Genomic DNA, 576,716 nt, shown 5'->3' with positions numbered 1-576,716 from the left:
CAATCATTTGGAACCTTCCGTTCCTCTAGAGACTTGCGGTAGGCGGCTGTTAGAAGGGGGGCAAGTTCTTTTCCGTACTCTGTGTAGAATCGAATTGGTATCCCGTCAGGTCCAGTGGACTTTCCTCTGTTGAGTGATTCCAGTTGCTTTTCTATTCCTTGGACACTTATTTCTATGTCAGCCATTTTTTCGTTTGTGCGAGGATTTAAAAAAGGAACTGCAGTGCGGTCTTCCTCTGTGAAACAGCTTTGGAGAAAGGTGTTTAGTACTTCAGCTTTACGCGTGTCATCCTCTGTTTCAATACCATCGTCAACCCGGAGTGTCTGGATATGCTGTTTCGAGCCACTTACTGATTTAACGTAAGACCAGAACTTCCTAGGGTTTTCTGTCAAGTCGGTACATAGAACTTTACTTTCTAATTCACTGAACGCTTCACACATAGCCCTTCTTACGCTAACTTTGACATCGCTTAGCTTCTGTTTGTCTGAGAGGTTTTGGCTGCGTTTAAACTAGCAGTGAAGCTCTCTTTGCTTGCGCAGTAGTTTCCTAACTTTGTTGTTGTACCACGGTGGGTTTTTCCCGTCTCTCACAGTTTTACTCGGCACGTACCTGTCTAAAACACATTTTACGATTGCCTTGAACTTTTTCCATAAGCCGGCCAGACTAGCCGTGCGGTTCTAGTCGCTACAGTCTGGAGCCGAACGATCGCTACGGTCGCAGGTTCGAATCCTGCCTCGGGCATGGATGTGTGTGATGTCCTTAGGTTAGTTAGCTTTAATTAGTTCTAAGTTCTAGGCGACTGATGACCTCAGAAGTTAAGTCGCATAGTGCTCAGAGCCATTTGAACAGTTTTTTTCCATAAACACTCAACATTGTCAGTGTCGGAACAGAAATTTTCGTTTTGATCTGTTAGGTAGTCTGAAATCTGCCTTCTATTACTCTTGCTAAACAGATAAACCTTCCTCCCCTTTTTTATATTCCTACTAACTTCCATATTCAGGGATGCTGCAACGGCCTTATGATCACTGATTCCCTGTTCTGTACATACAGAGTCGAAAAGTTCGGGTCTGTTTGTTATCAGTAGGTCCCAGATGTTATCTCCACGAGTCGGTTCTCTGTTTAATTGTTCGAGGTAATTTTCGGATAGTGCACTGAGTATAATGTCACTCGATTCTCTGTCCCTACCACCCGTCCTAAACATCTGAGTGCCCCAGTCTATGTCTGGTAAATTGAAATCTCCACCTAAGACTATAAAAATCTGAGAAAATGTATGTGAAATGTATTCCAGATTTTCTCTCAGTTGTTCTGCAACTAATGCTGCTGAGTCGGGAGGTCGGTAAAAGTAGCCAATTATTAACCTAGCTCAGTTGTTGAGTGTAACCTCCACCCATAGTAATTCACAGGAACTATCCAGTTCTACTTCACTACAGGATAAACTACCACTAACAGCGACGAACACTCCACGACCGGTTGCATGCAATCTATCCTTTCTAAACACCGTCTGTGCCTTTGTAAAAATTTCCGCAGAATTTATCTCTGGCTTCAGCCAGCTTTCCGTACCTATAACGATATCAGCTTCGGTGCTTTCTATCAGCGCTTGAAGTTCTGGTACTTTACGAATGCAGCTTCGAGAGTTTACAATTACAATACCGATTGCTGCTTGGTCCCCGCATGTCCTGACTTTGCCCTGCACCCGTTGAGGCTGTTGCCCTTTCTGTACTAACCTAAAAAACCGCCCAGTTCACGCCACACAACCCCTGCTACCCGTGTAGCCGCCTGCTGCGTGTAGTGGACTCCTGACCTATCCAGCGGAAACCGAAACCCCACCACCCTATGGCGCAAGTCGAGGAGTCATGCAGTATATTGCTCCCTCCTACGTATATCTCGTGAAGAGACCATGAGGATAAAATCAGAGAGATCAGAACCCACACAGAGGCATACCGACAATCTTTCTTTCCACGAGACCGGAATAGAGGGGAGAACCGATAGAGGTACTCAAGGTACCCTCCGCCACACACCGTCAGGTGGCTTACGGAGTATGGATGTAGATGTAGATGAGCATAGGTAACATCCGCTATGCTCTTGTATGTTGAACACAAATACATGTAAAATTTTCGTGTGTGCCAATTCGAGGATCAACTACATAATGCCTCCCCCTTCATACACACTCTGTTCAGGTGAGGTGTTACTGCCGGGCACTCCGCCAGTCTCACACAGTTCAGAGAAAACTGGATTGAACCACCTTCAATCTGGCAGTCTAGGGTTAGGAAATCCTCTAGCATGTTACCTACAAGCAGCGTTTGCATTACAAGACCCATACACAAACACCATATCGGCTTACTCAGCATTTGTGAATATGGGCCTCTTCATTCCACCAGCGATGTAAGATGCCTTAAACATAATGTGCGATATACCGTGCCTTTATTGCATCATACCAAGAAACCTGTAGTGGCCTACATTGTGAGGGAAGTTATTGTTCCCAGCACGAGAAAAGTCATATCCAGGGAGCTCCAGACGCTATGCCCTCTGGCTGCCCCACGGCTTGCTGGAAGTCGACTGGATTCCAGCTGTGACGTCGCGTGTCCACAGTGGACACCGCCTTGTCATCATCTCCTGCAGGACTTGATGCAGCCGTGGTCTGCACTTCTGGATGCACTGTACGTACAGCGCACACTGCACGTTTCTCCAAACGTACTGAAACAGTGAAATGCATTTGATTCCGAAAGATAACAAAAAAGCAATGGCTTATATCAGTCTGCTTCTAATCACTGTGCATATTCTTGGTTTAAAATTGTAGAAATAAAATTAATAGTGGGTTCAAAGGTTGTTTTCGCCGTGTTTTTTGTTTATTTTGTTGGAATATCCCCGTAAATCTTTAGACATGTAGGAGAGTTGTACGTCACGGCCTTCTTTAATGAACACCTAGTGTCCGTTGATAGTATGTCCTCCATAATAACTTTATTACACAAACACGAAAGAGGAATACTTGTAGTGCATTATTAACTGAGAGGAAAGTTATTATGTCACTGTTAACATAATATTAAACAGATAATAGGATTCCATGTACGACGAGGCAAACCGATATGGAATAAAATGTACGCTATTCTCTAGGTTTGATTTTGTTTGATAGCATGGAAGTTCACACTATGTACTTGTGAGCAATTGTCAACCATAAGACATTAGCTTCATTGTCGCAAATTTCATTACTGTAATGTATCAGGGCTACGGTGGAGTTAGGGGCCTACATGTGCAGCCTGTATCCTACACAGGCCACACAATACCAGTGTCTTGCATTACTAACATCGCTCAAACAGGGAGCAGCGTCACAATGGTCGTAGACACTGTTGTTCTCCGACCTTTGCTAGAGGGTGTTTCCCTTTATCCGATGTGAGGTTCTAAATAGCAACACGGCGTTTCGTACATCGTGTCTTGCTTACTGAGATACGATGCCGCCCATATTTGCCGTGTCCAGCGTTGTCCTATCTCCCTATGATCGTACTATGGAGGGGGGGGGGGGTGGAGGAGGGAGAAAGGAAAGGAAAGTGAGCAGCTGTGTTTACCCCAGCGCCACGCGGTCACGGTGCTCTTCTCGAGTACACAGTCTCCCTAGGCAGGTTCCCAGGGCAACCCACATCCCCATGCAGCGCCATCTATCCTCAGAGCCCTTGCTCGCTAATTTAAGATTCCCGCTGGAGGTCGAACGTATACGTGCATCCACACTGAAGGTCGTGCATTCACCGCCCTTCGAGGCGAATCAGTTATATGAAAGCACAGTCTCTGTTGTTTCCAACATGTCCAACAGAACTCCTGTTCCATTTCACCAAAACTTCAGTAAGAAGTGTCATAGCATATACAGGGTGTCCAAGCTATCTTGTCCACCCAAAACAACTCTGAAATAATAACAGCTATTGGCAAACGACTTTCACCGGTATCAATGTAGGGTTGGGGCCCATGAATGTACATATTTGGAAACATTCTAAAACGAAAGCATATGTGTTTTTTAACACAATCTTATGTTTCTTTAAATGGACCTCCTACTTTTTTCTTAAATGACAAATTGTTGCAAACAAATGTTTCTTAACATCACTGGGTAAAATGGCCCTTTGTAGAAACTTCCACTGTGATACCAGCACTAGATACTTAACATAGCGTTCACATCTCATGCTCAAAGTGATGCCCATTGGCTTGCATACATAGGGTCACTCTGCGGATGAAGGATGCCCTACTTCGTGCTACTGTTTCCTCTTTGATGGCTGTACAAGCATCAATAATGCGTTGCTTCATGTCCTCTGGTGTTGTTGGTTCATGTTGGTAAACAGCATCCTTCACTGCTCCCCAAAGAAAATAATCCAGCGGCGTAAGATCCGGAGATCGGGCAGGCCACCTAACTGGGCCACCTCGTCCAATCCATCTACCAGGGAACGTACGGTTCAGAAGCCGTCGTGTTCGTAAGGCGTTATGTGCAGGGCATCCGTTATGCTGATACCGCATGACCATTCTCCGGTTCGGAGGTACGGTGTCCAAGAGAACAGGAAGATTGTGTCGTATAAATCTGGAGTACTGTCTGCCATTTTGGATGCCATTTATAAAGAAAAGTCCGATAATGGTATCTCCAATAATCCCACACCAAACATTATCTTTCCACGGACGTTGATGCTCTACCTGACGGAGCCATTTTGGATCGTCTGCAGACCAATAATGCATATTCCACATATTGACAATTCCTTCGTCGGTAAAGAGAACATCTGCAAAAAAATTTGGATTAGTCAGAAGTTTATGCTGAGCCCACCGACAAAATGTTACCCTATTGCGGAAGTCATTTCCATGAAGATCCTGGTGTAAATGAACATGGTAAGGATAAAATTTATGACGTTTAAGAATACGCTGTGCACTTGATTTCGACACACCAACTTCACGTTCAATTTGACGTGTGCTGATTTCAGGATTCACAGCTATGGTAGCGAGCACAGCAACTTCAGCACGTTCATCTGTGCGTGTTCTAGGACGATGTCGAGGTCTTGGATTTAAGCTTTCCGTTTCACGTAGACGAGATGTGAGACGACCAAACATCCAGCGCGAAGGCGATAGCTTGTCAGGGAATCGTCGTCTGTACAGTCGTTCTGCCTGAACAGCATTTCGTCCACCTACAACAGGGTACAGTACAGGTATGTGGAGTAGGATAGAAAACAGACATATTAACTTCATAATCATAATGTTCGCTAACAGTAATATCAACAAACAAGCAATCTCATAACGTATTTCCCGTCAACGTACATTCTCCATAGTCCAGCAGCATTTCTACCATATCTTCATGTGTGCACATTATACTGTACAGTATAAGTTCCACAACACAACGTTTATTCACAATGTGTACTACCTCCGTGCCGTCACCAGATTATTCTGATGCACGACTACACTGGCAAGCGGTGTACTGCACGCCAAAGCAACAACAAATGGGATGCTCGGTGGGTGGTGGAGTACAGGAGTTTGCATGGGTCGCAAGTCATAAACAAGGCGAAGTGGTAACTGTGGCAGTAGTGGGAACTACGTTGGACACTTGACTAGGTAGAGCCAGGCCCTGCGTGACAGGCACAATGGGTCTTATAATGCATTAGATAAACCTTATTTTTGGTATGCAGGATAAATAAGACAACCTGATGGGTGTACACCGATCGGTACTGGTTCATATTGTGTACGTAGATACGTAAAACGTGCAAGAGGGAAACCATTATGTGCTTATGAGAGTTGATGGCAGCAGACCGTATTATTCGTTTCGGACCTCTTGATAAGTATGGAAGTGTGATTACGCATGTCAATCACATCGCGATTACGGTCAGCATGGGGTTCACGCCTGAGCCTCAGGACGTGCGCTAGCAGCGCATGTCGGGTGTTTCAAGCGTCAACTTCGCGTCTCAATATCTCGGGATGTAATGGGAATACTGCGATGCAATCAACGCCATTGTGTATGTGCTTTGTCATGCTATGGATTGCTGAAGAAAAAATATAGGAGGTCTATTTAAAAAAACATAAGTTTGTGTTAAAAAACACATATGCTTTCGTTTTAGAATGTTTCCAAATATGTACATTCATGGGCCCCAGCCCTACATTGATACCGGTGAAAGTCGTTTTCCAATAGCTGTTATTATTCCAGAGATGTTTTGGGTGGAGAAGATAGCTGGGACACACTGTATATGAAAATTTAAGCATTTATGGTGATTGTTAAGTAAACGTAAGATGAAAATGTTGTCCTCCTTGTCGTCAATACGTTTTATTAGCCTAAACAGAAAATTTTGACAGTTACTTCCAAAAAGGCGATACAGTTTATATCGAATGAATATTTTGACATTGCAACACTTGAAGGTGACTTAAAATCGACAGTAAAAAATGTAGCCGTTCTGAAGAGCATACTGTACACTGCAACAAGGGGCGTCTCCTTACTGCTTTGAGGAGAATCATTTTGTTTGGCATCCTCCACAGTCAATGAAGCGGCTAAATCACTTCGACAGCAACACCACGAAAAACAAGATAGTGTCAATGCAGTGAGCGACTGATCATTTCGATTTTTTTTGTTTCTTTACTTGTAGACGCAATCACATTCTAATGACACAGTCATAACCGGTTTCGGCCATACAACGACTATCTTCAGATTCTATGACAATACAAAAGAAAATTTATATTAAAACCTAAAAATAAGTGCAATATTTAACCAGGCTTATTAGTAATGAACTGAATTTATGCGAAATAGATGTAGTTGATACCTAAAGGCGGCATACACTGAACACAGGTTCGTGCGTTTTCGAACTAGCTACAAAATGTAAAACACCAGTGTTACATAGGCATAAAAATGTTGTAGATTTTATTCATCGTCTTTGTTCTAGATGCGCGCGTCCTCTATAAGACGGTCTTTATTTTTCAGAAGTCTAAAATATGACAAATTTACTATTAATATTTAGGTCAAATGTATATAAAATTCAAAAATTACAGAACAGATCGTTAAATCAGTGAAGTGACATTTCAGAACAACACCGGTCTTATATAGGTATAAAAATTTGTTGGTTTTGTTCACCCTCTTTGCGCTAGATGCGCGCGTTTTCTATAAGACGGTCTCAATTTTTCAGAAGTCTAAAATACGACAAATTTACTATTAATATTTAGGTCAAATGTATATAAAATTCAAAAATTACACAACAGATCGTTAAATCAGTGAAGTGACATTTCAGAACAAGGAGAAAACATTGCTGTAGACGCAAATAGCGCTAGCCCTTGTAGGGTGTACTTGTGGCGCCCGTCTGAGCCGTTGTCCACCGGTAGGGCAGGGACGGCGCGGGCAGCTGGCTGCGGCGCTGCTCCGCCTCAGAGGTTGTTCTCGTCTCCTGCAGGCCGCACTGGCCAGGGCAACACCCGACCGCCGGAAGGCTCCATCCTCAGCTGAAGCACGTATGCGGTAAAAACGAGTCTCTCAGGCCAACAGATCGTCGTAAACGTTGAAGTATGCGTCTGTTGCGAGTACATTCTCTACACTGAGGAGTTTGTCAGGTTCTCTGCGTCTCGTAACATAAATCTCCAGTTGTTCTAAAATGTCTAATCGTTTACTTTTTCTAACTTCACCTAAATTTGAAGCTGTTCGTCAGTGTCACCAATATCATGACCCTCCTCTCGCATATGTAAGCCTAGCGCTGTCTTATCACTGGAATACGTGCGTTCTTTAAACTTTACATCAAAGGACCTGCCTGTCTGTCCAATATAGGTTTCTTTCGCATTCGTGACATGATACTTTGTACACCCCCGATTTACTATATTTATTACTTTTCCATGGCAAGTTACGAAGTACTAGTCTTTCAAAATTATCGCATGTCCTAAATGCAATTTAACCCCGTTTCTTTGGAATATGTTTTCGATTTTATCTGATGTTTTGCCTATATATTTCACAGTGGTGTACTTACCCTATTCGGATCTCGCTTTTACGTGCCGTTTCTCGCTCCTTCTTATCTTCTTTTTAATTTTGCTACGTATATCTCGGTCGTAATCATTTGCAAGGGCAACCTGTCTTATTACGTCAAGTTTCTTTTCCACTTCAATTTCATATAATGGAAGTCTTACTATTCTGTATAATACTGAATAAAAATGTGCATGTTTCTGACTTACCGGGCGTTGATAATCTCGCCCCTACATGTTGGTTTCCTAAATATTTGGAACGTATGTCTACCATTTTTGTTATGAATCGTCAGATCTAGGAAGTTTATCTTTTTGGCTACTTCAGTTTCTGTCGTGAATTTTATCTTGGAGCGCATACTGCTTATCTTCTATGCCACATCTTCTATTTGTGTTTTACTACCTCTACAAAGAATAATTGAGTCATCGACATATTTTCTGTAACATAGTACATTCGTCAGAATCTCGGGATTCGTCTCGAAGAAATTCTTTTCTAGCTGATTAATAAAAATTTCTGCTGTTGTTCCTGGTAAGCAGTTTCTCATAGCGAATCCATCGCCTTGTCTGTAACATTTATAGTTAAATAGAAAGCAGTTACACAATAGAACAAACTGAAATATTTCAATCAGTTCTACAACTTCAGGTTGGCCTAGACGCCCGATACGTGATGCATTAGTTTCTATTACCTCTAACGCTTCGTCGATGGGATTATTTGTATATAAGTCCTCGATATCCATTCGTGTGAATGTGGCATCCTCCGGTATCTCGATATCTTTTGCTTCCTGCGCAAAGGCCGCACTGCTTTTAACACATGTGTTTCTTCCTAAACAAAATTAGTTTTTAAAATTTTGTTGAGTTCCATATTAATCTTATATGTAGGACAATCTGTATTATTAATCACTGGCCAATGGGTGTTTCTTGTTTATGAAACTTTATTTGCGCTCTTAGGTTTGGTGTACATGCGTTCATTACCTTTAGGCACCTTGTTTTCTTTATGTTAAAATGAGAAATTCAAATTATATATCCTTTTGTTTAATTCTTTCTGGAAACTCTTTGTCGGGTCGCTTCTAACTTCGACAATGTTATTTTTCTTAAAGAAATCTTCTGTCTTTTTTATGTAATCAGTGTCATGAACAAAACGGCTGTGTTGCCTTTATATGCTCTGGTGACGAGAACTTTTCGATCTTTAAGTTTATTATTGAGCTTTGTAATAACTTTGTCCTCGGTGATATGCTTTCGTGAAAGATTTTTCGATCTTTTTAATAGCTTTTCACTTTTGGTTGCAACAATAAACTGTTCACCTCTGGTTAGTTTTCCTATCTCACATGCCATTTTAATCTCAGCCGTGTCTTGCTTCTTTCCTATATTATATTGTAATCACCTGTTTAAAAGGTGTTCTTCGTCAGTGTTTAAAATCAGAGTAGAAAAATTTTCAACACGGTTAAAATTTTTTTCGACTTGTTGTACTTTACTTTTTTGCTGTCCCAAACGGCTGGAATTTAAAATTAAAAATTTTCTTCTCGTGTCTCGTCTTAAAGCTCTTTATGTACGTGATCTTCAGTCATATCCCACACGTCAGAAAACTGTACTGGTAAAAGCATATTACTGAGCGATAGATGTCCTTTAATTATTTTATAATTTAAAGGCTGTTCTATCTTGTAATCCTCCTTCAGTTCGAACTGTATCAATCTTAACTCTCTTTCGCGTTTACCTTTTCTGGCAATTTGGGAGGAATTATTTATCTTAACTCTCACATGTTTAGGAACTATTCCCAATTCCAAACATCTCTTATTCAAGTGAATTTTTGCTCATATTCTAAGTTCGAGTGTTGCCCTGGCCAGTGCGGCCTGCAGGAGACGAGAACAACCTCTGAGGCGGAGCAGCGCCGCAGCCAGCTGCCCGCGCCGTCCCTGCCCTACCGGTGGACAACGGCTCAGACGGGCGCCACAAGTACACCCTACAAGGGCTAGCGCTATTTGCGTCTACAGCAGTGTTTTCTCCTTGTTCTGAAATGTCACTTCACTGATTTAACGATCTGTTCTGTAATTTTTGAATTTTATATACATTTGACCTAAATATTAATAGTAAATTTGTCAAATTTTAGACTTCTGAAAAACAGAGACCATCTTATAGAGGACGCGCGCATTTGGCGCAAAGAGGGTGAATAAAATCTACAAAATTTTTATGCCTATGTAACACTGGTGTTTTACATTTTGTAGCTAGTTTGACAACGCACGAACCTGTGTTCAGTGTATGCCGCCTTTAGGTATCAACTACATCTATTTCGCATAAATTCAGTTGCATTACTAATAAGCCTAGTTAAATATTGCACTTATTTTTAGGTCTTAATATAAATTTTCTTTTGTATTGTTCTAGAATCTGAAGATAGTCGCTGTATGGCCGAAACCTGTTATGATTGTGTCATTAGAATGTGATTGCGTCTACAAGTAAACAAAAAAAATTCTTTACAAAAAAACCACCTTTGAGAGTGCGGCATCCGTGAAGAGTACGGAGGCCACCCTTGACGTCAGACTGCTGCCCCGTGACGTGGACACACTGCCTCCTCCCTGCCCATACCTTCGTGTTTCTGTTAACGCCGTCTTCTGAGAACTGCAGAAACCAAACTACACTACTGGCCATTAAAATTGCTACACCACGAAGATGACGTGCTACAGACGCGAAATTTAACCGACAGGAAAAAGATGCTGTGACAGGCAAATGATTAGCTTTTCAAAGCATTTACACAAGGTTGGCGCCGGTGGCGACACCTACAACGTGCTGACATGAGGAAAGTTTCCAACCGATTTCTCACACACAGACAGCAGTTGACCGGCGTTGCCTGGTGAAACGTTGTTGTGATGCCTCGTGTAAGGAGGAGAAATGCGAACCATCACGTTTCCGACTTTGATAAAGGTCGGACTGTAGCCTATCGCGATTGCGGTTTATCGTGTCGCGACATTGCTGCTCGCGTTGGTCGAGATCCAATGACTGTTAGCAGAATATGGAATCGGTGGGTTCAGGAGAGTAATACAGAACGACTTGTTGGATTCCAACGGCCTCGTATCACTAGCAGTCGAGATGACAGGCATCTTATCCGCACGGCTGTAACGGATCGTGCAGCCACGTCTCGATCCCTGAGTCAACAGATGGGGACGTTTGCAAGACAACCATCTGTACGAACAGTTCGACGACGTTTGCAGCAGCTCGGAGACCGTGGCTGCGGTTACCGTTGACGCTGCATCACAGACAGGAGCGCCTGCGATGGTGTACTCTACGACGAACCTGAGTGCACGAATGGCAAAACGTTATGTTTTCGGGTGAATCCAGGTTCTGTTTACAGCATCACGATGGTGGCATCCGTGTTTGACGACATCGCGGTGAACGCACATTGGAAGCGTGTATTCGTCACCGCCATACTGGCGTATCACCCGGCGTGATGGTATGGGGTGCCATTGGCTACACGTCTCGGTCACATCTTGTTCGCATTGACAGCATTTTGAACAGTGGACGTTACATATCAGATGTGTTACGACCCGTCGCTCGACCCTTCATTCGATCCCTGCGAAACCCTACATTTCAGCAGGATAATGCACGACCTCGTGTTTCAGGTCCTGTACGGGCGTTTCTGGATACAGAAAATGTCCGACTGCTGCTCTGGCTAGCACATTCTCCAGATCTCTCACCAATTGAAAACGTCTGGTCAATGGTGGCCGAGCAACTGGCTCGTCACAATACGGCAGTCACTACTCTTGATGAACTGTGGTATCATGTTGAAGCTGCATGGACAGCTGTACCTGTACACGCCATCCGAACTCTGTTTGACTCAATGCCCAGGCGTATAGAGGTCGTTATTACCGCCAGAGGTGGTTGTTCTGGGTACTGATTTCTCAGCATCTATGCACCAAAATTGCGTGAAAATGTAATCACATATCGGTTCTAGTATAATATCATCTGCATTTCTTCTTGGTGTAGCAATTTTAATGCCAGTAGTGTATTCCGTCTAGGCGCTTACTGGGTTCACCGTGCCAGTGGCTTGGGTGTTCCATGTTTTACGGAAATGAAGATGTTTTCGATTTCTTTGAGACTTAAATAATTTCCTGTGTCAACACCTCAATTTGAAACTAAGAAGAACACAATTAGTCGCCCACATTTTAGATTTTCCGGTGTGATGCTAGTAGCAGAATTTTAATAGTCAGGTTTCTTGGGCAAAACTAGAAGAAACGCTTGTTGTTGCAGGTGAGGACAATTTGTCTGGTATTATATACAGACATGTGTTCTGAATATTCGTGTGAGCATTCCTCTAACTGCGGCTGTCGCCCTAGAAGCTCACAAACAAAGTGGCACCAGTGGAGGGACGCCGCTGTGTGGGCGCTGCCCCCGCTGCAGTGGCGCTCCCCCACAGGCCGCGACCCGTCTACCCGGTGACGTCAGCGTGGCTCAGCTTAACCTCGCGTCTCAAGTACTGAATGATGACGTGTCAGGGCGGAGATCAAAAAGCTAAGAACCGTCAGGCATCGCACTGATCGATTTTATATCTTGTTTACTCTGTTTAATCGTCACAGGTACTCCAGAAATGTGACACATATTTCATCACACAGCGCAATGCGAGGCGTTGACCTGGACCCAAGGTGCGGCTGCTTGCAGAGCGATGTTGTGGGGGGATACTTCTGGCGGCAAGAAAGTACTGAGTAGGAAACATGAGCGAACCTGAGAGCGAGTAGTACGGTAGAGACAGTCCGCGGTCGAGTAATAAACTAGTGGGTGCTGTAAGCTGCAAATGTCGTGTCGGTAATCACTTTCACCATCAGTAGCCATGGATATTGCGCAAAAGTGTTGCTACAAGAGCCTCTCCTACACTGCACATGCGCCGCAGTGAATTCCTCTGGAACGTTACAGGAGGATATTAAAAAATAAAAAATGAAATATTTTTTAAATGCCAGTCACTAGGCGACCTACACGTTACAATTTCCCATAACTTGCCACCCAGTAGAGTCCTGGAGGTCACCTGTAACGAACTTTGGGAATATATGGGGAAATCCAGTTTGTAAGGACATTAGTTACTAAAGAGGAGTTGTCCTGCAGGAAGACAACGTCCCATTCATGTTCTGGGAACATCAGCTAACCCTACACACTACTGCATTCTTTCAAGATAATGCAGCAGTTATTTTGGGTTATGGTACACCAGAAGATAAGAGCAGCATTGCTGTACTGTGTTTTGCTGAGTTCAGGTAAGTAACACCTTGGAGACCAACACTATATAATGGTGTAACTGAATCATAGGTGTTGTCATGTTGAAAGTTTCACTGGTAATGTGTATGCTAAATAACTGGGTGTTCATTAAAGTACAATGAAATTTATTTTTGGTAAACATTCCTTGATACATATCACTTGTTATGGACCACAATGTCGATGGTGGAGACACTTAAGGTCCTTTTGAGGTTGTAAGGTGAATAGTTGGTCATAGCTCATGGTCCCATTGGACGTTAGTGTTCCATTCGTGTTGTGGGAGCAGCACTGCAACAATCTATGTCAATGGTACACATTGGTGTCTTCTCTGAAGTATTTCAGCAAAATTTTAGGTGATGGTACACCGCAACAAGCTAACATAATTTCGTCCTTTGTAGAATTGTCGGGTGAGCTATGGAATGCCTTGGTGAACATTGCTGCGCAACGAAGTAACTGAGGGGTGTGGTCGTGTTGAAAGTCCATGTCTCACTGGAGGTGGGTGATTTGCAGCCAAGCAGAATAAGATGTTTCAGATAATTACAAAAACTGGTAGTTATTTTACAATAAAATTCCTTGTAATATATTAACTATTATGGGGCCCATATGCCACTGATAACGAAAATTAGGATATTTTATAAGAGTGGAGCCTTGTTTTGTTGGAAGACTACATCTGACTCATGTCCTGGTAAAAGCAGCATCGCAGGCTGGTTGCGTCCCACAGACTTTTGTATTCCTTCAAGACTAGTGGTTGTACACCTGACTGGTTTTAACCACTGATTGGCTAATCAATTGTTTACTCATTTATTCAGTTTTCCACCTCCTCACACTGGTGTGGGGTCAGGCCACCTCCTCACATTGGCTGCGCTCCTGGCAGCAGAAGAGTCGTGTGAAGTTAGCACCCCTTTTTCGAGAAATATACATTTTTTTCACAGTTATTGTTAGATGTGCGATAGTTCTAGAGTTCTTTCCACAAAATTTCAAGAGTTCTGCAAAATGTAACGAAGAAAACAACAATACTCGAAAAAATTTTCGTATCGAAAATATTCTCTGACAATTTCCGCAAAATGTAAATAAGTAGAAGAGTTCTGAGCACAGTTCTGAACAGAGCTTCAAGAGTTCTTTCGAAAATCCAAGTAACATTTTTTTGTGCAGCTAATAGTTTACGAGATAATTGCAATTTAAGACAAAATCTTTTCACTTACTGTGAAGTTGGCACCCTTTTTTTCAGAAATGTATACTTTTTTCAGATTTCTTGATAGATATGGCATAGTTCTAGAGTTCTTTGTACAAAATTTCAATAGTTCTGCAGAACTTAGCGACGAAAACAATGTTCGAAAAAATTTTCGTATCGAAAACATTCTTCGACAATTTTCGCAAATTGTAAATAAGTACAACAGTTCTGACCACAGTTCTGAACAGAACTCCAAGAGTTCTATCGAAAACCCAAGTAACATTTTTTTGTGCAGCTAATAGCTTACTAGATAATTACAATTTAAGGAGAAAATCTTTTCACTTACTGTGAAGTTGGCACCCTTTTTTCACAAATGTATACTTTTTTCAGATTTCTTGATAGATATGGCATAGTTCTAGAGTTCTTTGTACAAAATTTCAATAGTTCTGCAGAATTTAGCGACGAAAACAATGTTCGAAAAAATTTTCGTATTGAAAACATTCTTCGTCAATTTTCGGAAATTGTAAATAAGTACAACAGTTCTGAGCACAGTTCTGAACAGAACTCCAAGAGTTCTATCGAAAATCCAAGTAACATTTTTTGTGCAGCTAATAGCTTACTAGATAATTACAATTTAAGGAGAAAATCTTTTCACTTACTGTGAAGTTGGCACCCTTTTTTCACAAATGTATACTTTTTTCAGATTTCTTGATAGGTATGGCATAGTTCTACAGTTCTTTGTACAAAATTTCAATAGTTCTGCAGAATTTAGCGACGAAAACAATGTTCGAAAAAATTTTCGTATCGAAAACATTCTACGTCAATTTTCGCAAATTGTAAATAAGTACAACAGTTCTGAGCACAGTTCTGAACAGAACTCCAAGAGTTCTATCGAAAACCCAAGTAACATTTTTTGTGCAGCTAATAGCTTACTAGATAATTACAATTTAAGGATAAAATCTTTTCACTTACTGTGAAGTTGGCACCCTTTTTTTCACAAATGTATACTTTTTTCAGATTTCTTGATAGATATGGCATAGTTCTAGAGTTCTTTGTACAAAATTTCAATAGTTCTGCAGAATTTAGCGACGAAAACAATGTTCGAAAAAATTTTCGTATCGAAAACATTCTTCGTCAATTTTCGCAAATTGTAAATAAGTACAACAGTTCTGAGCACAGTTCTGAACAGAACTCCAAGAGTTCTATCGAAAACCCAAGTAACATTTTTTGTACAGCTAATAGCTTACGAGATAATTGCAATTTAAAGAGAAAATCTTTTCACTTACTGTGAAGTTGGCACCCTTTTTTTCACAAATGTATACTTTTTTCAGATTTCTTGATAGATATGCCATAGTTCTAGAGTTCCTTGTACAAAATTTCAATAGTTCTGCAGAATTTAGCGACGAAAACAATATTCGGAAAAATTTTCGTATCGAAAACATTCTTCGTCAATCTTCGCAAATTGTGAATAAGTACAACACTTCTGAGCACAGTTCTGAACAGAACTCCAAGAGTTCTATCGAAAACTCAAGTAACATTTTTTTGTGCAGCTAATAGTTTACGAGATAATTGCAATTTAAGGAGAAAATCTTTTCACTTACTGTGAAGTTGGCACCCTTTTTTTCAGAAATGTATACTTTATTCAGATTTCTTGATAGATATGGCATAGTTCTAGAGTTCTTTGTACAAAATTTCAGTAGTTCTGCAGAATTTAGCGAAGAAAACAACAATACTCGAAAAAATTTTTCTATCGAATCATTTTTTGTCAATTTTCGCAAAAATTAAACTTGTACAACAGTTCTGAGGACAGTTCCGAACAGAACCCCAAGAGCTCTATCGAAAATCCTAATAACATTTTTCTATGGCGATAATAGTTTGTGATAAATTGATTTAATGTGGGACACACTTTCTCTGCAGAAAATATAAATATATTCGTACAACAGTTCTGATGACAGTTCCGGACACCACGTGAAGAGTTCTATCGAAATTTCTAGTAGAATTTTTTAGTGCAGGTAATAGTTTAAGAGGTAATTGCAACTTAATTAAGAACCCCATAAGAGCTCCTACTGTGAAGCTGGCACCCTTTTTTTCGGAAATATGTATATTTTTCAGAGTTCTTGATAGATAAGTCATGGTTATAGAGTTCTCTGCACAAAATTTCAATAGTTATGCAGAATTTAGCGAAGAAAACAACATTGTATAACAAAGCTGATTCAGGAACCCTTTCCTTCTGATACAGTTCTTACTGTTGCCACAATAAATCACTCGTGCATAGATTCCAACTGTACTGATCATTACAAAAATACAATCATTGACCAGCGGCGCACATTTCTTGCAGCGTTGTACAAAGTATTCGGCTTATCCGCTGTGAAAACACCACACTTAACACTATTTTAAAATTTACGGTGGATGGCTTCCGTTTATCTACAATTTCAGCATCTATCGAATTATCTTCATGCAAACGTGATGCATGGATCACTCACTTCCCCGTTTTAGGTACGGAGGAAACTAGAGTTCAGTCTTGTGGAAGCCAAAAAAGGAAATGTGGGCAGCCCTTCTTTTACTGATAGCAAACTCTAGACAAATCTCCACGCTTGTCTTTCTTCATCATGCCAAAAAAAGAAAAATTCTACCTTAATAGCTCTATTATCATTCCAGTACTAGTAAACCAGTTGTCCGCTTTCACATTTCGACCTGACTGATATATAGGTTTACACAGTCACAGAACAACATCAAAATGTTTATTGCTCAGTTGGTAAATCCTTCTGGTTGCAACACGGCGTATATTTCCAAATTGTACACGTAAAATACTTAAGAACGCACACTTAAGAATCCATACTCGTTTGTTTTGATTGATACATATTGGCAAAAACTGTACCTTCCACAGAATCCTTCCAGCTTCTTGTCTACTGTAACATTTTCTCCAAGGATGTAAGATTTGTGGTAGTTGCGTACAAACACAGTAAATATTTCCCGAATAGCTGTTAGCTTGTCTAATTGTCTCCTTTCATCACGAATAGCGCGACTGTAAAATCTAAGGCTCTCCAGAATAAATTTGAAACGTTTTATGTTCATTTGGAAGGTGAAATTTTTCAATTCCATCACCATCAGTTCCACACAGATATTCCAGGCTTTATCTGTTACTTTTGTTAACAACAATTAAAAACAAGAGACTGATGAAGGCTTTCAATTCAATATCATCTATTGATTTTACCCCTCTCTCACGCTGCTCTCAAAATTCTGATTGGAATACAAAACTACAATAGACAAATATCGTTATCTATGAGGTAATTACAGCATCACAAATGCTGCTTTGGCTGCACCTATTGGTACAGGTAAATTTCGAATAATATTATGCTCTTCGAACAATATGCTTTGGATTTCTTCAACATTATCTAGTACTTCCCACTTACAATAATAAAATTCCTATAAAATAACGCAACCAGGCGCAGTGTATTAATCTGAAATTTGACGTTCAGACAGCGGACACTGACTATTAAACAGTTAAAACAGAATTCAAGTGCAGTTTACATTTTGGATTAGCTTTGTACTACTTACTACGTTGATAAACAAATAAATTAATCGCTGAAATGAAATTCGAAAGGGCACAGTGGATAAAAACGAGCAATCGGCTCATATCTCATCAAGAGAGCATTAGCGTCGATACTGAATCATACAACATTGAAAGGCACACATGAAGTGTATATTTTTAGAATCAGGAAGAACCAGATGAATTTTATTACGTAAAACAGTAATTGTTTTGAGCTCTCATGACATCCACGACCCACTAACAGCTAAAAATATGCCCAGGACCCTCATGGATGAAAGTTATGTGGCAACATCACCAGCCGCTAGGATACATAAAAACATGTGCTGTGTGTAACGAAAAAATTTGAAATTGCTGTCGTTAATATTGTTGCAAACATTTGTTCTAGTTAGAAAGGAAGTGTGGAAGTTTGATGAGTTACACTACAGCGAGAGTTAAAAGTTTTTACAATGTATAGAAATGTAAGTATATTTACTGAATATATCGTACAAACGAACTAAGTAGTATGTTTAAATCCTAATTCAATACATGACTGATAGAGGTGTTATAATGTTGAGGGGATACAGTATTAAAGTTAATAACAAGTTCGAAATTTGTAAATAAGAACCTCGTTCATTTGGTCCTCAGTAATCCGGATTTCCGGTTTATCCGGATTCATATTTTGTATCCCTTGGTATTTTTCTCTTTTTTTCTTATAACACGAAGATGTTTAGTCGGTGAGGTACATAGGCTGCTTATCACTAGGCCGGTAATTTAGTCTAGTACTGAGTGATAAGGAACTCGGAGTGTGTGAATGACATTGTTTCTCAAGTATTGTACATTAATATAACGGTGTATTGATGCCCATCAAGTAAGTTGCATAGTAACCACGCCAACAGCACTCCACCACAGCTCATTGTACCTCTGGTGCGATTTTCGACAGGTGTGACACCATCTGGTTAGTGGCGCGTGTGAATGTATCTGCTCTCTCAGCCATCTGTTTATTTTGCACTGACGAGCCTTCTCTCCTTGAATCATCTAAGCGTGCACATCCCACGCTTCCACCTACAGTTACTACAGTCAGTCTTAAGAAGGTGTACTGGCATTTGTATAGTGCTGAACATTTAGCCTTTTTGTATTTAGTAGAATATACATCCGGGTTTTCGATTTTCGGTTTTCCAAACTAAAAGTGAGAATTTACGATCGTCCTCATAGCTGTACTTCCAGCAATACCTCATCTCCTGCGTTCCCAATTTCGTAGAAGTTGTCCTACGAAAATTGCAGAAGCACTCTTGGACGAAAGAATATTGTGACGATATTCTTTCGTCACAGCCTGGGGTTAGAGACCCGGTCCGGCACACAGTTTTTATCTGCCAGTAAGTTTCACATCGGCGCACACCCACTGCAGAGTGAGCACACAATCTATTTCATAATCTACTGGCACCATAAAAATGTTATGAGGGTTTTTAAAAGAACTCTTTAGGTGCTATCCAGAACTGTCAGCAAAAGGGTTGTGCCAATTTATTATAATGTAGACCAAGTGGGTCTCTCGAAAATGCTATTATCTCATTAACTGTTATCCCCACAAAAAATGTTATTACAGTTGTCGGTAGAACTCTTAGGGTCGTATTAAGAAATGCCATCAGATCTTTTGTACGAATTTATTACTTTTACATGACAAAAGTGAGTCCCACATTAATTATCTCATATAATGTCATCGTCACAAATAATGTTATTATAGTTTTTGGTAGAACTCTGTGGGTGATATTCAGAACTGTCATCAGAACTATTCTACGAATTTTGCTGTATTAGATAAAGTGAGTATCAGATTAAAACTAATATTGTATAAGCTATTATCGCCACAAAAATGTTCTTATCATTTTCAATGCAACTCTTCCGGTGCTATCCAGAACTGCCAACAGAACTGTTACACAAATTTATTTTTTCCAAACTGACAAATAATTTTTTACCATACCAAAATTTTGCCGAGTTATTGTTTTCTTCCCGAAATTCTGTAGAACATTCGTGTTTTGAGCAGGGAAATTTTGAAGTATTGCATATATATCAAGAACTGTGAAAAAAATTTATATTTATCGTAAAAGGGGTTCAAACTTCACGGGAAATGCTCATAAGCATTCCTTAATAAAGGCAGTTACTACATAAACAATTACCTGCACAGAATATGTTACTAGTATTTTCGATAGAACTCTTACAGTGCTATCCAGAGCTGGCATCAGAGCATACGAACAGACATAATTTTTTTTTTAGTAAGAGTGCCCCACAATTAATCAATTACCATACAAACTATTATAACCACAAAAAATGTTATTATGATTATCGATAGAAGTCTTGAGGTGTTAGCCTGAACTGTTCATCAAAACTGTTGAACGAATTTACTTTTTCTGTGGAGAAAGTGGGTCTAACATCAAAGCAGTTACCGTATAAACTATCATCGCCACAAAAAGATATTATTAGGATTTTCGATAGAGCTCTTGGTGTTCTGTTCAGAACTGTTGTACGAATTTACTTTTTGCGAAAATTGACAAAGAATGTATTCGATAAGAAAAATTTTTCGAGTATTGTTGTTTTTCTCGCTAAATTCTGCAGGACTATTCAAATTTTGTACAAAGAACTCTAGAACTATGACATTTCTATCAAGAACTCTGAAAAAATATATATTTCTGAAGAAAAGGATTCCAACTTCACAGTAAGTGAAGAGGTTCCCTCCTTAAATTGCAATTATCTCGTAACGTGTTAGCTGCACGAAAAATTGTAATTAGGATATTCGATAGAACTATTGGGGTTCTGTTCAGAACTGCCCTCAGAACTGTTGTCCGAATTTACTTTTTGCGAAAATTTATAACGAATGTTTGCTATTCGAATTTTTTTGAGTATTGTTGTTTTCTTCGTTAAATTCTGCAGAACTATTCAAATTTTGTACAAAGAGCTCTAGAACTATGGCATACCTGTCAAGAACTGTGAAAGAAATATACATTTACGAAAAAAGGGTGCCAACTTCACAGTAAGTGAAAAGATTTTCTTCTTAAATTGCAATTATCTCGTAAGCTGTTAGCTGCACAAAAAAATTTTACTTGGGTTTTCGATAGAACTCTTGGAGTTCTGTTCAGAACTGTGCTCAGAACTGTTGTACTTATTTACAATTTGAGAAAATTGACGAAGAATGTTTTCGATACGAAAATTTTTTCGAATATTGTTTTCGTCGCTAAATTCTGCAGAACTATTGAAATTTTGTACAAAGAACTCTAGAACTATGGCACATCTATCAAGAAATCTGAAAAAAGTATACACTTGTGAAAAAAAGGGTGCCAACTTCACATTAAGTGAAAAGATTTTCTCCTTAAATTGCAATTATCTAGTAAGCTATTAGCTGCACAAAAAAATGTTACTTGGGTTTTCGATAGAACTCTTAGAGTTCTGTTCAGAACTGTGCTCAGAACTGTTGTACTTATTTACAATTTGCGAAAATTGACGAAGAATGTTTTCGATCCGAAAATTTTTTCGAATATTGTTTTCGTCGCTAAATTCTGCAGAACTATTGAAATTTTGTACAAAGAACTCTAGAACTATGCCACATCTATCAAGAACTCTGAAAAAAATATATATTTCTGAAAAAAAGGGTGCCAACTTCACAGTAAGCGAAAGGATTTTCTCATTAACATGCAATTATCTCGTAAACTATTAGCTGCACAAAAAAATGTTACTTGGATTTTCGATGGAACTCTTGGAGCTCTGTTCAGAACTGTGCTCAGAACTCTTGTATTTATTTACATTTTGCGGAAACTGCCAAAGAACATTTTCGATACGAAAATTTTTTCGAGTATTGTTGTTTTGGTCGCTAAATTCTGCAGAACTATTGAAATTTTGTACAAAGAACTCTAGAACTATGCTACATCTATCAAGAACTGTGAAAAAAATGTATATTTCTCGTAAAAGGGGTGCTAACTTCACACGACTCAGCAGAAGCGGGCTGGCGTGGGGGGCGCAGTCTGAGGGGACCAGCTCTAAGTAGGACCCAGTAATACAGAAAGCAAACAGTCACTAAAGTTTGGAGCCTCGACATAGGCGATAACCTGATAGTCGAATTGGCTCCCTTGGAATGCCTCACCCGTTAAATCAGCCCAGAGATTTTCCATTCTGCATGCTTTGTGAGGCACGAAGAATTACTGTGAGTGTGGGTCACTTTTGGAGGAGACACAAAATACCCCATTACAACACATTTAGGAAGTTGTAGAACCAACCTCATACCATGAAGCTAGGGATACGTTACAACCCATTATGTATTGCTCTCAAAGAGATGACGCAGACAAGTTTAGACTAACTGTTGTACGCATACAGGCACTTATCCAACCATTCTTCACGCACTCCCACATGTGAATGGAATTGGAGAAAGTCCTAGCAACTGGTACGGTGTATGTACCCACTCTTGCCCTTCACAGTCGTTTGCATAGATGTAAGTTTATATGAGTCAGAGTCAGTTTGGGAAGAGTAAGAATTGCACTGACAATAGTGGGGGTCTTTTTGAGAGGGTCACTGAGGCAGGAGTGGTGTCAGCTATAGAAGTTGTGAGGGTCACTTTTGGACGGTTGAGGGTCACTTTTGGAGGAGTTAGGATCACTTTGGGAGGACTAAGGGTCACTTTGCAGGAGTGACAGTCACTGTGAGATGGGTGAGGGTAACTTGGGAAGACTGAGGGTGCCCCTTGAGACTGTCGAGGTACATAAAGGGCTGAGGTGAATAACAGTCCAACTAAGAAACGGGGCATTGTCCAGATGGAAGGTCATGTGTAACTATTGACGTAGAAGTGGAAGTAGAATGTTCTTGGTTAATACTGCTCACTCTAATGCTTCCTCTACTAACACCAAGGAATTGTTCTCACAACACTGTATTCAGATGTCATTTTGTGTGGCACCGTTACGAAGCTGAGGAACATGACGTACTGAATTGAATTTTAGCATAAATAAGGAATAGGACACTGCTATCTGGAAGTTCACATCTAGCTAATGATGTAAAACAGCTCACTTCGATGTTTCCTGAACAAACACTGTATTTATTTTCTACCATCTTTCCCTTTAAGACGATACCCAAATTAGGTATGGTATGTCTCAGATAGCAAACTGAGGAACATAAGAAGCTACTCATCTGTATTACAACGTAGGTAAGGAATGTGGCATTTTCCAACTGAACATGTAACTCGTTGATGTGGAAACAGAATGGGCTTGGTTCATCATGCTGACTCATTGTTCTCTGAACACAGAGAATATTTTATGTCATTGTTTTTCACAACACTATAGCAAATATGGTATTGCATATCACTATAAGGAAGCAGAACTTGTGAGGTAGGATTAGGCTCAATGGCAGCGTAATTAATAATTGGGATTATGTCCAGCTAGAATACCATATCTAACTGACAATGTAGAATCGGAAGCACAATGGGATTACCATATTCTTCTGATTTTAATCTTGCTGCAACAAACACAGAGATTCTGGGGGCCATAAGGAAGGACTGAGCTGGCCAAGCGGTTCTAGGCGCTTCAGCCCGGAACCGCGCGGCCGGTACGGTCGCAGTTTCGAATCCTGCTTCGGGCATGGATGCTTGTGATGTCCTTAGGTTAGTTAGGTTTAAGTAGTTCTAAGTTCTAGGGGACTGATGACCTCAGACGTTAAGTCCCATAGTGCTCAGAGCCATTTGAGCCATTTCGAAGGACTGAGCTAAATTAGAGTGAAAGTGAGGGTTGTGGGATTTTTCCTCTATAAGGTCATGTCCAACAAATGTTCTGTGAACCCAAACCGAAAAGGCTTGATTTATTTCCTTCACTTCAACGTTTCCTCAACAAACACTTTGAGCATTCTATGCCACTTCTCACCGCAACATGGTACACAAATGCGTTATCGATTGACACTGTAATGGAACTGAGGATGATGACAAAGGTGCTAACCTGATTCTTGGGGTAAGTAAGGACTGGGACACTGTAAGCTCCGAGAATATATCACAAGTTGTAAGAACGGCATCAGAATTAGGTTGTTTTATACGCCCACATCTTCAACAGACGTAAACGTATTTTTATGCCACTGTCACCCACAACATTAAACAAAAGTGGGGCACTGAATCTCACCATAAGGAAGCTGAGGGACACAGAGAAATATGGAGCTCGGTTAACAGAGGATGTAAAGGAAGTGGCATTTTCGAACTAGAAGATCATGTCTCACGTCACAGAATCAGAAATCGGGATGCACTTCGTTTCTGCTACTCGCTACAATATTTTTTCAACTACCATGTAGTTATTTCGTTCAAATGTTACCAGCAACAGGATACCCAAATGTGATACAACGTGTTACATTAAGGAAGCAGAAGAACCAAAGGGACGAGTTGAATTACTCCATCAGTACGATTTGAAGCGTTATCCAACTGGCCGATCGTGTCCGACTAATATTCTGCAAACTGTGCTGTCTCGATTTCGAAAATTATTTTCGTTTTTTGTAATTAAATGCTGGTATTTTTTAATAAATCCAGGCATTGTTTGGAAATCAGTTCGCAAAATATTGCATGGGTTCCGAGCCTATCGCTTTCGATTGCGGCGTAAATGACAGACAGTTCTGAGGCACATTTACTTTAATAATACTGAACTGAGCCTTGCACCAAATTATTGTGGTTGCGTGGCGTGAATGCTGTTATAAGCAATGACCAAGGGGAAATAAAAAATCTGTTGACGATAAAACGTCCGGAAATACGTCTATTTTCGCATCACAGAATCAACTAGGCCACTGCAAATGACTTTCACTGTAAAAGCTTCTCACTTTAATGCTTTACCGGCAACGGCGTTGCCGCAGTGGATACACGGGTTCCAGTGAGATCGCCGAAGTTAAGCGCTGTCGGGCTTGGCAGACACTCGGGTGGGTGGCCATCCGGCCGCCATGCGCTGTTACCATTTTTCTGGATGCACTCAGCCTCGTGATACCAATTGAGGAGCTACTCGACCGAACAGTAGCGCCTCCGGTCAAAGGAAACCATCATAAAAGAGGGGAGAGCGGTGTGCTGACCACACGCCCCTCCTGTCCTCAGCTGAGGATGACACGGCGGCCGGATGGTACCGATGGGCCCCTTGGGGCCTATAGACGGCGTGACTTTTAATTATAATGGTTTACCAGTCCACAGACCCACACCTTTCCTTTATAACATTAAATTATGTCTTTGTTGGTTCGTACCCAGGCCACGTGAAAAATCAATCACTTATTCTACTCCTAGCTGTTTCGATGTAAATAAAATCCCCTCCAGGTACACAGGCTCCTGTGAAATAGAAATGTTACACTAATTATGCGAGCAGTTGTGCAGCTGTAAATAAAAGCATTACAGTTCTAATTTGCCGCGTAATGGCGGCTGTCTGGCAGCTCCTGCGATGCTACGGTGTGTCGACTGCCAGAGTGCTGGCAGTGGTGCAAAAGCTTCGTTATTTCACACAGGGCGATTACAACCACGAAATGAAGGCGTTACATAACGGTTTAAGTCGAAAATGTATTTCACAGTTAATAACGAACTGTACAGTCGTACAGACCTGGAAGACGCGGAGCCATCTTATAACGACGACAGAGACAGAGAAAGAGCGCCAGAGAGAGAACGTCGTGGAGAGAGACGCTGTCACAGTGTCTCTTTTATGTATACACCAAACTGTAAGACTTACAGATGTAAACACACTGAGTCGTAGCACGTTGTATCAAGTCTGCATTGTCACTGGCTTTCTCCAGAGTAACATTTCGTAGAATTAACAGTCTTATATTCCATACCACTGATTTTCTGTTTCACTAGCTATCACATTAGACAGAGTCACACTGTTCCTCAATTCGCAACAAATATTAAAATGTTCCTGACAAATACATATGCTGACGCTATAAACAGGAAGCAGATTGTGTTTGGTTCACAATATTCACTTCAACGTTCTCGCAACAACCATATTTAAGTTACTATTCCAGTCAACATGACATCGAAAGCAGATCGACTGTCTTACTGTAATGATACTGTGGAATGTAAGGACGGACTGTTGTGAATAACTGCAGTAGCAAGCAATGGGGCATTGTCCAGTTGGAATGTTCTCTCTCAGTAATTTCGAAAACCTTGAAACACTGTGGTCTTCCTCACGCTGCTCACGTCATCATTCTCTCAACGAACTCCACAGACTGTTCTAGGCCACTGTTCCTTACAACACGGTACTGTAGTTTGGACCTGCGTGTCACTATAATGAAACTGGGTAACGAGGCATACAACTGAGCTGAATATTGTCGTAAGTAACCAACAGTGCATTGTTCAGTTGGAAACACTTGTTACCCATGGTATAGTAACTAAAATTAGAAGAGTATAGTAGTGAGTAAGTAATGCAGCAGTGTTAAGCTTAAACGTTATGCTTCGCCATTATTGAATATTCTCGTAGAAAACAAGAGTTCTTCTAAGTTATTTTTAACTACAGCCTGGTACCTCATGATGATTCTGTACAGAACAGCACAGGCGCTGAGGGACTTTGGCGGGATTTTGAAGAGTAACTTTACAAATGGTGGATTGTACAGCTAGAGTCAAGTTCGCTGAAGTTTCAGGTACTATAGCACAATATGCTTCATACTCACTTTGCCCTTCAAGGATTCCTTAGCTAACTACACCAGGTTACAGTAGGTCATTGATCCCTTTATAATGGTACCCAAAAAGATTCGGCACCTGTCAGAAATGGTTGTGGAAAACGTGTTGAACAGTGAGGAGAGTAACAATTTGACAAAAGAATCGTTGACTGTACGGCTGGGGGATGTGGTGATGAAAATTAATTGTGTTTTATTAGTCTACATCTACATCTACATTCATACTCCGCAAGCCACCCAACGGTGTGTGGCGGAGGGCACTTTACGTGCCACTGTCATTACCTCCCTTTCCTGTTCCAGTCGCGTATGGTTCGCGGGAAGAACGACTGTCTGAAAGCCTCCGTGCGCGCTCGAATCTCTCTAATTTTACATTCGGGAGGTATAAGTAGGGGGAAGCAATATATTCGATACCTCATCCAGAAACGCACCCTCTCGAAACCTGGTGAGCAAGCTACACCGCGATGCAGAGCGCCTCTCTTGCAGAGTCTGCCACTTGAGTTTATTAAACATCTCCGTAACGCTATCACGCTTACCAAATAACCCTGTGACGAAACGCGCCACTCTTCTTTGGATCTTCTCTATCTCCTCCGTCAACCCGATCTGGTACGGATCCCACACTGATGCGCAATACTCAAGTATAGGTCGAACGAGTGTTTTGTAAGCAACCTCCTTTGTTGATGGACTACATTTTCTAAGGACTCTCCCAATGAATCTCAACCTGGTACCCGCCTTACCAACAATTAATTTTATATGATCATTCCACTTCAAATCGTTCGGCACGCATTCTCCCAGATATTTTACAGAAGTAACTACTACCAGTGTTTGTTCTGCTATCATATAATCATACAATAAAGGATCCTTCTTACTATGTATTCGCAATACATTACATTTGTCTATGTTAAGGGTCAGTTGCCACTCCCTGCACCAAGTGCCTATCCGCTGCAGATCTTCCTGTATTTCGCTACAATTTTCTAATGCAGCAACTTCTCTGTATACTACAGCATCATCCGCGAAAAGCCGCATGGAACTTCCGACACTATCTACTAGGTCATTTATATATATTGTGAAACAATAGTGTACAATTCATTGTACGATTAGCAACGAACTGAATTTTTTTAAAGTTTACCCCTCCATATATCGTGATTCCCCCAAGGTGGTACTATTTTAATAGTCAGGTAGCTCAGGAAAATACATGGACGTTGAGAAGTGAAACACTGTAATTACTGAATGGTGCATTGTCCACCTGGAAAGTCACGTGTCACTGACAATATAGGAACTGAAGCGAAACGTGGTTTGTTCGCACTACACAACTCAAAGTTTACTCAAAAAACAGACTGTTTTAGGCTACTGTACCTCGCAGCATGGTAGCTCATGGTTCTACTATAAATCAAAGTAAGCGAGCTGAATAATAATAATGTTGATGGACAAGAGAAACATTTTCATTAATAATGAGGCATGCTGTATCTTGAAAATTATTTATCGCAGTTGTGTTAAGAAAATGAGAATGGGCTTTCTTTTTATTGCTCACCTCAATGATCACAGAGCAAACTGAAGAGGTTATTTTGTAAAAGTGTTCCTTACAATACTGGGCCGAAATTATTCATGAGTTCTGCAGTACAACATCCGAGGTTGGCGAGGCTTGATACGTGTAATATTGTAAGTAAAGAATGGGACTTTGCAGACGTGAAAGGTATCGTACCTACAGCGTGGTAACCAAATGCGTTGTTTTATATCACATGAAAGGTGCTGAAGGACACATGTGAGGGTTCAGAAGAGTACCTCCGTAAATAGTGCATGGTGAATTGTTTAGCTGGAAAATCGTGAGTCTTTTACGTTGCGAGAACTGAAACACAATGCTTTACAGTTCAACGTTCGCCCTGCAGCCGTGTATTTGCTTACTTGTATTTATATAATTATTTATCCTGCGGCAGCATGTGTGCCGCTGATACTTGGTCACGAAACTAGGCAGTGCATAGCTTACAGAAAACTGAAAGCGGGATTAAGGAGTCAATAAAACACGAAAAACAAGAGATATACAAGAAGAATTCTCAGCCACAGTTAGGAAATCCCATATGGAATAGCCACAATGTGCCACGAGGAAACCATTTCTCTTCTATTTGAATAGCTGGATTTATCACTTAATATTTCGCGTTCTGGTGGGAGCCTACTGTAAATGAAACCTGCTGAATACTGTACGCCTTTGTGCACAAAGCTGGAGGTAGTGTTATTCAAGTCTATGTCGCATTCTGTATAATGTTCAATGATTGGTTGTTGCAGTTTCTTCTGAACGAGTCAGCATCTTCTAGAACTACTTCCATGATGGCATATGAACATGGGGGCGGCCGAACTTTGATTCTGAAACGCCTAAAAATGGCCTACACGAAGTCTGCAAACGGACAGCGCAATTGACTCAATGTTTGAAATGTCGTCAGTTGGAAATGTCCTGGTAGTTTAGAACTGCGTGCCGGACACAGTCTCGAACGTGGGAGGTGCGGTACTGGGGGGAAGTAGAGGTGAGGCGAGGGGTCGTGAGTCGCACTTGCGTGGCTAAGTCGGTAGGGCGCTTGCCCACGAAAGTCAACGAAGAGTCCCAGATTCGGGCCCCAGTCTAGCTCACCGATTTAGACAGCCAGGACGCTTCACGTCGGCGAACATTTCGTTCCAGTGCAAGACTTCATTCTGGGTATCTGTGGTTGATGAGACTAGCATTGTAAGTGGCGCACGACGCAGTTTTCGGTCGAAACATGGCGCGTCGATGCAGCATAGTACACAAAGTTATTCGTAAACTTCACAGCGACGGAGCTGCGAAATATATGTCGTGTGCGAGGAGAAATCGTCGGTTGTCACGGATATGATAGGAACACGGTCATCCAAAGAACAGGTCTAGCAAACAACGTTTCTAAAATGCATATCTAAGAGTTACGAGCACTTCTACATGCTCGACAGTGCGAAACAAATCTCTTGTACTATGAACTCTTTGCTTTCCTTATTTTGGGAGGAGGTATAATTTAGCAGGCAACGGCCTTGCCGCAGTGGATACACCGGTTCCCGTGAGATCACCGAAGTTCAGCGCTGTAGGGCGTGGCCGGCACTTGGATGGGTGAGCATCCTGCCGCCATGAACCGTTGCCATCCAGCGTCGTGATGCCAACTGAGGAGCTACTCGACCGAATAGTAGCGGCTCCGGTCATAGAAAACCATCATAACGACGGGGAGAGCGGTGTGCTGACCACACGCCCCTCCTATCCGCATCCTCCACTGAATGTGAAACGGCGGTCGGATGGTCCTGGTGGGCCACTTGTGGCCTGAAGACGGGGTGCTTTTTTTTTATTATTGAGCAGATAAAAGTCCAGTAAACATGTGCTCTGAAATGGATAGTTCAAATTATGTGTACTTCTTCATTAGAAGTGGTGCGTTTTACAGTAGCTCAGATGAACGAGTGGTTATACCTTAGTATGCACGTTAGATCCAATGATTGCTGGAGAATTTTTCTTAATGTGGTCGATACTACCACCGATCAAAATACCGAAAGCTAAGAGATCGCACTACAAGAGATTTGATTCATAGTATCTAGGGTGAAGATTTGCTAATATCTGTTAAGGAAAGCATTTTATAGCCCATGTTGACTAGATTTGTTTGCTTCAAGTGATCGTTCCCGTCACGTTCTCGAATACTGACCACCGCTCCTGTGACACCTTGTACGTGATGCCTGAGGAGAGGCATGATGTAAGTAGATAATACTGGGCTGCACTGCTGCAAGATTACGTGTTGCAAAATACACTACATTGATGATGCACATGTAAACGATCCGTTAACAGACACAGAAGGTGTTTTAGGTTTAGGTTACTTACTCAGTGGCACTAGTTTTACGTCCTGTGTGTCACACGGAGGGAGCTGGGACACATACGTGGTAGTTGGACAGTAACAGTGGTTACCCTGTAGGTCCTATTCTTGCAGGATCTTTTTCCGGAGAACAGTGCAGCGTAGGAGCCATGACACACAGCATCTTCGAGATAGCGATGAAGTGGGGATTTTCCCTTATGACCATTCCACGAGTGTACCGTGAATATGAGGAATCCTCTAAAAACTCAATTCTCTGACGTCACTGCGGCCAGAAAATATACTGCAAGAATGGGACGAACGACTGAAGGGAATCGTTCAGTGTGACAAAAGTGCAACCCTTCCGCAGATTGGTGCAGATTTAAATGCTGGGCCATCAACAAGTGTCAGCGTGTGAACCATTCGACGAAACATCATCGATATGGGCTTTCGAAGCCGAGGGCCCACTCGTGTACCCTGCATGACAGCGTGACACAAAGCTTTACACCATGCCTCGGCCCTTCAACACCGACATTGGACTGTTGATGACTATGAACCTGTTGCCTGGTCGGACATTTCAAATTGTATCGAGCGGATGGACATGTACATGTATGGTGACAGTCATATGAAACCATGGAGCCTGCATGTCAGCAGGGGACTGGTCAAGCTGGTGGAGGCTCTGTAATTATGTGGGGCGTGTGCAGTTGGAGCGATATGGGACACCTGATATGTCTGCTAGATAAGACTGTGACAGGTGCCACGTAAGTAAACATTATTTCTGGTCACCTGCATCCATTCGAATCCATTGTGCAAGTTGATGGACTTGGGCAATTCCAGCAGGTCAATGCAAAACCCTAAACGTCCAGAACTGCTACAGAGTGGCTCCAGGAACACTCTTCTGACTTTTAAAAACTTCCGCTGGCCACCAAACTCCCCAGAAGTGTACATTATTGAGCCTATCTTGGAAGCCTTGCATCGTGCCGTTCGGAAGAGAGCACCACTCCTCGTACTCTCACGGATTTATGGACAGCTCTGCGGGATTCATGGTGTCTGTTCCCTCCAGCACTACTTCAGACATTAGTCGAGTCCATGCCACGTCGTGTTGCGGCACTTCTAACATCCTCGAGGGGGCCCTATACAATATTACGCAGGTGTCCAAGTTTCTTTTGTTCTTCAGTGTAGAACAGAAAGGATTAACGTAGTTTCCTGTGAACCATGTTGCTTATCAATGGTCAGGTGACTTGTGCAATTAGCAAATAAACAAGCCAACAGTCAAGAGATATCCATTACCTTTATCACAGCACGCTGCAGATATCTGAAGTACGGGCAAGGTGCAATGTTTCTAGAATGTCACGCATGTGAGAGATAAACAGATTTCCTGTGTAAAAAATGAAGTATACCTTTTGTGCAATTACGGCCTCTTCTTACGTCAAAGAGTATTTGGTCATAAGTTTTTATCTGTAGCAAAATTGAAAAAGTTAGACTGACCGCAATATTAAAACAAATAAAAATTAAATGTAATAGAATAATCGTTAATCTCAGGGGATAAGAAACTTAATTCTGTGTTTGAGGAGCAAGCGTCAGTTACTTGATTGTAATGTTTACACGGAGTTTGTTTTAACTTGATTCAACTACATATCTCAAAAACGACGTTTTGTACAGGAAAATGTTCTAGATATAATGAACTGCTACGTTGTAAAAAATAAATTAATTAATTAGCTAACTTGACGACTTTAATACAGATAAGAAAGGTACTGCATTTAAACTCTTTTTGATCTTTTTTTTTTGCCTAGAGGCATACATTCTAAAACTTTTTATCTCTCTAAGATTAAAATCTGTGCAAGAAACTGATTTTAGATGATTATGTTTTCTTCGTGGCTGCTGTAAGGAGATAACGGGTTAGGTACAGGACGAGTTGGCGGTCGGAGGTTTTCCTTTCTCCGATTCTCAGAGGACGCCGGGCAAAGTCGGAGGAAACTGCTACAACTCGCGATGAAGACTCCGTCTCCCTTGGCAGCTAAAGTACTCACAGCCGCTGTTAAGATTTTCTGGAAACATTTTCAGAATGAGAAGGTTGGACAACAGTGGCAGCGTGTTACCTTCTGACTAACAAACTGGTCGCTTAGAAGACGTCTTGAACACACAACCTGACGGCGAAATATTGCCCGTCGTTCCTACCATGATAGTAGCAGATTCGCCCAGTATTGTTAATTTGCGAAGAAATCACTTTGCACTGTACTGTTAAACACACTAACAGTTTTATGAAGGTCCGGGGCTCCAACACCGAATGATGGTATTTACCTTCTTTTTCATAATTAAATTTGCGATTACAAGTTGACCTCTGCATTTCAAGTTACGTCTATACGCATACTTATCTGCCCTAAAAAAAAAGAAAAAAAAGCACAGTGTCCAATCGGCATCTCTTATCTCTAGACATTGCAAAAAAACCACATGGTTTTTATTCACAGCAAATAGCTTTATCGTCTCAATTATGGTTGCACGTCATCACTGGTACTCGCAGCCGGAATATTACAGTCATATTGCATTACGTATGGACATCACGTGATCCTTCTTGCGGTCATGAAAACGTTTCTTCTAAAATATTAACATGAGCACAAGACATAAATTATTGAATCGTACGTGATGTCACAGACAACTCTCATTACCAACTGGTATAAATAATCATACTAACCCTTTCGGGAATGGATTTTGCAATGGAAATGAGACCCACCCATCCGGGTGCTGTTGGCGGAGGAAACTGGAGATCAGAACTCCGCAGTGGGCCTCACCAGATCGGTAGTTATTATCATATTTAGCAAAAAACACCAGAACGTTGAATCAAACATATAGGTTTTCAGCATGAATATTGGGGAAAAAATGTTACTCAGTATGTATGGAACAAAAAAAATAGAAAATCGTTTAAATGTTCCCAGAAGTCTTTAGAGTTTTTGAAAACGGAGTTAACAGACAATCATGTTCTGGATATTGTTTCGACGTTGCGGTGATAATGGTACGATGTCGACGGGGCGATGCCGATGGTACAGAAGAATGGTGAGAATGTGCAAGACAACGGGAGGGACTGGTGGTCGGTGGTGATGGCTGGTCAGGTGGTTGGTTGCGAAGGACTGGAGGCTGGGATGGAACCACTAAGGCCTCATAGCGCCAAGATAGAAGTTCCCACTACATACCAGGCACAAAAGAATGAGCAAGGACAAAATGGCTAACTACAGCACATATCTGAAGGAAAACGGGTTAGCGTTCAACTCTACCCAATTTGCTCCTGTGTATAAACAGTCCTTCGGTTCGTATTTGTACTTGCACTCCAGAGTGTGTACCGAAAAAAAAAAAAAAAAGTCACAGCACGGTGGAAACAATGTGCACTGAGGTACCATGGCAACACCAGAGGATACGTTATCCACACCACAGCTACATTCAAAAATGACACTAGAACTCCTCAGACAGATTGGTGCAAACAGTCACTTGTGTGCTAGCGACTGAGCAGGATAGATAACTGCCTTTGCATAATAACACTAGTCTGTCTAACACCAGAAAAACAACATCATTGTCAATCGACAACACTTCCATTGAAGCTTCACTGTCAGACAAGACACAGGCCTAAAACAACTCACAGGAGCAAAGTGCACTGTCTTTATATCGCTGAAGGTGATTTCACACAATTCCGAGGATTACTGCCCAGAACAGTGAATAGTTGGCATGAGACACAGTAATCGCGATAATGCGAAACACATAATGTCACAGAACAAGTACATGTACCTAATAATATTTTCAAGTTTTACCTGTCCTCACAGATGGGAGCATTGTTGCTGCTTGACTGCAAAGGTAAAACTTGAAAATATTATTATTATTATATACATGTAATTGTTCTGTAATATTATGTATTGTGTTTTATATATTTCTCGCAAGCTTCTGGCCGGCCGCTTTGGTCGAGCGGTTCTAGGCGCTTCAGCCTGGAACCGCGCGACCGCTACGGTCGCAGGTTCGAATCCTGCCTCGAGCATGGATGTGTGTGATGTCCTTAGGTTAGTTAGGTTTAAGTAGTTCTAAGTTTTAGGGGCTGATGACCTCAGAATTTAAGCCCCATAGTGCTCAGAGCCATTTTGCAAGCTTCTGATTTCGTGTCTTAGCGTTAAGTGAGTTTCTTCGACTCTCTCGTCTGAATAGGGTATCCCATCTCATTTCGGGATATATATATATATATATATATATATATATATATATATATATATATGTACACTAAACCTCCAGCATTATAATATTGTCTTCCCTTTAATCCATCGTCGTGTTTCTTCTTCCTCATAACAACTTTCTCTTTCTTCTGGTGAGATCGTGTTTCGGGGTATCTTTGGTAATGCGTGCAACTACAAATATTTTTTCGGTATTTACGAGCAATTCTTCCGGGGTATAACCGATAGTTGTATGCTGTAGGTAATTTACGGTTGAAGTCTTGCAACAGATCAATCCACTTGGATTGCTTCGTTGAGCAGTAGGTTCTCATAAAACGATTGAACACTCTAAATACACGTTCGATGGGACTTGCGCCGGGGTTGTAAATGACGTTTTGACATGTATAATATCTGCTTCCTGTAAAGCCTTCTTCCAAGTAAAACACGTGCAAATCGTTGCTTTGTCCCTTTACAATCGTTCTTGGATTCCCAACAGACAGAATAAAATCAGAACACAATTCCTTGATAACGGATTTGGTGGTGTGTGATCGAATTGGGTACAACATTACGTACTTAGAAAAGTATCCAAAAATCCCACTATGTATTTATTACCTCCTGTTGCCCGCGGAACTGGCCCAGAGATGTCCTCAGAGATTAGATCTCAGGGCTTATGTGGAATGATGGAGTGCATTTCATCTTGTGTACCGTTGTTATAAGGCTTAGTCACCTGACAAACTTCACATTCCTTCCAAACCTGCTGAACTCTTCTCGTAATATTAGGAAAGTAATAACAGCTACCTATCTTGCTTGAACATTTAAGTACACCAAAATGACCGCAAACATAGTGAGTGTGCAGTATGAGCTTTTCCACGTAATCTTCTGGTATACATACCCACCATTTATCTGAAGTATCAGACCTCCTGTAGAACAAAACAGTATCGACTACAGAGCTGCCCTTGGTCTGGCTGGCTCAGTTTATTGAAAATTATAGACCAATGACCATCTCGTTGCTGGAGGACAGATAGGTTACTACACATGTATAAATAATACCTCCTGGATCCCACATCTTGCATCAGCAAGTTCCTATGTTGCTTCTCCTCTTCTTCCTCTGTGCTAATGCTCTCCAAATCTTCAGGTGGTCTAGATAAAGCGTCTACGACCTGGTTACGTTGCCCCTTTATGTATATACCTCTGACATTATATTCTTGTAAAGTCCAGCGTGATAGACGAGCTTGATGTATTTTGGCTTGTTGCAAGAATGTGAGAGCTTGATGATCGCAGTACACGGTAGTGAGTGCTCCAAACAAGTAACAGTGGAATTTTCGAAACACCCACACCGCCGCCAAAGCTTCCAATTCTGTGGTTGTGTAGGAGCGGTCGCAACATGACAACACGCGACTTGCGTAAGCTATGGGACAGAACGTTGGTTGGTTATTGATGTCCTTGATTTGAAACAAACAGCAACCTAAACCTACGCTCTATGAGTCAGTCATCAAACCAAACTCCAAAGTCATATCCTGGTGGTGTAACAATATTGCATCCGCAAGAGCGTCTTTGATAAGCTGGAACTTCAGAGCCATTTTTCCATCCCACGGTATGTTTTTTTCGTAGAAGCTGATGTAAGGGCTCTGCATTCATCACATGTTTATTTAAAAATCGCCTATAGAAGGTCGCCATTCCTATGCAAGGTTTTAACTGATTCTTGTTTTATGGTGTGGGAAAATCCTTGATGGCGCTCACCTTCTGAATCCGGCATTGTTTCCTTATTGTCTGTTATATGCCCGAGGAAACAGATCCGTTCGAGTGCAAAATGAGATATTCGCAGGTTAGCTGTCACGCCTGCTTTACTAAATGCATTTATGACTCTGGCCAAGACGTTAATGTGTTCTTCCCAAGTTGACTTTGCAGTTCAGGTCCTAAAGCGGCATCCAATGCCTGGATAAACACATCAGAGCTAACATTCAGGCGAAATGGAAGAACCTTAAAATGATAGCTTCTCTCTGTATAACCAAATGCTGTGTACTTCCTCGATTCAGGACTTCTCATTATCTGCCAGTAAGAACTTCTAAGATCACCAGTCGAAAATAATTTTTTGCCATGAAACTTCTGTATAAGCCCATCATTATTATCTGGATGAGTGAGGACAGGAACTATAATCTTCCAGAATGAGATTTTCACTCTGGAGCGGGTCGTGAGTCTGCTTGGGTAGGTGAGGCGGTAGAGCACTTGCCCATGAAAGACAACAGGTCCCGAGTTCTAGTCTCGGTCCGTCAAACATTTTTAATCTGCCAGGAAGTTTCAACTATAATCTTATCTATCAGTCTTGCGTCCAAAACTAGTCGAACTTTGAATCCTTTGCCCTCTGGTTTAGGGACAACGAGTAAATGACTACAGTATGGGCTTGTTGATGGCTCAGTCAACTTCCAATCCAACATTCGTTGCAATTCTTTATCGACGGATGGTCCAAGTCGCCAAGGTATAGGATAAAAACTTTGGCAATATGTACTGTGTGGGTACACTTCTAAATTACACGTTGCCTTTCACTATACCCCGTTTATCACTAAAGACAACGATATTCTTCTGCAATAAGTCTGCCATTTGTCTTCACTGCCGATCGTCAAAATAGATTCAGACTATAACATCCCCCCTGCTTCCCGGCATTTGCGAAATTACGAGTTAACAATGACCGTGAATTGTGAATTTTGACCAGCCTCGGGATAAGGCATCCGAATCCGAAGTAAATAATGATTATTCCGCGGGAAACAGGACACGTTATAACTTGAGCGCTATTGAATGGGTAATTTCATTCAACAACTATCGATAATGAAATAATGGAAATAATTTGGAAATAAATTTAGAAATTTTGCCGGTGGAAATTTTGCCGAAAGAAATGATTAAGTTGTAAAAGCAATTAAAAAATCGGTCGCCAGCTGAACCGATGAGCGACAGTACTGTTTATTACGTGAATAATTGTGTCAAAAATAAAGTTTACCTGTTTGTAGAGCAGCAGGTGGAACGGGAACATTTACGTAAGTGCTGTGTCAGGCTCAGCAGTCATATAAAATAATGTCATAACAATCTAACTACACTTAAACATTAATGGTTAACTTGTAATAGGTATTTTGATAGCTATTTTGTTGATAATTTGTCAGCTAAGTGTAATGCTGACAAGTCAGATAATTATCTATCGAGATTTTGAATAATGGACTGTCATTCTGTCTTTCAAATTAGGTACTTTGCACAGTTTAATCTACTGATAATGGAATATATTGCCAATAAATTATTAACTATGTTTTGAATGATAATAATTCATTAATTGGAGAACTGTCAGGTGGAATAAGCTTTATAGTTTCATGAAATATCCTTGAACAAACTTCAGCTGAATATGCATTGGTATAAATCTTAATAATGAAATTTATTACTTCAGTCTATTATTACTACGGTTGGCGTAAGCTTATTAAGTGCAACAATTAGCTACGATAACCAATCGTTCAAAACAATCTGAAATTTACTCTTCACCGTCTATGCAAATAATTTGATAATTAACATATTTTCTATTGATAATGGCGTAACACACTCGGTTCAATAAGGTAAGGATCGGATGGAAACTACTTGGTGTTATTGTCGGGTGGAATGTAACTGCAACACTTCGATTGTAAAGTGCTTATTATTAATTGTTCAACTTCAGAGAAAAGCTCAGTCACTGGCAAGCCTTCTACAATTTTATCCCACGAAAATTACGTAGATCTTACTTCCCTCGTTGTCGGTGGATCGACAGAAGTCCACGGCGGCGACACAATGTGGCAGCGGGCTTTTCCTGTTGCGACTCGGGCCCACAGTGCGCTTCACATTTAAGCCCTCGTTTCTTCAGCACTGTGCCCATTAATCCATAATAACTTGCCCGGCCGTGCTTCCAGATATGCCGACCATTACTTTCCCGTCGTACTTAGACCCACACACCAGCCGTTAGATGTAACACAGCTAGGACCAGCAGCCCTCGGCTGTACTTGTTACTCCGAGCACAGCGTCACTGCTACTACTGCCCGCTGGCGCGCTCCCGCACCCAGCGGCACGACAAAACAATCTCTCTGACTTCAACGTTAACTAAATACGCCCTGACTTGCCTATGTTGAATATTACATTATTTAAACATAGTATTTACAATACATCTTTACACTAGACTATACATCGTATACAAACAGTTTCATGTGTTAAGTAAGCGAAAAAATTCGTAGCAAGGACTGCGTTGTACCGTCAGAGTTGCACTTGTGTCACGTTGAACAATTCTCTTCAGTCGCCGTTGGTCCCTCTCTTGCAGGATCTTGCTCCAGCCGCAACGATGTTTTACCGGATTCCTCATATTCACAGTACACTCTTGATATGCTCGTGCGGGAAAGTCGCCACTGCATGGTTACCTCGTAGATGCTGCGTCCCATCGCTCGCGCGCCGACTATAACACCACGATCAAACCCACTTAAATCTTGATAAGCTGCCATTGCAGCAATAGCCACCGATCTAACAACTGTTCCATACAGTTTTCTCTTATATAGCCGTTGCCGACCGCAGCGTCGTATTCTCCCTGTTTACATTTCTCTGTATTTGAATACGCATACCTATACCTGTTTCTTTGGCGCTTCAGTGTACATAACTACAGTTGCTGAAGATGGATAAAATACTTTGCAAATTTGGTCGTAAAATATTGCAAGGATTCTGAGCCTAGCACTTTCACTTGAGTCGTAAATTACAGAACAATTTTTCGTCACATTTACTTCAATAATCGTGAACTGAGCCTTCCATTTAATTATTATGACTGCGTGACGTAAATACTATAAAAACCAATGATGAAGTTAGAACAATCTCGTTACGATAAGCGTCCGTATTGCAACATGTCATCCATTAAGAGACACAGAAGGTGTTTCAGGTTCCGGTTATTTCCTCAGTGGCGACAGTTTTAGGTCTTGTGTGTCAGACCGAGGCAACAGGAACACGTACGTGGAAGCTGGACGGAGCACCACTGGAGCGTGCAGCGTGTCAGCTGTTCTCCAGGAGGAGCGCCCAGCATACGCCCCTCCACTGCAGGGCCTCAGTGAAGGGCCTCTGAGGGTGAGCCCTTCTGGGCTGAGCCCGGAGCCCTGCAGGACTTTGTCTCCTGGGCGCGGCCTCGCCGCCTGCCTGTCTCTCACCTGACCCAACCGAGTCTATGAAAATCACGCCCAGTGAGATTCGCGTCCAACCGGAAATGTGTGAGATTCGCTCCCTTTGTGTCAGGCTTACCTATGCCTGGGCCGTCCTAATCACCCTGAACTACCTGCTCCTCGGACACAGGGCCAGCCGAAGTGGCCTAGCGGTTCTAGGCGCTACAGTCTGGAACCGCGCGACCACTACGGTCGCAGGTACGAATCCTGCATCGGGCATGGACGTGTGTGATGTCGTTAGGTTAGTTAGGTTTAAGTATTTCTAAGTTCTAGGGGACTGATGACCTCAGAAGTTAAATCCCATAGTGCTCAGAGCCATTTTTTGAACCTCGGACACAGGGACCTGCCCCCCTCCCCCGGTACTAGGCACAGCCGCCGACTGTCTGATACACAAACGCAGCCTTAGTGCCACGCTGGCTGTCGAAGAGTTCACATCGCGCGATTCGTGTATTTTCGACACAGGAGTTCAGATATGGAATTTTCAACCACTAATCACAGTAAGCAATGTTGCCACTACGAATGTTATTCTTACATAGTAAAGAGAACTAAAGAAGATGGAACAGTAATGTGGCGCTGTTGAAGACAGAGAGCAAACCGCTGCCGCGGAGTGGTGAAAACGGAGGATTCGACAGCGCTTTTTTCATTCGAGCATCAATGTGGACCTCCTGATATCGCTCAGTTGCAAGTAAGGAAGACTTTGAACCACGGAAAGAAGAGGGCAAGAGACGAAGAGATGTCTATTTAAAAAATGTATTCAGAGGAGCTGGGTTGCCTGCATAATCGAGGCTATGATTTTGTCACTGAAATGCCAGAGCAGCAAACAACGAAGAGAGCTTTGTACTACCAGCGGGCAAAATCACAGGGAAATGAGAGAGATCCACCGACAAGAGAAGAAATTGACCTAAAGGCAGATTTACTAGTTGTGAACGATGGCAGCAGTTTTCTGTTAAGCGACGACAAACTAGGAGAGAGGATTGATTGGTTGGTTGTTTCGGGGAAGGAGACCAGACAGCGAGGTCATCGGTCTCATCGGATTAGGGAAGGACGGGGAAGGAAGTCGGCCGTGCTGTTTGAAAGAAACCATCCCGGCATTTGCCTGGAGCGATTTAGGGAAATCACGGAAAAACCTAAATCAGGATGGCCGGACACGGGATTGAACCGTCGTCCTCCCGAATGCGAGTCCAGTGTCTAACCACTGCGCCACCTCGCTCGGTCTAGGAGAGAGGATAATAGTTTTTAGCGGAAGGGCAGGAAGAGAGGCTCTAAGGAGTAAACAAGACATTTTTAAGGATGGTACGTTCAAGTGCTGCGGCAAACAGTTTTCGCAAATATACACCATTCACGCCCACTTTGGGAGTAAAGATAATGAGACAAACGTCTATCCAGTTGCCTTTGCACTACTGCCAAACAAAAGAAAAGAGACGTACGTCCGTCTTTTCCGAAATTTGATGGAAAAAATTCCAGAATGGAAACCTGCAAACGTGACCGTAGACTTCGAATCAGCTGCGATTTCCGCAATTAAAGTTGTATTTCCGATAGCTGAAGTGCATCGATGTTATTTCCATATGAAAATGTGTCTCTGGAGAAAAGTTCAAGAGCTAGGACTTGTTCGTGAATACAAAGAAAGTGAAGAAGTGAGACAAAATCTTCGCATGTGTGCTGCGCTGGCGTTTCTACGGCCTGAAGATGTATGTGATGGTTGGTTGGAGATACATTCACATGCACCGGATATCCCCAAACTTTCTGAATTTTTTGACTACTTCGTAGATAGATGGTTGGAAAATGATGAAACCGTTATCACCTTTGGAGTTGCTAAAAACGGCGCCACCGAAAAACCAACGCTGTCGAAGGTTGGCTCCACAAAGTTAATAACATGCTTGCTAAACCAAATTCGAAAATTAATGACGTTTTAGGTGTTTGAAAACAGAAGCAGAAAATTCAGCGAGCGTCTTAATGAGGGCAGAACTGAGTATGGAAGGTGAACGGACAAAAACAGTCTACATGAAACGTGATGAAAGGTTGGGAAAAATACGAAGAGGATGGTGAGATCAAGGATTGCTTGAAAGCCATATCCTACCTACAGAAACTTGACTGAATTTATCAGAAGACGTATATAGATACAATAGTGTTCAAATGTAAATAGCAACTTATATAAAAAATAATAAAATTAAAAAAATATTGACGATGCTTATAAGCTGATTTTAAACACCCCTAAATGACTTTCGATCTTTTAGCCAGTCCAAAGCCTGGATAAAGTGTGATGGAAATCAGATTATTTTTAAAATATAGTATATGTGTTTTACAATACACCGAAACAAAGGCGAACCCTTTTCAAAGTCAACCCTTTACAATTGTACTTTTCATTCAAGAGTCACCACCCCAATTCGTTGCTAGTTTTTATAAATTAAGAGTTAAAATTAAGTGACATTACTAATCGCTAAGTATAGAGTCACATGATATTTCTGAGTATTCAAGAAGTGTAGTTGTTATAATGAAAATGATATTGGTAATGACTGCTGAATGGTACTGCAAGTGAAGCAAAAGAATGTAATCTCTTGTATTTACTGCAGTTTAAAGTGGTGTGTGGTTGAAATTTAATTCTCTCTCTCTGTCTGTCTCTCTCTCTCTCTCTCTCTGTCTGACGGCTGAAAACTCCAGCTCGGAAACCTCCAGGCAGCGTCCCTCGGCTCTTTTGTCTGCGGGGCAAGGGGATTAGCGGACCCGTCCTGGACGCTTTCTGGGCACGAATCTCACTGGGCGCGTTTTTCGCTGGGCGCGTTTTCCAGTACACCGACCCAGCCAGCCAGCTGCAGCGGGCGTTCACAGCCCAGCACGAGCTGCCAGCCATGTCCTAGAATACTGTTCCCTCTAAGAGAGTTACTCGGGAGCACTGGCTGTGGCTCTTGGTTGAAACCACCCAAGGGAGAGAGAAGGAAATAACATTACTTCTGTCATGGTCCAGAGCATTCGAAATCACATACACTGAAGTGCTAAACAAACAGCTACAGGCATGCGTATCCAAATACAGAGATATGTAAACATGCAGAATACGGCGTTGCGTCAGCAACGCCTATATAAAATGACAAGTCTCCGGCGCAGTCGTTAGATCGGTTCCTGCTGCTACAGTGGCACGTCATCACGATTTAAGTGAGTCTGAACGTTGTGTTATAGTCGGCGAACGAGCGATGAGACACAGCATTTACGAGGTAGCGATGAAGTGGGGATTTTCCCATACGAGCATTCCACGAGTGTACCGTGAATATCACGAATCCCGCAAAAAGTCGAATCTCTGACATCACTGCGGCCGGAAAAAGATTCTGCAAGAACGGGACCAACGATGACTGAACAGAATCGTTCAAAGCGACAGAAGTACAACCCTTCCGCAAACTGCTGCAGATTTGAATGCTGGGCCATCAAAAAGTGTCAGCGTGTGAACCATTCGACGAAACATCATCGGTATGGGCTTTGGGAGTCTAGCGCCCACTCGTGTACTCTCGAAGACTGCATGACACTATGCTTTACACCTTGCCACGACCTGTCAACATTGACATTGGACTGTTGATGACTGGGAACATGTTTCCTGGTCGGACCGAGGCTCGTTTCAAATTGTATCGAGCAGATGGAAATGTACAGGTATGGAGACAACCTCATGAATCCGTGGGCCCTGCATGTCAGCAAGGGGCTGTTCAAGCTCGTGGCGGCTCTGTAATGGTGTGGGGCGTGTGCAGTTGGAACGATGTGGGACCCACGACACGTCTAGATACGACTCTGACACCTGACATGTACGGTAGAATGCCATCTGGTCACCTACATCCATTCGTGTCCGCTGAGCATTCCGACGCATTTGGGCAAATACAGCAGGACAATGTGACACCCCACACGCCGAGGATTGCTGCAGAGTACTCCAGGGACACTCTTCTGAGTTTAAACACTTCCGCTGGCCACCAAACACCGGAGACATGAACATTGTTCAACATATCAGGGACGCCTCGCAACGTGCTGTTCAGAGGAGATCTCCACCCCCTCTTACTCTTCCGGATTTATGGACAGCCGAGTAGGATTCACCGTGTCAGTTCCCTCCAGCACTACTTTAGATGTTCGTCGAGTCCATGCCACGTCGTGTTGCGGCACTTCTGCATCCTCGTGGGGGCCCTACACGATATTAGGCAGGTGTGCCAATTTCCTTTGTTCTTCAGTGTAGAACAGAAGGGATTTCGTGGTTGCCTGTGAATCATGTTCCCTATCAATCGTCAGGTGACTTGTGCGATTAGCAAACAAACAAGCCAGCAGTCAAGAGACGTCCATAACCTTTATCACACCACGCTGCAGATATCTGAAGTACGGACAAGGCGCAATCTTTCTAGAATGTTACGCATGTGATGGATAAACAAATTTCCCGTGGAAAAACTCAAGTGCAGCTGTTGTGCAATTACGGCCTCTTCTTATGTCAAAGAGTATTTGCTCGTAAGTTTTTGTATATAGCAACTGTGGCTGCGAAAGGCACACGAACCGCAATATTAAAGCAAATAAAAATTAAATGTAATAGAAGAATCGTTAATCTCAGGAAATAAGAAACTTAATACTGTGTTTGAAGAGCAAGCGTCAGATATTTGATTGTAATATATACACGGAGTTTGTTTTAACTAGACCCAACTACACATCTCAAAAACTACGTTTTGTAGAGGAAAATGTTCTAGGTATAATTATCTGCTACGTTGTAAAAATAAATTAATTAATTAGGCAACTTGATCTTTGACTTTGACACAGATAAGAAAGGTACTGCTATTAAACTCTTTTTGATCTTTTTTTTTTTGCCTAGATGCATTCATTCTAAAATTTTATCTGTCTAAGATTAAAATCTGTGCTAAAAATTCATTTTAGATGATTATGTTTTCTTTATGGCTGCTATAATGAGAAAACGGGTTAGGTACAGGACGAGTTGGCGGTCGGAGGTTTCCGTTTCTCCGGTTCTCAGAGGACGCCGGGCAAAGTCGGCGAAAACTGCTACAACTCGCGATGAAGACTCCGTCTCCCTTGGCAGCTAAAGTACTCACATCCGCCATGAGATTTTCTGGAAACACTCTCAGAATGAGAAGGTTGAACAACAGTGGCAGAGTGGTATCTTCTGACTAACAAACTGTCCCCCCTTAGGGAACGCCTTGAACACGCAAGCTGACGACGAAATACTGCGCGTCGTTCGGACCGTGATGGTAGCAGATTCGCCCAGTATTGTTAAGGGTAATTGGTCAAAAAGTGACATTTTCGGATTATTATCTCTTATTAATATTTGATCTCTCCTGAACAATTTGATGCATTATTTGTCGAAAAATTCCAATTGGAAGTGTAGTTTTTGTCATTTCAAATTTATTAGTGCATGTATAAAATTATCCGGTCATTCTGCACTGACTTGTATCTCTATCTCTTGTACTATTCAATCTAGAAGGCTGTGGTTTTCAGATATTTATTACTTGAAATCATGTTAATGTTCGTGTTAAGAGGTTGGATGCACTGTGTAAAGAGAAATGGCGGTACAGCACATGCATTTTGTTTATTTACTTTTTGGTTGTTGTGTTTCATAAGTTTTGAACTGAAAACATAGTGGTTTGGTGTGTTATTATACCTCTTTTCAACATGACGAAACGAAAAGGTTGTTTTAAGAAGCGACGTTTTCATGGAAATCAGCATATCACAAAATCTGAATCCAGTGTTGATCCTGAAATAGATTTTTCACAGACCCATGATAAGGACACTCTTACTAGTGCTTCGAAGAGGAAACTTGGAGACCATGAGGATTTATTTATTGGCAAAGATCAAAATAGTTTAGGTTATGTTCTTTTAGATTTGAATGTGTTAGGACAAGTTTTGCAAGATGCTGTGTCATGTAAGGTTTGTGGTGGGCAAATTAGCATCTCTGAGGACTCGCCTGCAAGAACTGGACTGGCTAACAAACTTGATATTCAGTGCAAAGTTTGCAGGCTCTCGACATCATTTTGGCTTTCTGAAAAGTGCAAGAATGACTTGTTTGAGGGCAATGTTAGATTCCTGTATGGAATGAGGTGCATTGGGAACGGATTGACTGCAGCTGAAGTATTATGTGCTACGCTGAACTTGCCAAACCCACCAACCAGATCAAGTAAGTACGCAGAAGTAATTGGTGAGTGTGTCAAATCTGTTGCTGTTGCTTCTATGAAAGCTGCTGCTAAAGAAGCAGTAGAATTAAATAGCCCAACAGACTTATCTGTGGCAGCTGATGGCACATGGCAGAAGAGAGGTCAGACATCAAAAAACGCAGTTGCAACTGTCACTAGTGTTGACACAGGTAAAGTTTTGGACATTGAAGTGCTAACTAAATACTGTCGTCAGTGTAGATCAGTTGATGAAACAAGTGAAGACATAAAAGAAATTGTGCTAAGAATTATGAGGAAACTAGCGGGGGTATGGAGGCTGCTGCAGTTGTTCCTGTGTTCAGACATTCACAACAGGAGAGAGGTGTGTGCTACACTGAGTACTTGGGCGGTGGTGATTCAAAAGCTTACAAATCAGTAGTGGAAAGCCAACCTTATGGTGATAAGCAGATTGTTAAGATTGAATGTGTGGGCCACGTTCAAAAACGGATGGGAACACGTCTCCGAAAACTGAAGCAGACAAAAGGAAAAGAGAAGTTATCAGATGGAAAGACTCTAAATGGTAAAGGAAGACTTACAGACAAAAACATTGATGGACTCCAGCATTGTTATGGAATGGAAATAAGAAACGATACACATGACCTACAAGGGATGCAACGAGCAGTGTGGGCTACATTCTCCCACAGATGACACACCCAGCTACACATGGTCTTTGTCCGCCTGGTGCTGATTCATGGTGCAAGTACCGCAAAGCTCAGGCAGCGGGTAGCGAGGAACAGTTTAGGCACAAAAGTACCACACCATCTGCAGTGACGCAAGCCACTAAATCAATATATAGAGAATTAGCTCATCCTGACCTTCTTTCCAAATGTCTCCATGGTCGAACATAAAACCCGAGTGAGTCTTTCAATAATGTAATTTGGACCCGCATACCAAAAAATGTAGGAAGGAGAACTCTATGCTTGGGTGTTTGTGATGCTGTGATAGCGTTTAATGATGGTATAAAGCGGAGAATTGGGGCACTAGAGGAACTTGGTATCACTGCAGGTGCCAACACTGCAAGTCTTTCAGCGAATGGATCGACTTAGGATCATGAAACCCCATCGTGCTGCAGAAGAAATGACTAAAGAAGCAAGAGGCAGGAAAAGAAGGAAGCTTCCAGGTTTGCAGGAAAGTCTAGAACAGGATCCAGATAATGCTGATTATGGGCCTGGCTGTTTCTAGAAGCTGGCATGCCTTCATGTATAAGTTAATATCAAATAAAATGTTTGAACTTGATTTGCCAGAAATGATATTTTTAACCCATTATATCAGGAACTATTACAGATACATATCTCTACTTTTGCGCTATGTTACCACTTAGTACACTGCACCTACTGAACCTCCCGAAACATCTCTACCTCTAACGGTTTTTTACTTACGGAAGAAAAAGTGGACTTTTAAAAGAAAATATGGAAGAACATTTTTTAAAAATCATAACTATCTAATTATTTCTCTGTACATTTTGATTCTGGTATAGTAATCAGAAAAGGAGTGATACTATATATCCCAAAAATTTCAGATCTCTATCTGTTACAGGTTCTGAGATAATGGGTCATCAATACTGCAAATTTAACACTGTGCGTATAGGACGTACGTACTCCCCATAATCCGCGAAGAAATCACTATGCACCGTATTGTCAAACACACTAATAGTTTTTATGAAGGTCCGGCGATCCAACACCGAATAGAAGTTCGTGTACGATATTTACCTTATTTTTCATAATACAAATTTTTTATTCTTGATAATTGCAATTACAAGTTGACTTCTGCGCTCCAAAATACGAATATATGCAAATTTATCTGACATAAAAAAACGCAATGTGCAATCGCCATTCCTTATCTCCAACAATTGCAAAAAAAACTACATACTTTTTTCACAGCAAAGAACGTTGTTGCAACAGCAAAGTGCGTTATCGTCTCAGTTACGGTAACGCATCATCGTAATATTACATTCCGTGGAGACATTACATAGGTACACTCTTATTGTCAGTAAGCAGGCCACCTGCCTGTGCTGCAACTAGCCACCTCAAAAACACCCAATCCTGAAGGGGCAGTGTTAACTTTGCATTCCCTAATGTGACCACTTCCCCTAACCCTTCCACCAAATTTTCCCCTCTGCCTAACCCTTCCACCAATTTTTATTGTATATACGGATTCTGCGTCAGAAATACGTAAAGTTTACGTCGTAGATGGCACTCTAATTAACAGATATCTACTGAGTCTGTTTTCGCAAATAACGACAGACGCATTTGCTTCTACAGGGTTTTCATAATTTTTTAACGATTGAAAATACACTACGGCCGCTCCAGGATACATTGCTAACTATGTCCCGTCACGTGGTGTGCGGAAGAAAGTAGAACCCTAGATATCGCGACCTCTTGTGGGGACCTTCTGCATACTCCTTCCACATTTCGGCTTTCCCTTCTTTACTTAGGACAGGTTTTCCATCGGAGCTCTTGATATTCATACAGCTGCTTCTTTTTTCTCTCCATAGGCCTCTTTAATTTTCCTGCAGGCGGTATCTGTCTTTCTCTAGTGATGTATGGTCCTAAACCCTTACAAGTAGCTTAATTGTCTGAAATATCGATGGATACCCATATTATTTACATTGTATAATCCTATTTGCATCATTAAAGCAAATTTCGAAGATAGATGACAAACGTCAGACCACAAAGGTCTTTATTTACCACGTAAATACACTGAAACGAAAAAGAAACTACTTTAGGGATGCGTATTCAAATACAGCGACATGTAAACGGGCAGAAAGCGGCCATGCGGTCGGCAACGCCTGTATAAGACAACAAGTGTCTGGCGCAGTTGCTACATCGGTTACTGCAGTCACAATGGCAGGTTATCAAGATTTAAGTCAGTTTGAACGTGGTGTTATAGACGGCCCACAAGCGATGGGATACAGAATCTCCGAGGTAGCGATAAAGTAGGGATTTTCCCGTACGACCATTTCACGAGAGTACCGTGAGTATCAGGAGTCCGGTAAAACATCAAATCTCCGACATCGCTGCGGCCGGAAAAAGATCATGCATGAACGAGACCAACGACACTGAAGAGAATTGTTCAGCGTCACAAAAGTGCAACTCTTCCACAAATTGCTGCAATGCTGGGCCATCAACAAGTGTCAGCATGTGAACCATTCAACAAAACATCATCGATATGGGCTTTCGGAGCCGAAGGCCCACTCCTGTACCATTCATGACACCACGACACAAAGCCTTACGCCTCGCCTGCGACCGTCAACACCGACAATGCATTGTTGTGACTGGAAACATGTTGGCTGGTTGCACGAGTCTGGTTTCAAATTGTATCGAGCGGAAGGACGCGTGTGGGTATGGACACAACCTCATGAATTCGTGGACCCTGCATGTCAGCCGGTGACTGTTCAAGCTGGTGGACGCTGTGTAATGGTGTGGGGCGACGGCAGTTGTATGGTTCCCCTCATAAGTCTAGATTCGACTCGACAGGTGACATGTACGTAAACATCCTCTATGAGCACCTACATCCATTCGTGCCCGCTGGTCATTCCGACGGACTTGGGCAATGCCAGCGGGACAATGTGACACCACACACGTCCAGAATTTCTGCAGAGTGACTCCAGGAACACTGTTCAATTTAAACACTTCCGCTGGCCACCATAGTCCCGATGTATGAACATTATTCAGGATATTTGGGATTCCCTGCAACGTGTCGTTCAGAAAAGATTTCCAGCCACTCGAACTATTACAGATTTATGGACAGCTCTGCAGGTTTCACAGTGTGAATTCCCTCCAGCACTACTTCAGATGATATTCGAATCCATAACACATCGCGCTGCAGCACTTCTGTGTGCCTGCGGGGGCCCTACACGATATTAGGCAGGTGTACCAGTTCCTCTGGCTCTTCAGTGTAGAACAGAAAGGAATTACGTAGTTGCCTGTGAACCATGTTCCTTACCAGTCGCCAGGTAACTTGCGTGATTAGCAGAAAAACAAGCCAACATTCAAGAGATGTCCATAACCTTTATCACACCACGTTGCAGATATCTGAAGTACGGGCAAGGTGCAATCGTAGTAGAATGCTGCGCATGCGTGTAATAAACAGATTTCCTGTCGAAAAACAAAAGTGCACCATTCGTGCAATTACGGCCCCTTTTATTCTCAAAGATTATTTGTTCGTAAGTTTTTATCTATAGTAAATGTGGTTGAAAGAGGTAGACTGTCCGGAATATTAAAGTAAATAATGATTAAATGTAACACAACAATGGTTAATCTCAGGAAATAAAAAGAACTTTATTGTGTGTTGGAAGAGCAAGTGTCAATCTTTGATTTTAATACATGCATGGAATTTGTTTTAGCTTGAGACAACTACGTAACTCAGAAATGACGTGTTGTATGAGAAAAATGTTCCATGTGAAAAGTTAGTATTAGTAAAGGGGCCATCTGTCTGTGACACAAACTAGCCACCTCCCAACCACCCCTCCTGCATGGGCAGTGTCAACTTTGCACTTCCAAATGTGACACCTCGCCCTATCACTTCCTCCAATTTTTATCTCACATGCGAATTGAATGTTAAAAAATACGAACAGTTTACTCGAACCATTGTTTTCCGTTCGTCGTAGAGGGCGCTCTAATCAACAAATATCAACAGAGCCTGTTCGCTTCTACAGAGTGTTTCACAATGTTTTGACGATTTAAAACATACCACGGCCGCCCCAGGATACACTGCTGACTACGTTCCGTCACGTACTGCGCGGAAGAAAGTAGAACCGTGGATACCGCGATCTCTTGCGGAGACCTTCTGCTAGTCCTTCCACAGCTTCACCTTCTTTCCTTAGGACAGATTTTCCATCAGAGCTCTTGCTATGCATACAGCTGCTTATTTTTTCTCCAAAGGCCTCTTTAATTTTCCTGTAGGTGGTATCTGTCTTTCCCTAGTCATGTATGCTTCTAAATTCTTAGAAGTAACTCATGTGTCAGAAATATCAATGGCTAGCCATATTATTTATACTGTACAACCATATTTGCAACATTAAAACAAATTTCGAACATAGGTATCAGCAGTCAGAACACGAAGGTTTCTATTTACCGCGTAAATAAATCGTAGGATGAAATGCGTCGGTTCTTTATTGCAGGAACAGACACACTTGATATTTTTCGACTGTAGATCCATCGACGACGAATGAGAAACAGTGATTTGAGTAAACAGTACGTATATTCGGAAGTAGAATCCGAACACGCAGTTGAGGTTCTCGTAGTGGGCGCGGATTGGAGTTTGCGTAGACCGGGGAGCGGCAAAGCTAACCCCCACTCTGTCTGCGGCCCGCTTTACAGGTCCGTTCTGCGGGTAGCCGAAGATGCAGGCGCTCGCCTTGGACACATCAAGTAATGAGGTCGTAGTGGTCGAAGGAAGTGCGATCACCACACGGTGTGCAGACGTGTTGCAGACGTTCCTGATCCACACGTTTCGCAGTCGTAGACTTTGATTCCAACAAGACATCGCGACATGCCACACATCTAACGATATCTTGCGAGTTCCCCGTGAAGCGTTTGGTAACCACATTACTCCCAAACGCTCTTGCCTCTAAAAGCCGCCTCTTTCGCCTGATTTGACTGTGCCAGACTGTTGCCTTCTCTGAAGGCGAGAGCGTACTCCGACGGGCCGAGAAGCTCGCAACAGTTAATTGTTCGAATTCACGACGAGAATTCCGGAATTCCTTCAGCAATCTCGTATGAAATATGTGTTAAAAAGCTGAGTGAAATGGGTCGAGTATTGTGTAGCTGCGATTGTAGCTTGTCATAAGGAAAGTTGCATCATGTGTAGAACGTTAATCTATGTTTCGTCATTACTTTGGGTGTTATTGAAATTTGAAATCGTCAAAACATTGTGATTCACCCTGTACATTTCATTTACGATGTAAATGTAAACCCTTGCCCTCTAACGGCTGATATTTAGGTTAGACATTTTCGTTAGTGTTGCAAATCTGTTTGTACAGTACAATATACTTAGTCGTTTCAATGTTTGATTAGAAACACGTTTGGCGTAATCCATAAAAATGACGTGGATGTGGTAGTTCTCTGTTCCCATGTGGATGCTTGATTTCGGTGAGTCGCCTTCCCTGTCCCCAATGCGGCGCCTGCCTTCTGTGAGCATCCGTGCCAGATGCGCCAGCCGCCGTCGCTCCACCCACGTTTCGCCACAACACAGCGGCTGTGGTTTGTATTCCACCAGTAGCCGCGTGGCGGTCAGCGTGCGGGTGACGCCGGTTGGATGGAAACTCGCACCGGAGTCAGTGACTCTGATGGCGGGGTTCGAGGGTGGCCACCGAAGTGGAGCATTCTGATGGTCTCACTACAGTCAGCCCCGTAGCAACAGAAAGCTGCGTCACCACACAAGTAGCTTGTTGCTGTTGTGGTCCTCGGGTTGAAGACTGGTTTGATACAGCTCCACATGCTACTCTATACTCTGCAAGACTCTGAATAATTACTGCAGCTTACATCCAACTGCCTCTGCTTACTGTATTCACCTCTTGTTTTCCCTCTGCGATGTTTAACCCCAACCTCAAAGCATTTAATTCTTCTCTCTCGACTTTAATTCCCACCCTAAATTTATGTTTCGTATCAATTACTCCTTTCTCAGCGTAGAAATTGAATAACATCGGGGATACGCTACAACCCCGTCTCAAGCCATTCACAACTACAGCTTCCCTTTTCATGCACCTCGATTCGTAAACTACCCTCTGATTTCTGTACAAGTTGTAAACAGCCTTTCAATCGCTATATTTTACCACTGATGCCTTCATAATATCAAAGAAAATATCCCAGTCGACACTGCAATAAACTTTCTCTAAGTCTACAAATACCACAAAGGTAAGCGTGCCTTTTCTTAACTTATCTTCTAAGAGAAGTTGTAGGGTCCGTATTGCCGCCAGTGTTCCCATATTTCTCCGGAATCCAGACTGATCTTCCCCAAGATCTGCTTCAGCCAGTTTTTCCATTCTTCTCTAAAGAATAAGGTGTTAGTATTTGGCAGGTATGACTTTTTGTTATATTGCCTTCAATACACCTTATTTGGTAGATATGACTTTTTGTTATATTGCCTTCAATACACCTCACTTGTAGAGGCCCTCTATATACTCCTTCAGCTTTCCGTTCGTTCCTTAGGACTGGTTCTCCATCTGAGCTCTTGATATTCATACAGCTGCTTCTTTTCGCTTCAAAGTCGTCGTTAATTTTCCTGTAGGCGGTATCGATCTTTCCGTTGGTGATGTATGCTTCTAAATCCTTACAAGTAGATTATTTGCCCGAAATATAAATGGCTAGACATATTATTTACACTGTACAATCATATTTGAATCATCAAAGCAAATTTCGAACATAAATGTCAACCTTCACAACAGAAAGCTTTTTATTTACTACATAAATAAAATGTATGATCAAATGCGTCAGTTGTTAACTGCAAGAACATGGACACTTCATATTTTGTGACTTTATCACCATCTACGACGAACGAGGAACAGTACATATATTCAGGTGTAGAATCCAAATACGCATTTGAGAAGCAGAGTTCTCATTTGAAAATACATGCAGGAGGGATGGCTAGCATAGACAGATGTCGCCTTTACTAATATTAACCTTTCAACTACAACATTGGTTTAGTACGATACTCAACTCAGGAGGTAAAGGTGTAGTGCCGGAAAAGTAAATGCATAGTAATAAAGGCTTACATGTACTCATAGGCAGTACCGTGAATCGAGGTACAGTCACGGTCATATTTGAACTGCTTCTGTCGTACAGTAAAGTACTTTTTGAATTTGCCACCTGGGAGGGAGGTATGGTACTTTTTGAATTTGCCACCGCCGCTATCTTGGAATTGGGGTGGGAACCCTATCAGTGTGTCTGTGATGTCACAGGCCTAACAGTGCTTGCGTCATCAGCTGACATCATTTCCTACATCTTGGATTACATCACGGGATGGACGACAGAGCCCTCTCGTGGTGGTACTGTGTACTAAGTCAGTTGGGCTCTGGACCTCATGGCAAACACCCACACTGGATGGCGTTAGTGGCTCAAATTGTTTAAATAAAGACTGGTGCACGATTTCAACAGCTGATGATTAACATGCATTTCTGCAGAGTCTGTTAGTGGTTTGCATGTCTGTAGGCCGTGTGGCGCGACCCCAAGCGTGTATAATCGTCCAAGCATGTCAAATCGTGTGCTCTGTATCACTGTGTTAAATATACTCCATACCTAAATAAATTGTTCCAAAATAAATAAAGTACACTCCTTCCTTATTCTCTCCAACAGCCCAGTGCAGGCTGAGTCCTTTTCTCACCAATCTCTAGGAAGAGGTGGCGGTTGGGTGACTTAGGTTAGTGGAGGTAGCCCAAATGACCTTTCTTTCCTGGCATTTTCTTAGGTGTGATGCATTAGCCTGCTGGAATTTGAACTTCCCGCCATTTTTCTGGGGGAGGGGAGGGGGTTAGCTTAGAGGAGGTAGCCCAATTGACCTTCTTCCAGGCAAAATTCAAATTTCCCACTCAGGAAAATTCGCCATCTTGGACGATGTCACAGCCGCCATCTTGGATGACGTCATGCGCTGTTGAGAAGTATACATGACGCCATCTTGGATGACGTTATCACCGCCATCTTGGGTATGCCTGGCAACAATGCGAAGTCGGACTGTACAGGTTTTGCCCCAATACTCACGTCACCCACCTGTATTAACGTTAGTTCTTTGCACCAGTTCGCTACATTACGTAATTACTGCAAACAATTTGCTAGCAGCCTCTATGGTGCTGTGTTCAACCAGTGCAGAGTGCACCATACTCAAATTACTGCCACATGAGCTGTTTGTTTAGAATGTACCTTCACTTGCGACCTCAGACTGAATTCACTTCTGTGCCTGCACTGCACAAGTACTTTTCGTGCTTAATTGCAATGTCACATTGGTAGCAGTGCAAACACCACACCATGCTCACACCATCTGCAGCTGTCTTGCCAGCTCACCTTAAAATAAAGAGAATTGGAGAACCACCTAAAATCATTCCTTTCCCACACACCTGCATGCTCCTCTTACAAAACAAACTACCATCTCTCAGAGAGATATACTCAATCACGTGAGACATGGAGCTAATAGTGGATATATACAGCAATTTTCCAAAGTGCACTTTTGCGTCTCTGTAGGCGTTTTGGAAGCAGACCACATGGAACACTCATTCCCCTGTCTGCTGTGATACAATTAGACTTGGCGTCCCCGTGCGTGCATGTGTGACCAAAGTGGCAGACTGTATTCTGAACAAGAGCTTCTGTGGCCCTCATGTGGCGGCGTTACACACGGAAGCTCCTCAACATTCTCTGTGAGGAAGCAGCGGCGCCAGGAGACAGTACCGATTTGCTGAGTGACCTGCAGAGCGTTGGTGAATGCAGCAGGCTCAGTCTGTTGACGGTGAAAGTACATAAATATGATATACTGTACATACACAGGAAAAGAAATCCACTACTGCACAACTACACTGGTGACGACAAATTACTGGAAACTGTAAGTTAGGAGTAACTATCCAGAGCGACCCTATGCCCGATGACCAAATAAACCAATTACTACGAGACTGGGGGACATTTTTTCTCAGCAGTTCTATAATTATGTGTTTTGGGCCACTAAATCCAGATTTCGTGCTCGATGCCTTGTAGGAGGTCGGCTTCATAACGAAAAATCCAGAAAGCCTCAAAATTTTCAGACTATTTCTCAGATTTTCGTTTATTTCACAAAGACTATGCGTTTCTCAAAGTTGAAAACCCTACACAAAATTAAAGTGGACAAACTCTTCTACAAAATGCAGGAATCAGGCGTGATTTTCTGACGACGAGCGGCGACGGCGCTACAGCCTGCTGAGAAACGGCGACTCCCCAAAATTCGGATCGCGCCTAACGCCTTTCATCTGTTGCACACAGCTGTTACGGCACTTTGCAACGGTATGGCAGTCTTCAGCAGAGGGAAAACAGCCCAGAACCCCATCTGCGTTCTTCGCATCATCAAACACTACGGCACTCACGGCAGACATCTGCTGTCGAAACGGACGCCATACATTTTGAAACTTACTGTATTTATTTAAACTCGTGCTTTTAAGTGTGTGGTTGGTATCTGAGAAATTGTTAAAATTTATTTCGATATCGAAGTACGTGAATCCCAGTCCAGTGTGACAGAACTGTGTAACAAATTTTGAACGCGAGTATGCGAAGCACACGCTACACGATGCGAAATCCAGGGTAGCCAGTTCATCAACCAATTCGCCTGCGAGAGAGCAGGTCGTTTTCAATGTAATTTATACATGCGATGTGTCTGCAAAACAGATACCTCTGTTTAAAATATTGGTCCTGAATATTGTTAATCTTTATCTTTAGACTTGTAAACAATAACTGCACCAGAACTGCTATCGTAATTATCTATGCATGAACATAAAATCGAACGCATCTCACTTTGTGTCAAAACTGCTTGAAAATTCACAAGGTAACGCCTTTCTGAAATAATTTACTGATTTGAAAAAATTGAAATTATATGATAATTTCACAGACGCATTTTTGTGTGTGTGGCAGAGGATACGTTCAGTACGACAGCTGTTTCGGGCTTTTACTGTTGCAGACGCGGAGTGAGTCACTGCCTGTAAGCCACCGTGTGACCTCCGTTCTCCATAATTATCTCTGTAGCAGAACTGACCTCCGTTCTCCTTAATTTTCACTTTCACGCTTCTTCTCGCGAGACGTGCGTAGCAGGTAGCGATATACTGGTTGAGTCAGGTGTAGAGAAACTGAAATAGAGCTGAATCTTCTTCATGTCACTGTTGTACTCTCATCAAAATGTTTGAACTCGAGTGAAAAATTTCACGTCCACAAGAATAAACACTTTTGATGTGTCTTTGCTTAATGTACCGGTTCCCGTTAAGATTAGCAGAAGGGCTTAATACGTCTTTCAAACACTGATTGTGAAATTGCATTGTCCTCCTTTTCCTAAAAGCTGCATCACAGCAGTAGCAGACAAGGTCCTTTCGGACACTAGACTTTCTGTAACTCAGCCACCAATCAAGAACCGAGGTGAAATTTTGCCATTTGTATTGACACGCTTCCCAGATATCAGTGATTTCGGATTAAAGCATTGTAGAATATTTGGTAAGTAAAAGCCCATCTCGGGTTAGTCCTCAGTGACGATGCGAGAAATATCTTTGGACTACTCGTCTATTAAGATCTCTGTCTGGTTTTTCATCCTATCGCAACAGACTGCCGTGGGACCGCCATTGGTCCCAGAATCCACGAACTCGTGACGCGTCTGTTACCACCGATCCAGCGCCATCACGCATGCGCCACGCTAGAGAACTTGGCCTTCAGTTGTTCCCACTGTGTCCACGTGGTGTTAGTTAAGTGCAGGAGCGTCTACGGAAAGGTGTCAGAAGTAACCTCCACCATATTATTATCCACTTCCGTTTCCACAGCCAGTTCCCTCGTGTTGTAAAACAGTCAGGACGTGACAGGCACTCAACAACTTGTAGTTTGTGTTTGAGCGTAAACAACAGGTTTACACATGAAATGCACAAGTTACTTTAGGCATAGGGAACAATGAGTAGGTATACAGTTAATGAAAATCCTCGTAGTCATAAAAGAACACAAAAACTAAGAATACAGACAAATAGACAGAAATAGTTCAGTTGAATAGGCAGTTTTAAAATGCAGCCAGAGGCACAAGTTGAGTTGCTTTTCCTTATACACGAAGATAAACCTGCTTGGAGTGTAAGTGGAATCTACAGTAAAAGTCGAGCAGGATAAAAAAGTCAAAACAAGATGCAAGTAAACTACAGGATGGTTGCAATTAAGGTTTCTGCTGCTTGGGAGGGCCGCGACGAGAAAGGAAAGCAGCGACCGCAGGACAACGACACTCTGCGAAAACATTTGTCAGGACAGACGGAAGAGAAATATGAGAAAGTCCAAAGGGATTCTGGCCGCACGTGGAGTACACCAGCTGCAGGACACAGTCCGTACTTCCTCTGTGCAGAGTCAACCGTGGTGTTACCAACGGCGGTGACACTAAAGCGGAGACATTAGAGACAGTTTCCCGAAACCCCTTCAGCAAAGAAGAGCAAGTAAATATTCCTGAATTCGAGTCAACAACACTTGACACCCTGACTAATTCGGAAGTAGATATCCTCGGTGTGGCGAAGCAGCTTAAATCCGTCAATAAAGGCAGGTCTTCCGATCCAGACAGCTCGTCAGCAGGTTCCTTTGGAGAGTGTGCTGGTACAACAGCTCCTCACGTAACAGTCACATACAAGCGCTCGCTCGACGGATGATACGCAGCAAAAAGTACTTAAATACAAACACTCCGTGCCTCTACACGAGCAGAAATTCTTGTGTGGAGTGGAGGATAGTGTCAAGCAAATGTGATCTGAGTTGGTGTGTGGAGTTCATTTCAGTGTCTACATTTGTTTTTCTTCACTCAAGGTATATCGGTCTGAGTAACTCACCCCTTGCAGTATCATTGGTAAGTGTAAGTCATTCCACATTCTACTGTTACATTCATGAAGGTTTTGTTGCTTGCAGACGGTTGTTAATCGCCGATAACAAACTCCCTAAGGGATAAGTCCACTGTGAATGCGTTGAGAGAATCCTGAATACTACTGAATAGTACTAAATTGGTAATATTTACTAAATATACTCTTCCAAGATGAATAACCATTAAGCGAGGTCGTTCTTACAGACGATGTGAGACTCCTGTCTGACGCACCCTTACAAACGTTCTGCTTGACTTTTAATGCTTGCAGAATAGACGCAGAATGCACGCTCCCCTCTCCTTCAAACCCACCCAGAAGAGAGTACACAACGATATACTCCTCCGATTTAAATGAGGCATAACTTGTTACATTCGTCTCTGTACCGTGACGTATGCTATTCTGTAGCCGCGTGAGCTTCCGTTTACATTGCTGTCACGGCGTTAATATGTGTAGTACTTTACCGGAGCACTATGCCATATCAAGGCATTTTATTCATTAACTAGCGGACCCGACAGATGTTGTCCTGCATGATATTTCGAGCGATTAGGATGTTAAACAAAATATAAAATGCAAGACAAATAATATAATAATTTCCTTATTCTTTATTTTGAAATAACATCAATTTTTCTAAAAACAATTCGTTATAATCAATAATGTTTATTTAATTTTATCTTAATGCGAGTTGATTAACAATATTTTTAGTCAATTCCTGAGCAGTACAAATGAATAAACTTGACGGTTTTCCAACGCGAGAACACGCTACATATAATTGGCCACGTGAAAAGACCGGATTTTCTAGATCCAACCCACAAATCGATGTTCTTTGACCTTGTGACTTATTAATAGTCATGGCAAATGCCAAGCGAACTGGAAATGGCAGACGTCTGAATGGAATGGTGCATGGGGGCTTAATTAAATATTAATTGAAAATATTTTTTAGTTTTAGTATGTCCGATTACGTAAGTCTCGTAATCGGTTGGCCCTGACTAGTATTATTACGCTATCTGACTGCAAAGAACAATGTAAGAAAATTTTCGTAAACACAGTTAATTAATTAAGTCCCCAGCAACTATAAAACCTACAAAATCCAAGCACAAATGTAACTGTTCTGTATGTGGGAGTGTGACTCAACGTCCACATCTGGCACGGTTCTTTTCCAACAAGACAAGAATTTTTTTAAATATCAACTATGCTGACGTGACAAAAGAAAATTAGAAAAACTATAATTACGCAAGAAAACCAGAATTCACTCTAATACAAGAACACAAGCCAGATGCTTTGTTGACTGAACCTGTAGTGACGCATTATTTCAGACACACAATTAATAAAAGAACATTGTAGTTTTTACCTTCATATATATTGACGAAATGCACTCATTACAATAACATCTGCTATCTCTCCCATCAAATAACTGCATAAAACATGGAACAACACTCTTTACTACCACATCTCACTCCGACTTCACGACAAGCAGTGCCCACTAGCACATCTCGGTACGAACTCTTAACACATACTGTCCTCTACGAGCTCTCTACTAGCACTGACTTCTACGATCTCTTAACACGCACTCTGTCCTCTACGATCTCCTAACAAGCACTCCTGCCATGAACTCCCAACAAGCACTGACTGCCACGATCTCTTCACAAGCACTGACTGCTATGAACTCTCTACTAGCACTGTGGAGGCGGCTTAATAGTACTCTTTGGCGCAATCTCTGGCGCAGTGGCACAGTGTAGCCACCTTTCATATGCCCCTCCTCCACAGGCCAGAATTTGATGGTATTTTTGCCAGCATTGGTGGTGAAAATACCACCAAATTCGTCCAGAAAAATACAGACAAAAATAAAAGATAATATTAATACCTAAATATCACATAATTAGTTAAAAATTTTGGCTTTGCACTGACCTTTTACTAACCTAACATATGAAATACAGTAAGCAATACAACTTCTTTTCATACATGTGACTTTACATAATAGTTTACACAATATACAAAAAATCAGTTTATACAAATGTTCACATAAAATGCTTTCAATGATTAGTTTATACACAAAAAGGGGCACTAACAGGTGACATCTTTTCAGTAGAAGCAGTTCATCAGTTGCACCCAGTAAAGTTTAGCAGGTACACCCAGCAACAAGTCACATTAGTTCAGTAGAGGCAATCCATCAGAGGTACCCAGCAATGTTGAGTAGGTGCAGACAGCAACAAGTGACTTCATTTCAGTAGAAACAGTTCATTAGATGCACCCAGCAATGTTAAGCAGGTGCAGACACCAACAAGTGACCATCATTTCAGTAGAAGCAGTCCACCAGTGGCACCCAGCAATGTTGAGTTGGTGCAGACAGCAACCAGTGACTTCATTTCAGTAAAAACAGTTCATCAGTTGCACCCAGCAATGTTGAGTAGGTGCAGACAGCAACAAGTGACACCATTTCAGTAGAAGCAGTCCATCAGTTGCACCCAGCAATGTTGAGCAGGTGCAGACAGCAACAAGTGACATTATTTCAGTAGAATCAGTCCATCAGAGGCACCCAGCAATGTTGAGCAGGTGCAGACACCAACAAGTGACCATCATTTCAGTAGAAGCAGTCCATCAGTTGCACCCAGCAAAGTTGAGAGCGGGTGCAGACACCAACAAGTGACACCATTTCAGTAGAAGCAGTCCATCAGTTGCACCCAGCAATGTTGAGCAGGTGCAGACAGCAACAAGTGACTTCATTTCAGTAGAAACAGTTCATCAGTGGCACCCAGCAATATTGAGCAGGTGCAGACAGCAACAAGTGACATTATTTCAGTAGAAGCAGTTCCATCTGTGGCACCCAGTAAAGTTCAAGAGGTACACACAGCAACAAGTCACATTAGTTCAGTAGAAGCAGTCCATCAGAGGCACCCAGCAATGTTGAGTAGGTGCAAACAGCAAAAAGTCACATCTCTCAGCAGAAACAGTTCCATCAAACTCACTAGCACTGATCACACTGTTCATCAGAGTTTATGAGCAGAAATTAAACATGTCCTAGTGGCACCAATCATGTAGAAAAGGTACAAATAACAGTCCATAATTTTTTAGAATCACTGATCACACAGTTCTTCAGCAGAAATTAAACATGACTAAATGTCACACATCATGTTGAAAAAGTGCAGGTAACAGTTCAGAATATTTATCTTCACTAATCAGACAGTTCAGGCATGAACAATAGTTTGAATGCACATACAAATGCTTTTACAGTAAGATACAAATCATAACAAACACACAAATGATGTCAGATAATTGTCCTATTAACTATTACAATACACAAATACCAGTAAACCTATAATATTCATGGGTGTCAGTGCAAGCCACTACAAACAAATAAAATAATACTTAGGAGATAGGTGGGTAGGATTAGGAAAGGAAAACACACAAAACACACTCATTCATCTTTCATTCACATTAAGTACTACTGTGTAACTGAATAGTGTTAATTGTGTAAATGTAATTCTGTCAAAATTTAATGTTCATCATGTGTATCAAGTAGTAGTGGCAGCAATGTATAACAGTCAATAATAGTTAGTCAACGTCATAGTCATCAAGTCAAGACGAATGTTTGCCAAGCCAGATCAAATGTACTGTTGTTGAACAACTGTCAGTGAGCCAAGATATGCAATTACTTCCTCTCTCCAAAAAAAAAGTATATACTGCTTAGTTATTTAACAAAGTGTGTGTATAGACTATCTTCCTTCTATTTTAGTGTTCTAGTCTGCTCTCTTCATCCTCCTTGTTCCATAAGACCAACAAAAAAATATGCTCCTCACTTACTTTACCTCTTATACACCAAAACTCCAATAATCATCAGCTTCACACAATCTCAATACGTCACTAATACTTCTTCAATACGTCGATACATATAACTCTTATCATCAATATCATTTACCTTATCTCTTGTCCACAAAAACTCCAATAATCATCAACTTCATATACTCTCAATACCTCAATAATACGTCGCTACATATAAACCTCAGCACCAATATCATTTCACTTCCATAACAACTCTTTCCTCTAGTCAGTCTCCTCGAACAAGTACAGATAAAATCCTAATGCAACTTCAATTCAGCATCCCATACAATCCGAAGACACAGTGTCCACACACAACCTCTGTGTAATCCATCTGACCCAAATTTTCTACTCATTATAAATTATAAGATACATTTTGGTTCCTTGTCCATCATTAAATAAAAGAAATGCATACCTGACCTCTAACAGACTTAGTTCGAATAACTCTCAGTAATTAAGTACGATTACGGAGTGTGAATGATCATAATATTTCACAGTGTGTACACCACTTCAAGAATTATGGCAGACAGAAGCAAACATGTGGAGTATTTCTTGTGTCAAGTGTCACTTCCTATTTCAATTGCTCACGAAAAATGCAGTGTAATAATTGTCAATGGTCTAAACCTAGTATTGGTATGTCATGTCGTTAGCTTCCTTCCTATTAGCATAAATTTATACAGCTTCCATAAAACCTCAGCTCATGTGACTTCTATGACTTTCTTGTACTAATGTCGTTCGTCGAATGATAGCAGTTAATTTTTTTATCTTAAAAATATGGCACTGAGCGTAAGCAAAACATGCAATAGCGAGTAAATATACCAGTAGAGAACAGAATGTCAACAAGTGTATGCAGCACAATTCTTACAACGAGGCTCTGCCAAGCGAACAATCTATAATTAATACCATAGTGTGACCTAAACTCTATGTTTGTACACCTTATATCAGCATTTCTATATACCAAATTAAAGAGCAGTTATGGCAACAAAACAGAAATGTGTAAATATGTAATCCATACAAAAAGCAGCAAACATATATCTTACGTAATAAACAAGTCATTAGCATCATATCAGCCTAAGCAAATAAATGTTCATATGTCATCTTAATAAGTAAACATGAAGGCGCAAGCAGATAAATCACAAAGTATAACTTACATACCTAACCACATCAGCACAATAAATCAGGTTACAATTATAATTTAAATAAATAAGCACAGCAGGCACATAATTAAAAAATATGACATCAGTGGAAAAGCAGTGCAGCCAAGCGATGCATAATATATACAAGTCACAACCCAGTTCATTAATAATCATTGTCAAAATCAGTTAACGTACGCAAGCACGTCGCTTCACACGTAAATTCATAGAACATGAAATTTAGCACAAAGTATGAATCACGTAATCGCGAGCAGCAAATTACGTCTAAAGTACGTACCTAAGTGGATTTATGTTACCTGAAAAATAAACTCAATTAATAGTTACCTTTTTTAGTTAATTAGTTTCTTCTTGGAAATTATATTCTTCCTGAAAATTTCTCGATAGCAGGTCGTCTTAACGTCGGACACGCACAGAATTTACCTGAAGTTCTCAAATACTTTATACAACCGTATCCTGCAAAATACTGAATATTAATAACACAATTCATCAAGTCACTATAGCTTTATACTTAATTTAATCGGAGAAACTAGACTGTGTATTTGTTTACGGCTGTCAGTGCATTCGCACTGAGCGCTCGATCAGCTGTAGCCGCGTGACGTAGGAAGCAATTGTTCGCGGTCAACGACTGCCTTGTGCGGCGCGCAGACTTCACTGTTGCTTTGAGTATGTGCCGCCGCCAAAACACAGCGCGGTATCCTTGTACTCTCCGCATGTTTACATCTAGCTGTTGGTTTCTCAAAAGTATGTCATTCCACAAAAATTTTTACGTTAGATATGTGATGTATTCCCTTAGAGCGTCGAGATTTAAGAGTTTCTACTTCAACAGTGTTATCATGAATAATTTTGCGAATTCTATATGGACCGTTATAAAGCAGAAAAAATTTGCGACACAAGCCTTTTCCTTTGTGAGACAAACGGTGGGACTTAATTAACACCTTCTGACCAACTGACAAGAATTTTGAACGACCAGGACACTTAGCTGATTTCTCTCTTCTAGCAGCCGCAGATGCAATATTTCGTAGAGCCAGGTTGACAACTTCAGAATGCCGCAGTTTCCGTGAAGGCGGAAAAGGAACGATTTCAGATATGCGATTTGTCGGTGCTTTATTTTTTAATATCAATAGAGGCGGTAAAGAAGTCGAGTCATTAGGAAGTTCATTCAGAATGTTTTGAAAAATATGAAGATACTGATCCCAAGTTCTGTGATTCTGATGACAATAAAGACGGCACAATTTATTGATTTCCTTCATCCATCTCTCTGAAGCGTTAGATTGAGGGTGAAAAAGTGAAATGAAAATTGGTTTAATTTTACGACGCTGTAGAGTACGAAGCCAAATTTTAGAACGAAACTGTGATCCATTATCTGATATAACCTTATCAACATGACCAACTTCTTTAAGAAAATGTTTGATGAAAGCATTAGATACTGAACGAGCTGTTGCTTTGCGTAAAGGTGTAAAACACACATATTTTGATGTCAGTTCCACTGCTACGAAAATGTACGCAAAACCATTAGCAGAACGAACCACTGGACCAAACAAATCGACTGCAGCCATCTCCTTTAATTTCGCTGGAATGACGGGAAACAACGGTGCTCTGTGAGAAATCGTTGGAGGCTTAGCCTTTTGACATAATTTGCATTTGGCCAGAACAGATCGAATACGTTTTTCCATATTACTGAAGTAGCAATTTCCTCGTAATTTATGAAAGCATTTTCTGGGACCAAAGTGCGCATAACTGAAATGCGTATACCAAATCAATTTATTGACCCACTCATCAGGAATACAAACTAACCAAACGGAGTTGTCGACCGATTTTCGTTTAAAAAGAATGTCATTGCGAACTAAATAATGCTGTCTAATCGCCACGCTTTCCTTTCTCCTCCACTTCTCCTTAATGTCCTTCCAGATTGGATCCTTATTTTGCTCCTTAGCGATGTCCTGGGGCGAAGACGAAATAAAGTTCTCAAACGCAACACCTTGAATATACATCAAACAATAATTGTTTTCCTTGTAGTCCTCTTCAGCACTTTGTTTCAAACCCATAGGTGCACGTGATAAAGCATCGGCAACAATATTTGAAGAACCCTGTATGTAAACAATACTAAAGTCAAATTCCTGTAGGTACAACGCCCATCGTGACAATCTGCCGTGAGTTAATTTTGTTGACATAAGAAATTCCAGAGCTCGATGATCGGTGTAAACCTTAGTATGTCTGCCAAACAAAAATGTGCGAAATTTTGTAAAAGCCCAAACAACAGCCAAAGCTTCAAGTTCCGTAATCGAATAATTCTTTTCGGATTTAGAGAGAACGCGACTTCCAAATGCAATAGTCTTCTGTACTACAACGCCGTTTTCTTCTATCTCTTGAAATAAATGAGCACCTAGGCCCTTGTATGATGAGTCCGTCGCCAAACAAAATTCTTTAGATAAATCCGGATGTGAAAGAAGTGGAGCAGCAACTAAAGCATCACGAAGCTGTTCAAATTCTGACTGAGCTTCCTCATCCCAACACCAATTAGATTTCTTTCCAGATAGTTCACATAAACGAGGTGTGGCCAAATCGTCCAATTTAACAAAGCGTCGCAGAAAATTACAGACACCAAGGAAACTACGAACATCACGTTTTGTAGTAGGAACAGCATAATTACGAATAGCATCTAATTTTTCTGGATCAGGAAGAATACCTTCTGTAGAAATAATGTGGCCGAGAAATTTCACCTGTGAACGACCAAATTCAGATTTTTCTAAGTTCACTGTAATGCCAACTTTTGCAAAATACGTAATAATGAATCCAAAATTTTGTTGTGTTCACTCCAAGAACGTTTAGCAATAAGAATATCGTCAACATATGAAGTAATATTGTCACGAAGATAAACAGGTAAAATTTCATTTAAGCTACGAATGAATGCTGCTGAAGGTACAATAAGTCCAAATGGTAATTTACGAAATCACTTCTAGGTACAATTAGTCAAATCCGGTTATTGTTTAATTACTCACTAGATAGATTGATAGTCGAAGTGTTGGTTTGACAGATGCAAAGAATAGTAAAAGAGTAGGCAGCGGTACAGAAAACTAAAAGGGAAATAGCACCACTACAGCTCGGGGCCCTATGCTCGCTACTGCACATATTCACTTAGAGTAGTGAATCCCCTGAGGACTTTAATAGGTTAGAACAGTAATTTTCGAAATCTCATTTAAGTAAATAGTCAAATCCGGTTATTGTTTACTTACTCACTAGATAGATTGATAGTCGAAGAGTTGTTTTGACAGATGCAAAGAATAGTAAAAGAGTAGGCAGTGGTACAGAAAACTAAAAGGGAAATAGCACCACTACAGCTCGGGGCCCTATGCTCGCTACGGCACATATTCACTTAGAGTAGTGAATCCCCTGAGGACTTTAATAGGTTAGAACAGTAATTTTCGAAATCTCATTTAAGTAAATAGTCAAATCCGGTTATTGTTTACTTACTCACTAGATAGATTGATAGTCGAAGAGTTGTTTTGACAGATGCAAAGAATAGTAAAAGAGTAGGCAGTGGTACAGAAAACTAAAAGGGAAATAGCACCACTACAGCTCGGGGCCCTATGCTCGCTACGGCACATATTCACTTAGAGTAGTGAATCCCCTGAGGACATTAATAGCCGCACATAATTCCTAGTTTGTGACTTAGTGGCACATCTGGCGGAAGTGCGTACGTAAATTGATCCAGCCATGTACATGGATGTATGTCATTCTTAGAGTTGCGGAAGATCTTAAATTTCCGAACAGTCAAAAAGTGTTTATAGTCAAAGTTTTCGCCTCGTGGCGACAAAGACCTACCGCGTCTGTCCCAGTCCGAATGTCGATTATTGTTAAGTTCACGCGCCTGGCGCTCTCTTATTGCATCCCTTAAATGAAACAAACTATTTTCTTCAAACCCTTCTGTTAAACTAACGCTTGTCAATTTATCTGAGATCTCCTCAACTCTTTCCGATGAGTCACTTAATTGTTCTTTCTGTTTATTTACGTCTTCTGTAAATGTCGCGACTCGGGTTTCGGTGTTGTCACATTTAGTAGTTAACTGTTCACACTGTTGTGTTAGGTTATTTAATCTGTCATTTGGTACGGATCCTTCGATTCTCTCAAATATTTCTTTCTTATCGTTTGCACGTTGTAAATTCAATTCTGAAAAGTTTTGTACTATCACGCGATCTTTTTCTTCCTGTTCTCTGTCCTGTTCTTCTTGTCTGATTTCTGTTGAAATTAAACTATTATTGTCAGCATTCAAAATCGGCTGTACTTCTTCTCTAATTTCTTTCTTTGATTCGTCATTCGTATTTTTGAAACATGTCCCTATTCGTGAGCATAACCGAGTTGTCATTGCTTCCATCTCAGTTCTAATTTCAGATCGTAAAGTTCCTATCTCTGTTTTAATTGTTCCTATTTGTGTTTCCATAACTGTTTTTAATTCAGATCGTAACTGTGATCCCACATTTAATATAGCACTCATCAACTGCTCCATAGTAACTGTTTCAAAATTCTTTTCACCCCTCACATTTCCCACAAAACTAACTTCCTTCGTCACAGCTGTAAGGCTATCTGTGTTCGATACTATTTCAGAATCTTCTGTCGTTAATCTCAGATTCTGTGAATTTTCCGATTGAGAAAAATTTTGAACTGTTACCGGACTATTTTCCTTGCTTATTAAATTGTTTTCAACAGCATTATTCATGACACTGTTTTCCTCTGTTGGCGAGTTCGCCATGACAACAATTTCGTCATTCTCACTATTCATCATTTTTGCCTTTTTCATTGATCGCGTAATCATTTACAAAATATACGAAAGATTCGTCACTGTATGAAAATTACACACAATGACTCTTTATCTCCAACAATACTATTCACATGAAATGTCTCCCTCAGACACGATCAATCGAACAATTGAAATAATTGCACTAATTTGTCAACGCGTATACAAGGCAATAATTTAAATTCTGAGAAAAAAATATCATTAGAAGAATGCCAATTACCAAATCTACACATGCAATATAACCTACAATTACTAAACTACAAATTACTACAACAATACTACAGTCTACAATTTTCACAATCAGAAGAATCCAAGGGACGATCCGAAGCAGCGGTCGCCACGTGCATGGGGGCTTAATTAAATATTAATTGAAAATATTTTTTAGTTTTAGTATGTCCGATTACGTAAGTCTCGTAATCGGTTGGCCCTGACTAGTATTATTACGCTATCTGACTGCAAAGAACAATGTAAGAAAATTTTCGTAAACACAGTTAATTAATTAAGTCCCCAGCAACTATAAAACCTACAAAATCCAAGCACAAATGTAACTGTTCTGTATGTGGGAGTGTGACTCAACGTCCACATCTGGCACGGTTCTTTTCCAACAAGACAAGAATTTTTTTAAATATCAACTATGCTGACGTGACAAAAGAAAATTAGAAAAACTATAATTACGCAAGAAAACCAGAATTCACTCTAATACAAGAACACAAGCCAGATGCTTTGTTGACTGAACCTGTAGTGACGCATTATTTCAGACACACAATTAATAAAAGAACATTGTAGTTTTTACCTTCATATATATTGACGAAATGCACTCATTACAATAACATCTGCTATCTCTCCCATCAAATAACTGCATAAAACATGGAACAACACTCTTTACTACCACATCTCACTCCGACTTCACGACAAGCAGTGCCCACTAGCACATCTCGGTACGAACTCTTAACACATACTGTCCTCTACGAGCTCTCTACTAGCACTGACTTCTACGATCTCTTAACACGCACTCTGTCCTCTACGATCTCCTAACAAGCACTCCTGCCATGAACTCCCAACAAGCACTGACTGCCACGATCTCTTCACAAGCACTGACTGCTATGAACTCTCTACTAGCACTGTGGAGGCGGCTTAATAGTACTCTTTGGCGCAATCTCTGGCGCAGTGGCACAGTGTAGCCACCTTTCAATGGGTGAGTCTGACGGGATGATTGGGATTCGTGGCAGGAGAACAACTTCACCTTCAAATTTGCCGTTCAAAATTGTAGCTTCAAGAACAATGCCCACAAATTTTTTATGACTAATCTTGTACTGTGGCATAGCTTAGGTGCATGTAAATTCCGAAGCAAAATGATAGTTGAGCCAATTTTTAATCGCAGGTTATGTGGTGGCATTCCTGGTAAATCCAGCGAATTCAAAAATTCAACAGAATAGTTGACTGCTTCGTCAGGATCGGTAACAGTGTCGATCGACTTGAACAATATCTGTTGTATTTTCAAGTTAATAGCGTCAACATCGATATTTTTTGCGGCTAAAATAGCTCGTTCACGAAGCCACGCATGATTAACATAATTACCTTGTAAATCTGGAAATATGCTTTCAATCAAATCATCTTTCGTATTTACCATGTTCCAGAAATCGTCTGGCAATTTGATGCATTGTGTGTCTCCATGCAGCAGTATTGTTCAATTTCCAATGTTGAGCAATTGCTCGGAGAATGATAGTGCCAATGGATCGTTTTGCAGTTGAACACGTATCTTTGTGTTAAGACGTAATGTACTGACATTTCGCCATAGGTAAGATTGTTTTATACATCCGTTAATTTCAGGCGCATATGTAGCGCGTGGAATGACCGGCAATGTCTGTCTAAAATCACCGGACAGCAGCCGCAAGGCACCACCGAAAAGCCTGGTGTTATTTTTCAGATCTTTCATCATTCTATTGAGAGCTTCAAGTGAATGCTTGTGGGCCATAGTGCATTCATCCCAGATAGTAATTTTGCATTTTTGCAAAACTTTAGCCATACTGGAATGCTTTTTTAGGTTGCACACTGCGTCTGGGTTTGTGTGAATGTTCAACGGCAACTTGAGCGCTGAATGTGCAGTCCTCCGCCATCAAGCAAAGTGGCTGCAATAGCTGATGAAGCAACTGCTAACGCAATATGATTTTGTGATCGAATGCGCGCAAGTATTAGTGAGATGAGAAACGTTTTTCCAGTGCCACATGGTGCGTCCAAGAAAAAGAATCCACCTTGCTCTGCTGCAATTGACAAATTAATTCGATCGTATACATTCTTTTGTTCATCAGTGAGTAGTTGCTCATTATTTTCAACGAAAGTAGTTCAAGAGACCGTATCGAACTGTTGTTCGCGCTGAATCTCGCTGTTAATGATGTCTGTTGCTGGGCGGTTAGGTGAGGGCATACCAAACTGAATGACTGGCATATTCGAAATCAGAATCCAAATATCTTCAATCTCTATTTGCGCTTCGTTATATATTTCCGGAGAAAAATCGATAACGGATCTCGATTAGCGATCCGAATGCGATGCAGAATGTCGTCGCTCATGGAATCTTTATATTTGTCCCAGAGGACAGGAGCCTGAGATGTAAAACATGGCGTCAACAATACGGCGAATAATTGGCGAATTGGATGAGGAGAGGAACTCAGTGCCGCATCTACAAGTGTAATATCCCAGTGGTTGTCATCTTCCAGCAAACGTAATTCGCCACAAGCATCACGATATGTGCCATACTAAATGCCATTGACTGTTCGCAAGTATTGGAAGGATGTCGGACCAGGAACATTAACCAACAACAAACGCAAGAACAAATATTCGCGTTGCTTTGGATGGACTGTGTTAATCGTCCGATGTATTTCCCATAAATATGCCGTTGTATCCTTCAACTGGAACACCTCGCTTCCCTGGTTGACTGTTTGTTCCGTGTGAAATATCGTGGCACATCAGTATACATTAATGCCTCTACGAATTGACCGGGAATACCTGGTCGGTTGCATAGTTCGAAAAACTCAGTTAATGTGGTTTTTGGGGCGACTGCTGCACGCTGTAGACCAGTCTCTTTTGTGAAATAAACACGCTGTCCATTTTCGAGGTGCGCGGCCAAATGTATAACAGCGGGGTCTCTTTCGTGTATCGGAAAACCCAAAATACGCCATACTGCTTCATTGCTGCTGATGTATCGGCCCATTTGATACCGCGTTATTTCATCGTTTTCGTTAACATTGTGAACAGCAAACACAGCCGTATCACTGCCCTTATGGACATATTTGCATATATATTTTATGGACTTGACCGAACTGCAGAGATCAATGTTTATGTGTGCTTTGTAGATTTTACACAGCAATGGTGAATAAGGAACCACCCAGTGGTTGTCAGTGTCAACTGTTGTACCGTTTGACATGCGTAATTGACGTCATTGACCCCCATGGTCAGTGTCTCTACGACAATACAATGGATAACCATCGATATTAGTGACTGTATCATTAATACAATTTTTTGGAAAACGTTTCGTACATTTTCCACAGTCCATGCACGGCGCCGCCATGTTTATAGCACCGCATGGACCATGGATCATGTCAGCGGTAACAATCTCATACAATTCTTGATCGATATTCCGGTCCTGAATTTCTGCTGAGATAATTTTATCAATTTCTTCAGACTGTATTTTGTCGACCAACCAAATGAAAATACGCGCGTGTGGCAAACCTCGTTTTTGCCGTTCAACAGAATACAGCCAGCAATGTGTTTTGCCAAATACAGAGGAATGTATAATCAAGATTTCAACTTTTGTCTGAAGACATGTGCAGTGATATCGTGCCGATCTATTGCAGTTTGACCTGGCAATAACGCAATTTTAATTTCATCCCATTTTGGATTACCGGTACACGCAAATGTAATGAACAAATCTGGTCGTCCGTACGCGCGCACAAAAGTCATGGCGTCTTGAATATATTCTTGCATATGCCGTGGGCTACCAATATATGATGATGGAAGAATATATGAAGTACCGATGTCGTTGATATTAGTTATTCCATCTACGTTACCAACAACAGCATCACGCAAATAAATGTATTCCTCAGCTCGAAGTTTCGCTTGATTATACCTAATGTATCGTAATCGCTCGCTTTCAATTTTCGCATACATATCAGCGATATATTGTTGAAACAGCTGGCGGCATCGGAGAATATTATTGTCTTCATTGGCACGAACCATCAACCGATATGCGTAGAAGTTCTTAGCGCTCACTTTCTTGCTGGTTTCTGCACCTCGAAAGTAAAATATAATTAAGACAAAAAGAAATTAATCGTGCATAAAAATAAAATATTAGGTAATGGCGTGTGCAGATTGTAACTGTTACTGGATTTCTTTGTTTGACATTTAAATGATATCCATCTTCTCCTTCCCAAAATATCTATGGATATTGCAAAGCGTCGTGAGAGCAATGGCAGTCTTCAGTCGTATGCACTGTGTTATCTCTGCGTTGGATTCGTATATCTCGACGTTCAAATGCGTCGCCAACCGTGACAACTGCAACTTCATTAATGGTCGGTGCATTATATCGGCCCGCGTGCTGCCCAGATGGTACTTTGTCTGATTTGATGACGGTCGTATAGTTGTCGTTTTGCAGCCTGTTCGAAACGGTATTGAACAACTGGACCAACTGGTTGTGATCCTGTAAAAACGGTTCTAAAATACCCACAGTTTCTCGCTCCTCCATCTGCTCGATATGGTTGCACTGGCAGCGTGCGGCCCGTCTTTGTCTCAATGCATTAGCTCGAAGGCGTTCGTTGCGTTGCTCTAGACTTTCATTAGCACGTCAGATTGCAGCCTGGTTTCTTAATTTTCATTCTCCGCCAATTGATCTTCTGCCGATCTATTTATATGTCGGTTCTGGACTAATTGTGAATTCCGAGTCCGTCGACCAATATTTCCTCCTCGTCCACGAAGACGTGGCATTGTTTTATGTACGTAACTTATATGTGAATATATTACACTTAATATTCACTGAAATGCGACTCCTGGAATAGCCAAAGACACCGTACAAAGAAATTAAAATGTCAAAACAGCGAAACACACATAATATAATACACTCAAATTAAAACGTCGAAATATAAACGAAATCCTAGGCATGTAACTTATATCTGAATATAATACGCGCAATATTGCACGCAAAAATGCAACGCCACCTACTGTGCTGATTTAAGAATGTAAATTTTCCAGGCCCCCCACTTGAATGCATTCACAAAAATTCATTCAAATCGATCCAGCCGTTTAGTTGCAGTATAGATAAATAACCTAGATACCGACTGCAGCGCCATCTGCCGGGCTGATTTGTGAATCTAAACCATCCAGGGCGCCACCCAAACGCATACAGAAAAATTCATTCAGATAGGTCCAGCCGTTTAGGAGGTGACATACGCACGTACAGTAGAATTATACTATATATACTTAACAGCCAGAACATTATGAGCACCAGCCTATCGATATAAACCAGCGTCACCTGGCGAGGAATGACTGCTAGTCAGACACATGCACAGCTTATGTAGTAATCAGGGAGCGTGCTGTCTGTGTGAAGAATGGGGAAGACGTGCGGTCTGTCCGAGTTTTACTGGGGGCAGACTGTGGTGGACCAGATGCTCGGCACGAGCATTTCGGAAACTTCACCAACTGTTGGGTGTTTGAGGAGTGTTGTGGTGTCTTCAAGATGGGGCGAAACCGAGGTGAAACTACGTCCAGACATTGCGGAGTTGGGTGGCCACCGCTCATTACAGGTATCGGATGTTGTAGACTAGGCAGACTGGTCAAACAGGACGTACGGCGAACTGCGGTGCAACTAACATCCAGACTTTAACGCTGGACAGAGCGCAAGTGTGTCGGAACACACAGTGCAACACTCCTAATGGCGGGCCTGTGCAGCTGGCAACCCGTGCACGTGCCAGTGTCAACACCACAACATCAGCAACTACGACTGAAATGTGCGCGTGGTCATCGGCGCTGGACATGGCGCAGTGGCAGAGTGTTGCATGGACTGACGAATCCTGATAACTTCCTTATCGTGGCGACTGAAGGACGTGAATCCGCCATCTTCCAGGGGAGCAGCCCTCTGACACCTGTACTGGAGGAGACAAGCTGGCAGCAGCTCCACCGTGCTCGGGGGAACATTCACCCAAGGGTCCAGTGCGCTCGTGGAAGACACCATGACGGCCAAGGAGTCTCGTATACCGGTTGTGGACCACGTACATCCCTATATGACGGTCACATTTCCTGACAGCAGTGGCGTTTTTCAGCAAGATAATGCGCCGTCTCACAAGGACTGTGATTGAGTAGTCTGAGGAACACAATGGCGAGTTCCAGTTGATGTGCTGGCCCCCAGCACGCCAGGTAAGCACCCGCTGGAACACATCTGGAGTGTGACTGAACGTGCCATCAGAGCTCATGGCCCTCCTCCCTGGAATTCACGGGAAGCAGGTGACTTGTCTGTGGAGATGTGGCGCCACTCCAGCGACCTACGACGGCCTCACTGCTTCCATGCCAGGACGCGTCGCCGCTTTTATCCGTGCCAAAGGTGGACATAGCGACTACTAGGCGGGTGGCCACAATGTTTAGGGTGATGAGCGTATAAACGACTTCCACGGGTATTACTGTAAGCTAGCGGGTCGTAAAAGTAAATTTTTTGAGACATTCCAAAACCTAAGCAAAGCTAGGTTTCAACATGAATTTACGTTCTCTTAAGTGGAGACTCCATATTATTTCTTAAGCAGTCAATAACATGAAAAATCACAAAAAGAATGGGGTTGGTTGCATCGTAACACATCAATTACGTCCCGAGAGATTGCAAAACGAAGTTGATGCTTGAAATAAACGAGACGTGCCGCTATTGCACATCGTGAGATGCAAGCGCGATCTCTAGATATCAGTGTTTACGGCAGGAAAACTTTTTATTACTTTCAGCCCTCGTGATAACAGCAAACGTAAGATTACGTACGTCAATCACATCGCCATAATGAACAGCGTGGGCATCACGCTTGAGTCTCGGAAAGTGCAGCAGCATTAACGTCGTTTGCAGTTTTTTTCGGATGTGTTTCACATATTGTGATGCAACCAACGCCATTATTTTAGTGATTTTTCATGTGATTGATTATGTAAAAAATTATACAGTACGTCCATTTGAAAGAAAAAATTGTCTTGAAACTAATATTTGGTTACGTTGTAGACTGTCTACTGGTATTTACTTTCATTCACACCAGTGAAAGGCGTTTTTCAATATCTATTTTTGTTCTCGAGATATCTCCATTGAAAATTTTAGTAGGCCACGCTGATATTCGGAGAGTAAGGTCCGATCGGTTTCGAAATGAAAAACACAGTGAAATACACGAAACACGCCACTACTGCACATCGCGAGAGGCAAGCGAGAACCCCACGTTGCTTGCCCGTAATCGCGATGTAATTGCCGTACTGCGATCCAACAGCCGCCGCACTTACTGCTGTTTGCACAGTCATTAAGTGGATTGAAAACAATACATGTGTCCAGTCGCACGCAGTGAAAATTAAAGGGTGTACTAGTTCGCGCGTTTTTGACCTTCACTGCGGTACTAGAATGAACAGTATGTAAAAACCGAGTATCGCCGGCCAAGGAAACATAATTTATGGCTGACCAAGAATCTAACAGAGGGGTAGATGGCAGTCGTACGTAGTTGTGTGACTCATTACCAGCATTATTTGCAGTCCACTTAATAACTTTTTAAACAGCAATAAGTACAGCGACTGTTGCATCATCGTATGTCGAACCTATCACAATTACGAGCAACGTCGGGTTCACACTTGCGTCTGCGACGCGTTTCCTTTATTTCAAGCGTCAACTTTGCACTTTCTCTGGATGTAATTGACCTATTGTTATGCAACCAACGCTATTCTATGTGATTTTTCATGTTATTGATTGCGTAAGAAATAATACGGTGTGTCCATTCGAAAACAACATAAGTTTGTATTGAAAAAATATTTGCTTATGTTTTAGAATGTCTCATGGTATTTATTCTCATGTGTCCCAGGCTTACATTCATACCCCTGAAAGTCATTTTTCAATATCTATTTTTGTTGCAGGGATACTTGCACTGAAACGTTTAAGTGGACCACCCTGTATAATACAGGGTGAGTCACTAACTATTGCCACCTAGAATAACTCCGAAAGTATGATAGTAGCTGAACAGTTTGTGGGACAAATGTTGCATGGGACAACGGGGGTCGTAATATGACGTGGGGCTTTTGTTGCTAGGTGGTCTCGCGTCAGAGATATGAAGGTCAACTTTGTTTCTTTTTTTTTAATCGGGATGCTATAATTTGGCACTTATTTTCCGAAAACGGCTATCGAGACGAATCCAATTATGTGTAACAGAAAGATCTTTGAAGGTCAACTGAGGTCAAAAAGGTGGCATTAACGTCCATTTACAGAAGGTGTTCGAAGTGATGACCATTGGTATCAATGCAGCGCTGCCATCTTCTTATCATGGACTGAGTCGTATTCCTTATCACTTCGGCACTTTTCGAAGCAAATGCTCTGACAATTCTCTCTCGCATATATCGTGTAAATAGTAAATATTCACCGAATACGGCGTATCCATCTAACGTGCCACTGGCAAGCAAACACCATTCGACGGTTTCGCAATACAACACAAATCGTCGAATCAAGCGAATGCGAATGATGTTTTCCTTCGAAGATCAAGTCGATATGCTTCTCATTTACGGAGAATGCCAACGGAATTCAGTGAGAGGTAGAGACTTATACGCTGAAACATATCCTCAACGTACTCACCCCACACGTCGTACATTTAAATGTGTGTGTGTGATAAACTGAGAACAACTGGTACTTTAGCGCATTGGAAACATATCCGGCAAAGGAAAGTTACTAACGAGGAAACGGAAACTGGTATTCTTGCCACTGTGGTTCGACATCCTTGTCCTAGTCCCCGTCAGATCGCAAGGGAATCTGGCATGAGCCAGAGTAATATTGTTTGTGTTCTGTATCGCCAGAAATGTCATCCTTACCATATCTGTCGCCACCAAGAATTAACTGGTACGCATTCTATGCGTCGCAATGAATTCTGCCGATGGGCAGAACTTCAGATTCAGAGGGATGACACATTTATTAATTTCATTTTATTTACTGACGAGGCCACATTCGCGAACTTTGGAAATGTTAATTCGCATAACATGCATTAGTCGGTGAATGTATGGTGTGGGATTCTGGAGGACAGAATTATAGGCCCCTATTTCATGGAATGAAATCTTAATGGTAGGAACTACACTACATTCCTGTTAGAAACATTAGGTCTGTTATTGGACGAAATACCTTTGGGAGGAAGGAGCGCAATGTGATATCAACACGATGGGTGTCCGGCACATTTTTCGCTGATGGCTTGAAATTAGTTGCAGAGACAAATCACAGACCGTTGTATTGAATGAGGAGGAAATTTGTCGTGGCCAACTCGTTCGCCAGACTTGACGCCTCTAGATTTTTCCTTGTGTGGATTTGTAAAAGACATCGTTTATGAAGACGTTCCAACTATTCCTGAAGATATGCGAGAGAGAATTGTCAGAGGGTGTGCCTCATAAGCGCCGATGTGATAAGGAATACGGCTCAATCCATGATAAGAAGATTGCAGCACTGCATTGATTCCAATGGTCATCACATAGAAAACCTTCTGTAAAGGGACGTTCATGCCACGTTTTTGACCTCCATTTACCTTCAAAGACTGTTACACATCATTGGATTTGTCTCGATAGCCGCTATCAGAAAATAAGTACCAAACTACAGTATCGCATTAAAAAAAAGTAAGTTGACCTTCATATCTCTGAAGCGACCCAACCCAGCAACAAAAAACGAACGTCATATTATGGCCCCCGTTGTCCGATGCAACTTTTGTCCCGCAAACTTTTCAGCTCCTGCCATACTTTCGGAGTTATTACTGGTGGCTTTATTTAGTGACTCACCCTACATATGGGGTGTTTCCGTAAGAACGTGCAGAAATGTAACAGAACGTAAAGAATGCTCCACTGAACAAATTGAGTTAGGTAACCTGAAGTCAGAGAAAAGAGCTTAAGGATGGAAAACAACCCTGTCTACCGCTTTATCTAGCATTACTGTTTCCCAGCGTATTTACAGCTACACGTACAAGTCTACACGTACTATGCTGTGTATTTCTCTTGCGGGAAGTAGAAAAGGTTCTCTATTTCCTGCAAGAGAACAACGAGGCCGAGCCTGGTTACTGGGATGAAGGTTTTGTTTACGTTACTTCTCCATAAGGTGGCTCTGTTGTATTATATTTAGATTGTCCCGTGACAGAACGCGCTATGAGTCAATGACAGTCCCATCCATTACTCAATGCTACTCAGAGACGTACAGTACAGTACTGCTGGTCGCTGGTTGGATAGGAAGGAGGTCACCTGACCTGAATCCCCTTGGTTATTTCCTGTGGGGATATTTAAGTCACTCGCATATGCGACGCCAGTGGATGGAATTAGTTGCCACAATTGTAGCTGCCTGTGATGTGATTCGAAACACACCAGGGATGTTTGTCAGGGTGAGTCATAATCTGGTTCGTCGATGTCATGCTTGCATTGAGGCTGATGGCCGTCAGTTCCAGCACATTTTGTAAGATACGGTATGTTCTTTGTGTTAGTGATGGTATTTGCACCGAACTGTAACTAAAGTGAACAAAAAAGTACACGGTAATGAGATTTCACTCCTATTATCTCCTTTAAGCTGGCTTCTCCAACCCCAGACTCCCTGCCTCAAAATGTTCAGTGGAGTATCCTCGATGTCCTATTAAACTTTTTCAAGCTCTTACGGAAACACCCTGTGTGTGACGTGTGACATATTGTATGATGTGTTGTTTTGATTTTGTAATGATCTGTGTGAAAACCCCTCGAACTCTGTGGTAATGTAATACAAATGTGACACGATAACTAACTGTGTTTTAAAATGTATTACTTTAATACGAAGATTTGATGATTATTGTGGAATGTTGAATCATCACAGCTACGAAAGTAGATTCCAAGTCATGGCATAATTTAGCTAAGTATTGAAAAACACATGTAGGTAGTAGGCCATTTAGTGTTGTTTCTGTTAATTTCTTTATGTTGTAAATACCAGCTTAGAATTTAGATTTATCTTAGTAGTCAACAGTGAAAATATATGTTCAGCAGAAGCTTGAATATGAGAGAAAATTTGAAACTCATATGCTATCACATACGATGATCTATGTGTTACACAGAGACCTAAAGCTAAGCACTTCTTAGAATTGAAAATCTTCCGTCAGCAACAGAGTACTGTGTGTACACTGAAATGGTGGTGGGATAATGACATGCTCTGCCAGTTCTTAGTTTATGTAGCAAGCGAAAGGAAATGGTTATTTGGATTGTGGATCATTATATTGTGTTGTCCGTTTTAAATTTAAGCAATGACACGACATCTTCTTGTAATATTGTTTTATTTATTTCATTTGTTTTCTTTGTACTTGTGTTATTATCAAAAGGAAAGGTGAGCCATGGTTTGTTTCTGTAAAGACGTGAGAAGGCGAAGTGATTAGGGAATTTCTTGTATAGCTAGACCATTTCTATCACTCGAGTGCTTAGTGATTTACTGTTTTATACCTCATTCTGAAAAGTTAGGTACCTGAAATTACGTTAAGCACAGGCCTAGGAAGCCTGGTGTCCTAACCCTCTCCACTTAGTTCTCTTTTGTTTAGAGTAATGGGCCAAGGATTATGAAACACAACCAAAATGTAACATTACCCACAGTTAAAAATCAGTGTGCATACTACCACTATATATCGTAAAAGAAAGGATGTATAATGTGAAAGAACTTTGTAAAGGATGATTATCATGATCTGAAGACTGGAACAATGAAATACTTGTTTCTGTGAAGAAAACGACGAGTGCACAGATACACGAACAATATGCTTCAGAATAACGCTTTTGGTGAACGAAATGGACATGTGTGCATGAAATAGTCTTACCGACCTAAAACGAAAATGCTGGTGAAAAATGTGAATGTGCAAAGTGGAAAGGTACTTACCTCTGCCCAGTTTCAAGTAGGTTGAAGACGAGTAATGAATTTGGCAAACACACAAAATCCTGCGAGTCTGTTCAAATGTATGTGAATTCCTAAGGGACCAAACTGCTGAGGTCATCGGTCCCTAGACTTACACACTACTTAAACTAACTTTAACTTATGCTAAGAACAACACACACTCCCATGCCCGAGGGAGGACTCGAACCTCCGGCGGGAGGGGCCGCGCAGTCCGTGACATGGCGCCTCAAACCGTGCGGCCACTCCGCGCGGCCATTATTGTTGTCGCTAAGCAAGAGTTATACGCAACCACTATGAAAGAATGTTGTTGTTGTGCATGTGGCGAAGTATTTAGAGTAAATAAAAGAACACTTAGTTACGGACTTCAGTAAGAGCAAAGTAAGCTGCTTTACTCTTGGTATTAGTAATGCGTAAGGTCAACAGAACAGCTTCTAGTACCAACACGAAATCAGTGAATAACACAAGCCCCTATGGTTGCGGATCGTGGTCATGTTAAAGTAGCTGCACTTGTTGTTTGAGGTTACTTGCTAGTGAATCAGCTTCAAAAATTCGAATTTTTTTCCGTCTTAAATCAATATTTAGAGTACAACTTTGAACATGGCTGAAGTTTGCAGCAAGCGTATACAAAAATTTGGAAAATATGTAAAACTCTGCCAACCGGTTGCGTACGTTTTCTTTATACCTTGACCAGGTTTCGTCACCTCTAAGGGTGACTTCATCAGAAGGTAAGGTAATTACATGAAGAACATATCGTCAAAGATGTACAGTGATTTAAGAGCTGAGTTGCTCAAGCCATACATAAAATATAAGACATAATGTTCTTCAAAAAGTCAAACATTAAAACATAAGTAACACCGGTATGGTGTGAGGAGACTGATGAAGTCACCCTTAGAGGTGATGAAATCTGGTCAAGGTATATAGAAAACCTATGCAACCGGTTGGCTGACTTTTACATATTTTTCAAAAATATTTAGAGTTTTGTGAACAAAATGAATCGATTCAGACATCGGGAACATCTTTAAAAACAAATTTAAATATATGTCGGTATGCGGCAACGACTGTGTTTCCGCTGCGGTCGGATGTCAAATGGCGTCATTATTATTTTGCCACTTCGAAAACATACACTGCATAATCGTTTTTTGAGTTGGCAGTCCTGTTAGTACACACGCTTTCCGATGCTTCTTTTTTTCCTTTGTATATCTATGGTATTCGAGAGTTGTTTGTGTTCAAACTTCTGTACGTTTTTGAAATGTTGATGCTGTGTCATTCTCAGAAGTAGTTATAGCTCCAAAAATGTTTTGGAACGGGAAAACGTAAGTTTTATGGTAATCGGTTTACTTCATTGGAAAGTAGAGACTGTGTAATTACACCCACAAACCAACTGTATGTTATGTCGACTCCGTCAAGTGCGCCACAAGATAGAAGCTAAAATATTTGAGTACCCAGACTGACATTTCTATAAAATATGATCAAAAAACTGTAACGGAATGTGTTTCCATACTTGCTGAATTGAGTGATTTATGATCGCTGCTGTGTGTGTGCTTTGTGGAAAAGGTGGTATTTTTATTGTCGTAGATTTTGAAGACAGGAAAGGTGTGGCTAGTAAGTTACAAGTGTTCTGTGATTTGTGTGGGGTAACTTAAACTGGGTACTTCTCTGGAGTATACGAAGGAAGATTTTATAACACAAATATCAGACTTGCATATGGAATCAGGTGTACTGGGAAGTGTAGAAAGGGAGCTCAAACATTTTGTGCTATCATGAATTTGCCCCCACCTACAAGATTTGAGAAGTAAACACAATTACTTCTTGAAAGTCTTGGTGATGTGAGTGTTGTGTCAGTGAAGAAAGCAGTATAAGAAACTATGTTATGCAATGAAGGTGACACTGATATAGCTGCAGCTCTTGATGGGACATGGCAGAAGAGTGGTGTTGTCACCGCAACATCCCTAGAAAATGGTAAGGTGATTGACATAGAATGTGTGTCAAAGTACTTCCGTGGTTGCAAAGGAAATATCGAGGATCATGTTTGTGTTCAGAATTTTTCTGGGTACAGTGGTGGAATGGAATGAGAGGGAGATCTCAGAATATTTCGAAGGTCAGAAGAGAATTATGGTGTACAGTATGTGAAGTACCTTGGAGACGGTGACTCCAAAAGGTTTGAAAGTGTGTTGGAAAATATGCCTTATGGAAGAACTGTAAAAATTGAAAAGTTAGAGTGCGTTGGTCATGTCCAAAAGAGGATGGGCACACGTTTACATAAGCTAATAAAAGATATGAAGGGGGAAAATCTCAATGATGGCAAACCAATCGGTGGTCAGGGTCGTTTTACTAAGAAAGAGGTGGACAAACTACAAATCTATTGTCGTTTAGCCATAAGAAGGAATGGAGACAATATTGAGGTCATTAAGAAAGCAGTATGGGCTACCTTTTTCTTCTACGGATGACTATCCACAGCATTCTCTCTGTGATAGTGGTGTAGATACATGGTGTGGATACAAAAAAGCAATAGCAAATGATGAGACTTATGGACACCATCACTCACTGCCATTTGGGGTATTGGAAGCAATTAAGCCCACATGCAGGGACCTGGGCGACACTAAACTATTGTCACGGTGCGTACATGGAGAGACACCAAATGTTAATGAATGTTTCAACTACGTGATATGGGAACGCCCCCCTAAAACTGTGTTTGTTGGTTTCAATACCATGAGATTAGGTGTATTAGGTGCAGTCACTTGCTTTAATGATAAGGCAGTTAGCAGATGGGATGTTTTAGAGTTGTTGGGACGAACTCCTCGTTTCAATATGAGACAAGCACTGATGGCAACTGACTCCTTGAGAGTGGCCGAAGGCGAAAAATGGGTTCTTGAGGCATCTAAAGAGGCCAGAATAGCAAAGAGGAGCAATAGAAGGAAGAGAGAAGATGAGGAACACACAAACCAAGAATATTATGCAACTCGAGGATTTTAAGAACAACGGAGGTGAGTAACAGATGAAATGTACCTTTAAACTGAATTTCCCAAGAATCAAATTTTCTGACATTATTATTTTATGCAAAAAAAAAAAAAAATAAAAAAAATTGTTTGCGCTACAGGTCTGAAATTTTTTGTGATATTTCAGGCTACCATTTGGAGAAACGTAGACTACAGACACCAGCTTACTATCAAAAGGAGTAAAAATTATTAATTATAAAAAGTTACCTTAATTTTGATTGTCTAATTTATGTATTTATAGTATAAAAACTATTTACTGAAATCATTTGGTTGCTGTCTGCTTTCTAGGTAACAATGCCGTAAGTGTGTGCACGACGTTTTAAGCATCTAAGAAAGCTAGTTGATAAGTTTATAGACTTCAATCATAGACTGGCAGGAAAAATTTTAAATTACGGACCGACATACCTGTTTATGTAGCCTAATGAAGTTTATATCAAAGCTAAATGGTTCAAATGGCTCTGAGCACTATGGGACTTAATTTCTAAGGTCATTAGTCCCCTAGAACTTAGAACTACTTAAACCTAACTAACCGACGGACATCACACACATCCATGCCCGAGGCAGGATTCGAACCTGCGACTGTAGCGGTCGCGCGGTTCCAGACTGAAGCGCCTAGAACCGCACGGCCACTTCGGCCAGCTATATCAAAGCTGTTCTGATTATTCTTATACCTAAATCTTCATCGTTAAATCACTTTCATTGTCATAAAAGTTCTTTGTATTTAGAGTTCACGCTATGTAGTTGGACCCTCATAAAAATTATGAAAATTGTTACTGTTTTTCCAGTCATTCACTAGCAAGTTACCTTAACGACGATTTGATAAGGATCTGGACATTGACACCTTCGCGCCCTCCAGCCTCTGTCGTGCAGTTATACTGCCTTTCTCACTTTGCTTCATAATAACCGTCGCATTAATATTTATTGTGTGATTCTTGAGTTTCTCCCGGCGTATTTGATAATCAAAATATCCACCGGTGTACTGCAAGTCTACAGTGTCCAACGGGCACAATATTTCGGCAATCAAACATGTCGCCATCATCAGGTGAACTGACGGACTGAGCTCCTGTGAGCGTGCCGGCACGGAGATCCGTACGCTATGGCTGCTCAGGGGGAACTGTGTGCGGTCGCGGCGGCGGCCGATTTAAATACCCTCCGCCGGCGGCGCACTCCCTCCGCCGTCCGCGCCCCGCGCCACGGTCGCGCGGTGGAACAGATTGCGACGGCGTCTGAGATGACGCCGGTGTGATAGCTCAGAGTGGCAGATTCAACGTGCTCTCCGCCCAACCACTACAGCACAACCTGTTGAGATGGATGAAATCACGAGGGAGGAGGTAGGCACTGCGTTTATTCCATGTACAGGCGCGCTCTCGGGGAAAATCGCCCACATTTTGAAGAAACACCGGGTCGGAACTGTGTTTTGTCCTCCGAATGAAACTCGTGCACTGGTGGGGAGCGCCAAAGATGGCCTCGGTTCGAGGAAGGCCGGCGTGTACCAGATTCCGTGTCAATGTGGCAAGTCGTATATTGGTCAGACGATGCGTACCGTCGAGGATCGATGCCGTGAACACCAGAGGCACACTCGACTGATGTATCCGAGCAAGTCGGCGGTCGCTGAACATTGTTTGTCCGAAAATCAAGCTATGGAGTATGAACGCACGAGGATTCTGGTACAGACGTCGAGATACTGGGACAGCGTTGTTAGAGAGGCCATCAAAATTCGCACCGATGACGGCCTCATAAACCGTGACTGTGGCTATAATCTTAGCAAGGCTTGGGAACCAGCAATTGGACTAATCGAGAGTAAATCGAGCAAACGTATAGTTGTGACGACCACGGCGAACAGAGCCATCACACCGACGTCATCTCAGACGCCGTCGCAATCTGTTCCACCGTGCAACCGTGACGCGGGGCGCCGACGGCGGAGGAAGTGCGCCGCGGGCGGAGGGTATTTAAATCGACCGCCGACGCGACCGAACCCAGTTCCCCCTGAGCAGCCGTAGCGTACGGATCTCCGTGCCGGCACGTTCACAGGAGCTCAGTCCGTCAGTTCACCTGATGATGGCGACATGTACGATCGCCGAGTATTGTGCCCATTGGACACTGTACACCGGCAGTACACCCGTGGATATTTTGATTAATATTTATTGTGCTTTGGTAGGGCATTTCTGCTAAAAGTACCTTTTTTTCATCCAGTTTCACAGTAATGCGGAATCCAATTACCGTTCTCAATTTAGCAATGATGGGACATGGAGAATGTGGTCTCTAGCCGAAATCACCTACTTCTCCTGAGGATGATATCGACAGTTCGTTTGAATTGTGGATGCGTTAGAAGAAATAGGAAATAATTGTAACGATTCCATGAATTGTGGTTCGGACGACTTCAGTTTTGACAGTAACAGTTCTGAAGAACAAAACCTTCTTAAAAAAAAAATAAAAAAAAAAGAGAGAGGGAGGGAGAACACGTACGGCAACAGCTATCAGCGACAAAGAAAAGGCGGTGAAATATTGGTTAAACGAAGGAGGGGAAAAAAACCATTGAAGTTACGCAGTGTGCAGAGGAGTTTTCGTTTCGTAGAGTCGGAGCGTGAACTGTGCAAATGGAAGAATGAATTACATGAAGTAAGAAATATGAGCCAAATGGAAATAGGAAACTATCTGAATAAAAACTCATCGAAAGATTAAGAACTGCTCGTGGGAGGCTGTGCGCCGTCGCCGATGGGGACCTACGAGACTGGAGCCTCCGAATTACTTCTGACATCAACGTTGCCAATTATCAGGCTTCGTCGACCTGGCTACGCAGGCTCAAGGAATCGTCCAGAACAGGAAGTCGCAAAATTACCGAGTTTACGTCACGTGAACGTGTAGAGCAGCTGCCGGTGACAGACAGAGCTGCAGAGAGACTCATGGCTGACGTAGAGGCGGAACTTGCTGTCGGCCCGCAACTGCTGTCTGAAGCGCTCATCAGTCGGGTTTCGTGAAACAACGGCGTGCACACCGCAGTTTATCGTTTCGGGGTGAAAAAAAGACGGAGTCGGCTGCCCAGTCAGTGAATGCAGCGACGCATTCGTGTACGATAATGCCATTGACAAGTATGATCGGTTTTACTGTTTCCACAGCTGTGTACCTGTCTTCAAGAATCGGAAGGCAAATTAGGACCAAAAATGAAAAGTTGGCTGTTTAGTTGCAAAATCCTGTAATCGACCTATCAAACACTGGAAAAATGGGAAAGAATAATTTCCAGCATTTCGTTCGAAACGTATTCCTACCAGCTGCAGAAACTAATTCACTGCTGTTGTTGGATTCCTGGTCTGGACACAACGACGCCTCCGTTTTTGTGGAGGACCACGAGAAATCTACTGGTGCGACTCAACCTCTCGATAAAGAATTTTTTTCACTGTTGAAAGCATTTTTCAGGAGGTTGTCAGACAACATAATTTCCGATGCCTCTCTCTTATTTCAGATTTATCAGCGTAAGACTATTCTTAAGCTCCAGTCATTTGTGCATTACCAGTTTTCTTCGCCATGCTTTAGGAATTTGATCAAGTACGCCTCGTATGCAGCGCAATATGCAGAAGTCTAAATAAAACTCGTGGTTACTGCGGAGTGCCTGACTGCATCAAGTTTTCCTTTGTCCGGTGTGCCTGGTGCAAGAAAAATATTTCTTTTCGTCATTCAATAGACAATTCGCATTTTTGTGACGGCTACAGGGAATAAGCGAAGAACTGTTTCACTGACAGTCAAATATACAACATTCAAACATCATCATAAGGAATGGTCTACAGAAATTGTAATAAAATGTAGTACCGTAACACACATTTCATTCCAACAAATTGATGGAAGTCGTCTGTGACATCAAATACTGCCATGATTTTACCTCCTCTGCTGGCCACTTTTATCAGAATTACATGGGCAAGAACTGAAGTGTCAACACGAAGTTACTCAAAAAAATGTCTGTATAGTTTAATCCAAGTTTTGAAAGGAGCAGACAGGCTAACAAGCACGAGCAAAAGAGAACTGTGTCCGGTGCAGCCGGCAGGCCTCTTCCATGTCTTTCAACTGGACGCCACTGCATCTGCTTACGTGTCCCCAACCTTCCCCAGTTACCTAATCGAAAAATGGAGACCTGCAGTTTAATGTGTCTTTAACATGTGTCTTTAACATGTCTTTCGTGGCCACTCCAACATCTGTGAGAAGTGAATGCTCCGTTAAAAATCATAGTGGAAACGTTCTGGTCTGAACGGGATTCGATCCAGCGCTCCCTGGATCACGAAGCGCGCACTTTGCTACAAAACCATTTTTGTTTCAGGAAAAAAAAAAGGATTAGCCCATTAGACCTTACACGGGTAGTGGAAACGTCAGTTGTGTCACTTATTCAGATGACGCTCGACGTCAGAAATTTGGGTTCTGTATATAAATTTCCCCTCAATAGTAATGAGAAGGCAGGGAAAATGGCAGCTGACATACAACGAAAATTTTGGACCAGTGGTGATGGAGATGCAATTCCGTGTAAAGTACACGATCTCCACGCATGTCAGCCTCCCATACAGACTGAGACACTTGAATCTTCCTTCCCTGCGCCATTTCGCATACTCCGTCAACAGCAGTGCGCTCGCCATGCAAAATACTCCTCACTGAAAAGCAAAGTTTCGTACTGTGGCTCTAAGAAGATAGAGTTGTATCCTGAATGGCGAATATTAGCTCCAAAACTAAAAACTAATAACAGTGTTAACAGACAATGTTTGCTACCTCCTGTTCTCTCTTCTGTTCCCTCTACTATAAACGATTCTACCCACACACAAGAGAATGGTAGCGAATTTCCTGCAAATGCTCATTCGCACGTGTTCGCTTCCATTCACTCCGTAGTGCACCAGGCTTTAGGTGCTTAAAATTGCTGTCTGTGAACTCCGGACAATTCCGCTACGCGGCGCTGCGCGAGTGTTTGGCCGAGTCGGACTATAGGAGAGCAGGGCTGTACAAACCTCTGTTACAAGCTGTTCCTCGCGCGACAAAAATGTGTAACTTCAATATTTTTTACAAAATACTTGCAGTGCCCCTTAGCAGCTAAAATTGTGAAAGTGCATTTCTTTCGTCGTCTTCTTCCTGCATAAAAAATTTCAGCGTAGGTTTCGAAATGTTTTATTGGACCTTTCCTTCGTGAGACGTAAACCTCGCTATACATTTGACATCCTTCATACTTGCCGTGAACACTTCAAACATTACTAAGTTCCACTCATTCGCACTGCGTTTAGAACGAATCGTCTGATCGGATCGCTATTCAAATGGGAACTGCCTGATTCATCTTCTTTATTCTTCTTCTTTATTGAGTTTCGGTTCCCCCCCTAGGGGGAAGACTGGCGGCAGCTCAATACGCCGCTCTTCAGCCTACAGAATTTGCTTTAAAAAGATGAAGGTAATAGATAATGAAAGCTGGCGATAAAATCGGTGACTTAAATAGTAAAATGGCGGAAAATTGTGGAACTTAAAACATACAACAAACGGTTGATGATGCTAATAAAATACACAGGAAGCAGAAAAATAATAGACAGACAATTAAAAAACATGGCGACATTCTGGTTTCTGTTCGCAAGAGATATAAAATTCACACCCAGCGACAGCATGATTTCTGTTTGCAACACTTTGGAACAACACTGAACACTCACTTGACCACTGCACTAAAAAGTTGGCACAAATATGACATATTACAGCAGAGGGCAGACAGGGGAACCTGGACAGATGATCGGAAAGAAAAGGGGGGGCGAGGAGAGGAGAAAACGAAGTGTGGAGGAGGGGAGAAGGAGCCGATGGAGGACGAAAACCCATAAGAGAAAGGGGGGGGGGAGGGGCTGGGCACACGTGGCAGGGATTGGGGAAAGGCAGAGGAGGGGAATGGAAAAGGGCTCGGGGTGGGGGGCTGATTCATCTGCGTGGTGCTGCTTATAAATAGTTGCGGCGCCGTACTAGTAGAGATGATTTTGAACATGCGGAATTCTTGTAGGCTGGTAGACAATTATGGAAAAAATTCAAGTTCATGAACAAAAATATTCCAAAAAATCGACACATGCAGAGAATATACGCCTCAGCTCAGAACCGTAGCAACAATAGTACCCCAACCGTGGCACAAATACAAAGTACGCAAATCAATAGTTCCAGGATAATTATGAGTAAAATAATTGAAAAAGACAATTAATTTCACTACCAAGACTATCAGCCAGGATAAAAAGCTTCAAGAAATCAAGCGCCAAAACTCCTTTGGAAAATAAAATATGATAAAACTAAAATTTGGACTCCAACAATAAAGGACAAAATTACAGAAGAGCAAAGGACCCAAAGTGAGAGCCCAGTTCCTTCTGAATGTTTATTAAATAAAGTTGTGAAAAACTTACCCTTTCCTAACTACACAAAAACAAGTAGAGACCGCCAAATGCGGGTACAGTTGGGACAACACACGACACAAAAAAACAAAAACTAGCAGGAAGTCTGGTATTTTCTCGAACAATGGCGCTAGGCCTACAATGTGCTGGCATCGTCCATACAGGACATTCAACATACAACACCATCTGTGTGTGAGACGTCCTTGTCAACACAAACTTGTTGACATAAATAAAACTAACTGAGGCTGAGTTTGCATGTTGTACAAACAGATGGCGTTATTTCAGTACTTGAGCCAAGCTCGTAACGGTATTTTGCAAAATTGGGCAAAACTGGGTCATGTCGGGATGTCAGAACAACAAGGTCCGTAACAGTGACAGTCCCGATGTATCGAAATGGACAGCAACCCTACCCTCGCTGATGACAATGAGTCTGCTCTTCGCAGTTATACAGTAACAGATTTCTAAATCCATCTGCCGTCGCTTGTACATCTGGAGACAACCTGTCTACTTTTATTAACTTCTCATGGTTGGTTTTTTTTTTCTTTATTGTTATTTTAAACCTGTTTACAGGCAGGCCAGCAGCAGCATGCTACGCCGCTCTTTGGCCTCAGAGAAACACAAAAGATACAAATGAAGACAATTAGAGAAAAAATACGGTGGACATATAAACAGAGACAGACACTTTTTAAAATAGATGGAGCCGTTAACGGGCGTAGAGTCCAAGATAAAATTTGTTCAGACACTTGGACACACACATAGACGAAAAGTGTCACACGCGAACATAGGTGCACAAAACGAATAACACTGAACCACTTAAGCACAAACGACGGCACGCACAGAAACACGAGGCGTCGATCTCCGGCGCGCGAATGTTCACTAAGCATGTACGAGTCCGGGGACCTGCCAAGAGAGGAGGAGGGGGGGGAGAGAGAGAGAGGGGAGGGCAGAGATGCCACAGGCAGGGGAGATAGGGGGAGGGAGGAAGGGGGAGGGGAAGCCACGGGGAAGAGGGGTGGAGAAAGGGGTGGAAAGGAGAGAGAAGGGAGGGAGGGTGCCAAAAGGAAAAGACACAGAAAGTGGGGGGGGGGGAGGATCAAAGTTGATAGGAGGGGTAGATGGAGGAGGTCATCATCAGGGAGGGGGAGCTGGCAGAAGCCACCTTGGGAGAGGGTAAGGAGGGTGGAGAGATGGAGACCGGGCGGGACGTGGGAATACAGGCGTGGCAGTGGGCAGGGGTGGGAGAGGATGGGCGAGACAAGTGGGTGAGGAGGATCGAGTTTGCGGGAGGTGTACAGGATCCGTATCCTTTCAAGGAAAAGGAGGAGGTGGGGGAATGGAATGAGATCTTACAGAATCCGCTCATGGTTGGGATTCACAGTCATATAATATTTCTTAAAAGACATCATAGTCGCCGTTGACTGTACGAAATATTTATTACTACGACTGCAATTTCGGCCTTAGGGCCATTTTCAAGTAACACTGCAAAAGTTATATTCTGTCAGAATATAAGACTATCTGACTTAAGTACATGTTGTCGTAAAAATGGAGCCTTTTGACTGTGAGAGTCCCACAAGACCGATGAGTACGACACTTATTACATCGTAAAATGTTGTTGAATATGTGCTGTTTTGTCAATCTTTTTTTTTTTTTTTCGCGCCAACAGACTTAGCTCCACATACTGTCAGTGCACCAGAGCTTTTATTTGTGATAGATTATTAGAACGATGGTAACACTGGCAGTTCAGTACATATTTAACAACATTTTACGATGTAATAAGTGTCGTACTCATCAGGTCTTGTGGGACTCTCGCAGTCAAAAGGGTACATTTTTACGACGACACGTACTCATGTCATACAGTCTCGTATTCTGACGGGATGTAACCTTTGCACTGTGACTTGAAAATAGCCCTAAGGCCGAAATTGCAATCGTAATAATAAATGTTTCATACAGTCAACGGCGACTATGATGTTTTTTTTAACAAATTTCTGCTTTTCTTTGTACTCTGTACAATTTTCTAAATTCATTTGCCGTTGCCCCACTACCTGAAAACATCGAGTCTGTTTTCCATTATATTCAGTCAAATTTTTCTCAATTCAACCACCATTCCGTACATGTCTGAGGGCATCATGGCTGCTCGGTATTATATAAGTTCGTCCGCAGCACGTGATCGTGCGGTAGCATTCTCGCATCCTCAATCCCCTGGTTCCCGGGTTCGATTCCCGGCGGGGTCAGGGATTTTCTCTGCCTCGTGATGACTGGCGGTTGTGTGATGTCCTTAGGTTAGTTAGGTTTAAGTAGTTGTAAGTTCTAGGGGACTGATGACCATAGATGTTAAGACCCATAGTGCTCAGAGCTATTTGAACCATTTTTTTATTATATAAGATCAAAATTTAAACTTAGCGAAAAAAAATTTGAAGCTGCTTAATCCATATAAGAAACTCAAAATAAAAAATGAAAAAAGAACTGTAAGCTAAATCACTAGCCTCATATTTCAAAAAATCACTATCGCTAATGAAAAATACTTTAATACTAACGATTTCTCATTTGTCAGATGCAGTTTAAATCAATAAATAGCTATCTTAAAGGTATGTTGAGATCATAAGCCAGGAAAGGAACCCCTTCATCATTAGTTATTAAACAGTACAATTTACCTATTTGGCATTTCCTAAAAAAGGAAACATATGATGTTTTTATTTGGCTACACATAATCTAGGAAACAAACTAAGTACCTGTGTAAAGAGCATTACCCATGCATTTTCTACTGAGATTTATAGCCATCAAATTATATTCCAACAAAAACTGATGAAGCCCCCCGAGCCGGCCGTTGTGACCGAGCGGTTCTAGGCGTTTCAGTCAGGAACCGCGCTGCTGCTGCGGTCGCAGGTTCGAATACTACCTCGGGCATTGATGTGTGTGTGTGATGTCTTTAGGTTAGTTAGGTTTAAGTAGTTCTAAGTTCTAGGGGACCGATGACCTCAGATGTTAAGTCCGAGAGTGCTCAGAGCCATTTGAAGCTCCCCTACTTGTTGTGGTCAAAGCCTTGAAACCTATACTTCTTGTAGAATAGCCTCAGGCCTTCGAAGGAGCGATGAAGTATTACTTCATGCTAAAGCCTCATTTTTCTTGTAACATTCAGTAGGAACCTGTGTCTGGCGCGTATGTGGGCTTCATTTTCTTGGAAGACATAAGTTTTTCGAAATCTCTGTAACTCAAGAACTAAATAATCCAAAAAAATCGCTAAAGAAAGTCAGCGGTATAAAATCAGCCTCTGTCTGAAACAAAACATGTATTTAAAATGGTTTTCACTTGTCCTTTTCTAACAATGTACCTATGTCTTCTTCCTCAGCAGACGCATATTGTAAGCGAACAAATGTTTGCTTCTTTTGTTCGCAGAATTAAACAAGCCCGTGCTATAATTCTTATCATAAGTTTTCGTAGTGTACGTATTTACGTCCTTGTGTACTAATAAATTCAGTTTCAAATCGCTTTGGCTGACATAGCTAAGTCGGCAGATGGTTGTGAAGAGACGTAACGCCGGAGAGTGCATTGCGTTCACTCACTGATTTGTTACTCCTCTCCGCTAATCCTGGCCCTGAGACTAGATGTCGGTCACTTTAACGTGTCTTGCGCTTATTACCGGCAACAAATAATTGTGAATGACCGGGCCATTCGTCTCTGGTCAGTGATTCTGTCCGGCTTCATCTCGTCAGGTACAGATCCTAAGTAATATTGACGGATGGTGGTTGATGAAAAAGTATTTCAGGTATTTGTTACTAACATACCTACACCTTTTACGTAACACAGTGGTTGGTGCGTTACTAAGTCCACTTCCCCACCATGTAAATGATGTGTTGCTCACTCTTTCTCTGTCTCTCTCTCTCTCTCTCTCTCTCTCTCTCTAGTGATTATAAATTAAACTGATCGCTACGGTTAGGAACTATACTCATATTATTCACTAATGCACTGAAGAACAAAAGAAACTAGCACGCCTCTCTAATATCGTGAAGGTCCCCCACGAGCACGCAGAAGAGCCACTACATGACGTGGCGTGGACTCGACTATCGTCTGAAGTAGTGCTGGAGGGACCTGACACCATGAATCCTGCACGGCTGTCCATAAATCCGTAAGAGTAGGACGGGGTGGAGATCTCTTCTGAACAGCACGTTGCACGGTATCCCAGTTATGCTCAATAATGTTCATGTCTGGGGAGTTTGGTTGCCAGCGGAAGTGTTTAAACTCGGAAGAGTGTTCCTGGAGCCGCTCAGTGGCAATTCTGGACGTGCGGTGTGTCGCATTGTCCTGCTGGAACTGCCTAACTCCGCTGGGCGCCACAACGTACATGAATGAATGCAGGTGATCAGACAGAATGCTTACGTACGTGTGACCTGTCAGAATCGTGTCTAGACGTATCAGGGGTCCCATATCACTCCAACTACACACGCCCCACGCCATTACAGAACTTCCACCAGCTTGAAGAGTTGCCTGCTGACATCTAGATTTACACTCCGCAAGCCACCCAACGGTGTGTGGCGGAGGGCACTTTACGTGCAACCGTCATTACCTCCTTTTCCTGTTCCAGTCGCGTACGGTTCGCGGGAAGAACGACTGCCGGAAAGCCTCCGTGCGCGCTCGAATCTCTCTAATTTTACATTCGTGATCTCCTCGGGAGGTATAAGTAAGGCGAAGCAATATATTAGATACCTCATCCAGAAACGCACCCTCTCGAAACCTGGACACCGCGATGCAGAGCGCCTCTCTTGCAGAGTCTGCCATTCGAGTTTGTTAAACATCTCCGTAACGCTATCACGGTTACCAAATAACCCTGTGACGAAACGCCCCGCTCTTCTTTGGATCTTCTCTATCTCCTCTGTCAACCCGACCTGGTACGGATCCCACACTGATGAGCAATACTCAAGTATAGGTGGAACGAGTGTTTTGTAAGCCACCTCCTATGTTGAAGGACTACATTTTCTAAGGACTCTCCCAATGAACCTCAACTTGACACTCGCCTTTCCAACAATTAATTTTATATGATCATTCCACTTAAAATCGTTCCGCACGCATACTCCCAGATATTTTACAGAAGTAACTGCTAGCAGTGTTTGTTCCGCTATCATATAATCATACAATAAAGGATCCATGGATTCATGAGGTTGTCTCCACACCCGTCCACGTCCATCCGCTCCATACAATTTGAAACGAGACTCGTCCGACCAGGCAACACGTTTCCAGTCGTCAACAGTCCAACGCCGGTGTTGACGGGCCCAGGTGAGGTGTAATGCTTTGTGTCGTGCAGTCATCGAGGTGTACATGAGTGGGCCATCGGTTCCGAAAGGCCATATCTTTGATGTTTCGTTGAATGATTCGCACGTTGACATTTGTTGATGGCCCAGCATTGAAATCTGCAGCAAGTTGCCGAAGGGTTGCACTTCTGTCGCTCTGAATGATTCTGTTCAGTCACCGTTGATCGTGTTCTTGCACGATGTTTTTCCGGCCGCAGCGATGTCGGAGATTTGATGTTTGACTGGGTTCTTGATACTCACGGTACACTGATGGAATGATCGTACAGGCAAGTCCCCACTTCATCGCTACCTCGGAGATGCTGTGTCCCACCGACCTATCATAGTAGCAGCAGTAACAGATCTGACAACTGTGCCACAACTTGTTGCCTTATATAGGCTTTCCCGACCGCAGCGCCGTATTCTGCCTGTTTGCATACATCTGTTCTTGAATATGCATGCCTATGCCAGTTTCTGTGGCGCTTCAGTGTATAGAGAGAAACTCGAGATCATCTTTGCACCGTTTGATGACTGGTTAGGGACGTCACGTCGCCTCGTTCTAGATCAACTGTCTCGCGAAGAAACACGCGGAGTCCAAAACCTTGTGCTTCTCGGTTAATCATGCAAGGAATAAGACGCAGCATAGGATGCAGTTTCATTTCGTATACACACAGAAATTTTCACAGCAGCGCAGCAAATGATTCAGCTTTAGGCTTCTTGCTCTCCTTGAGTGAAACGTGGATGTGACCGGTATTCACTGCGTGATGAAGCGAGAAATGTTATTTGTTTGGACACTTTCAAATTATATGGAAGACTGGTAAGGGATTCTCCACTGACGAGAAAGAGATTTTGGATTTTTAAAGATCTTCTTGACTGGAATTCATAAATTTATTCTGAGAGGATACACAAGGTTTCGAAATACTTTCGTAGACAGTTGAGTGACGCATTTTGAAATATGACCACAATTGTGGACAGCCAGTTGCTGCTTCCCTGAGATTTCCATTCGCAATTCGCGCTCTTAATTCACCGAAAATTCTTCAAACAGTGGACAGCGAGTTTCTCAACCTTTTAAGTGTGGTAATAGATGCGACCACTAACGAAAAGCTAACGACTTCATCGTGAGGTTGCCACTTGAGACTTACACTTTGAAACAATCGAATATTTTTAACCAATAATTTCCCTGCAGCCGTTTGAAAAAAAATTCCCTAGCATAAAAAACATTGGTATTCGAAATACGTGGTGTTTTAATCTTTTATGCTTCACTAAAACCTTTTCCAAAAAAGGACTGTGTCAATTTCGCTTTGTTTACAGACAGTACGTTCTTCCAGCAACGCACCATATAACTTCCAGCTTTCTGCTTCTTTGAATGAGACCGAGATGTCGGCACGATTCTAAAGCGTGGCACGGCGAAGAAGTCTGCCGTAAAGAGTCCGCGACAAGGAATTGCGCCAATGAGTCTCAGCAACGCATCGAAGTGCGTACTGAGCCCCACAAACACCAGCTAAGCATTTACATCGTGCGTGTGTTTCCTCACTTACCGCTCACAGACACATTCACCCATCTTTCGCATACAGTATTCACACTGGCTGTAAACATATTACTTACATCAGAACTGGCTCCCACCACTGTCGTGACGCGCCAGTACAGTACGCAACACACAACATTCGTGTCTCCAGACAGCTTTCCTGGCGTGCGCTGCTTACATCGCGTAAGTTACATGAACGTGGTCGTATTCACTTAACCAAAGTTGTTCTCTGAACTTTGTTCGTGGCCCCAGACAAAACACACTACGCCAGTTACGCTGCCTGGCCGCGGGCACTTAACACCACCCGTGCGCGGCCTCGCCGGATCGCTAGTGCGATATAACGTGCCTTTTCAACGCATACTGTTTTGTGTCAGATGATGAGCATCCGATTTTTCCCAAAATTCTCATAAACTGTACTTGAATCTTGTTTAGGGCCGGTTTAATTCTAAGGCCACACGGGAGTTTTTAACGCATCGCAAATAACGCGAGAAATATGGGCCCTGTATTGTGGTATATGTACGGTTACGATATCTGGGCATCGCTGGAACACTCTGAGATGGAGGTGTAGAAATGAAGTAAAAATTTACTAAATATAATTACTTTCCATTTAGACCACAATTACACGGAACTTGTTGCGACAGAAGTAGATGGTACACCACATTTTTAGGAAGATTTCACCTTTGTCAACAAGTCTTTTTACGTGCTCATAAAACGTGTTTATGAAATAAGTCAGCTTGCAGTTAAGTTGGCACTGTCAGATTGATTCCACAGTCTCTGGCAGCACTCGATTTCTTTCGTCAGCCCACAGGGCCGCCATCAGCGAAAACGCTCTTCCCGCGTGGCGTTGTGTGCGGGAACAGAAAACAAATACTCGCATGACTTTAGCAGTTGGTATTTGCGTTCAGGATTTTTGGTTTCCTTAAGGAAGTAAATCCACCTTTCTTCCAGGGAGTGTTTAGATTTCTATTCTTCCGAGGCGCGCTTACGAGGGGGGATCGAAAAGTCCCTAGCCTAACAACTAAAGAATGGCAGAAATTTCATAATGCCAATTTATTTTTCAATATACTACCCGTGTACACAAATACACTTGCGGGCATGCTCAAATTGCATCTGCAAATCATTTAAATAAAATGTCTTCGATTTCGAGTCCAACCAAGCGGTCACAGCATCAGTCACTGCACCACCATTGTCAAATCGTCCTCCTTTGAGGTCTTTCTTTAGGTTTGGGAGAAGACAAAAAAACTGACGGAGCCAAATCTGGAGAATATGGCGGATGACGTAACAATTGGGACCCGCAGTCACGCAGAGTTTCCAGTGTTGTGTGGGCTTAAGCGCCGGTGGGTTGTCCTGATGCAAAAGAACTCGGCCCGTCAATTTTCCGCGCTTTTTTTTCTTTACCTTTTCTCTCAATCGGAAAAAGAGGGTGCAATAGTAGGATGCATTGATAGTTACGCCCTTTTTCAAGTAATCTACCATAATTATCCCTTCTGCATCCCAGAAGACCGATGCGGTCACCTTACCGGCAGATTTTTGCACCCGGGGTAGGCGATGAAGGATGTTTCCATTGTTGTGATTGTTGTTTTGTCTCAGGATCAAAGTGGTGAACCCCGTTTGGTCCATTGTCACATACCTTGCAAGGCAGCCGTGTTCATCCGCTTCAAACTGGCGGGCGCTTCCTTCACAACACTGCACACGCTCCCGTCTCTGACCTGCATTCCAGTCTTTGGGGACCCACGGACATGAAACTTCCTGCACTCCCAAACTATCCACAACACTGCCATGAGCACGCCAGTGGGAGACACCAAATGCGGTTTCAACGTGCTCCAATGTTGTTCGACGATCCTGCAGAGTCGTATCGTGAACTGCAGGCGCTGTTTCGTCAGTGGCGGCGGTGGCCGGCCTTCCGCTCCTTGGCGCATCTTCCACACTCGTTCTTCCACGTTTGATGTCGGACGCGCAGTTTTTCACTGTTGCATAAGACGGAGCACTGTCCTTAAATGTATTCCGCGTGTCCTTCGCAATTTCCTTGGTGGTCATTCCCCTCAAATGAAGATATTAAATCACAGCACGGTACTTGATTCTCTCGAAATTCGCCATTTTCCTTACACTACGGTATACAACTCATCCCAGCGGCAAAACTAAGGAAACTGGAGACGCGAAGTTTGACTTGCATACCCACAAAGGAGGTGGTGGTGTTTGTGCGAGACATTACGGTATCTATCTCGGGCTAGAAAGTTTTCGATCGTCCTCGTAGCTCCCAAAATGATCTTCAGATACATGTATTCTCAAAACAACTGTCACCTAAAACCATCACATAATTTTTAGTCAGGTATATAATAATGTTTTCAATCGACACCCAATCTGCGGTTTCAGACAACTTCATGCAATGAGATACGTCATTCATATTTATTAAAAGAAATAGCCCCCCTCTCTAAATAATCAAATGCTATGGTATAGGAACCTATTGTGTCTTGTCCGCAGCTCGTGGTCGTGCGGTAGCGTTCTTGCTTCCCACGCCCGGGTTCGATTCCCGGCGGGGTCAGGGATTTTCTCTGCCTCGTGATGACTGGGTGTTGTGTGATGACCTTAGGTTAGTTAGGTTTAAGTAGTTCTAAGTTCTAGGGCACTGATGACCATAGAAGTTAAGTCCCATAGTGCTCAGAGCCATATGAACCCATTGTGTCTTCATCAAATTTCTTTCATTCAGACATCTTTCAGTGTCGATTAATACGCTTCTCATTATAGTTATCGAGACTATTGTCCATTTTTTTTTTTCAAACAGAGCCAAATTTGATTGCAGGAACAGGAAGTAAATTTCGCTGATCAGTCTGCGGAAAAAATCTGAAATTATTTTAGGTGGCCAGTCCTCGGCGTCAAAAAATGTTTTAATGGAATCCAAAGCTTAAGAATTCTCCCAGCTGCGGATATTAACGGCATCCATCTTGTTTCTGAACGACAGAGTCTGATGATTGACATCGACGTATAAGTCTTTCAGCTTCCCTGTTCTTACCGTGTATACTGAAAAATAATTAAATATTTTCATGACGAACGTTTCAATGTCGACAGTTACGACTCCAGCAGCGCTGGATGTAGTGCTGTGCGGGATACGGGCGGGTCATCCAGTTTCTTCAACATTTTTCCCAGTTCTTCTTTAATTTGGCGAAACATATTCCGCTGGCAGCGTCGATGGAGCCCTACGAATTTGCTATTGGTATTGTCTCCACAAAAAGAGATAAGCTTATCTAAGAGTAGTTACAGTTGTCTTAAAGTGTCTGGACAAAGCTTTGCAATTGTCTGCAATGTTTCATTATTCAGCGTGTCACACTTCAACAGTTGTACTAAAGTGCCTGCACAGGCTGTAAACGGTATAATGACAACTAGTCCTTGTGTAACGCTCGCCAGGGTCAAGCGGCCATCATTCAGTGTTGCAGCTACACGACTTGTACTGATGCTAGGGTCGTCGTCAACTGAGTGAAGAACAGCCGCCTCGCGTTGCGGTGTCCTCGTCCTCCTAGGACGCCTCCCAGTGCCGTGAGTATCAGGCTTAAATGCCCCATGGTCCCTAAGACGAGGATCAGTGTGGCTTCAAACGTTTATCCGTCGGGGAACCTTCGTCCTGGAAGTCTCTCCTGGTGTATACCTTGGGAACGAGCGCCATTCCTGTCAGCTAACCCATACATCAAACGGGTATCTGCCATCTCTTACTCTGTGTACACTGTCATTGCACAAGCCAAGTCTGGTTAACTCAACGTAGTAACCCATCTGCTTACAATGGTCGTACTGATCCCTCGAACAGTTGATGTTACCTGTAAACAAGCAATGACGTACGTCGCATGGCAACATGGGACACGCCGGTCGGGGTGGCCGAGCGGTTCTAGGCGCTACAGTCTGGAACCGCGCGACCGCTACCGTCGCAGGTTCGAGTCCTGCCTCGGGCATGGATGTGTGTGATGTCCTTAGGGTAGTTAGGTTTAGTTCTAAGTTCTAGGGGACTGATGACCTCAGATGTTAAGTCCCATAGTGGTCAGAGCCATTTGGACCACTCATTGCGGAATTCTGGAAACTACAAGACTCGGACCTCACAGAACACATACTCAAAAACACAAAACAAATATGGGAAACAGAAGAGATACCGAAAGCAAGGCGCACAGCACTGATACAACCTCTACACGAGAAAGGGGATAAGTCTAACCCACTGTTACCTGTCACATATATGATACTTTGAAAAACACTGCTAAATAGATTACAGAAGCAAACGGCCCACCTGATTGGCGAATACCAGGCTGGGTTTCGTAAGCACAGGTCGGCAATGAACAGATATGGAACCTTAAGATGATACTGTAACAGAAACAGAACATAACGATCACCTTCGCCGAATTCAAGAAGGCGTATGACTCAATACACAGAGAAACCCTCTTTAAAATCCTGAAAGAATACAGAGTAGATAGGAAGACACTAACCATAATTAGGCAAACGGTAATAAACCCGACATCTAAAGTGAAGTTCTGTGGAGAGCTCTCAGAATAATTCGAAATCAGGTGTCAGGCAGGGCGAGGGCCTCCCGCCATTGCTGTTCAGCGTAGTACTGAACAAAATAGTGAAGGAATGGGAAAAGACACAGAATGGAGTCGTGTTGGGAAAAGTAAGAGTCGAGTGCCTAGCATTCGCAGACCATTTAGCCATCGTAACAGTACGACGGACAGTAACAATAAGAGCCATATAGGAACTACATGACATCGCAGCCAAGACCGAACTACAGATATCATACGAGAAAACACAGTTCGTGAGCACCCAAAAACACACATCACTACACAGAAAATATGGGACAATACACAGAACAGAACATTTCAAGTACCTAGGAGAAACAATACAGATTACAGGAAGAAATAAAGTATCTAATGAAGGGAGAAGAGCGAAACTAGAGAAATCCTATAAACTGACTTGGAATCACTACAATAAGAAAGGAATCTCAAGTAAGGCCAAGCTACGACACTACGTGAAGGTGGTGCTACCAGAAGCTTTAGACGTAACCGAGACGACAGTGGTACAAGGACAAACACGAATCAAACAGATAGAGAAGATGGAATAAAAGATACTCAGGAAAATATTCACGGCGATGCAAGAAGATGGAGTATGGATAAAGAGGCCAGCTGATGATCTATACGAACAGACCATATCAAGAAACGAATACTATAGTTTTATGGACACCTCATCAGAATGGCACCACACAGGATAACGAGGCAGATCTTGGACTGGGTTAGCACAAGGGAAACAAAAAATGGATGAATGGAATAAGAAATGACTTACAAGAGACATCAGACAACAAACAAATGCATTGGACTGATCAGAGGCGACAAGAACACAGCCAGAGGATGGAGGAACACTGGGCGAACATGGAAAAAGAGAAGCTGAAGAGAACACAGGACCTAAAGTGGAACGAAGAAAGCAAGCAGAAACACAGCTCACGAATGCGGGATGTTTGGTCAGAACGTAAAGAGAAAACAATAAGGAAATGGACATGAAGTTTAGTCTAAATGCCCTCTTCAAGGGCATAACACAATAACCCATTTCCCTATTGTTTTCTCTTTACGTTCTGACCAAACATCCCGCATTCGTGAGCTGTGTTTCTGCTTGCTTTATATATATATATATATATATATATATATATATATATATATATATATATATAATATGTGGCAGATAACGTGAGCAGTTGAATGAGGCTTTTCTCGGACGATGCTGTGGTACACAGAGAAATCCCGACGTTGGAAAATTCTAATGCAGTGCAGTGTGAGAGTGTATGCTTGGTGCAGGGAGCGGCATGCTGTGAAGGAGCTCGCCCAGACTTACTCTCCTTTCTGGGGGTTCGCTCAGGGGTCCAGACTTCTTGGCAGATTCTGAGATGGACTTGTAGAAAGCATTCACCATGCTGATGAATTAGTGATTCTGATTCGCTCAGCTTGGTTTTTCATGCTCACGTTTGACTCCATAATAGTCCTCTGTCACAGAAGGTAAATGGTGTTATCTCACAGTGTCAAGCAACACGACACTTTGAGTATGAATTTTCATACTGAAACATAGTTCAGATGAAACACAATTCGTGACACTTATTTAAGCAAAAGCAAGCAAATTTACCCAAATATTTTATGTGTAGCCATTGATGTGAATTACCTGTTCACATGGAGACTTTCACTTTTAGTATTATTCGGAAACTTTCGTGAAGCAGGAACCTAACAAAGGCAGTGATGTAGGCAAATGATGTATGGTTAACACACATTATTTAAGTTCTACTGATTCGTACACTGGTAGTGTTCCAACAAGTCATCACTTTGCCTGGAGGCGTTGCAGAGACGGACTGGTTTGGTGACGGCACTGGAAAATGTTACAGAACCCTGGCTGTTCTTGCCATTACTCCATAAATTCTCTTTGTGGCGACTTGAAGCATTTTAGTGCATTCCATAAGATGAGACATTGCAGCATATGTACATGATTTCAATCCGATACTGACTTGATATAAGTAGCAAGTAATTTAACTTCTCTGCCCACTGCAGGCTGTATGCAGATACTCCAGTGCTCGGACGCAGACGAGTCACTGTCCTGCTGTTCACGTGTTCTCTCCATGCACCGTTCCCATTCCCCCCCCTCCCCTTTTCCGGTGCTTTTCACGCGTTTTCACCACCCATGCGGTGGGGCACTTGCCTCCACATTCCCTCCCTACTACAATCCTAAGATCCCCTATGCTTGAACCACTGAGGTAATATAAAATATTTGTGATGTTTAAGATACAAAAGGAAATAATTCCAGTACCAGCATTCAGTAAAAAGTTAAGGTTGACCCATAAGCCACGGTATTTTCTTAAAGTGGAAACTGGTGCAGTAGGAGTGGTGAAGGAGTGGTGAGGTGCTGGGATAACATGAATTTAGATATCCTTTAAAACAAATATATTAACAACAATTCTTACTCACAGTCATTAAAAATCTCTGTCTTTGAGCCCAGGGCAATTACAGCGCCACTTAAAAGTTTCAACTCAAGCTCGATAACTATTTCTGATAACAACTTTAAAATGTCCAAGGCTATTTCTAAATGCATGTAGTATCCTTTAAACAAATTTACAATAACAAACTGACAGCAATTCAAACCTAAAACCACTGTTCAGATAACTCCAATTTAACCAAAGCACTTGAAATAGACAACAAATTATAGCGGGACCTCCTGATAACAAATTTTATACACGACTCTACAGTTTGTTCATTTACTGTACAGAAGTACCACACAATTTCAAACAAGTTTAGGTGCAAACTTCTTCACACGACTGCCCATTTAAGATGCATCAATTATTCGCTTACAAAGGTAATTAACTCAAGAACAAAACTGCATCATTAGAATTCATCTGCTGCTACGTCATTGGGCTTACAGAGCCGCAATCTTGCCATCTTATTTTATTTTACAAGCCAGTCTTGCGCACACTTCCAGCCGATATATTACACACGACGTTAAATTGGCGTGATAAGAATTGAAAGATAAATCGGTTGCCACTGGTGCCACACATGCATACGAATAATGAGCCACTCCAGGGCAAACTCGGTGACAACCTTGCAACACGAACAGTTAAAACAAACAAAAGACAAGTCACTAAATAGTCGAACTAATGGCGCCCCACGCGAGCAGACTCAACTACAGTTTTGCAAGACGAACAACTGAAACACACAGGTGGGCAGGTTCTAAAACACGACGTCACTCAGCTTCACGTGGAGCCTTCCAGCACTCGTGTGTCAGAGCAACCAGGCTGCAGCGACAGTACAGTGGCGGCTGTGTGGACTTAACACCGCTGCTTCAAACACAGATCTCCTTTGAGCATCGCCACTATTGTGCACGCACAAGGGAAGCTCCTTTCCAAATTACAGTTTCCCCGACAACGGCTCTCAGCTACACCAGGCCGCGCTACCACGCGGCCAAGCCATTTCCAGACACTTACTCGGACCCCTCCCGGCACAGCTGGCTACACGCCCCGTGCCGCTGCTACCTCGAGACTCCTCCGCTGCTCCAGCCACGCCACCTCGCCGACCACATTCACACCACGAAGCCCTCCTGTGAAGATATTCTACACAACCTGTGATTCCACGAGAGAGGCACAAAGTCGAAAAATACCAAACTGTGCGGCCTCACTGACTGCATTCGCACCGCAAACCTCTCTGGCAAAGAGATTCAACAGAATCAACGATTCCTCCAGAGAGGTACAAATTCGAAAAATACCAGAGTTTGCAGCCTCGTGGACTGCATTCACAGCACAAAGCCCTCCTGTGAAGATATTCTACACGACTAGTGATTCCACCAGAGAGGCAAGAAGTCAAAAAATACCAAACTTAGCAGAAGGTTTCGACGCATGGCACAAAAATTTTGCATGGAATTATTCGAAAGAGAATTATGTGTTCTGCAAAAGTGTGTTCAGTTCTTTTATGCTGGTACACTTTTTGTTCTTTTGAGGTCATCTAAACGGAGTGACAAACGTACAAAAAAGAGGATTTTCGACACCATGTGCTTCTTATGTTTAATGGAGGTGCCAAGTCCATGCAAGCAACATTTATGAAGAGAGAGAGACAGGGAGAGAGACAGAGTGTGTGTGTGTGTGTGTGTGTGTGTGTGTGTGTGTGTGTGGTGAGGAAGCGATACGTGTTAAGTCAGCTCGTAATTGGTCTAAACGTTTCAGAGAAGGCAATTTCGATCTCAATGACACGAATCGCGGTGGACATCCCATTCTATTCAACGAGAAGCAACTGAACTCGTTCACGAAGATGCACGTGAAACGACGACAGAACTGGCAGAGATAATGGCGTGCTCTTACAGTAGCGCAAAGCGCCACCTTCAGTTGAGGAGAAACATTCAAAATTTGGGTTCTGTATGCTTTGACTGACAACTACAAAAATCGACAGTTTGTAACACAGTCGCAGTCACTTCGGGCAAATGCCGGGCGCGGTCAATTTTTCTTCCTAACCCTCCCTAATCCGAGCTTGCGCTCCGTCTGCAATGACCTCGTTGTCGACGGGACGCCCACCTGTAATCTCCCCCTCCTCAACGACACTTTCCATGCCCCTCATTCGTCAACTCGTGGATGCAAGCAGCGATTCATCTACCTAATTGTTACCGGCGACGAAAAATGGTGCCTTTACATCAGTATGACAGAGCACAAAGAATGGTTCAGCCCTGGCAAATGGGCGAAACCGTAAGCAAACAAGGTCCTCACCTATGTAAAATGATTTTATGCATGTGGTGACGGTGGGAAGGCACGACCCACTACAAATCTCTTGATCTGAACCAAACAGTGAATGCGGAACTTTATGTCCACGAAATGGAACATCCAGCGAAAACCATTTGATCGGTGACGTGTGGTTCATCTCCAATACGACAACGCTCGCCCTCAAATCGCCGACATGACCAGGGATGCATTTCGGACGCTCGGCTGGGAAGCGCAGCTACATATTCCATATTCTCCGGACTTGACGCCTTCGTATTCCGTATGTTCCGATCCCTCTCGAATACAATGCGTGGTATTTCGTTCAATAATGTCGTGGAAGTAAAGTTTTGGCTGGACAATTCCTTCAAGTGGAGCCCCAATGATTTCTGCCGTCAAAGGACTGAACAGCTTGTTGAAAGTATGACAACAAAGGAGAATATATATCTCATTGATGTGTAGTCATCATATTGTTATTGTAGTTACGATATTGTTTATTTTTGTGGAAACCATTACTTAAAAAAAGCCGCCAGTACTTATGGGGCAACAAAATTAATACACAAATTTGCAAGAATATAAAATTCGTAATATAATAACGAAAAAGTGCAACACCAAAAATAATTAATGCAGAGTAATGAAATTTCGGGAACAGATTTCTCTAGGGAACATATTTTAGTGATTAACGTTCCAACATCACAATTTAGTATAAGTCCAAGATAAGCCATTCGAAATGTGCAATGCTGGTACCTTAATAACCGGTGTAGCTGCCAAAATGTTGAATGCAAGCATGCAGATGTACATGCATTGTCTTGTGCAGGTGCCGGATGTCAATTCGTGGAATGTAGTTCCATGCCTGTTGCATTTGGTCAGTCAGTGTAGGAAAGGTTAATGGTGGTTGTGGATGACGCTGGAGTCGTGGTCCCATGGTGTCACATATGTGCTCGGCTGGAGACGCATCTGGTGGTCGAGAAGGCCAAGGCGTCACCACACTGTAGAGCATGTTGGGACACGACAGCGGTATGTGGGCGAGCGTTATTCTGCTGGAAAACACCACCTGGGACGCTGTCCGTCCACGGCAGCACAACAGAACAGATCACCAGACTCAAGTACGAATTTGCAGCCAGGGTGCGTGGGATGACCACGAGAGTGCTCCAGCTGTCACACCAAGTCTCACCCCGGACCGCATCTCCAGGTGTAGCTCCAGTGTGTCCAGCACGCAGACAGGTTGGTTGCAGGTCCTCAACTGGCCTCCCTCTAGTCACACACGGAGCTGTCGTCTCAAAACAAGACAGACCTCCACCCTTCACTCCAATGAGCTCTCGCTTGACACCAGTGAAGTCGCAAACGGCGGTGGTTTGTTGTCAGTGGGATGCACGTCAGAGGGTGTCTGGCTCGGAGCTGTCCTTGAAGCAACCGCTTTGTAACAGTTGGTTGTGTCACAGTGGTGCCAACTGCTGCTCAGACTGCTGCTGCAGATGCAGTACAGTGCGCCTCAGCCACACGCTGAACTCCTCGGCCTTCCCTCTCAGCAGTGACACGTGGCCATCTGGAGCCCTGCCTTCTGCCAGCCGTACATTCTCGTGAGCACCGCTGCCAGCAGTCATGTACAGAGCCTAAAGTGCTGCCGAGTCTTCGTGCCACATTGCCGAAGGAACATCCAGGTTCTCATAGTCCTGTTACAGGTTCACATGGCTCTGAGCACTATGGGACTTAACTGCTAATGTCATCAGTCCCCTAGAACTTAGAACTACTTAAACGTAACTAACCTAAGGGCATCACACACACCCACGCCCGAGGCAGGATTCGAAACTGCGACCGTAGCGGTCGCGCGGTTCCAGACTGTAGCGCCTAGAACCGCCCGGCCACCCCGGCCGGCCCTATTACAGTACCTCATTCAAATTCAGTGATCTGTCGATAATGCCTCGGCGATGTCTTAAAGACATTCTTCACTGACATCAACTCACCGCTTCCAGTTCCAAAGGTCATTATTGCTCATGACCGTTATAGCGCGTATTTATAAAGTCTACACTATTTGCATCCTCATAGTGGCGCCATTAGCGGGGCCAAATTTCAACAGACGTCGTCTTTCGGATGTAGAAACATGCCTACCACCTTCGGTGTATCATGCACAAGTCCTTGTTGCTGCAATTTTTTTTTCTGTCAGTGTACATTGATATTTACGTGAATAGTTTATAATGTTACTCTGGTCACAGCTGTGTTCTGACGTATTGGTGATACAGGGGGAGGAGTATATCGTCTTGTCGCTATGGTTGGCACCACAGCTCGCGTTACTGAGTGATTAATTTATAATCTTGTCCGATGGTTCTGTCTTTCATCTGGGTCTTGCCGCAGGTTGCCGTAATGCGTGAAACAGGGGAAACGTAGAGATGTCAGCTGCAAGGCTGTCTTTGGGCTATCTTCCTGCGCTTTACAGTATGTCACGGAATCTAAATTCTTAGGTAAATAAAATTCATTTTAGGCGACCACATCAATTCAGCAGGCTAGACATTATCTACAGCAGGGAAGCCAGAGAATTATTATGTAGCCGCTGTCCTATGAAATAAATTATCGTCATGAAAATGTCTTCTGTCGTCACTCCATAAGACACTACAGATGAGTGCTGGGTGTGCGTAGTAGAGATGGGAAAACTCGTTCATCCCTGGCAAGTAGTTCACTGGTGAGCGTTCTTGTTTGGGAACCGTTCATTTTCACTCGTTCACTGTTCATTTGTGCATGGTCTATGGTTCTTATGAAAAGCGGAAAATTAGTAGCATAAGTGACTGAAGGATGGATGGCGCCAGGAGCGGAGGGCGGGGGGGGGACACTTGCCTTCCCCTTGGGGTGCAGACTTGTAGAAGCAGCATCTCTCCTTTAGCAAACTGTTGCGTTATGTGCCTGATCGCAGTGAAATGATGTAAGGAGGAGCACGAAAAACCGGCTGCGAATGTAGACTGCTCGTTAATTATCCACGATTTGTTGACCGCCACGAACAGAACAGATAAACATATAATAATTAGGCAGTAAAGAAAAACGAAATAAGCTAATGCAAACAACAACTTCGAAGCAATAGATGACGGTTGGTGAACGACAATGAGCAGCCTAGTACTCGGGACCGATGTTTCGTGCACCACGCTGTACCACTGAAATGACATTGTAGGAGTTACCGTATTCTCTTTACAAAATGTGAGACCAGACACTCGATTATGGAGTTCGGGCTTCATTCGGTTTGTAAGTCGAGCTGCCTCCCATAACAATGAAAATGCGGTTTTATCTTGGATCCAAAGGGACGGAAAGTGGCCACTCGTGTGTACCGGTATTCTGTTGTTTATCGCAAGAATGAAGTAAGCTGGTATGCGCTTTTGTCACCTGAATAGATGTGTGTGTTACATACTACGTAATTTTTATGTAATTTACGTAATTATAAAATACATTTTAATTACTGTTGGTGCATGCTGAATAGAATACGAAAATAACCAGGCGTCCAGATTTCAATGAAGCTTTGAAACAGATCTAGAATGGTCGTGCACAGCGAACTATATGAACAACTCGACACTAAACTAAGTAGGAGCAGTCGGTAGTGTAAATGCGACGAGCGGCCATCCGAAGCAGGACGAGTCCAGCCGAGCGAGAACGAGACCGAACGGGACCGAGGCTGGAACGACACCGGCCGACGTGCCGTTGGGGGAACGAGATCGACCGTGTCCCGTTCCCGGGAACTATAAGTAGGAAGCCGCGACCGAAGTCAACTATGAAAGACCGTTCCTTAGAATTCCTTCCTCGCTCCTTCCGTTTATGTTGGTTCCTTTCTGCCCGTTAGTTCGTCAACGACCCAGCTCCAGTGCATAGCGTGGAGCGAAAGGATCACCTGTGCTCCCCTTTACGGATAGACAGTGGGGGTGTAATCGCCACCTCCATCAGTATTCGATACACCTACTTGTCCACATTGCGACGTTCAGCATCCTTGGACATTGAGATACGTGTATTCGTGAGACTGTCAACGAAAATTTCCCACACGTGTTTTTACGAATGGACAACTCGATTTACATATTTCTCTTATTTTTGCGATTCTAAACATGGTTTAACCCCGCTAGTACCAATGCGATCAATATGACCCTATTATATATATATATATATATATATATATATATATATATATATATATATATATATATATATATATATATCAACTTTTCCTTCCAAAATGTATGACTTTTTCCCTCGGACTCAATTTTATCCAGTGATGTTTCGTTCTCTTCATATTCACAACACATTATAATTTATTCATGCTTTTGCGTTGGGTACCGCTAGCGTCAGTATTACCCCAAACTGAATTCTCTGTTTATGTGTTCAACGTAACACTTATCAAATTGGAATGATAAATGTTATGTTGAACAGCTGTTATAGGAAACTCGAGCTGGTCGATGAGGCCGAGCGGTTCTAGGCGCTTCGCTTCAGTCTGGAACCGCGCGACCGCTACGGTCACAGGTTCGAATCCTGCCTCGGGCATGGGTGTGTGTGATGTCCTTAGGTTACTTACGTTTAAATAGTTCTATGGGACTGATGACCTCAGATGTTAAGCCCCATAGTGCTCAGAGCCATTTGAACCATTTGAACGAAACTCTTGCAACAATGAAAACATTATTTCGCATTCGTTTGTGTACCCATTGTTAGGGTTTATTCCATCAAGTGCGCTTCCTAGTAGCGCTGGGGTCAAAATGATACCATAAGAATATTGGAAAATCATTTGTCCCTATCTTACAAAGCTACTTTTTGCACAAAATAAGTGACGTTCTCTCTCCAAGTCAATTACATTTTGTGATGTTTTGTTGAATATAACATTCTCAATACATTAAAATTTATTCATGGCGTTTTTCGCTGAGTACCACTGGGATCAATGTGACCCAAATAAAATTTCTGCTACTTTCTTGAACTTAATGTTTATGAAAATAGAACCATTTCCGCTATCCTGGAGAAGTATAGTGTATGGGTTTATATTAGTTCATTAAAATACTGACAATATATCAGGTAAAAAAGTTAAATGATAGAATGGCATTATTGGCCAGGATGTCCCATGCGGGTTGCTGCCGATGATGAGGATGAAATGATGTTGAGAGAAACAGAACACAACAGCCAGCCCCCATGCGGAGAAAATCTCCGACCCAGCCGGGAATCGAACCCGGGCCTAGTGCATGGGAGGCAAGCACGTTACTACCCAGCTACCCAGAAAATTACTTGATGTCTGTATGACTGCAGTGGGACTGAGTGAGACAAAAATATCGTTTTAGTAGTAGCGTTAAGAGAAAATATGCTGATGGAAAACAATTCGCAACACTAAACAATAATTATTGAAGTGTAATGAAATTTCGAAAAGATATTTATCTAGGTAACATAGTTAAGTGATTAACATAGCAAGATCACAGATTAATGTAGAAGCGAGATAAGCTACTGTAAATGTGAGAGACTGGTACATTAATAACTGGTGCAACCGTCAAAATGTTGACGGCAAGTATGCAGACGTGCATGCGTTGTATTGTACAGGTGGCAGATGTCTGTTTGTGGGATGGAGTTCCATATCCGTTGCACTTGGTTGGTCAACTGAGGGACGGGTAATGCTGTTTGTAGATGACGCTAGAGTTGTCGTCCAATAATGTCCCTCCTGTGCTCGATCAGAGACACATCTGGTAATCAGGAGGCCAAAGTAACATGTCGACACTCTGTAGACCAGGTTAGGTTACAACAGTGGTATGTAGGTGGGTGTTATCATGTTGGAAAATGTAATGATCTTCATGAACGGCAGCGCAACAGATCGATTCACCAGACTGACTTACAGTTTTGCAGTCATGGTGCGTGGGATAACCACTGGAGTGCTCCTGCTGTTGTACAAAATCGGACTCCAGGCTATAGTTCCAGGTGTAGGTCCAGCCTGTCTAGCACACAGACAGGTTTGTTGCTGGCCCTCAACTGGGCTTCAACTACCCAACGCATGGCTATTACTCGCACCGAGGCAGAACCAGATTCCATCAGAAATTGCGACAGATCTCGACCCTGGCCTTGACTGAGCTCTCGCTTGACACCACTGAAGTCGCAAATGGCGTCGGTTTGGGGTCGCTGTAATGAACGCCTCGGGACGTCTGGATCGGAGCTGTCCTGGAAGTAACCGCTTTGTACCAGTTCGCTGTGACGCTGTGGTGGCGGCTGCTGCTGCGGATGCAGCGCGACGCACCAGAGCCGTACGCCGGCCACAGTGGTCTCCCCTCTGGGTAGATCCACGTGGCAGCCCGTATCCCGGTCTTCCTGTGCTGTAGGGTCTCGTGACCACCGCAGACAGCAGCCGTGCGCAGTGGCCACATCCCTGCAAAGTCTTTCTGCAGTATCATACGAGGGACATTCAGCTTCTCGTAGCACTGTTAAACGATTCGTTCAAAATCAGTGAGATGCTGATAATGGTCTCTTTGTCTCCTTATAGTTGCTGATTTGACTCGAGCGCTCTGCTAGCTTTCTGTGACATCCGAGAGTAAGCGATCACGTCGTAAATGAGGTTTTCCTTTGTTTAGTCATTGTTTCGCAGTGTTGCAGAAAGTGCGCTGCTCTGTCAGAACCAGCCCGACCGTTTCCGTTACTAATTTCTGGCAGTGCGATCCCATTTTCATTATGGTGTAGGCCTAACATTGAGTTACTTTGCCAGCTATTTGTGATGTCCTAAAACCGAATTATTATTTTCAGTAGTTTACAATAAAAATGGTGAGAGCAAATCTTTTGTGTAGTGAAATTTACAGAATTTTATATGATGATGATAGTGAAGTAGGCGATTTTGATGGGGACCCAGACTTCGGAATAAACATCATGACAGTAATAGTGAAATGAGTGGTGTGAAGAGGAATATGTTCAGGTATCTGCCAAAACCGATGCACCTATTGTTGTTGACCCGTCGGACCTGACTCGGGTACCTCACCTATGCGCTGTTATAAAGTAAGGAACGGAGCAACTAAATGGAGAAAAACTTGTTTCCCACAAAGCTTTCGAACAAGAAGTCACAACATAGTCACGATGAGTTTGTCTAGAAGTATTCGGGCTGCGATGGATGTACACACACCGTTAAAATCGTGGCAGTTATTGTTTAACACCCACTGACTGATTAAGTTCTTAAATCAATCAATATCTATATTCGTTCAATTCGAAACAAACATGCAAGTCAACCAAATATTACTAGGCCTACATGTTTAAATCAACTAAAGGCGTATTTTGGGCTACTTTACTTAGCTGGGATAATCCATGGCGGTAATAAGAATACTGAAAACTTTTGGAGTACATACGGGACCGAAATAGAAATCTTTCGAGCAAGTCTGTCATTGAAAAGGTTCAGATTTTTGACTCGTTGTATCAGGTGTGACAACATCCAGAAGAGGGAAGAAAGAAAAGCGCGATATAATCTTGCTGCCATAAGATCCACTCTAGATAAGTTTGTCTCCCACTGAATATTTTGCTCCGTCAGAAAACGTTACTTTGGACGAAACGCTCGTTCCATACATAGGTAGGTGCATTTTCAGGATGCATATACCAAACAAAGCTGCCAAGTGTGGGATCAAGGTTTTCGTTGCGGGTTGTTTTAAAACGTACTATGCAAGACATGCAGGTGCGCAACCACAAGGACCGTAAAAAGTCAGTAATAAGGCAGACGATGTTGTTTTGCTGCTTGTAGACTCGATAAAAGCGCGTGAGAGAAATCTGACAATAGTTAATTGCTTTATTCCTTACTCAGTCTTCAAAAAAGTGCTACAAGAAGTTACTGTTCTACGTCAAATAAAAAAGCCTGAAATTCCAGTTGAGTTTTTACCCAAAGAATTTAAAAAAGTCAAGCATGTTTCGATGTGAGAAAGACGTCACACTATATTTATAAGTACCAAAACGAAACACGTCAGTACTGCTTATTTCGGCAATGCATGTGATGGCAGTGACAGCGACGAAAAGAAAAAAAATCTAAGCATAGTAACGACTGCAACAAAACAAAGGGCGGTGTAGATGTCGTTGATGCTATGTGTGGTGAATATACTGTTGCTAGGAGGACAAGACGGTGACCTCTCTGTCTTGTTTTTTTCATTTGTTGAACACTGCAACGCTCAACGGCTACAAACAAAAGCGTTTCAGTTAAAAGAGAACACCTCAGAACATTAGGAAAATCTCTCATAATAGCATATTTGACAGTGCGTGCAACCCAGCCACGAGAAATTTGCATGCTTGCGTCCAACCACTCAGGCACACAGGCATAGTCCAAGATCAAAATGGTTCAAATGGCTCTGAGCACTATGCGACTTAACTTCTCAGGTCATCAGTCGCGTAGAACTTAGAACTAATTAAACCTAACTAACCTAAGGACATCACACACAGCCATGCCCGAGGCAGGATTCGAACCTGCGACCGTAACGGTCGCTCCGCTCCAGACTGCAGCGCCTAGAACCGCATGGCCACTCCGGTCGGCTCCAAGATCCACAACGAGGAAAAGAGAAAGATGCTTCAAATGCAAGGACGGCAGTACTAAATACTTTTGCAAGGTGTTTCTATGCATGACGCATACTGAAGTGGTTTGCGGCGACTGTTTTGAAAACTGATGATTGTAGAGAACGATATCTCACAAACTATTCATTATATTTACAATTTCTGTTTATACAATATGACAATTGTTGAACAATATGAAAAAAATAAATAAATTAGTTACAAAGTGTGGCGTGCATACACTTACTTTATTCAACGTCTAAACGTCACTACAGATATTCGGATTTAGGTTATGACATGTTCGACATGCCTGCCACAATTAGCGATGATGTGGCGCAGACGAATAGCGAAATTCTGCATGGCTCGCCGAAGTGTCGGAATATCGATGACGTCGATGACCTTCTGAATGGCTGTTTTCAGCTCAGCAGTGATTTTGGGGTTGTTGCTGTACGCCATGTCTTTAATATAGCCCCACAAAAAGGAGTCTCATGTGTTCATATGCGGAGAATATGGAGGGCAATCTAGACCCATGCCAGTGGCCTCTGGGTACCCCAGAGCCAGAATGCGGTCCCCAAAGTGCTCCCCCCCGGACATCAAACACTCTCCAGCTTCGATGGGGTCGAGCTACAACTTGCACAAACCACATCTTGTCGAGATCAGGGTCACTTTGGATAACAGGGATGAAATCGTCTTCCAAAACCTTCACGCGCCGCTCGCTAGTCACCGTGCCATCAAGGAATATCGCACCGACCATTCTGTGACTGGACACTCCACACCACACAGTCACCCGTTGAGGGTGTGATGTCTCTTGCAGCGTTCTCTCCGCGATATTTTCAGAAATTTTATAAATTATATAACTCAGTACATATCTCGAAATATCTCTTCTTATCTTACCGATTCCTAAACTTTAATATACGATGATTATCAATGCAAAGTAGTTTCAAGCCCTATTATTCCTTGGAGCGTCCATTTACTCCATGGAATAGCTTCTCTGCTATCTATGTTTTGTCTTATGAAAAGAGTGAAGGGGTGCTTGCCGATTAGCCGTGAAAGAACGAAGGTGTATATGTAGGTATTGTTGAGCTAGTCGCCATTGTAACCTCCCCGTGAAAATATGAAAGTGAAAAGAATTGAATTGAATTGCAAATAGTGCCAAATGTTAACTTCCCACAGTAATAAAACTCAATGATAATAAAAATGTGCAAAAATGTTAAGTCCCCACAAAATTAACGTTAAGGTGAACCTGATAAATTTTATAAGGGCAGCTGCGCTGACTTTAGGCCCTGTGCAATAATTAATCTGTTAAATTGATTCTGGGAGGAAAAGCATAGGAAATATTGTTTCAATTGGAATGATTCTTTTCTTAAAAACGATTGCTTTGAAAACAAAATTATTATTGGGGCATTTCTTGAACAAATTAATTACAATTAACATACATTACATTATCAAATGTGCGCAATGCTGCTTCATTACCTTATTTAACAATATACCTCGTCCCGAACCTTGACCAGAGACCCATGTCGACGCCCGCCGACTCCTCACACACAACTCCGACCGAGTCCAACTCGCAACTGAACAGCTCCTGCCGACTCGCTACACGCAACTGAACTCTCGCGCAGTGAAGCGCAGACTAGCAACGATAAACAACTCTCTGGTCAGAGATTCTGTCATGCCTCTCCATCGCTGGCAATGAATATATACGTGTTTCACCATCTTGATGAGATTCTGTATAAGAAGGAATTTAATACATGAACTAAACTAAAGTAAGTGTGTTCACGTATTATTTAACTGATTGTTATTGACAGTGTCTGCTTACTACGCTGTGTTGGACGGGATCAGCGGGGAACTTCTGATTTACACTGGACGAACCTGCCGTTTTGTACGTTCAAGATATCCAGTTTATTACTTCCAATAAATAGGCTAACACTGTCTTACCAGCAGATCTCCGGTCTTCCCCATGTGATCACCGAAAGTTAATAATTATTACAAATGTTTTCAGGAGATCGACTGACAATTTTCGTCGCACCGAGACTTCGAAATTGCTTCACAGACTTATGGAATTTAAGTTAAGCTTAATTTAATCAGGATAGAGCAATATTGAACTGTGTGAATGTGATAAGCCTGCTTTGTGAATGAAAATTCCCTTAGTATACGCATGTTTTTTACTATCCTGGTCAGTGAAGCTAAATCAGGCCGGTGTGAGAGGTTTTCAAATTTTAGATGCCACAAAAATATTAAAAGGGTGAAGAGACTTCTCGATGGCGAAATGCGGCTTCTCAGTGCCCCATATGCGACAGTTTCACCTGCTGACGAAGCCATCCAAATGAGAGTAGGCTTCATAACCAAACGAAACCATACAGCATGCCCCGCGGCCATCGGTGCAGTTTGACTGTCCTGACGCAAAACCGTTCAGAAGTTATGACGATTTCATTTCACGTCGTTCAATAATTGTGACCCTGTATAATGAAAATTCAACATTTTTACCCCTCAGTTCTACAACTTATATTCGTACTTCAATCAAATTTTATTATTTATATTTCCACTTTACTCACATTTAGTACTGCTAAGGAGTATGTTTTTCAGGCTTTTTACAATTATTGTATGATTAAAAAGTTAAAATAATATCACTATAGCATTTAGTATTACCTGAACAAAACAAAAATTCGTCATTTGATGTAAATATACTCTTTGTCAGTTGCTATAAGCGTTTCATTTATTACGTCAAACAGATCCAGCCTGACCGTTCTTGAAGTTATTTTTCGCCCGACCGTTCTAGGGTTAAAGGCAGTCTTGAGTAACGTCAACTCACCACTTGCTATCTCAAACGTGGCTGCCGCTCACGACCGTTGCAGCGTGTATTTGAACCTGCATCCTCAGACTAGCGCCACTCTCGTGCGACTGGCGCGAAATTCGAATAGACGATATCTTCTAGATGTAGAAACACGCCTACTGTGTTTCGTTTGTGTCGCACAACTCCTTGTTAGTGGTGTGATTTTTTTTCCATCAGTGAACGAACAGCGAACCACGAAAGTAAGCGTGAAGACGTAGTTACTTGCTGACTGATGGAAGAGTAGGACTGGAGAACCTTCAGCAGAGGGTGCTACTTCCGAGACGGAAGACGTAATTCGCTTCAGATGTAGTGCGGGTGGAGGCAAAATGTAGCAGCAGTGATGCAATTGGCTGTTTCTGACACGACTCTGATGATTTCACTGAGCTTTTCGACAGGCACGGAGGAGCCACCGCATACGCGGTGACGCGGCCGACACAGCTCGTGTGCTCTGGAGCGCTGCAGGCACATTGTTGGCTACTGGTTTAGCGAAGCAATTAAAGCCACGCCTGTGTAGATAACGCTACCGGCTTATTGTGCACCGCGCAAGGACGCCTACCGGAGTGAATTAACACGCGAACGCTATGTACGTCGCCTCAGGATGTGTTTTCGTTTCCAGGAATGCGTCCTGCAGAATGTGAATGTGTTATGTGGCATGTAATGTAGATTACTTGCTCCTCATTAGCCTAAACGACAAAAGCACGTACGTAGGTAGGGCTGCCGGCCTATTTAGCCCTACGGAAGGTCGTCGGTGGCGCCAAATTGAGGCGCGAATGCGACTCTTGTGAGGTCGAGGCGTGGGGTCAGCGACCTCTCTCTATCGCCCTCGGAATGACCGCTTCCCACCCGAGTGGTTCCTCAGCTGGCATCACGGGGCTGAATGAGTCCCATCCCAGTTCTCCGACCGAGGAAAAAAAATGTAGAACTGAGCGCGAGGCCTCCGCATAGCAGTTAGACAAGCCGACCACCTGGCTACGAAGGCAGACTTACTTCCGACATTGGCACCTGAGGACTGCAAGCGCTTCAATGCGCCATTTGTGTACCTGTGCGTAATAGCGCTGTCTGCTTGGAACACACCTTCAGTTAAAGCTGTCCCCACATGGAACACGTTTCTCATCTCGAAGTTTCCCCCTTCGGCTTACTGGTGTGAAGTTACTTTAGGTGTTCCACAGGGTTCGATCATGGGTCCCCTTCTGTTCTTGATATATGTAAATGACCTTCCCTCTTATCTGAAAAAGAAGCTAAACTGACACTTTCAATCGCTGCAGTTGTATTTTGGTCTTTTATTACTATACCTCTACCAGTGTCGCGTCGTTAAAGCCACATCTTCAGGTGACATGATTAAAACATTAGAGCGGAAAAGCTCGGAATCTTTTTCTTCACAGCATTCATTATTCCCTCTAGTACCATGGAAGTCATTCCCTCATGTCTTAGCAGATGTCCTATCTACCTGTCCCTTCTCCTTATCAGTGTTTTCCACATATTCCCTTCCTCTCCGATTCTGGGCAGAACCTCCTCATTCCTTACTTTGTCAGCACACCAAATTTTCAAAATTCGGCTACAGCGCCACATCTCAAATGCTTCGATTCTCTTCTGTTCCAGTTTTCCCACAGTTCATGTTTCACGACCATACAATGCTGTACTCCAGACGTACATCCTCAGAAATTTCTTCCTCAAATGAAGGCCGGTATTTGATATTAGTAGGCTTCTCTTGGCCAGATATGCCTTTTTTGCCATAGCTAGGCTGCTTTTGATCTCCTCCTTGCTCCGTCCGTCATTGGTTAGTTTACTGTCTTGGTAGCAGAAGTCCTTAACTTCATCCATTTCGTGACCATCAATCCCGATGTTAAGTTTCTCGCTGTTCTCATTTCTACTACTTCTCATTGCCTTCGTCTTCCTTCGATTTACTCTCAGTCCATACTCTGTATTCATTAGACTGTTCATTCCGTTCAGCAGATCATTTAATTCTTCTTCACATTCACTCAACGAATCGTATCATTGATATCCCTTCAGCTTGAATTTTAATTCCACTCCTGAAGCTTTCTTTTATTTCCATAATTGCTTCCTCTATGTACAGATTGAACAGTATACTACATCCTTGTCTTACACCCTCTTTAATTCGAGCACTACGTTCTTGGTCGTCCATTCTTATAATTCCTTCTTGGCTGTTGTACACATTGTGTATGACCCGTCTCTCTCAATAGCCTGCCCCTACTTTTTTCAGAATTTCCAACACCTTACACCGTTTTACATTGTCAAACGCTTTTCCCAGGTCGACAAATCCTATGAAAGTGTCTTGATTTTTCTTTAGCCTGCTTCCATTATTAACCACAGCGTCAGAATTGCTTCTCCCGTGCCTTTAACTTTCCTAAAGCCAAACTGATCGTCATCTAGCGCATCCTCAATTTTCTTTTCCATTCTTCTGTTTATTATTCTTGGATGCATGCGCTGTTAAGCTGATTGTGCGATAATTCTCGCAGTTGTCAGCTCTTGCCGTCTTCGGAATTGTGTAGATGATGCTTTTCCGAAAGTCAGATAGTATGTGGCCAGACTCATACATTCTACACACCAACGTCAATAGTTGTTTTGTTGCCACTTCCCCAATGATTTTACAAATTCTGATGGAATGTTATCTTTCCCTTTTGCCTTATTTGATCTTAAGTCCTCCAAAGCTCTTTTAAATTCTGATTCTAAACTGGATCCCCTATCTCTTCTAAATGGACTCCTGTTTCTTCTTCTATCACATCAGACAAATCTTCCTCCTCGTAGAGGCTTTCAATGTCTTCTTTCCACCTATTCACTCTCTCGTCTGCATTTAACGGTGAAATTCCCGTTCCACTCCTAATGTTATCGCCCTTGCCTTTAATGTCACCGAAGGCTGTTTTGACTTTCCTGTAAGCTGAGTCTGTCCCTCTGACAATCATTTCTATTTCGATGTCTTCACATTTTTCCTGCAGCCATTCCGTCTTAGCTTCCCAGCGCTTCCTATTCATTTCATTCCTCAGCGACTTGTATTTCTATATTCCTGAGTTTCTCGGAACATTTTTGCACTTCCTCGTTTCATCGATCAGTTGAAGTATTTCTTCTGTTACCCATGGTTTCTTCGCAGTTACCTTCTTCGTACCTATGTTTTCCTTCCCAGCTTCCGTGATGGCCCTTTTAGAGATGTCCATTGCTCTTCACTGTGCTGACTACTGAGCTGTTCGCAAATTGTGATCTGAGTCTATGTCTGCTCCTGAGTACGCCTTACAATCCAGTATCTGATTTCGGAATCTCTGTCTGACAATGAACTAATCTAACTGAAATCTTCCAGTATCAGCCGGCCTTTTCCAAGTATACTTCTTCCTCTTGCGATTCTTGAACAGAGTATTCGCCATTCCTTGCCCCAAGCCCATATTTCCTGTAACCTTTCCTTCTATTCCTTCCCCTACAGCTGCATTCCAGTCCACCATGACTATTAGATGTTCATCCCCATTTACATACTGTATTATCCTTTCAATATCTTCATACACTTTCTCTATCTCTTCATCTTCAGCCTGCGACGTCGGCATGTACACCTGGACTATCGTTGTCGGTGTTTGTTTGCAGTCGATTCCGATAAGAACAACACTGTCACTGAACTGTTCACAGTAATAGTCTCCCTGCTCTGCCTTCCTATTCATGACGAATTCTACTCCCGTTATACCATTTTCTGCTGCTGTTGATATTATCCTATATTCATCTGACCAGAAATCCTAGTGTTCTTTTCACTTCACTGGCGCCTACTACAGCTAGATTGAGCCTTTGCATTTCCCTTTTCAGATGTTATAGTTTCCCTACAACGTTCAAGCTTCTGACATTCCACGCCCCGACTCGTAGAACGTTACCCTTTCGATGATTATTCAATATTTTTCTCACGGTAACCTCCCTATTCGCAGTCTGCTGGAAATGCGACTGGGGGAATATTCCGGAATCTTTTGCTGAAGGAGAGATCACCACGACACTTTTTCAATTACAGGTCACATGTCCTGTGGATACACGTTCCGTTTCTTTAATGCAGTGTTTTCCATTGCCTTCTGCATCCTTATGCCGTTGATCTTTGTTGACTCTTCCGCCTTTAGGGACAGTTTCCCACTCCTAGGACGACAGAGAGCCCTGAACCTTTGTCCCCTCCTCCGCCCTCTTGGTCGCTGGCGGAATGAGGGTGGTGACTTATACCGGAAGTCTTCGGCCGCTAATGCTGATTATTAATCCAAGTTTAAGCAGCGGCGGGATTCGAACCCGGAACCGAAGGCGTTTTAACCATCAATCAAAGACGCTAACCCTAGACCACAGCTCCTGTATCTCTTTCTCATACGCAGTGGTTAAAATTTTCATTTGGGTTTTGGGAATAGCCATGAAGACATTTCGTCAAAGAAAGTATCAATATCAATAATCATTTGTTTCACGTATAGCAGTCTCTGGCACGAATATAAACATTCGAAGTTTACAGAGCGAAATACACTTACGTATGAAGGACGAATGCTGGCGCTGCATCTTGGTACACTTAAGACCAAATAATGTGCCTTATAATGTCTCAAATATATATGTTTCATACATCAAACTATTTAGGAAGATGTTCGCTACAAAAGAAGCATATCTGTGAAAAATCGAATTTTATTTAAATTTTTGACGTCCTACCCCCCTTAAAGCGCCTATGCCTGGGTTTCAAGCAGAAATTCCATTTTGTCCAGTACTGAGGTGCTACGCCAATTCAGTTGGAGAGCCCCTACAATGCTGCTGGTAGATGTGAGCCGCTGAGAACCAAACTGGTCTAAGCCAAAAAAAATTTAGTCTCTGAGCTATAACACTCAGTTTACTCACAATGCACGGAAATTTGTTGTGGGGAAAACCGCAACGATAACTCCCAACGGAGCCACTTGAGAGCTCTAAATACACTATGTGATCTAAAGTGTCCGGACACCCCCAAAAACATACGTCTTTCGTATTAGGTGCATTGTGCTGCCACCTACTGCCACGTACTCCATATAGCGACCTCAGTAGTCATCAGACATCGCGAGAGAGCAGGATCGAGTGCTCCGCGGAACTCACGGGCTTTGAACGTCGTCAGGTGATCGGGTGTCACTTGTGTCATACGTCTGTACGCGAGATTTCCACACTCCTAAACATCCCTAGGTCCACTGTTTCCGATATGATAGTGAAGTGGGAACGTGAAGGGACACGTACAGCACAAAAGCGTACAGGCCGCCCTCGTCTGTTGACTGACAGAGACCGCCGACAGTTGAAGAGGGTCGTAATATGTAATAGGCAGACATCTGTCCAGACCATCACACTGGAATTCCAAACTGCATCAGGATCCACTGCAAGTACTAAGACAGTTAGGCGGGAGGTGAGAAAACTTGGATTTCATGGTCGACCAGCTGCTCATAAGCCACACATGACGCCGGTATATGCCAAATGACTCCTCGCTTGGTCTAAGGAGCGTAAACATCGGACGATTGAACACTGGAGAAACGCTGTTTAGAGTGACGAATCACGGTACACAATGTGGCGGTCCGATGGCCGGATGTTGGTATAACGAGTGCCCAGTGAACATCATCTGCCGGGGTGTGTAGTGCCAACAGTAACATTCGGAGGCAGTGGTTTTATGGTGAGGTAGTGTTTTTAATGGAGGGGCTTGCACCCCTTGTTGTTTTGCGTGGCACTATCACAGCACAGGCCTACGCCCTTAATTCCCACTGTTGAAGGGCAATTCGGTGATGGCGAGTCGATCTTTCAACACGATCGAGCACCTGTTTTTAATGTACGGCCTGTGGGGGAGTGGTTACATGGCAATAACATCCCTGTAATGGACTGGTCTGTACAGAGTCCTGACCTGAATCCGACAGAACACTTTTGGGAAGTTGTGGAACGCCGACTTCGTCCAGGCCTCACCGACTGACATCGATAGCTCTCCTCAGCGCAGCACTCCGTGAAGAATGGGCTGCCATTCCCCAAGAAACCTTCCGGCACCTGATTGAACGTATGCCTGCGTGAGTGGAAGCTGCCATCGAGGCTAAGGGTGGGCCAACACCATGTTGAATTCCAGCATTACCGATGGAGGCCGCCACGAACTTAGAAGTCGTTGTCAGCCAGGTGTCCGGATACTTTTGATCACTTATTGTACATTCTTCCCCTCACGCCGAATGAAGTGCGTTCGCGGGAATAGTGGTATAAGTCAAGTGGGAAGCCCACATGGTCCTCTTGTTCTGTGTTGTTTTGCGTGTTTATTTCCGCTCTAAAGTAAGGCAGAAATTGTCTTTATAAGGTAAGTTGGCACTCCGTGTCGAAGGAAAGATGTGACGACACTTCTCCCGTACAACGCGTCGGTGCACCAAGCTTTCGTCAACCAAGTGACAAGTGCTAGTTCGGCTCAGGAATCTGCACCTGAACACGCCGAGCCTTTGCCAGAGGAAGTTGATGCGGACGGTGAAACTGAGTAAACAGACAAGCTGCACTGTGAAGTCTCCTCAAGTATCTGCATGAGAAGAATTACATTTTTAGAAATTTCGACATTTCGAAACAACAATTTGTTTATAACCCATAGATCAACGCACTAATGAACTATTAGACACACTCTGTAGGTAGCATTCTAGTAATTAACAACAATAATGCAATCATTTTAAATCAATTTGTGAGAGAAAAGTGCATAATGTGAGCAACGAGTGCAGACTCGCATTAACTGTATCACTTTGTATTTACGTTTAATAAATAAATTGAAATTATGGAGATTAAAAGACAGCGTATTCCTTGTCAGGTATTCACCTTCACCAAAACTTTGAAACAAGGGTGCTAAAATTCTTGTCTTATACCGCTTTACCTTGCGCTATGAGTGAATTTCTGGCAGGGAAAGTGGTTCTCCAACTCTTAGGGACTACAAAATTTAAGGACAATAAATAAGTAAAACGTCTGTTGCGAACGTAATTATAACACTTCATTTATACATATCATCAGATGTATTACTATAAAGAGTGAATTTACATTAAACGAAACGCTAAACCTTTCATTTCTCAGAAGTGCGAAAATTGAGTTGTACAACTTTGACTCCCAGCGCCTCGTATACACTGAAGTGCCAAAAGAACCGGTATAGGCATGGGCATTCAAGCATACAAGAGTGCAGCGCTTCGGTCGGCAACGCCTATATAAACGACAAGTGCCTGGCACAGATGTTAAATCGGTTACTGCTGCTACAATGGTAGGTTATCAAGATTTGGATCAAATGGCTCTGAGCACTATGGGACTTAACTTCTGAGACCATTAGTCTCCTAGAACTTAAAACTACTTAAACCGAACTAAGCTAAGGACATCACACACAACCATGCCCGAGGCAGGATTCGAACCTGCGACCGTAGCGGTAGTGCGGTTCCAGATTGTAGCGCCTAGAGCCGCTCGGCCACACCGGCCGGCCTATCAAGATTTCAGTGAGTCTGAAGGTGGTGTTATAGTCGGCTCACGACCGATTTGACACAGCACTTCCGAGGTAGCGATGAAGTGGGGATTTTCCCATACGACCATTTCACGAATATTAGGAATCGGGTAAAACATCAAATCTCCGACATCGCTGCTGCCGGAAAAAGATCGTGCAAGAACGAGACCAACGACAACTGAAGAGAATCGTTCAGCGTGACAGAAGTGCAGCCCTACCACAATCTGCTGCAGATTTCAGTGCTGGGTCATCAACAAGCGTCAGCGCGGGAATCATTCAACGAAACATCATCGATATGGGCTTTCGCAGCCGAAGACCAACTCGTGAACCCTTGATGACTGCACGACACAAAGCTTTACGCCTCAGCACCGACATTGGACCGTTGATGACTTGAAACATGTTGCTGGTCGGACGAGTCTTGTTTCAGATTGTATTGAGCAGATGGACGCGACTGGGTATGGAGACAACCTCATGAATCCATGGACCCAGTGGACTGCACGAGCTGGGGGTAGCTCTCTAATGGTGTGGGTAGTGTGCAGTTTGAGTGATACGGGACCCCTCGGAACGTCTAGATACGACTCTGACAGGTGACACGTAGGTAAGCATCTTGTCTGATCACGTGCATCCATTCATGTTCATTGTGCATTCCGACGGTCTTGGGTAATTCCAACAGGATAATGCGGCACCCTACATCTCCAGAATTGCGACACAGTGGCTCCAGGAGCACTCTTCTGAATTTAAACACTTCTGCTGGCCACCACACTCCCCAGACGTGAACATTATTGAGCATATCTGGGATGCCTTGCAACGTGCTGTTCAGAAGAGACCTCCATCCCCTCGTACTCTTACGGATTTATGGACAGCCATGCAGGCTACATGGAGTCAATTCCCAACACAACTCGAGACATTAGTCGAGTCCCTGCCTCGTCGTGTTGTGGCACTTCTGCGTGCTCGCGGGGGCCCTACAAGATATTTGGCAGGTGTACCAGTCTCTTTGGCGCTTCAGTGTATTACTCGCTGTTTCACAGAAGTATGTCAGAGAAACGCCGAACTAAACGTAGATGCTATGATGGTGACGCGTCTTTCTCGGCGCTGTGAGATCCGGATCTAAAATCGGAATAGTAGTCTGTACGTGCAAGTTGTTGGTGGAGGTGTTTCGTACTCGGCACTGGATCGGCCACTGGAGATCGCACGATTGCCTTTCGCCGCTGACGCAAACCTCCCACTGCGGGCTTCGTCGAGAGCGCCCTGCACTTGACCGCAGACTCTCGGTATTCTGAGAAGAAGGCTCCGAGCGACGCGCAATGTTTACCGAGCAACCTGCCGGCGGTCTCGGCCTAACCAAACAAACCCGAGACGATTCGCAAACTTCTTCTTTGAACGGTTTCTACTTGTTCCGCTAGCCGACTCGGCAAGCGCCGCAGTGGGAAGAGCAGTTTACAGTAACGGATCCAACGAGTCTTCTGTATAAGCAACCTGCTTCGTGGGAGAATGGCACTACCTTAAATCTCTATCGGCAAATCTCGGCTCGAAATTTTCATTCCAACAGTCGTATTTACGTAAGATGGAGCTTAACAGCATCGCCTGTGATCAGCGGCAGCTTAGGCACCCCGTACAGTTTTCAGTTTCACTGTATACAGTGCAAGCGTTATCCTTTCATAGTTCGTACAGGGTTTAAAATTACAAACAATTGGCGCAGACTGGCTTTGACCGCTGTTTCTGTGAAGTTTCCCTTGTCGAAAGGCAAATGGTGCTCCTGGAGCTTTCCTGCCGACGCTGTCCCCGCTGGGGTCCCCCCTCGGCGCCATCACCTCAGCTCGCCTGGTGTTCGGCTGAGAGCTCCCTCAACTACGAGTCATTTATTGATTTGTTTGTTTACCGCAATCCGCTTTCGTAATAACAACGACGGACCGTTACATACAAACCTAAATTTATGTGGATTTCCGTGATAATTAATTTATTTTACTTTCTTTCTTCTATCTATTCTGAGTACTGAAATAAGTTTACAATGTCTCTCACAGGTTTTTTTGTTATCTTTAGTTCTCTCCGCTATTGACACTAACGCGTAAGTGACTACCTATATGAACCCCTACACTTAGTTTACCCATTGCATCTTTTTAGAGCGTGCGGCGCTTAAATCCGGACAAATGTCTATTTGGATTTCCCGCCGTATCGCAGTTCCGCCGGAGGTCAGGATTGGCATTCGTGAAAGCCGTGGCTATCTAATAAACGGTCAGGACCTCAAAATGGCAGAGACGTTACGCACAGGTACAGAGTACGCCCTGGGAACTTCATTTAAAAAAATCAGAAAGTAATAGAGACACCAATTTAATTCTTTTTTCTTTACAAAGAGTAACATCTAAAGTTTGGTTCCATTAAGTTTTGAAAATGGTTTCTTGGAGGTGGCCTCCGTTCTGCCCAATGCATTTGGAGAGTAAAACTCGGAGGTTGCGGTCCACTTTTTCCAACATGTCTCTGTCGATGTCGGTGACAGCAACACGAATAATGTTCCGTAGCTCATCCAGCATTTGCGGACGATTGGATTTGAGACAACCCCATAAGAAAGAGTCGCAATGGCGATAAATCTGGCGAACGTGCTGGCCCCCGAAAGAGATGAGGAGAAGGGGCAGTGTTCCCTCAACACGGCCATCTAGGTTCGCGCCGTGTCAGCTGTGGCGCCACCTTGTTGGAACCAGACATCACCCACATCCGTTTCTTCAAGTTCTGTAAGAATAAAGTGTTCCAGTATCTGAACACATAGCTCAGAAGTGACCTTCATTGGCTTATCGTTCTCTTCGAAAAACCGTGGGCCAGTAATGCCAGCTTTAGATAGTGCACACCAAACAGTCACACGTTCTGTACGCAGGGGCCGCTCGTGAAGTTCTCGAGGCTCGTGCCTCACCAATACCGCATATTTTGTTTATTCACGCAGCCAGACAAATTAAAATGTGCCTCGTCGCTGAAGAATACTAAGGCGTCATGAGGCAGCTCGTCGATCGAGACTTCAGACTCATCACGTGGATGAAGTGTGTGCACCACTGACAGTTTATACGGGTGAAATTTCAACTCTTCGTGAAGAATTCGTCTGTGCGTTCAGAAATTGCGAGGGCGGCAGCGTCTCTGCGTGCAGATCGCTTGGTGGAATTCAAAATCGATATCCTCGCCCTCTCGATGTTTTCAGGCGTTCTGGTGGTTCTTGAGGTCCTGGGTTCTTTATCTGCACACTTCCAGTATCCGTGAAGGTGTCTACCAACATAACAACTGATTTACCATGGAACTGATGTGGAACTGTTTCCCGCATGCACGCTGAGTCCTGATGACCGAACGTCCATTCGACAAGTAGGCCGCAACGGCCTGCATGATCGCCGCTGCGTTGCCCACTGCGTGATCGCTTCTAAACTAACCTCTAAACAACACAAAGTCCCGCACTTTTGGCTGCACAGAGTCCCACGCAACAGTGAGTGACAGGCGCTGCGTGCCGCGCCTTTCAAACAAGGGAGTTCCCGCGCCGCAACCGCACCCTGTACAACCAAACAGCCGCCATTATGGAAACTCTTCGCACTGGACGTTCGCCCACCGAAATAGTTCGATTCTTCGGCTACGCGAGACCAACTGCCGTGGCCGAGAATAATGCTTCGGAGAAGTCTGGGGCAGGTTCCGTTAAACCGGCGAGGAAACCCCTTCCGAGCAAACGCGTGTCACGAATAGCGGCAGTCATCGAAAAGGCTGAGGCGCCGATTTCGGAGGAAAGTGGCTGTCGCTGGGGAAACTGGCGTCAGTACTGATTGTAAACGAGCGAACAGAGCGTCGGATGGCAGAGGAGAACGTCATACGAGCCATTTAGTACAGAAGCGGCTCTCGGATACTGTTGACGTGTTCCGGTCAAAGGAGTTCTGGCGCCTGAGTAGTTCGAATTGGAACCCCCTCGGCTAACACGTCTGGAGCGTATTCGAAAGAGTTGCCAGTAAGAAGAGGCATCCGAATGTCGCACCTTTTCGCACCACTATCCAAGCAGCATTCGCTCGTAAGTCGCTGTTTCAAGATTGCGTGCGATCACTTCAGGACAAGATTGGAGGCTGTCACTGCGGCTGAAGGGGTAACGTCGAGCAACGTTACTCTTGAAACATACCACTACTTATACGTAAATGACCTTCGTTTTCATTTGTAATTTGTTTTCATCAATTTGCTTTTTTAAAAAAAAAGTTTGATTTGTTCGGATCTAAGCGCCTAACCTCCGCACTCTCAGTCGGGTCTTCCTTGACTGTGACAGTATTAGAGCAACAGGTTTTCGCTTTTCAACTTACATTCACTAATTTGACTGGTGACTGTGTATATGCTGCTATCAGTACTGTTACCACAGCAAACTACAGTTACAATGAGCACAAGTATCACAAATATAAAAATTCCCTCTTACGTCTACCACTACCCTTATTTTCCTAGAGCAACATTTCTTCTTCATACTCCTCCTTTCACACAGTGGACCTGTCGGCCTGTTCTGTCCTCTTTTCCATCTTTTAACTGGCCTTCCTACGTCCGCCTTTCCTCTGGCTTTGCACTGTAAGGCCATATTTTCATCCCTTGTTTCTCTCATTCGTTCAGTTATTCCTTCCAGTTTTGAGCGTACTTTTATATTTTGTTTTTTATTATAAAATATTTGGCCAACGGCCTCGCCGCAGTGGATACACCGGTTGCAGTGAGATCACCGAAGTTAAGCACTGTTGGGCGTGGACGGCATTTGGATGGGTGACCGTCCATCCGCCATGTGCTGTTGCCATTTTTCGGGGTGCAGTCAGCCTCGTGATGCCAACTGAGGAGCTACTCGACCGAATAGTAGCGGCTTCGGTCAAGAATACCATCGCAACGACTGGGAGAGCAGTCTGCTGACCCCATGCCCCTCCTATCTGCATCCTCTGAGGATGACACGGCGGTCGGATGGTCCCGGTAGGCCACTCGTGGTCTGAAGACGGAGTGCTTTTTTTATTATAAAATATTTAGGAACCATGGCCAACTTAATGCATTCTTTGACTGCTCGTAAGAAATTCACTTCGGCCGCTTGAACGTGGTTAGAATCTTTTCTCAGCAGAGCCCAGGATCCGCTGCCATACCGTGGAAGAGATGCCCCTGTCCCATTATAGAATTTCATTTTCGAGCTTCCACGCGTGGTTTCCAATTTTCTGCTTACAGTGCCACTTACAACCTGATACCTCAGAAGTTTGCTGCATACATCCTTATCTTTGTTGCAGGTATAGATCCCTAGAAAACTAAACTGCTGCACTTCCTAAGATTTTCTTGGTATTTACCATTCAATGGGATTTTTGTTATATGTATATATATTGCTATGTTAAAATTATAATTCATTAAAACTAAGTTTAAGAGATAGATTGCTTCTTCTACGCATTTTATTAAGGTTAGAAGCTCCTCTTGAAAGTGAGCAGCGGCAATAACATAATACCTCTCATTAAGAATGGAGTCAGAAATTTCTGCTCAGAACACATTTCGCCAATTTTTCTGTAAGTGCAGGTGGAGTGAACCAGTGAACGAAAATTGTTTGAAAAACAGTGCACTGAGTAGCTGCCGATCGAGGCACCAACCAGACACGCAACAGGACGAAAATATGTAGGTACAGAAACGCACATTACCTCTACCCACGAAATACGCATTAAATTTCCTTCGTGCCTAGATTGCAGATGACATGCTGTCCAAAAATGATGGAAAAGATCACGAAAACCGGTGTATAACAACGCAGTTGATTTACCGATGTAATTTTAAGGTGAGCGTGTCAACAAAACAAAGCAAATTGCACATACCCAATTCTTAGGTCTACAACAGTTAAATTATTATAAATTTCACATTGTACTTTACAGAAATAAAAAAAATGACCCACAGAAGATGACACATAGGTGTCGAAACATGTCTGGTTAAATACGAAAATAAACTAATTGTGTTTGCATAAGGCTGATTTTCAAAACAACCCAATTTGCTTGTCGCAGTTTGTCTTCAGAATTTAACATTAGTGCCCTGCCGACAGCACGTGCACTGATAACGCAAAACATTATGACCACCGACCACCGTGACGTTGCATCCAGCCAGATTCGGACGGGGGATCACCCTAGCGAAGATGCGGGCTTCGAATGGGGAAATACATAACAGATTACGAGTATCTTGAAAATGGCGAAGCTGGTCGAATGTTCACGTGCTACTGCCGTGAGCACGTACAGAAAGAGGCGGAACGACAGTCAAACTGCTACTAGGCGCTAAGTGGTTGGACGTCCACGACTCTTCACAGAATGTGAGGTTCGGAGGCGTGTCTGCTGTGTGAAGTGGGACAAGTGATGATCAGTGGCACCTCTGCCGAAACAACACAATGCTGGTGTTTCGGAGCACACCGTTCATCGGCCACTGTGGAACATGGAGGTCTGCAGCAGACCACCGCTACGTGCGCGCGTGTCGAGACAACGACATCGTCATTTACGACTGCAGTGGGCACCAGACCACCGCTATTCGACCGTCGATCAATGGGAAAGTGCCGGCTCCTGGGGTGGGTGAGATTTCTGCTACACTAGGTCGACGGCCGTCTCCACAAACGCCGCCAGAGAGGCGAACGGCGCCTCGAGACGTGCAGCGCCCCACAGACGCAGGCTGGTGGCAGCAGTGTTATGCTGTGGCAGGCATTGTCCTGCGCTCGCATGGGACCTGTGGTAGCAATGGAAGACACGCTGGCAGCTGCTAACCACCTGCATCCCTCCAAGCTCGGCGTCTCCCCTGACGGCGATGTCATCTTTCAGCAGTACAACTGTCAATGCCTCGGAGTCAGACCCGTCCTACAGTGGTTTGATGAGCATTTCAGTGAACTCACGTTGACGCCTCGGCGTCCAGATTGGCCTGACGTAAAAGCTGTGGAACCCATGTGGATAGCTGTCGGGCACCATCACCGCGTACTCAATTCAGCGACCCCTTATTTACGCGAATTACGCAGCCTGTGCGTAGACATCTAATGCCGTACCTCCAAAAACTTACCGACAAACTACCTGATACGCAGAATCAGTGCTGTATCTCGATCCAAAGACGGACAAACAAGCTATTAAGCAGGTAGTCACAATGTTTTAGCTCATCAGTGTACAATACGACAACATTAAATCCTATTTCTTTGGATACCTTTCGGTGCTCTTTCTTTCCATTTTCGAATGGCATCGTCTGTATAAACATTAAAAAGAGTAGGCGACGAAATGAATTCTTGTCTTGACCCTTGTTTTATTAAAATCTTTTACCCTCTTTAATTCGCGGCGTCAAGAACAATGTAAGTTCCACTACGCAGACACTTGATGCAGTTTATTAAATGATTTGGGTATCCACGTTCTGCAATAATTTTCCACTTACTCTACATATCAATCTGTCAACTGATTTTTCAAAATCTATGAAATCTGGGTAAGTTGGTAAATTAAATTGCCTTCTTTGTATTATTTCTTGCACTGTAAATAAATTATTGCTACATTACCTTACACTTATGAAGGCTCTATAAACAACAGCGCTCTCATATTCTTTAAGCAGTTATTTAATACAGCTAAATATATTTTGTAGGCAGTGTTTAACAATATGAAACTTTCGTAATTTCAAGTTTTCCTGAGATCCCCCTTTTTTTTTTAACACTGGAGACATTTTTTTCTGTATAACTATGTCCTGGAATTCTACCTTTCAGTTAGCGGGTACTGATAGGATGTATAAATAAAATAAAATCAGTAATCAAACACGTATGATCTGTTCTATATTTATCCCATCAAGTCCTGGACATTTTTTGCATTTTTGTCTTCTTCTTCTTCTTCTTGTGGATTATCTTTGGCTGGCGTCGCATCTTCGCCCTTCTATCTTGAGTTTCCTCAACGTTCGTATTCCGTGTTTCCATTGCCTCCTCCACATCATTTTGCCATTTGCGTTGTGAGCGACCTCTTTCCTTCCACTGGGATTATTTCCACCGTGGTATGCTATTCGGTATAACTACCAAGTTCCACCAAGTTCATCCTATCCTCACTGCCAAACAACATAAGCTGTTTCTGTTCGACTTCGTCACAGATATCCCCATCCATTTTCACCATTTGTCGGATAGCGTCATTTCTTATTCTACACGTCCTAGTACAGCTTGAGCTTCGCCTTAAGCACTCCATCTCAAGGCTGCTACATTCTGCACTGCAGGTTTATACATTCTCTTCTGATCTTTTTCTTTCTCAGAACAGAGTTATTTGCTCTTCTTACAGCTCCTTCTTTATTAAAGCTGCTTGTGATTTCATCATTACTTGCGCTCTGTTCATTAAATAATACCACATTTTGCCTTTTCCATACCGCCAATCGCTTTTTCATCTACCTCCAAATTATTTACTTTTCCGTTCCAATGGGCTAACTACTCACACTTCTTCATGTTCGCCTTCAGGCACTGAGCGAGGTGGTGCAGTGTTTAGCATACTGGACTCGCATTCGGGAGGATGACGGTTCAATCCCGTGTCCAGCCATCCCGATTTAGGTTTTCCTTGATCTCCCTAAATCACTTCAGGTAAATGCTGGGATGGTTCCTCTGAAAGGGCACGGCCGACTTCCTTCTCCATCCTTCGCTAATCTGATGGGACCGATGACTTTGCTGTATGGTCCCCTCCCCTGAATCAACCAACTAACCGTAATCTTCAGGCCAGCCTTATTCTATTCCTCTTCAAGCTTGCATATCATATACCTCATACCATATTCTGCTAGTACAATGCTACTCTATTTCTTTTAGTTTTTCCACAATTTTCTTTTTCAGTAAAATATTCTGTATCTTCTAGGGTTATTAAATCAGTGTTAACATAATCAGTTATATTTTCATAATGATTACTTGCCCATGGATTATACTACAGATTCTTGTAATTTTCTATCCATTATTCCTGACATATTATATTTATTTGTTCTACATCGCATCTGTTTTAGTCTCTTAACATTGTTAAAGCAAAGTGCTATCTGTCATAAACATCACATTGTGTCTGTGCTTCGAATGTAACAACCATAATGAGCCTTTCTTGTTAGTGATTCTGCTTTCTTCTCATCGGTCTATATCTTTCGCTTGCTTGATCACTGCAGCAAACACTCATACAGTCTTTGTTTCTCTTAAACTATTTCTTTAATTTTTTCATTCGAAATTACAATTCTTTTCTCCTTTCGCCATTTAGTTTGCTTACTTACTGCTTCAACTGCTGTCTTATTTATGCAGTATTTGATGTTCCCGATTCCATCATTTTGTGTAGGTGAATTTACTAAATAATAATGCAATCTTTGGTGGTAGAGATCTGAAGCTGAAGGATCTTTCAAAAACTGTAATGTAAAATTGATTGATTTTTCTTTATCTGTAGGGGATGAGCCCACGAGTCTCCTTCACTATATTAGAAATGCTCTTTTGGCCATAACAAAAAATGGTCTCTGAAAGTATCACACTGCATGAAAATTTTAATGTGTTACACTAAGGAACGAAACAACTCACTTACTAAAATATATAACTCATTTAGCTCATGTGTTGGGCCAAGTGTTTTTATGGATAGTTTTCTTTCGGAAGAACGTTTTAGTTACTATGAAGTTAGCGTATGTAAAAATACTTCTTCTCTCATTACCATTTGAATCTCCCCACCACGCCTTTAATCCTGTTATTACCCACTCAGACATTCCAACCCTCACATACATAAATCTAGTATGGTTCGTTTATTTCCGCGCACACAAGCAGGAGCCTTTCGTAAATATTTTAGTCCTATACTCATCTCCTTTTAGACCAATAATCTCCAGTCACTGGTAGCTGACCTCGCTCTGTTTTCGACCTTAAAAGCATTAATCACTCATTATGAAAAGTGCAGGGTGTAATTCTCTCCTTCCACTCTGAATCTGTTACCATGGCTGCCGTCTGCCCATGAATTTGTTTCTCAACGCCTCTGTATAAAAACGTATAATGATGTAAATCTGTTGTTTATCTTAATTTACTGGTTATAAACTGCAGATTGAAACTAAAGAAATTGAAAAAGGTAGGAAAATAAGGAGATGGGACTTTGATAAGTTGAAAGAACTAGAAGTTATTGAGAATTTTAGTGAGAGCAATAGGCATCGATTGACTGAAACAAGGGAAAGGAGTACAGTAGACGACGATTGGGTAGCTGTGAGAGATGAAATAGTGAAAGCAGCAGAGGATCATATAGATAAACAGAAAAGGATTAGGAGAAATCCTTAGATATTATGGGATATAATGAATTTAATTGACGAAAGGAGAAAATATAACAATGGAGCAAATGAGGTATGTGAAAAAGAGTACAAACATCTAAAAAATGAGACTGACTGTAAGTGCAAAATGGCTAACCATGGATGGCTAAAGGACAAATGTAAGTATATAGACCCATATATAACTAGGGGAGAGATAGACACCTGCTACAGGAAAACTGGAGAGATATTTGGAGAAAAGAAGAGGGGCGGTATTGATATCAAAAGCTCAGATGGAAAACCAGTAATAAGCAAAGAAGAGAAAGCTGAAATTTGGAAGGAGTATAGAGGGTCTTTGCAGGGAAATTAGCTTGAAAGATGTAAATGAAGGTCAGATAGAAGATACGATACCGCGAGAAGAATTTGACAATGATCCGTACGGAATTTCCTCAGAGCTACTGATACTTCTGGGAAAGCCAGCCATGACAAAAGCAAAACTCTTCCATCTGGTGTGCAAGATGCATGAGATAGGCGAAAGACCCACAGACTTCAAGAAGACCACAAACAACATTAATGGCTGCAAATTTTCAAGTCAGTGATCGGTTCAGCTGGACTAAAAGGCCCAGTCTGCTCTATGTAAACACAGACCGCACCATTGTGGAGCCGCCGCCAGCTAGCACAGTGTCTTGTTGGTCTATTGCTTTATGGGATCTGCGCCACACTCAGGACTTACCATCAGCTCTTACCAATTGAAATCCGTACTCATGTGGCCAGGATGTGGTTTCCCAGTCGTCTAGGCTTCAGCCGGTCTGGTCAGGAACCCAGGAGAGGCGCTGCAGGCGACTTCGGGCTGTTGGCAAAAGCAGTGTGACCGGCCGTCTGCTGCCACAGCCCATTAAGGGGCTCCGGGACGCCCTATACTTGCAATGTTAAAATAACGCTTATAAATTAGATCTTTCCTCACAAAGTATTTGAGATAGAAAGTTGAACTTTTTACAGATTATTTATTGGAATATGTGCTACAACTTAACACAGGGATTTTACAAAATTTTAGTTCGGTTATTAAAGATGATTTTTTTTCAATTGTAATGAAAATTCACAACATTTTTTTGCAATTTTTTATTTATATATTCAAAAATATTCAGTTTTTTGGAAAAAGGCTGTGTTAAATTATGCAGAAGGTGCTGTGTAACATTTACTGAAAGTTTGAAACAAATATGTTTGGAAGATCCTTAGAAAACATGTAATTAGTATGAGAAAATAAAAGTTTTGGGAATCGAGCGACAAAGATTGGATTAACTTTTTAGTGCATTCCAGGTCCATAGGATGGATTATCTTCATCCTCTGCAAACTCCTCCTCCAGCTTCCTCTTGTTCCTCCTCCTGTTTACTCTTGCTTGTGTTTCTAGACTCTTTACAGCCCTGTCTGCAGCCCGAAGGCGTTCCTTGTCTAAAGCAAGCATCGCTCGTACCATGTTAGAACCTATCTTCATTCCCACATTTCTAAATACCTTGCACCTTACAATGTTGCCATCACTGAAAGTCGCAACAGCATCATACACACCAAAGTGAAGTGTTTCTATTCCAACAAATACAGTCTTGGGGATTCTCGACCATATAACACTATTTACACTATCATTGGGGTTTTGAGTTTTTCCGTGAATACACTTTTTCAACAGTTCAGGTGCTGCTAAGTCTCTGAGAATAGGTTTTATCACCTCCATTATTGCATGAGGCAGACTATGCTTATGAGTGTACACTTCACCAGTTAGCAATCCTTTGTTATATTTACACCAACTGTCTTCTTCTTTGGGACACAAGCTATGTTGGGGATTTTCATCGGTTGAAGAAGTATGAAAAAAAGAGCCCAAACAGCCTTCTTCATTTCGTCGACACTTTGTGTATTTCTAATAACTTTACTTTTACTCATTATTATACTTCAACAAAGCAGAGACTGAAGAAACAGAATTAATTACGAATATTTTCGAGATAACGACAGAGTAAATAAACATGAAACAATCGACAATCACACCAGCGATATATATTGAACCATCACAGGTTAGCCACAACACATACTTTATCTCACATCACTAAAATGTACCTGATGAACACGGACGTTAATAATAACACCATTTGACAGCAGTTTAACAGCGCCACAGTGGGTCACGCCCATGTAGAACACATTTCAAAAAAAATTAAAAATAGTTGTAGTCTTCGGAATTGAATAAATTATATACCTATTAAAAGGTAATAGTCTGCAGATTCAGAAAACGCAAAAAAGTAAAAATTGAACTTTTCATGATTCTGAGCCTTTTCGGAGCCCCTTAACACCAAATTTCGCCTCGCCGTCCTAACAGATGCGTTCGCCGTACGTGACACACTGATTTCTGTGGTTATTTCATGCACTGTAGCTTGTCTGTCAGCACCGACAACTGTACACAAACGCGGCTGCTCTCGGTCGTTAAGTGAAGGCCTTCGGCCACTGCGTCCTCCGTGCTGAGAGGTAGTGCCCAAAATTAGATATTCTCGGGATACTTTTGACGCTGTGGGTGTTGGAATATTGAATTCCTTAATGATTTCGGTACGTGGATTGTCACATGCGTCTAGCTGCAACTACCATCTGTGGTCAGGGTCCGTTAATTTCCCGCGTGCGGTTATAATCACGTCGGAATCCTTTTCACACGAATGAGTACAAATGACAGCTACGGCAGCTGTACCTCGTGTATGCGATCCTATCGACATCTGTTTATGTGCATGCCGCTATACCATCACTTCTGTCACCTCTTAATCAGTAGATTATGACAAAATTTTTAATTTTTATATACGGCGAATAATTGTGCGAAATATTGAAAATGAAATTTTTGTTGCCACTGGAGTCCGGTATGTAGAGAACCTGGAAGTGGTACAGTGTTCTGGGATAGCGGTATAATAATGTATGCAATTGTAATCGTAATGAGAAAAATAAAATTTTTTCCTTAAGTAAATGTCTGATACCACAGTACCAGTTTTACAGTAATGCTTATGGAGTCAAAGCATTCATCTGACCTGACAAGGAAGAGTAGTAGACAATTCAAACTTCCGAAATTAGAAAAAAAAAGAGAGAAGCTCGTTGGGAAATGAAATGAGGAATTCCATTTCGCTAGCAAACCACGCTAACGTGGCAGCGGTGAATTATACTCCAACAGCTGACACAAACTGCAAAACAGGAAGAGCAGAAGGACAGGGTCGCACAGATACGATGGACGAGTAGTGGGGGAGAGATGGTATCGGCGGTGGACAGGCGCGCAGTTCACAGGGACCGCTTTGTGGCATCTGGCGGCGCAATTACAAAAGATTCTTGAGGTTGTCTCCATACCTGTGCACGTCCATCCACTCGATACAATTTGAAACGAGACACTTCCAACCTCTCAGCATGTTTCCACTCATCAACAGTCCAGTCTCGGTGATGATGGGCCCAGACAAGGCGTAAAGCTTTGTGTCGAGCAGCCATCGAGGGTACCTGTTTCGTTCAATGGTTCGCACGATGACGTTGACGGCCCAGCACTGAAATCTGCAGCATTTTGCGGATGGGTTATACTTCTGTCACGTTGAACGATTCTCTTCAGTCATCTTTGGTCCCATTCCTGCAGCATCTTTTCCTGGCCACAACAATGGCGGAGTTTAGATGTTTTACTGCAATTCCGATATTCACTGTACACTCGTGAAATGGTCATACGGGAATATCCCGACTTCATCGTTGTCTCTGAGGCGCTGTGTCCCATCGCTCATGCGCCGACTACAACGTCACGTTCAAACTCACTTAAATCTTCATAGCCTGCCACTGTAGCAGCAGTAACCCATCTAACAACCGTGCCAGACACCTGTTTTCGCAGCGACCGCAGCACCGTATTCTGCCTGTTTACAAATCTCTGTATTCGAATACGCATGCCTACACCAGTTTCTTTGGTGCTCCAGTGTACTTTCTTAATATTATTCAATCTTGATTATGACTGAAAGTGAAAAGAGTTTCAGGGGTAAAGAAGTTGATGAACAACAGCAGATTCACCAACCTATATGAGGCTAAAACTCTTGTGAAGCAGAGTAGATGGTGGACAGTTTCATCACTAAATCTGTATTCACGCAAGGTTTTCCGTGTAGTTGGAAATAAATAAATCATCTGAGGATACGTTTCAGGTAACTATCTTCCTGTCTCAAGTCTCAGTGCCATACTTAGACATACAAGGCTGCATCTGGGCCATTTCCGAGCAGGAAATAATAGACCCAAGGTCTTTCGAACCTTTGTTCGAAAACTTGTATAAATTAAATAGATGTCTTTCGTGTAGAACACAAAATAGTGACTGAATTCAGCAGGAACTGTCAGGTGGAGTGTACCTATACAAGCGAGCATGATCTCAAAGCCCCTGTCCAATCATGTCAAAGTAAGCATCTCCAACCACATAAAAAGTTAAGACATTCTCTCGGAGTCACTTAACTAGCTTTTATTCATCGACCAACTCGTAAGACAACTTTCGATCCAATTTGTTTGTTATAGTGCGGGTGTGTTATCAGTGAAGAAGGAAGTGCGGTAAACCAGCGCTTCACTATCTTGTATCCTTACTTCAACTGTACTGCAGATACAAAGAAGGTCACCATAGCATCTCCAATCACTGGAATTAATGCGAGTGATGCGAATCATTTAGTTCGTAATTTCAATTTTTAAAAGCGGAAATGTCATTAAGCATCTCATCCACGCCATAATAATTTCTAAGCAAGACAAATTTATTTAACCAGTTTTAAAGATGCCTCTCTTCCATAGCCGGCAAAAAAGTCGTTTTCAAGTAAATATATCTGAAATTCTAAGTCACAGCGATCGGCGTTTGATCACTCGTTATTCCTAAGCACAACATCGGACAGAATTCGTGTCCATCAATTCGATATAAAAACAAATAAACAAGACTACCCCCCCCCCCCCCCCCTCATGATCCTATTTCGTGTTTCTGCTGTCTAGATAGGCTACATCAAATAATTAAATGACAGTCTTACTAGGGAAAGGTAAGACCTAAATAAGGGATAAGGTTAGATAAATTAATAATAAACGTCGAAGGTGCCGACTCATGTAAGTGGTAACGCGCACTAACCAGCCAGTCCCGGAAAAATTGTATAAAAAGGCACAGCGAAGAGAGTACTATGTGAGATTGATACTTCAGTAACACTGCTGTAAATTAAATATTCATCTAATTTGTGCTATTAACACGTTCATGGATCATTTAATGCGAATGAAAACAGAGAGTCGATTCTTGTCGACCTGACCGATCTATTGAAAGATTTAATCGAGACTGTATTTATATTATAACGTAGAAAGTCACCGTAGGTAAAATTAGCTTTCCAATTTGGGCCCCTCCCCGGAAAAATAGTTTTGCATGGAGACCTCCCTGTGGCCTGCAAAAATGGCGCTAAGCACTATGGGACTTAACATCTGAGGTTATCAGTCCCCTAGACTTAGAACTACGTACACCTAACCAACCTAAGGACATCACACACATCGATGTCCGAGTCAGGATTCGAACCTGTGACCGTAGCAGCCGCGTGGTTCTGTGTTTTGCACTTCAAAAAATGATTGAGGTGTGATACAGCTCATGGAATCACTTGTTCACGCGTGTAGGCTGGTCAAAAACAGGTAACCCATAATTGCTGGAATCGGAAGTGTGACCTGTACCCGACACGGCATTAAATAAGAAAGGAGGGGTGGGATCGATTGATAACTGTACTATGGACGCGAGTCGGCGTCGGTCTGAGGGTGTCCCACATCGTGTCTGGCTCCTTAGGGAAGCACCTCTTCTCGTTATAAAGATTTTCATCAGCATTTCGTAACTCCCGAATGTTCCACTGCCATAATGCACGCAACATTTCCAAATCCGAAAGGGAGTCGTTTCGTCAGTGCCTCTCATCGTAACAGCAACGGAATTCCGTAGTAAAGCTAGAATGAGTTATCCGTAAAGACGGCAAATGGTATTCAAGTGTAATCGAACTGAGCACAGCCATTTCGATTGCACGTGAGCAAATGTTAAGCTGACTGCTACAGAAACGTGGACGGAGTATAATGGGTCGTATGTTTCCGTTCGTTCCTCAGATAGGTTCGTTTACTAAAAATTAAGGAGACCGAACCATATTAGTTGAAGCTGAACATTTGTCTTTCTTTCAGTTGCTCGAACCTATGTCAAAGAGTCACACAGTAAACAATTACTAAGAAAACTAAACTCCGTCCAAACAGGCCGTGGAACGCCCAACGATACCGACCGGCCGCCGTGTCATCCTCAGCCCACAGGCGTCACTGGATGCGGATATGGAGGGGCATGTGGTCAGCACACCGCTCTCCCGGCCGTTCGTCAGTTTACGAGACCAGAGCCGCTACTTCTCAATCAAGTAGCTCCTCAGTTTGCCGCACAAGGGCTGAATGCACTGCGCTTGCCAATAACGTGAGGCAGATCGGATGGTCACCCATCCTAGTGCTATCCTAGCTCGACAGTGCTTAAATTCGATGATCTGACGGGAACCGGTGTTACCACTGCGGCAATGCGGTTGGCTACAAAATTTCTAGGGCGTAATGAAAAGTATTTCTTCCGAATTTTGTGTTCTGTTCTGAATACCGGTTGTGGTATTACACGTCACGCATTTTACTTGGTCGACTTCGCCTATTCGCTGGCGTAAGTTGCAATCCTCTCTCTGGTGCGAGAGGGCTCCAGACTGCAGCGTACAAGATGGCGGTGCGTAACATAACTATGTCAGTGCGTGAGGAACAGCATTGTCCAGATTGTTCTTCACGTGAATCGCAAATAACTGTTGCCTGGTGACATGGGGTATTGCCATCCATAAAAGTCCCCTTATTGTCAGAGAATAGGAAGTCAAGGAATGCCTGAAAATGGTCTCCAAGTAGCAGAACGCAGCCATTCCCAGTTAATGATCGATTCACTTGGATCATAGGACCAAGTCCATTCCATGTAAAGCCATCCCACACCATTATGGAGCCACTATCAGCCCTGTATGTGTTCCAACAGGTGCAGATCACGCACATTTACTGGCAAAGACGTCAATATGAGTTCACTGTAATGCCCTTCAAACTACTGTACCACAACTCTGACTCTTGAAACACGGACAGTTGTCCTGCTGAAAGATGGCATCGCCGTAGGGGGAGACTTCAAGCATGAAGCGATGCAGGTGGTCCGCAACAGTGTTCACGTAGTTGGCTGCCACCATGACGCCTTCGGTTACCACCACGGAGCCGGCCGGAGCGGCCATGCCGTTCTAGGCGCTGCAGTCTGGAACCGAGCGACCGCTACGGTCGCAGGTTCGAATCCTGCCTTGGGCATGGATGTGTGTGATGTCCTTAGGTTAGTTGGGTTTAAGTAGTTCTAAGTTCTAGGCGACTGATGACCACAGATGTTAAGTCCCATAGTGCTCAGAGCCATTTGAACCATTTGACAACTGTTCATCTACCAGGAACTATTGGTATAACAGTTGTAAACAGTAGTGGATGTGTTGAGAAAGTATCAGAGCTCGAGGTGTTAACAGAAAGCACTGATGCTCAAACGGTAATAGGCACTGAAGTCGGAGATAAGTTCAGCCGAAATCATTGAGCAGGACCTAATCCTGTTCCGAAAGGGTAAATATATTTGGCGACAGCGTATTTTTTGCTGTTAAGAGAGCACTGAAGAGCCAAATAAATTGGTTTACTTGCCGAATGTCGTGTAGGGCCCCCGCAAGCACGCAGAAGTGCTGCAGCAGCTCGATACAATTTGAAACGAGACTCGTCCAACCAGGCAACATGTTTCCTGTCATCAACAGTCCAATGTCGGTGTTAATGGGCCGAGGCAAGTCGTAAAGCTTGGTGTTGTGCAGTAATCAAGGGTACACAAGGGGGGACTTCTGCTCCGAAAGCCCATATCGATGATGTTTCGTTGAATGGTTCACACGCAGACACTTTTAGATTGCCCAGCATTGAAATCTGCAGCAATCTGCGAAAGAGCTACACATCTGGCACGTTCAACACCTCTTCAGTAGTGTTCGGTCCCGTTCTTGCAGGATCTTTTTCCGGCCGCATCCATGTCGGAGATTTGATATTGTACCGGATTCCTGATATTCACGGTACACTCGTGAAATGGTCGTACGGGGAAATTCCCACTTCGTCGCTACCTCGAGATGCTGTGTCCCATCGCTCGCGCGACGACTAACACCACGTTCAGACTCACTTAAACCCTGATAACCTACCGCGGAAACCGACCTAACAACTGCGCCAGACACTTGTCCAACATAGGAGTTGCCGACCGCAGTGCATATTCTGCTTGTTTACATATCTCTACATTCGAATACACATATCTATACCAGTTTCTTTGACGCGTAAGTGTAGTATGCGTATCAATAAATGTTTCATGCAGAATAACTGCGTCTTGCTGATACCTGGATATCTACCAGGAACCATCGCCATAACAGTTGTAACTTGACGTGGATGTGTTGGGAAAGTACCAGAGATGAAGGCGCTAATAGAAAACACTGATGCTCAAATCGTTATAGGCACTGACAGTTGACTAAAGTCGGAGACAAGTTCATCCGAAATTTTTGAGCAGGACCTAACGGTGTTCAGAAACGATGGGATAAATACCTTTGGTGACGGCGTGTTCGTTACTGTTAGAAGTAGTTTATCTTGTGTAGAAACTGAAATAGATACTTCATGTGAGTTAGTATGGGTAGAGGTCAATTCTGACAAGCGCAATAAAATAACAGTTGGATCCTTTTACCGACCTCCCAGTTCAGATGATTCGATTGCTGAAAGGTTCAAAGAAAACTTGAGTTTAATTCCTAACACGTACCCGGCTCGTACAATTATAGTTGGTGGTGGCTGCAATTTACCCTCGATATGTCAGCGAAAATACATATTTAAATACGGAGGTATGCATAAAACATCATCCGAAATTGTGCTAAACGCATTCTCTGAAAATTATTTCGTGTAATTAGTTCACGTGCCCACTCGAATAGTAAGCTGTTGTAAAGACGCACTCGACCTCTTGGCAACAAATAATCCTGAGTTAATGACGAGCAGCAGAACGGATACAGGGATCAGCGAACGCAGGGTGGTCGTAGTGAAACTGAATACTGTAACGCTCGAATCCTCCAAAAATAAAGGAAATATATATTTATTCAAAAAAGCAGATAAAAATTCACTTACGCTTTGCTGAGAGACAATCTCCTCTCCTTCCAAATTAACAACGTAAGTGTAGACCAGATGTGGCTTGCACTCAAAGAAATAATATCGAATGCAATTGAGAGATTTATACCAAATTAATTAACAAACGACTTTATACGCAAGACAGTGCACAATATTGTGGCAGAAACAACGAGAAAAGCGTGTCAAATTTAAAAGAAAGCAAAATCCACAAGGTTGACAATCTATTACAGACACTCGAAATTTAGCGCGCACTTCAATGCGAGATGCGTACAGTAGTTTCCACAATAAAACTTTGTCTCGAAACAAGGCAGAAAATCCAAAGAGATTCTGTTAGTACGTAAAGTATGCAAGCGGAAAAACGCAATAAATGCCTTCTCTGCGCGATACCAACAGAAATACTTCCGATGACAGTGCTGCTAAAGTAGAGTTACTACACACAGCGAGGTAAATATGTCATAATTAGAAACAACAACAGCTGCCAACATGAGCAACTTAGAAGTAGATATCCTCGGAGGTAGTGCAGCAACGTAAATTACTTAATGAAAGCAAGTCCCCCGGTCCAGACTCAACACAAACTACATTCGTTTCAGAGTATGCTGATGCAATAGCTCCATACTGTACAGTCATACACAAGCGCTCACTCGACGAAAGATCCCTACTCAAAGACTGGAAAGTTGCACAGATAACACCAACATTCAAGAAAGAAAATAGGAATAATCCATTAAGTTACTGACCCGTATCACTTACATCGATATGCAGTAGGATTTTCGAACATATTTGTATTCGAACATTATGAATTACTTCGCAGAAAACTGTCCATTGACACACAATGAACATGGATTTAGAAAACATCGCTTTTGTGAAACACAACTAGCTGTTTACTCACTTGAAGTGTTGAGTGCTGTTGACAAGGGATTTGGAATTCATTCCGTATTTCTAAGATTTCCATAAGACTTTGACACCGTACCTCACAGGCGGCTTGTAATCATATTGCATGCTTATGGAATACCAGGCTATGTGATTTTTTTTTTTAACTCGACACTTGCAACTTCTCCTTTCCTTTTATTGTCTTTGACGAGTGACTGACTGCAGGCCTGCGACCCATTTGGTGTACATAGGTCGAGAATTTTCTCGAATTCTCGGCAAGATCTTTCGCTAACGTACGACAGCGGAAGAATTTTACGCTTCACGCTTCGATCTTTTTCAAGATCCATAAATTTCTTTCTAACTTTTGCCGGTCGACATTTGCACCTCCTTTTCTGAACCGAGAGTTCAACAATCTCTGCTTCTTCAGTATTTTCCGAATTTTCTCATAAAACCAGGATTGAGCTGTGTTTCCCGCCCGTGATACATTTACTAGGCACATAATACTCCAGAGTGTTATCTACAGTGAGTTTAAAACTTGCAATAATTCGTATGCTTCAATAATATTTGAACTAAATTTGTCTATTCACTATTTAAGTATGGAGCTAATAGCCGCTTACCTGCTCTTTCCAGCATAATTTGTACCCCAGTCTTTCTGTTGAGTTTACGAACTTCGATAACAATCAAAGCTATGTTGACATCATTATCACTAATCTCTGTTTCTAAACTTATACTGTCGTTAAGCTCAGGCCTGTCTGTAACGGCAAGGTCTAAAATAATTTCATTGCGTGTGGGTTGTAGATATGTGTGAATTCCTAAGGGACCAAACTGCTGAGGTCATAGGTCCCTAGACTTACACACTACTTAAACTAACTTATTCTACGAACTAAGAACAAGGGAGAGGACTCGAACCTCCGGCAGGAGGGGCTGCGCAATCCGTGACATGGCGCCTCAAACCGCGCGGCCACTCCACGCGGCTGGATTGTAAAACTAGCTGTTGAAGACCGTCTTCACAAAACGTTCGAAATGGTTCAAATGGCTCTGAGCACTATGGGACTTAACATCTGAGGTCATCAGTCCCCTAGAACTTAGAACTACTTAAACGTAACTAGCCTAAGGACGACACACACATCCACGCCCGAGGCAGGATTCGAACCTGCGACCGTAGCGGTCGCACTGTTCCGGACTGTAGAGGCTAGAACCGTTCGGCCACTCCAGCCGCCTCACAAAACGTATTCAGTCACTACACTGCGCAACAGAATTGAAGGACCGCTTTTACGGAACCCCGTAAAGTCTCCGACTGCAACGCAGAAGTTTCAAATGTGGCCCAGAGGTGCCTACAGCCTTCCTGAGTAATGGTGGAGAAGCGTCGACCCTGCGATATTGCCCTCGACCTCCGCGACGCTTTCAACAGCAGGCTGTCAACACATGCGAAGAAAAAGTCAGACCTCATCTACGTCTACAACTACACGGATACTCTGCAAATAACATTTAAGTGCATGGCAGAGGGTTCATCGAACCACCTTCACAATTCTCTATTTTTCCAATCTCGTATAGCGCGCGGAAACAGTGAACACCTTGTAAGTAGGCTGTTTATGTTTTCTTTATGTAAGTAGGCTGTTTGTGTTTTCTTATTGGCAACGTTACGTAGCGCTCTATATGAAAATCACTGGCTGTGCTGTGTGCAGTCTGTGGATAGTTTGAATTGTTGTCTGCCATTGTAGTGTTGGGCAGCGGCAGCTGGATGTGAACAGCACGTAGCTTTGCGCAGTTGGAGGTGAGCCGCCAGCAGTGGTGGATGTGAAAAGAGAGATGGCGGAGTTTTGTAATTTGTCATGAACTGCTATATATATATTATGACTATTAAGGTAAATACATTGTTTGTTCTCTATTAATATCTTTCATTTGCTAACTATCCCTATCAGTGCCTTCCGTGGTTTGAATCTTTTATTTAGCTGGCAGTAGTGGCGCTCGCTGTATTGCAGTAGTTTGAGTAATGAAGATTGTTGTGAGGAAAGTGATTTGTGAAAGGTATAGTTAAATGTTTGTGTGGGCCATTCCTTTGTAGGGATTTTTGATAGATTGCGTTGTGCTAAAAATATTGTGTGTCAGTTTAAACACAGTCTTGTACAATTGTTCAAAGGGGACGTTTCATATGTCGACCGTTAGCCAAGGATACCTCACTGGAATCTTATGATTTTTTCTTGTAGTTTGTGTAATTAGTGCAGCCTTTGTTTATTGCTAGCGCTTAATTGTAGAGAGAATTTCCTTTGTAGTTTTTCATTGTTGTACAGTAAAACAGTTGTGGCATGCACGTAGATTTGCACCAAGTATTTCGCAGCTGCGCTTGCAATTAACTAGATATTATTTTCAGTTCTATGTTAATGTGTTCTCTTATTTTTGCTCTTCAAATTGTGCTTTTCTGTGTTATCGTGTGAAATATTGTCACAATAATGGCGTGTGAAAAACGTAACACTAGGCTCCAAAGTTAACTGAGAAATAATAGTGACAACGAGAGTAGCTTATCAGCACCACTGTGTAATGAATTAACAGACATTCCAAGTAGTAATTTGGTAATTGTGCGTAGGGAAATGGAGCGGGCGGCAAATAATGGTGCAGACAGTGAAACAGGTTGTGAACAGGGAAGCATTATCGATCGATCGGTCGGCAACAGCTCGCCTCAGGAATCCGAAATGACAGGACACAATTTTACAAATACTGTAGATTCAGGTTTTGCGTCCTCACCGTTTTCTCAAATAAGTCAAGACACAATTTCAGCTTGTCATAATGTGAATGTTGCCGGTGCAAATGCACTGCCGAAAAGCGCAGAGGAACAGATTCCAGACACTAATGCATTGTTATTACAACTAATGCAACAAATGGAACAAACTCAGAGACAAACACAGCAAAAGCTTCAAAATTTAGACACAATGGAACAAAATCTTCAAAAGTTAGACACAATGGAACAACACCAGAGACAAACACAGCAACAGTTAGACACAGTGGAACAAAATCTTAAAAAGTTAGACACAGTGGGACAAAATCTTAAAAAGTTAGACACAATGGAACAAAATCTTCAAAAGTTAGACACCACACTTGAACAAACACGTGAAAATTTAACTACTGAATTACATAACATTGAATCGAAATGTCAAAAAGTCTGTAATGACGTAAAACACAAATTTGTGAGCATTTCCAACCTATTTTTTCGCGTCATGAAAATGCATTACAGAATCACGAAGCAGCCATAAAAGAACTGCAAACTATTGTTCATGAAAATCATGAGACCTTGCAAGCTAAAATGGACTCAGTTGCATCTACCGATTCGGTTACGCAACTTCCAAAAACTCAGGAAAACTTAAAGGACACAGTAGATACTCTGAAAATTGGTTCAGAAAGACACATGGAGGAAATTAGTCCATTATCAGAGAAAGTAGTTGAACTTTCGGATCAGCTAAATAATTTATCTGCGAAGGTAGATGATAATCTGAATGACACAAAACCGGTAGTCTTTAATGACACAGAAGAGTATGAACAAATAAGAAAATTCAAACAAAATCAAAATCAAATCAATACACAGTACAAAAGAGAAATCCGGGAAGTACAAGATCAGCTGACACAGGTAATACAAGAATTACGTATTTCAGAGGACACTCGCGCTCCATTACGGGAAGAGGGACATAGAAATACGGAACAGCCACAAAATAATAACACAGGGCATTTCGGAAGTTATGAAAGAAATTGGCAATGTGCACCGAATTTTGAGATCGAACCGCCGACACGACGTAACAGTGACCGACATGCTACTAGCCAACACGATGATTTTGACTATAAGCTGTTCATTACTACACGTAAATTCAAAACATTTAAGAATTCTGGCAACGACATTCATCCACAAGCGTGGCTCCATCAATTCTCTCATTGTTTTCCTCCCAACTGGCCATTGGAGCACTGGTTAGAATTTATGTGTGGCTACTTAGAGAATGAACCAGCTGTAAGAATGTGATCGGTCATTCACGATTGCCACAGTGAAGGAGAATTTTACCATGCGTTCCTCTCAGCATATTGGTCACAAGCTACACAAAACTGAGTAAAACATAGTATCATGATGATGAAACACTTTGAACAATCTGAATTTTCCAGTCTTGTCAAATATTTTGAAGACATGTTGCACAAGAATCAGTACCTGTCAAACCCATACAGCCCCTCAGAACTCATCCGCATTTGCTTAATCAAACTGCCTGAACATTTACGACATATTATTTTGGCAGGACGTTGCAAAGACGACATTGAAGCTTTTCAGGGACTCTTACAAGAATTAGAAATTGACACAGACAGTCGCGGGATGCGAAAACAGGAAAAACAATCACTACAGGTCACATCCGTCACAATTCCGTGACGACAGAAACAATAAATGGCCACGACAAACCTGTTCTTACAACGTAAATCGTGACCAAAACAGACACCACCCATATGACAACCACTGGCAGAGTAATAGTTACAGGGAAAGATCACCTTTCCGCGTTAATGACTATCACAGAGATAATCAGAGAAACAGAGAATATGGGAACCAAAACAATTATTATCAAGGGAGACAGAATAACTTTAGACGCAACGGTCCAGCGCGCAGTTACGGTTCAGGGAGAAATTCTCCACCACGTGACCGACAAGGAAGAAACTATGGAATCTACCGACATGACGACAGACGATATGATCGTAACGACAGACCTGAACTGCATCAGAACTGGCGGGATTCTCGTCACGGTGAATTTGTAGAAGTTAGGTCTCCTAATCCCAATAACGACGCGCGCCAACAAAGAAACAGACAATGACTCGCACCGCAGGCAGCCACTTGCGCCCGCTGGCTCAGGGAAAAATAACATTGACGCTAACCTTGAGCAAAATTCCAGGATTCTAAACGGACGATACCGCATGATAATTTCATTCAAGTTGAAACTCTGTGTACTGAGAAGAGCAAAGGGTTACACCACATCTCACATGTAAAACCATTTATTGACAGATAATCTCTTTTTAACTTTGTCTTTGCCATAAAACGTTTCACCACGTTACTAGTATGCTTAAGAAACTGTTAACATGCAACACTGTTTGAAGTTAAATATCCAGTCAAGAACCAAGAGAACTTATTTAAACAGAAATTACGAATGCATTGTTATTGTGAACAGACGACACAGTGTTATTGTGTGTGTGCATTCTTGCTTGTTAGTTGCACGATTATGTAACGACTATAAGGCTCACATACTTGGAACATATACCGGCACTGCTAATGAAATTTTCATGCAACATTTTGGTTTGCTTGAGAGTGGATTCTGGATTTAAGGTACTTTCAGTGAGATACCAGATGAGACAGTGGTTAGTTTATGTGACAGCTACACGATTTTATCACGACGCTACTAATGAGCATCAATTTACAATGTTGCTTTTGTGGTGTTTCTGTTTTATATTTGCACAGTTTTTCTGTATTATTCTGGAAAGTAAAACATGTTTTAGTAGTAACTTTTGTGGTATAGCTACAAGGAGACAGCCTTTTCTGTAGCACAACAATGCGTTACAGCACAGTACTTTCTTCATCACGGCAATAAGCGTAATAAGTATGATATCTATACGCAAAGCATTTCACTTTTGTTTATCATGAGGTAAGCACATTGACTTCTGCAGAACTTAGCTTTTGGAGGACGATAACTACGACACTTCCACAGAGATTTTCTTACAGCAAGACGCACATTTAGCGCTATGGGACATGTATTTGAGTGATTGATTTTGTACTTAAAACATTTATTTTTAAAGATTTTTGAATTACAAAGAAAGTTTTCCGTGATACATTTCATTCCATTCTCGTAATCTGTAACACCTGAGGGTATAATTACATTAATCCTCAGGGGTGGTACACGCTTACTTTGTGTACCATGTGTGTGGCAACCACAAGGAACCCTAGCTAATATGGTATTTGCTTATGCAACTTTACACATCGGTACCATATTTCTCTAATACATAAATTACACAGCTATCTGATCATTTAACTGAGAGAGATAAACTTTTTTTTACATCAGTGACACATGTTTACGCAATTACACCGTTGGATAACTTCACACTTAAGAATTTGTATTTTGTCTGTACTTTGTGAACTTTTCATATTTTTTCGGACCCATTGTGATACTATGAGAGCTTTGAATGATGTATTTGGTATGAGATCATGATTTTTAAAGTATGTTTGAGGTAGATGACACTATTTAAATGAGAAGAGAATTCTTCTTAGGTTTTGAAATTATTGGAGGAAGCTACGACGATTTTGAGATTTGACTGAGGTGTTATGATGTTATTATTACGATGACTATATGTATTATGCTGCTGAGGTAAGTTTATGATCCATAAGCTGATGCTATATGAGTTATTTGATTATGCTATATATCTGTTATGATGAAATATTGAAGAAGTGTCGACGAATAAGGTAAGGAGTAATGAATAGTGGGTAGGGACTCTTGACTTGTGAAAAAGGATGTTGGAAACCAAGAAACATTCTTTAAGAGTTATGAAATGTATGTAAATGCGTGAATGTAGCACAATGCCGACGAAAATTTTTTGGACACTGTTATATCAATAGCATTTGGTTTCTACAGATTTGTAACGCAAATTCTTGACCTGTGAAATATTTTTATATGAGACTGTCACTGTAGCGGAAACTGCTGTCGTAAATATTTCCGTAAGAAAGTTAAGTGACCACCTGCACGTAATGCGTCGTGGGCACGCAGCTGTGTCAGACGCCTGGAGAACAAGCCTTTTCAGATGCTCAGGTAGAAAAGAAAAAAAAAGGGAGGCCATTATCCTCACCATTGACATTCCTTTAGAGAAAACATTGCAAATTCGACACCCTCATTACTTGGAAGGATACTTACATCTGCCCACCTGATTATGACAAGCGTCTTTCTACGAGAGTTGAGAGAATTTCTACTAACTTATGAAATGTCACATGACTACCGAATGATATTTTTATGCTTTGGTTTGCGTAATTGCTTATTTCATTTGATACCTGTTTTCCAGCTGTGTTGCAGCATTAGTTTTATAAAATAAACTTAGATGCATTTGCTAATGTGAACACTTTCTGTCAACAGATCTATTAAATAATTATTCTATGATCCACATTCTTCGAAAAACGAGCTTTTGGAATGGAAAGAACAATAAGAAGGGACTAATAACAGTAACTGCATCTATAATTTTCTTTTCAAGTACTTGGTAATTATTTGTAGAATAATTTGTGGTGCACCACTTTAATTACATAGACATTAAGATGTGAATATACATTTCCCTTATCTGCATTGTTGTTTTTACTGTAATATTTTTTCTGCTTGAGCTATGTCATGTTTAGGTATAAGTTGCTGCTGCTTGCCAGGTATAGTGTTACTGAATTTGACTTTGTATTATTCTGTTAAGCCAGTTTTACTACTTATTTATTTTTATTGTTTGCTGCACATTGCCTTATATTAGTTGTAATATTACAATTACTTTGCTAATTTCTTAATGCTGCTTGCTTCGCAAATCTGCGTTTTTTTTCATTGCTGTTTATATTAATTGTTTTATGTGATGCTGCATTGCCTCGTCCCTTGGTATATATATCTGAGCTCAGCAGATTTAAGTTAGCTTAATAGGGGGTAGACTATATAAGAAACTAACTATGATGACTTGGAAGAAATGTATTGAGAAGCTATATGAAAATGGTTTGGGCAAAAAAAAAAAAAAAGGATACTGTACAGTGGAGAAAAACTATTTTTGACAGAGGATGTGAACAGAATACAGAAAGCAGGCTTACATAGGGCTTTTGGGAATAATGATGAACGAAGGGAGATCTCCATGCAAAATACTGCAGTAAAACAAACCCTGTCCTTTCCTTTTGTGTTATCCCACTATGTTTTTGTGTACACTTGTGTATTTGTTTTCTTCCTGTCTCTGTGTAGTTTCATAGAATTTTTTTCTTTTAATATTAAGCTACATTCACTATGATGAGGAATACTGTTCTCCTCAAATATAATTGACATTAATAATATGTTATTTACCTTGTAAAGATGCTTAGACATTATTTATTCTGTTTTGTTTTAACGCTCATGTGTAAAGTTGATGTTTCAAAAGTTATTCTGATCGTTTATGTATTTACTTATGTCATAATTCCTGTAACACTGATGTATTTGTTTATTTCTATTCTGTTGTAAAGCCTGTACTACAAATGTTATCTGTATTGTTATGTTCTTTAATGATGTATTTAGTACCTTTGTAATTGTATTCTCATGTTATAACATTGTAATTGACACCAGTTCATCAAATTAAGTAACTTGTAAGCATTCATTTCACTGCACACATTTCTGTTGGTCATAGTATATGGACAATATGTGAGAAGTAGGGAGTGATAGTGTTCGCACGTGTGTTAATAATTCATCAAGGGACTGGATAACAGCATTGCTGGTTCTAAGAACAATTCCAAAAACTTTGTGCGTGCACAAGTGGTGGTTTATGGACTTGCTATATTCTCCGCAAGACTCTTCGATGGTGATTGTGCACCTGCACAGTCGCAGCAGATGGCTGCTGGCCATCTCTACAAGGACTACAGTGGGTCTGCATCTCTGATGACCCACCAATACCATACTCTCTACCAGGACTACAGTGGGTCTGCTCTGTGATGACCTACCTACCAATCTTCGTCAAAACGTCGAATGACTCTGCTGTGGGTTTGCTCTGTTGTAGCCCATTACCTGTCAGCATGTCAAGAGTCAGCACTGTCTTTCCGTTGGAAGGACAACACTACTTCTTCAAGACTGCATGAAAATCCACTACTTCCGTGTGCATTGTCTTTTACTGCTCAGACTTTGAGAAAAGAAACGGCAGTTTCACTGTGATGAATGATCAGGACTGTCTTTATGGACTGTGAGAAAATTTTAGCTTTTGACCAACATTGTATCAATAAGTGTGTGCATTTGATTTCTTTGTTATTGTAATTACGATGGTGAAAAATTTTAACAAATATGTATTGGCCACTGCCCAAAAATATTTTGTAAAATTTTTTGTGGGGAGCATGGGGGCTATGTAAGTAGGCTGTTTATGTTTTCTTTATGTAAGTAGGCTGTTTATGTTTTCTTTATGTAAGTAGGCTGTTTATGTTTTCTTATTGGCAACGTTACATAGCACTCTATATGAAAATCACTGGCTGTGCTGTGTGCAGTCTGTGGCTAGTTTGCATTGTTGCCTGCCATTGTAGTGTTGGGCAGCGGCAGCTGGATGTGAACAGCGCGTAGCGTTGCGCAGTTGGAGGTGAGCCGCCAGCAGTGGTGGATGTGGGGAGAGAGATGGCGGAGTTTTGTAATTTGTCATGAACTGCTATATATATATATTATGACTATTAAGGTAAATACATTGTTTGTTCTCTATTAATATCTTTCATTTGCTAACTATCCCTATCAGTAGTTAGTGCCTTCGATAGTTTGAATCTTTTATTTAGCTGGTATTAGTGGCGCTCGCTGTATTGCAGTAGTTGGAGTAACGAAGATTGTTGTGAGGTAAGTGATTTGTGAAAGGTATAGTTAAATGTTTGTCTGGGCCATTCCTTCGTAGGGATTTTTGATAGTCAGATTGCGTTGCGCTAAAAATATTGTGTGTCAGTTTAAGCACAGTCGTGTACAAATTGCTCAAAGGGGACGTTTCAACCTATATGCTTGCGTACGAGCTCATTTTCCATGGGGATCGTTCCTCTTTATGTAGGTCGGCGTCAACAAAATATTTTCGCATTCAGAGGAGAAAGTTTGAGATTTAAATTTCGTGACAAGATAGCGCCACAACGTAAAACGCCTGTGCTTTAATTATGTCCAGCCTAAATCCAGTATCATTTCAGTGACACTCTCATATTTCGCGATACTACAGAATTTGCTGCCCTTCTCTGAACTTTTTCAATGTACTCTGTCAAACCTATTTGATAAGGATCCCACACTGCGCAGCAGTATTTTAAAAGAAGACGGACAAGCGTAGTGTAGCCAGTCTCCTTAGTAGATCTGTTACATTTCGTAAGTGTCCTGCCAATAAAACGCAGTCTTTGGTCAGCCTTCCCAACAACATATTCTATGTGTACCTTTCAATTTAAGCTGTACGTAGTTGCAATACCTAGGTATTTACTTGAATTTATGGCCTTTAGATTAGACTGATTTATTGTGTAACCGAAGTTCAAAGGATTTCTTTTAGCTCTCATGTGGATGACCTCACACTTTTCGTCATTTAGGGCAACTGCCAATTCTCGCACCATACATATTTCTTTTCCGAACCGTTTCGCAATTTGTATTGATCTTCTGATGCGTTTACTAGTCGATAAACGACAGCGTCATCTGCAAACAACCTAAGACGGCTGCTGATATTAGCTCCCAAGTGGTTTATATAGATAAGGAACAGCAAATGGCCTGTAACACTACCTTGGGGAACGCAAGAAATCACTTCCGTTTTTCTCGATGACTTTCCGTGAGTCACTACGAACTAGGACATCTCTGACAGGAAATCACGAATCCAGTCACATAACTGAGACAATATTCCATAAGCACGCAATTTCACAACAAACCGCGTGTGCGGTACAGTGTCAAAAGCAGGTTCGAAACCTGCCTCGGGTATGGATGTGTGTGATGTCCTTAGGTTAGTTAGGTTTAATTAGTTCTACGTTCTAGGGGACTGATGACCTCAGCAGTTAAGTCCCATAGTGCTCAGAGCCATTTGAACCATTTTTTTTTAAATCCAGAAGTACGGAATCAGTTTGAAATCCCTTGTCAAAAGCACTCAACACTTCGTGCGACGAAAGAGCTAGTTGTGTTTCAAAAGAACGATGTTTTCTAAATCCGTGTCGACTGTGTGTCAATACACTGTTTACTTCGCGGTAATTCATTGTTCGAACACAATATACATTTCAAAATCCTGCTGCATATCGACGTTAATGATACGGGCCTGTAATTAACTGCATTACTCCTACCACCTTTCTTGAATACTCGTGTGACCTGTGACGCGTAAAGTGGGCTAATGACGACACACTGGGACAAAATTTCGCCACAATTCTGTCCAACGCCACCGCCGAAGCGTCACGCGATAGGAAGGTCGTAACGGCTGGTCTTACCCCGAATTAACCCCTTCTTTTGGTGCGCCTGAGATGGAGGTCAGAGCCGCGGCGTCCAATGTTGAAATCACGCGATTTTCTAAAGAGTGGCCGAGCAAAACGATTCAGACACACCGCCGTTCAGAATCGAAAAGAAAAGACCTCAAGGAGTGGCACAAAGGAGATCAATGAACCCACCCTTTTCCTCGGGACGTTAATTCCCACACATTTTTCGGTCGAAAACTACAGCTAGATATTCTCGACAAACTTCGACGCTACTGACACACTAGGACGTTTCAGTCCTTCTGTATGGACATTGTGGAGCTGCATCCCCTAAGGCGTGATCGCACCCCTTCGGACTGCAGTAGCACCGTCATTTTCGCTCTTGTGTCCAGGATGGAGCCAATAGGGACTGTTGGAAACGATTCAACCAAACTCGAACGTCATACGAAGAAGCAAAGGGTTGTTATACTTTTTCAACTCTACCCTTTTTTCAGTTCACGCCTTCCTGTGGCGTGATGACGAGGGGTATGAAATTGACACATGTGAGAATAAAATGACGGAGGGTCCCTCCAAGAGCCACCATTTCGGTAAAACACTCAAAGCTGCCCGCCTACATATATTGAATAATCAGAAATAAGCCTTTGGAGAGAAACTCTGTCCAAACAGACCTTGGAGGGCCCAACGGAACCGACCGGCTGCCGTGTCATTCTCAGCCCACAGGCCTCACTGAATGCAGATGCGGAGGGGCATGTGGTCAGCACACCGCTCTCCCGGCCGCATGTCAGTTTACCAGACCGGAGCCGCTACTTGTCATTCAAACAGCTCCTCAGTTTGCCTCAGAAGGGCTGAGTGCACTCTGCTTGCCAAAAGTGCTCGGCAGACCGGATGGTCACCCATCCAAGTGCTAGCCCAGCCCGACAGCGCTTAACTTCGGGGATCGGTGTTACCGCTGAACTCAGAGATGTGTCAAACGGTTGCCTACCTGTAGGCGCCTCACGCTGCTTCACAAGTTTCCTCGATGAAGATGCATTTTTAAAATTTTCGCTACATGTGCGCAGGTGCCACAACGGTTTTGGAAAACTGCGGGGTCTTGGAGGGATGCTTTACCGTTTTATCTTCAGCTGTATGAATGTCACACCTCTGTGTGAGCACACCAGAGGAGCATGTCAAACATTAGCATAAAAAGCCCTTGGCTGCTTCGGATCACGTTCGCATATCGTCGAATGTGGGTCCACCCTGTACACAAGAGAGAAAATAGCGGTAGCACTGCACTAAAAAGGGGGTGCGATTGCGTTTAATGGAGCTGCAGCGTTACAGAGTCCATGCAGAAGGCTTGAAACGTCCGAGTGCGTCAGCACTGGTAGTCAAGAATATCTAGCTGTCGTTTTCGACTGCGAAATGTGTAGAAAATAACGGCCCAGGGAAAGAGGTGGATTCATTGACGCCCTTTGTGCTACCCCCTGAGGCTTTCCCCTTTCCACTCTAAGTGGTAGCGTGTCTGAAATGTTTCCCTGGGTCGGTCGTAAGAAAACCGCGTGATTTCAATGCCGGCCATCGCGTTTCTGACCTACATCGCAGGGGCCTAAAAAGAGGGAGCGAAATGTTTTGCTTTGTGGTTTTATTTTGCTTTAGGGAGTAAAAAACAACTGGAGTCATACGCGCTCAGGTCAGAACTTTAGAATACGAAGAGGAGTTAAAAAACGACTATATGTCAGTCACAATTGACATAAGAGAAGACAGCTAGAAACATCGACGTGGAGAAAGGGCTAAAAAAGGCACCATACAGAAACGGACGTCGAAAAACTAAAAATTAAGTGGCCTTCGCCATATTGCTTTGGCAGACAAAAAGTAAAAGGCGGTCGCCAGCCAGCGCGTCATTGGCTAAAACGGCCGATCACTCAGACGGCAAACCCAAGCGGGAACGTAAACGCTTAATAAATGGGGATTCCGTCAGGAAATAGAGTTCAAAACTTGGGCACAATCTGTACAAAGTGGAGGGGTAGCGCCACTTATCAAATGACGATGGCTAAAAAGTCAGTGCTCGATACGCAGCCTAGTTAAAATGACCTCCTCCCGGCGGGAGGACCGAGAGAAGGCCGTCGAAGCTGCTGGGAGAGGCTTAATAAGCCGGAGCTTATTCCTGTGAAGGGAGGACCAGTGGAGATGTCAAGGGGACACCACCTGCTGACAGAGGGCAACACAGCCATCATCGGAGGGAATACAGGAGCTAGCTGGCTGAGGTACAGTACGAGGACTGCAGCTTTGGCAGCAGCGTCAGCAGCCTTGTTTGCTGGCAGACCGACGTGACCAGGGACCCACATAGACATCACACTGGTTCCACTAAGAGTGAGCGAGTGACATTATTCCTGGACCTGCTGCGCTAAGGCATGGCCAGTGTACAGTGCACGTAGACTTTGAAGGGCGCTGAGAGAGTCTGAGCAGAGGACACAACTGAAATGTCTGTGTCGCCGGATGTACTCCGTGGCCCGATACAGGCCGAAGAGCTCTGCTGTAAATACCGAGCAGAGTGCCGGAAGCCGATATCGAAAGGCACGCGTGTCGATGACGAAGGTACACCCGACCCCAGCGTCAGTCCGAGAGCCGTAAGTGTTTAAGGGCTGTGACTTCTCATCTTGTGACACGCCCATAGCTGCGTTGGAAAGCGTTGTGGTGGAGTTTGGCGCCGGTGTGACACCTTTAAACGACTTTACAAGTCACGTGAACTTCTGCTGAGATCTGGCCCTTCTTTCGCCCGTGTCGATACCTCGCTGTTGGAAGCGTCGTCGAGCCAGAAGGAGACTTCGAAGGGCGGCCCACTTCTGCACCACTAAAGAGGATGATTGTAGGCACCTTTGAGCAACATTTCAAGCATATACATTGCAGTCAGAGACCTTTACGGGGTTCCGAAAAAGTTATCTTTTAATCGTGTTGCGCAGTGTACTTCCTAGGACTCTCTGCCCATACCACCTACAATGAATGTGTACATTGTAGAGTAAATACGGTTCCGAATAATATTCTGCGCTACCGTGCATACACTTTGTTTGATGATTCTACTGCAGTTACGGCGGAATCGGATGGCTGGTAAAAAACATCCAATGACTAACTAGAGTGCATTTCAGCAAATTAATTCCGTCCAAATGACTTCGCAGAAAGACTCATCTTCGACCACTATTGAAAAAAAGTTTTTATGCATTGGATCGTACAGGGTGTAACAAAAATGCATAGCACCAATCACAGGACACATTCTGTGTTGTCCTGCCCACTCGTCTCTTATAGGGTGCCGAAAGGATGCTGCTTTCTCGGACTGCTACACAACAATTCGGCAACGGCCTTGCTGCAGTGGATACGCCGGTTCCCGTCAGGTCACCGAAGTTAAGCGCTCTCGGCCGGGCCGCCGTGCGCTGTTGCCATTTTTTTGAGGTGCACTCAGCCTCGTGATGCCAACTGAGGAGCTACTCGACCGAATAGCAGCGGCTCCGGTCTCAGAAAGCCATCGTAACGGCCGGGAGAGCGGTGTGCTGACCACACGCCCTTCCTGTATGCATCCTCAGCTGAGGATGACACGGCGGTCGGATGGTCCCGACGGGCCACTTGTGGCCTGGAGACGGGGTGCTGCTGTGGTTTGTACAACAATTCAAGCAAATCACATTAATAGTTTTTATTACAATAAAGAAGACTGACAATACTTAACTCTGTATTACAATTGCGTGTCGCAGGCGATGGGCTACATGCTTTATACAATGTGCGTGTAAGCTATTGATACGAGGCACTTGTCTCAGTACAACAGTTGGGATGGCGACTCTGCTGCTGTGCTGGTACTGCGTGGCCAAGGCTGGCAGGAGCGGCGTTTGTATTCTCCTCTTGTAGAGGCCGCTCCTGTCGTGGTGCGGTCCTAGTCAGCGAGCTCGACGTCCTCTCACTGGCTTCTCTGCTCCTGCGTTCTTCATCCTGATGCCGGCGCTTGTGGTTATGCCAGAACACATTCCTCACATGTAGGTGATGAAAATGTTTTTGTCTGAACATGAGTCTGGAAACACTTTGTTTCCATATTACTACTCATTAAGACGGGAAACACAAATGGACAGAACGAACGACCATACTACATGCAATTCACAGGAGGTGTTCAATATGCCCCTGATGCATTGTCATAGTGAATCTCGGACCCGCTGATATACCGATGGAATATTACATACGGTCCTTCTGCCTTCCATAACATGGGCACGGAGGCTCTTGAACGTCTTCTACTGCGGTTCCATATACAAGAGCTTTCAAATGCGGAATATAAATGTAGATGTAGATGTTCCTCGTGTAAGACTCGCCTGGCCATCGTACAGTGCTAGATCTACACGTCCTGTTCTGACGCTAGGGTCGCCGCCGACAGCCGCCTCCCGCTGCGGTGCCCTCGTCTTCCCAGGCCTCCCACGGTCGCGAGTACCAGGCCCGAACGCCCCACGCCCCCTGAGTCGACGATCAGGGGCTTAAAACGTTTACCTGTCGGGGCACCTTCGTCCTGGAAATCTCTTCCCGTACAAAAACTGTACGTAGGCTGTTGGTTTTCTTATTGGCAACGTTACGTAGCGCTCTGTATGAAAATCACTGGCTGTGCTGCGTGCAGTCTGTGGCTAGTTTGCATTGTTGTCTGCCATTGTAGTGTTGGGCAGCGGCAGCTGGATGTGAACAGCACATAGCGTTGCGCAGTTGGAGGTGAGCCGCCAGCAGTGGTGGATGTGGGGAGAGAGATGGCGGAGTTCTGAAATTTGTAACACTGGATGTCATGAACTGCTATATATGTTATGACTATTAAGGTAAATACATTGTTTGTTCTCTATTTAAATCTTTCATTTGCTAACTATGCCTATCAGTAGTTATTGCCTTCCGTAGTTTGAATCTTTTATTTAGCTGGCAGTAGTGGCGCTCGCTGTATTGCAGTAGTTCGAGTAACGAAGATTTTTGTGAGGTAAGTGATTTGTGAAAGGTATAGGTTAATGTTAGTCAGGACCATTCTTTTGTAGGGATTACTGAAAGTCAGATTGCGTTGCGCTAAAAAATATTGTGTGTCAGTTTAGGCACAGTCATGTATAATTGTTCATAGGGGACGTTTCATTTGTCGACCCTGCCAGGATACCTCACTGGAATCTTCTGATTTTTTCTTGTAGTTTGTGTAATTAGTGTAGCTTTAGTTTATTGCTAGTGCGTAATTGTAGAGAGAATCTCCTTTGTAGTTGCAGCCTTTCATTGTTGTACAGTAAAACAGTTGTGGCATGCATGTAAATTTGCACCAACTATTTCGCAGCTGCGCTTGCAATTAACGAGATATCATTTTCAATGCTATGTTAATGTGTTTTCTTACTGTGCTCTTCAAATTGTGCTTTTCTGTGTTGTCGTGTGAAATTTTGTGACAATCATGGGGTGTGAAAAACCTAATACTAGGCTCCAAAGTGAACTGAGAAATGACAGTGAAGTCGAAAGCAGTGTGTTAGCGCCACTGTGTAATGAATTAACTAATGTTCAAAGTAGTAATTTGGTATGTATGCATATGGAAATGGAGCGGGCGGCAAACAATGGTGCAGAGAGTGAAACAATTAGTGAACAGGGAAGTATTATCGATCGATCAGTCGGCAACAGCTCACCTCAGGAATCGGGAATGACAGGACACAATTTTGCAACTACTGCAGATTTAGGTTTTGGGTCCTCACCGTTTTCTCAAATAAGTCAAGACACATCTTCTGCTTGTCAAAATGTGAATGTTGCCGGTGCAACTTCACTGCCGAAAAGCACTGAGGAACATGTTTCAGACACCAGTGCATTGTTATTACAGTTAATGCAACAAATGGGACAAAGTTACAAAAGTTAGACACAATGGAACAAAATCTTCAAAAGTTAGACACAATGGAACAAAATCTTCAAAAGTTAGACTCAACGCTTGAACAAAATCAGAAACAAATGGGACAAAATCTTCAAAAGTTAGACACAATGGAACAAAATCTTCAAAAGTTAGACTCAACGCTTGAACAAATCTTCATTACTCAAACTACTGCAATACAGCGAGCGCCACTACTGCCAGCTAAATAAAAGATTCAAACTACGGAAGGCACTAACTACTGATAGGGATAGTTAGCAAATGAAAGATATTAATAGAGAACAAACAATGTATTTACCTTAATAGTCATAATATATATATAGCAGTTCATGACAAATTACAAAACTCCGCCATCTCTCTTTTCACATCCACCACTGCCGGCGACTCACCTCCAACTGCGCAAAGCTACGTGCTGTTCACATCCAGCTGCCGCTGCCCAACACTACAATGGCAGACAACAATGCAAACTAACCAAAGACTGCACACAGCACAGGCAGTGATTTTCATACAGAGCGCTACGTAACGTTGCCAATAAGAAAACAAACAGCCTACTTACAAAACTGAGCACGGTCGCCATTGCCGTCAGCTGATCCATACATCAAACGGGCATCTGCCATCTCTCAACTTGTGTACACTGCCATTGCACCAGCCATGTCTGTCCTTAACTTTAAAAAATGGTTGAAATGGCTCTAATCACTATGGGACTTAACATCTAACATCATCAGTCCCCTAAACTTAGAACTACTTAAATCTAACTAACCTAAGGACATCCATGCCCGAGGCAGGATTCGAACCTCCGACTGTAGCGGCAGCGCGGTTCCAGACTGAAGCGCCTAGAGCCACTCGTCCACAGCGGCCGACTGTGATTACGTTGTAACCTGTGTGCCGGCAACGGTCGTACTGAACGCAGGAAAAGTTGATGTTAACTGAAAACAAGCAATGACGTACGTCGCGTGGCAACAGGGACGTGTAAACCAAAACACTGGCGGTGCACTACGTAATCAGACGCCGCCAAGAGTGCACGTCCCCCATGATTCTAATGTTCTGCTCTTGTGTGTTTCCCGTGATTAACGAGTTGGTGAAAATCAGATGTAACTAGCAAAGAAAGCGATCCAAGACCCATTTTCATGTAACATGATTTCTTCGTCTACATATGAGGAATGTGTGCTGCAATTTTTACTGTAGATTTTTGTTACTGCCCGAATAACTCGTTAAATATTTCGATGTTCTACTTAATTTCCTATCTCAGAATTTTTTCGTTGAATTTTGGTACATCCTCTATTAGGGAAACATTTTGGTGAAATACTGTTACATTAATGACTAGCTAACTCGGCAGTGCTTCGCAGTCGCTAAATATACGTTGGAACTGGATATGCATCCTACTCCGGAAATTTTGTCCAGAGCCAAATTTGCTACTTCGATCTCTGTGGAGGTATGGCGCTCTAAAGTGTAATAACTCATAATACGAAAGTAAGAGACTCATTTGTTTTCTGTTTTGGATTTTGTTTTCAAGTTTGTTGTAAATTCTTCTAAGGAAAACAATTACAAAACTGCAGAATACACTAAATTTTTCGTTTGTTTGCACACTGTGTGGTAAGATAACAGTATGAAGTAGTTCTCTTAACTACTAATTCATGAAAGGGCAATATACAACTGATCATGTTAAATACTTGTCTGATTATTTAAAAATGCCTTGCTCTCTTACCCTAAAACCGACCACAATGAGGAGATCAAAAGAGACCATTAATGCAGCACATCTATTCTATTATACAGGGCGAACTGAAATTCGTGCACCTGGGTTTCGCAGCGTGACTCCTCACATACCAGGGATAAAAAGAGTCTCTCACAAAATTTCGTCCGGCGAGTACATCCGGCGGAAAAAGGTCGTCAAAGAGTGGCAATCTGGCAACACTATAGCCACATGTCTAGTAACTACCTCTGACAGCACATGTTACTTGTGCTGAGCACTTTGTGCGCCGGCACAGTAGTTCAGCGTGTTCGGTCAGAGAGCTGGTTTGCCTCTGTAATGAAAAAAACTGAATGAAGGGCCCAACAACGAATTTGAACAACAACGAACAAAATGAAAAAAAGAAAAAAGGTGCAGTGCGTAGAGTGTTGGGTTAGCGTGCAGGAGGTTGGGGATTCAACCATGGGTTGGGGCGCATTTTTTTTATTTGATAATTTCATTCTGACATTTCGTACTGTAATATATACCGTTTCTTATGTCGCATGTATCTTAAATTTACAACATTTTCTACTGCTGAACTCAACATATACGTGGTTAGACAAATAAGAAATAAACAGTTGAAACAATTAATGAGACCATGGTTATAACACATAGAAACAGTAACCGAGTTTGGACATTATCAGCAAAGCATGTTGCTAGTCCTACCGGTAACGTAAGGCCCTAACGAAATTATATAGGTTTTCGTTTGTATATATGTTTCGTTTTTCGTGTTTCTCTTATTGTTGTTCCTTGAACCATTTTACATGGCCATTTGTCGTCTTTTTTGTTCGGGTAAAACATTGCAGGACAGGCATAATAATTTATACGTAGCATCGACACATTGATTTTGAGTTCAAATTTCTGTATGTCATGCACTTGTGATGCCACATTCAGACTGTGTATTCTGGTGTGATCTCTTCCGCTAGTTTGCACTGATATGTGGGACAGTATGAAGGAAAACATCAGCATGATAGATGGAGCAGAAGTAGAAGGAAATTTTTTTACATGTGCTACAGACTATATATAAATTGAAAAAGAAAGAAAAAAATTATGTCATATTATATAAGAGAAGCAGAGAGGAAAGTGTGAGTAAACAATATAAATTTTATAGGGCACATAGTACAGGAAATCATTCAAAAAAATTATGAGTAGTTGGCACTTTCCACTAAGTAATGCTTGTATCCTAGACAGTATAGTGCAAATAATGAGGAAAAAAATCACTGTTAGTAGTACTGAGCATACTTTTGACACTGATTTGACTGCGAGTATGACAGACGTTTGGTGAGAAGCAGTTTGTATCACTGATTTCACTAAGAAGAAACACTTTATACTACTATACTTCACTATTTGAGGCGAGAGCAGAAAGCACTTTATCTTTTCTGTAGCACTCAATCACTGTCAGTGCACGCGTTCTTCTCGTGGTGAGTGTGGTGGGGTGAGGTGGCTGGTGGCGGTGCTGAGGGCCACAGGCCGGGGAGGACTCTGGCGGTCGCTGTCTGCAGTCGAATCTGCAGCAAGTTTGTGAAGTTCTCGCGGTAGCGCCTGTGCTGCCGGGCCGTCTCGTTCTCCTCCCAGAGGTCCACCAGGGAGGCCAGCTGCGACGGCGTGTGCTGTCATGGCGAGGATCCAGAGAGTCGCCAGTCGTTTGGGTCGTGGAAGTGGGCTGTAGTCTGGGGCGGTGATTGCCTCCACTGTGGTGCTTCCCGGCGCCGTTTGAAACGTCCCCTTAGAACAATTAATGAATGATTGTGCTGATAAACCTCTTACGTTAATTGATTTTCAAACAGCTGAGCAAAACTGAACGTACTCAGACATTTCTCTCTTTACTTATTCTGATCATCACTAAACCGACACACAATATTTTTAGCGCAACGCAATCTGACTTAACAATCCCTACAAAAGAATGGCGCCGGTTGACAATAACCTATACCTTTCATGAATCACTTACCTCACAAAAATCTTCATTACTCGAACTACTGTAATACAGCGAGCGCAAATTCTGCCAGCTAAATAAAAGATTCTAACTACTGAAGTCACTGTCGATGTGGGCCACCATCTGCTGGCACGCTTCCCATATGTTGGCGGCATTCCCGCAGGTGAATCGGTGCTCGAGGCTGTCGGTCGTGGCGCATACGTCCCACTTGTCACTTGCGACGAGTTTTATCTCCGCGAGTCTTTGGCTGGTTGGAACCGTTCTGTTGACTATTTTGTACCATGTCTCCTTCGCATGTTTAGGCGACACGTTTTCCGAGACGTTTGCCCATATTTGTTCCCAATTGTATTGCGGGAGTTTTGTTTTTTGCCGGCTTCCCCCTGAGGGCCTTGCGTATTCTCTTGGCTGTTCTGTGGCTGGGGTTCGCCACGGTGTCCAGAACGTAACTTTTGTTGGCGTAGTGCAGCCTGACGTGTCGCATTCTGCCTCGTGTCGACCGGCGCTTCTCCTGATGCGGGCTTGTATCCTGCAATGATGTTGGCTGTGACGCTGTCAGGGTTATTGTCCTGGATGGCGAGCGTTCGTTTTAGTAGAATGGCTGCACATTTGGTCTTTTATATCAACTAGACCTAGCCCCGTTCTTTCGTTGGCAGCGAGCACGTTGCTTGCGCCACTTTGAATATATTTCGACGCCACATCAGGCAGTACACTGCGCCCCTAAGTGCTCGCGCAGTTTCGGCCGGGATGCTTAAGATTTGCGCCAGGTACCATGCTTTCTACAGGATCGTCGTGTTTATCAGCTCTATTTTCTGGTGGATTGTTAGTTTCCGGTTCGCGCGCTGCCTGGAGAGATCTCTTATGGTGTGTAGCACGTCTCTCCAGTTGTATGTGGACAAGACTGTATAAATATTCCAAGAACGTTGTGGCTTTCTGCTATTTTGTACCACTGGCTGTCTGGTTTGAGTCGACGATTCCTATCGGCAGTAGCACTGTTTGTTGGTTTGGGCGCCTGACGCTTTTTGGAATGTGTTCATGATGGTTTCTACTCTGCCAATATCTTCCTGATCTTCAATAAAGATGCCTAGGTCATCAGCGTAGGCTATACATGCTATTGCTTTGTCTTCTACGGAGAATCCTCTGATGTCATTTGTGAGTTTCCGCAGCAGCGGGTCCAGTGCTGTAGCGAATAGAACCATTGACAGTGGACAGTCTTGCCTCACGGATCTTTCCAGTTTTATCTGTTTTGTTTTCCAACTATTGATTATTACTGTCGATCTCCCAGTACTTAGTATCTTCTGGGTGATTATGATGAATTTTTGCCCAAACCCGAGTCTCTTTAGTGTCTCTACGAGGTATTTTTGATCGATCGTGTCGAAGGCCTTGTTGAAGCCCACCGAAATTATGGCACCTGCGCCTCTGGTGGTGGCTGCCTGTGCTATTATGTCCCTGTAGGTGCATGTGGCGTCAAATATATTTTTCCCTGGTACCGCACATGTTTGCCACGGACTCATGACTTTCCTCATCGCCGATTTCAGGTTGTTTGCGATGCATTTCGCTATTATTTTATAGTGGGCGTTGAGGAGCGCAATCGGGCGAAACTCTTCAATGCGGCGGGCGGCTCTCCTCTTCGGGATGGGGGTTACGGTCCCTTCGGCCAGCCCAGGTGGAATTTGCGCCCCATCGAGTATCTCGTTCACCATCTCCGTGAACTGCACTCCCCGTACGTCCCAGTACGAGGGGCAGAACTGGAGCGGGATGCCGTCGGCGGCCGGTGCTGTTGCTCTGGCGCTGGTCTCCATCGTCTCTGTGACGTCGTCCTCGTCGACATTCTCTGTCAGCAGCGCCCTGTCCGCGCCTGTCAGCACGCTCCTCGTCTGCTGCAGAATTCCAGCAGTCGCCGCGTCGTCTGTCGCTTCTCGACGGAACATCTCGGAAATAGCCTTCGATCTGTTTTGTTAATTCCGTTTCCGTCGTGAGCGTCTGCCTCTGCTTGTCCTACAGCTCACTTGCGCACTTTCCTGCGGCTCTCTTCCTTTCCCTATTTACAGGGTGTCCAGAAAAGGACTCCCTGATTTCAAAATTAAATATCTCGAAAAGAAAGATCGATAGAAAATGGTTTAAATGGCTCTGAGCACTATGGGACTCAACTGCTGAGGTCATTAGTCCCCTAGAACTCAGAACTAGTTAAACCTAACTAACCTACGGACATCACACACATCCATGCCCGAGGCAGGAGTCGAACCTGCGACCGTAGCGGTCTCGCGGTTCCAGCCTGCAGCGCCAGAACCGCGCGGCCACTTCGGCCGGCAGAAAGATCGATAGAGGAATGCAGTAAACGGTATGTTTATTGTGAAAGCTGTAAGAAAGTTTATACAGCAGTTTGATATATTAGTTACAAAAGCTGCTAGCAGATGGCGCTATAATTCGCCATACGTAATACTTAGTATAAATAGTGATCCGAAGCCCAGAGCGATGTTCCACTATTGAAACGTGAAAGGAGGTTAGCGTACCGAAGGAAGAGATTAAAACCATCTACTCCATTGAACAACGCGTTTTTGTGGTGCTAGAGTACCACAGGTTAGAAGAGAGTCCTACGGCAACAAGGCGAAGTTCTCAAGCACGATTTAATGTTCCAAAAGGATCCGATGCGAAAACCATTCGTACACTCTTCGCAAAATTTCAACGAACAGGCAGCGTGACTGATGATCTAGTGGGGCATGTTGGCCGCAAGCAAACCGCAGTTACGCCTGAAAATATCGCCAAAGTTTCTGGAATTATTCAGCGAAATCCAATGTCATCTGTCCGTAGAATTGCATCTGAGACTGGTTTGAAGCGTTCCAGCACACAGAAAATACTGAGAAAGAGCCTACACATGTTTCCATTCAAAATTCAAACGCACCAGGCCATACCCGTACGAGCTGTGCAACAAAGGGTTGCCTTTGCTAATCAGATGATCACAATGATTTTTGGGAACAATGTTAAAGAATGTTTCTCCTTTATATAGGGTGATTTTTACCACCATGTGCAAACTCTAGCGATTGATCGATGAGAGGATACGGAACAAAAATAGTCTAACGGACTTGTGTATGGAAAGGCATGGTTTCGATGCTAGAGGCCACTTACTGAATCGTTACAGAGAATGCATGGTTTCCTCCTAGAGGGTGGTACTGTTCCTCGTATGTCATGCCCTAGCGCCCTCTCAAGCCACAGTAATTGGTAACGTTGTGTCCGATTCACTTCTCTTGCTGATTCACCCTGTAGTGGACGTGATGGAGCGTCATTCACAATGCTCCTACATTCGAATCGAGAGCTTGCCGACATGGTGTCTACTTACGGAAAGGCAAATAGCAACGGGCTGCTGGAAGTAACGTTGTATCAGATCTGTTCCCGCCAACAACCACAGCTCTCAATGAAACTGGCAGAAGTAAAGCTGTGAGGACGGGGCGTGAGTCGTGCTTGGGTAGCTCCGTTGGTAGAGCACTTGCCCGCGAAAGGCAAAGGTCCCGAGTTCGAGTCTCGGTCCGGCACACAGTTTTAATCTGCCAGGAAGTTTCATATCAGCGCACACTCCGCTGCAGAGTTAAAATCTCATTCTTGCACAGTTCTCAATGTTTGCAACAGTGTTTCGCCGTTTGTCTGAGACGGGGTCGTTTCAGGAAGCTAGAAATCATGAAGGACGTACCCCAAATGTTTGGACACCAGACTTGGAGGAAAATGTGACTAACACTGTGGAAGGCGACTGCCGTGTCAGTACCATAAAGTTGCCCCCCCCCCACCCCCACCCCCCCCCCCCACCCCCAGTACAGGGTGCGTCAGACGACCGTGTGGGACATTCTCGATGACAACTGTTGCTACCCTATGACAGCGTGTGCAGGGCTTACTAGCGGCAGCCTTTCCACATCGGGATCAGCTTTTGTCACTGGTTTCTCCGACTGGCAACCACGATTCCGGGATCTGTGTCATCCATCCTATCCACAGATGAGGCCACCGTTACGCGGAGTGGCATCATCAGCTTTCGGGACAGTCATCTGTGCCATATTATGCAGAACCCGCAGCGTATGGTGACAGCGAATGACCAGCGTCGGTGCAGCCGGAATGTGTGGGCCGGAATAACTGGCGACCGTATTTTGGGATCGATCTTCCTTCCAAGACACATAACAGGCCGGAACTTCCTGTGGCTGACTTTATCCCCCCTGCTGGAAGAAGTGCCGTCGATGATTCGGAGAATTGTACGGCTACTACATGCAGATGCTCCAGCTCACATCGCCGCCAACGCCCGGACGCGTCTGAGTCTTGTCCTCCCTTATTGGTGGGTCACATCGAGGCGGGGTGGTTCCAGTCGCATGGCCTGCTCGTTCACCGGACCTCAACCCGTGCGGTTTCTGGTTAGGGGGTCATCTCAGTAGCATCACGCAGGCAGAGCCCACTCCAGATGTGGAGACGCTGGAGCAGTGTATCCGTGCTGCCTGTGACACTGTCCGGGTGCAGCCTGGCCAGTGCGGACGTGTCACACAGAGCACGCTGCAGCGCGTACACGGATGAGATGAGGCACACGGGAAACGTTTCCAACACATATTGTAACTGCGGCTACATGCGACAGCGCGTATTATACCGCAGTCTCTGCAACTATGTACGAGTGTAGTTCAGTAACTAACGTCCCACATTTTTTTAAAATTTTTAAAATACACAGACAAACGTCCTAGTGGGTGCTTCGCATTTGATGTTTGTTCCCTGGGCCGGGAGGTTTAGAACCGTTGTGGCAAGTGGCAGAGCCGTAGTACAGCGTCAAAATGGCTTCTACATACAACCCACGTTACAAGCAGCGTGCGTTATTGAATTCTTGTGTGCAGAAACAGAAACCGTGGTGAACATCCATAAACATTTGTTTGCAGTGTTTGGCGATGCTGCAGTTCATAGGAGTACAGTTGGGTGATGAGTTAGAGCCTCAGGAAATGCTGAAACACAGCTCCACGATCAGCCCCGCTCAGGACGTCCTGTAGCAGCCACTGTTCAAGACATGCTGAATCGTGTGGATGCCATTATTCGTGCCGACCGACGCATCACAACTCGACAACTGGCTCTACTGTTGTCGGTCAGCATTGGAAGAGCGTCTGCAATGATGGAGACTCTCAGATAGTCAAAGAGGTGCTCACGAAGGGTTCCACGAATGCTCACAGCGGGCCACAAGATTCAAATAAAGACCATTTCATCTGAATTGTAGGAGCGTTTAGAAGACGACGGAGACACACTTCTGTCATGGATCGTTACAGGGGACGAAAGCTGGATGCACCACTTTGCGCCGGAAACAAAAAGGCAGTCCATGGAGTGCCATCATCCTCATTCGCCACAAAAGAGAAAAATCAAGACAACCATCATTGCTGGAAGAGTCATGGTGACAGTCTTCTTAGATTTTGATGATGTTATTCTCGTGGATGTGATTCCAAGACGGTTAACCATCAATTCAGAGGCGTACGTGAAGACTTCGAATAAATTCCAGAACCGTTTCGGATGTGTTCGATCGGACAAGAATCCAGTATAAAACTTGCTCCAACACGATAATGCACGCCCACACACAAGTGTGAGAACCCGGGAAGACATCGCCCCATTGGGTTGGAAATCATTGCGTCATCCACCCTACAGTACAGACCTTGCATCCTCGGACTTGCATCTCTTTGGGCCGCCTAAAGACTCTGTGTGGGGAACAGACTTGGAAGATGAAGAGAGTGTCAGTCATGCAGTGAAAACATGGCTTCGCCTACAGGACAAGGGCTTTTAATAGCAGGGAATAGATGCTCTTCCACAACGATGGCGTGCAGCCATAGAACGTGATGGAGACTATGTAGAAAAGTAGGACTTGGACAAGACAAGTTCATGTACAGGGTTGTTGTTGTTGTGGTCTTCAGTCCTGAGACTGGTTTGATGCAGCTCTCCATGCTACTCTATCCTGTGCAAGCTTTTTCATCTCCCAGTACCTACTGCAACCTACATCCTTCTGAATCTGCTTAGTGTATTCATCTCTTGGTCTCCCTCTACGATTTTTACCCTCCACGCTGCCCTCCAATACTAAATTGGTGATCCCTTGATGCCTCAGAACATGTCCTACCAACCGATCCCTTCTTCTGGTCAAGTTGTGCCACAAACTTCTCTTCTCCCCAATCCTATTCAATACTTCCTCATTAGTTATGTGATCTACCCATCTAATCTTCAGCATTCTTCTGTAGCACCACATTTCAAAAGCTTCTATTCTCTTCTTGTCCAAACTATTTATTGTCCATGTTTCACTTCCATACATGGCGACACTCCATACAAATACTTTCAGAAATGACTTCCTGACAGTTAAATCAATACTGGATGTTAACAAATTTCTCTTCTTCAGAAACGCTTTCCTTGCCATTGCCAGCCTACATTTTATATCCTCTCTACTTCGACCATCATCAGTTATTTTGCTTCCCAAATAGCAAAACTCCTTTACTACTTTAAGTGCCTCATTTCCTAATCTAATTCCCTCAGCATCACCCGACTTAATTCGACTACATTCCATTACCCTTGTTTTGCTTTTGTTGATGTTCATCTTATATCCTCCTTTCAAGACACTGTCCATTCCATTCAACTGCTCTTCCAAGTCCTTTGCTGTCTCTGACAGAATTACAATGTCATCAGCGAACCTCAAAGTTTTTATTTCTTCTCCATGAATTTTAATACCTACTCCGAATTTTTCTTTTGTTTCCTTTACTGCTTGCTCAATATACAGATTGAACAACATCGGGGAGAGGCTACAACCCTGTCTTACTCCCTTCCCAACCACTGCTTCCCTTTCATGTCCCTCGACTCTTATAACTGCCATCTGGTTTCTGTACAAATTGTAAATAGCCTTTCGCTCCCTGTATTTTACCCCTGCCACCTTTAGAATTTGAAAGAGAGTATTCCAGTCAACATTGTCAAAAGCTTTCTCTAAGTCTACAAATGCTAGAAACGTAGGTTTGCCTTTCCTTAATCTTTCTTCTAATATAAGTCGTAAGGTCAGTATTGCCTCACGTGTTCCAGTGTTTCTACGGAATCCAAACTGATCTTCCCCGAGGTTGGCTTCTACTAGTTTTTCCATTCGTCTGTAAAGAATTCGTGTTAGTATTTTGCAGCTGTGACTTATTAAGCTGATAGTTCGGTAATTTTCACATCTGTCAACACCTGCTTTCTTTGGGATTGGAATTATTATATTATTCTTGAGGGTGACTATAATTAAAGTTAAACTTTCAAACCGCTGCAGAAATAACGCCACTGGTCAGAATAAAATCAAATTGCAACGGAATATTAGCGGAGAAGGGGGAAAATGTATTGTAGAAGAAAAATAAATAGTTACAGAACGTAGCAATAGATGGCGCTGTAAGCGTCCTAGTTTAATAGAGGTCGACTACAAATGAATCATACAACAAAGCCTAAGGTGTACGTTTGACGTCAAACAATGTGTACTGCTCAATGTGCATTGGTGTATAGGTGTCATACTGTTAATTACGTAAGCCCATCCACCATGACAAGGTCATATCACATGGATTGAGAAAAATCAGTTTTCAATCGTCCTGAGGACAATAACCGCATAATCAGCATCAATAATAATGAAATCGGATTATTAATTTCCTTGTGACTGGAGGAAAACGTGTTCAATATGCTGTCCACCGTTTCAGTTGAAATGGAGAAACAGCATGTTCCACAACTGTTCAAAGTGTTTCCGGGGTCACGTTCAAAACGTGTTGCGCAATGCGTGCCTTCAGTGCAGCTAAGTTCGCAGTCGGAGCACTGAACACAACATCTTTCAGACAGCCGCACAGCCAGAAGTCACACGGATCAAGATCAGGTGATAGAGACGGCCACGCTGTAAAGAAATGGCGGCTGATGATTCTAGCATTTCCGAAATGGCGCTTCAGCAGCTGCTTAATTGGATTTTCACTGTGCGGAGGTGCGCCATCTTGCATAAAAATGATTTCATCCACACATCCACGCTGTTGGAGAGCTGGAATTTAAAGACACTGATAGCGCTTAGCAGTGACGGTACAACAGGAGCAGAAGCAGCTGTCTCTTACAAAAATTATGGCCATATGAAAAACGATACCGTAAACCCGCAACACACAGATACCTTTTCAGCATGAAGTGGTACTGGTTGATTTGCCTGTGGATTTTCCGTTGCCGTTATTCGACAATTCTGTGTACTGACATATCCTGTCTGATGAAAGTGGGCTTCGTCTGTCCACAAAATCTTCCACGGTCAATCATTGACCACTTCCGTGCGAGCAAGAAATTCTAAAGCAAAGGTCTCTCTTGCTGGCAGGTCAATAGGAAGCAACTCGTCCGCATCCGAAATTCTGAATGGACAGCAAGGAAGAATGTATCGTAGGATTTTACGCGCCGTGCTCTCGGGTGTGCCCAACGTTCTGGCAGTTCTCCGTGCACCACACGTTTGCACTCCACCACTCGTCTCCTCCTGCACTGCTGTGGCTTCTGCAGAGCGACGTGTGCACGGCCATCGTTCTTGTAATGCAGCTTTACAAGCAGAGCGCGATCCTGCATTGAGACAGTCACGGCGAACGTTGCAGACGCGAAAGGAGGAAAAGCCGTGTACCCGGCGTGTTTATACCAACTTCACTGGGTCGTGCGCATGGCAGGTGTTTCCATTTACGTATTCTGACACATACAGCGCCATCTACTGGTCAATCTTCACACAATTTTTCTTCTTCTGCCGTACGTTTTCCTCCTTTTCCGATAATATTCCGTTGCAAATTGACGTAATTGTGACCAGAGGTGTTATTTCTACAGCGTTTTGAAAGTTTAATTATAATCACTCTGTTAGTGTCAACAAATTCTGACTCTTAACAACAAATATGTCGTGAGAAAAGAAATGTACGGCATTACTTACTGAACGACCCTCGTACGGTTGAATAAATGGCCTCTAGCATAGAAACCGTACACTTCCGGGCATAATTAGACCTTTTCTGGTCTGTATCCTCTCTTCGGTCAACCCCTAGAGCTTGTACATGGTGCAGAAATCATCCTATATATTAGTGTAGATGAAGCACCAACGTATTGTTTTGTCAGCTCTTGGTTTCAGAACAACATTCGTTGTGTCGACACGAGTGCTTGAAGACCACTTGCAATGTATTGTTTGTGCCCGGCAGGGGCCGTACGCTCTGAAGGCCGTGGACTTTGGCGCCTGCGACGACGGGGAATACCCGGGGATGCTGGTGAACGTGCCGCTGATCTTGGACGAGGCTGCCAACGAGACGGCCTACACGGGGGGAGTTCACCGCCAGCTACGACTACCTGGCGGACGACTGCGAGGTGAGCGCTCGCCGGCAGCGTCGCTCAGCTCTGGAGCACACGCGTGTTGTCCGATGTAAGGGGCGATTAGGCTAAGCTCTGCACCTCACCTGCTTCCGAAGCCGTTCATGTCGTAATATCGTTTCCACTGGGTGAATTGTGAGGAAGCACTCACTAAGCGGCGCTTAGCGTATTTTCATTGCTAATTACTTACAGAGAAGGCAGTGGCAGCACCGCTTCCCCTCACATCATCGAAGTTAAGCGCTGTCGAGCTGGGCTAGCACTTGGATGGGTGACCATCCGGTCTACCGAACGCTGTTGGCAAGCGGAGTCCACACAGCCCTTTCGAGGCCAATTGAAGGGATACTTGAATGAGAAGTAGCGGTTCGGGTCTCTTTAATCTGGAGAGCTGCGTGCTGACCACATGGTCCTACATATCCGCATACAGTGAGTCCTGTTGGCCGAGGATGACACGGCGACCGGTCTGTACCGTTGGGGCTTTATGACCAGTTCGGGCAGAGTTTAGTTTAATTACAGAGAAATAGATATCGACATTTTTTTTCCTTTTCTTTTTAATGCAACTGTAGCAATTTATCGAGGTAGAATCACAGTTGCACGAGGGCGTTGCACTATTTTCGGAGTAGTTACAACACCTGTCTGGTTTGATCTTGAAGTGGTTTGCCGTCGTAACGCGGAACTCGTAATTTCTTAGCCAAATAAGAAATACGTCACGTCTGATAAAGAGGAAACAAAGTTTATAGAAAGACGTACACCATGAGCTGCATTAGAACTATTTTATTTGCCAAAATCGGTTTTTCGGGTTAATAACACATCACCAGTGGCATTTGATACACAGGAACAAACGATTGTATGTACATCTATTTCTACAAAATGACAACTGTACATATATAGCAGTAATATAAGTCTACTTACATTATGCTCTTACATAGCAATGACACATTTGTCATTTAATATGACAGGATCTGAAATATTTCCCATAACATACACTGAAGCGCCAAAGAAACTGATATAGGCTTCCGTATTCAAATGCAGAGATATGTAAAAAGGCAGAATAGGCGCTGCGGTCGGCAACGCCTGTATAAGACAACAAGTGTCTGGCGCAGTTACCAGGTCGGTTACTGTTGCTTTGGCAGGATATCAAGATTTAAGTGAGTTTGAAGGTCGCGTTATGGTTGGGGCATGAGCGATGGTACACAGCATCTCCGAGGTAGCGATGAAGTGGGGATTTTCCCGGATGACCATTTCACGAGTGTACCGTGAATATCAGGAATCCGGTAAAACATCAAATCTCCGACATCGGTGCGGCCGGAAAAAGATCCTGCAAGAACGGTACCAACGCCGACTGAAGAGAATCGTTCAACGTGACAGAAGTGCTACCCTTCCGTATCTTGCTGCAGATTTTAATACTGGCCCATCAACAAGTGTCAGCATGCGAACCATTCAACGAAACGTCATCGATATGGGCTTACGGAGCCGAAGACCCACTCGTGTACCCTTGATCACCACACGACACAAACCTTTACGCCTCGCCTGGCCCGTCAACACCGACAGTGGATCTTCCCTGGCAGCACGATGACAATGATACGGTCACCAAAAGAAGAGCCATGGAACTTTATAAGATAATCCCGAACCGCTACTCAAGTTTAACTCGGCGAGAACACGGACAGCGTCTGACGCAAGAATGCCGTCGCGAGCAACTCCGTTCCCAGCTGTAACGGAATTTTCGGCCCACAGCAGGTTTCGTGGCAATTTATAAACAACGCGTCATTTTAGTTGACCGTTTATCTCATAGCGAAGAGCTATAGAGCGGTGAACGAGAAAGAAATGCGATTACGATGATGAAGTTTAATCGGAAGACCGTAATATTTCTTATCATGTTTTCTATGGGTTAAGGGAGACAACACTATGGTCTTTCAGTGAATTACCCTAGGCAATGAAAGTAAAAAGATTTACCCAGAGTTGGGAAATCGCTTCATCGCCTCACTAGTAAAGGCGACCTCATTTCATGGCAGATGTGGTTTGGAAACTGAGTTTCAGCTGTGGGCAGCCCGCATCTCGTGGTCGTGCGATAGCGTTCTCGCTTCCCACGCCCGGGTTCCCGGGTTCGATTCCCGGCGGAGTCAGGCATTTTCTCTGCCTCATGATGGCTGGGTGTTGTGTGCTGTCCTTAGGTTAGTTAGGTTTAAGTAGTTCTAAGTTCTAGGGGACTGATGACCATAGATGTTAAGTCCCATAGTGCTCAGAGCCATTTGAACCATTTCTCAGCTGTGGGCAAAAGTTTGCTACCGAAACCAACTAGAGACGCTCCTTACTTCCCAAATAAAGCATCGCATACGGCGAGAACTGAATAACAGGCACAGAAGTGAAAGAGAGGAACTCATATATAATGATTTCATCCTTCTTTCCTTTCTGGTCTCAATATACACCTGCGGCACAACCTGAGCAAAACGCGTGTGACGTTGTGGTCCACGTGTAGGAACGGTCAAGCATAGTCTGTCGGAACAAAGAGGTGCTATCAGTTTCTGAACACCAGAAGACAAAACAGCTTCATTTGTCACCAGTCCTGATTAGACTGAAAGCTGCTACATGTAGCCTCTGGAACCGTACGTGGGTAAACTCCAAAGCAGTTTCGATATTTACGTCGAAGCGTCGGTCGGAACGAAAGAAAAGTAGTATGCGTCATTCACAGAAATATTCAGAGTACGTTACAGTGCTACAACGATGAAAAATAATATTACGACAATGTCAAACCTTATTTTCATAAAATAAAGAATAACTGACTATATTAAAAATGTAATTATAATTTTATTATTTTAATTTTTGTGCTCAGTGAATCAAAGAGTTTCTAATGCACGGAATAAACTAGCATTGTTTGTACTACGAAACTATATATGATTCTTAAGTGAGAACTGATTCCATGTAAGACATTTTGTCTGGGCGGAGTTTGTTCTCGTACTCGTCGGTAGAGAAAGAAAAGTTTCTTAATCGAAGTATGTAATGTGAATGTATAAAGGCTATAAAAAGGAGAGAGAGAGAGAGAGAGATAATCCTTACGGACAGTGGCCGTATTGTATAAGAAAAGGTAAATACAAGTTATTCAAAACAAATATCTCTAAAGCGTATCGTAGTGTGATTTAAAAAGACTGAAAATTGCGGTGTTTAATCTAAACCTGTCCTGAATAACAGCGAAGAACATTTATGTCATCATATATTTTCTTCGTTTGACCACGGTTGTCATTCGCATGTTACTTTTTGTTACGCGACGTGTTAGGAATATTTTCATTATACGCGCAAAAGTGCACACAGCTTTGATCGAACCTGCATCTTTCGGAAACGATAACTCTTAATCAGTACAATTACGCGAATACCGTCTGAATCGCAACCGTGATCACAAAAGTGTTTCCTGGACCTGATTTTTATAAATGTGTAGACTTGAAAGCGAACAATATTGCACCATCGCTGGCTCGCAACTATTGACAGAAAACAAAACAGGGACTGAACAACTTTAAAGTCCGTCAGCGTTACGAAATTTGAACGACGTAATTTAATTAATTAAATATTAACAGGAAGAGAATTATTAAATTTTAAAGATTAAATGGTAGCAAGAATTTAAAGCATTTTATCATCAGTACGTTTCTTTGCATTAGTAGTTGAGTATCAGATACCATCATATCTATGTAAAAGATAGTGCGTAAATAACATTGCCACCTCTTATAATTATTGTTCTAGCAATTCAACGTGAGACGCTTTCCTATGTAAAGTCAGTGTATTGGAGACATATTAAACATTTTATTAGTACACACTAGTTTTAGCTTAGCAACTGTGCTTGCCGTAATTGGGACACGGTTTTTAAAGATTATCAACATACACAATGCGTGCCATTTTGTAGTGCGGTTTCCTGGTATGGACTTTCCGGACACGTCGGAGAGCGGACACCACACTTCGTACGAGCACCTAGTAATGTTAAATTTCTTCTCTATTCTCATTAGGGCAACTTTCATGCTGATTTGATACGTGGATGGAATGTGTAAGAAATCACAGCACTACTTCGCAGAGGAGGAAGCAAACCACAGCGAAAACTCTTTGGCAACAAAGGCTGTGCGATTCGATTGTCGACGCAGAAAATAAAGCGATGGAAATTTGTGCGTTTGGAACATGTAATCCCCGTTTTCCTAAAGATCGATTGGATGTACGCCATTTATATGTTTAGATAACATATTAAAGCAGTAGCAGAACAAACAGTACACCATTTAAACGCTAAAACTTAATAATAGGACAAATCTTTCGCAATACTAAACGCATCGTCTTAGTGAGAAGACTGTAAGGCCGAGCTCTGTCGAAGGCAGGGGCTGCACGTGTGACGCTGCAGAGTCGGCCGAGATAAACAGGGCTAGTGTGTCCGTGTTGTGACGTCACGGTTGTGTACCACGTAACGAGGCCTGCCGCGATGGGTACAGAATGTGCGTACACTTTCCAAAGTAGGTGTCTACATCTGCGTATTGTGCGTTTCCCGGGCTGCGTGGGCGGCAGTGAATTACCAGCACTGCTTACTATGCAAGTGTTTGCAGACCGGCACAAACGCACGTGAAACAAAAGTCGTTACAGTCTGCCCAGTGACGGCGCACTGAGTAATGGTTGGACACTCTTCTTTCAAAAGGGCGAATTTTAACCCAACTGGCTCCACAAGCTACGCACCAAACCTGCTTCAGAATCCTTCCATGGGTTGAAAGCAGGGACGCATGTCGGTCGTCAGGTGTAAAACTCTACGAATGGCGAAGATTTTGAGACGACGGGATGTTGATCTCTAACTCACAAGGGGAGGCCGCCAATTGTGAAATTCAGATTCGATTCATACTGCGCATAATAAAAGCTCATGGCCAGAGGTGTAATGTGGCAAAGCACCAAGATGCACTTCTCAGCCGTTGTTGAGAAAATCGACAGTTAAAAGAAACCGTTGCTGTGAAATACTCTCTACGATTAATAGTTTTCTGCAGCGTCGTGGCGCAGCGGTAGGCGCTCGGGTTCGTAATCCGAAGATCGCCGGTTCGAATCTCGCGCCATGCAATTTTTTTTATTATTAGTTTTTTGTAATTGGCTCCGAGCACTATGGGACTCAACTGCTGAGGTCATTAGTCCCCTAGAACTTAGAACTAGTTAAACCTAACTAACCTAAGGACATCACAAACATCCATGCCCGAGGCAGGATTCGAACCTGCGACCGTAGCGGTCTTGCGGTTCCAGACTGCAGCGCCTTTAACCGCACGGCCACTTCGGCCGGCTAGTTTTTTGTAATTCAAATATATATATATATATATATATATATATATATATATATACTCACTTATCTCGAATGGACCCAGAAAGGTTTCTGACGTCGTTTCTTCCATACTTCTTTCATTCGTTCTCCATGTTTTCTTTTTCTTTCTTCTGTCCATTTTGTTCCTGGTCTCTTTAGTGCTTCCTTCTCCGACAATACAATCCACTTTTCCACCTTATTTCTAAAAGTTTTTCTATCTTTGACATCTTTAAGTTCAATATTTGCTTTTTGTAAATCTAATTTTACTTGGCTAATCCATGGTGTTGTTGATTTGACTTTTTCTATGTAAGTGAGAATTCTGTTGGTGAGTCGTGTGGGGGGAAGTCTAGTGACATGTCCATAAGATTTTAATCTTCGCCTTCTTATGTCTGCTGCCAGGTTTGATATAGTTTCTGTGGTTCTTCTTGATTGTATCCGGTATCCTTCTTCTGTTAATTTTGGACCTAAAATCTTTCTCATAATTTTGCGTTCTTCTTTTAGTATTTTTTCTAAATCACATTTTGTGTGGAGTGTGAGCGTTTCACTAGCATATAGTGCTGCTAGCTTAATTACTGCGCAGTAGTGTCAGATTTTTGTGTTCGAGGAGATGCATTTTTTATTGTATATTTCATGTGTCATACCATATGCTCTCTTCATTTTCTGTTGTCTGATCTTCTGTGCAACTTTCTCTCCTCCGGTTGGCTCCAAAATTTCACCTAGGTATTTAAAATGTTTTACTCTATTTATTTTTCCATATTTTGTGTTCAAACTGTGTATATGGAATTTCGTACAGAAAAATTCTGTCTTTTGAAACGAAATTTGTAAACCTACTTTATCCGCGCATTCCTTAAGGAGCTCTATTTGTTTGGTGGCGATTTCTTCATCATCTGCAAGTATGGCCAAGTCGTCCGCGAATGCTAAACAAGATATCTCCACGTTGTCTTTGGTTCTACCAAGATGGATTGGTTTCCAGTAGGATTGATTTTTTAATTCTTTTTCCCATTCCTTAATGACTTTATCCAGGACTATATTAAACAGAAGTGGAGATAGCCCGTCACCTTGACGTACTCCAGTTTTAATGAGAAAAGGTTCAGAGATTTCTCCCCTGAATTTAACTTTAGATACAGTGTCTGTCAGTGATTCTTTGATAAGCCTTAGTGTTTTGGAGTCAAGTCCAAGTTCCTCTAAAATGTTAAACAAAGATTGCCGGTCAATTGAGTCATAGGCTTTCTTAAAATCTACAAATGTACAAATTATGGGGGCATTTCCAATTGCTTTGTGTTTTAATATTGTCTTTAAATTAAATATTTGTTCTATGCATGAGCGACCGGGGCGGAAGCCTGCTTGATAATCACCATTTGGCGTTCCAGCTGCTCTTGTGTTCTTTTCAGCAGGCATGTTGAGAGAATTTTGTAGGTGACTTGTAAAAGTGAGATTCCCCTGTAGTTATTGACATTTGTTCTGTCTCCTTTTTTATGTAACGGGTGAATAAGAGCACATTTCCAATCCTCTGGCAATTTTTCTGTTTCCCATATTTTTGTTATTATTTTTGTGAGCTCTTGCAACGTCTTTGGTCCTAGGTTTTTTAATAGCTCCGCAACAATGCCATCTTCGCCAGATGTTCTATTATTTTTTAAGTTTTTAATATGACATTTGATTTCTTCCTGTGTTGGTGGTAATGAATCCGGTTGAGCGTTGGCACTGATTTCTTTGGGAAACCTTAAACTAGGTTCTGGGCAATTTAGTAGGTTAGAAAAATATTGAGCCAATACTTGACAGTTTTCCTGGTTTGTTAGGGCTAATTTACCATCTGGTTTTCTGAAACATAAATTTTGAGGGATATATCCTCGTATTTTATCTGCGAAAGTTCTGTAGAAGTCTCTTGTATTATAGTTTTGGAAATTTTCTTCTATGGCATCCAGTTGTGCCTTTGTGTACTTGCCTAATAGATTTTGAAACCTGTTTTCTAACCTCGTTAAATAAATGTAGACTTTCTTGTGATTTTTTACTGTTATATTCTTGAAATGCCTTTTTTCTCCTTTCCAATGCATTTTCACAGTCTGAATCCCACCAAGGGTGTTTGAATATCTTTTTCAAGGGAATAGTTTCCTTAGCTATTCGCGTGATTTTAGAATGAAATTCTTCCCATGTGTTTGCCTTTTCCTTCTCCCATTCTTCTTTTACTTTAGATTCTTTAATCTTCTTGGTGTCATATTTCTGTATTTCTGTTTTCTTCTGATGACTTCTTCGTGCTGTAAACTTTATTTTAATTCTAGTTAGGTAATGGTCTGAATCAATGTTTGCTCCTCTGCGTACTTGGACGTCGTAAATTTCTTTTTGTACTGGGTATGAAATCGCCACATGATCTATTTGAAACTCGCCAATTTGTTGTATAGGAGATCTCCATGTCTTTTGTTTTCTTGGACATTTTCTTAGAGATGTTGACATTATCTTCAGGTTATTCTGCTTACATAGTTCGACGAGCCTTGTACCATTTTTATTGGTAAATTTATGTGCAGGATATTTGCCTACGGTTTTTTGGTGGATTTTCTCTCTACCAATTTGGGCATTAAAATCGCCGAGTAGAACTTTTGTGTCATCTTTTGGAATCTTGGCCATTATATTCTCCAAATTTTCCCAGAACTTTTCTGTTTCTATGGGGTTTTTCTTGTTGTCTCCGTTTGTGGGAGCATGAACATTAACCATTGTGTATGTTTTGTTGGCACATTGTAAGCGCATCGTCATTATCCTATTATTTAAGGGAGTAACTTCCTTGATGGAGCTAAGCACGCTCTTGTGTATGATAAACGCCGTCCCGAGATGGGGGGCTCCTCTTCCGATTCGTTTATCCGTCTTGCTCTTAAAGATGCGATAGTTGCCATAATCTGATGTTTCTTCATCTGTAAAACGTGTCTCCTGTAAAGCTAGTATTACTATCTTTTGCTTTTCAAGTTCTGTTGCAAGGTTTAGAAGTTTTCCTGGTTGGATTAATGTATTTATGTTAAAGGTTCCAATGTATGTAGGTGTTTTAAGTGGAAGTTTGCCAGAGAGCTCCGACTTTCTCTGATGTAATCGTGTAAGTCCAGGTTCCCCAGAATCCGAATTCCTGGTTGCCATCTGTTGATGGGTGGATTGGTTACCACCTGGGGTAATGTTGTTATTACTTGCGCGAGTCATACTTGCTTGTAATCAAGTTGGTCCAGTGTTTCCACTGGGTGTTTAGAACCAGGGATTGTTAGTTCCTGGCGCATTATGACCAGCCGCACATTGTGTGAACAGACGCTGACCAGGATGCCGATGGTTCCCACTTCAGACGCGTCCTGGATTTGGGTGTTGACAGTGCTTATTGTAATGGCGGCACTTACTCGCCATGACACAGCAACGTCTTCGGGTTCTGTGGTTTTTGAATGAGTGTGACCCTTGCCAAAAGTCACCCTCCCACACCCTCGTGATGCTATTAATGAATTGCTTATGCATGTTGGTGAAGGCGGATCGCTCTCCAATTGTACCGCCTCCATTTTTCCGCTTTTTTAACAGGGTGTACCAAAGCTCCCCCGTCCGCACTGATTTTCGACGATGTTATAAGTTGCGCTAGGGACCGCATCTACCTTCTTTCGAAGTTAGCAGGCAACTACGCTGTTATGCGGCGGCTCGTTTCGGCCCAATCAACATCTGTCCCTCAAGTGTAACGAGCGAGTAACGGAGTTTATATTTCATACCTGCCACAGTGAATTTGTGTTCGTGGGGTCTCTATTCTAATTCGAACGTTTGACTTACGCTATACGTATTCGTTTCGGAATATCGTATCTACGACTTCCGTTATCTATACGTGGTTAACATTATGAAGACAGTGAATAAAATTTTTGAAATACAACTTTGTTTGCGGAAAACATAATGATGTTCGAAGTCGCCAGTTTTTCCACGACAAACGACTTTCAATGTTTAAATATATATAGATATATATATTTGAATTAAAAAAACCAAATACTAAAAAAAAAAAAAAAAAAGTGCATGGTGTGAGATTCAATCCGGCGACTTTCGGATTACAAATCCGAGCGATTACCGCTGCGCCACGACGCTGTAGAAAACTAGTAATCGTAGAGAGTACTTCAAGGTAACGGTTTCTATTAACTGTCGATTTTCTCGACAACGGCTGAGAAGTGCATCTTGGTGCTTTGCCACATTACACCTCTGGCCATGAGCTTTTATTATGCGCAGTATGAATCGAATCTGAATTTCACAATTGGCGGCCTCCCCTTGTCAGTATACGGGCGTCCTCCATCAGTAACTTATTCGGTTCTTCACGCTTCATCTCTCGATACTGTGTCGGTATCTGTACTGGAGGATGCAGGGACCATAGCCTCGTATTCTGTGTAAATTCGGACACCACGGATGTTAGTTCTTAAAGCATAATGACACACATCACACGTACTCCTGAGGAAACGGCCAGAAAACTGTTTGCTTCCCGCCAGGCCGATATTTGCTCTTCTGTAGAAGCGGCAGCTAAATGAGCCACAGTCCAACAAGAACAGGAATTCTGTCGTTCGTGAAAATAAAGACATGTCAGGACAGTGTGTGAAACGTTTGCTGTCGTCCCACCTGACGAAAGGCAACAAGAATAGATACCGGATTAGCACTGCGAGTCTTGGGGAAATTAGCTTAACGGAATTGCTAGACGCGTGACGCTAATACGACACGGAGATCCGTCGTTGAAATGAGTGCTTAATACTGCAACTGTCTTATCCACCTGGTTTCGAACCTCGACACGGCAAGGATAGATGCATTTGCCGTCTACATGTGTGTGTCTATGGTCTAAGGTATGAAACGCTGTGTGTGTCCAAAGTTTCACGTGCGCCGTTCAACGCAAACAGGCGCCGTAAAATAAAATAAAGCTTTGGTGGCGTTCGTTCTCGCGTTAGGCGCTGCCCAGACACGACAGAATAATAGCGCTGACGCAAGATTTTATTTTTTATTTTTATCAACTTTCCAGTAAATTACTTTCTCCTCTTCACATGTGCAGTGTGTTAGTGCCGATGATAGATCTTTTTCCTTATCCGTTACCAGATACGAATGCAGTCTGTAGAAACAGCTGCACACATTGCCACGAAGTAAGACAGGTTCTCACACTGCGATTATATTCCGCCTCGATGCGAAACAGACGACGCTGTCAACTTGTTTATTAAACCTTCACAATCGATGGGTGGTGACAACAAATCTGCTAATCCTATGTGCTTGTTTAAGGTTTCGCCTCGGGTCGAGAGGAATTTTTCTAGCCATCATACGTCTTCAAAGCCGTGGGGTGTAAATAAGTTCCATCCCTTACCGCTACGCATATTCTGCACCACGTGTGTCATTAAAGTGAGCATAATATAAGTAGCACAAGCGTTAACTGGCTTGGATGGAAAGGTTCTGAAGGTATTTTTTGACAACTTCTATAGGTGTTTTCAAGAAGATTTTCTCACAGAATGGTCTCCCTCTTAGGATACCATCAGCTGGACGCAGCTGAGACACAAGTCCGTCCATGTAGGTGCGGTGTGCGAAAGAGCACACTTCGAATGCATTACAATGTTACAACTGCCAGCGACTAGGGATGCGATTCACGTGTCGGAATGGACACGCATCTCGCAACTGGACGGCTACGCCAGGCTCTGCTGCTCGTAAATATTAAAAATTAAGCCGCTGTGCCAATTAGGGATTCACTCTCGATCAGATGATGCATATACATTTTTCTCCCGTTTTCGTTTGTTTCAGAAAACCGCCATTACTCAATTTTGAAATCGTTCCGCATGGTAGCAGCAACAATCAGTCGCTGAGGCAGCGACAAAGCTTTGTCGGTTGCAGGACGCGGAAGACTAACGGAAAAAGAAATTCATCTTACACATTACTGCTCTCTACATTTGTGATTAACGTTTAAATATGCACATAATCGGTACAGTGTAATTACGCGGATCTGATACTGGTTTCGTGATTTTATGTGTCGCGTGCTAGCGTTCCAGTGACGTGGCAGAATATGGGTGGCAGTCACCCAGCGTTCGTAAAAATAGAAAAATTGAAGCTGTTCTGATTCAGCGAAGTTTGCCATCCGGCGTCGTCATACGGGGTGCATAGAAACAATCAGACCAAAAGTGTATCGTGGAAACGCAGCATGAAACACAAAAATTTGAGTATAGCAACTAGGCTTCGCGACTGAATATTTTCGGCGGCACCGGAACGTAATTAAAATCCCACACACGAGCGTCTTGGTTCTAAATGATTGGTAGTTTACAGAAAATGTATACGTAAACACAGGCTGTGTGAACTAACCAACCGCCACCATGAGAACAAGATAAATTTAAAGCGCCACTTACACGTGTATCGCACTTAGCTGACTTAGGACACTGCACGTTTTTAGAGATGAAGAGAATCAGATGTGCGTGTCTCATGTTTCAGAATGTCTTAAAAAGGTGAAAATGAGTATGAAGGGAGCCGCCACTTATTGCTATAAGTATGTCATAGCAAATGTTCAAAGTGGCCACAGTTGCCATGTTGGCATAGCGCCCGAAATATTCAACTGACACTTGCAATACCGAAATTCCTTCATTTGATGCTGCCTTCCTGCTCTGAACTTTCGGTCAAATTGTTTTTCCCCACCCTGTTACTTCTAGACGTGACGCGACAGTAATGGTCGAATTCTCAGCCATCCAATACACTTCGTCTATGGTAGAAAGTGCTAAATACGGCAAAATGACGGAATGTGTTACGAGCGATTTATAACTTTGATGTTCAGTACACAGTAACTACGTAAAAGCACATGTGATACATTTAACCAAATCGTTACGAAGCAAGATTTAAATACGTTTCCTGATTAGAATGGGCAATGATTTCTGAGGAGTATGTAGATACACAAATCGTGCCAATCTGTGGTACAACTGTGCAATGTCGGTCATTTAAACGCGACGAATAGCACACTTCACAAGAAGAAATACAAATGATAATCTCGTTTTTCGTAGTAAAAAAAAATTGCGGTATTTTTTTTTAACGTATAGCAGAAATGTGAAACAGACTACTGTAGAATTTCGAGGTGGAAGACGTGACGGGAACAATGTCAGCATGTTGTCAACAGAGAACAGGTGATTCGTTGGTCGAGGCGAAGACAATGCCGTAAAAAAGTATTTTTGCGCTTATCGCCCAGAGAGTAAAACACAGTCGAACAGATATCCGCCATTTCCACGTTTTCAAACTGTTTTACACTTACAGTGGAACAAAATTGAGACGCTTTGAAATAGCGAAGAATTTACTTTTTTCCAAAAACCATAATGTGTCAGAGCACTTACTGTATTATTTTAGTGAGGAGAATGTGAGGCCAGTCCCACTCCATTACAGAGCTAGCATATGTGGCAGTGCAGAGCCATTCGCAATGAATGAGTCGCAAGTGTGGATGTTATGACGTCACCATAGTGCATCAGCAAGAGACGCCTGCCCTGATCTTTAGATAATAAAGTACTGTCGCAAAGAAACTGCATAGACACTCACTAAGCTCTTGATAGTACGAGACACAATAAGAACAACTTTCTCTTTTCCATCATCATTGTCATCAGGACAAACTTAACACTCTCTTAATATGTGGCCGGAATACGTATAGGGCCACAGCCCCACTTTTCAATGGAAGATGCTGCAATAAGGAAAACATGTCACCAGTCAGCTAGTAGAAACACGGGTAAGGCGAGAAAAATAATATGTGAGGTGTAGAGATGCAAACGGTTACATATACACGACTAAATGTTTTTATGGCGTTCTAAAACTAGAGCCAAACAAAAAGTGCGCCCTTGACATTCCCTAACTTCCTAAACAGAGGGAATTTTTCGAGTGCTAATTTCATTTTCTTAGTGTGGCCAATAACAGAGTAAGCTGTGTAGGTTCCAGAATACATGTAAACTCTCGTAAGTAGCTACCTTTCTAGGTACGCAAATTCGTCTCCGATGCCGGTTTGACGACGATGAGTTTTCTGCGCTGGTAATGACGCATTTGCTTGCCGACGACCACAAGCACATGCGAAAACAGTTAAGGTATTACGAAACCTGAATACATTTAAGATGAGTAATGCGAAAAAGCAGTTACTAGTAACTGTAAATAATGGCTGTGGTGTTGTACGCAAAAATAGTTACGTTACTTATATTCACGTAAAACCGAGCCCCATCACTTGTGTGAAAAGACAGGCCGCAGAGAGGAGAATGTACAGCAGCAACTTGTAGCCGCACGGCGGCTGTTGCCGTAGCATCGACAGATGACAGAGGAGTCTCAAGACTCGTTTACGTTTTAAGCACGGGGGAAGCAGCGTCGCCGACGTCGACACCTCGTTTGGCAGCACGGCTGGTGTCAGCTGGTCCAGGAAGAGGCGTTGGAGACATTCATCCGAACCTCGATTTGTTACTCACGTCGAAGCCGGCCAAGAACGCCGGAAGTGTGTGTCAGAAGAATGTCGTTGCGACACACTCCGTCCACAGTCGTAACGGAATTTTCGGCGCAGTGCTGTTTTAGTGGCATTTCATAAATATCTCGTCTTTGAAACTGTAGCTTTATGTATTACTGAAGAACTGAAAACCCTTGAACTAAGAAGAATGCAGTTAACAGTTGACGAAACATTTAGCTATGGAAAGAGAACGGTTACGGAAATTACTGTCGCTTTTATCAATAAGTACAGTTTTCTAGAGACGAATACGATAGTTAACTCATTTTCGGATGAACGACGGTTTTGGTGATTCGGTTTCCACATGTGCTGTTTGATGACAATAAATCATCATCTCTCTGTGTGAGAATGTTTGCACTTGATCCCATTTAATCTCCTCTAAAATTGTCTGCAAGTGATCTGGACTGAGAAAGTTTTCGTGAACAGTTCTCTGATGATTTTCTGTGGTGTCGTTGCAGATGGAGATCACCGTTTACAAGTGGGGCAGTACTGGTGGATGGCTTAAATTTTACGACCTGACCTTCACCAAGCCATTCGACTACTTGCTGACTAACTTCCCGGCCGTCTTTGAGTACATCTGGTACCCCATGGGCATCAACAAGAAGCCTGTGCCTCCGGCAAGTATCCAATCACGACTCTGGACGGAGCGTATCTTCAGAAGCGTGGATGACAAACTGCATGCAAAATATCCATTAAAGTGATACTTAGAAGGCTGCTATTCACACTGGAACATCTAGAACAGCTCCGTATAGTTTTATTTAATGTCATGCTTTGTGAAACTCGTTTACGATGACTTTGAGGAACGGCAATAAGAAAAGGAATATGTTCGAAATTAATCAGTTTGACGCCTTTCTGGTGTTAAGCGCCTCTCCTGCAAATTATCAGATCCTAAAACTGAAACTGGAGGCAGACGCTAATGTGTAAGGAAAACGTTGTCAGTTTCAACTAGAGAAGAGATATGAACAGAGAAAAACACATTACTCGCACCAGCTGAAGTTTACGGATACTTTCTTGCATGGAATGTAACATAACTCCTTTCGTGAGAGTTTAGTTTAATTACTTTCATGGTCTGTGCACTGTAATTTCGACCTCTCGCTACGATGTGGAGAGAGTCACTTTTGCAGCTGTAATGCATGTTCTCGCCGAGAAACAAGACAACTTGCTGACCTTTTGTGCGGTTGTCTTCTTAACTGTCTCAATACACTTTTTTTGTATTGTCCATCTCCCACCCATCTCTCTAAAACAACACACACGTGCCCACGCACACACACACACACACACACACACACACACACACACACACACACAAACACACTCACACACTTAAGGATTATTAACAACTCAAGCAGATACGATTTCAGACAGCGTTTGATGTTAATTTTATTTAGTATAAAATTCTTTACATTACTGGCTATGACGTCAAAGACCTCATTCCTTTCTGTAGTACAGTATGGATTAGTGGTGGGTGGTGTAAGTCATTTCTCCTTCTATAACTGAATTTATGAAGGGTGCTGTTGTTTCTGAACGTGATTTATTACGGAAAAAACTTGATAAAGTAATAAATGTGCTCTGAGTCTTGTGCTGGTGTGCCGAAATCAACCGTAGAAAGACCTGCCTCCGAGATGGCCGCTTTTCCTGAGAATACGTATCACGTATGTCTGGGAAACGCCTTTCTACAATACCGCTGGTCGTCTTTTTCTTGACAATTGTGCAAAATCTTGTTCAGCGAGTCTGAAGACTTCTTTTCTTTATCCATACGAATATTTTAGGGACATTTTTTTACTAGAATGTCAACAGTTTGTTACCTGAAGACAGCACTGTAATGTCATGAAACCAGTCGCGATTTTGACGCATCTGCTGCCGTTTTCATCGTTCGAAATGCATCGTTACAGCTGTTGCTACCCCTCGTACCAAGTGATTTGTAACGTGTTACACTACCTACAGAAAACTGCCCTCCTTAATTTGTCCACTTACAACCAAAAAAGATTTAATTTAGCGTTACCTGACGTCATGTCAAAAAGACGCTAATACAGGTCAGACTTACCTTCAGCCCCGGATCTACGATATTTTGGGACCAGAGCCAAGACGTGATAGTGGCGGCTTCCCGCCCCCCACCCTCCCCCTCGAGAGTTTGAGATAGACCGCCAGAAATTTAAAAAAAATCGAATTTTCAAAAATAGCGCACATATTTCTGAAGAGCATGATATACAAGACATATATATTCGGCGCAATGTAAAACACCTTATTTGGTCTAAGGTGTGCCGCAGTGCAGTGCCAAAACTTCGTCGCAATAAAGACAAGAGAGAAGCAAGACACCGCACATTTCATCAATCCTTAGGTCCAAGCATTTTTCTCTCTTATCATGCTACAGCTTTCACGGCGTGCTTTCCTTTCTGCGAAAGAATCTACACATATGTATAAAAAAAATTGCATCACCTCGGTTAGCAGATTTCCGGAACCTGTACAGAAAATTGGAATACAGATCAACGTAAACATCATTCCCGTCGTTTTTATTGCTCATGAAAACCATACATTGCATCACCATACAGCGAGACCTCCAGAGGCCGTGGTCCCGACTGCTGTACACACCGGTACCTCTAATACCCAGTAGCACGTCCTCTTGCATTGATGCATGCCTGTATTCGTCGTGGCATGCTATCCACAAGTTTATGAAGGCAATCTTGGTCCAGATTGTCCCACTCCTCAACGGTGATTCGGCGTAAATCCCTCAGAGTGGTTGGTGTGTGACGTCGTTCATAAACAGCACTTTTCAATCTATCCCAGGCATGTTCGATGGGGTTCATGTCGTTATCCTGAAGGAAGTCATTCACAAGATGTGCACGATAGGGGCGCGAATTGACGTTCATGAAGACGAATGCCTCGCCAATATGCTACGGATTTGGTTGCGCTATCGGTCGGAGAAGGGCATTCAAGTATTGTACAGCCGTTAGGGCGCATTCCATGACCACCAGCGGCGTACGCCGGCCCCACATAATGCCACGCCAAAACAGCAGGGAACCTCCACTTTGCTGCACTCACTGGACAATGTGTCTAAAGCATTCAGCCTTACCGGGTTGATTCCAAACACGTCTCCGGCGGTTGTCTGGTTGAAGGCATATGCGATACTCATCGGTGAAGAGAACGTGACGCCAGTACTGAGCTGTCCATTTGGCATGTTGTTGGGCCCATCTGTGCCGCATTGCATGGTGTTGTGGTTGCAAAGATGGACCTCGCCATGGACGTCAGGAGTGAAGTTGCGCATCATGCAGCCTGTTGCGCACAGTTTGAGTCGTAACACGACGTCCTGTGGCTGCAGGAAAAGCATTATTCAACATGGTGGCGTTGCCTTCCTCCGAGCCATAATCCGTAGGTAGAAGTCATCCACTGCAGTAGTAGCCCTTGGGCGTCCTGAGCGAGGCGTGTCATCGACAGGTCGTCTGTACATCCTCCATGTCCGAACAGGATCGCTTTAGTTCACTCCGAGACGCCTGGACACTTGCCTTCCTGGCACAAAGTAACAATGTGGACGCGATCTAACCGCGGTATTGGCCGTCTAGGTATGGTTGAACTACAGACAACACGAGCCGTTTACCTCCTTCCTGGTGGAATGGCTGTAACTTATCGGCTATCGGACCGCTTCCTTCTAATAGGCGTTGCTCATGCATGGTTGTTTACATCTTTGGGAGGGCTTAGTGACATCTGCGAACAGTCAGAGGGACTGTGTCTGTGATACAATAGCCACAGTCAACGTCTATCTTCAGGAGTTCTGGGACCCGGGCTGATGCAGAACTTTTTTTGATATGTGTATTACGTCATCAAAGTTCGTGAAACGTTTTGCTACATGAAAAATTAAAATGGTGTTGCCTAACACTGAAAAAGCTGTTAGTACGAGTAGTACCCAAGACTGGCGGGGTTTCTCGATTTGATTACGTCTATTTTGTCAGTGTCTGCTAGATAAAACGAAACGCGTCTTTTTAATATTGCAGCAGTTGTAACACTCGCCAAATAGTCGAGACTGTTTTGTCACAAATGGTTATGTTTATCTACCTTATTTATATAAATAACACGACAGAATATAACTCACAAAGTGCGCATATCAAATGCCTATTAGGCTTACTACAAGCAAAAATTTTATGTTAGGAGTTTCACTTTTCGTTCATAAGCTCCAATTTCTCAAGCATGAGATCGAGAAGTAGTAGTAGTACGAAATTTTTGTATAAATTTGAGATCGTCATATTCTTCCATATAATTTGTGTGATGTTCTCGTTTTTTCTCCTTACTCGTTCTAACAAGCAATCTTATCATCACTACTTCTGTAACTATTCCTGCCATTTTAAAAAATTGTTCTCCAGTTGACTTCACTAACCCAGCCAGTATCCTGTTTAGTTATCCCGCGTCCATTCTCCGGTTAGGCGTTTTTTACATGTTCGTAAAAAGCATTTTCCGCGCTATTCCGGGAATAGAATTAAGCTGCTGCTAGCCGGAGACTGTACCACTGGCCGTTAGTAGTGTATCAATCTAACAAAAATTTCCTCTCAGAATTTCATTTTCTGGGATACATTGGGGAAATAATATGTAATTTTCATTACCTGATGTTGCTGTTAGTCGCTTATTTCCACTCTGGTTGTCTGAATCTATGGACTTCGCTAAAAGTTAAAATAAGGCTTATCATTCGCACACCTAATCAACCACATAAAAAAACAGCGATTGGTATTCACCCGTTGTCATTTATTGGGATCGCCTCATACAGCCCCATCCCCCTTTGTCTGCGGGAAAGTTATTAACTTCTGGGTGCGACGGGGATTCCCCTAGCAGAGACATCACGTACTGTATGCACGCGTTGAGTCAACTTATGACACGTTCGGAAATGAACTTAGAATGTTCGGAAATCAATAGGGATATGTTTCAGAATCATATGAATAATCGATACGTGGGCTGTCGCTTTGTAAAACAAGGTTTTTTCTTCAATAATATGAATTTGGCGCCCCTTGAAATTGCCGTCCTGGACAAATAACCCAGTCCCTCCCCCCCCCCCCCTCCTCCCCCATAGATACGGCCCTTCTTACGTTGGCTTCTGGCTTCAGTACTTCTCCACGCTAAGATTGAGAATGTTGAATAATAGAATAACAGTGAATGGAAACTCAGTGACGATAACCTGCTGCGAATATCCTGATGTAAACTTACCTCCTACAACCTGAAAAATTCGTACAAAATCTCTGCTAGTAATCTTGTGCTCAATAAATGAGTGTCGATCGCGCAGGCAACTCTCAGTGAATCAACACGTTTGCTGAAGGCAAAATGATCCTGGGAGAGTACGCACTAGTGTGTAGCTCGTGCAGTACATGGCCACCTGGCTTGATAAATAGATTCGTTTAATGAACGCTATCAGTTTAATGATGGCAAGGAGCGTAAATAAATTCAAAAAGATCGTATGAGAGTCACTGATTACTTCAACTGGAAAGACAGCTTATACGAGGGGCATTCAGTAAGTAATGGATTCTATTTTTTACGGTCAGTTTCGATTGAAAAAATGCAGAATTTGTCAGGGAATATTCCCTCTTCAGTCCCTACGGTTTCATGAAGTTTCGGTGGGTGGTAGCAGTATATGTAACATTCAAAACGGCGTGTGCAAGAGCAGAGCTGTAATTGAGTTTCTTTTGGTGGGAAACCAGAGCACCGCAAATATTCGTAGGCACTTGCCGAATGTCTACGGAGAACTGGCGTTGAACAAAAGCAAGATGAGTCGTTGGGCGAGGCGCCAGTCATCACTGCAAAAAGGTCACGCAGACCTGTCCGATATCCCACATGGCAGCCGGCCGCACACGTTTGTGACTCCTGCAGAGTGTCATCGCAACAAAAATTCAAACGAAATCCTTTATCTCCATGACAAGCAAAGTGTCACTCTAGTCAGCGTACCAGAGAGGAGGTTCCAAAATTTCATTGGACTGTTCTTGCTCGTCCACCCTACAGTCTGGATCTCGCCATCTTCCACCTGTTTGGTCCAATAATGGATACACTCCATGAGAAGCAGTACGTGGAGGATAGCGAGGTTAGTGATGAAGCAAGATGTTGGCTCTGACGTCGACCATTAGAGTGGTGCTATGTGGACCTACAGACCGTCCCACTAAGGTGACGTAACGGCGTCAGACTGAAAAGAGATTATGTTGAAAAGTTTTTGTAGCGAAAAGAATTGCGCATAATTGGTGTACTGGAATATTGACAAAAGCAGTGTGCTTTCAGAAAAAAAAGTCTTGCTTTACGTACTGAATGACCCTCGTAGTACTGGATGTGGCGCAGGTACTTCCCTACAATAAAAAAAATCACGAAGCAGAAAGTATTGAAGATGTCAGTTTAATTCTCTTTTCCTTACATTTCTTTTTTAATCCTGAAGGTGGCCTCCGCCCTCCTCAGTGCATCTGGAGAGTCGAATTCGAAGTTTCGTTTCAGCATCCAGCAATTCTATATGTTGGCATTAGCAGCACGAATATGGTTCTGCAGTTTACACAGGGTCTGTGACCGATTGGTGCACACCAAGGGTTTCAGGTAGCCCCATAAGACAGCGCCAAGTCGCAGCGGGCTAAACGTGGCCAGCGTTCTGGCGACTGCAGATCGCCCTTCAAAGACGTGAAATGGTCGGGGAAATGTTCGCGAATGATTGTCACTGACGTCCGTTCTGTGTGACCTGTGGCGCCTTCTTGTTGGAATCAGACATCCCCAACACACATTTCTTTAAGCCCTGCAAGAGTAGCTGTCTGAATCATCTGGTCATAACGCTCAAAAGAGACCGTAACTGCCCTACCATTCTCTTCGAAAAACCATGGGTCAATAATGTCAGTTTTTGATAATGCCCACCAGACAGTCACACGTTCCGTAGGTATGGGCTCCTCATGAAGTTCTTGGGTTTTCGTGCCACTCCAGTATCGCATGTGTTGTTTATTCACGCATCCAGGGAAATGAAAATGTGTCTCGACGCTGGAGAAGACGAGGCTGAGGCAGGTTTTAGATCAAGGCTTCACAAGTGGTTTTCTGTGAAGCGAGAATGTGTGTTGTAAGTGTGTGCACTAGTCTCAGTGTGTATGCAAGAGTTTTTAAGCCCTCATGGAGATTTCGTCTCGCTGTGCGATCAGGAACAGCAGCAGCAGCTGCACGTTTCTGTGCGCGTAGCCTGGGGGGGTTGAAAATCGCCAGTTCTTGAAGATCCTGGTTTCTTTCCCTGTATCCACAAACACGTACACCCACACAACAATAGATTTTCGATCAGGAACGCAACCTGCAGGCGAGATATTAAACCATTCCCTGAACCCTCACTAGACAGAACGGCCATTGGAAAAGAATGATATTGCAGTGCCCGTATAGTTCAGAAGTAGGACGCGATCTTCTTAGGGACGAGCACTCTTTGCGTGACTAAGGAACGTTGCATCGTACTTCTGAACGACACAGGCTTTTCCTTTTTTTCCCTTTATTGTTATTTTGACACCTTATACAAAGGTAGGCCGGCAGCGGCAATACTACGCCGCTCTTCGGCCATAGATAATACATTTATTACAAGTGGAGACATCGAAAAACGAAGCAACACGTCGCATAGACACCAATAGACACACAAATTTAAAAATACATGAAGTCGGTCACAAGTGTAGCACTCTGGCACTAACAGAGACGACAGAAACGGCGCACGTGAATCAAGGAGCACAAATGACGAAAGACTGAATCACTAACACGATGGCACACACAAAACACTGGCGACGATCTCCAGCGCGCGAATGTTCACTTTACGTGTACGAGTCCAGGGATCTGCCAGAAGGGGAAAACGTGGGAGAGGAGGGAGAGGGGAGGGTGGAGATACCAGTGGCAGAGGAGATGGGAGGGGGAGGAAACAAGGTAGGGGGTAGGGGAAGCCCGGGGAGAGGAGGGGGCAGGAAGGGAGGAAGGAGAGAAGGGAGATAGGGTGCCCTCAGGAAAAAAACACAGGGTGTGGAAGGGTAGGATCAAAGTTGGTAGGAGGGTTAGATGCAGGGGATGAGGGCATCACCAGGGAGGGGGAGTTGGTGAAAGACACCCTGGGTGAAGGTATGGAGAGTGGAGAGACAGAGAGCAGGTGGGATGTGGGAATACAGGCACAGCAGTGGACAGGGGTGGGGAAGGATGGCAGAGACGAGCAGGTGAGGGGGATCAAGTTTACGGGAGGTGTAGAGGATCCGTGTCGGTTAGAGGAAAAGGAGGAAGTGCGGGAACGGAATAAGGTCATACAAGATCCGCATGGGGGAGGGGAGATGGATGCAATGGGCGAGGCAGAGCGCATGGCGTTCTAGGATTTGAAGCGATTTCTAAAAGGTTGAAGGGGCGTAACAAAGGATAGGGCAGATGAGGGATTTCTAGGTGTGGAAGATGGTGCAGGGGGCCAGACCCCATGTGCGGCCAGAAAGGAGCTCGAGGAGACGGAGGCGGTAGCATGCCTCGGCTTGGATTGTCCAGAGATGGGGGTCCATGAGAGCGACGATCAAGGGTGACGACAAGGTACTTGAGGGTGGGGGTGAGGGTGATAGGACAGCCAGAAATGGTGATATAGAAGTCGAGGAGACGGAAGGAAGGGGTGGCTTTGCCTACAATGGTCGCCTGCTTCTTGGAAGGATTGACCTTGAGCAACCACTGGTTGCACCAAATGGTGAACCGGTCAAGATGGGATTGGAGGAGGTGCTGGGAGCGGTGCAGGGTGGGGGCGAGGGCAAGGAAGGCGGTGTCATTGGCGTACTTGAGAAGGTGGACAAGGGGTGGAGGCAGTGGCATGTCTGCCATATACAGATGGTAGAGAAGAGGGGAGAGGTTGGAACCGTGGGGCACACCGGCAGAAGGGTGGAAGGTGCAGGAATCTGTGTTATGGATGCTGACATAGGAAGGACGTTGGGAAAGAAAGGCCCCTATCAGGCGGACATATTTGTCAGGAAGAGTGAATGTTTGGAACTTGAAGAGGAGACCAGAATGCCATACACAGTCGTAAGCACGCTCAAGGTCGAGGGAGAGGAAGATGGTGGACTGGCGGGAGTTGAGCTGTTCGGAGAGGAGATGAGTGAGGTGAAGGAGAAGGTCATCGGCAGAGAAGGACGGTCGAAAGCCACAATAGGTAGTGGGAAGGAGGCGGTGCTGGCGGAGACGCTGGTGGATGTGTCGGGTAAGGATGGATTCCAGGACCTTGCTGAAGACCGAGGTAAGGCTGACGGGACGGTAGGAGGAGACAGCAGATGGCAGTTTGTTGGGTTTCAGGAACATGCTGCTGATATGGTTGCACTAACGGTCGGAGGATGGCATTCACATATCGTACAGCCGTTACGGCGCCTTCCATGATCACCAACGGCGTACGTTGGCCCCACATAATGCCGCCTAAAAACACCAGGGAACCTCCACCTTGCTGCACTCGCTGGTGTGTCTAAGGCATTCAGCCTGACTGGGCTGCCTCCAAACACGTCTCTGGCGATTGTCTGGTTGAACGCATATGCGACACTCATCAGTGAAGAGAACGTGACGCCAGTACTGAGCTGTCCCTTCGGCATGTTGTTGGGCCCATCTGTGCCGCACTGCATCTACATCTACACCTACATGGATACTCTGTAAATCACATTTAAGTGCATGGCAGATGGTTCATGGAACCACCTTCCCAATTCTCTAATATTACAAGTTGGTGATTGGAATTTCGTCGCAACGAAAAACGCCTTTCTTTCAATGTGTGCAGCCCAAATCCTGCATTATTTCTGTGACACCCTCTCATAATTCGTGATAATACAAATCGTGCTACCCTACTTTGAGCTTTTTCGATGTACTGCGTCAGTCCTATCTGGTAAGAGTCCCACACCGCGCAGCAGTATTTTATGAGAGGACGGACAAGCGTAGTGTATTGCAGTCTCCTTAGTAGGTCTGTTACATTTTCTAAGTGTCCTGCCAATAAAACGCAGTCTTTGGTTAGCCTTCCCCACAACATTTTCTCTGCGTTCCTTCCAATTTAAGTTGTTCGTAATTGTAATTCCTAGGTACTTAGTTGAATTTACAAATATTAGATTAGACTGATTTATCGTGTACCGAAGTTTAACTTTACGGTAATCTGGTGTGTTGCAGAATTGCACCAGTGTAGACTTTCAGAGGCTGTTGTGAGTGGGGCCGGCCGGAGTGGCCGAGCGGTTAAAGGCGCTACAGTCTGGAACCGCACGACCGCTATGGTCGCAGGTTCGAATCCTGCCTCGGGCATGGATGTGTGTGATGTCCTTAAGTTGGTTAGGTTTAAGTAGTTCTAAGTTCTAGGGGACTTATGACCACAGCAGTTGAGTCCCATAGTGCTCAGAGCCATTTTTTGTTGTGAGTGGTATCTCTTCTAAATCGTTTTGCAGTTTGTTTTGATCTTCTGATGACTTTATTATTCGATAAACGACAGCGTCATGTGCGAACAACCTAAGATGGCTTCTTCGATTGTCTCCCAAATCGTTTACATAGATAAGGAATAGCAAAGGGCCTATAACACTACCTTGGGGAACGCCAGAAACCACTTCTGTTTTACTCGATGACTTTCCGTCAGTTACTACGAACTGTGACCTCTCTGACAGGAAATCACAAATCCAATCACTTAAGTGAGACGATATTCCATAAGCACGCAATTTCACTACAAGCCGCTTGTGTGGTACAGGGTCAAAAGCCTTCCGGAAATCCAGAAATACGGAATCGATCTGAAATCCCTTGTCAATAGCACTCAACACTTCACGTGAATAAAGAGCTAGTTGTGTTTGACAGGAACGATGATTTCTAAGCCGGCCGCCCCAGCCGAGCGGTTCTAGGCGCTTCAGTCCTGAACCACGCTCCTGCTGGGGTCGCAGGCTCGAATTCTGCCTCAGGCAAGGATGCGTGTGACGTCCTTACGTTGGTCAAGTTTAAGCAGTTCTAAGTATAGGGGACTGATGACCTCAGATGTTAAGTCCCACAGTGCTTAGAGCCATTTTTTATGTTTTCTAAACCCATGTTGACTGTGTGTCAATAGATAGTTTTCTTCGAGGTAATTCATAATGTTCTAACACAATATATGTTCCAGAAATCCTGCTGCGTATAGACGTTAACAATATGGACCTGTAGTTTAGTGGATTACTCCTACTACCTTCCTTGAATACTGGTGTGACTTGTGCAAGTTTCCAGTCTTTTAATACGGATCTTTTGTCGAGTGGACGGTTGTATGTGATTGTTAAGTATGGAGCTAATCCATCAGCATACTCAGAAACGAACCTAATTGGTTTCCAGTCTGGTGCAGAAGACTTGCTTTTATTAAGTGATTTCAGTTGCTTCACTACTCTGAGGATATTTACTTCTACATTACACATGTTGATAGTTGTTCTTGATTCGAATTCTGCAATATTTACTTCGTCTTCTTTTGTGAAGGGGTTTCGGAAGGCTGTGCTTTGGCAGCACTGTCTTCGGTAGTATCTCCATTGTTAACGCTCAGAGAAGGCATTGATTGTTTCTTGCCACTAACATACTTCACATACGACCAGAATCCCTTTGGGTTTCCTCCCAGTTTTCGAGACAAAGTTTCGTTGTGGAAACTGTGAACTGTGGATTTAATTTCAAAGAATATTCTTAAAAATTTACTTTATTTACTAGCGATTCATTAAGAACATTAACACATTTAGTCACACTATGTGAGCGTGGAAGTAGTTGCCAGGGAGTAACTTATGAAATCAAAATAAAATTGCTTTCAACAAATGGGAATTTTATTCCTAACAGATTTTTTTTTAGAAACAGATTTAAAATTATAAGCAGAAAGCACCCTCCAAACATCAAGTTACAATTTATCCAGAGGCGGAAAGAAACAAATTTTTGAGTGTATGAGCTTTCGGGCTGAGAACCTTGCCGCCCCCTTTTGACGCGGCTGTAGTTACGACCGCTCACAACAGCCTCTGAAAGACTACACTGGTGCAAATCTGCAACACACCAGATTACCGTAAAGTAAAAGTTTTAACAATTCACACAAGCACACAAACTATGCACCCCATAGGAGGGATGGAAATGGTACAAAAGACTAAAATTAAAAGATAAACGTGCCACTGAAGGCGCAACTTAATTTTAACTTCTAAGAATGTCTTATGGTGGAAGAGTGGCAATTTTATATACTAAAACGACCATTTAAATAAAAGCCCATGAAATGCAATCTAACATAAAATTATGCAAGGTTGGCCAAACATGCTCTACAGTACACATATACCGCCTCTCCAGATGATAGGCAAGATAAAAACATATTTAAGGAATTCGGCCGTTACATTTCAAGCAATAAATTCGTTCACACACCGAATCCGAGAAACATGACAGAGGCAGCTCCGAACGACAGACAGACACTAACTGCCTAACAAATGCGGACGAGAGACAGAGGAGCAAGCAGGGGACGAGAGACTGACCCAGACTGACCCACTGGCGAGCTCATAGCGCCCCTTAAATGCACGTGAACAGGCAACCTTTCCCCTTTCCCACCAGAGGGAGACACCAAAGCTGCGACTGCCACAGCGGCGACACGGCCAGAAACGGAGGGCGACTGCTTCACACTACGCGCTGCGGCGCGCTCTGCAAAACAGCAACTTTTACCACGCCTCAAACTGTTATAAGCATCTCGCATTGAAGTCCACACTAAATTTCGAGCTTCTGTAAAAGATCGCCAATCCTGGGAATTTTGCGTCTGTTTAAGTTTGGCACGTTTGTTTCGTTGTTTCTGCAAAAGTGTTCTAACTCGTTTTGTGTACCAAGGAGGATCAGCTGCGTCGTTTGTTAATTTATTTGGAATAAATCTCTCAACTGCTGCCAATACTATTTCTTTGATTTGAAGCCACATCTGATCTACTCTTATTTTATTAATTAGGAATGAGTGGAGATTGTCTATCAGGAAAACGTCAAGTGAATTTTTATCTGCCTTTTTGAATAGGTATATTTTTCGTTTATTTTTTGAGGATTTGGGGATTACAATATTCAGTCTCGGTACGACAACCCTGTGTTCACTAATCCTTGTATCGGTTTTGATGCTCGTTGTTAACTCAGGATTATTTGTTGCTGAGAGGTCAAGCGTGTCTTCACAACCGTTTACTATTCGCATGGGCTCATGAACTAATTGGTCTAAATAATTTTCAGAGAATGCGTTTAGAACGATTTAGGATGATATTTTATGCGTACCTCCGAAATTAAACATGTATTTTCGCCAACATATCGAGTGTAAATTAAAGTCTCCACCAACTATAATCGTGTCGTGGTTGCAAAGATGGACCTCTCCATGGACGTCGGGAGTGAAGTTGCGCACAGTTTGAGTTGTAACACGGCGTCCTGTGGCTGCACGAAAAGCATTACTCAACATGGTGGCGTCGCCGTCAGGGTTCCTCAGAGCTATAATCCGTAGGTAGCGGTCATCCACTGCACTAGTTCAGTTCATAACTAAAAGTGCCATTGTGATTTCTCAAAATTTTTGCAAAATAAATAATAATTTTCGTTAGTTTCATGTTTTTCTTACACTAACTAGCACTACTCCAGTACCCAAATATCCGACTAGATACGTAAGAAATTTTGTAAATTTTTGTGTCATTTCCTTACAGTGGAGGGCTCCAGAAGATATTTATTGCTGAAAGTTTTTCAGGCATTTCTCTTTAGGAGCGTCTGTCTGACTTCTGTGGTAGTGTGGGGGTGTAAATTGCATCTTGCAGTAGCCACAGGGTAAAGGGCACATCTCAGATTAATCCGTTGCGCAGAATAACAGAATAGCAACCCAACGCACACAAGAGCCACAGTGACAAAAAGTCAGATGCACCTTCCACACGCATCTCGTGGTCGTGCGGTAGCGTTCTCGCTTCCCACGCCCGGGTTCCCGGGTTCGATTCCCGGCGGGGTCAGGGATTTTCTCTGCCTCGTGATGGCTGGGTGTTGTGTGATGTCCTTAGGTTAGTTAGGTCTAAGTAGCTCTAAGTTCTAGGGGACTGATGACCATAGATGTTAAGTCCCATAGTGTTCAGAGCCATTTGAACCATTTTGCCCCTTCCACAACAGATACGACACTGCTACGGCGTCACAAGGCACGCAGTCTTGATGTTGTCCTTGATTTGCAGAGAATGAGAGTCCATATTTTATTGGAAATTACGTCCAAGTTCTCATTCAAATGATCAAAAAATATGCAAAGTTTCGAAATTTTTTTGAGACAATAAAAAGACATACGTTCAACTATATTTTAGATTTTCGATACAAAAAAGAAGAAAATGGAGCCATAATCGAGGTCTGATCGAGAACCTACGAGTTTGAAGTACACCTGCTTCGTAGAGCGTAGCCTCTAGAAGTTATCTCAAATCGAAAATGGATAACATCAGTAGATACTACACTAAATTTATGGGAGCTTGTACCAAACTACAATGAAACAACGTTAAATTTAACGATATGATGCTAAATAGATCTCTGTGTTGGATTTTTTTTACTCTTTATGGCTTTACAAAAAGTAGTTATTGCTTTTCGGGAGTCAAAGTTAGAAGCTAATAAGATGAACCGTTTTTATTTTATGCTGCGTGCAGTTTTGAAAAATCGTTTCTCGAGGAAAACCATGACTAAAGTTTAGGGCGAACTTTTATATTAATTATTAGCTGAATTTGCGTAAAAACTATATGTCATCATACACTTTTGATGTCGCTGAACACAAATCTGAAGTTAGATTTTCAAAATTCAAAATGGATAATCCATTATGGCTGACCGAATATTATCTTTTGGCCAATTTTAATCAAAATTCGATAAAAATAGTGTTTTCGTTACCTATGTTTAGTCTGCAATTCCAAGACCGTATATTAACATTCCTGACGCAAATATCTTTCAAAAATGCAACAAAAAATCGATTTTTCGACCATTTTGAATGAGAACCTGACCTTAAGAGTGAGTGATTTAACGGACGACGTGCAGTAGGGTTTGTAAGCCTTCGTCACACCAGGAACGAATGCATGCAGTCCTGTGGACACGGATACGTCTTCACGGAAGACTGAAGTATAGCCAGGACCTCCTCGAGAAACAGCCACCTGCTCTTTCTGATAGAACTGTTTTAAGGTATCGAGTACCCGATATATCGATATTTAAATGGCATCAACATATAGATATTCGACAAACAGACTGATAAAATATCAACCTATCGGCTCAGAAAAGTATCTGCTTCACATTGTAAATATACTGCCGGTTTTAGAGCTCCATATTTAAGTATCCATTTACACACACCAAAAAAAGTTTTGCATCACACCGGTTCCCAGAACTCCTGAAGACAGTCACTGATTATGGATATTGTACCACAGACACAGTCCCTTTGACTGTTCAGAGATGTCTCAAAACCTGCCCAAAAGTGTAAACAATCATGCACGAGCAGCACCTATTAGACGGATGGGGTCCGACAGCCGATCAGTTCCGGTCATTCCACCAGGAAGGAGGTACATGGCTCGTGTTGTCTGTAGTTCAACCGTGCCTACATACCGCGGTTCGATCGCATCCACATTGTCTCTTTGTGCCAGGAAGGGCTCTCAACAAGGGAAGTGTCCAGGAGTATCTGAGTGAACCAAAGAGATGTTGTTCGGACATGGAGGAGATACTCAACTTGAATAATTATCCCTTAGAATGTTGCTAGGTACGGTCAGGGATGTCGCGTGTGAAATGCCGTGTAGTGTACTGTTGTGGAGGAAATATGGGACTCGCAAGAACTGTAGCGCACAATACTGTAAGCTGCGATGACTGCTGTCTGCGGTGCTCGCTGCTAACAAATAAGATAACTCTCGTTCTATCTGGATTGACCTTCGCCAATCAAACTCTCCCTACGCCTTGATGAAGGACTTCTATTCGCCCCTAGTCTAACTATTGGCGTGGTACACCGATCAAATAACCAGTCCACCGCGATGCCACTCAAAATTCGCTCGCAGGCGTTTAACTATAACTCTGTCCATTCACACCGCACAATAAGGGTGTCGGCCAATACAGTGGACAACGCTTAATTGCAAGGACTCAATATAGAGTCACAATTCGATTCGCTCTCAACAGAGGTGCTCTCCCAGTGAAGTACTGAGGAGAGACTTGTTCCTCGCTCTTTGATTACACGTACGAGCGCGCACGCTCTCGTTACGTGTTCTCGCTCCACGAGAGACAACGGAACGGCGCCTCTCCACGCCAGACGTGAAGGGGTATATCTTTCGGTCTCTTCCATTACTCCTTCAGCTCAAGGCGTCAGAAATATCGTCTACCAATCAGCATTGCTCTTCTAAAACGGGAGAATGACGTTTCGTTTAAGGCGACCAATCCGGAAATCTGTAGTATCGGCGTTTCGCATTTGCTGTCTCTCTGTGAAAATCTCTGAAACTGCGTGCTATGTGTAAAGAATGCGTAGGCTGGCCGCTCCCACACAATGTAGCGGAATTTGCTTTTAAGCCGAACACGGGGTCGTCCTTTCACTCGGGCCCACGCTATCCGCTCCCGGGGCGGCCACCGGCCGACGTAGATGGGTTGGGACTGGCCTCCTGGCGTGCGGTTTTGCCTCTCTCGAGCTAAAAGCTCCTGTGGCGTCGTGTCTGGAATGTAAGTGTGTACGCCAGCCTCGAGTATTTCAACCACGGTGCGCACTTGCGACTTATTAGTTATCTGCATATAATTTAAATGAATCCATACAAGATTGACTTTATCTTATCGAGTTTGGGTTCGAATGAAGCGTCTTGATGTGCAGAATGTGATTGTGAGGGCGGAATATGTAAGCAATGAAGGTCAGGAGACCACGACGTCTTACACTCTGTTTCTTAATTTCACTCGTGTTAGGCGAATGCCTTGAGATTTAGACTTTCCTGTTCCCGTCTTTGTCATTCGCCACTGATTGCTGAGAAGTATCAGGATGTTCACTCATTGCTATGTTAACTATTAGAGTGTGAATTTCAACATCCTTTGTTATTTCCTTAACTTACATGTGCCAATATATGACGGCCAAAATGCTATAAGCGTGTCTAAGTTATGAAAGGAGCAGAAAAAAAAACAGGAAGAGACTGCTACATCTGATACTCAGTGTAGACCTCGACAAAGAATAATCCTACAAGTTGAAGTTTTGATTTAGTCACAAAACCTGTATTGTGTAATTACATCGCTACCTCTGTTGGCAGGGCACCTACTACATGCATCGGTACTGGACACGACCGATCACCCTAAAAAAGTTCGTCGCCTTACCTTACGGTAAGTATAAATTGTACATGAAGGGTCTGAAGGATGGAAAAAGACAAGTTTGTGTGCAGATGGTCATCGATATCTACGAAGTCGGATTTTTCCAAGGTAAGGATTTGATCTTTGAGTAACACATGATCACGAGTAATTGTTTCAGTAGAGTTATGAAATTCCAAAACCGAGGGCTTCGCGGTCATTGAAGAGGTGGACGTAGCAGGTAAAAGTCCTGTGAGTAGAAAAAGTTTCAGTCGTAATCATTTAGCCGAGAAGCGAAAAAGAGCTGGCTGCACACAGTGCCCTCCCGTCACTGCCACTGGCTAAAGCCAAGCCTGCCTCGGCGTTGTCTCCTGGGGAGAGAGAGTTTCCTCCTTGAAGTTCGATGTAATACACAGCAGTCAGCTGCACTTATGTGACTGGTATACCTGATGATGTAAACAAATTTATGTTCGTACATTCCAAGCACATACAACATAGCAAAAAACTTCACGTAATGGCAATGGGAAACAAGTACAATTCTTCTGGATTGTTACAGAAAAAAGCGTAAAGAGCACGTGCAAATACACTAATTTGTTCTGAAGCGATATTGCAATTTTCTGTTGGTTAAACCATAGTTTCCAATGAAACTGTGAGCCGGACCGAGACTCGAACTCGGACCTTTGCCTCTGGTGGGCAAGTGCTCTACCAACTGAGCTACCCGAGCACAACTCATGCACCGTCCTCACAGCTTCAATTGTGCCAACATCTCGTCTCCTACCATCCAAATTTCATACACGTTCTCCTGCGAGCCGGCCGCTGTGGTCGAGCGGTTCTAGGCCCTTCAGTCCGGAACCACGCGGCTGCTACGGTCGCAGGTTCGAATCCTACCTCGGGCATGGATGTCTATGACGTCCTTAAGTTAGTTAGGTTTACGTAGTTCTAAGTCTAGAGGACTGATGACCTCAGATGTTAAGTCCCATAGTGATTAAAGCCATTTGAACCATTTTTGTCCTGCGAACCTCGCAAAACTAGCACTCCTTAAGAAATTATATTGCGGAGACATGGCTTAGTCACAGCCTGGGGGATGTTTTCAGAAGGAAATTTTCACCCTGCAGAGGAGTCTTCTCTGATTAGAAACTTCCTGGCAGGTTATAACTGTGTATCAGGCCGAGACTCGAACTCTGGACTTTAGCCTTTCGTGCGCAAGTGCTCTACTGGCTAAGCTACCCAAGCACAGCTCACACCCCGTCGTCACAGCTTCAGTTTGGCCAGTATCTCGTCTCATACCTTCGAAAGTTCTATTGGAAACCATGCAGGAATAGCACTCCTGGAAGGAAGGTTAGCTGGCAGAGCACTTGCCCACTAAAGGCAAAGATCCCGAGTCTCGGTCTGGCATACAGTTTTAGTCTGCCAGGAAGATTCAGAGGAGCGCATATTCCACTGTAGAGTCAATACTTCATTCTGGAACCATCCACCTGTCTGTCACTAAGCCATGTCTCTGCAATATCCTTTCTCCCAGGAGTGCTAACTCTGCAAGATTTGCAGGAGAGCTCCTGTGAAGTTTGGAACCTAGGAGACGAGGTACTGGCAGAATTGAAGCTGTGAGGGCTGGTCGTAAATCGTGCTTGCTAGCTCGGATGGTAGAGCAATTGCCCGCGATAGGCAAAGGTCCCGAGCTCTAATCTCAGTCTGGCAACATAGTTTTAATCTGCCAGAAAGTTTCATACCAAGTGCAGAGCACTTGATCGCATAAGGCAAAGGTCCTTTGTTCGAATCTCCGTCTGGTACACTGTTTTAATCTGTCAGGAAATTTCCTATCAGCGCACACTCCGCTGAGGAGCGAAAATTTCGTTCATAGTTTCCGATGTTTCCCATGAACCACGTACTTGCCGTCGGTTCGGGTGGCTTGTCTGCCTTAGCGATACATAGCTGTACTGTGTGTACAACAACAATGGAGTGATGCCTGTCGAGAAGCCAGACAAACATATGGCTCCTGAAAAGGGGCGGCACCCTTTTCAGTCGTTGCAGGGGCATCAGTCTGGATGATTGACTCATCTGGCTAACCAAGACGGCATTGCTGTCCTGGTACTGCGAACAGCCTAAAGCAAGTGGAAACTGCAGCTGTAATTTGCCAGTTGGCATGTAGCTCTACTCTATGGTTAAATGGTGATAGCTTCTTGTTGGGTAAAAATTTCTGGGGATGAAAGAATCTCCCATTCGGATCTCCATGCAGGAACTACTCAGAAGGACGTCATCACCAAGGAAAACAAATCTGGCGTTCTACGGATAGGATTCTGGAATGTTAAATGCCTTAATTGGGCAGGTCGGTTAGTGGTTTTAAAAACGGATAGGTTGAAGTTCGATATATCGGGACTTAGCGAAGCTCGGCGTCAAGAGAAACAGGACTTCTGTCAGATGAATACAGGGTTATAAATACAAAGTCACAAAGGGATAATGCAGGAGTGGGTGTAATAATGAATAAGAAAATAGGAATGCAGATAACCCACGTGAAACAGCATAGTGAACGCATTAACGTAGCCAAGATATGCTCTAAATTCACACCTACAATAGTTGTACAAGTTTATATGCTAACTAGCTCTGTAGCTAATGGAGAGACGGAAGAAATGTATGATGAGATAAAAGAAATTATTCAGATAGTTAAAGGAAACGATAATTTAACTGTGATGGGAGACTGCAGTTTGATAGTAGGAAAAGGAAGAAAAGCAAAAATTGAGTATCGACTCACGGAAATAAATGAAAGAGCAAGCCGTCTGGTGGAATTTTGCACAGAGGATATCATTGCTAACAATGGAAATTTGTAGTAAGGTCTTATGGGACCATACTGCTGAGGTCATCGGTCCCTAGGCCTACACACTTCTTACTCTAACTACAACTAACTTACGCTAAGGACAACACACACCCATGCCCGAGGGAGGACTCGAACCTCCGACGGGGGGAGCCGCGCGGACCGTGACAGGGCGCCCCAGACCGCTCGGCTACCCCGCGCGGCCATCGCTAACACCTTGTTTGAGAATCATAAAAGTTGCGCGTATACATGGAAGACTCCTGGAGACACTGGAAGGTTTCAGATTCATTCCATAATGACAAGAAAGGGATTTCAGAACCAGATTTTGAACTTTAAGACATTTACACGGTTAGATTGGACTCTGACCACAATTTATTGGTAGCGAATTGTAAATTAAACCTGAAGAAACTGCAAAAAGGTAGGAATTTAAGGAGACGGAACATGGATAAGTTGAAAAAACTAGAGGTTGCTGATAGTTTTAGAGGAAGCATTACGCAGCGATTGAGTAGAGCAAGGAAAAGGAATATAGGAGGTGCATTCAAGTTCTGAGGCCTTCGATTTTTTTTCTAATTAACTACTCACCTGAAATCGATGAAACTGGCGTTACTTCTCGACGTAATCGCCCTGCAGACGTACACATTTTTCACAACGCTGACGCCATGATTCCATGGCAGCGACGAAGGCTTCTTTAGGAGTCTGTTTTGACCACTGGAAAATCGCTGAGGCAATAGCAGCACGGCTGGTGAATGTGCGGCCACGGAGAGTGTCTTTCATTGTTGGAAAAAGCCAAAAGTCACTAGGAGCCAGGTCAGGTGAGTAGGGAGCATGAGGAATCACTTCAAAGTTGTTATCACGAAGAAACTGTTGCGTAACGTTAGCTCGATGTGCGGGTGCGTTGTCTTGGTGAAATAGCACACGTGCAGCCTTCCCGGACGTTTTTGTTGCAGTGCAGGAAGGAATTTGTTCTTCAAAACATTTTCGTAGGATGCACCTGTTACCATAGTGCCCTTTGGAACGCAATGGGTAAGGATTACGCCCTCGCTGTCCCAGAACATGGACACCATCATTTTTTCAGCACTGGCGGTTACGCGAAATTTTTTTGCTGGCGGTGAATCTGTGTGCTTCCATTGAGCTGACTGGCGCTTTGTTTCTGGATTGAAAAATGGCATCCACGTCTCATCCATTGTCACAACCGACGAAAAGAAAGTCCCATTCGTGCTGTCGTTGCGCGTCAACATTGCTCGGCAACATGCCACACGGGCAGCCGTGTGGTCGTCCGTCAGCATTCGTGGCACCCACCTGGATGACACTTTTCGCATTTTGAGGTCGTCATGCAGGATTGTGTGCACAGAACCCACAGAAATGCCAACTCTGGGGGCGATCTGTTCAACAGTAATTCGGCGATCCCCCAAAACAATTCTCTCCACTTTCTCGATCATGTCGTCAGACCGGCTTGTGCGAGCCCGAGGTTGTTTCGGTTTGTTGTCGCACGATGTTCTGCCTTCATTAAACTGTCGCACCCACGAACGCACTTTCGACACATCCATAACTCCATCACCACATGTCTCCTTCAGCTGTCGATGAATTTCAGTTGGTTTCACACCATGCAAATTCAGAAAACGAATGATTGCACGCTGTTCAAGTAAGGAAAACGTCGCCATTTTAAGTATTTAAAACAGTTCTCATTCTCGCCGCTGGCGGTAAAATTCCATCTGCCGTACGGTGCTGCCATCTCTGGGACATATTGACAATGAACACGGCCTCATTTTAAAACAATGCGCATGTTTCTATCTCTTTCCAGTCCGGAGAAAAAAAATCGTAGGTCTTAAGCTATAAGAGATGAAATAGCGAAGGCAGCAGAGTATCAAATAGGTCGAAGGACAAGGCATAGTAGAGATATTGAATTCAATTGATGAAAGAAGAAAATATAAAAATGCAGTAAATAAAGCAAGCGAAGGGGAATACAAACGTCTCTCAAAATGAGTTTGACAGGAATGGCTAGAGGACAAATGTAGGATTGTTTCACTAGGGGAAAAATTGATTCCGCCTACAGTAAATTTAAAAATACTTCTTGAGAAAAGGGAAGCAACTGTATGAATATGAAGAGCTCAGATTTAAAACCGGTCCTAAGCAAGGAAGGGAAAGCTGAAAGGTAAATGAAGTATATAGAGGGTCTGTAAAGGGAGATGAACGGAGATATTATAGCTATGAAATTCACAACCCAGGATATAGCAAGGAAAATCGTCGTGTCAGTGTTTTGGGACAGGAATAGAGTTCTGTGCATTGATTTTTTGCTAATAGGTGGGACAATAAATGCTGGAAGATGTTGTGGGATCTTGAAGAAACTTCGCAGAGCCATACAAAACAGACGTGCTGAGAACGAGAGTTGGTCCCCTCCATGAGAACGCGCGTCCGCACACCGCTCAAAAATGGCTCTGAGCACTATGGGACTTAACATCTGAGGTCATCAGTCCCCTACAACTTAGAACTACTTAAACCTAACTAACCTAAGGACATCACACACATCCATGCCCGAGGCAGGATTCGAACCTGCGACAGTAGCAGCCGCGCGGTTCCGGACTGAAGTGCCTAGAACCGCTCGGCCACAGTGGCCGGCCAGTAAATTGAAGAAACACCTTATTGGAAAACACTTTTCCGACAACGACGATGTGAAAATCGAAGTGAAGAACTGACTGAAAAAGGCGTTGGGAGACGTCTATGACAAAGGAATCAAAAAACCCGTCCTACGAATGACAAAATGTATAGAGATAAATGGTGATCGCGTGAAAAAACAATGCAACACCTGTACTACAATGCATCTAAATTTTGTTATGACAAATTAAATTTTATGCACCTCAAAAAATTTTTGTAACATTAGTTTGCGAATTAGCCTCGTACAGATGCTTCACTAACGTAATACTGCCCAAAAACTTCTTTCAGTAGGAAATAAAATGATGGAATCATTTCATGACACGCTGTAACACGCCCATGTACGCAAGATAGTACAATTTGTTTCATCTTATGGCAAGTCGCGTAAGGGATTCATTTGCCTCCAGGGTCTGTAGTAGGAACACTCACATTCTTCTGTGATGTGGGCTTTCCACACAGCGTGTGGATTTCGACAACGATCGCCCGTTAGCGAGCGACGGAGGTGGTTTGTTGCTGAGGTGGCAGACTGCTTCGGCAGTGCAGAGAGTACCGGGAAGGCACTGATTGTACATGTGGTGACGTCACACAATACCAAAGAAATAATTTATTAATGTTTATGAGGACAGTTTCCAGTGAAAGACCTGTCAGGCAATTATTAGGAGTTTTTCGTGCCAAAGTGGCTTCAGGTCACAGTTATGATGGTGGTAAAAGGAGGATTCTACATTGACGAGGGGTCCTCACAGATTCCGATTTTGTGTACACTTGTAGCAGATGGAGTTCAATGCACGCACATAAGTTTTCTAAGACAGTACGACAAAGAACCCTGAAATATGACCTTTCACAGTTAGCAGATCTCCAAGTGCAGTTAAAAACAATTTTCATTATTTCGACGAATTCGTCGGTTTCTCAGCACGTTAGTACGTTCGATGGTTCGAATCTCGCTAGTAAGATAAATACAGGGTGACACAGAATAGCGGGAAAGTTTGAAATGTGTAGTGGCAGCCATGCGCACGTGGCAGCACTGCGGGTTCGTGACAGACAGCAAGTAAACAGTTCGCCATTTCCCTAATCATGCGTCAGTGGAACGGACAATAGCGTGCGTTAGCCATAAAAATGTTTTATAAAAGCAATGATTGTTTGCTAGCGGCACAGAGGGAGTTTCGAGGTTTTTGTAATTTAGGATGTCATGATGCCGTTCCGTCGAAAGACGCGATAAAATGTTGGATTAATAACTTTGAAGACACTGGATCTGCCCTCAAAAAGAAACCAACAGGACGACCAAGAAGTGTGCGTTCTCCAGCGAACACTGATGTTGAACGCGAGTCTGTCTTACGGAGACCACGGCGTCAATTCGTAAGCAAGAAGCAGCGATTGGAGTGTCCCGGGAGAGTGTTCGCAGAATCCTTCATCTTGATTTAAAATTTCATCCGTGCAAACTACAGATGGTGCAACAATTTAAGGACCATGATTTCCGATTACAACAAATGATAACAAATGATAACAAGAATAAACAATGACGATGAAGACGTCAGATGAGGCACAAGTAATGTGAACAAACGGAACTACCGTTACTGGGAAAACGCAAATCCTAATGCCGTTCATGAGCGCCCTTGACACGCTACTAAAGTGACAGTATGGCGTGCTGTTTCATCACGTGGGATTATCGGACCGTATTGTCTCGCAAATGAGCAACGAAACACAATAACTGCCAACGCCGATCGGTTCGCGGAGATGTTACGAACTTTCATTACACCTGCATTGAACAACTTTGCAAACGTTCAAGAAGCCTGGTTTCAACGTGACGGAGCGACATCACACACTACACGGCAATCAGTGGCATACGTGCGAGAATTGTTTGACTACCGTGTGATCTCACGATTCGTTAACATACCCGGGCCTCCTAGATCGCCATGTCTATCCGTTTGTGACTTTTCTCGTGCAGCAAAGTCTACACGACTCGACCAAGAACCCTGGACGAGATAAAACAGAGAATTTGGGATGCAATCCACAATATGCCAGCTGAGATGTTGCAGGTTTCACGAATGTATTCGAACAGGAGGACGCCATCTAAAGGTCGTAATTTTAGAAAAATGATAAATGCCATCAATGTTTCCTAAATGGCAAAGTTGGGAGGTTTCAGTTACGATGAATGCAATTTATTTCCTTCTCCACTTCTAGTTTTATTGGATTGTGGAAATGTTCCTGTTTTTCTGCGTCACCCTGTATCTTTCAATTTTTTAAAAAAACTTATATATTTATTAACAAAGTGTAATCTCAGTTGACAGATATGGAACTATAGTGTTTAGTAAGAATAACATCTTGGTTATTCGTTGCTGCTGACAGTAAATTGAAATATGGCATACGAAGCCGATACATCAGATAGATAATGAGAAAGTATCATTTTCACAGACTCACTAGTGTTATTGAAATACGTAATTTTTTCATTGAATAAAATACGTTTTGGCATATTCCTAAGAAGTTTAAATTGATTTTCAGACATCTAGTAACCGTCAATAAAAGGATGCTACTTTTATTTTAAAAATATTATTCAAAACTTCTTGCTTAACGTTCGCATTTGTTGATCAATATTACATTTAAAAAAGTATGATACTAGCTAGATTCCACTCTCGTGTTCATGATTGAAAATCCGACTATGCTACAAGCTGAGTTAGTCAAATGCTGTTTGGGTAACAACACTCGGAAGTCTTGTCACCTTCAAAGCCAATTTTGTCTTGTTTGTTGGAGAACTGCGCGGTGGCACCTCAGCAAATTTACGTCCAGACACTGAACTTGGAGCCCTGTGAGTACGAAAGGAGTCGCAGAGGGCAGGGCGCTCTGTAGTGTCGCGTTGTGAGCGTCTCCATGCAGAGTGAGTGAGTGCTGCAGGCAGCTCGAGGGCTTCAGTGGGCAGAGAGGTGGGCACATGTCGTGCAAACTGCTTATGTCTCTGCGTCAAGAATTTGTAACGTGAACATCCAAACGAATAAACCATATTGCCCTTAATTGTATTTTTTTCCCGTGTGGCTACATGGAGTATTCAGTGTACAAAACTCAAGCAGAGTCGGGGAAGCAACTTTCATGCCTCATAAGGCGTGCACTGAGAAGAGTGGCTGTCATTTTGCACTGTCAATATTAGCCTGGACTGCTAAAGTAAACAAAACAAAACCAAGTATTCATTGCTGAGCGTTAGTTCTAGATCGGACAGTGCTAATTTTGGCACTCTCTACCATCTGATGTTTTTGACCATAAAGGCCTTCAAAAACATCTACAACCTATATGAGTGGTGTCTTTTCTTCCCGACATGTCCGAAAGAACAGGCACCACTTACACAGATACACAGCGATAAGCCGAAACATTACGACGACTGTCCACCGCGTCGCTGGACGCCGCCTGGTGGCGCTGCGGGCCCCTCACGCAGTGATGAAAGTGCGTGAGTGGAGCAGCCACGGATGGCGGAGATACGCGCCGCACATGGCGAAATCCACCGAGGTAAGCGACTTCGACAAATGGCAGATTATTATTACGCAGAACCTGTGAACGAGTATCTCTAAAACGGCGGAGACGGTCGAATGTTCACGTGCTACTGTCGTGAGCATCTGCGGGAAGGGGTTCGACTGTGAAACTACTATTAGGCGCTGAATAGCTAGACGTCCACTATTCTTCACAGGACGTTGGGGTCGGAGGCTTCTCTGCTATGTGAAGCAGCACGGATGGTGATCTGTGGCACCTCTGCCGAAACAGCACAGTGCTGGTGCAGCACAAGTGTTCCGGAGCACACCTCTCATCGTGCATTGCCCAACACGGAGCTCCGCAGCTCACCACCCCCACGTGTTGAGGCAACGACATCGTTAGCTACGATTGCAGCGGGCACAGGACTGTCGGGGTACGACCGTCGATCAATGGAAAAGTGTCGGCTCTTCGGGTGAACCACATTTTTGCTGCACTAGGTCGATGGTCGACATCGAGGTGAACGGCGGTTTCAAACGTGCAGCGACCCACTGACACTGGCTGGTGGGAGCAGTGTTATGGTGTGGGAGACATTCTCCTGCACTTGCGTGGCACCTGTGGTAGTAATCGGAGACACATTGACACTTCCTGGCAGATTAAAACTGTGTGCCCGACCGAGACTCGAACTCGGGACCTTTGCCTTTCGCGGGCAAGTGCTCTACCATCTGAGCTACCGAAGCACGACTCACGCCCGGTCCTCACAGCTTTACTTCTGCCAGTACCTCGTCTCCTACCTTCCAAACTCTACAGAAGCTCTCCTGCGAACCTTGCAGAACTAGCACTCCTGAAAGAAAGGATACTGTGGAGACATGGCTTAGCCACAGCCTGGGGGATGTTTCCAGAATGAGATTTTCACTCTGCAGCGGAGTGTGCGCTGATATGAGTAAAACTGTGAGCACCGGGCGTGAGTCGTGCTTCGGTAGCTCAAATGGTAGAGCACTTGCCCGCGAAAGGCAAAGGTCCCGAGTTCGAGTCTCGGTTGGGCACACAGTTTTAATCTGCCAGGAAGTTTCATATCAGCGCACACTCCGCTGCAGAGTGAAAATCTCATTCTTGAAACATCCCCCAGGCTGTGGCTAAGCCATGTCTCCGCAGTATCACCGAGCGAGGTGCCGCAGTGGTTAGACACTGGACTCGCATTCGGGAGGACGACGGTTCAATCCCGCGTCCGGCCATCCTGATTTAGGTTTTCCGTGATTTCCCTAAATCGCTCCAGGCAAATGCCGGGATGGTTCCTTTCAAAGGGCACGGCCGACTTCCTTCCCCATCCTTCCCTAATCCGATGCGACCGATGACCTCGCTGTCTGGCCTCCTTCCCCCAAAAACCACCACCATCTCCGCAGTATCCTTCTTTCAGGAGTGCTAGTTCTGCAAGGTTCGCAGGAGAGCTTCTGTAGAGTTTGGAAGGTAGGAGACGAAGTACTGGCAGAAGTAAAGCTGTGAGGACCGGGCGTGAGTCGTGCTTCGGTAGCTCAGATGGTAGAGCATTTGCCCGCGAAAGGCAAAGGTCCCGAGTTCGAGTCTCGGTCAGGCACACAGTTTTAATCTGCCAGGAAGTTTCATATCAGCGCACACTCCGCTGCAGAGTGAAAATCTCATTCTGGACACATTGGCAGTTGCATACTGCCTGCATCCCATCATGGCTCAAATGGCTCTGAGCACTATGGGACTTCTGAGGTCATCAGTCCCCTAGAACTTAGAACTACTTAAACCTAACTAACCTAAGGACATCACACACATCCCTGCCTGAGGCAGGATTCGAACCTGCGACCGTAGCGGTAGCGCGGTTCCAGACTGCAGCGCCTAGCACTGCTCGGCCACTCCGGCCGGCCATCCCTTCATGCTCGGCGTCTTCTCCGACGGCGATGTCATCTTTCAGCAGTATAATGGTCCGTGTATCGGAGCGAGAACCGTGCTACAGTGGTTTGAGGAGCAATAAAGTGAACTCACGGTGATGTCTCGGCGACCAAATGCGTCTGATGTAAATCCTACGGTAGCCATCTGAGTCGCTATCCGGTGCCATCACTGCGCAAGCAAATCAGCGTCCCGTTATTTACGCGAATTACATGAGCTGTGCCGACAAACTTTCGGGGCCACGCGGGGTAGCCGTGCGGTCTTAGACGCCTTCCCACGGTTCGCATGGCTTCCGGCGTCGGAGGTTCGACTCCTCCCTTGGGCATGGGTGTGTGCGTGTTGTCCTTAGCATAAATTAGTTTTAGATAGATTAAGTAGTGTGTAAGCCTACGGACCGATGACCTCAGCAGTTTGCTCCCATAGGAACTTACCACAAATTTCCAAATTTTCAAAACGTCGGAACCCTGTTACTCGAAATCAGTGATGTATTTCGTTCAAAAGACGGACAAAGAGGCTATGAAGCAGGAGGTCATAACCTTTTGGCTCAGCAGTGTATATGCGCCGTCAGGGCTAACATCATCATTCAGTGCAGAGCACTCCTCACCCGCCCTTGCAAGGGACTGTGTGCGATGCGGTGAGCGAAAAGGGGGAAGAGGGCCAGGGGACGCAACTTTGGTTGTGTGCGGCGAATGATGGTTCAGATGGTTCTGAGCACCATGGGACTTAACATCTGAGGTCGTCAGTTCCCTAGACTTAGAACTACTTAAACCTAACTAACCTAAGGACATCACACACATCCATGCCCGAGGCAGGATTCGAAGCTGCGACCGTAGCGGTCGCGCGGTTTACGACTGTAGCGCCTAGAACTGCTCGGCCAACATGGCCGGCTCTGCAGCGAACAGGAATATGGATGTAGCACGGGTAGCACACTTGTGTAGTCTGCGCAGTTGAATCTAACTGCTATGTCAAGGTAGCGTAGTTAGTTTATGCATCTTCCAAGACCCGGTTTAGAACCCCAGCGTTGATAGAAATTTTCATTTGTCACCTATGAATTTTTTCGTTGCTCGAATGCGGCAGAGGTCAGGATTTCTTCTTCTTCAACATTTCCTCTGTAACGAGTATATAATATGTGTATTGAGTGCCACTGTTTGTATGGGTGCTCAGAAAGTAACTGTGTGGTTACTATGTACACTATGTTGGGAATGACATCCACGAGTGACTATACAAGGCTGAACCCGCCTAATTTTGTTGGGAATCCCTTTCCGTCCATCTGGTTATGATATGCTTGTCATGTATGAAGTTATTTCAATATTTAAATCTCGAATCAAGCATGGGTGATTGCGGTACACTACATGCTATTCCCCGAAGAAAAAGGTCTGTTGGCATAAACTCCGAGGAGCGAGGCTGCCATAGGTTCTTTGAGATGAAAATTTCGCCAAAAACCTCTTCCATAAGACGCATAGTGTGTTGTAAGCTGTGTTAGCAGTAGCGTCATCTTGTTGAAACACTGAGTAGTTGGTTTCGTCTTCCCTCAGATGGGCGATACAATCCTGGATCATTAAACAAAAACGTTTACTGTTCACGGTTTCGTGAAACAATAAACATCAGACGATGAGCCGTATGATATCGCTCACCAGGTCCCATTGTAAAACTGCATCTTCCACAAGAGTAGCGAAACCTTACTTAGCTTCCGAGAGCTAGTATTCGGTATGACATCAGCACTCTATTATCTAATGGCAACTGGCAGTAGAAAGGATTCTAAGTGTCGTAGGTTTTGATATTCAACACCTGTAGCAGGTGCCTACGAATATCTGCCCCTAAATTTCAACATAAGTTATTGCTGGACTCCTTTGGATCCAGTGGATACTTCTCTCTGCTTCAGTTTTTTCCCCAACCCGCCACAATCCTCTATCTTTTTAAAAGTTATTCTTTTTGCTCCTTCTCACAATGGAATTTACAGAATGCAGATTTCTCCCGGATGGCCATGCAGTGACCACGCAAGGCGTCCCACATCTGTCCCGCGCTGCAGCTGCTTCCCAGTGTGTACCTGGCTGCATTCTGTCCCTTTTAGCGAAAAAAAGTTTTCCGAACCACTTGCTATTCTCGCCGTGCAGTTCTCGACTTCCCACAGCCAGCCAGCAGATCCACCTTGCACAGAAACGTTACACATATCAGCATAGACTTGCAGTAATGATGAACTTATTAGATTCACAATCGCTGGCATTTGTTTCAGTTACATGTACAATTTCATTTATCGCTCGAAAATTGAATTGAATTTGTAGTCTAGTTTGATGACTGGGTTATTAATTAGATTAAAGAGCAGTTATGGGAGACACTGTTCCATAACACTGCCCCTAAATGTATTGGCAATATACATGCCATTTGGGTATACTGAGCGCATCCAAAATAGGGCAGCACACGCAAGTCTGGGCTTTTTGAATTTCTCGCTGTCATAAGTAGGCTTCTTAAATTTCCCATCATTTTAAAATTTGGAGAAGTGAGGTAGTTCCATCATCTTGGATATTTCAGTAGTTGCCCTGTCTTGGATTTTTTAATTTCCTGCCTTGCCATCTGCGATTCCACTATCTTGGAATGCTATGTCATATACAAATAAGGGCAGCAAACACTGTAACGGGTTTCGTCCCAGAGTGCTCGTTGCATCTCTGCTCAAGAATCTATCTCATTCTGAATGCAAGGCTTTACTTTATTCGCAGTTAGTGTAAAGTGTACCTTATTTATCTTTAGTAATTAGCCTTGGCATAATTTCATTTTTTTAATTGTATCTAGGGAAAATTTTCCTAACTTTCTTCAAAATATTATTTGTTAAATAAGTAACAACCTTTTGCCTTCCTAAGCCACTGACAGATGACAACTATGCCTCACAAACACAGATAAAATTATTTGTGACTTATGGCTAAATATCATTATAAATGAAACATAAACTTGTTTCTGTGTGTGTTGCTGCAGTCAGAACAGACGAAAATAGAACAGAATTTACAATTTTAGCCTATTATATAAATGAAACTTAATTTAAGAGAGGGGTAAAAGGAAATTAAGTTTGACCGTTTAAAACTAAGGTATCATCTTGTCTCACATATTTTTCTAAATCTCACAGACTTTTTAAATGATATCTTCCAATATTTAGGGTTACTTTGGATGAGTCTGAAGATCTTATATGAATGAAATTCAAGATATGCCTTGTGACAGCTGAACTCAAAAGAAATAAAACTAAGACAGATTTCACTGTAATGTCCTATAAACTTCAAAGGCATTGAAAGTGAATAACTAGTTCCGATTGGGCAAAACAGGGAAAGGAACACGCCAGAGTGCTATAGAAAGCTGTTTTGATTGTTCACATAGGCACTGTGCTGAGTGTGTTTTATTGATATAATTTTTTTTCATCTTATTAGTTGCCATGCAGATTACTAGGACTGATAAAAATTACGCAATAAGAACATCGTTAATTGAAATTTGTCTGAAATTAAGTTTTTAAACCATCAGTAGAAAGTTTTCTTTTTTGCTTCATGATTTAGATATGTGTCTATTGTATAAAAGCGACTGCCATTGCTGAAGAAACTTAGAACTATACTATTCTCCTGCACTTATCTCATTTACTTTTGTACATTTATATTTATTAAAAACAGACTCTGTTGACTTTATATATTTACACTACTTTTCTTTCTGCAGCTCTGGGATTCAAGCCACCTGTAGGAGGTATGTATCGTCCATATAACCAAATTTTTGTTATTGTTGCGGATATGTTCTCAGTTGTGCAACAGTGTCTTTACAGCATTATTTATTATGTGAGATGTTATATCAAAATCCAGTTTCAATGAGCATGCCATGTAATCAACTGGCATCAAATGGTTCAAATGGCTCTGAGCACTATGGGACTTAACGTCTGAGGTCATGAGTCCCCTAGGACTTAGAACTACTTAAACCTGACTGATGTAAGGATATCACACACATCCATGCTTGAGGCAGGATTCGAATCTGCGGCCGTAGCAGTCGCTCGGTTCCGGACTGAAGCGCCTAGAACTGCTCAGCCACCACGGCCGGCTCAACTGACTTCAAAAGTTTTTATGTATGTCTACTGAATCATTACTACAGAATGTCTTGGTCCATCGTTTTGGCCTTCTACCTGAGGTCTCATTCCAGAACAGTACTCACCCAGTACGCTGGACATGATGATTGTACAAGAATTATGCTGTAATAAATAATACAAAAGAACTGTTAACATCATGACAATTGCTATTCTTATAAAATTCTCGTTACAAAATGGACAGAATTACCACAGACTCTGAAAAGAAGCAAGAGGTTGGCAATTATTAAATTAAATCTTTAGTGCTTGTTCTAGTGTTTTATTAGAAAATAGTCACAGATGCGACTGTTGGGCTGAATGTTAGTTTGACACTCTTTGAAAGGAGATGAAAAGAGACATTTCTCCCTTCTGTGGAAGAGTTGTTGGATTACTTGATAGAGTAATCCCCCACCCCACTGTGTCCCAGCATTGCCAGCAATTGAACCCAGCAAGGTGGCGCTGTGGTTAGCACACTGGACTCGCATTCGGGAGGACGACGGTTCAATCCCGCACCCGGTCCTCCTGATTTAGGTTTGCCGTGATTTCCCTAAATCACTCCAGGCAAATCCCTGCATGGTTTCTTTGAAAGGGTACAGCCGACATCCTTCCCTAATCCGATGAGACCGATGACCTCGCTGTCTGGTCTCATCCACCAAACAATCCAAACCAGCTATTGATATTACTTTCTACATAAGACGCAGTTGGGAATTCGCAGGCAACATTTTACGTAAGGCTTTTCTGTGACAGTTGCTAGTCTCTAGTGAAACTTCAAGTTTCCAGTACACAGTCACAATATGTTTTACGTTATTTCCACTCTGTGTGGGCCGCCCACTTAGAGGTGCCATGTTCCGAATTATGCAGCCCCTCCCACTGGAATTTCGAGTCCTCCCTCAGCCATGGGTATGTGTGTTGTTATTAACATAGTTTAAGTAGTGTGTAAGTCTAGGGACCTCACCAGTTTGGTCCCATAGGAATTCACACACACACACACACACACACACACACACACACACACACACATAGCGAGAGAGAGAGAGAGAGAGAGAGAGGGAGAGAGAGAGAGAGAGAGAGAGAGAGGAGAGAGAGAGCGAGAGAGAAGGAGAAAGAGACACTATGATGTATTAAATCATGATTTGTAAAGCAGTCAACTAAAAGAGGAACGATACAATGAAAGATTTTAAATGGAGCAGCAGGAACTGCAGCTGACTAAAGGTTGGACTGGTAAGGGATGAGACACCGCTCTGAAACCCCTTCAACCTAACAGCTTAGAGTGTAATCTGGTCAGTTCAACGAATTTCAGAAATGGCTGGAACTTTCTACGGAGAAAACGCCACCCACAAAGAGCAACGTCCAGTACGGTGACAAGTGACAAGCCACTCACCTTCCCATTCACGCCTGACCTTCTGGCTCAACGGTGAGTTCACAGGTTCCAAGGGAATGATGCTTTCTTCAACTGCCACTCCCTACAGGCCTCCTTCACCTCTATATCTACCTGCTGGTTTCCAGCCCAGGTACCTGGCAGAACACCACCACCTATCCACAATGTGGCCGCAAGAGAAATGCAGTTCGTATATTTTACGAAACCTTTTCACCTACCTGCTTACTTTGAAGAGCCTGTATAGCACTAAGGGTATTGGATCAGTTTAGAAACATGTTTCCTTTGTATCATCTCATATGATACAGGGCCTTCCAAATATCCTACAGCTCAGCATGACGGATTATGAAAGCATCTGGTAGGCAGACTCTGAGGACACAATCAGAGAAAACCATTGAGCACCCAAGGGATCCTCTCTGTCTAGATACATTTCAATAAACAATCTTAAAATTCATGTGTCCATGTAAGACGTTAGTAAATATACCTAAAAAATTACGATCTTTAAAATCAGTCAAATTTAAAATAAGTAATGGCTTCTAAACGTAATATAGTGGGGAATTACTCCACCTGTGTTGTAAGGCTTAGTATTCGCCACAACCACTCTTAAAATACAGCTCTTTGTTCGGTTCCCAAATGGTCCCACTGCTCACAGACGATTATCGAAAAGCCACTCTGTGAGTGGGAGAGAATCAGTATGGTATGCTGGCAATTAGATTTTACAAGACGTTTTGTAAGCTTGTTGCACAGTGAGTAGCTTCTTTTTTTCTTTTTATTTACAACGTGATCCATTACAATATTTGTAATATTCCATGTATGTATTGTGTGTGGGTGTGTGTGTGTGTAGTGTGATCTTTGTTTTGTATGATGATGACAGGGGAAAGGAGAGGGTGAAAGCCAGTGCTGGCGCATGGCCTGCTCCTCATGATTGACACAAAGGGGGCCACCAGGCTGAACACCCCCATCCAGCAGACAAACCACCATCAACAGTGTTGCATGCCCCCGCTTGATGAGGCACTGCAGAGAGCTTTGGTATTCAAACGAGAACACTGGCGTAAAGCGTGGTGACCAGGAGCTTTACGCCACCACCTCTCCTCCCCTCGCCGCCCAAATACTGGCAGTAAAAACTTTTTCCGCCACCAGAATGCAAACTGCCTTACCACCAGGTCAAGCGCCACTGCACAGGATTGCATTAGCGACCTCAGCCGTGGAGATTTGTTACGGCGAGCAGCTGCCGTCAGATCAGAAGTGGTGGCTGGCAAGCTTCGGTGAAGAGGCTCTAAATGCACCTTTTGCCAGTCTAATGCCCACCCAGTGGACCTCCAAATATGACGGTCTAGAAGGTCTGATCATCGGAGATCCATCATGAAGCTGGGACTAGACAAACTCTCTTTAAAACTGGGGCAGGTCTGCTCGATCTTCTTCCCAAACTCTGTGTGCTGCACGCTTTAAAATTTCAAGGGCTTTGATGGATCGAGAGCAAAAGTTCCTCAGATGTGGCAGGCACTTGAACGCTTGATGAAAATGGATGCCCATATACCTCACCGACGCCTTCATATTTAAAAAGATGTCCCTCAGTTTCAGTTCTGGAAGACGGAAAGGATGACGGGAACTGTTAACAAGCAACACATGCAGTTTATTTTTTGACAATTACTTGAATCCAGGTCTGTGTGCCCATCTCTCTAGTCTCTTAGCAATCATCTGCAGTTGGTGCGTACTTGCTTCAATTGTGAAAGATGTATTGAAAACTGAAAAACTCTCCGCAACTAAAGCGCCCGAACAGTCCATTGAGGTATTGTTAGTTATAGCCATCAGAAACCACGTCACAGTTGAAACATCTCCTTGAGGGATATAGTTTTCTTCCATAAAAGTATTCGGTAAAACTTTACTAACTAGATACCTAAACTAATGTGGGGAGAAGAAACACGTAAGAACATGAAGACGTTCCTGTACGTCTTTTCTGTATAAACATGGGACAACCTGTAGCACTGTCTGGTAGCAGAAGGCAACGAAACACAGCTTCAGTACAGGTTTTATGATGAACTTTGATTGCAAATGTTAATGGAAATTCAAATATATTCAGTAGTCAACGCTCTCTTTCCTGTCATTTGAATATCAGACACACTTTCTATTGGCAGAAGTAAGCAAGAATGCCAGTTAAAAAGGCCAACTATCTTCTAAATCGCCATTTTTTTTTTCGTTGATCAATGTCCTTACAGGTTTTCCAGTGGCCGCAACGGTTCCCCCTCCTGTGCCAACTTTTCGCCCCAGAGCAGCAGTTGCGCCCTCCGTCCTCAATTGTTCTTTCCGTATAGTCCAGTCTCTGTCTTGCCCTACGATTTTCATACTCTGTAATTCCTTCAAGCATCATAAAAGTTATTCCTTGATTCTTAACACATGCGCCATCATCACGTCTCTTCTTTTTGTAAATGTTTTCCATATAATCTTCTCCGCTCCCCATTCCGTATCTTATCAGTCCTCCTAATTTTCAACATCCTTCCATAGCACCACGTCCAAAACGCTTTGACTCTCTTCTTTCTGGGATTTTCTCGTCCGACATTCGGTTCCACACAAAGCTGCAGTCCATACACACATTTTCAGAAATATCTTCCTCAAAACAAGGAAATTTTTTTTGACAACAACAGACTTTCTCACAAACCACGTTTCTTCCTCACCTCACTATTTTCGCCTTTCTTCGATTCACTCTCAGTCCATTTTCTGTGCTCTGTAGACTGTTCATTCTATTCAGTATGTTCTGCAAATATTCCTTGCTTTCACTGATATGAACAATGTCATCTGCGAATCTTATCCCTGGTGATCTTTCACTCTGTGGTTCAACCCCACTCCTGGACCGACCTGTCACTGCTTCTGCGATGTACACATCGAACAAAATGTTCAGATATTTATTAATTCCCAAGGGACCAAACTGCTGAGGTCTGGGGTCCCTAGACTTACACATTACTTAAACTAACTTATGCTAAGAACAACACACACACCCCATGCCCGAGGGAGGACTCGAACCTCCGGCGGGAGGAGCCGCGCAATCCGTGACACAGCGCCTCAAACCACGCGGCCACTCCGCGCGGCTACATTGAACAGTGAGAATGAAAGAGTTAATACGAGCATTTCGTCATTTGCCTTCAGCACTAATTGTTACTTTTTGATACTTTTACATATGTATATTTCACGTCTTTCCGTAATGCTCACTGTTATTTTCTCAGAATTTCGATAGTCCTTCACCATTCGCCATTCCGTAACGTTTTTCCTAGGTCTGCAAATCCCATAAAAGAGCCTCAATTTTTCTTAAGTGTTGCTTCTTCAGAACTGCCTTCACCTTTTCTAAAGCAAAACCATCGGTCACGTCCACAACTATTTTTGCATCCTACGCTATTTGTTTCTGAAACTTGCATTCTTGAGCTACTGTACTGATTGTGCAATAAGTCTCACATTTATTTCCCTTTACTACCTTTGGAATTGTACCGATGATATTTTAGAAAGTCTCCACCACAACATGAAAAGTCGTTTTGTTGCGTTTAATCCCAGCGCATTTAGGAATTGCAAAACTTGAGTATCTATGTCTTTTACCTTATTCAAGCGCAAGTCCTCCATATCTCTTTCAGACTCTAATAATGAACGTTTGTTTCTTCTTCCTGCTCGTCGCTGACAGCTCTTTTCCCTCCTAAAGCCATTAAACACCGTCTTTCCACATATCCTGTATCTCTTCTGCGTTTAACATCGTAACTCTTTCTACACTATTAATGTTGACACTTCTGCATTTAATTTCAACGGAAGTTGTTTTGATTTTTCTGTATGCTGAATTTATCTTTCCGACGATCATTTCTTTTTCGATTTATTCGCAATTTTCGTGCAGCTTTCTTGACATGCTATCGCTGTGCTTAGTTCCTAAGTACATATTGCTTTATTCCTGTCTTTTCCCGAGTATTTTCCTACTTCTTTCATCCGAATATCAGTTTAAATATTTCTTCAGATGGTTCAAATGGCTCTGAGCACTATGGGACAACTTCTGAGCTCATCAGCCCCCTAGAACTTAGAACTACTTTAACCTAACTAACCTAAGGACATCACACACATCCATGCTCGTGGCAGGATTCGATCCTACGACCGTAGCGGTCGCGCGGTTCCAGACTGTAGCGCCTAGAACCGCTCGGCCACTCCGGCCGACAATATTTGTTCCATTACAGAAAGTTTTTTCTCAGTTATTCTACCCGTACCTACACTGATCAGCCAGAACATAATGGCCTACTATCGATATAAATCCATCCAGGCGATAGCGGCGTCAGCCGGCGAGATATGCCTGCTGAACGGACACACGTACGGTGCATGTGGTATCAATGAGTGTGCTGTCTGTGTGTTGAATTGTAAAGGCTCGCGTTCTGTCTGACCGAAGGCAGACTGCAATGGCCTGGAGGTTAGGCACGAGCATTTCAAAAACTGCAAGGAGAGCTGTGGTGAATGTCTTCAACGCCAAGCACAAACCACGTCCTGACGTCGTAGGGTTGGGCGGCCACCTCCCATTACAGATGTCGGATGTAGTAGGCTGGGCGGATTGGTAAAACAGGACAGGCTGCCAACTGTGGCGGAACTAGCACGAGACTTTAATGCTGGGCAGGGCACAAGTGTGTCTGAACTCACAGTGCACCGGACACTCCCAACGATGGGCCTCCGCAGCCGACGGCCCATGCTTGTGCTAATATGAACAGCACGACACTGACGACTTCGTCTGGAATGTTCAGCACTGGGCAGTGCAACAGTGGCAGAGCCTTGCATGGCTGTATGAATCCCGATACCTTCTCCGTCATCCCGATAGCAGGGCGCGAATCTGTCGCCTTCCAGCGGAACAGCCCCTTGACACCTGTACGGCCGTACGGAGACAAGTTGGCGGCGGCTCCATTATGCTCTGGAAACCACTGACACGGGCATTCGTGGGTTGAATGGAGCTCGTGCAAGGCACCGTTACGGCCAAGGTGTATCGTACACTGGATGGCACAACACATACACCCCTTTAGAACGAACATGTTTCCCGACGGCAGTGGCATTTTTCAACAAGGTAATGCCCCATCTCACAAGGCCAGGACTGTGACGGAGTGGTTCGAGGAACACACTTCCAGCTTCTTTGATGACCCCTTCCCCTTTAACTGAACTATCTACTGTAATATTCATTACAGCACATCTACCCATTCTCAGATTCTCCTCGTTATTGCCACATTTAATTTTCTTGATAGTTCTCTTTATATTCAGCCTATTGTTTATCCTTATTTCATTGTGGTCTTAGTCTATATCTGCCCCTGATTAAATTTTACAATCCATTATCTCATTTCGGAATCTCAGCCTATCAATAACGTCATCAAGCTGATATCTAGCATCCACTCCAGGCCACGTCTTCCTGCTTTTATGATTTTTGAGCGGTGTATTCGCTACCACTATCCGATGTTTATCACAAAACTCTAGTCTCTCCTCTCCCCTTCATACCACCGAGCCCAAATTTTGCGATAACACCATCTTATATTCTTTCCCCTACCGCAACATTCAATCTTCCCCTGATTACTAGTTTAACATCTCCCTTAGATACTGAGTTGCCTATCCGGTGCCGTCATACATTTTCTCTACCTCTTCATCTTTTGCTTGTTAAGTCCACAGGTGTAAATGAAATACTGTTGACGGCACTGGTTTGATATTCTTTCATCATCTTCTTTAACTCAGGCAGTAACATTATAGCTTGTTCTACCTTCGCAGATGCGAGCTTTTCCTTGGTATTCCTGTATCTCTGTCCTACAGCATAAAGTATATTACATGTCCAACTATTCTTTCTGCCTTATTCTTTCAATGTGCTTTTTCATTTTATCGTCGCATTTTCCATTCTTTCATTGGTGCAAAATGTATTTAATTCTGTCCCCGTTTGAGAACTGTTTATTTGTTCTCTCAGAGTACATCTGCATCTACGTGATTACTGTGCTATTCACAATTAAGTGCCTGGCAGAGGGTTCAATGAGTACATCCTTTCACTATCTGAAAAATTTCGTTTCAGCTGACTGTATCCTCCTTTGGCGTTTCTTAGTTACTTTCCAAGTCTCACGTCCACGTGTGAGGATGGATGTTGCCATTACTTCGTAGAATTTGGTTTTATATCTTTCTTGCTATCATTGGGTAATGTTTCCTGTATAGTGCCACGTATCATTTGAAACTTACATAGCTTAGTGGATATAACGTTACGATAATTGCATCATATCCTAACAGCATAAAGTGAGATTCCCTTTGCAAATGATTTTCCATTTAGCACTATTTTAGTACACTTTGGATATTTTCCTTAAAAAGTCATAACTTACGTTGTATTTTGTGATATGTTGAAGCTGTGGAGTCCGAGAGATGTAGAGTAAATTGTAAATAATCGTCCATTTTTTGTAAATTACTTGGTTCAAATTGCTCTAAGCACTATGGGACTTAACAAATGGCTGTGAGCACTATGGGACTTAACATCTGAGGTCATCAGTCCCCTAGACTTAGAACTACTTAAACCTAACTAACCTAAGGACATCACACACATCCATGCCTGAAACAGGATTCGAACCTGCGACCGTAGCAGAAGCGCGGTTCCGGACTGAAGGGCCTAGAACCGCTCGGCCACAGCGCCCGGCAAATTATTTGGCCATCAGCAAAGAGTACAGTATGTAAATTTGTAGTTCTAGAAACTAATTTTATTCGTGGACTAATTTATCATTCGACTGCCTAACAATATTGTCAGTACGACATATATATTAAATAAAGTGGGTGAGAGACGGCACTCTTGTCGTACATCTCTGTTAATTCCTATCGGTGCTGTTCTCTCTCTGGATGCATAAATTAAAATTCTGTTATTCAGATAATAAACTTTTAGGCACGTGTAATATTGTCCCCTTGGTATATTTACTGTCTCCGTAAGTGGTCCACTGTCCTGGAATCCTAGTGCTGAACCCCTATTACTTCTGTTATATGGGGCAGATGCTATTGACGATATTGTCACATACACAAATGACATCCTAGTACCAGTCCTTGCAGACTCCAGGGCGAGACTTGAGGAAAAAGTGAATTATGTGCTTGTCCAGATGCAGCATTGGTGCAAGAGCAAGAAACTAACTATAGCCGTTCATAAAACCACATACATACTTCCTTAGAGAAGACTTTCTCTTGCCAGAAATCCTTCCCTGGTGCTTGACGTAATATCTGTCATAGATATTTAGCCACTCTTCTAGACGAGAAAAGAAACTTCCCACAACACGTAAGATCTGTTCCTCAGAAAGCAGTCAAAATCATGCATAAGGTTGCCCATGCTGGTACTGCTGACCAAAAATTACCGTTGCACGTAGTGTGGCCATATTACGAAGCTACTGTGGGCTTTGCTGCCAGCGTCTGGGCGCATCGCCTTAGACTAGGCAGCTACAAAACAATACTGTGGCGAATTCAGCGGAGCGTACTTCTGAGGCTCGCCGCTGCCTTTTGCACTACACCTGTAGAGGGTTTAGTTGTGATCTTCGGGCTACATGACGTGTATGTCGTGGTACGTTACAGGGCACCGCTGTATTGGTCGGGACGCGAGCAATGTGATCGTGTGTACGAGATCACAAGGACTTATCTTCCTGATAAAAGACATTTAGGACCCTGGAATTGAATGGCAGTCTGACTGGGACCCTAGGAGCACTACGAGACGTGTTTACAGCGTATTCCCAAGCACCTGGAACAGGCTCAAACTGCGCGACGTTACCCCTACTTGAGGTGTGGTGCACCTATTAACAGGTCACGGTCCATATCCCACACATCATTGTCGAATAGGATGTGGTAACGCACCAATGTGAGGTGAAGGTTCGGCTAAGCATGTCGTTCTGAGATGCCCCTTTTTCAGGTAGAGAGAGAGACAGCAAACAATTAGACTGCGATCTGCAAACAATCGTAGGTGACCAACACTTGTGGACTAAAGTCAGTATGATGGCACATCAGATATCTAAAAGGCAACTGCTTAATTTTCGGTCTATAAGATCAAGTGGACCCTCTGAGTATCAAAATAATGTCAACAGGTCAAAGAAGCGATTCCTTAATTATAGGTAATGATAGGCACATATACATTTCATTAACAGAGACGTATATATATATGAACAAATAAGAAAAAATAAAAATAAAATAAAAACGAAACGAAAGAATTCTACGGTCAACCACATCGGTATGCGCAGATTCGAGGATTGCCGAGTGTGGGTGATGTAGAATAGTGTAGCAACAATATGTTGGGAAGTACGTGTAGTAGTTAGTCGGTAAACCTCGAGTTGTTCTGAGTCTGCCAGTAACACATCTAGTAATGTAAGGTGAAAGTTATTCACTTGGAACTTCAGTTAAGTCCCTTTATTTTATGTTATTTTTTAAATTGATTCTTATTTTTCAACTGTTCGGTTTTATTTCTACATTAATACTACCAATCGTTGCAGTTAACATACATAAAACATTGTACGTCACCATGATTAATGAATATGTACGACCTGTTTAGAGTTTCCAGATAACAGGTCTGAAATTCGTAGTAAAATATTGAACCAAATAGAACTGAATTTTTCCAGTCTTCTATTAGTCCATCTTGTTCTTGTTCCTCTTTCTCCATCTCCTCTACCCCCGCCCTCTCTCTCCCTCTCTTTCTATCTCCTCTGTCTGCTCCTGTTACTCTTGTCCCAGTTTATGTGCCCTTCCCCCTCTCTGTTCATTTGCTAGTCCTTCCTTTCCATCCGCTCCTTCACTCTGTGTTCATGTCCACCTCCGTCCATTTATTTCCTCCTTCACTTCTCTTTGTCCATCTCCTCCTGCCCTGTTTCTCCGTCAACCACTTCCATCCCTCGCTCTGTCCATCTTGTCCTCCCTTCTTCATGTCCATCTCCTCCAACTCTTCTTTCACTGTTCATCTCCTCCTCCCTCTACTCTCTCTCCATTTCCTCCTCTTTCCTTATCCTGTCCATCTCCTCATCCCCCCTCTCGCTGTTCATTTGCTCCTCCATTCACTCTTTCTCCTCCTCTTTCCTTTCTCTGCCTTTTTCCTCGCCTCCCTCTATCCATCTTCTCTTCCTCCATTCCCCTGACCATTGTCTCCTCCCACTCTCTCTGTCTGTCTCTTCCTCTCCCCTGTCAAGGTACATCTCTTCCTCTTTCCTTTCTCCATCTTCTCATCCCCATCCCTCTTTGTCCATTCCCTCCTCTTGTCATTCTACGTCGTTTCCCTTTTATTTCTCTATCTCCTCACACACTCTCTGTCTGCCAGTCTTCTCCTGGCCCACTATCACACCCACCCCAGCAGGTTGCTCTGGCTCACACTGCCACAGTATTTATTATGCAGAGAGTAACTAACAAGTGTATCACATTTGACAGCAATAGTTGCAGCGTTTTAGGATAAACTTTCCACCTATGGCTTTGCTTGCGTACATGCAAGTCAAATATGTTTCACGTATATTTAAAATTTTGCACGTGTATTTGCAGACATATTTCACTTATATCTCTAGTGAAATTCGCCCTGCACTTTCATTTTCCCACGGCTCAATGTTTGTGACGTCGTGTCTTCTGAACTGACGGGAAGAAAGTCGCAGCAGCATAAAATAATTAATGTAGAGATATGAAATCTCGGGAATAAATTTCTTTAGATGAAATATTTAAATCATTAACTTTGCAGTATCACAGTTTGATATAGGTGCGAGGAAAGCAATTAGAAATGTGAAATGCTAAAACGCTGGCATACAAATTAACTGGTGTAAGCCCCTAGGATGTCGAATGTAAGCATGCAGACGTGCATGTATTGTATTGCACAGGTTCTGGATGTCAGTTTGTGGGAAGGAATTCCATGTCTGTTGCACTTGGTCAGTCAATGCAGGGAAGGTTAATGCTGTTTGTGGATGACGCTGGAGTGCTTGTCCAATGATGTCCCATATGTGTTCGATTGGAGACAGATCTGGCGATCAAGAAGGCCAAGGAAATATGCTGACATTCTATAGAACATGTACGTGGGCGAGCGTTATCCTGTTGGAAAACACCGCCTGGAGAGCTGTTTATGAATGGCCACACAACAGTTCGAATCACGAGACTGACATGCAGTTTTGCAGTCAAGGTACTCGGGATAGCCACGAGAGTGCTCCTGCAGTCATAAGAAATCGCACCACAGGCTGTAGCTCCAGGTGTAGATCCAGAATGTCTAGCACACACACAAGTTAGGGTGTTGGTCCTCAACTGGCCATTTTGTCAAAGGCATTCTTGACTAACAACTACTCACCAGGTCCAATATCAAAGGTAACTAACACTCACGACCGTCACGGCGTGTATTTAAAGGAAACTTGATTTGAAGCCTCATAGTAACGCTATTAGTGCCACTCTAATGCGACTGGCTCAAGATCCGGGACGGGACGAAACAGCGAGGTCATCGGTCCCATAGGATTAAGGAAGGATGGGAAGGAAGTTGGCCATGCTCTTTCAAAGGAACCATCTCAGCATCTGCCTGACGCGATTTAGGGAAATTATGGGAAACCTGAATCAGGATGGCTGGACGCGGGTTTGAACCGTCGTCCTCCCGAATGCGAGTCCAGTGTGCTAACCAATATACCATCTCGTTCGGTCCGAAATCCGAATAGACGTCATTGTTCAGATGTCTAAGCACGGCTACCAACTTTCGTTTAGCCGGCCGTGGTGGCCGAGCGGTTATAGGCGCTACAGCCTGGAACCGCGTGACCGCTACGGTCGCAGGTTCGAATCCTGCCTCGGGCATGGCTGTGTGTGATGTCCTTAGGTTAGTTATCTTTAAGTAGTTCTAAGTCTAGGGGACTGATGACCTGAGATGTTAGGTCCCATAGTGCTCAGAGCCATTTGACCCAACTTTCGTTTATGTCGCACAAGTGTTTCTTGGTGGAGCGATTTCTTTTTTTCTTTCGGCGGTGTATTTCTGTACTTATATTCGGTAACATATGTACATACTGTCTGCGAAATGTGTTGCGAGTAGAGCTAATAGGATAAAAATAATAAATTAAAATGTCGTGTATGATGCGACAGTTTGTCACTCATCTTTGTATTTGACGTCATATCGCCTCAACGGCGTGTCCTAAATTATATATTTTTGTAGATAATTTCAACAGCATGCGTGTTTATTAGTTTGGACGTGTGTTGCGAATAGCGGTAGTAGTAAACAATTACTTAGGTTGAAACGTCATGATTCAGGTGGCACTTTTTCGGCGTGAATAGGGAAAATGTAGTAAGCTACCAACTTTTTACTTTCATCATTACAGCGAGAAAAGGTTTGAGAAAGGTTTGAGAAAGGTTTGAGAAAGGCATGAGAAAGTTTTGAAATTATGTGTCATGTTTCTTCGAAGTCGTTAACTGTTCCCATTCTGAAATACTGGTGAATAAAGAATGGATATTCGCGCATAACGAGCTACACTTCTTTTTCACGCGTATCTCTTTGACAGGTAGGCGTTTCTTAGCCCTGCAGAGATTATCTCAAGGCAATACGTTGTATGTGTGCAAAGTTTGGTTGACATCGGTTCACTATTTTTGGTGGGTATGTGGAACATACACTTATATGTACGTCCATTTTTAAAGTATGTACGGATTCCTGTCTTTCCATGAACAGCTTTGTACTTCCTCCTTTCGTTTGTCAATCGAATTATTTCTTCTGTTACCCAAGGTTTCATCGTAGTTACCTTCCTTGTGCCTTTCTCTGACTGTAAACATGTGAGATTGCCGTTTTTAAAGATGTCCACTCCTCTTCAACTGAACTGCGTGCTGTAATGTTCCTTATCGCAATACCCGCCTCCTTAGCGAACTTCAGACGAGTGTCTTCACTCGTGAGTGTATCATACCCCACTTCCTTCCGCTCAGACTCTTCTGTACGAGTCTCCTAAGCCTCTGTCGACTCTTCACTGTTACTAAATTATGATACAAGTCCATATCTGCTCCTGGGTATGATTCACAATTCAGTTTGATTTTGGAATCTCTGTCCGACCACGATGTAATACAGCTGGAATCTTTTCATGTATCTGGATCTTTTCCAGGTGCACCTCCTCCTCTTGTGAACGTTGAAAAGAGTCACTGTCTAAAATTTATTGCAGATCTCAATTAGTCTTTGCACTCTCTCATTCTTACTGTCTATCCTATATCCTCTAGTAAACCTTTCTTGTACTCCTTCCCCTACAAACATATTCCAATCCCCTATGTTTCTTATATTTTCATCTCCCTTTACATACTGAATTACTCCTTCAATATCCTTATAATTATACAGCCTCTGTATACTCATTTTTCGATTGCGACGTCGGTATTTATACATAAACTATCGCTGTCGATATTGATTTGCTGTCAAAACGGATGAGAACAACCCTATCACCGAACAGTTCACAGTAGCTCACTTCCTGCCCTACTTTCTTATTTACGCATAATCCTTCTCCCTTTACACAATATTCTGCTGTTGTTCTATTATCATGTATTCACCTGACCAGAAATCCTTACCTTCATTCCGTTTCACCCCTGTGACCCATTCAGAGTTCTTACATTACTCTCCTCGACTCGAACAATGTTACTCGTTCGTTGATTTTATCTTTTTTTTTCGTTATGGTGACCTACCCCTTTGCAGTCCCCTCCTAGAGGTTCGATCGGTGGACTAGTTCAGAATCATGGCGCCAATGTAGAGGTCATTATGAGACTTTTACAGTTAAAAGTCACATGTCCTGCAGATATACATCAGGCGTCTTTTGCCCAGTGGTTTCCATTCCTTTCTGATTCCTCATGCTGTTGATCATCGCCAATGGTTCCGCCTTTTTGGGGGCATTTTCCCACCCAATGCGCAAGCGAGTGCCCTGAATCTCTGTCCACTACTCCGTCAGTTTTGACAAGGCCATTGGCTGAGTCAGGGTGACTTGTTATGCCAGAAGTCTTCGGTCAACTTTGCTGATGATTTCTAAGCGAAATTTATATAGCGGCTGGATTTGAACAAGTAATCGAAGACGTTTTGACTACTAGTCAAAGTTGCTACCCCTAGACGACAGGTTCTAGAGAAGATGGGTTCACATGTTCCACATCGACTTCCATTTTTTCTATCACATCATGAGACATGTCCACTTCTGCACAGGAGCCTTTACGTAGTATTTCCACCTGTCCGCTAACTCCTCGGCATTTCACCGTGGAATTCTTCCTGCCGTCTTAGTGTTGACGCCTTTCCTTTTAATTCCATCTGCGTTTGTATTTGTCTTTCAAAATGATGAATCAGTCTTTTCGACGACAAGTTCTTTTTCGACTTCTTTCCATTTCTCATGCATCCACTTCGTCTTGGTATCCATGCATTTCCTGCTTATTTCATTACCAAGTGACTTTCACTGCTGTATTCCTGTCATTTCCTGAGTGTTTATATTCTTTCTTTCATTCCTCGATCTGATGAAGTATTTCTTCTGTCACTCGAGATTTCTTAGTATTACCTTCCTTGTACCTTTATCAGTCTCTAGAAGAACCAATCACTTCTGGGATTGCCCCTTCTAGAGAGGCCAGTTCCTCTTCAACTGAGTGGCTTATTCTGGTATTCATTATCGAAATATTTGCAACCTTAGAGTCCTTCAGTCGTATCTAATCATTAGTCATTGGTTCAGTATTCCACCTTTTTCCTCGTTGGATCTTCTGGACGATTCTCGTAAAGTCAGACTACTCTTCATCCTTACGTATTTGTGTTCTAAGTCTACATCTGCTCCTGGGTACATCTTGCAATCCAGTATCTGATTTCGAAATGCTGTCTCATCTGTGCGTCTGGGTATTTTCCAAGAATATCCGCTCGTTATTTTTGAACAGTGTTCCAGGTATTATTATCTGAAATCTATTGCAGAATTCAATTAGTCTTTCTGGTCTCTCATTCCTACTACTGAACCAACATTTTCCCGTCAATCTCTCTTATATTTCTACGGTTTTTCTTGCTTCTCAGTCGCCCTTAATTATTATATTTTGAGCGCGTTTATACACTGCATTACCTATTCAATATTTTCATTTACTCTTTCTATATCTTCATCTTCTGCATGTGATGTTAGCATGTATACCCTAATATCTGTTGCTGATGTTCTATTAGTATCGAGCCTGTTGTGAAACTCCTACCACTGATAAAGACAGAAGCTGAAGTAATGAATTAAAATTTTTGCTAAAGCCGGGACTTGAATCCAGATCTCCAGCTTACTATGCAGATGTGTTACCCACGTCGATGGTGGCTACTCCAGGTGCACAGTTAACCATAGTTCAATGCCCTCCCTAACACAAACTTCAGTCCATTTTAATTTTCCCTTCCTTAAGTCGTCGGTATTGCTGAGGCTCTCCGATATTGAAGTAGCACCCCAGCTTTGTATATAACGGAGAAATACTGCCCGTACCTCATGTGGGAAACCGCGGTTCAAGTCCCAGCCGTGGCATAAATTTTAATTCATTGTCTCGGCTTCTATCCTCGAGACTCAATGTATCTCCACGAAAACGTAATTCCGACAGATCCCAGCATTCAACTGCGTGCAGTAGCTCACTTTCTGCCTACACAATTTTATGCTAGTGTTAATATTAGCCTTCATTCGTCTGACCAGGAGACATCTTCTCTCCATCTCGCTTCATTGACCTCCACTACGTCTAGACTGAGCCTTTGCATTTGTAGTTTTAGACTTTCCAACATCCCTACCACATTCAGACTTCTGACATTCTATACTCAAACTCCTACACTGTTAACATTTCGTCGGTTATTTAATCACATTCTCAAGCTCAACTGCCCCTCCCCAGTTTGGAAAAATATCACTCACACAATTCCGTAAAATGCAAGAGCTAGCAAATATGAGAATTGTAGCACAATCATTTTGACAGCTCATGCATCCTATGTTGCTGACAAGAATAACATGCAGGAGAATGGAAAAGAAAATTGAGAATGTGTTAGATGACAATCAGTTTGGCTTTCGGAAAGGTAAAGGCACCAGAGAGCCAATTTTGACGTTGCAGTTGATAATGGAAGCAAGACTAAAGAAAAATCAAGATATTGTCGTAGGATTTGTCGATACGGATGTAAGATGTTCGAAATTCTGAGGAAAATGAGAGAAGGTTCAAACTGCTCTAAGCATTATGGGACTTAACATCGGATGTCATCAGTCCCCTAGACTTAGAACCACTTAAACCTAACTAACCTAAGGACATCACACACATCTATGCCCGAGGCAGGATTCTAACCTGCGACCGTAGCAGCAGCGCGGTTCCGGACTAAAGGACCTAGAACCGGCGGGAGAGAAGGGTAATATACAACAGCGCCAAGTGCCAAGAGGGAATAATAAGAGCCGACGACCAAGAACGAAGTGCTTGGATTAAAAAGGGTGTAAGACATGGATGTAGTCTTTCATCCCAACTGTATATCAAAGAAGACATGATGGAAATAAAAGAAAGGTTCAGGATTAGGATTACGGTGAATGGGTATCAATGATGCGATTCGCTGATGACGTTGCTATCCTGAGTGAAAGTGAAGAAAAATTACAGGATCTGTTGAATGGAATGAGCAGTCTAACGAGTACAGAATATGGATTGAAAGTAAGTCGAAGAAAGACAAATGTAGCGAGAAGTAGCAGAAATCAGAACAGCGAGAAACTTAACACCAGGATTGATGGTCACAAAATAAATGAAATTAAGGAATTCTGCTACCTAGGCAGCAAATCAACCAATGACGTACAGAGCAAGGAGGACATCAAAAGCAGATTAACACTGGCAGAAAGGGCATTCCTGACCAAGAGAAGTCTACTAGAACCAAATATAGGCCTTAATTCGAGGAAGAAATTTCTGAGAATTTACGTTAGGAGCACAGCGTTGTATGGTAGTGAAATATGGGCTGTGGGGAAACCGGAACAGAACAGAATCGAAGCATTTGGGACGTGGTGCTACAGGCGAGTGTTGAAAATTAGGTGCAGTGATAAGATAAGGAACGAGAAGGTTGTGCACAGAATCGGAGAGGAAAGGAATATGTGGAAAACACTGAGAAGAAAAAGGGACAGGACGAGAGGGCATCTGTTAAGAAATAAGGGAATGACTTCCACGGTCCTAGAGGACAAAAACTGTAGAGGAGAACTGAAATTGAAATACATCCAGGAAATTATTGAGGATGTAGGTTGCAAGCGCTACTCTGAGATGAGGAGGTTAGCACAGGAGAGCAATTCGTGGCGGGCCGCATTAAACCAGTAAGAAGACTGATGAATAAAAAAATGAAAAAAAGTAGTAAATCGGCTCTGTCCTGTTTCAGGGAAACATGCCCACAGTATGAAATGAAATGATGTTGGTTGGTGGCCCTCAACTACGCGCCCTCCGACTCAGAGTTGAAACATTAGAAGTTTTGGCCGGTTTCGTTGTCTGGGGGCTGGGATACGTAGTTGCCACATTGCTTGACACGTACTGCTGAGTCTACAGTACACTACAAGAATACACACATGAATCGAATGGTCGAAGGTTTCTATCACTCGGCAATTGCGAATTATGAAAGTAACATATAAATTTATAAATGAAAGATTGCAATTAAATAAAAACTGCAGGTACTATCTTAACGACTTTAAATGAGGAGTGCGATAGTAGAAGTACTTTTGAGAATGCGGTATATTTCTGCAAAAGACTTATTGGTGTCGTTGGTGCAGCAATTAAATAAAATATAAGTTGAATAACAGGGAAACAATAGATTCCTGCTGCACGTAAATAGTTACGAACAACGGCATAGTGACACGTCCCCTTTGAACAATTATACAGGACTGTGCTTAAACTGACACACAATATTTTTAGCGCAACGCAATCTGACTTTCAAAATTCCCTACTAAAGAATGGCCCTGACAAACATTAAACTATACCTTTCACAAATCACTTACCTCACAAAAATCTTCGCTGCTCAAGCTACTGCAATACAGCGAGCGCCACTACTGCCAGCTAAATAAAAGATTCAAACTACTGAAGGCACTAACTACTGATAGGGGTAGTTAGCAAATGAAAGATATTAATAGAGAGCAAACAATGTATTTACCTTAATATCATCACAAGTCATAATATATATATCAGTTCATGACAAATTACAAACCTCCGCCATCTCTCTCCCCACATCCACCACTGCTGGCGGCTCACCTCCAACTGCGCAACGCTACACGCTGTTCACAGCCAGCTGCCTAACACTACAATGGCGAGTATTACAACAATGCAAAGCAGCCACAGACTGCACACATCACAGCCAGTGATTTTCATATTGAGCGCTACGTAACGTTGCCAATAAGAAAACATAAACAGCCTACTTACATAGCCCCCATGCTCCCCACAAAAAATTTTACAAAATTTTTTTTTGGGCAGTGGCCAATAATGATTTGATAAAATTTTTCATAATTACAATAACAAAGAAATCAAATGCACACACTTATTGATATTATGTTGGTCAAAAGCTAAAATTTTCTCACAGTCCATAAAGATAGTCCTAATCATTCATCATAATAGTAATTACAGTTTTTTTTACAAAGTCTCATTAGTAAAAGAAATTGCACACGGAAGTAGTGGATTTCCATGCAGTCTTGAAGAAGTAGTGTTGTCGTTCCAATGGAAAGACAGTGCTGACTCTTGATATGCATATAGGTAATGGGCCACAACAGAGCAAACCCACAGCAGAGTCAGTCGAAATTTTGAAGAGTATTGGTAGGTAGGTCATCACAGAGCAGACCCACTGTAGTCCTGGTAGAGATTACGGTATTGGTGGGCCACCAGAGGTGCAGACCCACTGCAGTCCTTGTAGAAATAATGGTATTGGTGGGTCATCAAAGATGCAGACCCACTGTAGTCCTTGTAGAGATAGCCAGCAGCCATCTGTTGTGACTGTGCAGGTGCACAATCACCATTGAAGAGTCTTTCGGATAATATAGCAAGTCCATAAACCACCACTTGTGCACTCACAAAGTTTTTTGGAATTGTCCTTAGAACGAGCAATGCTGTTATCCAGTTCCTTGCTGAATTATAAACACACGTGCAAACACTAACAGTCCCAACTTCTCACATATTGTCCATATACTATGACCAACAGAAACGTCTGCAGTGAAATGTAACTTACAAGTTAATAATAAGATGATCTGGTGTCAATTACAATTTTTACAACATGAAAATACAATTACAAAGGTACAAAATACATCATTAAAAACATAATAATACAGATAACATTTGTAGTACAGGCTTTACAAAAGAATAGAAATAGACATATACGTCAGTGTTACAAAAATAGTGACATACGTACATACATAAAATAATGAGAATAGTTTTCGAAACATTAATTTCACACATGAACATTGAAACAGAACAGAATTGTAAACAACTTTACAAAGAAAATAACATATTATTAATGCAACTTATATTTGAGGATAACAGTATTCCTCCTCATAGTGAATATAGCTTAGTATTAGAAGAGAAAAAAAATTCTATGAAACAGTACACAGAGACAGGAAGAAAACAAATACTCAAGGGTACACAAACACATAGTGGGATAACACCAATAGGAAAGGACAGGGTTCGTTTTCAGTGTAACATTTGGTACTGCAGTCCAACCCAAAACTTCATATATCTTTCCTCTTATTTCATCCTTTGTTTCCACCAAAAAAAATTCTATCTAAGCATGCTTTCTGTATTTATATGTTCACACATTTCTTACCTCAACATTTATTTCCAAGAAAATCCTACCTAAACCTGTTTTCTCAATGCATTTGTTCCAATTCATCGCAACTCATTCTCTTAGAGGCTACCCCCTCTTAAGCTAACTTAAATCTACTGAGCTCAGATGCTAAACTAAGGGACGAGGCAATGCAGCATCACATAACAAATCAACACAAACAGCAATGCAAAAAATTCAAATTGGCAAAGCTAGCAGCATAAATGAGCAAAAGTCAAATTCAATAACACTATGCCTGGCAAACAGCAGCAACTTATACCTAAACATGACATAGCGCAAGCAGAAAAAATATTACACTAAACAACAATGCAGATAAGGGAAATGTATATTCACATCTTAATGTCTATGTAATTAAAGTGGTGCACCACAAGAAGTTATTCTACCAAAAAGTTACCAATTACTTGAAAAGAAAATTATGAATGCAGTTACTAGTTCCTTCTTATTGTTCTTTCCTTTCCAAGTGCTCCTTTTTTAAGGAATGTGGATCATAAAATAATTATTTAATAGATCTGTTGACAGAAAGTGTTCACATTAGCAAATGCATTTTATTTTATAAAAGCAATGCTGCAACACAGCTGGAAAACAGATGTCAAATGAAATAAGCAACTATGAAAAGCAAAGCATAAAAATATCATTCAATAGTCATGTGGCATTTCGTAAGTTAGTAGAAATTCTCTCAACTCTCATAGAAAGACGCTTGTCATAATCAGGTGTGCAGATGTAAAAATATTTCTTGTCATTTTATTAGGCATTTCAGTAAATATCGTAAATTAAGAGCTAGTGTAATCATATGTTTTCAAGTTCGACCGTGTCGTTTTTGCGATGCTTTCTCTAAAGGAATGACAATGGCCAGGATAATGGCCTTCCCTTTCTTTTTTTTTCTTTCTTCCTGTGCTCTGAAAGGCACGCGCTAATGACTTTTTCTCCAGGCGTCTGACACAGCTGGGTGCCCGCGACGCATTACATGCAGGTGGTCACTTAACTTTCGTACGGAAATATTTACGACAGCAATTTTCGCTGAAGTGACAGTCTCACATAAAAATACTTCACAGGTCAAGAATTAGCGTTGCAAATCTGTAGAAACAAAATCCTATGAATATAACAGTGTCCAAAAAATGTTCAGTGGCATTGTGATACATTCACACATGATTCACACATGTCATAACTCTTAAAGTACGATTCTTGGTTTCCAACATCCTTTTTCACAAGTCAAGAGTCCCTACCCACTATTCATTACTCCTTACCTTATTACACATATACGTATCCATCGACACTCGTCAATATTTCGTCATTATAAATATGAAGCATAATCAAATAACTCATATAGTAGCCTCAGCCTATTAATCATAAACATACCTCAGCAGCATAATACACATCGTCGTCGTAAAAATAACATCATAACACCTCAGTCAAATCTCAAAATCGTCGTAGCTTCCTCCAATAATTAAAAAAATTCTCTTCTCATGTCAAAAGTGTCATCTGCCTCAAACGTACTTTAAAAATCATGATCTCATACCAAATACATCATTCAAAGCTCTCATAGTATCACAATGATTCCGAAAAAATATGAACAGTTTACAATGCACAGACAAAATACAGTTTCATAAGTGTGAAGTTACCCAACTGTGTATTGCGTAAACATGTGTCACTGATGTAGTAAAAAAATGTTTATCTCTCAGTTAAATGATCAGATAGCTGTGTAAATTGTGTGTTAGAGAAATATGGTACCGATGTGTAAAGTTGTATAAGCAAATACCTTATTCGCTAGGGTTCCTTGTGGTTGCCACACACATGGTACACAAAGTAAGCGTGTACCCCCCTGAGGATAAATGTAATTATTCCCTCAGGTGTTACAGATTACAGCAATGGAATGAAAAGTATCACGGAAAACTTTCTTTGTAATTCAAAAATCTTTAAAAATAAATGTTTTAAGTATAAAATTGATCACTCAAATACGTGTACTGTAGCGCTAAACTGTGCGTCTTGTAACATAATCTCTGTGGAAGTGTCGTAGTTATCGTCCTCCGAAAGCTAAGTTCTGCAGAAGTCAATGTACTTACCTCATGATAAACAAAAGTGAAATGCTTTGCGTATAGATATCGTAGTTATTATGCTTATTGGCGTGATGAAGAAAGTACTGTACAGTAACGTAATGTTGTGCCACGAAAAAGGGTGTCTCATTGTTGCTATACCACAAAAGTTACTACTAAAACATGTTTTTCTTTCCAGAAGAATTCAGAAAACTGTGCAGATATAAAACAGAAGCACTGCAAAAGCAACATTGTAAATTGTCACTCATTAGTAGCGTCGTGATAACATCGTGTAGCTGTCACATAAACTAACCACTGTGTCATCTGGTATCTCTCAGAAAGCACTTTAAATTCAGAATGTATTTTCAAATAAACCAAAATGTTGCATTAAAATCTCATTAGCAGTACTGGTAAATGTTCTAATCGTGCAACTAACAAGCAAGAATGTACACACACAATTACACTGTGTCGTCTGTTCGCAATAACAATGCATTCGTAATTTCTGTTTAAATAATTTCTCTTGGTTCTTGGCTGGATATTTAACTTCAAACATTGTTGCATGGTAACAGTTTCTAAAGCATACTAGTAACGTGAAGTGAAACGTTTTATGGCAAAGACAAAGTTAAAAGACAGATTATCTGTCAATAAATGGTTTTACATGTGAAAGATGGTGTAAACCTTTACTCTTCCTAGTACGCAGAATTTCAACTTGAATGCAATTATCATGCGGTATTCGTCCGTAAAGAATACTGGAATCTTGCTCAAGGTTAGCGTCAATGTTATTTTTCTCTGAGCCAGCCGGCGCACGCGGCTGCCTGCGGTGTGAGTCATTGTCTGTTTCTTTGTTGGCGCGCGTCGTTATTGGGATTAGGAGACCTAACTTCTACAAATTCACGTTGTCGAAAGTGCCCTGCTCTGTTTGAATCCCGCCAGTTCTGCTGCAATTCAGGTCTGTCGTTACGATCACATCGTCTGTCGTCATGTCGATAGCTCCTGTAGTTTCTTTCTTGTCGGTTAAGTGGTGGAGAATTTCTCCCTGAATCGTAACTGCGCGCTGGACCGTAGCGTCTAAAGTTATTCTGTCTCCCTTGATAATAATTGTTTTGGTTCCCATATTGTCTGTTTCTCTGATTGTCTCTGTGATAGTCATTACCACGGAGAGGTGATCTTTCCCTGTAATTATTACTACTCTGCCAACGGTTGTCATACGGGTGGTGTCTGTTTTGGTCACGATATGTGTTGTGAGAATAGCCTTGTCGTGTCCAGTTATTATTTCTTTCATCATGGAATTGTGACAGATGTGACCTGTAATTGTTGTGCTCCTGTTTCCGCGTTCCCCGATTGTCAGTGTCAATTTCCAATTCTTGTAACAGACCCTGAAATGCTTCAATGTCATCTTTGCAACGTCCTGCTAAAATAATATGTCGTAAATGTTCAGGCAATTTGAGTAAGCAAATGCGGATGAGTTCTGAGGGGCTGTATGGGTTTGAAAGATATTGATTCTTATGCAACATGTCTTCAAAATATTTGACAAGACTGGAAAATTCAGATTGTTCAAAGTGTTTCATCATCATGATGCTATGTTTTACACGGTCTTGTGTAGCTTGAGACCAATATGCTGAGAGGAAGGCATGGTAAAACTCTCCTTCACTGTGGCAATCGTCAATTACCGATCGCATTCTTACAGCTGGTTCATTCTCTAAGTAGCCACACATAAATTCTAATCTGTGTTCCAACGACCAGTTGGGAGGAAAACAATGAGAGAATTGATGGAGCCATGCTTGTGGATGAATGTCGTTGCCAGAATTCTTAAATGTTTTGAATTTACGTGTAGTAATGAACAGCTTATAGTCAAAATCATCATGTCGGCGAGTCGCATATCGGTCATTGTTAGGTCGTGTCGGCCGTTCCATCTCAAAATTCGGTGCACATTCCCAATTTCTTTCATTACTTCCGAAATGCCCTGTGTTATTATTTTGCAGCTTTTCCGTGTTTCTAAGTCCCTCTTCCCGTGTTGGAGCGCGAGTGTCCTCTGAAATACGTAATTCTTGTATTACCTGTGTCAGCTGATCTTGTACTTCCCGGATTTCTCTTTGGTGTTGTGTATTAATTCGATTCTGATTTTGTTTGAATTTCCTAATTTGTTCATACTCTTCTGTGTCAGTGAAGGCTACAGGTGTTGTGTCATTCAGATCATCATCTACCTTTGTAGATAAGTTAGTGAACTGATCTGAAAGTTCGGCTACTTTATCCGATAGTGTACTTATTTCCTCAGTGTGTTTTTCTGAACCAAGTTTCAGAGTGTCCATTTGTGTTGAAATCGTATCTACTGTGTCTTTTAAGTTTTCTTGACTTTTTGCAAGTTGCGTAACCGAATCGGTAGATGCAACTGCGTCAATTTTAGCTTGCAAGGTGTTGTGATTTTCATGAACAATAGTTTGCAGTTCTTTTATGGCTGCTTCGTGATTCTGTAGTGCATTTTCATGACGCGAAAAAATAGGTTGGAAATGCTCACAAATTTGAGTTTTTACGTCATTACAGACTTTTTGACATTTCGATTCAATGTTATGTAACTCAGCAGTTAAATCCTCACGTGTTTGTTCGAGAGTTTGTTCCAATGAGTCTAACTTTTTGAGATTTTGTTCCACTGTGTCTAACTGTTGCTGTGATTGTCTCTGGTGTTGTTCCATTGTGTCTAACTTTTTAAGATTTTGTTCCACTGTGTCTAACTTTTGAAGCTTTTGCTGTGTCTGTCCCATTTGTTGTATTAATTGTAATAACAATGCATTGGTGTCTGAAACATGTTCCTCAGTGCTTTTCGGCAGTGAATTTACACCGGAAACATTCACATTTTGACAAGCAGAAAATGTGTCTTGACTTATTCGAGAAAACGGTGAGGATCCAAAACCTGAATCTACAGTATTTGCGAGATCGTGTCGTGTCATTTCGGCTTCCTGAGGCGAGCTATTGCCGACCGGTCGATCGATAATGCTTCCCTCTTCACTAATTGTTTCACTGTCCACGCCATTGTTTGACGCCCGCTCCATTTCCCTGTGCACAGTTACCAAATTACTACTTTGAACATTAGTAAATTCATTACTCGGCGGCGCTGATAAGCTACGCTCGTCATCACTATTATTTCTCAGTTTAGTTTGGAGCCTAGTGTTACGTTTTTCACACGCCATTATTGTCACAGTATTTCACACGACAACACAGAAAAACACAATTTGAAGATCAAAAATAAGAGAACACATTAACATAGCACTGAAAATAATATCTAGTTAATTGCAAGCGCAGCTGCGAAATACTTGGTGCAAATCTACATGCATGCCACAACTGTTTTACTATACAACAATGAAAGACTGCAACTACAAAGGAAATTCTCTCTACAATTACGCGCTAGCAATAAACAAAAGCTACACTAAATACACAAACTACAAGAAAAAATCAGAAGATTCCAGTGAGGTATCCTAGGCTAAGGGTCGACATATGAAACGTCCCCTTTGAACAATTATACAGGACTGTGCTTAAACTGACACACAATATTTTTAGCGCAACGCAATCTGACTTTCAAAATTCCCTACTAAAGAATGGCCCTGACAAACATTAAACTATACCTTTCACAAATCACTTACCTCACAAAAATCTTCGCTGCTCAAGCTACTGCAATACAGCGAGCGCCACTACTGCCAGCTAAATAAAAGATTCAAACTACTGAAGGCACTAACTACTGATAGGGGTAGTTAGCAAATAAAAGATATTAATAGAGAGCAAACAATGTATTTACCTTAATATCATCACAAGTCATAATATATATATCAGTTCATGACAAATTACAAACCTCCGCCATCTCTCTCCCCACATCCACCACTGCTGGCGGCTCACCTCCAACTGCGCAACGCTACGCGCTGTTCACAGCCAGCTGCCTAACACTACAATGGCGAGTATTACAACAATGCAAAGCAGCCACAGACTGCACACATCACAGCCAGTGATTTTCATATTGAGCGCTACGTAACGTTGCCAATAAGAAAACATAAACAGCCTACTTACAATAGCTCGCGAGATATTCACTTCTTAACGCACACTACGTCTCCACTGTAGAAGCCACGGAAATCTCACAAGTGCACAAGTGGGCACTACGGAGTATTTCCACCCGCCGCGACCACGCGCAGACCGCTCCACGCTCTCCCAGTCTTTGCCACGACTACGCGCCCGTCGCCGTCCTGTTCCGAACTGCCGTGTCCCGTGCGACCGTCCCTCGCGCCGCACCCTTCACCAGCTGCCCCGTGTCCTCTCCGGAGACGACGCCCCCATCCAGTCTCCCCATCCACGAGCAAACCAACGCACACACACACATATTTAAGCACATGCGAAATACTGGATTTACATTTAAGAACTTGAAATTAAATAAATATTCCTACGGCTGGACCATAAACACGCTTTAACACACATTATTAGATACATAAACAAATTAAATAAACATATATCAAAGTAATAGCAACAAAAGGTAGGCCAGTAGCCTAATGTCTCTGTGCTTTCTAAACCACAGTAAATATTTAAGCAATTTCTTCATGAATAGTACATATCGGATATAAACAAAGACATAGGTGAATAAATATATTTATAAACATGCTGATACCGTTTATTTGTGTAACTGTGGTGTACTTATGGCCTGACGCGATCGATAGTAATCGGCCACTTTGACCTCCAATAACTCATGTACTATTCAAGTTACATGCCTGTAAATCATACGAATTTAGGTTTACACTCATACGATTCTAAAGACACGGCGATCGACAAATTCGGAAGAAGCATTTGTATTTTGGAAATTCGTTGCTGGGTGTTACGTGTATAATTTACGGTCAGTACTAAACTTTAAAGTAATAAAGATATTGAAAATCCGATCAAACCATCAGAATCGACGTGCAAATAATAGTAATGTACATGTATCTTTTTGACGTATCATGATTCATCTGGCTACTATTAATTTCTATACGAACTGTGGGATGTCTGCCATTAAGGTTTCACGAAGTGCGCCATCTTTGGCCCTCCCGGCGCAGAGCGTCACCAAGAAATTCCCAGCCACGCGGCTGGACCGGCCGCTGTGAACCATACGCGGTAGCTAAGCTAACGTTTGCGACCACGTGGCTGCTGCCGGGCCGCGGCTTTGACGAGCATCCTGTGCGGCCGCCCCAACTCCGACCATAGAATATTTCCAGGGCGCCGCAACTCGCCCGTTACTTCACAAGTTGAGTCTGGATGCCATGGCGGAGACTCAAATGGATGTGATCGTGGATGCGACCTCAATGTCGCTTAATTCTCTGGTACAGAATTTTTTGTTAGTAACAACACATGTGCCCGAACTTTACAGTTTTGACTTTTAAAATCCATACCAATATCCGTTGTTTTATTAAGGGAAAAGTTGCTACATATTCGTCATTGTAAATGCTGATGCTTACGTTGTTTACAGGTTCTGCATGGGGCCGAGGGTGATCAGCAGGTACTTCAGCAAAGGTTGTACACGGATAGTGGCCTAGCGTAGCATCTTATGTACAGCTGAAGTAAGGAACTACAGTGTATTCGCTTTATAATAAATAAAAGTTGATAGTCTCGATTGTTTTCAGTGCTGCTCCAATCCCACAAGCCACGATGTTTAAATTCACAGTCCATAAAATGTCCTACGGATTCCAAACACCAGAAAGATTTGTAAAATTTAATATAATTTATATCCCCATCATGCAGTTTACAGTGTGTTTATGAAGGTGTATATACACATTGAAAGAGATTCTGACAGGTTTATAAGATCTCTTTCTTTCCAAACATTGGACGATATACTATGTCATCAAAAGGATCCGGACACCCACAAAAACATACATTTTCCATATTGCATTGTTTTTCACATCTGCATTGTGCTGCCACCTACTGCCAGGTACTCCATATCAGCGATCTCAGTAGTCATTAGACATCTTGAGAGAGCAGAATGGGGCGCTCTGCGGAACTCATGGACTTTGAATGTGGTCTGGTGATTGGGTGTCACTTGTGTCATACGTCTGTACGCGAGATTTCCACACTCCTAAACATCCCTAGGTCCACTGTTTCCGGTGTGATAGTGAAGTGGAAACGTGAAGGGACACGTACAGCACAAAAGCGTACAGGCCGACCTCGTCTGCTGACTGACAGAGGATCGTGCTGTGTAATAGGCAGACGTCCATCCAGACCACCACACAGGACTTCCAAACTGCATCAGGCTGCACTGCAAGTACTATGACAGGCGGGAACTGAGTAAACTTGGATTTCATGGTGGAGCGCCTGCTCATAAGCCACACATTACGCCGGTAAATGCCAAACGACGCCTCACTTAGTGTAAGGAGCGTAAACATTGCACGATTGAACAGTGGAAAAACGTTGTGTGGAGTGACGAATCACGGTGCACGATGTGGCGATCCGATGGCAGGGTGTGAGCATGGCGAATACCCGCTGAACGTCATCTGCCAGCGTGAGTAGTGCCAACAGTAAAATTCAGAGGCTGTGGCGTTATGGTGTGGTCGTGTTTTCCATGGAGGCGGCCGGCATCCCTTGTTGTTTCCTGTGGTACTATCACAGCACAGGCCTACACTGATGTTTTAAGCACCTTCTTGCTTCCCGCTGTTGAAGATAAATTCGGGAATGGTGATTGCATCTTTCGACACGATCGAGCACCTGTTCATAATGTACTGCCTGTGGCGCAGTGGTTCCACGACAATAACATCCCTGTAATGGACTGGCCTGCACAGAGCTCTGACCTGAATCCTACAGAACACCGTTGGTATGTTTTGGAACGCCGACTTCGTGCCAGGCCTCACCTACCTTCATCGATACCTCTCCTCAGTGCAGCACTCCGCGAAGAATGGGCTGCCATTCCCCAAGAAACATTCCAGCACCTGATTGAACGTAGGCCTGCGAGAGTGGAAGCTGTCATCAAGGCTAAGGGTGGGCCAACATCATACTGAATTCCAGCATAACCTATGGAGGGCGCCATGAATTTGTAAGTCATTTTCAGCCAGGTGTCCGGACACTTTTGATAACATAGTATACATTTCGTGTACCGGTATTTTGAACTCACATCGCGGCGGATATCCACTTCTGAGCTTAATTACTGTTTATTAGTTTTTCGTTCTGTCTCAACTGATGGTCTCTGGAGTTCTTTCCCTATTTCCTCCAGACTTGCTTACATTTTTAGCTCTACCCATGTTTCGATGATTACTTTACTCTCCTGTCTTGTAAAAATTCTTGTAAAATTAAATTCATTTCAGATGGAATTAAAATGGAATTTCTTAACAAGAATACGGAAATAATTCTCATGCATAGAAAATATTGCCGTCACATTTCATATCCGTCAAGGCAGGATCGCACAATTAATTCAACTCGAACTACGTTCTACTGGAGAGACGTACAAAGCGACAGGAGACTGGTAAGCTTTCGAGAGTACAATAACCTAGAGTCCGGTTGAATGTCGTACACGAAGGATGCCGACATAGTCTGTGAATGAGCTATACACATTATCAAGATATACCAGCATAATTCCTGAAATGGGCCTCCAACACATAATCTCCAGACATTTAAAATACGATGGCATATCAGGCATGTAACTAGAAAAGATTTGGAACTGAAGACAAACATTCCGCCAAAACGATATGTTTATCGGCTCTTGTAATTGAGACATTATCTACAACTTGTGTTAGTTCATTGAAGAAAGGGTCCACACTAACACTGGGTGATTAAGCCATACGTAAAATAACTGATTTCTTGTCGATGTCAAGTGTTGTTAATTCAGTATCAGATTTTTGAAAGTGTTTCTGTTCACTTACGGTATCAAGTTCGTTTCTTGATATAACTGTGTTCCTTTTCTGATAGAAAAGAACCGTCCTCCAGCTCTTGAAGCAGATCTACAGGAAGACTGTCATTTCATACAGTGATAATGTTATACAGGGCAGTACACCAACACTAACACATTCTTCACTTGCAGCGTTATAGGACAAAGTAAAATATGAATGAAACAAAACCGTCTGGCAGGCAGGGAAATGCTTCTAACAGCAAACTGATGCTTCCCTTCAGCAACTGCTATACGATAGATGATCCATAACAACAATAAATGTCTGGAAGTAAAATAACTACACACAATTCATTCAATAAGTACTTCGTAACAGCTCAGGAAATAAGTTTTTATCTTATTCATTTCTTTGTGAATGAGGTCAATGGAACATATGAATAACTGACTGGCTGTCCGTAATACACTGAGCCATAGAAACTGGTATAGGCATGCGTATTCAAATACAGGGATATGTAAACAGGCGCTGCGGTCGGCATAGCCTGTATAAGACAACAAGTGTCTGGCGCTGTCGTTAAATCGGTTATTGCTGCTACAGTGACAGGTTATCAAGATGTGAGTTTGAACGCATCTCCGAGGTAGCGATGAAGTGGGGATTTACCCATACGACCATTTCACGAGTGTACCGTGAATATCAGGAATCTGGTGAAACATCAAATCTCAGACATCGCTGCGGCCAGAGAAAGATCCTGCAAGTAAGGGACCAACGACGACTGAAGAAAATTGTTCAACGTGTCAGAAGTGCAACACTACCGCCGATTGCTGCATATTTTAAAGCTGGGCCATCAACAAGTGTCAGCGTAGCGTAATCAACATGGCCTTTCGGAGCCAAAGGCTCACTGTGATCCCTTTATGACTGTACGACACAAAGCTTTACGCCTCGCCTGGGCCCGTCAACATCGACATTGGTCGGTTGATGACTGGAAACGTGCTGGCTGGTCGGACGAGTCTCGTTTCAAATTGTATCGAGCTGATGGACGTGTAGTGGAATGGAGACAACCTCACGAATCCATGGACTCTGCATGTCAGCAGGGGACCAGGTTGGTGGAGATTCTGCAGTGGTGTGGGGCGTGTGCATTTGAGGTGATACGGGACCGCTGACACGTGCAGATACGACTCTGACATGTGACACGTATGTAAGCATCCTCTCTGATCACCTGCACCCACTCATGTCCGTGGTGCATTTCGACGGACTTGGGCAACTCCAGCAGGACAATGCGACACCCTATACGTCCAGAATTGGTTCCAGGAACACTGTTCTGAGTTTAAACACTTCCGCTGGCTACCACACTCCCCACACATGAACATTACTGAGCATATCTGGAAAGTCTTGCAACGTGCTGTTTAGAAGAGATCTCCACCTCCTCGTACTCTTACGGATTTATGGACAGCCTTGCGGGACTCGTGGTGTCGGTTCCCTTCAGACATTAGTCGAGTCCATGCCACGTCGTTGCGGCACTTGGGCTTGCTCGAGGGGTCCCTACACCATATTAGGCAGGTGTACTATGGCGATCTTCCAGAGACGTTCGTTCACTCTAATAACGCAAGTAATGACTGCTCAGTAAAAAAAATGTTGAAGCTGGTAGGCTTTCAAGGGCACTGGACAAAATGTTAGTGACCCCCATAGACTCATAGCCAATACTGTGTGGCACCACCTCATTTCGTCAAGGGAGAGATTCCAAGAGTTTCTTCGGGTGTACTAGACCAAGCTAGAGACATTCACTGATGTTTGGGAGCCAAAAGCTGTGAGACTGCGAGAATGATGATTGCACAAACAGCTACAGACGTGTGTTATGGGACAGTTATCGTGTAACGTAGCGGACAATTCGAGGTACGACATACTGCCGAACTTCAAGTAACCAGAAAACCATGTCACCTGCCCTGGGAAAACAGGTGTTGCCGTATTGGAATATGCAAAGGTGCACCATGTGCTCATCATAAGGTGTAGGAGAAAGTGCAAAACTTGGTATCGATAATGTTGAAATAAAGATCAGCGTTCGTGTTCGAGGTAATGTGACTGAATGGCCGCAAAAACATTGGCTCTGAGCACTATGGGACTCAACATCTGTGGTCATAAGTCCCCTAGAACTTAGAACTACTTAAAGCTAACCAGCCTAAGGACATCACACACATCCATGCCCGAGGCAGGATTCGAACCCGCGACCGTAGCGGTCGCGCGGTTCCTGACTGAGCGCCTAGAACCGCTAGACCACAATGGCCGCAATCTATGGTTCGAGAAACACCCATAAAACATCACAAAACCACCTCCGGCCTCAACTATGCTATCCACACGCTGCAGGCTACACGCCTCATAGAGCCGTCGGTCCAATCAACGGCCTGCATTGTTTGAAAAGGGCAAAGTCGAAACTCGTCGGAACGTGCTACTCCCTACAGTCATGTAACGTCCAGTTGCGCCGTTGTGTGGCAAATCGAAGACGTGCAGCTTTATATGCCGTTGCGAGGGATGGACTTTATGGACTTTAGCGAGGTTTCCTACTCCAGTTTGCCACTGCGTGGAGTTCCCTTCACAATCATGGCTGAGAAACTGATTGGGAAGGACAAGCATTGACTAACAGCTGACATTTCTGTCGGATTTGTAGCAATTTTGTGCCGTATTACATGTTTGCGAGATGGAAATCATTCGTTGCAGACATGTTGTAAAATACGCCTTGATACGCCAACAAATCAGGCAACTTCATTTACCGTGTAGCTATTGGCAGCTCCAAACACGTCAGCAGCTTTCTGTCACATCTCCACGCAGACAGATCTTTCGGTGTTCATTCAACACAATCGAGTGGCACATATCATCGACAGTCGCGTCTGCACGCTTTGTATCGCTTCTGTTGTGCGCGCAAATCGGTAGGAGTTGTCGCTATGATACAACGTGACGTCACAGCACTGAAGAGTCTCTGACCAGAAGATGTCTCCGAGAGTGGGCTCGAATTTTTGAAACCGTTATACGGTGATGGTCCAAGGTGTCACACCCTGCAGTCGTTCACACTAGTGGGCCCTCGTCTGTGAGTGATCGATGAAAACAATTTCTGAATTTCGTGAGTAGCTCTACTAGAGCTTTGAGTAGGTTCGTATCTCGTTACAGAAAATAAATGAATTCTTTTATTTTTTAATCTTTATTGAAATCACTTTGATCGTTATTTTTATTCAAATAACAGTTTTAAATGTAACATTTTTTATTCCTTTGTAACGTCAATTTATTTACACTGTTCATTCTTTCAATTGCTCTCATTTTTTCTTCCTAAAATTTTCTGCCGCTTGGGATACTTGTGCATGTGAATTTAATTATTGTGATTTATTGGTTACGATTTAATTTCTTTCCTTTTATCAACTTATATTCTCGTCCATGTTATCGCCTTCATTATTTTTATTCCTGACTTTGCTACATACGGTTTTACTTATAACCCTTCTTTCGTCATCTGCGTTGTTTTGTGCATAGTGCAATAAGAATTTTTTTGTAAATGTCAATGTGGCACTTGCCATCCAAAAAAGCTATGCACCTTGTAACAAAAAATATGTTTTTGACACCATACCACAGTCAATAGGAGTAGGTTTTTTTCGTCTTTTGTTTTTTTGAATGATAAAATGGCATTTTAAAGCGTTTAAATATTATGATAGATAAATTGAAAATAATGAAATTCACATGCACAAAGATTCGAAGTGGAAAAATAATGATGAGAACAAGTAATTACAACTTAAACAATTAATACACTGACTAAAGTAACGTGATAGTGGAATAAAAATTTAAAAAATCACTTTCCTTCCAGTTAATTGAATAAAAATAACACTTAAATCAATACTCGATGTTAACAAATTTCTCTTCTTCAGAAATGCTTTCCTTGCCATTGCCAGTCTACATTTTATATCCTCTCTACTTCGACCATCATCAGTTATTTTGTTCCCCAAATAGCAAAACTCATTTACTACTTTAAGTGTCTCATTTCCTAATCTTATTCCCTCAGCGTCACCCGACATAATTCGACTACATTCCATTATCCTCGTTTTGCTTTTGTTGATGTTCATCTTATATCGTCCCTTCAAGACACTGTCCCTTCCGTTCAACTGCTCTTCCAAGTCCTTTGCTGTCTCTGACAGAATTACAATGTCATCGGCGAACCTTAAAGTTGTTAATTCTTCTCCATGGATTTTAATACCTACTCCGAATTTTCCTTGTTTCCTTTAATGCTTGCTCAATATACAGATTGAATAACATCGGGGAGGGGCTACAACCCTGTCTCACTCCCTTCCCAACCACTGCTTCCCTTTCATGTCCCTCGACTCTTATAACTGGCTTCTGGTTTCTGTACAAATTGTAAATAGCCTTTCGCTCCCTGTATTTTACCCCTGCCACGTTCAGAACTTGAAAGAGAGTATTCCAGTCAACATTGTCAAAAGCTTTCTCCAAGTCTACAAATGCTAGAAACGTAGGTTTACCTTTTCTTAATCTACCTTCTAAGATAAGTCGTAGGGTCAGTATTGCCTCAGGTGTTCCCATATTTCTACGGAATCCAAACTGATCTTCCGCGAGCTCGGCATCTACCAGCTTTTCCATTCGTCTGCAAAGAATTCGCGTTAGTATTTTGCAGATGTGACTTATTAAGCTGATAGTTCGGTAATTTTCGCATCTGTCAACGCCTGCTTTCTTTTGGATTGGAATTATTATATTCTCCTTGAAGTTTGAGGGTATTTCGCCTGTCTCATACATTTTGCTCATCATATGGCAAAGTTTTGTGAGGACTGGCTCTCCCAAGGCCGTGAGTAGTTCTAATGGAATGTTGTCTACTCCCGGGGCTTTGTTTCGACTTAGGTCTTTCAGTGCTCTATCAAACTCTTCCTGCAGTATCATATCTCCCATTTCATCTTCATCTACATCGTCTTCCCTTTCTATAAGATTGCCCTCAAGTACATCGCCCTTGTATAGTCCCTCTATATACGCCTTCCACCTTTCTGTTTTCCCTTCTTTGCTTAGAACTGGGTTTCCATCTGAGCTCTTTTCTCCAAAGGTCTCTTTAATTTTCCTGTAGGCAGTATCTATCTTATCCCTAGTGAGATAAGCCTCTAAATCCTTACATTTGTCCTCTAGCCATCCCTGCTTAGCCATTTTGCACTTCCTGTTTATCCAGGTCCCATCTCCTTAAATTCCCACCTTTTTGCAGTTTCTTCAGTTTTAATCTACAGTTCATAACCAATAGATTTTGGTCAGAGTCCACATCTCCCCTGCAAATGTGTTACAATTTAAAACTTGGTTCCTAAATATCTGTCTTACCATTATATAATCTATCTGAAACCTGTCAGTATCTCCAGGCTTCTTCCATGTATACAACCCTCTTTTATGATTCTTGAACCAAGTGTTAGCTATAATTAAGTTGTGCTCTGTGCAAAATTCTACCAGGCAGGTTCCTCTTTCATTTCTTACCCCCAATCCATATTCACCTACTATGTTTCCTTCTCTTCCTTTTCCTACTATCGAATTCCAGTCCCCCATCGGTAAGCGGATCTAAATCCCCTATTCAGTCACTCGTTGACCACGATGGCACCGAAACAGAGGACGACCGAAGAAAGGCAGAAATACTGAATTCAGTGTTCCGAAACTGTTTCACTGAGGAAAATTGTAACACGGTCCCTGACTTCAGCCGTCGCACGGACGCCAAAATGGAAAATATTGAAATAAACGATATCGGAATTGAAAAACCACTGCTATCACTTAGTAGCGGAAAAGCATCCGGACCAGACGAGATACCCTTAAGATTCTACAGTGATTATGCTAAAGAACTTGCCCCCTTTCTATCAGCAATTTATCGTAGATCGCTGGAAGAACGTAAAGTACCTAGCGACTGGAAGAAAGCGCAGGTCGTTCCCATTTTCAAGAAGGGTCATAAATCAGATGCGAATAATTATAGGCCTATTTCGCTTACGTCAATCTGTTGTAGAATAATGGAACATGTTTTGTGTTCTCGTATTATGACGTTCTTAGATAATACAAATCTCCTTCATCATAACCAACATGGATTCCGCAAACAGAGATCATGTGAAACTCAGCTCGCCCTATTTGCCCAGGAAATTCACAGTGCCGTAGACACTGGCGAGCAGATTGATGCCGTATTCCTGGACTTCAGGAAGGCATTTGATACGGTTCCGCACTTACGTTTAGTGAAAAAAATACGAGCTTACGGAATATCGGACCAGGTTTGTGATTGGATTCAGGATTTCCTAGAAGAAAGAACACAACATGTCATTCTTAACGGTTCAAAATCTGCAGATGTAGAGGTAATTTCGGGAGTACCGCAGGGAAGCGTAATAGGACCTTTATTGTTTACAATATACATAAATGACTTAGTTGACAACATCGGTAGCTCCGTGAGGCTATTTGCAGATGACACGGTTGTCTACAAGAAAGTAGCAACATCAGAAGACTCGTACGTACTCCAGGAGGACCTGCAGAGGATTAATGCATGGTGCGACAGCTGGCAGCTTTCCCTAAACGTAGATAAATGTAATATAATGCGCATACATAGGGGCAGAAATCCATTCCAGTACGATTATGCCATAGGTGGTAAATCATTGGAAGCGGTAACGACCGTAAAATACTTAGGAGTTACTATCCGGAGCGATCTGAAGTGGAATGATCACATAAAACAAATAGTGGGAAAAGCAGGCGCCAGGTTGAGATTCATAGGAAGAATTCTAAGAAAATGTGACTCATCGACGAAAGAAGTAGCTTACAAAACGCTTGTTCGTCCGATTCTTGAGTATTGCTCATCAGTATGGGACCCTTACCAGGTTGGATTAATAGAAGAGATAGACATGATCCAGCGAAAAGCAGCGCGATTCGTCATGGGGACATTTAGTCAGCGCGAGAGCGTTACGGAGATGCTGAACAAGCTCCAGCGGCGGACACTTCAAGAAAGGCGTTACGCAATACGGAGAGGTTTATTATCGAAATTACGAGAGAGCACATTCCGGGAAGAGATGGGCAACATATTACTACCGCCCACATATATCTCGCGTAATGATCACAACGAAAAGATCCGAGAAATTAGAGCAAATACGGAGACTTACAAGCAGTCGTTCTTCCCACGCACAATTCGTGAATGGAACAGGGAAGGGGGGATCAGATAGTGGTACAATAAGTACCCTCCGCCACACACCGTAAGGTGGCTCGCGGAGTATAGATGTAGATGTAGATTAAATTTTCGTCTCCTTTCACTATCTGAATAATTTCTTTTATCTCATCATACATTTCTTCAATTTCTTCGTCATCTGCAGAGCTAGTTGGCATATAGACTTGTACTACTGTCATAGGCATGGGCTTCGTGTCTATCTTGGACACAATAATGCGTTCACTATGTTGTTTGTTGTAGCTTCAAATGGTTCAAATGGCTCTGAGCACTATGGGACTTAACTACTGTGGTCATCAGTCCCCTAGAACTTAGAACTACTTAAACCTAACTAACCTAAGGACATCACACACATCCATGCCCGAGGCAGGATTCGAACCGGCGACCGTAGCAGTCGCGCGGTTCCGGACTGGGCGCCTAGAACCGCTAGACCACCGCGGCCGGCTATGTAGTAGCTTACCCGAACTCCTATTTTTTATTCATTATTAAACCTACTCCTGCATTACCCCTATTTGATTTTGTATTTATTCCTCATAGCACTCATGTAAATAATGAAACATGGCAGTTCACCATTGGCAAGTGACAACTTCACTACAGTGTCCCAACAAGACAATATGTTCATTCTGATACTGTTCCGAAAACTCTGTGTTACATCTACATCTATGTACATAAGTCAGCAAGCCACTGTATGTTGTATTGTGGAGGATACCATGTACCACTACCAACGATTTCCTTTTCTATTCCACTCTAAGCGAGGGAAAAAAATATTGCTTACATGCCTCCGCAAGAGCTCTAATTTATCTGGTGTTTGTGATAGTTATGCAAAATATATGTTGGTCGCTGTAGATTTTTCTACAGGCGGCTGTAGCTATTTCATGGGAAGTGTGTCGTCTTCCCTTTAGGGATTCCCATTTGAGTTTATGTAGCGTCTCAGTAGCAGTCTCACGATGGTCAAATCTACTGGTAACAGATCTAGCAGAGTGCTTCTGTATTGCTTCAATGTCTTTCTTTAATATTACTTTCTGAGGATGCCAAATACTCTAAGGGTACTCAAGAATAGGGTTGCCTTAGTGTTGTGTATGTGGTCTCCTTTTGTAGGTGAGCTACACATTCCTAAAACTTTTCCAGTAAACTGTAGCTGAAAATCCACCTTCCTTACTGCTGTTTTAATGTGCTCATTAGATTTCATATCACTTTGCAATGTTATGAGTAGATATTTAACCGATGTGAATTTGTCAAGTAGCACAGCACTGTCACTGTGCTCAAACATTACAGGATTTTTCTTCCTACTTATCTGCATTAATTTACATTTTCCTACGTTTAGATTGGCCGGCCGAAGTGGCCGTGCGGTTAAAGGCGCTGCAGTCTGGAACCACAGGACCGCTACGGTCGCAGGTTCGAATCCTGCCTCGGGCATGGATGTTTGTGATGTCCTTATGTTAGTTAGGTTTAACTAGTTCTAAGTTCTAGGGGACTAATGACCTCAGCAGTTGAGTCCCATAGTGCTCAGTGCCATTTGAACCATTTTGAACCTACGTTTAGAGAAACGGCCATTCATCCAGACAAAACAGAAACTCTGTCTAAGTCACACTGTATAACTCTACAGTCACACAAGGAGAACATTTCCGCATATACTACGGCTTCATCATACGGTGAGGAGTAAACATTCTGCAAATTCTTTACTAAACAAAGGGAATTAATAACAAACTCCTTTTCTTATTATGGAAAGAAAGATGTTCCAGCTAATAAACCCAATATCCACCAGCCAAACAGTTTCTTTTTCTCTAAATATTATATGCACCTGCAGATATTAATGGCACTGTATCACTTGGAAGCGAGTCTGTACAGCCAAACTAACTTACCGTGTTTCCATCCAGCTCGCATACTCAAAGTGTAACTATGTTCTGACAATTACGTCAAATGCATTTTCATCTTTAGTATGGAATGGAGATGTAGACGAAGAGAATTTTTAACGACTGTGCAGTGGCCAATAGCCAAGTAATGCTTTCCGCAACCACACTTCTTTCGTAGGTGTGGCCCTGGTGGAGTCGGTGCAGCTTTGCCCTCACCTGTAGTGTGCACAGGATCACACGGACCCACTGTCCCACCCGGACTTCTAACACTGGTCTTCTTTTCTTTTAGTGTTCAACCCTGAGGTTGGTTTGCAGCAGAGCGCCATTCCTCTCTTCTGTCTGACTTTGTCTTCGTTTCCACGTATGTGTTACATCCAACGTCATTCATGATGTGTTGCATGTGTGATATCCTTGGTCACCCCCGCCGATTGCTTCCCTCAGTTGCTCCTTCTGCTATTGTTCCAATCATTTTGTTGTGTCGTAGGACGTGCCCTAAAAGTTTGTCTCTTCTTGTTTAGATGTGCCTCCACAGACATCTGGTTTCCTGTACTCTTCTAAGCACCTCTTCATTCGTTACTTTTTGTCTCTCCAGCTGATCTTCATCGTCTTTCTATAGCACCACATCTCCAGGGCCTCTAGCCTTCTTCTCTCTTCTCTTCCAATTGTCTAAGTTTCACACCCTTATAGGGCCACACTCCAAACGAAAGCTTTCATGATACGTTTCCTCATTTTCAGGCTGATGTTGTTGCTGGTGAGTAAGTTCCTCCGCCAGTTAAATGGAATTTTGGCCTTTTGTATTCTGGTCGCAATTTCTTTCCAGCTTCTACCATCCCTTGTGATTTTGCTTCCCAGGTAAGTAAATTCCTCTATGACTTCCAGTTCCTCTCTTCCAATTCTCATTCTCAGACGTTCATATTCTGCCCCTTACTGCATGCCATCACTTTAGTCTTTTTCTTGTTTATTCTCATTCCACACTGATTGCATAGAATTTTTTCCATTGTTCTGAGGACTTCCCATAGATCTTCTTTTGTCTCGGTGACTATAGCAATATCATTTGCATAACGTACCATGTCTATCTTCAGCCCACTAATTTTCATACCCAACTTAGTAGTTTCTCGAACTTGGTCTATAGTTTCCTAGGCGCAAGCATTGAATATAAGAGGAGAGAGAGCACACCCTTGTCTTACCCCTTTTCTAATATTTGCTTCTTGTTCCTGGTGACAGTCCCTAATCTCTGCCGCCTCATTCTTATAGAAACTGAGTATCACACGGATGTCTTTGTACTTTATTCCACTTTTCCTCAGTACTCTGAACATCTCTTGCCAGATAACGTTAACAAATGCCTTTTCCAGGTCTACAGAGGCAATACAAGTTGGTGTATTTTTCTGTCATTGCCTTTCGATAACGAGTCTTAGTGCCAGAATCACCTCTCTTGTTCCCAATCCCCTTCTGGACCAAACTGATCTTCACTCAGCATATCCTGCACCTTCTCTTCAATTCTCTTCAGAACTAATTTTATGAGAATTTTTTATGCATGTGATATTAGACTTACAGTTCGGTACTGCTCACATTTTGTAGCTACTGTCTGCTTTGGTATAGTGCAACGTAACCATCCAGTACTGGTGGTGGTAAAAGTCTACCTAAGTAGGTGGGTTACCGTCGCTATGACCTGTCCAACCGCTCCTGCAAGCTACCGTCTGCAGTAAATGGTTTCTTAAATTCGTGTGGACCACGAAATTACTGGCCCCTGCGAGTTATTGCTGGGTATTAATAATTTCTAGCGGAAGGTTTTAATGAACCGGTAAAAATTGGAACGCAACGGATAACGCATTTTTTTAAACCACTACAGAAGGCACCTATACAGGGCTTAATAGGCAGTATACAGCTTTTATTTGCTTTCATGACCCAGAATTCGACTGGGGTGCTCACTGCCACCTATTTTTTATGATGGACGGAGTAAAATCAGTGGGCATTAAAATCCGATACTTTTCCTAGTGGCACGACTATTTTACTTAACGCACAACATCGCCAACAAATCAGATCGCTATGGGGGTGCACAAGAAACATCACTGCAATGCTGTTCAACCCACATGGCCAAGTTTCAGTAGGCAACAGAGCCCAGAAAAATATGGACACACACGATTATCCCTTCCCTATTTCACACTCGCTCACTATCGTATGATTATTCATCGTGTACAATATATTTTCACACCGAAACTACAATTTATCAATGCGGCGGTTGCTCCAACCGACCACGTGGCGCGAAAGCAAATTCACAAAGAAAACATATGGAAAATAAATAAAAATCCCCAAAACATTACTGTAAATGGAAGAGCAGATTAAAATACATTGAATGAGTGAATTTCCGTTAAGCACAGAGCAGTAACGTGACCGTGAGCTTAAGGCACAATGTGCGTTGCCTGAACAAGGCACTGACGCAAGGTCTACTGAAATTCGAGTAAATTAAGAAAATCAATTCCCTTTGGTGTTCAGTGGTAATCTCGCACCTGATTTCAACATCTGGACTTCATTACAGAGCAGATTTGAGACAATCTAATACCTATGTTAACATTACCAAAACGGGAGCTGCGTCTCTATGTCTGTCCCGCACCACGACCCAGGAACAAGTGCTCTTCCAACCGAATTCGCCTAACCGTTCCGCTTACAATCGTGCGGGGGGGGGGGGGGGGGGGGGGGGCACGCCAACCTGACAGAGCCAATTCGCGCGGCTACGTGTCATCTTTGCCCTGACCTCCAAACTTGGTCTCTGCTAAACTTGTTCGCACTTGGGGGGTTGGTATTATCCTACACCAGAACGACCATTCATGCAGTGTTACAATCTGTGCCTAAAGCTTTCTGCTAGTTCACACATTCACTCATTTATACCGTCCAGGCTGCACAAATGAAAGGAAAATGGGAGACGTGGGACACAACATAAAAAAATTCAATAAATAACACTGTTTAGTCCATTCTCTCCTTTTGGACACCAGCTGAGGTATTACCTGCAAGAGAAGAAACTCTTGCTAATAATTTCTGCGTGCTAGCAATTGAATAAAACATTGGAACGGTACAACAAGTTCCGTTTCATCACACTCTGGTATCTTCGAAGAAAATGGACTTCGGGCTGGCTTTCCGATGGAACGACAGTCAAGAACATTTTTCAATTGGTGCCACGGGGAGAAGACCCTAACCTCCACGCTGCACCAATCTGTTTTATATACATATATTTTTAACATGCTATGCTAGGCACTGTTCAAAGTACAACACTGGACAGTTAGTCTGCCAAGACCGCACAAAATAATATCATTGACGCAGTGACAATTGCAACAAATAATCTCAGCATTGTGAATGTTCTATAAGTGACATCATCTCAGGTAATTAATCTCAATTATAAAATACAGATGGGTACACATTATGCAAACACAATGAATTATTGCAACAAATATTCAGAGCATCCTTGAAGGTTCTAGAAACGATATCACCTTAAGTAATTAATCACAATTGTACAATACAGATGGGTACACATTGTGGAAACACACTTAATTGTTTTAACACACTGTGAATTGGAACACTCATAACAAGGGGGGCAGTTAGTGGTTCTCAATAGGCATCACAGAAGTACTGTTCAAAATATTAAAATGAGAAATATTCACGTAATTTCAAAGACAAATAAATACACATAATGGAAACACTCTTAGTTATGTCAAGACACTGTGAGATGAAACAATTATAGCAAGGGTGGCAGTTACTGTTTAACAACACATCAAAAATGAATAAACAATCGCTTAATAAAAATATATCGCCTTCAGGGGCTACAAACCTTTTTCTATTATTCATCTTATCAGAAACTCTAGTAAAAACTCTAATTTAAGTTTCATTAGTTATTGAGTCTGCTAGCCTATCACTAAACCCTTAATAAAGCATTCTCATTATTGATTGCAATAAAGCTACGTGGGCCATGAAAGCAATGTTATGAACAATTATATAGGCACAAATAGCTCACAAAACAATTTCCCTTGACACATGTCTTAGGTCCAGTTAAAATCAAGTATCTTATCTCTGCTACACTGAGGCTTATGGCCGCCTTGTCATGACACACACTTAATTCTGGCCAGACAGGATTGAGAGAAACATTGTCGGCCTAGGTTCTGATTAACTCATTGGGTGTACATCTTGCTTTGGGTCAGAAAATTTACCCCATCTTACATCCCCAGTTTCAGGCTGGTAGATGACAGACTAACGACATGCACCTTACTATACTTCTAACCTTAGAGATAATACTTTATGTTAAAGCCAATGGTCCTCTCCTTTTCCTCTCTGCTCAGAATCTGCTATGAAGTCATCAAAGAAGGATAAACCGACTAATGTAGGACAAGTAATACTTTATACATCTTACTCAACATATTCACATGAATAAGATACAAGATTCTCTCTTGAGTGGCATGATACAGAAACACTTGAAAGAAGGGGCTAGCTCTCTGGTTAGGTCGGTTATCACTGGCACTTCCTACACTTCAGTAGTCAACGCGGCACTGTTAAGTCACACGCACACAATCTAGGGTTGTTGTCGGGGAGGGCTTTCTTCCAAAGTAACTTTTGGGGGGTAGCCTATTACACTCTGCCGTCTCTCATGCCTCACATGCTGTCTCCTTAAGTTTTATTGCGCCCAGATCAATTGTCTTCTGCGAAATTCTGATGGCAAGCTAGAGGTCCGTTGGCAGTGAACACACTGTTAAAGCGGTTGCCTTTGTTGTCCTGCAAGCACTATGACTAGTGGAATGGGCTGGACTAAAGGTACAGCAGTTACCGTAAGCCCACTTAAATCAATTGTCATACAATCGTTCTGAACGTTTGTGTTCCTTTATGGCTTGAAGTTTTCCTACTGTCCTCATTCAACCGCTAAATTATTGCGTGGCAGGTTTACTAGTCTTATTGCCTTAACTTTCGGTGGCGAACAGTTCGTAGCTCTCTCAGCAGGCACTGCTGGCGGTGTCTACACCTCAACGTCATGGATCACTGAAAATGCAAGTGAAGTTCATCACGACACACTTTTCTTCATTAAATAACGGAGGTTCCAAGTCCTCTTTACGTCAAAACCTATCATGGATCACGAAAAGTGCTAGTGAAGTTCATCGTGATATCATCTACTTAGTCAAATATCGGCGAGGTTATGTCCTCTTTGAGGCCGAAACCTATCATGGATCAGTAAAACTGCTAGTGTAGTTCATCAGGATCTAATTAAATATCGGCGAGTTTATGCCCTAAGTCCGAAATCCGCTGTCTTTATATTGCCAGTCTTTCAAGGGTTGTCCCTAATTTCCGTGTCCATAGGAGCCTTCAGTCTGTACCCCATCATCTCTTGGCTCTGGAAACAAACCAAACAGCAACCTACTTCACCTGACAAGTTCGGTCACGCTAATGGCTTGTGCTAAAGTCATTACGACCGCCGCCTCTTGCATCCAGTCGTAACGGCATGCGAGTCGCCCCCTGACAAGATGCGCCGGAGCGATAACATCAGGGCCTCTTTAGTGGTTAAAAGGCTGAGCCGCTCCGCATGGCCGTGAATACCCGCAGGTAGCCGCCCGAGGCCGTCGGCGCGTGCCAGCAGCTGAGAGTGGTGCGTCAGCACAGGGCCGCCGTGGACGGCTAGCCACGCCCCGGCTCTGCCACGTGGGGTGGGGGAGGGCTGCAAGGCTCCGTTCATACCGCCTGGCCCGTGCGTGCGCGCCCTTCCGCGCTCGGCTGCAGCACCGGGGCAGGTTCTCCCGTGTCCTTGCCACCGGGACTCGGTAAGCCGCCCTTTCCTCGCCATCGCCTTGCAACATTCAGACAGAACAATCGTCATTCTGTTAATTGTTAGTGGTCATCATCTCCTCATTTGAGTACACCAAGTACATTTCTCAATTAACCTACAGTACAAAATTATTTACAGGTTTCAAAAAATGGTTCAAATGGCTCTGAGCACTATGGGACTTAACATCTATGGTCATCAGTCCCCTAGAACTTAGTACTACTTAAACCTAACTAACCTAAGGACAGCACACAACACCCAGCCATCACGAGGCAGAGAAAATCCCTGACCCCGCCGGGAATCGAACCCGGGAACCCGTGCGTGGGAAGCGAGAACGCTACCGCACGACCACGGGATGTGGGCTTACAGGTTTCACCAGGGCTTTACAATGGATGGCAAATAGTTACCAATACAAAATAATTCTTAACCTGTACATATTACATTTTGTTTGTACACAGGCCTCTCTGAAATCTTACGCTAATCTGTTTGGCAATTTACAGTAACTGAGTTCAAATACAGGTTTCTCGATTCGTGAATAATAATTACAACACAGGAAAAAAATACGTCTCCAAAAGGCGTTACTGTGCGGAAGACGTTTTATAAAAATTGCTAGCCTATTTTTTTGGCTACAGGTCATTTACTTCTCTCTGACAACTGTTAAATTCTTATGGCTGCTTCCTTAGATACCAATCATATTTGAGTGCCCATAAAGGAGCAACCCTTCTGTCTCGATTGTTGAGTAGGGCAGGTATCTTGGGTTTTGGGGATTGTTGTGTAAACCACTACACCACCACCACGATCTACCTCTCTATCTTCCTTCCTTCTTGCATGCTCGCATTTTCAAACTACTCGAGTATTACTGCAGACATTTATATGTCACACCACAACGTTTTAGATATTCCTTTCACCATCAAAATTTTCTAATCTACTATTATGAGAGATCGTTAGCAGTACTGACAGATAGCTAGAAGCATTATCCCAACGTTGTTTTTTTTTTTTTTTTTTTTTTTTTTTGTTCCTTTAACACACAGGTAAAGCCAACACTGGCGACGTAACTGCTCATCCATTAGGTATGACCAGTTTATCACACCATCAAACACTGAGTAGCTAGTTACACATCACAAGAAATAACATAGAATAAAAGGTTCATTGGAATGATACCGCCTGGAGTTATTACCTCTCATTACAGTTTCATGCTTTACCCGACTCAGATGTTTCCTCTCTGTTTTGTCAAGTTCAGTCCGCCAAGAACAACTTACGGCTGTTTTTTACTTGGAAAAGACTCACAGAACATTACACCAACAACTCTGGGTCATCACATCAGTCCTCTTTACTCGCAATTTCATCTGAGGCCATTCTAATCAGCATCACGTCCCTTTTAGTGCTGTTTATTCCCTGGGAACAAACATTCAAGCACAGAAACCGCATACCACATGCTAATAGTTATAAATCTAAGGGGACACTTTACATCTTGTATCTAGAGTATCATCCTCTTACGTCAAGATGTCATTCGTGACTGCAGTCGGTACTCCCCCTGTTACCTCTCTGGGGCTTCCTCTTCATTCAGTCGTGCCTTCATTCCTCTGGATGGTTTGCCTCCAGGAACCTTAACTTGCCTCCGTCTGATTATCCTTGCTACGGTGTGTCACATACTCCTTACCAAGTTCAGCTCGCTCTCGGGGTCTCTCAAAGTCACCACCGCGTAAGTCAGTAACACTTTATAGCGCTGCGTCTCTGCACAACACTAAAACACAAATACCACAACCACACAAAAAAATTCGGTGCCTTTTGCAACCGACAACTGGTCCCGTCGCTACCTTGGCGCGATCCTTTACTACCACATAAGCGCATCTATGGCGCGTTTCCCCATCAATATACTTTGCAAAGGTCTACCTTTCCCAGCGTAACTACTTCTCGTTTCCCTTACGAGTGATCCTCGCTTCTCCAGAGCAAATCACCACCATAACGTACGAATATCTTCCTTTGACACTCGTTTTTTCCACATAGCTTCTAGCTTATGACCAGGCAAGGACAGCAAGAAGAGTACCAAATCCATTGCCCAAGATATTGTGGAGTACTATGATTACACTACACTAAATGGTTGCCTGTAAACGATGACCCTCCTGTCCCTTGTTCTTACTCTATCCATTTTTTGACGTTGGATATGTGGTGCAAGCCTCTTGGCTTACGAGACCTGACAGTTTCGATTTCACTGGCGTTCTGATGTGCGACACGTCTCACCCTAAAGGGTCCTGAATACACGTTGAAAAACTTACTGCTAATATGCCGGTGTCTTTTGGATAATCTATGAGTCCTCACGAGAACCTTATCACCAATTTCCAGTACTAATTATCTAATGCGTCCCCTTTGTTGCCTTTTTCTACTTAACGCCTCCTTCCTGATATTTGCAATTGCTAACTCTACCACTACCCTGTGTTGTTGCCGCCTTTCTGGTGGCCAATCTACCAGTTCCCTAATTCTATTGGGAGGTGCCTGATTGTACAGGACCAGTGTAGGACTGAGCTTCATCGTCCCGTATGGAATTTCGTTCAGGATTCCTTGGAAGTCTGCCAGATATTGATCCCCTGTTTTCGCGTTCCGTACCACCGCGGGAATTACGTGGCTCCTCTGACCTCCCGCCTGCTGCGTGCCACGAATTCTGCTCGTTAGGACGGAACCGCTCTTCCCTAGGGCGTCCCCAGCCTCTGCTGCGTTGTCGCGGGCTCCAAGAGGCGCGCCCACGCCTGTCATGTCCACGACCGTGATTATTATTACCGGAAAACTCTCCAACTCTGGTTGCGCCTTCGCCCGACATTCTCGTCGCGCTTTCCTTCAAACCTAACGGCGTTTTGCTGCTCACTTATATTTCTTTCAGTACCCAACTCTTGCAGCAGGTTCTGAAAGCCACTAACTTCGTCCATGCCTGTTCCCGCAATTGTAATTTGTTTACGCGGTTTGCTCGGGAGTTTAGTAAGACAGATTCTATTGAGTTCCTTAGGATCATACGGTGCATCAAGGAAGTGATTGCTCTTGACCATGTCTTTGTAGTACTCTACTGGGTGTCTGAACGTACTGTCGACGTAGTTCTCTCGCGTTACGTTGCTCAGTTTCTCCCGCTCTTGCATGCTCCGAGACCAGACCTCGCTGAGGAAAGCCGCCTTAAAGTCCTCGTACGTTCGACAGTCCTTAAGCATTATTTGTAATCGGGGTAGCCGCTTCACCTCTCAGGTGACTGCGCGCGAATTTTACTCTTAGCACATCTCCCCAGGAGCGAGGCAGAGCGAGTGTCCAAACTGATTGAGCCACATCGAGGGCGCTACGTCGTGGGTCGCGTCGGGGAAAAGAAAATAAGATTGCACTGAGACAAAGTGTCTCCTGCATTCTTCCTCGTCAGTATCAAAATTCATACCATGATCAGCCGTCCGAGTAGGCGGCTCCGGATTACGCCTTAAATTACCGAGTCTCCCTTCAAAATCACGGTATTCCTCTTCTTCTCTGCGCCTACGTTCACTGCTGGAACGTTCTGCTCCCCTAGCCGCATTACTGACAGAATTACTGCCGTTGGCGCTTTGATTTTCCTGCAGCTTATTATGCAGGTCAGCTATCATGTCCCGATTGCATTTGCTAATATCCGCCTGCACCCTTTTAAACTGCAGAAGTGACTGAATTTCTGCGGATTCCGCGACAGGTACTGGCCGTGTCCTATCCGAGTCCGTTCCATTATTCAGCGCGATTTCCTCTACCGCACTCGTCAGGACGCCTACCTGATTCACGACCTTGCGCCGTTAGCTGCTCACCCTGAGCGGCCACCTGCTCGCTCACACGAGCAACCACTTCTCTCTGTTCCGTGCAGACGCTCTCCTATACTTCTCTAACTTGCGACTCGGAAGGAAGCACTATTTCTCGCAGGGACAGGTCACTTTCAAGCACTGTGACCCGGTTTTCGAGTCTGTTTGTGGCCTCGCTGACTTCGGTTTGCACAGACTGTAACTCCTTTAACATGGAGTCAGCCAGTGCCTGGTTTCCAGCAGTGGCTGTTTCGACTCGGGTTTCTAACGCTTCTAGGCGTTCCTGTTGGTGCCCTAGCTTGCGTTCTTGTTCGTCAAAACGGCTATTAATTGCGCCTATCTGTTCGTCTAATTTTCTTGTTAGTTCCTCGCGTAATGCCTTATTTGAGTTATTAATTTGTAAGGTCAAATTATATTATAATTGTTTGAGTCCAGTAATGTCTTATTTGAGTCTTCTAACGCCTTATTTACCCTCTTCTGATCATCGGCTTGCTGCTTCACGAATTGCAAAACACTTGCTAGCAGTGGGTTCTCGTGGCCCGTATTTCCCGCGCTAGCCTGTGCTGTGAAAGTTGGCTCGGATGCACATTCCTGAGTCGCACCCTCACTCGTGCTGGTGGCTTCCGAGGCCGCCTCCGCACTGCCTGCCTGGGGCCCGAGTCCCGTTACGAACGCACGAGGCTCCACTGTTTGTCCGTGGCCCGCGGTCAGCTCACCCCGGTTTGGTACTCCGCACCAGCCGGCAATCCCTGCGTGCTGCACACACCACCGTTTTCGTCGTGCAACATATCCATCTCTGCTATGCTTTTCGCGCGCACTCTAGTAATAATCTGACTCATTACCTATGTTTACGGTTTTAATCACTGTCCCCTACACACTATACAACGTACAACAAAATAACCCAGAAATATCTAATTAACCGATCTCATGTACCAAAACACCCGTAAATTCAACTATAGGCCAAGACACAACAAAATCAGCAGAACACAACATAGATAGAAGCAACGCTCTATTCAGCACAAGCAGAATTGTGCTCCACTACACAAGAAAAAATTACTATTTCATTCAATTTTGTTAATTTAATGCAACCTAATTACTGATCAAAAGGACCTGTGACTCGATATCCAGGCGGGGTCGCCACGTGCAACATAACCTTCTAGTACTGGTGGTGGTAAAAGTCTACCTAAGTAGGTAGATTACCGTCGCTTCGACATGTCCTACCGCTCCTGCAAGCTACCATCTGTAGTAAATGGTTTCTTAAGTTCGTGTGGTCCACGAAATTACTGGCCCCTGCGAGTTATTGCTGGGTATTAATAATTTCTAGCGGAAGGTTTTAATGAACCGGTAAAAATTGGAATGCAACAGATAAAGCATTTCTTTTAACCATTACAGAAGGCACCTATACAGGGCTTAATAGGCAGTATATAGCTTTTATTTGCTTTCATGACCCATAATTCGCCTGGGGTACCCACTGCCACCTATTTTTTATGATGGACGTAGTAAAATCAGTGGGCATTAAAATCCGATACTTTTCCTAGTGGCACGTGTATTTTACTTAACGCACAACATCGCCAACAAATCAGATCGTTATGGGGGTGCACAAGAAACATCACTGCAATGCTGTTCAACCCACATGGTCAAGTTTCAGTAGCCAACAGAAACCCAGAAAAATATGGACACACACGATTATCCCTTCCCTATTTTACCCTCGCTCACTATCGTATGATTATTCATCGTGTACAATATATTTTCAGACCGAAACTACAATATATCAATGCGGCGGTTGCTCCAACCGACCAAGTGGCGCGAAACCAATTCACAAAGAAAACATACGGAAAATAAATAAAAATCCCCAAAAATATTACTGTAAATGGAAGAGCAGATTAAAATACATTGAATGAGTGAATTTCCGTTAAGCACAGAGCAGTAACGTGACCGTGAGCTTATGGCACATGGTGCGTTGCCTGAACAGGGCACTGACGCAAGGTCTACTGAAATTCGAGTAAATTAAGAAAATCAATTCTCTTATGGTGTTCAGTGGTAATCTCGCACTAATCTCGCACCTGATTTCAACATCTGGACTTCATTACACAGCAGATTTGAGACAATCTAATACCTGTGTTAACATTACCAAGACGGGAGCTGCGTCTCCATGTCTGTCCCGCACCACGACCCAGGAACAAGTGCTCTTCCAAGCGAATTCGCCTAACAGTTCCGCTTACAAACGTGGTGTGGATGGCGTGTCAACCTGACAGAGCCAGTACGCGCGCCCACGTGTCATCTTTGCCCTGACCTGCAAACTTGGTCTCTGCTAAACTTGTTCACGCTTGGGGGGTTTGTACTACCTTAAGCCAGGACGACCATTCGTGCAGTGTTACAATCTGTGCCTAAAGCTCTCTGCTAGTTCACACATTCACTCATTTATACAGTCCAGGTCGCACAAATGAAAGCAAACTGGGAAACATGGGACACAACATAAAAAAATTCAATATATAACACTGTTTAGTCCATTCTCTCGTTTTGGACACCAGCTGAGGTATTACCTGCAAGAGAAGAAACTCTTGCAAATAATTTCTACGTGCTAGCAATTTAATAAAACATTGGAACGGTACAACAAGTTCCGTTTCAATAGGAATAATGATACATTTCCGGAAGTCTGTCGGTATCTCTCCTGTGTTGTAGATGGACCTAATACGTTTAAGCAGCATCACTTTCGTGCTGTCACCAAGGTTCTTTATTAGTTCTGCAGGGATGTCATCAATACCGGTTGCTTTGTTGTCTCGTAGTCCTTTTAGAGCTCTGTAAAATTCTTCTTGCAGAATGGCTTCTCCCTTGTCACCTTCATCTTCTTGCTCTTCTCTTCCTATTACTTCCTCGGAAAGAGGTGTTTCGGCGTACAACACCTCTATGTATTCTTTCCATCTCTTTACTAAGTCTTCACCAAACAGCAATTTCCCCTCTTTATTTTCTATTGTGCCTAAGAGTGTTGTTTTACGTTTGTTAAAAAACTGATTTGCCTTTCTGTAGGCTAAATCAGTTTCTTCCGTTTTGCATATTTTCTTCCACTTCCCTGCACATTTCTGCAGAGTGAACATTTCATTCCAGAAACATCCCCCAGGCTGCGGCTAAGCCATGTCTCCGTAATATCCTTTCTTTCAGGAGTGCTAGTTCTGCAAGGTTCGCAGAAGAGCTTCTGTAACGTTTGGAAGGTAGGAGAGGAGGTACTGGCAGAAGTAAAGCTGTGAGGACGGGGCGTGAGTCGTGCTTGGGTAGCTGACTTGGTAGAGCACTTGCCCGCGAAAGGCAAAGGTCCCGAGTTCTAGTCTCGGTCCGGCACACAGTTTTAATCTGCCAGGAAGTTTCAAATTTTCTTTTGCTTTCCTAGATTCTCTATTAACTAAATTCCTTAGTCTTCTGTATTCAGCTTTTCTTTGTTCATCAGTTGCATTTTTGTATAATCTCCTGTTTTCTATAAGCTCAATAATAATAGTGGTAATGCTTCATTAAAAAAAAGAAACAGAAAAACAGGGGATACTGGTAGTGGTCAAAATCACATGTACTTGTCTGCAATTGCAAGTCAAAACCTGATACATGAAATCAGCCCCTTGGGTATGGAGCATCCAAACTGACAACGTACAGACATCTGTTTGTATGTCTACCACCAGTGCTGGTGCTATGGTAATGAACTGCTAACTGGTTTTCATCAGTCATTTTTAGCCTACCATGCAGTCTCATTATCATTCTACATTTTGTTTGACCAGTACTTAATTAACAGCTAGTTGTCTCATCGTTTCCAGTGCAAGAAACCGCCTGCTCTAATCAAATAGTTTCTGAGTCGCTGAGTTACTTTTCTGTGATGGACATTTCTATTGGTAATTCGCACCTCTGTGTGATTGGCTGTTAAGAGGCGGTTAACTAGATTATGTGATCAAAAGTATCAAGATACCTGGCTGAAAATGACTTACAAGTTCTTGGCACTAGCCATCGCTAATACTGGAATTCAAAATGGTGTTGGCCCACCCTTAGCCTTGATGACAGCTTCCAGTCTCGCAGGCATACGTTCAATCAGGTGCTGGAAGGTTTCTTGCGGAATGCAGCCCATTCTTCACGGAGTTCTGCGCTGAGGAAAGGTAGTGACGTCGATCGGTGAGGCCTGGAACGACGTCAGCGATCCACAACATCCCAGAGGTGTTGTATAGGATTCAGGTCAGGACTCCGTGTAGGCTAGACCATTGCACGAATGTTACCGTCGTGAACCACTCCGCCACAGACCGCGCATTATGAACAGGTGCTCGATGGTGGTGAAAGGTGCAATCGCCATCCCCGAATTGCTCTTCAACAGTGAGAAGCAAAGAGGTGCTTAAATCACCAGTGCAGGCCTTTGCTGTGAGAGTACCACGCAAAACAACAAGGGGTGCAAGCCTCCCCTCCCGCCATGAAAAGCCCGATCACACCATAACACCACCGCCTCCGAATTTTACCGTTGGCACTACACACTCTGACAGATGATGTTCACCGGGCATTCGCCATACCCACTCCCTGCCATCAGATTGCCAGATTGTGTACTGTGATCCGTTACTCCACACAACGTTTTTCCACTGATCAATCGTCATATGTTTACGCTCCTCACACCAAGCGAGGCGTCGTTTGGCATTTACCGGCGTGATGTGTGGCTTGTGAGTAGCCGCTCGACCGTGAACTCCAAGTTTTCCCACCACTGACCTAACTGTCATAGTACTTGCAGAGGATCCTGGTGCAGTTTGGAATTCCTGTGTGACTGTCTGGACGACCCTCTTCAACTGTCCATGGTCTCTGTCAGTCAACAGACGAGGTCGACCTGTACGCTTTTGTGCTGGACGCGTCCCTTTGCGTTCGAAAACATTGGACTTAGGGATGTTTAGGAGAGTGGAAATCTCGCGTGCAGACGTATGGCACAAAATGTCTTTTTCCAAAGTTGTTTCACAGAGGAAGACTGCACTGTAGTTCCTTCTCTAGATTGTCGCACAGATTACAAAATGGTAGATATCGAAATAGACGACAGAGGGATAGAGAAACACAATTAAAATCACCCAAAAGAGGAAAGGCCGCTGGACCTGATGGGATACCAGTTCGATTTTACACAGAGTACGAGAAGGAACTTGCCCCCCTTCTTGCAGCGGTGTACCGTAGGTCTCCAGAAGAGCGTAGCGTTCCAAAGGACTGGAAAAGGGCACAGGTTATCCCCGTTTCAAGAAGGGACGTCGAACAGATGTGCAGAACTATAGACCTATATCTCTAGAATTTTGGAACACGTATTATGTTCGAGTATAATGACTTTTCTGGAGACTAGAAATCTACTCTGTAGGAATCAGCACGGGTTTCGAAAAAGACGGTCGTGTGAAACCCAGCTCGCGCTATTCGTCCACGAGATTCAGAGGGCCATAGACACGGGTTCCCAGGTAGATGCCGTGTTTCTTGACTTCCGAAAGGCGTTCGATACAGTTCCCCACAGTCGTTTAATGAACAAAGTAAGAGCATATGGACTATCAGACCATTTGTGTGATTGGATTGAGGAGCTCCTAGATAACAGAACGCAGCATGTCATTCTCAATGAAGAGAAGTCTTCCGAAGTAAGAGTGATTTCAGGTGTGCCGCAGGGGAGTGTCATAGGACCGTTGCTATTTGCAATATACATAAATGACCTGGTGGATGACATCGGAAGTTCACTGAGGATTTTTGCGGATGATGCTGTGGTGTATCGAGAGGTTGTAACAATGGAAAATTGTGCTGAAATGCAGGAGGATGTGCAGCGAATTGACGCATGGTGCAGGGAATGGCAATTGAATCTCAATGTAGACAAGTGTAATGTGCTGCGAATACATAGAAAGAAAGATCCCTTATCATTTAGCTATAAAATAGCAGGTCAGCAACTGGAAGCAGTTAATTCCATAAATTATCTGGGAGTACGCATTAGGAGTGATTTAAAATGGAATGAACATATAAAGTTGATCGTCGGTAAAGCAGATGCCAGACTGAGATTCATAGGAAGAATCGTAAGGAAATGCAATCCGAAAACAAAGGAAGTAGGTTACAGTACGCTTGTTCGCCCACTGCTTGAAAACTGCTTAGCAGTGTGGGATCCGTACCAGATAGGGTTGATAGAAGAGATAGAGAAGATCCAACGGAGAGCAGCGCGCTTCGTTACAGGAACATTTAGTAATCGCGGAAGCGTTATGGAGATGATAGATAAACTCCAGTGGAAGACTCTGCAGGAGAGACGCTCAGTAGCTCGGAACGGGCTTTTGTTAAAATTTCGAGAACATACCTTCACCGAAGAGTCAAGCAGTATATTGCTCCCTCCTACGTATATCTCGCGAAGAGACCATGAGGATAAAATCAGAGAGATTAGAGCCCACACAGAAGCATACCGACAATCCTTCTTTCCACGAACAATACGAGACTGGAATAGAAGGGAGAACCGATAGAGATACTCAGGGTACCCTCCGCCACACACCGTCAGGTGGCTTGCGGAGTATGGATGTAGATGTAGATGTAGATGTGACATCTATCACCTGACCATATTCGAAGTTCGTGAGTTCCGCTGATATGGAGTAGCTGGCAGTAGGTAGCAGCACACTGCACCTAATATGAGAAACGTATGTTTTTGGGGGTGTCCGGATACTTTTGGTCACATAGTGTAGCAGCGCTGGCCCGCCGCTGGACCGAGTGACGTCAGCTGGAACGAGGGGCCGGCGCCACGTTTGAAGCTGCCGCTCCCGTCTCTCTGAAAACGTCGAGCGCCCACCGTTGTTTCCTTTCAACATACAATGGCCGCGCCCACGCTCTAATAACTGTGTTCCCCTCGTCTCTTTCAAAACTGTTGCTGATCACTCTAATCTCATTCAAAAAATGGTTCAAATGGCTCTGAGCACTATGGGACTTAACTTCTGAGGTCATCAGTCCCCTATAGCTTAGAACTACTTAAACCCAACTAACCTAAGGACATCACACACATCCATGCCGGAGGCAGTATTCGAACCTGCGACCGTAGCGGTCGCGGGGCTCCAGACTGAAGCGCCTAGAACCGCTCCACCACTCCGGCCAGCTAATCTCATTCATCTCTTTTATAAAGGAATCCCAGTATGTTTGACACGTGAGCTAGGGCTCTCGTGTTTTCGAACTGTAGTTCACGTCCGTTTTCCAAGTAAAGGTCAGTTATGGTCAACTTGACAAGCTCCCCTTGTTTAATATCTTATGCTCAGTACAACGCTCTGCAACTGTGAATTGTCTGACGCATGTAAATGCTGCCACATTTACAAGGAACGCCGCACATACTGGGCACATGAACAGCTGTGCTGTCTTTAAGGGGGTAGGACGTCAAACGGCCCAACTTGTAGCAGGACAGGCACCACAGGACATTTTATTCAGAAATCACACTCATAGCAGTGGAAGTTCAAAAACATAACAAAATAATTTGCCTTTTACATGTGGAATTTCAACATTTTTCACCCACTATTGGCTGCATTTGTTGCTATAGGTATACTTTTCTTGATAAGTAAGAGAGATTCTATTATGAATTTGGCACAGCATACAAACCATACTTACAGCCGTATGAAGCTCTAGAGTTTACTTAATTTATGAAAAAATGAGTAAGCTGTTACATTTTAAACTTTACGTTTAGATAAAAAATCTAATTTTATTGTCAATTATCTCAGTTTTTACCAGAGTTTTTATAGATTTGGAAAATTCTAGATTTTCATACACCTGTAAGCATGGTTTGTACGCTGCGCCAAATTAACCGAAGAGTCTGTCTTACCTATGAAGAAAAGCCAATAGCAAGTGAAAAAATGATGAAATTTAATTACTTTATTTTTCTGAATTTATCAGCAATAACAAAATTAGGACGACGGTCTTCGTATTACATTCGCATGTTCTGCGCGGGTCCCTGGAAGCGCTGCCCGCTGTGTGAGGCCCCCGTAGCAGACTGCAGTTGGTACCTGCCGGCCTCGCAGCCGTTGGCAGCACTGACTGCGTGCCACAGCCCTGCCGCTTCAGGCGTCTGTCGCATTTGTAGCGAGTCGTGTCCAGTGTGACGTTCTGCGTTGGGATTTCGTGCTGCTGTTTCTGCGCCGAGAATTTCTTCTGCTACACCCACACCCTTAATAAGGTAAGGACGACTGTTTTCATGCGTTCCCACAGTATTGAATTATTTTCTTTGTTTTCTTTTGGTTTGTTTCTGCAAAGTCATGGCAGCTGTAAGGTTTCATTTAGGTTCACTATGGAGACTATCGCGTATAAAACAAACCGCGTTCGTTTATTACGCTCTCAAAATACTAACGAATTTCGTATTACAAATCTTGATGTTTTAAAGTCCTACCGACGTTCCTATTAATTCTGCTGTTCTACGGACTTCAGGCATGAGTGAAAAGCATAGGCTCGGACGAGATTTCTACTCGTATTCGCGCCATTTTGTTGAATTTTTTTTCCCGAAATGTAGGTTCGTGTTTGTACACATGTGATCCATAAAAGGATTATTCTGCTTCTTAGGAATAACAGAACAGAATGATGGAACACTGCTCGTGCAAGTAGATAAGGTGCTATGGCAACTTCGACTATAGAGGAATTAAACAATTACTTTCCGTCAGGATAGTGCGTAGACCTTGGGACAGTCTGATCCTACTCCTAATGGCTTGAAATCAAACCAAGCTAGACGCATTTTGACAGTTCCATAGTGGAGCATTGAATCAGATATTTCCCGAAGCCGTCGGCTCCACGAAAACTGCCGAATTTAGTACAACTAATATGTTCGCGTCTTTCCCCCAGTCCTGCATTAGCAATCGTCAGCACGTTAAGTCACGCAAATGTACTTTAGTACACAACGCTGTTCCATTTAATTTCGATATCTTCACTTTTCTAGAGAAATGTTTTTGGTGACAAGGTAGTCTGTTGGGTAGTCAGTAAGACCAAATGTGTAAATGCAGAAATGAATGAATTCTTACGTTGACCTAAAATTGATCCTCTTGCTAGAAAAGTTGTCAAAATTCCCGGCGTTAGGGGCTTAGTCTTCACTTCTGTTAATAATCGTGCATCTCCAGGCAGTGACTGTGCCGTACACTTACCAGAAAAGTAGTCGGCTTTCTGCTAAGGGGGTATCTGGACGAGTGAAGCAGTATCCCACGTAAAGGCCCAGTACTGAAACAGTGTGGCAGTAAAACCAGCCAACCTCAGAATCCTTTCTGACAAGCGTTTGTCAGTGCTCAGAACGATATCAAAATACAGAGTATCAGTTACAAATCTCGCTGCAGAACTCAACTGTTACATATATTCTTGATGGAACAGTCCATAGCTGTACTTTCGGTTCATAGCGTGCACGCTGGACACTACGAACAGGCAGTTCACCTGTGGACTGTTCCATCAAAACTAAGCTGGGAGAAACTGAAGATTCACATACATGTTCTTGTCAAACCAAACGGGTGCTGCTGAGTAATACTTTATTAGGACAAATAAAGAATTATTCAACTGTTGCGGCTTTAAGAAGAACGCATTGTTACATCTGTAGTTGCCTACAGTATAAAGTGTGTTGCTGTTGCGTAGAGAAAAATACACAGTTTATATCATAGCAAGCGGATCTCTTGACATTAATACGTTAAGAGTAATTTCATCGTCTTTTGTGGAAGTAAATGAAATATAGCAATGCAGGTGGTTGTAGACAAACTTCCACAAAGAAGGGCTGATACGATAGCCACCTCCTCACCTCCCTGAAATATGGGTTGTGTTGACAAATTGGTCTGCATACATACATACGTACATACATACATACATACATTGATCCTTGTTGCATAGAGCATTAATACATTTCGTAATGATGTGGGATGTCACTTTAACATAAGTTTTCTTTACACAAAATAGTAAATATTTTTATAGTTAATACTTCATGTCTAAAGATTCATCTATTCAGTAGGCGCTGTCATTCAGGAATACTTTCATTTTCTTTTAAATGTTGCTTGGATATCTGCCGGATTTTAATTCTATTTGGCAAATGACCAAATATTTTTGTGGCAGCATAATTCACACCTTCTTGTGACAAAGTGAGATTTAATCCAGAGTAGTGAAGATCTTCGTTACTTCTAGTGTTGTAGCTATGCACTTTGCTGTTATTTTTGAATTGGGGTGAGTCATTGACAAATGTCATAAATGAATATACGTACTGCGAGGGTACTGTGAATATCTCAAGTTCATTAAATAAATGTCCGCAAGGTCATCTTCGGTGGGCTCCAGCTGTTAGCCTGATGCTATGAATACTTTTCCTCTTAGTGACGAACTGCCCCCAAATACGATACCATGTGAATGAAAATAGGCATAGTAGGCTAATTTAATGATGTTCATCACCAAAATTTTGCAATAACCCCAGTAGCATAAGTAGCTCAACCTAATCATTTCAGCAGATCATTGATGTTTCTTCAAATTCAATGTCTCGTTAGTGTACACATCCAGAAATTTTGAATACTCTGCCTTAGCAATAGACTTGCTTTCATAGCCTATATTTATCAATGGTGTTACGCCATTTACTGCACAGAATTGCATACACTTTTTTCTCAAAATTTAATGAGTCCATTTGCAGAGAACCACTTAATAATTTTGTGAAAGACATTATTTACAATTTCCTTGAGTGTGATTACTGTACTTGTATCATTAGCAAAAAGAACTAGCTTTGCATGCATTAATATATATTGAGAACAGTAAGGGACCCAAGACTGAACTCTGTGGGACACCATTCTTGATACCTCCTCAGTTAAAGGACTCTGCTGATTTTTGCAGACAATCTGTAGTGCTAATTTCAGCCTTCTGCATTCTTCCAGTTAAATATGAATTAAACCATTTGTGCACTGTCCCACTCATGCCACAGTACTTAAGCTTGTGTAGAAGAAATTCATGATTCACACCATCAAAAGCTTTGAGAGGTGACAAAATATCCTAATGGGTGATGTTTGGTTATTCAGTGCATTTAATATTTGATCAGTGAAAGCACATATATAGCATTTTCTCTTGAAAAGCCTTTCTGAAAACCAAATTGACATTTTGTTAGTACTTCATTTTTACAGGTACGTGATGCTACTCCTGAATACATAACTTTTCAAGACTTTTGAATAAAGCTATCAGAAGTGAGACTGGCTGGTAGTTGTTAGCATCAGACCTATCCCCATTTTGGAAATACGGAAGCGTCCGATCCCGCCCGTCTGCTTTGACGTCACAAATATGGCGGAAACGACCATAAACCACGATTCCAATATAAAGTCGTTACGTACACATTATGAGGACGAAAATACATCGAAAAACACACACACTTTCCACAAAAAGCCTAATGAGACTAACGGGACAAGCGCGGGAAATGGGGTGTTTTTGGGTGGGGGCAAACTAAATATAAACTAATTTAGACACCCACCCCAATACAAAACACAAAACTCTCCAAATACCACTAAACACAATATCATCTGGAATCGGACACTTCCCTTGACCTATATAGCTCAACAGCAGCTCCCGATCCCATAAATTAGGATCAAACACTTTCCTTGGCCTATATAGCTCGAAAAACATCTCCCGATACCAATACCAACATACACAGCCACACATTGGGATCGAACACTTCCCTTGACCTGTGCACTGTTAATTTTATCCGTCATATCCATTGCTGAACAAAAACAACAACCGATTAATTTTACTAAAATTACCACACGATGTACAGCGAACACTAAATTAACTTTCACACAAAATCAGTTTACTCACTGAAACGAATTCCACCACAAACACAGCCAACACTCGAACAATTCTGGATAATGATCAAAAGCAAACTGAGCCCATTACACCACACAAACGAAAACCCTGAACGTACCACCAGAGCACAACAAACCACAACACGACGACATCTACAAACACGCCACACTCACAAACCAAACTCCGCGACGTCGTGACGTCACACACAACACCCTTACGTCACGGGTCAAAGCCGACGCGTGGGATCGGACGCTTCTGTCGACCCCTCATTTTTACGCAGTTTTTGAACAACAGCGTATTTCAGTCTATCAGGAAAAATACATATCTGGCTGAGACTCCTACTTATTCGTTGGGAACAAGCTTTCAGTACTCCGTAGCACAGCGAGAGGTAGGTTGGTGTGGAGTAAGGTGGTATGGCTGTGAGACGGGTAGGACAATGAACGTGAATGCGAAATAAAGGGTGGAGCTACGGGGTTCGTATGTAGCATGTACTTCATCATAAGAGCAAACCAGATGTGAACTGACACAAGCGGGATGATTGATCAGCAGCCATAGCTCTCTTAAACTGGTGGTGTTCCGCTCTTGGAAGTAGGTCCAACGTAAGTGTTCGGTAGGTTACTAGTATGTCAGTGCGGAAGAACCTTTCAGACATTCTGACGTATTAACAGCCATCAACGTCTATCTTAATCGTACTTAACCTACATAACTTTTATCTTAAATTGTGTACAGTGTCTCTGTAACCAGTACGTGTGCTCTGATTGTCTCGCTGTTCAATACGTACCGCGAAAATGGACGACACTGCTTCCTGCTTCGTAGTGAAACACGCGCCTGGAACACCGTTAATGGCGAGAAACAAGTAGTTAATGTTCTTCACAAGATTACAGACAAAAATCAGCTTTTGACTTTTTCGAGTAGGACTATGTATCAGAAATAAGGGAGGTGTTAACTACATGCGTGGCGTGATAGACAGGGTCGTAGACTGACCATCGTGTGTGCCGGCGGGCGGTGGTTCTACACTCCACGTGGTGCGCAATTTTCTTTGTTGGGTTTGAATACCTAAAGCATATAAATATGAAACTCATCACATCTACATATACATCTATATGGTTACTCTGCAATTCACACTCAAGTGCTGGGCAGAGGGTTCATTGAACCATTTTCATACTACTTCTCTGCCATTCCACTCTCGAATGGCGCGTGGGAAAAAGGAACACCTATATCTTTCCGTTGGAGCTCTGATTTCTCTTATTTTAATATCATGATCATTTCTTCCTACGTAGTTGGGTGTCGACAAAATATTTACACATTCGGGAGAGAAAGTTGGAGATTGAAATTTCGTAAATAGATCTCTCCTCAATCAAGACTGCCTTTGATTCAGTGACTCTCACCCCAACTCGCGTATCCTGTCAGTTACACTCTCACCCCTATTTCGCGATAACACGAAATGAGCTGCCCTTCCTTGAACTTTTTCGATGTCCTCCGTCAATCCTACCTGGTAAGGATCCCATACCGCGCAGCAATATTCCATCAGAGGATGGACAAGTGTGATGTAGGCTGTCTCTTTAGTGTCCTGCCAACAAAGCGCAGTCTGTCTCGCCTTCCCCACAATATTATCTATGTGGTCTTCCCAATTTAAGTTGCTCGTAATTGGAATTCCTAGGTATTTAGTCGAATTGACAGCCCTAAGATTTGTGCGATTTATCGTATACCCAAAATTACTCGGATTTCTTTTAGTACCCATGTGGATGACCTCGCACTTTTCTTTGCTTAGTGCCAATTGCCACTTTTCTTACCATACAGAAATTCTCTCTAGGTCATTTTGTAGTTGGAATTGATCGTCTGATGACTTTACTAGACTGTAAATTACAGCGTCATCTGCAAACAATCTAAGGGGGCTGCCCAGATATCTCCTAGATCATGTATGTAAATCAGGAACAGCAGAGGGCCTATGACACTACCTTGCGAACGCCTTATATCACTTCTGTTGTAGTCGATGATTTACCGTCTATCGCCACGAACTGTGACCTCTCTCGGAGAGGAAATCACGAATCCAATCACACAACTGAGACGATACTCCATATGCACGCAATTTGATTAATAGTCGCTTGTGAGGAACGGTATCGAAAACCTTATGGAAATCTAGGAATATCGAATCGATATGAGATCCCTTATCGACAGCACTCATTACTTCATGGGAATAAAGAACGATATTTCCTGAATCAGTGTTGGTTATGTATCAATAAGTCATTTTCTTCAAAGTGATTCATAATGTTAAAGTACAGTATGTGCTCCAAAATCCTACTGCAAATTGAGGTCATTGATTTGGGTCTGTAATTAAATGGGTTACTCCTATTTCCTTTCTTGAATATTGATGTGACCTTTGCTACTTTCCAGTCTTCAGGAACAGACCCTTCGTCAAGTGAGCGGTTGTATATGATTCATAAGAAAGGCGGTGTTGTCTGCATACTCTGAAAGGAACCTGATTGCTATATCATCTGGACCTGAAGACTTGCCTTAGTAAAGTGATTTGAGTTGTTTCGCAACACAAATCTACTTTTGTCACTCACGCTAACAACTGTTCTGATTTCGAGTTCTGGAATATGTACGTCGTCTTCTTTCGTGAAGGAATTTCGGAAAACTGTATTTAGTAACTCCGCTTCAGCGGCACCACCATTGGTAACTTCTCCATCGCTATCGCCCAGTGGCGGTGTTGACTGCTTTCTGCCACTGCTGTACTTTACATACGACCAGAATCTCTTCGGGTTTTCTACCATATTTTGAGACAATGTTTCATTGTGGAAACTATTAAAAGCATCTAGCATTGACGTGCACACTATTTCGAGCTTCCGTGAATCTTAGCCAGTCCTCGAGATTTTGCGTTCCTCTGAATTTGGCATGCGTTTTTCGTTGCTTATGCAACAATGATCTAACGTGTTTTGTGTACCATGGTGGATCAGTCCCGTCTCTTAACTTAGGCGGTATGAATGTATTGCTGTCGATACTGTATCTGTGAATTTGAGCCATATCTTCTCTACACTTACTTAGCTTGGAAGGAATGGAGACACTCTTAGGAAAGCATCAAGCAGGATTTTTATCTGCTGTTGTAAATAGTTATATTTTGCGTTTGTTTTTAGTGGTTTTGGTTGATATGGTTTTGCGCCATATATGGCAATTAACTCATGAGTCACCAATTTTAAGAAAAATGCAGATCTTGTAGTTCACAATTACATATCAACGAAAATTTCTGGTTTTCATTGCAAGTATAAATTCTCAATTACCGATATTTTATAAAAGATTGCAAAAGATGGTTGAAGATAAAACGTTATATAAATAAGTTTCTTGGAGAAAAATTGTAAAGTCAAGTACGCTCTTCGCATACGCCCATTGTTTTGTAGGACAGATGTGATCTAACATGAGCCAGAGTGATAAATGGCGCAGAAAGATGGAAGACAATTTTGATGGCGTCGAGCACGCTGCACAAATGGACTATTTTTAGAGTTGTGGTCGTAACACTGCAGTCTGAACCCGGCAGAATTGATATGGAGCCAAGTTAAGGGATTTGTCGCGAGGAATAACAAGACACTACGCTGTCAAACGTACTGCAACTAATGCGCGAAGCTTTGTGACACGTCGCTGCCATACGATGGCGAACTGCAGAACAGCACGTCACGAAAGAGGAGGAGGAAATGTGGACACTTTTCTGGCTTGGGGTTCTGTCTCTGATAGACTCGTTATCAACGTAGCTGTACTAAAGTGTGTTCAGCGGTGTCCGATGTGGAAGGAGTTCAGAGATGACCAGACAACTGACTCCGATACCTTCAGTGGCTTAGTATTTTACTACATTGCGCTTTTACGCCACGCACAGCTCATGTAGAAAAATTACCCTCGTTAGTCACGAATTTTCATCACTCCTGCTTTTAATTAAAATACTATGTTCGCTAATATAGATGGCATGTTATATTTTCCGTCGGGTCACCTGAGTAGAAAATCACCCGAGTTTTGCCATATATTATTTCCTTCTGTTTAAAAATTCACATCCAAAGCTGTGTTGTCCTCTGCTCGTCTCTTTCTACGTCTGAACCGCCACTGCTGACACCAGTGCACGTTAGCTGGACCACTTGCCCGGCCAGCGCTGTCAGAGCTAAACGCGCCGGTAAAGCTGTTGTCCCGTATTACAGCACAAGTCGATACGCACAGCATAAAACGAACCCTCATCATCGTACTTGATTGCACTTGTGACCGCTTGGTATCTGCTCCACGTGAAACTAAATCCAAAGAGGTTCCAGGAAACGCGGGAGAGTACATAGTGTAATCTTTACATGAAGTTTATTGTGATGAACGGACTATAGTCCGATGTCCACATTTGCAATACATTCAACGCACTTTTCCGCATATATCATGCCTTCCAAATTAAAATCATAAACTGCTAGGGCACAACCACGTACCGTAAAACAAGACTCCCCACCGAGTGTCCTAGCGACGCCACACACTGGCTTTGACCTGTGCCGTAGTTTCACGGGACTCTCTCTCTACTCCCAGTGCAGAGGAAGAACACAGCACCGACGTTTGTTTCCCTCCCACATTGTTGCTTGGAAGGCAGGGTGTGCTGACACGTTTCTGCAGCTGAGACTGAAAGGGCAGTTTGTGATTTGGTGAAGTGTATGAATGTGCTGTGATGGAAACGAACTAAATAGTCCTTGTTACTACACGTATTTTACGCATACTGCGTTTTGGTGAGTGGTTTATCCGGCATTTTCGTCGTCGGTCAAACACGGGCAGTGGTACCAACACGAACGGTATTTTCTTACGGGTAGTGTGGACACATCTTGTAGGGTACTGGTCCATATTCCCTTTCACGAAATTCGTACAGCAAGAATCGTCATGTGCTGTTAAATGTGCATTCAGTCTGCCTCGGAAAACAATATCTTTACTATTCACTCTTTAGGTGTTTCTTCTGATGTGATCTTCTGATGCAAACCTGCAAAGTGTTATATGGAACCCAGAATTCAAATGATGGTTCAGTCATCAGTATGCAAATGAACAGAGAGTAATAAATTTGTCATCGGGATGGAAATTTCATTTTTAGCTACGTAATGCATACGAAGTTGTACGGAGAATTTTCCCGTCATTTAGAAGTCAGTAGCTTTTCTCATGACTTCAGTTGTGTCGTTTTGTTTGGTGGGAAACAGCAGTCGTAGTAGACACCAGGTTATATTCAGTTTCCGCGAAGCGTAAGTGGTGCATTTCGGAGTCATTATTTATTAAGTTGCACACCACGAAACTCTGTGATACATTTTAGGGTACATAGGTATTGGAAAAGTGAAACGCCCTTCGCAAGTGTGCAGTCCAGGCATGCAGTACGAGCATTGGACAGCGTCTCCAGTACTTGGAGCTGGAACAACGGTTCTGCTCGCTTGGTCGGCTGTCTTCCTGTGAAGACAAACAAAGGAAATGGCGGAAGACCAGACTTTATGTGGGCCGTCAAGACTGGTTAAAAAAAAGAAACTTATCACACCGTTACTCCGTGAGTTGACATTTGCACGTGACTATTATAATTATTTATGCATCAAAAAAGTTGTCATTTTTCATGGCTGCTACTGGATATGAGGTCCTAAATTCCGTATTATGAAACAGCACCGTTTCAAGGCAACTGTACATGGAAAATTTATAAAAACACGTCACTTTCTTTCGGATGTGTTATAATCAGAAGTCATATAAGTACGTATCGGCTGCTAAGGCCTTCATTACATTCAGTTTACGGTGCGGGGGCTGATCTTCCAGCGGTTGATTGTGAGGCAGCGGTTGTAAGCAGAGGGGGGGGGGGGGGGGGGGGCTACGGAGGTGACTCGCGTCCTACCATCTCACCTTCACGTTTACAAAGGTTCTGGGACTTCTTTATTAAGTTAATTGCAGTTAGTTCTTAAATATTCGATATTGTGTACATATAGTAGTTCCCTCTCTCTGCCGGCCGGAGTGGCCGTGCGGTTCTAGGCGCTTCAGCCTGGAACCGCGTGACCGCTGTGGTCGCAGGTTCGAATCCTGCCTCGGGCATGGGTGTCTGTGATGTCCTTAGGTTAGTTAGGTTTAAGTAGTTCTAAGTTATAGGGAACTGATGACCTCAGCAGTTAAGTCCCATAGTGCTCAGAGCCATTTGAATCATTCCCCTCTCTCTCCGGGCGTGTGCGTATCATCTGGCAAAGCTAATTACCATTCAAAATAAAAAGCGTAGAACTGACTGACACATTTGCAACAGAATAAAAAGGTGGCGTGGTCTCAGCTATACATAAAATGTAGCCATATGTGAAGTGTACAAAATACAATTTATGGGCTAGTTTTTCTAGGCCACTTCTTTCCCAGACAATCTCCCATCTTCAACCACTTATATTACGCTTTTCTTGATTTTATTACACCAAATGCTACATATAGTGACGTGTTTTCGAGATGTGCTAGCTGTGTTGTTTCGAAACGGCTTTGCTTACTGGACACAAGGTAAGTGAGCTGATGGTTTACCTCACTTGTTAGAATGGCTGCCCCCCTTTTTTTTCTGGCTTCGGACGAACTCCACACATCAGTTTTCAGATGTTTTAAAAATTTTATTTTCTTGAAAAACTTGAATGAGCAGAATATTGGAATCTGTGCGGGCTGGCTTAAGATTCTTTTTGCTTGTAAATCAGTTATTGGTCTCACTTTTGGTGTTGATGAAGGCGTATTAGCAAAAGCAGTTGGCACAACTTTTTCAGTAAGTTTCGGAGCTAATTCTTGCCAACATTATAATCTCTCCCTTATCCACAGCCCGGTCCACATGAATGCAAAACTTATGGCGTCAAAATAACGTCACGTTTGCAGAAACTCCTCTGAACTGTAGGTTGCCCTTAACACAGCTGCAAGATCACACCGCAGCGTTAACTCTACGGAAGACGAAATACACTACTCGCCATTAAAATAGCTACACAAAGAAGAAATGCAGATGATAAACGGTTATTCATTGGACAAATATATTATACTAGAACTGACATGTGATTACATTTTCACGCAATTTGGGTGCATAGATCCGGAGAAATCAGTACCCGGAACAACCACCACTGGCCGTAATAACGGCCTTGATACGCCTGGGCATTGAGTCAAATAGAGCTTGGATGGCGTGTACAGGTACAGCTGCCCGTGCAGCTTCAACACGATACCACAGTTCATCAAGAGTAGTGACTGGCGTATTGTGACTAGCCAGTTGCTCGGCCACCATTGACCAGACGTTTTCAATTGGTGACAGATCTGGAGAGTGTGCTGGCCAGTGCAGCAGTCGAACATTTTCTGTATCCAGAAAGGCCCGTACAGGACCTGCAACATGCGGTCGTGCAGTATCATGCTGAAATGTAGGGTTTCACAGGGATCGAATGAAGGGTAGAGCCACGGGTCATAACACATCTGAAATGTAACGCCCACTGTTCAAAGTGCCGTCAATGCGAACACGGGGTGACAGACGTGTAACCAATGGCACCCCATACCATCACGCTGGGTGATACGACAGTATGGCGATGACGAATACACGCTTTCAATGTGCGTTCACCGCTATGTCGCCAAACACGGATGCTGTAAACACAACCTGGATTCATCCGAAAAAATGTTTTGCCATTTGTGCATCCAGGTTCGTCGTCGAGTACACCATCGCAGGCGCTCCTGCCTGTGATGCAGCATCAAGGGTAACCGCAGCCATTGTCTTCGAGCTGATAGTCCATGCTGCTGGAAACGTCGTCGAGCTGTTCGTACAGATGGTTGTCGGTCTTGCAAACGTCCCCATCTGTTGACTGACGGATCGAGACGTGGCTGCACGATCCGTTACAGCCGTGCGGATAAGATGCCTGTCATCTCGACTGCTAGTGATACGAGGCCGTTGGGATCCAGCACGGCGTTCCGTATTACCCTCCTGAACCCACCGATTCCATTTTCTGCTAACAGTCATTGGATCTCGACCAACGCGAGCAGCAATGTTGCGATACGATAAACCGCAATCGCGACAGGCTACAATCCGAACGTTATCAAAGTCGGAAACGTGATGGTACGCATCTCTCCTCCTTAAACGAGGCATCACAACAACGTTTCACCAGGCGACGCCGGTCAACTGCTGTTTGTGTATGAGAAATCGGTTGGAAACTTTCCTCATGTCAGCACGTTGTAGGTGTCGCCACCGGCGCCAACCTCGTGTAAATGCTCTGAAAAGCTAATTGTTTGCATATCACAGCATCTTCCTGTTGGTTAAATTTCGCGTCTGTAGCACGTCATCTTCGTGGTGTAGCAATTTTAATGGCCAGTAGTGTATTAATAATAATAGTAACCTCAGAGTTTTTCAGATGATCCAGTTATCTGTAATGTATTGTCTGCAAGAAGCTGCATAAATATTCAGTCAGATCTTGATAAGAATTCAAAGCGGTGGAAAAACGGCAACTTGATTTAAATGTTCATAAATGTAAGACTGTGCCTCCACAAAACGAAAAAAATGGTGTTCTATGACTATAATATCAACGAGTCACTGTTGGAATCGGCCGACACATAAAAAGTACCTGGTATGAAATGGAATGACGACATACGCTTAGTTGTGGGTATAGCTGGTGACTGACTTCCGTTTACTGGAAGAATACTGGCGGAGATCAGTCAGCCTACAAAGGACTTTGCTCACAAACCACTCGTACCACCGATTCTACAATGTTGCTCAAGTATGTGGGACCCGCACCAAATAAGACTAACAAGGGATACTGAACGTATGCAGAGAAGGGCAGCACGAATTGTCATGGATTTGTTTGAGCCGTAGGAGTGTAACCGAAGTACGCAAGGAACTGAACTTCCAGACTCAGACAGACCCAAACTATCCCGAGAAAGTGTATTAACAGTTTCAAGAACCGCCTTTAGATGGTAATGCTAGGAATATACTTACAACCCTCTACGTACCGCTCACATAGGGATCGTGAGGATAAGATTAAAATAACTACCAAGCGTACAAAGGCATTCAGTCATTCTTCCCGCGCTCCATACGTGACTGGAACAGGAAGAAACCCTGACAACTGGTACTGTGGCGCACACACTCTCTGCCACGGTCGTTTGCAGAGCATGTAGATGTAGATGCAAATGTAGATGCTGTTTAGCATCGTATTATCAAAGCGTCTTCCGTAGTTTCGGGCAATTCTCGTTCTCATTTTCTTTTCTTTTTTCATCGCAGTGCATCTTAGTTTTCGTTACATCACAGACGCAGGATTTCTGCTGCAGATTTCTTCTGCACTTTCTCGAGCCGGCCTATTCATCCACAGTTGTTCCTACTTGTACTTCGGTCGATTCCCAAGTTGAGCTCCCATTTTCTCTTTCAAAATTACCTAATGCTGTTTCTAATTTCAGCTCGCAAGTACTGTGGATTCCTATAAAATTTTAATGATTCCAGTGTAAGTGGATTGCCTGTAGCTATTTGTTATGATTTGCCTAAGGCTTCTGTGCATGTACTGTATTTGCAACATCGAGCGTTTCCTTACCTGTACTTTCCAGTTCCAAAACTCCTGCTGTTTATTCCCTCCAAAGTGTCTCGATAATGTCCGCATTTGGCGTACATACAGGGTGGCGCACGAAATGTGTTACCATTTTGTTTTTGAATGTAAACTTTGTCAATACAGTCTGAAAGGAACATATACTACAATGAGGAGCCGTCCATGGAGATTTGTTCTAACTGAGCACATGCTCAATATGTCCGCCATTGGGGAGCCAATTTTGTCCGTCATTGAAGCGACCTGGAAGCCTGAGTGAAATGATCTGCACGTCGAAATGCTCGTGTAAAAACTCATAGTCCAGACCTCAATCCATGTGACTTTCTTCTTTGGGGGTACCTAAAGGAAAAAATATCCCCGAAACGTTCACTTGATTTAATGGAGCTCAGAAAACTTATTTTTCAAGCTTCCACTGAAATTGCGGAAGACATGTGCCGTAGGTAATCACTAACTTCAGTATTCGTTTGAAGGAAGGTCGGAAACGAAATGGCGGACATATTCAGTATGCGCTGAGTTAGAGCAAATCTCCATGGGCGGCTCTTCATTGTAGTATATGTTCCTTTCAGATCGTATTGACAAAGTTCATATTCAAGAACAAAATGGCAACACATTTCGTGCGCCACCCTGTATGTTGCCAGTGAACATGGGCATTCGTTTTAGTAGATTAAAGAATTCCCTATGATCACTATCAGTCACATTCCCCATGCTCCTGTTCTAGCCACCTGACAACCAGCCTTTCCCGCTCACTCTTTTCTGTTCTCCTTCTATCCCACTTAACCTGTATCCTGCCTCTCCAAGTGCCGCGAGGTTTGAGGCGCCGTGTCACGGATTGCGCGGCCCCTCCCGCCGGAGGTTCGAATCCTCCCACGGGCATGTGTGTGTGTGTGTGTGTGTTGTTCTTAGCATAAGTTAGTTTACATTAGTTTAAGTAGTGTTTAAGTCTAGAGACCGATGACCTTAGCTTCTTCAAATTGCGCAGTGTCGTCCTTGATTTTAAGTTCTGAACGTTTCTTCCATATCATCATCAATTTCTGAGCTCAGTGATTCTACTGTAGTCGTTAAGGTGCCATATTCGGCAACTAAATCTCAGTTCAGCTCGTCCTTTGACGCCAGCAAGTCTGCAGTCTGCCTTTAACTCTTCGCTGTGTGCTTATTCTTTTTATCAGCGTGGCCAAATTGGCCAATCATGTTCTGCTCAGAGCTACATGCTCTGCTGCCCTCTGTTCACTTATCGTTGCTTCAGCCTCGCCCGCACTCACACTTAGTAAATTGTGCACTCGACCCGAAACACTGCTAGCTGTGACTGGAACAGGCTGTGCACGTCCTAAATCTAAACATCTCCGCTGCACCACTGAAGTCTGGCTCACTCATTTGTCTCGAATCGGAGGAACCTACCGTTTCATTTTGCACATTTTCGTGGTTAAAAGTGGGGAGAACCTATCTCCTACACGTGTCTGTACCTTTTCAGTCTCTTTTTTGGGCATTTCGTCTACTGACTCCTCACCACCTTTTTTCTTTTCTCCTCGTACTGCTTTTGGAGCGAGTACACGTAACAGTTTCCGAATAACGCAAATGAAAATCTTATACAAAAAAACACTACCTGAAACAGTCACTTCAATAACATGCTAAATTTTTACCAAGTTCATCACACTGGCTAAACAAGAGTATTCATCACAAGCAACCTGATAGAATGAAAATGAGCTTCACACGCAATTCCCAGCGCAAAATCATTGTCACACCGAGGATTAATTACATTTAAAAAACTCCCCAATCAAAAGGATTACAACGAAAAGCTCCCAAAGTACCATAAACACACTTCACACAAAATTCAAAACAGACACCAAAGACGACACTGTTTCATAAAGCAAGCAACAACGCTGATCAACCACAATGAAGTAATTGTGTGAGATCTGTAGAAAATAAAATTTACATGTTAGTACACCCTAACAATGTCACAGCATCGATATAAGATCCCTGGGGTGACCGAAACCCTGTGCAGAAGGGTCTCGCCATTATGAAGGCTACCTGTTCTCCGCAAAATTCAGATTTAATGGCAAAGTCGGTGTTCCGAATGAAACATGTTCCTGACTTCAAATACCAACAGCCACCAAGCAAACAGAGGTTATTTTCGTTTCATTGAGCACGCACCAGACACACAAACTTAGATTGTGGCTGAAATTCGTTCATGTACTGGAAAAATAGCAGAGAAAACCACCACCTGTCAGGCTGTTGTATGAGCTAAGGAATGAAATATCCTCGTACTGGATACACAAGACAACATATTACAATTTTATTGATAGATCGCTATTAAGGGAAGATAAGAACTGAATGATTTGAGGGAGATTGACTAGGAAGCAGAGGGGCTCTATGAGGTGGTGTGTAAAGAGCCACTAGACATTTATGTCTGAATTAAAACACACGAAAATATTACATGGTGCTTAAACTTCGACATATGGTACGTCTCTGTCGAATGCAGCCTCCAAATGCGGAACCCAATCTGCTAAATATGGGGTAGGATTTACTTGATGCAGACACTGACCATCCATACATTATATAGTTTTGAAGAATGCTTGCTTATTCTGCTTTTAAGTACACTGGGACAGAGAGCAACTACTTTCGGCAGTCAACTTCTGAGGACAAAGGCCCATTGCAAGAATTCACTATAAATCCAATAATTAGACAGTACAATTACTGAATAAGAGCACCTCTACTCTGTACTTGACAAAGAATTTTATGTTCGTTTTTGGCCTCTAATATGAGACACACAACTCGTGTGGGGAATGAAGTGGTTCTAGCACTACACATTCCACCCTCCAAAGGGACTTCACAGTTGAAAATATTCTTTCCACAACAATATTTGTGTATAGTACAGCAGGAGCAAAATTCACAAGCGTGTCTATATTTTTACATGAAGTACCTGTACTTTTAAGTGTGTGGAATATATCACACAGTCTCTTAACTGTTTCCAAATCAGCTTTTTCCAATTCCTCAAATTTCTGGGATACAATGTTCACGCATCGTATCTCGTCTGAAATGTTGCACATTAGTCTACTGCCTTAAGAATTATCAGAAAATTTAAAAGTTCAGCCCAAGAAACAGTTTTTTTTTTTTTGTGTTATCCAATGAGATGATTTCAGAGGTTGAGGTGGAGAACTCTACTTTTCCAAACAAGTCACAAAAGTGTCATAGAATTGGTAAAAGGCTCGTATTTTGACTGAGTGAAAGTACCTTCTTTTCCAAGTTAATTAAAATGGTATTATTTCTTGAAGCAAGCTGAAACTGTGGTTATTTCCAACTTTTGGATTGAATTTAAAAAAACATTTTCAATGGGCATTGTGTGAAATGAAGCCAAAGAAGTGACTGTCGGTTCTCGAAAATTTGTTTCAGCAACGTGGGACATGTATTCTGAGATAGAAAACAAGACTTCAAAGGTTCATACATGTCAATAACTTTTGTAACTCCTGGCAACAATGACAAGCATCTAGTTTTAATACTACCAAGAACTTTCCCGTATCCAGTATCAACGAAATCACAGAATGATTTCAGTTGCTACACACGTTTGAGGGTAAATGTGTGTCGTGCTCAGTGTAACTTGTTTTAAGTTAGAGCAAGTAGTACGTGAGCCCAGGCACCGATGACCTCAGCATTGATATCCCTGTAACGTTCTTTAACGAAAACTTGTCACACTCGTCCGTCATTTCTGGAGTAGGAAATGATCGATACGAATCGCGAAGCTCGCGCGTAAGTCACTGGCACTCAGCACGATGACGGAAGATGTTGTGTTCACACCTCTCCTCATCCCGTGACCAAAATGCAGCGTCTTTATTCCATCTTTGCGTTCACCAAAAGCGGTACTGGGAAATCGGTTTACGAAATCCGGTTTTTGGGGCGCCAGGCGAAGGGGGTGTGTGTTGCCAGCTGTATAGCGCGGTTCGAGATAACTGACTGTGGCGTGGGTGGTACGCAGGCGGTCCGGCAGTGCCGACACAGACGTAGACGCCCTGCTGCAGCCGTTCCCTCGCCTGCCGCGCGAGCTGACAACGCCGCCCCGTGACGTCAGCGCTGGGTGGGACAGCCGGCTGTCTGTGCGGTCCAGTTGTGACGCAGCAGCCTGGAGGGAAGCAGCGTGCCACGTTGTCCAGCCTGCCCAGACAGAGCTCGTGTATCTTGTGTCTCCACGGGAATACCTCAGAAAGGTAAGGCAGGAATTTATGGGAGCGGCGGATGTTCTGCACGCTTTTGTGTGGTTTTTGTCGCGTAACTCACTTACTGCTCTTGTCGAATACTTGTCTTAATTTGAAAAATTACGACCGCTACGAACAAAGGGGTGGCTAACAGTGTGTTAAATTACCGTCTTGAGTGTTCAGTACTTTATAGGTCGTTACTTATGGCCTTGCTCCAGTCCATGAAAACTTGAGCGAGAATAACTTGGAACGAATGGAAAATAACGCCACATTCAGTCGGCTAGTGTTTCGATGTGCCAGTGTAGATTTCCACGGAATTCACGTACAACAGGCATTTAAAATGAAAACCTCGCGTTCTTGATTATGTTCGTAGGACGCAAGTACGAAAACCATCAAACGCAGAACTTTGCAGTAAGCGAGTTTCAGTGCGACAAGGCGTGTAGCGGCTTGCAGGCGTGGCAGAAATTTATTTTTTAATGTTTCGCATAATGTGGCGGAATTCAGACATCTGAAATGTTGTCAAGATGTACTCATTCAGAGGTATAATCTTAAATTGCGGTTGTCACACAGTAAGAGGAGTACCGAAGTTGGAAACATTGCGCGTCGCGAGGTAACGTGACTAAGGGCGCTGAAATACGCGGACGTTAGTCGGACAGTATTTCAGAATGAGGGCCGTTACCGACTTCCAAGAAGCTGCACGCAAGACTACAAAAACTGGAGAGATTTTTCCGCTACCCCCCTACTCCGGCCACGTTGTCGCTGTTCATGGAGTCAACTTAGACATCAGACGTATCGTTGTAGTTTGTCAGTACCTACCTATTCGCGACGCAGTTTACAGACAGTATCCCCACACCCCGTAGGGTATCTGCAAAAATTACATCGTCGTACGGCCCACACATCAGTAGACATGACGTGTCAAAAATTTAGACGCGCGATAAACGGGCTTTTCTTTAAAAAGCAGCGCAAATTAAGCAGACTGTGTTTACCCAGTATTTCAGAATGAGTACTTGCTTTCGAACACACATTAAGAACAATTTCAAACCGTTTCTAAACTTTATCTCGCTTACATGCTTAACATCAGATGTTACACACGCAAACTCGTCTGCAAAGTAATGAGACGTAGGAAGCTGTTTCGTGCGTGGGCGTTGCGGATCCTGAAATCCGTTCGCGAATCACAACTCGTGGCGTGACGCCGACACGGTTGTGGCGATGAGACGCAGCACTCGCGTTCATTTGCGTATTTTCACAATGTTCTGGAAGTAAGGTTATGGTCAACGAGCAATCTGTAGCTTTCCCCAACACCCTCATTACAAACAGGCGACCATCTGCGTAGTAGTTGGCGAATTCTTGAGAATTTATCGTAATGTTTGTGCTTCACGAAATAAACATTTCGTATTTTTATCGCTCTGTCACGTCTCCTCGTTTGTGATTTGCTGATGAAATTTTTTTTAGCACTGTGCAACGCTGCATCGCTTTGTTGGGCTGTTCTCGTGTTACTATTTGTCTGATGAGAGAGCCCGGTGTGTCGACAAAGCAACGCGTCAGCCATCTGAGAGAGGCGCCGTGTTGTGTGCGGCCTGCGCTTCAGTCGTGTATTATGTGGGGGAGGAATGAATGTCGGTGATTCTGACGCCGTCATTTACCAGCTTCTTCATTTCACGTTCAAATTACACGATTAAAGTGCAGTGTAGATTTCTATGTGCAGCCTGTAACGGCGGCAGAATCTAGATTTAATTTGTGCCATTTCCAGTGCAACAATTGTGAGAATCGAGGTAGATTTGTTGTTCCGTCAGAGGGCTGAATCACGTCAAAATTATAACATGTGTGGGGGCATTTGCTAATTGTTTGACAGAAACCTACAGTAAACGTTATTTCGTTTAGCCAGATACTGTTACAGAAGTCTTACCCGTTATTGATGGTAAGTCACAGTTTCGGAATTGTCGGTGGCCACTGACGTCGCATTTACAGACACTTCGGCATGAGAAAGTACTGAAGACGGTCTGTCTTGAAGAGTTCAAAAATGCCATGTGTCAGACTGCACATCGTCGTAAAATGCAAATTTGAATACCAAAACCATAAAATTGACAATTTCCTTGGCAAACAGGTAGATCAACACGACGACTGTTCAGTGTGCTCCCCTCATCCACTGCCAGCAAAGAACGCGTGACGTCACGGAAAAGTGACTGTCGTCACACGTGAGGGACACGATGATTTGATAAAAGTTGCGCGAATTTTATGTGTGATAAGTAACCCGGAATCGGTGCTCTAAATGCCCTTCACTTTCGTGACGTGGAACTATGTGTGGTGGTTTCCGTATTTATACTCGCCTATCACAAAATATACAACGCAATTGATGCACGCCGTATTAAAGACCTGTTCAAAACGTATCGTGTGTAGCGAGATAAGAGTTGCTGAATTGTAGAAAACTGTGGCGTTCACCGACGAACAGTAGCGGCAGCCAAAACAGTTTCCTAAAAAGGCCGCCATTTAATCGCGAATGTGTGGAATCAGCTCTTTAGGTCACACATAGATATCCAATAATAAGGGAGTAAGGTCACTCGTGACTTGGGAGTGTGTACAGTGTTTCCGGGCGCTTTCAATTCATTGGGTGTTCTGTCCACCAGTAAAATGTGATAGTTGCATAAAATTTCACACTGTGGTGTCTCGCAGGATATTTGGGCCGGCAGTAAACGTGACTCAACATGGAGGCGGTGGCGAGGTGTCGCCCTGACACCTGGCTGAGGGTAACCTGCGTGCGGGAGGAACCGTGCTGTACCGGTGTGCGGACATTCGCCACGATTTTAGCTGCTCCGAAGGGTTGGGTCCCTTGTCTCCCCCTCCCCCCCCCTCCCCCTCACCCGCCGCGTAGTAAAGCTACTTACTGAGCCTTTCCGCTGATTTACTAAAAATAGGACCAGAAGCTCTTTGGAGTTTCCGCCACATTTATGGGGTATCACTTCCGTCTCTTATTAATTTATTTGGTACGAATCTCTCGAGTGCTGTTGATAACATTTCTTTGACCTTTATGCCTCATATGGTCTTCACTTACATAGTTTGGAAGGATTGGGGAGTGTCTCTTAGAAGTCTACCGAATTTTTAGCAGCTTTTATAAATAGATATATTTCGCCTTTAGTTTTGGTGAATTTCTTTTTTACGGAATTGATCCTCGCTATGACTGTGTGTTCACTAACCCTCTATCCGTCGTGATGCTCGTGATTGTGGCGAAGAGATCAAGTGTGTTTCCGTAACCATTTTACAATTTGAACGGTCTCGTGGACTAATTGTTAAAAATAATTTTTAAAAAAGCATTTAGAACAATTACGCAAGTTGTTTTCTATCTACAATAGGGTGTGAAAATGTATTTTTCTCAACATACGGAAGGTAGATTGAAGTCACTGCCAACTATAACTGTATGGGTAGGGCACCTGTTTGTGATGAGACTCGAGTTTTCTTTCAACCGTTCAGCAACTGTTTCGTCTGATACCGGGGGTCGGCAAAAGGCGCCAGTTATTAATTTATTCAGCTTGTCGAATATAACCTCTGCCCACACTGTCACAGGAACTATCTGCTTCAATGTCACTTGTGAGTTGGAACAGGCATTACATTATTTTTCCCTACGTGGTGCTTCTTGTTTCTGTTGCAGTGCAGATCATTATAATTACGGCTTTTCCCTCCAAAACCTAGGATGTTTTCTCTGTGACTCTGTAAATACCAGAGCTAAACAATGTAGAACAACGTACGTTACAAGCATAGCATTCTGTATTACATTTTTAAAAATCTACGTAGACTTTAGATGACATGTCAATCATAGAAGTTCTTATCTCTATTTAGTAGCGTATTTTCAGTCATGTTTTGAACATTGTCCCGCTACACTTGATTAACTAATGTTTCGCCGCAAGAGATAAGTAGGCACATTGCAGTGACCAAAAAGAAATGATTAGCGTACATGCGCACTCTCTTTTACATCTTTCCGTTCTTGTTGTTCTCATGGCGATAGACTGTTTCTATCTCAATAAGTAAGCGTGAAAGGAAGCTACCGTACAGACAGAGGGATCTGCATTTATACTTGGCACAACTAATCACATACTGACTTAGTCGTCGGTATTCCTATCGTTTCCCAAATGTTATAAATGTTTCGATTTCGGAGAAGCAGCTCTGTATTTCCCCGAGATGTCGATGGAGGTCCCTTACGTACTGGTTGCATCGAGTAAGACGTGAAGACGGCGGTTTGAAAGCGGACAGAAGTAGTATGAGGAAGGGCGCCCCTAACCTGAGGGATCGCTAGTCAAGCTACCTGGCGAAGGGGCCAGTGTGGCAAATGTCCGGCGTGGCAAATGTCCGTCATTCGCTGTACCACTGGCTGCTTGTAGTCTCAAGTTGAGCCACTAGCAGAGGTCCATCGTGGGCTGTGACTGCTGTATGGCAGCGAAACTTGGTATGCTAATGCGCCCTTGCGGAACCGATTTACACCGGAAAGAAATGTTCCCATATCTAATGCATTGGGAACGGAATGTGGACAGGAAGGGACAAACAAGTGAGAAAGGCAGAATGTCGATATTATTAACCGCCACTTGCAGAACTTGTTCAGTATGAGCACCGGAGACTTCCGCGAGGTGTTGCACAGTGACAGATTCGCACCTGGTATTGGAATTGATTTCCTCCGGCGCCAACTGGTTTCGCGTTAACGCTTTAGCATGTCTACAGTATTTCGCTGCCTTACCATACTCAGACCACAGTGGACTTGGGTCAGTAGCTGCATTTTACTCACAAGCACCCGGTACTTGAATGTCTCAGACGGAGAAAAAAAAAGGTTCGTGAAAATTTCGCTGTCGCCTTGGTGCCCATGTGGTCATAAACCATTTAGTAGTTAGTCAGTTTAAAAAATCTGCAGTTTTCTCAGACTTCCGTCGTGTGTTTCACTTTTCTCAAAGCATCAAGGCTCTGCAAGTACCCGTATTTCCAGTACAGGCGGCTGCCTAAACTGGAGCAGCTCGCAGCTGCTGATAGCGGCCGTCGACATTGACCCGTGGCGTAATGTAGTGCTGCGTGACGTCACACACACTCACGGATACAACAGAACGCGTGGCTGTTATATTATTTTCTGTAAAGTGTGTTGTGGAGAAGTGATCTGTTGCTTGGCCAGAGTTCTGGTACAGGTTGTCAGGTTACAGTACGGTTGTCACTCAGCGGAGCCAAAGAAATGAAATGTTACAGTAACAATTTTTGTGTGGCACGTATTTCACGCATGTTAGCTTTCGAAGAGTGTCGTATGTCCGTTTTGGTGATGCACAGTTGGAATCGGCAGGTTCAGTGCTGGGCACCGCTTGTCCCTAGTGTGGGGGCAGGTCAGGTCCACACCTGTGCAGCCTGTCGCCCCGCGGCAGCCCCCACTCTCCGGACGAGTACAGACCGCGTTCTCCCGTCCACGGTGTTTTTTGCCTGTTTTTTGTACTGCGTCTCACTGTTACGTTGCTGTGTTTCGCGCCCTTTCAAATTTTCGCAAGCCCATTGGCCGAGTGGTCTAAAAAGAAACAAAATGGCTCTGAAGATCATCGTGCATACATACCTGTGACGCGAGTTCTCGGTAACATCCATTATGGCCTCTACTTTGTGTAGTCAGTGATAGAGTGGCCTTCTGCTAATATTTCAAGTTCATTTGAGTCAGCCACAGTGCAATGAAACCCTATTTTAATCGCTAGATTTTCGAAAATAAACATTAAGAGAAACAGGGCTGTACTAGAATTATAAACATTATGACTTAAATATAGGAGACAACCGCAATTACGACACACACAGTTTAACTACACAAACCCGTGACCAGTTTCAGATTTTCAAACATCCATTGCTAAGTGCTTTTGCAAGCTGGTCAGTACTTGCGTTAACCGCCTACGGCCAATCCAGCGATGCGAAATTTCGTCGTTTAGGTAGCAACAAACATCGATGCTCCCTGAAGGAATGAGTAGTCCAAACAACCACAAGTGCAACATATCGAGGTAAGATGTACCCGCCACAGTTGTCTCACAGTATTAAAACGGCCCATTCAGCTTCGCCTGTCACACTGCACAGGATACATTAACCCTCGGCGAATCTCCTTCATGCGCCGAAATTACGTGAGGTTTTTCAGTACGGCTCACTCTCACATTGCGGAGATAAACTTTTTCAGTAAAGTGTTAGTTACTTTGTCGCTGAATATCAGCGTGGGGGCGAAATGTCCATCCTCAATTGATCGCTGCAATGTGGCGCAAATCTGAAGGCGCCGGCCGTAACAGTCCGCTTTTAATTGTTGTAAGGGATCCAGACGGTACGGTTTGAAGTGTAACCGCCGACGCACTGTCTTCCACACACTTGGCTGCGGTGTTACGAGTTCGTGGCTTTTGCGTGCTGTTGACTTGTGTGGACTGCGTACAGAAATCTCGTTTAGCCCCCCACCCCCTTACACAGTTTTTTGCAGCTGCCACATTTGGTGAAATACCTCGCATGTTCCAACACATGAAAAGTCTTGCCTTGTCGGCATTTTGGCAAGGCGCTGAATTCGTAATGGCATGCAATCATATTCGTACACTTAATACTTCGGAAAAATGTGAATTCTGGAAACGAGTGAATCGTTCATGGTAGCCCTTTGTCTCGCCTTTTACCCGTCGTCCTTAGTTTCTACACCAGTACGGTGCTGAGCAGCTCAACTCATGATCTCGATCCCCTAGCTCATTTTACACAAGGCCAAGAAGTCTTTAAATTCTTAGTCAGTCTGGTTGACAACATTGCATTTACGGATTATTTCAATAACGTACATAATATCTGTACACATAATGTGCTTCCAGGAACACCCGCGAAATGTTAATCATCAAAGTACTTCTGTGCTCTTACAATTAACCACTGCAGCGCGTAATATTTAATTCACAGAATCTGGTACTTTCTGAACACCCGTGGTTACACTTGACGTGCTGACTTTAATCCCAGTACATACACTGTGTACCTTAGTGTCGGGAATGTTTCCGTAAGCAGCGAAAGATAATGTACGTAAATTATAAGTATATGCCTACAGAAACCAGATGGCAGTTATAAGAGTCGAGGGACATGAAAGGGAAGCAGTGGTTGGGAAGGGAGTAAGACAGGGTTGCAGCCTCTCCCCGATGTTCAATCTGTATATTGAGCAAGCAGTAAAGGAAACAAAAGAAAAATTCGGAGTAGGTATTAAAATCCATGGAGAAGAAATAAAAACTTTGAGGTTCGCTGATGACATTGTAATTCTGTCAGACAGCAAAGGACTTGGAAGAGCAGTTGAATGGATTGGACAGTGTCTTGAAAGGAGGATATAAGATGAACATCAACAAAAGCAAAACAAGGATAATGGAATGTAGTCTAATTAAGTCGGGTGATGCTGAGGGAATTAGATTAGGAAATGAGACACTTATAGTAGTAAAGGAGTTTTGCTATTTCGGGAGCAAAATAACTGATGATGGTCGAAGTAGAGAGGATATAAAATGTAGGCTGGCAATGGCAAGGAAAGCGTTTCTGAAGAAGAGAAATTTGTTAACATCGGGTATAGATTTAAATGTCAGGAAGTCGTTCCTGAAAGTATTTGTATGGAGTGTAGCCATGTATGGAAGTGAAACATGGACGATAAATAGTTTGGACAAGAAGAGAATAGAAGCTTTCGAAATGTGGTGCTACAGAAGAATGCTGAAGATTAGATGGGTAGATCACATAACTAATGAGGAAGTATTGAATAGGATTGGGGAGAAGAGAAGTTTGTGGCACAACTTGACCAGAAGAAGGGATCGGTTGGTAGGACATGTTCTGAGGCATCAAGGGATCACCAATTTAGTATTGGAGGGCAGCGTGGAGGGTAAAAATCGTAGAGGGAGACCAAGAGATGAATACACTAAGCAGATTCAGAAGGATGTAGGTTGCAGTAGGTACTGGGAGATGAAGAAGCTTGCACAGGATAGAGTAGCATGGAGAGCTGCATCAAACCAGTCTCAGGACTGAAGACCACAACAACAAGAACATGCCTACTTCTACTGAACCCATATTACTCCTCTGTGGTACACAAGTTAATTATGTACGTACACGTAACCGATGCGGTTCCGCGTGTAACTGACGTATACAAAGACGCAGGTATCGTTAATACGTCGAGTGTAAGTGTTTGAATTCTAAAATTGGATGTAGAAGTTCGTTACGTGGAGAGCCAAGTACGGAAAACCACTGCATCAATGGCTTTATTCTTCTTTCAAAATAATGCTCAGAAATTTATACACAAGTGCTTTCTAACGCTTAAATACCTAGTGTATGGTGAGCTGTCAGTGTTGCTGTTCATTAACTTGTAATTCACGCCCTACCTACCCTTAGTTCACTTACAGTGTCACTGAAGCGTCGTTCCTTTCCGTACGTAAAACTGCGATTACAAGTTGCGAAATGCCGCAGTAGGTGAAGTAACGTCCTCTATAAAGCACTGCAGGACCTTTGCTTGTCTCTGAGTTGCACAGCTGATACAATGAATTTTCGTTACCACTCACGAATAATTCCGTCTCTCGTTTATTTACGATTAAAATGCTTAATACTTGGGCAAATCTGCTGATAGCAAATATCGTTCTCCTTACTGTTTCTCAAAATATGCCCCCGACCTTCATGCCTTCTTTCTTCTGTCGTGTAAATTTTGCCAACTCCAAAGAAACAAGACGACCGGCAAGTCAGGGATTTTTGTCTCCTTATCTAGGAGTTTCAAACAGCTGTTTCTCTTTCTTTTTCTCCTACAGAAATTAGTATTGCGTATTTACTTATACTTACTGCGTGTACAAATTATTTCCTCTTTGTACTTATTTACATAAAAATATGCAAATAATCATTACCACCTAGACGGACGTAAAACATGAAAATTATATCTATGGACGGTTAGTCTCTAATTTGGCTAAAAGATAATTACTACCATCTTGGTAGCCTCTTTATTGTAGGTGCTTCAAAAATATATTAATTACATCATGGACGGTGCAGTTTTTATAAACTCACGCAAAGCTTTATTAATGTGGCTTTTCTCGACCGAAATACTTCAGACAGGACTAAAGAAAACGATGGCGTCAACTCTTACCAGTTTGTGTGGTGATCCACAGTGCGGACCTTACTGTAGTTAGTTTCTTACTGTGCTTACTTTGAAGCGTCAGAAATTAAACTTGGTATTTGAATCTAAAGTAAGTGCAGTTTGCGGGGATGACGTCATATAGCGATATTTTGCGCGGTTATATTGTAAGAATTCGTACCTGTAGCTACGAGATTTCGAGGGATTTTTTCCTTGCTCCTGGTTCAATACAAAGCCACTAAATGTGGCACCAGTGCTCCGGTAGTATAAAACCGAATACGGCGACCGGTCAGTCTCCTCTGCATCAACGAATCAGAGCGCAGACAACAGCCACTTACTGGGAACTGTTGAAAGTGACCAGCGCAAATATATAAGGGTCACTGCAGAAAAAAACAGCCGCCACAGAATAAGTTCCGGCCAGCGTACTCGGCGCATCACAAGGGAACAGACAGGGAAAATTTAGGTTCCTCTTCCGCCCACGAATGGTGCGTGGGTAGGGTGATCCTCGGTAAGGCGTCTTTATTGGCCGCAGTTTCTCGATTTTTCTCGTCGTCGCCATTTCGCTGCAAGCCTGGAAGCTTCGAGGAGACGCGCTGGCCCGGCGGAACAGCGGTTTGTGGGCAGGAAGCGGGCGTCCGCCCAGTGCAGATTACTGCGGGTCGCCAGTCCAGGGTCAGCGGGTGACGTCACGCGGCGAGGCTGGTGGAAACCGGCTGCTGTGAGCACACCTGGGAGGGGGGGGGGGAGGGGGGGGGGGCGACGGCGGCGGCGGCGGCGGCGGCGGCGGCGGCAGCAGCAACAATGACGTCACGGCGCAGCGAAGAACGGCTTCGGTGAACAAAGTACCCACCACCACATTCCGCAGAGTCGTCTCAGGTTTGGATCCGTAGGTGGTTACTTAGTTTTACTGCATGCCCCATCACGGTATTAATTTTGTGGTGCTTTAGGTTTAGATTTGATTGATACACGACAAGTGTGTTGGAAAAGAGCACTGTAACGTATTACGGTTATGCACATGACGGTATACAGTTACATTCATGACGGTGCATTTTGTGTGCTTCATATCGTTTGAAAGCGATGTTTCACGCTGAGCCGGGAAACATTGGCGCGTAACAAATGTGTACGCCACAGGAAGTTTTCAGGCAGAAGAACGTTTCCTTCAACTTGGCCGATCTGCTCGGCGGTGGAGATGACCCGAAGTTACGGGGGCGGCGCAAACACCGAGAGAAGGTAATTAGCGACTCGGCCGGGAATCGAACCTGGGACGCTAACCACGGACTGCGGACTCTGCTGCACCGACCGTGAACACGACTGGGTCTGGGATACGCTGTGTAGGGCTCACCACCTCTCTTCCCTGTTAGAAGTAGTCAGTGTTTCGAAATTCTTCCGTTCATTACCGCCTTAACAACGTCGCGTTTTGTCTCTGTAGAGCGGGGGGGGGGGGCGCCAAGGGGGGGGGGATGTGAGGATGTTCTACAAAACAAAAATCTACTCGCATTTTGACCTAGAACATAGGAATTTCTTCTCAGATGGGTCTCTGATAAGAGCCGTGCTGTCCGTTCAACGGAAACAACGATTGTGTTTTGCGGCATGGAATATCCGCTGGCAAACTTCGGGGTCACGTTATTCTGTTCACACTTGTTTATAAATGAAATGGCCACGCTAGTACTCCGAATTGTGTAGGAAAATCATATTACAAATCGCCTACTTTCAAAAAGAAATTCATAGCTCAGATCCTCAATAACAGAATTGCGGAATTGTATACAAAGAAAGGTTGGTTAAACGAGAAAGTTTATTAGTTGTATCTTGAAATATCGATGCACTATTCGAAGTCTTAAAATTATCGAATAGATAATGATTTCATTGGTAAACAGAAAGAAGAAATCGCTGCAAGGCATGCGAAAAAACTGTCAAATTTGTCCAAGGGTGTTACCAGAGGTAACCAACAAGGATGTTCCAATAATACAGGTTTCACACACACGTTCTGTGAGCGTGTTATTAATAAAACTTCTATAATGTTTTCAACAGCTAAGACCCAGTTACTGTCCAAAGCGCTGAAATTCAATATCGCACCTGCGATTAAAGAACCACACGTGGTAGACAATTTCATAGCAGGCCTTAAATTAGGTTTGGAGTGTACCAAAACGCCAAAGAATGTTCAAACGCGGTTTGGCTAATCCTGTAAAATCTTAGAAAACGGTGTGTCGCTCAATCGAAGCATTACGTTATAGACCGGTGAAAAGTATTAATGGTAAACTGGAGAATAATGGCGCCCTAGTTACGAAAGCCGATAAGGGGAACTCGTTAATTATAGCTTCCAAAGCGGAATACATAGAAAAAACAGGCATTTTTCGATCAAAATGGCAGTACTTCCATCGAATCAGATCCTACTCAAGCGTTACAGAAAGAGATAAGAACAAGTTTGCAGAAAACCAATAAATTAATAGGAGTGTTTCTAAAGAAATGACTCCTGAATATGAACCCGAAGCCGCCCGTACTAACGAGACAATTCAAAGTTCACAAAAACTTCCATCCGATACGTCCGATCGTGGACGGTACAAATCGTATGTACCATAAGCTGGCTATCTGTTTACATTACAAAATTAAGGACAACTTCGCTTTCTAGAAAAATTACTTCCAGAAACTCTGTCGAATGGTAAATAAACTGAATAACGTAATCTGCCATGCCACATCCAAGCTGGCCCCCTTTGAGGTTTCCAGCCTCCGCACCAACGTACCTGTAGATCGGACTTACACGTCCATAAGAAATTGTCAGATATTGAAATTGATGTGCTCATGAATCTCCCGCGCCTTGTTTTGAAATACAATTACTTTTCTTTTAAAGACAAAATACACCCACAACCGTACTGGTTAGCATTGGCTAGTCCTCTAGCAAGGATACGATAGAATCTCAATTTTTTGTTAATAATATAGAGATGGCGGAGAAAATAAAGTTAGATGCCGAGATACATGGATGATATTCTCTTGGTAATTGACTCATCCCAAGAAGACATAGATCAGATACTTGTACTGTTCAACGATCTCCACGAGAAAATTATTTTTACTCTTGAAAGCGAGTCACCCAGTAGGACGTTGAACTACTTATATCTTACGTTATCTGTAGTAGATGATCACATTGAATATGACACAGGTTGAAAAAATGCCACACCTGCCCATTCTGCACACCCGCTGGCACATAAAATGGCACTTTTTCGTTCTAGTATACATAGAGCGATATCCATTCCCCCATCCGCAGAAGCCTTGGAACACGAACTGGCAACCCTGGAAACAGCAGCCCGAAATAATGGTTACGAGCTTGAAATAAAGAGACGGCTCTAAGACAGGAAAGTAGATAATAATAAAAGTTCCACGTTAGGTTATCGTGCTGGAAGTCAGTCCCTTCATAGGTAAAGTTTCATATTAAATAGGGCGTCTTCTAAAGAACCCGGGGTTCCAGACAATTTTGCCTACTAATAGTAGGCTGCAGAAGAACCTGATTCACACTTTAAAAAAGCCTAAATTGTCATTATCCGGAGTTTACAGGATTGCATGTGACAATTGTCCGAAATTTTACATCGGCCAAACAGGAAGAGCCTTACTAACGAGATACAAGGAGCCTATACCTCCTAAAGTTGCGGATGGCAAGCGTGGTTCGACACTCGCTGAACACTTGGTGCAAACGGCTCACGCACTCAACCCTCCGAATAATACTCAGCTCTTGCACTGCGAAGTTCACGTACTACATGACAAAAAATTACCTTCTCAACGACCAGCTGCAGCTGCGAAGCAAAAACTTTTTTGAAGGTTTTCAACCGTTATTCCATCCGCCATAATCGTAGGGAGTAATCAACATGTTTTAGCACTCCCGTTTTGCCGAATAGCTGGGATTATCCGGTATTTCAAACCCGTAGTTATCCCCATGCGGTCAAGTTCGATGTTTAGCTCAAATATGCTAGGTTGGCTTAAAATAGTAAATGCATTGGTCCCTTCACTTTTGACGTCCAAGAAACTATTACAAATGTTAAGACAGTCGCTTTGTCTGTGCTCCTTACTGGACAACGTGTACGTCAACTTCGTTAGCCGCACCTGGTTGTTCATAAAATTTTAAGTTTAGCAGTACACGTTGGTACGAGTGTTAACACAGTGTGTCGCGCATGCGCTCTCGAGGCTGTGGACAGTACCAGTACAACGTCCGTTGCTGCCGTACAGCGGTCGCGGAGTGGGGCCGTGGCTGTTTCCCGGGTAAGTTATTACAACGTGGCGACGTATTTCTGTATTATAGTTTCTAGTTTCTAGTTTCTGACGTTGTCCAGTATGGACAAATCTTAGTTCCTTTTATTCTGAAGAAGGTTGGGTTGTCCCAACTGAAACCTAGGTAAATCTAGGTAAACATTGCAACTGGGGCTGTTGTTAATTTCAAATTAATATTTATACAGCTGCTGACAGGGCCGCGAAATGTTGAAAATGTTATAATCTCATCTCCTCTTCATTACTGCTCACACATAAGCAGCTTATTTTCTGGAGTTGGGCTTTAAGAGCGTCGTTGGTGGCTGCTCCACACGCCGTGCAGGGCGGCGTGAGGCGCACACAGATTGTCCCTACAGCTGAAAGCAGCGTCGTGCCGTATTCGCGGTGCGCACTAAACGCTGCCGACACACTGCCGCATATCGGCGGCCATATTTGTCTGCACGGCATGCAGCCCGTTTTGTTCTCTGGAGTGCGTTAGCTTTTTTCATAAAAATATAACTGGTTTTGGTAGTTATATGCGGACATCAGTTTGAAGAGGTACGGACACAGACAAATTTCGAAATTACCGATACCGGCTGTGTTTCACACATATGGACGACGTCGTTTTGAGATCTCGTGATACCAGAAGACAGGAATGTGCAGTTAGCTGCTGAGCTCGGAATAGAAATGAAAGAAAACTACAGGTTCCCCTAGAAACGTCCTTCCGTGCAAGAAATATAACTACGTCTTTGCAAAACAAAACGGAAGCTAATCTTACCGCTGATGAAGAAGAGAGCATACTTTTAAAGTGGGCCAAGCCATAGCTCCAGTCTCGTATTTACGCCGTGACAACAGTATTGTGGGAAATCGTAACCCATTAGTCTCCGTCAATGCACGATAATTCCAATTGCATATTCCAGTGTACTCAACGAGATTCTAAATCAGAAATACAGTGATACGTAGTTCTGAAATTCAACTCCATGTTTGCAATGTACGTGTTAATTTCATCTCCGGATCACACTTCAGTGCCCTTGAGAGATGCAGACACACTCTTCTCACGATTGCAGCTGTGGTAAACATTACCAAATGGTTTCGCATTCTACGAACCCGCATTGACGTGAGCTGTGGAAGTTTGTGCGGCATTCGGGTTAGAGTTCAGATCCGGCCCAAATTTTCGTGTTTCGCAAACAGCGGCGGTCAGTCCGGAATCGCGAAATTCGAATACATTACCCAATAAATGTAAAACTGTTTCCCGTCTACACGAACCAACCGTTATATATAGGGATATGTTTGTCAAGCCCTAACAACTTGTGTATCGGAAAAAAATCAGAATAAATGGCGATCTCGTAAGTTTTTCATTACTGTGTCAGATGTTACGCTTGCACATGTTCTGTATAAAGGAGATAACGTCAAATGAATCGTTGCCACTGCCGGGTTGCTTATACTATTGTAAAACTTGCTGACACTTTAGTTTTGTAAAGCACGATGGATGAAGCTTGCGTGTCTAGACATGTTGAAATTTCTGCCGTAAGGCGTGGGCGGATACCTTAGCTGGCAAGAGTGAAGCTTCCACGTTAGCATCCTCATGTGGGGCGTAAACGTCTGGACAGCCAGAATACGCGGGTGTGGTTGACGCTTTGCTGATAGGCGCAGAAGCAAATACTCTGCCTGAGAGGCTGAAACACTGAGGAGACACACAGCCACTGAGAGAGAGAGAGAGAGAGAGAGAGAGCGGTCTGCCACCGGGGAGCGGCCGCCCGCCGCGGCCAGCCCAGGCTCCACACAGGCCGGGACTTCCCCGGGCAGCTGGCGCAGTGCGGCCACACCCGCGGAAAAAAAGTACCTGTTGCTGTGGGGGAGAGGAGTGTGCGGCAGCAAGGCTGACGTGGCGACGGAGCGCAGAATGGCCTTCCTGCCCCAAGTACCCTCCGCCACACACCGTAAAGTGTCATTGCTTAAAAGAGCTATTTTTGTTTCAATTAAATCTTAAGGTAGCTTTAGTAGCTTGCTAACTGTTGACTCTGCTTTAAAGTGACTTCACATTTTTTCACAAATTACAGAATGGTTCAAATGGCTCTGAGCACTGAGACTTAACTTCTGAGGTCATCAGTCCCCTAGAACTTAGAACTATTTAAACCTAACAAACTTAAGGACATCACACACATCCATGCCCGAGGCAGGATTCGAACCTGCGACTGTAGCGCTGACGCGGTTCCAGGCTGTAGTGCCTACAACCGCTCGGCTACCACAGCCGACTATTTCCTATTGTACTTGGATGAAACGTGAATAATTCATAGTCATACCAACAGTGTTTGACGGTATTTTGCGTGATACTTTAAAGTCCTCCAGGAATTATGTTGAATGACGAGCTGCGTTAGCGTAATGGTGATGGTGCTTGGCTGCTAAACAAAAGGTTCTGAGTTCAAACATTGTGCGGTGTTTAATATTTCCTTTATTTAAAAACAATATCGAAGTGTCTTCATGAATTTCATTCGTTTGAATGTAATTATTTGAAATTTCTAGTGGCAACTAAAATCGACTATACGGAAAGTATACGCTGTGGACTTTTGCCTCTGCAAACACTTCAAAATTTCGTGCAATGGTTTACTACACTTAATCTGCGCAATAACTGCGTTGAACATCGAAACAAAATCGTCAGTTATGGGGGGAAGTTATCAGTGAAGATGATGTGTTAAAATCAAATTTTTGGGCCAGATAGATTATGTGAAATCGAATAAGTGTGTCAAAGCAGTCGGAACACCATGTGTCTGCACAGGCGAGCAGTGCAGTGATGACAAAATCGCGCACAGCGCGGAATGCGGGGAGCACGTGTCTGTAGCAGCGAAAGGGTTAATGCGGCTGTGGCGGCTTTACTTCATAAACTGCGCGCTCCCCCCTAAACGTAAGTTTGCGAACTATACTATACTATGGCGCTGCTTCTCTTGGCGCGTGCAACTGGCAACGCAGCAATCTCCCGCGTCTGGGCGGGCATGCGCGAACCGCCGAGATAAAAGAATTGAACTATACCACAAGTAGACACAACGAGGTTCTTCGTAAGCTATTGAGCTCTCTGGTCGCCAAATACTTGTTTAATGAGACACTTTCAGAATTCTTTCACAGTAGCTGTTCCAAAAATGAATGTTAAAATTATAGTGTGTTTTGGCAAGAAGTACAATTAAACCGGTCAACAAGACGAATGTGACCGTTACTCACAAAATAGTGATGCTTCTTCGAATTAGGAAAGGTTAGCAATTGACACAAAAATAAACCGCCAATGCTGTTGGAATTGTGATTGAATCCCATAACCCATCGTATTTTTGACACTGAGCGACTGGAATGGAAACTTTACAAACTATTTTATTCCTTTTCTTCATCTGACGAGTATTAAAACTAATGACGAGCGTAGCCGTCGGGCAATACGAGACGCACATGCTATATACTGCTTACTGACTTAACGGCTTGCAAACTGACAATGCGATTCGCGAATAAAACGGTTGTTGCTGAGAAAAGTAAACAGTTGATAAGGTGACAACACATTGCTCAGTGAGCTGAGAATAATGCGCGCGACAGGAATACGGCAGCTGGCCGTTTGTGCTTTGTGAGAGGAAGAGATCACGTCGTTCGAAAGACATCGCCATGTAATTAGATCTGCCTTCATTGGCAATACAGTTCAAAAAGTTAAATACATCAAATCACCACAGACTTTCACGATACTTGTACTTTCGAAATAATACCGACCACTACTTCATTTGTGTAGACTGTTGTATAGTTAGTTTATTAATGCTGTGTGTGTGTGTGTGTGTGTGTGTGTGTGTGTGTGTGTGAGAGAGAGAGAGCAGAAGCATAAATGGTCATGAGTAAGCTATTGTTAAAAGAAATATGTCGTATGTCATAGTCCCGCTTTCCTGTTTGACGATGACAATTACCTTTTATTTGTTTTTCCTAGTTCCTACGCTTGGAATTGTCGTAATGCATGCGATCTAATGCGTAGGATTTGGGTCTAAGAATGTAGTCGCTGTCATGTTGACGCCAGGTACACTCAGCTGTGTAATGTCCCTGAGCTGTCGAAGTCATTCCTAAAGCTGAAGATAGCCTCGTGTTTTATTTCGAGGCTCGTCTAAATGCGCTCTGACCTGCAGCCACAGAACATCGCGTATCCAGTGACACACGTACTGTTCTATGAAGTGAGTAAGCTTTATTTTGCAGTTGTTGCCGGTAGTAATACCTTGAATTCAGTATAAAGAGCGGCAAAGTAGAGACTAGTATTACAATTACATAGCCGCCCAGAACAAGGTTGTAACAGACAAAATTAATTTCCTTTTTCAGGAAGAAGGAAACATTCTGTTGCACACAGGTTTATACCGCGAAAGACGAAGTTACAATGAAACAAGTGTACTGACCTCGTTATTTGACTAACAAGCACTTGTAAGGGTCACATGTAGATTAAAAAACAAGTGATTGAAATATAATCTTGCTCTACATACCTAATCTGGTGATTTTGCCACTATTAACACCCCTTCTTCGATACTTCTGTACACTACTGGCCATTAAAATTGCTACACCACGAAGATGACGTGCTACAGACGCGAAATTTAAGACGGGAAGAAGATGCTGTAATATGCAAATGATAAGCTTTCCAGAGCATTCACACAAGGTTGGTGCCGATGGCGACATCTACAACGTGCTGACATGAGGAAAGTTTCCAACCGATTTCTCATACACAAACAGCAGTTGACCGGCGTTGCATGGTGAAACGTTGTTGTGATGCCTCATGTAAGGAGGAGAAATGCGTATAATCACGTTTCCGACTTTGATAAAGGTCGGATTGTAGCCTATCGCGATTGCGGCTTATCGTATCGCGACATTGTTGCTCGCGTTGGTAGAGATCCAATGACTGTTAGCAGAAAATGGAATCGGTGGGTTCAGGAGGGTAATACAGAGCGCCGTGCTGGCTCCCAACGGCCTCGTATCCCTAGCAGTCGAGATGACAGCCATCTTATCCGCACGGCTGTAACGGGTCGTGCAGCCACGTCTCGATCCCTGAGCCAACAGATGGGGACGTTTGCAAGACAACGACCATCTGCACGAACAGTTCAACGACGTTTGCAGCAGCACGGACTATGAGCTCTAAGACAATGGCTGCGGATACCCTTGATGCTGCATCACAGACAGGAGCGCCTGCGATGGTGTACTCAACGACGAACCTGGGTGCAGGAATGGCAAAACGTCATTTTTCGGATGAACCCAGGTTCTGTTTCGGCATCACGATGGTCGTATCCATGTTTGCCGACATCGCGGTGAACGCACATTGGAAGCGTGTATTGGTCATCGCATACCACTGCACAAAAATTTGCGACTACAAAAACTTTCCCCTATTTGGCATTATTTGGTCTTTGCTGACTGGGCTACACGGCATCACTTAGCACACTCCGCTGCACAATGAACGCCCTTAGACTTCTCACTATCACAATCAAATTGTGGGAGACCAGGTATCGCCCATTAACTGATGTTGCATAGAATGATTTGGATTTTCCTCTTTCCTCTGATATCGAAGTAGCACTCAGCACAAAGAAGGGAACTCGCACAATAAGGACGCTGCGAGGGGTCTTCATGGATAGCACGAGGTAAACAACGCAAAAGCTCTTAAGGAACATAAATTATTTGACCGAAACACTGAACTGAAAGGTACACAGAGGTACAGGTACGGATTCAGCTCATATCCTCTTGTGTTAACTAGCTGATCTAACTAGTATAGTTAGTGGCTTCCTATTTAAAATACAATAGTAGAAACAGGACGTGAAATGTGTTTCCAACATGACTACCGAACTCGGATAGAGTGCGAATGAATACGTAACAGCTGAGAACAGCATGATTTAATTATAAACAAACAGTCTGAGAGAAACTGTATTAGTTAATGAATAAAAATGAATTATGCAAAGTGGAAATTCTACAAATCTAGAGGTTAGTGATCGATGAAAAAAATGTTGGGACATTTAAGAAGCAGTTAAGCTGGAAGCATTTAATGTCAGAGGCCCATACACACACAGCAAAATGGCAAAACAACGCATGCTATCAATGAAAGCTGGGCATAAACATTAAATGGATGCGAATGAAAGACAGCGACAAATCAAAACAACAGGCGCAAGAAAGTAAAACCAAGAAGGATGAAAGAAATGTGTAGGAAAATTGAAAACCAACTACTTCTAATAAAAACTGATGTTATGCGAGGGAAGATGGGAAGTAAACGTGTTGAAATAAGGTTCCGGACTGCACTAGGCTAAAATAAGATGAAGGAACAGATCGAAAGTCTTGCGACGGAGAACGACTGTCCTCGAGGGTGAAAGATGATGAATTTCGATTAAGAACCCTGTGATCAGTCGTGTTGGTAATGTGATCGTACTGAATTACTTTCAGCCTAAAAAAAGGAAGCCAGCAAGGAAGCGATAAGATATCTTCAGATATTCTGAAATAAGTAAAGATATTGACTTTTATGTAAACAGATGTATTACGACCAACACTACCTTGCAGAATGAGTGTAGTAAACTATCTTGCAGAATCAGTAAAGCCAGTCAGTCTGATTTTACTTTGTTATATGATAACTATAATTATGTATTAAAAATTACGATATGATACACTGAAAGAAAAGTTCCGATGCAGAATAGATGTAAGTGCCCGAGTACATTTTCTGATACTGTACTTGTGGAAAGAAGATTAAAGAAAGCAGACTGTACATATTACCTGAATTTGTGAACATAGGTAAATCCTCTGATCATGAAATGAGACGTTATGAGCCAATACGAGTAATTTATATAGAAGGGGTAAGAACGGAAGTAAAAAAATTCATTTAAAACAGCCTGCCGCCGTTAATCAAGTATCAAACGAATAAGAAAGGAGTTTAAAAAAAAAAAATTCCGCAAATGAAACTTCGGTGCTGAGGAGTATAAATACACTACTTCAGGCAGAAATTCCTGGAACGTGTCTAAATCAAAACTTCCGTTTGCAAACTAAATGTAATATCCTGGAGCAAAAATTGTGAAAGACTTCTTATGTGCTTTCACAGTAAAATGTTGAACATCAAATGCAGATAAAACTCAAACGAGGAAGCACAAGTCAAAGGATGGCCACAGGCTAACTTTACGGAAAGGTTGGTATTCAGTGTACTTGGTTTGGCACTGGAAGCAGCGATCGAGGGGAAATGGTCTATAAAAGACATAATATATTGAACTTATTACAGAGGACTGGGTAGGGTGGTGATTGTAAAAAGTGTGACAGTCTTCAGTTGCACGCTCATAATACCTATTTAGGCTTCCATTTCCACTAATCCTAAGCTCTATTTGTACTTATTCGTTTGTGGGCAAAGAATGTGCAGGAGAGAAAGACCTCGGCACCTTCTTTCCGATCCTGCGTTCAACGGTATGTAGTCCCCAGCTCTAGAACATCTCTCATAGAAACAAACTCTGGCTGACTTCAAGAATCTTGTACAATTAACCGAAGCCATGCATATTCCGTGTTAACTAGTGAATTAATTCATTTGCTCTCTTACTAGAAGTTAATATTTATGAACTCTCGTGGGCGGAGTCGACTGGAACGTAATTAACATATCTTCCAACGGTTAATTTACACGATGTCCAAAAAACATCATTCATTTAAATTCAAACCAAGAGTCTTAACCCCATATCTCTTGAAAATACCTTCGTATCAGAATCTGCCCACTTGAAATCCATATCCTACAAGAAATCCATATCCTACAAACAAAAAATTGTCACTGGTTACACAGACAAAAATCTTCTCATAATTCAACAAATCTAAAATTTAGCAAATAATACAAATGACAAATCAGTAAACATTCAAAAATGGCCTTCCGAAAGTTGCTGTAGAAGGCAACGTTCGTTAATGTTATTCTTCGACGCATCTATTGTTGGTAATGCATGCAAATATCTTCGGAATCGATATTTTCAAAATATTTTGTGTAAGCAAAAATTAACTGCGAGCCATAGTTCTATTGAAATCATCTAAAAGCGTAGTTTCAAATGCTTTCGCCACAATATGATCGTGTTTCATTTTTCCTTTGCAAACTATGCTACTTCTTCCGTCTGTCCCACAACAATGGTCCTCTCCTCCTCCTCCATGTTGGAGACTTTACTATTTACAAACACGGCAATGTTTATACTCTCTCTCTCTCTCTCTCTCTCTCTCTCTCTCTCTGCTACAACAGCTGTTAAAACTCGTTTCAGTCCAGCAAGAGAGAACAGTTTATCCTCTGCTGACTAGAATCATACGACGAATTAAATGATTAATACGTTTCATTGCCTGCTGAGCAGGCAAGCCTTAAATTCTACGTCTATTCTCAAATGAATTCAGACATTACAGGCAAAGTTTAACAGTAGGTGCTAGTAATTAAATTATAAACACGACGGTTCGCAACACAGCTGAAAGAGAACAGGCAATATTTATGTTTTCTCCCTCATTTTTAATGAGCTTTGGGGCACGATTGTGTTGAGTTGCCACATTTCTTGGCATGCAAGTACACAGAGGTAACGAGCAAGCAAATTTCCGTACATAAAATTCAGAGCTGAAATTACTTTTCACGTCATAGTGTCGGATATCTATACTTCTCGGCCGAATACCTACGAGGGATTGGGCTTATTTAACAGAGAGAGAGAGAGAGAGAGAGAGAGAGAGAGAGAGAATAATTGTCCTAGTTCACACTACTACAATGTGTTAATATCCTCGAGGCGTCATTTCTGACTTTAAGAAAAATAGTTTTCTGTAAACAACTGTTTCCCTAAACATTTTGTCAAAACGACTTTCACCCACACCTTACACATTGTGCCAGATTCCTTAGCTAGCAGAATGTAAAAAGTTCGCAGTACTATAAAAATTCTAAACAAAACATTGTGTTGCCCTGTGAAAGACACTGTAGTGTCAAGTCATACACCTGCTGTTTCTGGAATAGTAGCGACGGAGAAATCGGCTGGAGGTGCACTTTTCGTCCGCTATGATCAGTCATGTGAAGCAAGCAAGAACAGGGCGAGGAATTCCTGTCTCTAGCAGAACGTGTCCTCGTGCCTTGTGGTCTACCTGCCATAAAAAGAGTGTAACGATACTTTGAACGGGAGGAAGTTGGACTTATATGAACGCTGGCCTGTTAAGGAAACAATGTGTCACAGGATGTCATCAACATTACGAGGAAGCAGGGAGCACCCTTACTGCTATACTCTGTAGCACGAAGTCACACAGATCCAGTGTTGTCAGAGAAGAAAGTAAGAATCAATTAGCAGAATCACGATGGATATTAGCGCTTTTCTTCTGTCAGAACGGATTGTGTAGGCTGTAAGGCTCATCTAAGAAACTCAACAGCATAAAATAACAGTCAGACCTTCTATATACTCCTCCCATCTTTCTGCTTTCCCTTCTTTGCTTAGAACTGGTTTTCCATCTGAGCTCTTGATATTCATACAAGTGGCTCTTTTCTCCAAAGCTCTCTTTAGTTTTCCTGTAGGCAGTATCTATCTTACCCTAGTGAGATAAGCCTCTACATCCTTACATTTGTCCTCTAGGCATCACTGCTTAACCATTTTGCGCTTCCTGTCGATCTCATTTTTGAGACGTTTGTATTCCTTTTTGCCTCCTTCATTTACTGCATTTTTATATTTTCTCCTTTCATCAATCAAATTCAGTATCTCTTCTGTTACCCACGGATTTCTACTAGACCTCGTCTTTTTACCTACTTGATCCTCTGCTGCCTTCACTACTTCATCCCTCAGAGCTACCCATTCTTCTTCTACTGTATTTATTTCCCCCATTCTTGTCAATTGTTCCCTTATGCTCTCCCTGAAACTCTGTACAACCTCTGGTTCTTTCAGTTTATCCAGGTCCCATCTCCTTAAATTCCCATCTTTTTGCAGTTTCTTCAGTCTACAGTCTACAGTTCATAACCAATAGATTGAGATCAGAGTCCACATGTGCCCCTGGAAATGTCTTACAATTTGAAGCCTGGTTCCTAAATCTCTGTCTTACCATTATATAATCTTTCTGAAACCTTTTAGTATCTCCAGGGTTCTTCCATGTATACAGAGTTCTTTCATGATTCCTGAACAAAGTGTTAGCTATGTTTAAGTTATGCTCTGTGCAAAATTCTACCAGACGGATTGCTCTTTAATTTCTTACCCCCAATCCATATTCACCCGCCATGTTTCCTTCTCTCTCTTTTCCTACTCTCGAATTCCAGTCACCCATGACTATTAAATTTTCGTCTCCCTGCACTAGCTGAATAATTTCTTTGATCTCATCATACAATTGATAAATTTCGTCATGTGCAGAGCTAGCAGGCATGGACTTCGTGTCTATCTTGGCCACAATAATGCGTTCACTATGCTGTTTGTAGTATTCTACAAACACTCCTTTTTTTATTCATTATTAAACCTACTCCTGCATTACCCCTGTTTGATTTTGTATTTATAACCCAGTATTCACCTGACCAAAAGTCTTGTTCCTCCTGCCACCAAACGTGACGGCTTCCCACTATATCTATCTTTAACCTATCCATTTCCCTTTTTAAATGTTCTAACCTACCTGCCCGATTAAGGGATCTGACATTCCACGCTCCGATCCGTAGAACGCCAGCTTTCTTTCTCCTGATAATGACATCCTCTTGAGTAGTCCCCGCCCGGAGATCCGAATGGGGGACTATTTTACCTCCGGAATATTTTACCCAAGAGGACACCATCATCATTTAATCATACAGTAAAGCTGCATGCCCTCGGGACAAATTACGGCTGTAGTTTCCTCTTGCTTTCAGCCGTTCGCAGTACCAGCACAGCAAGGCCATTTTGGTTATTGTTACAAGGCCAGATCAGTCAATCATCCAGACTGTTGCCCTTGCAACTACTGAAAAGGCTGCTGCCCCTCTTCAGGAACCACACGTTTGTCTGGCCTCTCAACAGATACCCCTCCGTTGTGGTTGCACCTATGGTACGGCTATCTGTATCGCTGAGGCACGCAAGCCTCCCCACCAACGGCAAGGTCCATGGTTCATGGGGGGGGGGGGGGGGATTTTGCTTAGAGCACAATTTAACCACTAACAGTTTGTTTGAATCATGAAAGACAATTGTGTACATGTTAGGAGTCAGAATGCACCTCACTATTTGATACATACTACATAGTCCTAATATTTATTATTACTTAACAAATGAAAATGTGCTCGGATGGAACCTTCTTCTCTCATAATGACTCTGGAAGTTGCTAATGTCCATTCCAATCAGCTGGAAATTTATTTCCTGAACCAGAGATTACGAGTTGCAATTTTCATTTCAATCAACGACGTGGAAAGAAGTCCCCCTCTTAAGAAAAATGAAGAAAGACATTGTTATCTAACAATCTATACAGAGTACGATATATTGTCTTAGAAATATTGGATCATGGTTGGCCGTCTATTCAGAAGATACTGTCTGAAAAACTAGTTTCGTCGATTATTTGCCTATTTCTGGACCAGTTGGTTGATAAAGACCAGATGCCATCAGACACGTGGAATTACAGTGGAAGGCCCCATCACATCAAAAACGCCTCTGAGGGGTGGAAGAAAGTGATACACTAATATCAAAAGCTGTCAAATGTTTTCTCATTAATAAAAAACCTTCAAGAGGGCGTCGAGTACTTTCGCTGATTAATTCCTAATTTGGATGGAAAAAGGATAAAGAAGTCTGCAATTCATACTGATGAGACGACTGTAAAGATTCCAAATTGATGGCAACGTGAAATCGTTTCTGACTTGTGTGACCCACTCACGGAAATTACACTGTAGAAGAAAACATCGCCACCACTGGAAGTTATACAAATATTGAAAAGTAGTTTAATGCACGTTGTATTGGAAAACTTGTAAACAACTTTAATGATGGACGAAATGAAACCACTTCCTCACGGTTTTCCTGGGAAACGACACACCGACAGCTCAATACCTGTTGCAATTTGTGGAACATTCGGTAATGAAGACCGGTAGGGCTACCTTAAAGGTCATGCCTCTCCTAGGGCACCATCACGGCACTCCTATTGAGAGAGACTCTATGAAGAAAAACCTGTGTGGGTGGACAGCAAACAGAGAACCGGTGCAGAAGACACAAATGACAAGCAGCCACGTCCACTCATTCGCCCTTGGTCTGCAGACCTGCTGCAGACCACTGCACGGTGTGTGGTCGAACCACTGTCCTCCCGAATGTGAGCCCAGAGTGTCTCACCGCCGCGCCCTGCATATCCAGTCCACTACTTGCATTTCACACACGTTTCTCTGCCGGTTACATGGCGCAGACACGCACGAAGATTGTGTCTCCAAAATATGCTGAAGGTGATCGGGACTATGGCTCTCTGTCTACTAATAATTCAGACGCGATCCCGCTCAGTATCTCGGCAAATTTGTGATGACCTAGAAAACCGTTTGAGTGAAAGACTCTGCGGAAGCTCAGTGTAAACTACAGTCGGATTGCAAGTGTCACAAAGTAGAATACTACACCACTGATCTCAGGATACATTAAAGATTTATAAGACAATGACGTCTGATTCTTAGACGAGGAACATATCGATGCTCGAAGACTGTATGGAAATGTAAACCGCTTTACAGCTTTTACCGCTTCGTTTATTTACATGCAGCACCACTTGGATGTAGGAAAATACGGTAACAACACCTTTAAACAACAGTAAAAACTCGTTCATTATGCGATTACAACGCCAGTGTCCAAAGTTTTGAGCCTATAACATTGAGTGCATACTTGGTATGGGGAGGCGAAAAAAACCGCAAAGCGATATAAAACGCAAGCAAATGTACAACTAACTAATGAGGGATGGGAAAGGAAGACTTGGGTTGGACGGGTGGCTTCCAGAGGCCTGCAGTGTACATGTTGGCCTGCGACCCTGCGCTGACCTCCGGCGCTACGCTCTGTTCAGCACTGCCTCGGCGTCTCCATCCACGTCGAGCTGGCGTGACAGAAGCCTTGGGACGAATTCTTAGGCGCTCTCCCGGCACCGTAACGGTCCGGCAGACCTCTTACGCTGGTGGAATGGAGGTGCTAATTCGGGACGATTCGAAAAAAGTGGACGCCGTGCTCGCGAAACCCACTTGTCTGAATCTAGGAAACCAGTTCACACTGTAGGGTGTGGAACTACTTAACTGACTCCGTCGTTTGCCCCCTCATACGACCAGGAGAGTCAAGAGTGATGTCGGAGCTGTGATAGAGCTTACTTTTGTTTAACGATGACGTATCTGTCATCTAATAACTATCCGAACGTTCTGTGGGGCAAAGATGCTATACAAACACGTCCACGCCAAAAGGAGATATAAATATATATTTGTGCGAAAGTTCCATAACACACGTTCTGGAAATGGAGGCAACGAGTTTCATTCCTAAACTGCTCAACCTGGAAATACCTGGGTACACCATAGCTTGCAACATTCGGATAAAATGGCGACATGATTTATGATTGTATTATGCAGCATTGTTTACCACGGAGGTGGGCGCTGAATCTTTTTCTTAAGAAAGAAGACACAGATATCAATCTGTTAAAAGGAGAGTTAAACTTACTAATGAATTTAGACTCTTACAGTGGTTCAGAACGGTTCAAATGGCTCTGAGCACTATGGGACTTAACATCGGAGGTCCAGTCCAATAGAACCTAGAACTACTTAAACCTAACTAACCTAAGGACGTCACACACATCCATACCCGAGGCAGGATTAGAACCTGCGACCGTAGCAGGCGCGCGGTTCCAGATTGAAGCGCCTAGAACCGCTCAGTCAAGGCGGCCTGTAAAGTTTAATCGTGCCTACCCTGAGACATTCACCGAGGAAACCGATTTCTGCATTACATGTACATTGCTTCTGATGAGGTGTCACGGATCTGAGGAACCTGAGATAAGGAGGAAGAAAATTTTTCTCAGAGGTGCCACGACCTTGGATTTAAATAGAAGTCCTGTAACTTTAGGGCTGAAAGACGTTTGTTGCTTCGCCAATTTTTTTGCTATGACATAAATAAACCATCTTTTGACTGAGAACGATAACATTTTTAGAAGGTGAAAGCAGTCTATCATTGCACCGCGCTGGTAGTTACAAACCTTAGGTGATCACGAAGCAGTACGGGCCCTTGTCATTTTAAGGAAACTGGTGACGTTGCAATCGATTTAGGGTGTACAACACTTTTATCAGCTGTTATTTCATACAGGTATGCATGCGCCTCGTACAAGTGTTGAGGGTGCAGTGTGAGGGCTGCTCAGTGGCACTGTGTTTCAGGACCACCCACCATGTCGGCAGTTACGGAGGTTCAGAACAACACAACCGAGGCCCTGGCCGCCCTGGTAGATGGGGGTGAAGAGGCCCTGGTGACGCTGGTGGCGGGCGAGACGAGGGTGGCGGCTCACAGGGCCGTGTTGGCAGCCGCGAGCCCCGTGTTCGCAGCGATGTTCGCGCACGACATGCTGGAGGCCAGCTGCGGCCAGGTGAGCATCGACGACGTGGAGGGCCCGGTGCTGAGGCTCCTGGTGGCCTACACGTATACCCTGCAGGCCCCCCAGCTGCCCGACACGGCCGCCCAGCTGCTCTCGGCGGCCGACAAGTACGGCTTGTCGGCCCTGAAGGCTGCCTGCGAGCGGCAGCTGATCTCGCAGTTGGCCGTCGAGACCGCAGCGGCGACGGCCGTCACGGCAGTGAGGCACTCGTGCCCGGACGCCACCAGGGCTGCCGTCGCCTTCATAAAGGACCACCCGCAGGTGATGGCCACGCGCGGCTGGGCGGACGCTGTGCTCGAGTACCCGCAAGAAGTCATTGAAGTCAGCAGTATGCTCGGTGAGCCACCGGCAGAAGCCAGGTAAGCATGATTCCCTTTTTGGCAGTGCTAGTGTGAATTTGACGTCGTCCTTGCTTTGTTCGTCATGGGTTTCTTTGCTGCCTACGTTGCGTAACACCTTAACTTGATCTACTTACTGATCATCAGTCACGATGCTAAGTCTCTCGCTGTTTTCACTTCTACTGCTTCTATCAATTTCGCCTTTCTCTGATTTACTCATTCCCTGTTCTGTACTCATTAGACTGTTCATTCCATTCAGCAAACCCTGTAATTTTTCTTCACAGTCACTGAGGGAATCAGTCATCAACAAATCTTATATCATTTCACCCTGAATTTTAATTCCACTCTTCAATCTTTCCTTTATTTCCGTCATCGCTTCTTCGGTATATAGATTGAACAGTAGAGGCGAAAGATTACATCCCTGTCTGACACCCTTTTTAACCAGAATACTTCGCTCTTGGTCTTCCACTGTTATTTTACCTTCTTGTCTCTTGTACACATTGCAAATTACTCTTTTCCTCTGCCTTACCCGTATTTTTCTCAGAATTTCAAACATCTTGCAACATTTGAGATTGCCGAACGCTTTCGCCAGGACCACAAATCCTATGAACGTTAGGAACGTCAATTTTCTTTTCCGTTCTCCTGTGTATTATCCTTCTTAGCAACTGGGATGCTTGAGCTGTTAAGCTGATTGTGCGATAATTCTCACACTTCTCTGCTCTTGCGGTCTTCCAAATCGTGCAGATTATATTCCTCTCTAAAGTCAGATTGTATATTGCCAGACTCATACATTCTACACAACAGTGAGAATAGACCTTTTGCCACCTCCTACAATGATTTTAGAACTTCTGATTGAATGTTGTCTATACCTTATGCCTTCTTTGATCTTAAATTTTCCAAAGCGCTTTCAAAATCTGATTCTAATCACCAATATTTTCCATACCGACTCCTGCTTGTTCTTCTGTCACGCCATCAGACAAGTTGTTCCAATCAGAGAGGCCTTCAGTGTACTCTTTCCAACTATCCGATCTCGCCTCTGTATTTAACACTGGAATTCCCATTGTGCGCTTCATGTTACCACGCTTGCTTTTAATTCCGTGGAAGATTGCTTTGAATTTTCTATATGCTGCGTCAGTCTTCCCAAGAATCATTTCTTCTTTGATTTCTTCACATTTTTCGTGCAGCCATTTCACGTTAGCTTCTCTGCACTTCCTATTAATTTCATCCTTAAGTGACATACTTCTCAATTACTGATTTTCCTGAATATTTTTGAACTTCTGTCTTTGATTGATCAACTGAAGGATTTCTTATGTTTCCCATGGTTTCTTCGCAGTTAGCTTCTTTGTACCTACGTTTTTCTTTCCAACTATTGAGCTGTTAATTATCGCAGTATCTGTAGCCTCAGAGAACATAAATCTCATCTCTTCTTTCCTTAGTACTACTGTATTCCACTTCTTTGTACATCGATTGCTCCTGACGAGTCTCGTAAAATTCAGCCTACTCTTCATCATTGCTAAATTGTTATGAGTCTAAATCTACTCCTGGGTATGCTTTACAGTCCAGTATCTGATTTCAAAATCTGACTTTAAACCTCCCATGTTTCGGTCCTTTCTCAAGTATACCCCCTTGTCTCAAGATTCTTGAATAGACTATACCAGCTATTACTAGGATAAATTTACTATTGAACTTAACTAGCCTTACTTCTCTCCTATTCCTATTATCAAGTACATATTCTCGTGTAACCGTTTCTTCTACTCCTTCGCCTACGGTTGCGTTTCAATCCCTCCATGACTATCACATATGTACCGAATTACCTGTTCAATATCCTCATACTTTCTCTCTCTTCACCTTCAACTTGCGACGTCATCATGTATACCTGAACTATGCATGTTGTTGGTTTGCTTTCGATTCTCACGAGAACATCTATACTCATCCGTTCACAGTATCTCACTTTCTGCCCTGCCTTTCTATTGATACTGAATCCTACTCTTATCTCCTGCTGTTGCTACTACCCTATTCTCATATGACCAGAAATCCTTTCCTTTCCTTTACTTTTCTTTCCTTTACGTGTCACTGACACCCACTACAGCTAGATACGTCCTCAGCATTTCCCTTTTCTTATTTTCTAGCTTCTCAACCACATACAAATTCCTTACTTTCCACATGACGACTCGTAGAACGTTATCCTTTTGCTGATTACTCAACTTTTTTTCCATGGTCACCTCCCCCTTGTGCCTCCTCACCTGGAGGTTTGAATGGGGGACTAGTCTTGCCAATGGAGAGTCTGTACAGCACAGACTCAATGAATCACATGCCTCATTGACGGACGTTATGAATCTTTAAGCAGTGGTTTACATTGCCTTCTGTGTCCTCATGTTGTTGATCATTGCCAATTCTTCCTCATTTAGGACCAGTTTCAGGCCTCAATGGAAAGAGAGTGCCGTGAACCTCTGTCGGCCCCTCCGCCCTCTTTGGAAAGGCTGTTGGCTGAAAGAGGGTGACACCTGATGCTGGAAAAGTCTTCAGACACCAATGCTGATGATTCGTATTCAAAATTCAAGTGATGGTGAGGTTCAAACCTAGGACTGAGGACTTTCCTGATTACGAAAAAAGACGCTACCCATGGGTGACTGGCCCCAAAGAGCAGGGTGTGACTCCCTAAGATATCCAGTCAAGCAGGAGCTATGAGCACTGGGGCTACTCATGCACACTGGGGGCAAACAAGAAGAGAATACTCCAGCCAGCACAGTATCATTGTCACACTCAAGGCTGTGCCTTACAATCACATTTCCTTCTCGTCTCTGTTCAGCTATCGCCCCGAATATTTTCCGTGCATTCCCTTTTACAAAGCAGACAGGCAATCTCTGCCCCCCTGTCGTGTTTGAAGTTCCCCATGGCGTTACCAGAGATCGTCCAGGGAATCCTATGAGGTTTTCCGCTACTGGGATACAGCAGATTATATTCGCTGTCCACCTACAGGTGTACGACATATCTCCCACGACGTCAGTATTGATGTGACGTTTTCATCCAGCTATCATTTGTTGCCTCTGTCTCTCGGATACATATGCTTCATACAAGTCTATTTTGTTTCTTTTTAAATTTAAAAAAAAATCCATATTCAATAGACTACAGGTTACTTCACAAGTTGTAAACATTGCCCATCAGATAAAATTGCATACACTGTGTAACCCATATTTTTTCTTTTAATGGTGACCTCTACTGCAAACTGCTCAACACGAAAATTGTTGTTTAAGAAACACATCACCACTGCTGTCTTTTCAATGAATCGAATTGTGGAGACAGTACATGCATATATACAGTTCTATTTGCTTTACTCAAATGCAGATTTTGAATATACTCTTGATAACTTTTATAGCATAGCTCTTGTAATTCTTGTCCATCTTCTTCATTCCCTTGGGCTTCACATCAAACAGCGCCTGCATATCCATGACCATACAGTTTCAACAGTAAGTTGATACCCCAACTTATCAGTTTGTTTCTCTATCGCTGGATCTCTGTCTCTCTGTCTCTCTCTCTCTCTCTCTCTCTCTCTCTCTCTCTCTCTCTCTCTCTCTCTCTCTTCCTCCTGTGATATAATTCAGCAACCATATATCAGTTTTCAAATTACCTCACAACCAAAAGTAGCAGCCAGTTGACTTTAACTGCTTCTAAATTCTGTCTGATAGTTGTTCTGTCAGGGCAGCAAAATTGTTGGCCCTTATGTTTGGAATTTGGTTTGTGCTTCATTTTGAACAATTTGTTGTTTTGCATCTTAAGCTACGCCAGTGGGGAATATAGCAGAAGTAGTGCAGAAAAAGACCAGTTAATTGGTGGCACAGTCACGCTAAGTGAGGGGCTGGTGTTGTTGGCACTGAGTGTTCTGTTGCCCCGGTGGACAGTCCCTCAGCTGTACCGCCTGCAGTGAGCCCCTGTGTGAACACGCCCACCCACACAGTGTTTCTCTGTGCAGCTCGCCGACCGCCACAGGGGGCGGGTCCACCCCCAACTCTGACAGTCAACCCCACAACGGCCACAGCCAGACGGCTGCTGCAGCTGCGCCTCCCACGTCAGCCCGACACACCCCTCCACCTGATGACGCAGCCGTCTCTCGCTTCCGGTGAGTTGTGTTGCCACACGTGCCCAAGTCTTACCCTCGCAGTACTGCTTATTTTGGCATTAACCAGCCGATATAGTAAATAAAATAAAATACAGATTCCTTCAGTTTTTGGATAGAGGTTACAGTTGCCATTAAACATTACTCCTTTCTCACTTTTTTGGCTATGATATTTTGAAGATTGAGCACATATGCAGAACATTTCTCGTTCTCTGTATTTGCAGTGAGAATTACGTTCAGTTCAGAGTCACTCAACTGTAGTTACGTAGGAAGTGTCCCATTCAAATCATACCCATTCCCAAAGATTCTTTTTATATTGATGTGTTGAATCTAGATTTTGTTTTTAGTGACGATTGTGTGTCTTACAAATTGATTCTGAATTAAATGCGTGTGGAAACAGGATTTTTCACACAATTGCACTCAACAAAACGTATGTGAATGGTTGTAGATATAAGCTGTTGAAGACACTGAGTAAGAAATGGCGAAAATAAGGTAAACAGAAATACAAGTAATAATGACAAAAAGTTAATATTTAGTACAGTAATGAGGATACAGATTGTTTTGGGTATGTCTTAAAATGTAATTCGAATATTCCTTAAATGGTTCCCTGGTCAGTTACATCTGTAGTGACTATTGGAAATCTGTGCCGCACTGGAACAGGAACCCAGATTTGCTGCTTATTGCAGGCAGTCTCCTTGACCAGTCGGCTGCCTGAGCACACCTCCACTTCTGACTCAGTGTCTCATCGACACTTGCACTAGAGTTTATACCGGCGGACTTGTGGGAAGAGTAGCAAAAGGGAAATCGAATCGGTGGATGTTACCCTACTGCAGAGGATGTACATGAGAACCTCTGGTGGTAGTGTTTGCAAACCATGGGTAAAAAACATCATCCACAACGGTAATTCCATCTACGCCAACAAACGCACTCAGCTGGTCTAATGGTTGAGGTATCTGCTCTCGAGAAGTGAGAAATGCAGTGGGTGTGGCTGAGTGGAGATGCGTACAGCACTGTATGGCTCGTCACTCGTAAACAATTTCCTGCAACTGATGGATGATGGTCACCAGGTGTGATGAGTAGTGGTTTTGATTCACCGAGGAGACGTTTTGCATAATTCCATGGTATAGTTAACTTTTATTTTTAGAAATGAGCAACCGACGTGGGCAAAGATAGTTGGTCCTAATGAAAATATATATATATATATATATATATATATATATATATATATATATATATATAGTTTCCACAATGATGGTGGTGCCACTACAGCGGAGTTACTAAATAGAGTTTTCCTTAATTCCTTCACGAAAAAAGGCAAAGTAACTATTCAAGAATGCGAAACCAGAACAGCTGTTAGCGTGAGTGACATAAAAGTATATATTTTAGGTGTTGTGAAGCAACTCGAATCACTTAAGAAAGGCAACTCTTCTGGTCCAGATGGAATACGAATCAGGTTCCTTTCAGAGTATGCAGACACAATAGTGCCTTTCTTAGCAATCATATACAACCGTTCACTTGGCGAATGGTCTGTTCCTAAAGACTGGAAAGTAGCAAAGGTCACACCAATACTCAAGAAAGGAAATAGGAGTAACCTATTGAATTACAGACGCATACTACTGACCTCAATTTGCAGTAGGATTTTGGAGAATATACTGTACTCGAACATTATGACTCACCTTGAAGAAAATGACTTATCGATACATAACCAACACGGATTCAGAAAATATCGTTCTTGTGCAACACAGCTAGCTATTTATGCCCATGAAGTAATAAGTGCTGTCGACAAGGAATCTAAGATCGATTCCATATTCTTAGATTTCCAGAAGGGTTTGATACAATTTCTAACAAGACTATTACATGGTGTATACGACCCGGAAGATCCGGGAAAGACCTAGGAATTTTTTCATCTGCAGGAAAACCAGGAAAAACGGGAATTTTCTAGAATCCCGGGAGTTTTCCATTGATTTAGTTTTCAGTTAATTTTTTGTCATTTTGACTGGTAATAACCGATACTCTAACAAAGGACATTACTGTATACCGCTACTGCAGAATAATACTGCAGCAACAAAATATGAACGAGGGAATGAAATATAAATTCCAAAGGAAATGCTTCATATATAAACAAAAAACACACAGCGCTCATACAAGTGTCTGCCAACAGCAAAATGTGTGAAAGGCTGTAAGAAGACAATGCAGTGCTTAGTAACAACAAATTACCTCCGATGAGCGTGACGTCACAACTGTTTACATTAGATTCATTTAAGCAGTTACGAGCGGAACCACGCGCGTGCGCAGTTGAGTCGTGTCTGAGTAGTACCTTCTCCCGCTTCGAGAAACAGGAATGTCGCTGTTGGTTCTGTACGCAGCAAACCGGAGTATCTGAACTGGGCGGCAATTTCGGCGGCGAGGGGGGAAAATTCGTATTGTTGAGGAAATATCATAGATCCAGGGTTGATGCGCAGATCAGGTTGACTTGTAGTGGGGAGGGGGGGTGATCTGTGTTCACATTTAGTGACTTTGCTGTTTCCTCTTTGTTCACTGCTGTCATGTCAAATGAAAGAGAGTGGTTTCTGTGGCTGGGAGATATCAAGTGAATTAAAATACATTCACACAATTACGGAAGATTAAAATATGTCATTAGTTCCAGATTTTAATACAATTTCCACCTATCTGACAGTCAAGCATTAATTATCTTGCAGAACAATGAAGTTATTTTTGTCGCTTTGCTGAAGTAATTCGGCTTTTATTGATCTTTTCCGCTGAGGCAGCCAGTTTGTTTGAAACAAAGTGTTCAATTCCACACTATTGGCTAGTTTCAACTGTTCGCTGCATTTCAAGGGCACGTTTTCATCTTCTACAGGGTGTATACGACCCGGGACAACCGGGAGATCTGGGAAAAACCCGGGAACTTTTTCATCCGGGAGAAAACCAGGAAAAAACCGGGAATTTTTTAGAATTATGGGAATTTTTCATTGTTTTAGTTTTCAGTTAAATTTCTGTAATTTTGACTGGCAAGAACCGTTACTCTAACAAATGATATTACTGTATCCCGCAACTGCAGAATAATACTGCAACAATGGAACTTAAAGAGAGAAAAAAACCAAAATAACTTAAAATGCAAAGGAAATGCGCCACATACGACGACGACACAGAGTCCTCGTGCAAGCGTCTGCCAACAGCAAAACGTGTCAACAGCTTTGGGAAGGCTGTGCAATACTTCGTAACAACAAATTCCCTCCGATGACCGTGAAGTCACAACTGTTTACATTACATTCGTGTTAGCAGTTACGAGCGAGCTCATGCGCATGCGCAGTTGAGTCGCGTTTGAGAAGCAGATTCTCCCACTTCTGGCAACAGGAATGTGGCTCTCCGCTGTGCAAGCAGTCGCAGCAAGCAGCTAGATGGTACCGGGAAAAGGGGGCGCCAAATTCATATTCTCAAGGAAAAAAACTTGTTTCACAAAGCGCCTAGCATCCAGCGCACGTTGATCTATCAATCATTTATATGATTTTGAAATGCATCCTTGTTGGTTTCTGAACACATTTTAAGTTCATTTCTGAATGAATCGTAAGTTGATTTTTGAATGCGTGCGTAGTGTACGTGATGTCTCTGTCAGGAGAATCCTAATCGCATCTAGAAAATAATCTTTCTGCAGACAAAAGGGGATGGGGCCGTACGAGCTGAGCGGAGTAAAGCCGAACGGATAAATGCCAGTCGCTGTCTGATTATGTGGTTGATTGGGTTTTCGAATGATCGGCTTTCTTATAATTCATAGGGAAATCCATAGATTCAGTCTACGAGAATGGAAATGAACGACTGGAGGAATAACAAGTGGGTAAGATTACGTATTATCTTCTCGTTGTATCCAAGAAAATGAAATTTTGACAGAAACTTTCTGCCCAGATTGCTACACTAGTAAGGACCAGTTGTACAGCCCCTGGCTAGCAGCCGCTTAAGTTGTGATTCGGAAGTAACGCAGAAAACGTTTTGTACGAATTTGTAACAACGCCTAATGGCAGAACAATCGCGGGGTAACTAAACCGGTGATTCTGGCAGTGTTACTGAAGTTAATCGGCGAACAAATTTTGACAGTGGCAGGAATGTCCACAGAATTGGTGATGACAAGATTGTTGGAATGAGGAAGCAGAATAAACGGGGACATCACACAAATTGTGGAAGGACGAGACTATTCCTAATTTATATAAGAATTTCGTAATACTACTTTCCGATCTCATGCTTGAGAAACTGGTGCGTATGAATGAAATGAGAAACTATTTCCTAACATAAAGCTTTTTGCTTGTTGTAGGCCTAATAGGCATTTGATATATGTACTTAGCGAATTATATTCTATCGTGTATTAAAAATGACTATCTGTGCCAATACAGTCTCGCTAATTTGGTGTGTAAGTGTGTGTGTGTTTGTGTGTGTGTGTGTGTGTGTGTGTGTGTGGGTTGTGTGTGTGTGTGTGTGTGTGGGGTGTGTGTGTGTGTGTGTGTGTGTGTGTGTGTGTGTGTGTGTGTGGGGTGTGTGTGTGTGTGTGTGTGTGTGTGTGTGTGTGTGTGTGGGATGTGTGTGTGTGTGTGTGTGTGGGGGGGGGATGTGTGTGTGTGTGTGTGTGTGTGTGTGTGTGTGTGGGATGTGTGTGTGTGTGTGTGTGGGATGTGTGTGTGTGTGTGTGGGATGTGTGTGTGGGATGTGTGTGTGTGTGTGTGTGGGATGTGTGTGTGTGTGTGTGTGTGTGTGTGTGGGATGTGTGTGTGTGTGTGTGTGTGTGTGTGGGATGTGTGTATGTGTGTGTGTGTGTGGGATGTGTGTATGTGTGTGTGTGTGGGATGTGTGTATGTGTGTGTGTGTGGGATGTGTGTGTGTGTGTGTGTGTGTGTGTGTGGGATGTGTGTGTGTGTGTGTGTGTGTGTGGGATGTGTGTGTGTGTGTGTGTGGGATGTGTGTGTGTGTGTGTGTGTGTGTGTGTGGGATGTGTGTGTGTGTGGGATGTGTGTGTGTGTTATAAAATTTGCTACAATATTAGAAAGGCCTGTTTTGTTTTATTTAGCATACATCGACAAAATAGATGTAATCAGATCCAGAAACCACACCAGTCTTGGGTATTATTTGTATTAACAGCTTTTTCAGTATTAGGTAACGAAATTTCGAATTGTCATGCAGCAAAAAGTTTGACCAACTTTGGTGAGGTGCAGAAAGCAAAAGCACGCCATTTAAAGCTGTAGCAAGATTAGAGAGAAAAAATGCTAAGAGGTAAGTATTGAAATGTGTACTTTCTTGCTTGTCTCTTGTCTATATTGGTTTTATGCATCCTATATTTCACTTTTGTCACACAAAACAGGAAGTTATTAGCTATTAGGCAATAAAGAGTCCAAATTTTCTGAAGAGTTCTTGTTCTCCCAATTACAAATATTCCCATCCGCTATTAATGGCTGGTTTTTTAAAAAAATAAAGAGGGGCAGGCTGTCAAACTGGCTGACTGGGAGCAGGAGAGGCACCACAGGACATTAATATTTCCACAGTCCTGAATATAGTTTAATGTCATCGCTTACAAAATATACCCGTTTCAATTCCACAGAGTGAAATACAGTGACGTGCGGTAGGAGAATGCTGTGTGAAGAGGCGTGGCACTGCGGTTCGGCACACTTCAGACCATATAACATGTCTTATATTTTCTCGAACACGTATGTTTTTGTTTCAAATTTTTCAGAATGATGTGTTTTACAAGATGCACATAGGGTACTTTTGAAAATTCGATTTTTTTGGTGTTGACCGGTTCGCAAATATCGTAGATGCGAGGCTGATGCGCAGAGAAGTCTGAACTACAGTGGGCAGTCACCACGTGGCCCGTGTTGACGTTTAGTGGTTTTCCTGTTTCTCCTTCGTTTACTCTCGCGTCACATGAAAGCAAAACGGGTATCTTTGGCCGGGAGGTATCAAGTGAATTAAAATATATTCAAATAATTACCGAAGGCTGATATACATTATTAGTTTCAGATTTTAATTTGTTTCCACGTTTCTGACAGTCAAGCATCAATCGCCTTGCAGAACAATGAAGTTATTTTTGTCTCTTTGCTAAAGAAATTTGGCTTTCATTAACCTTTTCCGCAGACGCATCCAATGTATTTGAAACGAAATGTTTAATTTCACAGTACTGGCTAGTTTCAACTGTTCACTGCATTTCAAGTGCAAGTTTTCATCTTCTAGCACGAACGGCATTATGCCATACTAATGAACCAAACGTGAGATACTGCAGTACTGGTACTCCCAGAAAATTTACATCTGAATCTGGACATACGAATGTGCGCTTTAAGTAGCAGTTTAAATGTGCACATTTTAGTATGGTTCACGAAGTTCTGATCTCTTGGAGTACCCTGTGACGTCTTACTGCTTTTACAACGTAATGAAAGATCTTTCAATGTTTTACACGTACGTACATACGGGCTTCCTACGTCATGTTAGCTGCGCAAGCCCGGGGCGCCTCTTACCTGCCGCTCTCCGGCAGCTGCTGGAACGAACCTGTTTCCAGCAGGTCGTGGAAAAATATTGCGAATGTTGGTTTGAAAAGCGTTAATTTCAAAGTAAATATCTTTTAACGTAAGTTGGACTATGCGCGAGGATGTACCATGAAATTCTTAAATCAGTGTGTTTCGCACCATTTAAAAATCAACTCTTCAATGACAAGCCATGTAGAAGAATTTCGAACCCTGGAGATCAGACATTTATGTCATTATTAAAAATTTTACTGCCACATTTGTGTGATGTGTCTTAAAGTGTAACACGCGCAAAAAATCAACATTATCTCGAAAGATTAGCTTCTCTTGCAGCTTATTAACCTTAGTGACCAATATTATATGTGGAAGCTTTGCTTTTCTTGTAGCAACACTATGTATGTTAATGTAAGCCATTAACTCGTGTGTTACCGCTGCTTAACAGGGATGTTGCTATTGGCTGACTACATTCTACGCCCATGTCCAAAACCATAACCATTCAAAGGATTGATAAGTTTTGCACTTCCGAGGGAAAATATACTGTCACTTTAGACGGAAAAAGTGTTTTCACGCGGGAGAAAGTGTATTTTTAAGCGGGAAATCCGGGAAAAATCCGGGAATTTTTTTTCCTTGTCCACGTATACATCCAGTATTAATCAAATTTGATACGTATGAAGTATCGTCTCTGTTGTGTGACTGGATTCTTGATTTCCTTGCAGAGATGTCACAGTTCATACTCATAGACGGCAAATCATCGAGTAGAATAGAAGTCGTATACGACGTTCCGCAAGGTAGTGTCATAGGCCCTCTGCTGTTCCTGATTTACATAAATGATCTAGGTGATAATCTGAGCTGTCCCCTTAGATTGTTTGCAGATGATGCTGTAATTTACCGTCTAGTAAAATCATCAGACGATCAATTCCAATTACAAAATGATCTAGAGAGAATTTGTTTATGATGCGGGAAGTGGCAGTTGACACCAAACAAAGAAAAGTGCGAGGTCATCGACAAGCTTACTAAGAGGAATCCGCTAAATTTTGGGTATACGATAAATCGCACAAATTTAAGGGTTGTCAATTCGACTAAATACCTAGGGATTACAATTACGAGCAACTTAAATTGGAATGACCACATAGATAATGTTGTGGGAAAGGCGAAACAAAGACTGCGCTTTGTTGGCAGAAACTCGGAAGATGCAACAAACCTACCGAAGAGAGCCTACATTACACTTGTACATCCTCTGCTGGAATATTGCTGCACGGTGTGGGATCCTTACCAGGTACGATTGGCGGAGGACAGCGAAAAAGTGCAAAGAAGGGAAGTTCGTTTTGTGTTATCGCGCAATATGGGTGAGAGTCACTGATATGATACGCGAGTTGGTGTGGCAGTCAATGAAACAGACGGTTTTCTTTGCGACGAGATCTGTTTACGAAATTTCAATTGCCAGCTTTCTCTTCCGATGGCAAATATGTTCTTGACATCCACCTATGTAGGACGAAATGATCAACATAATAATAAAATAAGAGAAATCAGAGCTCCAATGGAAAGATTGAGGTGTTCCTTTTTCCTACGCGCCATTTGAGTGTGGAATGGTAGAGAAATAGTATGAAACAGGTTCATTGAACCCTCTGTCAGGCACTTCAGTGTGAATTGCAGAGTAACCATGTAGATGTAGATGTTGATTCCCTCCTGTATAGAGATTAAAGTACTTCCTGCTTTGATTGACCAAGATAATCAGCTGCAGATATCGACTTTGGAATCCAGTGAACATTCAAAACCCTCCTGCACCTCAGGCAGGCAACAGAAGCACACCCATTTCGACTGGCAGTCATGGAAGACACAAAGAATTAGTATTGAAATTATATCAGAAGCAGGCAACAAACAGAAATTATTCAATTTTCGTGCATACAAATCATGCGGGTAATAACACGTAATTTGGCACAGGAAGTACATACCTACAAGTAAAAAAATTTTAAAAACGCTCAATATAAGATGATACACACCTATATGTGCTACATGCACACTCAAAACATCATGGATAGTGTCGAATTGTATACTTAGTGTCCAGGATAATAGTATTAATTATGCAGCACATGCTGATATCAAAATCAGTACGCTCCGTAGAGAATGTGAAACAAAGCAGAAAAAAATAGAACGCCAGGATGAGATGCAAGACTTGGAAAGGTAAGAAGTGGGGAAATATTTGGGATGCAAACAGAACAGGTTATGTTACAACGAAAAAAGTGAGAAACTTACTGTTAGAGAAGGAAGCAATGGACTTACAGCACACACAATAACAAACTAGGTCAATGAAAAACAGAGAATAAAGTTTTTGGGGATGAATCGGTAGCTTTCAGAGAAGGTAGAAAAAGATCAAATAGGTAAAAAACAGGGCCAAATAGAAATCCTTGGTTAATGCAAGAGATACTGAATTCAACTGCTAAAAGAAGAAACTATAAAAATTCAGCAAATAAAGCAAGCAAAAGGAAATATGGATGTTTAACAAATTATTGACAAGAAGTGGAAAATGGCTAAGGAGGTGTGTGTAGGTGTGTGTGTAGGTGTGTGTGTGTGTGTGTGTGTGTGTGTGTGTGTGTGTGTGTGTCGGGGAGAGCCGACGTGGTGCCCTTGTTGTATTTGAAATATGTCGACCGACTTATTGTGTACGAAGCAGTGACTTTTATGTTTTTTGTCGGTACGTCAGGAAATTTCCATGTTACTGGTCTGAATCACTTAGCTGTCTGGTGAGGAAATTGTATTTCAGTACTTGCAGATGCGTTTAGTTTCTATTGTTTTCTTCCTAAGTGACTGAAGGAATTGGTACCCAGAGAAGGTAGTTTTGTGGTGTGTTTGAATGTAGATGAAGGATTGGGTGGCAACTGCATGCCGAGGTGACAGGAGGCGGATCTGTGGAGTGAATTACGAGGAAAACCAAATGAATTTGTTAGGAGATGGAGTGCACCTATTTTTAATGGGAGATGGCTGAAGTTTTTGATTATGGGCTAGTGCTGTGGATCTGTCTGTAATACGCTGGTTAACCCGTATCGCAGAAGCGAGATTTCTAGATTTGTGACTTGTCGCTCGGAAGAAGTGTATTCCGAATTGTTGGCAGTTATGCGGCTGTGACAGTTTCTTTCATTTGGTGTGTGTGTCTCGATAGTAGAGAGTAAGTGTGTCGATGTTTTGTGCAGGAGCCTTTCTGATGCAGAGCGAGGCAGGAGGCTGAGAGAGGCGGCTAAGGAGGGGGCGGTGGAGGAGGTGCGGGCGTTGCTCGCGGCTGGGGCGGACGTGGGGGCGAGGGACGGGGACGGGTGGACCGCCCTGCACTGCGCTGCACTGAACGGCCACGCGGCTGTGGTGCGGCTGCTGCTCTCTGCGGCGTCCGACCCCAACGCCAGGAGTCATGGGGGGTGGACGCCGCTGCACTGGGCGGCATGGAATGGCCACGCAGAAGCGGCGGCTGCGTTGCTGCAGGCCGGAGCCGACAGGGGGGTGAGGGCTACTGACGGGAACACCCCCCTGGACGTCGCCAGGCGGTACAACCATCAGGAGATCGTCAGGATGCTAACACAGAGTTAATACACGCCACTAGAGGAAATGGCATCCTGTACTTCATTCTACATGATATTAAAATAAAAAATTGAAAAAAAAGATCGCTTTCTCTATTCATTTCTACCTTTTGCAGTCCACACAATTACTCCAGTAACACCACAACTACTGCAACAACAGGAGATATCTGTAAACCAACGTGACAAACCTTCCTTTTGAGAATTCACTCTGTAAAACATTTCACAAGCAATTTCTGCAAAAGCACAGCAACAATTGCAAAATACTCGATCATTTATAAACTCCACTTCTCTCTCCCTCTCTGTCTTGTGTTTCTCGTCCCATATACAGTATTCAAACAGCTTACAAGAGTACAGCCGACCTCTCTCACAACCGCCTGTATTTCGAAATGTAAACACCCAATCTCTTCCAAGACACAAATGCGAGAATACCAGTTGTTGTGCGTTAATGTTAGTTCTTTGCACCAGTCTCCTACATTACCTAATTACTGCAAACCATTTGCTAGCAGTGTCTATGTTGCTACCTCACATCACTGCGAACTGCACCATACTCAGATTACTGGCATATAAGTTGTTCAGTTAGAATGTATCTTCACTTGCGACCTCACACTGAATTCTGTGCGTGCACTGCACAAGTACTTTTCCTGTTTAATTGCAATGTCACATTGGTAGCACTGCTCACACCACATCATGCTCACACCATCTGCAGCCCTCTTGCCAGCTCACCTTCAAATAAAGAGAATTGAAGAACCACCCAAAATCATTAAACTCCTAAACACCTCCCTTGCTGCTCTTACAGAACAAACTACCATCTCTCAGGGAATTATACTCGGTATCCTCATGCGTGCATGTGTGACCAAAGCGGCAGACTGCATTCTGAACAAGAGCTTCTGTGGCCTCATGTGGCGGCGTTACACACAGAAGCTCCTCAACATTCTCTGTGAGGAAGCAGCGGCGCCAGGAGACAGTATTGACTTGCTGAGTGACCTCCACGGCATTGATGAATACTTCAGGCTCTGCCAGTTGATCCTCAACATAAATAAATGTAATATACTGTGCATACACAGGAAAAGAAATCCACAACTACACTGCTGATCACAAATTGCTCGAAACAGTAAGTCACCTACCGAAAAATATCTAGCGGTAACTATCCAGAGCCACCTTGCGTGCAATGACCAAAAATAGCAATTGCTAAGAAACTGCAGTGCATCTTTTCTCAGCGATTTCGTGCTTCCTGCCCTGTAGTATGTCGACTTCACAACGAAAGCCTCAAAATTTTCCGACTTTTCTCAGATTTTAATTTCTTTCACAAAGACTACGTGTTTCTCAAAGTTGAAACCCCAACACAAAATTAAATTGGACAAACTCTTCTACAACATGCAGCAATCAGCAGTGATTTTCTGACGGCGAGTACTGACCGCGCTAGAGCGTCCTAAAAAAACGCTGACTCCCCAAAATTCAGATCGCGCCTAACGCCATTCACCTGTTGCACTCTACTATTACGGCGCTTTGGAACGGTAAGGCCCGCTTCAGCAGACGGAAAAAAGCCCAGAACTCCACCTGTGTTCTTCGCATCGTCAAACACAATAGCACTCACGGCAGACATCCGCTGTCGAAACGGACGTCGTATATTTTGAAACGTGTTCGCATTTATTTAAACTAGTGCTTGTAAGTGTGTGGTTGGTATCTGAGAAATGGCTAAAATTTATTTTGATATCGAAATACGTAAATCTGTCCAGTGCGACAGAAAAGTGTAAAAATTAAATTTTGTACGGAAGTATGCGAAGCACACGCTACACGATGCGAAATCCAGGCTAGCCGGTACATCAAAGAATTCGCCTGCGAGAGAGGAGATCGTTTTCAATGTAATTTATACATACCACTTGTGTGCAAAACAGATAACTCAATTTAAAATATTGGTCCTGAATACTGTAAATCCTTATCTTCAAACTTGTAAACAATAACTGCACCAGATCTGCTGTCGTGTCTATTGTGCAAATGAAGATAAAATGTAACGCATCCCGCATTGTGTCAAAACTGCTCCAAAATTCACAAGATAACGTTCTGAAATAATTTACCGATTTGGAAAGTCTGAAATGATAATTTCACAGATACATTCTGGTGTGTGGCGGAGGACAGTTTGAGTACCACAGCTGTTCCGGCCTTTTCCTGTTGCAGTCGCGATACGAGAAATATCTTTGGACTACTCGTCTATTAAGAGCTCTGAATGGAAAGTAAGAAACCCGGAGAACATCTGGCGTGCATTTCCTCGCCATGTTACAGTTTTAGGTGGAACCTTTAACCTGCCACCTCTGCAGTGGGCGACATAGGTGGCTGAGACTGACGGCAGGGCCAGGGAATCGTGAGAAACTGATCCAAGTGCTTCACTCAGAAACTACCTCGGGCCATTAATCTGAGAAACGAGTCGTGAAGACAGCATCTTAGACTTGCAAGTGACAAATAGACCCGAACTTTTCGAATCTGTTAGGGTAGAACGGGGAATCAGCTATGCCAAGACCGTTACAGTGTTACTGAATACGACCGTAACCATAAATAGAAATAACCATAAATACAAAATAAGTAGGGAATATTATTGTGCTTAGCAAGAGCGACGAGAAACAGCCTTCAGCTTTCCTTCCTCTGCAGCACCAACAGCGCGGGTATCAGTGGAAGAAGTTGAAGAGCATTGTGAAATACGCTTCAGACAGGTGTGTACCGACCAAATGCGTTTCAAGCCCAGTTTCACAGCGATGAGTTTACAGCACTTCGTTTCATTTAAGTGCGCGTCTGCGCACGCCAGATCACGAGATAACAAAGAAATTTCCGAGATCCGAATTTCATCGATAAAAATGATGCCAAAGAAACAGTTATTTCCGGAAAGAGCAACATAATTGTAACATGTTGCATTACTCTCTACGTAACGAAAGCCCGTGTAAACATTCGGTCTTGTCTGTAAGGCAGAAACGCTTACGACACTGTTATTCACGTGCAAACAGCAACAGGTGGCGTCAGACAGCCCGCGCAAACGGCCGGCGCAGTCGCCGAGGGGAAACTCGCAGGTGGGGGCGCGACGCAGAATGCGGGCAGCGAATCCGGCAGAGGGCCGCGCATGCGCAGAAGCAGCGGCGGGGCGGGAGCAGGCGGTAGGGGCGGTCCGACCACGGCGGCGGACAAAAGACCGGCCACACGACAGGGGGGCCGAAACTAAATCAGGACGATCACTTCCGACATAAAATGTGTAATACTGTTTAGCGATTACTGCTCCAGTTGTACTCAACAGTTCCAAAGTCGGTGATGATCGCAGACACCGGTGTCCGGCTGCCATTTAATGTCCCAGTATTACAAAGATATTTTCTCTCGCCCTCGCAGCAGTTTCGCAGTTACGTCACAGCACGCTACATCTATCTAATGGCAGCCCACGATGTACTAACACTAAACATAACTTCGATAACAACCTCTGTTACAATTAGTGCTCTGGATGATTTAATACAAGATGTCACGTTTGATGTATTATTTTTGCAGCAAGTCTCAATGATAGGTATAGGTACATCCGCTGACTTTCAAGCTGTCATTACTATCGATGCAGAAATCAACAGCGCAACGGCAGTTCTTTTAAGGGATGGGTTCACACCTGAAAACGTCCAACTTTATCCCAGCAGACGTGCAATTGCATGTTCTGTCGCTGAGACATTCCGCTTAAATATTTACGCGCCATCCGGGACTGACGTTACACATGCACGGTCGGACTATTTTTTAATCAGGATGTCCCATGTCTTTTGGTAAATGTGTGTATGCGAAGCACACGCTACACGATGCGAATTAGAGGCTACTCAGTATATCGAACAATTCGCCTGCGAGAGAGCAGGCCGATTTCAATCTAATTTGTATATGTCATTTGTCTGCAAAACAAATTACTCTGATTAAAATGTTGGCCCTGAATATCGTTAAGCACTCACTGCACGCACGCCTCGCCAGTGTCGGCTTCGAGGCCTGACAGACTCCACACCACAGCGGGCTGTGAGCAACTGTGCAGGATTACGACGCAGCCCCTGTCAGCTTTTCCGACCGTGACACTGTAAGTGAGAAAGTAAAAGGTCTACCTCGTCCCAAAATAATTGGCAGAGGATACTGGACATTAAATTGTAACCTCCTCCACATAACATCGGTGAATATACATTTCATTGCTCGGTACAAATTGTGGGTTAACTGGAAACGTTTTTCCGGAAAGCAATCTCGTAAAACCCGGTGTTCGGAAATTAGTTACAAATTTCGCCTACAGGATTGAAGTAAAGCGTGAATTTCATTTTGAATTATTTGAAAGTTGTAAGAATAATTAGTAATTGCCACTACATCACTCAAAAATAATTCGTTAACGTGACATATCAGACTGTAAATAATACAAAACATGTAGGCAAGTCCTAGATACGACTTACTTTTTTACAGAATTTTCGTTCGGGGGGCAGTAAGCAGTTATATTATGTATAAAATGCTGCACAGGCAACCATGTCCTGCAGATAAACTCATGTGTGTTAACTGGAGAAACACTGGCCACGGTGGCTGGAAAGGAACAAGTAGGCGGGAAGCCTTCGACTGCAGGCGACAGACTAACTGGGCGACATTTTGAAAAACAATTTCCTCCAACTGACAGCAAAGCGAGGCCGTGGAGATGGTGTAAAGTGTCTGGTAGCAAAGCTAAAAAAGAAACTGGAGTGTGGGAAAGGAAAGAAACAACATACTGTTGTCCAGTGTGTGATGTTGCGCTGTGCATGCCAGAATGCTTTGAACCATTTCACACGAAAGCCAATTACGTATACAAATTATTTATAAAAAATTGTAATTTAATTTAGTTGTGTATTAAGATATTATTTAGTAAATGCCTTTCAGTTTGTTTGTTTGCAGACTTCAAAGTGGTGGTTTGTTGTTCCGGTGAGAGGCAACGGGGCCAGCGTGTGTGGCGGTGGTGTTATGACGTCACCACAGTGTGAGAGCAAGAGGCGCATGCCGTGGTCTTCAGTTGACGATGGACTATCGCAAAGAAACAGCAGAGACACTCACCAAGGTCTTGGTAATACGACATTAGATAACAACCTTTTTCTTTTCCGTTACTATCACGAAATTTTAACACTGTTAATGTAGTAAAAATTGTGGTATCGATAGCTACGCTGCCACGGCGTAGGTGCAAGTTCCCAAGGTGGCGGCCTCTAGCCGGCCGGCGCTGTGCGGCTCTGCTCTGCGAGCTCCGTTTGATCAGGGGCAGACGGCCGACAGTGCAGATGAGTAATCAAAGACAAGGTTGACAGCTTTGAAGCACCAAGAGACGGTCCCAACAACACACTGAATGGGACAGATTTCCCAGCACACCGTTAATACACTTCCTACTGATTCAACTTTGCTCTCGCCACATTTAGTTTTGAAGAATAAAAATCCGCCGGACAAAATAAAAGAACTTGTTTCTTTCCCCAAGTCACAGTGTCTACGTCACCGTGAACTGATTGACATTGCAATGGCTAATACAAAAGAGGCAGCTGAGAAGAGGAAATGCTACAAAAGAAGGTAAATCACACTGGAATATCTCAAGTTCGACAAACAGTTTTAGTTCGAGCACATCCATTATCTGGTAAAGCAAGGAACAGGTGTCAGAAATTTGTATTACTTTATAACTGACAATTTCGGACTCGACGAATCCCACTTCCGAACGCAGGACATCTTGAAACACTCACAACGAGAGCTTCGAGAGGTCTTCATCACATCACCAATACAAAACCGTTCACTAAATAATTGGTTGACTTCCTACTCCTTAATGATGACACCACCATACCGACATATAACAATTACGTTCTGACAACACGTACTTCATTTTCGTATGACATCAACCGTTTGTACACAGTAGTCAAGCTGGTTCTATGGGTTTTCTTTCATTCGCACGTAAATGACGAAAATATTTTTCCTGATACAGTACTACAAGTACAAGCCATTTCGTACGTCTATTTTCACTGCCTTACGACTTTTATGTAACCGATACAATGATTGTTACAGAGCATATACCACGTCATGTTCTAACATAACTGACCCAGATCTTTAGAATACATCATTTTACAAGCAAAGGTTACGCAAAAGAAGACAGCAATGAGTTTTTCGAAGAAGAAAGGGCACCACAGAAGATAAAAGCAACATGAGAAACAATAACATCGAATTTTGCTCGTCGTAATGCATTTTCTCTTACAGGATAACGTACAGAAGTATGCAGTAACGGATTCCAGATAGTACTGAGAAAACAGGTAGAGTACATTTATTTGCACAGGCATAACGCGTACTCTCAACAGTCGGAGGAGATATTTAATTTCAGCGTCTTCCACTGAGATACTCTTAACACGGAGGTACAATCAGGGTTTCTTCACTGACTGTAAGAGATTTACTACAGATGTCGTATGTGAAGTGAAGACAAGGATTAATTGTAGATGAAGTATGTGTAGCAATGAATTATGGAATTGTATATTGAAGATATGATGAAATAATAGGAAGTGAGGATAGCGAACTTTTTATGACTATTATGCAGGCGTTTATGATTTATGATATGAAGTGTGGCATATTGATGCTAGAGGTTGTTACGGATTACGTGATGTTTTTAGCCTTGGTGCGTGATTTGTTGATTGTGTTTTGCTGCGTATCTATGACGAGTGCTATTTCTAACGGCCTGTGACAAGGTGTTGCAAAACGATAATACGAGGCTATGAAGTTACGGGAAGATAAACACTTTCATTCAGCAGAATGCATCTTTTTGTGAACGGCAAAGTGAAGGATTGAAGACCCTTATAGCCATGCCATGTACTTGCTTTGATCGATTTGTGACTTTGCTTGAGCTAATCAGTTTTCTTCTCATTCACAGGATAATATCATTTGTCATTGTTTTCCGCCTATAGTTAGTCGACTTCATCGGAAAGAGATAATTTCCTATTTATTGTCATTCTGCACGTTGACTTTGCTTGTTCACAGACATTAAGTACTCGTCTTGATACTACTTAAATTTTGCATTTGGGGTAATTATAAGTAATTGGCGTGTGCACAAGTTAAAATTTTCGGAATACATTTTCATTTGCTTTATGTTTTATGACTGACAGATGACAGACAAATGTGATAATTTCTTTTTTTCCTCTACAGCAGTAAAATATTGTTCACATTTGTTTCCTGTCCTTCCCTTTAGGCTCTATCCTTCCACGAGTGTACTCAAGTATATAAGAACATACACTGTGCAGAAATCACTATTGTGCTCTTGCATAACATGCACTCATGGACGTGTAAAATGTAAGAAGACTCATAACAGTGTTTGCCTATCGATATTTTCACAATGCATTGTACATGTAATGATTACAATATTTTAATGTTCCTTTTCTCTCACACAGTATAAACGTCTTAGCTTTATTTTCTCTCACTGTATTGTAACAGAATATACGTACTTTGTGAAAGCGAGACATTCGTGGACTCGAGTATAGTTATTTTCTGGACTGTGAGAAAGTTGGAGGTATTATTAACGTTTTCTTTACCAGGACATGCCGCATCGATTATCGTGATTTTTGGCGACTTCATAGATATTTTGTTAAAAGTAACATGGAGGTACCTTCTGTGAGCGGTCTGGCTCTGAGTTGTCACTGGGTTTGTTGCTGACACGTACGGAGTGCACCAACTCTGCTCTCAGCCGCCTCCCAGACAATCACGATACGACGCTTTCACTTGGAGAGGTGTTACAACGTCACGAGTGCTGGAAGACACTTCAACATGTGCTACATAGCGTGCTGCGTACTCTCAGGCCAACAGCTGCGTGTGTGAAAACCACGAAAAGACATTGCTTCGATACACATTTGCTACGACTAATAGACAATATAATCACAATTAGTCTCACCAGATTTTGTGCAGAATAACGACAAAAAATAATGCCATGAATGTAATTTTTTGCCTCAATTGACGACTTTATAGCTAGTGCACAATACTAGTGTGGACCATTTTCTTACCTTGTGCACACTTCTTTCAAACGAAATGTAACATATTCTTAGTACAACTGAGCACATATGTAAACAACATTTGTAACTCGACTTGGCGTTCACCTGAGCACGAAATGGACGAAGCTTTCTGCAAAAAAATTTATGAGCGACTAGGCGCCACTACTTAAAAAACAATTACATTACGAGGTGAGGTATTTCCATTCCAGGATCTGTTTGCTACGAAAATCATCAATGGACAGGGATCATTTCACCAACACGAGCATTAACACACGAGGACCACTTTCTTTTTATTTAGTAAATCAATAGTTAGGTTGACGATTTAATCAGTTTGCACATTTTTACAATATGAACACAGTAACAGAACGTATTATCACACTGGAAGATATAATATACGCGTTATTGCAGGGAAAAGAACAGCCACAAGAGAATGTGTATCGTGCGATTATCAACATATCAATTGACTCACGTAATTCCACCGCGGTAACTGACTATGGATCTCCAGTTACATTGATTAGTGACGCAGCATGTAATAAACGCAATCCGAATAATTCTTGCCCTACACTCCCATTAGAAAAGAATAACGATAGAGGAGCAGTTTCAGGAAAAGGAGTAGATCTAAACCTAAAGACACACTTAAAATTTGTTGTTCAAGTCCACATATTTTATGCAGAAGCGCCGCAACACGGCGTGGTATGGACTCGCCTAATATCTGAAGTAGTGCTGGAGGGAACTGACACCATGAATCCTGCAGGACTGTCCATAAATCCGTAAGAGAACGAGGGGGTGGAGATCTCCTCTGAACAGTATGCTGCAAGTTTGACAGCCGGCGGAAGTGTTTAAAATCAGAAGTGTTCCTGGAGCCACTCTGTAGCATCTCTGGACGAGCGGGATGTCGCACTGTCCTGCTGGAATTGCCCAAGTGCGTCGTTGTGCACAACGGTCGGGAATGGACGCAGGTGATCAGACAGGATGGTTACGTACTTGTCACCTCTCAGGGTCGTATCTAGACGTGTCACGGGTCCCATATCACTCCAGCTACACCAGTACAGCGCCTCCACCAGCTGGAACAGTCCCCTGCTGAAATGCAGGGTCCACAGATTCATGAGGTTGTATCCACACCCGTACACGTCCATCCACTCGATACAATGTGAAACGAGATTCGTCCGACCAGCCAACGTGTTTCCAATCATCAACAGTCCAGTGATGGTGTTGACGGTCGTAAAGCTTTGTGTCGTGCAGTCATCAAGGGTACACGAGTGGGCCTTCGGATCCGAAATACCTTTTCGATGAGTGGTTGGCATGCCGACACTTGTCGATGGCCCAGCACTGCAATCTGCAGAAATTTGCGGAAGGGTTGCGCTTCTGTCACGTTGAACGATTGTCTTCAGTCGTTGATGCTCCTGTTCTTGCAGGATGTTTTTTAGACCGCAGCGACGTCGGAGATTTGATGTTTTCCTGTATCCTGATATTGTAGGTACACCACTGAAATGGTCGTCCAGTAAAATGCCCACTTCGTCGCTACCTCGGAGTTGCTGTGTCCCATCGCTGGTGCGCCGACTATAACACCACGTTCAGACTGACTTAAATGTTGATAAGCTGCCATCGTAGCAGCAGTAACCCATCTGTGTAGATGTACTACATTTCGTATAGGAATTTGTAGATATCATTTTTATCAAATTTCGCATTCGGAGGAGAAAGTTAGTAATTGAAACTTCGTGGTAAGGTTCTGCCGCAACGAAACATGCCTTTATTTTAAATATGGCCGCCCCAAATTCTGTATCATGTCAGTGACACACCCTCCCCTATTTCTCGACAATACAAAATGTGCTGCTTTTCCCTGAACATTCTCGATGAAGTCCGGTAATTCTACCTGGTAATGATCCCACACTGCACAGCAGTATTCTAGAAGAGGACGGACAACCGTAGTGTAGGCAGTCTCTCTAGTAGATCTGTTGCACCTTCAGCCAATAAAACGCAGTCTTTGGTTCTCCTCCCCCACAATATTTCCTATGTGTTCTTTCCAATTTATGTTGTTCGTAACGGTGATTCCTAGGTATTTAGTTCGATTTCCGGCCTTTAGATTCGACTGATTTATCGTCTAACCGAAGTCTAACCGATTCCGTTTAGCACTCATGCGGATGACCTCACACTTTTCATTATTTAGGATCAATTGCCAATTAATACGAATTGTGAACTCTGTGACAGGAAATCACGAATCAAGTCACTGGCCAGCCTGTGACGATAGTCCATAACCACGCAATTTGACTACAAGCCGTATGTGAGGTACAGTGTCAGATGTCTTCTGGAACTCTAGAAAGACGAAATCAATCGGAAATCCCTTGTCAATACAACCAAATGCTTCGTGTGAATAAAAGCTAGTTGTGTTGACTGTGTGTTAATAGACCGTTCTCTCCGAGATAATTCATAATGTTCGAACACAATATATTATCCAAAATCCTGCTGCAAATAGACGTTGGTAATATGGCCCTGTAAACTGATGGATTACTCCTACTGCGTTTCGTAAGTATTGGTGTGACCTGTGCAAGTTTCCAGTCTTTGGGTTACGAATCTTTCGTCGGGGAGTTTCAACACTCAGTTTCGCTACAATCCTGTGTTCACTAATCTCAGTATATGTTTTGGTGCTTGTTATGCGAAAGTGGGTGTTTCGGGCAGGGACAATTTAAAATCAAACACAACAATGGCAAAATGACATAATTAGAAACATATGGGGAACGTATACATACAGACTCCAGACAGAACAACACAAGGAATTCTACAAAGTTTTCAAAGCAGAAATAACAGGTTACAAGCAGTTGTACTTCAAAGATTCAAAAGGCAAACTAACTACCAACAACAAACACAAATCTGTATTACTAGCAAAATGCTCCAACAACCTTCTAAACTGCGAGGAACCAACACAATGACAATCTTTCAGACAGCCTCTAAAGGAAATCCCGCCTTGAGAGTCATATAACTGCATTAGACTCAACAATACAGTGGCCAGCCGAAAAACAACAGGGCGCCAGGAGAAGACGGAGTATTGGCTGAGATGTGAAAACTAGGAGGGAGCGGGCAGCTGAAACCTTTTACGAGGTTACGAAATACTGCTGGGAGAAAGGAGGAGTACCGGACGACTGGAAGCAAGCCACAATCCATCCGCCACGTAAGAAGGGAGACAGGACAGGCACACACATATGTTGTTCAAATGTGTGTGAAATCTTATGGGACTTAACTGCTAAGTTCATCAGCCCCTAAGCTTACACACTACTTAACCTAAATTATCCTAAGGACAAACACACACACCCGTGCCCGAGGGAGGACTCGAACCTCCGCCGGGACCAGCCGCACAGTCCATGACTGTAGCGCCTCAGACCGCTCGGCTAATCCCGCGCGGCACCCACATCTACCGAGCTCCCTACTGAGACCTCTACTGAGTATGACAGAACACCAAGCAGAGAACACAACTGGCGAGTACCAAGCGGGGTTGAGGAAAAATAGTTTTTGCCCAGAAAAAATTCTTAACTTGAAAACAATTATCAGGATCAGAAAAAAGAAGAACCTCAACACAGTCGTTACATTTACTGATTTCAAAAAAACTTACAGTTCTGTAAACAGAGCACACTATCCTTAACACTGGAAGAAGCAGGTGCTGACAAAATCAGCAGACAGTCAGTCAAACAGACACTTACAGACACAACTTCATAAGTTAAATTCCTAAGGAAATTTCTGAAGCCTTCAGAAGTAGCACAGGAGTTCGGCAGGGCGACGGCGTCTCACAGATCCTCTCCAGTACGATCTCAGACAAGGTCACGAGAGAGAGGAATAAAAAAGAACTACAAGAGAAAAACATCGACCGAATCCATCTAGTAGAAAGGGCAAGAACTGACGTGGAATGTCTTGTTTTTTTTTCTGGCTATATTGCTATGATTTCTAAGGATAAAACAGATGCAAAGATAATGATAGGAACACTGTACAAAACTGCATCTCCAACCTGACTACAAATACCGAAAACGAAAACAGAATGCATTGAACATAAACACAATAGAGAAAAATATATACAAACACAAGATGGAAACGTCCAAAGAGTTGATAAGTTTAAGTATCGAAGAGAATGGATACAATCAAATGGGTTAGATAACACTACAAGCAAAGAAAGATCAAGGAAAACGGAATTAACAAACAAAATGACCGAAAACTGATATAATAAGAAATCAATATCATTCCAGGCAAAAACTTAACGCTACGCAACAGTAATTAAACCGGATGCAATATGCACATTTGAATGCCCAACACCGAGTACAAGAGGTGAAGAAGAAGAGCTGGAAAAGCAGAAAAACTTCAGAGCCACAAAAGAACAAAGGTAACAGCTTGACGAAGAGGAGAAATTAAAAGCTACAGAGAAACATAGGAACAATCGCAGACATAATAAGAAAGAGGAGATTCCTTATAGCACTCATGTGGATTAACTCACACTTTTCATTATTTAGGTTCAACAGCCAACTTTTGCACCATACAGGTATCTTTTCTAAATAGTTTTGCAATTTGTTTTGATATTCTGATTACTTTACTAGAAGGTAAACGACAGCATCATCTGCAAACAACCTCAGACGCTTCCTCCATTCTCTCCGAAATCGTTTATATAGATAAGGAACAGCATTACTTGGGAAACGCTGGAAATCACTTATGTTTCCTTCGATGATTTTCGTCAATTACTGCGAACTGTGAACAATGTGACAGGAATCTTTGTAATAGCTCTGCATCAACTGACAAATAGTCCATCGCTAAGAAACACAACTCCTCTCTCTGTCGAGCTTGTGTTTCTCATGGAACATAAAGTATTCATACTACTTACAAGAATGCAGCCGACATCTTTCACAATCTCGTGTATTTCAAAACTAAAAGCCCAATCTCTTTGAAGGCCAAACGCCGGAATATCAGTGGTTGTCTAGCGCATCACCCAACTCCATCAGCGTTTGTTGTTTGAACCAGTCCCCTACATTACCTGATTACTGGAACCTATTTGCTGGCAGCATGTATGGTCCTGCCTTAGATTAGTGTAAACTGCACTATACTCAAATTACTGCCATATAAGCTGTGCCGGGGCTAGCAGCGTGTTTAGCACTAAATTCAGCTAGAATTTGCATATGGAAATGATGCTCTAAGACCCCCTTTCCTAACTCCGACTTTTTCTGTCGCATATGGATTAAAAAAAGAAACACAGACTGATTGTTATCGACCCTGCAAGTGGAGTAGAGAAGAATTGGCACCTGCAATAATTTAATTTGATAAAAATCAATTTGACAGTCGAAAGTTTAATTAATGTCGTGACAGATGAAAGGATTGCTCTACCTAACTACAGAATGAAATTTCTGTTCAAGATAACAATTGGATTTATTCTGACAAAATTCAGAATGAAAAACACATGAAACAATCACAATACGTCAATTTAATAGGCTTCGGTAGAGTGGCCTTTACCGTGCGAGACGTGCTGTACATGTACCTCTGGTACTTCTCCACAGAAGGGAATGTCTACAATGGAGCTGTCAACATTCCACCCGGAGTGTCTAGAGTAGAGCTGTCAACATGCCACCTGGGTGGTCGAACAGTTGGGCCAGATGAGTCCCCATTTGGTGTGCAGAGCGATTCTCGACGCATTCGCATGTAGAGGGAACGTGGAACACGATTTCTCAATCCAAACACTGTGCAAGGAGACTGATATCGAGGATCCCGGGCAGGGATTCTGGCGACCACTCGAACACCTCTTCATGTAGTTGTACCAGTGAATTGGCGAGGTTTAACCGCTGCCAGGTATCGAGGCGAGATCTCGGGACCTGATGTGCGGTTGTTGCGAGGAGAGATGGACCCAGACTTTGTACTGATGGACGACAGTGCTCGACCTCATAGAGCAGAGGTGTTTCACGTTTTCTTGGAAATCTGAGACCGTGCGTGGCGTGGCCTGCTCACTCTGCCGATTTGAATCCCATAGAGCGTGTCTGGGACGCACTGGGGAGACGGGTTGCATCGCGTCATCATCCACGAACCACTCTGCAGGACTTGCGAGCAGCTCTGCAGGAACTGTGGGCGTTATCGCCTCAACAAGAGATTGACAACATCACTCACAGCACGCCCCGCCGTTGTCGGGGCTGTACTGCTGCCAGAGGTGGTCACACCCCGTGCTGAGCACAGTAACCAGTCGTCGCAGTGCGTGTGTGGACATACATTGAGTTGCAAGAAAAGGAACAACGGTTATGCATGGTCCAGTTGCTTACATTCTGTGTTCTTTACATTGTTTCCATTTTACTAACGCCCGTTTACACTATTTTGTGGCAAAATAGATGCAACCTCGCAAAATACCCAACTGTTGCTTCACTTTTGGCCAGCAGGGTTTGTACTATCACATTGTGAAGTGTGGTGTTCAGTTGTGACAGTCAGAGAGCAGACATGTTTACACTGAGTGGGCCTCCTGGCTTGATGAGTGGTACACTGAGGAGCTGCTGTGTGATGGACTGAAGTGGATGTAGCTCTTAGAGCGAATTTTTCAGGCTGCAGTGGAGTGTGCGCTGATGTGGAACTTTGTGGCAGATTAAAAAACTGTGTGCAGACTGGGACGCCTGCATTTAGCGGGCAAATGCTCTACAAACTGAGCTACCCGGCCACGTCCTGTGACCCGTGTTCAGGGCCTAGCGTGCCCCCTGATTTCCAAACACTCCACTGCCAACTGAAACATTCATTCCCGAAATGATCTCCTGCCTTGGCTGAGCCGAGTCTCTGCAATCTTTCAGGAGTGCTAGTCCTGCAAGTTTCACATGAGGATATATGTGGAGTTTGAATGGTAGGAGATTTACTGGTGAAAGTAAGGCTGTGACGACTGGCTGTGAGCCATTCTTGGATAGCTCAGTAGGTAGATCACCTGTCTGTAAGCGGCACAGCTCCCTGGTTTGAGTCCCAGTTCGGCACATTGTTTTACTGATTTCTGAGAACATTTCTCGTGGAGAACAGTGGTCTGGCAGAAAGTAAAACTGACACGGAAGACAGCAGTCTTTCGCGGTGGGGAAACTTCCAGAACAGCTCTAACCTCTATGGATTAGTATTGTAAGGTAATAATGGTTCGTGCAAGTCCGCACTGAAGCTCAATATGGATGAAATCATTGTCATCCTTCACTACTGAACGTAAGCCGCTCACATTCTATTATCTGTTAAGTGGTATCACCATCAACCGAACCATATTAGAGTATAAATGGGACACGGGATTGCTGCTAGGTACACGATCGCAGAGCTTAAACTGTCTTCGTTTACCTGTATGCAAACATTTTTCGATTGCTTTTAATTAAACTTGTGACTGCAGATCTTCACTGAAATATCAGCAAGGTCAGGTGGAATGTTACAGTGTGCGCTCTCCCCTGCATGATTTTTACTATTTTTTTATGTACTGATAAGGGAATATTTTCTGTATTGTCAATGCCAGCGTTTAAAATTTATGCAGTGTTTCCCTGCCTCCCCCCCCCCCCCCTCCTCATCTGAACAGGATTGCGTATGAAGGAAGACTTCGCTAGTCTCACTAAGCATTTGTTTCACATTTGCAAGAACACTGGTAATTTATGTGTATATATGTGGAAATAACCGTGTCTTCCAGTGCCGTGAAAACATTGCCGTAGCCTGACATTGAGGTGGTGAATAGCACAGTTAAACCTAAATTCAATCTTGTTATTAGCGAGAGATATCATTAAGGAATGTATCTATTGGCATGGAAGTGTAAAAATCGCTAGGTCCTTAATGAAGGTTGTGTCAAATGTTTGATTATCCAGCCAAATGCAAAATATTCTTCCAAGTACTTAACAACAACTTTTCTTTTCCTGCATCAAAAAACCTTTATATCAAATTACATGTTGTACCACCGTTGCCAACCTGTTCATGTACACTGTACGTATGTGTTTAATGTAACAAACTTGCAGGAGGATGATACAGTTATTTAATCATCAATTTTAGTGGGAGATCGATATGCCATTTTCTTCATTTATTGTAATGTATGAAAATGTGTTTCTTTGCTTAAGTGTGAGTATATTGTGTGTGTGTGTGTGTGTGTGTGTGTGTGTGTGTGTGTGTGTGTGTGCATATGAGAGAGAGAGACATAGACAGAGAGAGATATAGAGAGAGAGATAGACAGAGAGATAGATAGATAGATAGATAGATAGATAGAGAGAGAGAGAGAGAGGAGAGAGAGAGAGAGAGAGAGAGAGATAGAGAGAGAGAGAGACAGTAATGGTACTAATTCAATGTTTCCCATTTTGCTCTAATTTTTAATGATCAGTTCAAAATGGTTGAAATGGCTCTAAGCACTATGGGACTTAACATGTGAGGTCATCAGTCCCCTAGACCTAGAAGTACTTAAACCCAACTATCCTAAGGACATCAGACACATCCATGCCCGAGGCAGGATTCGAACCTGCGACCGTAGCAGCAGCGCGGTTCCGGACTGAAGAGCCTAGAGCCGCTCGGCCACTACGGCCGGCGAAGAACGAGTAACAGATAGCATCAGCTTGCGTATGGAAAGGCAGAAGACACATGTAGGCAGTGACAAGTTATGTGGCTTTAAAGGTTAAATTGTCGAAGGTATTAAATATATAAATAATGGAACATAATAATAATAAAGTGCTGCTTACTTTGTGGCAATGTGTGTTACTCATCACGTTGACATCAGTCGTCCCATTCGTTGCAGGTGGGTCCAGAATGGAGCCATCGAGTAATTCTGATGCTCGCTGTATCTAAAAAAGTGTTAAGTCATCAGTTACAACATCGCTCCTCGTCGTCATTTACACATTTATAGTCCGCGAATTGGGTCTTCTGATGCGCCACTTACACCGGATCGTAAGAAAGCAAATACGAACGTAAAAGCATCTGCTGACAGTTCCCAACTGTTTGCTTGTATCCGTGAACGTTTGTATACACTCAAGGCAATAGAAGAGAACACGATAAAATAAGCATATATATACACTTTCACTGACTCCCACACAGATTTGACTCAATTTTTAAAGCTCTGGTATAAAACTCTGGTATTCACGTAGGATTATTCCGCATGCTGGGTGTGTTGTTCTACGTCAAGCAAACTAAAGGTAATAGGAAAATAAAAATGTATTATTGGATGTCTCACTTTTTATGCAAGTGTGCAGCACTTTTCACTAAACTGCAGCTTCCTTCCTCGTTCTCACTATTGCCAAGTCTTGCAACTACGTCAGTTGACACTTTAGCTTCTCGTTACAACTAATGAGAAAATTTGAAAGTGGAACACTAATTTCTGATGAGCGACATAACCTGAAGAACAGACAGAATTTACACACTGCAACTGGAGAAATTTATGCCAGCTTCTGTGCCTCAAATAGTTCCTGATGCCTGCAGTGACATGTGCAAAGCACAGATTTCATTAAGGTACGCGTAAGGAAGATAATGCCAGTAAAGTACAGTAACTGAAATGTGAAATGCACATAAAACCTCTCAATAAGGCTATTTGACAAAATTTACCGCACTGTCGATGGAGCACGAGGCGTAAAACGTCATCCATAGAATGAGATGTTGCTCATCCTTGATAGTCATTGTCTAATGAAAGACGTTCGTGGGTTAAGGTAGTTGGTAAGCAGGCAGCGTTCCACTTTCGGGGGCTTATCTGACGCTTTGTGCAGATCGTGGTCGTGGCGATACTGTGCTGCCAGCGGTCATCCATAGAATGAGATGTTGCTCATCCTCGATAGTCATTGTCCATTGAAAGACGTTCGTGGGTTAAGGTAGTTGGTAAGCAGGCAGCGTTCCACTTTCGGGGGCTTATCTGACGCTTTGTGCAGATCGTGGTCGTGGCGATACTGTGCTGCCAGCGATGCGGGCCGCGGACGGCTCCTCTACCTGCTGGGCGGAGTCGTTTGCCGTGTGAGGCTGTGAGGAAGAGCCGTGGAGTGCGCGTGAGCTCCGTGATGCTGGAGGAACTGTCGTGGCACTCATGTTCTGTTTCTGTTACACTATTGTTTTGGGTCTCGTGTGAGACTGACGCATGAGAGCGTCCAGCTGGAATATAACGTGTAGCCGATTCATTAAGAGAAGTTAGAGTTGTACGTTGTAGGAAATACATTGAGATGAACCTCTGTGAGAGTGCTATTCCAACGGAACGAGAAAAGTCTCTCTCGGCATGTTCAGTACAGTGGATTGAAGTTCACAGGGGAGAAGCTGTGTCACGGTTCACGGGTGCTGAGCAGCAGCACCACTGCAGCCTCGGTGTGACACGGCGACACCGAGAGGAGCACGACACCCAGTCAGGCACGGAGACTGCGGGTCTACGACTTGTGGACTGTTTCAGTGGCCTGTTCCTAACACCACCATTAGGGACATAAAAACCAAGCAAACATTCAAAGCAGGCATAACATGACCGAAGGAAAAAATATTTTGAGGTATTTGGTTACAACATCAAAAGCGTATAAAACCGGTGACACACCCATTATGTAACTACAGCTGATTTGAACATAGGCCACGAGACTGATAAGCTTCTTCACAAATTTTTAATTTTTAATTACTCAGCTCTATACATTTTTGTTTTTGTAGACTTGCAGGAAAATTTATTGTGCTGTTCCTCTTTAATAAAAAAAAAATACGAAAGCTTGTGGTTCTTCAGACTGTTCTCTCCTAACAGGATGCATCTAATGAATTTATAATCTTTGCTATGTCTCTGGTTGGACTTTTTAGTGTTCCGACTGTTTTCTATTGAGCATGTTTCCCTTATACAGTAGTGTTACATTATCGTCTGACCACTGCATAGCTCACACGAGAAATCTTCAACAATAAAAGTAGTTTGTGTGCAAAACAGCACGCAAACGCAAGTGCAAGTCAAACAATGGTGTGAAACTTGCGTGGCAGATTAAAACTGTGTGCTGGACCGAGAGTTGAACGTGGGTGCTCTGCCTTCCTCAGGCTGGGTCTCTATTGACTGAGCTACCCAAGCATGACGCGTGATCCGTCCTCACAGCTTTACTTCCACCAGTGCCTCATCTCCTACCTTCCAAACTCAACAGCTCTGCTGTGAAACTTGCATGACTAGCTCTCCTAGCAGAAACGATATTGCAGAGACGTGGCTTAGCTACAGTGTGGAGGAAGTTGTCAGAATGAATCTTCACTCTGCAGTGGAGTACGCCATATTCAACCCGCCAGGGCAGCCGAGAGCGCTGACGCTCTGCTTCCTAGGCTCGGGTAGGCCCGCCAGCCTCGGATCGAATCCGACCGGCGGATTAACAACGAGGACAGGTGTACTGACTGGCCTGGATGTGGTTTTAGGCGGTTTTCCACATCCCGCTAGGTGAATACCGGGCTGGTCCCCACGTTCCGCCTCAGTTACACGGTTCGCAGACATCTCAACACGTTGGCACTATTCCACGGATTACACTAGACGCAGGCGGTTGTGCTACGCTAATTCCTCCCCGGGGGGGTGGGGGGGGCGGAAGGAAGGGCATCTGGCAACCTCTTGAAATTAACATGCCACATCTGCTTCAGCAACAGAGCCCGCCAGTCGGGTTTAATGCTTGGAAAGAGAGACAGTGGAGTACGCCGTGTTACACTATACCCTACCTATCGTACATCTGATTAACACTGTAGTTCACTAAAATTATACAGAAGAAAGAAGCAACAGAAAAACTTTATCCATAGAAGTGTTTGATATAGTGCTAATTTACTGCATATCGCATCCCCAGACTCGGCGTTTTTGGAGTCGCATTCAGTGTGGTGCACTGGGAAGTCATGTCACAACACGACTGCAAGCATAGTATTTACTCAAACACAGAAGCTGCAGTCTTATCAGGTGCATTATAAATTCTAAAAATAGCAGTGGCTATACCTATTTTGCCTGTAGCGAAAAGTCGGACGACATATGAGCTGCGACCATTTTTGTAAACAAGCGAAGTGGCCTTCCATTTATCTCTACACAGAATTAATCCAGATTCTTTCTGTGTATCAAGTGCAGATTGTTAACCTCCATTTGACAAGCCTGTACAAAATCTGCCAAACTTCAGAACGGGATTCGACTCTTCCAGCAACGTGAAGACATTAAGAATCTGCAGAGGCCTTACTAGTAAACGACACACAGCACCTCAGTGTCACTGTCCGTGTGATTCCTGTACTGCGTATCTGAATGCTGGCTTCTTAGGCATTGCTGTCCTGCGATTATACCTTTACACAGCACCCTGTCTCCCTCCAGTAGCCAACGCACATCACCTGTCTCCTAACTGCAGATGTGTGAGTACTGCCACCATACAAACTTCGCGTATGTTGTACGAAAACACATAACAATGCAAGCTGGCTGATACAGACACTAATGCCGAGAAACCACGAGGAAAGAGAATACATATATGCCTTTCTCCATACCAACTCCCAAATATAAATAAAGAATTCGAACTCAAGATTGCAAACATAAACGAACGCAGTCGGAGAGCCTTAGTGCAGACGCATTCCCAGCTGCTGATTCTCAAACACATCGCTGTATCAGAACCGACTGGTCAGACGTGTACAGTGACCGTTTCCTGCGAAATACATTAGTAGTTTCTCCGTGAACTCGTCGGGAGTCTACGGAACTGGTGAATAAACCCTCCACTTGTTTACTCAATGCCGATATTCAGCTTGCGTAATTAAACGATTTACAAGTAGGATCTGAAGAGAGTATTGAGGTGAAGCAAAGTCAGAGCACAGTTTTCAGATTACACTACGAATCGAGTGGATATTCTTTAAAAAAAAAAGAAATACACTGTGGACTATGCATCTGAATGCAGTTTGTTTATTGGCTGATGAATCCATATCAGGTGAGTGAAGCGAGTTAGTCAGCCGGAGTGGCCGAGCGGTTCTAGGCGCTACAGTCTGGAACCGCGCAACCGCTACGGTCGCAGGTTCGAATCCTGCCTCGGGCATGGATGTGTTAGTTAGGTTTAAGTAGTTTACGTTCTAGGGGACTGATGACCTCAGAAGTTACGTCCCATAGTGCTCAGAGCCATTTGAACCATTTTTTAAGTAAGTTATTTTTTCCCTTAGCTGACCAGAAGACATGGCATTACTTCTTAATTGCTAAATATGAGTAGGAATTTGATGTATAACCTAAATTCCTTCCCCTCTTCTCTCTGTCCATCTCCTACTCCCTCTCTCTTTGTCCATCTGCCACTCCCCCCCCCCCCCCTCTGTGCATGACCTCCTCTCCAAGTCCTCCTCCACCCCCTGTCTATTCCCACTTCTCTGTCCTCTTACCCCTCTCTCTGAGCTCAAGCCTTGTTTATTGTTATTGAAACAAAACCTCGATTGGGAACTGAAGCCACTTAAAATGAACATGTACGCTAGTTGAGACCATTGGTATACAGTGTGTTAGAGACACCTGTTCACATGCTGGATCTGTGAAGACAGTAGCTGTAATGACAGTCTTTGTCATGGTTTTAATTTGTGAGTGGTTAGAATTACAAAGTTAAGGATTCTGTAGTGTTTTCCTAATAATAAGCCGATAAGCCATAAATACTAGTTTCTTGTTTCTGTAAAAACGATGGCGAAGAAGAAAACAAAACTGTACAATACTGTGTACACAATTTGTCTTCGAAATTATACATAAAGAGAAAGAATATATAAGGGAGAAACAATTTGTCTAATGGGTTACACGCCCCCCTATTGTAGTTCAAACTGTGGGAAAGATACCGAAACAACACATTTTCACAGTACAGCACACGATTTTCTTTCACACAGTCGGTTTTAACAGAAAACCTACATGTTGCCATTTAGAAAAATATGTAACCTAAACCTGACAAAATGTTTGTTAGGGGTTAGTATAGAAATTCGAAATAAATCGCTCAAGCACTTTTCGAGGGTTTTGGTAACAAAGTATCCCCTTTTAATGTTCATTAGAGCATTGTGCATAAATTTCAAGTAATTCACTCAGGAACTTTTCCAGGTATTTGGTAAATATATTTATGTATCATATATGTTAAAATTGGTTGTTTGTTAGAGTATCATGTAAATATTTGATGTAATACATTGAAGATTTTTGGCAACAACATGTCCCCTTTATAGATTAAAAGTATATTTGTATGTTATATACATTAAAAGTATATAGCCTATGTCCATTCAATAGTTCATGGAAGTATGGTGTAAAACTTTGAACTATATCAATTGAGAACATTTCGAGATGCTTGGTAACCTCCTTTCCCCTGTAAATGTTAGAGAAACATTTATATGTTATAATTGTGAATGAAGTACATAGTATATATCCAACTAAATGCTGATGAGAGTATCAGGTGCAAATGTGAAGTGTATCAGACAAGAGCTTTTAGAGACTTTTAATAAAAACTATTCCTCTTTACATGTTATGTATGTCCAGTATCTGTCTGACCATTCATTAGAGTATCATGTGATAAACAATGACTTGTCCTTGTATAGTAATACAGATTAAAACTTGCGCCAACCCCCTCTTAAAATTTCTTTGATGTGTGGTCCTTAAGATGTATTGTGTTCAAACTTTAAAAAAGGGAATAGCAAATTTTTATGCAACACAAGGAGAATTTAGATAAAAGTCTTTAATCACAAGATTTGTTGAGTGCTAAATAGTTGTACCGTGTCTGCTTCTGCCCACTGTTACCCCTTATGTCCCTCCTCGCACCGGCCAGCAGCAGTGCCTTTGCTGCATATGCACACCCCCATCTGGCAGCCACATGGAGTGGAGTCTCCCCCGCGTCGTCCTGGACATCTACACACGCTGATGCCGCCAGTAGCATCCATACAATGTGCTGCTCGCCACCTCTACATGCAGCCCAGTGCAGAGGCGTCATCCCATCCGAGTCCCTGACGTTGACATCTGCTCCGGCATCAATCAGGCACTTGACAGTTTCTTCGTGGCCATTCATCACTGCTTCATGCAGGGCAGTGTCGCCACTGGCGTCTGTCGCGTTGACTGGCGACCCCGCATCCAGGAGTGCCCGCACTTGGCCGGTCTGACCCTGAGACGCAGCAATGATCAGCCTGCCAGCCAGCATCTGCTTCTGCTCCTCAGTCAGGATCCTGTAAATCACATTATGATTTACATCAGTTTTAGTATAGCAGCAGTGACATGAACATGACCTCCACAACGTATTTAAAACACACACACACACACACACACACACACTCACTCACACACACACACACACACACTCACACAGAGAGAGGGGGTTCGGAGATCCAAAATGTTACTCTGTGAAAACCTTGTTTGAAATCAGTCATATAGGTAGTCAAGTAATGGCTTGAGTGTCAGAGCTGAGAAGGAAATGAATGCACTTATCAGCAGGTCGAACTCGTTCAGTCTCTACTAATTCAGTTGTAGGGAGATGAGAAGCCAAGATAATGTGACAGTAGTGTACTGATATTGAGGATGCAAACTGCATTGGCACAAAGACGTCAAAGACACCTTATTTAATGATACATAAACAGAAAAAAATAATGAATAAATTCTAGTGCCCGATTTCACGCTCTGCTTTGACCTCAGAGTGAGCAGTCAGGACGACGTGGGGTTGGTTGCCCATAAAGCATCCCATAAACTTTGAATCTCGCAATGTAGTTAGTACAGATAGATTCCCTTCGTATTTGCTGTGTATTTGAGATAGGAGTTTTCTAGACACCAAAGCGTTTGCATATGGTACCTGTAATAAATTGTTGTCTCAGCTGTGATAAGCAGAATGGGCGGGCAACACGTCACGACCCGGTGACGTCAGCCCGTATTCACACTGCGCGTCACGTCATGTCACGTCAGTTCCATCTCAGAGCACAGTATCGCAATTGAGGAACTAACAACGACAAGGGTTATTAATGGCCAAAACAAATTTCATAACCTGTGTTCTACATCAGTTTTGTTTGATGAAGTGCTGAGCAGTGAAACATTTCAGATCGTCGACCTGTCTGTGCTACGAGAAAGTGGGAGTCTGTTCTGTTATGGTAAAAACTAAATAATTTTTCGTTTTCAGATGTCTGACATTGCTCGTGTAAGAACATCCGAAAGAAAAAACAATGAAGTCGACATGCATCATTTGGAATTTGCCACAAAAACAAAGCATAATAATAACAATAAAGATTACGAAGATACAAAATCACAGTATCCGCTGTTATAAAACGAGTGAGTGCGGTAAAAATAGGTTAATTTACAATGTTAGCAGACGACGATGCCATCAAAACTTTCTTCCCGAGAAACCTAGACTAGCCATGACGTGACATGACAGTCTGTTGACAACTTGTGTTAATTCCGCCGTTTGTAGTGCATTGTGGAATGTTTTGACGTGACGTGATGTACTTGACGGCGAACGTGAACTCACCTTAAGCTAACAGCGTCGTCCCGAGATCGTGTCACGGTTTCAGCTCAATGTTGACAACAGGCGCAGCACGCACTGCTCACTCCACAGATTTTTCTTCTCTCTGGCTTTGACCGACGTCATGTCTGAGTCACAGACGCTACTTAGAGGTGACATCTGAAGGCAACGAGGCCTATTCCTAAAAAAACGAATGTACCACAGAAAAAAAGATAATGCACACAAATACTATAACATTGCATTGTAGCTCATGCAATTAATTACATAGCCACCAGTTACATCGCAAAGGAATTGAGATAACAAGAAAGCAGGTAACAACAGAAAAAAAGCATACATGCATCAAATAAATTATCACAGTTTACGCGAGCAAGTGAAAGAACCATATGCCGCCTTAATACAATCCACTAGAATACCACTGGCAGTAAACTCGTAATATTGTGGAATAGCGGTAATACTTAATAACAGGGACTGAATCTAAGGGGATATCGCGAAAAAGTGGGAGTTCTTGGCGGGTACAAACTAAAATCTAACGCAACAACCGCGAAATGAGATAAATAGTAGCGTGCAGGAGACGTATCGATACAGACTTCAGTCAGAAAAATACAAGGGAATTTTAAAATGCTTTCAAAGAAGTAATAACAGCGAACAAGCAGGTGGGCCTTCACTTCAGATATTCAACAGCCAAACTGATTATCAACAACAAACACAACTCTGTATTACAAGCAAAATACTTCAAAATCTTGTAAACTGCGAGGAACCAACACAACCACTAATTTCCAGACAGCCTCGAAAGGAAAACCCACCTTCAGAGCCACTATACCGCATTAGACTGAACAATACGGCCGGCCGAGGTGGCCGAGCGGTTCTCGGTGCTTCAGTCTGCAACCGCGCCACCGCTACGGTCGCAGGTTCGAATCCTGCCTCGGGCGTGGATGTGTGTGATGCCCTTAGGTTAGTTAGGCTTAAGTAGTTCTAAGTTCTAGGGGACTGATGACCTTAGAAGTTAAGTCCCATAGTGCTCAGAGCCATTTGAACCATTTGAACAATACGCTGGGCAGCCAGAAAACAACAGGGTGGCAGAAGAAGACGGGATATTGGCTGATATGTGAAAACTAGGAGGGAGTGGGCAGCTGAAACCTTTTACGAGGTCACGAGATACTGCTGGGAGGAAGGAGGAATACCGGATGGCTGGAAGGAAGCCACAATCCATCCGCCACGTAAGAAGGGAGACAGGACGGGCACACACACTTACCCAGCTCCATACTGAGGCCTCTGCTGAGTAAGACAGAAGACCAAGCAGAGGACACAACTGGCGAGTACCAAGCGGGATTGAGGGAAAGTAGTTTTTGCACGGGCCAAATTCTTAACTTGAAAACAGTCCCCACGATCACAAAAATGCAGAACCTGAACACAGTCGTTACATTCGCTGATTTAAAAAAAGCCAACGATTCTGTAGACAGACACTGGAACAAGCAGGTGTTGACAGAACCATTCAAACAGGCACTTACAGACACAACTTCTAAAGTTAAATTCCTAGGTGAAGTTTCTGATGCTTCACAATTACAACAGGAGTCCGGCAGGGCTGTGGGCTCTCGCCGATTGCCTGCAGTGTGATCTCAGACAAGGTCATGAGAGAGAGGTCAAGAACTACAAGAGAAAAACATCGAAGGAATCCATGTAGAACAAGAAAGACCAAGATCTGACGTGGCATATGTTGTTTCTGCTGACGAAATTGCAATGATTTCTAATGAGAAAATAGATGCAAAGGTAATGATAGAAACACTGTACAAAATTGTAGCTAAAACCGGACTACATGTATCAAAGGCTGAAATGCAATATATTGAACGTATACACAATAGAGAAAAATATTTACGAACACACATCAAAAAAGTTGATAAGTTTGAGTACCTGGGAGAAGGATACAATGAAATGGGTTAGATAAAACCACAAATAAAGATAGATCGAGGAAAATGGAATTAGGAAACAAACGCACCCAAAACCGATATAATAAAACATCAGTATCATTCCAGGCAAAAATTAAACACTACTTTACAGTACTTAAACCGGATGCACTGTGGGGATTTGAGTGCCTAACACTGAGAACAAGAGGTGGACAAGAAGAGCTGCAAAAGCAGAAAAGCTTCAGGGCCTCAAAAGAACAAAACTAACAACCTGACGAAGAGGAGAAATGAAGAGCTGTGCAGAACCACAGAAAAAAATCACAGACACAATAAGGAAGAGAGATTAAAGTTTTACACTCATATTTACAGAATGAGTGACAACAGGCTAAAGAATACCATTTTTAATTTCATTTCCAAACTAAAAAACACCACGAGATGGCGGGAAGAGACAAGAAATGATTTGAGGAAACGAAATGTCACAGAATACACCAGATAGGACAGGGAAAATTTCAGGCTACTGATCAATACTGGAATATTTCTCATCCGTCAACAAACCTCACAGCCTACGAGGTGTGATGTCAAATGAACAGATAACCAATGCATAAAGAAGTTCTGCGAAGCAGAAAAATAATGTCCCATTGTCTTAGATTCTAAGCAGTCTATAAATTGCCAAATTCGGTAATAAAAAAATAGGAAACTTAAGGACGAGATAAGGAGGAAATAAAGAAAAATCCACACACAATTCCTAAAAGAAAAAGCACTACAAAGGCAACGAAAATTCAACGGAAAAGTGACAAATGTTGGAATTGGTGACTAGAATTGAGCTATACATTTCAATTCTGGATATCGAGTCCTAGGTTCATTATTTTCTGCAGTAGGTTCGTGCAGTTCCTTATTACAGGATTACTATTGTTGGTGTTGCCTTCTGTACTACTGCGGCAAATAAGAAATCTTGGAATCGAAAAATAAACTTGACCTAAATAGCTCAAGTACAGAGACGAAAACAAAAATCAATATTAAAAGTAGCAACAATACACAATGAAATGTCAGCAAAATTTACGAACCGTTGATTGGAGGACTATAATTGAACTATATAGCTGTCGTCTTACGTTCCTCCATAACCTCGCCTCATAACTCGTTCCATTTTCAGAAAAATACAGCAAAATATTCGTGATAATCAAGATTATACACATGCTTGATTGCTAGAAGTTCCATTCGCACAATTTTAAGTTGTCCTCTTAGATTGCTGCGGAACCTCGCGTCCAGAAATCATGCCTTATTGAGAAAAACATAGCCAAATACTTTACGAGAACCAATGTTACAAATGCGATTGCTGCTCGCTCGATTCGCTAGCAGACAATTAAGCTCTGCCATTAGGTTACTGGCTGACCACATTCGCGAAAATCGTGACATATTTACCGTAAACAGCATGGTTTGCGTCGTTACAAAGACGACAACAGATAACACTTAATGACAGGACAGTTCCATCTTTCGCATTGGAAACCCATGACGTCACACACGACGTCACTTTTGAAAGCTCACGCGTGGAACAGGACACTAGAATTGAACCAAAACGGTACTTACTGCCTGAAATTCATCTATAATGCTGCAGAAATGTTTGTAAAAATAAATTATCTCTTACGATTGATCCATGGAGGACGTGTGTTTCAAGAAACAGCGACGATGTACATATGTACATACCTCGTCGAGCGTTATCCAAATGAGCGAATGAAGAAACCACTTGGCGTGGCAGCTTTGTAGGAGCGTTTATAATTTGCAGACTCCCGATCTTCATGTAATTGAAAGATACATACAATTACTGTTTCTGCTACACAAACTGCCTTACACAGTTTAGAATCAACAATCATCTCGACTAGTTTGCCAAAGTATATTACTCTAATCACAAGTTCTGTGTCGCAGATTTCCACATTTATTAAACATACAAGAATCGACAATTAATGTTATGCATCAGCATCGATGCGCGTGCTTTGGCAGAAACCAGACGCTGGTTGGTGTCTCACCAGATGTCTTACTGCTGCCGCTGCTCCGTGCTGTTGCCGCGTTTCTCTGTTTTTTAAGGATTATCTGGGAATGGGGACAGGAACAGTCGTCTTGCTCGCCTTTCCACTCCACTCAAACCGTTGCTAGGCTACGGCATGGGCCAAGAGGAGAGGCATGTATTGTTGACAACTGCGACACGTCACGATTTGTCTTGTTTACTATAAAAGAGTAAAGGTCATTTTCGAAGGGGCCTTACTCCAAATTTTGATAAAATGAGTTACGAAAGGCAACATATCATATAGACATAGATACATATTTTTACGTGAAATGGGCTTTGCGACTCAGAGTGACGTCATTTACAAAAGGCCTTACTCCTGGAGTAGCGCCCTTTCAATGGTGAGCATATTCGCATGCCATCTACCGAGTACTTAATGTACTATATCTTACGGTTCGCCTTTCGTAGCTTAATAGTTGCTATTTCTGAACATGTGTTGTGAAATGTAAAACGAATTCAAGTATTGAGTTGGAACATAGTGAAAATACAAAGAACAGAAAAAAAGAGAGACCTAATGTTGGAAATTATCAACATAATGTTATAAAAATAGCAATAGTGAACTGTCATGAATGTACTATCCGTTTGAACCATGTCTCTTTGTGCATTTTGAACATAGTACTTTACGGTCACGTGTTGTGGCTTCCAAGCACGTAGAAGGATTGCACAATGATACATTCGAAGCTTTATTTCCAGGAGGGTCTGTTGTTTTTAATTTTCATAATATTTGCACTGGACAATTAGCTGTTAACAGGAAAAAACATAGACATTCAACATTTGCTTGATCGATGATAATGATCGATGAATCCATTTTATAAACTTTGATTAGAGTTATACAACTGAGAAAATGAATGGGTAAAAACCTGAAACAATTTAAAACACTACTAAAACGTAACTTGACTATGGATATGAGTTACTTATTCAAGAAAAGGACGTTACTCCAATCTTAATAACTGCAATAATGGCAAACTATCCATTTCGTCCTGTTCTTTAAACAGCGGAGAGCCCGTCCTGTTACATTCAATATACTCACTGGCAGAATGTTTTCGTTCGCTCCTGAAAACTTACGATTTTGTAGTAATGCCTTTTCATGGATAAAAACACTGAAATCGCTCGGTCAAGGCGAATCCTTCACCACGTTCAAGTTATGGAAGTCGGTTATGCATTTCTGGTTTGTTGCACACGCCTAGGCTGAGGAGCAAGTCTGTACGGTGATGGAACGAGTCTCTATATCAAACTAACGTCTGAAACCTTAAGAACAGATAAAATTCCCACGAATAGTACCCAGATGTCAAACCGCTAATTAGTTAACAGTACAACACATGAACTTGCTTAATTTTTACACAAGGAGTCACGTCAGTGTACAAGGAGTGAGTCATGAAAATTCTTCAGATTAGACTTGAAAGTGCGTGAATTCCTGCTGAGATTTGTTTATTCTTGCGGTAGTTTACTGAAAATGGAGAATACTGCACGCCCGAGTCAAGGAGATGCGGTCGAAATGCAGGGTGGATTTCTGTCTTGTATCAGCTGAGTCAAAGCTGCTCATCCTCGGGGAAAAACCACGCGCTGTTAACAACAGACGAAGTGGAAATATACATTTAGAGGGCCGCGTCGGAGCTCCCAGACTCTCGAACAGGGGTCAAATGGTTCAAATGGCTCTGAGCACTATGGGACTTAACTGCTGAGGTCATCAGTCCCATAGAACTTAGAACTACTTAAACCTAACTAACCTAAGGACATCACACACATCCATGCCCGAGGCAGGATTCGAACCTGCGACCGAAGCAGTCGCGCGGTTCCAGACTGTAGCGCCTGGAACCGCTCGGCCAAACCGGCCGGTGAACAGGGGTCGACCACAGTTTCGTGAACTTACGCCACATTTTGCGCGAACTGCCGTTTTCTGAGCCAAGAAGAGCCTTTGAGAATGGAAAAAAACTACACCAGAATATAACGTTGTTAGTCATAAGCTGATCAGAGTAAGCAATGTAGATTAATTCTCGTGTTGGGCTATCACTTATTTCAGATACTCTTCCAGTGATAAATACACCAGTGTTAAGTTTTAGAACAAGATACTGAACGTGCGCTGTCTATGTCAGTTTGCCACCTATGAATCTGGATTGTTCGGACTGAGTTGGTTGGTTGGTTGTTTTGGGGAAGGAGACCAGACAGCGTGGTCATCGGTCTCATCGGATTAGGGAAGGAAGTCGGCCGTGCCCTTTCAGAGGAACCATCCCGGCATTTGCCTGGAATGATTTAGGGAAATCACGGAAAACCTAAATCAGGGTGGCCGGACGCGGGATTGAACCGTCGTCCTCCCGAATGCGAGTCCAGTGTCTAACCACTGCGCCAGTTCGCTCGGTCGGACTGAGTAATGATATGCATATTACATCTGATCAATATGTCAGTGTTAGTTCAGTTGTTCTCCAGAAACCGTAAAATTTGAGTCTTATTTTGATTTAGCATCAGTTTCTTCTCTACAGCCAATGAACTTACGCCATCAACTGCCCTCTTTGGTTCAGTGCTTATGTTGCACTCAGTATCCTTCACCACCAAGAAATCACTCAGAAAGCAGGGGTATCTCAGAATTTGTTGTAATATCCAGACCTACATTAATACTCCGCAAGCCACCTGATGGTGTGTGGCGGAGGGGATTTCTGGTACCACTAACTGATGTCCCCTTCGCCGTTCCACTCGTGAATGGCGCCTGGAAAGAGTGATTGTCATTAAGCCTCTGTGTTGGCTCTAGTTTCCAGAATTTTCCCGTCGTGCTCATTTCGCGATATGTATGTGGAAATACGTAATATGTTGACCGACTCTTCCTGGTAAATCCTCTTTCCAAATTTCGGCAGTAAACCACCCGTGATGCATAACGCCTCCCTTGTACCCACCGCCACTGGAGCCTGTTGCGCATCTCTGTAACGCTCTCGCGCCGACTTGGCTGTCCCGTGGCGAAACGTGCCGCTCTTCGTTGGATCTTCTGTCAGCCCTACCTGGTAAGGGTCCAAGGTGCAAGAGTCGGTCGAACAAGAGTGGGTTCCTTATCTGCGTTCACTCTTTGCCGCTTCTCTGTATGAATAAAGCTTCCTGTTATCAGCTACTGTCGTTGCTCGTGACGAATACATACAAGTCCTTTTCGGACCTGTTTTCTTACGGATGGCTTAGAAGGTCACTTGTCCACTATTGTCACTGTGTTAGATAATTAATCCACTTACCGCTATTATTCCCTAATGATGCACGCACCTTATGAACCCCTCCCCCCAATTGCAATCAATTCCGAAACGAAGAAAGCCACATACGCAAAAACAAAAACCGCAATATCCGTGTAGGAATCGAACACGGAGTCATCGCTCATGAACCAGGTGTCTTGGTCACTCGCTTAGCGCCGCTTTCGCTGGAGCATGTTTACCTTCATGCGTGTAAAAACGGCAGTCGTAAAAGTTTCTTTCCTTGATTTTTCGAAAAATACACGTTTTAGGACAGCATATATAATGATCAAAAATGCTCAGTTTACAATTATCTGCCGATCCAGTTCACTTTGAGTCGGTTAGTGTCATGTACTTTAATAGCGATTTTCTCAAAATATTGGAGGCAATGAGCCAAAATATCTTACAGTCCTTACTTTCTGTACGTACACAAGGGACCTGTCAAAAATGAACCGGTTGGCTGTGCCTGACGTTCTTCCCTTGTATCTGATTGTCGTTGTTTTCTGTTCAGCGATCAGTTACCTCTGTACCTACCACTTCGATGTTCGCGCGATGATTGAAAGGTGGGCTCGTGTTCTGATCTTCCGCAGTGAAATCATTTGGGAAGACCGAATTCAGTATTTTGGCCTTCTCTCTGTTTTCTCCCTTTTCGGTGCCAGTTTGGTCTCTGAGTGACTGAATAACTGATTTCGAACCGATTAGTGATTGTACGGAGGACCAAAACTTATAAGCACTTTTATTCAAGTCGGTTGATAAAATTTTACTGTCAAGGTCATTAAACGCCTAATTGCCCTGCTGATGCTCATTTTCGCTTCATTCAGTTTTTGTTTGTCAGGAAGATTTTGACTTCTCTTGAGTACTTGATGAAAGTCTCTTTGCTTACGTAGCAATTTCCTAATGCGTCTATTAAACGACGGTGGGTCTTTCCCATCCCTTAACACCTTGCTCAGAACATACTTGTCTAAGCCATATTGAAGGACGGTTTTGATTTTTTTCCATTTGTGCTCCACATCTTCGTTCTCAGAACTAATGTTTGATTACACACACATTCTACAGTGTGTATCTTCTCGTTCTTGCTAAGACCTTTCTTGACTTTCCTTGAGATATCCGTAGTCATAGTTGCTATCACAGCATTATTATCACTGACACCTTCCGCTCCGTTATCTGATCGAAGAATTTTGTGACTAGGAGGTCTAAGACGTTAGCTTCACGATTTAGTTGCCTAATTAGCTGCTCGAAATAATGTTCGGGTAAGACATTCAAAATAATATCAACAAATGCCTGTCTCTGGTACAGTTTTAATTACCACAAGTGGGCCAGTGTATTGTAGTATGCGTTACTGTACTGCGTTTAAAGTTAAAGCGACTGGTTGAAAAAGTTAACAACACTGACTTTGCTGTGGTCATAGAAAACTAGATCCCAACGTTTGTGATTTTTTCAAGAAACAGAAATGGAGTCATAGTGTATTAGTTATTGGTATTTTGTGATTATGTTTGTTAAGTATTTTCAATATTTTATGTACAGAATACTGTCTTTCCATTTTGGTACTGTCGATTAAATTCTATAATAGAGTAACTGAAGCGGAAGTGTGTCCTTCCTGACTGCTGTACCACACAGCACTCACTGCAAGTTTTAAAAGTGCTCAACACTGTATCTCGTTCACTGTCCAACTTCGACGTGAGTAAACAGTTTACATTGTTTCTACTTCTTTCTTCACTTAATAAAAGTTTTTACATTTTGGTGGCATTTTCTTGCTTTACATACTGCAAAAGCGTAAGAAAATTCATCTTCAGTCTCTCTTCACAAATACTGCATTGTAAGTACTGTAGGTGTACCGTATTTCTGCCGCTCTTTCAAGAGTCAGCTCTATGAGAGCTAAAATTTACAGACGTGAAATTTTTATCAAAACCAAAGAAAAAATCGATTTGTGCGACAATCGGCTATAATTACCGTAAACCCTCGTTCCCTTCTACACCGTTATAACCGGTTTCCACTGGATTAGCCGGCCGTTGTGGCAGAGCGGTTATAAACGCTTCAGTCTGGAACCGCGCGACCGCTACGGTCGCAGGTTCGAATCCTGCCTCGGTCATAGATGTGTGTGATGTCCTTAGGTTTAAGTAGTTTTAAGTTCTAGGGAACTGATGACCTCAGATGTTAAGTCCCATAGTGCTCAGAGCCATTTTTCTACTGGATAATGTTGATAGGAGTCTACTGGGGCACATTTGTGTGTGGCACCCGTATATGATAATAATATTAACGTAAACTAAAATGAAACTAGTATATTGTAAACGATGTATGTCTATGACTGCCTTATAATGCGGATCGCTGACTGCGCGACCGGAGAGCCAAAGTTACTGCTTCTGGTCTGAGGTTGTAGTGTGGGAGTCAGGGAGCGCTTGGCTCACAGTAGTGTATGAGGGAAGGAGGATGGAGTAGGCAGTGTTTGTGGTGTGTGTGCTCTGTGAAGCCACCAAGTGTAAGATTAACGTAGGAATTACGAGAACATGTAAGCAGAAGTCTTTTCGCAAGCAAGATAAAGCTGTTAAATATTTATGATGACTCTCGTTTTGCCAGCGCGTTTGTGTAGATGAGTTGACTGATAGTTTGTAATTGTTGAGTAGCCCCACCATGTGGTTAAACTGATTTGATGAAAGGGCTAGTTAGATATTTCTCCTTTCTAATGGTTCGAAGATTTGTTAGCACAGGTGTATGTAATCAGATGATTTGTATTTATGCCTTTTTAGTGATGTTAGATGATGTTTGCAGTATAAATCTCGTCGTTTGTGACTCAATTGGTAAATATGGTGTATTTTTCTGAGAAGTGTAATTTCACGCGTCAGATGTTTTGAAAAGCGAAAGTTAACTTGCAATATAATTTCACAAAAAAATCTGTGTTAGTAATCCACGACAGTCAGTGCCAGCAGCGTCCAAGTCATATGTTTTTCAAAGACGTTGGATTTTTCGTGAATGTTTTATCAGCCGAAAGAATTTCACGTACATTTCAAAGTATTGCGCCCGGCATTGCATACCACTGAGCCTGTAGCTAGCACATTTTTATTTTTTGCATAAGAGACAACACCGTATCGCATTCCATCGCTGCTGTTTTAGAAGTAAGGCAATTTTATTTGTTTGTTACGTGCACAGGCGCTCAGTTAAGTATCACACAGATTTTAAAACAACGTTACAAATCCCTGACGCAGCGTACAATGTAGTAACACACAAAGCAAGAGTTTTCCTCAGCTCAGGCATTCTCTGGAACAAGCGAGAGGACCATCTCGAAAAACAAATCTCCAGTAGTGTTTGCGTGAATCATGAACAGTTCTCATGCTCGAACTCAGTACTATAAAAGGCATTAATTATTATCGATATTCATGGTTTTTCTCTGTTTCTTACCCCATTCTTCCCGCTCTTCTACACGTGTGTGGCTGAATTTTGCACACTACGCTTTGTCCAACGCTAAGCATTGCATTGGGAAGAACCGTTTCCGTCTCGCCATTTCGCTTAGTTTATTTTGTTACTGTGGGATGCATTCGTTTTGGTTTAGTTTTGGTGGTGGTGGCAGCTCCGACTGTCGGCCTCGTCAAGGAGGGCGGAGGAGGGCGCAGAGGTCCAGGGCGCCCTCTCGCCCTCGACTTGAGAAACTGCTGCAAAAAGGCCGAAGAACCGGCAGTGGTCAACGGCATGAGGATGCAGGAGGCAGTGGGAGCCGGTTGTGTTGGCACTTAGTAGGCGATGAAACACTTTGTCACTGCAAACATTTGTAAGGGGAAGTACGTATTTGTTGGAAAAACGTAACTACGATTGTATAAAACAAGCATTACAGTCACTGAAAATGACAGAAGCTTGAGTATGAAAGGGAATCTTATATATACGATATATACTAAGATGTCCGAAAGAACAGATACCATCTTAGTATATATATATATATATATATATATACACACTCCTGGAAATTGAAATAAGAACACCGTGAATTCATTGTCCCAGGAAGTGGAAACTTTATTGACACATTCCTGGGGTCAGATACATCACATGATCACACTGACAGAACCACAGGCACATAGACACAGGCAACAGAGCATGCACAATGTCGGCACTAGTACAGTGTATATCCACCTTTCGCAGCAATGGAGGCTGCTATTCTCCCATGGAGACGATCGTAGAGATGCTGGATGTAGTCCTGTGGAACGGCTTGCCATGCCATTTCCACCTGGCGCCTCAGTTGGACCAGCGTTCGTGCTGGACGTGCAGACCGCGTGAGACGACGCTTCATCCAGTCCCAAACATGCTCAATGGGGGACAGATCCGGAGATCTTGCTGGCCAGGGTAGTTGACTTACACCTTCTAGAGCACGTTGGGTGGCACGGGATACATGCGGACGTGCATTGTCCTGTTGGAACAGCAAGTTCCCTTGCCGGTGTAGGAATGGTAGAACGATGGGTTCGATGACGGTTTGGATGTACCGTGGACTATTCAGTGTCCCCTCGACGATCACCAGTGGTGTACGGCCAGTGTAGGAGATCGCTCCCCACACCATGATGCCGGGTGTTGGCCCTGTGTGCCTCGGTCGTATGCAGTCCTGATTGTGGCGCTCACCTGCACGGCGCCAAACACGCATACGACCATCATTGGCACCAAGGCAGAAGCGGCTCTCATCGCTGAAGACGACACGTCTCCATTCGTCCCTCCATTCACGCCTGTCGCGACACCACTGGAGGCGGGCTGCACGATGTTGGGGCGTGAGCGGAAGACGGCCTAACGGTGTGCGGGACCGTAGCCCAGCTTCATGGAGACGGTTGCGAATGGTCCTCGCCGATACCCCAGGAGCAACAGTGTCCCTAATTTGCTGGGAAGTGGCGGTGCGGTCCCCTACGGCACTGCGTAGGATCCTACGGTCCTGGCGTGCATCCGTGCGTCGCTGCGGTCCGGTCCCAGGTCGACGGGCACGTGCACCTTCCGCCGACCACTGGCGACAACATCGATGTACTGTGGAGACCTCACGCCCCACGTGTTGAGCAATTCGGCGGTACGTCCACCCGGCCTCCCGCATGCCCACTATACGCCCTCGCTCAAAGTCCGTCAACTGCACATACGGTTCACGTCCACGCTGTCGCGGCATGCTGCCAGTGTTAAAGACTGCGATGGAGCTCCGTATGCCACGGCAAACTGGCTGACACTGACGGCGGCGGTGCACAAATGCTGCGCAGCTAGCGCCATTCGACGGCCAACACCGCGGTTCCTGGTGTGTCCGCTGTGCCGTGCGTGTGATCATTGCTTGTACAGCCCTCTCGCAGTGTCCGGAGCAAGTATGGTGGGTCTGACACACCGGTGTCAATGTGTTCTTTTTTCCATTTCCAGGAGTGTAGTTAAGGCTCACCGGCCACTGGACCATCTTCTGCTTCCGTGCGGAGGCACAAACAGTGCCCGAACTCTTACGGGAATCGGCAACGCGCCCCGAGTAATGAGTATAATGGGTGGGGGCACTACGAATGTAGAGCGGGACACTGCGGTGAGAACGTGGGTTTCGCGGGAGGCGTGCCACAGATAAATCCCTGCAGTCGCGCTATCCTCTGTTTTCAAAAATGGTCTCTGCAATGCAGCTGTCCTTGACGAAGAGAACTCATCAGTCTTTGTGTAAGATAAGAGGAGACATTAACAAACAGTGCAGAGTACGGATTCCTGACAGACGCCAGTGAAATCATGATGTGGTGGAGAGCAGATTGGAAGTAGGAGAATGTTCAAAGTCTCGTGCACGGCCATTGAAGCGTTCATAGCAGATTTGTTAAGCGATCAGGATTACGATCGTTGTGGAAAGAAGTGAGAGATGGGCGCTGCTGCAAACACATTTCACCAAACAGTATCAGGCGTTTAGACATTGCGACAAAACTTGTCAGAGAGTGAACATACAGTCACACCGCTGTGCACAGAGTCAGGGGGTGTCTTGTCTCCGGCCACTGTTTGCCGTAGCCCTCCCCACTAAGCGAGAGGCTGGCTGTGGCTATAAGCACATTTCCAGGATCGATATAGCAGAGTCTGCGTGATAAGACAGAACTTCTATTGGCAGATCGGCTTGCAGAGACTGCCCTATGTACTACGTAGTAGCAGTCCTTCTGTTTGACGTTCACAGAAACGGACTGAGTACCAGATATGCTTCCCTACGTAAGTATGTTACTGGGAAATCGGAGATTCGAATACTAGAGAACAATTTTATCATCGCAAATGCACCACAGATGTGTTTGTCCCATATTGGGCAATGTCGTCAGGAGAGTATGTAGATATACAAATCTCGTCAATGTGTGGTACAGCTTTGCGATGTCGACTGTTGAAACACGAAGCATAGCACCTCTAATAAGAGGAAATATAAATGACAGCTTTGGTTTTCGTGGTCATCAAAAAAATTGCGGGGTTGTTTTGATATATAGCAAGAATGTGAAACCGACTACGGTAGAATTTCGAGATGTACGACGCTACAGGAATAATATCAGCATGTGGCCAACAGAGATCACGTGATCCGTTAGTCGAGGCGAACACAAAGCCACGAGGAGTATATGTTTTGCGTTTGTAGCCAGGTGAGTTAAACACGATCGGACAGGTATCTACCATTTACACGCTTTCAAAGTGTGTTAATATCTATACTAAAAGAAAGAGTCGTATTGAATGGGGAAAAAAATAATCTGTCCAGAAAAGCGTGATCTTTTTAGTGTACTTAATGTAATATTCTCGTGAGAAGCTAAAAGGCCCTGCTCACTTGATTCCAGGGCTAGCATGTGTGGCAGTGCAGAACTGTTCGTAATGAATGAGACGCCAGTCTGGATGTTAGGACGTCTCCGTAGGGTATCAGCAAGAGACGCCTGCCGTTGCCTGTAGTTAATGAAGTACTATCCAAAAATAAATAAATAAATAAAATAAAATAAAAATAAACTGCGCAGATACTCACTAAACTCTTGATAGTAAGAGAGAAAATAATAAAAACTTTTTCTTTTCGCGTCGGAATGGAAAATGCCATAATAAGGACAACGTATCAAGCAGTCAGCTCCTAGAAAACGAGTAAGGCCAGAATAATTACATGTAGGCGACAGAGTTGGAAACGGTTACATACAAACGGCTGAGATGTTTTTAGAGTGTACCGAAGCTAGCGCCAGACGAAAAGTAAGCCCTCGAAATTCCTTAACTTCCTACAACGACGGAGCTGCTCGGGTGCTGAATGTATTGTCTTAGGGTGGCCAATAATAGACCAAGCTCTGTCGGTTCCAGAACACTTGCAAACTATAATAACCAGTTTTCTAGGCTAGCAAATTCGTCTCAGATGCTGGTTTGACGGCGGTGAGTTTTCTGCACTGCTAATGGTGCATTTGCTTGCCGAGGGCCAAAAAAACTGATGGGGAAACAGTGAAGATATTACGAAACTTGAATATGTGTCGGACAATGTGAGAAAACAGTAATAAATGTAAATATTCGCTGCAGTGTTTTAGGCAAAATTAATTACGTTATTTATATTCAGGTACAACCAAGCGACATCAGTTCCGTGAACAGACAGGCCGCAGAGATGACAATGTGCGGCAGCGACTTCTACCGCCACGCCGGCTGTTGTCTTAGCGTCGAGGAGCTACAAAGGATCTCCGAGACCTGATAACGTTTCAAGCATGGTGGAAGCAGCGTCGCAGATCGTCACCTTGTTTACCGTTTTAGTGAGTTTGATGGGGGAGGGAACCAAACAGCCAGGTCATCGCATTAGGGAAGGACGGGGAAGGAAGTCGGCAGTGCCCTTTCAAAGAAACCATCTCGGCGTTGACCTGAAGCGATGCAGGGAAATACGGGAAACCTAAATGAGGATGGCCGCATGCGGGTTTTAACCGTGGTCCTCCAGAATGCGAGTCCAGTGTGCTAACCGGTGCATCACCTCGTTCGGTCTACCGTTTTAAGCACATTCATTTTATCGAGGAATGAGTGCGGAGCTCTCGAGATTGCGGGCAGCACGTCATGTGTAACGGTGCCGGATGACAAAACATCGCTCCAACAACACTGCTCACGTTTGCTCTTTATCACATACGTCACTGAATGACTTGTAGAAGAGACGTCCGCCTATGTTAATCCACGCCACTGGAACGCCAGCACGGGTTCCACAAAATCGTAAAAGCAGCGTCGGATTCACAAGGACAGGGTACTGACTTTGAACGCATTTAATCGCGATCGCAGACCGTAGAAATATAGAAGGTTGAGTTTATTTTTCCGTTAATTCTCCGTCTCCTGCGGCCCACAGAGCTTTGTCGCTGCTTCAGCGACTGATTGTTGCTGCTTGCGCTCCACAATATCGGCAGTTCATAACATTCTCGCGAATGATGGCGGTTTTATGCAGAAAATGAAAACGGGAAAAAATTATAACAAATGCACAATCACCAGTCAAACTTTACGTTTATCCAAGTTGTAAGCGAGTAAACTTTTAAACTGTAAATTACCTGGGTGGGGCATGGCTAACTGTATGTATTCTATATAAACCAGCATTTAGAGTTAGGTCTTCTACACACAAACCCGAAAAGGTATCGTTCCGTCCAATCGAAATTACGCGTCGTAGTCTTCAATGGAAAATGCTACAGACTTCTACTAATGACTTGTGGTGTCTTGCTTGTATAACACCTCCACCTTTCGACAGCATACGATTGTGTACTACTTTACACACCCTGTCCGCACATAAAAGCACTGCAATATTTCGCAGTAGTAATGGGCGAACTATAAAGATTTATCGCTTCTTAATTATCATGTCGGCATTCTCATACGTAATGTGAGCTTCGAGCACCGGTTTGTTAACATGCAGTGATAACGTTTTATTGCTGTGAAATAGCCGTTAAAACTCGATTGCAGACGTGGAAAGCGAATCGCAAAAGTCGTCGTTCGTTCCAACAGGAACTACCTACCGCATTCATCACTAGAAAATGATATTAACTGATATAAGGCACAATGATCTACATAATCGTTCTCTTTCCAAAGCTAATTGGTTTGTAGGCTCATCATCGTAGAATGAGGAAAGACAGGAACTAACGAATAAGTACCCGACAAAAATTGAATGTAAAATTGTTAATAATCATTCCGGTCGTAACATAGTATTATAAAGGTGGTTTAAATTGATTATATTGATACCTACAAAATATACTGGTGTTCGAATGTGATGATATGCTCGATAAGGCGAAATAAATGATTAGATACAGCGAAACACGTGGCGCGTGCTCCAGGGAGACAGGGGTGCCATGTGACGTCACACGTCCGTCTGGGCTGCCGCTACGTCTGTAACGGACATCAGCCGCTGTGGCCGCCATTGAGACTTGACGGACGTCTCAGCTGCCACTGCGGCTCTGTGGTGGCAGACATCTGTAGCCGAGTCTTAGTATTTTGTGCTCGTTGATCTTTGTTGCCGCCAAAATTGCAGCATTCATTCACACTATGCAGTGCGTAATTCGGTTCGCCCTTTTACTAAATGTTCAGTTTATAAAGTTAAATATGAATTAAATGCAGAGGTAATTGTAAAATCATTCCTGTGTCGCAAAAGGAATTGCTGTGGCTGGAGGAATTATTTCCTGGATGATTGCATGACAGACGCAAGACTGCTGTCTCGTGTGAGCATTTTGCTCATTCCTTACCTCAGAAAAATACGAGAGTGGTAGTAGAAATAGTCAACTTCGTCATGAATTACTGGCTCGGTTATGTGTAGTTCATAAGAAATAGTGTAATTTAGTTGCATGTGACATGAAACTTGGCAAGGACGATAACTTTAGTGAATTTGTCTGTGGAGGGCCCAACTTAAAACCTGGGTTTGTGTAATTGATGTTAACTCAATCGCTTCACAAAGCTCATCGTTCAAAATTGTCACCGCATTAAACTAACAGAAACGTACTGTTTGATTCCTAGTGGCCCCGTCCGTTACTTCTTTGTTTTCATTGCTTTAACAGAATCCCAGTTACTCCGGAGTAACTCTGGACGTAACTGCCTTCATTCTGTGGCGCCAACGGCAACAATCGACCGCTGATGCAGCGACAGAGCTCTGTGGTCTGCAGTAGACGGAGAATTAACGGAAAGATAAACTCGGCTTCTACATTACTACGATCTGCATTTGCGATTAATGTCTGAATGTGCTTACAACCAGTACAGTGTCACTATGCGAATCTGGAACTGGTTTCGTGATTTTGTGGATGGCGTGCAGGCTTTCCAGAGACGTGGCGGAACATAAGGGGGACAACCTGGCTGGGTGTCATTCAGTGAGATACGTGTAACGAACGTATGAACTGAATAACTTATACAGTGCTGTAGGAGCTAGTTTTGCCATCCAGCACCGATATACAGGGCGTGGAGAAACCATTTGACCAAGATTGCAGGGCGGAAGGACAGCATGTAGCATAGGAATTTGTGTATGGCAACTAAAAGTCGTAAATGTATATTTTCAGTGGTGCAGGAACGTAATTGAAATCTGACATACGGAGGTCCTTGTTCAAAATGATAGGCAATTTACAGAAAATGTATACGTAAACAGAACGTTCGGACTAACCAGTCGTCACGATGGGAACAAGATAAATTTAAAACATCACTAACACGTCTAGTACTTCTTCAGGAATGAGGACAACCACATGTCCATGTTTCTTGTTTGAATATATCTCAAAAAGGTCAAAATTAGTGAAAAATGAGACACCACTTACTTAACATGAGTATGTATAGAAAATGTTCAGACTGACCACCGTTTTCATGCTGGCATAGTGGTTCAAAGATTTAATTGCGACCTGTATTTTCTATACTCAGATTCCTTCATTTGATACTGTCTTCGTCAGACTGGTTTTCCGCGCCCTGTGTATGCCAGACGATGCATTACACTCTGTTGTTCGAATTCTCACGAGTCCAGTACACTTAATCTTTGGTAGAAAGTGCTAAGAACGGCAAAATGGCGGGAATACGTTGGTAGCGACAAGTAATTTTAAAATTCAGTAGACAGTAACTACGTAAAAGGAAATGTGACACTTATAACAAAGCACTACTGAATTAGACGTGAAATACGTTTCTTGATTACAAAAAGTCCTCTAGTAGAGTGGTGCACGCAGAAATGTCGGACAAGAGTGTCTGTCACGCTATTGTAGGGCAACGCATGAGGCCCCACAGAACAGATATTAGTGAAAGCAAGCACCGTTGGTCGGTTGCAAAAGCGTTTAAAATTAAATACGAAATAAATTTATACCGTCTATGATGTTGAAGTAATGTTTCGGAGTAGGATGAATACGGTGAAATCGATTAGTCTTTCTTAGTTCGATATATATCTACGACATTAGGACGATACTCTATGGAACCAAGTAGCCCCTACTCCTTCTCCTGACCAGAGGCAAACACTATTCTACTTATTAACTGTTTTGATTATACTGAAATGTGGTGAATATTGCTTCTAGCCCTGCATCAAGGTGGGCTAACAGAATCGGATACCTGCTGCGAGTTTCCATATTTGTACTGAGCAGCCAAGATGAACGGCGCGATACAGACGGCGACCTCGCGGGACACAATATTGGGATGACCAAAATTTCGGAAACCACTCTTCTGTAGTCATGTTTACATGTTAAACCTTAATCGATTCTACTAGCTGGAACGAACGTCTGCGGTACGTTCCATGATTCATACGTTTCAGACCCATGGTCTCCGCTGAGCAAACTATCGACAATGAAACGAACTTAGTGGTGTTTTCGTATAGCGAAACGAAGAGGTCAACAAGTAATGTAGAGTACGAATCCCTTACGGACGCCAGTGAAAATATAAGTTGGAAAAGTATGAGGAGGTCAGACGTAAGGGGATGTTCAAAAGTCTTATCCAGGCCCACTACATCGTTAGTGGCTCCTCTGTTAACCGACCAGGATTACGCTGGTTGTCGAAAGAAATGCGAGGCGGGCACCGGTGGAAGGGTTTTGCACCTGAAAGGATTAGGCGTTTAGGGATGGCCAGAAAACTTGTGATAGAGTAATCAATCAGTGTTGCGTGATGGAGCCTATGCCCCTAAGCGAGAGGTTGGCTGTGGTTATAAGGACATTTGCAGCATCGATATTGCAGTGTTTCCGTGATAAGACAGAACTGCTATTGGCAGATCGATTTGCAGTGACGGCCCTATGTGGGATGTATTAACAGTCCTACTATTTTACTGTCAAAGAGACGATTTGAAGACGCACGCACATCCCTAAATATGTATATTACCAACAAATCAGAGATCCAAACAGTAGATGTGCTTGTCCCATACTGGGGAATGATTTAGAAAGAGTACATAGATATACAAATCGCACTGACTTGTGGGACAAATCTGCGATGCGACACGAGGGACAGCTCATTCAATAAGAGGAACTCGAAATGATGACTTTTGTTTCACGAGATAATAAAAAAAAATTTCAGAGTGCTTTAATAAATGGCAGGAATATGAAGGACACTACGGCAGAATTTCGAGGTCGGCCGAAGGTACGGAAAATAGTGTGAGTCCAAAGTTTTACACTGGCCAACGAGCGGCAAATAACGCATTCAGGCACCGCGAATGAAGCTTTGGTGGCATTCGATCACGCGACCGGCTCTGCCCAGCAACAGGACAAAAGAATATCGATGACACAAAGTTTTATTCTAATTTTCTACCACCGTTTGTCTCGAATGTGATCTTTGTTCTCATAGATGCAGTGTGTGAAGGCCCTGGATAGATCTCTTTCTTCAGTTGCCAGTTACTAGTGGAACATGTATAAGCAGAGAAGCAACTGCTGGACACATTGCCCCAAGAAAGGAAACAGTTTCTCACACGGCGTTTAAATTCCGCATCGGCACATAACGGATGATATTGTCGACTGTTTTTATTACATTTTCACAATCGATGCCTGTTGACAAAATACACGTTGATAAAACATATATGATTAAGATTTCGCCTCGACTCAAGACGAACCTTTCTAGCCGTTGCAAGTCTCCATAATCTTGGAGCGTAAAAATACGTTGCAGCTCTTACCACGCATCGCGTGTCATCCAGGTCAGCACAATAAAGCAGAAACAAATGCGTTACCTGGCACGGATAAATATGTTTTGACGGTATTTTTTGACGATTTCTATCCGTGTTTTCTTGAAGCTTTTCTCACAAAACCTCCTCCTCAGAAGTTTAGGATACCATCAGCTGGAGGCAGCTGTGACAGAAGGCCACCCATGAAATGTGCGGACTGCGAAACTGCAGTGTCCGGATGCACTAAAACAGTGCAACTGGCCAGCGACTAGGAGTGTGATTATGACATGTGGGAATGGTTACGCATCTCGTAAATGGCAGGTGACGCGACGTTCTTCTGTGGGCATATTCGAAAAAGTTTTCACGCTTTCATTTACGCCAGGAAACCGTCGTCACTCGCCAGAGAGTTGATCCGCCGACCTTTCGGAGCGCCAGCAGCGACAGTCAGCAGCTGAGGCAGTGGCAAAGCTCTGTCGGCCGCAGGGACGGAGAACTGGCGGAGAAATGTATTCGGCTTAACTGTGTATAGAAGAGTGGCAGGGGTAGAATACAGGGAGCGAAAGGCTATTTACGATTTGTACAGAAACCAGATGGCAGTTATAACAGTCGAGGGGCATGAAAGGGAAGCAGTGGTTGGGAAGGGAGTGGGAAAGGGTTGTAGCCTCTCCCCCACGATATTCAATCTGTATATTGAGCAAGCAGTGAAGGAAACAAAAGAAAAATACAGATTCCTAGTAGTATGGACTTTTCGGACACGTCGAGGAGCGGACACCAAACTTCGTACGAGAACCTTGAAATGATAAATTTCTTCTCTATTGTCATCAAGGCGACTTTCATACTGAGCTGATACGTGGCTGGAATGTTTAAGAAATCACAGTACTACTTCGCAGAGGAAGAAGCAAACTACAACGAAAACTCTTTGGCAACAAAGGCTGTGCGATTCGATTGTCGATGCAGAAAACAAAGCCAGGGAAATTTGTGCGTTTGGAACTTGTAATCCCTGTTTTCCTGGCGATCGTTTAGATGTAAGCCATTTATACGTTTTGATAGTAAAAGGAGTAGCAGTACACCATTTAGATGTTAAAACTTAATAATAGGACAAATCTTTTGCAATACTAAACGCATCGTCTTAGTAAGAAGACTGTAAGGCCGAGCTCTGTGGAAGGCAGGGGCTGCACGTGTGGCGCTGCAGAGTCGGCCGAGATAAACAGGGCGAGTGTGTCCGTGTTGTGACGTCACGGTTGTGTATCGCGCAACGAGGCCTGCCGCGATGAGTACAGAATGTGCGTACACTTTCCAAAGTAGGTGTCTACATCTGCGTATTGTGCGTTTCCCAGGCTGGGTGGACGGCAGTGAATTACCAGCGCTGCTTACTGTACAAGTGCTTGCAGACCGTCTCAAACACACGTGAAACAAAAGTCGTTACAGTCTGCCCCGTGGCGGAGCACTGAGGAATGTTTGGACACTCTCTTTAAAAAGGGAGAATTTTGACCCAACTGACTCCACAAGCTACGCAGCAAACCTGTTTCAAAATCGTTGCATGGGTAGAAAGTAGGGATGCGTGTCGGTCGTCAGGTCTAAAACGCTACGAATGGCGAAGATTTTGAGACGACAGGATGTTAATCTCTAACTCGGTATATTAATGTCTTCCATCAGTGACGTATTCGGTACATCACGCTTCATATCTCGATACTGTGTCGGTATCTGTACTGGATTCTGCAGGGATCATAGCCTCGTATTCTGTGTAAATTCGGACATCACGGATGTTAGTTCTCAAAGCATAATAACACACCTCACACGTACTCCCGATGAAACGGCCAGAAATCTATATGCTTCCCGCCAAACCAATTCTGTGGAAGCGGCCAGCTAAATGAGCCACATTCCAACAAGAACAGGAATTCGTCGTATTACTGTATTCTGTCGTTTGTGAAAATAAAGAATTGTCAGGGCAGTGTTTGGAACGTTTGATGTCGTTTCACGTGGCCAACTGCAATAAGGACAGTTATCGGATTAACACTGCGAATCTTGGGGAAATTAGCTCAACTTCATTACTACGGGTGTGATACTAGTACAACAAGGAGATCAGTTGTTGAAATCAGTCCTTGATTCTACCTATAAATACTGCAGAATGAAATTTTTATAAATACTGCACTGCCTTGGTTTCGAACCTCAACACGGTAAGGATAGATGCACGTGCCTTATATATGTGTATCTCTATGGCCTAAGGTATGAAACGTGGTGTGTGTCCGCATGCGCCAAAGAGCAGCGTATAACGCAGTCAGGCACCGTAAAATAAAGCCTTGGTGACTTTCGTTCTCGCGATCATTGATCACCGGCGACATGACAGAGTAATATCGCGGACAGAAGATTTTCTGTTTTTATCGCCTTTCCAGTAAATTAGTTGTGACCTTCACTGCGGTTCTCGTCTTCACATATGCAGTGTGTAAAAGCCGACGATAGATCTTTTTTCTTATCCGTTACCAGATACGAACGCAATCTGTAGAAACGGAAGGACAACAGCTGGACACATTGTACGAAGTAAAACACGTTTTGACACTGCGATTATAATCCGCGTCGATACGAAACACACGTCGCTGTCAACTTCTTTATTATGTCTTGACAATCGATGGGTGGTGACTACATATCTGCTAATCCTATGCACGTGTTTAAGGTTTCGCCTTGACTCGAGAGGAATTTTTCTAGCCATCATACGTCTTCAAAACCGTGGAGCTCCATCCCTCATCGCTACGCATACTCCGCACAACGCACGTCATGCAAGTGAGCATAATACACTCCTGGAAATTGAAATAAGAACACCGTGAATTCATTGTCCCAGGAAGGGGAAACTTTATTGACACATTCCTGGGGTCAGATACATCACATGATCACACTGACAGAACCACAGGCACATAGACACAGGCAACAGAGCATGCACAATGTCGGCACTAGTACAGTGTATATCCACCTTTCGCAGCAATGCAGGCTGCTATTCTCCCATGGAGACGATCCTAGAGATGCTGGATGTAGTCCTGTGGAACGGCTTGCCATGCCATTTCCACCTGGCGCCTCAGTTGGACCAGCGTTCGTGCTGGACGTGCAGACCGCATGAGACGACGCTTCATCCAGTCCCAAACATGCTCAATGGGGGACAGATCCGAAGATCTTGCTGGCCAGGGTAGTTGACTTACACCTTCTAGAGCACGTTGGGTGGCACGGGATACATGCGGACGTGCATTGTCCTGTTGGAACAGCAAGTTCCCTTGCCGGTCTAGGAATGGTAGAACGATGGGTTCGATGACGGTTTGGATGTACCGTGCACTATTCAGTGTCCCCTCGACGATCACCAGTGGTGTACGGCCAGTGTAGGAGATCGCTCCCCACACCATGATGCCGGGTGTTGGCCCTGTGTGCCTCGGTCGTATGCAGTCCTGATTGTGGCGCTCACCTGCACGGCGCCAAACACGCATACGACCATCATTGGCACAGAGGCAGAAGCGACTCTCATCGCTGAAGACGACACGTCTCCATTCGTCCCTCCATTCATGCGTGGCAACAGGAAATGCTCTGGCTGGACGTATTGTTTCCCGGGTGATAGCGTTCTAGACACAAGACTACTATCTCATGTTAGCGTTAAGTAAGGAAGATACAACAGTAGGAATAGTAACAGTCAACTTCGTCATGAATTACAGGCTTAATTATGTGTAGCTCATAGGAAATAGTCTGATTCAGTTGTGTGTAAAATGAAATGTGGCACGGACGATAACTTTTAGTGAGTTTGTCCGTTGCGAGCGTAACTTTAAACTTTGATTTTTTTAATAGATAAAACTCTTTATCTTTTAAAATTGCCGTCGCATTAAACTTAAAAAAAAAGTGCTGTCTGACTGCTAGCTGCCGCGCTCGTTACTTCTTTCTGTTTTCAATTCTTTAATAGAATCCCAGTTACTCCGGAGAAAGTCAGAATCTAACAGAGCTCTGTGGTCTGCGAGATATGGAGAGTTAACGGAGAGATAAACTCGGCTTCTATATTACTACGATCTGCATTTGCAGGACGTGTGTACGTAAACAGAATATTTGAAGAACAGGATAAATTTAAAGTATCACACGTGTATCGGACTTGGCTGACGCACCATGTTTCATTTTTCAATATCTCAGAAAAGAGCCAAAATGAATGACGGATAAGCATCCACTTAAATAACATAATTGTCTGTAGCAAATGGTTAAAAAACCAACTACCGTTGTCATGCTGACATAGCGCCTTAAATATTCACGTGCGGCTTCTGGCTTCTATATTGAGATTCTTTCATTTGATGCCGTCCTTGTGCCCTACACTTTTGGTCAAATTGTGTTTCCGCACCCTGCATATGCCAGACGAGGCGTGACAGAGGGTTGGTCGAATTCTCTAGAGTCCAGTACACTTAATCTTTGATGGAAAGTGTGGAAAACGGCAAAATGACGGAACGCGTTGGTAGCAATTTGTAACTTTAAAATTCAGTGGAAATAGATGTGAAGTACGTTTCTTGATTACAAAATGTCCTCAGGTAAAGTAGTAAGTGTACAAGTGTCGTGACAAGCGTATCAGTCACGCTATTATGGGGCAACACGTGAGACCGCACAGAGTCAATATTAATGAAAGTAAAGACTATGCACCGTCGGTCAATTGCCAAAGCATTGAAAACGAGGCAAAATTTTTAATTGCGTTGGTCACATTGTTACCATCAACGTGAGTAATGGCGGTACTCTTTTTTATAGTCTGTGATTCGGTATTGATGACTCAGAGGCTGTTGAATACGGCGATATTAACTTCTCTTTGTATTTCAATAAACATCTGAAATATGTGGACAACAATCTATGAAACCACGTAGACCTCGACCAGAATTTAATATTTTCTGTGATTTAACACCTAGCCTGGTTACTGAGCAGGTAAGGTGTACGGTACGACAGATATGACGTTCACACGGGACACAACATTCACAAGACGTAACTTTGGGCAACTGCTTTTCTCTAGTCATGTTTGCATATGAAACGTTAGTCCGAAGAAGCCTCTATTTTGCGAGCTTCATAACATTTACGCTCATAGCCTCTGCATTGCAACTATCCTCGGTACAGCGAACTTTTCGGTGTTTCCGTAATATCGAGAGGAGACATTAACAAATGGTGGAGGATACGGACTTGTTACGGACGCCAGTGAAAACATGGGGAGCAAGAGGCGGTTGCACATAAACGGGTGTTCAAAAGTATCCACGTCCGTTAAAGCGTTGGAAGGTGCTGTACTGAGCGACAAAAGTTACGTTTACTGGTGCACGGTTGTGAACTAAGTGTAGATACAGGTTGCGCACTTATTTCTTTTGCGGCTTTGTGGTACCAAGTATTCAAACACGATAGAGAATGGCCCACATACTTGACAACAGGTTACAAAAAGGATAACTTTACGTGTTTCCACATTGTCAAGAAGACGGGTACTGGCCTGTTTTTATACACGACCGGAATGTACAGGAGACCACAGCACCACTTCCGGGAAGAAGATGTCACAGCGATGTAAACATGTCGTCTACTCGGCTCGCGCCATCCTTTTGCACAATCACCAGACAGAGCGATTAATAATTATATTAGTTGGCAGCTGTAGCTAGCAGAGTTGGAACCAGTCGGAAAGATGTCCGCCGTTTACGTTTTCAAGGTGTATTAAGTGTATAGTAGAGCAAAAATGAGACACATTGAAATGGAAAAAAATTGTTTCTTCAGTACTTTAGTAATAAGAATGTGAGGCCAGGGTCACTAGGTTACAGGCGTGGCGTGTTTGCCAGTGCAGGATCGTCGGTAATGAATGACTCGCGAGTGTCGATGTTGCGACGTCTCCACAGTGTATCAGCCAGAGACGCCCTCCCCAGACCTGAATATGTGTAACACAACTGAAGCGAAGGGAACAGTCAAGTCTGGGAAGAACGCCATATTTCTAACATTTTCCCTCGTTTGCCACTTGCCTCATCTAAGTGTAATACTTTGCCTAGCGTTTTACGTAAAAATATTTAGAGTACTGTTACCAACAAAAAATATAGGAATACAGACTTTTGTATAAGAAAAGGGCTTCACATTTTTCTGTCGTCAGAGATGCCGCAAAAATCAGATTTCCCAAAAAAAAGTTCAATTTGTGCAGCGGCTATTCTACGGGGCAGTTGGTCGAATAATTTGCGTCCGGACGTGGGGGAGCAGCGTCGCAGACGTCGACACCTCGTCTGGCAGCACGACGACAGGACATGAATCTTTCTAAAGTAATCCCGAACAGATATAAAAGTTTAACTCGACAGGAGCACCGACAGCGTCTGACGCAAGAATGCCGTCGCCAGCGACTCCGTTCCCCGTTGTAACGGAATTTTAGGCGCACACCTGTTTTCGCAACAGTATATTGTAGACACTGCGTCATTTGAATTGTCCGTTCATCTGATTCTGACGAATTACAGGGCGGTGAACTGGAAGGAACTGCGATTACGATGAGAAGTTGAAGGTTTTTCTTACCTGTAGATTAATCGGAAGAACGTAACATTTCTTATCGTATCTTCTGTGGATTAGGGGAGACCACACTATGCTGATTCAGTCTATTCACCTATGCGATGAAATAAAAGAAATTAAACAGATTTACCCCTAGTTCGCAAATGCCTTCATCGCCTCGCTATTACGGACGACCTCCAGACTCAGCCGTTGACAAAAGTTTGCTACCGGCGCTTCCTCCTTTCCCAAACAGAGCAGGGCACACAGCGTGAGGTGAATATCGTACAAAGAAATGAATGACTTCGTTAAATATACTGATATCAGCTGTCTTTTTTTTCTCCTTTCTGCTCTCACTATAAAGCTACGGCACAAGAGTAACACACACTGTGTGACGTGGTGGTTGTACGCGCAGGAACGGTAAAGTATAATCTGCCGGAACCAAGAGGTGCTATCAGTTTCTTCTGACCAGAAGACAAAGTAGCTTCAAATCTTACCAATACTGGCTAAACTGAAACCAGCAAAATACTTCCTCCAGAACCACATCTTCACTGGCTCCAAAACTTTAATAGCAACTGGAAGTTTCGATGTTTACGTCGAGACATCGGTCTGAAAGAAACAGAAGTGCCGTAGTATGCATTATTCGTGCAAATCTCCGGGGTACAACAGACGCTTTGTTACGCAAAAGTCAGTGTATCAATGACAAATTAAAACTTCTAGTAGTAGACAGTGGTTCTAGTACGGCAACTGTGTTTCCCGTAATTAGGTCACAGTTTTCAAAGATTACGTACGTGTATGACTGGCGCCAGTTTCTACGACAGTCTTCTAGTAAGGACCATTTAAACACGACGGAGAGTGCACAACGCGTTTTGTAGAAGCAGATATTAATGAGTAATTTACTCTGACTCTTCATCAAGGCAACTCTGATATTGATTTGATACGTCGCCGGAATGTGTGAGATGTCGCGGAACTACTTTGCGGAGGAAGATGCAACTACAACGTTAACACGGAGGAATCTTTTGGAACACTGAACGTATCATCTTGGTGAACAGAGGATAAGGTAGGGGCTGCATATGTAGGTTGTGACAATCTCTCGTAATAAACAGGACGGGAGTGTAGAGGTTACAACGTCACGGTTGTGTATCATGGAACGCCATGCGTATGGAACATATGTAAATTTTCCACAGTATGACTACACATCTGTATATGCGTTTCTAGGGCTGGGCTGACCGGTGAGCTCCCGCGCTTGCCGACCATCAAAAAGACACGTGAAACAAAAGTCGTTACAGTTTGTCCACTGACGGATCACTCAGGAATGTTTGGACACTCTTTCAAAAGCGAGAATTTCAACCCAAATGACAACAGCACACGCTACGCGGCAAACATTTCCCAAAATCCTTGGGTTGGATGAAAGCAGGAATGTTGGCTGTGTCGGTCGTCATTTCTGAAACTCTACGAATGGCGAAAATTTTTGACACGACAGAGCGTTAATCTCTAACCCACTATTATGAATTTACTCTACAAGCAACGTTTTCTTCTTATCTCGATATTGGTTCGTCATTTGTACTATATAAAGCACAAGTCGTAGGTTTTTATTCCGTGTAAAAATAGGACGTTACGGATGTCACTTCTTAAAGCATAATGCCACACACGAGACGTAGTCGTGAGGAAATGACCAGAAAACTATATGATTCCCGCCAACCGATTCTGTGGAAGAAGCCAGCTGAGTGAGCCACAGTCCAACAAGAAGAGAAATTCGTCGCATTCCTGTAATTCTGCCATTTGTGAAAATAAAGAGTTGGCAGGACAGTGCTTGAAACGTTTGCTGTCGTTCCACCTGGCCAAACGTAACAAGGACAGTTGTCGCATTAACGTCGCGAATCTTGCAGAAAGTAGAGTAATTGAATTACCAAATGAGAGATACTAATGCAACAAGATCAGTTGTTGAAGTCAGTACTTGATTGCAGATGCAGATAGTGCAACCGTCTAATCCATTTGGTTTCGAACCACAACACGGGAAGGATAGATGCAGGCGCCGTGTACACGTGTATCTCTACGGTCGAACACATGAAGCCCGGTGTGTGTTCACAGATTCACATACGCCAGCGAGGAGCACATAACGAAGTCAGGCATCGTAGACCAAAGTTTTGGCGGACTTCATTCTCGCGATAGGCGCCACTCAGCTACACGACAGAATAATATCGCTGACGCAAGCTTTTTCCAGGTTCTTTGCCTTCTCAGTGAATTAATTGTTGACTCGAATGCAGTCGTCCTCCTATCATGAGCAGTGTGTAAAGGCATTCGAGGAATCCTTTCTTATCTGTTACCATTTAACACATCGATACAAAGCCGACGATGCCGTCAACGTTTTAATTACGTCATCGTAAGCGATGCCTGGTGACAACATATTCGCTAATTCTACGTACACGACTAAGATTTCTCCTTGGCTCTAGAGCAATTTTCCTGTCCATTATACGTCTTCAAAACCATGGACTGTAAATACGTTCCAGCCCTTACCGTTCCACATATTCCGCACGACGCGTGTGATCCACGCGAGCGTAATAAAACAGCATCAGTGAGTTATTTGGCTTCGATAAAAACGTTTTGACGGTACTTCTTTACGATTTCCTTACATGTTTACCGGGAGATTTTTTCACTCAATCGCCTCCTTCTCGGGGGTGTAGCGTAACATCAGCTGGAGGCAGCTGTGACAGAAGGCCGTCCATGAATGTGCCGAGTGCGAAACAGCACAGTCCGGATGCGTTGCAGTGATACAACTGGCCAGCGACTGGGAGTGTGATTCACATGTGGGGAAGGACACACACCTACGCGAGTTGTTGCTGTGGGTAGACATGCGTCAAGTAGGGATTCACTCTCATTTCGATGATGAACACTTGCATCTGAATTCTTCTCCCGTTTTCGCTTATTTCACAAAACCGCCATTACTCGCGGGAGAGTTAAAACTGCCAACATTCCGCGGTGCTGGCAGCAACAATCGGTCTCTGACGCAGCGACAAAGCTCTGTCGGTTGCAGGAGACGGAAAATTAACAGAAAAATAAATCCAGCTTCTACATTACTACTATATGTATTTGTGACTAACGTCTAAATGTGCTGACAATCAGTACGGAGTAATTATGCAGATCTGATGCTGGTTTCGTGATTTTGTGTGTTGCGTGCTGGCTTCCCACCGACGTGACTGAATGTGGGCGGAAGACCGGGGTGAGAGTCATTCAGTGTAGCGTACGTTAAAAGTGAACAAATTAAGAAGTGCTGGTTTCGCCATCCTGCATCGTTTTACAGGGACCGGAGAAACGATTTGACCAAAAGTTTAGGGCGCAAAGACAGTGTGAAACATAGTGAGTACAACTCGGAGTCGCAAATTTGTATTTTCGGCGCTACAGGAACGTAATTAAAATCTGACATGTGGACGTCTTTACTCAAAATGAAAGACAATTCACAGAAAATGTAAGTGTAAGCACAGTCTATGAACTAAGCAGTCTCAGGACGATAACAAGAAAAACTCAAAGCATCACATACACCTGTGTAATACTTGGCTGACGTTCCAGACAACACTTCTTTAGACAATCACATGTGCATGTTTTATATTTCAAGATGTCTTCAAAAGGGCAAAGTAAAGGAAAAATGATCCACCACTTAATTAGCGTCCTGTATGTCGCAGCAAATGTTCAAACTGCCCACCGTTTTTATGCTGGCATAGCGCTATAAATATTCAACAGCGATCTCTAGTTCCTATACTCGGATTGCTTTTTTCAATGCTGTCTTTCTGCCCTACACTTTGGGTCAGACTGTTTTTTTTTTTTTTTTTTTCCACACACTGTACATGTGAGACAAGACGAGGCAGAATGATGGTCAGCCTCTCAGGAGTCCATAGAAAGTGCTGGAAACGGCAAAATGACGGAATGCGTTGGTACTGGTAGATAACTTTAAAATTTAATAGAAAAAGTGCGATACGTTTAACCAAGGCGCTAGAATGTAAGATACGTTTCTTGATCGCAAAAAGTCCTCGACTGAAGTAGTGAATCTACAAATGTCATCACAATAGCTTCCGTCACGTTAATGTGGTGCAACATATGAGCCCCTACAGCATCGGTATTTATGAAACGAGAGACAGTGCACCGGTGGTCAGTTCCCAAAGCACTGAAAATGAAACACGATTTTTAACTGTGTTGGTCCCATTGCTCCTATCATCGTTAAGTAAAGTATTTTTACAGCTTCTGTGACGTGGAAGTGATGGCAGAGACCGACGAATACCGCCATATCAACTCCCCCCACACGTTAACCTATGGAACCAAGTAGCCCTCATTTCTTCTTCTGATCAGAGGCCAACCACATTCAATTTATTTACGTTTTTGACTGTACTCAAACGTGGTGAATTTTGCCTCTAGTCCTCCGTCAAGGTATATGACACCTGCTGCGATTTTCCATGTTTGTATTCAGCAGTTAAGACAGAGACGACGACTACACGGGAAACAGCATTCAAGTGAGGAAAATTTCGGAAACCATTTATCTCTAATCACGAAGTTGCACGTTAAACATTAATCGGCTTTGATAGGATGAACAAACGTCGATGTCCAGAGCTTCATAATTTTTACACGCATCTCTCTGCAATGGAGCTGCCCTTGACGAAGCGAACTTGTCATTTTGTGTAATACGAAGAGGAAACATTAACAAGTAGTGGAGAGTACGGAGTCCTGGAAGACGCCAGTGGAGTCGTGATATGGGGGAAGATGGGGAGCAGATTGCACGTAAAGGGATGTCCAAAAGCCTCGTGCACGGCCACTGAAGCGTACGTAGCTGATTTATTGAACAATTAGGATTACGCTCGTTGCGGAAAGAAGCGCGAGATGGGCACTGCTGCAAACACATTTCACCAAAAAGCGTTTGCCGTTTACGCACGGCGGCAAAACTACTCAAAGACTGAAGACTCATTCAGACCGCTGTGCACAGAGTTAGGGGGTGTCTTGTCTCCGGCCACTGTTTGCCGTAGCCCTCGCCACTGAGCGAGAGGCTGGCTGTGGCTATTAGCACATTTCCAGGATCCACATCGCAGTGCTTGCGTGATAAGACAGAACTGCTATTGGCAGATCGGTTTGCAAATACTGCCCTACGTACTATGTAGTAGCAGTCCTACTATTTGACGGTATATCGATAATTTTTACTTATGGACCGTCTGACAGCAACTGAATAAAACACAATTTTAGTGCCATACGCGTTTCGCCTTTATTTTCTGCAAGACATCATCAGTGGCAGGTTGCGTGGACAATTTCTTACATATTACGCTCCTGTTGCATTTTCGGTGTTCTTCTTCTTATGAATGCGAATTCGCGGTTTTTTTCCCACATTCCACAGCACTATGAACTGAACGCTTGTTTCAATACAATGTTTTGGTTTCTGTTCTCGACTGTCAGACGGTCCATAAGTAAAAATTATCAATATACCGTAATATTACACGCAACTGAGGAAGACAGGACTACAAAAGTTGAAGATGTTTACTATTTGACGTTCACAGAAACGGACTGGGTACCAGATACGCTTCCTAATGTAAGTATATCACGGAGAAATCGAAGATTCGAATACTAGAGAACGATTCTATCATCGCAAATGTCCGCAGACGTGTTTGTCCCATATTGGGCAATGACTTCGAGAGAGTATCTAGGAATACAAATCGCATCGATGTGTGGTACAGCTTTGCGACGCCGTCTCTTGAAACACGACGAATGGCACGTTTAACAAGAGGGTATAAATAATGAAAACTTTTATTTTCGTGGTTTATCAAAAAACATTGCGGAATTGTTTTAATGTATACCAAGAATGTGAAACAGACTACGTTAGAATTTTGAAACCATAAGGAGTATAAGGTTTGCGCTTGTAGCCCGGTGACTTAAAAACGATCGGCCAGATATCCGCCATTTGCACGCTTTAAAGGAGGGTTAACATCTATACTAGGAAAAAAAAAGTGCCGTACTAAACGGAAACGATCACCTCTTCAGAAAATCATGCATCAAGGAAAACATGTCAAGCAGTCAGCCCTTACAACACAAGTAAGGCCTGAATAAATACATGTAAGCGACAGAGTTGCAGACGGTTACGTACACACCACTGAGATGTTTCTAGAGTGTGCTGAAGCTAGAGACAAACAAAAAGTATGCTCTTGAAATTCCTTAACTTCCTAAAACGACGGAACTTTTCGAGTGCTAAATGTATTTTCTTGGTGTGGCCAATAACAGACCAAGCTGTGTCGGTTCCAGAATACATAATTTCGTAGGCAGCTTTCCAGGTAAGCAAATTCGTCTCTGGTTTTACAGTGGTGAGTTTCCTGCTCTGCTAATGGTGCAATTTGCTTGCCCACGGCCAACAACACGTGTGTAAACAGAGAGGGTATTACGAAACCTGAATATGCTTTGGACGATAATGCGATAAAACAGTTAGCAATATATGTAAATATTCGCTGTAGTATTTTAGGTAAAATTAGTTGCGTTATTTATATTGAGGTAAAACCAAGGTACATCAGTTCCGTGGAAAGGCAGGTCAGGCCGCAAGAGATGGGAACGTAGAGCAGAAGCTTGCACCGGCACCGCGGCTACCGTCTTTCCTCGAGAGGCAGCAGAGGATTTCCCCGACTTGGTTGCGATTCGAGCATGGGGGGGAAGCAGCGTCGCAGGCATCGACGCCTTCTTTGGCAGCACGGCTGCAGCCGGCTGGTGCAGAGAGAGGCGATGGAGAGATTCGTCCGAATCTTGATTTCTTATTCAAATCTAACGCGCCAAACACGCCGAAAGCATTTGTATCCAGAATGCCGCTGCGAGACACTCCGTTCGCAGTTGTAACGAAATTTTCGGCGCAGTACTGCTTTCGCGACATTGCAAAAATTCACCTCTTTGTAATTGTTCGTTTATGTACTGCTGAAGAAACGAAAACCTCTGAACTAACTACGATAATGAGTCTACGAAACATTTAGCTTTGGAAAGGGAACGATTATGGAAATTATTGTCGATTATATCAGTTAGTATCATTTCCTGGTGACGAATACGATAGATTGTTACTTTCCACGTCTGCATACGAGTTTTAGCCGCTGTTTCAGAGCAATAAATCATTGTCTCTCCACGTGAACAAATCGGTGCTCGGCACTCACATTATGTATGTGAATGCCAACAAGATAAGTAAGAAGTAAGAAGACGTTGAATCTTTATAGCTCGTCCATTACTATTGCGAAAGTATTGAAATGCTTTCAAATGCGAACAGAGTGTGTAATTTCGCACACAATAGTTAGTTTGCTGTAGGGAGGTGGAAGTGTTATGCAAGCATGACGCCACAAGTGATTACTGGAAGTCAGTAGTATTTTTCATTGAAGAACACGATTCGTAATTTCGATTGGACAGAATGATAACTTTGGCGATTTTGTATCTGAAAGGCCTAACTCTAAACGTGGGTTTATATAGATTAAATACAGCCATGTGCGCTCCAACGACGTTATTTATCGCTTAAAGGTTTACTCGCTTCTAAGTCCGATGAATGTAAAGTTTGACTGATGGCTGTGTATTTACTATCATTTTTCCGTTTTCGTTTTCTGCATCAAACCGCCATTATTCGCGAGAAAGTTAAAACTGCCGACATTGTGGAGCGCCAGCACCAGCAATAGGTACCTGAGGCAGCGACAAAGGTCTGTGGGCTGCAGGAGACGCAGAATTAACCGAAAAATAAACTCAGCTTCTATATTTCTACGGTCTGCAAGCGCGATTAAAAGTGCTCAACGTCAGTACCGTGTCATTATGCGAATCCGACGCTGCTTTTACGATTTTGTGTAATCCCTTTTGGTAGTCAGTCACTGACGTGTGTGAAAAAACGCAAACGTAAGCAGTGGCGGTTGGGCGGGGTTTTGTCATCCTGCACTGTTACACATTATCAGACATGACAGGACAAGGGTGCTGACCGCAGTCTCAATTCTTCGATAAAATGAAAGTGCTTAAAAGCGTAAAATGATGGAATGCTGTGGTAGTGTTTTTTTCCTTCGAAATACAGCAAGAAATCCGGCATCGGTGACCATGTTTCGGCAGACGATATGATAGCGTTTACATGACGAACCAGAAGCGGTAGTGACAGATCGGTTTATGAAAAGCACACTCGTTAGCCGTTTGTACAACTGTTAAATAACGTTTTATATTTTGTTTGACACAACGAAAGCGATTATTAACATATCGTTACATTTTCGAAGCAGGAACACAGAGAATCAGATATTTTATTTTTACGCTAAACATTTCTCCTCCGTTCGGCATTTATAATTTTCTGCAAAAAGATATAAGAATTTCTGTGTCCATTACTATATACAAGGTCCTTGGTCGTTGTGTGACAGAATGGCCCCCGTAGACATTTTTTTCGCGCTGTTTATTCCGTTCAACGTCTTATTCCTTATATCAAAGCTTACGACGGGAAGTCGCATGCTGCCATCTGTCGGCCATCGACTACACTGCGTCCTCTGTAACTCCTTTCGCAGTTCCCTTCTTCTGCAACATGGGGCGCCATCACAACGTCTTTCGATAGCGGTCTTTGGGGTGCGAATCACGCACTTCCAAGAAATAAAAACAGAACATTGGTACATAAAAATCTCGTGTGGTGGGCAACGAGGGAGGGTTGTAGCCTATTTGTATGAAAGAAGGTAAATTGAGACAACTGTGAGCCGACAAGACCCCCACATCAGAGAAACAGGCAGTTGCGATTTCAAATCCGCCTCCACACAGCACCAGAGAATATCGTATAACGCAGTCAGGAGCCGTAGAATAAATTTCAGACTGTTTTCGTTCTCGAGCGAAGCGTTGCTCAGAGCTTTCAAATAAGTAGTAGCATATTAAAACATGAAATAAGTTTATATTTTGTATTTTTTTGAAAAGAAAGGAAATAAATAAAGTTTTTGTTTCGTCACGTTCCAACACTACCAGGAACATCTTTTCTTTTTTCCTGAGAGGAAAAATATTGATTTCAACGCCAGGTGCAAGTATATGCCCTGCGAAGCTTACTTTTCAACTACTTAGTATAATAGGTGGCCTAAATTTCTCTTTAGTTCTTGAGTGACAGGGCACAATTCCTGGCATGGAGAACAAGAGACATAAGCAGTTAGGTGCGACGCTGGAAGATAGATTATCTGAATGGAGAAAGAGCCAAATTAACAACCGGCGGCAGTCTATAGAGAAAGCGGTCGCGGACCGCGTGTTGCGAGCCATCGACTGTCTGGCGGATCTTGAAACGGAAAATCTGAACTACATCGACAGCAGCGGGAGGCAAAGAGCGGAAAAGTTCTGTTACGTAGGCAGAGTATCCAGAAATCTGTGGGCGGCGATATGGCAGCGGGTGGACAGATTAAAATCGGCGTAACTGGTCAGTGAGTGGGACACGTTACTGGAATGAATCTTACAACTGGCAGCAGACGCGAAATGACGTCTGCCTTTTTCGTGGAAGATCAAGTTTTGCTTGCAAATCATACAGACGTGTTAAGCACCTAATACTACTAGAGATGTACCTTGTAAAGGCGGGACAAGTTTCAGAGGTGCACGTAACTTGCTTGACGCTGGGTTTAGAATGAGGAAATACAGTAAATAACGAACAAGTATCCGACAAAAATTGAATGTAAAATTGTTAATAATCGCGCCGCTCGTAAAAAAGTATTATACAGAGCGTTTAAATTGATTGTATTGATACCGAGAAAATGTACTGGAGTTCAAAGGTGAGTAAGTATAGAAACGCTCGATAAGGAGAAACAAGTGATTAGATACAGCAAAACACGTCCCGCGTTGTCTTGGAGACAGGGGTGCCTTGTGAAGTCACCCCACACTGTGGGCTGCTGCTACATCTGTATACGAGCCTCGGCAGCCGTGGCCGCCATTAAGATTTCACGGATGACTCAGCTGCCACTGCAGCTCGGTGACGGCAGATATCTGTAGCCGAGTCTCAGTATTTTGTGCCCGTTGTTCTTTGTTGGAAAATCGCAGCATTCATTCACACTATGCAGTACTTAACTCGGTTCGCCCTTTTACTAAATATTCAGTTTATACAGTAAACTATGAATTACATGCACAGGTAATTTTAAAATCATTCCTGTGTCGGAAAAAGAAATGCTCTGGCTGGAGGAATTGTTTCCAGGATGATTGCATGATGGACGCAAGAGTGCTTTATCGTGTGAGCATTGTGCTAAGTCTTTACCTAAAAAAAAATGCGAGAGTAGAAGTAGTACTAATAGTCAACTTGGTCATGAATTACAGGCTCAGTTATGTGTAGTTCATTGGAAATAGTACAATTCCGTTGTGTTTAAAATGAAACTTGGCACGGACGATAACTATAGTGAGTTTGTCTGTGGAGGGCCCAACTTAAAACCTGGGTTTCTGTAATTGCTGGTAACTCCATCGCATCACGAAAGTTATCATTCAAAAATGTCATCGCATCAAATTACCAGAAACGTGCTGTTTGATTCCGAGTTGCCTCATTCGTTACTCCTTTCTGCTTTCATTCCTTTAACAGAGTCCCAGTTACTCCGGAGAAACTCTGAATGTTAACTGCCATCATTCCGTGGCGCCAGCAGCAACAACCGAACGCTGATGCAGCGACAGAGCTCTGTGGTCTGCGGGAGACGGAGAATTAACGGAAACATAAACTCAGCTTCTACATTACTACGATCTGCAATTGCGATTAATGTCCGAATGTGGTTACGACCAGTACAGTGTCACCGTGCGAATCTGGTGCTGGTTTCGTGATTTTGTGGATCGCGTGCTGGCTTTCCAGCGACATGGCGGAATATAGGCGGACGACCTGGCTGGGTGTCATTCAGTGACGTATGTGTAACGAACGTATGAAGCGACTAATTTAAACAGTGCTGTTTGAGCGAGGTTTGCCATCCAGCACCGTTATACAGGGCGTGGAGAAACAGTTTGACCAAAAGTGCAGGGCGGAAGGACAGCATGAAACATAGGAATGCATGTATGGCAACTAAGAGTCGTAAATGCATATTTTCAGCGCTACGGGAACGTAATTCAAATCTGCCACACTGAGGCCCTTGTTCAAAATGATAGGTATTTTACAGAAAACGTATACATAAACAGAATGTTTGCACTAACCAGTCGTCACGACGAGAACAAGATAAATTTCAAGCGTCACAAACACGTGTATCTCATTTAGCTGACGAACGAGACAGTACTTCTTCAGAAATGAGGACAATCACATGCCCATGTTTCTTGTTTGAGTATATTTAAAAAAAGTGAAAAATGAGCCACCACTTCATTAACAGGAGTATGTATGGAAAATGTAACTGACCACCGTTTTCATGCTGCCGCAGCGCCTTAAATGTTTAACTGCGACCTGTATTTTGTATACTCAGATTCCTTCGTTTGACGCTCTCTTTGTGCCCTACACTTTTGGTCAAATAGTTTTTCCGCCCTGTATATGCCACACGATACGTTACAGAATGTTGTTCGAATTCTCAGGACTCCAGTACACTTAATCGTTCGTAGAATGTTCTAACAATGGCAAGATGTCAGAATGCGTTGGTAGCGATTTGTAACTTTAAAGTTCAGTAGACAGTAACTATGTTGAAGGAAATGTGACACGTATAACGAGGCACTACGGAATTAGACGTGTAATATGTTTTCTGATTACAATAAGTTCTCTAGTGGAGCGGTAACCGCATAAATGTCGTGACAAGCGTGTGTGTCACGCTATTATGGAGCAACGTATGAGACCCCACAGAATCGGTATTAGTGAAAGCATGCACCGTTGGTCAGTTGCCAAAGCGTTCAAAATTAAACAAAACACTTAACTGGGTCTTTGACATTGGAACTATCATCGTGAATGAAGACGAAATAAATTGATAGTGTCTATGATGTGGAAGTGTGGATTCTCAGACTGATGAATACCGTGAAATTAATTCCTCTATTTTTTTGTGTTCGATAAATATCTACGACACTATGCAACCAAGTAGCCCCTATTCCTTCTCCCGACCAGAGGCAAACACTATTCTACTTATTAACTGTTTTGACAATACTGAAATGTGGTGAATATCGCTTCTAGCTGTCCATCAAGGTGGGCTAACAGAATCGTATACCTGCCGCGAGTATCCATGTTTGTACTGAGCAGTCAAGACGAAAGGCGCGACAGAGACATCGACTACGCGGGACACAACATTTAGATGACCGAAATTTCGGAAACGAATTTTCTGTTGTGGTGGTTACATGTGAGACCTTAATCGATTCCACTAGCCGGAACGACCGCCTGCGGTACGTTCCAAGCTTCATACGTTTCACACCTATGGTCTCCGCTGAGCAACTGTCGACGATGAAACAAACTTGCCGGTGTTTTCGTATTGTGAAAGGAAGACGTCAATATGTACGAATTCCTTACGGACGCCAGTGAAAATATAAGATGGAGAAGTGTGAGGAGCAGATCACACGTAAAGGGATGTCCAGAAGTCTTATCCAGGCCCATTAAAGCGTTCGTGGCTGCTTTATTAGTAGACCGGAATTACGCTCGTTGTCGAAAGAAATACGAGGCGGGCACTGGTGGAAGCGTTTTGCACCTGAAAAGATTAGGCGTTTAGATGTGGGCAGAAAACTTGGAGTAAATTCACATTCCCACCGCTGTACGCAGGGTTAGGGGACGTTTTTGTCACCATCCACTGTTGTGTGGCAGAGCCTTTGCCACTAAGCGAGAGGCGGCTGCAGTTGTAGGGACACATCCAGCATTGACATCGCAGATGTGGAATGTAGTAGCAGTCCTACTATTTTACTGTCACAAAACGATTTGAAGGCCGCATACACCTCCCGAAATATGTATATAACCGACAAATCAGAGATTCGAATACTAGATAATAATTGTATCATAACGAATTTCCCGCAGATGTGCTTGTCCCACACTGGGCAATCATTTAGAAAGAGTACGTAGACATACAAATGGCACTGGGTCGTGGGACAACTTTGCGATGTCGACTATTGAAACACGAGTGATAGTACGTTTAAGAAGAGACAATCAAAATAATAACTTTTGTTTTACGTGATAATCAAAAAAATTTGCAAGATTGTTTTAATACATGGCAAGAATATGAAGGACACTACGGCAGAGTTTCGGGATTGGCCGAACACGGTTCGTGTCAAAATTTTACACAGGCCGGAGTGCAGCGTGTAACGCATTCAGGCACCGTCAAGAAAGCTCTTGTGGAGTTGGTTCTCGCGACCGGCTCTGCCCAGCACACGACAGAAGAATATGGATGAGACAAGTTTTTTTGTTTTAATCTTCTACCGCCTTGTCAGTGAATTACTGTTTGACTTGAACGTGTTCTTTGTTCTCACAGGTGCAGTGTGTAAAGGTTCTGGATAGATACGAATGGAATCTGTCGATACACCCCGCGTTTAAATTCCGCATCGGCACAAAGCAGGTGACATTGTCGACAATTTTTTATACATCTTCACAATCGATGTCTGTTGACAAAATAGACGCTGATAATGCGTATGTGATTAAGACTTGGCCGTGACTCAAGACGAATCTTTCTAGCCGTTACAAGTCTTCATAACCTTGAGGCGTAAATACGTAACAACTCTTACCACACAAAGCGTGTGATCCGGGTGAGCATAATAAAACAGAATCTCATGCATTAACTGACCCAGATAAAAATGTTTTGACAATGTTTATTGACGATTTCAGTACGTGTTTTCTGGAAGATTTTCTCACACAACCTCCTCCCCCTCCTCCTCAGAAGTTTAGGATACCATCAGCTGGAGGCAGCTGTGACAGAAGGCCAGCCATGAATGTGCGGACTGCGAAACAGCACTGTCGGGATGCATTAAAATGGTGCAACTGGCCATCGACTAGGCGTGTGATTCACGTGTTGGAACGGACACGCATCTCGTGAATGGCGGGCGACGCGACGTCCTGCTGTGGGTGGATTTTAAGAAAGGCCAGATAACAGCCGTCACTCGCGAGAGAGTAGAACTGCTGTCCTTTCGGAGCGCCATCAGAGGCAAAGCTCTGTAGGCCGCAGGGGACGCAGAACTGACGGAGAAATGTGTTCGGCTTAACTATGTATAATATTTCGCACGTGTGTTTTGCCAACTATATTGACAGTACTGTTATCGACGCAAAACCGAGACAAACAGACTTTTTTATCTCATACAAAGGCTTTACGTATTCTGTCATCAGAGAGGCCGCACAGATCAGATTTCGCAACTGTAGTTCCAACCTGGACAGCGGCTGCACTCCAGAGTAATTCGTCGAATCATTGACGCCCCGACGTGGGGAAACAGCGTCGCAGACATCGACATCTTCCCTGGCTGCACGACGACAATGATACGGTCACCAAAAGAAGAGCGATGGAACTTTATAAGATAATCCTGAATCGCTACTCAAGTTTAACTCGTCAAGAGCACCGACAGCGTCTGACGCAAGAATGGCGTCACGAGCTGTAACGGAATTGTCGGCCCACAGCAGGTTTCGTGGCAGTTTATGAACACCGCGTCATTTTAATTGTCCGTTTATCTCATAGCGAAGAGCTATAGAGCGGTGAACGAGAAAGAAACGCGATTACGATGATGAAGTGAAGGCTTTTCTCAACTGTAGTTTAATCGGAAGACCGTAATATTTCTTGTCGTCTTTTCTATTGGTTAAGGAAGACAACACTATGGTCTTTCAGTGAATTCCCCTAGGCAATGAAAGTAAAAAAAACAGATTTACCCAGAGTTGGGAAACCGCTTCATCGCCTCACTAGTAAAGGCGACCTCATTTCATGGCAGATGTGGTTTGGAAACTGAATTTCAGCTGTGAGCAAAAGTTTGCTACCGAAACTAACTAGAGACGCTCCTTACTTCCCAAATAAAGCATCACATACGGCGAGAACTGAATAACAGGCACAGAAGTGAAAGAGAGGAACTCATATATAATGATTTCATCATTTTTTTTCCTTTCTGGTCTCAATATACACCTGCGGCACAACCAGAGCAAAACGCGTGTGACGTTGTGGTCCACGTGTAGGAACGGTCAAGCATAGTCTGTCGGAACAAAGAGGTGCTATCAGTTTCTTAAGACCAGAAGACAACACAGCTTCATTTGTCACCAATCCTGATTAGACTGAAAGCTGCTACACGTAGCCTCTGGAACCGTACGTGGATAAACTCCAAAGCAGTTTCGGTACTTACTTCGAAGCGTCGGTCGGAACGAAAGAAAAGTAGTATGCGTCATTCACAGAAATATTCAGAGTACGTTATAGTGCTACAACGATGAAAAATAATATTACGACAATGTCAAACCTTATTTTCATAAAATAAACAATAATTGACGATATTAAAATTGTTATTATAATTTTATTATTTTAATTTTTGTGCTCAGTGAATCAAAGACTTTCTATTGCGCGGAATAAACTAGCATTGTTTGTACTACGAAACTATATATGATTCTTAAGTGAGAACTAATTCTATGTAAGACATTTTGTCTGGGCGGGTTTTGTGCTCGTACTGGTCGGTGGAGAAAGAAAAGTTTCTTAATCGATGTATGTAATGTGAATGTATAAAGGCTACAAAAAGGAGAGAGAGAGAGAGAGAGAGAGAGAGAGAGAGAGAGAGAGAGAGAGAGAGAGAGATAATTCTCGCGGACACAATGACCATATTGTATAAGAAAAGGTAAATACAAGTTATTCAAAACAAATATCTCTAAAGCGTATCGTACTGTGATTTCTAAATACTGAAAATTGCGGTGTTTAATCTAAACCTGTCCTGAATAACAGCGAAGAACATTTATGTCATCATATATTTTCTTCGTTTGAGCACGGTTGTGATTCGCATGTTACTTTTTGTTACGCGACGTGTTAGGAATATTTTCATTATACGCGCAAAAGCGAACCTGCATCTTTCGGAAACGATAACTCTTAATCAGTACAATGACGCGAATACCGTCTGAATCGCAACCGTGATCACAAAAGTGTTTCCTGGACCTGATTTTTATAAATGTGTAGACTTGAAAGTGAACAATATTGCACCATCGCTGGCTCGCAACAATTGAAAGAAAACAAAACAGGGACTGAACAACTTCAAATTTTAAGGCCGTCAGCGTTACGAAGTCTGAACGACGTAAGTTTATTAATTAAATATTAACAGCAAGAGAATTATTAAATTTTAAAGATTAAATGATAGCAAGAATTTAAAGCATTTTAGCATCAGTACATTTCTTTGCATTAGTAGCAGTATCAGATACCATCATATCTATTTAAAAGATAGTGCGTAAATAACATTGCCACCTTTTATAATTATTGTTGTAGCAATTCAACGTGAGACGCTTTCCTATGTACACTCAGTGTATTGCAGACATATTAAACATTCTATTAGTACACACTAGTTCTAGCTTAGCAACTGTGCTTGCCGTAATAGGGACACGGTTTTTAAAGATTATCAACATACACAATGCGTGCCATTTTGTAGTGCGGTTTCCTGGTATGGACTTTTCGGACACGTCGGAGAGCGGACACCACACTTCGTACGAGCACCTAGTAATGTTAAATTTCTTCTCTATTCTCATTAGGGCAACTTTCATGCTGATTTGATACGTGGATGGAATGTGTAAGATATCACAGCACTACTTCGCAGAGGAGGAAGCAAACCACAACGAAAACTCTTTGGCAAATGCTGTGCGATTCGAATGTCGATGCAGAAAATAAAGCGATGGAAATTTGTGCGTTTGGAACATGTAATCACCGTTTTCCTAAGGATCGATTAGATGTACGCCATTTATGTGCTTAGATAACATATTAAAGCAGTAGCAGAACAAACAGTACACCATTTAAACGCTAAAACTTAATAACAGGACAAATCATTCGCAATACTAAACGCATCGTCTTAGTGAGAATACTGTAAGGCCGATCTCTGTGGAAGGCAGGGGCTGCACATGTGGCGCTGCAGAGTCGGCCGAGATAAACAGGGCGAGTGTGTCCGTGTTGTGACGTCACGGTTGTGTACCACGTAACGAGGCCTGCCGCGATGGGTACAGAATGTGCGTACACTTTCCAAAGTAGGTGTCTACATCTGCATATTGTGCGTTTCCCGGGCTGGGTGGGCGGCAGTGAATTACCAGCACTGCTTACTATGCAAGTGCTTGCAGACCGGCACAAGCGCACGTGAAACAAAAGTCGTTACAGTTTGCTCGGTGGCGGAGCACTGAGGAATGTTTGGACACTCTCTTTAAAAAGGGAGGATTTTAACCCAACTGGCTCCACAAGCTACGCACCAAACCTGCTTCAGAATCCTTCCATGGGTTGAAAGCAGGGATGCGTGTCGGTCGTCAGGTGTAAAACGCTACGAATGGCGAAGATTTTCAGACGACGGCATGTTAATGCCTGGTTCAAATGGCTCTGAGCACTATGCGACTTAACTTCTGAGGTCATCAGTCGCCTAGAACTTAGAACTAATTAAACCTAACTAACCCAAGGACATCACACACATCCATGCCCGAGGCAGGATTCGAACCTGCGACCGGAGCGGTTACGCGGTTCCAGACTGAGGCGCCTAGACCGCACGTCCACACCGGCCGGCGACGGGATGTTAATCTCTAACTCGGTATACGGGCGTCCTCCATCAGTAACTTATTCGGTTCTTCACGCTTGATATCTCGATACTGTGTCGGTATCTGTACTGGAGTATGCAGGGACCATAGCCTCTTATTCTGTGTAAATTCGGACATCACAGATGTTAGTTCTTAGGGCATAACGACACACATCACACGTACTCCCGAGGAAACGGCCAGAAAACTGTTTGCTTCCCGCCAGGCCGATATTTGCTCTTCTGTAGAAGCGGCCAGCTAAATGAGCCACAGTCTAACAAGAGCAGGAATTCTGTCGTTCGTGAAAATAAACAACTGTCAGGACAGTGTGTGAAACGTTTGCTGTCGTCCCACCTGACCAAACGCAACAAGGATAGGTACCGGATTAGCACTGCGAGTCTTGGGGAAATTAGCTTATCTCACGCGTGACGCTAATACGACACGGAGATCCGTCGTTGGAATGAGTGCTTAATACTGCAACTGTCGTATCCACCTGGCTTCGAACCTCGACACGGCAAGGATAGATGCATTTGCCGTCTACATGTGTGTGACTATGGCCTAAGGTATGAAACGCTGTGTGTGTCCAAAGTTCCACGAGCGCCGTACAACGCAAACAGGCGCCGTAAAATAAAATAAAGCTTTGGTGGCGTTCGTTCTCGCGTTCGGCGCTGCCCAGACACGACAGAATAATATCGCTGACGCAAGATTTTTTTTTTTATTTTTATCAACTTTCCAGTAAATTACTTGTTAGTTTCCATACGGTGCTCCTCTTCACATGTGCAGTGTGTTAGGGCCGATGATAGATCTTTTTCCTTATCCGTTACCAGATACGAATGCAGTCTGTAGAAACAGCTGGACACATTGCCACGAAGTAAGACAGGTTCTCACACTGCGATTATATTCCGCCTCGATGCGAAACAGACGACGCTGTCAACTTGTTTATTAAACCTTCACAATCGATGGGTGGTGACAACATATCTGCTAATCCTATGTGCTTGTTTAAGGTTTCGCCTCGACTCGACAGGAATTTTTCTAGCCATCATACGTCTTCAAAGCCGTGGGGTGTAAATAAGTTCCATCCCTTACCGCTACGCATATTCTGCACCACGTGTGTCATTAAAGTGAGCATAATATAAGTAGCACAAGCGTTAACTGGCTTGGATAGAAAGGTTCTGAAGGTATTTTTTGACAACTTCTATAGGTGTTTTCAAGAAGATTTTCTCACAGAATGGTCTCCCTCTTAGGAGTGTAGGATACCATCAGCTGGACGCAGCTGAGACACAAGTCCGTCCATGTAGGTGCGGAGTGCGAAAGAGCACACTTTGAATGCATTACAATGTTACAACTGCCAGCGACTAGGGATGCGATTCACGTGTGGGAATGGACACGCATCTCGCAACTGGACGACTACGCCAGGCTCTGCTGCTCGTAAATATTAAAAATTAAGTCGCTGTGCCAATTATGGATTCACTCTCGATCAGATGATGCATATACATTTTTCTCCCGTTTTCGTATGTTTCAGAAAACCGCCATTACTCAATTTTGAAATCGTTCCGCGTGGTAGCAGCAACAATCAGTCGCTGAGGCAGCGACAAAGCTCTGTCGGTTGCAGGACGCGGAAGACTAACGGAAAAAGAAATTCATCTTACACATTACTGCTCTCTACATTTGTGATTAACGTTTAAATATGCACATAATCGGTACAGTGTAATTACGCGGATCTGATACTGGTTTCGTGATTTTATGTGTCGCGTGCTAGCGTTCCAGTGACGTGGCAGAATATGGGTGGCAGTCACCCAGCGTTCGTAAAAATAGAAAAATTGAAGCTGTTCTGATTCAGCGAAGTTTGCCATCCGGCGTCGTCATACGGGGTGCATAGAAACAATCTGACCAAAAGTGTATCGTGGAAACGCAGCATGAAACACAAAAATTTGAGTATAGCAACTAGGCTTCGCGACTGAATATTTTCGGCGGCACCGGAACGTAATTAAAATCCCACACACGAGCGTCTTGGCTCTAAATGATTGGTAGTTTACAGAAAATATATACGTAAACACAGGCTGTGTGAACTAACCAACCGCCACCATGAGAACAAGATAAACTTAAAGCGTCACTTACACGTGTATCGCACTTAGCTGACTTAGGACACAGCAAGTTTTTAGAGATGAAGAGAATCAGATGTCCATGTCTCATGTTTCAATATGTCTTAAAAAGGTGAAAATGAGTAAGAAGGGAGCCGCCACTTATTGCTATAAGTATGTCATAGCAAATGTTTAGACTGACCACAGTTGCCATGTTGGCATAGCACCCGAAATATTCAACTGACACTTGCAATACCGAAATTCCTTCATTTGATGCTGCCTTCCTGCTCTGCACTTTCGGTCAAATTGTTTTTCCCCACCCTGTTACTTCTAGACGTGACGCGACAGTAATGGTCGAATTCTCAGCCATCCAATACACTTCGTCTATGGTAGAAAGTGCTAAATACGGCAAAATGACGGAATGCGTTACGAGCGATTTATAACTTTGATGTTCAGTACACAGTAACTACGTAAAAGCACATGTGATTCATTTAACCAAACCGTTACGAAGCAAGATTTAAATACGTTTCCTGATTAGAATGGGCAATGATTTCTGAGGAGTATGTAGATACACAAATCGTGCCAATCTGTGGTACAACTGTGCAATGTCGGTCATTTAAACGCGACGAATAGCACACTTCACAACAAGAAATACAAATGATAATCTCGTTTTTCGTAGTAAAAAAAAAAATTGCGGTATTTTTTTTTAACGTATAGCAGAAATGTGAAACAGGCTACTGTAGAATTTCGAGGTGGAAGACGTGACGGGAACAATGTCAGCCGGCCGAAGTGGCCGTGCGGTTACAGGCGCTGCAGTCTGGACCCGCAAGACCGCTACGGTCGCAGGTTCGAATCCTGCCTCGGGCATGGATGTTTGTGATGTCCTTAGGTTAGTTAGGTTTAACTAGTTCTAAGTTCTAGGGGACTAATGACCACAGCAGTTGAGTCCCATAGTGCTCAGAGCCATTTTTTTTTTAACAATGTCAGCATGTTGTCAACAGAGAACAGGTGATTCGTTGGTCGAGGCGAAGACAATGCCGTAAAAAAGTATTTTTGCGCTTATCGCCCAGAGAGTAAAACACAGTCGAACAGATATCCGCCATTTCCACGTTTTCAAACTGTTTTACACTTACAGTGGAACAAAATTGAGACGCTTTGAAATAGCGAAGAATTTAATTTTTTCAAAAAACCATAATGTGTCAAAGCACTCACTGTATTATTTTAGTGAGGAGAATGTGAGGCCAGCCCCACTCCATTACAGAGCTTGCATATGTGGCAGTGCAGAGCCATTCGTAATGAATGAGTCGCGAGTGTGGATGTTATGACGTCACCATAGTGCATCAGCAAGAGACGCCTGCCCTGATCTTTAGATAATAAAGTACTGTCGCAAAGAAACTGCATAGATACTCACTAAGCTCTTGATAGTACGAGACACAATAACAACGACTTTCTCTTTTCCATCATCATTGTCATCAGGACAATCATAACACTCTCTTAATATGTGGCCGGAATATGTATAGGGCCACAGCCCCACTTCGCAATGGAAAATGCTGTGATAAGGAAAACATGTCACCAGTCAGCTAGTAGAAACACGGGTAAGGCGAGAAAAATAATATGCATTATTCCAGAATGGAATAGGTATTTTGATAGCTATTTTGTTGATAATTTGTCAGCTAAGTGTAATGCTGACAAGTCAGATAATTATCTATCGAGATTTTGAATAATGGACTGTCATTCTGTCTTTCAAATTAGGTACTTTGCACAGTTTAATCTACTGATAATGGAATATATTGCCAATAATTGATTAACTATGTTTTGAATGATAATAATTCATTAATTGGAGAACTGTCAGGTGGAATAAGCTTTATAGTTTCATGAAATAACCTTGAACAAACTTCAGCTGAATATGCATTGGTATAAATCTTAATAATGAAATTTATTACTTCAGTCTATTATTACTACGGTTGGCATAAGCTTATTAAGTGCAACAATTAGCTACGATAACCAATCGTTCAAAACAATCTGAAATTTACTCTTCACCGTCTATGCAAATAATTTGATAATTAACATATTTTCTCTTGATAATGGCGTGACACACTCGGTTCAGTAAGGTAAGGATCGGAAGGAACCTACTTGGTGTTATTGTCGGGTGGAATGTAACTGCAACACTTCGATTGTAAAGTGCTTGTTATTAATTGTTCAACTTCAGAGAAAAGCTCAGTCACTGGCAAGCCTTCTACAATTTTATCCCACGAAAATTACGTAGATCTTACTTCCCTCGTTGTCGGTGGATCGACAGAAGTCCACGGCGGCGACACAATGTGGCAGCGGGCTTTTCCTGTTGCGACTCTGGCCCACAGTGCGCTTCACATTTAAGCCCTCGTTTCTTCAGCACTGTGCCCATTAATTCATAATAACTTGCCCGGCCGTGCTTCCAGATATGCCGACCATTACTTTCCCGTCGTACTTAGACCCACACACCAGCCGTTAGATGTAACACAGCTAGGACCAGCAGCCCTCGGCTGTACTTGTTACTCCGAGCACGGCGTCACTGCTACTACTGCCCGCTGGCGCGCTCCCGCACCCAGCGGCACGACAAAACAATCTCTCTGACTTCAACGTTAACTAAATACGCCCTGACTTGCCAGTGTTGAATATTACATAATTTAAACATAGTATTTACAATACATCTTTACACTAGACTACACATCGTATACAAATAGTTTCATGTGTTAAGGAAGCGAAAAAATTCATAGCAAGGACTGCGTTGTACCGTCAGAGTTGCACTTGTGTCACGTTGAACAATTCTCTTCAGTCGCCGTTGGTCCCTCTCTTGCAGGATCTTGCTCCAGCCGCAACGATGTTTTACCGGATTCCTCATATTCACAGTACACTCTTGATATGCTCGTGCGGGAAAGTCGCCACTGCATGGTTACCTCGTAGATGCTGCGTCCCATTGCTCGCGCGCCGACTATAACACCACGATCAAACCCACTTAAATCTTGATAAGCTGCCATTGCAGCAAAGTATCTAACAACTGTTCCACACAGTTTTCTCTTATATAGCCGTTGCCGACCGCAGCTTCGTATTCTCCCTGTTTACATTTCTCTGTATTTGAATACGCATGCCTATACCTGTTTCTTTGGCGCTTCAGTGTACATAACTACAGTTGCTGAAGATGGATAAAATACTTTGCAAATTTGGTCGTAAAATATTGCAAGGATTCTGAGCCTAGCACTTTCGCTTGAGTCGTACATTACAGAACAATTTTTCGTTACATTTACTTCAATAATCGTGAACTGAGCCTTCCATTTAATTATTATGACTGCGTGACGTAAATACTATAAAAACCAATGATGAAGTTAGAACAATCTCGTTACGATAAGCGTCCGTATTGCAACATGTCATCCATTAAGAGACACAGAAGGTGTTTCAGGTTCCGGTTATTTCCTCAGTGGCGACAGTTTTAGGTCTTGTGTGTCAGACCGAGGCAACAGGAACACGTACGTGGAAGCTGGACGGAGCACCACTGGAGCGTGCAGCGTGTCAGCTGTTCTCCAGGAGGAGCGCCCAGCATACGCCCCTCCACTGCAGGGCCTCAGTGAAGGGCCCCTGAGAGTGAGCCCTTCTGGGCTGAGCCCGGAGCCCTGCAGGACTTTGTCTCCTGGGCGCGGCCTCGCCGCCTGCCCGCCTCTCATCTGACCCAACCGAATCTATGAAAATCGCGCCCAGTGAGATTCGCGCCCAACCGGAAATGTGTGAGATTCACTCCCTTTGTGTCAGGCTTACCTTCGCCTAATCACCCTGAACTACCTGCTCCTCGGACACAGGGCCAGCCGAAGTGGCCTAGCGGTTCTAGACGCTACAGTCTGGAACCGCGCGACCGCTACGGTCGCAGGTACGAATCCTGCCTCGGGCATGGACGTGTGTGATGTCGTTAGGTTAGTTAGGTTTAAGTACTTCTAAGTTCTAGGGGACTGATGACCTCAGAAGTTAAGTCCCATAGTGCTCAGAGCCATTTTTTGAACCTCGGACACGGGGACCTGCCCCCCTCCCCCGGCACTAGGCACAGCCGCCGACTGTCTGATACACAAACACAGCCTTAGTGCCACGCTGGCTGTAGAAGAGTTCACATCGCGTGATTCGTGTATTTTCGACACAGTAGTTCAGATATGGCATTTTCAACCACTAATCACGGTAAGCCATGTTGCCACTACGAAGGTTATTCTTACATAGTGAAGAGAACTAAAGAAGATGGAACAGTAATGTGGCGCTGTTGAAGACAGAGAGCAAACCGCTGCCGGGGAGTGGTGAAAACGGAGGATTCGACAGCGCTTTTTTCATTCGAGCATCAATGTAGACCTCCGGGTGTCGCTCAGTTGCAAGTAAGGAAGACTTTGAACCACGGAAAGAAGAGGGCAAGAGACGAAGAGACGTCTATTTAAAAAATATATTCAGAGGAGCTGCGTTGCCTGCATAATCGAGGCTATGGTTTTGTCACTGAAATGCTAGAGCAGCAAACAACGAAGAGAGCTTTGTACTACCAGCGGGCAAAATGACAGGGAAATGAGAGAGGTCCACCGACAAGAGAAGAACTTGACCTAAAGGCAGATTTACTAGCTATGAACGATGGCAGCAGTTTTCTGTTAAGCGACTACAAACTAGGAGAGAGGATAGTAGTTTTTAGCGGAAGGGCAGGAAGAGAGGCTCTAAGGAGTAAACAAGACTTTTTTATGGATGGTACGTTCAAGTGCTGCAGCAAACAGTTTTCGCAAATATACACCATTCACGCCGACTTTGGGAGTGCAAATAATGAGACAAACATCTATCCAGTTGCCTTTGCACAAATGCCGAACAAAAGAAAAGAGACGTACGTCCGTATTTTCCGAAATTTGACGGAAAAAATTCCAGAATGGAAACCTGCAAATGTGGCCGTAGACTTCGAATCAGCTGCGATTTCAGCAACTAAAGTTGTATTTCCGACAGCTGAAGTGCGTGGATGTTATTTCCATATGAAAATGTGTCTCTGGAGAAAAGTTCAAGAGCTATGACTAGTTCATGAATACAAAGAAAACGAAGAAGTGAGACAAAATCTTCGCATGTGTGCTGCGATGGCGTTTCTACGGCCTGAAGATGTATGTGATGGTTGGCTGGAGATACATTCACACGCACCGGATATCCCCAAACTTTCTGAATTTTATGACTACTTCGTAGACAGATGGTTGGAAAATGAACAAACCACTATCAACCTTTGGAGTTGCTACAAACGGCGCCACCGAACAACCAGCGCTGTAGAAGGTTGGCACCATAAAATCAATAACATGCTAGCTAAACCAAATCCGAAAATTAATGAAGTTTCAGGTGTTTGAAAAGAGAAGCAGAAAATTCAGCGAGCGTCTTAATGAGGGCAGAACTGAGTATGGAAGGTGAACGGACAAAAACAGTCTACATGAAATGTGATGAAAAGTTGGGAAAATAGTAAAAAAATATGAAGGGGATGGTGAGATCAAGGATTGCTTGATAGCCATATCCTACCTACAGAAACTTGACTGAATTTATCAGAAGATGTATATAGATACAATAGTGTTCAAATGTAAATAGCAACTTACATAAAAAATAATAAAAATTTTAAAAAAATATTGACGATGCTTATAAGCTGATTTTAAACACCCCTAATTGACTTTCGCTCTTTAGCCAGTCCAAAGCCTGGATAAAGTGTGATGGAAATCAGATTATTTTTAAAATATAGTATATGTGTTTTACAATACACCGAAACAAAGGCGAACCCTTTTCAGAGTCAACCCTTTACAATTGTACTTCTCTTTCAAGAGTCACCACCACAATTCGTCGCTAGTTTTTATAAATTAAGAGTTAAAATTAAGTGACATTACTAATCGCTAAGTATAGAGTCACTTGATATTTCTGAGTATTCAAGAAGTGTAGTTGTTATAATGAAAATGATATTGGTAATGACTGCTGAATGGTACTGCAAGTGAAGCAAAAGAATGTAATCTCTTGTATTTACTGCAGTGGTGTGTGGTAGAAACTTAATTCTCTCTGTCTCTCTCTCTCTGTCTGACGGCTGCAAACTCCAGCTGGGAAACCTCCAGGCGGCGTCCCTCAGCTCTTTTGTCTGCGGGGCAAGGGGATTGGCGGACCCGTCCTGGACGCTTCCTGGGCGGAATCTCACTGGGCGCGTTGTTCGCTGGGCGCTTTTTCCAGTACACCGACCCAGCCAGCCAGCTGCAGCGGGCGTCCACAGCCCAGCACGAGCTGCCAGCCACGTCCTAGAATACTGTTCCCTCTAAGAGAGCCACAGAGCAGAGAGTCCTGTACTCGGGAGCACTGGCTGTGCCTCTTGGTTGAAACCACCCAAGGGAGAGAGAAGGAAATAGCATTACCTGTGTCAAGGTCCAGAACATTCGAAATCACATACACTGAAGTGCTAAACTAACAGCTACAGGCATGCGTATTCAAATACAGAGATATGTAAACATGCAGAATATTTAAGACGACAAGTCTCCGGCGCAGTCGTTAGATCAGTTCCTGCTGCTGCAGTGGCACGTCATCACGATTTAAGTGAGTCTGAACGTTGTGTTATAGTCGGCGAACGAGCGATGAGACACAGCATTTACGAGGTAGCGATGAAGTGGGTTTCTTCGCATACGAGCATTCCACGAGTGTACCGTGAATATCACGAATCCCGTAAAAAGTCGAATCTCTGACATCACTGCTGTCGGGAGAAGATTCTGCAAGAACGGGACCAACGATGACTGAACAGAATCGTTCAAAGCGACAGAAGTACAACCCTTCCGCAAATTGCTGCAGATTTGAATGCTGGGCCATCAAAAAGTGTCAGCGTGTGAACCATTCGACGAAACATCATCGGTATGGGCTTTTGGAGTCTAGGGCCCACTCGTGTACTCTCGATGACTGCATGACACAAAGCTTTACACCTTGCCTCGGCCCGTCAACATTGACATTGGACTGTTGATGACTGGGAAATGTTCCCTGGTCGGACGAAGGTCGTTTCAAATTGTATCGAGCAGGTGGAAATGTACAGCTATGGACACAACCTCATGAATCCGTGGGCTCAGCATGTGGAGGCTCTGTTATGGTGTGGGGCGTGTGCAGTTGGACTGATGCGGGACCCCTGATACGTCTAGATACGACTGTGACACGTGACATATACGGTACCATGCTATCTGGTTACCTACAGCCACTCTTGTCCGCTGTACATTTCGACGGATTTGGGCAAATACAGCAGGACAATGTGACACCCCACACGCCTAGGATTGCTGCAGAGTACTCCAGGGACACTCTTCTGAGTTTAAACACTTCCGCTGGTCACCAAACTCCGAGACATGAACATTATTCAACATATCAGGGACGCCTCGCAACGTGCTGTTCAGAAGAGATCTCCACCCCTCTTACTCTTCCGGATTTATGGACAGCCGTGTAGGATTCACGGTGTCAGTTCCCCCCAGCACTACTTTAGATGTTCGTCGAGTCCATGCCACGTCGTGTTGCGGCACTTCGTCATCATCGTGGGTCCCTACGTGATATTAGGCAGGTGTGCCAATTTCCTTTGTTCTTCAGTGTAGAACAGAAGGGATTTCGTGGTTGCCTGTGAATCATGTTCCCTATCAATCGTCAGGTGACTTGTGCGATTAGCAAACAAACAAGCCAACAGTCAAGAGACGTCCATAACCTTTATCACACCACGCTGCAGATATCTGAAGTACGTACAAGGCGCAATCTTTCTAGAATGTTACGCATGTGATGGATAAACAAATTTCCTGTGGAAAAACTCAAGTGCAGCTGTTGTGCAATTACGGCCTCTTCTTATGTCAAAGAATATTTACTCATAAGTTTTTGTATATAGCAAATGTGGCTGAGAAAGGTAGACGAACCGCAATATTAAAGCAAGTAAAAATTAAATGTAATAGAAGAATCGTTAATCTCAGGAAATAAGAAACATAATTCTGTGTTTGAAGAGCAAGCGTCAGATATTTGATTGTAATATATACACGGAGTTTGTTTTAACTTGAGCCAACTACACATCTCAAAAACGACGTTTTGTAGAGGAAAATGTTCTAGGTATAATTATCTACTATGTTATAAAAAATAAATTAATTAGTTAGGAAACTTGATCTTTGACCTTGACACAGATAAGAAAGGTACCGCATTTAATCTCTTTTTCATCTTTTTTTGCCTAGATGCATTCTTTCTAAAATTTTTTATCTGTCTAAGATTAAAATCTGTGAAAAAAATTGATTTTAGATGATTATGTTTTCTTCGTGGCTGCTGTAAGGAGATAACGGGTTAGGTACAGGACGAGTTGGCGGTCGGAGGTTTCCGTTTCTCCGGTTCTCAGAGAACGCCGGACAAAGTCGGAGAAAACAGCAACAACTCGCGATGAAGCTCGCAGCTAAAGTACTCACAGCCGCCGTGAGATTTTCTGGAAACACTCTCAGAATGAGAAGGTTGAACAACAGTGGCAGAGTGGTACCTTCTGGCAAACAAACTGGCCCCTCAGGGAACGTCCTGAACACGCAAGCTGACGGCGAAATACTGCGCGTCGTTCGGACCGTGATAGTAGAAGATTCGCCCAGTATTGTTAAGGAGACTTGGTCAAAAAGTGACATTTTCGGATTATTATCTCTTATTAATATTTGATCTCTCGTGAATAATTTGATGCATTATTTGTCGAAAAATTCCAATTGGAAGCGTAGTTTTTATCATTTCAAAGTTAATAGTGCGTGTGTAAAATTATCCGGTCTATCTGCACTGACTTGCCGAAGTATCTCTATCTCTTGAACTATTCAATCTAGAAGGCTGTGGTTTTCAGCTATTTATTACTTGAAATCATGTTAATGTTCGTGTTAAGAGGTTGGATGCACTGTGTAAACAGAAATGGCGGTACAGCACATGCATTTTGTTTATTTACTTTGTGGTTGTTGTGTTTCATAAGTTTTGAACTGAAAACATAGTGGTTTGGTGTGTTATTATACCTCTTTTCAACATGACGATGTAACCTCCCCACAAAAAATTTTAAAAGAAAATATAGCAATACTTAATAGAAATGGGAGCCAAGTGTAACCTCCCCACCAAAAATTTTAAAAGAAAATAACGATACTAATTAGAAATGCTGATGGACATGGCTCTATGCGTAACTTGCCCACAATGAAATGTACTGACAATGGCAACAAATGTGAAATTCGCAATCTGACTCAATTATAAATCCTTCAAAAAATTAAAGTCCATTCAGTGACAAGAAAATTCAATTAAACCGAAATATCGGTCTTTGGCCCTGTGTAAAAACAATCAGAATTAAAGTCTTACCTCAGAATAAATGGATGTCACATATCTGCTCTTGCTGTTGCGCACCACTTGGAGGAACTACATTGCAAATAATAATATTCTCCTTTTTTTTTTGTAATTCTAGTGAAATTTTTCTTCAAAAAGAAGTGGAATGAAATGGGAAGTGCAACGAGATCTTTAGTTCAAAAAATTAAACTTTTGAGAAAATGCTTTTGAAATAAAAAATTATTATTGGGAGACTTGTTGGAGAATAATTACAATAAATAAAATTTTTCATTATCTAATGATTATATTAATTAACAGTATACCTTATTCCTCATCTTGACCATTGTTGCCGACCGCCTACATCACACAACCGCACTGGGCTGCTACTACTGACCGACCGCTCTGCATGACGACTACAGACTGAGTACTGCTCTCAACTAGACAGAGCTACAGACTCGCAACGACTGACTGACTGCTACTCTGCATAGCGACAACTAACTCGCAAAGACTACTACTGACTGAGAACCGCTCGCAACACTCGCGCGGTCAAGCGCATACTCTCTGGTCACAGATGCTACAATGCCTCGCCATCGCTGCTGCGTTACATACGTGTTTCATAACCCTCCACTCGGGGGGCAAAAATTTGGCAGCGATGGTGAGTCATTTGGACTTGCCAAGCGCGGCAAAATTTTTCTTTAATTAACAAAATCCTACAACTTACAGAATATTTAAATGTTGTGCACACGCACTAAGTACAAAATATATCAGACAAGGACAAAATGTGAATACTAAACATAGTAGCAAATCAGAAAAAAGTATATACAAACTTTTTGACAGATAAAGTGTACAGGCACTGAAAAAATTCTTTAGCATATGCAGAACAAATAAACAGACTGGCAAGAAATATTATGTTGACAAGTGTACATGCACTGAAAAATGTCTTTAGCATTTTCACAACAAATAAACATAATGGCAAAAAAAAAAAATTCATGTCCAAAGTGCACATGCACTGAAAAATGTCTTTAGTATTTTCACAACAAATAAACATAATGGCAAACATCATGTCGACCAGTGACATAAGTGTACTCACACTGGAGTTTAGCGAATCGAAAAATGTATAACCTATGAACATAGATGATGTTACCAAAAAAAAATTTTTTTTTTTTTTTTATGTGACAAGAATCAGGATAGGAAAGGGAAGGATTGCATCATGGTTGTAGCACTTTAGATTGCACACAGCTGCTCTGAAAGTCCATATCTTTCCACAGTAGTACAACACCAAGTGACACAACTTGAAGTTCTTTTCCCATCAGAATTTATCAGTGTAGCCAAGACACTGAACTGTCGTAGTAATGTTCCATGTTTTCATTTTGGCAGTACATTAGGTACACCAAACAGTGGGACCATAATAATGTCTTCATCGCTCATGGTGGTGGACAGCATGTCGTGTCAACACCACACTCTTACAAGGCACACCAACGTAGAATTAGTGCAAAACCAAATATAGTGCTCCATGATCACTGGGATAAACAGGACAAATGGACATTGCAGTAATTCAGGGTAGTCAGCTTATGAGGTGAAGGACATCAAGTCACATAATATTGACAATTACAGTCTTCATTGATAGTTCGTGGCATTCATAGCCCAGTTATTGAACATTTCTGTACCAAGTATGTAGTATTACAGAAAAATGTTCATTAATTGTTTTACATAGAATCAGTAGCCTTCTTTTCCTGGTTACAAAATATTATGAAATAATCGCATTCTTTTCAGTTACAGAGTATAATCAAGAATCATTAACCTTCTCCTAATTACAGTTAATTAATCATTTGTCTTTAATTAATCATTTGTCTAATTACAGTTAATTAATCATTTGTATAATTACAGTTAATTAATCATTTGTCGTTAATTAATCATTTGTCTAATTACAGTTAATTAATTAATCATTTGTCATTTCAGTATACTAAGAATTATTAGCCTTAATTAATTACAAAGCATTATTAAACAGTACCATAGTTAATTAATTATGTGTCATTCCAATCTATTAAGAATCATTAGTCTTTTCCTAATTACAAAGCATTATGAAACAGTCACATTCATTTCCAACAACAAAGTATCAACATTGGAAACAAGAGCTAATCAATGGCATAATTAATAACAATTCGTGGAGTGACATTAATTATTGGCACTCAGTGGCCATCAAGTATTGAATAGAATAAAACATAGTTCATCATTCAGTATTATTCAGATCATTACAAAGTCATTATTAAAAATCAGTTAATTACAGTCAAATCATTAGTAATCACAGGCATTACAATAAACAGTGGCAGTTATTAGCTAGTGACAAAGCATTATTTTGAATATAGTCTCATTAAGAGGTCATTACTCAAGTGACATGCTATTCAGAGTTGATCAGTATTATTCAGAATTATCATAAACTAGTGACATTATGTGGGACTGGTAATACATTTTTTTTTTTGGTAGCAATGCATTGCGTTGGGATCGATAATTAATTGCTGAGGCATAATACTTTTTGCTTTTGACCTATTGCTGCAAATGAGGATAGGTAACGTCATTCGTCATGAGTCAGCTGTAGCAAGATTATGTAACAAGGCAGTACATGTGATCACATTTATAAATGATAAACACAAATGGGTAAAAAATATAAAAATGCAAGTACTAGAACAGGTATAATAAGTAACAGGTTTAGTAAGTGTCATGAAAAACTTCTCCTGGAAAAAATACAAAAACGGATTATTGACCTGAAAGAAGAAACGCACACTATGCTGAAAAGTAGTGAACTTCGAATTAACAAGTAGTGAAATGTGTATAAAATGTGTTCCATAGCTGTCCTTTCCAAAACTTTCCGTCATCCTACTATGCAATGTAACACCTGCTGTCAAAGCAAACTGCAACAAATACTTAAATAACTACGTAGCATAAATACATTACTTCAACATTATCCTCATCTGTAAAGAAAAAAAAACTTCATTATCCATATCATCATAACTTCACCATTATCATCACCTGTAAAGAAAAACTTCATTATTCATAATACCATTTCCTTCATCATTATTCATCAGTATTCACTATCATCTGCAAAAAATCACTTCATTACTCATTACCTAACTATTCCTTATCTCTAGCATATTTCATCACTAAAACTAAGATGTGTAGTTCAGTCTGACAGCCTGCATCAATCACCTTGTATTCTGAAAGAAAAAAATTAGTTAAGACTGCTATTCTGTGATGAGTATAGTATAGTCTTGTTAATGCTTGTTAATCCTGATCCCTTTACTCTTCCTCATAAAGTTATTGCATCTCCTTTCGTTTATTCCGTAGGTGAAATTCCCATTTATGTTAAATTTATTTCTTAGAATCATCATTCCTTTCTGAAATTGATGAACAAAGATTAATGTCTTGCATTTAAATCCTATACCCACTAAATAATGACTGGTTTATGGTGACACAATTAACCATACAGCATAACATGACAGAAAACGTAATATGTCCAAGACATTGACAGTGTTCGGATGCGAAAAAATGTACACAGAATAATACAATGCAGTAGCAAAAAAAATGTGAAACAGTCACGATGTTGAGATGTCATAAGGCAAAAAAAAAAAAAATGTCAAAGTCGACTGGTGTGTGTTATATCTTAACTATTTCATAGTGCATACAAACAAAACTGGAGTACAGTCATATACACAAAAAAATGGAAAATGTGCACGGTCTGATGTGTAACGACAAGAAGAGCGACCTGCTAACCTTACCTTGCCGGGCACTTGCCAAGAAAAAAAATACGATAATCATCAATAAGTAGTCACATAAATATAATTGCAGAAATAGTCGTAAATGTGTAAATTCATCTGGAAAAATATGCACGGTCTGATGTGTAACGACAAGAAAAGCGACCTGCTAACCTTACCTTGCCGGGCACTTGCCAAGAAAAAATACGATAATCATCAGTAATTAGTCACGTGAAATAATTGCATTAGTAAATGGCATCATAGTGTGTTGAATCACACAGTGGTTTCACTCAATAAACGGTTTAATGTTTGATATATGGTGATTGCCTTTCGATTTTCTAGTTCTCAAAGTTTCGACATGTACAACATTGGGGTGAGGGATGCTGCGAATCCGATACGGACCTGCGTATAGAAGTTCAAATTTACTGCACTTACCTTTTAATTTGCTGGATAAATAGTGTGTACGTACTAATATCTTCTGTCCAACGTGAAAGTCGCGGCGTGTACAAACCTGTTTTTGCTGTCTTCTCCGGCGCTCTGCGGCACGTTTGATGTTGTTCAGCGCAATGTCAATTATTTCGTGGTGTCGTAGGCGACGATTTTTGGGGAATTCTATTAATTCTTTAATTTTGTTCGGTGGTTCAACGTTTTTCAGTATAACAGTCGGAGATAGCATAGTGGATTCATTTGGAATGGAATTAATTACATCTTGGAATGAGAGTATGTGTGTATCCCAATCAATATGTCTTTTGTGGCAGTATATTCTGCACAGCTTACCAATTTCCTTCATTAATCTTTCACAAGGGTTCGAAGAAGCGTGGTACTTGGATATATAGATCGGAGAAATGTTTCTAGCTCGTAACATGCGTGTCCATACACTACTACGAAATTGAGATCCATTATCAGAAATTACTTTCATTACATGCCCTACATGAAATAGAAGATGTTTTACAAATGCTTTCGAAACAGTTTTAGCAGTAGCTTTGCGTAACGGAGTGAAAGTAACAAATTTTGAAGTGAGCTCAACAGCGACAAAAATGTAGCAAAAACCTCTGTTAGTTCTCGGAATCGGACCAAAAATATCTACTGCGGCCATGTGTCTTAATTTAACAGGTATAATGGGATATAAAGGAGGAATCTGTGAAATGGTGTCTGATTTAGCTTTCTGGCAAATTTTACAAGACGCTAAAACTCGTCGTATACGTTTCTCCATGTTGGCAAAATAACAGTTCTGTCTCAGTATAAGAAAACATTTTCTTGCTCCGTAATGTGCGTAACTTAAATGAGTGTACCAAATTAGTTTGTTAACCAGTTCGTCAGGAATGCATAATAACCAAATGTTGCTGTCAGGATGAGAGCGGCGAAACAGAATGTCATTGCGTACAGTGTAGTGGTTCCTAATCGTAACATTTTTCCTATCTTGCCAAAGGTGTTTAATTTCTTTCCACACATTGTCCTTATTTTGTTCTTGTGCTATGTCCTGTAATGACGATGAAATAAAATTTTCAAATGCAACTTGTTGAATGTACATGACACTGAAATTTGCTTTGCAGAAGTTGGTTGCTACGTCTTGCTGATTGTTGCCGAGAGAACGCGATAGTGCGTCTGCTATAACATTTTGTGTGCCGGGAATATGAACAATCGTAAAATTAAATTCTTGTAAATATAGTTTCCATCTACTTAATCTGTCGTGAGTAAATTTAGCTGAAAGCAAAAATTGTATAGCTCTATGGTCTGTGTAAACGGTGGTATGTCTGCCATAAAGAAAGTGCCGAAATCTCGTAAAAGCCCATACAACACATAATGTTTCCAGTTCTGTAACGGAATAATTTCGTTCAGCAGGTGACAAAATGCGACTTGCAAATGCGATGTTTTTAATTACTGTAGAACCATCTTCTTCAATTTCCTGAAAAATATGTACACCTAAAGCGGTGTTAGAGCTGTCAGTGGCAATGGAAAAATTTCTGGTGAGATCTGGGTGCGATAAAAGTAGAGCATTCAATAAAGCATGTTTCAAATAACATTCTCGTGAACAAAATTCTGCGTGTCAAAAGTAATGTTTGCGTTACTGTAGTATGCAATCTGTGCTGTATCTGGTTAAATTCTATCGTTCGTCCTGTTATTTACGGGAGGATGCTGTGGCATATCCACTATATGAACTGTTCTGTTATTTCTTACTGACGTGTTACGCTATGGATGACACCTATTGTCTGTTCCATTCATGATTATTTGTTGTTGCTGATGTTGTTGCTGCTCATAAGATCGACTGTTATTAAATGTACGCTGAAAATTGTGCTCATCATTCTTTTTACGTCTGTCATGATAGTAATTTCTATACGGCGCACTGCGATACTAGTTGAAATAGTGTGTTATCTGTACGTAGTTATTTCTTTGCTGCCATGCGTTACTATTTGTTGGAGCTAGGACTATACGTGCACGCGGCGAAACATTAAAGTTTGGTTGACCTTGTAGACTGCATTGTTGGTTAGGTATGCTAAGCGGTTGACTTTCATGCTGTTGCGGTGAAAAACGTCTATTGTTACAAAAAAAATGTGTTTGCTGTTAATTTTACACATACTGATGATTACGATTTTTATCTGTTATTTAAGTTCTCGTGATTCTGGAGTGCCTAATGAAAATTGTCACATTCGGTAAAAATTTGTCTTATCTGGTTTTCATTACATATTCTTAATACTAGGTAGAGCAATAGTTAAAGAGCAGTTTTGATAGATATAAAGGATAGTAGAAGAAAAGGCAGCAGTGCAGAAAACTAAAGATGAAACAGCACTACTACAGCTCGGGGCCCTATGCTCGCTACGGCACATATTCATTAAAGCGTAATGAATCCCCTGAGGTCATTTACGCACTGCAAATAAATTTTAGCTTTTGTGTTACAGGCAATAGCGGTAAAATTTCAAAGGCAAATTGTTGTATTCGTGCTAATTCAAATTTCTTCATTACAGGCAATGCTGTTGTAAATACAAAAATAAATTGTCGCATCTGGTTCAAAGCTAGTTTCTCCATTACCGATAATAACGGTGAATGTACAAAGATAAATTGTCGTATACAGTGCAAATCGTGTATCTGTGTTCTGTCATTATTAAATTCTTTACATTTGCTTACAAATGCAAATTGCTCGAAATCTACGTTCTCGTCACTCAGTTTGATAACACGTTCAGGTTTGTGTGTGAATCTGTTCGTCTGTGTCATTTCGGATTTCAAGTTGCGTAGCTTTTCAGATTTTAAGTCGCGTGGCTTTTCGGATTTTAAGTCGCGTAGTTGCTGTAAATTGCTCACATTATACACGCTGCGTGACTCTGACACATGTTCATAAAGTGGCGTCTGTTGTGGTATGTTATTAACTGACATGTTTTTCATCTCTGTTACTTCTTGTTGTAAATTTGATAACTTCCGACGTAACGTGTTGTTAGATGAATCGATTTCATTAATTGTCAGCTGTAAATTTTGAAATTCAGGTGTTTGGATAAAAGAAACCGGTGCAGTATCGTCTGATTTATTGTCATTAGTATTTTCGATAACATCAATACGACTGGCCAATTCATCACATTTTTCAGTCAGTATTTTAACCTGATCATCGGTTTTAGAATCAGACGCATTAATCTGTTTTTGCAACTTGCGCGTAGTTTCGCTCAGTTTTTTAACATCAGCTTTGATGACATCGCAATCCTGTGTTAGATCTAGTTGTTCGAATCTATCTGTCACTGTTTGAATATTTACTGTGTGTGTATCCGTTTTTGATTTAAGGTCAGAAATTTCATCCCGTAATTCCGCGTTCAATTGTTCTATGGTATTAATTTTGTCGGACACTGTAGTAATATTATTGTCTACATACGTCTTCGCTTTCGCGAATATTTTACGTTTGTCCTCTTGTCTTTGTGCAGTGATTGTTTCCATGACTTGTCGTTTTACTTTGTTTTGATCCTGAATAAATCTGCGGAAACGCGTATCACTGTTCTGTATGTGCTGATTAAAGCGCTCGTTAATCTGAGTGTTCTGCTGTTTGAATTTCGCGTCTATCGTTGCGTCCACTGAGCGCGAAAGTTCTACCGTCATTGCTCTAAACTCGTCCCGTAATTGTGTAGCTTTTTCAGAGCACTGTTTGGCGACTCCGCTAATTTCGTCTCTGAGTGTATCTGTCGCGGCTGTTTGCATTTCCCTTAATTCTTGCGCAACCGACTTTATTTCTTCGCTATTTTTTTGTGAACAAGCCTCAATTTCCACGCGCAACTGTTCCTTAGTGTCATGGCACTGCGCGGCAACGGCTGTAATTTGTTCACTAAGTTGTTTGAAATTTTTGTCATTATTGTCAAGTTTTTCATTTAAGTGTTTGTTATCTTCCCTAAGTTGTTTGAAATCTTCACTCTGTTTGTCTAATTTTTTATTCTGTTGTTTATTATCTTCCCTAAGTTGTAGCAGTATTGCCATGATTTGTTCAAAGCCAAAGTTAGCGTTTATACTCTCTGTGCTGTTTAGTGGTGGATCTGGAACTTTCACGCTTACTGTAACCATTTGGTTATTCTGAGCAGTCGGATGTACACTGTCAGACATTATTTCGGAATTAAATAAATCCGTCGTACTTTCAGTATCCTGTTCATTTTCATTAGACAAATTTGTTTGTACATTACTTGGATTTTCTAAATCGGGTGTGTTAAGCTCGGCAGCGCTCATTACTATAGACCGCTCCGCGTCATCAATTGTCGTCAAGTTAACAGACGAGACAATTGAGTTCGTTTGTTCATCATTAAGGTGAAAGTCATCTTTAGTGGTTGGAATGCACTGATTGTTAGTGAACGCAGGATTGTCATCATTACGTTGCGTATCACAATTACTATCGGTCACGTTGTTTAAGTCGGTAATTTCATTCACAATACTTCGCGATACACTATTCACAGTCTTTCGCGGCATTTTTACAATAGTCAAAATTTTTCACAAAGCAAATAAGCACAATGCAAAAGCAACACACAAATACAACAAAGCAGCAAATTGCCGTTGACCTGTAGAAAGAAAGTCACAATATTATTAAAAGCGTTGCGCCAAATCCTAATTATCTAAGCAAATAAGAGCAGATATCTGACTGTCGCTCAAAAGACTCTCAACGAAATACGATCCTGGACTGGGTGTCGCCAAGTGTAACCTCCCCACCGCAATTTTTAAAAGAAAGAAAATATAGCAATACTTAATAGAAATGGGGAGCCAAGTGTAACCTCCCCACAAAAATTTTAAAAGAAAATAATGATACTAATTAGAAATGCTGATGGACATGGCTCTATGCGTAACCTGCCCGCAATGAAATGTACTGACAATGGCAACAAAAATGTAAAATTCGCAATCTGACTCAAATATAAATTCTTCACAAAATTTAAAGTCCGTTCAGTGACAAGAAAATACAATTAAACCGAAATATCGGTCTTTGGCCCTCTGTAAAACAATCAGAATTAAAGTCTTACCTCAGAATAAATGGATGTCACATATCTGCTCTTGTTGTTGCGCACCACTTGGAGGAACTGCATTGCAAATAATAATATTCTCCTTTTTTTTGTAATTCTAGTGAAATTTTTCTTCAAAAAGAAGTGGAATGAAATGGGAAGTGCAACGAGATCTTTAGTTCAAAAAAAATTAAACTTTTGAGAAAATGCTTTTGAAATAAAAAATTATTATTGGGAGACTTGTTGGAGAATAATTACAATAAATAAAATTTTTCATTATCTAATGATTATATTAATTAACAGTATACCTTATTCCTCATCTTGACCATTGTTGCCGACCGCCTACATCACACAACCGCACTGGGCTGCTACTACTGACCGACCGCTCTGCATGACGACTACAGACTGAGTACTGCTCTCAACTAGACAGAGCTACAGACTCGCAACGACTGACTGACTGCTACTCTGCATAGCGACAACTAACTCGCAAAGACTACTACTGACTGAGAACCGCTCGCAACACTCGCGCGGTCAAGCGCATACTCTCTGGTCACAGATGCTACAATGCCTCGCCATCGCTGCTGCGTTACATACGTGTTTCAACACTACCTACAGAAAACTGCCCTCCTTAATTTGTCCACTTACAACCAAAAAAGATTTAATTTAACGTTACCTGACGTCATGTCAAGAAGACGCTAATACAGGTCAGACTTACCTTCAGCCCCGGATCTACGATATTTTGGGACCAGAGCCAAGACGTGATAGTGGCGACTTCCCGCTCCCCACCCTCCCCCTCGAGAGTTTGAGATAGACCGCCAGAAGTTTAAAAAAAATCGAATTTTCAAAAATAGCGCACATATTTCTGAAGAGTATGATATACAAGACATATATATTCGGCGCAATGTAAAACACCTTATTTGGTCTAAGGTGTGCCGCAGTGCAGTGCCACAACTTCGTCGCAATAAAGACAAGAGAGAAGCAAGACACCGCACATTTCATCAATCCTTAGGTCCAAGCATTTTTCTCTCTTATCTTGCTACAGCTTTCACGGCGTGCTTTCCTTTCTGCGAAAGAATCTACACATATGTATAAAAAAAATTGCATCACCTCGGTTAGAAGAGTTCCGGAACCTGTACAGAAAATTGGATCAACGTAAACATCATTTCCGTCGTTTTTATTGCTCATGAAAACCATACATTGCATCACCATACAGCGAGACCTTCAGAGGTGGTGGTCCCGACTGCTGTACACAACGGTACCTCTAATACCCAGTAGCACGTCCTCTTGCATTGATGCATGCCTGTATTCGTCGTGGCATACTATCCACAAGTTTATGAAGGCAATCTTGGTCCAGATTGTCCCACTCCTCAACGGTGATTCGGCGTAAATCCCTCAGAGTGCTTGGTGTGTGACGTCGTTCATAAACAGCACTTTTCAATCCATCCCAGGCATGTTCGATGGGGTTCATGTCGTTATCCTGAAGGAAGTCATTCAGAAGACGTGCACGATGGGGGCGCGAATTGACGTTCATGAAGACGAATGCCTCGCCAATATGCAACGGATCTGGTTGCGCTATCGGTCGGAGAAGGGCATTCAAGTATTGTACAGCCGTTAGGGCGCATTCCATGACCACCAGCGGCGTACGTCGGCCCCACATAATGCCACGCCAAAACAGCAGGGAACATCCACCTTGCTGCACTCGCTCGACAGTGTGTCTAAAGCATTCAGCCTGACCAGGCTGCCTCCAAACACGTCTCTGGCGATTGTCTGGTTGAAGGCATATGCGACACTCATCGGTGAAGAGAACGTGACGCCAGTACTGAGCTGTCCATTCGGCATGTTGTTGGGCCCATCTGTGCCGCACTGCATGGTGTTGTGGTTGCAAAGATGGACCTCGCCATGGACGTCAGGAGTGAAGTTGCGCATCATGCAGCCTGTTGCGCACAGTTTGAGTCGTAACACGACGTCCTGTGGCTGCAGGAAAAGCATTATTCAACATGGTGGCGTTGCCTTCCTCCGAGCCATAATCCGTAGGTAGAAGTCATCCACTACAGTAGCAGCCCTTGGGCGTCCTGAGCGAGGCATGTCATCGACAGGTCGTCTGTACATCCTCCATGTCCGAACAGGATCGCTTTAGTTCACTCCGAGACGCCTGGACACTTGCCTTCCTGGCACAAAGTAACAATGTGGACGCGATCTAACCGCGGTATTGGCCGTCTAGGCATGGTTGAACTACAGACAACACCAGCCGTTTACCTCCTACCTGGTGGAATGGCTGTAACTTATCGGCTATCGGACCCCTTCCTTCTAATAGACGTTGCTCATGCATGGTTGTTTACATCTTTGGGAGGGTTTAGTAACATTTGTGAACAGTCAGAGGGACTGTCTGTGATGCAATAGCCACAGTCAACGTCTATCTTCAGGAGTTCTGGGACCCGGGCTGATGCAAAATGTTTTTTGATATATGTATTACGTCATCAAAGTTCGTGAAAAGTTTTGCTACATGAAAAATTAAAATGGTGTTGCCTAACACTGAAAAAGCTGTTAATACGAGTAGTACCCAAGACTGACGGGGTTTCTCCATTTGATTACGTCTATTTTGTCACTGTCTGCTAGATAAAACGAAACACGTCTTTTTAAAATTGCAGCAGTTGTAACACTCGCCAAATAGTCGAGACTGTTTTGTCACAAATGGTTATGTTTATCTACCTTATTTATATAAATAACACGACAGAATATAACTCACAAAGTGCGCATATCAAATGCCTATTAGGCTTACTACAAGCAAAAATTTTATGTTAGGAGTTTCACTTTCCAATTTCTCAAGCATGAGATGGAGAAGTAGTAGTAGTACGAAATTTTTGTATAAATTTGAGATCGTCGTATTCTTCCATATAATCTGTGTGATGTTCTCGTTTTTTCTCCTTACTCGTTCTAACAAGCAATCTTATCATCACTACTTCTGTAACTATTCCTGCCATTTTAAAAAATTGTTCCCCAGTTGACTTCACTAACCCAGCCAGTATCCTGTTTAGTTATCCCGCGTCCATTCTCCGGTTAGGCGTTTTTTACATGTTCGTAAAAAGCATTTTCCGCGCTATTCCGAGAATAGAATTACGCTACTGCTAACCGGAGACTGTTCAACTGGCCCTTAGTAGTGTAGCAATCTAACAAAAATTTCCTCTCAGAATTTAATTTTCTTGGATACATTGGGAAAATAATATGTAATTTTCATTAGCTGATGTTGCTGTTAGTCGCTTATTTCCACTCTGGTTGTCTGAATCTATGGACTTCGCTAAAAGTTAAAATAAGGCTTATCATTCGCACACTTAATCAACCACATAAAAAAAACAGCGATTGGTATTCACCCGTTCTGATTTATTGGGATCGCCTCATACAGCCCCATCCCCCTTTGTCTGCGGGAAAGTTATTAACTTCTGGGTGCGACGGGGATTCCCCTAGCAGAGACATCACGTACTGTATGCACGCGTTGAGTCAACTGAATAATAGAATAACAGTGAATGGAAACTCAGTGACGATAACCTGCTGCGAATATCCTGATGTAAACTTACCTCCTACAACCTGAAAGATTCGTACAAAATCCCTGCTAGTAATCTTGAGCTCAATAAATGAGTGTCGATCGCGCAGGCAAAACTCATAGTGAATCAACACGTTTGCTGAAGGCAAAATGATCCTGGGAGAGTACGCAGTAGTGTGTAGCTCGTGCAGTACATGGCCACCTGGCTTGATAAATAGATTCGTTAAATGAACGCTATCAGTTTAATAATGGCAAGGAGCGTAAATAAATTCAAAAAGATCGTATGAGAGTCACTGATTACTTCAACTGGAAAGACAGCTTATACGAGCGGCGTTCAATAAGTGATGGATTCTATTTTTTACGGTCACTTTCGATTGAAAAAATGCAGAATTTGTCACGGAATATTCCCTCTTCAGTCCCTACGGTTTCATGAAGTTTCGGTGGGTGGTAGCAGTATATGTAACATTCAAAACGGCGTTTGCAAGAGCAGAGCTGTCATTGAGTTTCTTTTGGTGGGAAACCAGAGCACCGCAAATATTCGTAGGCACTTGCCGAATGTCTACGGAGAACTGGCGTTGAACAAAAGCACGATGAGTCGTTGAGCGAGTCGCCAGTCATCACTGCAAAAAGGTCACGCAGACCTGTCCGATATCCCACATGGCAGCCGGCCGCAAACGTTTGTGACTCCTGCAGAGTGTCATCGCAACAAAAATTCAAACGAAATCCTTTATCTCCATGACAAGCAAAGTGTCACTCTAGTCAGCGTACCAGAGAGGAGCTCCCAAAACTTCATTGAACTCTTCTTGCTCGTCCACCCTACAGCCTGGATCTCGCATCTTCCACCTGTTTAGTCCAACAATGGATACAGTCCATGAGAAGCAGTACGTGGAGGATAGCGAGGTTAGTGATGAAGTAAGATGTAGGCTCTGACGTCGGCCATTAGAGTGGTGCTATGTGGACCTACAGGCCGTCCCACTAAGGTGGCGTATCGGCGTCAGACTGAACAGAGATTATGTTGAAAAATAAGTTTTTGTAGCGAAAAGAGTTGCGCGTAATTGGTGTACTGGAATTTTGACAAAAGCAGTGTGCTTTCAGAAAAAAGGTCTTGCATTACGTACTGAATGACCCTCGTAGTACTGGATGTGGCGCAGGTACTTCCCTACCATAAAAAAATCACGAAGCAGAAAGTATTGAAGATGTCAGTTTAATTCTCTTTTCTTTACATTTCTTTTTTTATCCTGAAGGTCGCCTCCGCCCTCCTCAGTGCATCTGGAGAGTTGAAATCGAAGTTTCGTTTCAGCATCCAGCAATTCTATATGTTGGCATTAGCAGCACGAATATGGTTCTGCAGTTTACGCAGGGTCTGTGACCGACAGGTGCACACCAAGGGTTTCAGGTAGCCCCATAAGACAGCCCCAAGTCGCAGCGGGCTAATCGTGGCCAGCGTTCTGGCGACTGCAGATCGCCCTTCAAAGACGTGAAATGGTCGGGGAAATGTTCGCGAACGATTGTCACTGACGTCCGTTCTGTGTGACCTGTGGCGCCTTCTTGTTGGAATCAGACATCCCCAACACACATTTCTTTAAGTTCTGCAAGAGTAGCTGTCTGAATCATCTGGTCATAACGCTCAAAAGAGACCGTAACTGCCCTACCATTCTCTTCGAAAAACCATGGGCCAATAATGTCAGTTTTTGATAATTCCCACCAGACAGTCACACGTTCTGTAGGCATGGGCTCCTCATGAAGTTCTTGGGTTTTCGTGCCACTCCAGCATCGCATGTGTTGTTTGTTCACGCATCCAGGGAAATGAAAATGTGCCTCGACGCTGGAGAAGACGAGGCTGTCACGAGGCAAGTTTTAGATCAAGGCTTCACAAGTGGTTTTCTGTGAAGCGAGAATGTGTGTCGTAAGTGTGTACACTAGTCTCAGTGTGTATGCAAGAGTTTTTAAGCCCTCATGGAGATTTCGCCTCGCTGTGCGATCAGGAACAGCAGCAGCAGCTGCACGTTTCCGTGCGCGTAGCCTGTGGGAGTTTAAAATCGCCACTTCTTGAAGTTCCTGGTTTCTTTCCCTGTAACCACAAACACGTACACCCACACAACAATCGATTTTCGATCAGGAACGCAACCTGCAGGCGAGATATTAAACCATTCCCTGAACCCTCACTAGGCTGTGATGACAGAACAGCCATTGGAAAAGAATGATATTGCAGTGCCTGTATAGTTCAGAAGTAGGACGCGATGTTCTTAGGGACGAGCACTCTTTGCGTGACTAAGGAATGTTGCATCGTACTTCTGAACGACACAGGCTTTTCCTTTTTTTCCTTTATTGTTATTTTGACACCTTACACAAAAGTAGGCCGGCAGCGGCAATACTACGCCGCTCTTGGGCCATAGATAATACATTTATTACAAGTGGAGACATTGAAAAACGAAACAACACGGTGCATAGACACCAGTAGACACACAAATTTAAAAATACATGAAGTCAGTCACAAGTGCAGCGCTCTGGCACTAACAGAGACGACAGAAACGGCGCACGTGAATGAAGGAGCACAAATGACGAAACACTGAACCACTAACACGATGGTACACACAAAACACTGGCGACGATCTCCGGCGCGCGAATGTTCACTTGACGGGTACGAGTCCAGGGACCTGCCAAAAGGGGAAAAGGTGGGGGAGGAGGGAGAGGCGAGGGTGGAGATGCCAGTGGCAGAGGAGATGGGAGGGGAAGGAAACAAGGTAGGGGGTAGAGGAAGCCCAGGGAGAGGAGGGGGGGGGCAGGAAGGGAGGAAGGAGAGAAGGGAGATAGGGTGCCCTCAGGAAAATAACACAGGGTGTGGAAGGGGAGGATCCAAGTTGGTAGGAGGGTTAGATGCAGGGGTTGAGACATCACCAGGGAGCGGGAGTTGGTGGAAACCACCTTGGGCGAAGGTATGGAGAGTGGAGAGATAGCAGGTGGGATGTGGGCACAGCAGTGGATGGGGGTGGGGAAGGATGGGAGAGACAAGCAGGTGAGGGGGATCAAGTTTACGGGAGGTGTAGAGGATCCGTATCGGTTAGAGGAAAAGGAGGAGGTGCATGAACGGAATAAGCTCATACAGGATCCACATGGGGGGGAGATGGATGCAATCGGCGAGGCAGAGCGCATGGCGTTCTAGGATTTGAAGCGATTTCTAAAAGGTTGAAGGGGCGTAACAGAGGATAGGGCAGATGAGGGATTTCTAGGTGTGGAAGATGGTGCAGGGGGCCAGACACCATGTGCGGCCAGAAAGGAGCTCGAGGAGACGGAGGCGGTAGCGTGCCTCAGCTTGGATTGTCCAGAGATGGGGGATCCATGGGAGGCGACTGTCAAGGGTGATGACAAGGTACTTGAGGGTGGGGGTGAGGGTGATAGGACAGCCAGAAATGGTGATATAGAAGTCGGGGAGACGGAAGGAAGGGGTGGCTTTGCCTACAATGATCACCTGCGTCTTCGAAGGATTGACCTTGAGCAACCACTGGTTGCACCAAATGGTGAACCAGTCAAGATGGGATTGGAGAAGGTGTTGGGAGCAGTGCAGGGTGGGGGCGAGGGCAAGGAAGGCGGTGTCATTGGCATACTTGAGAAGGTGGACAAGGGGTGGAGGCAGTGGCATGTCTGCCGTATACAGATGGTAGAGAAGAGGGGAGAGGACGGAACCTTGGGGCACACCAGCAGAAGGGTGGAAGGTGCAGGAATCTGTGTTATGGATGCTGACATAGGAAGGACGTTGGGAAGGAAAGGACCCTATCAGACGGACATAGTTGACAGGAAGAGTGGATGTTTGGAACTTGAAGAGGAGACCAGAATGCCATACACGGTCGTAAGCACGCTCAAGGTCGAGGGAGAGGAAGATGGTGGACTGGCGGGAGTTGAGCTGTTCGGAGAGGAGATGAGTGAGGTGAAGGAGAAGGTCATCGGCAGAGAAGGACGGTCGAAAGCCACAATGGGTAGTGGGAAGGAGGCGGTGCTGGCGGAGATGCTGGTGGATGTGTCGGGTAAGGATGGATTCCAGGACCTTGCTGAAGACCGAGGTAACGCTGACGGGACGGTAGGAGACAGCAGATGGCAGTTTGTTGGGTTTCAGGAACATGCTGCTGATATGGTTGCACTAACGGTCAGAGGATGGCATTCACATATCGTACAGCCATTACGGCGCATTCCATGATCACCAGCGGCGTACGTTGGCCCCACATAATGCCGCCCAAAAACAGCAGGGAACCTCCACCCTGCTTCACTCGCTGGCGTGTCTAAGGCATTCAGCCTGACTGGGCTGCCTCCAAACACGTCTCTGGCGATTGTCTGGTTTAACGCATATGCGACACTCATCAGTGAAGAGAACGTGAGGCAGTCCTGAGCGATCCATTCGGCATGTTGTTGGGCCCATCTGTACCACGCTTCATCTACATCTATATCTACATGGATACTCTGCAAATCACATTTAAGTGCATGGCAGAGGTTTCATGGAACCACCTTCACAATTCTCTATTATTACAAGTTGGTGATTGGAATTTTGTGAGAAGATTCCGTCGCAACGAAAAACGCCTTCTTTTAATGATGTGCAGCCCGAATCCTGTATCATTTCTGTGACACTCTCTCCCATAATTCGCGACAATACAAAACGTGCTACCCTACTTTGAGCTTTTTCGATGTACTGCGTCAGTCCTATCTGGTACGGGTCCCACACCATGCAGCAGTATTTTATGAGAGGACGGACAAGTGTAGTGTAGGCAGTCTCCTTACTAGGTCTGTTACATTTTCTAAGTGTCCTGCCAATAATATGTAGTCTTTGGTTAGCCTTCCCCACAATATTTTCTATGCGTTCCGTCCAATTTAAGTTGTTCGTAATTGAAATTCCTAGGTACTTAGTTGAATTTACAAATATTAGATTAGTCTGATTTATCGTGTACCAAAGTTTAACGAATTCCTTTTACCACTCATGTGGATGACCTCACACTTTTCGCTATTTAGGGTCAACTCCCACTTTTCGCACCATTCAGATATCTCTTCTAAGCCGGCCGGTGTGGCCGTGCGGTTCTCGGCACTTCAGTCTGGAACCGCGTGACCGCTACGGTCGCAGGTTCGAATCCTGCCTCGGGCATGGATGTGTGTGATGTCTTTAGGTTAGTTAGATTTAAGTAGTTCTAAGATGACCACATATGTTAAGTCCCATTGTGCTCAGAGCCATTTGAACCAAATATCTCTTCTAAATCGTTTTGCAGTTTGTTTTGACCTTATTCGATAAACGACAGCGTCATCTGCAAACAACTAATACGGGTACTTCGATTGTCTCCCAAATCGTTTACATAGATAAGGAACAGCAAAGGGCCTATAACACTACGTTGGGGAACGTCAGAAACCACTTCTGTTTTACTCGATGACTCTCCGTCAGTTACTACGAACTGTGACCTCTCTGACAGGAAATCACAAATCCAATCACATAACTGAGACGATATTCCATAAGCACGCAATTTCACTACAAGCCGCTTGTGTGGTACAGGGTCAAAAGCCTTCCGAAAATCCAAAAATACGGAATCGATCTGAAATCCCTTGTCAATAGCACTCAACACTTCATGTGAATAACGAGCTAGTTGTGTTTGACAGGAACGATGATTTCTAAGCCGGGTGCCTAGCCGAGCGGTTCTAGGCGCTTCAGTCCGGAACCACGCTGCTGCTGGGGCCGCAGGCTCGAATTCTGCCTCAGGCAAGGATGCGTGTGATGTCCTTAGGTTGGTCAAGTTTAAGCAGTTCTAAATATAGGGGACTGATGAGCTCAGATGTTAAGTCCCACAGTGCTTGGAGCCATTTTTTATGTTTTCTAAACCCATGTTGACTGTGTGTCAATAGATAGTTTTCTTCGATGTAATTCATAATGTTCAAACACAATATATGTTCCAGAAACCCTGCTGCATATAGACGTTAACGATATGGGCCTGTAGTTTAGTGGATTACTTCTACTACCTTCCTTGAATATTGGTGTGACTTGTGCAAGTTTCCAGTCTTTTAGTACGGATCTTTTGTCGAGTGGACGGTTGTATGTGATTGTTAAGTATGGAGCTAATCCATCAGCATACTCAGAAACGAACCTAATTGGTTTCCAGTCTGGTGCAGAAGACTTGCTTTCATTTAGTGATTTCAGTTGCTTCACTATTCTGATGATATTTACTTCTACATTACACATGTTGATAGTTGTTCTTGATTCGAATTCTGGAATGTTTACTTCGTCTTCTTTTGTGAAGGGGTTTCCGAAGGCTGTGCTTTGGCAGCACTGTCTTCGATAGTATCTCCATTGTTATCGCGCAGAGAAGGCATTGATTGTTTCTTGCCACTAACATACTTCACATACGACCAGAATCTCTTTGGGTTTTCTCCCAGTTTTCGAGACAAAGTTTCGTTGTGGAAACTGTGAACTGTGGATTTAATGTCAAAGAATATTCTTAAAAATTTACTTTATTTACTAGCGATTCATCAACAACATTAACACATTTAGTCACAATATGTGAGCGTGGAAGTAGTTGCTAGGGAGTAACTTATGAAATCAAAATCAAATTGCTTTCAACAAATGGGGATTTTATTCCTAAAAGCATTTTTTTTTAGAAACAGATTTAAAATTATAAGCAGAAAGCACTCTCTAAACATCAAGTTACAGTTTATTCAGAGGCAGAAAGAAACAAATTTTTGAGTGTATGAGCTTTTGTGCTGAGAACCATGCCGCTCCCTTTTGACGCCGCCGTAGTTACGACCGCTCACAACAGCCTCTGAAAGACTACACTGGTGCAAATCTGCAACACACCAGATTACCGTAAAGTAAAAGTTTTAACAATTCACACAAGCACACAAACTATGCACCCCATAGGAGGGATGGAAATGGTACAAAAGACTAAAATTAAAAGATAAACGTTCCACTGAAGGTGCAACTTGATTTTAACTTCTAAGAAAGTCTTATGGTGGAAGAGTGGCAAGTTTATTTACTAAAATGACCATTTAAATAAAAGCCCATGAAGTGCAATCTAACATAAAATTATGCAAGGTTGGCCAAACATGCTCTACAGTACACATATACCGCCTCTCCAGATGATAGGCAAGATAAAAACATATTTAAGGAATTAGGCCGTTACACTTCAAGCAATAGATTCGTTCACACACCGAATCCGAGAAACATGACAGAGGCAGCTCCGAACGACAGACAGACACTAACTGCCTAACAAATGCGGACGAGAGACAGAGGAGCAAGCAGTGGACGAGAGACTGACCCAGACTGACCGACTGGCGAGCTCATAGCGCCCCTTAAATGCACGTGAACAGGCAACCTTTCCCCTTTCCCACCAGAGGGAGACACCAAAGCTGCGACTGCCACAGCGGCGACACGGCCAGAAGCGGAGGGCGACTGCTTCACACTACGCGCTGCGGCTCGCTCTTCAGAACAGCAACTTTTACCACGCCTCAAACTGTTATAAGCATCTCGCATTCAAGTCCGCGCTAAATTTCGTGCTTCTGTAAAAGACCGCCAATCTTGGGAATTTTGCGTCTGTTTAAGTTTGGCACGTTTGTTCCGTTGTTTCTGCAAAAGTGTTCTAACTCGTTTTGTGTATCAAGGAGGATCAGCTGCGTCGTTTGTTAATTTATTTGGAATAAATCTCTCAACTGCTGCCAATACTATTTCTTTGATTTCAAGCCACATCTGATCTACTCTTATTTTATTAATTAGGAATGAGTGGAGATTGTCTATCAGGAAGACGTCAAGTGAATTTTTATCTGCCTTTTTGAACAGGTAAATTTTTCGTTTATTTTATGAGGATTTGGGGATTACAATATTCAGTCTCGTTACGACAACCCTGTGTTCACTAATCCTTGTATCGGTTTTGATGCTCGTTATTAACTCAGGATTATTTGTTGCTGAGAGGTCAAGTGTGTCTTCACAACCGTTTACTATTCGCATGGGCTCATGAACTAATTGCTCGAAATAATTTTCATAGAATGCGTTTAGAACGATTTCGGATGATATTTTATGCGTACCTCCGAAATTAAACATGTATTTTCGCCAACATATCGACTGTAAATTAAAGTCACCACCAACTATAATCGTGTCGTGCTTGCAAAGATGGACCTCGCCATGGACGTCGGGAGTGAAGCAGCGCACAGTTTGAGTTGTAACACGGCGTCCTGTGGCTGCACGAAGAGCATTACTCAACATTGTGGCGTTGCCGTCAGGGTTCCTCCGAGCTATAATCGGTAGGTAGCGGCCATCCACTGCAGTAGTTCAGTTCATAACTAAAAGTGCCATTGTGATTTCTCAAAATTTTTGCAAAATAAATAATAATTTTCGTTAGTTTCATGTTTTTCTTACACTAACTAGCACTACTCCAGTACCCAAATATCCGACTAGCTACGTAAGAAATTTTGTAAATTTTTGTGTCATTTCCTTACAGCGGAGGGCTCCAGAAGATATTTATTGCTGAAAGTTTTTCAGGCATTTCTCTTTAGGAGCGTCTGTCTGACTTCTGTGGTAGTGTGGGGGTGTAAATTGCATCTTGCAGTAGCCACAGGGTAAAGGGTACATCTCAGATTAATCCGTTGCGCAGAATAACAGAATAGCAACCCCACGCACACAAGAGCCACAGTGACAAAAAGTCAGATGCCCCTTCCACACGCATCTCGTGGTCGTGCGGTAGCGTTCTCGCTTCCCACGCCCGGGTTCCCGGGTTCGATTCCCGGCGGGGTCAGGGATTTTCTCTGCCTCGTGATGGCTGGGTGTTGTGTGATGTCCTTAGGTTAGTTAGGTTAAGTAGTTCTAAGTTCTAGGGACTGATGACCATAGATGTTAAGTCCCATAGTGCTCAGAGCCATTTGAACCATTTTGCCCCTTCCACAACAGATACGACACTGCTACGGCGTCACAAGGCACGCAGTCTTGATGTTGTCCTTGATTTGCAGAGAATGGGAGTCCATATTTCATTGGAAATTACGTACAAGTTCTCATTCAAATGAACAAAAAATATACAGAGTTTCGAAACTTTTTTGAGACAATGAAAAGACATATGTTCAACTATATTTTATATTTTCGATACAAAAAAGAAGAAAATGGAGCCCATAATCGAGGTCTGATCGAGAACCTACGAGTTTGAAGTACACCTGCTTCGTAGAGCGTAGCCTCTAGAAGTTATCTCAAATCAAAAATGGATAACATCAGTAGATACTACACTAAATTTATGGGAGCTTGTACCTAACTACAATGAAACAACGTTAAATTTAGCGATATAATGCTAAATCGAACTCTGTGTTGGATTTTTTTTTACTCTTTATGGCTTTACAAAAAGTAGTTATTGCTTTTCGGGAGTCAAAGTTAGAAGCTAATAGGATGAACCGTTTTTATTTTATGCTGCATGCAGTTTTGAAAAACCGTTTCTCGAGGAAAACCATGACTAAAGTTTAGGGCGAACTTTTATATTAGTTATTAGCTGAATTTGCGTAAAAACTATATGTCATTATACACTTTTGGTGTCGCTGAACACAAATCTGAAGTTAGATTTTCAAAATTCAAAATGGATAATCCATTATGGCTGATCGAATATTATCTTTTGGCCAATTTTAATCAAAATTTGATAAAAATAGTGTTTTCGTTACTTATGTTTAGTCTGCAATTCCAAGACCGTATATCAACATTCCTGACGCAAATATCTTTCAAAAATGCAACAAAAAATCGATTTTTCGACCATTTTGAATGAGAACCTGGTCTTAAGACTGAGTGATTTAACGGACGACGCGCAGTAGTGTTTGTAAGCCTTCGTCACACCAGGAACGAATGCATGCAGTCCTGTGGACACGGATACGTCTTCACGGAAGACTGAAGTATAGCCAGGACCTCCTCGAGAAACAGCCACCTGCTCTTTCTGATAGAACTGTTGATATTTTTTAAGGTATCGAGTACCCGATATATCGATATTTAAATGGCATCAACTTATAGATATTCGATAAACAGACTGATAAAATATCAACCCGTCAGCTCATAAAAGTATCTGCTTCACATTGTAAATATACTGCCGGTTTTAGAGCTCCATATTTAAGTATCCATTTACACACACCAAAGAAAAGTTTTGTATCACCCCGGTTCCCAGAACTCCTGAAGACAGTCACTGATTATGGATACTGTACCACAGACACAGTCCCTTTGACTGTTCAGAGATGTCACAAAACCTGCCCAAAAGTGTAAACAATCATGCACGAGCAGCACCTATTAGACGGATGGGGTCCGACAGCCGATCAGTTCCGGTCATTCCACCAGGAAGGAGGTACACGGCTCGTGTTGTCTGTAGTTCAACCATGCCTACATACCGCGGTTCGATCGCATCCACATTGTCTCTTTGTGCCAGGAAGGGCTCTCAACAAGGGAAGTGTCCAGGAGTCTCTGAGTGAACCAAAGAGATGTTGTTCGGACATGGAGGAGATACTCAACTTGAATAAGTATCCTTTAGAATGTTGCTAGGTACGGTCAGGAATGTCGCGTGTGAAATGCAGTGAAGTGTACTGTTGTGGAGGAAATATGGGACTCGCAATAACTGTAGCGCACAATACTGTAAGCTGCGATGACTGCTGTCTGCGCCGCTCGCTGCTGACAAATAAGATAACTCTCGTTCTATCTGGATTGACCTTCGCCAATCAAACTCTCCCTACGCCTTGATGAAGGACTTCTATTCACCCCTAGTCCAACTTTTGGCGTGGTACACCAGTCAGATAACCAGTCCACTGCGATGCCACTCAAAATTCCCTCGCAGGCGTTTAACTATAACTCTGTCCATTCACACTGCACAATAAGTGTGTCGGCCAATACAGTGAACAATGCTTAATTTCAAGGACTGAATATAGAGTCACACTTCGATTCGCTCTCGACAGAGGTGCTCTCCCAGTGAAGTACTGAGGAGAGACTTGTTCCTCGCTCTTTGAGTACATGTACGAGTGCACACGCTCTCGTTACGTGTTCTCGCTCCAAGAGCGACAACGCAACGGCCCCTCTCCACGCCGGACGTGAAGGGGAATATCTTTCGGTCTCTTCCATTACTCCTTCAGCTCAAGGCGTCAGAAATATCGTCCGCCAATCAGCATTGCTCTTCTAAAGCGGGAGAATGACGTTTCGTTTAAGGCGACCAATCCGGAAATCTGTAGTATCAGCGCTTGGCGTTTGCTGTCTCTCTGTGAAAATCTCTGAAACTGCGTGCTATGTGTAAAGAATGCGTAGGCTGGCCGCTCCCAGACAGTGTAGCGGAATTTGCTTTTAAGCCGAACACGGGGTCGTTCCCCCTTTCACTCAGGCAAACGCTGTCTGCTCTATAGGCGGTCACCGGCCGACGTAGATGGGTTGGGACTGGCCTCCTGGCGTGCGGTTTTGCCTCTCTCGAGCTAAAAGCTGCTGTGCCGTCGTGTCTGGAATGTAAGTGTGTACGCCAGCCTCGAGTATTTCAACCACGGTGCGCACTTGCGATTTATTAGTTATTTGTATATAATTTACATGAATTCATACAATACTGACTTTATCTTATCGAGTTGGGGCTCGAATGAAGCGTCTTGATTTGCGGAATATGATTGTGAGGGCGGAATGTGTAAGCAATGAAGGTCAGGAGACCACGACGTCTTACACTCTGTTTCTTAATTTGACTCGTGTTAGGCGAATGCCTTGAGATTTCGACTTTCCTGTTCCTGTCTTTGTCATTCGCCACTGATTGCTGAGAAGTATCAGGATGTTCACTCATTGCTATGTTAACTATTAGAGTGTGAATTTCAACGTCCTTTGTTATTTCCTTAACTTACGTGTGCCAATATATGACGGCCAAAATGCAATAAGCGTGTCTAAATTATGAAAGGAGCAGAAAAAAAAACAGGAAGAGACTGCTACATCTGTTACTCAGTAAAGACCTCGACAAAGAATAATCCTACAAGTTGAAGTTTTGATTTAGTCACAAAACCTGTATTGTGTAATTACATCGCTACCTCTGCTAGCAGGGCACCTACTACATGCATCGGTACTGGACACGACCGATCACCCTAAAAAAGTTCGTCGCCTTACCTTACGGGAAGTATAAATTGTACATGAAGGGTCTGAAGGATGGAAAAAGACAAGTTTGTGTGCAGCTGGTCATCGATATCTACGAAGTCGGATTTTTCCAAGGTAAGGATTTGATCTTTGACTAACACATGATCACCAGTAATTGTTTCAGTAGAGTTATGAAATTCCACAACCGAGGGCTTCGCGGTCATTGAAGAGGTGGACATAGCAGGTAAAAGTCCTGTGGGTAGAAAAAGTTTCAGTCGTAATCATTTAGCCGAGAAGCAAAAAAGAGGTGGCTGTACACAGTGCCCTCCAGTCACTGCCACCGGCTAAAGCCAAGCCTGCCTCGGCGTTGTCTCCTGGAGAGAGAGTTTCATCCTTGAAGTTCGATGTAATACACAGCAGTCAGCTGCATTTATGTGAGTGGTATACCTGATGATGTAAACAAATTTATGTTCGTACATTCCAAGCACATACAACATGACAACAAAAAACTTCACGTAATGGAAATGGGAAACAAGTACAATTCTTCTGGATTGTTACAGAAAAAAGCGTAAAGAGCACGTGCAAACACACTACTTTGTTCTGAAGCAATATTGCTATTTTATGTTGGTTAAACCACAGTTTCCAATGAAACTGTGAGCCGAACCGAGACTCGAACTCGGGACCATCGCCTCTGGCGGGCAAGTGCTCTACCAACTGAGCTACCCGAGCACAACTCATGCACCGTCCTCACAGCTTCAATTGTGCCAACATCTCGTCTCCTACCATCCAAATTTCACACACGTTCTCGTGCGAGCCGGCCGCTGTGCCCGAGCGGTTCTAGGCCCTTCAGTCCGGAACCACGCGGCTGCTATGGTCGCAGGTTCAAATCCTACCTCGGGCATGGACGTGTATGATGTCCTTAGGTTAGTTAGGTTTACGTAGTTCTAAGTCTGTGGGACTGATGACCTCCCATAGTGCATAGAGCCATTTGAACCATTTTTCTCTTATGAACCTTGCAAAACTAGCACTTCTTAAGAAATTATATTGCGGAGACATGGCATAGGCATAGCCTGGGGGATGTTTTCAGAAAGAAATTTTCACGCTGCAGAGGTGTCTGCTCTGGTTAGAAACTTCCTGGCAGGTTATAACTGTGTATCAGGTCGAGACTCGAACTCTGGACTTTGTCCTTTCGTGGGCAAGTGCTCTACTGGCTAAGCTACCCAAGCACAGTTCACACCCCATCGTCACAGCTTCAGTTTGGCCAGTATCTCGTCTCCTACCTTCGAAAGTTCTATTGGAAACCATGCAGGAATAGCAATCCTGGAAGGGAGGTTAGCTGGCAGAGCACTTGCCCACGAAAGGCAAAGATCCCGAGTCTCGGTCTGGCATACAGTTTTAGTCTGCCAGGAATATTCAGAGGAGCGCATATTCCCCTGTAGAGTCAATACTTCATTCTGGAACCATCCACCTGTCTGTGACTAAGCCATGTCTCCGCAATATCCTTTCTTCCAGGAGTGCTAGCTCTGCAAGGTTCGCAGGAGAGCTCCTGTGAAGTTTGGAACCTAGGAGACGAGTTACTGGCAGAATTGAAACTGTAAAGGCTGGTCGTAAATCGTGCTTGCTAGCTCGGTTGGTAGAGCAATTGCCCGCAATAGGCAAAGGTCCCGAGCTCTAATCTCAGTCTGGCAACAAAGTTTTAATCTGCCAGAAAGTTTCATATCAAGTGCAGAGCACTTTTCCGCATAAGGCAAAGGTCCTTTGTTCGAATCTCCGTCTGGTACACAGTTTTAAGCTGTCAGGAAATTTCATATCAGCGCACACTCCGCTGCAGAGTGAAAATTTCGTTCATAGTTTCCGATGTTTCCCATGAACCACGGACTTGCCGTCGGTTTGGGTCGCTTGTCTGCCTTAACCGTACATAGCTGTACTGTGTGTACTACAACAATGGAGTGATGCCTGTCGAGAAGCCAGACAAACATACGGCTCCTGAAGAGGGGCGGCACCCTTTTCAGTCGTTGCAGGGGCATCAGTCTGGATGATTGACTCATCTGGCTAACCAAGATGGCGTTGCTGTCCTGGTACTGCGAGCAGCCTAAAGCGAGGGGAAACTGCAGCTGTAATTTTCCCGAGGGCATGTAGCTCTACTATATGGTTAAATTATGATAGGTTCTTGTTGGGTAACATATTCTGGAGATGAAAGAATTTCCCATTCGGATCTCCATGCTGGAACTACTCAGAAGGATGTCATCACCAAGGAAAACAAATCTGTCGTTCTACGGATAGTGTCTTGGAATGTTAAATGCCTTAATCGGGCAGGTAGGTTAGAGGTTTTAAAAACGGAAATGGATAGCTTGAAGTTCAATATATTGAGACTTAGCGAAGCTCGGTGTCAAGAGAAACAGGACTTCTGTCAGATGAATGCAGGGTTATAAATACAAAATCACAAAGGGATAATGCAAGAGTGGGTGTAATAATGAATAAGCAAATAGGAATGCAGGTAATCTACGTGAAACAGCATAGTGAACGCATTAACGTAGCCAAGATAGGCACTAAGTTCACACCTACAATAGTTGTACAAGTTTATATGCTAACTAGCTCTGGAGATAATGGAGAGACTGAAGAAATGTATGATGAGTTAAAGAAATTATTCAGATAGTTAAAGGAAACGATAATTTAATTGTCATGGGAGACAGCAGTTTGGTGGTAGGAAAAGGAAGAAAAGCAAAAATTTAATTTCGACTCACGGAAAGAAATGAAAGAGCAAGCCGTCTCGTGGAATTTTGCACATAGGATAATTTAATCATTGGTAACAATGGAAATTTGTAGTAAGGTCTTATGGGACCAAACTGCTGAGGTCATCGGTCCCTAGGCTTACACACTACTTAATCTAACTTAAACTAACTTACGCTAAGGACAACACACACCCATGCCCGAGGGAGGACTCGAATCTCTGACGGGGGGAGCCGCGCGGACCGTGACAAGGCGCCCTAGACCGCTCGGCTACCCCGCGCGGCCATCGCTAACACCTTGTTTGACAATCATAAAAGTAGCGCGTATACATGGAAGACTCCTGGAGGCACTGGAAGGTTTCAGATTGATTACATAATGGCAAGAAAGGGATTTTGGAACCAGATTTTAAACTGTAAGACATTTACAGGGTTAGATTGGACTCTGACCACAAATTATTAGTAGTGAACTGTACATTAAACCTGAAGAAACTGCAAAAAAGGTAGGAAATTAAGGAGACGGAACAAGGATAAGTTGAAAAAACTAGAGGTTGCTGATAGTTTTAGACGAAGCATTACGCAGCGGTTGAGTAGAGCAGGGAAAAGGAATACAGTAGAAGACAAATAGATAGCTATAAGAGATGAAATAGAGAAGGCAGCAGAGTGTCAAATAGGTCGAAAGACAAGGCATAGTAGAGACATTGAATTCATTTGATGAAAGAAGAAAATATAAAAATGCAGCAAATAAAGCTAGCGAAGGGGAATACAAACGTCTCTCAAAATGAGTTGGACAGGAAGTGTTAAATGGCTGAGCAAGAATGGGTAGAGGACAAATGTATGAATGTTTCACTAGGGCAAAATGGATTCTGCCTGCAGGAAATTTAAAAAGACTTTTTGAGAAAAGGGAAGCAACTGTATGAAAATCAAGAGCTCAGATGTAAAACCAGTCCTAAGCAAGGAAGGGAAACCTGAAAGGCAAAAGGAGTATATAGAGTGTCTGTATAAGGGAGATGAACGGAAATATTATAGCCAAGAAATTCACACCCAGGATATAGCAAGGAAAATCGTCGTGTCAGTGTTTTGGGACAGGAAAAGAGTTTCTCCCGTTGTTTTTTGGAAATAGGTGGGACCATAAATGCTGCAAGATACTGTGGGGTCATGAAGAAACTTCGCAGAGCCATACAACACAGACGTGCTGACAACGAGACTCTGTCTGCTTCATGAGAGCGCGCGTCCGCACACCGCTCATGCAACGCAAGAGTAGCTGACTAAGTTTGGTTGGGATGTTTTAAGTCAACTCTCTCACAGCCCCGATCTCACACCTAGTGACTATGTTCACTAAATTGATGGTCCAAATGGCTCTAAGCAGTATGGGACTTAACATCTGAGGTCATCAGTCCCCTAGACTTAGAACTACTTAAACTTAACTAACCTCAGGACATCACACACATCCATGCCCGAGGTAGGATTCGAACCTTCAACCGGAGCAGCAGCGCGGTTCCAGACTGAAGTGCCTAGAACCGCTCGGTCACAGCGGCCGGTCAATAAATTGAGGAAAAACCTTATTGGAAAACACTTTTCCGACGACGACGAGGTGAAAATCGAAGTGAAGAACTGACTGAAAAAGGCGGTGGGAGACGTCTATGACACACGAATCAAAAAACTCGTCCTACTGATGACAAAATGTACAGAGATACATGGTGATTGCTTGGAAAAATAATGCAGCACCTGTACTACAATGCATCTAAATTTTATTATGATAAATTAAATTTTTTGCTCCTCAAAAAATTTTTGTAACCTTAGTTTGCGGATTAGCCTCGTACGTGTATACAGATGCTTCACTAACGTAATACTGCCCAAAAACTTTTTTCAGGAGGAAATAAAATGATAGATACTACGGAATCATTTCATGACACGCTGTAACATGCCCATATACGCAAGATAGTACAATTTGTTTGATCTTACGGCAAGTCGCGTAAGGGATTCATTTGCTTCCAGGGTCTGTAGTAGGAAGACTGAAATTCTTGTGTGATGTGGCCTTTCCACACAGCGTATGAATTTCAACAACGATCGCCCATTAGCGAGCGACGGAGGTGGTTTGTTGCAGAGGTGGCAGACTCCTTCGGCAGTCAGAGAGTACGGGGAAGGCCGTAATTGTATATGTGATGACGTTACACAATACCAAAGAAATAATTTATCGATGTTTCTGAGGACAGTTTCCAGTGAAAGACCTGTCAGATAATTATTAAAAGTTCTTTGTGCCAAAGTGGCTTCAGGTCACAGTTATGCTGGTGGTAAAAGGAGGATTCTACATTGACGAGGGGTCCTCACAGATTCCGATTTTGTGCACACTTGCAGCAGGTGGAGTTCAGTGCACGCACATAAATTTTCTAAGACAGTACGACAAAGAACTCTGAAATATCACCTTTCAAAATTAGCAGATCTCCAAGTGCAGTTGAAAACAATTTTCATTATTTCGACCAATTCGTCGGTTTCTCATCACGTTAGTACGTTCGATGGTTCGAATATCGCTAGTAAGATAAATACAGGGTGACACAGAATAACGGGAAAGTTTGAAATGAGAAGTGGCAGCCATGCGCACGTGGCAGCACTGCGGGTTCGTGACAGACAGCAAGTAAACAGTTCGCCGTTTCACTAATCGTGCGTCAGTGGAACGGACAACAGCGTGCGGCAGCCATAAAAATGATTTATAAAAGCAGTGATAGTTTGGTAGCGGCGCAGAGGGAGTTTTGACATTTTTGTAATTTAGGATGTCATGATGCCGTTCCGTCGAAAGGCGCAATAAAATGTTGGATTAATAACTTTGAAGACACTGGATCTGCCCTCAAGAAGAAACCAACAGGACGACCAAGAAGTGTGCGTTCTCCAGCGAACACTGATGTTGAACGCGAGTCTGTCTTACGGAGCCCACGGCGTCAATTCGTAAGCAAGAAGCAGCGATTGGAGTGTCCCGGGAGAGCGTTCGCAGAATCCTTCATCTTGATTTAAAATTTCATCCGTGCAAACTACAGATGGTGCAACAATTTAAGGACCACGATTTCCGATTATGATTAGGATTCTGTCAACAAATGATGACAAAAATAAACAATGACGATGAATTTCTAAAAAAAGTTGTGGACGTCAGATGAGGCACAAGTAATGTGAACAAACGGAACTACCGCTACTGGGAAAACACAAATCCTAATGGCGTTCATGAGCGCCCTTCACACGCTACTAAAGTGACAGTATGGCGTGCTGTTTCATCACGTGGGATTATCGGACCGTATTGTCTCGCAAATGAACAACGAAACACCATAACTGTCAACGCCGATCGGTTCGTGGAGATGTTACGAACTTTCGTTACACCTGCATTGCACAACTTTGCAAACGTTCAAGAAGCCTGGTTTCAACGTGACGGAGCGACATCACACACTACACACTACACGGCAATCAGTGGCATATGTGCGAGAGTTGTTTGGCTACCGTGTGATCTCACGATTCGTTAAAATACCCGGGCCTCCTAGATCGCCAGATCTATCCGTTTGTGATTATTTTTCTGGAGCTACCTCAAGAGCAAAGTCTACGCGACTCGACCAAGAACCCTGGACGAGTTAAAACAGAGAATTCGGGATGCAATGCACAGAATGCCAGCTGAGATGTTGCAGCGGTCAATGAGGAATCTCAACAGCAGGTTTCACGAATGTATTCTTACAGGAGGACGCCATCTAAAGGACGTAATTGTTGAAAAATGATAAATGGCATCAATGTTTCCTAAATGGCAAAGTTGGAAGGTTTCAGTTACGATGAATGCAATTTATTTCCTTCATCACTTCTACACTCCTGGAAGTAGAAAAAAGAACACATTGACACCGGTGTGTCAGACCCACCATACTTGCTCCGGACACTGCGAGAGGGCTGTACAAGCAATGATCACACGCACGGCACAGCGGACACACCAGGAACCGCGGTGTTGGCCGTCGAATGGCGCTAGCTGCGCAGCATTTGTGCACCGCCGCCGTCAGTGTCAGCCAGTTTGCCGTGGCATACGGAGCTCCATCGCAGTCTTTAACACTGGTAGCATGCCGCGACAGCGTGGACGTGAACCGTATGTGCAGTTGACGGACTTTGAGCGAGGGCGTATAGTGGGCATGCGGGAGGCCGGGTGGACGTACCGCCGAATTGCTCAACACGTGGGGCCTGAGGTCTCCACAGTACATCGATGTTGTCGCCAGTGGTCGGCGGAAGGTGCACGTGCCCGTCGACCAGGGACCGGACCGCAGCGACGCACGGATGCACGCCAAGACCGTAGGATCCTACGCAGTGCCGTAGGGGTCCGCACCGCCACTTCCCAGTAAATTAGGGACACTGTTGCTCCTGGGGTATCGGCGAGGACCATTCGCAACCGTCTCCATGAAGCTGGGCTACGGTCCCGCACACCGTTAGGCCGTCTTCCGCTCACGCCCCAACATCGTGCAGCCCGCCTCCAGTGGTGTCGCGACAGGCGTGAATGGAGGGACGAATGGAGACGTGTCGTCTTCAGCGATGAGAGTCGCTTCTGCCTTGGTGCCAATGATGGTCGTATGCGTGTTTGGCGCCGTGCAGGTGAGCGCCACAATCAGGACTGCATACGACCGAGGCACACAGGGCCAACACCCGGCATCATGGTGTGGGGAGCGATCTCCTACACTGGCCGTACACCACTGGTGATCGTCGAGGGGACACTGAATAGTGCACGGTACATCCAAACCGTCATCGAACCCATCGTTCTACCATTCCTAGACCGGCAAGGGAACTTGCTGTTCCAACAGGACAATGCACGTCCGCATGTATCCCGTGCCACCCAACGTGCTCTAGAAGGTGTAAGTCAACTACCCTGGCCAGCAAGATCTCCGGATCTGTCCCCCATTGAGCATGTTTGGGACTGGATGAAGCGTCGTCTCACGCGGTCTGCACGTCCAGCACGAACGCTGGTCCAACTGAGGCGCCAGGTGGAAATGGCATGGCAAGCCGTTCCACAGGACTACATCCAGCATCTCTACGATCGTCTCCATGGGAGAATAGCAGCCTGCATTGCTGCGAAAGGTGGATATACACTGTACTAGTGCCGACATTGTGCATGCTCTGTTGCCTGTGTCTATGTGCCTGTGGTTCTGTCAGTGTGATCATCTGATGTATCTGACCCCAGGAATGTGTCAATAAAGTTTCCCCTTCCTGGGACAATGAATTCACGGTGTTCTTATTTCAATTTCCAGGAGTGTAGTTTTATTGGATTGTGGAAATGTTCCCGTTTTTCTGCGTCACCCTGTATCTTTTAATTTTTAAAAAAACTTCTATATTTACTAACAAAGTGTAATCTTAATTGACAGATATGGAACTATAGTGTTTAATAAGAATAACATCTTGGTTATTCGTTGTTACTGACAGTAAATTGAAATATGGCATACGAAGCCGATACATCAGATAGATAATGAGAAAGTATCATTTTCACAGACTCACTAGTGTTATTGAAATACGTAATTTTTTCATTCAATAATATACGTTTTGGCATATTCCTAAGGAGTTTAAATTCATTTTTAGACATCTAGTAACCGTCAATAAAAGGATGCTACGTTTATTTCTTACTTAACGTTCGCATTTGTTGATAAATATTACATTTAAAAAAGTATGCTACTAGCTAGATTCCACTGTAGTGTTCATGATTGAAAATCCGACTATGCTACAAGCTGAGTTAGTCAAATGCTGTTTGGGTAACAACACTCGGAAGTCTTCTCACCATCAAATCCAATTTGTCTTGTTCGTTGGAGAAATGCGCTGTGGCACCTCAGAACATTTACGTCCAGACACTGAACTTGAAGCCCTGTGAGTACGAAAGGAGTCGGAGAGGGCAGAGCGCTCTGTAGTGTCGCGTTGTGAGCGTCTGCATGCAGAGTGAGTGAGTGCTGCAGGCAGCTCGAGGGCTTCAGTGGGCAGAGAGGTGGGCACATGTCGTGCAAACTGCTTATGTCTCTGCGTCAGAATTGGTAGCGTGAACATCCAAACGAATAAACCACATTGCCCTTAATTGTATTTTTTTCCCGTGTGACTACACAGAGTATTCAGTGTACAAAACCCAAGCAGAGTCGGGGGAGCAGCTTTGACGCCTCATAAGGCGTGCACTGAGAAGAGTGGCTCTCATTTTGCACTGTCAGTATTAGCCTGGACTGCTAAAGTAAATAAGACTAAAGTAAGTATTCATTGCTGAGCGTTAGTTCTAGATCGTACAGTGCTAATTTTGGCACTCTCTACCATCTGATGTTTTTGAGCATAAAGGCCTTCAAAAACATCTACAACCTGTATGAGTGGTGTCTTTACTTCCCGACATGTCCGAAAGAACAGGCACCACTTACACAGATATACAGCGATAAGCCGAAACATTACGACGAGTGGCCACCGCGTCGCTGGACGCCGCCTGGTGGCGCTGCGGGCACGTCACGCAGTGACGAAAGTGCGTAAGTGGAGCAGCCACGGACGGCGGAGATACGGGCCGCACATGGCGAAATCCACCGAGGTAAGCGACTTCGACAAATGGAAGATTATTATTACGCAGAACCTGTGAACGAGTATCTCTAAAACGGCGGAGACGGTCGAATGTTCACGTGCTACTGTCGTGAGCATCTGCGGGAAGGGGTTCGACTGTGAAACTACTATTAGGCGCTGAATGGCTAGACGTCCACTATTCTTCACAGGACGTTGGGGTCGGAGGCTTCGCTGCTATGTGAAGCAGCACGGATGGTGATCTGTGGCACCTCCGCCGAAAGAGCACAGTGCTGGTGCAGCACAAGTGTTCCGGAGCACACCTCTCATCATGCATTGCTCAACACGGAGCTCCGCGGCACACCACCCCCACGTGTTCACATGTTGAGGCAACGACATCGTTAGCTACGATTGCAGTGGGCACAGGACTGTCGGGGTACGACCGTCGATCAATCGAAAAGTGTCGGCTCTTCGGGTGAACCACATTTTTGCTACACTAGGTCGATGGTCGTCATCGAGGTGAACTGCGGTTTCAAACGTGCAGCGACCCACTGACACTGGCTGGTGGGAGCAGTGTTATGGTGTGGGAGACATTCTCCTGCACTTTCGTGGCACCTGTGGTAGTAATCGGAGACACATTGGCAGTTGCATACTGCTTGCATCCCTTCGTGGTTCAAATGGCTCTGAGCACTATGGGACTTCTGAGGTCATCAGTCCCCTAGAACTTAGAACTACTTAAACCTAACTAACCTAAGGACATCACACACATCCCTGCCCGAGGCAGGATTCGAACCGACCGTAGCAGCAGCTCGCTTCCGGACTGAAGGGCCTATAACTGCTCGGCCACCACGGCTAGCTGTGCAGCGAAAAGTAATATGGATGGAGCAGGGGTAGCACACTTGTGTAGTCTGCGCAGTTGTGTCTAACTGCTATGTCAAGGTAGCGTAGTTTATGCATCTTCCTGCTAAACGGAAGACCCGGTTTAGAACCCCAGCGTTGATAGAAATTTTCATTTGTCACCTATGAATTTTTTCGTTGCTCGAATGCGGCAGAGGTCAGGATTTCTTCTTCCTCAACATTTCCTCTGTAACGAGTACCTGTATATAATATGTGTATTGAGTGCCACTGTTTGTATGGGTGCTCAGAAAGTAACTGTGTGGTTACTATGTACACTATGTTGGTAATGACATCCACGAGTGACTATACAAGGCTCAACCCGCCTAATTTTATTGGGAATCCCTTTCTGTCCATCTGATTATGGTATGCTTCTCGTGTATGAAGTTGTTTCAATATTTAAATCTCGAATGAAGCATTGCCGTTTGCGGTACACTACATGCTATTCCCCAAAGAAAAATGTCTGTTGGCGTAAACTCCGAGGAGCGAGGCTGCCATAGGTTCTTTGAGATGAAAATTTCGCCAAAAAACTCTTCCATAAGACGCATAGTGTGTTGTAAGCCGTGTTAGCAGTAGCGTCATCTTCTTGAAACACTGAGTAGTTGGTTTCGTCCTCCCTCAGATGGGCGATACAATCCTGGATCATTAAACAAAAACTTTTACTGTTCACGGTTTCGTGAAACAATAAACATCAGACGATAAGCCGTATAATATCGCTAACCAGGTCCTATTATAAAACTGCATCTTCCACAAGAGTAGCGAAACCTTACTTAGCTTCCGAGAGCTAGTATTCAGTATGACAACAGCACTCTATTATCTGATGGCAACTGACAGTAGAAAGGATTCTAAGTGTCGTAGGTTTTAGTATTCGGCACCTGTAGCAGGTGCCTACGAATATCTGCCCCTAAATTTCAACATAAGTTTTTGCTGGACTCCTTTGGATCCAGTGAGTACTTCTCTCTGCTTCATTTTTTTCCCCAACCCGTCACAAACCTCTATCTTTTTAAATGTTATTCTTTTTGCTCCTTCTCACAATGGAATTTACAGAGTGCAGATTTCTCCCGGCTGGCCATGCAGTGACCACGCAAGGCGTCCCACATCTGTCCCACGCTGCAGCTGCTTCCCAGTGTGTACCTGGCTGCATTCTGTCCCTTTCAGCGAAAAAAAGTTTTGTGAACCACTTGCTATTTTCGCAATGCGGTTCTCGACTTCCCACAGCCATCCAGCAGACCCAGCTTACACAGAAACGTTACACGTATCAGTCACAACATAGACTTGCAATAATGAAGAACTTATTAGAATCACAATCGCTAGCATTTGTTTCAGTTACATGTGTACTTAAATTTATCGCTCGAAATTTTTAGTCTAATTTGATGAATGGGTTATTAATTAGATTACAGGGCAGTTATGGGAGACACTGTTCCATAACACTGCCCCTAAATGTATTCGCAATATACATGCCATTTGGGTATACTGAGCGCATCCAAAATAGGGCAGCACACGCAAGTCTGGGCTTTTTGAATTTCTCTCTGTCATAAGTAGGCTTCTTAAATTTCCCATTATTTTAAAATTTGGAGAAGTGAGGTAGTTCCATCATCTTTGATATTTCAGTAGTTGCCCATCCTTGGATTTTTTAATTTCCTGCCTTGCCATCTTCGATTCCACTATCTTGGAATGCTATGTCATATACAAATAAGGGCAGCAAACACTGTGACAGGTTTTGTCCCAGAGTGCTCGTTGCATCTCTGCTCAAGAATCTATCTTATTCTGAATGCAAGACTTTACTTTATTCGCAGTTAGTGTAAGGTGTACCTTATTTATCTCTACATCATTAAATAGTTAATATCTTTAGTAATTAGCCTTGGCATAATTTCATTTTTTTAATTGTATCTAGGGAAAATTTTCCTAACGTTCTTCAAAATATTATTTGTTAAATAAGTCACAACCTTTTGCCTTCCTAAGCCACTGACAGATGACAACTATGCCTCACAAACAGAGATAAAATTATTTGTGACTTATGGCTAAATATCATTATAAATGAAACATAAACTTGTTTCTGTGTGTGTTGCTGCAGTCAGAACAGATGAAAATAGAACAGAATTTACAATTTTAGCCTATTATATAAATGAAACTTAATTTAAGAGAGGGGTAAAAGGAAATTAAGTTTGATCGTTTAAAACTAAGGTATCATCTTGTCTCACATATTTTTCTAAATCTCACAGACTTTTTAAATGATATCTTCCAATATTTAGGGTTACTTTGGATGAGTCTGAAAATCTTATATGAATGTAATTCAAGATATGCCTTGTGACAGCTGAACTCAAAAGAAATAAAACTAAGGCAGATTTCACTGTAATCTCCTATCAACTTCAAAGGCATTGAAAGTGAATAACTAGTTCCGACTGGCAAAACAGGCAAAGGAACACGCCAGAGTGCTATAGAAAGCTGTTTTGATTGTTCACATAGGCACTGTGCTGAGTGTGTTTTATTGATATAATTTTATTTTCATTTTATTTGTTGCCATGCAGATTCCTAGGACTGATAAAAATTACGCAATAAGAACATCGTTAATTGAAATTTGTCTAAAAATTAAGTTTTTAAACCATCAGTAGAAAGTTTTCTTTTTTGCTTCATGATTTAGATATGTGTCTATTGTGTACAAGCGACTGCCATTGCTGAAGAAACTTAGAACTATACTATTCTGTTGCACTTATCTCATTTACTTTTGTACATTTATATTTATTAAAAACAGACTCTGTTGACTTTATATATTTACACTACATTTCTTTCTGCAGCTCTGGGATTCAAGCCACCTTTAGGAGGTATGTATCGTCCACATAATCAAACTTTTTGTTATTGTTGCGGATATGTTCTCAGTTGTGCAACAGTGTCTTTACAGCATTATTTATTATGTGAGATGTTATATCAAAATTCAGTTTCAATGAGCATGCCATGTAATCAACTGGCATCAATTGGTTCAAATGGCTCTGAGCACTATGGGACTTAACATCTGAGGTCATGAGTCCCCTAGGACTTAGAACTACTTAAACCTAACTAACCTAAGGATATCACACACATCCATGCTCGAGGCAGGATTCGAATCTGCGGACGTAGCAGTCGCGCGGTTCCAGACTGAAGCGCCTAGAGCCGCTCAGCCACCGCGGCCGGCTCAACTGACTTCAAAAGTTTTTATGTATGTCTACTGAATCATTACTTCAGAATGTCTTGGCCCATCGTTTTGTCCTTCTACCTGAGGTCTCATTCCAGAACAGTACTCACCCAGTACGCTGGACATGATGATTGTACAAGAATTATGCTGTAATAAATAATACAAAAGAACTGTTAACATCATGACAATTGCTATTCATATAAAATTCTCGTTACAAAATGGACAGAATTACCGCAGACTCTGAAAAGAAGTAAGAGGCTGGCAATTATTAAATTAAATCTTTAATGCTTGGTCTAGTGTTTTATTAGAAAATAGTCACAGATGCTACTGTTGGGGTGAATTTTAATTTGACACTCTTTGAAAGGAGATGAAAAGAGACATTTCTCCCTTCTGTGGAAGAGTTGTTGGATTCCTTGATAGAGTAATCCCCCACCCCACTGTGTCCCAGCATTGCCAGCTATTGAACCCAGCAAGATGGCGCAGTGGTTAGCACACTGGACTCGCATTCGGGAGGACGACGGTTCAATCCCGCGCCCGGCCCTCCAGATTTAGGTTTGCCGTGATTTCCCTAAATCACTCCAGGTAAATCCCTGGATGGTTTCTTTGAAAGGGTACAGCCGACATCCTTCCCTAATCCGATGAGACCGATGACCTCGCTGTCTGGTCTCATCCACCAAACAATCCAACTCAGCTATTGATATTACTTTCTACATAAGACGCAGTTGGGAATTCGCAGGCAACATTTTACGTAAGGCTTCTCTGTGACAGTTGCTAGTCTCTATTGAAACTCCAAGTTTCCAGTGCACAGTCACAATATGTTTTACATTATTTCCACTCAGTGTGGGCCGCCCACTTAGAGGTGCCATGTTCCGAATTATGCAGCCCTCCCACTGGAATTTCGAGTCCTTCCTCAGCCATGGGTATGTGTGTTGTTATTAACATAGTTTGAGTAGTGTGTAAGTCTAGGGACCTCACCAGTTTGGTCCCATAGGAATTCACACACACACACACACACACACACACACACACACACACACACACACACACACACATAGGGAGAGAGAGAGAGAGAGAGCGAGAGAGAGAGAGAGAGAAAGAGACACTATAATGCATGAAATCATGATTTGTAAAGCAGTCAACTAAAAGAGGAAAGGTACAATGAAAGATTTTAAATGGAGCAGCAGGAATTGCAGCTGACTGAAGGTTGGACTGGTAAGGGATGAGACACCGCTCTGAAACTCCTTCAACCTAACAGCTTAGAGTGTAATCTGGTCAGTTCAACGAATTTCAGAAATGGCTGGAACTTTCTACGGAGAAAACGCCACCCACAAAGAGCAACGTCCAGTACGGTGACAAGTGACAAGCCACTCACCTTCCCATTCACGCCTGACCTTCTGGCTCAACGGTGAGTTCACAGGTTCCAAGGGAATGATGCTTTCTTCAACTGCCACTCCCTACAGGCCTCCTTCACCTCTATATCTACCTGCTGGTTTCCAGCCCAGGTACCTGGCAGAACACCACCACCTATCCACAATGTGGCAGCAAGAGAAATGCAGTTCGTATATTTTACGAAACCTTTTCACCTACCTGCTTACTTTGAAGAGCCTGTATAGCACTAAGGGTATTGGATCAGTTTAGAAACATGTTTCCTTTGTATCATCTCATATGATACAGGGCCTTCCAAATATCCTACAGCTCAGCATGACGGATTATGAAAGCATCTGGTAGGCAGACTCTGAGGACACAATCAGAGAAAACCATTGAGCACCCAAGGGATCCTCTCTGTCTAGATACATTTCAATAAACAATCTTAAAATTCATGTGTCCATGTAAGACGTTAGTAAATATACCTAAAAAATTACGATCTTTAAAATCAGTCAAATTTAAAATAAGTAATGGCTTCTAAACGTAATATAGTGGGGAATTACTCCACCTGTGTTGTAAGGCTTAGTATTCGCCACAACCACTCTTAAAATACAGCTCTTTGTTCGGTTCCCAAATGGTCCCACTGCTCACAGACGATTATCGAAAAGCCACTCTGTGAGTGGGAGAGAATCAGTATGGTATGCTGGCAATTAGATTTTACAAGACGTTTTGTAAGCTTGTTGCACAGTGAGTAGCTTCTTTTTTTCTTTTTATTTACAACGTGATCCATTACAATATTTGTAATATTCCATGTATGTATTGTGTGTGGGTGTGTGTGTGTGTAGTGTGATCTTTGTTTTGTATGATGATGACAGGGGAAAGGAGAGGGTGAAAGCCAGTGCTGGCGCATGGCCTGCTCCTCATGATTGACACAAAGGGGGCCACCAGGCTGAACACCCCCATCCAGCAGACAAACCACCATCAACAGTGTTGCATGCCCCCGCTTGATGAGGCACTGCAGAGAGCTTTGGTATTCAAACGAGAACACTGGCGTAAAGCGTGGTGACCAGGAGCTTTACGCCACCACCTCTCCTCCCCTCGCCGCCCAAATACTGGCAGTAAAAACTTTTTCCGCCACCAGAATGCAAACTGCCTTACCACCAGGTCAAGCGCCACTGCACAGGATTGCATTAGCGACCTTAGCCGTGGAGATTTGTTACGGCGAGCAGCTGCCGTCAGATCAGAAGTGGTGGCTGGCAAGCTTCGGTGAAGAGGCTCTAAATGCACCTTTTGCCAGTCTAATGCCCACCCAGTGGACCTCCAAATATGACGGTCTAGAAGGTCTGATCATCGGAGATCCATCATGAAGCTGGGACTAGACAAACTCTCTTTAAAACTGGGGCAGGTCTGCTCGATCTTCTTCCCAAACTCTGTGTGCTGCACGCTTTAAAATTTCAAGGGCTTTGATGGATCGAGAGCAAAAGTTCCTCAGATGTGGCAGGCACTTGAACGCTTGATGAAAATGGATGCCCATATACCTCACCGACGCCTTCATATTTAAAAAGATGTCCCTCAGTTTCAGTTCTGGAAGACGGAAAGGATGACGGGAACTGTTAACAAGCAACACATGCAGTTTATTTTTTGACAATTACTTGAATCCAGGTCTGTGTGCCCATCTCTCTAGTCTCTTAGCAATCATCTGCAGTTGGTGCGTACTTGCTGCAATTGTGAAAGATGTATTGAAAACTGAAAAACTCTCCGCAACTAAAGCGCCCGAACAGTCCATTGAGGTATTGTTAGTTATAGCCATCAGAAACCACGTCACAGTTGAAACATCTCCTTGAGGGATATAGTTTTCTTCCATAAAAGTATTCGGTAAAACTTTACTAACTAGATACCTAAACTAATGTGGGGAGAAGAAACACGTAAGAACATGAAGACGTTCCTGTACGTCTTTTCTGTATAAACATGGGACAACCTGTAGCACTGTCTGGTAGCAGAAGGCAACGAAACACAGCTTCAGTACAGGTTTTATGATGAACTTTGATTGCAAATGTTAATGGAAATTCAAATATATTCAGTAGTCAACGCTCTCTTTCCTGTCATTTGAATATCAGACACACTTTCTATTGGCAGAAGTAAGCAAGAATGCCAGTTAAAAAGGCCAACTATCTTCTAAATCGCCATTTTTTTTTCGTTGATCAATGTCCTTACAGGTTTTCCAGTGGCCGCAACGGTTCCCCCTCCTGTGCCAACTTTTCGCCCCAGAGCAGCAGTTGCGCCCTCCGTCCTCAATTGTTCTTTCCATATAGTCCAGTCTCTGTCTTGCCCTACGATTTTCATACTCTGTAATTCCTTCAAGCATCATAAAAGTTATTCCTTGATTCTTAACACATGCGCCATCATCACGTCTCTTCTTTTTGTAAATGTTTTCCATATAATCTTCTCCGCTCCCCATTCCGTATCTTATCAGTCCTCCTAATTTTCAACATCCTTCCATAGCACCACGTCCAAAACGCTTTGACTCTCTTCTTTCTGGGATTTTCTCGTCCGACATTCGGTTCCACACAAAGCTGCAGTCCATACACACATTTTCAGAAATATCTTCCTCAAAACAAGGAAATTTTTTTTGACAACAACAGACTTTCTCACAAACCACGTTTCTTCCTCACCTCACTATTTTCGCCTTTCTTCGATTCACTCTCAGTCCATTTTCTGTGCTCTGTAGACTGTTCATTCTATTCAGTATGTTCTGCAAATATTCCTTGCTTTCACTGATATGAACAATGTCATCTGCGAATCTTATCCCTGGTGATCTTTCACTCTGTGGTTCAACCCCACTCCTGGACCGACCTGTCACTGCTTCTGCGATGTACACATCGAACAAAATGTTCAGATATTTATTAATTCCCAAGGGACCAAACTGCTGAGGTCTGGGGTCCCTAGACTTACACATTACTTAAACTAACTTATGCTAAGAACAACACACACACCCCATGCCCGAGGGAGGACTCGAACCTCCGGCGGGAGGAGCCGCGCAATCCGTGACACAGCGCCTCAAACCACGCGGCCACTCCGCGCGGCTACATTGAACAGTGAGAATGAAAGAGTTAATTCCGAGCATTTCGTCATTTGCCTTCAGTACTAATTGTTACTTTTTGATACTTTTACATATGTATATTTCACGTCTTTCCGTAATGCTCACTGTTATTTTCTCAGAATTTCGATAGTTCACCATTCGCCATTCCGTAACGTTTTTCCTAGGTCTGCAAATCCCATAAAAGAGCCTCAATTTTTCTTAAGTGTTGCTTCTTCAGAACTGCCTTCACCTTTTCTAAAGCAAAACCATCGGTCACGTCCACAACTATTTTTGCATCCTATGCTATTTGTTTCTGAAACTTGCATTCTTGAGCTACTGTACTGATTGTGCAATAAGTCTCACATTTATTTCCCTTTACTACCTTTGGAATTGTACCGATGATATTTTAGAAAGTCTCCACCACAACATGAAAAGTCGTTTTGTTGCGTTTAATCCCAGCGCATTTAGGAATTGCAAAACTTGAGTATCTATGTCTTTTACCTTATTCAAGCGCAAGTCCTCCATATCTCTTTCAGACTCTAATAATGAACCCCTTACTGACGTTTGTTTCTTCTTCCTGCTCGTCACTGACAGCTCTTTTCCCTCCTAAAGCCATTAAACACCGTCTTTCCACATATCCTGTATCTCTTCTGCGTTTAACATCGTAACTCTTTCTACACTATTAATGTTGACACTTCTGCATTTAATTTCAACGGAAGTTGTTTTGATTTTTCTGTATGCTGAATTTATCTTTCCGACGATCATTTCTTTTTCGATTTATTCGCAATTTTCGTGCAGCTTTCTTGACATGCTATCGCTGTGCTTAGTTCCTAAGTACATATTGCTTTATTCCTGTCTTTTCCCGAGTATTTTCCTACTTCTTTCATCCGAATATCAGTTTAAATATTTCTTCAGATGGTTCAAATGGCTCTGAGCACTATGGGACAACTTCTGAGCTCATCAGCCCCCTAGAACTTAGAACTACTTAAACCTAACTAACCTAAGGACATCACACACATCCATGCTCGTGGCAGGATTCGATCCTACGACCGTAGCGGTCGCGCGGTTCCAGACTGTAGCGCCTAGAACCGCTCGGCCACTCCGGCCGACAATATTTGTTCCATTACAGAAAGTTTTTTCTCAGTTATTCTACCCGTACCTACACTGATCAGCCAGAACATAATGGCCTACTATCGATATAAATCCATCCAGGCGATAGCGGCGTCAGCCGGCGAGATATGCCTGCTGAACGGACACACGTACGGTGCATGTGGTATCAATGAGTGTGCTGTCTGTGTGTTGAATTGTAAAGGCTCGCGTTCTGTCTGACCGAAGGCAGACTGCAATGGCCTGGAGGTTAGGCACGAGCATTTCAAAAACTGCAAGGAGAGCTGTGGTGAATGTCTTCAACGCCAAGCACAAACCACGTCCTGACGTCGTAGGGTTGGGCGGCCACCTCCCATTACAGATGTCGGATGTAGTAGGCTGGGCGGATTGGTAAAACAGGACAGGCTGCCAACTGTGGCGGAACTAGCACGAGACTTTAATGCTGGGCAGGGCACAAGTGTGTCTGAACTCACAGTGCACCGGACACTCCCAACGATGGGCCTCCGCAGCCGACGGCCCATGCTTGTGCTAATATGAACAGCACGACACTGACGACTTCGTCTGGAATGTTCAGCACTGGGCAGTGCAACAGTGGCAGAGCCTTGCATGGCTGTATGAATCCCGATACCTTCTCCGTCATCCCGATAGCAGGGCGCGAATCTGTCGCCTTCCAGCGGAACAGCCCCTTGACACCTGTACGGCCGTACGGAGACAAGTTGGCGGCGGCTCCATTATGCTCTGGAAACCACTGACACGGGCATTCGTGGGTTGAATGGAGCTCGTGCAAGGCACCGTTACGGCCAAGGTGTATCGCACACTGGATGGCACAACACATACACCCCTTTAGAACGAACATGTTTCCCGACGGCAGTGGCATTTTTCAACAAGGTAATGCCCCATCTCACAAGGCCAGGACTGTGACGGAGTGGTTCGAGGAACACACTTCCAGCTTCTTTGATGACCCCTTCCCCTTTAACTGAACTACCTACTGTAATATTCATTACAGCACATCTACCCATTCTCAGATTCTCCTCGTTATTGCCACATTTAATTTTCTTGATAGTTCTCTTTATATTCAGCCTATTGTTTATCCTTATTTCATTGTGGTCTTAGTCTATATCTGCCCCTGATTAAATTTTACAATCCATTATCTCATTTCGGAATCTCAGCCTATCAATAACGTCATCAAGCTGATATCTAGCATCCACTCCAGGCCACGTCTTCCTGCTTTTATGATTTTTGAGCGGTGTATTCGCTACCACTATCCGATGTTTATCACAAAACTCTAGTCTCTCCTCTCCCCTTCATACCACCGAGCCCAAATTTTGCGATAACACCATCTTATATTCTTTCCCCTACCGCAACATTCAATCTTCCCCTGATTACTAGTTTAACATCTCCCTTAGATACTGAGTTGCCTATCCGGTGCCGTCATACATTTTCTCTACCTCTTCATCTTTTGCTTGTTAAGTCCACAGGTGTAAATGAAATACTGTTGACGGCACTGGTTTGATATTCTTTCATCATCTTCTTTAACTCAGGCAGTAACATTATAGCTTGTTCTACCTTCGCAGATGCGAGCTTTTCCTTGGTATTCCTGTATCTCTGTCCTACAGCATAAAGTATATTACATGTCCAACTATTCTTTCTGCCTTATTCTTTCAATGTGCTTTTTCATTTTATCGTCGCATTTTCCATTCTTTCATTGGTGCAAAATGTATTTAATTCTGTCCCCGTTTGAGAACTGTTTATTTGTTCTCTCAGAGTACATCTGCATCTACGTGATTACTGTGCTATTCACAATTAAGTGCCTGGCAGAGGGTTCAATGAGTACATCCTTTCACTATCTGAAAAATTTCGTTTCAGCTGACTGTATCCTCCTTTGGCGTTTCTTAGTTACTTTCCAAGTCTCACGTCCACGTGTGAGGATGGATGTTGCCATTACTTCGTAGAATTTGGTTTTATATCTTTCTTGCTATCATTGGGTAATGTTTCCTGTATAGTGCCACGTATCATTTGAAACTTACATAGCTTAGTGGATATAACGTTACGATAATTGCATCATATCCTAACAGCATAAAGTGAGATTCCCTTTGCAAATGATTTTCCATTTAGCACTATTTTAGTACACTTTGGATATTTTCCTTAAAAAGTCATAACTTACGTTGTATTTTGTGATATGTTGAAGCTGTGGAGTCCGAGAGATGTAGAGTAAATTGTAAATAATCGTCCATTTTTTGTAAATTACTTGGTTCAAATTGCTCTAAGCACTATGGGACTTAACAAATGGCTGTGAGCACTATGGGACTTAACATCTGAGGTCATCAGTCCCCTAGACTTAGAACTACTTAAACCTAACTAACCTAAGGACATCACACACATCCATGCCTGAAACAGGATTCGAACCTGCGACCGTAGCAGAAGCGCGGTTCCGGACTGAAGGGCCTAGAACCGCTCGGCCACAGCGCCCGGCAAATTATTTGGCCATCAGCAAAGAGTACAGTATGTAAATTTGTAGTTCTAGAAACTAATTTTATTCGTGGACTAATTTATCATTCGACTGCCTAACAATATTGTCAGTACGACATATATATTAAATAAAGTGGGTGAGAGACGGCACTCTTGTCGTACATCTCTGTTAATTCCTATCGGTGCTGTTCTCTCTCTGGATGCATAAATTAAAATTCTGTTATTCAGATAATAAACTTTTAGGCACGTGTAATATTGTCCCCTTGGTATATTTACTGTCTCCGTAAGTGGTCCACTGTCCTGGAATCCTAGTGCTGAACCCCTATTACTTCTGTTATATGGGGCAGATGCTATTGACGATATTGTCACATACACAAATGACATCCTAGTACCAGTCCTTGCAGACTCCAGGGCGAGACTTGAGGAAAAAGTGAATTATGTGCTTGTCCAGATGCAGCATTGGTGCAAGAGCAAGAAACTAACTATAGCCGTTCATAAAACCACATACATACTTCCTTAGAGAAGACTTTCTCTTGCCAGAAATCCTTCCCTGGTGCTTGACGTAATATCTGTCATAGATATTTAGCCACTCTTCTAGACGAGAAAAGAAACTTCCCACAACACGTAAGATCTGTTCCTCAGAAAGCAGTCAAAATCATGCATAAGGTTGCCCATGCTGGTACTGCTGACCAAAAATTACCGTTGCACGTAGTGTGGCCATATTACGAAGCTACTGTGGGCTTTGCTGCCAGCGTCTGGGCGCATCGCCTTAGACTAGGCAGCTACAAAACAATACTGTGGCGAATTCAGCGGAGCGTACTTCTGAGGCTCGCCGCTGCCTTTTGCACTACACCTGTAGAGGGTTTAGTTGTGATCTTCGGGCTACATGACGTGTATGTCGTGGTACGTTACAGGGCACCGCTGTATTGGTCGGGACGCGAGCAATGTGATCGTGTGTACGAGATCACAAGGACTTATCTTCCTGATAAAAGACATTTAGGACCCTGGAATTGAATGGCAGTCTGACTGGGACCCTAAGAACACTACGAGACGTGTTTACAGCGTATTCCCAAGCACCTATAACAGGCTCAAACTGCGCGACGTTACCCCTACTTGAGGTGTGGTGCACCTATTAACAGGTCACGGTCCATATCCCACACATCATTGTCGAATAGGATGTGGTAACGCACCAATGTGAGGTGAAGGTTCGGCTAAGCATGTCGTTCTGAGATGCCCCTTTTTCAGGTAGAGAGAGAGACAGCAAACAATTAGACTGCGATCTGCAAACAATCGTAGGTGACCAACACTTGTGGACTAAAGTCAGTATGATGGCACATCAGATATCTAAAAGGCAACTGCTTAATTTTCGGTCTATAAGATCAAGTGGACCCTCTGAGTATCAAAATAATGTCAACAGGTCAAAGAAGCGATTCCTTAATTATAGGTAATGATAGGCACATATACATTTCATTAACAGAGACGTATATATATATGAACAAATAAGAAAAAATAAAAATAAAATAAAAACGAAACGAAAGAATTCTACGGTCAACCACATCGGTATGCGCAGATTCGAGGATTGCCGAGTGTGGGTGATGTAGAATAGTGTAGCAACAATATGTTGGGAAGTACGTGTAGTAGTTAGTCGGTAAACCTCGAGTTGTTCTGAGTCTGCCAGTAACACATCTAGTAATGTAAGGTGAAAGTTATTCACTTGGAACTTCAGTTAAGTCCCTTTATTTTATGTTATTTTTTAAATTGATTCTTATTTTTCAACTGTTCGGTTTTATTTCTACATTAATACTACCAATCGTTGCAGTTAACATACATAAAACATTGTACGTCACCATGATTAATGAATATGTACGACCTGTTTAGAGTTTCCAGATAACAGGTCTGAAATTCGTAGTAAAATATTGAACCAAATAGAACTGAATTTTTCCAGTCTTCTATTAGTCCATCTTGTTCTTGTTCCTCTTTCTCCATCTCCTCTACCCCCGCCCTCTCTCTCCCTCTCTTTCTATCTCCTCTGTCTGCTCCTGTTACTCTTGTCCCAGTTTATGTGCCCTTCCCCCTCTCTGTTCATTTGCTAGTCCTTCCTTTCCATCCGCTCCTTCACTCTGTGTTCATGTCCACCTCCGTCCATTTATTTCCTCCTTCACTTCTCTTTGTCCATCTCCTCCTGCCCTGTTTCTCCGTCAACCACTTCCATCCCTCGCTCTGTCCATCTTGTCCTCCCTTCTTCATGTCCATCTCCTCCAACTCTTCTTTCACTGTTCATCTCCTCCTCCCTCTACTCTCTCTCCATTTCCTCCTCTTTCCTTATCCTGTCCATCTCCTCATCCCCCCTCTCGCTGTTCATTTGCTCCTCCATTCACTCTTTCTCCTCCTCTTTCCTTTCTCTGCCTTTTTCCTCGCCTCCCTCTATCCATCTTCTCTTCCTCCATTCCCCTGACCATTGTCTCCTCCCACTCTCTCTGTCTGTCTCTTCCTCTCCCCTGTCAAGGTACATCTCTTCCTCTTTCCTTTCTCCATCTTCTCATCCCCATCCCTCTTTGTCCATTCCCTCCTCTTGTCATTCTACGTCGTTTCCCTTTTATTTCTCTATCTCCTCACACACTCTCTGTCTGCCAGTCTTCTCCTGGCCCACTATCACACCCACCCCAGCAGGTTGCTCTGGCTCACACTGCCACAGTATTTATTATGCAGAGAGTAACTAACAAGTGTATCACATTTGACAGCAATAGTTGCAGCGTTTTAGGATAAACTTTCCACCTATGGCTTTGCTTGCGTACATGCAAGTCAAATATGTTTCACGTATATTTAAAATTTTGCACGTGTATTTGCAGACATATTTCACTTATATCTCTAGTGAAATTCGCCCTGCACTTTCATTTTCCCACGGCTCAATGTTTGTGACGTCGTGTCTTCTGAACTGACGGGAAGAAAGTCGCAGCAGCATAAAATAATTAATGTAGAGATATGAAATCTCGGGAATAAATTTCTTTAGATGAAATATTTAAATCATTAACTTTGCAGTATCACAGTTTGATATAGGTGCGAGGAAAGCAATTAGAAATGTGAAATGCTAAAACGCTGGCATACAAATTAACTGGTGTAAGCCCCTAGGATGTCGAATGTAAGCATGCAGACGTGCATGTATTGTATTGCACAGGTTCTGGATGTCAGTTTGTGGGAAGGAATTCCATGTCTGTTGCACTTGGTCAGTCAATGCAGGGAAGGTTAATGCTGTTTGTGGATGACGCTGGAGTGCTTGTCCAATGATGTCCCATATGTGTTCGATTGGAGACAGATCTGGCGATCAAGAAGGCCAAGGAAATATGCTGACATTCTATAGAACATGTACGTGGGCGAGCGTTATCCTGTTGGAAAACACCGCCTGGAGAGCTGTTTATGAATGGCCACACAACAGTTCGAATCACGAGACTGACATGCAGTTTTGCAGTCAAGGTACTCGGGATAGCCACGAGAGTGCTCCTGCAGTCATAAGAAATCGCACCACAGGCTGTAGCTCCAGGTGTAGATCCAGAATGTCTAGCACACACACAAGTTAGGGTGTTGGTCCTCAACTGGCCTTTTTGTCAAAGGCATTCTTGACTAACAACTACTCACCAGGTCCAATATCAAAGGTAACTAACACTCACGACCGTCACGGCGTGTATTTAAAGGAAACTTGATTTGAAGCCTCATAGTAACGCTATTAGTGCCACTCTAATGCGACTGGCTCAAGATCCGGGACGGGACGAAACAGCGAGGTCATCGGTCCCATAGGATTAAGGAAGGATGGGAAGGAAGTTGGCCATGCTCTTTCAAAGGAACCATCTCAGCATCTGCCTGACGCGATTTAGGGAAATTATGGGAAACCTGAATCAGGATGGCTGGACGCGGGTTTGAACCGTCGTCCTCCCGAATGCGAGTCCAGTGTGCTAACCAATATACCATCTCGTTCGGTCCGAAATCCGAATAGACGTCATTGTTCAGATGTCTAAGCACGGCTACCAACTTTCGTTTAGCCGGCCGTGGTGGCCGAGCGGTTATAGGCGCTACAGCCTGGAACCGCGTGACCGCTACGGTCGCAGGTTCGAATCCTGCCTCGGGCATGGCTGTGTGTGATGTCCTTAGGTTAGTTATCTTTAAGTAGTTCTAAGTCTAGGGGACTGATGACCTGAGATGTTAGGTCCCACAGTGCTCAGAGCCATTTGACCCAACTTTCGTTTATGTCGCACAAGTGTTTCTTGGTGGAGCGATTTCTTTTTTTCTTTCGGCGGTGTATTTCTGTACTTATATTCGGTAACATATGTACATACTGTCTGCGAAATGTGTTGCGAGTAGAGCTAATAGGATAAAAATAATAAATTAAAATGTCGTGTATGATGCGACAGTTTGTCACTCATCTTTGTATTTGACGTCATATCGCCTCAACGGCGTGTCCTAAATTATATATTTTTGTAGATAATTTCAACAGCATGCGTGTTTATTAGTTTGGACGTGTGTTGCGAATAGCGGTAGTAGTAAACAATTACTTAGGTTGAAACGTCATGATTCAGGTGGCACTTTTTCGGCGTGAATAGGGAAAATGTAGTAAGCTACCAACTTTTTACTTTCATCATTACAGCGAGAAAAGGTTTGAGAAAGGTTTGAGAAAGGTTTGAGAAAGGCATGAGAAAGTTTTGAAATTATGTGTCGTGTTTCTTCGAAGTCGTTAACTGTTCCCATTCTGAAATACTGGTGAATAAAGAATGGATATTCGCGCATAACGAGCTACACTTCTTTTTCACGCGTATCTCTTTGACAGGTAGGCGTTTCTTAGCCCTGCAGAGATTATCTCAAGGCAATACGTTGTATGTGTGCAAAGTTTGGTTGACATCGGTTCACTATTTTTGGTGGGTATGTGGAACATACACTTATATGTACGTCCATTTTTAAAGTATGTACGGATTCCTGTCTTTCCATGAACAGCTTTGTACTTCCTCCTTTCGTTTGTCAATCGAATTATTTCTTCTGTTACCCAAGGTTTCATCGTAGTTACCTTCCTTGTGCCTTTCTCTGACTGTAAACATGTGAGATTGCCGTTTTTAAAGATGTCCACTCCTCTTCAACTGAACTGCGTGCTGTAATGTTCCTTATCGCAATACCCGCCTCCTTAGCGAACTTCAGACGAGTGTCTTCACTCGTGAGTGTATCATACCCCACTTCCTTCCGCTCAGACTCTTCTGTACGAGTCTCCTAAGCCTCTGTCGACTCTTCACTGTTACTAAATTATGATACAAGTCCATATCTGCTCCTGGGTATGATTCACAATTCAGTTTGATTTTGGAATCTCTGTCCGACCACGATGTAATACAGCTGGAATCTTTTCATGTATCTGGATCTTTTCCAGGTGCACCTCCTCCTCTTGTGAACGTTGAAAAGAGTCACTGTCTAAAATTTATTGCAGATCTCAATTAGTCTTTGCACTCTCTCATTCTTACTGTCTATCCTATATCCTCTAGTAAACCTTTCTTGTACTCCTTCCCCTACAAACATATTCCAATCCCCTATGTTTCTTATATTTTCATCTCCCTTTACATACTGAATTACTCCTTCAATATCCTTATAATTATACAGCCTCTGTATACTCATTTTTCGATTGCGACGTCGGTATTTATACATAAACTATCGCTGTCGATATTGATTTGCTGTCAAAACGGATGAGAACAACCCTATCACCGAACAGTTCACAGTAGCTCACTTCCTGCCCTACTTTCTTATTTACGCATAATCCTTCTCCCTTTACACAATATTCTGCTGTTGTTCTATTATCATGTATTCACCTGACCAGAAATCCTTACCTTCATTCCGTTTCACCCCTGTGACCCATTCAGAGTTCTTACATTACTCTCCTCGACTCGAACAATGTTACTCGTTCGTTGATTTTATCTTTTTTTTTCGTTATGGTGACCTACCCCTTTGCAGTCCCCTCCTAGAGGTTCGATCGGTGGACTAGTTCAGAATCATGGCGCCAATGTAGAGGTCATTATGAGACTTTTACAGTTAAAAGTCACATGTCCTGCAGATATACATCAGGCGTCTTTTGCCCAGTGGTTTCCATTCCTTTCTGATTCCTCATGCTGTTGATCATCGCCAATGGTTCCGCCTTTTTGGGGGCATTTTCCCACCCAATGCGCAAGCGAGTGCCCTGAATCTCTGTCCACTACTCCGTCAGTTTTGACAAGGCCATTGGCTGAGTCAGGGTGACTTGTTATGCCAGAAGTCTTCGGTCAACTTTGCTGATGATTTCTAAGCGAAATTTATATAGCGGCTGGATTTGAACAAGTAATCGAAGACGTTTTGACTACTAGTCAAAGTTGCTACCCCTAGACGACAGGTTCTAGAGAAGATGGGTTCACATGTTCCACATCGACTTCCATTTTTTCTATCACATCATGAGACATGTCCACTTCTGCACAGGAGCCTTTACGTAGTATTTCCACCTGTCCGCTAACTCCTCGGCATTTCACCGTGGAATTCTTCCTGCCGTCTTAGTGTTGACGCCTTTCCTTTTAATTCCATCTGCGTTTGTATTTGTCTTTCAAAATGATGAATCAGTCTTTTCGACGACAAGTTCTTTTTCGACTTCTTTCCATTTCTCATGCATCCACTTCGTCTTGGTATCCATGCATTTCCTGCTTATTTCATTACCAAGTGACTTTCACTGCTGTATTCCTGTCATTTCCTGAGTGTTTATATTCTTTCTTTCATTCCTCGATCTGATGAAGTATTTCTTCTGTCACTCGAGATTTCTTAGTATTACCTTCCTTGTACCTTTATCAGTCTCTAGAAGAACCAATCACTTCTGGGATTGCCCCTTCTAGAGAGGCCAGTTCCTCTTCAACTGAGTGGCTTATTCTGGTATTCATTATCGAAATATTTGCAACCTTAGAGTCCTTCAGTCGTATCTAATCATTAGTCATTGGTTCAGTATTCCACCTTTTTCCTCGTTGGATCTTCTGGACGATTCTCGTAAAGTCAGACTACTCTTCATCCTTACGTATTTGTGTTCTAAGTCTACATCTGCTCCTGGGTACATCTTGCAATCCAGTATCTGATTTCGAAATGCTGTCTCATCTGTGCGTCTGGGTATTTTCCAAGAATATCCGCTCGTTATTTTTGAACAGTGTTCCAGGTATTATTATCTGAAATCTATTGCAGAATTCAATTAGTCCTTCTGGTCTCTCATTCCTACTACTGAACCAACATTTTCCCGTCAATCTCTCTTATATTTCTATGGTTTTTCTTGCTTCTCAGTCGCCCTTAATTATTATATTTTGAGCGCGTTTATACACTGCATTACCTATTCAATATTTTCATTTACTCTTTCTATATCTTCATCTTCTGCATGTGATGTTAGCATGTATACCCTAATATCTGTTGCTGATGTTCTATTAGTATCGAGCCTGTTGTGAAACTCCTACCACTGATAAAGACAGAAGCTGAAGTAATGAATTAAAATTTTTGCTAAAGCCGGGACTTGAATCCAGATCTCCAGCTTACTATGCAGATGTGTTACCCACGTCGATGGTGGCTACTCCAGGTGCACAGTTAACCATAGTTCAATGCCCTCCCTAACACAAACTTCAGTCCATTTTAATTTTCCCTTCCTTAAGTCGTCGGTATTGCTGAGGCTCTCCGATATTGAAGTAGCACCCCAGCTTTGTATATAACGGAGAAATACTGCCCGTACCTCATGTGGGAAACCGCGGTTCAAGTCCCAGCCGTGGCATAAATTTTAATTCATTGTCTCGGCTTCTATCCTCGAGACTCAATGTATCTCCACGAAAACGTAATTCCGACAGATCCCAGCATTCAACTGCGTGCAGTAGCTCACTTTCTGCCTACACAATTTTATGCTAGTGTTAATATTAGCCTTCATTCGTCTGACCAGGAGACATCTTCTCTCCATCTCGCTTCATTGACCTCCACTACGTCTAGACTGAGCCTTTGCATTTGTAGTTTTAGACTTTCCAACATCCCTACCACATTCAGACTTCTGACATTCTATACTCAAACTCCTACACTGTTAACATTTCGTCGGTTATTTAATCACATTCTCAAGCTCAACTGCCCCTTTCCAGTTTGGAAAAATATCGCTCATTTAATTCAGCAAAATGCAAGAGCTAGCAAATATGAGAATTGTAGCACAATCATTTTGACAGCTCATGCATCCTATGTTGCTGACAAGAATAACATGCAGGAGAATTGAAAAGAAAATTGAGAATGTGTTAGATGACAATCAGTTTGGCTTTAGGAAAGGTAAAGGCACCAGAGAGGCAATTTTTACGTTGCGGTTGATAATGGAAGCAAGACTAAAGGAAAATCAAGATATTGTCGTAGGATTTGTCGATACGGATGTAAGATGTTCGAAATTCTGAGGAAAATGAGAGAAGGTTCAAACTGCTCTAAGCCTTAAGGGACTTAACATCGGATGTCATCAGTACCCTAGACGTAGAACCACTTAAACCTAACTAACCTAAGGACATCACACACATCTATGCCCGAGGCAGGATTCTAACCTGCGACCGTAGCAACAGTGCGGTTCCGGACTGAAGCACCTAGAACCGGCGGGAGAGAAGGGTAATATACAACAGTGACAAGTGGCAAGAGGGAATAATAAGAGCCGACGAGCAAGAACGAAGTGCTTGGATTAAAAAGGGTGTAAGGCATGGATGTAGTCTTTCATCCCAACTGTATATCAAAGAAGACATGATGGAAATAAAAGAAAGGTTCAGGATTAGGATTACGGTGAAAAGGTATCAATGATGCGATTCGCTAATGACGTTGCTATCCTGAGTGAAAGTGAAGAAAAATTACAGGATCTGTTGAATGGAATGAGCAGTGTAATGAGTACAGAATATGGATTGAAAGTAAGTCGAAGAAAGACAAATGTAGCGAAAGTAGCAGAAATGAGAACAGCGAGAAACTTAACACCAGGATTGATGGTCACAAAGTAAATGAAATTAAGGAATTCTGCTACCTAGGCAGAAAACCAACCAATGACGTACGGAGCAAGGAGGACATCAAAAGCAGATTAACACTGGCAGAAAGGGCATTCCTGACCAAGAGAAGTCTACTAGAACCAAACATCGGCCTTAATTCGAGGAAGAAATTTCTGAGAGCACAGCGTTGTATGGTGGTGAATCATGGGCTGTGGGAAAACCGGAACAGAACAGAATCGAAGCATTTGGGACGTGGTGCTACAGGCGAGTGTTGAAAATTAGGTGCAGTGATAAGATAAGGAACGAGAAGGTTGTGCACAGAATCGGAGAGGAAAGGAATATGTGGAAAACACTGAGAAGAAAAAGGGACAGGAGGGCATCTGTTAAGAGATAAGGGAATGACTTCCACGGTCCTAGAGGACAAAAACTGTAGAGGAGAACTGAAATTGAAATACATCCAGGAAATTATTGAGGATGTAGGTTGCAAGCGCTACTCTGAGATGAAGAGGTTAGCACAGGAGAGCAATTCGTGGCGGGCCGCATTAAACCAGTAAGAAGACTGATGAATAAAAAAAAAAGTAGTAAATCGGCTCTGTCCAGTTTCAGGGAAACATGCCCACAGTATGAAATGAAATGATGTTGGTGGCCCTCAACTACGCGCCCTCCGACTCAGAGTTGAAATATTAAAAGTTTTGGCCGGTTTCGTTGTGTAGGGGCTGGGATACGTAGTTGCCGCATTGCTTGCCACATACTGCTGAGTCTACAGTACACTACAAGAATACACACATGAATCGAATGGTCGAAGGTTTCTATCACTCGGCAATTGCGAATTATGAAAGTAACATATAAATTTATAAAAGAATGATTGCAATTAAATAAAAACTGCAGGTACTATCTTAACGACTTTAAATGAGGAGTACTATAGTAGAAGTACTTTTGAGAATGCGGTATATTTCTGCAAAAGACTTATTGGTGTCGTTGGTGCAGCAATTAAATAAAATATAAGTTGAATAACAGGGAAACAATAGATTCCTACTGCACGTAATTAGTTACGAACAACGGCATAGCTCGCGAGATATTCACTTCTTAACGCACGCTACGTCTCCACTGTAGAAGCCACGGAAATCTCACAAGTGCACAAGTGGGCACTACGGAGTATTTCCACCCGCCGCGACCACGCGCAGACCGCTCCACGCTCTCCCAGTCTTTGCCACGACTGCGCGCCCGTCGCCGTCCTGTTCCGAACTGCCGTGTCCCGTGCGACCGTCCCTCGCGCCGCACCCTTCACCAGCTGCCCCGTGTCCTCTCCGGAGACGACGCCCCCATCCAGTCTCTCCATCCACGAGCGCACGCGCCATGTCTGCAAACCAACGCACACACACACACACATATTAAAGCACATGCGAAATACTGGATTTACATTTAAGAACTTGAAATTAAATAAATATTCCTACGGCTGGACCATAAACACGCTCTAACACACATTATTAGATACATAAACAAATTAAATAAACATATATCAAAGTAATAGCAACAAAAGGTAGGCCAGTAGCCTAATGTCTCTGTGCTTTCTAAACCACAGTAAATATTTAAGCAATTTCTTCATGAATAGTACATATCGGATATAAACAAAGACATAGGTGAATAAATATATTTATAAACATGCTGATACCGTTTATTTGTGTAACTGTGGTGTACTTATGGCCTGACGCGATCGATAGTAATCGGCCACTTTGACCTCCAATAACTCATGTACTATTCAAGTTACATGCCTGTAAATCATACGAATTTAGGTTTACACTCATACGATTCTAAAGACACGGCGATCGACAAATTCGGAAGAAGCATTTATATTTTGGAAATTCGTTACTGGGTGTTACGTGTATAATTTACGGTCAGTACTAAACTTCAAACTAATAAAGATATTGAAAATCCGATCACACCGTCAGAATCGACGTGCAAATAATAGTAATGTACACGTTTCTTTTTGACGTATCATGATTCATCTGGCTACTATTAATTTATATACGAAGTGTGAGATGTCTGCCATTAAGGTTTCACGAAGTGCGCCATCTTTGGCCCTCCCGGCGCAGAGCGTCACCAAGAAATTCCCAGCCACGCGGCTGGACCGGCCGCTGTGAACCATACGCGGTAGCTAAGCTAACGTTTGGGACCACGTGGCTGCTGCCGGGCCGCGGCTTTGACGAGCATCCTGTGCGGCCGCCCCAACTCCGGCCATAGAATATTTCCAGGGCGCCACAACTCGCCCGTTACTTCACAAGTTGAGTCTGGATGCCACGGCGGAGACTCAAATGGATGTGATCATGGATGCGACCTCAATGTCGCTTAATTCTCTGGTACAGAATTTTTTGGTAGTAACAACACATGTGCCCGAACTTTACAGTTTTGACTTTTAAAATCCATACCAATATCCGTTGTTTTATTAAGGGAAAAGTTGCTACATATTCGTCATTGTAAATGCTGATGCTTACGTTGTTTACAGGTTCTGCATGGGGCCGAGGGTGATCAGCAGGTAGTTCAGCAAAGGTTGTACACGGATAGTGGCCTAGCGTAGCATCTTATGTACAGCTGAAGTAAGGAGCTACAGTGTATTCGCTTTATAATAAATAAAAGTTGATAGTCTCGATTGTTTTCAGTGCTGCTCCAATCCCACAAGCCACGATGTTTAAATTCACAGTCCATAAAATGTCCTACGGATTCCAAACACCAGAAAGATTTGTAAAATTTAATATAATTTATATCCCCATCATGCAGTTTACAGTGTGTTTATGAAGGTGTATATACACATTGAAAGAGATTCTGACAGGTTTATAAGATCTCTTTCTTTCCAAACATTGGACGATATACTATGTCATCAAAAGGATCCGGACACCCACAAAAACATACATTTTCCATATTGCATTGTTTTTCACATCTGCATTGTGCTGCCACCTACTGCCAGGTACTCCATATCAGCGATCTCAGTAGTCATTAGACATCTTGAGAGAGCAGAATGGGGCGCTCTGCGGAACTCATGGACTTTGAATGTGGTCTGGTGATTGGGTGTCACTTGTGTCATACGTCTGTACGCGAGATTTCCACATTCCTAAAGATGCGTAGGTCCACTGTTTCCGGTGTGATAGTGAAGTGGAAACGTGAAGGGACACGTACAGCACAAAAGCGTACAGGCCGACCTCGTCTGCTGACTGACAGAGGATCGTGCTGTGTAATAGGCAGACGTCCATCCAGACCACCACACAGGACTTCCAAACTGCATCAGGCTGCACTGCAAGTACTATGACAGGCGGGAACTGAGTAAACTTGGATTTCATGGTGGAGCGCCTGCTCATAGGCCACACATTACGCCGGTAAATGCCAAACGACGCCTCACTTGGTGTAAGGAGCGTAAACATTGCACGATTGAACAGTGGAAAAACGTTGTGTGGAGTGACGAATCACGGTACACAATGTGGCGATCCGATGGCAGGGTGAGGGTATGGCGAATACCCGCTGAACGTCATCTGCCAGCGTGAGTAGTGCCAACAGTAAAATTCAGAGGCTGTGGTGTTATGGTGTGGTCGTGTTTTTTATGGAGGCGACTTGCATCCCTTGTTGTTTCCTGTGGTACTATCACAGCACAGGCCTACACTGATGTTTTAAGCACCTTCTTGCTTCCCGCTGTTGAAGATAAATTCGGGAATGGTGATTGCATCTTTCGACACGATCAAGCACCTATTCATAATGCACGGCCTGTGGCGGAGTGGTTACACGACAATAACGTCCCTGTAATGGACTCGCCTGCACAGAGCTCTGACCTGAATCCTACAGAACACCGTTGGTATGTTTTGGAACGCCGACTTCGTGCCAGCCCTCACCTACCGACATCGATACCTCTCCTCAGTGCAGCACTTCGCGAAGAATGGGCTGCCATTCTCCAAGAAACATTCCAGCACCTGATAGAACGTATGCCTGCGAGAGTGGAAGCTGTCATCACGGCTAAGGGTGGACCAACATCATACTGAATTCCAGCATAACCCATGGAGGGCGCCATGAACTTGTAAGTAATTTTTAGCCAGGTGTCCAGACACTTTTGATCACATAGTGTACATTTCGTGTACCGGTATTTTGAACTCACATCGCGGCGGATATCCACTCCTGAGCTTAATTACTGTTTATTAGTTTTTCGTTCTGTCTCAACTGATGGTCTCTGGAGTTCTTTCCCTATTTCCTCCAGACTTGCTTACATTTTCAGCTCTACCCATGTTTCGATGATTACTTTACTCTCCTGTCTTGTAAAAATTCTTGTAAAATTAAATTCATTTCAGATGGAATTCAAATGGAATTTCTTAACAAGAATACGGAAATAATTCTCATGCATAGAAAATATTGCCGTCACATTTCATATACATGAAGGCAGGATCGCACAATTAATTCAACTCGAACTACGTTCTACTGAAGAGACGTACAAAGCGACAGGAGACTGGTAAGCTTTCGAGAGTACAATAACCTAGAGTCTGGTTGAATGTCGTACACGAAGGATGTCGACATAGTCTGTGAATGAGCTATACACATTATCAAGAAATACCAGCATAATTCCTGTAATGGGCCTCCAACACATAACGAGGAAAAGCTTAATCACCAGTCATTTAAAATACGATGGCATATCAGGCATGTAACTAGAAAATATTTGGAACTGAAGACAAACATTCCGCCAAAACGATATGTTTATCGGCTCTTGTAATTGAGACATTATCTACAACTTGTGTTAGTTCATTGAAGAAAGGGCCCACACTAACACTGGGTGATTAAGACATACGTAAAATAACTGATTTCTTGTTGATGTCAAGTGTTGTTAATGCAGTATCAGATTTTTGAAAGTGTTTCTGTTCACTTACGGTATCAAGTTCGTTCCTTGATATAACTGTGTTCCTTTTCTGATAGAAAAGAACCGTCCTCCAGCTCTTGAAGCAGATCTACAGGAAGACTGTCATTTCATACAGTGATAATGTTATACAGGGCAGTACACCAACACTAACACATTCTTCACTTGCAGCGTTATAGGACAAAGTAAAATATGAATGAAACAAAACCGTCTGGCAGGCAGGGAAATGCTTCTAACAGCAAACTGATGCTTCCCTTCAGCAACTGCTGTACGATAGATGATCCATAACAACAATAAATGTCTGGAAGTAAAAGAACTACACACAATTCATTCAATAAGTACTTCGTAACAGCTCAGGAAATAATTTTTTATCTTATTCATTTCTTTGTGAATGAGGTCAATGGAACATATGAATAACTGACTGGCTGTCCGTAATACACTGAGCCATAGAAACTGGTATAGGCATGCGTATTCAAATACAGGGAAATGTAAACAGGAAGAATACGGCGCTGCGGTCGGCATAGCCTGTATTAGACAACAAGTGTCTGACGCAGTCGTTAAATCGGTTACTGCTGCTACAGTGACAGGTTATCAAGATGTGAGTTTGAACGTGATGCTATAGTCAGCGCACGAGCGGTGGGACACAGCATCTCCGAGGTAGCGATGAAGTGGGGATTTACCCATACGACCATTTCACGAGTGTACCATGAATATCAGGAATCTGCTGAAACATCAAATCTCAGACATCGCTGCGGCCAGAGAAAGATCCTGCAAGTAAGGGACCAACGACGACTGAAGAAAATTGTTCAACGTGTCAGAAGTGCAACACTACCGCCGATTGCTGCATATTTTAAAGCTGGGCCATCAACAAGTGTCAGCGTAGCGTAATCAACATGGCCTTTCGGAGCCAAAGGCTCACTGTGATCCCTTTATGACTGTACGACACAAAGCTTTACGCCTCGCCTGGGCCCGTCAACATCGACATTGGTCGGTTGATGACTGGAAACGTGCTGGCTGGTCGGACGCGTCTCGTTTCAAATTGTATCGAGCTGATGGACGTGTAGTGGAATGGAGACAGCCTCGCGAATCCATGGACCCTGCATGTCAGCAGGGGACCAGGTTGGTGGAGATTCTGCAGTGGTGTGGGGCGTATGCATTTGAGGTGATACGGGACCGCTGACACGTGCAGATACGACTCTGACATGTGACACGTATGTAAGCATCCTCTCTGATCACCTGCACCCACTCATGTCCGTGGTGCATTCCGACGGACTTGGGCAACTCCAGCAGGACAATGCGACACCCTATATGTCCAGAATTGCTATGGAGCGGTTCCAGGAACACTTGCGCTGGCTACCAAACTCCCCACACATGAACTTTACTGAACATATCTGGGAAGTCTTGCAACGTGCTGTTCAGAAGAGATCTCCACCTCCTCGTACTCTTACGGATTTGTGGACAGCCTTGCGGGACTCGTGGTGTCGGTTCCCTTCAGACATTAGTCGAGTCCATGCCACGTCGTGTTGCGGCACTTGGGCTTGCTCGAGGGGTCCCTACACCATATTAGGCAGGTGTACTATGGCGATCTTCCAGAGACGTTCGTTCACTCTAATAACACCAGTAATGACTGCTCAGTAAAAAAATGTTGAAGCTGGTAGGCTTTCAAGGGCACTGGACAAAATGTTAGTGACCCCCGTAGACTCGTAGCCAATACTGTGTGGCACCACCTCATTTCGTCAAGGGAGAGATTCCAAGAGTATCTTCAGGTGTACTAGATCTAGCTAGAGACATTCACTGATGTTTGGGAGCCAAAAGCTGTGAGACTGCGAGAATGATGATTGCACAAACAGCTACAGACGTGTGTTATGGGACGGTTATCGTGTAACGTAGCGGACAATTCGAGGTACGACACACTTCCGAACTTCAAGTAACCAGAAAACAATGTGACCTACCCTGGGAAAACAGATGGTGCCGTATTGGAATATGCAAAGGTGAACCATGTGCTCATCATAAGGTGTAGGAGAAAGTGCAAAACTTGGTATCGATAATGTTGAAATAAAGATCAGCGTTCGTGTTCGAGGTAATGTGACTGAATGGCCGCAATCTATGGTTCGAGAAACACCCATAAAACATAACAAAACCACCTCCGGCCTCAACTGTGCCGTCCACACGCTGCAGGCTACACGCCTCATAGAGCCGTCGGTCCAATCAACGCCCTGCATTGTTTGAAAAGGGGCAAAGTCGAAACTGGTCGGAACGTGCTACTCCCTACAGTCATGTAACGTCCAGTTGCGCCGTTGTGTCGCAAATCGAAGACGAGCAGCTTTACATGCCGTTGCGAGGGATGGACTTTATGGACTTTAGCGAAGTTTCCTACTCCAGTTTGCCACTGCGTGGAGTTCCCTTCACAATCATGGCTGAGAAACTGACTGGGAAGGACAAGCATTGACTAACAGCTGACATTTCTGTCGGGTTTGTAGCAATTTTGTGCCGTATTACATGTTTTCGAGATGGAAATCATTCGTTGCAGACATGTTGTAAAATACGCCTTGATACGCCAACAAATCAGGCAACTTCATTCACCGTGTAGCTATTGGCAGCTCCAAACACGGCAGCAGCTTTCTGTCACATCTCCACGCAAACAGATCTTTCGGTGTTCATTCAACACAATAGAGTGGCACATATCATCGACAGTCGCGTCTGCACTCTTTGTATCGCCTCTGTTGTGCGCGCAAATCGGTAGGAGTTGTCGCTATGATACAACGTGACGTCACAGCACTGAAGAGTCACTGACTAGAAGATGTCTCCGAGAGTGGGCTCGAATTTTTGTAACCGTTATACAGTGATGGTCCAAGGCGTCACACCCTGCAGTCGTTCACACTGGTGGGCCCTCGTCTGTGAGTGATCGATGAAAAGAATTTCTGAATTTCGTGAGTATCTCTACTAGAGCGTTGAGTAGATTCGTATCTCGTTACAGACTTAGAATTCTTTTATTTTTTAATCTTTATTGAAATCACTTTGATCGTTATTTTTATTCAAATAACAGTTTTAAATATAACATTTTTTATTTCTTTGTAACGTCAATTTATTTACACTGTTCATTCTTTCAATTGCTCTCATTTTTTCTTCCTAAAATTTTCTACCACTTGGGATACTTGTGCATGTGAATTTAATTATTGTGATTTATTGGTTACGATTTAATTTCTTTCCTTTTATCATCTTATATTCTCGTCCATGTTATCGCCTTCATTATTTTTATTCCTGACTTTGCTACATACGGTTTTACTTATAACCCTTCTTTCGTCATCTGCGTTGTTTTGTGCATAGTGCAATAAGAATTTTTTTGTAAATGTCAATGTGGCACTTGCCATCCAAAAAAGCTATGCACCTTGTAACAAAAAATATGTTTTTGACACAATTTTGTTTTTTTGAATGATAAAATGGCATTTTAAAGCGTTTAAATATTATGATAGATAAATTGAAAATAATGAAATTCACATGCACAAAGATTCGAAGTGGAAAAAGAATGATGAGAACAAGTAATTACAACTTAAACAATTAATACACTGATTAAAGTAACGTGATAGTGGAATAAAAATTTAAAAAATCACTTTCCTTCCAGTTAATTGAATAAAAATAACACTTAAATCAATACTCGATGATAACAAATTTCTCTTCTTCAGAAATGCTTTCATTGCCATTGCCAGTCTACATTTTATATCCTCTCTACTTCGACCATCATCAGTTATTTTGTTCCCCAAATAGCAAAACTCATTTACTACTTTAAGTGTCTCATTTCCTAATCTTATTCCCTCAGCATCACCCGACATAATTCGACTACATTCCATTATCCTCGTTTTGCTTTAGTTGATGTTCATCTTATATCGTCCCTTCAAGACACTGTCCCTTCCGTTCAACTGCTCTTCCAAGTCCTTTGCTGTCTCTGACAGAATTACAATGTCATCGGCGAACCTTAAAGTTGTTATTTCTTCTCCATGGATTTTAATACCTACTCCGAATTTTCCTTGTTTCCTTTAATGCTTGCTCAATATACAGATTGAATAACATTGGGGAGGGGCTACAACCCTATCTCACTCCCTTCCCAACCACTGCTTCCCTTTCATGTCCCTTGACTCTTATAACTGGCTTCTGGTTTCTGTACAAATTGTAAATAGCCTTTCGCTCCCTGTATTTTACCCCTGCCACCTTCAGAACTTGAAAGAGAGTATTCCAGTCAACATTGTCAAAAGCTTTCTCCAAGTCTACAAATGCTAGAAACGTAGGTTTACCTTTTCTTAATCTACCTTCTAAGATAAGTCGTAGGGTCAGTATTGCCTCAGGTGTTCCCATATTTCTACGGAATCCAAACTGATCTTCCGCGAGCTCGGCATCTACCAGCTTTTCCATTCGTCTGCAAAGAATTCGCGTTAGTATTTTGCAGATGTGACTTATTAAGCTGATAGTTCGGTAATTTTCGCATCTGTCAACGCCTGCTTTCTTTTGGATTGGAATTATTATATTATACTTGAAGTTTGAGGGTATTTCGCCTGTCTCATACTTTTTGCTCATCATATGGCAAAGTTTTGTGAGGACTGGCTCTCCCAAGGCCGTGAGTAGTTCTAATGGAATGTTGTCTACTCCCGGGTCTTTGTTTCGACTTAGGTCTTTCAGTGCTCTATCAAACTCTTCCTGCAGTATCATATCTCCCATTTCATCTTCATCTACATCGTCTTCCCTTTCTATAAGATTGCCCTCAAGTACATCGCCCTTGTATAGTCCCTCTATATACGCCTTCCACCTTTCTGTTTTCCCTTCTTTGCTTAGAACTGGGTTTCCATCTGAGCTCTTTTCTCCAAAGGTCTCTTTAATTTTCCTGTAGGCAGTATCTATCTTATCCCTAGTGAGATAAGCCTCTAAATCCTTACATTTGTCCTCTAGCCATCCCTGCTTAGCCATTTTGCACTTCCTGTTTATCCAGGTCCCATCTCCTTAAATTCCCACCTTTTTGCAGTTTCTTCAGTTTTAATCTACAGTTCATAACCAATAGATTGTGGTCAGAGTCCACATCTCCCCTGCAAATGTGTTACAATTTAAAACCTGGTTCCTAAATATCTGTCTTACCATTATATAATCTATCTGAAACCTGTCAGTATCTCCAGGCTTCTTCCATGTATACAACCCTCTTTTATGATTCTTGAACCAAGTGTTAGCTATAATGAAGTTGTGCTCTGTGCAAAATTCTACCAGGCAGGTTCCTCTTTCATTTCTTACCCCCAATCCATATTCACCTACTATGTTTCCTTCTCTTCCTTTTCCTACTATCGAATTCCAGTCCCCCATGACTATTAAATTTTCGTCTCCTTTCACTATCTGAATAATTTCTTTTATCTCATCATACATTTCTTCAATTTCTTCGTCATCTGCAGAGCTAGTTGGCATATAGACTTGTACTATTGTCATAGGCATGGGCTTCGTGTCTATCTTGGACACAATAATGCGTTCACTATGTTGTTTGTTGTAGCTTCAAATGGTTCAAATGGCTCTGAGCACTATGGGACTTAACTACTGTGGTCATCAGTCCCCTAGAACTTAGAACTACTTAAACCTAACTAACCTAAGGACATCACACACATCCATGCCCGAGGCAGGATTCGAACCTGCGACGTAGCAGTCGCGCGGTTCCGGACTGGGCGCCTAGAACCGCTAGACCACAGCGGCCGGCTATGTTGTAGCTTACCCGAACTCCTATTCTTTATTCATTATTAAACCTACTCCTGCATTACCCCTATTTGATTTTGTATTTATTCCTCATAGCACTCATGTAAATAATGAAACATGGCAGTTCACCATTGGCAAGTGACAACTTCACTACAGTGTCCCAACAAGACAATATGTTCATTCTGATACTGTTCCGAAAACTCTGTGTTACATCTACATCTATGTACATAAGTCAGCAAGCCACTGTATGTTGTATTGTGGAGGATACCATGTACCACTACCAACGATTTCCTTTTCTATTCCACTCTAAGCGAGGGAAAAAAATATTGCTTACATGCCTCCGCAAGAGCTCTAATTTATCTGGTGTTTGTGATAGTTATGCAAAATATATGTTGGTCGCTGTAGATTTTTCTACAGGCGGCTGTAGCTATTTCATGGGAAGTGTGTCGTCTTCCCTTTAGGGATTCCCATTTGAGTTTATGTAGCGTCTCAGTAGCAGTCTCACGATGGTCAAATCTACTGGTAACAGATCTAGCAGAGTGCTTCTGTATTGCTTCAATGTCTTTCTTTAATATTACTTTCTGAGGATGCCAAATACTCTAAGGGTACTCAAGAATAGGGTTGCCTTAGTGTTGTGTATGTGGTCTCCTTTTGTAGGTGAGCTACACATTCCTAAAACTTTTCCAGTAAACTGTAGCTGAAAATCCACCTTCCTTACTGCTGTTTTAATGTGCTCATTAGATTTCATATCACTTTGCAATGTTATGAGTAGATATTTAACCGATGTGAATTTGTCAAGTAGCACAGCACTGTCACTGTGCTCAAACATTACAGGATTTTTCTTCCTACTTATCTGCATTAATTTACATTTTCCTACGTTTAGATTGGCCGGCCGAAGTGGCCGTGCGGTTAAAGGCGCTGCAGTCTGGAACCACAGGACCGCTACGGTCGCAGGTTCGAATCCTGCCTCGGGCATGGATGTTTGTGATGTCCTTATGTTAGTTAGGTTTAACTAGTTCTAAGTTCTAGGGGACTAATGACCTCAGCAGTTGAGTCCCATAGTGCTCAGTGCCATTTGAACCATTTTGAACCTACGTTTAGAGAAACGGCCATTCATCCAGACAAAACAGAAACTCTGTCTAAGTCACACTGTATAACTCTACAGTCACACAAGGAGAACATTTCCGCATATACTACGGCTTCATCATACGGTGAGGAGTAAACATTCTGCAAATTCTTTACTAAACAAAGGGAATTAATAACAAACTCCTTTTCTTATTATGGAAAGAAAGATGTTCCAGCTAATAAACCCAATATCCACCAGCCAAACAGTTTCTTTTTCTCTAAATATTATATGCACCTGCGGATATTAATGGCACTGTATCACTTGGAAGCGAGTCTGTACAGCCAAACTAACTTACCGTGTTTCCATCCAGCTCGCATACTCAAAGTGTAACTATGTTCTGACAATTACGTCAAATGCATTTTCATCTTTAGTATGGAATGGAGATGTAGACGAAGAGAGTTTTTAACGACTGTGCAGTGGCCAATAGCCAAGTAATGCTTTTCGCAACCACACTTCTTTCGTAGGTGTGGCCCTGGTGGAGTCGGTGCAGCTTTGCCCTCATCTGTGGTGTGCACAGGATCACACGGACCCACTGTCCCACCCGGACTTCTAACACTGGTCTTCTTTTCTTTCAGTGTTCAACCCTGAGGTTGGTTTGCAGCGGAGCGCCATTCCTCTCTTCTGTCTGCCTTTGTCTTCGTTTCCACGTATGTGTTACATCCAACGTCATTCATGATGTGTTGCATGTGTGATATCCTTGGTCACCCCCGCCGATTGCTTCCCTCAGTAGCTCCTTCTGCTATTGTTCCAATCATTTTGTTGTGTCGTAGGACGTGCCCTAAAAGTTTGTCTCTTCTTGTTTAGATGTGCCTCCACAGACATCTGGTTTCCTGTACTCTTCTAAGCACCTCTTCATTCGTTACTTTTTGTCTCTCCAGCTGATCTTCATCGTCTTTCTATAGCACCACATCTCCAGGGCCTCTAGCCTTCTTCTCTCTTCTCTTCCAATTGTCTAAGTTTCACACCCTTATAGGGCCACACTCCAAACGAAAGCTTTCATGATACGTTTCCTCATTTTCAGACTGATGTTGTTGCTGGTGAGTAAGTTCCTCCGCCAGTTAAATGGAATTTTGGCCTTTTGTATTCTGGTCGCAATTTCTTTCCAGCTTCTACAATCCCTTGTGATTTTGCTTCCCAGGTAAGTAAATTCCTCTATGACTTCCAGTTCCTCTCTTCCAATTCTCATTCTCAGACGTTCATATTCTGCCCCTTACTGCATGCCATCACTTTGGTCTTTTTCTTGTTTATTCTCATTCCACACTGATTGCATAGAATTTTTTCCATTGTTCTGAGGACTTCCCATAGATCTTCTTTTGTCTCGGTGACTATAGCAATATCATTTGCATAACGTACCATGTCTATCTTCATCCCACTAATTTTCATACCCACCTTAGTAGTTTCTCGAACTTGGTCTATAGTTTCCTAGGCGCAAGCATTGAATATAAGAGGAGAGAGAGCACACCCTTGTCTTACCCCTTTTCTAATATTTGCTTCTTGTTCCTGGTGACAGTCCCTAATCTCTGCCACCTCATTCTTATAGAAACTGAGTATCACACGGATGTCTTTGTACTTTATTCCACTTTTCCTCAGTACTCTGAACATCTCTTGCCAGATAACGTTAACAAATGCCTTTTCCAGGTCTACAGAGGCAATACAAGTTGGTTTATTTTTCTGTCATTGCCTTTCGATAACGAGTCTTAGTGCCAGAATCACCTCTCTTGTTCCCAATCCCCTTCTGGACCAAACTGATCTTCACTCAGCATATCCTCCACCTTCTCTTCAATTCTCTTCAGAACTAATTTTATGAGAATTTTTTATGCATGTGATATTAGACTTACAGTTCGGTACTGCTCACATTTTGTAGCTACTGTCTGCTTTGGTATAGTGCAACGTAACCATCCAGTACTGGTGGTGGTAAAAGTCTACCTAAGTAGGTGGGTTACCGTCGCTATGACCTGTCCAACCGCTCCTGCAAGCTACCGTCTGCAGTAAATGGTTTCTTAAATTCGTGTGGACCACGAAATTACTGGCCCCTGCGAGTTATTGCTGGGTATTAATAATTTCTAGCGGAAGGTTTTAATGAACCGGTAAAAATTGGAACGCAACGGATAACGCATTTTTTTAAACCATTACAGAAGGCACCTATACAGGGCTTAATAGGCAGTATACAGCTTTTATTTGCTTTCATGACCCAGAATTCGACTGGGGTGCTCACTGCCACCTATTTTTTATGATGGACGTAGTAAAATCAGTGGGCATTAAAATCCGATACTTTTCCTAGTGGCACGAGTATTTTACTTAACGCATAACATCGCCAACAAATCAGATCGCTATGGGGGTGCACAAGAAACATCACTGCAATGCTGTTCAACCCACATGGCCAAGTTTCAGTAGGCAACAGAGCCCAGAAAAATATGGACACACACGATTATCCCTTCCCTATTTTACCCTCGCTCACTATCGTATGATTATTCATCGTGTACAATATATTTTCACACCGAAACTACAATTTATCAATGCGGCGGTTGCTCCAACCGACCACGTGGCGCGAAAGCAAATTCACAAAGAAAACATATGGAAAATAAATAAAAATCCCCAAAACATTACTGTAAATGGAAGAGCAGATTAAAATACATTGAATGAGTGAATTTCCGTTAAGCACAGAGCAGTAACGTGACCGTGAGCTTAAGGCACAATGTGCGTTGCCTGAACAAGGCACTGACGCAAGGTCTACTGAAATTCGAGTAAATTAAGAAAATCAATTCCCTTTGGTGTTCAGTGGTAATCTCGCACCTGATTTCAACATCTGGACTTCATTACAGAGCAGATTTGAGACAATCTAATACCTATGTTAACATTACCAAAACGGGAGCTGCGTCTCTATGTCTGTCCCGCACCACGACCCAGGAACAAGTGCTCTTCCAACCGAATTCGCCTAACAGTTCCGCTTACAAACGTGGGGGGGGGGGGGGGGGGGGGCACGCCAACCTGACAGAGCCAATTCGCGCGCCTACGTGTCATCTTTGCCCTGACCTCCAAACTTGGTCTCTGCTAAACTTGTTCGCACTTGGGGGGGTTGGTATTATCCTACACCAGAACGACCATTCGTGCAGTGTTACAATCTGTGCCTAAAGCTTTCTGCTAGTTCACACATTCACTCATTTATACCGTCCAGGCTGCACAAATGAAAGGAAAATGGGAGACGTGGGACACAACATAAAAAAATTCAATAAATAACACTGTTTAGTCCATTCTCTCCTTTTGGACACCAGCTGAGGTATTACCTGCAAGAGAAGAAACTCTTGCAAATAATTTCTGCGTGCTAGCAATTGAATAAAACATTGGAACGGTACAACAAGTTCCGTTTCATCACACTCTGGTATCTTCGAAGAAAATGGACTTCGGGCTGGCTTTGCGATGGAACGACAGTCAAGAACATTTTTCAATTGGTGCCACGGGGAGAAGACCCTAACCTCCACGCTGCACCAATCCGTTTTATATACATATATTTTTAACATGCTACGCTAGCCACTGTTCAAAGTACAACACTGGACAGTTAGTCTGCCAAGATCGCACAAAATAATATCATTGACGCAGTGACAATTGCAACAAATAATCTCAGCATTGTGAATGTTCTATAAGTGACATCATCTCAGGTAATTAATCTCAATTATAAAATACAGATGGGTACACATTATGCAAACACAATGAATTATTGCAACAAATATTCAGAGCATCCTTGAAGGTTCTAGAAACGATATCACCTTAAGTAATTAATCACAATTGTACAATACAGATGGGTACACATTATGGAAACACACTTAATTGTTTTAACACACTGTGAATTGGAACACTCATAACAAGGGGGGCAGTTAGTGGTTCTCAATAGGCATCACAGAAGTACTGTTCAAAATATTAAAATGAGAAATATTCACGTAATTACAAAGACAAATAAATACACATAATGGAAACACTCTTAGTTATGTCAAGACACTGTGAGATGAAACAATTATAGCAAGGGTGGCAGTTACTGTTTAACAACACATCAAAAATGAATAAACAATCGCTTAATAAAAATATATCGCCTTCAGGGGCTACAAACCTTTTTCTATTATTCATCTTATCAGAAACTCTAGTAAAAACTCTAATTTAAGTTTCATTAGTTATTGAGTGTGCTAGCCTATCACTAAACCCTTAATAAAGCATTCTCATTATTGATTGCAATAAAGCTACGTGGGCCATGAAAGCAATGTCATGAACAATTATATAGGCACAAATAGCTCACAAAACAATATCCCTTGACACATGTCTTAGGTCCAGTTAAAATCAAGTATCTTATCTCTGCTACACCGAGGCTTATGGCCGCCTTGTCATGACACACACTTAATTCTGGCCAGACAGGATTGAGAGAAACATTGTCGGCCTAGGTTATGATTAACTCATTGGGCGTACATCTTGCTTTGGGTCAGAAAATTTACCCCATCTTACATCCCCAGTTTCAGGCTGGTAGATGACAGACTAACGACATGCACCTTACTATACTTATAACTTTAGAGATAATACTTTATGTTAAAGCCAATGGTCCTCTCCTTTTCCTCTCTGCTCAGAATCTGCTATGAAGTCATCAAAGAAGGATAAACCAATGACACGACTAACCTAGGACAAGTAACACTTTATACATCATACTCAACATATTTACATGAATAAGATACAAGATTCTCTCTTGAGTGGCATGATACAGAAACACTTGAAAGAAGGGGCTAGCTCTCTGGTTAGGTCGGTTATCACTGGCACTTCCTACACTTCAGTAGTCAGCGCGGCACTGTTAAGTCACACGCACACAATCTAGGGTTGTTGTCGGGGAGGGCTTTCTTCCAAAGTAACTTTTGGGGGGTAGCCTATTACACTCTGCCGTCTCTCATGCCTCACATGCTGTCTCCTTAAGTTTTATTGCGCCCAGATCAATTGTCTTCTGCGAAATTCTGATGGCAAGCTAGAGGTCCGTTGGCAGTGAACACACTGTTAAAGCGGTTGCCTTTGTTGTCCTGCAAGCACCATGACTAGTGGAATGGGCTGGACTAAAGGTAAAGCAGTTCCCGTAAGCCCACTTAAATCACCTGTCATACAATCGTTCTGAACGTTTGTGTCCCTTTATGGCTTGAAGTTTTCCTACTGTCCTCATTCAACCGCTAAATTATTGCGTGGCAGGTTTACTAGTCTTATTGCCTTAACTTTCGGTGGCGAACAGTTCGTAGCTCTCACAGCAGGCACTGCTGGCGGTGTCTACACCTCAACGTCATGGATCACTGAAAATGCAAGTGAAGTTCATCACGACACACTTTTCTTCATTAAATAACGGAGGGTCCAAGTCCTCTTTACGTCAAAACCTATCATGGATCACGAAAAGTGCTAGTGAAGTTCATCGTGATATCATCTACTTAGTCAAATATCGGCGAGGTTATGTCCTCTTCGAGTCCGAAACCTATCATGGATCAGTAAAACTGCTAGTGTAGTTCATCAGGATCTAATTAAATATCGGCGAGTTTATGCCCTATCTCTAAGTCCGAAATATGCTGTCTTTATATTGCCAGTCTTTAACGGGTTCTCCCTCATTTCCGTGTCCATAGTCACTACAGGGGTTACCTATGAGACTGGGAGCCTTCAGTCTGTACCCCATCATCTCTTAGCTCTGGAAACAAACCGAACAGCAACCTACTTCACCTGACAAGTTCGGTCACGCTAATGGCTTGTGCTAAAGTTATTACGACCGCCGCCTCTTGCATCCAGTCGTAACGGCATGCGAGTCGCCCCCTGACAAGATGCGCCGGAGCGATAACATCAGGGCCTCTTTAGTGGTTAAAAGGCTGAGCCGCTCCGCGTGGCCGTGAATACCTGCAGGTAGCCGCCCGAGGCCGCCGGCGCGTGCCAAGCAGCTGAGAGTGGTGCGTCAGCACAGGGCCGCCGTGGACGGCTAGCCACGCCCCGGCTCTGCCGCGGGGGGTGGGGTGGGGGGGAGGGGTGTGCAAGGCTCCATTCATACCGCCTGGCCCGTGCGTGCGCGCCCTTCCGCGCTCGGCTGCAGCACCGGGGCAGGTTCTCCCGTGTCCTTGCCACCTGGACTCGGTAAGCCGCCCTTTCCTCGCCATCGCCTTGCAACATTCAGACACAACAATCGTCATTCTGTTAATTGTTAGTGGTCATCATCTCCTCACTTGAGTACACCAAGTACATTTCTCAATTAACCTACAGTACACAAATCTTAATTATTTACAGGTTTCACCAGGACTTTACAATGGATGACAAATACTTACTAATACAAAGTAATTCTTAACCCCTACATATTACATTTTGTTTATACACAGGCCTCTCTGAAATCTTACGCTTATCTGTTTGGCAATTTACAGTAACTGAGTTCAAATACAGGTTTCTCGATTCGTGAATAATAATTACAACACAGGAAAAAAATACGTCTCCAAAAGGCGTTACTGTGCGGAAGACGTTTTATAAAAATTGCTAGCCTATTTTTTGGCTACAGGTGATTTACTTCTCTCTGACAACTGTTAAATTCTTATGGCTGCTTCCTTAGATACCAATCATATTTGAGTGCCCATAAAGGAGCAACCCTTCTGTCTCGATTGTGGAGTAGGGCAGGTATCTTGGGTTTTGGGGATTGTTGCGTAAACCACTACACCACCACCACGATCTACCTCTCTATCTTCCTTCCTTCTTGCATGCTCGCATTTTCAAACTACTCGAGTATTACTGCAGACATTTATATGTCACACCACAACGTTTTAGATATTGCTTTCACCATCAAATTTTTCTAATCTACTATTATGAGAGATCGTTAGCAGTACTGACAGATAGCTAGAAGCATTATCCCAACGTTTTTTTTTTTGTTCCTTTAACACGCAGGCAAAGCCAACACAGGCGACGTAACTGCTCATTCATTAGGTATGACCAGTTTAGCGCACCATCAAACACTGAGTAGCTAGTTACACATCACAAGAAAAACACAGAATAGAAGTTCATTGGAACGATACCACCTGGAGTTATTACCTCTCATTCCAGTTTCATGCTTTACCCGACTCAGATGTTTCCTCTCCGTTTTGTCAAGTTCAGTCCGCCAAGAACAAGTTACGGCTGTTTTTTTACTTGGAAAAGACTCACAGAACATTACACCAACAACTTTGGGTCATCACATCAGTCCTCTTTACTCGCAATTTCATCTGAGGCCATTCTAATCAGCATCTCGTCCCTTTCAGTGCTGTTTATTCCCTGGGAACAAACATTCAAGCACAGAAACCGCATACCACATACTAATAGTTATAAATCTAAGGGCACACTTTACATCTCGTTTCTAGAGTGTCATCATCTTACGTCAAGATCTCATTCGTGGCTGCAGTCGGTACTCCTTCCTGTTACCTCTCTGGGGCTTCCTCGTCATTCAGTCGTGCCTTCATTCCTCTGGATGGTTTACCTCCAGGAACCTTAACTTGCCTCCGTCTGATTATCCTTGCTACGGTGTGTCACATACTCCTTACCAAGTTCAGCTCGCTCTCGGGGTCTCTCAAAGTCACCACCGCGTAAGTCTGTAACACTTTATAGCGCTGCGTCTCTGCACAACACTAAAACACAAATACCACAACCACACAAAAATTCGGTGCCTTTTGCAACCGACAACTGGTCCCGTCGCTACCTTGGCGCATCTATGGCATCTATGGCGCGTTTCCCCATCAATATACTTTGCAAAGGTCTACCTTTCCCAGCGTAACTACTTCTCGTTTCCCTTACGAGTGATCCTCGCTTCTCCAGAGCAAATCACCACCATAGCGTACGAATATCTTCCTTCGACACTCGTTTTATCCACTTAGCTTCTAGCTTATGACCAGGCAAAAAGAGCAAGAAGAGTACCAAATCCATTGCCTAAGATATTGTGGAGTACTACGATTACACTAAACTAAATGGTTGCCTGTACAGGATGACCCTCCTGTCCCTTGTTCTTACTCTATCCATTTTTTGACGTTGGATATGTGGTGCAAGCCTCTTGGCTTACGAGACCAGACAGTTTCGATTTCACTGGCGTTCTGATGTGCGACACGTCTCACCCTAAAGGGTCCTGAATACACGTTGAAAAACTTACTGCTAATATGCCGGTGTCTTTTGGATAATCTATGAGTCCTCACGAGAACCTTATCACCAATTTCCAGTACTAATTATCTAATGCGTCCCCTTTGTTGCCTTTTTCTACTTAACGCCTCCTTCCTGATATTTGCAATTGCTAACTCTACCACTACCCTGTGTTGTTGCCGCCTTTCTGGTGGCCAATCTACCAGTTCCCTAATTCTGTTGGGAGGTGCCTGATTCTTCAGGACCAGTGCAGGACTGAGCTTCATCGTCCCGTATGGAATTTCGTTCAGGATTCCTTGGAAGTCTGCCAGATATTGATCCCCTGTTTTCGCGTTCCGTACCACCGCGGGAATTACGTGGCTCCTCTGACCTCCCGCCTGCTGCGTGCCACGAATTCTGCTCGTTAGGACGGAACCGCTCTTCCCTAGGGCGTCCCCAGCCTCTGCTGCGTTGTCGCGGGCTCCAAGAGGCACGCCCACGCCTGTCATGTCCACGACCGTGATTATTATTACCGGAAAACTCTCCAACTCTGGTTGCGCCTTCGCCCGACATTCACGTCGCGCTTTCCTTCAAACCTAACGGCGTTTTGCTGCTCACTTATATTTCTTTCAGTACCCAACTCTTGCAGCAGGTTCTGAAAGCCACTAACTTCGTCCATGCCTGTTCCCGCAATTGTAATTTCTTTACGCAGTTTGCGCGGGAGTTTAGTAAGACAGATACTATTGAGTATCTTAGGATCATACAGTGCATCAAGGAAGTGATTGCTCTTGACCATGTCTTTGTAGTACTCTACCGGGTGTCTGAACGTACTGTCTACGTAGTTCTCTCGCGTTAAGTTGCCCAATTTCACCCGCTCTTGCATGCTCCGAGACCAGAACTCGCTGAGGAAAGCCGCCTTAAAGTCCTCGTACGTTCGACAGTCCTTAAGTATTATTTGTAATCGGGGTAGCCGCTTCACCTCTCAGGTGACTGCGCGCGAATTTTATTCTTAGCACATCTCCCCAGGAGCGAGGCAGAGCGAGTGTTCAAACTGATTGAGCCACATCGAGGGCGCTACGTCGTGGATCGGGTCGGGGAAAAGAAAATAAGATTGCACTGAGACAAAGTGTCTCCTGCATTCTTCCTCATCAGTATCAAAATTCATACCATGATCAGCCGTCCGAGTAGGCGGCTCCGGATTACGCCTTAAATTACCGAGTCTCTCTTCAAAATCACGGTATTCCTCTTCTTCTCTGCGTCTACGTTCACTGCTGGAACTTTCTGCTCCCCTAGCCGCATTACTGACAGAATTACTGCCGTTGGCGCTTTGATTTTCCTGCAGCTTATTATGCAGGTCAGCTATCATGTCCCGATTGCATTTGCTAATATCCGCCTGCACCCTTTTAAACTGCAGAAGTGACTGAATTTCTGCGGATTCCGCGACAGGTACTGGCTGTGTCCTATCCGAGTCCGTTCCATTATTCAGCGCGATTTCCTCTACCGCACTCGTCAGGACGCCTACCTGATTGATGACCCTATCAGTCTCGTCTGCTTGCGCCTTTAGCTGCTCACCCTGAGCGGCTATCTGTTCGCTCATACGAGCAACCACTTCTCTCTGTTCCGTGCAGACGCTCTCTAATAATTCTCTAACTTGCGACTCGGAAGGAAGCACTATTTCTCGCAGGGACAGGTCACTTTCAAGCACTGTGACCCGGTTTTCGAGTCTGTTTGTGGCCTCGCTGACTTCGGTTTGCACAGACTGTATCCCCTTTAACATGGAGTCAGCCAGTGCCTGGTTTCCAGCAGTGGCTGTTTCGACTCGGGTTTCTAACGCTTCTAGGCGTTCCTGTTGGTGCCCTAGCTTGCGTTCTTGTTCGTCAAAACGGCTATTAATTGCGCCTATCTGTTCGTCTAATTTTCTTGTTAGTTCCTCGCGTAATGCCTTATTTGAGTTATTAATTTGTAAGGTCAAATTATATTATAATTGTTTGAGTCCAGTAATGTCTTATTTGAGTCTTCTAACGCCTTATTTACCCTCTTCTGATCATCGGCTTGCTGCTTCACGAATTGCAAAACACTTGCTAGCAGTGGGTTCTCGTGGCCCGTATCTCCCGCGCTAGCCTGTGCTGTGAAAGTTGGCTCGGATGCACATTCCTGAGTCGCACCCTCACTCGTGCTGGTGGCTTCCAAGGCCGCCTCCGCACTGCCTGCCTGGGGCCCGAGTCCCGTTACGAACGCACGAGGCTCCACTTTGTCCGTGGCCCGCGGTCAGCTCACCCCGGTTTGGTACTCCGCACCAGCCGGCAATCCCTGCGTGCTGCACACACCACCGTTTTCGTCGTGCAACATATCCATCTCTGCTATGCTTTTCGCGCGCACTCTAGTAATAATCTGACTCATTACCTATGTTTACGGTTTTAATCACTGTCCCCTACACACTATACAACGTACAACAAAATAACCCAGAAATATCTAATTAACCGATCTCATGTACCAAAACACCCGTAAATTCAACTATAGGCCAAGACACAACAAAATCAGCAGAACACAACATAGATAGAAGCAACGCTCTATTCAGCACAAGCAGAATTGTGCTCCACTACACAAGAAAAAAATTACTATTTCATTCAATTTTGTTAATTTAATGCAACCTAATTACTGATCAAAAGGACCTGTGACTCGATATCCAGGCGGGGTCGCCACGTGCAACATAACCTTCTAGTACTGGTGGTGGTAAAAGTCTACCTAAGTAGGTAGATTACCGTCGCTTCGACATGTCCTACCGCTCCTGCAAGCTACCATCTGTAGTAAATAGTTTCTTAAGTTCGTGTGGTCCACGAAATTACTGGCCCCTGCGAGTTATTGCTGGGTATTAATAATTTCTAGCGGAAGGTTTTAATGAACCGGTAAAAATTGGAATGCAACAGATAAAGCATTTTTTTTAACCATTACAGAAGGCACCTATACAGGGCTTAATAGGCAGTATATAGCTTTTATTTGCTTTCATGACCCATAATTCGCCTGGGGTACCCACTGCCACCTATTTTTTATGATGGACGTAGTAAAATCAGTGGGCATTAAAATCCGATACTTTTCCTAGTGGCACGTGTATTTTACTTAACGCACAACATCGCCAACAAATCAGATCGTTATGGGGGTGCACAAGAAACATCACTGCAACGCAGTTCAACTCACATGGTCAAGTTTCAGTAGCCAACAGAAACCCAGAAAAATATGGACACACACGATTATCCCTTCCCTATTTTACCCTCGCTCACTATCGTATGATTATTCATCGTGTACAATATATTTTCAGACCGAAACTACAATATATCAATGCGGCGGTTGCTCCAACCGACCAAGTGGCGCGAAACCAATTCACAAAGAAAACATACGGAAAATAAATAAAAATCCCCAAAAATATTACTGTAAATGGAAGAGCAGATTAAAATACATTGAATGAGTGAATTTCCGTTAAGCACAGAGCAGTAACGTGACCGTGAGCTTATGGCACATGGTGCGTTGCCTGAACAGGGCACTGACGCAAGGTCTACTGAAATTCGAGTAAATTAAGAAAATCAATTCTCTTATGGTGTTCAGTGGTAATCTCGCACTAATCTCGCACCTGATTTCAACATCTGGACTTCATTACACAGCAGATTTGAGACAATCTAATACCTATGTTAACATTACCAAGACGGGAGCTGCGTCTCCATGTCTGTCCCGCACCACGACCCAGGAACAAGTGCTCTTCCAAGCGAATTCGCCTAACAGTTCCGCTTACAAACGTGGTGTGGATGGCGTGTCAACCTGACAGAGCCAGTACGCGCGCCCACGTGTCATCTTTGCCCTGACCTGCAAACTTGGTCTCTGCTAAACTTGTTCACGCTTGGGGGGTTTGTACTACCTTAAGCCAGGACGACCATTCGTGCAGTGTTACAATCTGTGCCTAAAGCTTTCTGCTAGTTCACACATTCACTCATTTATACAGTCCAGGTCGCACAAATGAAAGCAAACTGGGAAACATGGGACACAACATAAAAAAATTCAATAAATAACACTGTTTAGTCCATTCTCTCGTTTTGGACACCAGCTGAGGTATTACCTGCAACAGAAGAAACTCTTGCAAATAATTTCTGCGTGCTAGCAATTTAATAAAACATTGGAACGGTACAACAAGTTCCGTTTCAATAGGAACAATGATACATTTGTGGAAGTCTGTCGGTATCTCTCCTGTGTTGTAGATGGACCTAATACGTTTAAGCAGCATCACTTTCGTGCTGTCACCAAGGTTCTTTATTAGTTCTGCAGGGATGTCATCAATACCCATTGCTTTGTTGTCTCGTAGTCCTTTTAGAGCTCTGTAAAATTCTTCTTGCAGAATGGCTTCTCCCTTGTCACCTTCATCTTCTTGCTCTTCTCTTCCTATGACTTCCTCGGAAAGAGGTGTTCCGGCGTACAACACCTCTATGTATTCTTTCCATCTCTTCACTAAGTCTTCACCAAACAGCAATTTCCCCTCTTTATTTTCTATTGTGCCTAAGAGTGTTGTTTTACGTTTGTTAAAAAACTGATTTGCCTTTCTGTAGGCTAAATCAGTTTCTTCCGTTTTGCATATTTTCTTCCACTTCCCTGCACATTTCTGCAGAGTGAAAATTTCATTCCAGAAACATCCCCCAGGCTGCGGCTAAGCCATGTCTCCGTAATATCCTTTCTTTCAGGAGTGCTAGTTCTGCAAGGTTCGCAGAAGAGCTTCTGTAACGTTTGGAAGGTAGGAGACGAGGTACTGGCAGAAGTAAAGCTGTGAGGACGGGGCGTGAGTCGTGCTTGGGTAGCTGACTTGGTAGAGCACTTGCCCGCGAAAGGCAAAGGTCCCGAGTTCTAGTCTCGGTCCGGCACACAGTTTTAATCTGCCAGGAAGTTTCAAATTTTCTTTTGCTTTCCTAGATTCTCTATTAACTAAATTCCTTAGTCTTCTGTATTCAGCTTTTCTTTGTTCATCAGTTGCATTTTTGTATAATCTCCTGTTTTCTATAAGCTCAATAACAATAGTGGTAATGCTTCATTAAAAAAAAGAAACAGAAAAACAGGGGATACTGGTAGTGGTCAAAATCACATGTACTTGTCTGCAATTGCAAGTCAAAACCTGATACATGAAATCAGCCCCTTGAGTATGGAGCATCCAAACTGACAACGTACAGACAACTGTTTGGATGTCTACCACCAGTGCTGGTGCTATGGTAATGAACTGCTAACTGGTTTTCATCAGTCATTTTTAGCCTACCATGCAGTCTCATTATCATTCTACATTTTGTTTGACCAGTACTTAATTAACAGCTAGTTGTCTCATCGTTTCCAGTGCAAGAAACCGCCTGCTCTAATCAAATAGTTTCTGAGTCGCTGAGTTACTTTTCTGTGATGGACATTTCTATTGGTAATTCGCACCTCTGTGTGATTGGCTGTTAAGAGGCGGTTAACTAGATTATGTGATCAAAAGTATCAAGATACCTGGCTGAAAATGACTTACAAGTTCTTGGCACTAGCCATCGCTAATACTGGAATTCAAAATGGTGTTGACCCACCCTTAGCCTTGATGACAGCTTCCAGTCTCGCAGGCATACGTTCAATCAGGTGCTGGAAGGTTTCTTGCGGAATGCAGCCCATTCTTCACGGAGTTCTGCGCTGAGGAAAGGTAGTGACGTCGATCGGTGAGGCCTGGAACGACGTCAGCGATCCAAAACATCCCAGAGGTGTTGTATAGGATTCAGGTCAGGACTCCGTGTAGGCTAGACCATTGCACGAATGTTACCGTCGTGAACCACTCCGCCACAGACCGCGCATTATGAACAGGTGCTCGATGGTGGTGAAAGGTGCAGTCGCCATCCCCGAGTTGCTCTTCAACAGTGAGAAGCAAAGAGGTGCTTAAATCATCAGTGCAGGCTTTTGCTGTGAGAGTACCACGCAAAACAACAAGGGGTGCAAGCCTCCCCTCCCGCCATGAAAAGCCCGATCACACCATAACACCACCGCCTCCGAATTTTACCGTTGGCACTACACACTCTGACAGATGATGTTCACCGGGCATTCGCCATACCCACTCCCTGCCATCAGATTGCCAGATTATGTACTGTGATCCGTTACTCCACACAACGTTTTTCCACTGATCAATCGTCATATGTTTACGCTCCTCACACCGAGCGAGGCGTCGTTTGGCATTTACCGGCGTGATGTGTGGCTTGTGAGCAGCCGCTCGACCATGAACTCCAAGTTTTCCCACCTCTGACGTAACTGTCATAGTACTTGCAGTGGATCCTGGTGCAGTTTGGAATTCCTGTGTGACTGTCTGGACGACCCTCTTCAACTGTCCGTGGTCTCTGTCAGTCAACAGACGAGGTCGACCTGTACGCTTTTGTGCTGGACGCGTCCCTTTGCGTTCGAAAACATTGGACTTAGGGATGTTTAGGAGAGTGGAAATCTCGCGTGCAGACGTATGACACAAAATGTCTTTTTCCAAAGTTGTTTCACAGAGGAAGACTACACTGTAGTGCCTTCTCTAGATTGTCGCACAGATTACAAAATGGTAGATATCGAAATAGACGACAGAGGGATAGAGAAACAATTAAAATCACTCAAAAGAGGAGTGGCCGCTGGACCTGATGGGATACCAGTTCGATTTTACACAGAGTACGAGAAGGAACTTGCCCCCCTTCTTGCAGCTCTGTACCGTAGGTCTCTACAAGAGCGTAGCGTTCCAAAGGATTGGAAAAGGGCACAGGTTATCCCCGTTTCAAGAAGGGACGTCGAACAGATGTGCAGAACTATAGACCTATATCTCTAGAATTTTGGAACACGTATTATGTTCGAGTATAATGACTTTTCTGGAGACTAGAAATCTACTCTGTAGGAATCAGCACGGGTTTCGAAAAAGACGGTCGTGTGAAACCCAGCTCGCGCTATTCGTCCACGAGATTCAGAGGGCCATAGACACGGGTTCCCAGGTAGATGCCGTGTTTCTTGACTTCCGAAAGGCGTTCGATACAGTTCCCCACAGTCGTTTAATGAACAAAGTAAGAGCATATGGACTATCAGACCATTTGTGTGATTGGATTGAGGAGCTCCTAGATAACAGAACGCAGCATGTCATTCTCAATGAAGAGAAGTCTTCCGAAGTAAGAGTGATTTCAGGTGTGCCGCAGGGGAGTGTCATAGGACCGTTGCTATTTGCAATATACATAAATGACCTGGTGGATGACATCGGAAGTTCACTGAGGATTTTTGCCGATGATGCTGTGGTGTATCGAGAGGTTGTAACAATGGAAAATTGTGCTGAAATGCAGGAGGATGTGCAGCGAATTGACGCATGGTGCAGGGAATGGCAATTGAATCTCAATGTAGACAAGTGTAATGTGCTGCGAATACATAGAAAGAAAGATCCCTTATCATTTAGCTATAAAATAGCAGGTCAGCAACTGGAAGCAGTTAATTCCATAAATTATCTGGGAGTACGCATTAGGAGTGATTTAAAATGGAATGAACATATAAAGTTGATCGTCGGTAAAGCAGATGCCAGACTGAGATTCATTGGAAGAATCCTAAGGAAATGCAATCCGAAAACAAAGGAAGTAGGTTACAGGTCGCTTGTTCGCCCACTGCTTGAAAACTGCTTAGCAGTGTGGGATCCGTACCAGATAGGGTTGATAGAAGAGATAGAGAAGATCCAACGGAGAGCAGCGCGCTTCGTTACAGGAACATTTAGTAATCGCGGAAGCGTTATGGAGATGATAGATAAACTCCAGTGGAAGACTCTGCAGGAGAGACGCTCAGTAGCTCGGAACGGGCTTTTGTTAAAGTTTCGAGAACATACCTTCACCGAAGAGTCAAGCAGTATATTGCTCCCTCCTACGTATATCTCGCGAAGAGACCATGAGGATAAAATCAGAGAGATTAGAGCCCACACAGAAGCATACCGACAATCCTTCTTTCCACGAACAATACGAGACTGGAATAGAAGGGAGAACCGATAGAGGTACTCAGGGTACCCTCCGCCACACACCGTCAGGTGGCTTGCGGAGTATGGATGTAGATGTAGATGTAGATGTGACATCTATCACCTGACCATATTCGAAGTTCGTGAGTTCCGCTGATATGGAGTAGCTGGCAGTAGGTAGCAGCACACTGCACCTAATATGAGAAACGTATGTTTTTGGGGGTGTCCGGATACTTTTGGTCACATAGTGTAGCAGCGCTGGCCCGCCGCTGGACCGAGTGACGTCAGCTGGAACGAGGGGCCGGCGCCACGTTTGAAGCTGCCGCTCCCGTCTCTCTGAAAACGTCGAGCGCCCACCGTTGTTTCCTTTCAACATACAATGGCCGCGCCCACGCTCTAATAACTGTGTTCCCCTCGTCTCTTTCAAAACTGTTGCTGATCACTCTAATCTCATTCAAAAAATGGTTCAAATGGCTCTGAGCACTATGGGACTTAACTTCTGAGGTCATCAGTCCCCTATAGCTTAGAACTACTTAAACCCAACTAACCTAAGGACATCACACACATCCATGCCGGAGGCAGTATTCGAACCTGCGACCGTAGCGGTCGCGGGGCTCCAGACTGAAGCGCCTAGAACCGCTCCACCACTCCGGCCAGCTAATCTCATTCATCTCTTTTATAAAGGAATCCCAGTATGTTTGACACGTGAGCTAGGGCTCTCGTGTTTTCGAACTGTAGTTCACGTCCGTTTTCCAAGTAAAGGTCAGTTATGGTCAACTTGACAAGCTCCCCTTGTTTAATATCTTATGCTCAGTACAACGCTCTGCAACTGTGAATTGTCTGACGCATGTAAATGCTGCCACATTTACAAGGAACGCCGCACATACTGGGCACATGAACAGCTGTGCTGTCTTTAAGGGGGTAGGACGTCAAACGGCCCAACTTGTAGCAGGACAGGCACCACAGGACATTTTATTCAGAAATCACACTCATAGCAGTGGAAGTTCAAAAACATAACAAAATAATTTGCCTTTTATATGTGGAATTTCAACATTTTTCACCCACTATTGGCTGCATTTGTTGCTATAGGTATACTTTTCTTGATAAGTAAGAGAGATTCTATTATGAATTTGGCACAGCATACAAACCATACTTACAGCCGTATGAAGCTCTAGAGTTTACTTAATTTATGAAAAAATGAGTAAGCTGTTACATTTTAAACTTTATGTTTAGATAAAAAATCTAATTTTATTGTCAATTATCTCAGTTTTTACCAGAGTTTTTATAGATTTGGAAAATTCTAGATTTTCATACACCTGTAAGCATGGTTTGTACGCTGCGCCAAATTAACCGCAGAGTCTGTCTTACCTATGAAGAAAAGCCAATAGCAAGTGAAAAAATGATGAAATTTAATTACTTTATTTTTCTGAATTTATCAGCAATAACAAAATTAGGACGACGGTCTTCGTATTACATTCGCATGTTCTGCGCGGGTCCCTGGAAGCGCTGCCCGCTGTGTGAGGCCCCCGTAGCAGACTGCAGTTGGTACCTGCCGGCCTCGCAGCCGTTGGCAGCACTGACTGCGTGCCACAGCCCTGCCGCTTCAGGCGTCTGTCGCATTTGTAGCGAGTCGTGTCCAGTAGAGGTGGGCCAAACGGTTATTCTGGAGTAACCGTTATCACAGTTCCAGTTATTCTTTGATAACCGTTATCGTTAACGGTTATTAATAACTGCCAAGTTATTTTTCGCTAGCGAATACCGATAACTCCGACAGTTAAATAACGACATAGTTGGAATCCATCAGTTTAGTTATCAGTATAACTGCGAATAGTGTGAAATAGCAGGAATGTCGTATGAATCGTGTCATAACCTCAGCTTATTAACTCCGGGTACATTTTAGTTGATGTTAGAACGATTATTAGTGTTTCAGATTCGTTGTTTGTAGGTTATCGGTCGCAATTAGAAATATTATCTTCGCAGCTGCGACAGAAAGTACGCGGAACTTCGCCAAAGCAATGTTTAAGTAAAATGTTAACAACGTGCGTTTTTAAGTATGAAGTAATATGTAAACTGAGTACTGTAGGTTAAATTCGAAGCTTAATTTCTTGTGCTGCTCACATAATAGAATAAAGTGTACAGCCTTGTAATACAACAAAAAATATACGTAATGTGACAGATTCGTTTACTCCTGTGCTGTAAAAGCTAGTCCTATTGGGGAAAGTGTGAGTACGCTAATCCAAGTTTTATGTCAGATTTGCAAACTGCTCGATTTCTCCAGCGACAGCATGTTTATAACATATGAAGACATGCAGATCGAAAAGGTTGACAGTGTTACATTTCTGGGACTACAACTCGATAATAAATTCAGTTGGGAAGGGCATACCACATTTTTTCATTCTATTATTTCATAAGGGAACATATTCTGTGGTAACTCATCAAACGTAGCAATAGTTTTTCGCATGTAAAAGCGTGTAATAAAAACCGTTTGTGGTATCAATTCAGGAACATCATGTAGGAACCTGTTCAAGGAACTTTGTATTCTAACCACTGCTTCCTAGTATATTTATTCCTTAATGAAATTTGTTACAAGTATTTCCAACCAATAGCTTAATACATAATATCAGTACTAGAAATGGGAACAGCAATCTACATAAAGACCTAAAATTACTTACCTTGGTCCAAAAGGGGTCCAATATTCAGGAACATGCATTTTCAATAAGCTGCCAGCAAGTCAGCAACCATTAAAAACTTGGTTTCAGATAAGGCACGGTTTACAGTGTGTTTGAATGACTATTTGATACATAAGTGTCTCATTCCACCCATCATCAATATGCCGGAAATGTCTATTTTAAGTGTGTCTATGACGTCACTACATATACATGGCAACAAACACGAAGATACATATAAATAATACAATAACATTTCCCACCAAAAATACAATCAAACCAATGGGACAACTGCGGGAAGTTGGGGGTTTTAGGGTGAGGACAAGCTAGTAAAAAAAAACACACCATGATCCCAAAACACAAAATGAAGAACAAAATGAAAAAAAATACAGCATTCTGCTACACCAACAAAAATCTGCAGGAATCGGACACTTCCGTTGAACAATATAGGTCAACTATAGGTGACCATACCAAAACACCAATACCCACAACTAAAAGTACGAAAATTGGAATCAGACATTTCCCTTGACCTACATAGGTCAACCTCAGATGACGATACTAAAACATCAACACACACAATTATGAAAATGGGAATCGGTCATTATCCGGTGACCTATATAGGTCCACCACAGCTACTGATGCCAAAAGATCAACACCTACAACTGCGAAAAATAAAACCACAATCCCAAAAGTCCACAAATCAATCATCCCTACATAAATTAAATCACATTCAATACTTCATAAATACACAAAACATCACAGCTAGGAAAAAAAAAAAAAATTAATTACCACCAGCAAATTCCGGCACTGCAACCTAGATCGACAGCCAGCCCCCCCCCCCCCCCCCCCCACACACACACACACACACACACAAAAACCAACTCATAAACACCGTGCCGTAATGACATTCACACACCACAACACCTTTACGTCGAAGCAGACGGGTGGAATCAGACGCTTCCAGTGACCCCTCCTTCTACTCTGTAGATGAATATCGTAACAGAGACTGATGGACCAGCTTAGGTAAAAATTCTGCTATATTTCAGTTTTGACAGCACTTGGTTGCAACAGTCAAGATCGGGTATTCTGTGTACGATAAATTTATTAAAAGTACGTAACTGTGTTTTATTCTGTCAGTGTACCAATTCTGTAAATATTAGCAGTTACTGTGATATATTCACGTATTTTGACAATCTCCTGACAAATGATGAGGATAATAATTATTATATTCCACTGTATTATGTTATACTTTCTGACATGTTATTTGTCATTCGTGATGGCCAGCGGCTATTTCCGTAGCAGTACGAAAATATTTGTTCGCTCCAGTTACTATCCTCTCTGGAAATATCACCTGGAACTACGACCTTTAACTGGAGTCACCGAGTCAGGAACGTCTAGACACACAGTTATTCCGTTACCAGCTTCCAGGTTATCTGTGGTGGTAGCCAGAGAACTAGAACTACGAGCCAATAACGATAACTGCCAGAGGAGAATACCGGCTCTGACAGTTATTTCCATAGTCGCTCGAATTCCTTAGTAACTTTCCTTGTACTACCCGTCCAAGCTAAATTAACACGTAAGGCGGTGACTTAAGGGAACGACCGTACTTGTTAATGCCTGTACTGCAGCTCCTATCAGCCACGGCTCGGACATTAACTTTATTTAATTGTTTATGCTAAAAGTAACGAAGGCCCACGAAATAGTACACAGTTCTTATCAACAGATGGCGCGCAGTCTCACAGTTATTCCCATGGTCTATAGAACGCCTCTAAATGCGCAGTACGATCTTCGGTCAACAGATGGCGCGAGGCACTGTTGACACTAAACAGTTATTGAAATAACTGCCAGAATCAGAGGAACGGTTATCGCAGTAACCGTTACTTCTCAGTAACCGGTTATTTCTATCAGTTACGTTATTTTTTGCCACCTCTAGTGTCCAGTGTGACGTTCTGCGTTGGGATTTCGTGCTGCTGTTTCTGCGCCGAGAATTTCTTCTGCTACACCCACACCCTTAATAAGGTAAGGACGACTGTTTTCATGCGTTCCCACAGTATTGAATTATTTTCTTTGTTTTCTTTTGGTTTGTTTCTGCAAAGTCATGGCAGCTGTAAGGTTTCATTTAGGTTCACTATGGAGACTATCGCGTATAAAACAAACCGCGTTCGTTTATTACGCTCTCAAAATACTAACGAATTTCGTATTACAAATCTTGATATTTTAAAGTCCTACCGACGTTCCTATTAATTCTGCTGTTCTACGGACTTTAGGCATGAGTGAAAAGCATAGGCTCGGACGAGATTTCTACTCGTATTCGCGCCATTTTGTTGAATTTTTTTTCCCGAAATGTAGGTTCGTGTTTGTACACATGTGATCCATAAAAGGATTATTCTGCTTCTTAGGAATAACAGAACAGAATGATGGAACACTGCTTGTGCAAGTAGATAAGGTGCTATGGCAACTTCGACTATAGAGGAATTAAACAATTACTTTCCGTCAGGATAGTGCGTAGACCTTGGGACAGTCTGATCCTACTCCTAATGGCTTGAAATCAAACCAAGCGAGACGCATTTTGACAGTTCCATAGTGGAGCATTGAATCAGATATTTCCCGAAGCCGTCGGCTCCAGGAAAACTGCCGAATTTAGTACAACTAATCTGTTCGCGTCTTTCCCCCAGTCCTGCATTAGCAATCGTCAGCACGTTAAGTCACGCCAATGTACTTTAGTACACAACGCTGTTCCATTTAATTTCGATATCTTCACTTTTCTAGAGAAATGTTTTTGGTGACAAGGTAGTCTGTTGGGTAGTCAGTAAGACTAAATGTGTAAGTGCAGAAATCAATGAATTCTTTCGTTTGTCTAAAATTGATCCTCTTGCTGGAAATGTTGTCAAAGTTCCCGGCGTTAGGGACTTAGTCTTCACTTCTATTAATAATCGTGCATCTCCAGGCAGTGACTGTGCCGTACACTTACCAAAAAAGTAGTCGGTTTTCTGCTGAGGGGGTATCTGGACGAGTGAAGCAGTATCCCACGTAAAGGCCCAGTACTGAAACAGTGTGGCAGTAAAACCAGCCAACCTCAGAATCCTTTCTGACAAGCGTTTGTCAGTGCTCAGAACGATATCAAAATACAGAGTATCAGTTACAAATCTCACTGCAGAACTCAACTATTATACATATTCTTGATGGAACAGTCCATAGCTGTACTTTCGGTTCATAGCGTGCACGCTGGACACTACGAACAGGCAGTTCACCTGTGGACTGTTGCATCAAAAAATAAGCTGGGAGAAACTGAAGTTTCACATACATGTTCTTGTCAAACCAAACCGGTGCTCCTGAGTAATACTTTATTAGGACAAATAAAGAATTATTAAACTGTTGTGGCTTTAAGAAGAACGCATTGTTACATCTGTAGTTGCCTACAGTATAAAGTGTGTTGCTGTTGCGTAGAGAAAAATACAGTTTATATCATAGCAAGCGGATCTCTTGACATTAATACGTTAAGAGTAATTTCATCGTCTTTTGTGGAAGTAAATGAAATATAGCAATGCAGGTGGTTGTAGACAAACTTCCACAAAGAAGGGCTGATACGATAGCCACCTCCTCACCTCCCTGAAATATGGGTTGTGTTGACAAATTGGTCTGCATACATACATACGTACATACATACATACATACATTGATCCTTGTTGCATAGAGCATTAATACATTTCGTAATGATGTGGGATGTCACTTTAACATAAGTTTTCTTTACACAAAATAGTAAATATTTTTATAGTTAATACTTCATGTCTAAAGATTCATCTATTCAGTAGGCGCTGTCATTCAGGAATACTTTAATTTTCTTTTAAATGTTGCTTGGCTATCTGCCGGTTTTTAATTCTATTTGGCAAATGACCAAATATTTTTGTGGCAGCATAATTCACACCTTCTTGTGACAAAGTGAGATTTAATCCAGAGTAGTGAAGATCTTCGTTACTTCTAGTGTTGTAGCTATGCATTTTGCTGTTATTTTTGAATTGGGGTGAGTCATTGACAAATGTCATAAATGAATATACGTACTGCGAGGGTACTGTGAATATCTCAAGTTCATTAAATAAATGTCCGCAAGGTCATCTTCGGTGGGCTCCAGCTGTTAGCCTGATGCTATGAATACTTTTCCTCTTAGTGACGAACTGCCCCCAAATACGATACCATGTGAATGAAAATAGGCATAGTAGGCTAATTTAATGATGTTCATCACCAAAATTTTGCAATAACCCCAGTAGCATAAGTAGCTCAACCTAATCATTTCAGCAGATCACTGATGTTTCTTCAAATTCAATGTCTCATTAGTGTACACATCCAGAAATTTTGAATACTCTGCCTTAGCAATAGACTTGCTTTCATAGCCTATATTTATCAATGGTGTTACGCCATTTACTGCACAGAATTGCATACACTTTTTTCTCAAAATTTAATGAGTCCATTTGCAGAGAACCACTTAATAATTTTGTGAAAGACATTATTTACAATTTCCTTGAGTGTGATTACTGTACTTGTATCATTAGCAAAAAGAACTAGCTTTGCATGCATTAATATATATTGAGAACAGTAAGGGACCCAAGACTGAACTCTGTGGGACACCATTCTTGATACCTCCTCAGTTAAAGGACTCTGCTGATTTTTGCAGACAATCTGTAGTGCTAATTTCAGCCTTCTGCATTCTTCCAGTTAAATATGAATTAAACCATTTGTGCACTGTCCCACTCATGCCACAGTACTTAAGCTTGTGTAGAAGAAATTCATGATTCACACCATCAAAAGCTTTGAGAGGTGACAAAATATCCTAATGGGTGATGTTTGGTTATTCAGTGCATTTAATATTTGATCAGTGAAAGCACATATATAGCATTTTCTCTTGAAAAGCCTTTCTGAAAACCAAATTGACATTTTGTTAGTACTTCATTTTTACAGGTACGTGATGCTACTCCTGAATACATAACTTTTTCAAGACTTTTGAATAAAGCTATCAGAAGTGAGACTGGCTGGTAGTTGTTAGCATCAGACCTATCCCCATTTTGGAAATACGGAAGCGTCCGATCCCGCCCGTCTGCTTTGACGTCACAAATATGGCGGAAACGACCATAAACCACGATTCCAATATAAAGTCGTTACGTACACATGAGGACGAAAATACATCGAAAAACACACACACACTTTCCACAAAAAGCCTAATGAGACTAACGGGACAAGCGCGGGAAATGGGGTGTTTTTGGGTGGGGGCAAACTAAATATAAACTAATTTAGACACCCACCCCAATACAAAACACAAAACTCTCCAAATACCACTAAACACAATATCATCTGGAATCGGACACTTCCCTTGACCTATATAGCTCAACAGCAGCTCCCGATCCCATAAATTAGGATCAAACACTTTCCTTGGCCTATATAGCTCGAAAAACATCTCCCGATACCAATACCAACATACACAGCCACACATTGGGATCGACTTCCCTTGACCTGTGCACTGTTAATTTTATCCGTCATATCCATTGCTGAACAAAAACAACCGATTAATTTTACTAAAATTACCACACGATGTACAGCGAACACTAAATTAACTTTCACACAAAATCAGTTTACTCACTGAAACGAATTCCACCACAAACACAGCCAACACTCGAACAATTCTGGATAATGATCAAAAGCAAACTGAGCCCATTACACCACACAAACGAAAACCCTGAACGTACCACCAGAGCACAACAAACCACAACACGACGACATCTACAAACACGCCACACTCACAAACCAAACTCCGCGACGTCGTGACGTCACACACAACACCCTTACGTCACGGGTCAAAGCCGACGCGTGGGATCGGACGCTTCTGTCGACCCCTCATTTATACGCAGTTTTTGAACAACAGCGTATTTCAGTCTATCAGGAAAAATACATATCTGGCTGAGACTCCTACTTATTCGTTGGGAACAAGCTTTCAGTACTCCGTAGCACAGCGAGAGGTAGGTTGGTGTGGAGTAAGGTGGTATGGCTGTGAGACGGGTAGGACAATGAACGTGAATGCGAAATAAAGGGTGGAGCTACGGGGTTCGTATGTAGCATGTACTTCATCATAAGAGCAAACCAGATGTGAACTGACACAAGCGGGATGATTGATCAGCAGCCATAGCTCTCTTAAACTGGTGGTGTTCCGCTCTTGGAAGTAGGTCCAACGTAAGTGTTCGGTAGGCTACTAGTATGTCAGTGCGGAAGGACCTTTCAGACATTCTGACGTATTAACAGCCATCAACGTCTATCTTAATCGTACTTTACCTACATAACTTTTATCTTAAATTGTGTACAGTCACAGTCTCTGTAACCAGTACTTGTGCTCTGATTGTCTCGCTGTTCATACGTACCGCGAAAATGGACGACACTGCTTCCTGCTTCGTAGTGAAACACGCGCGTGGAACACCGTTAATGGCGAGAAACAAGTAGTTAATGTTCTTCACAAGATTACAGACAAAAATCAGCTTTTGACTTTTTCGAGTAGGACTATGTATCAGAAATAAGGGAGGTGTTAACTACATGCGTGGCGTCATGGACAGGGTCGTAGACTGACCATCGTGTGTGCCGGCGGGCGGTGGTTCTACACTCCACGTGGTGCGCAATTTTCTTTGTTAGGTTTGAATACCTAAAGCATATAAATATGAAACTCATCACATCTACATATACATCTATATGGTGACTCTGCAATTCACACTCAAGTGCTGGGCAGAGGGTTCATTGAACCATTTTCATACTACTTCTCTGCCATTCCACTCTCGAATGGCGCGTGGGAAAAAGGAACACCTATATCTTTCCGTTGGAGCTCTGATTTCTCTTATTTTAATATCATGATCATTTCTTCCTACGTAGTTGGGTGTCGACAAAATATTTACACATTCGGGAGAGAAAGTTGGAGATTGAAATTTCGTAAATAGATCTCTCCTCAATCAAGACTGCCTTTGATTCAGTGACTCTCACCCCAACTCGCGTATCCTGTCAGTTACACTCTCACCCCTATTTCGCGATAACACGAAATGAGCTGCCCTTCCTTGAACTTTTTCGATGTCCTCCGTCAATCCTACCTGGTAAGGATCCCATACCGCGCAGCAATATTCCATCAGAGGATGGACAAGTGTGATGTAGGCTGTCTCTTTAGTGTCCTGCCAACAAAGCGCAGTCTGTCTCGCGTTCCCCACAATATTATCTATGTGGTCTTCCCAATTTAAGTTGCTCGTAATTGGAATTCCTAGGTATTTAGTCGAATTGACAGCCCTAAGATTTGTGCGATTTATCGTATACCCAAAATTACTCGGATTTCTTTTAGTACCCATGTGGATGACCTCGCACTTTTCTTTGCTTGGTGCCAATTGCCACTTTTCTTACCATACAGAAATTCTCTCTAGGTCATTTTGTAGTTGGAATTGATCGTCTGATGACTTTACTAGACTGTAAATTACAGCGTCATCTGCAAACAATCCAAGGGGGCTGCTCAGATACCTCCTAGATCATGTATGTAAATCAGGAACAGCAGAGGGCCTATGACACTACCTTGCGAACGCCTTATATCACTTCTGTTCTAGTCGATGATTTACCGTCTATCGCCACGAACTGTGACCTCTCTCGGAGAGGAAATCACGAATCCAATCACACAACTGAGACGATACTCCATATGCACGCAATTTGATTAATAGTCGCTTGTGAGGAACGGTATCGAAAACCTTATGGAAATCTAGGAATATCGAATCGATATGAGATCCCTTGTCGACAGCACTCATTACTTCATGGGAATAAAGAACGATATTTCCTGAATCAGTGTTGGTTATGTATCAATAAGTCATTTTGTTCAGTGAGATTCATAATGTTAAAGTAGAGTATGTGCTCCAAAATCGTACTGCAAATTGAGGTCATTGATTTGGGTCTGTAATTAAATGGGTTACTCCTATTTCCTTTCTTGAATATTGATGTGACCTTTGCTACTTTCCAGTCTTCAGGAACAGACCCTTCGTCAAGTGAGCGGTTGTATATGATTCATAAGAAAGGCGGTGTTGTCTGCATACTCTGAAAGGAACCTGATTGCTATATCATCTGGACCTGAAGACTTGCCTTAGTAAAGTGATTTGAGTTGTTTCGCAACACAAATCTACTTTTGTCACTCACGCTAACAACTGTTCTGATTTCGAGTTCTGGAATATGTACGTCGTCTTCTTTCGTGAAGGAATTTCGGAAAACTGTATTTAGTAACTCCGCTTCAGCGGCACCACCATTGGTAACTTCTCCATCGCTATCGCCCAGTGGCGGTGTTGACTGCTTTCTGCCACTGCTGTACTTTACATACGACCAGAATCTCTTCGGGTTTTCTACCATATTTTGAGACAATGTTTCATTGTGGAAACTATTAAAAGCATCTAGCATTGACGTGCACACTATTTCGAGCTTCCGTGAATCTTAGCCAGTCCTCGAGATTTTGCGTTCCTCTGAATTTGGCATGCGTTTTTCGTTGCTTATGCAACAATGATCTAACGTGTTTTGTGTACCATGGTGGATCAGTCCCGTCTCTTAACTTAGGCGGTATGAATCTATTGCTGTCGATACTGTATCTGTGAATTTGAGCCATATCTTCTCTACACTTACTTAGCTTGGAAGGAATGGAGACACTCTTAGGAAAGCATCAAGCAGGATTTTTATCTGCTGTTGTAAATAGTTATATTTTGCGTTTGTTTTTAGTGGTTTTGGTTGATATGGTTTTGCGCCATATATGGCAATTAACTCATGAGTCACCAATTTTAAGAAAAATGCAGATCTTGTAGTTCACAATTACATATCAACGAAAATTTCTGGTTTTCATTGCAAGTATAAATTCTCAATTACCGATATTTTATAAAAGATTGCAAAAGATGGTTGAAGATAAAACGTTATATAAATAAGTTTCTTGGAGAAAAATTGTAAAGTCAAGTACGCTCTTCGCATATGCCCATTGTTTTGTAGGACAGATGTGATCTAACATGAGCCAGAGTGATAAATGGCGCAGAAAGATGGAAGACAATTTTGATGGCGTCGAGCACGCTGCACAAATGGACTATTTTTAGAGTTGTGATCGTAACACTGCAGTCTGAACCCGGCAGAATTGATATGGAGCCAAGTTAAGGGATTTGTCGCGAGGAATAACAAGACACTACGCTGTCAAACGTACTGCAACTAATGCGCGAAGCTTTGTGACACGTCGCTGCCTAACGATGGCGAACCGCAGAACAGCACGTCACGAAAGAGTAGGAGGAGGAGGAAATGTGGACACTTTTCTGGCTTGGGGTTCTGTCTCTGATAGACTCGTTGTCAACCTAGCTGTACTGAAGTGTGTTCAGCGGTGTCCGATGTGGAAGGAGTTCAGAGACTACCAGACAAATGACTCCGATACCTTCAGTGGCTTAGTATTTTACTACATTGCGCTTTTACGCCACGCACAGCTCATGTAGAAAATTACCCTCGTTAGTCACGAATTTTCATCACTCCTGCTTTTAATTAAAATACTATGTTCGCTAATATAGATGGCATGTTATATTTTCCGTCGGGTCACCTGAGTAGAAAATCACCCGAGTTTTGCCATATATTATTTCCTTCTGTTTAAAAATTCACATCCAAAGCTGTGTTGTCCTCTGCTCGTCTCTTTCTACGTCTGAACCGCCACTGCTGACACCAGTGCACGTTAGCTGGACCACTTGCCCGGCCAGCGCTGTCAAAGCTAAACGCGCCGGTAAAGCTGTTGTCCCGTATTACAGCACAAGTCGATACGCACAGCATAAAACGAAACCTCATCATCGTACTTGATTGCACTTGTGACCGCTTGGTATCTGCTCCACGTGAAACTAAATCCAAAGAGGTTCCAGGAAACGCGGGAGAGTACATAGTGTAATCTTTACATGAAGTTTATTGTGATGAACGGACTATAGTCCGATGTCCACATTTGCAATACATTCAACGCACTTTTCCGCATATATCATGCCTTCCAAATTAAAATCATAAACTGCTAGGGCACAACCACGTACCGTAAAACAAGACTTCCCACCGAGTGTCCTAGCGACGCCACACACTGGCTTTGACCTGTGCCGTAGTTTCACGGGACTCTCTCTCTACTCCCAGTGCAGAGGAAGAACACAGCACCGACGTTTGTTTCCCTCCCACATTGTTGCTTGGAAGGCAGGGTGTGCTGACACGTTTCTGCAGCTGAGACTGAAAGGGCAGTTTGTGATTTGGTGAAGTGTATGAATGTGCTGTGATGGAAACAAACTAAATAGTCCTTGTTACTACACGTATTTTACGCATACTGCGTTTTGGTGAGTGGTTTATCCGGCATTTTCGTCGTCGGTCAAACACGGGCAGTGGTACCAACACGAACGGTATTTTCTTACGGGTAGTGTGGACACATCTTGTAGGGTACTGGTCCATATTTCCTTTCACGAAATTCGTACAGCAAGAATCGTCATGTGCTGTTAAATGTGCATTCAGTCTGCGTCGGAAAACAATATCTTTACTATTCACTCTTTAGGTGTTTCTTCTGATGTGATCTTCTGATGCAAACCTGTAAAGTGTTATATGGAACCCAGAATTCAAATGATGGTTCAGTCATCAGTATGCAAATGAACAGCGAGTAATAAATTTGTCATCGGGATGGAAATTTCATTTTTAGCTACGTAATGCATACGAAGTTGTACGGAGAATTTTCCCGTCATTTAGAAGTCAGTAGCTTTTCTCATGACTTCAGTTGTGTCGTTTTGTTTGGTGGGAAACAGCAGTCGTAGTAGACACCAGGTTATATTCAGTTTCCGCGAAGCGTAAGTGGTGCATTTCGGAGTCATTATTTATTAAGTTGCACACCACGAAACTCTGTGATACATTTTAGGGTACATAGGTATTGGAAAAGTGAAACGCCCTTCGCAAGTGTGCAGTCCAGGCATGCAGTACGAGCATTGGACAGCGTCTCCAGTACTTGGAGCTGGAACAACGGTTCTGCTCGCTTGGTCGGCTGTCTTCCTGTGAAGACAAACAAAGGAAATGGCGGAAGACCAGACTTTATGTGGGCCGTCAAGACTGGTTAAAAAAAAGAAACTTATCACACCGTTACTCCGTGAGTTGACATTTGTACGTGACTATTATAATTATTTATGCATCAAAAAAGTTGTCATTTTTCATGGCTGCTACTGGATATGAGGTCCTAAATTCCGTATTATGAAACAGCACCGTTTCAAGGCAACTGTACACGGAAAATTTATAAAAACACGTCACTTTCCTTCGGATGTGTTATAATCAGAAGTCATATAAGTACGTATCGGCTGCTAAGGCCTTCATTACATTCAGTTTACGGTGCGGGGGCTGATCTTCCAGCGGTTGATTGTGAGGCAGCGGTTGTAAGCAGAGGGGGGGGGGGGGGGCTACGGAGGTGACTCGCGTCCTACCATCTCACCTTCACGTTTACAAAGGTTCTGGGACTTCTTTATTAAGTTAATTGCAGTTAGTTCTTAAATATTCGATATTGTGTACATATAGTAGTTCCCTCTCTCTGCCGGCCGGAGTGGCCGTGCGGTTCTAGGCGCTTCAGCCTGGAACCGCGTGACCGCTGTGGTCGCAGGTTCGAATCCTGCCTCGGGCATGGGTGTCTGTGATGTCCTTAGGTTAGTTAGGTTTAAGTAGTTCTAAGTTATAGGGAACTGATGACCTCAGCAGTTAAGTCCCATAGTGCTCAGAGCCATTTGAATCATTCCCCTCTCTCTCCGGGCGTGTGCGTATCATCTGGCAAAGCTAATTACCATTCAAAATAAAAAGCGTAGAACTGACTGACACATTTGCAACAGAATAAAAAGGTGGCGTAGTCTCAGCTATACATAAAATGTAGCCATATGTGAAGTGTACAAAATACAATTTATGGGCTAGTTTTTCTAGGCCACTTCTTTCCCAGACAATCTCCCATCTTCAACCACTTATATTACGCTTTTCTTGATTTTATTACACCAAATGCTACATATAGTGACGTGTTTTCGAGATGTGCTAGCTGTGTTGTTTCGAAACGGCTTTGCTTACTGGACACAAGGTAAGTGAGCTGATGGTTTACCTCACTTGTTAGAATGGCTGCCCCCCTTTTTTTTCTGGCTTCGGACGAACTCCACACATCAGTTTTCAGATGTTTTAAAAATTTTATTTTCTTGAAAAACTTGAATGAGCAGAATATTGGAATCTGTGCGGGCTGGCTTAAGATTCTTTTTGCTTGTAAATCAGTTATTGGTCTCACTTTTGGTGTTGATGAAGGCGTATTAGCAAAAGCAGTTGGCACAACTTTTTCAGTAAGTTTCGGAGCTAATTCTTGCCAACATTATAATCTCTCCCTTATCCACAGCCCGGTCCACATGAATGCAAAACTTATGGCGTCAAAATAACGTCACGTTTGCAGAAACTCCTCTGAACTGTAGGTTGCCCTTAACACAGCTGCAAGATCACACCGCAGCGTTAACTCTACGGAAGACGAAATACACTACTCGCCATTAAAATAGCTACACAAAGAAGAAATGCAGATGATAAACGGTTATTCATTGGACAAATATATTATACTAGAACTGACATGTGATTACATTTTCACGCAATTTGGGTGCATAGATCCGGAGAAATCAGTACCCGGAACAACCACCACTGGCCGTAATAACGGCCTTGATACGCCTGGGCATTGAGTCAAATAGAGCTTGGATGGCGTGTACAGGTACAGCTGCCCGTGCAGCTTCAACACGATACCACAGTTCATCAAGAGTAGTGACTGGCGTATTGTGACTAGCCAGTTGCTCGGCCACCATTGACCAGACGTTTTCAATTGGTGACAGATCTGGAGAGTGTGCTGGCCAGTGCAGCAGTCGAACATTTTCTGTATCCAGAAAGGCCCGTACAGGACCTGCAACATGCGGTCGTGCAGTATCATGCTGAAATGTAGGGTTTCACAGGGATCGAATGAAGGGTAGAGCCACGGGTCATAACACATCTGAAATGTAACGCCCACTGTTCAAAGTGCCGTCAATGCGAACACGGGGTGACAGACGTGTAACCAATGGCACCCCATACCATCACGCTGGGTGATACGACAGTATGGCGATGACGAATACACGCTTTCAATGTGCGTTCACCGCTATGTCGCCAAACACGGATGCTGTAAACACAACCTGGATTCATCCGAAAAAATGTTTTGCCATTTGTGCATCCAGATTCGTCGTCGAGTACACCATCGCAGGCGCTCCTGCCTGTGATGCAGCATCAAGGGTAACCGCAGCCATTGTCTTCGAGCTGATAGTCCATGCTGCTGGAAACGTCGTCGAGCTGTTCGTACAGATGGTTGTCGGTCTTGCAAACGTCCCCATCTGTTGACTGACGGATCGAGACGTGGCTGCACGATCCGTTACAGCCGTGCGGATAAGATGCCTGTCATCTCGACTGCTAGTGATACGAGGTCGTTGGGATCCAGCACGGCGTTCCGTATTACCCTCCTGAACCCACCGATTCCATTTTCTGCTAACAGTCATTGGATCTCGACCAACGCGAGCAGCAATGTTGCGATACGATAAACCGCAATCGCGACAGGCTACAATCCGAACGTTATCAAAGTCGGAAACGTGATGGTACGCATCTCTCCTCCTTAAACGAGGCATCACAACAACGTTTCACCAGGCGACGCCGGTCAACTGCTGTTTGTGTATGAGAAATCGGTTGGAAACTTTCCTCATGTCAGCACGTTGTAGGTGTCGCCACCGGCGCCAACCTCGTGTAAATGCTCTGAAAAGCTAATTGTTTGCATATCACAGCATCTTCCTGTTGGTTAAATTTCGCGTCTGTAGCACGTCATCTTCGTGGTGTAGCAATTTTAATGGCCAGTAGTGTATTAATAATAATAGTAACCTCAGAGTTTTTCAGATGATCCAGTTATCTGTAATGTATTGTCTGCAAGAAGCTGCATAAATATTCAGTCAGATCTTGATAAGAATTCAAAGCGGTGGAAAAACGGCAACTTGATTTAAATGTTCATAAATGTAAGACTGTGCCTCCACAAAACGAAAAAAATGGTGTTCTATGACTATAATATCAACGAGTCACTGTTGGAATCGGCCGACACATAAAAAGTACCTGGTATGAGAAGGAATGACGACATACGCTTAGTTGTGGGTATAGCTGGTGACTGACTTCCGTTTACTGGAAGAATACTGGCGGAGATCAGTCAGCCTACAAAGGACTTTGCTCACAAACCACTCGTACCACCGGTTCTAGAATGTTGCTCAAGTATGTGGGACCCGCACCAGATACGACTAACTAGGGATACTGAACGTATACAGAGAAGGGCAGCACGAATTGTCATGGATTTGTTTGAGCCGTAGGAGTGTAACCGAAGTACGCAAGGAACTGAACTTCCAGACTCAGACAGACCCAAACTATCCCGAGAAAGTGTATTAACAGTTTCAAGAACCGCCTTTAGATGGTAATGCTAGGAATATACTTACAACCCTTTACGTACCGCTCACATAGGGATCGTGAGGATAAGATTAAAATAACTACTAAGCGTACAAAGGCATTCAGTCATTCTTCCCGCGCTCCATACGTGACTGGAACAGGAAGAAACCCTGACAACTGGTACTGTGGCACACACTCTCTGCCACGGTCGTTTGCAGAGCATGTAGATGTAGATGCAAATGTAGATGCTGTTTAGCATCGTATTATCAAAGCGTCTTCCGTAGTTTCGGGCAATTCTCGTTCTCATTTTCTTTTCTTTTTTCATCGCAGTGCATCTTAGTTTTCGTTACATCACAGACGCAGGATTTCGGCTGCAGATTTCTTCTGCACTTTCTCGAGCCGGCCTATTCATCCACAGTTGTTCCTACTTGTACTTCGGTCGATTCCCAAGTTGAGCTCCCATTTTCTCTTTCAAAATTACCTAATGCTGTTTCTAATTTCAGCTCGCAAGTACTGTGGATTCCTATAAAATTTTAATGATTCCAGTTTAAGTGGATTGCCTATAGCTATTTGTTATGATTTGCCTAAGGCTTCTGTGCATGTACTGTATTTGCAACATCGAGCGTTTCCTTACCTGTACTTTCCAGTTCCAAAACTCCTGCTGTTTATTCCCTCCAAAGTGTCTCGATAATGTCCGCACTTGGCGTACATACAGGGTGGCGCACGAAATGTGTTACAATTTTGTTTTTGAATGTAAACTTTGTCAATACAGTCTGAAAGGAACATATACTACAATGAGGAGCCGTCCATGGAGATTTGTTCTAACTGAGCACATGCTCAATATGTCCGCCATTGGGGAGCCAATTTTGTCCGTCATTGAAGCGAGCTGGAAGCCTGAGTGAAATGATCTGTACGTCGAAATGCTCGTGTAAAAACTCATAGTCCAGACCTCAATCCATGTGACTTTCTTCTTTGGGGGTACCTAAAGGAAAAAATATCCCCGAAACGTTCACTTGATTTAATGGAGCTCAGAAAACTTATTTTTCAAGCTTGCACTGAAATTGCGGAAGACATGTGCCGTAGGTAATCACTAACTTCAGTATTCGTTTGAAGAAAGGTCGGATACGAAATGGCGGACATATTCAGTATGCGCTGAGTTAGAACAAATCTCCATGGGCGGCTCTTCATTGTAGTATATGTTCCTTTCAGATTGTATTGACAGTAAAGTTCATATTCAAAAACAGAATGGTAACACATTTCGTGCGCCACCCTGTATGTTGCCAGTGAACATGGGCATTCGTTTTAGTAGATTAAAGAATTCCCTATGATCACCATCAGTCACATCCCCCATGCTCCTGTTCTAGCCACCTGGTAACCAGCCTTTCCCGCTCACTCTTTTCTGTTCTACTTCTATCCCACTTAACCTGTTTCCTGCCTCTCCAAATGCCGCGAGGTTTGAGGCGCCGTGTCACGGATTGCGCGGCTCCTCCCGCCGGAGGTTCGAATCCTCCCACGGGCATGTGTGTGTGTTGTTCTTAGCATAAGTTAGTTTACATTAGTTTAAGTAGTGTGTAAGTCTAGAGACCGATGGCCTTAGCTTCTTCAAATTGCGCAGTGTCGTCCTTGATTTTAAGTTCTGAACGTTTCTTCCATATCATCATCAATTTCTGAGCTCAGTGATTCTACTGTAGTCGTTAAGGTGCCATATTCGGCAACTAAATCTCAGTTCAGCTCCTCCGTTGACGCCAGCAAGTCTGCAGTCTGCCTTTAACTCTTCGCTGTGTGCTTATTCTTTTTATCAGCGTGGCCAAATTGGCCAATCATGTTCTGCTCAGAGCTACATGCTCTGCTGTCCTCTGTTCACTTATCGTTGCTTCAGCCTCGCCCGCACTCACACTTAGTAAATTGTGCACTCGACCTGAAACACTGCTAGCTGTGACTGGAACAGGCTGTGCACGTCCTAAATCTAAACATCTCCGCTGCACCACTGAAGTCTGGCTCACTCATTTGTCTCGAATCGGAGGAACCTACTGTTTCATTTTGCACATTTTCAGTCTAAAAGTGGGGAGAATCTATCTCCTACACGTCTCTGTACCTTTTCAGTCTCTTTTTTGGGCATTTCGTCTACTGACTCCTCACCACCTTTTTTCTTTTCTCCTCGTACTGCTTTTGGAGCGAGTACACGTAACAGTTTCCGAATAACGCAAATGAAAATCTTATACAAAAAAACACTACCTGAAACAGTCACTTCAATAACATGCTAAATTTTTACCAAGTTCATCACACTGGCTAAACAAGAGTATTCATCACAAGCAACCTGATAGAATGAAAATGAGCTTCACACGCAATTCCCAGCGCAAAATCATTGTCACACCGAGGATTAATTACATTTAAAAAACTCCCCAATCAAAAGGATTACAACGAAAAGCTCCCAAAGTACCATAAACACACTTCACACAAAATTCAAAACAGACATCAAAGACGACACTGTTTCATAAAGCAAGCAACAACGCTGATCAACCACAATGAAGTAATTGAGAGAGATCTGTAGAAAATAAAATTTACATGTTAGTACACCCTAACAATGTCACAGCATCGACATAAGATCCCTGGGGTGACCGAAATCCTGTGCAAAAGGGTCTCGCCATTATGAAGGCTACCTGTTCTCCGCAAAATTCAGATTTAATGGCAAAGTCGGTGTTCCGAATGAAACCTGTTCCTGACCTCAAATACCAACAGCCACCAGGCAAAGAGAGGTTATTTTCGTTTTCGTTTCATTGAGCACGCACCACACACACAAACTTAGTTTGTGGCTGAAATTCGTTCATGTACTGGAAAAATAGCCGAGAAAACCACCACCTGCCAGGCTGTTGTATGAGCTAAGGAATGAAATATCCTCGTACTGGATACACAAGACAACATATAACAATTTTATTGATTGATCGCTATTAAGGGAAGATAAGAACTGAATGATTTGAGGGAGCTTGACTAGGAAGTAGAGTGGCTCTATGAGGTGGTGTGTAAAGAGCCACTACACATTTATGTCTGAATTAAAACACACGAAAATATTACATGGTGCTTAAACTTCGACATATGGTACGTCTCTGTCGAATGCAGCTTCCAAATGCGGAACCCAATCTGCTAAATATGGGGTAGGATTTACTTGATGCAGACACTGACCATCCATACATTATATAGTTTTGAAGAATGCTTGCTTATTCTGCTTTTAAGTACACTGGGACAGAGAGCAACTACTTTCGGCAGTCAACTTCTGAGGACAAAGGCCCATTGCAAGAATTCACTATAAATCCAATAATTAGACAGTACAATTACTGAATAAGAGCACCTCTACTCTGTACTTGACAAAGAATTTTATGTTCGTTTTTGGCCTCTAATATGAGACACACAACTCATGTGGGGAATGAAGTGGTTCTAGCACTACACATTCCACCCTCCAAAGGGACTTCACAGTTGAAAATATTCTTTCCACAACAATATTTGTGTATAGTACAGCAGGAGCAAAATTCACAAGCGTGTCTATATTTTTACATGAAGTACCTGTACTTTTAAGTGTGTGGAATATATCACACAGTCTCTTAACTGTTTCCAAATTAGCTTTTTCCAATTCCTCAAATTTCTGGGATACAATGTTCACGCATCGTATCTCGTCTGAAATGTTGCACATTAGTCTACTGCCTTAAGAATTATCAGAAAATTTAAAAGTTCAGCCCAAGAAACAGTTTTTTTTTTTTTTTTTGTGTTATCCAATGAGATGATTTCAGAGGTTGAGGTGGAGAACTCTACTTTTCCAAACAAGTCACAAAAGTGTCATACAATTGGTAAAAGGCTCGTATTTTGACTGAGTGAAAGTACCTTCTTTTCCAAGTTAATTAAAATGGTATTATTTCTTGAAGCAAGCTGAAACTGTGGTTATTTCCAACTTTTGGATTGAATTTAAAAAAACATTTTCAATGGGCATTGTGTGAAATGAAGCCAAAGAAGTGACTGTCGGTTCTCGAAAATTTGTTTCAGCAACGTGGGACATGTATTCTGAGATAGAAAACAAGATTTCAAAGGTTCATACATGTCAATAACTTTTGTAACTCCTGGCAACAATGACAACCATCTAGTTTTAATACTACCAAGAACTTTCCCGTATCCAGTATCAACGAAATCACAGAAAGATTTCAGTTGGTCCACACGTTGAGGGTAAATGTGTGTCGTGCTCAGTGTAACTTGTTTTAAGTTAGAGCAAGTAGTACGTGAGCCCAGGCACCGATGACCTCAGCATTGATATCCCTGTAACGTTCTTTAACGAAAACTTGTCACACTCGTCCGTCATTTCTGGAGTAGGAAATGATCGATACGAATCGCGAAGCTCGCGCGTAAGTCACTGGCACTCAGCACGATGACGGAAGATGTTGTGTTCACACCTCTCCTCATCCCGTGACCAAAATGCAGCGTCTTTATTCCATCTTTGCGTTCACCAAAAGCGGTACTGGGAAATCGGTTTACGAAATCCGGTTTTTGGGGCGCCAGGCGAAGGGGGTGTGTGTTGCCAGCTGTATAGCGCGGTTCGAGATAACTGACTGTGGCGTGGATGGGACGCTGCCGGTCCGGCAGTGCCGACACAGACGTAGACGCCCTGCTGCAGCCGTTCCCTCGCCTGCCGCGCGAGCTGGCAACGCCGCCCCGTGTCGTCAGCGCTGGGTGGGACAGCCGGCTGTCTGTGCGGTCCAGTTGTGACGCAGCAGCCTGGAGGGAAGCAGCGTGCCACGTTGTCCTGCCTGCCCAGACAGAGCTCGTGTATCTTGTGTCTCCACGGGAATACCTCAGAAAGGTAAGGCAGGAATTTATGGGAGCGGCGGATGTTCTGCACGCTTTTGTGTGGTTTTTGTCGCGTAACTCACTTACTGCTCTTGTCGAATACTTGTCTTAATTTGAAAAATTAGGACCGCTACGAACAAAGGGGTGGCTAACAGTGTGTTAAATTACCGTCTTGAGTGTTCAGTACTTTATAGGTCGTTACTTATGGCCTTGCTCCAGTCCATGAAAACTTGAGCGAGAATAACTTGGAACGAATGGAAAATAACGCCACATTCAGTCGGCTAGTGTTTCGATGTGCCAGTGTAGATTTCCACGGAATTCACGTACAACAGGCATTTAAAATGAAAACCTCGCGTTCTTGATTATGTTCGTAGGACGCAAGTACGAAAACCATCAAACGCAGAACTTTGCAGTAAGCGAGTTTCAGTGCGACAAGGCGTGTAGCGGCTTGCAGGCGTGGCAGAAATTTATTTTTTAATGTTTCGCATAATGTGGCGGAATTCAGACATCTGAAATGTTGTCAAGATGTACTCATTCAGAGGTATAATCTTAAATTGCGGTTGTCACACAGTAAGAGGAGTACCGCAGTTGGAAACATTGCGCGTCGCGAGGTAACGTGACTAAGGGCGCTGAAATACGCGGACGTTAGTCAGACAGTATTTCAGAATGAGGGCCGTTACCGACTTCTAAGAAACTGCACGCAAGACTACAAAAACTGGAGAGATTTTTCCGCTACCCCCCGGCCACGTTGTCGCTGTTCATGGAGTCAATCAGACGTATCGTTGTAGTTTATCAGTACCTACCTATTCGCGACGCAGTTTGCAGACAGTATCCCCACACCCCGTAGGGTATCTGCAAAAATTACATCGTCGTACGGCCCACACTTCAGTAGACATGACGTGTCAAAAATTTAGACGCGCGATAAAAGGGCTTTTCTTTAAAAAGGAGCGCAAATTAAGCAGACTGTGTTTACCCAGTATTTCAGAATGAGTACTTGCTTTCGAACACACGTTAAGAACAATTTCAAACCGTTTGTAAACTTTATCTCGCTTACATGCTTAACGTCAGATGTTACACACGTAAACTCGTCTGCAAAGTAATGAGACGTAGGAAGCTGTTTCCTGCGTGGGCGTTGCGGATCCTGAAATCCATTCGCGAATCACAACTCGTGGCGTGACGCCGACACGCTTGCGGCGATGAGACGCAGCACTCGCCTTCATTTGCGTAGTTTCACAATTTTCTGGAATTAAGGTTATGGTCAACGAGCAATCTGTAGCTTTCCCCAACACCCTCATTACAAACAGGCGACCATCTGCGTAGTAGTTGGCGAATTCTTGAGAATTTATCGTAATGTTTGTGCTTCACGAAATAAACATTTCGTATTTTTTATCGCTCTGTCACGTCTCCTCGTTTGTGATTTGCTGATGAAATTTTTTTTTTACGCTCTGCAACGCTGCATCGCTTTGTTGGGCTGTTCTGGTGTTACTGTTTGCCTGATGAGAGAGCCCGGTGTGTCGACCAAGCAACGCGTCAGCGATCTGTGAGGCGCGCCGTGTTGTGTGCGGCCTGCGCTTCAGTCGTGTATTATGTGAGGGAGGAATGAATGTCGGTGATTCTGACGCCGTCACTTACCAGCTTCTTCATTTCACGTTCAAATTACACGATTAAAGTGCAGTGTAGATTTCTATCTGCAGCCTGTAACGGCGGCAGAATCTAGATTTAATTTGTGCCATTTCCAGTGCAACAATTGTGAGAATCGAGGTAGATTTGTTGTTCCGTCAGAGGGCTGAATCACGTCAAAATTATAACATGTGTGGGGGCATTTGCTAATTGTTTCACAGAAACCTACAGTAAACGTTATTTCGTTTAGCCAGATACTGTTACAGAAGTCTTACCCGTTATTGATGGTAAGTCACAGTTTCGGAATTGTCGGTGGCCACTGACGTCGCATTTACAGACACTTCGGCATGAGAAAGTACTGAAGACGGCCTGTCTTGAAGAGTTCAAAAATGCCATGTGTCAGACTGCACATCGTCGTAAAATGCAAATTTGAATACCTAAACCATAAAATTGACAATTTCCTTGGCAAACAGGTAGACCAACACGACGACTGTTCAGTGTGCTCCCCTCATCCACTGCCAGCAAAGAACGCGTGACGTCACGGAAAAGTGACTGTCGTCACACGTGAGGGACAGGATCACTTGATAAAAGTTGCGCGAATTTTATGTGTGATTAGTAACCCGGAATCGGTGCTCTAAATGCCCTTCACTTTCGTGACGTGGAACTATGTGTGGTGGTTTCCGTATTTATACTCGCCTATCACAAAATATACAACGCAATTGATGCACGCCGTATTAAAGACCTGTTCAAAACGTATCGTGTGTAGCGAGATAAGATTTGCTGAATTGTAGAAAACTGTGGCGTTCACCGACGCTCTCCCGCCCGCGGTGTTTTTCTGTCTGTTTTTTGTACTGCGTCTCACTGTTGCGTTCCTGTGTTTCGCGCCCTTTCAAATTTTCGCAAGCCCATTGGCCGAGTGGTCTAAAAAGAAACAAAATGGCTCTGAAGATCATCGTGCATACATACGTGTGACGCGAGTTCCCGGTAACATCCATTATGGCCTCTACTTTGTGTAGTCAGTGATCGAGTGGCCTTCTGCTAATATTTCAAGTTCATTTGAGTCAGCCACAGTGCAATGAAACCCTATTTTAATCGCTAGATTTTCGAAAATAAACATTAAGAGAAACAGGGCTGTAGTAGAATTATAAACATTATGACTTAAATATAGGAGACAACCGCAATTACGACACACACAGTTTAACTACAGAAACCCGTGACCAGTTTCAGATTTTCAAACATCCATTAAGTGCTTTTGCAAGCTGATCAGTACTAGCGTTAACCGCCTACGGCCAATCCAGCGATGCGAAATTTCGTCGTTTAGGTAGCAACAAACATCGATGCTCCCTGAAGGAATGAGTAGTCGAAACAACCACAACTGCAACACATCGAGATAAGATGTACCCGCCACAGTTGTCTCACAGTATTAAAACGGCCCATTCAGCTTCGCCTATTAACCCTCGGCGAATCTCCTTGATGCGTCGAAATCACGAGGTTTTTCAGTACTCCACTCGCTCACATTGCGGGGATAAACTTTTTCAGAAAAGTGTTAGTTGCTTTGTCGCTGAATATCAGCGTGGGGGCGAAATGTCCATCCTCAATTGATCCCTGCAATGTGGCGCAAATCTGAAGGCGCCGGCCGTAACAGTCCGCTTTTAATTGTTGTAAGGGATCCAGACGGTACGGTTTGAAGTCTAACCGCCGACGCACTGTCTTCCACACACTTTGCTGCGGTGTTCAGGGTTCGCGGCATTTGCGTGCTGTTGACTTGTGTGGACTGCGTACAAAAATCTCGTTCAGCCCCCCCACCCCCACCGCTTACGCGGTTTTTTGCAGCTGCGACATTTGGTGAAATACCTCGCATGTTCCAACACATGAAAAGTCTTACCCTGTCGGCATTTTGGCAAGGCGCTGAATTCGTAATGGCATGCAATCATATTCGTACACTTAATACTTCGGAAAAATTCGAATTCTGGAAACGAGTGAATCGTTGATGGTAGCCCTCTGTTCCGCCTTTTACCCGTCGTCTTTAGTTTCTACACCAGTACGGTGCTGAGCAGCTCAACTCATGATCTCGATCCCCTTCCTCATTTTACACAAGGCCAAGAAGTCTTTAAATTCTTAGTCAGTCTGGTTGACAACATTGCATTTACGAATTACTTCAATAACGTACGTAATATCTGTACACGTAAATGTGCCTCCAAGAACACGTGCGAAATGTTAACCATCAAAGTACTTCCGTGCCCTTACAATTAATCACTGCTGCGCCTAATTTTAATTCACAGAATCTGGTACTTTCTGAACACGCTTGGTTACACTTCATGTGCTGACTTCAATCCCAGTACATACACTGTGTACCTTAGTGTCGGGAATCTTTCCGTAAGCAGCGAAAGATAATGTACGTAAATGAGTATATGCCTACTTATATTGAACCCATATTACTCCTCTGTGGTACACAAGTTAATTATGTACGTACATGTAACCGATGCAGTTCCGCGTGTAACTGACGTATACAAAGACGCGGTATCGTTAATACGTCGAGTGTAAGTGTTTGAATTCTAAAATTGGATGTAGAAGTTCGTTATGTGGAGATCCAAGTACGGAAAACCACTGCACAATGGCTTTATTCTCCTTTCAAAATAATGCTGAGAAATTTATACACAAGTGCTAACGCGTAAATACCTAGTGTATGGTGAGCTATCAGTGTTGCTGTTCATTAACTTGTAATTCACGCCCTACCTACCTTTAGTTCATTTATAGTATCACTGAAGCGTCGTTCCTTTCCCTACGTAAAACTGCGATTACAAGTTACAGTAGGTGAAGTTACGCCCTCTCTAAAGCAATGCAGGACTTTGGCTTGTCTCTGAGTTGCACAGCTGATACAATGAATTTTCGTTACCACTCACGAATAATTCCGTCTCTCGTTTATTTACGATTAAAATGCTTAATACTTGGGCAAATCTGCTGATAGCAAATATCGCTCTCCTTACTGTTTATCAAAATATGTCCCCGACCTTCCATGCCTTCTTTCTTTCGTCGTGTAAATTTTGCCAACTCCAAGGAAACAAGACGACCGGCAAGTCAGGGATTTTTGTCTCCTTATCTGTCAGTTTCAAACAGCTGTTTCTCTTCTTTTTCTCTTACAGAAATTAGTATTGCGTATTTCTTTATACTTCCCGCGTGTACAAATTATTTCCTCTTTTTTACTTATTTACATAAAAATATGCAAATAATCGTTAACACATAGATGGACGTAAAACATGAAAATTATATCTATGGACGGTTAGTCTCTAAATTGGCTAAAAGAGAATTACTACCGTCTTTGTAGCCTCTTTTATGTAGGTGTTTTAAAAATATATTCATTACATGATGAACGGTGCAGTTTTTTATAAACTCACGCAAAGATTTATTAACGTGACTTTACTTGACCGAAATATTTCAGACAGGACTAAAGAAAACGATGGCGTCAACTCTTGACAGTTTTTGTGTAGTGATCCACAGTGAATATCCGCTGACAAACTTTGGGGTCACGTTATTCTGTTTACACTTGTTAATAAATGAAATGGCCATTCTAGTACTCGAAATTATGTAGGAAAATATTACAAATCGCCTACTTCCAAAAAGAAATTCATAGCTCAGATCCTCAATAACAGAATTGTGGTTGTGGAATTGCATACAAAGAAAGATTACTTAAACCAGAAAGCTTATTTGTTGTATCTTGAAATATTGATGCACTATTCGAAGTCTTCCAATTATCAAATAGATGATTTTACAGGCCACTGATGTCATTGCCAAACAGAAAGAAGAATCGCTGCAAGGCATGCGAAAAAACTGTCAAATTTGTCCAAGGTAACCAACAAGGATGTTCCAATAATACAGGTTTCACACCCACGTTCTGTTGAACGTGTTATTAATAAAACTTCTATAATGTTTTCAACAGCTAAGACCCAGTTACTGTCCAAAGCGCTGAAATTCAATATCGCACCTGCGATTAAAGAACCACACGTGGTAGACAATTTCATAGTAGGCCTTAAATTAGGTTTGGAGTGTACCAAAACGCCAAAGAATGTTCAAACGCGGTTTGGCTAATCCTGTAAAATCTTAGAAAATGAATGATCTGTCGCTCAAAGCATTACGTTATAGAACCGTGAAAAGTATTAATCGTAAACTGGAGAACAATAGCGCCCTAATTACGAAAGCCGATAACGGAAACTCGTTAATTATAGCTTCCAAAGCGGAATACATAAATAAAACAGCCATTTTTCGATCAAAATGGCATTACTTCCATCGAATCAGTGTACTCAAGCGTTACATAAAGAGATAAGAACAGGTTTGCAGAACACTAATAAATTAATAGGAGTGTTTCTAAAGAAATGGCTCCTGAATATGAAACCGATCAAAATGGCATTACTTCCATCGAATCAGTCTACTCAAGCGTTACTTAAAGAGATAAGAACAGGTTTGCAGAACACTAATAAATTAATAGGAGTGTTTCTAAAGAAATGGCTCCTGAATATGAAACCGATCAAAATGGCATTACTTCCATCGAATCAGTCTACTCAAGCGTTACATAAAGAGATAAGAACAGGTTTGCAGAACACTAATAAATTAATAGGAGTGTTTCTAAAGAAATGGCTCCTGAATATGAAACCGAAGCCGCCCAGACTAACGAGTCAATTCAAAGTTCACAAAAACTTCCATCCGATACGTCCTATCGTGGTCAGTGCAAATAGTACGTACCACAAGCTGGCTATCTGTTTACATTACAAAATTAAGGACAACTTCGCTTTCCAGAAAAATTACTTCCAGAAACTCTGTCGAATGGTAAATAAACTGAATAACGTAATCTGCCAAGCCACATCCGAGCTGGCCCCCTTTGAGGTTTCCAGCCTCCGCACCAACGTACCTGTAGATCGGACTTACACTTCCATAAGAAGTTGTCAGATATTGAAATTGATGTGCTCATGAATCTCCCGCGCCTTGTTTTGAAATACAATTACTTTTCTTTTAAAGACAAAATATACTCAAAACCGTACGGGTTAGCATTGGGTAGCCCTCTAGCAGGGATTCTTTCCGATATATTCATGGATACGATAGAATCTCAATTTTTTGTTAGTAATATATAGATGGCGGAGAAAATAAAGTTGTATGCCGAGATACATGGATGATATTCTCTTGGTAATTGACTCATCCCAAGAAGACATAGCTCAGATACTTGTACTGTTCAACGATCTCCACGAGAAAATTTTTGCTCTTGAAAACGAGTCACCCAGTATGACGTTGTAGATCTTAAGTTATCTATAGTCGATGATCACATAGAATGTGACATCTTCATCTCCAGGAAGCATAAGTTTTCTGAGAATGTCATACCTGCCGACTCTGCACACCCGCTGGCGCATAAAATGGCACTTTTTCGTTCTCGTATACATAGAGCGATATCCATTCCCCCATCCGCAGAAGCCTTGGAACACGAACTGGCAACCCTGGAAACAACAGCCCGAAATAATGGTTACGAGCTTGAAATGAAGAGACGGCTCTAAGACAGGAAAGTAGATAATAATGGGACTAAAAGTTCCACGTTAGGTTATCGTGCTGGAAGTCAGTCCCTTCATAGGTAAAGTTTCATATTAAATAGGGCGTCTTCTAAAGAACCAGGGGTTCCAGACAATTTTGCCTACTAATAGTAGGCTGCAGAAGAACCTGATTCACACTTTAAAAAAGCCTAAATTGTCATTATCCGGAGTTTACAAGATTGCATGTGACAATTGTCCGAAATTTTACATCGGCGAAACAGGAAGAGCCTTACTAACGAGATACAAGGAGCCTATACCTCCTAAAGTTGCGGATGGCAAGCGTGGTTCGACATTCGCTGAACACGTGGTGCAAACGGCTCACGCACCCAACCCTCCGAATAATACTCAGCTCTTGCATTGCGAAGTTCACGTACTACATGACAAAAAATAACCTTCTTAACGACCAGCTGCAGCTGCGAAACAAAAACTTTTTTGAAGGTGTTCAACCGTTATTCCATCCGCCATAATCGTAGGGAGTAATCAACATGTTTTAGCACTGCAGCTTTGCCGAATAGCTGGGATTATCCGGTATTTCAAACCCGTAGTTATCCCCATGCGGTCAAGCTCGATGTTTAGCTCAAATATGCTAGGTTGGCATAAAATAGTAAACGCATTGGTCCCTTCACTTTTGACGTCCAACAAATTATTACAAATGTTCAGACAGTCGCTTTGTCTGTGCTCCTTACTGGACAACGTGTACGTCAACTTCGTTAGCCGCACCTGGTTGTTCATAAAATTTTAAGTTTAGCAGTACACGTTGGTACGAGTGTTAACACAGTGTGTCGCGCATGCGCTCTCGAGGCTGTGGACAGTACCAGTACAACGTCCGTTGCTGCGGTCGCGGAGTGGGGCCGTGGCTGTTTCCCGGGTAAGTTATTACAATGTGGCGACGTATTTCTGTATTATAGTTTTTAGTTTCTGACGTTGACCAGTATGGACAAATCGTAGTTCCTTTTATTCTGAAGATGGTTGGGTTGTCCCAACTGAAACCTAGGTAAATTTAGGTAAACATTGCAACTGAGGCTGTTGTTAATTTCAAATTAATATTTATGCAGTTGCTGACAGGGCCGCGAAATGTTGAAAATGTTGCAATAACCTCGTCTCCTCTTCATTACTGCTCACACATAAGCAGCTTATTTTCTGGAGTTGGGCTTTAAGAGCGTCGTTGGTGGCTGCTCCACACGCCGTGCAGGGCGGCGTGAGGCGCTCACAGATTGTCCCTACAGCTCAAAGCAGCGTCGTGCCGTATTCGCGGTGCGCACTAAAGGCTGCCGACACAGACTGCCGCATACCGGCGGCCATATTTGCCTGTACGGCAGCAGCCCGTGTTGTTCTCTGGAGTGCGTTAGCTTTTTTCACAAAAACGTGATACCTGGTTTTGGTAGATACATGCAGACATCAGTTTGAACAGGTACGGGCACAGACAAATTTCGAAATTACCGATACCGGCTGTGTTTTACACATAAGGACGACGTCGTTTTGAGATCTCGTGATAACAGAAGACAGGAATGTGCTGCAGGAAACTCTCGTGCCGACGTCACTCGCTATTGCAGTTCGCTGATGAGCTCGGAATAGAAATGAAAGAAAACTACAGGTTCCCTTAGAAACGTCCTTCCGTGCAAGAAATACAACTGCGTCTTTGCAAAACAAAACGAAAGCTAATCCTACCGCTGATGAAGAAGAGAGCATACTTTTAAACTAGGCCAAGCCATAGATCCAGTCTCATGTGTACGCTGTGACAACAGTATTGTGGGAAATCGTAACCGATTAGTCTCCGTCAATGCACGATAATTCCAATTGCATATTCCAGTGTACCCAACGAGATTCTAAATCGAAATACAGTGATACGTAGTTCTGAAATAAATTCAACTCCATGTTTGCAATGTACGTGTTTATTTCATCTCCGGATCACACTTCAGTGCCCTTGAGAGATGCAGACACACTCTTCTCACGATTGCAGCTGTGGTAAACATTACCAAATGGTTTCGCATTCTACGAACCCGGATTGACGTGAGCTGTGGAAGTTTGTGCGGCATTCGGGTTAGAGTTCAGATCCGGCCCAAATTTTCGTGTTTCGCAAACAGCGGCGGTCAGTCCGGAATCGCGAAATTCTAATACAGTACCCAATAAATGTAAAACTTTCCCATCCACACGAACCTACCGTTATATATAGGGATATGTTTGTCAAGCCCTAACAACTTGTATATCGGAAAAAAAATCAGAATAAATGGCGATTTCGTAAGTTTTTCATTACTGTGTCAGATGTTACGCTTGCACATGTTCTGTATAAAGGAGATAACCTAAAGTGAATCGTTGCCACTGCCGGGTTGCTTATACTATTGTAAAACTTGCTGACACTTTAGTTTTGTAAAGCACGATGGATGAAGCTTGCGTATCTAGACATGTTGAAATTTCTGCCGTAAGGCGTGGGCGGATACCTTAGCTGGCAAGAGTGAAGCTTCCACGTTAGCATCCTCATGTGGGGCGTAAACGTCTCGACAGCCTGAATACGCGCGTGTGGTTGACGCTTTGCTGATAGGCGCAGAAGCAAATACTCCGGCTGCGAGGCTGAAACACTGAGGAGGCACACAGCCACTGAGAGAGCGAGAGCGAGAGCGTGGTCTGCCACCGGGGAGCGGCCGCCCGCCGCGGCCAGCCCAGGCTCCACAGAGGCCGGGACTTCCCCGGGCAGCTGGCGCAGTGCGGCCACACCCGCGGAAAAAAAGTACCTGTTGCTGTGGGGGAGAGGAGTGTGCGGCAGCAAGGCTGACGCGGCGACGGAGCGCAGAATGGCCTTCGTGCCCCGAGTACCCTCCGCCACACACCGTAAAGTGGCCGGAAGTAGCTGTTCTTTTTATTTTTGGATCGCTCTCCAGCTCAGGACTCATTTTGTACTGCTAGATGAAGAATGTCGTGTCAGAATCAAAGTTTATCGACGAAGCGTGTTCGTCATAAACGATAGTGAAATTCAAATATAGCTGTGTCATTGCTTAAAAGAGCTATTTTTGTTTCAATTAAATCTTGCGGTCGCTTTAGTAGCTTGCTAACTGTTGACTTTGCTTTAGTGACTTCACATTTTTTCAGTAATTACAAAAATGGTTCAAATGGCTCTGTGCACTATGGGACTTAACTTCTGAGGTCATCAGTCCCCTAGAACTTAGAACTACTTAAACCTAACTAACTTAAGGACATCACACACATCCATGCCCGGCGCAGGATTCGAACTTGCGACCGTAGCGGTCGCGCGGTTCCAGACTGTAGCGCCTAGAGCCCCTCGGCCACTCCGGCCGGCTTCAGTAATTACAGTTTTTACGTAATTACAGTAATTACGTAACCCAAAACCTGAAAGACGGTAGACATTGTGCTGCACATTACTTTCTATCCATCTGGTCATTTTAAACTTTGCCCATAATTCCTTCACGTCCATCATATCGAAAATAAATGATGACCATTGTCTTAAGATACTAACACCTGCTTAGCTACTCTTTGCATCGTAAATATTCTCCTAGGCTTGGTGAAGGATGTATTGGCTTAAGTAACCATCGCCCCTACGTTGAAATCGTGATCATTAATCCCTGTGTCTATAGTCTAATCAATTCCCATTCTGTGTGGGTTCTCGAATTAGCGGTTCGAAACAGTTGTCGGAAAATGCGCAGTGGCGTTCTCTCCTGTGTGATTCCAGTTGCTTTTCTATCACATGGTCGCATCTTTCGATATCCGCCATTCTGATATTCTTCCGATGGTTAAAGCGGAACTAGGACTAACACCGTCAGTGAAACAGTTTTCTGAGAAGACGTTGGGGCCTCTCTGTGTAATCGCCGTTTTTATACCATTGTGCTAAAATGTAATAACTCAGATTCCAAACAAAGTAGGTGCTGACAGGTTTGAATATTACCAAAATAGTATCAGTTTAATAAGTCATGGTGGCAAAATGCTGATACGTAATATCTGCAGAAGCTTGGAAAAACTGGAAGTCGTTGACCTCGGAAAAGATGAGTTTGTGCTGCAGAAAATTGTAGGGACGTGACAGTAGTGACCCTATGACTCCTCTTAGAAGATAAAATTAAACAAAGACAAACCTGTTTTTATTAAGTTTTTAGACCTACGAACACTTGACAATGATGACTGGAATATTCTTTGAGATTGTGAAGGCAGCAGGAGTAAAGAACAGGGAACGAATGGTTCTACGCCACTTGACCAGAACCCAGACAGCAGTTACAAGACTTGGAAGGGAAGGACATGAAAGGGACGCAGTGTTCGAGAAGCGACTGAGACAAGATTATAGCTTATCCCCGATGTTATTCGGTCTTTGCACTGGACACTCAGTAAAAGAAACCAAAGAAAAATGTGGCGAAGGAATTAAAGTTCGTGGAGCAAAATGAATGTTTTGAGGACAAAACGGAATGGACAGTGTCGTGGAAGGAAGATATCATCAAGCGATGCAGTGTAGCCGAATAAAATTAGGCAATGCTGTGGAAATTAATTAGGAAACGACACTAAAAGTAGAAGGGTTTTGCTATTGATTCATAACTGATGAGGAACAAGGTAGAGAGGACATAAAATGCAACCTGGTGTGGCCAAGAAAAGTATCTCTGAAGAAGAGAGAGGTTTCAAATTCCAATATAAATTCAAGTTTTTGCAGGTCTTTTCTTGAAGGTATTTGTCTGGCACGCAGCTTTGTGTGGAAGTGAAATGTGCACGATAACGCGTTAGACAGTAAGGGAATAGTAGGTTTCGGATTGCAGTGCTGCAGAGGAATGCTGAAGAGTTGATGGGTAGATGACGTAGCTAGTAAAATACTGCAGAAAATTAGCGAGAAAAGAATTCGAGGCACAACCTGACTAGAAGAATGCATCGGCTGATACGGCACAGAGGGATCGCCAATTTAGTAATGGAGGGAGGTATACAAGGGGAGGGGGGGGGGGGGCAGCTGGGCAGATCGTTTCGACCTATTTGTTGACTTAAAACGGTCGACAGAATTATACTTGTAAATTCGTTGAATGCTGCAATACGGCTCACCGTACGCTAATTTAATTCTGCTGTGGGGCTTTGGCCGCGTGTAGTTTTGCAGTTGTGTTGCTTTCTAACGCTGATGTGGAACCACGGCCGGTCTTCGCCTTCCCCCACTACTCTGAACGTCACACACACACACACACACACACACACACACACACACACACACACACACGTCTGAAGCGTGTCACACAGGACTTTACAACTTTTTCCACTGGTGTTCAACACAGCCACCTGTGGTGGTATTTTCATGCTGACCCCTCAGATAATCTGCCTTTCTTTCTATGCGCATTTACAGCCGTACTCAGTGACGCTGTAAGGTACAGTTACCAGTTTGATGGCTCGCTTCAGAAATTGTTGTGGAACATAAGTGCAGTGGTACTTCAAAGGTGATTAATCCGTCATTTATTCAGTATTCTATTTTGGCAAAGTAAATGTTGAGTATCAAGGCACGTCCCTTGGACCTCATACAACCGCTCTCTCGACGAAAGATCCGTAGCTAAAGGCTGGAAAGTCGCACAGGTCACACCAGTATTCAAGAAAGGAAATGGAAGTAATGCCATGAACTACAGACCCATATCACTGGAATTGATTTGCAGTAGAATTTTGGAAATTACACCTTCTTCGACCATGAGTTACCTCAAGGAAAAGATATATTGACACACACATATAACACGGATTGAGAAAAATTTTCTTGTAAAGCTCAACTAGCTCTTTATTCACACGAAGTAATGAGCACTGTTGATAGAGGATCTCAAATTGATCCCATATTTATAAATTTCGAGAAGGCTCTTGACGGTGGCCAAGCGACTGGTAATCAAACTGCGCACCCAGGGAGTACCTTCTCAGTTGTGCGACTGGATTCGTGGTTTCCTCTCACAAAGGTCGCAGTTCGCAGTAATTGAAGGAAAGTCGTGGAGTAAAACAGAAGGTGCATCTTTCGTGCTCCGAGCAGGTGTTGAAGGCCCTCTGCTCTTACTGATCTACGTAAATGCTTTAGGAGAAAATCCGAGCAACCATTTTAGACAGTATACAAATGATGCTGTCATTTACCGTCTGGTAAGGTCAGCAGAACATTGAAACCAAATGCAGAATGATTTGGAGACGATAACTTGTTGGTGAAAATTGGCAACTGCTCCTAGGTAATGAAAAGTGAGGCCAAATAGAGAACCGACTGTAATTACCATTACGAACAACTTAAATTGGGAAGAACACAAAGAAAATGTTGTGGGGAAGCCGAACCGAAGACTGTGTTTTATTCGCAGAACAGTTAGGTGCAACAGGTCTGTCCGCAGCTCGTGGTCGTGCGGTAGCGTTCTCGCTTCCCACGCCCGGGTTCGATTCCCATCGGGGTCAGGGATTTTCTCTGCCTCGTGATGACTGGGTGTTGTGTGCTGTCCTTAGGTTAGTTAGGTTGAAGTAGTTCTAAGTTCTAGGGGACCGATGACCATAGATGTTAAGTCCGATAGTGCTCAGAGCCATTTGAACCATTTTTTTCTTGCATGTCTGCTAAAGGGACAGCCTACGCTACGCTTGTCCTGCCTCGCTGGGAGTGTTTGCTGTGCAGTAATGGATGCTGACCAGGTGCGACTGACTGAGGACATCGAGTGTGTCCAAAGAAGGGCTGCTCGTTTTGTTTTATTGTCGAATGTGGGAGAAAGTGTGACGGATATGATACGCGAGTTGGGCTGGCAATAAGTAAAAGGCCATTTCGTTGCGGTGTCATCTCTTCACGAAATTTCAGTCACGAGGTTTGTCTCGCGAATGCGAGAATATTCTGCCGACCCTCACCTGCACGGAGAGAAACGATAAGGGTAGTGAGACAAGTTGTCGTGGGTCGTTTTGGAGTGTCCGCCGTTCTCGCGCGCTGTTGGGAAGTGGAACGGGAAAGAGTTAGTCGGAGGGTAATTCGATGAACCCTCTGCCAGGCTCTTAAGAGCGAATTGCGTGGTACTCATGTAGATGGAGAAAATGTGGTGTGGCTTAAACTAGATGAATACTTCATCTGTATAACTTAGTTTTGTATTGGATAATGAAATACACGTAAGTTTTCGTTACGAAATATCTTTCTTGGTGCCACAGCGCACACAAACTGATTCCGCCATAAAACGAGAAGCTCATATATATGCCACAGTAGGTGATGCAACGTGCAGTTGGACCGCTATTACATCGCTGACTTGTACCGATAATATAATTTTTCGTTGCCGCTCACGAATGATACAGTCTCTCGTTTATTTACGCTTAAAATTCTGAATACGTACGCAAATCTAGTGATAGCAAATATTGTTGTAGTTACAGTTTATCAAAGTATGGCGCCGATCTTCACGCCTTCTTTCTTTTGTCGTGTAAATAAAACTGCAAACAGACAAGTTAACTGGCAAGTCAGACGCATAATTTGTCTCCTTATTTAAGTTTCAAAAAGCTATTTCTCTTTATCTTTTCCTACTATGAAAATTAGTATTGAATATTTCTTTACACCTATCGCGTGTACAAATTATTTCCTCTTTTTAGTTCTCTGCGCAAAAATATCCAAATGATCATTACCGCCTAGGTAGACGTGAATCATGCAAATTGTATCTGTGGACGGTTACTCTCTAATGAGGCCAAAAGAGAATTACTATCATCTTTTTTCTGTGTGGCTCAAGATTAATAATGGAGGAATCCTATGTACTTAAATGAGAATGAGTCAGCTTACTTATTAATCACATCCTTATTTGATGTTTATTATAGTCACAGCAGTTTATCGTCGCCTATTAACGAGTATCGGGAAAGCTGAATACTCGGACCAACAGCGATGGTGAATAATCACGAAAAGTGCGAGGAGAAACCCGGCGCAGTGCAGTCAGGACTCAGCAGCCGACACGGCGGTCACATACTGTCCCAAAACGTGTGCAGGCGTCACCCAGGAGCTCTCGAAAGAAGTATAAAAGTGGGTGTGGCAGTGTCCGTTCTCACAGTATGAGATGCAATAGCCAGTCTTTACGTGACGAATGGCGCTGTTTTCATAAGTACATGCAAAACTTTACGATCGTATCCCGTCTACAAGTAACTCCTGTATTGTCCGGAAAAGAGGTGGACGGTGCAAAGCACAGTTTGCAGTTAAACTGCAAAGCAGGGCCTCCGGTATTAAAACAGGCGCTTACGATGTCAGTCGTGTCGTTACTGAACAGGGCTGAGCGGAGGTAGGCGCAAGCAGAGGACGGAGTTGTTTATTCGGAACGCGGCGTTCTGTCGCGGGAAGCGTTGCGTGTGCTCGCTACGTGGAACAAAATAAGACTACACGAAGCGCGAAGGTCACGGCTTGCAGTGTTCGTTGCTTGTGGTAGGGTCAGGGTGAGGGGGGTCACGTGACGTCAGAGCGGCTGCCCCGCCCCGCCACTCGCTGTCCTACGGCAGGGCGGGGGGGGGGGGGGGGGGGAGCAGCAGGCGGGAGGGAGCCTCCCTCTGTCCTGGAGACGGGAGGCTGGACTGGACTGGAGTGGGACAAAGGAGCACGTTTTCGTAAGGCGCTTCGCAAAAATCGAAAAGTTCGCAGTGAAAAATAGGGCTCGCTATGATTTTATGTTTGGTGCGTATGAAATGTTCCTCGGTATGAAATTTAGATGGAAGTGAAACATGTGCGATAACTAGTTTGGACAAGAGAATAGAAGCTTTCGAAATGTGGTGTTACAGAAAAATGCTGAAGATAGATGGGTAGATCATATAACTGGTGAGGTATTGAATAGGATTGGGGAGAAGTTTGTGGCCCAACTTGACTAGAAGAAGGGATCGGTTGGTGGGACATGTTCTGAGGCATCAAGGGATCACAAATTTACTATTGGAGGGCAGTGTGGAGGGTAAAAATCGTAGAGGGAGACCAAGAGATGAATACACTAAGCAGATTCAGAAGGATGTAGGTTGCAGTAGATACTGGAAGATCAAGCACCTTGCACAGGATAGAGTAGCATGGAGAGCTGCATCAAACCAGTCTTAGGACTGAAGACAACAACAACAACAACAACAATGAAATTTAGTTAACAATTTGAATCTTTGTTTAGACTTGTTAGGCGGTCTCGATCTCGAGAAAATGGATCCTGCGTAGCGCGTTCGTTCCCTATCTCTCGCCTGCAGGAATGAAATATTTAGAACGTGCCTCATATCTCATAAACCGCTACAGACATGGAAACGAAGTATTGGCGAATGATCGCACACAAGGAGATTACTTTACCTTTACCGGTTCGTAAACACATCGAACTTTATCTGTGGCGATTCATCTGAAGTTGTGCTTTCTATTTTAGTTAATAGATTCCAACTACTGTAAATCTATAAGAGTTATCGCAGCTAGCGAAACAAGACATTCCTAGTGTCAAAATAAACAGGAAATTTGTTCTCTTATGCTAAAGTGCGCGTCATTTACGTCGGCGGCCGAGTTTAGGTTCGTTCTGCGCTTCTGACGTCACAAAACAAGTCAGCCAATGAACAGAGAACGACGCTGCCAGAGTTCGACTGCAGTGCAGAGCACGGACGAGTGTCTTCAGTTTTAGAAACGTTCAGTCATTAATAAAGTAATTGAACAGAAGCAATGTCTTGATAGCAGACTTTCTATAAAATAAAGTTTGGAAAAAGCGTTCTTTATACCAATTGCTCCATATTCTATTAATTAATTACACCAAACAAGCAATAAGCCTCCTAATTCAGGCAATAGCAAGGAAATTCTCACTAACCGCTTTTTCACAATAAAGAACAGCAGTAATTATTTCCTATTGTTCAAAATGGTTCAAATGGCTCTGAGCACTATGGGTCTTAACTTCTGAGGTCATCAGTCCCCTAGAACTTAGAACTACTTAAACCTAACTAACCTAGGGACATCACACACATCCATGCCTGAGGCAGGATTCGAACCTGCGACCGTAGCGGTCACGCGGTTCCAGGCTGTAGTGCCTATAACCGCTCGGCCGGCTATTTCCTATTGTACTTCCACGAAACGTGAATAATTCATAGTCATACCAACAGTGTTTGTCGGTATTTTGCGTGATACTTTAAAGTCCTCCAGGAATTATGTTGAATGACGAGCTGCCTTAGCGTAATGGTGAAGGTGCTTGGCTGCTAAGCAAAAGGTTCTGAGTTCAAACCTTGTGCGGTGTTCAATGTTTTCTTTATTTAAAAACAGTATCGAAGTGTCTTCATGAATTTCATTCGTTTGAATGTAATTATTTGAAATTTCTAGTGGCAACTAAAATCGACTATACGGAAAGTATACGCTGTGGACTTTTGCCTCTGCAAACGCTTCAAAATTTCGTGCAATGGTTTACTACACTTAATCTGCGCAATAACTGCGTTGAACATCGAAACAAAATCGTCAGTTACGGGGGGAAGTTATCAGTGAAGATGATGTGTTAAAATCAAATTTTTGGGCCAGATAGATTGTGTGAAATCGAATAAGTGTGTCAAAGCAGTGGGAACACCATGTGTCTGCACAGGCGAGCAGTGCAGTGATGACAAAATCGCGCACAGCACGGAATGCGGGGAGCACGTGTCTGCAGCAGCGAAAGGGTTAATGCGGCCGTGGCGGCTTTACTTCATAAACTGCGCGCTCCCCCCTAAACGTAAGTTTGCGAACTATACTATACTATGGCGCTGCTTCTCTTGGCGCGTGCAACTGGCAACGCAGCAATCTCCCGCGTCTGGGCGGGCATGCGCGAACCGCCGAGATAAAAGAATTGAACTATACCACAAATCGACACAATGAGGTTCTTCGTAAGCTACGAGGTGCGGCTAGAAAAAAACCGGACTGATGCTGGAAAAAACATTTATTTACAAATATTTACAATTTCATGTTATCTCCTTCAATGTACTCTCCTCCTCGGTCTCTACACCGCTCCATACGAATTTTCCACTGCTCATAGCAATGCTGCAGATCATTTTCGGTAAGTCCATACATTACTTCCGTCGCTTTTTCTTTTACTGCTTCAACAGTCTCGAATCTAGTTCCTTTCAAAGCTGACTTGACTTTAGGGAAAAGAAAAAAGTCACAGGGGGCCAAATCAGGTGAGTAGGGTGGATGATCTAAGATGGGAATGTTGTGTTTTGCCAAAAACGTCTTCACTGACAACGCACTGTGAGCTGGGGCATTGTCTTGGTGAAGGATCCATGACTTTTTTCTCCACAAATCGTTCCGTTTTCTCCGTACTCGCTCCCGTAGGGTAGCCAGGACGCTAATGTAGTAATGCTGATTCACTGTTTGTCCCTCTGGTACCCAATCAATGTGCACAATCGCTTTGATGTCAAAAAAAAACAATCATCATTGCCTTGAATTTCGATTTTGACATTCGTGCTTTTTTTTTGTCGTGGAGAACCAGGAGTTTTCCAATGCATCGATTGGCGTTCAGTTTCGGGATCTTAAGTAAAAAACCACGATTCATCTCAAGTAATAACATTTTGTAAGAAGGTGGGATCACTTTCAATGTTTTCCAGGATGTCAGAACAAATCATTCTTCGGCGTTCCTTCTGTTCAATTGTGAGACACTTTGGAACCATTTTTGAACACACTTTGTTCATGTTGAAACTTTCATGAAGAATCTGCCTAACACTTTCCTTGTCAACTCCTGTTAACTCAGACACTGCTCTGATTGTTAAACGGCGATCTTGTCGAACAAGTTTACCGATTTTTTCAATGTTTGCATCAGTTTTTGCTGACAATGGTCTGCCAGTGCGAGTGTCATCACTGGTGTCTTCGCGGCCATCTTTAAATCGTTTAAACCACTCAAACACTTGTGTTCGCGATAAACAATCATCGCCGTACGCTTATTGTAACATTACAAACGTTTCACTTGCAGATTTTCCTAGTTTGAAACAAAATTTGATGTTAACACGCTGTTCTTTCTGTACACTCAACATTTTCCGACGCACAGACGAAACGTCAACTACTTAAAACAGACGCCACGGGCAGACTGAGTGCAGGAGGCAGATGAAACTCGAGCAGTAGGCGGAGCGAGAGTCACGTGACAGGCCACGCGACTTTCAGCCTTATTGCATTCGTTTTATTGTTTCACCAGTACTAGTCCGGTTTTTTTCTAGTCACACCTCGTATTGAGCTCTCTGGTCGCCAATTACTTGTTTAATGAGACACTTTCAGAATTGTTTCACAGTAGCTGTTCCAAAAATGAATGTTAAAATTATAGTGTGTTTTGGCAAGAAGTACAATTAAACCGGTCAACAAGAGGAATGTGACCGTTACTCACAAAATAGTGATGCTTCTTCGAATTAGGAAAGGTTAGCAATTGACACAAAAATAAACCGCCAATGCTGTTGGAATTGTGATTGAATCCCATAACCCATCGTATTTTTAACACTGAGCGACTGGAATGGAAACTTTACAAAGTATTTTATTCCTTTCCTTCATCTGAGTAGTATTAAAATAATGACGAGCGTAGCCGTCGGGCAATACGAGACGCACATGCCATATACTGGTTACTGACTTAACGGCTTGCAAACTGACAATGCGATTCGCGAATAAAACGGTTGTTGCTGAGAAAAGTAAACAGTTGATAGGCGACACAACACATTGCTCAGTGAGCTGAGAATAATGCGCGCGACAGGAATACGGCAGCTGGCCGTTTGTGCTTTGTGAGAGGAGGAGATCACGTCGTTCGAAAGACATCGCCATGTAATTAGATCTGCCTTCATTGGCAATACAGTTCAACAAGTTAAATACATCAAATCACCACAGACTTTCACGATACTCGTACTTTCGAAATAATACCGACCACTACTTCATTTGTGTAGACTGTTGTATAATTACTTTATTAATGCTGTGTGTGTGTGTGTGTGTGTGTGTGTGTGTGTGTGTGTGTGTGTGTGAGAGAGAGATAGCAGAAGCATAAATGGTCATGAGTAAGCTATCGTTAAAAGAAATATGTCGTATGTCATAGTCCCGCTTTCCTGTTTGACGATGACAATTACCTTTTATTTGTTTTTCCTAGTTCTTACGCTTGGAATTGTCGTAATGCATGCGATCTAATGCGTAGGATTTGGGTCTAAGAATGTAGTCGCTGTCATGTTGACGCCAGGTACACTCAGCTGTGTAATGTCCCTGAGCTGTGGAAGTCATTTCTAAAGCTGAAGACAGCGTCGTGTTTTATTTCGAGGCTCGTCTAAATGCGCTCTGACCTGCAGCCACAGAACATCGCGTATCCAGTGACACACGTACTGTTCTGTGAAGTGAGTAAGCTTTACTTTGCAGTTGTTGCCGGTAGTAATACCTTGACTTCAGTATAAAGAGCGGCAAAGTAGAGACTACTATTACAATTACATAGCCGCCCAGAACAAGGTTGTAACAGACAAAACTAAATTCCTTTTTCAGGAAGAAGGAAACATTCTGTTGCACACAGGTTTATACCGCGAATGACAAAGTTACAATGAAACAAGTGTACTGACCTCGTTATTTGACTAACAAGCACTTGTAAGGGTCACATGTAGATTAAAAAACAAGTACTTGAAAAATAATCTTGCTCTACATATCTCATCTGGTGATTCTGCCACTATTAACACCTTCTTTGATACCTCTGTACACTACTGGCCATTAAAATTGCTACACCACGAAGATGACGTGCTACAGACGCGAAATTTGACAGGAAGAAGATGCTGTAAAATGCAAATAAGCTTTCCAGAGCATTCACACAAGGTTGGCGCCGGTGGCTGACATGAAGAAAGTTTCCAACCGATTTCTCATACACAAACAGCAGTTGACCGGCGTTGCCTGGTGAAACGTTGTTCTGATGCCTCGTGTAAGGAGAAGAAATGCGTACCATCACGTTTCCGACTTTGATAAAGGTCGGATTGTAGCCTGTCACGATTGCGGTTTATCGTATCGCGACATTGCTGCTCGCGTTCGTCGAGATCCAATGACTTTTATCAGAATATGGAATCGGTGGGTTCAGGAGGGTAATACGGAACGCCGTGCTGGGTCTCAACGGCCTCGTATCACTAGCAGTCGAGATGACAGGCATCTTATCCGCATGGCTGTAGCGGATCGTGCAGCCACGTCTCGATCCCTGAGTCAACAGATGGGGACGCTTGCAAGACAACAACCATCTGCACGAACAGTTCGACGACGTTTGCAGCAGCACGGATTATCAGCTCGGAGACCGTGGCTGCGGTTACCTTTGACGCTGCATCCGCAGACAGGAGCGCCTGCGATGGTGTACTCAACGACGAACCTGGGTGCACGAATGGCAAAACGTCATTTGTCGGATGAATCCAGGTTCTGTTTACGGCATCACGATGGTCGCATCCATGTTTGGCGACATCGCGGTGAACGCACATTGGAAGCGTGTATTGGTCATCGCCGTACTGTCGTATCACCCGGCGTGATGGTATGGGGTGGCATTTGTTACAGGTCTCTGTCACCTCTTGTTCGCACTGACGGCACTCTGAACAGTGGACGTCACATTTCAGATGTGTTACGACCCGTGGCTCTTCCCTTCATTCGATCCATGTGAAACCCTACATTTCAGCAGGATACTCCACGACCCCATGTTCCAGGTCCTGTACGGGCCTTTCTGCATCCAGAAAATGTTCACTGCTGCCCTGGCCAGTACATTCTCCAGATCTGTCACCGATTGAAAACGTCTGGTCAATGGTGTCCGAGCAACTGGCCTGTTACAGTACGCCAGTCACTACTCTTGATGAACTGTGGTATCATGTTGAAGCTGCATGGGCAGCTGTACCTGTACACACCTTCCAAGCTTTTTGACTCAATGCGCAAGCGTATCAAGGTCGTTATTACGGCCACAGGCGGTTGTTCTGGGTACTGAATCCTCAGGATCTATGCACTCAAATTGCGTGAAAACATAAGCACATGTCAGTTCTAGTATAATATATTTGTCCAATGAATACCCGTTTATCATCTGCATTTCTTCTTTGTGTAGCAATTTTAATGGCCAGTAGTGTATTGTTTTCCAGCAGCCGTGAGTCGTTTACGCTTCACGTAACGCCACCGACTCACACGTTGTTTACACTGTTTGCCTCTGTTCGTGTGTTCCTCACAGTGATCTCTGTACTTCCTCCATGTTGAACTTCAGCTGTCAGGTCGTGACAACCGTAGGTGCTCGTATTTCGTTTCTTGTCAAACTGCAACATGGCTGCTAGGAAATGCCACTAGAACACGAAAAGAAAATACTTCCGGAGTCCGCTCCCACATCAGGCTATTACATCACATGTTGACATCAAGTTCAAAACAAGAAATGGGTCTGCAATTCTTTATCACGTACGGACCGATGGAAATATGTTTGCCGAACTGCAACATGGTGGACGATGCAAAGCACATAATTCCGCAGATGCGCTACAGTTCCATACTCAAGAGACCAGACCTCTACAGTCATGTTGTATAGAGGTGACCGGTTTTTGAGCACTGGCTGTAAGAAGTGTACTGGTTGTGTCCGCCATCTTGCGTATGGATACACCCTCGTTCTGTGCAACGCAAGCTTGGCAATCTGACGCCAACACAAGAGTTGGTAGACAGTTCCAGTATCCCTACCTTGCGCCAATTACTGTTAGGAACCTTATTCCATGTAAAACCCAACTTCTGTAAAAATGAGGGTTGCAACCTTGTTCTGGGCGACTATTCTATGTGCTCAGTTTAATCTCAGAACGAACGAGTTTTCTCGTTGTTTCGGTGATACCACGAGGCAGCGACATGCAGCTTTGACCTTTATACAGGTCATGTAGGTAGGATAGATTCAGCTTGCTATTAAGTGGCAGAACAGAAACGAGAGAGAAATACGGGTTCCCCCAGGAATGTTTTTTTACGAAACAGATGTTATTGTACGTTAAGAAGTCGAACTATGACAGTGTTGACGATGAAATAGGTAACATAGTTTGGAGTACGTGCTGACTAAAATACCCTCGAATTTCTGGTCCTGCCCTAGAATGCAGCCGATGTAATACTGTAACAATTACCAACGGATGGGGGACCCTGTCGGTTTCTGATAGTATCACAGCGGACATTAGTGGCAACTAAGATACTGATCTCGACAAGATTTCTCTTGATATTATCTTTTCACTCCTGTTACGCTAGCGAATGGCGCGTGGGTAGGGTGATCCTCGGTAAGGCGTCTGTATTGGCCGCAGTTTCTCGATTTTTCTCGTCGTCGCCATTTCGCTGCAAGCCTGGAAGCTTCGAGGAGACGCGCTGGCGCTGCGGAACAGCGGTTTGTGGGCAGGAAGCGGGCGTCCGCGCAGTGCAGACAACTGCGGGTCGCCAGTCCAGGGTCAGCGGGTGACGTCACGCGGCGAGGCTGGTGGAAACCGGCTGCTGCGTGCACAGTGAAGAGGTGTCCGCATCTCGCGGTCTTGCGGTAGCGTTCTCGTTTCCCGCGCACGGGGTCCCGGGTTCGATTCCCAGCGGGAATGTGTTTGTAAGGTGCAGTAGCTGCTGTTAATTTTTTCCAGAGGAAATCTGTTTCTACCATGTAGAACACTCCAGAATGATTGCAGCTTGCCGTACTTCAGACATTTGGTGGGTGATTTGGTAAATGTAATCGATACCTCTTGACTTTTGACTAGCTTTTTCCACTCAACTGATAAGTCATTCGACGGCTATTCACTGATGAGGGATCTGACTTTGAGCCACGAATAGGTTTTAAGCAGTCCTTTAAGGACTGCATGGTTTTCGGAGGTTGGTGGTTTGAGTGGGGAAGCAGAGTCACTTTGCCGGAGGACAGGAGAATCTCGCGCGTGTCTTTTTCAGCAGGAAGGCCGTCCTGGTTTTTAGCCGGGCGACGTGTCTCATATGTTACCTACAATGCAATAGTGTTGCACAATCGCAGTTCCCCGACTAAGTGCATAATGAAACTCATCGTATGTGTCAGTATGGGCACTGACTCTGTTGTGAGTAATTCTGCCCATTGATCACTTCACGATGTCTGCATACAGGGGGGAAAAAAAACAAATGATGAAAACTGACGTTTGGTAGACACACAGCCGTCAATTTATGTAGCCTCACAGTTGCATTTGTGTGCGCTGATGACGTGATGACGTTCAGAGGGAGCACATGGTCGTAATAAGGACTGAAAAAGCTACACACTATGGGTTTCTTCCAGTATTTAACGACCGTTAAGTTGTAAATGTTCCTTTCAGCTCTGCAGGAAGTTTCAGTACAGTAATGCAAAGTCTATAGTTACCGCAGATGGATGATGTATTGCTCATAATTACGGACTCGTTATGTATTACCCGAGTTGTTTACGTGTGAGAGCAGCAAGGCTCTTATATTTACTGGAGAAACCAATCAGTTACAGTCTTTTAAAAGGTAGTGTGATTCTTCCTCCTCCCAAACTGAGTCTCATTTATCTACACCATTGAAACGACTGTGAAGTGCATGGCAGTGGGTACATCCATCGTATCACTTACTAGGAGTTCCTCATGGTCCATTCACGTTCAGGGGTGTGTGAAGAATCATTAAAGTGCCTCTGTGTGTGCAGTAATCAGTCTAAACTTGTCTTCGTGATCTGTGCGAGAGCCATACGAATGTTGTGATGTATTCGCAGAGTCAGGATTTGACGTTGGTTCTACAGACTTTCTAAATGTGGTTTTATGGAATATTGTCTCCTCCAGAAATAACCTGTACTCAGTGCAGTCCTTAGCTCCTCGAAAAGCATGCAGAATGGCAATGTTCTGGGCTGATTTAACAATTGCGGCAATCACTCACCCAGACGCAGTATAGAAACATTCCTATAATGCATATAATGTCTCGTAATCTGCACGAAACACGCCGCGCAATGTTTGTGTACGAAATAAAATGTTCACATGCGAATATCTCCTAAAATAAATCACTCACAAATCTCAGGCTTTCACAAAATATTCAGTACTGTAGTCGCTCTTTGTCAACGGCAACAGAAGCAATAAAACGCGCAAATTTCTTTATTTTGGATTAAATTTGATCAGCGCGATTTAACATAGGCGTTTACCAGAAGATGGTTCCCGAACAACTTAATCGGCTCCTAGATCGGAGGCACAAAGCCATACTCGTACGCACGGGATATGCTTAATTCCTATTGGCTAATATGTTAAACAGCCAATCAGATCATTTCGAGCACTTGTATGCTCAGGTATTTTTAATAACAGCCAGTCAGATTACTGCAGGTAATTTAGACGAGAAATCGCGTAATTCCGAAACTAAATAAAATTTAATGAAGACAAAATTAGATTCCATTCCGCAACATAAATTACTTACAAGTTTAATACTCAACCCCCCTTCTGGATGCCTTTTACAAAACCAAACTAAGTCGGGCATACGCCACAAATTCCACTATTGTACAAGAAACGTTCTCACACATACATTTACTTAATTTCCATAAAATTTCAGCGTATCTCCTCAGACCCTGCGAAACACGTGCGTAGCCGAAACACGTTCAGATAATAATTTTCCAAAGTACTTTTTATTTAGTCAGAAATCTGTGGTAATGAAACGCAAGAAAATTCCGGACAATGAGATTTTATGGACCTGTACTTCTGGTTGTAGTTTCAATTGATACTATAGATGAATCCATCACAGTCGTCCCTTGGGTAAAAATTTATATCTCCGAAAGTACTGAAGTTATTCACTTGAAATCAGCTGGGCCAGCGTGAGAACCAAAATTCTGCTCTCCTCCCAGCTCCGCTTTCGATGTAAGATGACAATTCGTAATAATTAGCTACATTGCAAACCCAGAGAGTGGTTGAAAAAGTGTTCATATAGCTGACATGGCCAGTTTCATCTGGTAGTTCCATTAAACTGATAGTGAATAAACAGTTGACCAGCCACTCACGTCTTACTGCATCAGTGACCTGCCCGTCATCCGTGTACTGCTTGCCGTGGAGTGCATCCTTCGTTGGACCAAACAGACGGAAGTCGGAAGGTGCGAGATGCGGGTTGTTCAGCTCTGAGTGATCCACCGGTCACCCTGAATGAGAGCACGTCCCCACATCGCAGGAGTCACAGCCGTCTGCAGCTGACCGACACGTGGAGGTCGGCCAGATGTGCACAACCTTGCTGCGACGATGGCGCTGCTAGGCCAGGCGTGGATCACCAGTAAGCTCTCCTGACGATGACAGACACCTCGCACTAAGACTCGCAGTGCTTCTGTTCACTGCCAAATCTCCTCAGACATTCTGCAAGCGGGTATGAAGATCTCCGATGCTCTGGTTTTCATCCGAAAGAAACTCAGTGACAGCTCTCAGCTTGGGTCGCACCTCCTTTACGGACGCCATTTTGGAGGCTACATATGGTGCTGTCAGCTGATGGAATTCCATGAAGCTGTAGGGGCTGAAGCAGAAATGTTCCACGATGTCTCACAAAATTTCGCATTTTTCCAACTGAAATTGGCCGAGAAAAAAGTGTAGCGTTGCAGATCGAACGCCCCCGTAATTTTATAAGTAGCTCAGTTGGACGATGATTGTGCTTATGTATTTTAATCTGGGTCCTTGATCTTGATGTGGCTAGATTCTTCACAATGCCTGTCTTCTTCTCAGCATCTGGTAGCAAGAAATGCGTGTGTTTGAGAATAGCTCCTCCTTAGATTTCTCCCTGAGGTCACTGGAAATTTAATATTGTTCTCGGCCGAAAACACTAACATCTTACTGCTATCTGAGGAGCACAGTGAAGTCGCTACCACAGCCAGGACAGACACACAGCCAAACCAGTTACAGAAGTACTGGCTTGCACGTCAACTAGTTCCGAAAATGACGAAGAGATTAAGGAAATGCTTTTTGAGAGAGGAGAAATTGCTCAGATCTTTAAGCGAGATGAAAACTTTTGATGCGGCACTCGAAATTGATAGTCGGAATACGAAGTGGAAGGAAAGTTGGAGGAAAATGAATTGAATTAAGGGAATGAAAGGGGAAGCTGCCTGGCAGAATTTTGCACAGAGCACAATTTAACCACTGCTAACAGTTGGTTTGAATCATGAAAGATAATTGTGTACATGTTAGGAGTCAGAATGCACCTCACTATTTGAGACATACTATATAGTCCTAATATTTACTATTATTTGGCAAATAAAAATGTGCTCGGATCGAACCTTGTTCTCTCATACTGACTCTGGAAGTTGCTAATGTCCATTCCCATCAGCTGGAAAATTATTTCCTGAACCAGAGATTACGAGTTGCAATTTTCATTTTAATCAACGTGGAAAGAAGTCCCCTCTTAAGAAAATAAGAAAGACATTGTTATCTAACAATCTATCCGGACTACGATATATTGTCTTAGAAATTTTGGACCATGGTTGGCTGTCTATTCAGAAAATACTGTCTGAAAAACTAGTTTCGTCGATTATTTGACTATTTCTAGACCAGTAGGTTGATAAAGACCAGATGCCATCAGACATGTGGAATTACAGTGGAAGGCCCCATCACATCAAAAACGCCTCTCAGGGGTGGAAGAAATTGATAATATATCAAAAGCTCAGCCAAATGTTTAGTCACTAATAAACCAAGAGGGCGTAGTTCATTCGCTGATTAATTTCTAATTCGGATGGAAAAAGAATAAAGAAGTCTGCAATTCATACTGATGAGGCCACTGTAATGATTCCAAATTGATGGCACCGTGAAATCGTTTCTGACTTGTGAGACCCACACACGGAAATTGCTCTGTAGAAGAAAACATGACCACCATTGGAAATTATATAATATTGAAAAGTAGTTTAATGCAAGTCGTACTCATTGGAAAGCTTGTAAACAACTTTAATGATGGACGAAATGAGACCACTTCCTCACGGTTTTTCTGGGAAACGACACACCGACAAGTAAATACCTGTTGCAATTTGTGGAACATTCGGTAATGAAGACCGGTAGGGCTACCTTAAAGGTCATGCCTCTTCTAGGGCACCATCACGGCACTCCTATTGAGACTCTATTAAGAAAAACCTGTGTGGGTGGACAGCAAACAGAAAACCGGTGCAGAAGACACAAATGACAAGCAGCCACATTCACTCATTCGCCCTTCGTCTGCAGACCTGCTGCAGACCACTGCACGGTGTGTGGTCGAACCACTGTCCTCCCGAATGCGAGTCCAGAGTGTCTCACCGCCGCGCCCTGCATATCTACATCTACATCTGTACTCCGCAAGCCACCTGACGGTGTGTGGCGGAGGGTACCTTGCGTACCGCTATCGGTTCTCCCTTCTATTCCAGTCTCGTATTGTTCGTGGAAAGGAGGATTGTCTGTATGCTTCTGTGTGGGCTCTAATCTCTCTGGTTTTATCATCACGGTCTCTTCGCGAGATATACGTAGGAGGGAGCAATATACTGCTTGACTGTTCGGTGAAGGTATGTTCTCGAAACTTTAACAAAAGCCCGTACCGAGCTACTGAGCGTCTCTCCTGCAGAGTCTTCCACTGGAGTTTATCTATCTCCATAACGCTTTTGCGATTACTAAATGATCCTGTAACGAAGCGCGCCGCTCTCCGTTGGATCTTCTCTATCTCTTCTATCAACCCTATCTGGTACGGATCCCACACTGCTGAGCAGTATTCAAGCAGTGGGCGGACAAGCGTACTGTAACCTTTGTTTTCGGATTGCATTTCCTTAGGATTGTTCCAATGAATGGCATTTGCTTTACCGACGATCAACTATATGATCATTCCATTTTAAATCACTCCTAATGCGTACTCCCAGATAATTTTAACTGCTTCCAGTTGCTGACCTGCTATTTTGTCGCTAAATGATAAGGGATCTATCTTTCTATGTATTCGCAGCACATTACACTTGTCTACATTGAGATTCAATTGCCATTCCCCGCACCATGCGTCAATTCGCTGCAGATCCTCCTGCACTTCAGTACAATTTTCCATTGTTACAACCTGTCGATACACCACAGCATCATCTGCAAAAAGCCTCAGTGAACTTCTGATGTCATCCACCAGGTCATTTATGTACATAGTGAATAGCAACGGTCCTATGACACTCCCCTGGCTTACCTGAAATCACTCTTACTTCGGAAGACTTCTCTCCATTGAGAATGCCATGCTGCGTTCTATTATCTAGGAACTCCTCAATCCAATCACACAATTGGTCTGATAGTCCATATGCTCTTACTTTGTTCATTAAACGACTGTGGGGAACTGTATCGAACGCTTTGCGGAAGTCAAGAAACACGGCATCTACCTGTGAACCCGTGTCTATGGCCCTCTGAGTCTCGTGGACGAATAGCACGAGCTGCGTTTCACACGACCGTCTTTTTCGAAACCCGTGCTGATTCCTACAGAGTAGATTTCAAGATTCCAGAAAAGTCATTATACTCGAACAGAATACATGTTTCAAAATTCTACAACTGATCGGCGTTAGAGATACAGGTCTATAGTTCTGCACATCTGTTAGACGTCCCTTCTTGGAAAACGGGGATGACCTGTGCCCTTTTCCAATCCTTTGGAACGCTACGCTCTTGTAGAGACCTACGGTACAGAGCTGCAAGAAGGGGGGCAAGTTCCTTCGCGTACTCTGTGTAAAATCGAACTGGTATCCCATCATGTCCAGCAGCCTTTCCTCTTTTGAGCGATTTTGTTTCTCTATCCCTCTGTCGTCTATTTCAATATCTACCATTTTGTCATCTGTACGACAATCTAGAGAAGGAACTGCAGTGCAGTCTTCCTCTGTGAAACAGCTTTGGAAAAAGTCAGTATTTCGGCCTTTAGTCTGTCATCCTCTGTTTCAGTACCATTTAGGTCGCAGAGTGTCTGGACATTTTGTTTTGATCCGCCTACCGCTTTGACATAGGACCAAAATTTCTTAGGATTTTCTGCCAAGCCAGTACATAGAACTTTACTTTGGAATTGATTGAACGCCTCTCGCATAGCCCTCCTCACACTACATTTCGCTACGCGTAATTTTTGTTTGTCTGCAAGGCTCTTTGGCTATGTTTATGTTTGCTATGAAGTTCCCTTCGCTTCCGCAGTTTTCTAACTCGGTTGTTGTACCACGGTGGCTCTTTCCCATCTCTAACGATCTTGCTTGGCACATACTCATCTAACGCATATTGTACGATGGTTTTGAACTTTGTCCACTGATCCTCAACACTATCTGTACGTGAGACAAAACTTTTGTGTTGAGCCGTCAGGTACTATGTAATCTGCTTTTTGTCACTTTTGCTAAACAGAAAAATCTTCCTACCTTTTTTAATATTTCTATTTACGGTTGAAATCATCGATGCCGTAACCGCTTTATGATGGCCGATTCCCTGTTCTGCGTTAACTGTTTCAAATAGTTCGGGTCTGTTTGTCACCAGGTGGTCCAATATGTTATCGCCACGAGTCAGTTCTCTGTTAACTGCTCAAGGTAGTTTTCAGATAAAGCACTTACAAAAATTTCACTGGATTCTTTGTCCCTGCCACCCGTTATCTATGTTTCAGTCTCCCAGTCTATATCCGGCAAATTAAAATCTCCACCCAGAACTATAACATTGTGGGGAAATCTACTCGAAATATTTTTTAAATTATCCTTCAGGTGCTCAGCCACAACAGCTGCTGAGCCAGGGGGCCTATAGAGACATCCAATTACCATGTCTGAGCCTGCTTTAACCGTGACCTACACCCAAATCATTTCACATTCCGGATCTCCGTCAATTTCCTTCGATACTATAGCACTTCTTATCACTATAAACACGCCTCCCCCCTTGACTGTCCAGGCTGTCTCTGCGGTATACATTCCAATCAAAGTTTAGGATTTAATTACTGTTTACGTCTAGTTTCAGGCACCTTTGTCTCTAGTACTATATGGGCGTTATGACCGTTTATTAATGAGAACAGTTCTGGGACCTCTCTATAGACGCTCTTGCAGTTTACTATTAGCACATTAATATTGTTATTCCCTGTTGCATTTTGCCTACTCCTACCTTGCCGCGTCTCAGGAGGCATCCTGTCAGGCCTAGGGAGGGAATTCTCTAACCTAAAAAACCCCCATGTGCACTCCACACATAGTCCGCTACCCTTGTAGCCGCTTCACGTGTAGTGCACGCCTGACCTATTCAGGGGGGCCCTACGTTTCTCCACCCGATAGCGGAGGTCGAGAAATTTGCACCCCAAATCTCCGCAGAATCGTCTGAGCCTCTGGTTTAAGCCTTCCACTCGGCTCCAAACCAGAGGTACCATCACGGAACTCCTATTGAGAGAGACTCTATGAAGAAAAACCTGTGGGTGGACAGCAAACAGAGAACCCGTGCAGCAGACACAAATGACAAGCAGCCACATCCACTCATTCGCCCTTGGTCTGCAGACCTGCTGCAGACCACTGCACGGTGTGTGGTCGAACCACTGTCCTCCCGAATGTGACTCCAGAGAGTCTCACCGCCACGGCCTGCATATCCAGTCCACTACTTGCATTTCACACACGTTTCTCTGCCGGTTACATGGCGCAGACACGCACGAAGATGGTGTCTCCAAAATATGCTGAAGGTGATCGGGACCATGGCTCTCTGTCTACTAATAATTCAGACGCGATCCCGCTCAGTATCTCGACAAAGTTGTGATGACCTAGAAAACCGTTTGAGTGAAAGACTCTGCGGAAGCTCAGTGTAAACTACTGTCGCATTGCGAGTGTCACAATAAAGTAGAATACTACACCACTGATCTCAGGATACATTAAACATTTATAAGACAATGACGTCTGATTCTTAGACGAGGAACATGTCGATGCTCGAAGACTGTATGGAAATGTAAATGGCTTTACAGCTTTTACCGCTTCGTTTATTTACATGCAGCACCACTTGGATGTAGGAAAACACGGTCACAGTACCTGTAAACAACAGTAAAAAGTCGTTCATTATGCGATTACAACGCCAGTGTCAAGAGTCTTGAGCCTATAACATTGAGTGCATACTTGGTATGGGGAGGCGAAAAAAACCGCAAAGCGATATAAAACGCAAGCAAATGTACAACTAACTAACGAGGGATGGGGAAGGAAGACTCGGGTTGGTCGGGTGGCTTCCAGAAGCCTGCAGTGTACGTGTCGGCCTGCGACCCTGCGTTGACCTCCGGCGCTACGCTGTACAGCACTGCCTCGGCGTCTCGATCCACGTCGGGCGGGCGCGACAGAAGCCTTCGGACGAATTCTTAGGCGCTCTGCTGGCACCGTAACGATCCGGCAGACGTCTTGCGCTGGTGGAATGGAGATTCTGATTCGGCACGTTTAGAAAAAAGTGGACGCCGTTCTCGCAAAACCCACTTGTCTGAATTTGGGAAGCCAGTTTACACTGTAGTGTGTGGAACTATTTCACTGACTCCGTCGTTTGCCCCCTCATACGACCAGGAGAGTCAAGAGTGATGTCGGAGCTGTGATACAGCTTACTTTGGTTTAGCCATGACGTATGTGTCATCTAATAAGTACCCGAACGTTCTGTGGGGCAAAGATGCTATACAAACACGTCCACGCCAAAAGGAGATGCAAATTTATATTTGTGCGAAAGTTCCACAACACATGCTCTGGAAATGGAGGCAACGAGTTTCATTCCTAAACTGCTCAACCTGGAAATACCTGGGTACACCGTAGCTCGCAACAATCGGATAAAATGGCGACATGATTTATGATTGTATTATGCAGCATTCTTTACCACGGAGGTGGGCGCTGCATCTTTTTCTGAAGAAAGAAGACGCAGGTATCAATCTGTTCAAAGGAGAGTTAAACATACCAATGAATTTAGACTAGTGGTTCAAAACCGCTCAAATGGCTCTGACCTCTATGGGACTTAACATCGGAGGTCATCAGTCCAATAGAACCTAGAACTACTTAAACCTAACTAACCTAAGGACATCACACACACCCATGCCCGAGGCAGGATTGGAACCTGTGACCGTAGCAGGCGCGTGGTTCCGGATTGAAGCGCCTAGAACCACTCGGCCACGGTGGCCGGTCAAGTTTAATCGTGCCTACCCTGAGACATTCACCGAGGAAACTGATTTCTGCATTACATGTACATTGCTTCTGATCAGGTGTCACGGATCTGAGGAACTTGAGATAAGGAGGAAGAAAATTTTTCCTAGTTAGAGGTGCCACCAACTTGGATTTAAATATAAGTCGTGTAACTTTATGGCTGAAACACGTTTGTTGCTTTGCTAATTTTTTTGCTATGACATAAATAAACCATCTTTTGACTGAGAACGATAACATTTTTAGAAGGTGAAAGCAGTCTATCGTAGCACCACGCTGGTAGTCACAAACCTTAGGTGATCGCAAAGCAGTACGGGCCCTTGTCATTTTAAGGAAACTGGTGACGTTGCAATTGATTTAGGGTGGACAACACTTTCACAGCTGCTGTTTCATACAGGTATGCATGCGCCTCGTACAAGTGTTGAGGGTGCAGTGTGAGGGCTGCTCAGTGGCACTGTGTTTCAGGACCACCCACCATGTCGGCAGTTACGGAGGTTCAGAACACCACAACCGAGGCCCTGGCCGCCCTGCTAGACGGGGGTGACGGCGCCCTGGTGACGCTGGTGGCGGGCGAGACGAGGGTGGCGGCTCACAGGGCCGTGTTGGCGGCCGCGAGCCCCGTGTTCGCAGCGATGTTCGCGCACGACATGCTGGAGGCCAGCTGCGGCCAGGTGAGCATCGACGACGTGGAGGGCCCGGTGCTGAGGCTCCTGGTCGCCTACACGTATACCCTGCAGGCCCCCCAGCTGCCCGACACGGCCGCCCAGCTGCTCTCGGCGGCCGACAAATACGGCTTGTCGGCCCTGAAGGCTGCCTGCGAGCGGCAGCTGATCTCTCAGTTGGCCGTCGAGACCGCAGCGGCGACGGCCGTCACGGCAGTGAGGCACTCGTGCCCGGACGCCACCAGGGCTGCCGTCGCCTTCATAAAGGACCACCTGCAGGTGATGGCCACGCGGGGCTGGGTGGACGCTGTGCTCGAGTACCCGCAAGAAGTCATTGAAGTCGGCCGTCTGCTCGGTGAGCCACCTGCAGAAGCCAGGTAAGCACGATTCCCTTTTTGGCAGTGCTAGTGTGAATTAGACGTCGTCCTTGCTTTGTTCGTCATGGGTTTCTTGATTTGCCCATGTTGCGTAACACCTTAACTTGATCTAATTACTGATCATCAGTCACGATGCTAAGTCTCTCGCTGTTTTCACTTCTACTGCTTCTTATCAATTTCGCCTTTCTCTGATTTACTCTGATTCCATATTCTGTACTCATTAGACTGTTCATTCCATTCAGCAAACCCTGTAATTCTTCTTCACTGTCACTGAGAGAATCGGTCATCAGCAAATCTTATATCATTTCACCCTGAATTTTAATTCCACTCTTCAATCTTTCCATTATTTCCGTCATCGCTTCTTCGATGTATAGACTGAACAGTAGGGGCGAAGGATTACATCCCTGTCCGACACCCTTTTTAATCCGAGTACTTCATTCTTGGTCTTTCACTCTTATTTTACCTTCTTGCCTCTTGTACATATTGCAAATTACTTGACTTCTCCTATAGCGTACATGTATTTTTGTCTGAATTTCTAACATCTTGAACCACTTGATATTGCCGAACGCTTTCTCCAGGACCACAAATCCTATGAACGTCACGGAACTTCAATTTTCTTTTCATTCTCCTGTGTATTATCCTTGTCAGAAACGTGGATGCTTCAGCTGTTAAGCTGATTGTGCGATAATTCTCACGCTTCTCTGTTCTTGCAGTCTCCCAAATCGTAATGATTATATTTCTTTCAAAGTCAGATTGTATGTTGCCAGACTCATACATTCTACACACCAGTGAGAATAGACCTTTTGCCACCTCTCCCAATGATTTTAGAACTTCTGATTGAATGTTGTCTATACCTTTTGCCTTCTTTGATCTTAAATTTTCCAAAGCGCTTTTAAATTCTGATTCTAATCACCAATATTTTCCATACCGACTCCTGCTTGTTCTTCTGTCACGCCATCGGACAAGTTGTTCCAATCAGGGAGGTCTTCAGTGTACTCTTTCCAACTATCTGATCTCGCCTCTGTATTTAACACTGGAATTCACATTGTGCTCTTAATATTACCACGCTTGCTTCTAATTCTGTGGAAGATTGCTTTGACTTTTCTATATGCTGCGTCAGTCGTCCCAAGAATCATTTCTTCTTTGATTTCTTCACATTTTTCGTGCCATTTCGCCTTAGCTTCTCTGCACTTCCTATTCATTTCATTCCTAAGTGACATATTTCTCTATTACTGAATTTTCCTGAATATTTTTGAACTTCTTTCTTTGATTGATCAACTGAAGGATTTCTTATATTTTCCATGGTTTCTTCGCAGTTAGCTTCTTTGTACCTACGTTTTTCTTTCCAACTTCTGTTACTGTCGTTGTTAGAGATATCCATTCCTATTCTACTGAACTACCTATTGAGCTGCTTATTATTGCAGTATCTGTAGCCTCAGAGAACATAAATCACATCTCTTCTTTCCTTAGTACTACTGTATTCCACTTCTTTGTTCATCGATGGCTCCTGACAAGTCTCATAAAATTCAGCCTACTCTGAATCACTGCTAAATTGTTATGACTCTATATCTACTCCTGGGTATGCTTTACAGCCCAGTATCTGGTTTCAAAATGTTTGCCTGACAATAATATGGTGTGACTTTAAACCTCCCATATTTCGATTCTTTTCCAAATATACCCCCTCGTCTAGTGATTTTTGAACAGACTATACCAGCTATTACGAGGATAAATTTACTGTAGAACTTAACTAGCCTTTCTTCTCTCCTATTCCTATTATCAAGTACATATTCTCGTGTAACACTTTCTTCTACTCCTTCCCCTACGACTACGTTTCAGTCCCTCCATGACTGTTACATAGTACTGAATTACCTGTTCAATATCCTCACTTTTTCTCTCTCTTCACCTTCAACTTGCGACGTCATCATGTATACCTGAACTATGCATGTTGTTGGTTTGCTTTTGATTCTCACGAGAACATAACTATACTCACTTTCTTCCCTGCCTTTCTATTGATACTGAATCCTACTGCTGTTGCTACTACCCTATTCTCATGTGACCAGAAATTCGTTTCTTATTATCTGGCTTCCCAACCACATTCTTTTTGAATTCAATTAATAAGAATAAGGGTATTTTATTTACCAATCTTCCAGGTCGAAACTGACTGCAATATTTCGCTTCTTTTTCTATTTAAGGTTGATTGATTATATCAATACTTTTTGAATGCAACCCAAATTTTCGAGCTCCCGAATCATAGAATGTTATCCTTTCGTTGGTTACTCAACCTTTTTCTCGTGGTCACCTCCCTCTTGGGCCACCTCGCCTGGAGGTTTGAATGGGGGACTAGTCTTTTGCCAATGGAGAGACCATTATGGCTCTTATTGAATCACATGCCACATGTCATGTTGATGCACGTTATGCATATTTACACAGTAGTTTACATTGCCTTCTGTGTCTTCATGTTGTTGATCATTGCCAATTCTTCCTCATTTAGGAGCAGTTTCAGACCTCAAGGGAAAGAGAGTGCCCTGAACCTCTGTCGACCCTCCGCCCTCTGTGGAAAGGCTGTTGGCTGAAAGAGGGTGACACCTGATGCTGGAAGTCTTCAGACACCAATGCTGATGATTCGTATTCAAAATTCAAGTGATGGTGAGGTTCAAACCTGGGACTGAAGACTTTCCTGATTACTAAAAAAGACGCTACCCCTGGGTGACTGGCCCCAAAGAGCAGGGTGTGACTCCCTGAGATATCCAGTCAAGCAGGAGCTATGAGCACTGGGGCTACTCATGCACACTGGGGGCAAACAAGAAGAGAATACTCCAGCCAGCACAGTAACGTTGTCACACTCAAGGCTGTGCCTTACAATCACATTTCCTTCTCGTCTCTGTTCAGCTATCGCCCCGAATTTTTTCCGTGCATTCCCTTTTACAAAGCAGACAGGAAATCTCTGCCCCCCTGTCTTGTTTGAAGTTCCCTATGGCGTTACCAGAGATCGTCCACGGAATCCTACGAGGTTTTCCGCTACTGGGATACAGCAGATTATATTCGCTGTCCACCTACAGGTGTACGACATATCTCCCACAACGTCAGTATTGATGTGACGTTTCCATCCAGCTATCATTTGTTGCCTCTGTCTCTCGGATACATATGCTCCATACAAGTCTATTTTGTTTCCTTTCCAATTTAAAAAAAAAAAATCCATATTCAATAGACTACAGGTTACTTCACAAGTTGTAAACGTTGTCCATCAGATAAAATTGCATACACTGCGTAACCCATATTTTTTCTTTTAATGGTGGCCTCTACTGCAAACTGCTCAACACGAAAATTGTTGTTTAAGAAACACATCACCACTGCTGTCTTTTCAATGAATCGAATTGTGGAGACATTACATGCATATATACAGTTCTATTTGCTTTACTCAAATGCAGATTTTGAATATACTCTCGGTAACTTTTATAGCATAGCTCTTGTAATTCTTGTCCATCTTCTTCATTCCCTCGGGCTTCACATCAGAGCGCCTGCATATCCATGACCGTGTAGTTTCAACAGTAAGTTGATACCCCAACTTATCAGTTTGTTTCTCTCTCTCTCTCTCTCTCTCTCTCTCTCTCTCTCTCTCTCTGTCTCTCTCTCTCTCTCTCTCTTCCTCCTGTGATACAATTCACCATCCATATATCAGTTTTCAAATTACCTCACAACCAAAAGTAGCAGCCAGTTGACTTTAACTGCTTCTAAATTCTGTCTGATAGTTGTTCTATCAGGGCAGCAAAATTGTTGGCCCTTATGTTTGGGATTTGGTTTGTGCTTCATTGTGAACAATTTGTTGTTTTGCATCTTAGGCTACGCCAATGGGGAATATAGCAGAAGTAGTGCAGAAAAAGATCAGTTAATTGGTGGCACAGTCACGTTAAGCGACAGGCTGGTGTTGTTGGCACTGTGTGTTCTGTTGCCCTGGTGGACAGTCCCTCAGCTGTATCGCCTGCAGTGAGCCCCTGTGTGAACACGCCCACCCACACAGTGTTTCTCTGTGCAGCTCGCCGACCGCCACAGGGGGCGGGCCCACCCCCAACTCTGACCGTCAACCCCACAGCGGCCACAGCCGGACTCCTGCTGCAGCTGCGCCTCCCACGTCTGCCAGACACACCCCTCCACCCGATGACGCAGCTGTCTCTCGCTTCCGGTGAGTTGTGTTGCCACACGTGCCCAAGTCTTACCCCCACAGTACTGCTTATTTTGGCATTAACCAGCCGATATAGTAAATAAAATAAAGTACAGATTCCTTCAGTTTTTGGATAGAGGTTACAGTTGCCATTAAACATTACTCCTTTCTCACTTTTTTGGCTATGATATTTTGAAGATTGAGCACATATGCAGAAGATTTCTCGTTCTCTGTATTTGCCGTGAGAATTACATTCAGTTCAGAGTCACTCAACTGTAGTTACGTAGGAAGTGTCCCATACAAATCATACCCATTCCCAAAGATTCTTTATATATTGATGTGTTGAATCTAGATTTTGTTTAGAGTGATGACTGTGTGTCTTACAAATTGATTCTGAATTAAATGGGTATGGAAACAGGATTTTTCACACAATTGCACTCAACAAAACCTATGTGAATGGTTGTAGATATAAGTTGTTGAAGACACTGAGTAAGAAATGGCGAAAATAAGGTAAACAGAAATACAAGTAATAATGACAAAAAGTTAATATTTAGTACAGTAATGAGGATACAGATTGTTTTGGGTATGTCTTAAAATGTAATTCGAGTATTCCTTAAATGGTTCCCTGGTCAGTTACATCTGTAGTGGCTACTGAAAATCTGTGCCGCATTGGAACAGGAACCCAGATTTGCTGCTTATTGCAGGCAGTCTCCTTGACCAGTCGGCTGCCTGAGCTCACCTCCACTTCTGACTCAGTGTCTCATCGACACTTGCACTAGAGTTTATCCCGAGGGACTTGTGGGAAGAGTAGCAAAAGGGAAATCGAATCGGTGGATGTTACCCTACTGCAGAGGATGTACATGAGAACCTCTGGCGGTAGTGTTTGCAAACCATGGGTAAAAAACATGATCCACAATGGTAATTCCATCTACGCCAGCAAACGCATCAGCTGGTCTAATGGTTGAGGTATCTGCTCTCGAGAAGTGAGAAATGCAGTGGGTGTGGCTGAGTGGAGATGCGTACAGCACTGTATGGCTCGTCACTCGTAAACAAACTCCTGTATTCGATGGATGATGGAGCTCACCAGGTGTGATGAGTAGTGGATTTGATTCACAGAGGAGAAGTTTTGCATAATTGCATGGTATAGTAAACTTCTAGTTTCAGAAATGAGCAACTGACGTGGGCAAAGATAGTTGGTCGTACTGAAAAATATATTGACATCTCACAGTGAACTGATACATTTGCAAGATGACTTCATAGCCTGTGGATTTCAGTATCAAGTATGGACCATTTTATACTTCAGTTTTATATATACCCAACAGCAGTTTCCTCAGTGATGGTGCCACTAAACCGGAGTTACTAAATACAGTTTTCCTTAATTCCTTCACGAAAAATTATATATATTAGGTGTTGTGAAACAACTCAAATCACTTAAGAAAGGCAAGTCTTCTCGTCCAGATGGAATACGAATCAGGTTCCTTTCAGAGTATGCAGACACAATAGTGCCTTTCTTAGCAATCATATACAACCGTTCACTTGGCGAAAGGTCTGTTCCTAAAGACTGGAAAGTAGCAAAGGTCACACCAATACTCAAGAAAGGAAATAGGAGTAACCTATTGAATTACAGAGACATATTACTGACCTCAATTTGCTGTAGGATTTTGGAGCATAAACGGGTATTGATTGGACAAATATATTACACTAGAACTGACATGTGATTACATTTTCACTCAATTTGGGTGCATAGTTCCTGAGAAATCAGTACCCAGAACAACCACCTCTGGCCGTAATAACGGCCGTGATACGCCTGGGCATTGAGTCAGAGCTTGGATGGCATGTACAGGTACAGCTGCCCGTGCAGCTTCAACACGATGCCACAGTTCATCAAGAGTAGTGACTGGTGTATTGTGAAGAGCCAGTTGCTCGGTCACCATTGACGAGACGTTTTCAATTGGTGAGAGATCTGGAGAATGTGCTGGCCAGGGCAGCAGTCGAACATTTTCTGTATCCAGAAAGGCCCGTACAAGACCTGCAACATGCAGTCGTGCATTATCCTGCTGAAATGTAGGGATCAGCAGGGATCGAATAAAGGGTTGAGCCACTAGTCGCAACACATCTGAAATGTAACGTCCACTGTTCAAAGTGCCGTCAGTGCGAAAAAGAGGTGACCGAGGCGTGTAACCGATGGCACCCCATACCATCACGCCGGGTGATAGGCTAGTATGGCGATGACGAATACACGCTTCCAATGTGCGTTCACCGCGATGTTGCCAAACACGGATGCGACCATCATGATGCTGTAAACAGAACCTGGATTCATCCGAAAACATAACGTTTTGCCATTCGTGCACCCAGTTTCGTCGTAGAGTACACCATCGCAGGCGCTCCTCTCTGTGATTCAGCGTCAACGGTAACCGCACCCACGGTCTCAGAGCTGGTAGTCCATGCTGCTGCAAACGTCGTCGAACTGTTCGTGCAGATGGTTGTTGTGTTGCAAACGTCCCCATCTGTTGACTCAAGGATGGAGACGTGGCTGCACGATCCGTTCGTTACAGCCGTGCGGACAAGATGCCTGTCATCTCGACTGCTAGTGATACGAGGCCGTTGGGACCCAGCACGGCCTTCCGTATTACCCTCCTGAATCCACCGACTCCATATTCTGCTAACAGTCATTGGATCTCGACCAACGCGAGCAGCAATGTCGCGATACGATAAACCGCAATCGCGATTGGCAGCAATCCGACCTTTATCAAAGTTGAAAACGTGATGGTACGCATTTCTTCTCCTTAGACGAGGCATCACAACAACGTTTCACCAGGCAACGCCAGTCTACTGCTGTTTGTGTACGAGAAATAGGTTGGAAACTTTCCTCATGTCAGCACGTTGTAGGTGTCTCCACCGGCGCCAACCTTGTGTCAATGCTCTGAAAAGCTAATCATTTGCATGTCACAGCATCTTCTTCCTGTCGGTTAAATGTCGCGTCTGTAGCACTTCATCTTCGTGGTTTAGCAATTTTAATGGCCAGTGGTGTATTATTCAGACAACATTCTGCATCACTAGAAATAAGTCTTCTCGCCACGGCAACTAAAGACAGTCTCTCTAATTTAGATTTTTTTCACAGTTTCCGGAAAATATTGAAGTTGCTTTTTTGAATTTGTACTGAGGCACAATTTTACTTTCACTGTGTAAAGGAGTGTTGTCGCTTTTTGAACTTTCATCATGTCCAGTGTGTAATTTTGATTATGTGAGGCAAGTGTATGTGACACCCATTGCCCCGGGGGGAGGGGCGGTTTGAATGGAATAAGACGATTTCAAATGTGAAGAAACAGGACACCTGTTGCGTTACACAATTTTTATCGGAACTAGTGTGCTCTTTCTTCACATCGACATTCTTCAAAAACAGACGTTGAAAATGAACAAAACTCTAAACGACAAAACTGGTCGCTGCAGTGGACTCGGGGAACTGCTGGCGTAATCGGCGCCCAGCGCTACCAACAGAAACGGCAAACTTTCAGATTCACGACCCAGTTCTGGCGCTACAGCTGCAGGGTTGATGGCGTTTGCAGAAATGAAAAAGCAGGGAAGTCGACTTGAAGTGTTGCGGACAAATCCGATACGTGATGATACCGAACGATGGACCCACGAGACACCTTTCAGTGTGCCACTTACATGCAGTTACCGCAGCTTGCACGGTGGTTGTCGGGAGGCGTGGACATCCGTCGTTTTCCTCTCAGTTCTTGCTCTGAGGGGGATAGCTTGCTGATGTACAGAGTATCCAATAATAAATCAATACTCCAACGAACAGCTCTAAAACCGGGAGTGTACTTACAACGTGCAGCCCATATTTTTATAGGCAGGCACGTTGATGATTTTCCGCTGATATATCCATACTTTCCTCGATACATGGGGAGCAGATAACGGTATTTTACTAAATATCGATACATCGGATACTGTACATTTTAAAAATATCAAGTCATAGGCAAGCTCTATCATTCCGCAATCGACGTCTGTTAGAACCCGTCGTGCGGCCATCAGGACGTCGGAAAGCCTTTCCCAGGAGCCACCTCAGTACAGGTGACAGCGCGGCCAACGCACTGCCCTTTTATACCTTGTATACGCGATACTGCTGCCATCTGTATGTGTAGATATCGCTATCCCATGACCTTCTGTCAGCTCAGCCTGTCTCTGCCTGGAAGCACCCGGGTGGTTCTACAGCGCAAAAGGCCTGCTGTCAATTAGAAATCAGAAACTACTCGAAATTGTACGTAGACGGAATAGATTTTAAATAAGCTAAACATTTATTCAAAACAACTGATGCCTTGTCATCCACAAACTAAATACTTTCCTTAGTGAAGTGTGGTTTCACATTTTAATGAACAATATGATCAAATAGCACACCATCGACTGCTAGACACATTTGGAATCGCTGTTTGAGCGAGAGAGATGTACTGGACTAGCTACATTGGATGATACGTTGTCGTGTGGTCTGGCGCGTATCATCTGACATACCTGGGGTTCATGACAGACTCTATCTTTCAGTGCTCCCCGTAGAAAGAAATCCATTTGAGTCATATCAGGGCACCTGGCTGGCCTTTGTACTGCAGCATTCCGTCCCATACAACGGCCAGGAAACTTTCCAGTCATTGGTCGCTTTGGAGCAGGCGAAGAGTCTGGGCAGTGGTCGTGTTCGATCCACATACGCTGTCGGTTGTCCACGGAACTACCTCCAGAAGAATAGGCTCGATGTTAGTAAGAATATGTGCATATGTATTTCCATTTAATCACCCCGTGGAAGAAGTAAGGTCCCACAGTATAATTTCGTATCGTGCCAAATCATACATTGGTAATTCAATACCGCTAGTATTCTACCTGATGAAGCGAGCGCACATTTTCAGAATCGTTTGCCATGCACTGCAGCGCAGAAAGACAAAATTTTGAGCCACGTTCAAAATCACGTCCTCAGGAGTTCCCAGTGGAGTGTCAGATGGTAAGGGTGGCATCAATGTAAATGCGGGGTGCGAGAGACACTCGTCTGCCTGACCCCTCATTCAATGAACACAGGATATCTTAAAGAATACCCGGTCTGCATTTAAATTCCTTTGTCCGTTTCTGAAGGGTTGCCCTGCAAGGCAAAGGAATTTCTCGCTTTCGCAAATAAGTGTATGCTTTAGGTGACAGAGCTCTTAAAGTTAATGGATGGGCAATGTCCTCCGAATTCCACTTTGGCCTTTTATTTTCATTTAATAGACATCTTATTTGTGCCGGTGTAAAACACTTTGACAATACACTATTTACACTTTTGTGCAATACGACTTTTGCTTTCACGTCAGATGACTCTTCTGCCCGCTTCGACGAAAGAACACGTCGGAGATCTTTCGTTTTACTTCGTAAGGTTGCATCACATTTTTTAGTGCCGCTTCTTTCTGTGCATTCAGTTTTTTTAAAAGTTCAGTCTTGGCCCTCAGTTCCTTAATTTCCAAATCCTTATTCACTACTTCAGTGGGTTCATGAACGCAGTCTGTACATGCGGTTCGGTCCACTTTCTTTCTTTCGGCGGCACAGTTTCTAAAGCTGTCAGAGATAGCTTTTGCAAACTTCTTACTCCACAGCATTGTGCACGTCTTCCGGATCTCTAAAGCATAAATTTAATTTTAATTTTATTATTCGTAAAATTATTTACCGAGTAGGCCTACTACTCCTAAAAATTACTATGCAACTGCATTAATTTCTCACTAAAAATCAGATCAGTTGACGAAAGCGATTAAATATGAGTGGCATAAGCGGCTGCAATAGCCCAGTTTGATAAAATGTAAATATACAATGTAAGAGGAAATACAGGTATACGAACCCATAACTTCCAACATGGGAGTCAGAAACCACACCATTACGCTGCGAAGTCAACTGGTCAGCATCAGCTATTGTTACAGAAGTAAATGTAAACAAATTACGCGAAATATGATGATTTTGTCATTTGAACTATATACTAGCTTTAAAATAGTCAACATATCGAGAATACTTAAAGAAACGGCTATTTCTAAGACAAATGTAGCTATTATATCCAGGAGGAAAAGCAAATACACTTGAGCAACATTATTTATTGCCTGTACAATATAGCGAGTCATTCACTCCCGTAAAGCAATATAGCAATGCGTCAAAAAGCATCGCATTTATGTGAATTCGTTTGTATTACGGTAATTTTTCAGTTTCAATTATTGAAAGTGTTATGTATGTGCAGACGTCTTACCCTTGCGTTTGCATCACCGCTTTCCGCAATTTCTTGTCCACGCCAGTTCGGAATGTTTATGCAGGGGATTGCTCCTGGTAATAACTTCTTCCTTGAAGGTAACCCCAGAAGCTCATTTCTCAAATCCCGTTCACAATCTTCTGGCCGATAAGGAGCTGACCACACACGTGCAGTTTCCGCATTCACTTTGTCCTTGCGTTTGCATCGAACCATCCATTCACGTCGCAAGTGCTCATCCTTGGGAAACACGTGATACGTAACGTCCGTCGTCGTCCGAGCACTGTTAAAGCAATGTGCCACGGGACACTTACAGCGAGTCTTGCTCGTGGCTGTCTCAAAACTGAATGCTCGGCGCTGCAGCCTCCTCCCCTCTCCGTGACGTCAAGGCGCGCGAGGGCGTCTGAGTGTTTTTTTACTCGCTTGGGGCCGGAATGGCCTGCCTGCTTTTCCTATATGCCTCGGTTCCGAAATGCCGTGCCGGCGATTCCGCGGCACGCACCTTAAATCGGTGGCAACGCACTGGGCAGACCCATCCGGGCAGCGTTCATTTTTGGGTAAATGAGTTGGCACCACTGCGAGACAGCAGACGATAGCCATCTCCCGAAACACAACATTGTGGAGTAAATTACATCAACACAGGAACAGAAATCAAAAGCCAAGGTTGCTACATAAATTACGAATATACATCAGTACCGAATAGCTGTTCATCTAAAGGCATTTTCATCTACAATTCCCTCCTAAATGGATGGATATATTCCAAAGCGATTATAAACGAAATGTGGTGCAATTATACCGGACAACTAAAGACTTGCTCTTCCATTGTGTTTCCTCTAAGAGGTAAAAGTTCCCCTTGATTGGGTGGATTGAAGCGCAACCATTCTTGTGATACGAGTAATTTTTTTTGTTTTTACGGCAACAACTAATTTGTGTAATGTCGGCACTAGTTTTTAGCCATACAAAAGTCCCTATGGTTGATCAAATTACCTATTTTGAGAAACTGCTTGCAATGATGGATTTATACTCCAAATTTCGTAGTGCACTTTCTTGGCGTCTCTGGCAAACCGCGTGGTTTATTTTCGGTCGCCTTTGTGATGCGTCCAATAGCGGTAAGGCTGACTTGTGTGTAAACTACAATCCTTTCTCTTTGAGACAGGCAACATTAGCCCCCAGTTCTCTCTGTGCCGACTCTTTAATACAATCCATGATTGCAATAGAGGTGACTGAGCCATTTTTACCCCAAAGATCGCAATTCTTTGCATTGTGCAGATTTTCCTGTGATGTGGTGCGCTTATCCATCACCTCTGAATAACATATTCGTACATGTCCACAGAGCATTTCACACGGTGGATTACTGTCGACTGTTGAAGAAGATGGAAACGTGTGGAATAGGTTCCCATGCATGTGAGTGGGCCTCAGCTCTTAAGTGACAGAACCCAGTATGTTGTCCTCAGTGGCGAGTGTTCGCCAGAGGCAGGAGTGCTCCAGAAAAGGGTGATGGGACTGCTGTTGCTGTCTGTATACATAAATGGTCCGGTGGACAGGTATCTGCAGCTGTTTGCTGATTGTCCCCTAGTGTACAGTAAGATGTCGTCGTTGAGTGAGTGTAGGAGGACACAAGGCGAGTTGGACAAAATTTCTAGTTGGTGTGACGAATGGCAGCCATCTGTAAATGTAGAGAAACGTAAGTTGATGCAGGTGAGTAGGAAAAACAGACACGTAGTGTTGAGGTGTTCCGCTAGACACAGAGGCGTCGCTTAAATGTCTGAGCGAGAGTTCGCAAAGTGATACGAAATGGAACGAGGTTGAGAGGACTGCGGTAGGGAAGGCGGGAGGTAGACTTTAGTTTGTTGGGAGAATTTTAAGAAAGAGTGGTTGGCCTGTAGATGAGGCTGCATGTAGGCCGCTGGTGCGACCTATTCTCGAGTACTGCTAGAGTGTTTGGTATTGGCAACAGGTAGAATTAAAGGAAGACAGCTATAGGATTGACAGCTGAGCTGCTAGATTTGCTATTGGTAGTTTAGAGTGACGCAGAGGTATTGCGCAGAATCTTCAGGAACTCAAATCGGAATCACTGGAGGGGAGCCGACGTTCTTTTCGAGGAATTCTGTTGAGAAAATTTAGAGAACCGTCTTTCGAGGCTGACTGCAGAACAGTTCTAGTTCTGGCAATGTACACTTGAGACAAGGCGTGTGAAGATAGGGTGAGAGGCGTTGTCGCTCGTACAGAGGCATACAGGCAGTCGTTTCTCCCTCGCTCTACTTGGGAGCGGAACGGAAAAAGCAGATGACTGCAGTCAGTTGAGAACTTTTTATATGTACCAGTTACTACTATTGTTTCATATGGTTGCTGCTCCACCTACATTGATTATTTTGTACTGAATGCAGCAGTTTTATTAGGTCTGTAGTTTCTAGTTGGTATTTCACTTGTCTTTGGAGCTTCTTACTGGCTCTCTCGCTTGGGATTAGCCTTCAACTGTGGGGAGAGGTTCCCGCGACATTGGTTAAAGTTCAGCAATGCCAGATCTATACAAGTATTTTGATATTTGTAAGTGAACATGCGATAATGAATCAACACTCTGTTTGTATTTCTTACAGGCACCTGATTTCTTTCTGGCATGATCCAATTTATGCATTGCATTAGATACAGGAAATACAGTACTTTTTTGAGACTGGTCTAAAGTTACGGTTTAAGTGTTTGTACTACTACTGAAAGAGAAATTTTACTCGGAAGCAGCGTAGCTGGTGTACACTTGAAGTTTACTTAGACCTTTTTAAGTATAAATGTAAAGTTTTACGCCTTCTGTAGTGGTGTGTAACTTATTTTGTGCCCAGAATTTTCAGAAAATGCAAAAAGTTGCACAAAGTTAACATGACTGAGTATAGTAGTTGTGCAGGATGCCGCCTGCCACAGACCATATGGTGGGTTGCAAAGTGTGTAAGCAGATGGAAATGAATGTTCCAGTGGATGTATCTCTTGTTGCATGCATGATTATATGAGCACATGTGACGGTTATTATGCAGCGGGTAGTGTGTGTGTGTGTGTGTGTGTGTGTGTGTGTGTGTGTGTGTGTGTGTGTGTCAGGGAGAGCCGACCTGGTGCCCTTGTTCTATTTGAAATATGTCGACCGACTTATTGTGTACGAAGGAGTGACTTTTATATCTTTTGTCGATACGTCAGGAAATTTCCATGTTACTGGTCTGAATCACTTAGCTGTCTGGTGAGGAAGTAGTATTTCAGTGCTTACAGATGCGTTTAGTTTCTATTGTTTTCTTCCTAAGTGACTGAAGGAATTGGTACCCAGAGAAGGTAGTTTTGGGGTGTGTTTGAATGCAGATGAAGGATTGGGTAGCAACTGCATGCCGAGGTGAAAGGAGGCGGATCTGTGGAGTGAATTATGAGGAAAACCAAATGAATTTGTTAGGAGATGGAGTGCACCTATTTTTAATAGGAGATGGGTGAAGTTTTTGATTATGGGCTAGTGCTGTGGATCTGTCTGTAATACGCTGGTTAACCCGTATCGCAGAAGCGAGATTTCTAGATTTGTGACTTGTCGCTCGGAAGAAGTGTGTTCCGAATTGTTGGCAGTTTTGCGGCTGTGACAGTTTCTTTCATTTGGTGTGTGTGTCTCGATAGTAGAGAGTGTGTCGATGTTTTGTGCAGGAGCCTTTCTGAGGAGGAGCGAGGCAGGAGGCTGATAGAGGCGGCTAAGGTGGGGGAGGTGGAGGTGGTGCGGGCGTTGCTCGCGGCTGGGGCGGACGTGGGGGCGGGGGACGGGGGCGGGGTGACCGCCCTGCACTGGGCTGCATGGAGAGGCCACGCGGCTGTGGTGCGGCTGCTGCTGTCTGCGGCGTCCGACCCCAACGCCAGGAGTCATGGGGGGTGGACGCCGCTGCACTTGGCGGCATTCTTTGGCCACACAGAAGCGGCGGCCGCGTTGCTGCAGGCCGGAGCCGACAGGGGGGTGAGGACTAATGACGGGAGGACCCCCCTGGACTTAGCCAGGCAGCGAAACCGGCAGCGGCTCGTCGAGATGCTAACACAGCATTAATACGTGCCAGTAGTACTTCATTGTACAGGGTATTAAAATAAAAAATTGAAAAAAAAGATCGCTTTCTCTATTCATTTCTACCTTTTGCAGTCCACACAATTTCTCCAGTAACACCACAACTACTGCAACAACAGGAGATATCTGTAAACCAACGTGACAAACCTTCCTTTTCAGAATTCACTCTGTAAAACATTTCACAAGCAATTTCGGCAAAAGCACAGCAACAATTGACAAATACTCCATCATTTATAAACTCCACTTCTCTCTCCCTCTCTGTCTTGTGTTTCTCGTCCCATATACAGTATTCAAACAGCTTACAAGAATACAGCCGACCTCTCTTTCAACCGCCTGTATTTCGAAATGTAAACACCCAGTCTCTTCCAAGAGACAAATGCGAGAATACCGGTTGTTGTGCGTTAATGTTAGTTCTTTGCACCAGTCTCCTACATTACCTAATTACTGCAAACCATTTGCTAGCAGTGTCTATGTTGCTACATCACATCACTGCAAACTGCACCATACTCACATTACTGCCATATAAGCTGTTCAGTTAGAATGTATCTTCGCTTCCGACTTCACACTGAATTCACTTCTGTGCGTGCACTGCACAAGTACTTTTCGTGTTTAATTGTAATGTCACATTTGTAGCAGTGCTCACACCACATCATGCTCACACCATCTGCAGGCTTCTTGCCAGCTCACCTTCAAATAAAGAGAATTGAAGAACCACCTAAAACCATTAGACTCCTAAACACCTCCCTTGCTGCTCTTACAGAACAAACTACCATCTCTCAAGGAATTATACTCAATCGCGTGAGACATACAGCCATCACTGGAATTATTCGGCAGTTTCCCAAAGTACACTTTTGCGTCTCTGTAGACGCTTTGGAAGCAGACCACACTTGGAACATTCATTCCCCTGTCTGCTGTGATACAATTAGACTTGGCATCCCCGTGCGTGCATGTGTGACCAAAGCGGCAGACTGCATTCTGAACAAGAGCTTCTGTGGCCCTCATGTGGCGGCGTTACACACGGAAGCTCCTCAACATTCTCTGTGAGGAAGCAGCGGCGCCAGGAGACAGTACTGACTTTGTGAGTGACCTCCACGGCATTGATGAATACTTCAGGCTCTGCCAGTTGATCCTCAACATAAATAAATGTAATACACTCTGCATACACAGGAAAAGAAATCCACTACTGTACAATTACACTGCTGATCACAAATTGCTGGAAACAGTAAGTCACCTACCGTAAAATATCTAGCAGTAACTATCCAGAGCCACCTTGCGTGCAATGACCAAAAATACCAATTGCTAAGAAACTGCGGCAGATCTTTCCTCAGCGATTCCATAATCACACGTTTTGGGCTCCTAAATCCAAATTTCGTGCTTCCTGCCCTGTAGTATGTCGACTTCACAACGAAAGCCTCAAAATTTTCCGACTTTTCTCAGATTTTCATTTATTTCACAAAGACTACGTGTTTCTCAAAGTTGAAAACTCAACACAAAATTAAATTGGACAAACTCTTCTACAACATGCGGCAATCAGCAGTGATTTTCTGACTGCGAGTGGTGACCGCGCTAGAGCGTCCTAAAAAAACGGCGACTCCCCAAAATTCGGATCGCGCCTAACGCCATTCACCTGTTCCATTCTGCTATTACGGCACTTTCGAACGGTATGGCACGCTTCAGTAGACGGAGAACAGCCCAGAACTCCACCTGTGTTCTTCGCATCGTCAAACACAATAGCACTCACGGCAGACATCTGTTGTCCAAACAGACGTCATATATTTTGAAACGTGTTCGCATTTATTTAAACTAGTGCTTGTAAGTGTGTGGTTGGTATCTGAGAAATTGCTAAAATTTATTTTGTTATCGAAATACGTAAATCTCAGTCCAGTGCGACAGAAATGTGTAAAAATTAAATTTTGAACGGAAGTATGCGAAGCACATGCTACACGATGCGAAATCCAGGCTAGCCCGTACAGTGACCAATTCGCCTGCGAGAGCGCAGGTGGTTTTCAATGTAATTTATACATACCATTTGTTTGCAAAACAGATAACTGAAATTAAAATATTGGTCCTGAATACTGTGAATCCTTATCTTCAAACTTGTAAACAATAACTGCACCAGATCTGCTGTCGTGTCTATTGTGCAAATGAAGATAAAATGTAACGCATCCCGCATTGTGTCAAAACTGCTCCAAAATTCACAAGATAACGCCTTTCTGAGATAATTTACCGATTTGGAAAGTCTGAAACGATAATTTCACAGAGACATTCTGGTGTGTGGCGGAGGATAGTTTGAGTACCACAGCTGTGCCGGCCTTTTCCTGTTGCAGTCGCGATGCTAGAAATATCTTTGAACTACTCGTCTATTAAGAGCTCTGAATGGAAAGTAAGAAACCCGGAGAACATCTGGGGTGCATTTCCTCGCCATGTTACAGTTTTAGGTGGAACCTTTAACCTGCCACCTCTGCAGTGGGCGACATAGGTGGCTGAGACTGACGGCAGGGCCAGGGAATCGTGAGAAACTGATCCAAGTGCTTTACTCAAAAACTACCTCGGGCCATTAATCTGAGAAACGAGTCGTGAAGACAGCATCTTAGACTTGCAAGTGACAAATAGACCCGAACTTTTCGAATCTGTTAGGGTAGAACGGGGAATCAGCTATGCCAAGACCGTTACAGTGTTACCGAATACGACCGTAACCATAAATAGAAAATAAGTTGGGAATATTATTGTGCTTAGCAAGAGCGACGAGAAACAGGCTTCAGCTTTCCTTTCCTCTGCAGCACCAACAGCGCGGGTGTCAGTGGAAGCAGTGGAAGAGCATTGTGAAATACGCTTCAGACAGGTGTGTACCGACCAAATGCGTTTCAAGCCCAGTTTCACAGCGATGAGTTTACAGCACTTCTTTTCATTTAAGTGCACGTCTGCGCACGCCAGATCACGAGATAACAAAGGAATTTCCGAGATCCGAATTTCATCGATAAAAATGACGCCAAAGAAACAGTTGTTTCTGGAAAGAGCAACGTATCTGTAACATGTTGCATTACTCCCTACGTAACGAAAGCCCGTGTAAACATTCGGTCTTGTCTGTAAGGCAGAAACGCTTACGACACTGTTATTCACGTGCAAACAGCAACAGGTGGCGTCAAGACAGCCCGCGCAAACGGCCGGCGCAGTCGCCGAGGGGAAACTCGCAGGTGGGGGAGCGACGCAGAATGCGGACAGCGAATCCGGCAGAGGGCCGCGCATGCGCAGAAGCAGCGGTGGGGCGGGAGCAGGCGGTAGGGGCGGTCCGACCACGGCGGCGGAGAAAAGACCGGCCACACGACAGGGGGGGCCGAAACTAAATCAGGACGATCACTTCCGACATAAAATCTGTAATACTGTTTAGCGATTACTGCTCCAGTTGTACTCAACAATTTCAAAGTCGGTGATGATCGCAGACACCGGTGTCCGGCTGCCATTTAGTGTCCCAGTATTACAAAGATATTTTCTCTCGCCCTCCCAGCAGTTTCGTAGTTATGTCACAGCACGCTACATCTGTCTAATGGCAATCCACTATGTACTAACACTAAAAACTTTATTTCGATAACAACCTCTGTTAAAATTAGTGCTCTGGATGATTTAATACATGTAATGTTTTATTTTTGCAGCAAGTGTCAATGACAGGTATAGGTACATCAGCTGACTTTCAAGCTGTCATTACTATCCATGCAGAAGTAAACAACGCTACGGCAGTTCTTTTAAGGGATGGGTTTACACCTGAAAACGTCCAACTATATCCCAGCAGACGTGCAATTGCATGTTCTGTCGCTGAGACATTCCGCTTAAATATTTACGCGCCATCCTGGACTGACGTTACACATGCACGATCGGACTATTTTTTAATCAGGATGTCCCATGTCTTTTGGTAAATGTGTGTATGCGAAGCACACGCTACACGATGCGAATTAGAGGCTACTCAGTATATCGAACAATTCGCCTGCGAGAGAGCAGGCCGATTTCAGTGTAATTTGTATATGTCTGCAAAACAAATTACTCTGATTAAAATGTTGGCCCTGAAGATTGTTCATCTTCATGTTTAGACTTCATTTACCTGTTTAAAACATCTAAAATCATATATTTTCACAGATACATTGTGACACTCACTGTACCTTACAGTGGACATGAACGTTGATGGTAATTACATTTGTTGGCCTAGCTGTGTGAACGGAACGCTTCTCTGTTCTGGAACCAGTTACTATTAAGAGAGTGACCGAACTGTCAAAAACGTACGGTACAGGTCCAGTGCGACAGCCGTCTGGAGGCAGAAAGGGTGCCAGCGTCACAGAACCAGCAGACGGATTCGCTACGCCCGCGCATGCGCAGAAGTACGCCTTCTGCTTCTCGCTCGGGTGGCCACCGGCCAAGTGGAGAGTTTCGTAATGCAGATTTTGCGCCTTTTGCGGTGAGTAACTCTTCACGAACACAGTAACTAAAGGATGTAGAAAAAGAGCCTGGAGGACGCATTGTCAAAGGCGTTGCGAATGTGGTCACCTCTCTAAACCTCTGCACTCCCTCCGCATCAAACAAGAGAGCTCCAAGGGTGAGATTTTTCAGCCATCGAGTCCCGTATTTTCTGAGACAGCAAAAGGCGACTTCGTCAGCGCAGCACATTTTAATTGTATTTTAAGGGAGACAGACTCAGAAGGCGCGACACCCTTCTGTGGTTCCCTGCAAAATCTGGCTGCAGGTCTGGACACGGAAGCCGCAGCTGAGCGGCGCGCCGCCACACGCACTCACTGCACGCACGTCTCGCCAGTGTCGGCTTCGAGGCCTGACAGACTCTACACCACAGCGGGCTGTGAGTGACTGTGCAGGATTACGACGCAGCCCCTGTCAGCTTTTCCGACCGTGACACTGTAAGTGAGAAAGTAAAAGGTCTACCTCGTCCGAAAATAATTGGCAGAGGATACTGGACATTAAATTGTAACCTCCTCCACATAACATCGGTGAATATACATTTCATTGCTCGGTACAAATAGTGGGTTAACTGGAAACGTTTTTCCGTAAAGCAATCTCGTAAAACCCGGTGTTCGGAAATTAGTTACAAATTTCGCCTACAGGATTGAAGTAAAGCGTGAATTTCATTTTGAATTATTTGAAAGTTGTAAGAATAATTAGTAATTGCCACTACATCACTCAAAAAAATAATTCGTTAACGTGACATATCAGACTGTAAATAATACAAAACATGTAGGCAAGTCCTAGATACGACTTACTTATTTACAGAATTTTCGTTCGGGGGGCAGTAAGCAGTTATATTATGTATAAAATGCTGCACAGGCAACCATGTCCTCCAGATAAACTCATGTGTGTTTCTGGAGAAACACTGGCCACGATAGCAGGAAAGGAACAAGTAGGGGCGGACCCTTCGACTGCAGGCGACAGACTAACTGGGCGACATTTTGGAAGAAAATTTCCTCCAACTGACAGCAAAGCGAGGCCGTGGAGATGGTGTAAAGTGTCTGGTAGCAAAGCTAAAAAGAAACTGGAGTGTGGGAAAGGAAAGAAACAACATACTGTTGTCCAGTGTGTGATGTTGCGCTGTGCATGCCAGAATGCTTTGAACCATTTCACACGAAAGCCAATTACGTATACAAATTATTTATAAAAAATTGTAATTTAATTTAGTTGTGTATTAAGATATTATTTAGTAAATGCCTTTCAGTTTGTTTGTTTGCAGACTTCAAAGTGGTGGTTTGTTGTTCCGGTGAGAGGCAACGGGGCCAGCGTGTGTGGCGGTGGTGTTATGACGTCACCACAGTGTGAGAGCAAGAGGCGCATGCCGTGGTCTTCAGTTGACGATGGACTATCGCAAAGAAACAGCAGAGACACTCACCAAGGTCTTGGTAATACGACATTAAATAACAACCTTTTTCTTTTCCGTTACTATCACGAAATTTTAACACTGTTAATGTAGTAAAAATTGTGGTATCGATAGCTACGCTACCACGGCGTAGGTGCAAGTTCCCAAGGTGGCGGCCTCTAGCCGGCCGGCGCTGTGCGGCTCTGCTCTGCGAGCTCCGTTTGATCAGGGGCAGACGGCCGACAGTGCAGATGAGTAATCAAAGACAAGGTTGACAGCTTTGGAGCACCAACAGACGGTCCAAACAGCACACTGAATGGGGCAGATTTCCCAGCACACCGTTAATACACTTCCTACTGATTCAACTTTGCTCTCGCCACATTTAGTTTTGAAGAATAAAAATCCGCCGGTCAAAATAAAAGAACTTGTTTCTTTCCCCAAGCCACGGCGTCTACGTCATCGTGAACTGATTGACATTGCAATGGCTAATACAAAAGAGGCAGGTGAGAAGAGGAAATGCTACAAAAGAAGGTAAATCACACTCGAATATCTCAAGTTCGACAAACAGTTTTAGTTCGAGCACATCCATTATCTGGTAAAGCAAGGAACAGGTGTCAGAAATTTGTATTACTTTATAACTGACAATTTCGGACTCGACGAATCCCACTTCCGAACGCAGGACATCTTGAAACACTCACAACGAAAGCTTCGAGAGGTCTTCATCACAT

At 43.2% G+C, this 576,716-nt stretch overlaps 3 protein-coding genes across 5 annotated transcripts; all 3 read left to right on the top strand.

The window, feature by feature from the left end:
• The first annotated feature begins 174,525 nt into the window (after nucleotides 1-174,525).
• Nucleotides 174,526-248,139, top strand: LOC126426868 (uncharacterized). The gene is made up of 5 exons (XM_050088903.1): nucleotides 174,526-174,635; nucleotides 188,836-188,994; nucleotides 205,525-205,690; nucleotides 220,062-220,088; nucleotides 248,040-248,139. The coding sequence occupies exons 2-5, from the start codon at nucleotides 188,836-188,838 to the stop codon at nucleotides 248,060-248,062; spliced, it is 375 nt and encodes a 124-aa protein (XP_049944860.1). The 5' UTR covers nucleotides 174,526-174,635; the 3' UTR covers nucleotides 248,063-248,139.
• Nucleotides 248,140-276,921: 28,782 nt separating this feature from the next.
• Nucleotides 276,922-576,391, top strand: LOC126426866 (speckle-type POZ protein-like). Of its 3 annotated transcripts, XR_007576448.1 has the most exons (5): nucleotides 276,922-277,144; nucleotides 555,104-555,677; nucleotides 559,711-559,857; nucleotides 575,851-576,031; nucleotides 576,124-576,391. XR_007576448.1 is itself a non-coding variant. In XM_050088902.1 (4 exons), exons 2-4 carry the CDS (start codon nucleotides 555,115-555,117, stop codon nucleotides 575,894-575,896), a joined length of 741 nt encoding a protein of 246 aa, XP_049944859.1. In that variant the 5' UTR covers nucleotides 276,922-277,144; nucleotides 555,104-555,114; the 3' UTR covers nucleotides 575,897-576,391. The 3 variants fall into 3 exon arrangements, 2 of the variants coding, with proteins under 2 accessions (XP_049944859.1, XP_049944858.1); XM_050088902.1 differs by having other exon boundaries at nucleotides 575,866-576,391; XM_050088901.1 differs by having other exon boundaries at nucleotides 575,851-576,391.
• Nucleotides 294,377-342,037, top strand: LOC126426551 (uncharacterized). The gene is made up of 6 exons (XM_050088453.1): nucleotides 294,377-294,466; nucleotides 322,030-322,603; nucleotides 326,553-326,699; nucleotides 336,382-336,523; nucleotides 339,753-339,899; nucleotides 341,933-342,037. The coding sequence occupies exons 2-6, from the start codon at nucleotides 322,041-322,043 to the stop codon at nucleotides 342,035-342,037; spliced, it is 1,104 nt and encodes a 367-aa protein (XP_049944410.1). The 5' UTR covers nucleotides 294,377-294,466; nucleotides 322,030-322,040.
• Nucleotides 576,392-576,716: the final 325 nt, after the last annotated feature.

The sequence above is a fragment of the Schistocerca serialis genome, chromosome 11 (assembly GCF_023864345.2).
Source record: "Schistocerca serialis cubense isolate TAMUIC-IGC-003099 chromosome 11, iqSchSeri2.2, whole genome shotgun sequence".
Lineage (NCBI taxonomy): Eukaryota > Metazoa > Arthropoda > Insecta > Orthoptera > Acrididae > Schistocerca > Schistocerca serialis.
This window is presented reverse-complemented; position numbering and strand designations above follow the sequence as displayed.

Excerpts from the sequence above, each read along its gene's own strand:
- LOC126426868 (XM_050088903.1), top strand. The coding sequence starts at position 188,836 with ATGGAGATCACCGTTTACAAGTGGGGCAGTACTGGTGGATGGCTTAAA. Across the intron at positions 188,995-205,524 it reads ACAAGAAGCCTGTGCCTCCG|GGCACCTACTACATGCATCG; the intron begins GCAAGTATCCAA and ends CTCTGTTGGCAG. Across the intron at positions 205,691-220,061 it reads CGAAGTCGGATTTTTCCAAG|CTCTGGGATTCAAGCCACCT; the intron begins GTAAGGATTTGA and ends TTCTTTCTGCAG.
- LOC126426551 (XM_050088453.1), top strand. The coding sequence starts at position 322,041 with ATGTCGGCAGTTACGGAGGTTCAGAACAACACAACCGAGGCCCTGGCC. Across the intron at positions 326,700-336,381 it reads GCAGCCGTCTCTCGCTTCCG|GAGCCTTTCTGATGCAGAGC; the intron begins GTGAGTTGTGTT and ends TGTTTTGTGCAG. Across the intron at positions 339,900-341,932 it reads CGGCGGGGCGGGAGCAGGCG|GTGCAAGTTCCCAAGGTGGC; the intron begins GTAGGGGCGGTC and ends GCCACGGCGTAG.
- LOC126426866 (XM_050088901.1), top strand. The coding sequence starts at position 555,115 with ATGTCGGCAGTTACGGAGGTTCAGAACACCACAACCGAGGCCCTGGCC. Across the intron at positions 555,678-559,710 it reads GAGCCACCTGCAGAAGCCAG|CTCGCCGACCGCCACAGGGG; the intron begins GTAAGCACGATT and ends TTCTCTGTGCAG. Across the intron at positions 559,858-575,850 it reads GCAGCTGTCTCTCGCTTCCG|TTTGTTTGTTTGCAGACTTC; the intron begins GTGAGTTGTGTT and ends AATGCCTTTCAG.